The sequence below is a fragment of the Meles meles genome, chromosome 11 (assembly GCF_922984935.1).
Source record: "Meles meles chromosome 11, mMelMel3.1 paternal haplotype, whole genome shotgun sequence".
Lineage (NCBI taxonomy): Eukaryota > Metazoa > Chordata > Mammalia > Carnivora > Mustelidae > Meles > Meles meles.
Genome location: NC_060076.1, coordinates 80,242,882 through 80,684,155, shown reverse-complemented (window position 1 = coordinate 80,684,155; position 441,274 = coordinate 80,242,882). Strand labels below are relative to the sequence as shown.

Genomic DNA, 441,274 nt, shown 5'->3' with positions numbered 1-441,274 from the left:
AGAGTCCTGGGATCAAGTCCCGCATCGGGCTCTCTGCTTGGCAGGGAGCCTGCTTCCTCCTCTCTCTCTGCCTGCTTGTGATTTCTGTCTGTCAAATAAATAAAATCTTAAAAAAAAAGATTTATTTGAGAGAGAGAGAGACAAAGAGAGCAGGTGAGGGGGGAAAGAGAGAGAGTGTCTCAAGCAGACTCTGCACAGAGTGCAAAACTCCACAGAGCCCATTGCGGGGAATGAGCTCACGACCCTAAAATCGCAACCTGAGCCAAAACCAAGAGTTGCTCACCCAACCACCTGTGCCACCCTGGCGCCACTCATTTGTGTAGTTCTTACTTCATCTTCTTAGTAGGCATGTAGTGAAATATGATTAAAATTTTAAACTTATACATTAAAACAAATCCAAAACCAGAAAATAGTTGATTTCTTTTTTTTAAGATTTTATTTATAAGTAATCTCTACACTCAACGTGGGGCTCAAACTCACCGCCCAGAGATCAAGGGTCACGTGTTCTACCCCCTGGACCAGTGAAATGATTTGATTTCTAATCGACGGGAAGATCTGCAGACTGGAGACGTTACTATTCAAATTATGCTCAGCAGACCTAAAAAATTCAAAATCCCAGACCCCTCTGCAGATTTGTTGACTCACAATCTGTAGTTTAACAATACCCCAGGTGATTCATATGCACCTTAAATTTTAGGAAGTACGCGTTGGAGACACCGACTAGAGGACAAGCTTCTAGCATACTGGCCTTTCCAAATCAAAGAGCTATTTGTGGAGGATGCCCTTAGGACGTAATATCCATCTCCTCTTTTTCATGACCAACAGAACATTTTTTTACCTGGCTCAGAACTGCATTTTCTATCTCTCTTGAAGTTAGGAGTTGCCGTATGACACAGCTCTGGCCAAGGTGGGGTGGGCGGAGATTTCAGAAAAGGGCACGGGTTCACCCAGCACACATTTTGCCCTTTCGCTTTTCCTTCCCGATATGTGAACATGGAGGTGGTGGTGGAGATGCTGTTTGTGACAATGAGGCATCAAACCACATGCTGAGGGCGGCTGCCTGGAAAGAGCCCCCCGAGAGCTCTCTGAACTGCCTACCTCCACACCTCTTTGACGCAGGTCAAACCAAGCCTCTGGTTTAAATCGCGGTTTCATTAGGTTTCCTGTGATCTGTCAAACTCGCTCCCTGATACACACCATTCAAAGGACCTCATGACAGAGATTTGGGGGAACTGCTGGTATAGAGCCTTACATAGGGAGGGAGGCAGACGCTTTCTTGGTATTTTGTATCATTTAGGATTTTGCCCATTAAGAGAGAGTGAAATGTGAAATCTATTCCTTTCCCACTTAGGAAGGGGGATGGCTGGACCTCCTCCAGGGATTGTCATAAGGGAGAGAGATTCCTGCTGTAAGAGCATTTTCATTTAAATTCTCGAATCTGCAGAAGGCAGTAATGCACACATTATGCCTCATGCAAAGACTAGCTCCTATTAATGAAAAACGGGGAACAAAGACTCGCCCTATGTTGCAGATGTTTTTTTTCTTCTCACATGACAGCAATTCTAGTCTCCTTTGGTAGCTCGCTCTCTCTGTTAATTTCTTTACACTTCACCAACAAGTGGAAATGTGTGTATGCGCACATTAGGGCACATAGCTTTCTAAATTATTATGCATCTGGTTCTAAAAACAATTTGAGATACTTCTTATATCTCAGATTTTATCACATTCAAGACTTACCTTTGCACAGAAGAATTTTGGATCTCCAGTACTTGGCTTTCTCTCTGGGCATAATTTATTCTTGCTCCGATGTAATGAGTTCTCACTCATCTTTGAAACCCCCTGCTTACCCTATTATATATTGGTAAGTGCCTCATACTCAATAGAAGACATAAATATTTATTGAATAAATCTATCTGTTAAACTCCTATTAAGCACTCCTTTTACATACCGCAAGTGACCACAGGGGTTGGCAAACTTTTCTGGAAAGGGCCAAATAGTAATTACTCTGGGTGTTATGAGTGAAGAGGCAAAAATGGGTGTATTATGTGGACCCTTATATAACCATTAAAAATGTAACCGTTTAAAAAAATGTAGCAACTACCCTTACCTCACACCATATGCAAAAGTGAAGCCAAAATGAACCAAAGACTTAAATGTAAGAGCTAAAACCATAAAACTTTTAGAAGAAAACCTCGAAGTACCTCTTCATGGCCTTGGATTATGTGATGGCCTCTTATATGTAACACCAAAAGCAAGTGCAACAAAAGAAAAAATAAATGAATGGGGGGGGAAGGGAGAAAAGAAAAGGAAAAAAAAATAGACAAGTTAGATTTCACCAAACTGAAAACTTTAATGCATCAAAGGAAACTATTAAGAAAGTAAAATGGTGACCTACAGAATGGAAGAAAATATTTGCGCATCCTGTATCTGATAAGGGTTTAATAACTAGAATAAAGACCTCCTGCAAGTCAACAACAAAAAGAAATAATTCAAGTAGAATTTTGAAATGGTAAGGACTTGATTAAACTTTCTCTAAAGATACACACTTGGCCAATAAGTACGTGGAAAGATGCTCAACATCACTCGTGGTCAGGGAACTGCAAATTAAAACCGCCCTATCACTTCACATTTATGAAGAAGGTGTAATTAAAAAAAAAAAAAAAAAGGAAAATGGGTTTTGGTGAGGCTATGGAGAAAATAGAACCCTCGTGCATTGCTGGTGGGAACGTACAATGGTGCAACCGGCATGGAAGACAGGCTGCCAGTTCCTCCAAAAGTTAAACATAAAATTACCTTAAGACACAGCAGTTCCGGGGTGCCTGGGTGGTTCAGTGGGTTAAAGCCTCTGCCTTCGGCTCAGGTCATGATCTCAGGGGCCTGGGATCGAGCTCTGCATTGGGCTTTCTGCTCGGCGGGGAACCTGCTTCCTCCTCCTCCTCTCTCTCTGCCTACTTGTGATCTCTATCTGTCAAATAAATAAATAAAAAATCTTAAAAAAAAAAAAAAGACACAGCAGTTCCACCCCTGCAGCCCAGGAGGCATGACTGGCAGTGAGCATTGTTCAAAGTACTTGCAGTTTCAAATCTCCTTTTATTCTTACCGCACCTGAGGTTGGTGGCAGAGTGAGGACTGGAACCAGATCTCCTGCATCTCTCCTGGGCACCTTTTGGTCGTGGTGCCCAGCCTCATGGAGATGGCTGTTCCCTACAGCCCCAGGCTCTGCTGTAGGAACAAACATGTCAGCCCTTGGCCAAAGTCAAGGACATTCTCAATGCTGGAAGGAGTTTCTTCAGGATGCAGCCAAATGCTGAGGCCTGAATCCAGAGAAAATAAATGAACAAGGAAGGCTGTTATGCATTAATGTGATCAAACTGCATGATTTATTTGCTTAATGGTTGCAGCAAAAGAATGTGGCATTTAACCATTCCGTTCTTCTCAAATCTTGTGTCGATCCTTTTAAAATCAACCAGTGAGATAATGTAACAGAGAATCTTTTTGATTTCCATTTGTTGCAATTCATGTAAAATAAATTGGGGACAAGCCATGACACCAGTCACAAAAGACCACATACTGTATGATTCCATTTGTATGAAAGGCCCAGAATAGGAAAATCCAGAAAGACAAAGTAGCTTAGTACTTGCCAGGGACTGGAGAGAGGGAGAATGGGGAGTGAAAGCTAACAGGTACAGGTCTCTTTTGGAGATTATAAAATGTTCTAAAATGAGATTATGGTAATGATTGCACAACTATCTACTATCTGCAACTATCTACTATCTACTCTCTATTTAGTGGTAGTGATTGCACACTAAAACCCAGTGAATTGTGTATTTAAAACAATAGATTTTGTGCCTTGTAAATTATATCTCAGTAAAGCTGTTTTAAAAATCTCGTAAGTACCATTACTGTTCTGTCTCATAACTTCTGTACGGTTAATGGAAAACACAAATAACTTTTATTTCCTATCGACAATGTGTCAGTCACTGTGTTTTTTAATGATCTCAACAACTCTATTAGCTAAGCATTATTATTATCCTACAGTAGAGATAAAGAACCCAAGGCTTCAAGAAACAGTGTCTTGGGGCGCCTGGGTGACTCAGTCGGTTAAGCACCCAACTCTTGGTTTCAACTCAGGTCATGATCTCTGGGTCGTGAGATCGAGCCCCCCATTGGCCTCCACACTTGGGGTGGAGTCTGTTTGAGATTCTCACTTCCTCTGCCCTTCCCCACCCTGATCTCTCTCTCTCTCAAATAAATAAATCTTTTTAAAAAAGAGAGAGAGAGAGAGAGAGACGGTATCATTTGCTCAGTGTTGCCTAGCTACCTGGGAGGCTCCCCAGCTGGGAACCCAACCCATACTTAGGTGATTGCAAAGCTCTGGGCTTAAGGCTTTGGTTTACTCTTTGATTATGTGTTTTGTTGGTGGTGTTGTGGTACATAGGGTACAAATTGTCTACTGAAAACAGGCAGATGCTTCCTGATTTCTGAAATATCCTGCAACATATCCTGATGAAGTAGTTATCCACCCCGTCTCCTTTATCAAAGGCTCTGTTTGCAGTGGCTGGATCAGCTGGATCATTTCGTTAGAGACTAAGAGGGATGAAATGACCCAACCTTCCCTGCATCCACCAGTTTTTTTAAACAGTGAGTTCGGGTGTCAAGGGTTGTTACCAGAAAGCCCACCTGTGGCCTTGCGGGTCTGTCTGCGTGCAGCTCTGGGCACCCAGTTTGGATAACATCGTGTTCTCAAGGTCTTTTTGAGCCGAACACTTCTTCCAGCCTCTGTTTAGATTGAAAACCCGCAAGACCTTCCTGTATTTCTAAGATTGGCTGCTGTGGAAATCACCAGAGAGTTTCTCCTATGGTGTACATTTAAATGTACTCATTCTCTTTTTTCTCTCCACAAAATACAACTTGGATTTATAGAATGTAAGAGGTTCTACTTGGTGGAATGTAAAATCTGTCTTAAATCTCCCCATACTTGGCCAAGTGTGTTCTCTCTCTCTCTTTCCGCTTCAGCACATTTCCGATTGTACTTCAGAGATGGATTTCAGCTGGTCCTTTCCCCCTGTTTTATAGACTTGAGAATGGATATTTGGACTATATTTCTTTTTTTTTTTTAATTTTTAAAGGATTTTTTATTTATTTGACAAACAGAGATCACAAGTAGGCAGAGAGGCAGGCAGAGAGAATGGGGAAAGCAGGCTCGCTGCTGAGCAGAGAGCCCGATGCGGGGCTCGATCCCAGGCCCCTGAGATCATGACCTGAGCCGAAGGCAGAGACTTTAACCCACTGAGCCACCCAGGTGCCCCTGGACTATATTTCAAACCATTCTTCCTTGAACTTCAACCACCAAACACCGCTAAATGCACCGGAAACCCTACCTGTAATTCTTTGCCAGAGTTTAGAAATACCCCTTGACCCTTTCTAGCAGCAGCCATTCCACGCCCCCCGTCTTCAGATTTTTCAGACATTGAGAAGGTCCTTTCTTCCTGTGTATGCCTTGCATCTCTTTCACTGCCCCACTGAGGGCCAGTAATCCAGCTTGTCCTCTCACGGAGAGAGGGAGAAGCAGAGAGCAGGGGAACGGGGGGAAATGGCTTTGAACCCAGAAACTCAGGAGTTTGTTAAATTTTTAAAAAAATATTTATTTATTTAGTTATTTATTTGAGAGAGAGAGAGAGACCATGCACATGAGCAGGGGGAGGGGCAGAGGGAGAGAGAAAATCTACAGCAGACTCCCTGCCGAGCGTGGAGCCCTATGTGGGGTTCTATCTCAGGCCTCGGAGATCATGATCTGAGCAGAAATCAAGATTTGGAGTTACCCAGGCACCCCTCAGGAGCTTGGTTAAAAAAAGAAAGTTCAGGGGCGCCTGGGTGGCTCAGTGGGTTAAGCCGCTGCCTTCGGCTCAGGTCATGATCTCAGGGTCCTGGGATCGAGTCCCGCATCGGGCTCTCTGCTCAGCGGCGAGTCTGCTTCCCTCTCTCTCTCTGCCTGCCTCTCTGTCTACTTGTGATCTCTGTCTGTCAGATAAATAAATAAAATCTTTAAAAAAAAAAAAAAGAAAGAAAGTTCACCCTAATGAATGGGTCTCAACAAGAGACAGCTGGTGTCCACCAAGAGAGAAGCTTTTTTAGTTCTCTCTCTCTCTCTCTCTGTTTTATTTGAGAGAGAGAGAGCACAAAGAAAGAGGGACAGGGAGAAGCAGGCTCCCCCCTGAGCAGAGAGCCAGATGTGGGACTCGATCTCAGGCCCCTGGAATTACTACCTAAGTCCAAGGCAGATGCTTAACCAACTGAGCCACCCAGGTGCCCAAGGGAGAAGCTTTTTAAGTGGATGCCATCCAGTAGCTTCTGAATGAAGAATGCTCATTCCAGCACAAGCTGCTAAGCCATAGATGTGAGGGGCGGGGTGTGGTTGGGGGCTAAGACTGGTTTGATACATTTGTCACTGATGAGTAGGAGTGCCTCCCTCCACTATTGACAATCACCATCTATGATACCAAATGAATTTTCCAGCGAGACCATTCATGCTTCTATTTTTTTTTTTTAGTTCTTTTTTTTCCCTTTTTATTAATTTTTTCAGCGTAACAGTATTCATTCTTTTTGCACAACACCCAGTGCTCCATGCAAAACGTGCCCCCCATCACCCACCACCTGTTCCCCCAACCTCCCACCCCTGACCCTTCAAAACCCTCAGGTTGTTTTTCAGAGTCCATAGTCTCTTATGGTTCGCGTCCCCTCCCCAATGTCCATAGCCCGCTCCCCCTCTCCCAATCCCACCTCCCCCCAGCAACCCCCAGTTTGTTTTGTGAGATTAAGAGTCATTTATGGTTTGTCTCCCTCCCAATCCCATCTTGTTTCATTTATTCTTCTCCTATCCCCCTACCCCCCCATGTTGCTTCTCCATGTCCTCATATCAGGGAGATCATATGATAGTTGTCTTTCTCCGATTGACTTATTTCACTAAGCATGATACGCTCTAGTTCCATCCACGTCGTCGCAAATGGCAAGATTTCATTTCTTTTGATGGCTGCATAGTATTCCATTGTGTATATATACCACATCTTCTTGATCCATTCATCTGTTGATGGACATCTAGGTTCTTTCCATAGTCTGGCTATTGTAGACATTGCTGCTATAAACATTCGGGTACACGTGCCCCTTCGGATCACTATGTTTGTATCTTTAGGGTAAATACCCAGTAGTGCAATTGCTGGGTCATAGGGTAGTTCTATTTTCAACATTTTGAGGAACCTCCATGCTGTTTTCCAGAGTGGTTGCACCAGCTTGCATTCCCACCAACAGTGGAGGAGGGTTCCCCTTTCTCCACATCCTCGCCAGCATCTGTTGTTTCCTGACTTGTTAATTTTAGCCATTCTGACTGGTGTGAGGTGATATCTCATTGTGGTTTTGATTTGTATTTCCCTGATGCCGAGTGACGTGGAGCACTTTTTCATGTGTCTGTTGGCCATCTGGATGTCTTCTTTGCAGAAATGTCTGTTCATGTCCTCTGCCCATTTCTTGATTGGATTGTTTGTTCTTTGGGTGTTGAGTTTGCTAAGTTCCTTATAGATTTTGGATACTAGCCCTTTATCTGATATGTCGTTTGCAAATATCTTCTCCCATTCTGTCAGCTGTCTTTTGGTTTTGTTAACTGTTTCCTTTGCTGTGCAAAAGCTTTTGATCTTGATGAAATCCCAATAGTTCATTTTCGCCCTTGCTTCCCTTGCCTTTGCCGTTGTTCCTAGGAAGATGTTGCTGCGGCTGAGGTCGAAGAGGTTGCTGCCTGCGTTCTCCTCAAGGATTTTGATGGATTCCTTTCTCACATTGAGGTCCTTCATCCATTTGGAGTCTATTTTCATGTGTGGTGTAAGGAAGTGGTCCAATTTCATTTTTCTGCATGTGGCTGTCCAATTTTCCCAGCACCATTTATTGAAGAGGCTGTCTTTTTTCCATTGGACATTCTTTCCTGCTTTGTCGAAGATTAGTTGACCATAGAGTTGAGGGTCGATTTCTGGGCTCTCTATTCTGTTCCACTGGTCTATGTGTCTGTTTTTGTGCCAGTACCATGCTGTCTTGATGATGACAGCTTTGTAATAGAGCTTGAAGTCCGGAATTGTGATGCCACCAACTTTGGCTTTGTTCTTCAACATTCCTTTGGCTATTCGAGGTCTTTTCTGGTTCCATATAAATTTTAGGATTATTTGTTCCATTTCTTTGAAAAAAATGGATGGTATTTTGATAGGGATTGCATTAAATGTGTAGATTGCTTTAGGTAGCATAGACATTTTCACAATATTTATTCTTCCAATCCAGGAGCATGGAACATTTTTCCATTTTTTTGTGTCTTCCTCAATTTCTTTCATGAGTACTTTATAATTTTCTGTGTATAGATTCTTAGTCTCTTTGGTTAGGTTTATTCCTAGGTATCTTATAGTTTTGGGTACAATTGTGAATGGGATTGACTCCTTAATTTCTCTTTCTTCAGTCTTGTTGTTGGTGTACAGAAATGCAACTGATTTCTGTGCATTGATTTTATATCCTGACACTTTACTGAATTCCTGTACAAGTTCTAGCAGTTTTGGAGTGGAGTCTTTTGGGTTTTCCACATATAGTATCATATCATCTGCGAAGAGTGATAGTTTGACTTCTTCTTTACCAATTTGGATGCCTTTAATTTCTTTTTGTTGTCTGATTGCTGAGGCTAGGACTTCTAATACTATGTTGAATAGCAGTGGTGATAATGGACATCCCTGCCGTGTTCCTGACCTTAATGGAAAAGCTTTCAGTTTTTCTCCATTGAGAATGATATTTGCGGTGGGTTTTTCATAGATGGCTTTGATAATATTGAGGTATGTGCCCTCTATCCCTACACTTTGAAGAGGTTTGGTCAGGAAGGGATGCTGTACTTTGTCAAATGCTTTTTCAGCATCTATTGAGAGTATCATATGGTTCTTGTTCTTTCTTTTATTAATGTGTTCTATCACATTGATTGATTTGCGGATGTTGAACCAACCCTGCAGCCCTGGAATAAATCCCACTTGATCGTGGTGAATAATCCTTTTAATGTACTGTTGAATCCTATTGGCTAGTATTTTGGCGAGAATTTTTGCGTCTGTGTTCATCAAGGATATTGGTCTGTAGTTCTCTTTTTTGGTGGGATCCTTGTCTGGTTTTGGGATCAAGGTGATGCTGGCCTCATAGAATGAGTTTGGAAGTTTTCCTTCCATTTCTATTTTTTGGAACAGTTTCAGGAGAATAGGAATGAGTTCTTCTTTAAATGTTTGGTAGAATTCCCCTGGGAAGCCGTCTGGCCCTGGGCTTTTGTTTGTTTGGAGATTTTTGATGACTGTTTCAATCTCCTTACTGGTTATGGGCCTGTTCAGGTTTTCTATTTCTTCCTGGTTCAGTTGTGGTAGTTTATATGTCTCTAGGAATGCATCCATTTCTTCCAGATTGGCCAATTTGTTGGCGTAGAGTTGCTCATAGTATGTTCTTATAATTGTCTGTATTTCTTTGGTGTTAGTTGTGATCTCTCCTCTTTCATTCATGATTTTATTGATTTGGGTCCTTTCTCTTTTCTTTTTGATGAGTCTGGCCAGGGGTTTATCAATCCTATTGATTCTTTCAAAGAACCAGCTCCTAGTTTCATTGATTTTTTCTATTGTTTTTTTGGTTTCTATTTCATTGATTTCTGCTCTGATCTTTATGATTTCTCTTCTCCTGCTGGGTTTAGGGTTTCTTTCTTGTTCTTTCTCCAGCTCCTTTACGCGTAGGGTTAGGTTGTGTACTTGAGACCTTTCTTGTTTCTTGAGAAAGGCTTGTACCGCTATATATTTTCCTCTCAGGACTGCCTTTGCTGTGTCCCACAGATTTTGAACTGTTGTGTTTTCATTATCATTTGTTTCCATGAATTTTTTCAATTCTTCTTTAATTTCCTGGTTGACCCATTCATTCTTTAGAAGGATGCTGTTTAGTCTCCATGTATTTGGGTTCTTTCCAGCTTTCGTCTTGTGATTGAGTTCTAGCTTCAGAGCATTGTGGTCTGAAAATATGCAGGGAATAATCCTAATCTTTTGATACCAGTTGAGACCTGATTTGTGACCCAGGATGTGATCTATTCTGGAGAAGGTTCCATGTGCACTAGAGAAGAATGTGTATTCTGTTGCTTTGGGATGAAATGTTCTGAATAGATCTGTGATGTCCATCTGGTCCAGTGTGTCATTTAAGGCCTTTATTTCCTTGTTGATCTTTTGCTTGGATGATCTGTCCATTTCAGTGAGGGGAGTGTTAAAGTCCCCTACTATTATTGTATTATTATTGATGTGTTTCTTTGATTTTGTTATTAATTGGTTGATATAGTTGGCTGCTCCCACGTTAGGGGCATAGATATTTAAAATTGTTAGATCTTCTTGTTGGACAGACCCTTTGAGTAGGATATAGTGTCCTTCCTCATCTCTTATTATAGTCTTTGGCTTAAAATCTAATTGATCGGATATAAGGATTGCCACCCCAGCTTTCTTCTGATGCCCATTAGCATGGTAAATTGTTTTCATGCTTCTATTTGCTGTCCCTTATTCCCTTGCGTGTTTCCGTATGAGCATGACTTCTTAAAAACAGGGCAAGAGTGGGGTGCCTGGGTGGCTCAGCAGGTTAAGCCTCTGCCTTCACCTCAGGTCACGATCTCAGGGTCCTGGGATCAAGCCCCACCTGGGGCTCTCTGCTCAGCGGGGAGCCTGCTTCCTCCTCTCTCTCTGCCTGCTTCTCTGCCTACTTGTGATCTCTCTCTTAAAACACACACACACACACACACACACACACACACACACACACAAAACAGGGCGAGAGGTTTAACAGGCATCATGCTATTTAACCCTTGGGGTTACATTTTGCTGCCTTAAATGCAGGCTGTTTTTGATGTATATAAAGAGAAGAGCACAGACTCCTTTTTACTTCAGAGAGCGAAAGTCTTTTGCGAGCCAACAGTGGAGAGACTCTGAGAACGGAGTGTTTCAAACAGACTTCCCACACAGTTGCTATGCCATATATCTTCTCCTGGCACCGAGTAAACATTTTAAATTGCCGGTTATTCGCCGAGGTTGGCAAGAAATTCGAGCAGGAATATATTTAATATCCCTATAGAATTTTGGTGAAAGTGACTTTTGCTTCTCTGCTCTTCCTACAAAGCCAAGTAAAGTCGGTATTTTAATGTTATTTCCTTTCCTATCATAGAAACCAAAGTAATTGCCAAATGAAAGAGACCGGGGGAGAAACGTAGGAAAGCAATGGAATAGTACACAAAGAGGCAGAGAACTTTTATTTTAGAGATGAGGAAACAGAAGCCAAGAGGGGTAAAGTGACTTGACCAAGGTCACACAGATCAAGCCCGTGCATGGAGGGGGCATCAGAGTCACTGGACTGGGTAACTGATCACCGGATTCTCATACGGAGGTAACTTGTTCTCTCATGCCCTCTGAAGAAGAACGAGACTCAAACAAACAGATGCATGTGTCCGTGCAGGCCTCAGCTAATGAGGAGAGGAAGATGCATTAAATGCTCACAGGGAGAAGGGGAGAAGTGAGGAAGGAGGCCTGGCAGTCCCCCCAGAGTGGCGAGAAGGAATAGGGAGCAAGCCAGGTACACGGCAGCAAGGTCTCCTGGACCCCATACCCCATATCAGCCATCACTCAAAATATAGGATAAGAGAAAATGTCAAACAAAGAAGCCTTCATGTCAATGGCTTTCCACCTTGACTGCCCTTTAGAAAGACCCGGGCAGCTGTTCAAAACCGGAGACCCAGGCTGTACCCGAAACCAACTTAATGAATGTTTTCAAGGTGGTCCCAGTTACAGGCCAACTTGAGATCAGCTGCTCTAGAGAAATCTAGCTGAAGCCCTTTAAACAAATGACAGAACTCGCTGAGCCCCAAAGCCTTGAGGCGGACACCCTGCTTTGCTTTCTCAGGTTCCTCAGTGCTGCTGATAAAAACAACGTGTTATCCCCTTACACTGCTCTCGAGTCTAGAGATCTGTTGGGTGTGTGCTGAGTTTGAGTTACCCAAGTTTTGACTATCTTTATTTGAGTTCCAATTACCTCCTGCTATCTAAGAAATCACCTTAAATCAGCGTAATGGTTTAAAACAGCAATGCTTATTATTTCACAAAATTCTTTGGGGTTGGTAGGGTTCACTCGCACAATTCCATTCAGCCTGAGGACTGACTGGCCTGACAGACATAAGACAGATAGCCTCACGTCTACAGCTGGTGTTGGTTGGGGCACTTCGGCTCCTCATGTGGCTGTCCAGGTCAGCATTCTGAGAGAATGAAGGTGGAATGTCAAGGTCTCTTCAGGACAAGCCTTGGAAATCCCAGCACTTCACCTGAATTCTATTATTTTTTTTTAAGATTTTGTTTCTTTATTTTTTAAGTAAACTCAACACCCAACATAGGACTCGAACTCACAACCCCGAGATCAAGAGTTGCCTCCTCTGTGGACTAACCAGCCAGGCACCCCATTTCTCCTGCATCTCGTGGCAAGAGCAAGTATAGCGGCCGAGAGAATGTATCTCACAGACTGTTCCTGGGAGACACGAGACTCTTTCATCAACTTTGCCTCGAACATTCGCCAATGGCTTTGCCGGAACATCCTTAAACCCTTCTACCCAATCTTCTCTCCCCTTTCTTCTTCACTCAGGATCAGACTTGCCTCAAGGTCATTCTCTCCCTAAGAAGGTCAACTTTCTCTCCCTAATTTCTTTACCAAAGGGGCTTCGCTTCCCCTAATAAGGTCCTTGTGCATTACTTTTGCCATGTCTTCCTCTTCTCAGAGGACCTGGATTAACCCAGAAACTGCAATACCAACCCAGACTCAAGGGGAGGGGGGAATAGTCTCCACCCCTTGAGGACAGAAGCTGCAAAGTCACAGCTGAGGAAAGGAGTTGTCCCCACCATCCCTGAAGAACAATTTACCCTCATTTCCCCATGAGCACTGCCTGCTCCCTCTCTCTCTGCACAGGTGCTTGGGGAGGACTTGGTTTTGCTCCCAGCTCGGATGTGGCCACGTGGTACCAATGAGAGGATATTATTAGCAGGTGAGGCCTTTAGGAGGTAATTAGGTTCAGGTAAGTCACGAGGGTGGCGCCCCCAGCATAGGATTGGTGTCTTTATAAGGAAAGAAACTAGAGCTCCCTGCCCCCTCTCCCAGGGTAAAAACACTGAGGAGCTAGCTTTTACGGGACACCAGGCTGCAGCTCTACCGGCGCCTCGTCTTGGTCTTCCAAGCCTCCAGAACGGTGAGAAGTAAATTGTTGTTGTGTAAGCGGCCCCCTCCCCCGCGCTTTCTCTGGTCCATGGCTTTTTTGCTGTTTTGCCTGAGCTGCTGGAAACAGAAGGTAAAAATCTCTCTAAGTATTTGTATTTTGATTACATGTTGAGATACCTTGGATATATTGGTTTAGAAAAAAGTACAGTTATAAATTAACGTCAACCTATTTTAGTTTGCTTTGCTAACTAGAAACTACAAGGGTTCACAGTTGTGACCTGCTTGGTATTTCTACTGGAGAGCACAAAGTTTCTAAGATATTGAATCGCTATTTTTAAACAAAATATTTGTTTGGAAATCATTGTAGGTTCACGTGCAAGTGTAAGATTTAAAACAAGAGCTCTCTTGTACCCTTACTCAGTTTTCCCCAGTGATGACTTCTTATAAATTTGTAGTACAATATTATAAGCGGGATGTTGACAATGATATGGTGAAGACACAAAACATTCGCGTCACCAAGATCCCTTGTGTTGCTTTTCTGTAACTGTACCCACTGCCCTGCACCCGCCTCGCTTGATAATCCTTGGCAACCACAATACAGTTCACTTGTATAAATTAGTCATTTCGAGACCATTATATAAATAGATTTCTAGTGTATTATAACGTTTTGGGGTTGGCTTTTTTTCACTTAACGTAATTCCTCATGGTTCGTCCAAATTGTTGAGTGCATCAACAATTGTGTCCTTTTCATTGCTGAGTAGTTGTTGGGTGCCTGTCTCAGCCTGTCCACAGTGATGGTGTCCAATCGGCTAGAAACACCTGGCGGCACTCATGTGGGCCCTGGTGAGCTTCCACAGACGTTTCCATTTCCAAACCACCCTTAAGACTGGACAGACCTTCTGGTTGCTCTTATAACTGCAAGACCCCCTTTAGCAATAACCCTTAAGACACTTTGAAGAGAGAAAGAGTATGTTACTTACAAGCCCTGGCACAGGCAAGACCCACCAGGGTGGACACCTTGAAGCTGCTGGGAGAGGAAGTGTGCATGGACCTGGAGGTCTGCATTGATCGAGGTCCAGGGTAGGGACCTAGGGTTTCCCCAGTTCAGTCTTCATTGGTGAATGTAAAACATAAGAGTGCCAATTTGAAGCCTGCACAGAGAAAGATCAAGTCGACCAAGTGGTCCGTTTTGGAAATCAACCAAGATCTCAAAAACAAAGGAGCCTTGGGGTGCCTGGGTGGCTCAGTGGGTTAAAGCCTCTACCTTTGGCTCAGGTCACGATCCCGGGGTTCTGGGATCAAGCCCCGCATCGGGCTCTCTGCTTAGCAGGGAGCCTGCTTCCTCCTCTCTCTCTCTGCCTACCTCTCTGCCTACTTGTGATCTCTGTCTGTCAAATCAATAAATAAAATCTTTTAAAAAACAAACAAACAAACAAAAAAGACAAAGGAGCCTCCGTGGGGAAAGGTAGCCCGGTGTTTTTGAACTGGTTCAGCCACTGGCAGTATTTTGGTTCAAGATAGCAGGTCTTACAAAGGACGCCTCAACCAGGCACTTGGATTCCAAAACAAAAAGCCAACCGTCCGGGCTTGGACTACGATGGTATGCCATGGTATGGGTGCTGACCCACGGCATACCCATGGTGTTAGTTCTGACCATACCCATACCCATGGTGGTAGTTCTGACCGTTCATGAGAAAAGATATCTAGGTTGTTTCCAGTTTGGGGCTCTTCAAATAAAGCTGCTAGAAACATTCACGTCCTGGTATTTGTGTGAATCTAAGTTTTCACTTCTCGGGGCTAAATGCCCCGCAGTGCGATTTCTGGGTCGTTTGCTTGTGACACGTGAAGTTCCTTAGAAACTACCAAACTGTCTTCCACGGGGGCTGTACCATTTAACGTTTTCATCAACAATGTCAGGGGGATCCAGTTCCTCCGTATTTGCCCCAGCATCGTGTGTTATTACTGTGTTCTATTGTCGCCGTTCTGACAGGGGTCCAGTGACCTCTCCTCGTGGTTTTGCTTGGCATTTCCCTCACGGCTAATGATATTGAACACCTTTTCATGTGTTTATTTTCCACCTATCTTTTTGGTGAGCTATCTCTTCATGACTTTTACCTGTTTCTCTCATTAGATCGTTCGCTCTTTTAATTCTACCTATTCTAGATACCAGTGTTTAATTCTATCTGTTCTAGATACCAGTGTTTCATCAGGTATGTGATTTGCGAATAGTTTCTCTTGGTGTTTTCATCCTCAGAATAGGGTCTTTAAGAAAGCTAAAGTTTAGGGGCAACTGGGCGGCTCAGTTGTTAAGCGTCTGCCTTCGGCTCGGGTCATGATCTCAGGGTCCTGGGATCAAGCCCCACATCGGGCTGCCTGCTTGGTGGGAAGCCTGCTTCTCCCTCTCCCACTCCCCTGCTCGTGTCCTCTCTCACTGTGTCTCTCTCTGCTAAGTAAATATTTCTTTAAAAAGCCAAAGTTTAAAAATTTTTGACATTATTCAGTGTTTGGTTTTTGTTTGTTTGTTTTTTAGGGAAGTACAGTTGACACACAAGGTTGCCTTTTCCCAGGTGTACAATGTAGTGATTCTACAACTTTCTATGTTAGACTCACCACCTACCATGGGTCACCGTTCAACTGTATGACCATACCATTGACTGTGTTCCCAACACTGTACCTGTCCTCCCTGTGACTTACTCCATAACTGGAAACCTGTACCTCTCACTCGTCTTCAATTTTGCTCATCCCCACTCTGGCAATCATTAGTATATATGGGTTTGTTTTTGCTTTTGTTTGTTTGTTTTTAGATTCCACATGTAAGTGAAAGTCCATGGTACTTGGCATTCTCTGACTTACTTCACTTAGCATGACCTCTGGGTCCATCCACGTTACTGAAAATGGCAGGATCTCCTCCCTTCTTATGGCCGAAGTATATACCATAGTATATATACCACAGCTTTTTTATCCATTTGTTTATAGATGGACCCTTCATTAGCTGTTGTAAATAATGCTGCAATAAACATCGAGGTGAAGATACACTTTTGACTTAGTGTTTTTGGTTTGGAGAGGCAAATAACCAGTAGTGAAATTACTGGATAATACAGTATTTGTATTTTTTAAGATTTTTTGGAAATTCCATACTATTTTCCACAGTGGCTGCACCAATGTAGATTCCTCACCAACACTTATTTCTTACCTTTTGTATCCATTTTGAAAGGTATAAGTAAGGTGATATTGTTGTTTGATTTGCCTTTTTTTTTTTTTTTTTTTAGTGGTGTTGAGCACCTTTTCATGTATCTGCCGGCCCTCTGTATGTCTTCTTTGGAGAAATTTCTACTCAGGTCCTCTGCCCATTTTTAATTAGATTATCTGCTTTTTGTGCTTATATTACGGATATTAACCACTTATGGATATAATATTTATAAATATGTACACCTATTCAGTAGATTGCCTTTTCATTTTGTTGATGGTTTACTTTGCACAAGTGTAGTCCTAATACGTTATTTTGGTATAGTCCTAATCGGTTACTTTTGCTTTTGTTTCCCTTGCCAGAGGAGACCTATCTAGAAAATGTTGCCATGGTCAATGTCGAAGGAATTATTGCCTGTGTTTCTTTCTAGGCATTTTATGGCTTCAGGTCTCACATTTAGTTCTTGTTTCCCCGGAGTAAATGCCACCGGATCACGCTGCATGATCGTTTTTATGTATTACTGAATTCTGTGCTGTTTTATGTATTACTGAATTCTGTGCTGTTTTATGTATTACTGAATTCTGTGCTGTTTTATGTATTGCTGAATTGCGTTTTGTCAAGGAATTTTGCATCTGTATCCTTATGATTTAATGTTTGGGTTACCCCTCCTCAAAATCCTCTGTGGAAGCCCTAACCTCCATTGAGGTACTATTGGGAGATGGGACTTTGGGGGAGTAAGTAGAGTTCGACTAGGTCACGTGAGTGGGGATTTCCTGATGGCATTAGTGGCCTTAAAAGAAGGGGAGACCCCTTCTCTCTACTTTCGTCTCTTTTTCCACATGCACACACACAGAAAAAGCCATGTAAGGACGTAGCAAAAAAAAAAAGAAAAAAAAAAATCCTTATCTGCAAGCCAGGAAGAACGCGCTTTCACTAGACACCAAATTGGCTGACATTTTAATTTTGGACTTCTCAGTCTTCAGAACTATGAGAAATACATCTGTTGTTTAAACCACCCAGTCTATCGTATTTTGTTATGATGGCCTGATCAGGTTGAAACCTACATTCATGAGGGATTTGGTCTATAGTTTTCTATTTTGTGCTGTCTTTGATTTTAATCTTGAGGTAACATTCTTTCATCAAATGAACTGGGAAGTCTTCCTTCGTCTTCTGATTTCTTAAAGAGACTGTGTAGAATTGGGATAATTCTTTGGACATAAAAAATTGTCCAGTAAACACAACCTGTGCCTAGGAATTTCTTTTCAGGGTTCTTAAGATAAAATTTCAATTTCCTTAATAGTTAAAGAGCTATTAAAATTACCTATTTAATCTTCAGTGAGTTGTGGTAGTATGTGTTTTCTGAGAAAGTGATCCATTTGTCTAAAATGTCGATTTGATGTGCATAGCACTGTTAACAGTATTCCCTTAGTATATTTTGATATCGGTAAAGAGAGCCCTGCTTCCTTCCTGATCCTGGTAATCTGTATCTTCTCTCTTTTTTCTTTTTTGGTCTTGCAAGAAGCTTGTTGACGTTACTGCTGTTTTCAAAAAACACCAAAATATAGTTTGCTCAAAAAATTCAAAAAATAGTTTGTTTTATTGATTTTTTTTGTTTGTTTTATTTGATCTTTCAAAAAAATTATTTGTTTTCAAAAAAAACCAAAATCTTAGAATTCCACAATAAATTCAATTAATCATGTCCAAAAAAACCAAACCAAAATATAGGCATATATATATATATATTTTGTTGTTGTTCAAAAAGTTCAAACAATAGTTTGTTTTATTTTTTTTTCCTCCATTGGTTTTTTGGTTTGTTTCTAGTTTAATTTACTTCTGCTCTTATTTCCTTCCTTTCTGCTTCCTTTGTTTATTTTGACCCTTTTCCCCTTAGTTCTTGAGGTGAAGCTTAAATTAGTGACTTGGACCTTTCCTGTATACATTGTGTGTTAAGAATTTTGTTCTCTGAATCCAGTTTGATAGGTTACAGTTTCTTTTTCACTCGGTTTCATGTATTTTGAAATTTTGAGATTTTCTGTTTGACCTATGGGTCATTTAGAATGAAGCTGATTGATTTCCAAGTATGGGGTGAATTTTCTGTTTTCTTTCTGTTATTAATAGTTTAGTTTATGGTCAGAGAATGTGCTCTGTATGATTTCATTCTTTTAAATTTGTTCAGATTTATTTTTTGGCCCATGGTGTGTGTGTGTACACACACATATACGGGAAGCACACAAAAATGATGTATATTCTGGGGCTCTTGGGTGGAGTATTCAATCGATGGGAAGATACTATTGTTTGACGGTATTGACTTCTTCTATATTCTTGGTAGTCTTCTGCCTAGTTTTTCTTTTAATTATGAGAGAACTGTTGATGTCCCCAACTATAGCAGACTTGCCCTTTCTCCTCTCTCCAGTTTTTGCTTCACATATTTTGCAGCTCTGTTCCGTGCATGCGAATTGAGGACTGCTCTGTCTTCTTGGCAGATTGACCCTTCTATCATTCTGTGATGTCTTTGGTAATTCTCTAGCTTCGAAGTTTACTTTATCTCCTATTAGTATAGTTACTGCTTCCTTCCTGTGACTGAAGTCCTCATGATCTATCATTTTCCATCACTTGACTTTGAAGTTGTCTGTATGATGTTTCAAGTGAGTATCCAGCTGCGATGCCAGGAGGCCAGGTCCAAGGACCCAGAGGGGGTCCCGCAGCACCATCCAAGAGGGTCCGTGGCTGCGCATGGGATAGAAATCAAATGCAAACCAGCCGGGGGTGAAAGCAGAGCCTATTGATGGTCAAGGTGTGTAGTTTCAGACAGAATATCTGGGAGACTCAAAGGAAAGGAGAGAGTCTGTCTTTGCTCAGGGTCTAGAGTTTTTACTGAAGATTGTGGTTTTGTGTTGATGTCTTCTCAGGCATCCAGGAACCAGTTAGAACAAAGACATGGGCCTAGGTGTTATTCCTTAGAATCAAGGGGTCTTTTATCCAGATGTCTAGCTGGTCTGGAATATGCCCCAGATGGCTTCATCTGGTCATTCTTACCTAGTTCTTCCTTAGACATTATCTATTTGGAAGAAATCATCCACTCCTTGTCACTTACAAGAAAGACCTACACTGTTGGCATTCTGAGGCATGTGTAAAGTGGGGGTACAGTCCCAGCAAGAATAGAAGAAAGAAAAGGAGCAAAAAGTAGATATTTATAGGGTCCTTATAGTTTCCCTATCTTAACTGAGGCATGGTCTTAATCCATTCTGCTAACCTCTCTATTTTAATTGGTTTATTTAGACCACTTATATTTAAATGTAATTATTATGTTAGGGTATAAGTATGCCATCCTATATATTTTTTCTTTTATTTCTCTGGGGTTTTTTTCCTTTACATTTTTGTGGGTCACTGGAATATGTTTCAGAATTCCTCCATTTTGATCTGTCTGTAGTGGTTTTGGATGTATCCCTCTGAGCGGCTTTGTTAATGACTGGTCTAGGTGGTACATGATACATGTACATAATACTGTCAGGCTTCTCAGGCTTAAGATTCTCTCTCTCTCTCTCTGCCCCTGCTCCCCCCCAGTTCTGCTCTTTCTCTCTCTCAAAAAATAAATGTATAAATACATAACAAATTTCTAAAAAAAACACAACTTGAAGTGTAAAGGAAAAGCTATTGAGTTTATTCATACTTGTGACTACTATGTTCTTTCTTCCTGATGCTGCAAGTCTTCCTTTAAACTTTGTGTTTAACCTCCTTTGTGTTTAGAAAACTTCCTCTGTACGTTCTTTTTTTTTTAAAAAATACATTCTTTTAAGGATCTGCTCATGACAATTTTCTTAGTTTTCCTTCATGTGACAATTTCTTTCTTTGTTTCTTTTTTTTAAGTGGGCTCCACATTAGAGCCCAACACAGGGCTTCAACTCATGACCCTGTGATCCAAATCTGAGCTGAGATCCAGAGTCAGAACTTAACCAACTGAGCCACCTAGGCACCCCTCATGTGACAGTGTCTTGATTTCACCTTCATTTTTAAAGGATATTGTCACTGGATACAAGATTCTGAATTGGCATTTACTTCAACTTAAAAAATACTGTGTCAGTTATTTTTTGTCTCTATGGTTTCTGAAGAGAAATCTAGTGTCAGCTTAACTATTGATCTCCTATAGGTCAAGTGCTATTTTTCTTGGGTTGCTTTTGTGATTTTCTCTTTAGTTTTCAGAAGCTTAATTATGTGTCTTGGCTAGCATTTCCTTGGGTTTATCATAGTTGGGGTTTGCTGAACTCCTTGAATCTGTGCATTTGTTATGTATGCTGAGCTTTTTGAATCTGTAGGCTTCCAAATTGAGGAACTTACATTTTTAAAGATTTATTTATTTTAGAGAGAAGAGTGTGAGAACATGGCAGGGCGGGGCAGAGGCGGAGAGAGAGCTAGTCTCAAGCAGACTCTGGCTGAGCTCAGAGCCCGAGATCATGACCTGAACCAAAACCAAGAGTTGAATGCTAAACCGACTGAGCCACCCAGGTGCCAAATTGGGAAACTTCCAATCCGTAGTTCTTGGAGACTTTTTTAGTCCCACCCTCTTTTTTTTTTTAATCTCTCCTCTGGAATTTCAGTGACATGAATGTTAGATCTTTTGTTATATTCCCATAAATCCCTCAGGCTCTTTCCACCCCCCCCCCCCCCAGTTTACTTACTTTTTGTTACACAATTTTGTTATTGTCTATCCTTCAGTTGTTGGATTCCCCACCCACCCCCACTGTCCCCTTGATTTTGCTGTTGAGCTCATCCACTGAGTTTTTGTTTTTATTAACTAGTTTTTTTTTAAGCTTTTTATGGTAATCTCTACACCCAATGTAGAGTTTAAGCTCACAATGCTGAGATTGAGTCACATGCTTCTCCAACTAAGCCAACCATAAACTTCAAGATTTTTGAATCAATTTTAGTTTTTAGTTGTAAGTTTTTACTTCTTTATATTTTATATCTCTTTACCGTGGCTCTTTTTTTTTTTTTTTTTTTGAAACTTTATTCATCCTTTTCAAGTTTATAACGCTAATAAGAGCATTTCTCTTATGGCTGCTTTAACATTTTTGTCAGATAATTCTAATACTTTTTTCATCCTGATGTTGGTGTCTGTTGATGATCCTCTTTCATTCATTTGAATCTTAGTTAGCATGATGAGTGATTTTCACCCAAGACCTGGATGTTTTATATTACATTATGAAACTTAGGTTCAGCTGGAAGAGGTTTAAATAAGAGTCAGACACCACTCCCATATGGTGAGATGTAGATGGAAGTTCAGGTTCTCCACTAGTCCTACACTGACGCCAACGGATGGAGGGTCCTCCTCACTTTTGTGCAAAGATAGAAACTGTGGCTCCCCGTGTGGTTGTTACTGACACCTGGATGGTTGTAGCATCATTACTGCTGGGCAAAAATGAGAGTCCAAACTCTCCAGTATGCTTCTTCTGACACCACCTTAGCAGGGACAGGGAAGATCATTTTCCTAATGCTGAATGGAAGTGGAAGTCCAGGCCCTCCATGTGCTTTCCACTAGAGCCATTGGGGTTGGAGGGAGCTTATTATCAGCCAGTGGAGATGAGAGTCCTGCTGTCCTACTTAGGCTCTCTGATACCACCTTTACAGGGATGTTGGGGTGCCTCGTCACAGTTTCATGAGACTGGGAATCCAGATTCCTCACCTGACATTGGCTGGATCAGATGGGAGCAAGCCCACAGTTTGTGTGGGATGTTTGGTTGCAATAGAGCAGTGAGTGTCTGAAAGTTTTCTGTCTCATAGGCTGCCCCTTTGCTGGCTAGAAAGAGTAGACTGTTGGGGTGGAGTGTGCTGGGTTTTTTTCCCCCCTTTGGTCTGCACCTATTCGTGTTTCTGGGTTAACACTTTCTTCACCTCCAAATTTAGGATATATGAGGCAAAAAGAAAGCCAGGGAACTCACCATTGTGTCATTCTTCAAGTTCTGAAGTGTAGTCAACCTGCCTTTTCCCTCTCTACCTTTCAGGTTCTTCATTATTTTATAATGTAATGGTTTTTCAATTGAACTTGACAAGAAGAGTGCAAATGTTGATTCCACCTTTCCAAGAGCCAAACCTCAACAAAACTAATTTTGATCAAATTTCAAGTATGCGTTTAAAATTCTAGTTGGGTTTATTTGCTGATGACAGAAGTTTTGTCAATATATTCTTAACTTTTCTGTTATCATCAAACAATATCATGAAGGTCACTTAAGTTCTTTTTGAATACTCCTGATTCTTCTGATTATGGATTCCTTTGACCATGAGGTTGATTGGTTTTGCTCCAATATATCAATTATAATTGATATTCTAGAGCCCTTAAGCATAGTATAATCATAACAAAACCCTGTTCAGATTTTTATATATAAAGTCAAAGAGATTGAGAAGTCTGAGAATTCTTTAAAGAAAGCTTTATTTCTTTTGTGACCTCTTTTCTGGCTTCAGAGAGATCTTTCTCTTTCAAATTGAAGACTGCACTGAGTTTGCCAGAGATGTGACTTTTGCCTGTACATCGTGATGTGTGTTACAGGATTTGGACCAGCTTGGATGGTAGAGAAAAGTGATACATGCCCAAAGATCCCTGCCCAACACTCAAAAAAAGAGCCAAAAGGGTCTGTTTTGCTATGTGTGGACTGATGGTATCACAATACTCCCTAAAGTTCTCTAAATGCAGCAGAATTGATTATAAAAAGAAATTTTAACCACAGGTTCATTTAATCACCTTAAATTTTGCATTCACGGCAGAGAGGCTTATAACCTTGAAGATATAATCTGTGTGAAACAAATACGGGAAAGGATTTGTTTGGGACAGGAAACTTAAATCTTCATCCAGTTGCCAAATTCTCCATTAGTCTTTGTGCTCACAGCACTAAAAATCCTCTGGGCCATGGGGTCCTTTGTCCGTGGTGGCTGAATTCCATCAGAAAGAGAAGTTGGAAGGAAGAGTGGCCCTTTGCCATCATCATATATATTTCCATATTCCTGACTCCTCGTTTGTTCTAGTCTCCATATGCCCCCAGGATTATGCTCAGTTTGGGAAGTTGATATTTAAGTTGCATATGTTGAACACATGTTCAGTAAAAAATTTACAATAATAAAAGTCTGACTTCCTACTCAGTAGGAGGCTAACAGAAATATGAAGAAAGTTGGTTGATGAGGCTAAGATTTCTCAAAGAGCCAAATTGTCGGCTGTGTCAGCTGGGGGAATGGTCTAAGAATATTTTAATATTTTGTGTTCAAGATAACGAATTCCAATTCAAAACAGAATTGAAGCAATATGCCCAAGAGGGAAAGGTATTAATTGTTACTCACTTGAGTTTTATTTTTTAAAACTAATATGAGGAAAGAAGGAGTTGTAAGAGCAACTTAAGGGTTTAGCCAAGAGCAAGCCTCCATCACAGTGGGGCAGTGAGCCAGTAAGTCTGTGTGCACTTAGTCTGGTTGGTATTACATCATTTCTCAAATGCACTAATGCTTAAAGAATGTGCTTCACATAGTTTGCTTTCCATATCATTTCATTTTCTAAAAACCTGTCTCTTGGAGAGTCCGTGACTTCCAGCTTTTACTTTTAGAAAGTCTTGACCTGTTTACCAACCACAACTTCATCTGCAGAAAATTCAGGGTAAGGCACAATTCCTGCTCCCAAATGTCCTGACTGATAGTATGCCACATGTGACCTCAAGCACAGCAGTCCCTCTGGAGCCAGCCACCCCATTGCACACTCGTCTAGCCAGTCCAGGAGAAAGGAGGAGGATTCTCAGTACAGGGCTTGGAATGTATCACAAGGTCTTTTTTGCTTGTGAGCCTTTAGCTTGAAAAAACATCTGGCTGAAAAATATCAAGGTTAGGCAAGGTGAGCGAAGTGTGTGCTGATATCTCTGAACCTGGATGTTTTCTTAAACAGTCAAATCCTGGGACACCCTGGGTGGCTCAGTGGGTTAAGCCTCTGCTTTCCGCTCAGGTCATGATCCCAGGGTCCTGGGATTGAGCCCTGTGTCAGGCTCTCTACTCAGCAGAGAGCCTGTTACCCTCTCTCTCTCTGCCTGCCTCTCTGCCTACTTGTGATCTCTCTCTCAAATAAAAATTTTAAAAAATTAAAAAAAAAGTCAAATCCTGATTGACTCTCTTGCCACTGTAAACTCATCTAGAAGGCTCTAAGAGGTGCTTGCCATGTGCTACAACTTTCTGACCGATTGGTGCCATCTCTCTTCCGAGTGGTGTCTCACGAGTTATTTTGATCCTATAGCCAACAATGCTAATTGGGAAAAGGCATTTTGATCCTGTGTTAGTTTCCAGTTGGTGCTGTAACAAATTAGCACAAATTTAGTGGCTTTCAACTATGCAAAATTATTACCTTGTAATTCTGGAGACCAGAAGTCTGCCACATGTCCCACTGGGTTAAAACGTAAGTAGGGCTGCGTTCTTTTCTGGAGGTCGTAGGGCAAATGTGTGTTTTTGCCTTTTCTAGTTTCTAGAGTTAACTGTATTTTTTGGCTTGGGGTCCCTTCCCGCTTCCAAAGACTATAAGGATCAGTCAAGTTCTTCTTAAATCACTGCAACAACTGACTTTCTGTCTCCTACTTCCACTTTTAAGGATCCTTGTGAGAGAATTGGACTCACACAGATAATCCAGGAGAATCTCCCTATTTTAAGGTCATCTCATTAGCAACCTTAATTTTGCCTATAATCTTAATTCCTGTTGCACATTATATAACATAGTCATCAGTACTGGAGATAAGAATGTAGACCTCTTTGGGTAGCCATCTTGGCTCTTATAAAATGTCCCACAGACCCCCACTGCCTTTAGAGTTTCTTGTCCTCAAAATTTGAAGTCTTCAGTTGTGTTTCCATTTGTTGTCGTGGAGGCTCTAAGACCCCTTCTGAGGCACTCCTAGCAGTAGTGTGAGTTCCCAAAATATCCCTTTAACATCAGCAGGACCTTTTGTTTGACTTGCATTTTGGAAGGAATCTCTTCCAATACAATATACAGTTAGATCTGTGAGGCTTGACAAACTGGGCATAATGTATTGTACAGTTTCCTTTCCACCTCAGAAAGGAAGTTAGCACTGCTGAGAGAAGGGAATCAGAAAAGAGAAACTGAACATGTTTATGAAAGCCTCACGTTTATCTAAATGTGTACATTTATTTAGTCAACCAGCATTTTTTGAGTGCCTGCCATATGCCCAGATCTGTGCTCGATACTGGGAATGCACTGGTGAGCAAAAAAGGCCCAGTGTTAACATTCCTCGCAGTCTAGTGAGAGAGAAATATTAATCACACAGTCATGAAGCCAAATGTTAACCATTGCTATGATGAAGTATATGGCACTGAGAACCCATGAAACGCTACCCTGAGGATGGAAAATCTGAGATTTGAGTTCAAAGTGAGGAGTTACTTGTATCAGCAAATTAACTCTAAAGTAAGAGCTTCCTCAGGAGAAGGGTCTAGCATGTGCAAAAGTCCATAGCAGGAGAACATGGTAAGGATCAGGAATATAAAGAAGGTTGGTACAGCAAGAACACAGAGATACCAGATGAACTCGCTTCCACAGGAGTCTGGTCTTGCAGCCTATGTGAAGAGCTTTATTTTGAAGAAATCATCTACGAGTTTTAAGATGGGCTGGGGGTTGGGGAATGTTATGTGTGTATTGAAAATTCTCTGGTTGCTTTGAAGAAAAGAGATTTTAGAGGGCCACTGGATGGAGGTTAGGTCAACACAGACAAGTTAAGAGGTTATTGCCATAGTTCAGGTGATTAATCTTGGTATCTTGAACCAAAGTAATGGTGATAAATAGATGTGCCTTAAACATTGGGCAGGTAAAATCATGATGATACAGGTTGGATTAAATTTGGTTAATGTGGGAGAGGAATAAGGAATACCAGTCAGAAGAACAAGAGGAGATTTTGTATTTGTTGACTTGGAGCTGTCTTTGATCCACCAGTGTGTCATGCAGATAGTAATGAGAGTCTGGAGTCTGGAAAGAGACCTTAAATTTAGGAACTACTGGTACGTAGGTGGTCATTGAAATTTCTCTCCCAGAGAATTGAAAGAAGGGGTGCCCCCAGAGTTCTTCAACATTTGATGGTTTGGTGAACCTGAGAAGAGAACCAAAAGCTAAGGAAACAATAGAAGCAGAATTTTATAACAGAAGTGCTACAAGAATTTTTTTAAGAAGTGAAATGCAGGGGTGCCTGGGTGGCTCAGTGGGTTAAAGCTTCTGCCTCTGGCTCAGGTCATGATCCCAGGGTCCTGGGATCGAGCCCCGCATCAGGCTCTCTGCTCAGCGGGGAGCCTGATTCCTCCTCTCTCTCTGCCTGCCTCTCTGCCTACTTGTGATCTCTGTGTGTCAAATAAATAAATAAAATCTTAAACAAAAAGAAGTGAGATGCAGTCCTTGTTGTTGATACTTCTGAAATGTGAAATAAAGTCTGAAGAACGTGTTTTGGGAAATAATGATTATTGATGAGCTCAATGAGTGTTGTTGGAAAGCACTGATGGACTAGAGAAGCCACGCCAGAGGAGGATGAGGAGTGAGGACCAGCCTAGGAATAAAATAAAGGATATTAACAATTATCGAGTGATAGTTGTGAAAAGAAAAAGATAGGGTGGTGATTAGAAGAGAATGAGGGGTTAAATGTGAACTAGGTTAACTTGCTGATGGTGTCATGCAGCCTTCTATAGCCTTCACTTACTTTACTTCTTCTACCAGTTACTGAGAGAGGCTTTTTCAGCAAGAACACTTTTGTCTATTTTTTCAGTTCTGTCAGTTTCTACTTTGTGTATTTTGAAGCTCTGTTTTTAGGTACATATGTATTTAGGAGGATGTCTTCTGGATAAATGAACTTTGCCATTATAAAATGTTTTTCATATAAAAAGTTTTCAGGTTGACAGCAAAATTAAAAATATACAGACATTTCCTTATACCTCTTGTCCCCACATATGCACAGCCTTTCTATTTACCAACATCATCCACTAAAGGGGTATAGTTACTAAAATTGAGAAATCTGCATGAATACATTATTATTACTCAAAGTTGACAGCTCCCCTTAGGGTTCACTCTTGTTTTATATTCTGTGTGTTTTGATAAATGTATGATGATCCATATGTACCACTATAGTATCTATTGTACAGAATAGTCTCAATGCCCTAAAAATCCTCTGTGCCCTGCTTATTCATCTCTCCCTACTCTCTACCCCTGGTAATTACTGATCTTTTTCCTGTTCCTATAGTATTACCTTTGCCAGAATTATTTCAGTTGAAATCATACAGTATGTAGCCTTCTCAGATTGGCTGTTTTCACTTAGTAACATGAATATAAAATTACTCCATATTTTTGCATGACTTAGTCACTTCTTACAGTGCCCACTAATACTCCATTGGGTGGATATTCCACAGTTTATACATTCACTTACTGAAGGATATCCCGACTTTTTCCTGATTTTGGCTATTATGAAGAAGCTTCTATAAACATCTGTGTGCATGTTTTTGTGTGGACATAGGCTTTCAGTTCCTTTGGGTAAATCCCAAGGAGTATAGTTGTGGATCTTAAATAATAGTATGTTACATTTTGTAAGAAATTACCAAACCATCTCCCAAAGTGGCTATACCATTTTGCATTCCCACCAGCAATGACTAGCTGTTGCTGTTGCTGCATTTCTTTGTAAGAATTTGAAGTCCATGTTTTCGATTTTGGCCATCCAGACAGGTGTTGCCTGGCATCCTGTTTTTAATTCACATTTTCTTAATAACCTGTGATGTGGAGCATTTTTTCCTGTATTTATTTGCCATCTGTTTGTTTTCTTTAGCAAGGTGTTTGTTGACATCTTTGGCCCATTTTCTAACTGGGTTAGTTGTCTTACTGTTGAATTCAGACTTTTTAAAATTTATTTTAGATAACAGGTCTTTATTGGTTATGTCTTTTTGCAAATATTTCCTCCCAGCCTATGGCTACTCATTGTATTGGCAGTGTTTTGTTTGTTTGTTTTTCTCTTAAGTTCTTAAGTTGAATGAAGTTCAACTTTTCAATTATTTCTTTCATGGATCTTGCCTTTGGTGCTGTAACTAAAAAGCCCTCACCATAACCAAGATCATCTAGATTTTTTAAAAAAATGTTATTTTCAAGAAGCTTAATAGCTTCTCACTTTACATCTGGGTCTATGATCCATTTTAAGTTAATTTCTGGAAAGGGTATCAAGTCCGTATTTAGATTCAATTGTTTTGCCTATGGCTGTCTAGTTCTTCCAGCACAATTTGTTGAAATGACCATCTTTCTCCATTGTATTGCCTCTGCTCCTTTGTCAAAGATCTACTGGCTATATTTGTGTAGGTCTGTTTCTGGTCTCTGTATGCCATTCCATTGATCTTTTTGTCTATTGTTTCACCAAAACCACACTGTCTTGTAGCTTTTCAGTAGGTCTTGAAGTTAGGTAGGGTTGGACGTCCAACTTTGTTCTTTCCTTTCAATATTGTGTTGGCTCTTCTGGGTCTTTTGCCTCTCCACGTAAACTTCAGAATCCCTCTGTAGATAGCCACACAGTAACTTGCTGTGGTTTTAAGATTGCATTGAATCTATAGATCAAGTTGGGAAGAATTCACATGTTAACAAAATTGAGTATTCTATCCATGAAGGTGAAATATTTCTCTATTTAGCTCCTTAAAAAAATTCCTAATTCTCCCCTCCCATACCTTATATTGGTGCTGTCATTAATTTCACTTACACATAAGAATACATAAGCAAATATATACATACATACTTGAATTAGTTTTGCTATTTGAACTGTTACCTGTTAGGTCCATTAAAAATAACAAAACAAAAAAGATTTTACTTGACTTCATATTGTCCCCTCATGATTTTTCTCTATGTAGCTCTGAGTTTTTGAGATATGTAATTTTCTTCCTTTCTGAACTTTGTAAAAATCTCTTAAAGGTCATATCTACTGGCAACAAATTCCCCAAATGTTTATTTGTCTGAGAAAGTCTTTACTTTTCCTAGACTTTTAGAGGATAATTTCACAAGATACAGAATTCTACTTTGGTAATTTTTTCCCCTCTCAACACTTTAAATGTTTCATTGCATGCCCTCCTTGTTTGCATAGTTTCTGAAAATAAATTGGATGTAATTCTTTGCTTCTCTTTACGGTGTTTTTTCCCCTCTGTCTGCTTTCAAAAATTTTTTCATTATCTTTGATATTTTGCAATTTAAGTATATTGTGCTAGAGATAGTCTTTTGGGCATTGATCATGTTCTCCGAGTTTCTTGGATTGTGTTTTGATGGCTGACATTAGTTTGAAGAAGTTCATGGTCATTGTTTTGTTTAAACATTTCTTCTGTATTTGTATTCTTCTGATATTCCTATTATGTGTATGTTATACCATAGTTCTTCGATATTCTGTTAAATATTTTTCCCAGTATTTTTTCTCTTTGCTGTTTAGTTTTGGAAGTTTCTATTGAGGCATTATCAAAGTCAGCACTTCCTTCCTCCACTATGTCCATTCTACTAATCACAGGTATTTTTCATTTCTGTTACAGTATTTTTTTAATCTCCGCTTTTCTTGTTGGTTCTTACCTAGAATTTCCATCTCTTTGCTTGCATTGCCCATCTTGCATACTGTCTACTTACCCATAAATTCCCTTATCATGTTGATCATGGTTGATTTACATTTCCAGTCTGAAAATCACGATGTCCCTGCCATATACTAGTCTAGTTCTGGTGTTTGTTCTGTCTCTTCAAACTGTGTATGTCTTGTAATTTTTTGTTGAAAGCCAGATAGAATGTACTGACTGAAAGGAGTTCTGGTAAATAGGCCTTTAATAATGTGATGAGGGAGGGGACAAAATCTATAATCCTATGATTAGGACTTGGTCTTTTGGTGAGCTTCAGTCTTTGCCCCTCAACTGTGAACTTGACAAGGGATTTTCAGTTTTTTTCACTATCTTAGGTGGGACTGCAATTGGGTATTTCTTTTCCCCCAGGTCAGTTAGGCTCTCACAAACCCCCCATGGTATAGGTGCTAGTAAAAGAATTTCTCTTTAGGGCAAGCCTTAATAGAACAAAGTATTCCAGTTGCTTCTAATTCCTCTTCCTCTCCACTGCCTGAAGCCACAGGGATCTTTTCTGTAATCCTCTCGAATCTACAGAAATGACTAATTTCTGTGAGAATTTGGCAGAGCTCCAGTTAGTGCGGGGTCTCCCTCCCCAGAATTTTTAGCTCACAAATTTGTCCACATTGCACATCAAGTAATTCATTGATTACAGTTCAGGTTTTTCTATCTTGGTGCTGATTCCCATAGAGGCTACTGGTCACAGGTTTCTGTTCTAATAAGTTACGATTCTCTGCCACTCCAGTTTTAGGAATAACAATTTGCCCTGTGATCTCACTTCCCTGATGGATCTAAGATGAATTGGGATTTCAGTTTGTCCAGATTTTTACTTGTTTTTAGAATGGAGTGACAACTTCCTTACATATTGAACTAAAAACTAAAATTTCCTTTTCCTTGTACCATATACGTGTATTTAAATTTATAGTGTTTATTGTGAATGGCATGTGTTTAGTGTGGCATTTTTCATTCACCCTCATCATCTATCCCTTGGAGTATTACTCATTTATATTTAATGTAATTATTCACAGGGTTAGATTTAAATCTACCATCTTGATAGTTTTTAAATTAAAACTATCTTTATTACTTATCCCTCTTTTCTGCATTCCTTTGGATGAATAAAGTACTTTTATGATTTTTATTTAGTATTTTCTTGTAGCCTATTAATTATGCCTCTTTATTTTTTTGGTTGTTCTAGGGTCTACAACATCCATCTTAAACTTATCAAAGTCTACCTTCTTCTTTTTTTTGGGGGGGGGGATTTTTATTTATTTATTTGACAGACAGAGATCACAAGTAGGCAGAGAGGCAGGCAGAGAGAGGAAGAGGAGGAAGCAGGCTCCCTGCTGAGCAGAGAGCCCAATTCTGGCTCGATCCCAGGATCCTGAGATCATGACCTGAGCCAAAGACAGAGGCTTTAACCCACTGAGCCACCCAGGCGCCCCTAAAGTCTACCTTCTGATAATATAAACCACTTCACTTTTAAGAACCTTAAATATACTTCCATTTCTCTATCCTATCCTTTTGCCATTACTGTCCTACCTTTTAATTCTATATGTGTTATAAACTTCATAATGTATTATTTCTGCCTTCAACAGTTTATTATCTTTTAAAGAAACAAAAAAAAATCTTAGGTTTACATACATATTCACCACTCTGAGTTTTCTTCAGTCTGTGAGAGAGCAATCCGAGTGTTCATCTGGTAGATTGCTCTTGTCTGAAGAAATTGTGTTTATTTGTAGCACATTCTCTTGGCATTTTTTTCCTCCAAAAATGTATGTATCTTTAATTTTTGAAGGATTTATCCTTCTGCTAGATGTGGATATCTAGGCTGACTTCTTTTCCCCCTCAAGCCCTTTAAACACAGCATTCCATTGTCATAATAGTTTCAGATAAGATGTTCCTGTTAATTTTTATCTTGGTTCCTCTGGAGATACAGTGTGACTTATTTCTTTGGCTACTTTTAAGCTTTTCCCCTCTTGTTGGTTTCCAGTAACTTGATTATGATGGGACTTTATGTAGTTTTGTGTTTATCATTGTTAGGCTTTTTGAACTTTTAGATCTGTGGGTTTACAGTGTTCATAAAATCCCAAAGTGGTGGTTTTTTGTTTTGGGTGTTTGTTTTGTTGTGTTTATTTTTGTTTTTGTTTTTGTGTTGCTTTGCCACTACTTCTTATTTCTCTTTTCACACCTTCTCCTTTTCTCGGCAACCCCCTCTTCTGGGCATACACGTATATCAATTTATTTTAAATATCATCAGTGAATTTTTAATTTCAGGTGTTTTTGTCATAGTTTCATTTAATTCCTTTTCATGGCTTCATGTTTTCTTCATTGCTTCAGGTTTGTTTGTTTGTTTGTTTTTTAAAGATTTTATTTATTTATTTGACAGAGAGATCACAAGTAGATAGAGAGGCAGGCAGAGAGAGAGAGAGGGAAGCAGGCTCCCCGCTGAGCAGAGAGCCCGATGCGGGACTCGATCCCAGGACCCCGAGATCATGACCCGAGGCGAAGGCAGCGGCTTAACCCAATTGAGGTATAATTATACATGCAAAATTAAGTTTCAGGTATACAACATAATGATTCAATATTTGTATTATGAAATGATCACCACAAGTCTAGTTAACATCTATCAACATAAGTAACTACAGAATTTTTCCTCTTCTGATAACTTTTAAGAGCTGCTATTAGCAACTTTCAAATATGCAATATAGTCTTTTTTTTTTTTTTTTTCCCAGCACAGGCAGGCAGAGTGGCAGGCAGAGGCAGAGGGAGAAGCAGGCTCCCTGCCAAGCAAGGAGCCTGATGTGGGACTTGATCCCAGGACGCGATCATGACCTGAGCCGAAGGCAGATGCTTAACTGACTAAGCTACCCAGGTGTCCCAATATGCAATATTGTCTTATTAGCTATCACTGTCTTTATTAGCTACAGCTGTATGTTACATTCCTATGACTTTATAAGAGGAAATTTGTAACATTTGACTCCCTGAATCCCTATTGCCCACCCCAACCCCTACATTTAGCAATCACCAATCCATTTTCTTTTTTTTTTTTTAATATTTTATTTATTTGACAGAGAGAAATCACAACTAGGCAGAGAGGCAGGCAGAGAGAGAGGAGGAAGCAGGCTCCCTGCGGAGCAGAAAGCCAGATGCGGGGCTCGATCCCAGGACCCTGGGATCATGACCTGAGCCGGAGGCAGAGGCTTTAACCCACTGAGCCACTCAGGTGCCCCACCAATCCATTTTCTGAAGCTAGGAGTTGGTGGGGGCTTTTTGTTTGTTCGGTTTTTGGGTTTTTTTGTTTTTTTTGTTTTGTTTTTTTTTAAGATTTTTTTATTTGACAGAGAGCGCAAGTAGGCAGAGCGGCAGGGAGAGGGAGAAGCAGGCTTTCCCCTGAGCAGGACCCTGGGACATGGCGGAGGGGGTTTTCTTTTGGAGAGAGAGAGAGAGAGAGTGCACGCACACACACATGGTTCCTCCTTCTGTCTCTCTCTCTTCCCCCTTTCTTCCTCTCTCCCCCTTCCTCCTCCCCACCTTTTTTTTTTTTTCAATTCCACATAGAAATGAGATCATACAGTATTTCTCTGTCTGACTTATTTCACTTAGTATAAATGCCCTCAAGGTCTGTCCATGTTGTTGCAAAGGCAAGATGTTATTCTGTTTTTATAAGTGAGTAATAATCCAGTGTGTCGGGGCACCTGGGTGGCTCAGTTATTAACTGTCTGCCTTTGGCTCAGGTCATGATCCCAGGGTCCTGATACCGAGCCCCACATCGCACTGCCTGCTCGGCTGGAGGCCAGCTTCTCTCTCTCCCCCGACTTGTGTTCCCTCTCTGGCTTTCTCTCTTGCTGTCAAATGAATAAATAAAATCTTAACACAAAACTTACTTTTAAAAAATACAGTGTACATATGTGCAAATGTGTGTGTGTACCACAATTTCTTGATCCATTCATCAATGGATAGTCGAGGTTGTTTCCAAATCTTGGCTATTAAAAATAATGCTATGGTTATATATAGTATATATATATATATTTTTTACATTAGTATTTTCATTTTTTTCATATAAATACCCAGAAGTGGAACTGCTGAATCATATGGTAGTTTTACTTTAAACTTTTTGAGGAATGTCTCTACTGTTTTCCATTGTAGCTGTACCAATTCACATTCTCAGCAACTATGCACAAGGGTTATCTTCTCTCCACATCCTTGCCAATCCTTATAGTTTATTGTCTTTTTGATAATGGCCATTCTAACATGTATAAGGAGAAAATTCACTGTGGTCTTGATTTGTATTTCTCTGACAAATGACATTGACAATCTTTTTTTTGTGTACCTGTTGACCACCTATATGCCTTCTTTAGAAAAATGTCTATTTAGATCCTCTGTCCATTTTCTTTTTTAAGATTTATTTATTTTAGAAAGAGAGCATGAGTGGGATGGACATAAGGAGAGGGAGAGAGAATCTTTTTTCTTTTTTTTTTTTCCCATTTTATTTATTTTTTCAGCGTAACAGTATTCATTCTTTTTGCACAACACCCAGTGCTCCATGCAAAACGTGCCCTCCCCATTACCCACCACCTGTTCCCCCAACCTCCCACCCCTGACCCTTCAAAACCCTCAGGTTGCCCCAACCTCCCACCCCTGACCCTTCAAAACCCTCAGGTTGTTTTTCAGAGTCCATAGTCTCTTATGGTTCGCCTCCCCTCCCCAATGTCCATAGCCCGCTCCCCCTCTCCCAATCCCACCTCCCCCCAGCAACCCCCAGTCTGTTTTGTGAGATTAAGAGTCATTTATGGTTTGTCTCCCTCCCAATCCCATCTTGTTTCATTTATTCTTCTCCTATCCCCCTGCCCCCCCCCCCCATGTTGCTTGGGAGAGAGAATCTTAAGCAAACTCCATGCTGAACACATAGCCCAAGTCGGGACTCAACCTTACAACCCTGAGACCATGCCTGAACGAAACTAAGAATCAGTCGCCCAGGCGTCCCGATCCTCTGTCCATTTTTAAATCAAAATATTTTTCTGTTGAGTTGTGTGAATTCTTGACAGTAACACCTTATCAGACCCTCTTAGTAGACACTATCTTCCATTCAGTAGGTTGCCTTTTCATTTTGTTGAGTCCTTCACAGCTCAGACTTTTTTGTTGTTGTCCCACTTGTTTGTTTTTGCTTTTGTTGTCTTTGCTTTCAGTGTCAAATTAACGATTACTGAAACCAATGCTACCAAGCTGATAACCTTTTTTTCTTTCTAGGAGTCTTATAGTTTCACGTCTTCTTAATCCATTTTAGTTTCTATGTATGGTGTAAGATAGTGGTTCACTTTCATTTGTTTGCTTGTGGCTGTCTGGTTTTCCCAACACCATTTACCAAAGAAACTGTGCTTTCCTCATTGTATATCCTTGGCTCCTCTATTAATTAGTACACTATATATTCATCTCAGTTTGTTTCTGGGCTATTCTGTTCTGTTGACCTCTATATCTGTTTTTATGCCAATACCATAGAGTTTTGATTACTATAGCTTTGTAATATAGTTTGAAATCTGGGGCACCTGGGTGGCTCAGTTGGTTAAGCAACTGCCTTCGGCTCAGGTCATGATTCTGGAGTCCTGGGATCGAGTCCCACATCAGGCTCCCAGCTCCATGGGGAGTCTGCTTCTCCCTGTGACCTCCCCTCTCATGCTCTCTCACTCTCTCTCTCTCTCAAATAAATAAAATAAAAAATCTTTAAAAAAAAAAAAGGAAAGAAATCAGGGAGCATGGTACCTCCAACTGTATTCTTAAGCTTACACTTGCTATTCAGGGTCTTTTGTGGTTTCCTATAAATATTAGATTGTTAATCTTTTCTGTGAAAAAATGCCATTGGGATTTTGATAGGGATTGCATTGAATCTGTAGATTGCCCTGGGTAGTAAGAATATTTTAACAATATGAATACTTCCAGTTTATGATTTCAAAGTATCTTTATTTTTATTTTTGTTCTCAGTTCTTCTCATTAATAACTTAAAGTTGTTACTTCCTTGGTTAAATTTATTCCTGGGTTTGTTTTATTCACAAGTACATTCTTTTTGATGCCATTGTAAATGGGATTGTTTTCTTAATTTTTTGGACAGTTCATTATCAGTGTGTAGACATCCAACAAATTTCTACATATTTTTATATCCTGCAACTTCACTAAATTCATTTATTAGTTCTAATAGTTATAAGTGTATTTTTTATATATAATATCATATCATCAGCAAATAGAGTTTTACTTCCTTTCTGATTTGGATGCATTTTATTTCTTGGCTAACTCTGGCTCTGGCTAGGACTGGCTCTGGCTAGGACTTCTAATACCATGTTGAATACAAGTGGTGAGATGGGCATTCTTACCTTGTTTGTGGTCTCAAAGAAAAAGCTTTAAGCTTTTCACTGTTGAGTAAGATAGCTGTGGGCTTGTCTTATTTAATCTTTTATTATGTTACACTATTTCTTTCTATACACCCTTTTTGGAGGGTTTTTATCATAAATGGATGTTGAATATGGTCAAAAGCTGTTTCTGTATCTACTGAAGTGGTCATGTGATTTTAATTCATTTTCTTAGTTTGGTTTATCCCCTTTATTTGTAGATATTGAATGTTATACACCAACTTGGTCATGGTGTATGCCCCTTTAAGGTTTTGCTGAATTAAATTTGCTTATATTTTGGTGAAGATTTTAGCTCTTATGCTCATCAGAGATACTGTCCTGTAATTTTTTCTTCCTGCGGTGTCAGTGTTTGGCTTTGGTATCAGGGTAACGCTGACCAGGTAAAATGAGTTGGAAGCATTCCCTCCTCTTGTACTTTGGGGGAGAGTTTGAAAAGGATTGAGTTCTTTAAATGTTTGGTCAAACATACCAGTGAAGCTCTCTGGTCTTGGGCTTACGTTTATTTGAATCAGTAGTCAAAAACCTTCCATCTCCTTATCAGTAATCAGTATGTTCAGATTTTTTATTTCTTCATAGTTGAAAAAGAGAATGTTGCATGTCTCTAGGAATTGAGCCATTTCTCATGTCGTCCAGTTTGATGTAAATTTGTCATAGTAGTCTCCTATCGTCTTTTGTTTCTGGGCTATCGGGTGTAGTGTGCCTTCTTTTGCTTCTGATTTTTTGATTCTCTTCTTTATTATTTTTTTCATCAGTAAGCCTAGCTAAAGGGTTGCCAATTTTGTCTGTCTTTCAAAGAACCAGCTCTTGGTTTCATTGACCTTTTCTATTATTGTCATTTTATTCTTTTTTTTTCTTTCATTTATTTCTGCTCTGATCTTTGTTACTGTTCTGCTAACTTCGAGGTTTATCTGTTCCTTTTTTCTTGGCTTTCTTGAGGTGTAAAGTGAGGTTGTTTGAGATACCGTTATTTTTGGAGGTAGGTATTTTTTGCTATGAACTTCCTCTTAGAAATGTTTTGCAGCAACCCATAAGTTTTAGTATGTTGCATTTCTATTTTGATTTGTCCTGGGGTATTTTTAAAAATACTGGGTCACTAAAAGATGCTTGATATGGTTTTAGTATTCTTAATCTTAAGATCTGTTTTGTGGCCTAACATATGACCTAACCTGGTAAATTCTGTATTCACTTGAGAAAAAATGTGATTAAGTTTTTCTTTAAATCCTTGAGCATATAAATAATAGCTATGTAAAGTTCTTAGATGCTAATTCCATATCTATCACTTCTAAGTGTCTTTCCAGTGACTGATTTTCTTTTCCTTTCCCTTCTTGGTTCTGATTTTTTTTTTTCTTTCCTGGTTTCCTGCTTGTTTACCTGTACACACATTTTAAAAAAACATTTAACTTTTAAAGTAGGTTCCATGTCCACTGTGGGACTCAAACTCCCAACCCTGAGATCAAGAGTTGGGTGCTCTATTGACTGAGCCAGCCAGGCCCCCCACTGGTAAATTAATTTTTAATTGCATATTGGACATTATATATTTTGAGTGCTGGATTGATTGTATTTCTTTCAGGAGTGTTGGACTTCGCTCTAGCAGGCAGGTTATCTGAGGATCAACTTAACCCTTTCAAGGTTTATTTTTATTTTTATTTTTATTTTTTTGAAGTTTTTATTTTAATTCCAGGCAGTGATTGGTTTCAGGTGCACAGGTGGTGATTCAACAGTTCCGTGTATCACCCAGCGCTGACCGGATCCAGTACCCTCCTTTACCCCCATGACCTCTTCCACCCACCCCCCACCCACCTCTCCTCTGGTAACCATCAGTGTGTTTTTTTCTTCTCCCCCTCCTCCTCCTCCTTCCATTCAGTTAGCCACTGTAAAGGCTTATTTTAATATTTGCTCTGGTGGTTTTCAAGTGGCCCTTATTTTAGGCTTAACTTCTGTTTCTAAGACCTTCTGTTTCTAAGGTCTGTTGAGTGAGAATGCTCCTCTCGGGAGGGTTGGAGCTCCTGTATCTTCCCGCTCTTTGGAAACTCTGGGTATTGTTAAGCTTAAAGTTCTCGGTTCTTCTTTGTTTGGTATCCAGCACTTTCACTCTACACAGGCACGTTTTTGTACTGAGCAGCTGTCCCATGTTCCCAGGACCTTCATGCGTGTTTCTGGAGTTCTGTTGTTGGGCCACTCCCTTCACTCTGGTAATACGGATCACGAATTCCGGCTACCTCAGCCTTTCTGAACTTGAACCTTTGTGCTCTACTCACCGTTCCTTCACTATAGCTCATGAACGATTTCCAGGAGGGTCTCCTTTGTTTTCTTCCTGTCAGGGATCACGATTCTACACTGTCCGCTACTATCAGAAAACTTTACAGTTTTCCAGTTCCTTACACTGAGAAGGTAAATCTGGTCCCATTCACTCCATCATAGCCAGACTCACCTCTATTTTTCTGCTATATTTTCATCCTGGATAGGATTCTAGGTTGGTAGTTTTTTGTTTTTTTTTTTTTCCCCTAACATTTCAAAGATACCATTCCATGCCTTCTGCGTTTAATGGTTTCTATTGAAGACTCAGGTGTAAATTTGATGGATTTTTTTAAAGGTAATTGTTTTTATTTTTCCCATGAGCAGGTCTTACTGTCTTTCATTTCTGTCTTTTTTTTTTTTTTTTTTAGCATTTTACTATATGTCTACGCATATACTTCTTTTTGCTTATCTTTCTTGGTGATCATCAGACATCTTGAATTTATAGCTTGATGCATTATATCAGTTTGGATAAGTTCTCTACGTTTTGTCTTTAAAAATTGCTTCTTGACCATTCTCTCTCTGCTTCTATGGGAATGAATATATATATGTATATATAATATATATGTGTATATATATGTATATATAATATATATTTTTATTCTATACCTCTCTGAAATTTGCATGTTTCTTACCTTATCTTTTGTCCATTCTTTCTTTTCCTTTCCCCATTTTATCCTCATTATGTTCACATGATCCATTTTTACTTTCACTATTTTTCTTCTCAGCTATTGGTAATCTGCAAATAAATCACATCCTGGGCTCTTAATTTAGGTTTGTATATTTTTTTCTTGAGTGCTCATTAGTCCATTTCCATAGTCATCAAAGGTCTTCCAAAATTCACTATCTTTTTCTCTTACCTCATTTCAATGCACACTCATTTTGAAGCGAACTTCAGGGCTATACACTTCTGATCCATCCTTACTCTTTGGCTGTAGTTCTTTTTATTCCCATCCCAAGGTGAGGTGGTTTACCCAGACCACACTGCTTAGGAGTATGGTCTTCACACTAATACTTGTCTTTCTAAGTGTAAAAGGCTAACAAAAATGTCACGCTGCTTCTCAGCTTCTCCTCTTTCCTTTCTGGAACTGTTTTATTCTGCCAGAGGAAGAGTGGACCTAAACACTGGTCTCATTCTCCTGCGCTTTTGTCTTATTCTGAAACTTGGTCCAGTTATTATTCACTATCTTGTTAGTTTATCTCTGCATTTAGGAAACTGTTTTTAATATTTTTTTAAAGATTTTATTTATTTATTTGACAGAGATCACAAGTAGGCAGAGAGGCAGGCAGAGAGGCGGGGGAAGCAAGCTCCCTGCTGAGCAAGGAGCCCAATGTGGGGCTCGATCCCAGGACCCTGAGATCATGACCTGAGCCGAAGGCAGAGGCTTAACCCACTGAGCCACCCAGGTGCCCGTTTTTAATATTTAATCCAACTTTTCCATATGACCTTTTTGGGATAATTGGTCTGGATTATCTAGCCTGCTATAACAAGAAATTTATGGTGGAACTACTCTGCTCTGTTTGGTCCTTCTCTCCAGCTTCCTTTGGCTTCTGAGTGCTGCGTGGACAAGTCAGTTGGCTTCATGCATGCAATCAGTAAACATACTGGTTTGGGATAGCATAAGTGTGGAGTATTTGCAAATGTATTTAGTTCAGGGATATGAAATCTAAGCTAGATAAGGAGGAAAGTAAGGAGCATAGAAAGCTGGTGAACTGGGAGAAATAAGGTGAAGGAGAGTCTGAAGAAAATCTTTAGACTTCAGGAATAGAGGAGAAATCACTGAATGAAGTGTTAGGAAGGGAAGTTGCGCCCAGATCTTTGAGTTAGTGCTTTGGAGGGGGAGAAGTTAAAATGCAAAGAGTGATCACGGAAGTGGGTGCCTGGAGTGAAGTAGAGGATTGGATCACTGAAGATGAAGATGGGAAGATCCAAAGTCTAGGCTGCCAAATGGGTTTTCCATATAGCTCGCTGAAACCACCCAGGGTACTGTCAAGGAGGTTAATCGATGGTAGAAACCAGGAGAGAAGCGGGCATATTTGCTTTCCAGAGCATGGATCAGAGTTTAGTAAAGGCTTTATGAATTTCTTTATTCCCTTAAATGGTCTCACTCTACCATCTGATGTGGTTCACATTCCCCTGCTGAAAGACTTACGCATATTTAGTCCATGTTTTTAAAATTAATACGTACACTCATAGTGCAAGACCCTGAGTGTTTCAACTCCCATTTCTGATCTTCTCCTTAGTTGGCCTCTTTAGAGGGTTTGTCATAGGATACAGATCTGACCAATGCAGTGTGAGCAGAAATGTGTCATAGAGTAAGTGGAATAGTTCTTGCTTTCTTGACACAAGTACTCTTGCCTTCAGTCTTCCCTTGTGTGTAAGAGTGATGGTTGGAACTGCAACAGCCATCTTGTGACCATGAAGAAATGCCTTAAAACCTTAGAGAAATCAGCCGTTGCATAGTTAATTGATCATAAAGGAAGCAGTGCTTACTCCAGACTTCGTGATACATGAAGGGGGCTGGGGAGGTGTGGAAATCTGTGTAAGTCACTTTAGCAGACTACAGTCTCAAAAAAATCCTTAAAATACATAGTAAAGAGCAAAAGCAAACTCAAATATATGAGGTCATATGAATGAGTTGTTCTCTTCTGTTGGTCAAAATTGTGGCCCCAGTCCGCACCACACTGTTGAGCTCCCTGACTTCCCCCAAATCAAGCAAGAGTACAAACAGATTTCAGGTCAACAATGCCCAGAATTAAAACCATAGGAATTGATCACTTTCTCCTTAGTCTATCCCATGGATGGTAGCCTATGTTTGGAGGATTATGTGTAATAGAATCTATAGTGCTCACAATCGAATTTATCCCTAACTAGTATTTAACACCAGCAGATCACAAGTGCTTATTAGGGAAAAATCCCATTTGAAGTAAAAAATATAACTCTAAAGGGATGTCAAAAAGTGAACCAATGTTCCCATTCTTCAGTGATTCTGTGGGGATCCCCGGACCAGGCAATCCTGGAGGTTTTTGAGTTTATCTTGAAAAGGCTGATGTGTGATGATAAAATTGAAGAGTTAGAAGCTAGGGAAGGGGTCTCAAACTGCCATCTGAATAACTGAGATGGCGTGTTTTTAAAATGTATAAACAGTGAAGAAAAATGAGAGATTATACACATTTCTGTAGGCTACATGAAGTGTGACAAGTCAGTCTTGTTAGAGATTTTCCGGAATCAATCATATTTAGAACTGTTGGATTAGGCTTTTGGTGCCTAATTGCAAAAACACAATCTACTTCAACACTAAGTTTTTTCCTTCCGAGTTTGCTTAAATTTTAGCCCAAATTCCAGACATGTTGGCATATATTCTTATAGTAGATGTCTTTGAATATCTTTTTTTTCTTAAATGTTTTAAGCCATCACTGAATTTTGTTGTTGTTTATTTCTTTCTGGAAATACTTTATCACTCTTTATAGAATTATGGCCAGCAAAAGTGTTTAAATAAGATAGTTGGTCTTAAGAAATAATTTAGAATCCTCATCATGTCTTCTAAAAAGATAATAGCATTTGAGTGTGAACAGGGCTTTATTTAGCTATGGATCATCACAAAATATACAGGCATGTACCCCCTACTGAAAAACCGATTCCTCCACAAAGTAATAAGATAGCTAAATATAGTATGTACATCCCAACCTCTTAGAACAAATATTGAGGTATTATTACTAATGAAATTGTGGCCCAAGTTTTTGCATCTGCAGAGAGCCTCTCATTCTAAAGTCCTGTTTCATCATGATTTGAAATAGAGCTCTCTTAATTTTTTTCTAAGTATATACTTTGGCCAACTGTCAAATTAGAGACACTTAGTTTTTCAAAGAAGGAAGATACTCTTTCAGAACATGGCCTAGATAATGTTCCCTTACTTTCTGCTACTTTTCAATTAAATGTCACCATATGCACCAATTCTCTGATGGAATATTCTTTCCTCTCTGCCTGTGATTACGTCAGCACCATCCAGTGGGGCGGGAGGGGGCAGGGTGGGGAGCAGGACTGAAGTGCCTTTGTGTCTCTAAGGAGGCAGCCAACCTCACACATCTGGAATCAATTAGGGATGATGTGGGGAGCTTATCTTGGAGTCAGTGGCCGGAGCTGGGCAGGTGGAGGAAAGGAGTAGAGACATCCTCTAAACAGAATGAGGGTAAGATGGAAATGTCCGCATCACTTTTCTTCAATAATGGAAATGGATTATCTTTTGAAGATACTATAATGGTAGCTTCCAGTAATAGGTGGGATTTTTTTTCCATAACTATATTATTGCTAGATCTAGTCTCCCACTGTGGGGCCTGTGTAGCAACTTCAGTTCACACTGGAGTTCCAGGTGCTCATCTGGGACCTCGGTTGTCAGCTGCAGTTGTACTCAAGGCCAAGTACCGAAGGCCAAGTATCGAAGCCTTCGTTGTGATGGGTTTGGACAAGCCCCTGTGGCTGCTTCCCTGTATGTGAAGGTCATCCCTTGATGGTCTTAATGTCTTATCTGGGATTTCCCCCAAAGCAGACCATTGCAAAGGATTTTGGTAAAAGTTGTGTATGAGAAGACCCCAGAAAGCATCGTGAGAATTTGGAAGTAACCCCAGGGAAGGAGAACAGCCAGTAGAGGGTGTGTTAATGAGCAGGTTCTGTCGAGGAAGTGGGGCCTGCTGGGGCTGCTCTGGGAAAGTGTAGAATAAGCCTATAGTTCGCCCAGTGAGGGTTGCCAGCTGTAGTATGTGTCCACCAACCCTGTCCCTTGCTGCTTGAGCACCACTCCTGTAGCTTTGGCTTTTGGTTACTGGCTTATGGCCAGAGTAAACCTGGAAGGATGCAGGCAGCTCCTGACCTGAAAGAGAAGGATCTTCAGTTGCCCCCATGTGGAGCAGGGGACGTGGAAGTGTGGCCGCCCTTAGTCAGTGGGAGAACGTGACACGAAAGCGGTCCTCTGCCCCGTGGATCAGAGGCTGTGGTTCTGCACAGGTATGTGTGTGGCTCAGGCGTGGGGTCTGGGAAGTCATGATCCTTCATGGGAGGTGAGCAGTCTGCACAGAGAAGATTTAGCTCTAGAACAGAAATAGCAGTGATGGTGCGGCCAAATCGTGTGGTGCTGGCTTTTGTAACTTGGCTAAGACATCATCCAGCTTCCGTAACTTCATGGAAGCCCTTCCTTCCTGCTGCAGCTGAATAACCCATCCCCTTGTTGCTCAGACATGGAAGTACAAGCCGAGGTTCATCTGCCCTTTTAAAGAAATATTTATCATTGGTCATGAGGTGTGTTCTTGCTTGGATGGAGCAGAGCTCTTTTAAGATAACACCTGGAAAGATTGGCAAGAACAAATTTCTTACAGAAAATGTTAGCTGTGGATTTTATGGTCTTCTGTCTTGATCATGTCGAGGTGAAGAATGCTTTTCTGTGAGTTAAAGTGCTTCTCATAACCGAGTCGTGCATATGTATACAACTTCAAGGTCAAACCATGGTTAGTTTCTACGTGTGTATCCACATATGTTCAGAGATCAGTGTTCAAAAGATTGAGGATTAATCTGGGTCCCCAATGAACATGAACATTTGGACAAGCTTTTTTTTTCAGCATTGACTGAGCTGCTTGGAGATGCTGAGACATTTCTTCCATGCACACGTGCCCACACACTCATACTTACAAAGCGTTAGGTGAATCTGATGTCCAAATTCCTTTTGAGTTCAAAGTACTTGATATTTCTGGCTAAGATGCCATTTCTGAGGCCATCGTGAGCACAGAGCTCTTTGGTAATTATCTCCAGGTCACAAGGGGAGGGAACTCATACGCTGTGGGAGCAATAAGTCAGCTGGGTTTGTCCTGCCATTTTCCCAGGTTTACAGAGAGGCGTTGTCCAAAGGGGACTGAGGGTATGTGCAGGAACAGCTTGACAGAGACCATTGCTAGGACCTCTTCCCAACTAGATTCAGTGACCCCTCAAATCAGTAGCTTAAAATGGGACGTGGTGGGAATATTTATTGACACCATGGAAATGAGCACACATTACAGATCAGTACCACAATCCTGCCCCGCTTGTCCCCCACGTTAACCATGGACCCAGACCCTACTGGGGTTGGCCCTTGACTCTTCCACAGGCGGCAGCAGCAGGCCCTTTCTCTGAACACTGCTCTGATCCCAGGCATGTAATCACTGCTGCTCTAATCCTTGATGGAGGAGATCAAGGGGGCCCTAGCTCGTGCCATGACTGGACAGTGTATGGCAGGCAGTGTGGAGTTCCCAACTGGCATGGCATTCTAGGTGAGGCACACCCCAGAGCAGATGCAAACGTGGTCTTGTCAGCAATGAGAGCTTCTGGGCAGCTGGGCATACAGGGTAGAATTTCTACTTGCAGACTCGTACTGTTTGCCAAGTATCACCTGTCAGTATGTCTCGTACCAGCCCTCTTAGTTCCAAAGATACTCGAAATATCCACCATACCCATGTATTGGGTGAACTGCGGACCAGTGATAGTCCCAGGGGCCCTTACATAGTCCACCTGGATGGGACTGGCTCCCAGTCCGCTCAGCTGTAAAGCGACTCCCCAAACTGGGTTGTGGAAGGCCAGCACTGAGAGATTCCCGCCATCAGCTCTGTTACCCCTGGTTAAAAAGAGGTTACCCTCTTTTTTAAATATAATTTTTTATGTATTATTAGCCCCAGGTTTACACACTTCACAGCACTCACCATAGCACATCCCCACCCCAATGTCCATAACCCAATCACCCTCTCCCTCCTCCCCTCCCCCCAGTAACCCTCAGTTTGTTTTGTGAGATTAAGAGTCTCTTATAGTTTGTCTCCCTCCTGATCCCATCTTATTTCATTTTTTCCTTCCCTAACCCCCAGAGGGTAAGTTGCCTTATTTTACCCATCAACTTATGGGACAGGAAAATAGCATGGCCTCTGCCTTCTTGAAGAGAACAGGAAGAGAGAAAATCAACACAGGTCAGATTTCAAAGTCCTCACGGGTAAGAATTCAGAGAAAAGTCTGCAGAGCTCCCTGTGCTTCTTAGATTCTAAAGAGACCTGCATTTTATCACCAAGGCCTTGTCTTACAGGGACTTAGGGTGCGCCCTCAAAGTAGATGGGGTGAGTTCCTCATCCTAGCTGGATCCGTATTTTAATTAGCTATGGCAATGAAACAAAGGAATAACGGTAAGGCCTAGATAATTTAACAACCAGAAACCTACCCTTAACCACAGCCTTCCACTCTCCGACTGTGATCCCCATTTCAGTTAGGGCTTAAATATGGAGTAACTCATGAGCATGGTAAGAACTCAAGACTGGACAGCAAGAAAAGCAAGGCCCTAGCTAAGACCATCGGAAATTCTCTTGTTCCTCATCAGATGAACCTCTGTTCTGTAGCATTACTTCGCACCCCACCTTTCTGCAATAATTTAATTGGTTTCTCAAGGTGCAGCAGTCAGCCTCTCACAACCCACAAGTAAAATGGCAGCAGCAGTGGGGGTCGGGTGGGGGGATGGTAGAGGCGGGGAAGATGAGGAGAAAGACAGAAGTTTTTGGACCAAATGCTTTTATTGCTTCCAGAAGGTAGGACTGAAAACATCTGACTCATCAGGCTGGGTCTATGAGTCAAAGGGTCAAGTTAAAATACTTGGCTCAAATAAGGTACAGTGAGTTCATTTTTCCTGTGGGCTATGGGTCTTCAAGATGATGATGCAGATGGACACAGGTCCCAGAGGCACAGAGTGAAGGGCGCTGGGGACTCGCTGACACCCCATTTCCTCAGGGGGAAGGTTGTGGGAACTGATCCTTCCAGGTCTTGTACTAAATGACAGTCCCCCGTCACGCCAACCCTTAACAGGAAGGTCTAGAGAGGGGACACCATTTACTGGAAATGGTCCCTAAAGCATGTAAGAACAGGAAAGTCTTACCCAAAGGCTTTTAACTGACAATAACACTTGGTAAAGTATTTGGAAGGAACAGTATTTTGAAAAACACAAAAGTCCATAAGCAAAGGCCAGGCAGCTAGTTAGAAAGACGTGGTTAATAAGTAGCAGGAACAGATTTTGCTTTTGTTACGGTTCTTAAGTCCCTACCTAAAAGATTTTCTTAAGAGTTGATTTTCTAGAACAATTGGCCATCATCACCCTAACTTCATAACGCTGCTAGAGAGAGAAAAGCTAGTTTTTAGCTGATCTCAAAAGCTTTGGTGTTGGTTTCTAAAAGTCACAGCCCCAAAGGACATCTACAGCTCCTTTTCCCTGTGCAGAGAGACGGTTCACGATGGCTGCTGAAACAGGAAAAGTTCTGAGCCAAGCCCTTGCCTCTTTCAGCCAGTTAATCATTCCTTATTAGAAGATTGTCAGAGGTTAAAGAAAGGCAGCTCTCATTCTTTAGTGAGCAGCTATTAAAATTTGTATTTACAGTTGGCTAGATCACATTTAAAAAAATTGGAAAAAAATGCCATCAGTACAAATACCTCCACTGAAGACTAAAATCTGGTTATATACAGAAGGGCAAATTTTTTTTTTCATGTTTGCTTGGAGACTCCTAAACCTATCTACTTGGGCAATGCATGCAGTATAAAGTATTTTAGGAAAGAAAAAATTTACTCCGATAGTCCCTAGAATTAAAAAAAAAAAACATTCTAGAAGAGGCTGAGGCAACTTCAAGAAGCAAAACTCAAGAATGAAGAATACTGTAGTACAAAATTATGGCCAAAAATACTGTATTTTTAACCAGCAAGATCATTGGGGGCATTATTATACAACATTAGGTGTTTTTTGCAAAACTAGTTCCCATCCCCAAACAATAGACAATACATGCATTTGAATGACATTTTAAGAACAGTAAATATGATTCTTTTAAATACTGCAAGTTAAAAATGTTTTCTGACAAAACTCCCTAAATACATAGGTCTAGTAAGGGTTTCCAACATGATGACAGGTGAGGAATCCAGCAAGAAGTTGTATTTAGAGTTCTTTGAGGAAAAGAAATCTACCAAAAACATGTGTTTCGGTCCAAGTGACCTGAACGTTACACGGCAATTTGCCATCTTTCTTCCTAAACTTGAAAATATTCTAGAAAGAATATTTTCCTCCCTGTTTTTGTGTTTGTTTTTCCTATCTACCAAAGCGTATACGAAAGTTAACTGCTTTATCCAAGTAAGGTCCAATTTAGCCCAATAGATGTTTTCGTAACATGGAAAGGTCCTTTACTATTGGGTTGGAATCATATGGGGAAATGGAAGATACATGATCGATAGGGAGGTAAGAAGGAAATTAATATTTGAGCACCTACTATGTGCTAGGTGTATATGCATACTTTAAACAGATGATTCTAGAGGCAAGAGTATTACCGATGTGATGAGCACTGGGTGTTGCACGCAACTGATGAATTACTGAACACTACATCTGAAACTAACGATGTACTATATGTTGGCTAATTGAATTTAAATAATAAAAAGAGTATCCCATGAAATATTTGGGATGTATTTATATATTTAAAAAAAAAAGTCATTGGAAGTTGGGAAGACAGCAATGGATGGATAGCTACAAATGACAAGTTTAGACTCTGTACTAGGTGTCTACTAAACAGCAGGTGTCTGGCTCCAAAAATCTCCTAACTAATCATACACAGACAGCTAAGTCATTTCTTTTCCTAATTCGGTGGAACCAAAATGAAATGCCAAACACATCGTTACCAGGACAGACCTATTAACGCTACATATGCTGGAAATACGTGGAGATAGATAAACATACAATACTACAAGTCTTAATTTTTGTGTGTGTTTCTAACCAAAGAGAGATCTTTGGAAGAAAATAGTAATGTATACCAAGCACACCTTGTTTGTATCAACTGAGATGTTGTCAATTACCAATTAAGTGGTTTTACACCCTTATTTAATTTTAAGAAGAGCAGCAATATACATTACAATACTTGGGTACACTTTATTTTGATACGGGTTAACATTCTTCTATATTTCATTTCTTTTTTTTTTTTTTTTTAGAAACTGAAAACAAAGGGAAATTGAGGGTAATTTTGAAGGTTATTTCCAACCACTATCTGAGTCTTGCAGTATCTCATTATACAGCCCTTTCTTCCCATTATTATTATTATTTTTTGCAAATAAGTCATTTGACCCAAATCCAGCATAAATAGCTTTTACCAATGCCTAACTTAAGACAACTAAAATTTACAATCATGTGGCAGTATAAATTTTAAAATTACAGTTCATACACCTTGACAGTCAAGATAGTCTAAAGTACAAAAAGTAAATTGTCCTTTAGCTGAATTACCTTTTTTTTTTTTTTTAATAGTAGGTTTGCTAGTTAATCCACACACACACAAAAAATACAAGTTTCAGGTGTTCTTCGAATACCTTTTGTAGGTGTCATATGCTAGTAAACAACATATGCAGGTTCCTAAGATTTTTTTTTTCCCAGTCTATTCATGACATTCAACAGAGCTCTTTATATGAAAATGTCTTTAAAAACAAAACAAAACAAAAAAAAACTTCAAGGGAATTTATTGACTTTTGAATAGGTGTGTTATTTCCCTTTGTTTCAGATATGAGGCACAAACTTCTGAATTTAAGCTCTGTAAGGCATAGTACAAACCTCCAGTTTACAAGTGAGGAATTCTCTGTGGGTTTGGAACTGCCATGTCACGCGAAAGAGGGAAAATTATCTGTAAACTGGTACACTGCAATGTGTTGAATGAGTCATGAAATGGCTGCTTGCCTTGGTATACTGAAGAAAGGTTTTTGTGTTTGTGTTTTTCTTTTTGAATAAGACATGCCCAAGTCACCAAAAACTCGCCACGGGCCTCCATTACCTGGAGCATCAATGCGAGGAGTCCAGCGGCACACGCTTCTAACGCTTGCAATCACAATATAATAGAAAGCATGAGTAAACTTTGTTTTTATACAAAACTGAGAAGAATCCCTTCCCGCCCCTAGCCCCTTCAATAAAACCCCAAAGAAACAGAAAAGAAAATCCTTTAGCTTCGATTGACTAGTGTGGATACAATTGGGTTTCCATGCGTCACTGCAGCTAGGGTGATCAATTTCTTCCTTTCTCAACAGAAAGGGATCTTGTCATGCACCCTACAGCAAACAGTGAAGCCACAAACCTCAGTTCTGCAGAGCAATTCCATCCCAGTTTCATAAAGACAAATAGAACAATCTTTCCCTGTTTGCTCATCTTCTTCGAGCTTTGAGATCATGTTTAATCGACTACATCTACTATAGCTCTAGTAAATAGAATATCTTGATTCCCTAAAACTGTAACACTTAGGATCTTGTGATGAGGTTTTCTCTATACACACTGTAGGCCTTCAAATGTTATTGTTGACTTTTTTCTTTTCTTTTTTTGTTTTTTTTTCTTTTTTCGTTTTTTTCCCTTTTTTCTTTTTTTTTTCCTTTTCCTTTTTTTTCTTTTTTTTTTTTTTTTGTTTTTTTTTTTTTTTTTGTTTTTTTTTTTTTTTTTTTGCTGCACCAAATTTAAGATTGCCCTTTTGGGCAAGCAGTGGTCTCTAGCTGTTAAAACATTTCCTTAGTGGATCACAATAGCTTCTAAAACTGCCTTTCTAATAAAGGCCATCAGAGAGGTAATACTAAACTGTGCATTTGCCAAATAAGAATATGAATTGTATAAAAGCTCATATTCCAATCCTAGGTCAAATGGCAAAAGTTCTACAAAGTTGGTTTCCATGTTTGTATAAAAGCTCCGACTGATTTTATGTATTTTGCTATGAAATTACCTTTGGGTCTTACCAGTATACCTCTACTCAGGAATGTGCAAATGATTTTATACAGCACGATGCTAGTACCGCTCTGTATGATAGTAAGATTTTTTTTTTCTTTTCTAAATGGAAAAAAAAATATCCCTAGTCAGAAATAAACTGACAAATTTACATTCTCCTCTCTTAAAAAAGTAAATAAAATAACATTATTCAAAATGTGAATTAGCTATAAGACATACAATTACATAGATACATATCAATACAGCACATTCAATCTGCCAAAAAATTAATGATTACAAAGCCAGTATGGACGCTGCAATATCAGGAGATGTATGTACAATGATTAGAGCATTCAGAATTGCACTATACCTACAGGCAGTCTGGTTCTTCATTAAATTACAGGTGCTTTCTGAGCAGAGTGAAAAGGTAACCTGTGTTGTGTTGTTTGTGGCTGGGAAAGTAAAGAAGGAGAACGTTCTATCACGACTTAGGAACTCCTTGGACTCCTCTAATAAGCTATGCGTTTTCTCTCTTCCCTTTGTTGTCTCCCAAAGAGTGACTGATGGGGAAGTTTAGACTTGGGCCAAATAGTATGATACTTAAAGTAAGACCGGTGTCGTGGCCTACTTCCTACTCCCCAGCAGGTTTAAAACAATCTTGATTTATTTCCTTAAATCCTATTTCGACTCAAGCTCACCAATACATGTGCTGTGTTTTTTTTTCTTTGCATTTGTTGATAAATTGCATATAGAGAACTCCCAGCATCTCTCCTAGTAGGTTCAGTTACATAAATACATGTTCTATAGAACACTGACGAGCTACTCTTGAATCCACAAGTCTTCCTTAGGTTCAACTTAACCAGAGACCAGTTTAGAAAGATGCCAAAGGTGGCAAACCAGTAGGAAGTTAAGGTTTTGCAAATCAGAGGCATCAGAACACTCAACCAATGTTCTTGGCAGACCTACCTGACCTTAAAGAACATAAAGAGTAACACTGGCTTTAAGGGACGAGATAGCAGATTTCGTGTTCTATCACAAAGACACTGTTACATTGCCGATCTGGACACGCAACATGGAATGGACACTAAACAATGTGATCTCATGGCAAAGAAAAGAACGGACCATGCCAATCAAATTTACAGTTACCGATTGTTTCGGGGTTGTTCTCAGCCAGTTACTTTAGGACTCAGTCTTACTCTCGTCCATTTTAAGACACTGGCTTTTATCTTTTACATTTTCACCATTTTCTTTTTAGAAAAAGCCAGCTTTGGCAACACACACCCATAATAAATTCTGGCCCAAACACTAAGGGGGAAAAAAGGGAGGAAAAACCTGAACCAAGAGGGGGAGAAACCAAGAACAACCTAAGAAAAAGGTCCTGGGTAGCAGCCTTTGGGGTAATGTAGTGTCTGTTGGCATATACATATATATATATTTTTGGCATCTGCAATTTAAAGAGAGGGTTTAAAAAAAAGGGTGGGTGAAAGGACCATGGCACATGGCATTTAAAAAAACAAAAACTGTGTGTCTCTATTCTTGCCTTACGGACTTGTGCATCCCTCTCTCTGAGCGACCAAGCTATGGCTGAAGGTAGAAATCCAAAAGAAATGACACTTAACCGTAAGATGGGCATCCGTCCTCCTAGCCCAAAGTGAGGCAAGACAATATATTTATATAAAACAACTCTGTATGTGTACCCAGGGCCATACAGTGAAAACCACAGTATTAATATTTAGAATCCTTCAGCAAAACTACAAACATTGAAATTAAGCTCATGTCAATGGCTTAAATCAAATGATGCTGTCCTGACTGTATCATTTGGGAGAAAAACTTGACCAAGAATGGAACTAAGGTAAAGGCCATTGTAACCTGGGAAAAACCGGGGTCGGGGGGCAGCGGGTATGCGTGAGCAGAAGGGCAATCAGCTTTGTTTTGCTCAATAGAAAAGGAAAAAAGAAAAAAGAGAGAGAAAGAAACAACCCTTATCTGGGTGAGTGCATGACTGAGGATTGAAAATACATTGAGTCACAAGGTTTTGCCTTAAAAAAAAAAGAGAGGAAATGTGCTGGGACTGTACTTCAGCATCCTGTTTTTCCTCTGAATAGTTTAAATAAAATCATAATATTTACTACAAACTCTGTGGACACGTTCACACAGAGTCCGGGACGGCAATAAATTAGTATTATGCAAATTGTTTTCCACAGAAATACAGTCCCTCTTGTACAGCTTCAATAGCCCACCAGGGAAGGGAAGGGCGGTGTCGAGGAGGCACAATTAGACCAGGTTGTACTCCTTCAGGTTCAACTGGAGGATGGTGTCCTTGACGGCAGCAAAGACAAAGCGGATGTTCTCGGTGTCTGTGGCGCACGTGAAGTGGGAGTAGATAATTTTATCACTGTCTGGGTTCAGGTCCACGAACATCTTCAGGATGAATTCTCGAGCTGCCTGGGCATCTCTCTGGGGTCCTGTTGGCCAAGGGAGGAAAGGGAAGGTTCGTCAGCTGATGTGTTAGTGCCTTCGCTCAATAAGGGTTTACGGGGTCACTAAAGATGGTGTGGAGAGGACAGCTGCACGGCAGTGTGTCATATGGTTCCTCTCTGGCCCGTTCTCTGCCAGTCCCTCCGTCTAGCTTCTAGACGCCAGTGTTGCTGAGCACACCACACTGACGCAGTCTTCAATGTACTACGTGTGGTGATGAGAAAGACTGGTTTTAGATTTTCTTAGCTTTATTCAGGCTCTCTTCCAGGCCAAACACTGTCCTAGATGCCCTGAAATAGGACTGTGATCTATTGACCTACTGACTGTGATCTATTGAGGATACGTTAAAAACTTAGACTTAATTGCAAAATTATTAACTTACACCAGAATCACAGGCAGAAAAACTGGACCTCATCAAAACAAGAAAACTTCTGTGCATCAAAGTTGTGCATCGCTATCAAGACAGTGAAGAGACAACTTACAGAATGTGTAGAATACTGGCTAATCCCGTACCTCCTACGAGGGTAGTACTCAGAAACTAGAACTTCTCCAACTCAGCAACAGCAAGGGGCTCTGATTAAAAAATAGGCAAAGGGCTTGAAGACACATGTCTCCAAAGATCTACAATTGGCCCATAAGCACATCCAGAGAGGCTCAGCATCACGTGTCACTGGGAAATGCAAATCCAAACCACAATGAGATACCACTTCCAATCTACCAGAGGGGCTAACTCAGAAAAAGGTAGAAAATCAGTGTGGGCAAGGATGCAGAAAAATTGAAACCCTCATGCATTGTGGGTGGGAATGTACAGTGGTGCAGCCGCTGTGGAAAACAGGTGGATAGTTCCCCCAAAATCTCAATACAGTATTACCATACGACCCAGCCACTGTATTCCTAGGTATATATCCAAAGGAAGTGAAAGCAGGGACTCTAACAGTTACCTGGACAACGAGTTTCACTGCTGTAGTATTCACAACAGCTAACAAGGTGGAAACGACCCGAGGAACGGATAAACAAGAGGTTGGAGACACACAACAGAATAGTAGTGAGCCGCAGAAAAGTTGCCACAACATGCATGAACCTTGAAAACGTGATGCTAAGTAAAAGGAGCCAGACAAAAGAACAAATGTAGGACTGCACTGAGACGCGGCACCTAGGATAGGCCAATCAAAAGAGACAAACCACATTAGAGGTTACTGAGAGGTGGGGGCGGGGGAAATGAGGAGCTTTTGCTTAATGGTTAGAGAATTTGTTTGGGGAGATCAGAAGTCTCGGGAAGAGGGATGGTTGCATTAATGTCACTGAACTGCATGTTTTAAAAAACAGTTACAATGACAAACTTTGTTATGTATTTTACCATAATTTAAAATTTTACCAAAAGGCACTGAACTGTGTGCTTTAAATGGGTGAATTACATGGTTATGTGAGTCATAGGTCAGAGTTGTTTTAAAAACCTATTTAACAGATCCTGATGAATGTATTAATGTCATCCTGAAATTCATGTTAATTAGTAACATTGAAACACTGCCTCTATCAAGTAGTGAGCATCTGTGTTTTAGTCTTTGAGGCTCTATAGATGTTCACTGGCATTTTTTTCCATGACTTCTGTCCAAAGAAAGATGGCGGTCATGTTATATAACCTTCTCCCCCTCTACTTCCTTCTGTCTGACAAGACACTCTCAGGATCCACGGTTTCCATTTTTTTTCTATCAATATTCTTGTTATCTATTGTTCAGGATATTTGAACACTCAACTGAGGGCTTGACTATCACTTCTAACAAAAGGAATCATGATTTTTTGACAGCCAACTTGAAGACATCATGCCATCCTTACTGTAAGTTGGGGATTATCCCCATAAGCTTCTATCTAACTCTGCCAATAAGGAAGGAGGAAAGAGCCATAAAGACAGTTAACAAAGGTAATGTTTCAATTTTCGACTTCAGTGACCAGAATTGAAATCCTTGTTGACAATTAAGAAGGCAGCATCGTAATGAAAATACCATACAAATACCATGATAGTGTCTCATCTTTCTCGATGTGCTATTAATTCACTAATTTCACAGCAGTAATAATATTTAAAACCAGGACTAATAGGTTGCTGGGGTTGGAGCAGCTGCTTCTTTTCTTTTTTTTTTTTTTTTTTTTTTTTTAAGATTTTATTTGTCAGAGAGAGAGAGTACATACAAGCTGGCAGAGAGGCAGGCAGAGAGGAGGAAGCAGGCTCCCTGCTGCGCAAGGAGCCAGATGTGGGACTCGATCCCAGGACCCCAGGATCATGACCTGAGCCAAAGGCAGCGGCTTAACCCACTGAGCCACCCAGGCGTCCCAGCTTCTTATTTTCATAAAGGAACTCCATCTTCCTGGTTTGTGAACGAAGTGCCCTTTGATTTTAGTATTTACTCAGTTTGAGGGAAAAAGGGCTCTTTTTTTTTTTTTTTAAAGATTTTATTTATTTGAGAGAGAGACAGTGAGAGACAGCATGAAAGGGGAGAAAGTCAGAGGGAGAAGCAGACTCTCCAAGGAGCAGGGAGCCCGATGCGGGACTCGATCCCAGGACTCTGGGATCATGACCTGAGCTGAAGGCAGTCGCTTAACCAACTGAGCCACCCAGGCGCCCCGAAAGGGCTCTTTTTAAACCCTAAAGAATATCAGAGTTAGACCCAACCAAGTTCAGCGAAGAGCACTTGCAGTGTGTTCAGTTTTTAAGCATTTAAATTACATGATTTGAATAAACACAAACTACAAAGAAATCATTCTAGCCATCCTAGCAGGCACAGAATTCCGCAGCCTCTAGGAACAATTCTGCAATTCACGTCCATGTGGAAACGGTAATTTCTCTTCCTGAAGAGAAATACAGAAATGGCATTCATTATGATTAAGACCTTCTAAGTGCAGAAATGTGGAAGTGTGAAATTCATAATACTATAAACATGTTTGTTATAAAAACATCGCTGCAGAGTCGGCCTAGGATTTTTTTAGTTGTAGCTCATCTTACAAGGGCTTTGTATGAAATGACAGCTGTGTTTGCTTTGTGAATAAGTGTCTTTTTTTCTTTCTCCATGGTTATGTGCATGTTGGGGGAGATTAATAGTAAAAACCCCAAAACCCCCACATATGTTCAGTTTCAGACCTTTGCCGTGCACGCACATCTGGAGAAAGGAAAATGCTCACGGTGATGGGGAATCTGGGAAGTTTACCAGATGAAGGAGAGAAGGAAAGAGATTAGAAGGATGTGGCAAAAGGGAAAAAAACAAAAAACAAAAAACAAAAAAACCGCTAAACATCTATCACAGAGAATAAGTCTCGTGCTATAGAGAAGTCAAGCCCAGGGGTGGTGTGCTGTGGGTGCCATACTGAGTAGCTTGAGTCTCCGTGGCTTTGCTCTGTGGGGCAGGCAGTGCCATATTTAGCCCCTATTGTCTTGTATGCAAGCCCATTATGAAAACTTGCTGGTCTAGAGGGGGGGCCACAAACGGTGTGGGGCGTCATTTCCTATTTGTTGGTTCTCACGGGACTCTGAGATAAATGAACAGTCTAGAGGCGTAAGGCAAACGTGTGGTTACAGGTAAGCCAGATGTTTCATGCCCATCTTCTACAGGGCGATCTTGTGTTTAAAGACTGGCGCGTTGCTGTTGGAAACCAAGTTGGCCGCCCGCAAAGTTCCTTCTATAGTTTCCTCAAACAGTGAGGGACACAGTGTCTGGCATTGATAACTTAGCGGCAGACCAGTGGTCAATAAAAAAGCATAAAAATGAAAAGACTGTTTAGGCTAGGGAAGTAGTTGTTTTTGAAGGAAGAGCAAAGCACAAAGGAAAATGTCCTTGGATAGGGGGCGGGAGCACATCGCTAACAAACGATGGAGAGTACTGTTTCTTTTTTTTTTTTTTTTTTTTTTAAGATTTTATTTATTTATTTGACGGAGAGAGAGATCACAAGCAGGCAGAGAGAGAGGAGGAAGCAGGCTCCCCGTGGAGCAGAGAGCCTGATGCGGGGCTCGATCCCAGGACCCTGAGATCATGACCCGAGCCGAAGGCAGCGGCTTAATCCACTGAGCCACCCAGGCGCCCCGAGAGTACTGTTTCTAATACCCGATAGCATCCCCAAATGTTTCTATTTCCATCTAGCAACCTTTAGAACCTAGACATGTTTGAGAAGGGAAATTGAGTTCATGAAAGATGCAACCCTTCCCGTTCTGGGAGCCGGCATTATACCAGATGCATGTGGGATGAAAAGATGAGAAAAACTCCCTCCTTGAGGCGTTTGTATCTTCACAGCTATGACGCCGAACTGAATATTCGCTTCTTGAAGTAATCACCTTTCTGAGGGAGCTTTTAGAAGTACAGAAACCTCGAGCTGGTACACACTGCAGATCCTATGTGGACAATGTTGCATACGTACATCTTTAGAAGGGATACGTTGGGTTTGTGCTCTTCTCTGTGCCAGATCCCATGCTAGGGACTTCCATAGGATTCTACTCAATTCTTTTCTACTTAAGAAGAAACTGAAAAGTTGAATAGACTTGTCTAAGCCAACAATGCCCATAAGTGGCAGAGCTGGCACTTGGTGACATTCAAAGCTGTCCTCTTAACTACTGTTCATCTGCATCTGGGTTTGGCACACTTTGTAAAGGACCGGAGAGTTAGGTTGGTCCTGGGGCAACACGCGACACTGGAAGGCCCTAAACTCCCCTCCCCCAGGATACACCTGAGCCATACCTCCTGTTAGAGCAAATCCTCTTGAAGAACTGAGGGCTGACTGTACAGCTTCAGGCCAACAACACAGGGAGAGACCACATACAGAATGGCAAGAGAGAGGAAGACACGGGGATGAGGGGAACCCTACCCCTCATGCTACCAACTGTGGCAGAGAGGGACAGTACTGAGGGACTGTGAGCAGATTCGTCTGTCCCTGGGCACGGAAAAAATGCGGAGGGTTGCCAGGGCAACTAGAATGTAAGGGACCAGTCTTCAAACCTGCCAAAAGGCGGAGGAGGGAGCTGCTGGAACTCTCCCCTGGTCAGAGGGGCTGGTAGATGCTATAGTTGATGTACCCTTCCACCTTGATGGAAGTAGGTTGTGGGTGCCCTAGCTGGCCTGCTGCCTCAGGGAGCCCTGGGCCCCTAGCCCATATTACCTCCTCTGCCCTCCCACCAAGGTGGCCCCAGCACCATGCACACTGTGACCCCCAATCAATGCTCACTACAGCTTTAGCAATCCCACCAAGAGAACATGGGTGCAAAGCACACCAGAATGTTCCAGGCTCCTACCACGTTGGCTTTATAGCAGCCCTGCCAGGCCCCCCCCTGGGATGCCCTGAGATGTGTACCCCAACTCGGGCCCAGCTACCCTACATGGTGCCCCCTGTGTGGACTACCCTGGGACACCCTGGCTTGTACCCACTTGAACTTCAACTATCCTCCCAGAGCATCCTCTGAATAGAGAGCCCTGGGACCACCCCTTGTGGTTAGAGCCCTAGGACCCCTGGCTTGCATGTACTTCATCTTCAGTTGTTCTGCCTGGGATATGTTGGCTTGTGTCTCCTCCAGATTTAACTTCCTGCCAACACACCCTCAGCATGGAAAGCCCTGGGCTCCCCCCCTTGAACTCAATTCAGATCTCACGATTCTGCCAAGGTGCTACCTGTAGGAGCCCCAGGACTCAGGACTGCCCCAGTCCATGACCATTTCTGCTCCAGCCATCCCAGCAGGGCAACCCCAGCATGGAGCCCTCTGGGATTCCCCAGCCCATGCCAGCCACAGCTTTGGTCAAAGTGACCAGGCACACATGGTCTACACGGGGGACAACCATGCATGAGACTAGTCCATCAAGTTTAGGAGAAGGAGCCGTTCTGCCTACTTCATAGAAACAAATGCAGAAAGTCAAGCAAAATGAGCAGACAGAGGAATATGTTCCAAACAACAGAACAAGACAAACCTCAGAAGAAAACGAAAACAGATAAGTGATATGCCCGATAGAGTTTAATGGTCACGCAGATGCTCACTGGCTTGGAGAGAAGAGTGGAGGAATTCAGAACTTCAATAATGAGATAGAAAATGTATTTTTAAAAAGTCAGAATTGAAGAATACAATAACTGAAATGAAGAATACATTAGAGGGAATCAATAGTAAATATATGTATGCAGAAATGCAAAATAATGATAAGGAAGACGGGGTTGCTGGAAAGCACACAAGCTGAATGGTTAAGAAAAAATTTGTTTTTAAATGAGGATAAGTTAAAGGATCTCTTGGATAACCTCAAGCAAACATCTGCATTACAGGGCACCAGAAAGAGAACAGAAAGAGGCAGAAAACTTAGTCGAAGAAGTAACAGCTGAAAAGTTTCTCTATATAAGGAAAAAAACAGACGTTTAGGTGCAGAAAGCACAGACAGTCCTACTAAACTGGATGAGGCCCACAGACACAACAGGTAAAGAGAATTTTAAAAGCAGCAAGGGAGAAGCGAAAAATGATGTAAAAGGTAACCCCTTAAGTCTCTCTGCTGACTTCTCAGCGAAATACGGCAGGTCAGAAGAAAGGGGGATGCCAGCTCCACAGTGCTAAAAGGGAAAAAAAAAAAAAACAACCCTGCCATCAACAAGACTACTTGGTGAGGTTATCCTTCAGAATTGAAGGAGGGATACTGAGTTTCCCAGATAAAGGAATTCTTACAAGAAATGTTAGAGTGACTTCTTGAAGTGGAAAAGGCTAGAGTTGGAAGATAATTAGGAATAAAAAGATGTAAAATGGGATAACACATAATACATAAGTGGGAGTAAAAAAGTTCTTCTAGAACGTATTCAAACATCAACAACCGTCCGCTTGACAGACTGCTGTATACTCAGGATGTTATATACGAACATCATGGTAACTGCAAGCATAAAAACCTTTCATATGGATACACAAAAAAGAAGAAAGCCAAGCACAACATTACAGAAAGTCATGAATCACAGAGCAAAAGCAGAAGAAAGGAACAGAGAATGATGAAATTTAACAAAATGGGTGTAACTATGGAGCTGTCAACAATTATTTTAAATGCAGATGACCTAAATGATCCACCAAAAGACATAGGGAGGCAGAACAGATTAAAAAAACCAGGGCCCTCTAAATGCTGCCTACAAGAGACTCCCTTCAGACCTAAAGACACATGCACACTGCATGTGAAAGGACAGATAAAAATATCCCTTACAAATGAAAGTGAAAAAACGCTGGGCTACCAATACTTACATCGGACAAAATGACTTTAAAACAGACCGTAACAAGAGATGAGAGCATTACATAATGATGAAGGGGTTAATCCATCAAGAAGGTAAAACAACTGTAAATATTTATACCCAATACTGGAGCAGCTAAATACAGAAAGTAAATATTAATGATACAAGGAGAGAAACTGAGAGTAATACAATAATACTAAGGGACTTTGAAACCTACTTACATTAATCGATACATGATCCAGGCAGAAAATCAAGAAGGAAACCATGTTTTTGAATGATACCTTAGATCAGATGTATACAGAAATGTATGTATGTATAGATACATTCAGAAATTCTATCCAAAACATCAAAATACATGTTTTCAAATGCGCATGAGACATTCTCTAGGAGAGATCACAAAACAAGTTGCAATAAATTTAAGACCGGAATCATATCATGCATCTGACCATGATGATATAAAACTAGAGATCAGTAACAAGAAAAAAAAAATGGAAAAAAAAACATGTAGAGGCCAAACAACATGGTACTCAACAATCAATGGGTCAATAAAAAAATCCGAGAAGAAATGAAAAAATACATGAAGACAAATGAAAACACAAAGGGCCAGAATCTTTGATATGCAGCAGCAAAAGCGTTTCCCAGCAAAAGCAGGTAAATTAACAATGATACAGACCTACTGCAAGAACTGAAAATCTCAAACAATGTAACATTACAACTATGGGAACTAGAAAAAGAACAAAGCCCAAATTTAGTAGAAGGAAGGACATAATAAAGATCAGATCAGAAGTAAACAAAACAGACTAAAAAATAGAAAAGATTGGGGCGCCTGGGTGGCTCAGTGGATTAAGCCGCTGCCTTCGGCTCAGGTCATGATCTCAGGGTCCTGGGATCGAGCCCCGCATCAGGCTCTCTGCTCCGCAGGGACCCTGCTTCCTCCTCTCTCTCTCTCTGCCTGCCTCTCTGCCTACTTGTGATCTGTGTCAAATAAATAAAATCTTTAAAAAAAAAAAAAATAGAAAAGATCAATGAAACCAAGGGCAGGTTTTTTGAAAAGGTAAACAAAATTATAAACCTTTAGTCAAACTCCTCAAGAAAGAGAAGTAACAATCAACAATAGAAATACAAGGGATTGTAAGAGACTACTAAAAAAACATTATATGCTGACAAATTGGATAGCCTATAAGAAATGGATATATTTTCTAAAACTGAATCAGGAAGAAACAGAAAATCTGAACAGATCAATTACTAGTAACAGAATGGAATTGGTAATCAACTCCCAACAAACCAAAAGTCTAGTACCAAACGGCTACACAGGTGAATTCTACCAAACATTTAAAAAATATCTATTCCAAATTATCTGGATTAATCTATTATAAAAATAGAAGAGGGGCACCTGGGTGGCTCAGTTGGTTGGGTGATTGCCTTCAGCTCAGGTCATGATTCTGGAGTCCTGGGATCGAGTTCCACATCGGGCTCCCTGCTCAGTGGGGAGTCTGCTTCTCCCTCTGACCCTCTCCCCTCTCATGCTCTCTCTGTTACTCTCTCTCTCAAGTAAACAAATAAAATCTTTAAAAAAAAATAGGAGAAGGAAAGCTTACAATGCCAGCATTACCTTCCTACCCAAACCAAAGTCACTATAAAAAACCCCCTACAGGCCAACATCTCTGAACTTAGATGCAGAAATCAACAAAATTATTAGCAAATCACATTCAATAATACAGTATGAGGATCATTCACCATGGTCACATGAGATCCATTCAGATCCATAGGGGTTCAATATTCACAAATCAATGTGATACATCCCACTGATAAAATGAAAGATAAGAACCATATGACCATCTCAAAAGATGCAGCAAAACTATCTGACAAAATTCAACATCTGTTCACAATGAAAACCCTCAACAAAGTAGGCTTAGAGGGTATGTATCTCGACATAATAAAGGCCACACAGGAAAACCCCACAGCTAACCTCATACTCAATGGGATAAAACTCTTTCCCCAAGATCAGGATGTCCACTCTTACTACTTTTAGTCAATATATTACTGCAAGTGCAAGTAACCGCACTCAGACAAGAAAAGGGAATAAGAGACATGTCAATTAGTAAGGAAGAGGTTAAACTATTATTATTTGTCCAGTGCATTTCTTTTTTTTTAAAGATTTTATTTATTTGACAGAGACACAACGAGAGAGGAACAGAAGCAGAGGGAATGGGAGAGGGAGAAGCGGGCTTCCTGCTGAGCAGGGAGCCAGATCCGGGGCTCAATCCCCAGACCCTGGGATCACGACCTGAGCTGAAGGCAGATACTTAACGGCCAAGCCACCCAGGCGCCCCTGTCCAGTGCATTTCTTTCTTTCTTTCTTTTCAACCCACTGAGCCACCCAGGTGCCCTGTCCAGTGCATTTCTATACACAGAAAAACCCTACAGACTCCACCAAAACATTACTAGAAGTAATAAAGCTGCAGGATACAAGATGAGTACACACAAATTGGTTGCATTTTTTAAAAAAATTATTTATTTATTTGACAGAGAGAGAGGTCACAAGTAGGCAGAGAGGCAGGCAGAGAGAGAGGGGGAAGCAGGCTCCCCGCCTCGCAGAGAGCCCGATGTGGGGCTTGATCCCAGGACCCTGAGATCATGACCTGAGCCGAAGGCAGAGGCTTAAACCACTGAGCCACCCAGGTGCCCCTGGTTGCATTTCTATACAATAATAAAGAAGTAGTGGAATGAGAAATGAAGAAAACAATCCCATTGCAATTGCACCAAAAATAATAAAATACCTAGGAATACACTTAACGAAGAAGGTGAAAGATCTGTACTCTGACAACTACAAAACCCTGATGAGACAAACTGAAGATGACACAAATATTTTCCGTGCTCCTGGACTGGAAGGATCAGTCTCCTTAAAATGTCCATACTATCCAAAGCAATGGACAGATTCCATAAAATCCCTATCAAAGTGCCAAGAGCATATTTCACAGAGTACAACCAATCCTACAGTTTGTATGGAACCACGAAAGACCCCGAAGAGCCAAAAACAATCGTGAGAAAGAAGAACAAAGCCTCGGGTGGCACAATGCCAGATCTACAGCAAAACCGTATAATCACAACACTGAGGTACCAGTATAAAAACAGACACATAGATCAATGCAACAGGATTGAGAAATAAACTCACACTCACATGGTCCATTAATCTGTGACAAAGGAGGCAAGAATACACAATGGGGAGAAGACAGTCTCTTTGCAGCGCTGGGAAAACTGGACCGCTTTCTTGCACCATATGCAAAATAAACTCAAATACAAAAATAAACTCGGAGTGGATTAAAGACCTCAATTTGAGACCTGAAACCATAAAATCCTAGAAAAAAACAGAGTCAGTGATCTCTTTGCTACTGGCTTTACCAACATATTCCTAGCTATGTCCCCTGTGGCAATGGAAACCAAAGCAAAAATAACCCTATTAAAACTACAGTAACATAAAAAGCTTCTGCACAGTAAAGGAAACCTTCAGCAAAACAAACCTACCAATCACCATGTGTCCCCCATCATACTAAAATGTCATACCTCGGTCTAGTATAGCCTACAACTGCATGGGTTTGAGCCAAAAATCCTGAGAAATTAAGTGACTCGATAATGGTTCTATAGATGGAAAGTATCGAAACTGGGGTATGAACCTGCATAAAGTGATTTCAGAGCACGGGCTCTTGACACAAAACTGTTCTCTTTCCAGAGAGAGGCAAGAGCAGCCCGTGAACAAAATGGGACCTTAATGGCTGAAACACCGTTGTTCAAAGCTGTGGGACTGTTCCCTCCCATGATCCACTTATCTCCAAACATGTAGGTTGTTTTTTGTGTGTTTTTTTTGCCTTTGCTATCACTTTCAGCATTGTCAGGGGACTGAAACATTTGAGGTCCTCAAAGAGCGGGGCGAACAGTCATTTGTACTTCATCCATCACACAGGCAGGCTTTGCAGACAGCGGCAGCAACGACGGGCTGCACGGTGTCAGCTCTTGGACCGGCTGGGCAGCCAAACGTACCCCCAGCTACTGGGCTGGCTGAAGAGTGCCCACTTACCATCATACTCCGGGAAGTAGTCGACTAGGTGGGAATACATAATTTTCTCCTCTAGAAGATCTTTCTTGTTTAAGAATAGGATAACCGAGGAGTTCTGGAACCAGGGATAGGTGATAATTGTTCTAAAGAGTGCTTTGCTTTCCTCCATTCGGTTCTGGAAAAGAAGTCAGAAAAAAAAGGCATGAATTACATGATTACTCCATCCGTGTATTGTTTTGGAAGTGCAACCCATTTTTCGCAGGCATTCAAAATGTAGTTGTTTTTTATCAGGATTTGCTTGCAAAGGGTTCATGACACCCATCGGCTCTTTCATTAAGAAAGCTCTCAGACTGACACGGGTGACCAGCTCTTCCTCCGACAGACACACTCACCGCGAGATCATTCCCACCCGCAGGTCAAGAAAAGGCAGCAAATTTGGGGGAGTCCTCCTTTGCCCGGGGATACAAAAGCCTTGGTGCATGGGGACATTTCTTCCTGGCCACACGGATGATACTTTCCAGCCGCCTGATTTAGGGCTATGCATGATGACCAGGATTTCAGCAGCAAAAATGCCTGCCTGGGATTCAGTCCACTTCCACTGCTCCCAAGGGTGGTAGAAACCATAGCCTCCTACTCCCATGGCACCCAGCGCGATTCGGGCCCCGGGTCCAAATCCAGGCCCCACATCCCGTGGAACAACTTGTCTCTGGTTTATGGTCATTAGCTTAGCCAACCAGCTCATCTGATCCCATCCACCCCAGGACTGGGGCTGGGGATTCTGGAAGGAGAACCTTGATTTCATGCAGAATGTGGACAAGGACTCATACGGTTTTAGGACTTCTGGCAACGGTCTTGAAACAGAAAAAGATACTAGGTCCGGCTCACCTGCTTTTAACTACTTGGTCAAACTATGCCTGACCTTGGTTCTGCCTTTGGACTTTCAGCAATATCAGCCAATAAGAATCCTTTAGCTTTGACGCTAGTTTGAACTTTGTTTTTCTGTTTGTTATATAACATCCTTGCGATGGGGGATATATAGCTGAATACCTCCCCCCTCCCAAGCTTCCAAAAGGAGATGAATGAATAAATGATTTTCAGGGATGACCACAAAGACCAGGGATTGACGCTGTTAATGTTTTCTGCTCAGAGTTTGCCTTCCAGATGTAGAAGGATCCCGAAGCTTCATAGCACAGTATTACACAGGCCAAATTAACTCTCCTGCATAACCCTTTGACAGCAGTTCCAGGAAGTCTCCAGGAAACTCTGTTCACCAGGGAGAATTTTCTAGATCCGAAAGGTGTCTTGTTCTTTCCTTCTGTAAAGTGTGCCAATTCAAATCAGGTTGAAAAGACCCACTTGGCAAAAAGAGATTTTCCCAAGTTTTTTTTTTTTTTTTTTTTAAAGATTTTATTTATTTATTTGATAGAGAGAGATCACAAGGAGGCAGAGAGGCAGGCAGAGAGAGAGAGGGAAGCAGGCTCGCTGCTGAGCAGAGAGCCTGATGCGGGACTCGATCCCAGGACCCTGAGATTATGACCTGAGCCGAAGGCAGTGGCCTAACCCACTGCACCACCCAGGCGCCCTTCCCAAGTTTTATAAAGCAGGTGATCACCAGTCTCTTCAACCTTTAAACTTCCTGTCTATAACTGCTTGTTTAAATACTAAGCACAGTGGGAGTAAATCAGGGAAAGGTGACTTCATGGCTCAAGGGACAATGTTTATTTCACTGCATACATTTCTCTTTTGTATAAACGACACGCACAGCTTTTAAAAATATCTTGCTGTATGCCTTTTACTGGTTATCATCACCAGTGGCAAAATTTAACCCCCAGAAACAATATTCATTAAGAAATCATGTCTCGGAGTCTATGATTTTATAGGTTGGAAATTTCAGGACTGAAGAACAGCAAAGGCCCTAATAAGAACTAAAAGAACTTTAAAAGACTCTAAAGAAGGTTAAATTAAACAGTGACATCTTGGTGGGACAGTTAACTTTTTTTTTTTCCTTATGGCTAAAGAAATTCTAGAAAGGCAGACTGTGGTCTTCAAGGAAGACCTGTTTAGAAGGTGGATATAGACAGATGGGCATCAACCAGTGAGTTTCCATTAGAAACAGTTACTATAGGGGCGCCTGGGTGGCTCAGTGGGTTAAGCCTCTGCCTTCAGCTCGGGTCATGATCTCAGGGTCTCTGGGATCGAGCCCCGTATCGGGCTCTCTGCTTGGCAGGGAGCCTGCTTCCTCCCCTCTCTGGCTGCTGCTCTGCCTACTTGTAATCTCTCTCTCTCTCTCTCTCTCTCTCTCTCTATCTGTAAAAAAGAAAAAAAAAAATTAAAAAAAAAAAAAAAAAGAAACAGTTACTATAGTTAGCATTCTCCAGAAGGGATGTGACATGACCCCCAGGGACAGGGCTCTCTTTGGGCCTTTTCTGGGTGGAGTCCTTCAAAGGTAAGGGACTAGATGCTGACAGGAGACTGGAAAAGGGAGAGAGGTGCTGAGTTCACGGAAAAGGAGGTTCCCAAGGTCTAAGAGTTTCAAGACTGGACTGGATGGAACCCCCAAGCTCCAGGTGTAGTCTGCTGGGAGAGGACCTCATACCAGCCTGCAGGACGGTGGCCGGGAGAGTGGACTGAGCCCAGCACCATGTTCCAGGGATGACCTGCCCAGCCAGCTGTCCCTCTGTACCCAGTGTGGCTGCACTCAGGGCCACTCTGGAAGTAGGACCACTGACTGGACTGGTCCCACTGAAGCTTTGCCCATGCGTGCAGCTGGGGGCTGCTCTTTGCTATTGACCAGTGACCATAATGTGTGTGTGGACTGGGACTGAAGCTTCTGATTCAGGGACAAGCTAGAGAGCAGCCAAGTGGGCAGCTGACCAGCAGGATCTGTAGCACTGTCCCTTTGACTAGGTCTGCAAGCTCCAGCTGGGAACCCGGGAACCTGTGTTTTCACTCGGCCCTCTGGGACATTCTCATGCGGGTTCCGCTCTGTGAAGCACGAGGCTCCGGAAGGCCAACTCCAACTTGGTTATAACACCAACTGGGGGACCTTGTTAAGAGCTGGATTCGGATTCAGTGGGGGGCGGGGCCCAGGCTCTGCATTTCTAGCAAGTTCCCAGGTGGGGCAGCTGCTGCACAGGGCACACCGGGAGTCGGAAGGCGCGGAAAGCTTGCGGAGGCAGGACAAGGACAGACTCCATTTTTGCAAGAAGCAGTGCAGGTCCCCGGATGAAAGCCTAACCGTGCCTCCCTCTTTATTTTGCCCAATTAGGATCCTGACTTGGTGCTTTGAGTATTTACTCACAGTGAAGTCCTGATGGGCCATCCCCCCGTCCACCCCGTGCCGTGGGTGAATTTTATAAACCTGTATGCTACGCAAAGCCCCTGGACTCAATCCCAAATGAACGAATGAGGTTTTCATTTCACAAGGTGGCAGGGCATGTAGAGCCCGAGGCATAACCCACTTGGCTCAGGAAAACCGCAATCTGCAAGGGAACAAACAGTGTGTCCCGGGAGGCTGGGTGGCACTGCCAGGGCATGGGACGTCGCGGAGGAAAACGACACAGCGGGGCCAGGGACACGCAGAAGACTGATGAGAAGCAGTGAGGTTCTGTTCGTCTCTCACGATACACTTAAAGGCAGTCACGGGGATGGTGCTAATCACACCCACCTTCTACAGGGCTTTGAAGCAGCTGAGTTGAAAAGGAAACTGGTAACGGTTTCCCTCTCCCAGACACAGCTCCTCGTGAACGGAGAGGGCCCGGCCTCTGCCAAAGACCCGGTAAGACTTGACAAGTTGTCCCACCCCACCCCCAACACACACCCACACACCCACACACACACACACACACACACACACACCCACACCCCTCCCAAACTGCAAGCCGGTGTCTTTCCCAGTGAAAGGGGACCTGATAGAGGTGAACAGAGGAGGCAAAGACAGATGGAGTTGCCAGGTCCTGCCTGGTCTCCGCACCCCACAGGGATGGGAAGAGGACCAAAGAGGCTGCGAGGGACCACGGTGGTCAGTGGGTCTCCACGAGGTCGCCCTGCCCGAAGTAAATGTGGCCACAGAAAGGTCAGTCTTGCCCAGACCACACCTGATACAGACTGAATGTGTTTCTCCAAAATTTCATATGTTGAAATCCTACCCCTGATGTGATGGGTTTGGGAGGTGGGGCCTTTGGGGTTGATTAGGTCATGAGAATAGAACCCTCGAGAATGGGATTAGTGCCCTTAGAGAAGTGAAATCCTAACCCCAGTGTGATGATGTTAGGAGATGGAGCCCACAGGAGGTGATTAGGATCAGTGCCCCTATAAGATGCCTGAGAGCTCCTTCACCCACTCCTGCCATGTGAGGACACAGCGAGAAGCCAGTGCTCTATTATCCAGAAAGGAGGTCCTCACCAGGCATCGAAACTGCTCACACCTTAATCTTGGACTTCCCAGCCTCCAGAACTGTGAGAAACGTTTTGGGTTTATAAGCCATCCACCTGTGGTGTTTTGTTACAGGAACCCGAAAGGACTGTGACAATGCTATCAGGTAAGTTACTCCTCCCCAGGGCTGACACCGATCAGGGGGTAAAGCCCTAAATGGAAAAGCATCACTCCTCCCCGGGGCCCTGGGGGAAGGACCAGCTCCCTGCTCCCCACTCCATAATCACAGGCAGAACATGGTGACCATAGAGTGTCCTCCTCTGTTCAAACCACCAGTGAGGGGGTCTCACACACCTCACCTTCAAATATTTCATATGGGTTCTCAAGATCCCCCATCTCCGGCAAACACGGCTGTTCTGTGCAAACCCCCCCCCCTCCCCCCACAACCCCGGACCCATGACTCACATGGCCTCTGGGGAAAGGCCCTGAGCTCCTCATTCTGCCATTCACCACTCAGCACAGCCTGACCCCCACGTACGTCCTCAGCCTGAACTCCGACACAAATGTCCTCTTCTCCACAAAAACAGACTCTGTGTCTCTGTGTCACAGGCCCCTATCAACAGGACTTTCCTGAGAAATCCTTCCCTGGGCCTCACTTGGATTGGCCCCCGTCTGCCTCCTGCCCCTTCCCCCACCCCCGCCCCGCATACACTGACCTACTGTCCCTTGTCTGCCCATCATTCCTGGACACACACAGGGTTTTCTAGAAGCTGGGAGTGAAGGTTTGTTGGACAGTGTCCGGGAGGACGCGGACTAAGATGAGAGCCTTACCGTGAGTTTGTAACTCCACGTGTTGGCGGAAAGAATGGGAAACAGAAGAGGTTGGGGTCACATGAGAAGGAAAGGTGTGAAAGGGGAAGACTTAAAAACAAAGGTAGTTTTGACATGTCTCTCGATGAAGGAGAGATTGCAAGGAAGAAAATGAAAGGAAAGCCAAGGAGAATCTGAACCCACAACTGTGTAAGAGAGATTTGTGGGAATTCTGCAGAGAATAGTTCACGAGGGCTTCTGAGGGCTATAATTTGGGCATTAAGAAAATTCTCTGCATTGAGAATAGGAAGCATTTCCTCCTTGTTTGCATCTTAGGGTAGGGGCTGGAATGGCCCCAACATGCCAAGGTCTCCAAGCCTCCTCCATCACTCCCCTCACGTAAGCTGCCATGTCTGCACCCCTGCTTGTTTCCTGTGCTGGGAGGTAGTAAGCTCCCACAGGAAACCCCAACACACAGCTCACGTGCAGCTTAATGAGAGGCAACTCCTTGCCTAGAGCTAGGAGGCCACTGCTTTCCTTTCGGCTCTTGTGCAAACCTCCCTCCCATGGAGGAAGAGGCTGGAGCCCATGGACACAGCCCAAGAAACCAATGTATGCTGGCTGCCTTCAGGCTCTGTCCTGGCCCAGATCCCTGTAGGAAATACTCCCAGTGGGCCCAAAGGGACACTCTTCCATGTCTGTGGCCTTTGTGGCCCCGATGCCACAGAGAACTGACATTTGCTCAGAAGGCTATGGCCCCCTCCTTCCCTCCCACCGAGCTGGCATTTCCCTTTGGCAAAAGTTAGCATCAAACCAGAGACTGGAAAGTCCGTTTCTAGAACTTCTACAGCTCCTCACTATTTTGCCAGTACATCCATGCTCTTCTCACAAAACCCATTTTTCTTTCCCCCAAAATACAATTTAGACTAAGACCCTTAACTCTTCTTGTCCATGATACAAGCCTGCCTCTCCCTGTTGGCTATTTTCCCCTCTCACTAATGGGTTGATACACCACATTGATGCACATTCCCCGTGAGATTTAGAACGTGGCCTTTAAATGCAAAACTTTACACTGAAGACATAAACCCAGAGAAGAGTTCACTGAGCACTGATAGTCCTCTACTACCTGGATCCAGCTTTCCCCCCAGGACCTGTGTACCCCGGAGAAACTGGGGTGAAGCTTTCTAGGGCCCAGAGATGCCCTTAGGTATTGGGGATGCAGGCGAGCGGAGTGATCGCCAAAATACATTAGCGGACGCCAGAGAATGGCCAGGTGGCTAAGATTCTATGATCCCTGAGCCTTCTGCTGACAAGGCCAAAGCCATACACTCGACTGACATGAGTGAGGTACAGATACACAGAGCATAAACATGAGCGTGTCTGTGAAGTGACACGTAATGGTCGTGCTTTACGATATTTACGGTATTTTTGAACCCAGGTCTTCAGAGTTCCGGATTAAGACATCTGCTGGCCACACACCCACACTCCACCGCAATTTCAGGGAGCCCCTGGGGCTTCCATCTATTGGCTCATGATGGAGAATGTGCAGGCAAGGGACCCTACACTGGAGACGCTTTCATCGGTACCATTTCTCTTCTGCAACTGATCTGGAAAGGAGATAGATCATCACAATGTAGGATTTTATGCTTCAGGAATTCACACGACACTACATTTTCAATACCACTCTTCACTTTGAATAGCTCTGACCAGCTTCGTGAGCTTTTCTCCAATGTAACTCATTCAAGAGAACCTTATAAATCAACCTTATTCAGGGTCATTATTTTAAGCAAGCAAGCTAACTACTGGGTATTCACAAAGATAAAGATGTAGTGAAAAGAAGGGCCATCTGTACCCCAGTGTTCATAACAGCAACGTCCATAACAGCCAACCTGTGGAAAGAGCCAAGAGGCCCTTCAACAGAAAAATGGATACAGAAGATATGGTCCATATAGACAAGGGAATATTACGCCTCCATCAGAAAGGATGAATACCCAACTTTTGCGTCAACATGGATTGGGACTGCAGGGGATTATGCTGAGTGAGATAAGTCAAACAGAGACAGTCAATCATCATATGGTTTCACTTACTTGTGGAACATAAGGGATAACATGGAGGACATTAGGAGAAGGGGAGGAGAAGTGAGGGGGGGATGAACCATGAGAGACTGTGGACTCTGAGAAACAGAGGGTTTTAGAGGGGAGGGAGGTGGGGGGATTGGTGAGCCCAGTGATGGGTATTAAGGAGGGCACTGATTGCAAGGAGCACTGGGTGTTGTACATAAACAATGATTCTTAGAACACTGCATCAAACACTAATGATGTATAGTGACTAACATAACACAATAAAAAAAAATAAGCTAGTTTTAACGGAATGCCCCATGATAATGTAAAATTTGAATTAAAATGGTCATTTGTAGCTTATCAAACATTGAATCCTTTTTTAAAACCCTGAACATCTGTAAAAATTCACACCTTTAACAGGGAATTAGGAAACGTTCTCTTCGATATTTCACTGACATGTCAATGCAAAGACAGTAACGCCGAAGCCTTATGAAGAAACATTTGCAAGCTGGTCTTCTGCATATTTCTTTCCTCCCTCAATGGTTTAGGAAACAGCTTGGCGTGTTTGACTCTTTGTCCCTAGCAGGATCACACGGTTATCTATCTGATGTCAACGCTACGAGCGAATTCCAAACATGGTCTGTGCCAAGCTCCTGTGGTTGGTGGGTGGTGGGAGAGGGAAGGGCCAGCACTGTGGGCTGGGAACCTCAGCTTGAGAGATGGCTCTGCCTCAAATACTCCTATGACCTTGAGCAAGTGACTGGAATTCGGTTTCCTTACACCTCCCCAAAGTTTGGGAGGACAGAAAGAGACAATGCATGCAAAGTGTTTAGCTGTGTCCCCAGCACACGACAGCTTGTGATGACGGCCACTCTCCGAGATGGCAAGATGGCTGCAAAGGAACCTCTCGGGAAGGCAATTTGCTTACCTCAAATCCTTGGCCAAATTCTAAATCCAGTGGAATCTTTCTATTCCCAGGAACTGCACAAAGTTAATCTATCCATGCTTTCAAATCCAGATATATTTGATTTACAAGAAACCGGAAAATTATCCAGGTTTCCGCCAATTGCTCACTTACAGAAAGATTTCCTCCGTTTGTTCATTCGTCAAGGGGGAGTATCTTCAAAAGGCCTAAAAAATGTTCAATGCTCTCAACCCCAGAACAAACCAAGAAAACAGATACTTAAGGGGAGCAGCTGGAATGACAAATAATTAAACACAGCACCCTAGCCTTTCTACCTCTGCTATCCAAATCAGACGGTAGGAATAGAACTAATAAGGATACTACACACAGCTGGACAGACAGAACTTCCTCCTTCATTTTCGTAGTCTTTGCAAATCTTTGCAAGCAATTATTTGAGATTGATTTTGGCATACACTCCAGACCCGAAGACTGCTCCTGAAGGTTTTAATATTGTAATTTCTACCTACGAGTCAATGTATCGTGCTGTGCAGGATGTTTAGAGAAGCAAAGAAAGGGAACACATTTGCCTGTTACCTCCAGGTCTGAGGTTTCTAAGCAATGAGATGAGGTAAGAGACCAGGCCCTTGGGAAGTGAACTGATGCAAACCACAGTGGGTTGTAGGAGAAAAGTAGGGGGGAAGGGGGACAGAAAGAAAGCCTGGAGGGAGGTGGTCACATCCTCAGACTAGGCAAGAGAAAACCATGACAGATGTTTAACGCCTCTGATGTGGAAGCCCACGGTCCTAGAGACCTAGGGGAGATGGGACTATGTCCTTGAATGTTTTCTAGTGTTTTAGTTCCATCGAGTGATCAAGTAGCAGCCTCCTCGCAAACACTATTTTACAGCACACTAAGCTTTCTACTTACAGTTACCCTATGTTCCATTATCCTACTAATTTTATGCTACATGTCAGTGATCCAATGTCTATCCTTAACTTACACATATACATCCCTTCTCTTATACTACCCCTCACTTACTGAGCCAGGATTTCAATATTTAATGCCTTGAGCATTCACATCATTGACTTTTAAATTTGTTGACCTTCCTCCTATCTCTCCTGTACTCCATTCACACCCAGCAGCCGGGTCACCGTCTTGGGGCAGTTCCTCCACTGGCTCAGGAAAGATCACCACTTCCTTGCTTTGGACATGATGCCCTACGCCCAAAAGCAGCTGTCCTCCCACACCCCACCCATGCTTCTCAAAAATTGCTCCATTGTACCACAAACTTAACTCCCACATGCTGTCACTTTCATTGTGACTCCTCACCCTCCACTAAGTATCTAGGCACCAGATAATTTCCCTTAGCTGGTTCACTGGGCACTTCTTCCAGCCTAGCTCTCACGACCAGTAACTCCCATATTTCAAACTTGTTTAGGTTGACTATAGTTTGTTTTTACTGGAGCTAATTGGAGAAGACTTACACATTTTTGCATATTTAAGATACAGACCTACCTGCACCGTTTAGACAGAAGAATAACTTATTCAGCCTTCCAACCTGTCATTAACTCCTTGGGCTATGTCCCTATTCACATAACATATTTTAGCAACAAACAACTTGGGTGGCCAAGCATGGGGCCAGCCATCAAAAGCGTCAAGGAAACAACCAGACAGATCTACAGAACATGGCTGACTCTTGAGTGGCTGAGCACTAACTCTGGAACCCCAGTGGACCCATCAGCACGTGTCGAGAATTCAGAGGCACAACCAGGCTGAGTAAGCCTGTGTTCCCACTGCATCAAGGTCATAGCTTGTAGAAATGGCTCATCTACCAAGGTCTACTTGGTTATCTCTTTGCTAGATTCAGCCGGGACCAGATACAAATCAACTTAAAAGGGACAACAAAGAAGAAAACATGGATTATCTCCATAGACACTAGTGATTCTTTTCTTTGGGCATCAGGTGGGCATTTAATGTTGGCTCCAGGGCACAAGTTAAGGCTAAAAGACTCCATTTGTAACCCACCCGTGTGAATTGTGGAGAAGAGCAAACAGGAAATGGTGGTATGAGAATTCTGAATTATGCTGTGTGCAGACTTTTCCAAAGACCGAATACCAATTCCATGGTGCTCCACTCCCTAAAGACCTAAGTTTCTGAAATTCTGATCTCACCTGAATGTTAACAGCAGCAACATCTTTAGAGAGAAAATTTCTGTTGGCTTTCCCCAACACAATCCTTGTGTTCATTTTCTATACTTTTAAAAATTATTTAAAATAAAAAAAATTTTTAAAATAAAGCCTAGTGATTTTTTTTCCTTTATAAAATTAATACAGTCATGGTAGAAAATTAAAAAAACTAAGAGAGCAGGAAGAAGGAAAAAAAGTTCTCTGGGTGAATTGCCCACATAAAACTATTATTGGTTTTTTCCCCCAATTTTAGCTTTTCTTAGTCTTTGACCTATGTGGCTTTAGGGGTTATTTTGTATCGGCGTTGTCTAAGAGAACTTTCTGAGATAAAGGAAAGCCATTTTTGGACTGCCACGTCCACATCCAACTGAGAAGCCACCAGCACATTTGGCCACCAAGCACTTGAAGGGTGACTAATGCAACCGAGGAAATAACTTTGAAATTTTATTTAAACATTCATCCCATGGGACCTGTGGCTACCATATTAGTGCAGTTTGAAAGGACTGTGTTATTTTGCATATAAAATATATCCTATATTTTGTTTTCAACACTATATCTAAAGCACTTTTCTGTTTAATAATTCATAAATATTTGAATAACTTCATAGAGTTATAATGAACTTAAAATCCCTACTGTAAAATACTTTGCACTATTATAAATCATTATGATTTACCACTCTGTATATAGATTTGCATCATGAAGATTTTTTTTTTTAGAACTTTTAAAACATTATTACTATTTTTTAGAGAGAGAGAGAGAGAGAGCGTGCATGCACACAGGCTAGTGGGGGAAGGGCAGGGAGAGGGAGAGAGAGAATCTCAAGCAGGTCCACGCCCAGTGCAGAGCCCATCATAGGGCTTAATCTCATGACCCTGAGATCATGACCTGAGCTGAAATCAAGAGTCAGATGCTTAACCAACTGAGTCATCTAAGTGCCCCTCAAAACTTTCTTTATAACAGCTTACAAAGTACATGATACAATTTAAGGCTCCTGCTAACCGACTGTCAGACAGCTGGGTGAGAGAACTTAAGGCACCCCATATATATACTTGCTCATTTTACTGTTCCCTCGTAAGAAAAGAGTTCTAACCTTTCAAAATCTTTTTTGTATCAAATGACACATGGCATGAAAGGACAGATGAGGGGCTGGGTGGCTCAGTGGGTTAAGCCTCTGCCTTCAGCTCAGATCATGATCTCAGGGTCCTGGGATCGAGCCCCACATCGGGCTCTCTGCTCAGCGGGGAGCCTGCTTCCTCCTCTCTCTCTGCCTGCCTCTCTGCTTACTCGTGATCTCTCTCTGTCAAATAAATAAATCTTAAAAAAAAAGAAAGGACAGATGAGGTGACAGGACGAAAAATGATAGTTCGCTGTCCTGGTTTGAATTTCTTTGGTTATCCGTGAGCTGGAACACTTTCCAGTAGAATGTACTAACTGGTAGTATTTTCCCTTTTTGTGAATTGTCTGCTCATGCCTTTGCTAATGAAAACTGGACATGTTTGTTGCTCTTAATGTTTAGTTATGGGTTTGTATGAACTCTTGATATACTTTTGTAATTAACCATTTTAGTTTTTCTGAATTTTTGTCATTTTGAATGTTGAGTGTCTCAAAGAGGTATTCTGGAGCATGTTTGAAATCAGATTAAATAGCTCTGATATATTTTTTTTTAATTTTCTTTTTTTTATGGATTTTATTTATTTATTTGACAGAGAGAGATCACAAGTAGGCAGAGAGGCAGGCAGAGAGAGGAAGGGAAGCAGGCTCCCCGCTAAGCAGAGAGCCAGATGTGGGGCTTGATCCCAGGACCCTGAGATCATGACCTGAACTGAAGGCAGAGGCTTTAAGCCACTGACCACCCAGGCGCCCCAGGTCATTTTATATTTTTGAGCAGGAAAATGATTTGTTGTCTGATTACTAGTTTTTTTTTTTTTTGTCTGATTTTCAGGGATAATGTATCATGAAAGTTTTTCTGATATTTCTAACTTAAAAAAACAGTTTTACGTTGTCATAAATTCCCACTGGGGTCTCTTTTCTTTAAAGCCAACTCGGTTTTCTGTGCTAGCCAGCCTGGTGAACTTAAGCCCTGGCTCAACCCAGACTAGTATTTTGCCAACTGGACCAGAGCTATTGTCAAGAGCAAAGTGTGCCTGAATGTCAGCTTTTTTTCCCCCCCTGCTTGTCTGCTTTCTGATTCTGTGGTTGACTTGAGCAGTGACTTGACGAACTTGCTGGAGACCATGGATAAACAGAAATAGAGTTGGCTCTGGGGATGTTGTAGGGGTATGAGGGGTATGGGATTGGACAGGAAATAGGCTCAGATGATACAGCCAAGCTTGGAAATCCTGAAAGCCTGAAAAAGTCTAAGGAAGATCTGAAGCATTTAAACAAACCAGTTCCATCCAGATCAATGCACCAGACCGAATCTGGGCAAAATCCCTGGTGTTGTGTGAGTCAGGCCAGGAGAGTCCAAATCCAGGGAAAATGGGGATGACATAAATAATCGAAACCAATTTGTTTTCCTTTACAAAGTATTTTAAATACAAAGTATTTCCTTTAGTGCCTCAAAGTGGTTTTTAATCAAGGTGTTGGTCTGGCCCAGAAGCATGCGGTTGCCTCTGTTGGCAAATACAATAGGGTGACAATAGGGTGTGAGGGTAAGACTTCGGTTTGCTGTGTGTCCAGAGAGATTAGCTCAAAGGACTTGTATAGAGTGCATTTTTGGAGCCCTTTGCAATGGAGTACCACATGACCCGGTCTGTTTGTGATCATGTACATGCCAAAGTTTGTGTTCTACCCTTCTACCCTTCAGACTCTCCTTCTACCCTTCAGAGACTGCAGGTGTCTGGATAGAATTTCCAATGAGAAGGATCAGACAGTGGATAAAAATGGAGAATTCAGATAGGGAATCTGAGTAAGTAGGCACAGAAAGATAGCAGTGAGCAAATGAACGGGCCCAATGCCTACAAAATTAAGGAGAGAGGACGTGTGACCTGTTAGCATGGAAATTTTCCCAAAGGAATATACAAAATATTCTGAAAATAAGTCCCTTGTGAAAGGAGCTCCATGCATTATATTCCTAAGGTCATTTAACATTTTTTTTTAAAGATTTTATTTATTTATTTGACAGAGATCACATGCAGACAGAGGAGGAAGCTGGCTCCCTGCTGAACAGAGAGCCAGATGCGGGGCTCGATCCCAGGACCCTGAGATCATGACCCGAGCCAAAGGCAGAGGCTTCAACCCACTGAGCCACCCAGGCGCCCCAGGTCATTTTACATTTTTGAGCAGGAAAATGATTTGTTGTCTGATTATTGGTTTTTTTTTTTTTGTCTGATTTTCAGGGATAATGTATCATGAAAGTTTTCAGACTCTGTCAAGTATTTTTGGCTATAGGAGTAAAATTACATATTTTATATAAAATTTAATAATATTCATGATACAACTAACATTTGTTTAGTACAAATCTATGCCAGACACAGTCTTAAGCGCTTTAGAGTATAAAAGGGTTGGCAAGCTTTTCTGAAAGGGCTGGAGAGTCAGTATTTTAGGCCTTGTGGGCCACACAGTCTCAGATGTCATTGTTCGGTTCTGCCAACATAGCAGGAAAGCATTTATAGACAATACATACATGCAGGAGTGTGGCCGGGTGCCAACAAAACTTTGTTCTGGACACTGAAATGTGAATTCCGTAAAACTGTCATGTGCCCAGAAATATTATTCTTATCGTGATCTTTTTTTTCCAGCTCCTGAAAAATGTAAAAACCAATCTTTGTCTACAAGCTGTGCAGGAGAGATAGCGGGCTGGATCTGGCCTGTGGGCTGTTGCCTGCTGACCTTTGGGGTGGAGCAGCATTAAATTCTCACACCAGATCTGAGCTGGAGGGGTTGCCATGATTTCCTATTTCCTAGGTGAGAAGATGGATAAAAAGCTAACACACCTACTATGTTCTTAAATAACTATCAGAGCTACTTGATGTATTAACAACATTTCAATTTATGCACACACACACGAGCTGGCATGTATTTACTCACAGCTTATGTTCAGAGAATTGGTAATGGGTGATGGGAAACGCATATATGTGGGGAAAAAAGAAAAAATAAGGTTTCTCCCTGTGAATCTGTCACATCTTTGAGACTTAATTTTCCCAGCTCGTTTCCCTAATTCTTAAATATCGAGTTTCTAAATTTATTTTCTTTCTTTCTTTTTTTTTTTTTTTAAAGGAAAAAGCATTGCTTTCTTCCTTTCCATAGCACAGAGAAGGAAACATAAGGAAAAGAATCAAGGTCTTAATTCACTTGCTGAATTTTAGCGTGCAGGCTACTTCATTCTCAGTAGAGCTATTCACCCAGATGTTGCACACATGTAAAAATGCCTTTCCAGATGTGCAAATACCATACAGCTGGTATTGTAAACCAATAAAATTCTTGTGAAATAGCCCTCATTTGAAGATGAAGATCTATTTTTCATGGTACTTTAAAGGAGCTTAAAAAATAATTCTACAAACATTCTCAGTTAATAAGATGCTAATAATAACCTGTTTGTAGACTTCTCTGTTCTGGCTTTTATTCCTTATTTCTCCTGATGATCAATAAAGGACAGGGAGGACAGGAACAATGAACATGAAACACTCAAACCACTCAAACCACTGGGCTTTGGTTTCTGTATCTACTAAAAGGAATGATTATAAGATTTGGGGGTAAAAGTCTGTTGTTTGCATAATCTGCAGTCTGGAATGTTTAGTTGGTCCTTGGTCTCTTACCAGTGATTCTATTTACAGTACACCCTAGAACAAGGTCCTGGCACTTTTTATTTTATTATTTTTGTTTTATTTTATATTTTTTAAAGATTTTATTTATTTCTTTGAGAGAGAGAACATGAGAAGGGGGAGGATCAGAGGGAGAAGCAGACTCCCCACCGAGTAGGGATCCCGATGTGGGACCTGATCCCGGGACTCCAGGATCATGACCTGAGCCGAAGGCAGTTGCTTAACCAACTGAGCCACCCAGGCACCCTGTTCTGGCACTTTTTAAAAGTAATGTTTACTTCTGCTTAAAAAACCAGTATCCCCATCCTAAATGACTTACTGGTGGGCAGAAGATAGTCACCCTAATACAGGTGGGGTGACTCAAAAGATCCCTCCTTGGGAAATGATACAGTGTTCAATTATGTTTTGTATTAACAAGTTTGGAAAATAGTAGGCTTCCTCCACACCCCACTTTTAAAAATCCCAGCATTTTGTATAATGTACACATGCCAGTAATGGAGAAGGTGCATAGGGTTTTATAAAATTTACAAAGAGACTAAGTATCATCTTTTCAACAATAAAAAGCATCAACTACACCAGTGAAAACCTGCCTACTGACTCTAAAGTGTTCAGATGGAAAGCTTCAAGATTTTACTTCAAAGGAGAGTTTTCTTCTCTTTGCTCTTTATCTGATTAAAATTTGCTGAATGATTTGAAAACATTTTTAATGTTTTTATGAAATATTTGCGATGCGGCCTCAGTACTACATTAGGCAGGCAGACAAAAAAAAAAAAAAAAGGAAAGAAAGAAAGAAAAAGAAAATATTCATGTTCCACTATGTACAGAAAATCCCACTCTGGGTATCAGGAAGGAAGTAAAATAATTCTTCCAAAGCTAATGACCAACTGAGATCAGAGATATGTCCAACACAAACACCTGTAGATACAACCAAGTGAAACATTAAAATCCCACAAAACCAGGTTATTATATAGTGAAAGAAAGGAGGTGTCTGGGGTGCGAATAAGTCAGGTTTTATGAAGAAAGCAGAAACCTCTGACAGACCCGAGGAAAGAACTGAAAAGAGCAGCACATGAGCAAACACCTGTCATTCACGTGGGAAAATCCAGGCCTGTGGTCACAGACACACAATTGCTAGACTCTATCTCTGTGTTACCATGGAGACCCAGGCAGAGAGGCCGAAGGGTTGGCACACAGCCTTGCAAGCGAGCATCTGATTTCAAACCCTGGAGGTGAGGCAACTCTTCAGGTACCCAGACAATATAAACGTGTGAGGAAATTTATGAAATCCACGGGTACAAGTGTGCTGGAAACCGGGGAAGGGATTGGAACTGCTTTTCTTGTTGAAACGGACCAGCCAAGGGAAAAGGACACAGGTCTGGAAAGTGCCAGAGGCAGAGGGAGGCAAGAGTTCAACCATTAAGGAGGTACGCATGCCGCGATGGTGGAGGGTCGCTTTGGCGGACTGTCTTTTCTGGCTGCTTTGCAGCTGTCCATCCTTGTTAAATACTTAGTACCTTTGTCAGGTTTTGTAAGGTTATAAGCTGTAAGTTCTATTTGGCTCCTTATAAGGAGAGCGCCTGGAATTGGCCAATCCGTCCTCTTCACCACGCCCATTTGCATCCTGAACATTGAATATACAGTAAAGAACTGCTGCATCTCCTCGTCTAACTCTGAACGACCCCGGGGAAATTCAGAAACTGAGAGCAGAAGGAATTTCGGGTGACAAGGACCGGGTGCTCTTGATGACCGTGCTAACATTTAAAGATTTCCACTGACTGTAAAATGCAATTTCATAACAATTAGGATCAGAGTGCAAGGTGGAACTCACACATAGTCTAAATTACCCTAAGAAGTATCTTTCGAAGGTATCCACTGGTGGCCGCCATGTTGCCGCACTGGTGGCCGCCATGTTGCCGCACTGGTGGCCGCCATGTTGCCGCACTGTACGTCTGATTCAGACTGCTATTTCCCTTGTGGTAGGAAAGGTCATGGTTTCTTTGGGGAGCAACCGATGAAGTTGGTTTGGGCTTGTGTTCGCAGTAGGGGCCATGCTGAGCGAAGAGTTGGTATCACTAAACACCAGGCTCACATTCCACACCACACCACAACTAGGCGATGCATGCAGGAACTGACCAACCACAAGAACAATTGCATTTCTCTGTGCCGTCGCCGGGTAGGTAAAAGGTACCCCAGAGCCTTCTGCACAACTTATTTTCTCTTTCTCTTTCTCTTCTTCCTTTTCTCTTTTTTGGCTGGACATCTACAAGTACGTTTTTATGAATCCAGTTCTCATGTGACTCTACTGTGTAATCTGACAGCATCTATCTGTAAGGCGAAGCCGACCCTAAAAGATTTAGACAGTCCCAGAGATAGGATTTGGACCACTACATCCACTGCATTCTGAGGATGGTAAAAAGAGAGTTTCAAAATGCTCTGGGCTGCAAAAGAAGCTTTCTCATGATCGGAAGCTTTAAGGAGAGAAAATGGTAGCACCGAGCGGGTAACGGTGGAGAAAATCATAGAATCAAGGATAACGGGGTAATGCAAGGACTTGGAAGAATTACCATCATGTTCTACGCTTCGCAGGTGCTGCAAAATTGTTACATGCCTGACAGTAAAAACTGGAAAGGACTCAGAACTTCGGAAAAATACCAAGAGCAATGTGGCTTTGAGAGAGATTTTCGGAAACTTCCAGGAGAAGACGTCTTCACTTCATTCTGGTCCCTGAGACCCCGAAACAATGAAACCACAATAACAAAATCTAATGAAGAAACTGGGAAACAACTCCAACTGCGGATGTGGAAGCGAAGCTGCCAAATACGGGATCTGTGCCCCACCTCTGGAAGGATGCTGAGAGCATCTTTCAGTCAGGCTGCGATTGTGTGTGTGCAAATGTACGGTCCAGAGACATTCAAGTGATGACCTTTCACTCAGCACGTGGAAGACTGGAGGTGAGAACTGGCCCTTGGAGGGGGACAAGGGGAGCCTAGTGGAGGTCTCATTGCATACCTCATGGCTGTACATGGAAGCAGGAACAACGAGCAGAATAGCGGGTTACACCATCTTTATAACTCTCCAAAACCTGACTCCTAACCCAGAGAACAGCCCAGGCAGGAGGCAGAGAGTGGAAACTCTTTAGGGCCTCACTGCTATAAAATACCTAGGAACACTAAAACTTTGAAGAAAATTCCTGCATGAAGATACAGAGACCTAAGCAACAAATAAGAAGGGGTGGGGTGGAGAGAGAGAGAAAGAAAGAAAAGAAATCAGAGGAAAGAGATCAATGCAGAAATCTAAAAATACTTCAAAAAAAAAAATCCTCAGAAATACATTTGTGAAACAAAAACAGGATACTGACCTAAAAAAGGGAACATTTGGAGAATAAAAAGAGTTCTTAAGAGTTTGAAAAAAAAGGGGGGCGCCTGGGTGGCTCAGTGGGTTAAGCCGCTGCCTTCGGCTCAGGTCATGATCTCAGGGTCCTGGGATCGAGTCCCACATTGGGCTCTCTGCTCAGCAGGGAGCCTGCTTCCCTCTCTCTCTCTCTCTGCCTGCCTCTCTATCTACTTGTGATCTCTCTCTGTCAAATAAATAAATAAAATATTAAAAAAAAAAGAGTTTGAAAAAAAGGAAATTTATGAAAACCAAAAACCAAAGAAACAAAAAGATAGTTGGAAAGATAACTCTAGGAACTTTGTCAGGAAATAAAAAGAAATGGACAACTAGAGAAAAGTTCAGTAAAATGAAATCAGTCAAGGTCCTCCATTTCTCTTGCTAGAAAGAGATTACAGTAAGAGAAAATGAAGAGGAATTTTCAAATGAATAATAAATTAAAACTTGCTATAATTTAATCTTTAAATTAAGCAGCTCCAGAAAGGCAGGGGGAGGGATCTTCACTGAAACAGATCCTTCTTTAAATTTGAGAATATCTAGGATAAATAAAAGATTCTAAAACTTCCCATAGAAAAGAGGTCACAGGAGCTCCATATTTCTGAAAGGAAATATTGGCAGACAGTGGAATCATGTTTCTAGAATGATTGACATCTGAGAATTCTATACCCTGCCAAAATACCAGTCAACTTCGAGGACAGAATATGTACATTTTTAGACATGGATAGAATTTTAAAACTATCTCCCTTAGGCCCTTATTCAGAAAGCTGTGGGGGGTTATGCCCCAGTAAATTAAGGAAATAGGCCAAGAGAGAAGACAGGACTGGATCCAGAAATAGGAAATTCAACACAGAAAAGAAGTTAAATGAGTTCCTAGGGTGCCATGTGTGTAAGACGCAAAAGAATCAGCAGTGCTGTTTAGAAAAGGAAGACAAAGGAATTCTAGGAGGATGTCCTCAATTAAAAAAAGAAAGAAAAAAAGGAATTAATAGATTATCTGCTATAGTGACCATGTCTTGTAAGATTTCACAGCCTGTTGATGAGATGGAAGAAAAGAATCAGTTAGCGATACACATATACACACACCAAGAAAAGGGAAGAGAAAAGAAGGAAAAGAAAAAAGAAAAGAAGAGAAAGGAAAAGAAAACAAAAGAAAAATAAGGCAACTATGAACTCCAGGGGAAGAAAAGTTGACCAAAAAAACGACTGAAATCACAATTTACTACTTAGCTCATTGATGAACCACATTTATATTGTCCTATACTCTGAACACTGAATTATTAAAAAACTGTGACATAACCATGTTGAAAGGATGGGAGAAGAAATGGTTGGAAGTATTGAAAACATAATCTTTATTCGCCATAAAAGAAGAACAACACACCTGACCAATCAAGATAGAGGAGTATAAATGCAACATTTAGAGATACGAATAACAGAAAGCAAGAGGTAAGAGTTGAGGGTAGCATGTCTAGTAATAGGTCTGTGGTGAGGTGGCAGTTGAGAAAGTACTATTTAAAAAATTAAGGGTGCCTGCGTGGCTCAGTTGTTAAGTGTCTGCCTTTGGCTCAGGTCATGATCCTGGGGTTCTGGGATCGAGCCCCGCATCGGGTTCCCTGCTAAGCAGGGAGCCTGCTTCTCCCTCTTCCACTCCCCCTGCTTGTATTCCCTCCCTCGCTGTCTATCAAATAAATAAATAAAATCTTAAAAAAAAAATTATACAGTAGTCCCTCGCCCCATTTGGGGGGATAAGCTCCAAGACCCAGAGTAAATTCCTGAAACCGCGGATAGTACTGAACTGTACATATACTGTTTTTTCTATATATACATGTCTACAATAAAGTTTAATTTATAAATTAGGCACAGTAAGAGATTAACAGCAATAATTAATAATAAGGTAGAACAACTGTAACAATGTGCTACAGTAAGAGTTATGGGGCCTCTCTCAGAATATCTTACTGTACTGTACTCACTGTTCTTGTGAGGAAGGGAGATGATCACATGCCTGTGATGAGATGAAATGAATGACACTGTGACACAGTTTATGACTGACCTTCTGACCATATGTCAGAAGGAGGATTATCTGTTTCCAGACCACAGCTGATCGCGGGTAAATGAAACCATAGAAAGTGACATGACAGACGGGATAAGAGGGACCTGCTGTGAGTCTTTTCATTATTCGGCTTTTAGACCATTATTTGATTTAAAAAAATACAAATTACTTTTTAAACTTTATTTAAAAAAACTATACTGGTTTCATGTGCAAAAAATAAAGATCTGGGAAGAAACACAAAAAACTACTGGCAGTCGTCACCTAAATTTGGGGGATAGAGAAGGCAGAGTGAACACACGAAGGAACTTTGACTCTCTTCTGTAGCCTTCTATATATTTAGAATTTTTAATAATGAACATGTAGTATTACCTTGGTTATTAAAATGATAAAAATTGACTAATACATTTCAAGAACTTGACAAAACATTTACTTTATATTTAAAAAGTAATATAGGGGGTGTCTGGGTGGCTCAGTTGGTTAAGCATCTGCCTTTGGCTCAGGTCATGATCCCAGGGTCCTGGGATCGAGCCCCGCATCAGGCTCCCTGCTCAGCGGGGAGCTTGCTTCTCCATCTCCCTCTCCTATGTGTGTGTGCTCCCTCTCTCTCTCTCTCTCAAATAAATAAATCTTTTTTTAAAAAGTAACATAATAATCAAAAGACAAGACATCCAAGGGTAACACAAGTCCACTGCATGGTGCAGAGTTGATAAATGTCACAAAGAAAGTCAGAACCTTTTGACCTCCTTTGTTCTGTCAAGGAGAAGAACTTCCTATTGAAAAAAGCAAAGAGAAGATCACTAAGAAGTAAGACTGGTATGGAGATTATAAGAGTACCCTAATTGGTGCTCTGAGATCAAGTTTCCAGCTGGACATGACATGCTAAAGCAATAACAACCATCTCATTGTAAATACTACCCTTTTGGTGAACATTTATATAACTAGCCAGGCTGGCCGGGAATGGGTCCAAAGGCCTTGATTCAGACGGGGAGCAGGGATGGGACGGAATGGTACATGGAAGGAAGGCAGCTGCACAATGAATTTTCAGAAGACCTTCACAAAGGTCCAGGAACCCATCCATGCACAGTACCTCCCAGACAATGGCTGCTAAATAAGAAGGAATGAGAGACCAGCCTCCTTGAGGAATGGAGCTCTTGACTTCTACATGGGAACCTACTCACTGAGCATCTGGTCTGTGCACCTGGCCCCCGTGTTACCTCAATCCACTCACGCAGCCCTGGGAGATGACACATTCATTTTTCCCACGGTGCAGATGAAGAGATCGGAGGCTCCATTCTGAATTTCCCTGCCTACAAAGTCCCTGCTTCTTCTACTAAGCCATACTGGATGGTATCAACAAGACATGACTTTAAAAAATAAAAAAAAGTATCCTCATTCAAAGTGAGCAACACGTTTAGGATGTCCGTGAAGATTTCTCATGTTTTGGCCAAGCAAGACACTGTAGTACCGGGACGGGTGGCGAGGAGGGCTTAGTTCCCAGCCTCGTCCCAAGGCCACTTCTTGGGAAGTCCTTCCATCTCTCTAGGCTCCGGTTTCTTCCCCCAGAGGAAATGTGACATTTTAAGATGAAATAAAATTAGTGGAAGAAATATTAGTAGCATCGATATTTTTAGCTATTTTTTTAAAGGCTTATTTTGATAGTCACCTTTTCTTTTTCTTTTAAATCTACATTTCACTGCACTTCAAACAGCATCTTCTTTTAAAAACCTTGTCATTTCCATTGGGAGATGGAGAGGAGAAGGAAGTTGAGAGAAATTGGAAGGGGAGGCGAACCATAAGAGACTATGGACTCTGAAAAACAACCTGAGGGTTTTGAAGGGGCAGGGGTGGGAGGTTGGGGGAACAGGTGGTGGGTAATAGGGAGGGCACGTTTTGCATGGAGCACTGGGTGTTGTGCAAAAACAATGAATACTGTTACGCTGAAAAAATAAATAAATAAATAAACCAAACAAAAAACAAAACAAAACAAAAAAAACCTTGTCATTTCAAGGTGTGGAAAAGCTGAACCCCAGACAATGAAAATACAGTACACGACTGAGGCTCATTTAAAATACTCTGGAAAGATCCAAGGATTCGTTCCAGTTCTGGGAAAAGGAAGTAGATGTTCCTAAGCACTCACGCCTCCCGACACTCCTGATTAACTTTTAAGGACAAGCATAAAGCTCCGTGGAGTCTGAAGCCAGAAGCAGGCACTAGAGCAAACGTGCGGCATAAACTGCCTCCCCGCAAACAAGCGTGGTGAGGTTGACGGGAGCAGGCCGGTCTCAAACAACCGCCCAGCTCAGCAGTAAAATCCATGACGGTAGGCCTGGGGCAGCTTTGAAAGCACTGGGCAACAGGAAACGTTACTTACTGCTTCTTTGTTGAAATTCCCAACCCTCCCTCGTTCTAGAGATAAATGGCAACTGCTCTGGTCAGAAAGAATATGGAATCTATGGCACAGCACGCACGTGACAAATGTTTAGTAAGCTCCAAAGTAAATGTAATGACAAGTGTTTAAGGAGTGGGTTTCGGCTCACTGCGGGGGAGTCAAGTGCACCACGTGGCCCAAGTGCCACACCCTGGGTCAGTCCCAGCCTCCGTATCAGGACTGCTCCTGTTCCCACAGTCAGATTCCACCAGTTTCAAAAAGTTGAACCTGGGATAGAGTCATTCCTCAGGAAAGGCCAGGGGCAGGGTAAGAAGGAGATCTAAGAGGAGGGCATGTCTCCAGCATGGAGCCTGGCTTCTGACATCTCGAGGTTGGCCATCTCCAACATGCTAGCTTCTCCATTCTCTGCGTTCTCAGCCTCAGCATCTAGGAAGAACACGGGGCCTTCCCTTCCATTCTGTCCCCAGGCTCTCAACACTGTACGTGACCCTGACATTTTCTCAGTCTCCCTGGCCACCTGGGCTCCCTTCCTGCTTAGAGCCCTGTCAAGGTATCATGAGACTACTACCGGCCCCTCGTGGGGTAAGAGGCTGGACCCTGCAGAAGCCATGAGCTAATGCCAATGACACCTTCATAAAGTGAGGTCTTGGGCCTTCACCCTCAGGTACCCCTTCTTCCAACTCTCTTAAGCAAGTCACGGAGCATTTTCAAGGATAACAGGCTGAAAGCTTCACTATGCCAGCAGGCCCTTCTCATCACTCCTCTTTTCTTTGTCTATGAGTCTCTGGAATGTGTACATATGGGAAGAAGTTTCTGGTGAGAACAAAGGCAGTTTACAAATATTTATTTACATAAATCACATGCTATGCGTGGATCATTTTTCTCTAATCACTCATCCTGGTTCCTTCAGGCCAACAACTGTTCGTGTAATTCATTTATGGTGCACACAGCTGAAAGGAATAAATTGGCATTTCTCTGAAATAATGTTTTTCAAACTATTGATCACAACCCATGCAAAGCAATCCAGTAACCCACATCGCTGAAATTGAAGTTTCATGAAACAGCAACTTTCCTTATATTATGCAACGTACCCCATTCCACTCAACTGCCTATTTTCCCGAGGCTACTCTGGCCACTTAGAGTTTTAAAAAACACACTGAACAAGCCCCACTGGATTGATTTTATGACCCAGTAATAGGTCTTGGTGGATGTTCTGTATTTCTTCACTAATTTACACTGTCTTCTCCCCAACCATATTACAATCATGAATATTTTGCAAGATTGGGCTAAAATTCTCTGGAACCAAACAGATATACAGTTTTGAAATTCTGCAGAAGTCATGACTGGGAAAAGGGTATGTGATTAGCCACATCTACTGTATCTTCAAAAAAATGCTGTCTCCACTGAAAATCAGCTGAACGTGTATTTTCCTCCTATAAATGCCAAATTAATATTAAAGAAATCTCACAATTCCTTTCTACCAGTATGGAAAGATTCCTAATACATGGGCCAACAACTTCAACTATTCTGACCTTTGTATCTGGCATAGGGTTATCAAGAACACATGTTGGAGACGCTCAGTTTTTCCTAAATGCAAAATATGAAAAATGAGTAAGCGAGCAAACAAACTTGCCTCTTCCTACCTACCTAGTTATAATCCTAGTATAGTTTCCCTTAATTAGCAAATACAGATGGGGCCTTAAAAAGAATGTTTTGAGTGTAAGAAGGTTTTTGAGATAAGATAATCCCGTTAGTAATGATCAGGTTATTATTATCACGCAAGGAAGAAAAAAGAAAGTCTATGCATCAGGCAGGGTCATTTCCAAGATGGTGTACAGAGGCTGACCCCCAGCCCTCTATCCTCCAGCCAACTGGAGTGGCTCCCCCTTCCCTGAAGATGCCTGTATTTTTTTGGTTTACTGCTTTTTACTATTTCCACCATTCCCTGATTGGAATATCCTTAAACCTCATGCTCTTCTTTTGATAACTGGGCTATTTCAAGTCTCCATTTAAGAGCTGCCTCTTCCTTGAAGCCTCCCCAGTCATTTAGCTGAAAAAAAAAAAAAAAATCTCTGATATCACACATGGTTCACAATCATTTAGGACATGAACCCCCATTTGAGTTTACATTATATTCATGTACATGTTCTAGCAGCCCTGATAGGTGTGAGCTTCCTGGAGGGTCAAGGCTGTTTCTTACTTCTATCTCTAATCTCTCCCCAAACCCAAACGTCACCTTTTCATGGCAAGTGGTCAGGAAATACTTGTTGGGTGAGTGACTATTCTGAACAAGGATGAAGACGGGCATATATCTGAACCAGTGGGGGTAAGGCTACCCTAAAGTGATTTAAATACAGACCCACTCCTGAGAGGAGTAGATGGAGACCCAGTACTGCTTTGCCTTTCCAAGCTTCTCTCTTCTGATACATTTTTTCCTTTCCAAATCTTTCCCCCCTTCATAGTCTGAATGGTCTGTGACACGGGGAGTCACTGGAATCCCATTTAGCAACGACAGGGGATTAAGGGAGCTATCAGGCCTCTGTTTTCCACATCATTCCAGGCAAGGTGATCAGCCATCGCCTGGACTTGAAGACAGCACTTTAAGATAGTTGAGTGTCTTTCATAAAGACAGGGATAACTGTGGTTGGCCAGAAGTAGGGAGAATTTCGCAACGGGGGGAGTGGGTGGGAGTCGAGGGGTACGGGGAACAGGAACCTCACTCGAAACAATGCTGCCACCCTGTGGATACCAAGAGTCAGAATTTGTATCAGAGTCCATGGCACCCCCTTCTCCTTTGTAATAAACAAGGAAGACCTTTCACTTCCTGTAATTTCGATCTGATGGCTGTTGCCAGGACAACTAGGAAATGAGGCAAGGAACAGAGACACCTCCAAAAAGAGAGAGAGAGAGAGGAAAAAAAACCAGGTCACTGAAGTGAAGCTATTACATTAATTCTAACAGGAACTGGGGCTCTGCCAAGAGAAAGGCAAACAGGAATTTGAAGCCGGGTGCCACTGTCCTGAAACACGATGGTGCAGGTACGCCTGCCCAGGTCAGGCTGTGGGAGAGACTCATTTGTCAGAGCGTAAATGCTTCCCTTGGCCATGGATAACAGGACGCTTTCTCTAAGTCTTACCATGCACCCCGTGGGGAAGAAAACCTCATTTCCAAAAACCTGTAGTCACTTGGAAATGTGTCCCTTTGGCAAGTACTTCTGTTTGCAGCTGAACTGCCAACAGATAATAAAACAAAATAAACACGGCGTGAGCAAAATTGCAACTCTTGTACCTCAGCAAAAATGACAGAGCACTCAAAACTACTACAGAAACCTGAGAGAACTGAAGATGGAGAAAGCGTCCCAGTGGTTCATTTAGAACCTCGTCAGCAAGTGACTCCGGATGCTATCAAGGAGCGTCTCACCGGTGGCTTGCACCAGCCAGGTACAGTAGGTGCTCAATAAATGCTGGCTAAGTTGACAGCACTGCCAAGCTGCGAGAAGTTTCCATAGGACTGATGTGAAGAGTGCCTTACGCTCCCACTCAAGCAGTAGAGAATAAGCAGTGAGGCAACACGGCCTTCATCCAGACCCAATCTCCTGACGATGGCCGATCCAACCACAACCTGCAGAGATCGAAGAACTCGCTCCAAAACCCACAAGGCATTTCTGGTGACGCCAGGCGTACGCTCGAGTCTTCTCACCAAGCCTCTTTGTTTCCTTGCTCTGCTATCTGGAACCCTCTGCCTCTGCTGTTAAACCTTGTAACCCCGGAAGTACTTGTGCAAACCCGCTGGCTTTCTATAGGGGTTATTCTGCCTACAGATTTCTGTCTTACTTCCTACCAGGTGATTTTTAAATTGAGGGCAATTTCAAAATGAGCATTCGTAGAGATGGGAATTTCGTTCACTGAGGATTTGTTTTTCATGAACAGGTAGTAGAGAATTTTTTTCCCCCCAAAGATTATTTATTTATTTATTTAACAGAGGAGAGAGATCACAAGTAGGCAGAGAGACAGGTGGCAGGGGGGAAGCAGGCTCCCTGCTGAGCAGAGAGCCCAATGCAAGGCTCGATTCCAGGACCCTGAGATCATGACCTGAGCCAAAGGCAGCGGCTTAACCCACCGAGCCACCCAGGTGCCCTGGTAGTAGAGAATTTAAGTCCACTGGCGAAGTTACATTGCTCAGACATGTACGTGAGAGACAGTCTTCACTGTGATCGTTGGGAGGTGGCCCATGTTTTACTGACAGATGTATGTAAGCATGTCTATATCTCTGTCTAAAGGTAAATATGAGAAAGGTTTCAGGGTCAGAGGTGAAAGAGCTGAAGAAGGCACATCTTGCATTCACTCCTCCCAGAGTCTCACCTGTCCTCCTGGCTCTAAGATGAGAAGCGGTCCCTTTGTGAAAGTCACCCATGCTCATGTTGCCTACGGATGGCTCTGTGAGTATCACTGCTTACAGCAATGAGAAGGGCTATGATTAAAAGTCTGTCTTTAATTAGAAAGCAAATAAGCTTTCACAGATTAAAAGATGATGGCAATCAGATAGATTCTATTATAAAACCGTGTGGGAGGATTCTCAGGGATCTGGTGCTACGCTGGGCTTGGGTGCAGGGAGAGAAAGTCTGGTCTGAGAATTTACCAGGGCTCATGACGTACGTAAAACTACCTTTTCCCCTAGAGTGGTCTACAAATACCAATTTGGCGTGTATTTGATGACCTTATTTGTTATTCTTCAGCATACTCTTCCTAAGACTGCTATTGTATAATACAAATACTGGGAAAGGCAATGGGTTTTCTCCCTTGAAAAACCAATATATCTGAATTAATTAAAAAGCTCATGAGCCAGCGGGATATTTAACAATATTAAATTACTCTGTGTACTTACTGAATGCCCTTACTAAATTGTTGCTCAATTTCCTAATTTGAAACAGTAAAAGCCAAATCTCCCAGAACTCTCCGGTCATAATGGTATCCTTATCAAATCACTTTCCTTTCTTTGTGTGTAGGGACTGACCTCACAATGCCCAAGTCAAGGAAAACAATTTCTCTTGGAAGCAAAACCTCCGTCGTTTCCCCATAAGCCTCGAGGACTGGAGTCCTGGGAAGTAACGCTGGAGGAGGGGGGAGGCCAAAGGAAATTCTCAGAGAAACGGTCAGAAGCATTTGGTATCCCTGTGATCCAGCCTTGCAACGGATGGTGCCCCGGAGTCCCGCCGTGGGCAAACCCTATGTGTTATTAGGTGTCAGCCCAAGCAAGGCTTCCTCAGAACTGCATGCCTCCCAACCGGGGTAAAGCGCCTTTGGTCTCTGCTCCCCCAGCACGTCAACTTATGGCTATAGAAAAACTTTCTGCCTGTCTGCACTATTGACTGCCCGCTGACATCACTTCTCCTCCACTGGGATGGGGGCTTCTTAAGGGCCAGAGATAACATCTCAGAGACTAGAGCATCCTAAATATTTAGCACAGTTCCTGGAACACTCCGTAAATACCTCTTGGCAAAATAAATTGGCATTTTAATGTATTATCTCATTTAACATTCATAATAAGTTTCCAAATAGTCAATTTACTTTAATGATCCCAATATGGGGGGAGGGAAGCATTTACTGAGCTGCAGAATTCCCTTGTTCTGCCATAATATACTTCCAGCCCTGGATTTATTAAGAGGACCTTGATGGCAGATACAATATGGTCCCAAGTGATGGGCATCTTTCTCCTGGGTAAGAGATGCTTTTTGCTATACACATGTCCCACACAGAAGGTGGAGATCAACAGGACTCATTAACAGACCTGCCAGGTAAGCCAAAATCAGGAGACCTATGTCAAGGACATTTTACAACCTGGGTGGAAAAGAGGCAGTATGCTTGTAGATTTCTCAGAAGCCAAAACTGTGGGCAGTCAACTGACCAGGAGTCTAGCAGGGCCCCTTGTGGCCGCCGCAACCATTCACCATCCCAGTGGGTTTCTCCCTTTTTCCTATTACAGTGCAGCTGTAGCCAGAGAAATGACTTCCTGGCTAGACTCCATGGCCAAGCACATCTTGAAGTTGGATGTGACACTGTGGCTGAGTTCTTAGAAACCAACCACGAGGGAGAGAGGACGTGTGCCACTCTGGGGCGGGGCCTTCCAATAGCAGGTGAGGACCGCACCACGCCACCCTCCGCTTTCCGCTCGCTGACACCTGATGTGGCAATGACCCGGCGCAATGGCCCATGTGACAACTATGCCCTCGGGAAGGGTGGGATGGGGACCTGGAGGACCTGGGCTCCTGACGGGTCAAGAGGAGCAGCTCATCTCGGCGGCACTGGATTGCTTCCTTAAAAGGGGAGTGGAGGTCTCCATTCTCTAAACCACTCTCCTTGGGACTCTGTTGCAGCCGCTGAGCTAACCAACTCTCTACGGAGGAATGGGAATTCGGAGGAGGTAGATGGTGGCGGCCTCATTTTCCCTTCACATCTCCGAGCTTCAGCTTCCCTTATCTGTAAAACGAGCAGGGTCACTAAAATCCTTCCTGGCTCCGAGGTTCTGGGATTCATCGGGAGTCTCATTCCCCCGGGGCCCATCCCATCACACCCTGATAGAAGCACGCCCCCCCCTCAGGTTTGCTTTCACGGGGCCTTGTCGAAGGCTGCTCCCCAGCCTTCCTTCACCCCAATAACAGTTTGTTATCTCAACTTGGAGCTTGTGCCATTTACCGAGGATCAGAACCTTAATATTAAAGGATTGAGCTCATATTTGACAGCTCAGGTACCAACGACAGTTGATGACATTTTGGAAAGGTAAAGACTCTCCATGAAATCATGCCCGTGAAATGGAAACTTTGAGTTAAGCTCTGCTGGCATTAAAACATAAACATGCTGAAAATCTGTTGTAACTGTCTTCCAACAGACGGCAGTCTATTCCCCACAACCGCTACAAACAATGCCTCATTTATCTTTTTAAAACCATCCAAGGAACCATCCTCAAGGCCCTCTGACCATGTAGTAATGTCTCTCACTTCTGGCTACCTTAGTACTGACCCTTTACCAGGCCTGCAAATAATTATCAATTTTCTACCAGGTTAAAGATCTCTTTCCCATTTTCCCACAATTTCTCCCATATCCACTGGCATTTTTCTCTCCCTTTCTGCCTCCTCTCCAGCTCATAAATTCTTTCTATTAGAAAAAGAAAGTAGAGTAGAATGGCTTTCATATCTCTGTCTCCGAGAGCCCAGCATCTGCTCTAACGGCTCAGGTCCCCAATCTTCCCAGCAGAGAAATGGCTCACTATGCTATTTCCTCCCACTCCTACCAAGCTAAGGACCTATCACCACAAAGCTCTCACTAGGTCCTCAATACCAACTTGTATAAGGACCACACAAACCATAATTCAACTTCTGGCTTCTACTAGCTAATGATTCCATTAGCAACACAGATGTTCTCCAATTTCCCTAACCCCACAAGAACCGCCCACTGCCACAATCAATTGTTTTTGCCACTTCTACAGTCCAGCATCTGGCTCTGGGAACACTTGAAAACCCTTATTTAGTTTCTGCCAATCAACACTCAGCTTCCCAATATACACCTATCACACACACTTGAACGGCTCTGATGTTTTCTAAGCCTGCTAAATCCAACTCTGTCACTAAAACCTAAAAGCAAAATTCTAAAAGATGCAAATATTCATCACCCAACTATAGTATTTCTTGGTTCAATGCTGTCTAAAAATATTATATACATTTAAGCCAAGTCAGAGAAAAGTTTATCTGGAAAGCTTAAGGGAGTATTTCCCTCCAGCAGGTGGGAAGTGGAGGGGGGCATGGTTAAGTATTCATGTGCATTGCCACATAAGGACCTACCCTACATTTGCCTTCAGAATTTAATTTTTACCCATTTTAAAATACTTTTAAATTTTAAATTATTTTTAATTATTTTAAAATAATATTTTATATACATGTATATTTATATTATTTTTAAATTATTCTTTCCTCAAATGACCCTCATCTCTAATACAGCTTATATGTGTTCTTGATGTGGTTTTCCTTCAAGTTGACACAGGCATTAACATGTAGGGCTTCAAGCAATGATGAAATTAAAAGCCCTGAGCAACATTACAAACTCTTCAGAACACAATGTCAGGGAATACATTCAAGAAACCTTGAATAAGAAAGGTAGACTACATTCGGATGGCACGAACGACACATAACGGCATGTCTGTGTTTAAAGGGTTCCTAAATATCAAAGGGCTAATCCGTAAACTAAACTGCTAGTTGATGAAATGAAAATTACATATACGGGGTCAAAAAAATTTTAACATCAAAAATGCACAAAGAGAAACAGGAGGAGGTCCCTCCACCTGAGATCCAGGTGACTGCCCCATTTTCTCCTGGATCATTTCGGAAAAATGTTATGGACATACATATAATATGAATTTATGTATGACATTTAGGTAAATGGAAACAGACTTTATGCATTGTTGATGATTTCCCTTTTTTCTCTTAATATGCTTTTGAGACTATTTTATGTCAGCACATGTAAATCCAGCTTATATGTTCTTTTTTAAAGGGCTTGAATCATTTTCTGAATCATGCACTTAAGTTTTCGTACAGATATGCACGTAAACTGCTGAGGCAAAGGGCATGTGTATTTAAAATTTTGAACATAATCTAAATTGCTTTCAGAGGAGACTGATTGATGCATGATTAATTTAAAAAACAAATCATCTTGTTTGTAAAGCTAAAGACAGCCCATTAAAATAAACATACAGACAAAAATAAATGGACTCAACAGAGTGTCCTTAGGATATGAAATGATCCGGATATGTCCAAAACTTCTAAGACATATCTTCTTGGGAGAATTCCGTGGAATTCATAGAAATATGAAAATACGTATTTCAGATTTCGTAGAGCAATGCCAGCCATGTAAACTTGGCATCCGAAACAATCTCATGCAAATTTTATCAATATTGATCTGAACCTAATGCCATTATGTACAGAGCAAAAACTGTAATTTTCTAGCTCTCGAATATCTTCAAAAATTCTAGTGAGTCCTTATTTTTTGACTTTGCAATTCATCATCAGAAAATATCTGGATGTTGAATGAACATGACAAATCCAAAACTTTTTTTTTTTTAAAGATTTTATCCATTTGACAGAGAGAGATCACAAGTAGGCAGAGAGGCAGGCAGAGATAGAGGAGGAGGAAGCAGGCTCCCCGCCAAGCAGAGAGCCTGATGCGGGGCTCGATCCCAGGACCCTGAGATCATGACCTGAGCCGAAGGCAGAGGCTTTACCCACTGAGCCACCCAGGCGCCCCCCCCCCCTTTTTAAATGTTTCTGTTCAGTGCAATCCTAGCAAAAGTGAACTCTCTTCATTACGCACTTTTCAAAAAACGAAAATGGGATAGTCCCTAGCCAACTGATGAGATGGTATGCTCTTCTACTTGTACATCAAATATTTCAAAGCCTATGTCCAGTTCAGTGCCCCATGAACACTGGCGGGATGTGGCTACAGCCATTGCTCCCTCTCTTCCCAACTGTGAAGCAGGCCTGCAGACTCGTGCAGACGCTGGGCCAACTTCTGCTCCCGGCTTCAATCTATAACTCAGAAAGCCATGCCCTTAACCCCAAGATAACTTGTGAGAAGACCAGACAATGGCAGAGGTATCCTGTTAACACCTGGAACAGTAAAACCAAGGAAAAGGCTAATGATGGGGTACAGGAGCCGGTTAGAAAATTTTAAAAATGTATAACAAAGCTCAAGACTGCAACGCGTGTCTTGAATAAGGTAACTCATGAAAAGGGTGAAGGCTTTTTGCCTCCCTTGGCCTTCTAGAACTCTTGCACACTGTGATGATAATATTCTATGTGTAAAGCTGTTTAAAACTGTCTGCCCCACTCCCTGTTTTCTATGAGGCAATGATCCTGCCTTCTGTGATCTCATTAATTGATGTATTTTCCAGGAAGGTAATTCTGACTTTGGTGAGGGATTCTTGTAGGGTGACAGATCCCATGTGAAGACACCATTTATATTCATTATGAGGGTAAATAAAAACCGTTACTCTGAACATGACTGAGCGGTACAAACAGAATGTTCAAAATGTCCTGTCTGGTGGGATTATTCTGTAAACAGAGAGTGAAAAGCGAAGTATGTTGGTGATAGAGCAGCATGTTACTTAGGGAAGAGGCAGGTGAGAAACAGTGTGTGAAAATCTGTAAATGATTAGCAATCTTGAACATGGCAAGCTGCTCTGGGAGGCCCACATAAATGTTCCCCATCAAGGCTATTTTTTTTTTTAATATTTTTTTTAAAGATTTTTTGTTTACTTATTTGACAGAGAGAGATCACAAGTAGGCAGAGAGGCAGGCAGAGAGAGAGGGAAGCAGGCTCGCTGCCGAGCAGAGAGCCCGATGCGGGGCTCGATCCCAGGACCCTGAGATCATGACCTGAGCCGAAGGCAGTGGCTTTAACCACTGAGCCACCCAGGCGCCCCTCAAGGCTATTTTTGTACCCTCTGCAATACATTGCTATGAAATAGTCTTACTTCCTCAGTAGTTTCATTTAAATTGCGGGCTGATGTATTACTGGTAACGTCTAGAACCAACATTAGTCAAAGTGAAAGTTGCAGAAAGTTTAAATGCGGTTAGACAATTTCACCCAAAGCCGCAAGAAAAGGTAAATAGGAATTTCCTCAGTTGATGGTCAAAAAAGAAATAACAGAGCTAGGCTGTCAAACAAGAAGGTAAGTTTAATGAGCAAAGGGCGGAAGAAAAGGGAGAGAGAGGGGCAAACCAAGAAACAGAGTCTTAACTCTAGAGAACAAGCTGAAGGTTACCCCACGGGGGTGGGGGATGGGTTAAACAGGTGATGGGGATTAAGAAGGGCGCTTGTCCTGATGAGCACTGGGTGTTGGATGGAAGTGCTGAATCACTACATTGTACACCTGAAACTGATACTACACTGTATGTTAACTAACGGGAATTAAAAAAAAAAAAAAAAACAACTTAAAAAAAAGTAAGTTGAAGTTACAGAAATATCAGGCCTCCAGTCTGAGTTCCTGTCTCGGACTCGATTTTTTTTTTTTTTTGGATTTTTTGATATAACACAGAGTTTGAAATTCATCTGCATAGATTTAAAACCATCTCTTAATGCAACGGTAAGGGTACCAAGACTTGGATATTAAGTGGTTTCCCCAGGATTAATAGGTAAACTAGTGGAATTTTGTTTTCCTTATCTGTAGACCAAGCATCTTTCACAGAAGCAACACAGGACCCTGTTGGCATCTGTGGTTTCCTTTACTCCTGGAAGGAGCGCCACTAACCAGGGATTTGGCATACTGCAGGACACTCTGGAAGACTCCTGACCAGTCAGCAGGGGTGACATGGGGAATCGGCTGCAGCCCCAGATTGGGGGTTAAAGTCCTGCGGCCAAGCCCGGCTCCATCAGTAACCAGCAGGACCACCACGGGCACGTCATTTAAACTCACCCGATCCCTATTTTCTCATTTTACAGGGAGAAGATGGAAATAGATAAACTCTAACCTTCAGTGCTGGTATTTTACAAAGGTGATTAGTCCGTTCCAGGTCACATAAAGACCGTATTTTTGTGAAGCAACTCTTAGCCGGACACTTGGTAGATTCAGCTTTATTCTGCAGTTACAGCACCACCTAGTGGACATTTCCCTGCCATGACCAGGCGCGAGGAATCCAAATTCCAGTTCACACAAGCGTTAGAAAGAACTATTTATCTATTTAAAGGAACAGACAGACAGACGAACAACCAGATGACAGGAAGGACGTCTAAAGACCGCACTGCTCATTCTCTCCGACTTGAGGAAGGGTAAAAAATAACTATCATCGAAGAGGCTCTTTTCACTACTGAAGTGATTGAGTCCATTATTTGGTATGCTTGAAAAGTAAGGACTTCAAGCGATTGAGATCAATCACTCAAGGATTGGGAGAAAATGTTTGCAAATTATCTTACAAGGGTTTAATACCCAGACTATACAAATAGCTCAACAACAACAACAAACTTGATTCAAAGAGGGGCAAAGAAACTGAAAAGACCTTTCTCCATAGAAGATACATAAATGGCCAATAAGCACATGAAAACTAATTACCAGGGCAGTCAAAACCACAACGAGATATCACTTCATATCCATTAGGATGATTATTATAATATAAAACACACATGAAGAACCAGAAAATACTAAGTGTTGGGCAAGGATGCAGAGAAATTCAAACCCTTGTCTGCTGCTGAGGATGTAGAATGGTACAGCCACTATGAAAAACAGTAGGCAGTTCCTCCAAAAAATTAAAAATAGAATTAACCATATCATCCAGCTAGCCCACTTTGGGATGAAAGAAAGAATCAAAAGCAGGAACCCAAGAGAAGTGAAAGCAGGAATTTGAACTCTTATTTACATACCTATTTTCTTTCTTTCTTTCTTTTTTAAGATTTTATTTATTCGGGAGCATGTGCACATGAGCGTAAGCCAGGGTCGGGGGGCAGAGGAAGAAGCAGACTCCCCACTCAGCGGGGAGCCCAAAATGGGGCTTGATCCCGGGACCCTAAGATCATGACCTGAGCTGAAGGCAGCAGCTTAACCAACTGAGCCACCCAGATGCCCCACCATAGAGAGAAAGTAACTGTGGCACATGTTTCATGGATGAGCCCCGAAGGCACGTTAAGTACAAGAAGCCCATCATAAAAGGCCAAACACTGTATGATTCCACTCCTGTGAGGTACCTAGGAGGGTCAGGTTCATAGCGACAGAAAGTTGAATGGTGGCTGTCAGGAGCTGGGGGAAGGGCAGAGCGGGAATTACAGCTTAATGGGTTCAGAGTTTCAGTTTGCAAAGATGAAAAGAATTCTGCAGATGGACGGTGGTGATGGCTGTGTACCCACGTAGATGTTCTTTGCCCCACTCAATTGTGTGCTGAGAAACAGGAAGTTCCTTGTCTATTTCACTACAGTAAAAGACAAAACAAAACAAAACCCTAAAACAAAAAACTGGTCTCAGTGTGAAGTGAAGAACAAAGTCTCTTTGGGGGGAAGAAAAAAATCTTCATGTCCTTAGAACTTAAAAAAAAAAAAAAAAAAATTCTCCTTGGTTCTGATTTAGAGCTCGTACAAAATACATCAACTCCAACAACTCCACACTGGAAAGAGGGACTTGTTCTTGGTTAACGGTTGAAACGCTTTCCAAAGGAGTATGTGCACTTTCAAGAATCGAGGAGAGAGAAAATAAACACCGTCGTCTCTTGTGATTTTTGACTAATAAATAATGCAAACTGGACGAGACTTCTGGGTGTCTCTGATTTTGTTTTGAGCTTGATCCAGAAGGGAGAGGTGCTAAACTTGAAAATGTTCACTCCATTCCAGACTGGGCTCGGCGCCTGGGGGATCAGACGGCGGTGCTCAGATGCCTGGAGCGCCGGGCCTGCCGCTTTGCTCCACAGTCTGAGGCCCAAGAGCAGGCGTTGGCCAGTGACAGGGGAGCCGTCGTCGCGGGAGGGGACCGACACTCTGTAAAGAATGACCGGCTCTGAGCCGATGGCCTTTGCTCTTGTTTTCAACCATGTAGCTCTGTGGGGCTCCCCTGGGGGGCTACAAAAGGTCTGACTGCCCTGGGCAAAAAGAAATTAAGTTAATTTTAGGTTCTGTAAGCTCTTTCCGGTGACTTTCCCTTTGGAAATACATAGTGGGCAAAGGAAATTACCCTAATAGACAAGTGTCCAGGGAAGCCTCATGTATTGGCATCTTAACAGGGCTCGACACCAGACAAACAGATGATCCTCTACCTTCAGAATTCCCGACGGTCAATGAGTTGGCAAGGGCAAAAATGGAGGCTGGGGAAGGTAGGTAAGGTGGTCCTCTTCCTTGTGCGGGGCTGTCCTGGGCATTGCAGGATGTTCAGCAGTGCCCCAACCCCTCCCACTGGATGCCAGCAATACCCCTCCAATTGTGAGACCCCACCGTGGCTCCAAACATTGGTAAATGTTCCCTTGGGGGGAGGGGGAGGGACAAAAGCACCTCCCACCAGCTTTGTTGAGAACCACTTCTCTAAACATAACCATGTAGGTGGTCAGCTGCTCTGCCAATATGCATCACTAGCTATTCTTGCCAAGGAGCTTATAATCTCACTGAGGAATTCAGATCTACACTGAAACTATTAGCAAATGGTCCAAGCCAGGACAGAAGACCAAGAACTCGAAAGTGCAAACACTGACCGTAACTCTCATCAGATTTCCGTTAAGAAGCTTTCCAGTGCAATTTGAGAACATGGAAATATTAGTATCTAAAGAGAAGTCTCTCTTGCTTAAGATGACTGCTGGAAAGAGAAGGAACAGTAAGAGATCTCAAATCGGTATGTTTTCACAGGATTTCGTATGTGAAACTTTTGGCCTTCTTTCTCTCTCATCGGCCCATCCAGACATCGAATTAAGATTATTAAATCTTGAAGCCATGGTAGACCACCCCCCCCTTGCTCCTTCTGCAAAGAAACAAGCCCTAAAACATCTTCCAAATATAGGGAATTTATCGAGTTTTAGTATTTGGGGGTTATAGCTTTTATCCTCCGAACCCCAGGAAAAGAGCAAATTTCCAAATTGGAATTATTTTCAGAGATGATTAGGAATAATCATCACCATGATTGTAATACTCGCCTTCATAGCATTTTCTATGTGTCAGGGACTGTCCTAAATACTTTACATATGTGAAGTCCTGTTCTTATCCCTACCTCACAGCCAAACAGACTGAGGCCTTGAGACCGCTCACAGCCAGCCAGTGAGAAAGTAGTAAATCCGAGATCTCAATCCTCTTTTAAGTTCTAAGGTCTTTTTGCTGAAATTGCCAATGGAAACCCAAGTCTGAGTAACCTGGATATCCCAATCTCTTTAGCCTCAACTGTAAAGGCTACTGAGCCAAATGGTTTGTAGAGCTCCTTCCCATGCCTCACTCAGGAAGGATGGTCAATAAATATTTAGCCCTGGAAATTTCTGCCATGAGATATTCCCCTCCCTGTACGAGATGCCTCTTGGGTTCGGTTTCTCTGTGAGACGACAGACTGGTTGATGTTAATGGCCAAGTGCAAGAGCAGCACAAGTTTTTCCTTTGAGGCTTTCTTTTATCACAAGAAGTGTTTTTCTGAAGAAATCTCTCCGGACTTGTGGTCAAGAAATCCATTCTATAGGTTCTGATTTCACCTAGACCTACAGCTAAACCACTCGGGAGTCCAAACCCACCTGTGCACTCGGAAGCCTATGGGGACATCAGTTAAGTGGGCTCAGACTGGCTGCTGAAGAGGCCACAGGTCACTCCAAAGCCCTTGGCATGGGCATCAGAGAATTCCTCCCTCATCACATGGTGATGGTCTGCTAACGCTCTGAGTGGAGAGTCTGGTTCAGCAGCGAAATTCTGAGCAAACCCACTCTGAGGACAGCCAAGTGGAATGAGAGAGCGAACACAGAGAACCCCTGACCCTTGACTGTGACATGCTGGCCCTGGTAACACCAGGGCATGTGCTGCCCAGGAAGACAGAGAGTGAAATTCACCTCCGCTCCTTGAACCCCACTGGAGAAACACCCCGTATAAAACAGCGCAGTGACTGCTGCTCCGCACGAATCTGCTTAATGCCATAGGAAGGGGCACAGCGGCTGGAGAGAAGAAACAGGAAGGACAAACGTCCTTCAGCGTTCACACAGCTTTATATCCCAGGTGGGCAGACGGTTCGATCAGAATGCACAGGTTTCTTATCTCCTGAGACTGTGACACTCGTTCAAAAGAAGAATGGTAATAATTCCGACAAGAATTACCCTTCTTCCCGCAGTGTTATAGATAAAGAAATAAAATCTTCATGGGGACGGGGTACTTGGGTGATCAAAGAGCAAGAAGCATTACTTCTCCTCATGGTGCTGCGGACAGGTGAGCGGGACTGAATGAGGAGCAAAACGGCCCGCTGGAGAAATTTCAGGTCAGTTTTGGGAATTTAGCAGATGGCTCGGCATGCAAAGGATGCTGTGTTCAAGTGATATCCAGCATTCCCCAAGAGCAGGCTGACAATTTATCTTGACTTTTTCTAAAGGCACTCTGTGCATGAGAGCAGGAAGAGGAAGACATCTACTGATGAACACTCATTCATTGTCTGATAACGAACAGAATGATTTTCATCCACTTGCATGTTGGCTCCTTTGTGTGCCCTGGAGGACTTGTGGAAAGGCAGGTAAATACTTCAGTTCTCATCCCAAGACTTAAAAAAAACAAGATCTCAACTGAAACCAGAGACCAAGGCCCGCCAGACTTGAAAAAACAAAACAAAAAAAAAACGGAGCTTATTCTCAGTGTCAACAACAGGCCTTTGTCAAAAAAGGCCTCCTCCCACAGATGTTTTTTCATTACCATCTTTTCCCTAGGAAAGAGCTCGATTTCTGCGTGAGCGAGCCTCTGAAACCCCAGCCTGCGAATCATTTAGCCTGGATGGCTCAGACCACGCGGCAATGCAGCTTGAATGTCTTAGAAGCTCTTCCTCTGGGTTTGACAAGTCCCACAGCAAGACCTCTCTACTCAGGTGGGAGAGGACCTGAACACCATGGGGCCTCTGATGGTTTTAGCAGATCTGAATTAAGATGAAGCAAAACAAAAGATTATATATGTTTTGTATCTGTGCCAAAGGGACTCTGAGCGCTGGGCAATTTGCAAATGGAAGCAGAGAGCAACAATCAGAAAGATGAAACCGTTTTAAGATGTTTATTTTTCAGGGCATGAGAAATAAGACATATCCATAGTTTTTAATTAGCTGGGTAGCTTTGGGCAGAGGTTGGGGTGGAGGGGGGTGGGGGGGGGAGGTGAGGAGTGGGTCTAGCCATTAACTCCATTCAACGGACAACTCCCAAGATGAGACGGGAAGGACGTGCTGGCATGTGAACGCTGTGCGTTAGGAACTCAGTTGAATGAATACATAACCTAAGTGCAAGCTCTTTTAAATTCGACGCTGTCTCTTCCCTCTTAGTAAGCTGACAGCCTATTTAGGGGATGCGGGGGCAGTGAGGGGATGGGGAGAAATGGGGCATACATTAAACATAAGTCTGGGCTGCCACGGCTTCAATGATTAGTTTCTGACCGTCCTCACTGGGCATGTCAGCCTGGCGCTGTTGGGGAAGTGAGGCAGGAAATCAGCTGCTAATTACAGTATAGATTAACAAGCTGCAAATTAATCAGGAAGAGCACGTTCAGAGGCTTTTTTTTTTTTTTTTAAAGACAGTTAAGATGAAGAGGCATCGGGTGAGATGAAGTTTCACAAGGAACTTAAGATGTGAATTCCTCCTGTAGGTGTCACGTGTCCGGCAAGCACAAGGGAGATCTAAGAAGTCCACAGGTCTTTGGGCGCAGGCAAAAGGATTCTAACCACTGATCTCTCGGTTTAGTGGAAAGGACCGGCTACATAATTTGCAGGACCCCGTACAAAATGAAAACGCAAGGTCACGTTCAGAAATTAAGATGGAGACATCAGGGCATTAAGCCAAGCATGGGGCCCCATGTGATGGCACAGGGTTGCACACCTGTGCAGCTGACCCTGCTAATGAAAGAGACTTTGTATGTTAAACCATACAGACGGAATGGAATTTATGGCTGCAGCCATTTCTGATAACTACTTCTATCATAAACTGAGTCACAGAAGGAGGGAGGGAACTGCCCCTAGACTTCCAGACAAAACAAAAAAAACAAACAAAAAAACCCTCCAAAACAACTTTTAAAAACCCCAACCCTGATGACTGGGGGGTAAGAGGGTAACTATTTCCCGTCCCCAGCTGGTGCTATCCCATACTCCCTGTTCCTCTCAATGCCTAGGCTGGAACACAGAGTCAGAGCCCAGTACACATCAGTCTACCTTCCCACTGAGAGCAGTCATTTACCAGTGAAAGCACAATGCAGTGCAGACTGGGAGCCTTTGAAAATTGCAACGCACTTGAACAAATTCATTTTATGTTGTAGTTAGTCTAAACACACACACACAATGGAAACAAGAGTTTTATGAAACAAAAATTCTCCTATGATACCCTTTGATCTTTTCTATTCAATTTCATTTAAATCTATTTGAGGAGCGCCTGGGTGGCTCAGTGGGTTAAGGCTCTGCCTTCGGCTCAGGTCATGATCCCAGGGTCCTGGAATTGAGGCCCGCTTCAGGCTCCTTGCTCAGCAGGGAGCCTGCTCCCCGCCCCCCCCCCCCCCCCCGTCTCTAGCCTGCCTGTGATCTCTGTCTCTCTTTCAAATAAATAAATAAAATCTTTAATATATATATATATATTTTATTTAATTTTTTAAAGATGCTGCTCAGGACCCACCATATGGAATTCTCAACCCAATAATGGCTGTGATGTGTTGAAAACTGCAATCGGAAAATACTATCATAATGGCCACTGTTTTTCTCTGCCAGGTGTGTTCCCCTCCGTGCCCTCTAGTCTTCTGACAACAAAATCCGCCTCTGACCATGGGTCAACGTTAATTCACACCGAGACGGTCAGCACCCCACATCCCCCTCCCATGAAATTTTCAATTTTCTCATGAAGTGGGAGACTCTCTTTTTCTCTTGTGGTGCTGAGATGGGGAGATGTGATTTGGGGCTGTCTGACCAGAGGAAGAGATCCCCAGCCCCATCCCTGGTTCAAGGAGCCTCGAGGGCCTCTTCCTGGGTGCCTGAGCCCCTAAATGCTTGAGTTAGTCTGCAAGAATTTGTCTTTTTCAAGCACAAAGTCCTGACTACTGCGAACACTATGATAAATAAAACATGGAAGCAGAAACCAAACTTGTCATGAATAGCAGTAGCTGTATTTTAAAAGCCATATTGATTTCAGTTCCCTGTTTTGCATTTTAAAACCTTTTCCTCCTATTATTCTGAAAGGAATTTTCCCAAACAAAAGCTTCTTTGTTTTTTAGCATTTGCACAAATAACACTTTCCCCCCTATTTTTATCTTATTGAACAAATACTAGTTACGTCTATTTCTCTGGCTGTAAGGCATAAATGTCACATCAAAGAGTTCTCTCGAGGAAGACTGAATTAGCCACAGAGGACACTGTTTAGAAATGAAAGTTAGAACAGCGTTTCCTTCACCATTAAAATTGTTGATAATGTGAATGGTCACTTACACCATCTCCATGTGCCCCGTCCAGTAAGTTTAGATGGGACCTATTTTAATAACCCTCATGACACCTTGAGACAAATAATATCCTCACTGTGTACATCGGAAGGGAGGCAAGGCAGGGCAATGGTAACCTCTTCCAGATTATCCAGCCAGAAATGGGTGGAGCGGGATTCAAACCCGGGCAATCCCGCTCTTCGTTCTTCCCTACTGCCTTTCCAGGCACTGTCTCGAAGCTGTACATCACAGCTGTCCCTGTCCCCCTTTCAAAGAAATGTTCCCCCTTTAAAAGAAATCCCTGTTCTCTTATTCCTTTCCTAAAGTGGTGATTCCCATTACAGGAATTGATAACTTAAAAAAAAAAAAAATACAGCTTTCCTTCATTTCTTCATAGGCTCCTGTGTGAAAACATGCTGGAGATATCACTGTAGCAGATTCAACTGAGGCCACAGAAGGAACACAGAGACTGGCACTTATTTACGCCCTCGACTCTTACTCTAATCCCTCTGAAGACAATTTCATGTGATCCGGACCTCCTAGGAACTACTGAGCCTGGAGTTCCATCCCACGGGATGATTCTCTAGAGAGTAACATAGCCATCGACAATGATCTTAAGCTTTATAAAGTGCAGATTCGCCACAAAAAAGACAAAAAACTTTTTTCTTTTCCGGGGGTGGGGGGAGGGAGAATCAGGTGGTATTCAAGACCCCAGCTGTTTCAATCTGGCCCCCAAAGTGGTCCAGACTTCTCTGGCTTTGAGTTCACACCACTTATTTGACTGTGGCCAATGAAGAGCTTTCTATCCTCTGTGTTTGCTCCACCAAAGATGAACAAAAAAGTGTTGAGATAAATCCTGGCCTCGTAAAACTGTCTCCCTTATTTCAATGAACTCCTTAGTTTGTATTATTTCTAAAGGCTGTCTCAGTCTTCAAGATATTTTCGGCAAATTGACAGAAAATGGATGTTTTCTAATATAGTTAAGCTGCTTTGACTACTCATTGGTACCGATTTCCTTCCTCCCTTGTATCCCCATCTTAGCCTTCTGAAAGCAGTTAGAAAAAAAGAAAGCAGTCCAAGGTTTATTTTTACTTAACCAGATTTCAGTTGATAAACATTCTAAAAAAGATTTCTTAATTTGACTTTAAAAACATCTATCATTTCTGTAGTTCATACAGCATGTATGTTTATGAAAAACATTAGAAATGCAGATAAGACAAATGAAACATAAAAACAAAATGCCCTTAATCCAGCCGTTCGGAGATAATCCCTGCTAACGGTTGCATGTTAACTAACCTCCAGACGTTTCTGTATGTATCAGTAATAAATATCTGTTACATATCTTTAAAAATTAGACACAACCTGTCAATGGTATTTTGAAATCATTTCTTAACATCAATATACAAGGAGCCACTTTCTATATAATAATGATATAATATATGATCATTTTTAGTACCAAATGGCATTTGACTTTCTAGATATACAGGTTCCCCCGCTATCCAAAAGCTCACTTTATGCCACTTCGTTTTAATGGCAGACTACACCTATAACTGTTTTTGCTAATGGAAAGAAGTCCGAGAAGGATGTTTTGCCTTTATGAGACTGTAAATGCACCTCTGCTTTATGCCATTTTGGCTTCTGAAAAGTTGTAGGAAAGGGAAGGGTATTCTTTCAATGAATCGGGATGGTCTAGTGATGAATCTAAAATTGTGGCCCCTGAACCCAACCAATGGAAGCTTATTAGAGTCTCTGCCCTCATGCTCTTGGATCCCCAATTAGCCTTACACGATTTACTGGCCGAACCCGGGGCAGTATGGGCTACTGAAAATCCATCTTGTTGTTTCTACATTAATGCCTCTGGAGAGGCTCCAACAAGCCTCCTGGCTCCATAGTTCTAAGAACCCCACCGCTCAAACCATCAGGAACTCCATTAAGGGGTACCTGCCAAGTGTTACTTGGTTCTTGCCTTTCCTTGGGCCCTTAGTGGCCGTTTTTCTGCTGTTACTTTTTGGGTCTTGCCTGTTTGACTTACTTGTTGAATCTGTTTTTTTCTGCATTACAACAGCTCCGTTCCAAGTTGATGTTTGCACAGGGATTCAAACCCATACCGGTTGGGGAGCAGAGAGCGAGAGATTTCATTAACCTCCAATGATCGATAGGGTCTATGCCCCAAACAAGCAGAAAGCAGATACAGAAGATGAGCCCCAGCCTGCCATCCACGTTCCCCTTAAGAATAAGAAGGAAAAGGAGGGGCACCTGGGTGGCTCAGTGGGTTAAGCCTCTGCCTTCAGCTCAGGTCATGATCTCAGGGTCCTGGGATTGAGCACCACATCAGGCTCTCTGCTCAGCAGGAAGCCTGCTTCCACCTCTCTCTCTGCCTACTTGTGATCTGTCTGTCAAATAAATAAATAAAATCTTAAAAAAAAAAAAAGAATAAGAAGGATGAAAGGCGGTTGGGGGTCCACAGGAACAAACCCCAGACAAAAAAAAAATTGTGCATCCAGGGCACTGTCTGTTGGGGGCTATGGTTAAACTCCCTCTCTTGAGGAGCATAATCAAAATGCTGCTGGGATGTGGCCTCTACAAAAACTGGACTTAAAACGGAGAACTCCGGCTATGAAAAGCACCAATGAGCTGCCGGCGCTGCCTTCCAAGCAATCAGGACGAGGCCCCGCCCCAGTCGGGAGGAAACTTTCTGTCTATACTCAGGGCTAACCCCCTGTCCAGGGAGGCCAGCCTGACTTCACTGTGGTGCCGTGTCTCCCTTCAGCTCAAGTTACAGCCCCAACAGAGCCTTGCCTGTGCCTTTGCCTCTAGCTCTGGCCTCGCTTCTAGTGTTTCTGAGCCCAAGAATCCCACGCCAATGACTCCAGTGGTAGTTACATGGGAATGCTCTACTTCTGATCCTGGAGAAACCTGTACCCCGAGTGTTCTTTTTCTATCCAAGCTCCTACTATTGGATAGTTCAGTTGTTTTCAGTTATTCACAACCACACACAATGTTGTGATGGACCATTCTCTACATACCACTGGGACCCCTAACCAGTTAAGCAAGTAGCACAGATCCCCAGAAGCAGAACTGCTGGACCAGAGGGTACAGCCACCAGAAAGGATTTTTACGAAAAACATTCACTCTTGATAGGCAGAAGTCGACAGAAGGGTAAGAAAAAGAAAAGAAACCATGCTCCAACCAAACGCTGGCTACAAGAGACCCACTTTAGATTCAAAGGCAAAATGAACCGAATGTCCAAAGACAAAAAAAGGCACGTGCAAAAGTAACCAAAGGGAGGGCTGCAATGACTACATGGATATCAGACGAAATAAACCTTCTAACGGAAATTGTTACTAGACACAGAGAATGAAGATTCCATTCATCTTTAGGATGAAGAAGATTAAATCCGTCAAGAAAGGCTAACAGTTATAAACATATGCACTGACAACCAGAGGCCCCAAATACACAGAGCAAACCCCGTCAGAACTGAAGGGAGAAATAACCAATCGAACAGCTCAAGACGCTCCATAATGGATGAAGCAACCAGGCAGAACAGCAAGCAGAGAGATGTGCAAAACAGGGACGCCCAGGTGGCTCAGTCGGTTAAGTGTCTGCCTTTGGCTCAGTTCACGATCCCAGGGTCCTGGGATCAAGTCACGCATGGGGCTCCTTGCTTGGTGGGGAGCCTGCTTCTCCCTCTGCCCCTCCATTTGCTTGTATTCTTGCTCTCTGTCCCTGACAAATAAATAAATAAAATCTTAAAAAAAAAAAAAAAAGAGAAATATTTGAAAAACACTATAAGCCAACTAGACCTGACACCTACTAATAGACACTGACCCAAAAGTAGCAGAGCTCACATTCTTCTCAAGTGTTTAGATAACAATACTCCCCAAATTGATATATATTTTAAACATCATCCCTGTCAAATCCCAGATAGATTGTGTGTGTGTGTGTGTGTGTGTGTGTGTGTGTGTGTGTGTGGAGGGGGGAGTGTGCAAGAATAGATAGATAAATTTTAGAATAGATAAAATTTACATGGAAATAAATACAAGGGACCCGGAATAGCCAAAACCATCTTGAAAAGAACAAAGGGAAAGGACTCATACTTTCTTACTTCAAAACTCACTACAATCATCAAGACACAGTGATACTGGCTGAAAGACAGACATACACAGCAATGAAATAGAATCGAGAGTCTAGAAATAAATGCTTATGTTTATGGCCAACTGGTTTTTGAGGGTGCCAAGAAACTCAATGGAAAAGAAAGAATCTTTGAAGAAATGATGCGGGGCCAACTAACTTCCACATGCCAATAAATAAACAAAGTTGGGACTTTACCTTGTATTATATACAAAACTTAATTCAAAATAAGTCATAAACTAAAATCCAAGAGCCGAAAACCACAAAACTCGTAGAAGAAAACACAGGTGTAAATATTCATAGCCTTACATTAGGCACATTTCTTAGGCATGACACCTACAGCTTAAGCAACCAAAGAAAAAACAGATGACTTGGACTTACCAAAGTTAAAAACTTTTGTGTATTAAAAAAACACTTTTAAGACAGTGACAAGCCAATCCACACAATAGGAGAATATATATGGAAATCACATTCCTCATGAGTCTAGTATCGATTACATATGAAGAATTCTTGCAACTCAACAATAAAAAGAGAAATAAGTCCATTAACAATAACCTAGCGATTTTAATATGTATTTCTGAAAAGAGGATATACAAATGGCCAATAAAGCAAATGAAAACATTGTTAGTCAATTGAGAAATCAAAACCCCATTTTACAACCTTTAGGATGGCTAAAACAAAAAAGGTAGACAATAACAAATGTTGGTTAGGATATGGACAAAGTGGAACCCTAATATATTACTGGTAGGATTGTAAAATGGGGCAGTCACATTGAAAACGGTTCTACAGTTTCTCAAGATGTCATCGTCAAATTACCAAATGACTCAGAAGTTTTACTTCGAGGACAATCCAAAAGAAGGGAAAACATATGTCCATGGGAAAAAAAAACTGTCCGTGAATGTTCCCAGCAGTGTTATTTCTAATAGCCAAAAAAATCTGATTAACCCAAATGTCCATCAACTGATTAATGAATAAGTAAAATATGGTGTATCCATACAATGGAATATTATTTGGCAATAAAAAGGAAGTATTAAAACATGGTGCCACGTGGATGAACACAAAAGACCATATATTATATGGTTTCATTTATATGAATTGTCCAAAACAGGCAAATTCATAGAGATATAAAATAGATTAGTGTTTGCTGAAAGCCACGGTTGGGTGGCGGGTGGTGGTAGAAGGCCAGGAGAGTGACTGATAATGGGAACAGTGTTGAATTTGGGGTTTATAATAATAATGTCATCATATTAGAGAGTAGTGACTTCTTGTTTCCAGTCTGTCCTTCCGGGAGCTTGGAAGTCACCAGTGCATCCTAACAAGAAGTAAAATTGTGAACAAGATGAAAAATCTTCTTAAATCAGAAGTGAGGACATGGGCCATACTGTTATCCCACGAATTGGAGAGATAGACATGTGAATACAGAGAATCACAACTTACTGGCGCAGAAACCATGAGAAAAAAACTTCCACAGGGACCAGTGCGGGGGGAGGAAACCCTAAATTGTAACTGACAAATTGCCGGAGGGCCAGTCTGAGCACTAAAGACTCTGGGGGAACACAGTCATAAGGGGATGGAGAAGGAGCCATTATGAAATACACCAGAGCATTCTGTTCTTCCTAATAAGGGCTGGTCTCAAGGGAAATTATTTTACCAGAGTATAAACTATTGGGATCTTATCAGAGCCTAACTTCTGGCTGGGATAACTAAGAAAAAAAGACAGAACACTAATTATTAATATCAGAAACAAAAGAAGAGGTCACTACAGAGCTCATGGACATTAAAAGGATAAGAAAGGAATACTAGGGACAATTCTATACCCACAAATTTAATGACCTACATGAAATAGACCAATTCCTTGAAAGACAGAATCTGTCCAAACTCACAATTGGCTTTCATCTAGTAAAGAAACTGAATCAATAATTAACCATCTTCCAAATCAGAAAGCAGGCCCAGATGGGTTCACTAGTGAATTCTACCAAACATTTAAGGAAGAAATTACACCAATTATCTATAGTCTCTTCCAAATGACAGGTGCAGAGGGATACCTGCTAACTTATTCTGCGAGACAGCCTTGTCCTAACAGCAAAAGCAGACAAGGGGCACCTGGGTGGCTCAGAGGGTTAAGCCGCTGCCTTCGGCTCAGGTCATGATCTCAGGGTCCTGCGATCGAGTCCTGCATCTGGCTCTCTGCTCAGCGGGGGGGCCTGCTTCCCTCTCTCTCTCTGCCTGCCTCCCTGCCTACTTGTGATCTTTTTCTGTCAAGTAAATAAATAAAATCTTTAAAAAAAAAAAAAGCAGACAAAGCCATTACAAGAAAATAGGACTAGAGAATGAGAAGATAAGCTACAACTGGGAGAAACTACTTGCAAATGAAAGAACTGATAAAGGATTGTTATCCAAAATACCCAACTCTTAAAATTCAACAAGAAAACCAACTACCGGATTAAAAATGGACCAAATACCTGAACAGACCACTCACCAAAGAAGATATGCAAAATAACAAACATATGCAAAAATGTTCTAAGACATATGACATTACAGAAATGCCAATTAAACCAACAAAGAGATATCACTACACGTCTATCAGAACCACCAAACCCTAGAGCAGTGACCACGCCAAATGTGGGGCAGCATGGATTCGCACTCATTGCTGCTGGGAAGACAGCTGAACGGTGTCCTACAAAATAAAACATACTCTTAGACAATCCTGCAAACCTGGTTATGTACCCAAAGGAGATGAAAACTTTTGTCCACACAAAAACCTGCACATGGATGTTGTCAGCAGCTTTATTCAAAGTTGTCAAAACCTGGAAGCAGCGAAGCTGTCCTTCGGCAGGTGGAGAGAGGAACACACCGTGGTCCATCCCGACAACGAAATATTATTCATTACCAAAATGAAACAAACTACCAAGCTACAAAAAGCAAGATAAATCTAAGTGCATATCACGAAGTGAAGGAAGCCGAGGGAAAAGGCTACACACTGTAGGATTCCAACTCTATGACATTCTAGAAAAGGCAAAGCTCCGGAGACAGTAAAAAGATCAGTGATTGCCAGAGTGTGGGAGGGAGGGAGGGAGGAAGGAGGGACAAATAGGCAGAGAACAGAGGATTTCAGGGCAGTGAAACCATTCTGTCTACTAGAATGGTGAATACATGTTGTTACGTATTTGTCAAAATCTCTACAATGTACAACAATCCACAGAATGCGTGAACCCCAAAGGAAACCATGGACTTTGAGTGATCATCACATGTCCGTGTAGGGTACTCACTTACAACAAATGTATCAAGTGTAATGAACAAATGTAACAAGTCCCCAGTGGGGGAGGCTATGCCTGTATGGGGGAAGAGGACCTATGGGAAATCTTCCACTCAGTTTTGCTGTGAACCTGAAACTACTCTAGAAAATAAAGTATTTTGTATTAAAAAAAAAAACAAAAAAACCCAAAAACCCAAAAACCCAAACAATTAGATGGTGGTGGCATTTGTATATTCTATGAATATACTAAAATCCACTGAAGCATGTACTTCAAGAGGCCGAACTGCGTGGTAGAGAAGTTCTATCTCAATAAGCTGTTAATAAAAAACCCTCCATTTAATCTCTTCCACTCTCTCCACAGCTAGACCTTCTGTCACTCCAGACACGGCTCCCGAAATACTCCTGCGCTTCCAAGTTAGTAACAACCTGTTCGGCTTGCTTCCTGCGTGTATCGTCTGCCCTGTGTGGCCCTGGCTCTCTGCTGCTGCCACCGGCTGACTGCCTTCCTCCCGCTCCGTCCCCACCTCTTGTGAAAACACAGCCTCTTCTGTGACTCACCAGACCGAAAGGCAGGACACGGGCACTTCCGGTCTGGGTCTTGCATAACTGCTTTATTTCAGCAAAGAGCACTCGGACTTAAAAAAAAAACCAAAAAACAAAACCATCTTCTTGATGACAGAGAGAACAGTTCATCAGGAATCCATACAAATTGCAAACTTATTATGGACAGAATAATGAAATCTGCAAACACAAAAAATAGAAGTGTGGAATTAAAAAAGACAAGTTTACAACTCAAGTGGGAAGTTTAAAAATAACTAAGTCAGTGAGGGGGGGAAAACCCACACGCGGCTTTTCAGTTGGCTTTATTTTTTTTTCCCCCATAAAAGTCAGAGGACATTTTTTTCCTCTTTTTTTTCATTTCAGAGTTTCATTTCTGTATATTTTTATGAACCAAACAAGCTATAAAAATACTTTTATGACCAAATATTGGCAGGGTAAGTTGATATACAGTGTCTATAATTTTTATTTTACATATATTTTTATATTTATCTTATATTTATCTATACTATATTAAAACAAAAGTTTAATATATTTCCATTTTCTCCAGTGTTTCCAAAGTACATAAATGGGAAACTCCTACCCAAGTGATGGCTATGATCATGGAAAAATTATCTGCTAGTTGTTATTTATGTTTATAATGTTAAAATGATGGTGTTAATATTAGTATTTTATTTCTAAGTGTAATTAGAATTGACAATATAAAAAAGGTGAAATTACATAGGCAATATAATTCAAGATTCTTTAAGGAGGACACAAAAAGGATAGAGTTTAAAGGCTAATTAATTGGCCACATCAAAAGATATCATTTAAGGGGTACCTGGATGGTTTAGTCGGTTAACTGTCCAACTAATTCTTGGTTTGGGCACAGATCATGATCTCAGGGTAATGAGACTGAGCTGAGGGAAGGATTCTGTGCTCAACAGACAGTCTGCCTGAGATTCTCTCTCTCCCTCCTCCCCCCTGCTGGCATTCTCTCTTCTCTTCCTTTCTCTCCCTCTCTAAAATAAATAAAATCCTTTAAAAAAAAAAAAAAAAGATACCATTTGGGATGCCTGGATGGCTCAGTCATTAAGTGTCTGCCTTCAGCTCAGGCTGTGATCTCAGGGTCCTGGGATCGAGCCCCACATCTGGATCCTTGCTTGGCGGGAAGCCTGCTTCTCCCTCACCCACTCCCCCTGCTTCTGTTCCCTCTCTTGCTGTGTCTCTCTCTGTTAAATAAATAAAATCTTAAAAAAAAAATTTGAGGTGGTAAAAAAGCAAATCGTGGAGTGGCAGAAGTTATTTCCAATACAGATAACTTACAAAGGATTTGTATCAAGAATATATGAAGACCTCTAAATTAATGATATTTTTTAAATTTTTTTTTTTATTTCTTTGACAGAGAGAAATCACAACTAGGCAGAGAGAGAGGAGGAAGCAGGCTCCCTGCCAAGCAGAGAGCCCGATGCGGGGCTCGATCCCAGGACCCTGGGACCATGACCTGAGCTGAAGGCAGAGGCTTTAACCCACTGAGCCACCCAGGCGCCCCTAATGATATTTTTTAAAGCAGACCAACAGGGCGCGTGGGTAGCTCAGTGGGTTAAAGCCTCTGCCTTCGGCTCTGGTCATGGTCTCAGGGTCCTGGGATCGAGCCCCACATCCGGCTCTCTGCTCAGCGAGGAGCCTGCTTCCTCCTTTCTCTCTGCCTGCCTCTCTGCCTACTTGTGACCTCTGTCTGTCAAATAAATAAATGAAAAAATTAAGCAGACTAACAGAAAACTGATACTGGAATTAAATAAGCACTTCAAGAAGAGAATATCCAACGGTAAAGAAATATAAAGCATTCAATCTCATTGTAATCTGAAAAATGTAAATTCACACCAAAATGAGATGCCACCCAATGTAATGAGATGCCACCCAATATAATGACTGACACTTAAAGGTTGACCATATCTTTGTTGGTAAGAACCTGGACCAAGTAGAACACACATATACTGTGGGTGGAGGTGTAAACTCTTTCCAGAGTTCAAACTGGCAGCGTAGTGGGTTGAATGGTGACCCCCAAAAGGTCTGTCCACACCCTTTCATCCAGAACCTGTGAATTTGATCTTATGTGGAAAAAAAAATCTTTACAGACGTAATTAAGTTAAGGATCTTGAGATGAGATCATCCTGGAGTATTTGGGTGGGCCCAAAATCCAACAACTGTCCTCCTAAGAGAGCACAAGAGAAGACATGGACAGAGAGGAGAAGGCTAAGGGAAGACAGAGGAACACACCTGAGCTAGGTAGGCAACCATACGAAATGCCAACAGAAGCCGAAAAAGGAAGAGAAAGGGGAGATTCTCTTCCATAGCCTTCAGAAGGAGCACGGACCTGCTGATACCTTGATTTCAGATTTAGAGCCTCAGCCTTGGGCACTGTGAGAACAAATTTCTATTTTGTAACCCATCAAGCCTGTGATTTGTTACAGCAGCCCTAGAAAATGAACACGGGCAGGATCCACAACATACATTCACGGTGAATTATCAATTCTATTCCTATCGGACAGAACATCAGGTACATATAAGCCAAAAACTATGAAAAGGATATTCCTGGTGGCATTATTCACCACACTTGCAAAGAGAAAACTACTGAGATGTCCGTCAAAACTAGGATGGATACATTGTGGCATATTCATTTAATTGAATGATATAAAGTAATAAAAATGAAAAACTTTAGTGACATACAACATGAATTTATCTAACAAACACTATTTGAACACAAGCTGACACAAAAGACTGCATTTAATTTCATTTATATTTAGTTCAAAACAGGCAAAACTAATGCTGTTAGAAATCAAAGTAGTAGTTCCTGCTGGGGGAAGGGGGGGGTTGTGATTGGAAAGGGGCACAAGGGAGCTTCTGGGGTACAAATAATGTTTATCTCTCATGGTAGATGGTAATTACATGGATGTATTCACTCTGGGATAATTTCTCAAACTGAACACTTATCATTTATATGTTGCTCTATATATCCCTATGTCAATAAAATATTAAAAACAATAAAAATAACTCAGTAATTAATCAAATAGGTAAGAAATTAAGGAAGAATTTAGAAGATCTGAGTAACTCAATTCACTTTTGTTATAATACATATAATACAGGACCTTGTACCCAAAAATATGAAATCACAATTTCAAGCACCTGTGGAACAGTTATAAAAACTGACCACACACGATGACATAAGCAGTGTTTTAAATGACAAATGGTGAGCTATACCATGTCCTATTCATGGATGGTAAAATTCAATACCGCAAAGCTGAAAGACTTACCTCAAAGTTCTCTATGTATTTATTAAAATTCCAATCGTATTTGTTTTTTGGAATTTGATTAGATTAAATTAAAATTTACGAGAGAGAGAGAGTAAAGGACCAAGATTCGCTCAAAAAATTCTGAAGAACAACACAGGAAGATTTGATGATATCAAGATTATGACAAAACTAGTGACTTGATAACTATTATATTGGTAGAGGAGTAGTACACAGATCAACCAACTAGAAAACCCAGAGAAAGAACCACATATGTAGTAACACTTGACACATGTCACATGTATCATTAGTATCAAGGGAGGAGGACAAATAGCAGACATAATACAATAAAAAATACATGTGCAGGCGCCTGGGTGGCTCAGTGGGTTAAGCCGCTGCCTTTGGCTCAGGTCATGATCTCAGGGTCCTAGGATCGAGTCCCACATTGGGCTCTCTGCTCCGCAGGGAGCCTGCTTCCTCCTCTCTCTCTGCCTGCCTCTCTGCCTACTTGTGATCTCTCTCTGTCAAATAGATAAATAAAATCTTTAAAAAAATAAAAAATTAAAAAAAAAATACATGTGCTTAAGGGCGTCAGAGAGCTGAAAAGTAGGGAAGAAGTACCAGGGCAAGATCTGGAGAAGGAAAGGTCTAGAGAAGTGACCCCAGGATTTGGGGCCTCTTTTCCAGGGGTAGCTGCTGATTCTGGAGGAAGCAGCTGAGAGCCCGCGGGAGTGGGGCTCTAGTGAACTACCACCATTTTGCACCAGGAGTGAAGGTATGCCCAAAGAAACAGGTGCACGCAGGACCGGTAGCTCAGTCCGTGAGCAACCAGAAAAGCTAAAATGAAAAACAGTGGCAAATGACAGGAACTTTCAGACATAACTGGTGGGAATGTACACTGTAATGTTCAGTCTGGAAAGTACTTTTTGCCTTATCTACTAAAGTTGAAGATACGTATCCCCTATGGGCCTGAGATTCTACTCCTAGGTATATAACGGATAGAAACGTGTGCTTGTGTATACCAAGAGATATTTCTCTGAATATTCACAGAAACATTATTTGTCATAACCCCATACTGGAAACATATGAGAAGTCTATAAACAATAGAAGAGTGGTATTTTCATGCAACAGAATATTATACGGCAGTTAATGAATTATAAATGAATAAATTATATAAAATGTATAAACCTTACAAAACTACAATCTTGAGCAAAAGAAGCTAGACACAAAAGTTTATATACAAGTTCAAAACACGCCATCTGATTCCCTTTGTATAAAAGTTAAACATAAGTTAAAATATAACTATAGGGGGGCGTCTGGGTGGCTCAGTGGGTTATGCCACTGCCTTCGGCTCAGGTCATGATCTCGGGGTCCTGGGATCGAGTCTCACATCGGGCTCTCTGCTCAGCAGGGAGCCTGCTTCCCTCTCTCTCTCTCTCTCTGCCTGCCTCTCTATCTACTTGTGATCTCTCTCTGTCAAATAAATAAAATAAAAAATCTAAAAAAAAAAATATAACTATAGGGTTCAGGGATACATATTAAAGTATTAAAACTAAAGAGAACAGCAAAGAAGTAACACTCTTCAATAACAGCGGTACCTGCTGAGGGAGGGGCACCATGAGGGTTTCTGTGATCTTGGCACTGGTTCTTGACCAATGGTACTTGGTCACCACCTTGACCAGGGTGGACACGAGATGCCTTATGATAAATCAGTGTGCTATACATTTTGAATTTGTGTATTTTTCTTTATATGTATGTATATATATACATAATATATATATACATATATTATAAACACACACATACATATATTCCACAAGGAAAAGGTAAAAAAAAATACTCATCAGTAGAGATGGATGATGGATTTACTATCCAACAAATGGTACTGGGTCAGCTGAACAGATACATAGCAAGAAAATATGAAATCCTTACCCCCGTCATACTCAAAAATCAATTAAGGTGTATAGAAAAACTATGAAAGGGTGCCTTGGTGGCTCAATTGGTTAAACATCCATCCAACTCTTGATTTTTGGCTCAGGTCATGATCTCAGGGTTGTGAGATGGAGCCCCGCCTCTAGCTCACCACTGGGTACGGAGCCTGCTTGGGATTCTCTCTCTTCCCCTGAATCCCTTCACTCTCCTCCCCACCCCTCCCCCTGTTCTCTCCCTCTCTGAAAAAAAAGAAAAAAAAAATACCGGTAAAATACTTGTAACTTTAATAGAAAATAAGGGATATATCTTCATATTCCAGGGGACGAGAAAATGTTCCTGAAGAAAATACAATACAACCAATAAAGGAAACGAATGAACTGACTACATTAAGATTAAAGCTCTTCCATAAGCAACAAAGCAAAGAGAGAAGCCACGCGCTGGGTATAATGGGCAAATGGTATGTATGTGTATGTGCTAATTAAAAAAGGACACCACCACTGGGGGTTGGAGTGAGGGGAAGAACAGGCAAGGGTGGGAAAAGGTAACCCACACTGAAAACCATCTCTCTGGCGGAGAAGCGTGTGAAACACAGTACGGGACAGTCACACAATGGACTAGATGTCAGTCTAAATAAGTGAATTAAAGTCATGTGTACCAACGTTTAAAAAAAAAAAATCTCAACAACAATGCTGAGGGAAGGGAAAAAAAAACAATGAAAAATAAAATCTTCTAAATATAATTTACAATCATGGGTAACATTAAGCCTCCAATATTATATATTGTTTAATGACATATACCTACGGGGTATAGAAGTGAAAAAATACGCATGGTGCCAACTTGAAGCCAGTCACTTTTGGGGAGGGAGAGAAATGGATCCAAAGTTATGTAAGGTCTTTAACTGCATCTGTATCATTTTATTTCTGTGAAGATAAATATTTAAAGCAAGTAAGTTCTCTAGAATTTCATGCTCTCTTGTGTCACGGAAATAGTTTCTTTTTTTTTTTTTTCCTAAAGATTTTATTTATTTATTTGACAGAGAGAGATCACAAGTAGGCAGAGAGGCAGGCAGAGAGAGAGGAGGAAGCAGGCTCCCTGTGGAGCAGAGAGCCCGATGCGGGGCTCGATCCCAGGACCCTGAGATCATGACCTGAGCCGAAGGCAGCGGCTTAATCCACTGAGCCACCCAGGCGCCCCGCGGAAATAGTTTCTAAAAACAAAATCTACTTCCTTAGCTCTTCTCACTCTTTTTCTTACACGAAGCTGTGTTTAGACCCCTCGGTATTGGCTCATGATCAACGCTGATGCTATGGCACCAACTTACACTGAGAGGAGCTTAAGAGACAGCCCTATGAATTCTAGTATTTGGTTTCCTGGAGGGATATTATTGTGCATGGAGCTTCCTCCCACGACATCTCCTTGTGAAGGTGCAGGAGGAGCTCAGTACAAAGAGAAGCTAACTTGTTTTAAAGATAGATGAACCTTCTAATAGGCCATGATTACCTCCTTTTATTATTGCTAAGAGAAGCCTGACTACACTGGTGAACTACTGCTAGGACAGGTACCTGGTTCTGTCACTGGAATTTTAATTCTTAATCTTACCATCCAATCCCTACCGTCCTTTCATCCAGACTTTTCAGGTGATTTATTTTATCCAATCTTGTATGCATATTTGTAGACACATGTGTGCTAATATATAGCCACAAAGGGAAATTTTCATGAATTTTATTGTATAGAATTTACAACTTCTGGTCATCGAAAGACATGATTAATAATGGGCAAACTGCAAAGTAGATGTTTGCAGTGTATATGACGAAAAGCCCACATTCGAAGACTATAAGGAACTCATATAAATCAGTAAGAAAATGATAGATTATCCAAAAGAAAAATGGACAGAGATGGTAAGTGGCAGAACTAAAATTTATTTTTTTAAAAATTTTATTTATTTGAGAGAGAGAGAGAGAGCTCATAACTGAGGGTAGGGGCAAGGGAGAAGCAGACTCCTCACTGAGCACGGAGCCCAATGTGGGCTAATCCCAGGACACCTGGGTGGCTTGGTCCATTAAGTGTCCAACTCCTGATTTCAGCTCAGGTCATTATTTCAGGGTCAGGAGACTGAGCCCCATAGTGGGATTCTCCCTCCCGCTTCCTCTACCACTCTCCCCGTTCTCTCTTTCTTAAAAAAACAAAACAAAACAGGGGCGCCTGGGTGGCTCAGTGGGTTAAAGCCTCTGCCTTCAGCTCAGGACATGGTCCCAGGGTCCTGGGATCGAGCCCCGTATCGGGCTCTCTGCTCCGCGGGGAGCCTGCTTCCCCCTCTCTCTCTGCCTGCCTCTCTGCCTACTTGTGATTTCTCTCTGTCAAATAAATAAAATATTAAAACAAAACAAAACAAAACAAAACAAAAAAAGATTGTTACATAGATTATACCATATAGGTTTCCTGTAGGCTTTGGAGGATTTCTAATATGCAGGTACACGAGGAGTGTCCCTGTGTGCCCGCTGCCCCTCACCCTTGCCAGCACCGAGTGTAGGTCTTGGTTCTAACTCATAAATGGTAATCAGAAAACTTCTTCCTAGTTTCCTTCAAGCCATCGGAGCAGAGAGGAGGAAGAACATGATAATGAGGAAGCAGAAAGCCTAAAGGATGAAAGGGGAAGGGGCTTAAAAAGGGGTAGGTGGCTAAAAATGAACAAAGGAATGAGGAAATGGGGAAAAGAGTTAAAAATATATATATAAAAAAGTGGGACGTCTTTCAGGAAGATCCTTGGTAATCAGGCCATGAATCCAAGCCCAGCATGCCCAAGGCTGAGGAGCATGAGGAAGGTTCTGGTCTCATAATTTAAGATCAATACAGGACGTGAGGGCCAGTTCAACTGAGAGCGGATGTCATGAGCTCAGCTCTAGCTTTTAACTACTTCTAAGTCTCCTACAGATCTTCCCTCTGGGGCTGGAATTTTTTTCTCAATTTTTAGTCACTTCCTCACCAATGCTGAATTTTATATGAAGAAAATTCCCAAAACTCACTGGAAGTTTTTTAGAGCAGAACAAAGTACAGGTTTCACACTTTTTAAGGAAAATGTTCAGACTTTGGTTGTAGCCGAATAACTTCAAAATGGATTCATTCTTAAAACCCAGCAGAAGAGAAATATGTGAAGGAAATGCATATTTTAGACTATTTGTTTTAATACAGTTCAAAATCAAATGAGCAACACAGGAACTCTGAACCACCAGGAAAGGCTCTCTGGCTGGTCTACCGTCATCTGTGAGAATAATAAGGACTTAGAAGGAGGGCAGGGCATTTTAATTCCTTCTTGCCAGGGCAGGATTGTCATGTGACCTCCATGCTATTGGATGTGTTAATGGTTCCCTTTGTTTTTCCTCTGAATTTGTCTCTTACTTCTGAAAGACTCTGTGAAGGAGGGGAAACAAGCTGCTCTGAAAGGGCCTGGCTTCAGGCCCTGGGTGACCCTGCCCATGGGCCTTCATCTCTCCATTCTTCCACTTCACTGTTAGACGGTATTACCAACAAACCTGATCATCTCACCTCCCCGGCATGACAGCGGGCAAAATTCAGACGAGTGATGGTTTAAGATAAATTTGACCAGGCATAAAGTGCTGAGATATTACAAATGCCTATTCACTCCTTTGATTGATTGATTGATTTTTTAAATCAGCGGAGCCACTCCAAGAATCAGGATTCAAGAATACATGTTCATGGAAAGCCATGCTGGAGGAATGCTTGGGGTGTGGGAACCATCTTGATGTTTTATTAAAACTAAGCCATAATGGGTTTGTAACCATTTCTAAAGGATTAACTTAAGTTAGAAGTGCCCATTCAGAAAGGAAGTGGAGGAGAAAAGGCCTACCTAAGTCTGAGATTCTATAAAGAGCATAGTCTGTACGGCAGCCCCTGAGTCAAGGTCTGAGAAATTATTGTTGTATTAGTCCTCCGATATTCTTGTAACAGAAAATCAGAAAAATCAAGACTAAAAGACAGAGTGCGGAGAGAGGCTGATAAGCCTGAATCTGTTATGGGGCTGCCTCCCCTCCACCTGTGTTCCGGCTTTTAGAGGTGCCGAACAGTAACATAGGCACAGGTTAGAGGGGCACCGTGGGCTCCGGGCTAATGTATAACGTTATCACAGGGAAAATAACACAGCAAAGGGAATGCGCAAATTGACCCAGTTCGAAGATCCTGATCAAAGATCCTGATCAGTCTCACTCTATCTAATGATATATGTTCCTCTCTGGAGGAAAAAAAAAATTAAGAAATTCCTTCCCCAAACCCTAGAAAGGCTGAGAATCTAGAAAGACAAAAGCAGATCTACATAAAAACCTTGACGAGTAATACATAAAAGTTTTAGAGGTATGAAAAGCAAAAGCAATCATCCAAAGTCCTTCAGAGGGTTTTGCCTGGGGCCTGCATTTTCCAGAGTTCTCTGGGACAGGAAAGGCGGCCGTTGGCAGCCATGCCCAGGTGTTTTTCACAAGCATACACCATGGCAGGTACCACAAGTGATGACCATCAGATTCCAATACCAAGAACAAAAGGTTTCAAGAGTTTGTTTCAATTTTGTCTCACCCAAACCAGAAAATCTGGGGACGGTGGAATTCTCTTCAGTTCTGAATTTCCTTAATGTGTTAAGGAAATGGAGAGGCAATGGCATTTTCATCTATCAGTTCAAGTGAAAAAAAAAGAATGTGACTACAACCCAACATTAAAAAGTACTTTTGATGAAAAATGAAACAAGATGGGATTGGGATGGGAGGGAGACAAACCATAAGAGACTCTTAATCTCACAAAACAAACTGAGGGTTGCTGGGAGGAGAGGGGTAGGGAGAGGGTGGTTGGGCTATGGACACTGGGGAGAGTATGTGCTATGGTGAGTGCTGTGAAATGGGTAAGCCTGACGATTCATAGACGTGCACCCCTGGGGCGAATAATACATTATATGTTAATAAAAAAATACTTCTGACAGCGTTCCCTAATTACCAACAGTGATAGCTGTGGTCAACATGGGCGAAGTAATTAACGGGCAGCATTGGTCTTACTATGCTGAAGATCACCTACAATATTACCAAAAGTCTTGACTTAAGGTCTGAGAAAAGAGTACCACCAGACGACTTTTACCTCATAGAATTACAAGGGAGGCTTTGAAAATATTCACAAGGGACCTGGGAGTCCTAATGAAAAAGATAACAGATGATCTTAATTTGTGGCACAAATAACCACCAAAGAATCAATGAAACTGGCAAAATATTTTTAGATGCACATAATGCCTATATACTGAATGGCAAGTTACTGTGGAGACTTTAGTTATGACACCTGATCATCAAAACAATGTCATCTTAATCTTGTTAATATACAATACTTTTATACAAAAACCAGATATCCACGAGCAATGTTGGGTGAAAGGTGGGATACTGTGTGATGTCCAGGTAATTGAAGGACTGGGTTGATGTGGTAGAATTAGATGAAGGGCTACCCAGGGAACTCACTTCCTTTTCTGTTTTGTAAATTTTAAAGTAAATTAATGAGCACTGAATCACAATATATATGTCTTTATAGATATAATGTACTTGTTTTGTATAAAATGTGTATCAACACACACTTCTGTTTCTCCAGCTATAATGTAAACAGTGACATAAGAAATAAAACTATGTGTTCTTTTGAAAAATGTCTTACATTTTATTTTACTGGACAGCAAACTAAAGCAGAGAGATCATGACGTATCTAAGGCCTCCCTCTCCCCTGACTCTCTAACAAAAGGATCTATCTCTTAGGAGGTCCTTCTGGGCAAAGCTAATTTTAGGATTCATTTTTGAAATGAAACCTCTTCAGATACTCTGGTACCTAGCACATAGTAGAAAAGCCCTCAAAACATTCTGTATCTTGATTCAACTTCCGAAGATAGCAGAAACGTCTTATTCTGTTCCCCAGATACGCAAGATACTCAAAACACTACATTCAAGAATGACGAACAACAAATGAATATGGGTATAAAGACAGAAATGCATACAGACAGAGCATAGCTAAAATTCTGATGGTAACTGCTTAACTTAGATTTTGCTAACTGATTGCTACAGATTTTAGCTTGTAGGCAGGCAGTTTACATCATAACTATAGAGGGCAAATGGCTGATAAAACACTCTTATAAAGTTCTTTGATTCAAAAGCCCATATACTTGCACCCCTAGAAGGATTCTGACATGAATGAAGAGGTAACTTGCTTCTACGCAGGGTACCACTTCCCGGACTCTTTATCAACCCTGCATACAAAAGAAATTGCATATGTATTTTGATAGAGATATTAATACTTGCAGAAAAAAGAAAATATTTAAAAGGACCAGAAACCAGAATTCTTCTATATCAAAAAATGTATAGAATTTAAAGTACATTTGAATATGCCCAATTATATTTTGATGAGCTGTTGGAGATAGTTCATTTCCTTTTCTTGTTTTCTATCCCATTAAGACAGATATTTAATACATACTATTGGCATGTCTGTCTGCAATTTCTGCCTCTAACAGGTTATCAGGGATCTTTTCTATTCCTCCAACACACATGAGCTGAATTTCAGCTCAAAGCAAGTCTTCTACGCCCCTGTGTTACCATCCATAGTCAACTCTGATTCATCATCGAGACTCTACTGTCCTCAAAATCCGTATTTATACCTGCTAGGTTTTCAGGTAATGGGGAGAAGACGACAGTACTGAATCTGTTTCCCAGACAGGCCTATCAAGGATAATTTTTTCAATCACTCACTGTTCAGGAGAGACAAAATGATGCCAGAGCCTATGGGATTCTGTAAGAGCAGAACGGCCACGTCACCAAGACACTTCTTGGCTCCACAATGAACTGATCTAGAGCCCAGCTGCAAAGTCACTCACATTTGCCAAGAGAGGTTTTGAGTACTCTTTGGGGCCCACCCAACGCACAAACAATGATTTAAACAAAATGAAAACAAAACAAAACAGGCTGACTCACTCCAACACTCCCAGCTCCATCCTGTAGGAAGAGGGCTAGAAAATGACGTGAGGGTTAGCCTAGGGATTTCTGTGTTATTTTCATTTTCAGAGCGTCTCCACGGTGGTAAGAGTATCCAACAGGGTCTAATTAAACCTCAACACACAGACCTGCTCACACCGCTGACAAAGAGTTTACTGTTCTGATTATACCATGTGCTACCACAGGGTTATCTTTGCTACTGAAAAAAGTCCCCAACTCAGTAGTCGAAAAGCAATGGAATCAGTTTACCCCATGTTCCACACTCTACATCCTCTTATTTATTTGTGTCAGATATTGAAATGAGAATCTGTTGCCTGTCCAAAGAGCACTCACCTCATTGTCCGACTCCACGAGAACTTGGTCATATTCACTAAGCGCTACTAGAAACATGATAGAGGTGACATTTTCAAAGCAGTGTATCCATTTTCTTCTCTCTGACCTTTGGCCCCCTACATCGACCATTCTGCAAGGTTAACAATATTCATATTAATAGCATATAAAGAAAAAAGGATCAATATACACACAGCTTTACTTACACACTTAAGGAAAACATTCTCTAAAGAGAATGTCCATCCAAGTCAACTCAATTAATATTTCTGGTGAACATCTACTAACTTTCTGTTCCCTAACAATCTAAGTCAAGACATCCTGGGTAATTAGTAATTGTGGTTATAAGAATGTTATCTGATTAGTGAAAATGGTAACTTTGTAAAAAAAAAAAAAAATCCTGTGCCAGGTCAAGCAAAATGGTATTTTACTTCATTGTGCACAGAAAAATCAGAAACAAAATATGCTTTATTTGTGATAAGTTCTAATGGCAAGTACTAACGTCAGTTTCTTTTTCTGTAAAATGAGAATGAAGATCCTTGTATATTTCTCAAGGATGCCAGAAAGGACTGCAAACACATTTAAAAGATACACGATGCTACATATTTCAATATGGGTATGTGTGATGCTTCAACAAAATGCAAACAGAACTCCACTGATACGTTATCCATGGGGTACTCTGACTTGTTTTCTCCTTCCGATACTGGCAATAATTTGGGACAGGTCCAGTCACTGGACCCGGTATCATGGGGCAATTGGCCTCATGAAAATAAACTTTCTAACCTGCTAAGAAGCGAAGTGTGTGAAACATCAAGATGCTTCCAGAGGCCATCACTTGAACTCTTTCTAGGATTTGTTTTTAACATGTCAACGATGTGCTGACTTCCTGGTTAGGAACCAATGCTGACATCAATTAATGTGAGTGTCAACGTTGATATGAAAATATCAAGCCGCAGCTGGCACTGAAGCCAAGTTTCCTTAAAAGGTTCAATCCATATCTTGGCTAAAACGTGCACAGTGGTTGTAGGGCAAAATACTTTCAGAGAATGAAATTTTAGGTACAAAAGTCTGAGAGGAGGGCTCTCTGAGCATTTGCTGAAAACTGAAGTTATTCCTGGTCTTTCCTTGCCTTAAATGCAAACTAAGAAATCAAGGATCTTCTAGTGACTGCTTCTCAAAGTTCTCTAAGCACAGACTAAGGGGCAAAGCAATGGATTCAGGGAGACCTATGAACGATGGACATCTAAACTAGAACTCTTAAGTCTTCAGAAATATCAAATTCTAGCTCTTCCTTCATGCCAAGTAAAGAATTCATTACTTATTTATATGAAATCCTCATTCTATAAAATCCTGTCACCCTGAGCCCTATAAGATGCTTTCGATGATGGCAGGAAATTATTCTTCTGAGTCATTACTTTTACTGTAGTGGCAAAAAAGTGTCCTTTAAGCTAGTGAGCAAAATGTAGTAAAAACAAAATGTAAGAGTAACCTCGTTTCAGAATTCACTATTAATTGTAAAACAATAAAGTGATGAGAATCTCTATGAAATGCTCTATGTCTTCTGAAAATATTCTGCAGGACAGTTTTATAAGCGGTAGGAAATTTGGGTGTTCCAAATTGAAGATCTCCAAATGCTATGGACTCAAAGCTTATGTAATCCAGCATGCTGGAGCTACAAGGAACCTTGGTAATCATCTAATGCAACCATTTTAGAGATGGACAAAAAATGAGGTTCAGAAATATTTCTAAAATGCCACCTGCTTTCCAGATATATCCACTAGAGTGGCATACGGCAGCCATACCTGACTCCAGGGGTGGAGACTGATTAGAATAAATCCCACAGTGCTTGAGGGCCTGCTCATATGAACCACGTGGCAGTTACCCACTGGGAGTCACATGACTCCTATTTCCCATCCCTCTAGTGAACGTAATTGTCTTCAATGGGATAGGCTCCCCCAGAGAACTCAACTCTCTATGCTCAAAGACATATATTCACATGGCCTCACTTCTCAAAGCACAATGTGGTTTGTATTCTAGAAGTATAACTGAGTGTTTGTATAATAAGAGATTAAGTGAAAGCATATTGGTATTATTTATTTTTTCTCTTCTTAAAAAACATTAAAATACTTTTGAACAGCAGCAGAATTCTTCATTCTATTTTCCTATATAAATTTAGACTGGGCGCATCAATCCATTTTCAAAATTACCTATTTTGAAAAATTTTAAGCAAGTTATTTCAGGAATATAAAACATCCCATATCTTTCTTGCTACTGAAGAATTATGCATTAGTACCAGTAGACTCGAGGGCAACACCACGAAAGCTTTTGACAACATATATTTTCTGTTCTTAGTAGGGGCATAAGGTCATTCATATCTTAAGCAAATCTAAAGATATATCCATTGTCCTCACAATTAAAAAGTGACTCAAAGAACAGTCAGGACCAATTCTTAAAAAATAATAGTCAGGACAAAAGTTTAAGTGACTGATCTTGTTCAACTACCAGCAAATTTCAGATTTCACTGATTTCTTGGTGACTGAATTTGAAATGAGAAACCTGCCCATATATCTTCCCTCTGCTTCCTCTTTCTGGAACATATTACTTCATTTGCATATCTCCTGATAATAATTGGTCTGCAGATTGTTTTAAAGTCTACACATGATTTCAGTATTTGTAGAGTTCCCCAAATGTACTAGTCAGGGCACAGGAGCTGGGAGGTGGGTTTAAAGGACTCAGTTACTACCTGAAAATGACACTTTGTAAGTCAAAGGGGTATTCGATGATCCCTGTGGTGGGGACTCGAACTCTAAGCACATCTTGCTGCGTAGGCAGGTAGGCGGGGTCAGCAACGCGGTCCAAGTCATTAAGATAGCTGGAGGAGGGAAGACACAAGGAGAATGTTAGGACACCATCATGCCAAACCTGCCTCTGGACATGGAAGGGCAAAACTAAATCCTAAAAGAAAGGTGGAGAAGAGGAAGGGAAATATCAGAAAGGGATAGAGGAATCTGGAAAGTTGAGAGATAAAGTCAACTTTCCACTGGCCACAGCAAGGTAACCCATTTATGGATTACCTGGTTCACAGGCTTTCTCATTTCTTCTCTATCATTTGGAACCCATATCCAAAGTAGAGGGGGGAAGGAAAAGAAATAAAATGAGTCTTCTATTTTCTGCTTATTTAGCAGGTCTGGTGGGTAAAGCAGGAGTTCAAAGCAAACAGATTTTGAATTACTGACAGAACTTTTATTTATGTATTTGTATAAATAAACAGTTAACAGAGTGATACATAAGGTCAGAATCCTTTTTTTTTTTTTTTTTTTTTTTTTTTTTTTTTTTTTTTTGTCTTTTTACAGAATATCAGAGCGTTTTTCTCTGGAATGTATTTCCTTATTCCCCTAAGAGAGGTCAGCAGCATACCATGTCCTAAATTCTGTCCAAAGCTAAGTCATTTGTGATTAATGTGAAGCCACAATTTTTGAGGTTTCTGGTTACTGAGCTAACAATGTCTAAGGTCAGATATTCCCAGTGTTTAGAGTCACCACACCTACACTTCAAATTTATCTGCTTCTCTGATACTTCTCCATTCCTTTAAAAAAACAAACAATAAATCCTTTTCATTTTGAAATAATTTTTTACTTACAAGAAGTCACAAAATATTCCAGAGAATTCTCCTGTACCCTTCCCCCAGTCCACCCCCAATAATACCTTACATACATGATGTATTACCAAAACCAAGTATTGATCCAATACTACTGACTCAAATACAATCTATTTAGATTTCACTAGTTCTTATACACACACACACACATTTTTGGGGGGGTATATAGGTCTGTGAAATTTTATCCCATGTCGAGATTCATACAATACCCACCACAATCAGGATACAGAACTGTTCTGTCACCACGAAGAAAGTGTCCTGTGCATTGCCTCTCCTAAGCTTAACCCCTGGCAACCACATGTATGTTCTCCATCAGAGTAATTCTGTCATCTCAAAACCATTATATTCCATTTACTTTTCACTCTCTCAAATTGCAAACCAATATTTTGCAACTTTGAGAATGACCTGGTTTGACAGAATTAATGACAAACGGGTGAAAAGGACCGCTCTGCATGGCATCCTAATGATTCCAAAGGCTTGCTATGCTCCCTTTGGCCCTGGAGAGAATGCGGCCCAGGTATGGTTTCAAAGCATACAGCTACGAAGGGTATACACTAAGTAACGTATGCGTAAGACTTAAAGAAAAGGTGGCCCCATGAATAGGATCGGAGGGGATTAGAATCTCAACACCTTTATGCCCACAAAACAAGACAGTGAGTTCTGAGGTACATACAGGAAATGTCTAGTGTGGAGCGTGTTGCTAACTCAGCAAGAGTATAAATATTCAGTCAATGTGACCTACCTATGGGAAGGGTTTTTGTTTTGACCAGCATTATCTTTGCCTTAGAACCTGAAAGAGTGCCTGGAGGACAGTACTTAATGAATATTTGTTGGATGGGTAGATGGATTTCCTATGCTGGTATTTAGTCTTTGCATTATTTAAATACCATTGTTACCAGTGGCGTTTCCATATTACATATATTATTAAATTTGAAATTGGGTGTTGACAAGAAATATTGCATTAATTCTGTAAGATTCATAGATCATAAAATAGTAGAGCTAAGTGGTTTGAACAAAGACATAAAACTATTGCCTTTTTGGAGGTCTATCAAATTCTTTGAGACAAAAAAAGGATCACCTTGGAAATTCCTAATGCAAAGTAATGAATTAATTGGTATTCTCGTGGTCTTACCCCAAACACATCAATTATTCTCTAGCTGGCAATTAGCTCTCTACTGACTGATAGGAACCAGCCTGGTATCTTGAATTACTATAAAAATGGCTGGAGGATGAAGAGAGGGAGGCTGGGACAATACTGGTGTGAGAGGCAGGAAGAAAAATGGACTGGATCCAAAATTTTAGTCAATATCTTGGCATGGTCTTGGAGGTATCTGATGGGCTTAACAAGCCCTTGTTCTGGGAGCTGGTTTGTATTGTGTCTCATTCTACAGATAAACCAGCTCAACACAACATAAATACAAAATCAACTGGCAAGTCTGTAGCCATGGGGTTTTCTGATTTACCAATTCCCTGATTTGAAAAACTTGAAATGAATGTACATTTTGAAGCCCGCGAAACCACCATTTATTTACTCTATACAAAAATCAAGTCAGAGGAATGAAAGAACTTCTAGTTTCCATGGGCAAGCTGGCCCCCAAACACGCTGCCCAGTCAACCATGTCCACTCACATGCTCCAACTCATCCTGCACACAGGTGCTGTCATGTTCCTGCAGTAAAGAGAAATCATGGCTTTCTGGTACTCGAAGGTGAGCTCAACAGACTACTCCAAGCACGAATGTGTCTTTGCAGAGGAGAACTTAGAGAATCATCACAGGAAGTGGGAAATCACAACAGGGCCCATGACGGAACAAGAGAGAATCGGGGTGCTGTTTCTGTGACCAAAAGCACTTGGAAGGACTTACTGACTCCCCTAAAAATGTGACCTGTGTTGTCTCTCCATGACCCAAGTGCACTACTGCAATATCAGCTGAATATCCAGAGTGTTCAGACTTGCATACTTTTCCTTCTTCGCCTTTCCTTTACTCCTTTTCAACATCAGCACCATCCGCAAAGAGGAATGACAACCTCACAACAATGAACTCACTCGGAGCAGTGACATGCTACTTGCCATGCTCTGCTCTATCTGTTCACTGTACAAACTGTACAGCAAGGAAATGACTATCGAAGATGTTCCATGCATTTCTCCAGTTCTTGTTTGGCATTCTTTTTGCTTTGTCTCAGTGGGTGGTGGGGAGAGAAAGGCTCACTTTGATCTGGAGTATTAAAGTTGTATTAATCCAGCTCCCCGAAAGGAAAAAGCTAAAAGGAGCAGGACTGAGGTCCGCTAGTTATACCGCACGTCATCTAGAACCCAACCCAAGGCAAAGCCCAAACACCTCCAAAACAAGGCAAGAAGAACAAAACGAGAAAACACAACCAACCACCCAAAAGACATATAAGTGACTGTCTCCCAAAGGAAGGTCTGGGTGTCTCAGTAGCTGCACCAGGACTGGGTTGTGGATGATTTGTGGAGCCGATGAAATGTGGCTGCAATGGAGTCCTGCATTTTTTGCTCCAGGGAGCAGCCAGCGTGGAGAGCTCCTCCCCACCTAAGCCCCATCTATGTGGCCCCCTTGCTCTGGGCTCACCGCACCTTCTTCATTTGACACTGGCTTAGGGGAAACAGCCACACCTGTTCCTGTAGAAATGTGGCACAGAGCGGTAGGACCTGCACGTCCTCTCGTGTTGATTCTTGTCACATTCTAAGAAAAGGTAATAGAAGAGTCTCTGAATGGAACCGTGCTTCCCACTGAAGCATCTGATATTCTGAAGAGAAACTTGGATGGGCTATGGGGGGGGCTCACGGTGGATTATTCCATTCATTTAACCTTTTACAAAGAAACACCAAGGTCTGAACAAATTTATACTGCAGAGTAAATTCAGAGAGTTAATTATAGCTGTAATTTGTTTTGTAGGAATGATTCTGAGTGGCTGCTGAGGTCATTCTCAGGGTGTTGCTATGGTGACAGGCACAAGGTACATTTCCAAGGCGATGTATGTGTCACAAGCGGCCGGCAGTAGCTCTCTTCTGATGTCAGGGAGAGCAATCTCCCATGGTCTACATGGGACTTATTTAACTGTCTAGGAGACAAGGCATGTTTAAGAGTGTGCTAGAAAATGGGAGGTTTAGTTGATGAATCTGTACTCCAATCCACCCATGGGGACTGAATAACTTGCTGCTGCTTTGAGACATTTTGTAATTGATAACTTGGTAACTGATTAAAAAAAAAAAAACCCTCAGTATTTTCCCACATGTGTTTGCCCAGTCAGGACTCTCTCACACTTGGTGGAGTCAGGGACCGTGAGTACCTTTGTTCGTGTTTGGTCACGGACACTCAGCCGAGGGCCTAGAACACAGCAGGTGCTCAACACGTGACCCAAATTAAGATAATTTTGTAGAAAATGTGGTAGTGGTTATGACGGCAGGTTATAACTTCTAGAAGAAAATATAGGAGTAAGGGAGTTGTTAGCTACCTGCCTTTATGTAATTACCTCTCTGGGCTATTACTGGCCTGATTATGTAAGAACTAAATTCTGAATTTAAATGCTTCTGACGAATAGAGAGACAACACAGAGAGGAAAGGCATCTTTTAACTTCATTTAGCAGACATGCTTGCTGCTCTTCCTCAGGTCCTGGCCCCAGAATGAAATAATTTGTCTATCAGTTTCATGCTTGTCAATATCAAGCTTTCAGGCCGTGGAATTCCCTCTAGCCCTGGGCAAACGGAGGGAGTGGTACCTTACTGACAGGCAATTCTGACATGTTCTCTTTAATGGAAGAAACAGGTTTCTGATGGTTTTCAGTGAAAAGCAAGGCAATAGGAAAATCCATGTAGTAAGATTTCAATCATTGCCTTCCTATCACAAGAAAATTACAGGGTCATCTAGAACTCACGATACATTTTGACTACGACATTCTCATAGGTGTTAAGGCTATGGGCGAGATTCCTCATGATACAATCCCTGTCTGCAAAGGACTCTACCAACGTGTGGCAAATAAAGGGTTATATGAAAAGGAGCAATGGTAAAGTTCATTAGGGATAGAAAGAACATCTGTATATTTTGGACAGAGTCATTTTCTGGGAACTTGTTTGAAATGTCTCTAATCCTTGGTGATTATCCACAAAACATCCTTCTGTAGTATGAGTGATTTGATTAAGGAAATCGTGCTCATTAGTTTACAATTACACCTTGTACCTGCTAACTTCCTTATATATTTAACTTCAGGGTTGCCTCTGGCTATAGACAAAATAAGAAATTCAGAAATGGGATATAATTATTTTAAATGGTTAAAAATATATGAGAGAAGCTTAAATGTCACCAAAATAAAAACTCCAATCAAACGAATTATGTTATTTTCTCTCTTGAATATGCTTTTTAAAAAATCCAATTGAGGGCACCTGGGTGGCTTAGTTGGTTAAGCAACCAACTCTTGATTTCAGCTCAGGTCATGATCTCAGGGTGGTGAGATGGAGCCCAGTGTTGGGGTCAGAGCTCAGTGTGGAGGCTGCTTAGGACTTTTTCCTCCCCTTCGGCCTCTGCCCCTCCCCTTCCTGCCCCCCTCCCCCTTCCAAAAAATTCCAACTGCTCCTCTCTTTTGATAGTCGTTTGTCAGTAACAGTTTTAAATGCATCTTCCAATTTAATTTATGCTGCCGTCTGACATGTAACGAGAGCTTATTCTTGTTTGAAACATCTTTTTAAAATTAAAGAGAAGGGACGCCTGGGTGTCTCAGTTGGTTAAGCCTGCCAACTCTTGGTTTCTGCTCAGGTCATGATCTCAGAGTCCTGGGATCTAGTCACGTGTTGGCTCCCTGCTCAGATGGGAGTCTGCTTGTCTCCCTCTCCCTCTGCCTCTCCCCCTGCTCCCTCCCTCCCTCTCTCTCTCTCAAATCAATACATCTTTAAAAAATATTAAAGAGAAAAAAAATCCCACCACCTATGACTGGAAGGGTAACTGAAATCTACACCAAGAACAGCGCAGAAATTGGAAATACAGTGGGTTGTTTTTTTTTTCTTTTTTTTTTTTTTTGGATGAAAGAAACATGAATGAAATTCAGAGATGACTCAGCAGGTAAACTATATCACATTACAGCTGTGGTTAAAAAAAAAAAAGTTATAAGTTATAGGCATACAACCCTCAGCAATTACACCAAAAGGGGGAAAGTACCTGTGGGTGGTAAGTGAAAAAAGAAATCTCTGACATTTGGTATAAATCCAACCAAACAGAGTAAGAAAAAGGAATAGCGCCTTGGCGTAGTTAGCGGAGCTCGCTATGGGGCAGTGGTGCGGGTGCATGTGGCGCACTTCGACTCCTGCACAAGGGCCTCCTGTGGAGAAGCTGTACTTATGACAGATTTGCAGCCCAAGTCAGAGACTGAAATGAAGTTCTGGCACAGAAAATTCAGGGTAGAATTTCACATTTTTAATTATTGAAAAGAAGGTTAGAAAAACTAGGTCGGCTTCATTAAAAATCTTAAGGAGACCTCATTGTAAGAGGAACAGTCTTGGGGGAGATGAAAGCTAGATCACGCCGTGAGATCTTACTTGGCACGTGGAAGCTAAGGAGAAGCCAGAAACACACGGTTCCTGTACAGGAAACCCCGTGACCACAAGGATTCAAAGGCAAAAAGGAAAAGAAATTGTCAAAGTGGACCTTAAAAAAACAAAACAAAAAACACCAACCTCCACCTCCAAAAAACTGGAGGGAAGTACCCACTCTGTAAACCTGCCATTCTGAGGGGAGAGCCCTCCAAGTCCCTCCCTCCTTTGGCAGATCCTGTGGCTGAAAGGAGCCTGGTTGGTAATCTGGTTAGGCTGGTTAGCTGCGCCGGATTACTCAATACACAAACACTTCCATTCCCTGGAGAGCTCATGTTGTGGAGGGCCAACCTTGACTTTCCTCCTTCCTTTCTAACAAAACCATGATCAGAGCTCAAGAAAACACAGCATCTATTGCAGGGATTTGGGTCCTAAAACGTTATTTGTTTTCAATACAAAATTCCAGATTCAAAACAAAGATCACCCGGTGGCAGCAAGCAGGTGTCACTCTCACGGTTTGTGACAATGACTCATGGGAGACTATTCTGTGGGACAAAAGAGAAGTCTAAGGAATCCTGCATCAAAATGATCCTTTGCCAGAGAACTTAAACCAACCCAGAAAAGCAGATTTGTAAAAGTAAATTAAGTAGCTCATAAAAGGTCCTATCACTGCATTTGTTACAGATTTTCAGATTCTTAGGAATCTTGTATATGGATAGGTGATCTGAATGTTTCACATAAAGGGACTGCCAGTGTCAAATGGGGAACGGGCCAGGCAACGGTGTGTCTGCGAGACAGATGCGAGAGCCAGGGCCAGGCGTGGGTCCCAGAGACACTCTCAAGTCTGTTGCTTAAACAGATAAATTGACCTTATAATTAAAAACAAAAGCAAAACGAGACGAGAGAGAGACAGAGAGGAAGAGAGGAAGAAAAAGGAAGGAAGAGGCCTTTTTCAATTTGCTCATTTGGCTTTGCACTTTGCTAACTTACTTGTCTTTTATAGGATAACTTTCAAACCTGAGATTGATTTTGATGCAATTTTTACACTTCTCAAACATACCAAGAAACATCAGGAAACTGCTTCTTATCCCTGCCTGCCTGTCCTTAACACTGCCTGGCAGTGTTTAATTCAGTTAATTTACACAAATTTATTGCAAAGCTGTTATATGTGAAAGCTGATGCACTATGTGTGCTGGAGGGAGGGGGTTGGCACAGGGAGCTGGTACGAAATACTTAAAATATATATATTCTGTGCCTTGAGGGACATCAGGCTACCTGGGAAACAAAGATAGCACAGATGAATCAATTAAGAAATAATTAAGTGCAAAATTGTTAGCTGCTAACTATGAATGCAATAAGAAAAGAGAGATGATTATGAACTATAGTCACTAGAGAATAGTGTGGAGAATTGTGGGGGTGAGTTACGCCGTGCAGATGAAATGGGATTTGAACAGGTAGAAAGGGAGAGAGAAGATGGGGAGAAGTTAGGAAAGACACAGAATTTATTTACTTCCTCATTATTCACTCTTTCATTCAATTACATTCTCTAAAAGTCTACACTGAGAGCTAGGCACTTTGCAGACAACAGTCGGAACCATAAAATAAGGGAAAAAAGATGTGAGTCTTGTCCTCCAGGAGCTTGGACTCTGGCAGTGGAAATGAACATACTATAAATAACTATACTATAATGCAGACACGATGGAGGTCAGCAGAGAGGCTCCGGGGACTGGAGCCAAGCGTGAGCCGTGAGAAAGAAGGCTGCTGATTAAAGCAGGTGTCTCCATGTCATGTTCCCTTGACTTGAGTACTGGTTCCGTAGAATCAAAACTTTCATTCTGACAAGGATGATCGGGTCCGAGGAACTCCTCATGCTAAACTATGTGAACTCATTCCAGATCAAAATTCAGTTCATTACTTTATTTAAATCCAGATGCCATAGTGATAATGAAGAAACCCATCAGGGTCAGCCAGAGTCAAAAGACTGCCTGCAGGGAGTCAAAACAGAGGAACCCAAATGACCTGAAGGATTACATGTGGACAGCAAGGTTCCTGGGCTCACTTGTGACTGGAGGTAGGGTTGTCTTCCGGTCACGTGCACGTTCTCTTAGACCCCTTACAAAATCCTGTCAATCCTACTTGGTTCCGTTGGTGGTTCAACCCTATTACACTCTCCTTTACCAGCTGCATCACACACTACAACGAGGCAAAAGGCAAGACGTGTAAGACACGATCCTTGCTCTCAGAGCCAGATCAGCTCAACGAGTGCTTCTGGTCATCTATACCAGCTTTCATTGAGACATTGTTTGCGGGCACTTAGAGGCAGTGCCATGGAATATGAGATAGAGTTCTCTCGTGCTCGCTTCTATCAAGCTTTGTTGTGCAAAGCAATACTTAGGGAGTCCCACTGAAGGAATATAGGCCAATCATTCCCCGCATACTCTCAACTTCAGCTCTGGGTAACTCGGAGCCTTTGAACATTCAGTCTTCTTCTGTATGAGCGATTTGCCCTTTTTGGTGGTGGTGGTGGTGGTGGGAGGGAACAGACAGTAAATATTCTAGGCTTTGTGGGCCATTCAGTCTCTGTTGCAACTCTTCAACTCTACCATTGGGTGTAAAACCAGCCATAGACAATATGCAAACAAATGAGCAAGGCTGTATTCCAATAAAACTTTATTTATAAAAACAGGCAGCAGGCTGAATTTGGCCCGTGGGTTTGCCAATTCCTGTTCTGTAGTAACAGCAGCCCTGGTCTCAAGTGGGGACAATGCCATCCTGGGTAGACCCACCTAGAGAAGGCACAGATGCTCGGCCAAAACGTGAGCAGACAGCAAAGGGACAATGTGAAGCGTGTCACCCACAGCCACCAAGCCCTTCAGGTAGAGTGAATGAATGGAATGCCCTTTCCCTACTACATCTCATAATGAAGGTTAGAGTGTTAAAGCATATCTAAATCTTATCTTATTATCTTTAAAGCGTCAAGCTTTATTATATTAAATAATATTAATAAATAATTATAATTAATAAATAATATTAATATTATTATTTATTTATTATTCCGAAGAAGGAATAATAAAGGCTGGCATCCGAGAATCATCAGAGTTCACTGTGGAAGACAAATACGGGTTTTTTGTTTGTTTTGTTTGTTTTATTCTTGCAAAAGGTTATTAGGAGATACGGCTCATTAGATAACAAAACGGAACAAAAATAGAAGTAAATATGTCACTCAAGAGGAAAAAAATGACACCTATTGTCACTCCTTAAAAAAAACAAACACATTCAAGATCAATGCGGTCTTCTGAGCTGAAGATGGCATTTTTAGTCATTTACCCATGTAGAGAATAATGTCTTTGTTCATTTCATTTTCAGGTAAATTTCGGGGTGCCAGATTTTCATTGGACCGCATAGGATAATGGTTTCTCAGATAAGGACAGTCGACTGTACTAGAGGATTTCAGAATTTAAAAGAGAAATTAGAGATTATAGATTGCACACCAGAGTCTGATGCAAGTGAGATTTACTTAGTGAAAGGCCCAGAGGTGATGAGTGGTAGAGGGAATTCCATTAAAGCTTAGACCTTGAGTCAGTGTTCTCTTGACCAGACAATGGTCTTGTCTGCCTCCAAAAGTCTGCAGTAGGCTTTTGCTTCCTTTTTATCATCAGATAAAAAAGTCAGGATGGCTGTGAGAGTCAGAGGAAACACTAGACGTCCAATATTTGGCTCATCAAGTAGGGAACTTTTAGCAAGAAATCTCTTCAAGAAGAACTCAGCCCTAGATCAGGCACATAGGATAAATCTACCCCTGAAATTCCTTTTGCATTTCAAATTCAACAGTCAAATTCCTTGTGCATTTTTAAATTAAATTAAAAATTTAAGCATGAGGTTAAAAGTCAACTCCAATGGTGGCTTATGCCCCAAAGCCAACTTATATGTGTATTTTAGATTTATGGGATATGGAACATATGGAAATTTCAAGAAGGTGTCTGATCTGCTGAACTCCTTGGAGGGAATTTCAGGCAAGTGAGATTAGGGATTATTTGGTCTCTTAAGGTGAACACAGATAGAGCAGTCTTTGCCAAAAGCCTGCAGTGAGGACTTTTCTCACTATGTGCCAGTGTGATTGAGATTTGTGTTCTCTGGCTAATGTCAGGGAGCTTTCGGTACTGTAGGCAGTGAACTCATTTGACCTGATGTTTCAGTATATTAAAGCAGGTGGTGGACCCCAGAAAAAAAAAAAAAAGTAAACCTACAGCCATCTGTTTATTGTGTTCTTTATCTAAAGATATTCAGAGCCCTCAGGCTTTTTTTAATCAACAACAAAAAAATTAATAAAGGAATTTATAAAATTCTCCAGCATCTTAGCATGCTTTTTATTCTTTTAATAAATAATATTGGAAGACTATATCAAATTAAAGCCAATTGCAAACTTCTCCCAAACTGCTTCTGCATCGCCTGGACTTCTCCCATCTCCTTGCTTCTGTGCTGCCTGTCCTCTGAGCCATCTGATTGCTTATTATGATCAGTGAGTTGGCTAATCAAAGTAGAAAAAGGGAAGCTCAAATGATTTTGTTGTATCCTTCTTATTGGCTCCAGTTTGACTGCAGCAAAAAGTTAATGGATAGAGTATGGGGGAAAACGGATGAGATTATAGGCTAAAATAAAGAAATAATAATTCTGAATTATCTGTGATTTAGAACATCTTCCATGGTGTATGAATAACTTCCGTGCGGTTAAACAGGGCAAAGTTTCTGGATGTTAATCAAAACCCTGATAGGTTTGTTTTCCAATAATTCTTTTTTTTTTTTTTTAAAGATTTTACTTATTTATTTGACAGGTAGGGATCACAAGTAGGCAGAGAGGCAGGCAGAGAGAGAGAGGTTGAAGCAGGCTCCCTGCTGAGCAGAGAGTCCAATGCAGGGCTCGATCCCAGGACCCTGGAATCATGACCCGAGGTGAAGGCAGAGGCTTTAACACACTGAGCCGCCCAGGTGCCCCTGTTTGCCAATAATTCTATATAATTTTCCCTCTTGACCTTGTACATAGGGAGGTACCTATAGGCAACATTTATAAAGATTAATGAGTAATTTGCATCTTTCCTGGTAAGTGATTTACCTACTCACAGATATCTTTCTATTAGTCTATCATCTATTTATCTAACTACGGTCAATTTTCTACCTACCTATGTCTCACCCATCCATCCACCCTCTGTAAAGTATTTCACAGTGATTAAAAGCTTGGGCTCTAGAGACAGAAATCTGATTTCAACTCCTATTCCTATCACTTTCTAACTGTGTGACTTTAAACAAGTGACTCAACCTCTCTGAGAACTGGTTTCCTCTATTGTTGATGGGAATGATGGGAAATATCTACCACTTTAGGTCGCTTTGAGGATTAAATGAAATAATGCACATAGATGACTAAGTATAGAATCTAACATAAAGGAAGTGTTCAGCAAACAGGGGCTACAATGGTAACAGAACTTTCCAGAACCCAGACCTCCAAAAACAGCAGAAAAAAAAAAACAAAACCAAAAACAAACCTTGAATACTTTCAGCTCTGAAACTTCATAGTTCATCTAGAATGACACCTACATCAAGGTCACTGAAATCATGGAAAGTATCCATCTATTATTCAGGGAACAATCATTTGTGAAGGTCAAATGTGAGCAGTCCCTATCAGGTTTTGAGGGGAGAGACCCTTTAGCAGGGACTATCAGAGGCTTGCCCCCTGAATAGGGTCTTAAAGGATGAACAGGAGTTCAGCAGATAGAAAAGAAGAAGAGAGACATGCTTGGCCTTTGCCCTCAGCATCCCTGGCAAGTGGCCGGCACTGAGTCTCAGCATCAGCAGGGTCCTACAGAGAATAGCGACGGTGCTGCAAATTTGGAGCAGAAGTGCGTGACAGGCCCCACCTCTCACCCTGCTAATGATGACCAATGTCCATGTCCCCTGAATCCTAACTGAACGAATCACAAGTAGAGACAGCACTCAGAAAAGTCGGTCCTGAGTTCGGAAAGAGTTCTGTAAGGTGATGGCATAATATAAGAAATCAGTTCCAGGGTGCCTGGGTGGCTCAGTGGGTTAAGCCTCTGCCTTCAGCTCAGGTCATGATCTCAGGGTCCTGGGATCGAGTCCCACATCCGGCTCTCTGCTCAGCAGGGAGCCTGCTTCACTCTCTCTCTCTGTCTGCCTCTCTGCCTACTTGTGATCTCTCTTCCTCCCTCTGTCAACTAAATAAGTAAAATATTAAAAAAAAAAAAAAAGAAATCAGGTCCAGAGTATCAATGAAGTATTGTTGATTTTAATTATTCAGAGAGAACAACAAAGAAGACCTACCGGAAGTAGAGGAAGGAGCTAAAATGCTAAAGATACACCAGTGGGGCGCACGCAAAAAATCAGGAAAGAGGTAACAACTATCCTGACTACAGAGAAAAGAACGACTTGAGTCATGTGTATTTCATAGTTCCTCTTTGAAAATGAAGCCATTACAGGGACTCAGTGGTACTCAAGATGTGAGGCCCAGATCCTTCTCGGTGCTCTTCCTACAGTCCCCAGAGCGCCTGGCGGGGCGACACGAGAGAGAGAGAGAGAGAGAGAGAGAGAGAGAGAGAGAGATGGAATGCAGCAGCAGGTGGGTGAATCCAACATACCACAGGTCCAATCCTTGTGTTGGGAGGGTTTTCCTAACTAAGGAAAAGGAAAAGTGCCCTGACTAACTGGGGAAGACTAAGGGGTCTCTAATCCTCTGTGGGATTAAAGGCAGGCCAGCCGGGTGCTGGGCAGTGGTCTATAAAGAGAGCTAAAAACATCTTGGAAAGAGACCAGAAACACGAGGCCAGCTAACTCAGGTTCCTACATACAACTCCTTACATAACTGGTAGCAATATATTGGTTCTACTCCCCCCTTGAAGCAAACAGTCTTCTAGAGAAAATAAAGGGGGAGGGGAACCCCAAGCAAAAGACCAAACACCTCCCTACGTTCATGTGGCTAAAATGACCAAAGGTTCCTGCTCAGCCAAGATCAAAACATAGGACTTTCAGCAGAAAATTTATTAAAGGGTAATCAAATAGCACCAGCCGAGGGAAGAAACTTCTATTTCACCAAAGAATACCAATGTGGACCGACTGAGAAAAGTAGAAAAATCCCTCTTTTATAAACCCTAAGGGATTTATTAAATCACACAAGACATCAAATGGAAGTAAAACCATTAAGTAAGAGTTGATGGGGAGCCAGAGAATCACCCAGTGACAAGGTATCACCACACGGATGGCTTTTGGTGGCAGGAAGAAAAAAGTAGCTTTATCATGGAGGGCATCAGCGCCCTAATACCGTGGTGAGCCTTACTGTCACCAGCGATGAGCAAACAACATCACTTCGAGTGCATTCTCCTCACATTTAACTTGAATCTAATTTGAGTCTTTAAATGCAATTTCCAGCTTATAGTAAGTTCAGGAGACAAAGGAGCAAGTTAATTCACACTATATAAAGCCGCAATCAGGCTAATCTCTTCAAATGCAAACAGGACTCTCCCAATCACAAGAGCCCAAGGGACATAAAAACCAAACTATGTGCTGTCTTAAAACCAACCAACCCTAAAGGACATTTAGGAAGAATTTAGGAAGTATGACTATGAAACAGGTGTAATGAGAAAAAGGACCAATGATTAATTTGAGATATAATAGAGTATTATTTACTATGAGGGGAAACGTCCTTTTTTTTTTCCCCAAGAGATGGGTACTAAAATGTGGGCATCTAAGAATATGTAATAATTTTCTTTCTTGCTTCTGCACACAAATATGGTCAAAAAAAGAAGTAGGTACGTGTGCATACACATAGACCCACATATATATGTAGTTCAGAAAATCAACTTCTCCATATTCCCATCAGCGGAAAGTGAAACTGTTTAAAGAATAATCATTTGAAGGGATTGAGATGAGCCTGTCCCAGCTGCCCCCCACACCTCGGTCTGGCTCTAGCATCAGGGACGTACCCAACGGTATGGTTCTATGGCCGCCTATCCAACAGAATGCTAAGATGGCAGCTTTCCCGGAATCCCAATGCTAATGCAGGTCTGAACAAACGGTCTTGAAGAGCTCTTTCCCTAAAGCAGTAGACACTGCAAACATCCTATTCTTGTACTAACTCATGCGCACCACAAATCTCAACCAAGGACTGTCACCAGATATGGGAAGAGCCTTGTCTCAAGGACACAGGCACAGCAGCTCATACAGGTGTTGTTGGAATCTCTCCCAGGGTCCATCCCCAGAGCGGGAGGCAAAATCATTTCCTAAGGGGGAACCCTGACCCTGGTAAGAAGGTAATTATTAGACACTGGTGCTCTGAGGCCTCAAGACCTCTCTGTAGGTAGAAAAGTCACAGGTGAGAGGTAGAGACTAGAACAGCGAGGAAGGGGGAGAGACAGGATTAACCTCTTTCAGAGAGAGAGGTTAGATGGGATGAGAGCTTAGAGGATTTATTAGTTAGTATAACTTGATAATGGAGGATTTATTGCTTAGTAAGGTGCAGGAGAGGCATCCCCGGAGTACAGTGGGACATGCAGAGGAGGAAGAGGAGAACCGACGAGAAGGACAGATGAGGGTGGAGGGGGAAGCAAGCAGATAGGAGGAGACATACTGAGCAGGAACAGGGAACAAGAGATAAAACACAACAGCACCACCCGGAGATAGATGAAATGGGAAATGGCAAAGCAAACAGAAGGACAGAGGGGGCAGGAAGTAAGAGAAAGACAGCTGGTCAAAGGTTGAGGGGGCAGAATTTGGAAGAGACAAGAGCTGACTGCATCCCTCATGTGTGCACTCACAGAAACGCATACAGTAGGGGCTCCAGGGGGAGGGACGAGGCCCCAAGGCAGGCAGAGAGCAGAAGAGAAAGAATGGCAGAGCAGTGGCGTGGAGGTGTGGAGGAAGGAAAAGCAAAGTCGGGAATGAGGAAAGTGCACCTTCCACAGGCACACCAGGGGATTCGTACTAGTTAACATACGGCCGGCGATCCTGAGCCTTCTACTGCACATTCCAGAACTGTGGAATTGAAGTGTACCACAGGAGAACAAGAATGGTCTAGACCAGGCACCATTTCTGCAGCTGACCTGAATGATAACTTATCCTACACAAATGCCTAGAACGTGAGTAAGAACGTGACCCGTTATATCGAGAAAACAGAACTGAACAGCTCTTGGGTCTTCCAGGCACTCCGGGTGCGGCCAATCGGCCCAGGGGGCTCCTTATCTTCCCCACCGCTCTGCTCTCATCCAGTGGCTCATGCATCCTATGAACCGCCCTGAGGCTGCTGACGACTTTCCACCCATTCTTCTGTCCACCCAGAACCCACACAAGAGGCAAACGCTGGGTTAACGTGATTAATGTAGACAGAAACCTGGCTAAGTACTACAGAAAGTGCATTTTTTTCAGGCGCCTGATTATCTAGATTGCTGACTGCCCTGACTACATTAATTCAATGACTGCCAGAGCTTTGCTTTCTTTCTGTTAGGCGAGATTTAATCTAGAGAACTAACAAACCTCTCTAGGATGCAAATCTCTCCCAGGACCCACAATTTTGATTGACAGCTCACAGAATAATTTTGGAATGCATGCAAAATTAGGCTCACGCGATTTTCATGCAAAGGCAAACCTATCCATCAACATAATAGTGGCCCCCAGAAAGCAGTCAAGGTTCTGTGTCTGGAAACTGGAAACTGGGAAGTCTGACGTGTTAGAAGCCATAGTCAAGGGTATTTTTTTGTTTGGAGCTTTTAACATGTGTAGGTGCTTTCTAGCACATGACAAAAAGATCAGAAATTTGTATAAAAAATTATTATTCCAGGATTTCGATTCACAACGGAGTCTGTTTTTGAGAATTGCTGGTCTGCAGTTTGGTGGAAGAGATGAGCTGGTAAAAATCAGAGTCCTCGAGTCCTCAGTCTGTTTTTCAAACAGAGGACGGTAAAAGAAATACTCTCCCTGACTCATGATGCCAGTCCCTTAGAATATAATGTAAGTGTTTGAGGTTGGCACGAGTTTACACGCTAAACCTCATCCTAGCTGGAGCGGGAGGCCGATACTGCACGTGACACACAAGAATGCGGAAGCTGTCGGTGCAGAGCACACGGAGCTAGAGAAAGATCCATAGGGCCTCTCGGGTGAATACTCACTATTTGGTAGAGTCAGACAACTGATACTCTCGTCGTCGATCATAGCATTCCTGGATTCCAGGATCATTCCATAAACTCTTGATTGCATCTACGTACGGATTCTCAAAAGCAGACACCTTCTCCACGTCGACTTCTCGAACCAACTGTGCATGAGCCTGTTAAAAATAAAAACAGGAGTTTAATCTCTCTCCTTTCTGTCACTGAGAACTGCCTCTAGTTCATATACTGTACTGTGCACCACTGAGATCTTCCTTCATATGCTTTTTTCAGACTGGTTTATCGAAGTCTTGTTGCTGCTCCTGCTTTTTTTTTTCGCCCCCCTTAGAGAGAATCCAGTCTCAAATCTTTCCCTAGTAGAGTAAACCTTGAGGCTACTTGAAGTTGACTAGAGGAAGACAGGGAAGACAGCATTGGGCTCCCATCAGAACAGTGAGCATGTCATGTTACACATATGATCATTCCTGGTGATTATCAGAATCCTAAACCAATGTTATTAAAGAGAAAATGGACAGAAATAATTATTCCCTCTGTGTTTATAGTTTCTCATCATCAAATACATAATTTACCCAGCCCTTGAGTGTTTATGACTTAGCAGAGACTTAATCACACTCCTCAACTAATAGGGTTCAGTTTCTATCGTTCCTTTCCAAGATAGGATATAAAACCCCTAGAAGAACAATTAATATTAATGATGTGAAACACAGTAACCATTCCCCCCCTCCATTCCAATACACCCTTACTGCCTAAGTATTTATTTCATATCTGCCTTATTGACATTATCAGATTGAGAATTTTATTAAATTTTTTAATGAGGAAAAAGGACTTTGTTGTTTCCAGCATACAACATTCAGTAGGAAAGAGGTAAGGAGATTTAAAAAATTTTTTTCAGCAAGATTGATATCAAAATACTGTATGGTCAGCCCTGAAATTAACCAAATTATACCACTGCCTAAAATCCCAGTCAAAATAGGGTTCATGGAAGTAATAAATTACCTCCATAACTTACAATGACATATAGTACATTAACATAGTTACATAAAATATGTATGTGAATTATACCCACATGTAAATATGCAAATAAATATAACTACCTTGGAAATTGAAGGTAAGTAGCTGATAACATATTTATATACTCTTACTTGCAGAAATAAAAATTTTCAAACTAGGTTAGTGGATGGGCATCATGATCACATGATGACCTAATTATTCATTTCAAAGAGTTTTATGCAGATGGAATTTCAAGACATTTTTAAAATAAGTTTAATCTATGTTAGACCCTGTCTGCTTCCCAAACTTCACTTTTCTTCTCTTCCAAGTGGGAAGGGCCCCATATCATTAGACTAATCTTGACTTAAACAAGGTTTCTAGAAGCCCAACATGAGACTGAAGAAATCACCTTTCTTGTTAGTTCTGTTCTGACCTTGCACAATCTAGTAAGTGAGAAATTCTAGCTCTGCTCTGGACCCCAATCTTCGAAAAGGGATCCCTGTAGTTGCTTTCTGTACCTAATCACCATCCAGGCAAACTGGCTTGTTATCCCAGCAGCAAACTTGTCAGCCTGGAGTCCTCTTTCTGGGTCCCACTCCAGGTGGGCTTACCTTAGTCAAAGGTCCTGTCCAGCAGATATATGTCTCATACCTCTGCAGGTGTACCTAATGTCAAAGTTTCAAACCCCTGCCTTTCCGCCCCTCCTCACTGAAACTTCCAACTTAGTGTCCTGAGATAGGACAATGATCACATCCTTGGCATGATCCTAAATTAGAGTCCCTAGGGCTGTGTCTTCATTACAGGGTCCTCGAGAGGATTCTTGTGGTCTGGGGAAGCAGCTGGGTACAGGAGCAGGGGTCTACAAGTATGCCTTCCCACTGGATATACTCTAAAGACAAGGTTTCGAATCTGACTCTACTTCTGATAACCCCGGGTAAATTGCTTACTCTTTCCACATATTATTTCTGGTGGGGAACATACTGCCCCACCGGCCTCAGGCTGCTTTGTATTGTGTTACAATACAAAGTGTGGTCATTCTCGAAAGGTAGTGTTACACGGGAATTTGAGAGAAATGCACATCCTCTGATCCTCCAACCTGGAGCATCAGAAACTCTGGAAATAAGGCTCAGCAATCTGTTTCAAGATTCTGATGCGTGCAAAAGTCTGAGAACCAATGCAAACTACAAAGCACACAGGTGCTAGTTGTTCTGATCGTAATTAATTGCCTGGGAAAATTGTTATGGGAAGCTAAAGAGAAGAGGCTCAGAGAAGCAACAGCTACTCTAAAGCAGATGTCTTAAGAGATGGGAAGCTACGGAAATGACTAACATGGGCTGGATATAGGCAATAGGGAGTAATGGGGACTGCGGCATGTTATGAATACGTTCCCTAATTAAAGACCGCAGCTGCTGCATAGCTCCAATCAACTGCTGCCATTGGCAAGGTGGGCCCGTGTTGCCAGCTCTACCAATTTTTCAAGGAAGCCTAAATAAATAAATTAATTAAATAAAATAAAAATTCTAGGTTTTCCTGTGAATTAACCTTAATTTTAGATCTTGGCAACCCTATAAACGATAAAAGCTAGTTCAGGGGCCACTGATTTGCAACATGTTCTAAAAGATTCTTTTTTATTTGCTTCCCTGATAAACTTGACCAATAACACTGTCCCACACAAACTGGAAAACAGTAGCTGGCTATCGGTGAACACTGAGAAGGTGATTTTCAGTACTTTTCCACAAGAACACTTAGACAAATGATTATACGATCCATAGGAAGAAATGGTGGGAATCTCACTCTGAATAGTGGTAACACAGGTTAGTATAGGTACTATTTCTATAACACGTTTGATACTTACTACCCTGGGCCAGTCATAGCATTTGGAAGGAGTCCTCTTTCTGTGTCTAGAGAAACAGGCGTCTGCCAGAGAAAACAGCTTCAACATACCAGACACTTTTCACTATGATGATTAAATGTTTATTGGACCCGGATGAAATGCTAGGTAATACAGCAGTTAGAGAACTAGACAGCGTTCCTGCGGGGGGCTGGGTGGTGGGGACAGTTCATATGAATGGCAACCAAACAAAGCACAGGATTATGGGCTCCAGGAATAGGAACAAGACAGAATATTTGCATTTCCATCCTTAATTTCCATTGACTGTAAGGGCATTTTAATTGAGACAACACTGTCAACAGTGTATGGTTGTAACTTTCCACCAAGAGCCTGCTGCTGTAAAATGAGACTACTTCCAATTGCCAGAAAACTCCTGTAATTTCCTCTCCTGGTCTATCTCTGCTTGCTTTAACTTACAACTGGAATGCCTTCCCTCCTCCTTTCTGTACCTCCTTTAGCTTTTGCTCCAGAGCTATATTAGAGGCTACCTGCCACAGGAAGTTACTCCTGATTGTCTGCCCCTCCAAAAAACGAGTTATCTTTGCAGCCTTTGTACCATGGAACGTCTGTATTTTGCTTTATGTTAATAGTTACATCTTGACTTACTCCCCTTCTAGACTATACAGTGAGCAAAGGGCTGGAGGCTACAGACTCTAAGTTCGTTTGAGGGCCCATATAAGAAATACTTGCCTAATTTAATTGCACTTAAAAAGTACGCAAAAGCACAATGCCAAGTCCTACAAGTCAAAGTCAGTTTCTCAAGGAAATCTTCCACCCATTACTACTCCCGTATAACTACATAATCCTTAGCAGCACTTATCGGAGTAAATGGTGCACATCTATGTGTGTGATACCCGTTCGTGTCTTCCTCCACACTCACAGCAGAACGTCTAAGACAGGCTCAACGTGGCTCGGGACCTCGCAGCATGCCTGTCACTTGGGAGAGGCTCAACAAATATTTGTTGGATGCAGGATGCGAGGAAGGAAGAGTAGAAATTATTCTAACCTTGCAACCAGGACATCTAACTTCCAGTCCTGGCTTTACCCATGACACTAACTGGCCATGATCTTCACTTAGGGGACAGCACATTACTTTTTTAAAACTTCATTTTCCTTGTCCATAAGATGATGCAATTAGACCAAATCACTTAAGGACTTAGCTAGCCACGAGCAGGAGGATTGCAAACACAGAGGAAACGCATCTACAATGCAGAGAGCATCAGGGAGCGTGTCATACCATTTACTGAAACAAGAGCTCACTACTTCCAACCGGCGCCTGAGAAAACAGGCAGATAGAGTAAATCTGTACATGAGTAATGAATGCTACATGGGGAGTGAGCAAGCAGAATTCAGTACAAACAGAGAACAAACAGGGTGTCAGAGAGAAGGATTTAGCTGGCAGGTGGAGGTGAAGACCCAGGATGCTTCTAGGTGGGAAGGGTAGATGAACCAAGGCTTGGTGGACAAGATAAACATGGCACTTTCTGTTAACTGTGAAAAAACCAGTCTAGTGAGGAAGTTTCATGCTGACTCTTAATCCAAATTAACCTCCACAGGGAATGCGGCAGTGCTAGTCTCAGCTTCGAACCCTAACTCAGAAGGCAACCTCCGCCACCTTTGGAAGAAAATCGCTCTCAGAAAACACAGGTCACCGCTTGGGTTTCACCCGGGACAGAACTTGTAAGTCACTTCTCCTGCCTCTCGGGCTTCATTGTTTAATTCCATCCTTGCTGTTTTGGAAAATGACATCCAAATATAATCAACTGTAATTTGCATTTATATAAGAACGTTCTCTGAAGTTCCCTAAGTTATTTAAAAGTATGACAGCATTTTTACAAAATACACTTCGAATTTTAAAATTGCTTCTCCATTGGGGTTGCTGGGGGGAGGTGGGATTGGAAGATGGGGAGTGCTATCGTGAGTGCTGTGAAGTGTGTAAACCTGGCGATTCACAGACCTGTACCCCTGGGGATAAAAATACATTATATGTTTATTAAAAAAAAAAAATTTGGAAGGGGAGGCGAACCATAAGAGACTATGGACTCTGAAAAACAACCTGAGAGTTTTGAAGGGTCAGGGGTGGGAGGTTGGGGGAACAGGTGGTGGGTAATGGTGAGGGCACGTTTTGCATGGAGCACTGGGTGTTGTGCAAAAACAATGAATACTGTTACGCTGAAAAAATAAATAAAATGGAAAAAAAAATAAATAAAATTGCTTCTCCAAATGTCCCCAGTGAAAAGTAAATCCTCTCAATTTTTTTTGTAAAAAGTATTCGGTATGTGGAAAGAATATTTTGTTACATGTGAGAGTAGGAACTCTATTTGTTTTTTCCTTATTTGTCCAAATGTGCAGTGTAATTAATTGTGAAAATCACAAGAAATTATGCAAAATTACATAATTATTCATAAAAAAAGGCTAACTCTGATGAAAAGGAAAGAATTCATTTTTTTAAAGAGATTTTATTTATTTATCTGCCAGAGAGAGAGCAAGAGAGCACAAGCAGGGGGGAAGCAGAGGGAGAGGGCTTCCTGCTGAGTGAGGAGACCCAATTGGGGCTCGATTCCAGGACCCTGGGGTCATGACTTGAGCCAAAGGCCGACACTTAACTGACTGAGCTTCCTGGGTGCCCCAAGAATTCATTTCTGATAATACAAATAACAACTGCAGCTGACTGTTGGTTTTCTTTTGAACCCTGTACACAGAAAAGCAAAGTAGGTATGAGTTAGATAAACAGAATGTAAAGCACAATTCTATTTCATTTTAAGTTATAGTTGAATACACTGCATGGAATTACTTAATGATGAAAGCTCACTTTCAGAAATCTTAGCAAGCTGGAGCCAAGCCTTAGAGGAACACTGTGAAGACCAAGGAGCTACTCTTAGGCACTCTGGCAGAAGTCGAGGGAAAGACCGCACGGAAACCACAAGATGTGCCAATGTGGTAAAATGCCTTGTTTTCACGATCCGGTGGCCATAAAATTCAGGTAAATCTTGGACGTGTTGCTATTTCCATGGTCACTTCAGCAAAGGGGGAGGAATTGCATCCCCACCATGGTGGGTCTCACCCTGCCCACAAAAGGGCAAGCCTTCCAATGAGAAAAAAAAGAGGATCTTATAATCACTTTGGAAGGCTTTTTAAAAACTCATTAACAGCTTGGGGTGGCTTTCGGCTGGAATGTGACACCTAGTCCGGTTCCTACAGTCCCAAAGGAGAAAACCAAGCGGTGCCTTCCACATTTGTGGAAGCGTTCAGACACAAACATTCAGCAACTCGTTAGGGGCTGGCTGCTCTGCTGGCAAGGGTGCCCGACACACACAGAGGCCCTCTGACTTAGAGTCTAAACCACTGTGGAGTCTGTTTTAATTCCGAACCAAGGCTCACATCCTCTTATTCTTGTTTGTCCTTGGTGCTTTTTCCGTGTTCACATTTGACTCTTAAAAAACAGAACAGAACGAAAAAACAAAACAAACAAACCAAAAAAAACCACTGCAAACTCCTCAATAAATTGTGTGTTGGGGCGGCGGGGGGGAGGGGGATCCCATGCTTTTTGCTTTATTTTCTTCCGTTCTAAGGAAAGTACAGAGTAAAATAAGGGACTCTGGGATGGGATTTCTCTCTTGTAAACCACTTTCACACAGCAGGAAAAAAGGGGATTTTCTGGCAAGCTATTTAACATTTCTAAACCTCTAAGTCCCAATCTGTCAAATGAGGGTAGAAATAGCATTGACCTTAGGGGGATAAAGGACAGGAATGCACGGAAAACTCTTAAAGGCAGAGCCTAACGCCTAAAGCTACCAGTTACTGAAAAAGTGTAAGAAAAGATAAAACAGCACAGAAATCATAAACCACGGCGCACACACCAAGAGCTTCTGTGATGCTGGGCAAGTCACCCAAGCCTTAATTTGCTCACACGGGAAGTAACATTTCGCAGGTCACACTGAATGTTGGATCTCCTAGTCCTCAAACTGGCAAACACCCCTCGGCATACAATTTCCTACAGAAAACGTGGACGGGGACTATCATTTCCCAGACCGCTTCGCCTTCTCTGATTTCATCCCAACTTCAACAGCTGACCTTCATTAAGGTGCATTAGCCAGAGGGTGACAGTTGTTGTTGATACATCTTTTTATGACCGTTACTGCATCAATGACAGAGAGCAGCAATGTCACGCTGAGCTCCCGCTGGCTGGGTTCACGTGGCAAAGTGACTCAGTCCCACAGAAGAGCCTCTCCACGCTTAGGATTCAACGCATTGCTCAGCAAAATTACACATTACTACGTGACATAGGCTTCTGAAGTCCCTGACGAAGATTATAAAGCTTGTGTGTGGAATCTTCCAGAGCTAGGAATCTACAGGATCTCCTTTGCTAAAGTGCCCACTACATCCCTCTTCACCCGGGTTTGGAATGGGGACGACGGAAGCTTCACTGAGTACTCCAGAGAACCAGACGGGGAGGACGAAGGCCTGAACGATAGCTTGAGACCAAACCAGGCTTTGTTCCTGACTCTCACACACCACCCCAGTGTCTTCAGGCAGGTCACTCTAACTTCCTGAATCTGGGGACGCCTGAGTGGCTCAGTCGGTGAAGCCTCTGCCTGGCTCAGGTCATGATCCTGGGGCCTGGGATCGAACCCCGCATCCTGCTCCGCGGGGAACCTGCTTCTCCCTCTGCCTCTGCCCCTCCCCTGGCTTGTGCACACTCACTCAAATAAAGAAAATCTTCAACAAACAAACAAACAAACAAACAAACAAACAAACTTCCTGAAACTCAACGGCCTCATCTAGAAGATGGGGAAAAGAACTCACTGAAGGACTGGTGAAAAGAGGAAAATGCCTAAAACAAGCATTATAATCACGAGGAAATATTGTGGCCTCTCAAAATTACCATTAATGAATATTAATTATTTCAAAAAACATTTACCTGCCATGTGTCAGGCAATGCACTTGACACGGATAAAGCAGAAAATTTGTGTGAAATAAAAGACAAACCGTAAATGACTCTTAATCTCACAAAACAAACTGGGGGTTGCTGGGGGGAGGTGGGATTGGGAGAGGGGGAGCGGGCTATGGACATTGGGGAGGGGAGGCGAACCATAAGAGACTATGGACTCTGAAAAACAACCTGAGGGTTTTGAAGGGTCAGGGGTGGGAGGTTGGGGGAACAGGTGGTGGGTGATGGGGAGGGCACGTTTTGCATGGAGCACTGGGTGTTGTGCAAAAAGAATGAATACTGTTATGCTGAAAAAATTAATAAAATGGAAAAAAAAATGTTCTAATTCACGTATTACTCTGCTTTCATTAAGACTCTACAAATTGATTTATTATCCCATTATTAAACTTGTTCTTTTATCATTACATTTGTATTTTTAGTCTCCATTATGGTGTTCACCAACACAATCAAAGACTATAAGCCGTACCACCTTTTCCAAAACACAGCTGCTAGAAATCCTGTCCTCTCTCTGGTTTTGCTTCACTATCAGCGATACCTGCTTCTAAAATACAATGAATTTCTTCTTGGTGGAGGAAATCTCCTTCTTGTTGATTTTATTTTTTTTTAAGATTGTATTTATTTATTTGACACAGAGAGAGAGAGCACAAGCAGAGGAAGCAGTAGGCAGAGAGAGAAGCAGGCTTCCTGCTGAGCAGAGAACCTGATGTGGGACTTGAAGCCAGGACCCTGGGATCATGACCTGAGCCGAAGGTAGATGCTTAACCAACTGAGTCACTCAGGCGCCCCTTTAATTGTTTAAAATATTCTTTTTCTTGGGGTGACTGGATGGCATAGTCAGTTGCGCATCCAACTCTTGGTTTCGGCTCAGGTCATGATCTCAGGGCTGTGGGATTGAGCCTTGAGTCCCGCTCCACGCTCAGCGGGGAGTCTGCTTGAGATTCTCTCTCCCTCCCCCTCTGCCTCTCTCACTCATGCGCGTGCTCTCTCTCTCTCAAATCAATCAATCAATCTTAAAAAATATATATTATTTTTTTAAAGGACTCAGTATCTTTCTTGGCTCTATCACCAAAATCCCATGTAAATATTTTTGTGTTGTTTTCTGCTTATCATTGTCCTTTATCATGTCTTTCTGTCATGTCATGATCATCAGTATCAATGACGCTGTAGGTCAGATGCTTGAGGCAGCATGACGTAATATACATGAAGTAGCTCCAAAATGTACGTTGACTGATTAATTACATGGCTCCATTAAGAAGAATCTTGCTCTCAGCTCTGTAAAATCTTGGGATGCGATATAAAAATCATGCACAGCTGAAATGTCACAGTATGAATGTGTGTGCATATCCACACACACCTTATGAGTACCACAAAAAAAAAAAAAACACAAAAAACCAGCTTATTTCCCAAGACTTTATACAAAGTCACAGTGATAAAGAAGAAACTGGAAAGGGAGAGTCTTTTAAGGATATGCATATTTATCAAAATAATGAGGTATGCCTGTAAGGTTGCTTTCAAAGAATATTTAAGGAGCCTTAGTTACTCTAGATTTTAATGGCTGTTTATTTGAAAAATGGGTTCTACAATCAAAGTCACATTACTGCGGACAATGAGGGTTAAACCAAGTTAAACAGATATCTATACTACAGAACTCAGAAACTTTAATAAGGTAATGGTGCGGGCGCCTGGGTGGCTCAGTTGGTTAAGCATCTGCCTTCAGCTCAGGTCACCATCCCTGGGTCCTGGGATTCAGCCCCGCATCGGGCTCCTGCTCTCCCTCTCCAGCTCCACTGTGCTTGTATGCCCTCTCTTGCTCTCTCACTCAAATAAATAAATAAAATCTTAAAAAAAAAAATAAGGTAATGGTGCTCAGAATCCATGAGCACAGGCTAGGCTTGGAGATATTACTGTCCTTCCCAAACCTGCTTGACCGCAGTAGCTTCTTTCCCCTCAGGTCAGGTGATGGGACTGGTGCGCTCATGGATCACATTCTGCAAAACTGGGTAGACACTGAGGCTTGCACAAACAGACAGGGCTTGGTTTTATACAAGCCAAACAGCCACCGGACTGATTCTCCCCGATTCTGGAATAACAGGTAAATGCCTGCTTTAGAGATTCACATCCTCTTCATTTCTGAGATCACATTATGCCTGTGGCTCATTTCCTGACATTATGTCTCAGAAGAAACCTAATCATTTTAGCCCTCTGCAATGTCTGTGCTCCTACAATCTTATTAACCAGAGGACTATGCTGCTGCAGGGTTGGGACTTTGTTTTATCCAGGAGGAACAGATAAAGAAGATTCCCCTGCCGGGCTTGGTACTCTTGAACAAGGCTGAAAAAAAATTAAAAGAACAAGCTCTCTTAACGAAGCATTCCCAGATGCTCCTGGCAATTCCAGAATCCTGCCCTGGGGGGGTATAATCTTTCTGGGACATCCACTGTGAAACCTGCCCTCTGCACCTTCAGAATGTGTGCGCAGGAGAACTGAAAGGCTCACAGTCCCGGGATCTTGCAGACGGAAGAGATCCTTCTAGAACACTAGTTTCCATACCTTTAACTCAGCAAGAAACCGTTCCAGTAGTAAGAAGGTTAAAAGAAACTGCAGCAAGGCTGCCTGCTTGTTCAATGAAAGAAAGTAATGACACATTTAGAGCCTGAGTAGGAAGAAGGGAACGGAAATAAGAGAAGCCACATCTCATTAGGATTTGGGGGGGAAGGGCTTAATAGTAAGTTGTATAATTTGTCACTTTGAGTAAGAACCCAAATTTCAGGAAGATTATGGGTAAAAATCAACTGTAAAAAGCTACTTGGAGGGACACCTGGTTGGCTCAGTGGGCTAAAGCCTCTGCCAGGCTCTCCCAGGGTCCTGGGATCAAGTCCCGCATCCGGCTCTCTACTCAGCAGGGAGCCTGCTTCCACCTCCCTCTCTGCCTGCCTCTCTGCCTACTTGTGATCTCTGTCAAATAAATAAATAAAATCTTAAAAAAAAAAAAAAGCTACTTGGACAAGGGATGAGAAACTGGTAACCCTCTAGTGAGAATATGAGAGTTTATAGTCTACACGTGACACTTTGAATATGAAAACTGTTAATGTTAAATAGCTTTGAAATATTTATTTGTTGACCAACAAATCAGTTTTCTTATATTGGTATACTAAAATGTTTTCAAATATGAAACTCTTTCTAAAAAATAAAATCTTTATGTACCCACATAGATTAAAGTAAAAGAAAATGAGCAGAAGGATTTTTCTTGGTACATTCATGCATTTTAGTCATGTTCTTAGCCGTATCTGTTCTAACATCATGTCCCTGACATTTTTCAGAAGATTATATTTTTCAGTATGGATACATTATATAATAAACTATTTTATAAAACTGCCTGCAATACTTTCCAAAATTGCACTAGCTGTTTTAGGTTAATATATTTGAAATTGTTAACATATCCCAATTGGGTCCTTCTTTATAGACCTTGATTTTTTTTTTAGACCTTAATATTTTTAATTCAGAAATATTCTCCCTTTGGGGGGCCGAAATAGCTGGCATTCTCCTACATGGGAGGTACTCTTAATTCTATTTTTCAACTGAAAATAAGTAAATACTCAAGTTCAAATATTTCCACAGAACTCTCTTTTTGTATTAGTGTAGAATATTCCTCTACCACAAATACTTCAGGAGACAAAATTCATTATTGATAGATTATCACAGCTTGTTTTGGCACAAATATGACTTACTTGTATGTCATAACTAATTCCAAGCACATTCTCTCTATAGGTCTCTCAGTTTAATAAATGTTTTACTGTACTGTGCTCCATCAGAAACTATATTCATATTCTTATCACTAAATACTTTCACTCTAAACAATTTTTAAAGAAGCAAAAGTGTTTACCATAGTATTTCAAATAACAATAGATATTTCTCTTTATCAGAATGAACTTTCAAAAGTTCCACCTTGATTGCATGAATTAAAGGGGGGGATCAAACCATAATTGTTTGCAAAGATTTTCTTCTGCTAAGGGAGTTCACAGATTCATAGCTACTGCTTTTTTTTTGGTACATGCATAAGAAAACTTGGAATTAAAAAATGAGCTAAATTAACATGGATCACTTGATCTAAGTGAAAAGTCATGCTTCACAGAGTAATATAAAAATGCACTTTCTGCAGCTGCCCGTGCTAAAATGTTATTTTGGGTACAATATTCTGAAAATAACAGCTAATTTTGGAAGTAGACACTGATACTTCCTCAGCAGATCTGGGTCTTTTGAATTTCGTGTGGTTGCTGATGTCATTACGGTAAACATGATGGGTGCTAAATATTAAATGATTTTGTACAAGTTATACATTATTGTTAACTTCCTTGAGAATCAAAAATTCAACATTTAATTTTTTGTTAAACATATGCTTTCAGTTTTTGGTTTTTTTTTTAGATTTTATTTATTTGACAGAGAGAAATCACAAGAGAGGCAGGCAGAGAGAGAGGAAGGGAAGCAGGCTCTCCGCTGAGCAGAGAGCCCGAAGCGGGACTCGATCCCAGGATCCTGAGACCATGACCTGAGCCGAAGGCAGCAGCTTAACCCACTGAGCCACCCAGGCGCCCTCAGTTTTTTTTTTTAAAGCTTATTATGGCCAAAAAGATTTTTTGCAAAATAAAAGCATTCTCCAAACATTAAAACAAATAGTCAACAGATTGCCACCAAACAATAAATGACAAAACCATCGAAGCAAATGCTCCCAGACCACCACGGCAAGACAGCCTGACCTTGACTTTCCATATAGTTCAATTATATCTAACATAATTTCCCACTAACACTGCTCACTGAAGGTCTGGTATCTCAGTGGACCTCACAGCTTACAGACCAGCACGCAGCATAATTAGCCAGTAACAACCCACAGAGCAAACACACCACATCCTTCTCTAACACCCTACTGGCTGGAAAGAGTTGGCTATCCCGACTCACTCTTGCCCAAGCCTACACCATATTAGCACTGAGTGCCCACATGCTGCCTTTGAAAGGAGATGCAGTGACACTACATCTGGAAGGATTTGGGGAAAAGCTGGAACATCTTCCGGATTGCACCAAGTGTTGAAGTGAGAAGTCTGTTCAACTGCATGAACAGAATCTGGGAATACAAAGTGAAAACCCACCAAATCCATCCTGGTTTATTTTAATAAGAAGAATGCTTCCTTTTAAAAATGAGAAGATGGAACAAATACTAAACTGATGAGATACTGGGGCACCAGGTGCAACCTGCAAGCATCCCCAGCAAGCCGGGGCTTGGGATCAGCCTGCATATGGTGTAGATGCGGCCTGGGGGAACCAAGGAGACTAGCGGTAATAAATTGATGAAATGCAGACCTCCTTCTGGAGCACAGTTTTTTTTTAAAGGGGTCAACAGCTAAAATCAAGAGCCTTCCATGGAACAAAGAAGTACATTTCCTACCTCTCTTGAGACCCTGGAGGATATGGAACACTGAACCCATATTCCAAGAGGACAAGAGGCTACAGCCAGGCGGGCTACCATCTACCCCACACCATTGTCAATAAGAACAGGAGAGGACATAACTCTTTATGGAAGCAAAGAATATTTTATCTCCCATAATGCCGAAATTAATTCTGTTGTGACAGAATACCTGGGTGGCCCTGAAGTAATGTGACCTCACGCCCACCCCTCACCCCCTACAGGGCTCGTGTGATGCTCCTGCTGCATGTGGTGTTAAGAGGCTTCTGCACTCTGCATAAGAGGAAGCAAGAATTACACTGAATCCAACTCCTAGCAGGGGGCACTTACTCGGTTTCCTCACCACGATCTGTTAAAAATGTTGTGCACTGGGGCTCTTCCAATGTGTTTTCCCCTTAATGTATTCCCTAGAGCTGCAGAGATGCTGAACTTTGAATGCTCTGGTTGTGAGTTCCAGTCCACGCCGTTCGAATGGAGGGCACCAGGGCTTGCGTTAGGAACGGAATGGTACCACATGGTTTGGGTTTATTAGGGGCTGAAATGACTATTTCAACGTATCTCGCGCTGTGGCCAAGAGCCGGTGGCTTCGGAGGCAAACACTAAGTTTCTCCCATGCTCCCACTGACTTGCTTTAGGACCTCTCCAAGGCTCAATTTCCTTATCCCTAGAGTGGGGTTGTCATATAAGGTCATCACAACATTGTTATGAAGCTTAAATGTAATACTGTTCATAAAACAGCAGAGTAACATGCACACACTTCATTTGAACTTCAGGTCTGATCCAAGGGGAAGGATGATGGAATATCCTCACCTAGGTTTTTGTTTGTTTTTTTGTTTGTTTGTTTGTTTTTGTGTTTTTTTTTTTGTATGCAGTGAAACAAGTATTTTGGAGGTTTCAAATTTTGAGAATCTATTCCAAAAATTTCAAAATAACTTCTACAGTTCCTACCAACATGCTATATATGCCATTATCAGCTTTGTATCTTGTATCTTAAGGACATGCTGTTTTACACTCTTACTTAAATTATGGGTTATATACAATTAATTATAGTGACCACTGGGAATGAGTTACAATTGTTTTTCCAACTAAAGCATGTTGCCTCTAGTTAACATATTAGAAAAATGTCTTTATTCTCCAAAGGTAAAGCCCAAACTCATTATACTACATTCATCTCAAAGGGAGTTTTCAAAACATGCGAAGAGCACAACCTGACAAAAACCCCTTCTGATATACCCAAATAGATGTGCATGAAGATTTTACCAAATACAATATATCCAGATGCACTCTTCCCGTTAAATTCTGGTAAGTTTCCCATGAAAGGTTGGTGACGTAGCATGGGCCATGAAATAAAACCAAATCAAATCTATCTTAATATAACTCAAAAGGTCTTTGCAATTTGCATTGCTTTTTCAGGAAGATAAAAAATGCATATTGCTTCTTTTATGTGTTCTTAGCTATATATCTATTTTTGAAACGCTCTCATGTAATTTCTAAGTTTAGGGCCTACTTCCTCTTTACTGTGCCGTCTGGGCTACAGTCCGTCTCTGATAACATTTGGATCCTCACTCTGAGGAACCTTTATAGACTGACTCCCAGGAGGATAACCTTCCCCTAACCTCTTCTGTGCTTGTGAACAGTACAAAATGACCACTCTCTTCCCATCTAGAGCATCCACATAGATTTAAAATATTTAAAAATTCCCAGGACACCTGGGTGGCTTAGTTGGTTAAGCATCTGCCTTCAGCTCAGGTCATGATCCCAGGATCCTGGGATCAAGTCCCGCTTTGGGCTCCTTGCTCAGTGGGGAGCCTGCTTCTCCCTCTGCCTGCTGCTCCCCCTGCTTGTGCTCTCTTTTTCTCTCTGACAAATAAATAAGATCTTAAAATAAATATTTTCAAATTTCTTGACTTGGTGGTAGGAAAAAAGCAAGCTTTCTAGAGTTTCAGCCTCTTTGATTAAAACGATCTCTTGCTAGGCAAAGGAGGTAAGGGAAGAAATTCATTTCTTTTCGCCTAAGGCAGAACACTGTGGGGAGAGAAAACAAAAAGAAGAGGCAGTAGGAGCTGTTCGTGGAATAAGGTTAAAAACAGTGGTGCACCTACAGACACAAACTTTGAAATCATTTATCTGAGTTCGTGATCAGATTACTTTCTATTTTCCACTCATTAATATCAGATTTAAGAAGGATGGATTATAGAGAGATAAAAAAAAATTGGTAGGAAGGGGAAATCTTCAAGCAATATATTCAAAATTTCAAAGAGAAACAATCCAAGTGAAACAACATAGCACTGGAATCTGGGGTTTAGGAAGGAGCTCACAAGTCACCAGGAGAAGTTCTTAATTAATTACAAAGCTAACATACAGATCTGGTAAAGAAAGGATGTGTGGTGGGCCCTAGGTCTTCCAAGAATCCAATCCATCTTCTCATTTAAAACTTTCCTAATAATTACCTTCTCAGGACACTGAGGGACTTCCTGAGACATTCGGGGGACACTGAGCTGTATTACTTGCCGGACACTGCTTTTTCAATGTCTCACGTTTGTGCACCGAGAATTTCCAACAATGCTGTAAATGACCTGAGGGCAGGAACTGTCTACTCTTAACATTTTAGCATGATGCTAGGGTTACTTAATATGTATTTCTACAACTGAACTCAACTGCCTTCATTCTGATATATCTGTCTAGAAATAACATCTGATAAGACCGAGGGTAAGAAGAAATCATGACCAGTACTGGACACAGGAAGCAGTCCTGCCAATGTTGGGAGGTCTGGCTGGAGCTCTGGTAGTATCTTGGACTATTCTTTTAAGCTGTATAGGACTATTTTCTTAATCTTGACTTCTGTAGCTGAACTATTGGATGAGAGACTAATAAAGATGCCTTGCCCTTATGATTACACATTCAGACCAAATCTGGGCTGAAATTAAAATATTTGCCCAGTTGTATGGCCTGGGCACTGATCAAACAGAACAAAGCAGGGCTCATGTGTCACAACCACCTTTTAACTGATGGTGACAAAGGGGCCATAAATGTCCCCCCGGTAGGACCAGGGCTGCTGGGGTCACTCAAAGAACTTGGGGCAAGAGCTATAACATAATTGAAAAGATTTTACCACTGGTACAGTGTTAGCAAAGGGTAAGGTCTGAATACCAACTTGGCCTATAAGTAATATCTTTGAGTCATAAATATGTTAATTTTACTCAAAAGTTATTCTTATCTGATAGTGTAGGACTGCATACACAGCTGGCAGAAAAGAAAGAAAGAAATTTAAGAAAGGGAAAGGGGGGCACCTGGGCGGCTTAGTCATTAAGCATCTGCCTGGCTCATGTCATGATTCCAGGGTCCTGGGATCGAGCCCCACATCGGGCTTCCTGCTCGACAGGAAGTCTGCTTCCCTCTCTCCCTCTCCCCTTGCTTGTGTTCCCTGTCAATAAATAAATAAATCTTTAAAAAAAAAAAAAAAGAAAGAAAGAAAGGGAAAAGGAAAGGGAAAGAGAAGGGAAGGAAGAAAGAAAAAAAAAACCAGAAATTTCCACCAAAGCTATAATAAAATGTTTTTTTATTCCACTACTGATCATACTTCTAACTCAAAATTTTTGGGGGGAGTCATTCTTTTTTTTTCCCCCCTAAGGTTATATTTATTTGAGAAAGAGAGAGAGCTCGAGAGACTCCCAGAGGCAAAGGGAGAAGTGGGCTCCTGACTGAGCAAGGAGACCGATGTCGGGGGGGCTGGATCCCAGGACCCGGGGATCATGACCTGAGCCAAAGGCAGAGACACTCAATTGACTGAGCCGCCCAGGTGCCACTTCGGGAGTCATTCTATGTAAGTCCTGGCTTCTCCACAATAACTTCAGTTCATTTTGCAATGAAGAGCCCACATCATGCTATGTTCCCTGCTTTATTCAATAAATGAAGCATAAAGGCCAACAACAGACCAAACTACCGTCTTGGTTTTGCAGAGGAGGAGAGTGCTATTTTTTTGTTCACAGTGCGATTCCCTGTAACAGGCAATAGCAGTGACAATCCCACCTAGGAGCTTGAGGCCCTTCTGGACTCAGATGCGACTTGTGACATGCCACGTCCTGAAGAGCAGGACAGCAGGGAGAGCTGACATAATCCTCATGCTAAGTGTGAGTACTCAGCTGAACATCAGAATCACCTAGGGAACTTTAAAAAATGCTCAAGTCTACGTGCCACCCTTGGAGACTCTGACTTAATTGGCCTGGGAAGTGGCCAAGGTTTTTAAATCCGCCCCCCACACCCCCCACCAGTGGTCTAATATACAGCCCGAGTTGAGGAACACGGGTGGAAACCATGCTTTCCAGAGTAGGAGGCATATAACCATCCACAGGGGGCAGAAAGAAACTATCAAAACCTATGGGCTGCATCTTAAAACAAACAAACAAACAAGCTACTAAGTTTGACTGTATTTACTAGACGGAATCACGATGGCACGTGGACCTCTCAGAGGCCCCTGTGTGGTATCCAGGAGTCCTGCGGATCCCCTACCCCTCTGTTCACTCTCGGCGTGCTGCTATATATCTCCATTAATGTGTCTCTAGTTAGGTAATTTACAGATTCTATTATCTGAAAGATTAGAATCCTGACAACACTTCATAATGAGAAGGGGGATAATCAGGAAATATTTTGAGCCACCAGAGGCTTCCTAATTATGTGATGGCAAACTACTTAGAACACCGTCTAACTTAAGGATGAGCTGCACCTTTTTCTTGTACAAAACGACAAGTGTTCCACATACGCTGACCTTCCTTTTGTCAGGACAAGGGGCTGAAGGAGCAGCCTATTTGGCTGACACTTTTGTACAAATAAACATATTTAATCTGTCTCCTCAAGGCCAAAGAGCATTTTAACAGTGAATGAGAGTAAGTGCTAGGAAATGTGTGTTGTGCAAAGTGCATTTTGGAAAATGGGTATTTGGAAATGTTTTCAGTGTGATGGGATTCTGCTGTCAAAACCAATGTAAGGTGGGACACTAGAAAAAGACCATGTTATGTATACATTTTATAAAGCTGGGGAAAAGTATTTTGGAGAAAAGAGTTTCAATCACGTTTTTAAAGTCATTTGTTAAAAATGAATAATGTAACACAACAACTTTCCATTAATTTGAAAGAACAGCTGACTGATACCTATAAAGATGGGAATTTACTAGCAAAATTTCAATAAGAAATCTTTTCACAGGTGGTCAGTGGGACCGAAAATGAGCTATATGATTTAGAAGGCACAACCAATGATACAGTTCCATTTACAGCCACACAGCTTCTGTGGTATCTTTTTATTTATGAGACATTAAAATTAAGTCATGAATTAAGCCGAATTTAGAACCAGACTACCAAATCGCTGTCGCAGAATTAATCAAATTTTTAAAAAAATCATTAAATGTTTTATATCACTGAGGATTCAAAAGTTGTATCAAGCATGATGTCAATAAAAAACAAAATAATTTTTATCAATTGGGGCATGATCAAGAAAGTTTGGGCCATACTCTTGTTTGGTAAACGACCATTCAGTCAGTCATTCCAAAATCAGAGATGTGCAGTGTGGAGAGAAGCAGCTTGCACCGCCTGCCATAGACAATGGTTACCTTGGGTTGGTCATGTGCAAGAAGAAAGTGAAGGAAAAACTAGGAATTCTGTCTTGAGAGTGAGCTGTGAAGAAAATTCTGGAACTCTGCTAAGATTGGTTTGGAGATCAAACAGCCACGTATACATTTCACCAGTTCAATGAACCTAGGGAGCCTCATATTTTGATTGTCCCAGTGTCTTATACTATGGCTTTTTATGAGGATGCTTAAGAGATACTGTTAACAAAAACCAATCATTTCTTGGTTAAAAACAACTGTAACTTCTCAGTAATCTATCAGTAAGATCAACTTCCACTAATGCAACAAAAAAATCACCATTCTTCCAATTGATAGTATGTTCGGATACCAGATCTACAGTGGGCAGCCACTGGGAAGTGGAAAAATTATTAATTAGTAGCAGTGAATTATAAAAAGCCTCTGCTAAATATAGTGCACTGGGAAACTATGAGACAGTGTTCTGAAACCCAGAAGACACCCACTTTCAATGTGTTAGAATTGTCTGTTTCACATTCCATGTATTACTTGGTTAAGTTGCTAGAATCACCATCTTGACCCTAATATTATGGGGACTATAAAGATGCTCGTGTGATCTAAGGGAAACTTGTTATGTAGAAATCACTCTTACACGATCACAGAAACATTGTTTATGCTTTCGGGAAATCTTACCCTTAAAAAGCCAATCTTTAAGGAAACGGATTAGCTATTAGCAACAATTCTTCATGAACATTTCAATGTACTCATATACCCCCCCCCCCCCCCCCCGGCTTCCTTACAGTGTCAGGGTCTCATGTGACCTAAACTAGTTGTATGCAACTGCGGTCCCCAGCTCGCCTCTCAGAATGCATTAACCGGCAGAAGAGTCCTCCGCGGCTCAGGATCACGTGCTTCCCTTGCCTGAGGTGCCTCTGCTCTGGGTAACGGAGGATATAGCACATGTAGGTCAAAGACATCTTTTGCAGAAACTTAAACCCATCCCACACCCTAGGCAGCATTTAGAGCACTCCCCTCCCCACACACCCCTGCTTATTTTTTAGTATGGGACACAAAAATTTGAATTTTTAAAAAAGATGTATTTACTTACTTTTAGGGACAGAGAGCGCATGCGCGAGTAGGGGGGGGGCGGGACAAAGGGAGAAGACACCACAAGCAGACTCTGTGCTGGGCTCGGACCCCCAACGTGGGCATCGATTGATCGCAGGACCCGAGATCGTGATCTGAGCCAGAATCAAGAGCTGGTTGCTTAATCTGAGACACCCTGGCGCCCCACAAAAACTTGAACTTTAGAGGCACCTGGGTGGCTCAGTCGGTTAAGCGTCTGCCTCTGGCTCAGGTCGTGATCTCAGCATCCTGGGATGGAGCCCCACATCAGACTTTCTGCTCAGCTGGGAGTCTGCTTCTCCCTCTACCCCTCCCCCTGCTCCCTCAAATAAATAAATAAAATCTTGAAAAAAAAAAAAAAACCCTTGAACTTTAATAAGACAAAAATCTCATGCTTCTTAATGTTCTCCATGCAGTGCCCATTCCACACAACTGTCCTGCTCATTTTACTGAAAGTGTCTTTTGTTCCCTGCTTGCTAATTCAGGGTGCTGAGGAGCTGGAAAAGGAATTAAGTAAATCTAGGCTAGGGTTCACCTACCAAAACATCTTATTTTCCCTTAAATGCACATGTCCAAAAGCAAAGCCCTTGCACTCCAATTATTCAAAAGACTTATCTGGTTGAATGTTATGATACAGACTAGCTATGGAGCTCTGCAGAACTATGCACATTACCCTGGGTGCTGTGTGAGAGGTTGGGAAGAAGTGGATACAGTGCCCCTGTGAGAGGATTTGGCCCATGCTGCCTGGAGTCCAAGGACATGGTACCAACACGTGCTATCTGAGTAGGTGAGAAACCGCAGCATCCATAAAGTTAATGTGGAAATACATAATTAGAAAATCTCTGAACACATAATCCCGGTGTACCCAAGTCTAGGATAACAGGTATCACTTGTCCCTCTCCTTGTTAAGGTTAAAAGCATTCACACTGGGGCGCCTGGGTGGCTCAGGGGGTTAATTAAGCCTCTGCCTTCGGCTCAGGTCATGATCTCAGGGTCCTGGGATCGAGTCCCGCATCAGGATCCCTTCTCAGCAGGGAGCCTGCTTCCCCCCTCTCTCTCTCTGCCTGGCTCTCTGCCTACTTGTGATCTCTGTCTCTCTGTCAAATAAATAAACAAAATATTAAAATTTTAAAAAAAGCATTCACATTTCCCTACTTTCTCTACTATTCCTTCTCTGACATAGTCCCTCCCATCACGCACAAGTGTGAGGTGTGAAACAGTCTATTTAATATCTCATCGCCTACTTCGTGCACCGCACTGTGACAGGCACTCAGGAGGCACATAGAGGCTAATGTTAGAGAGACAATTATGAAGGCAAATAAGAAAAGGCAGGCACCTGGAGAGGAAGGGGGGCAAAGAAGGGTTCAATGAAAAGGGAGCTCCCAAATGTGCATGGCAGGAAAACATGCAGGGCTGGGCGGCATGTCCAACACAGAAGGACGCTGATGGAGCACAGTCATCTTGGACACTTGTCAGATTATTCAAGGCACAAGGCCCTAAGCCAACCGGGGCTACGGGAACTGATCCCCACCCCCAACGTGCTCCTGGCCAGGCACACAGTGTCCACGCTCAGGAAGGCATGGCTCGGACAGGGCAGGCCTGCAGGGAAGACACCAATTGTACCAGTCCATGATACTTCCCTTCTTTGCTTCTGAATAGCATTTACAGCCCAATGTAGCCACACATTTTAACAATTATATACTGTCTTGGGCAGTTGTTGCTTTATTTTATATTTTAAATATCATCTGCCTAGCTATAATTCCCCTGAGGGGTAGCCTGTGTCTCTCCCCTGGGTGGTTCAATTCCCTAAGGGGGCCCCCTTAGTCGGTTTGGAGTGTCTATGCTTCTGGTACCCATCTGAATCCGAGTATAAAGTAAATGACCAGTGGGCTGGTACCCAGCAACTTCAGGCTGACAATTCCCCAGGGTGTGTGGTACGAACTGCTCGTGGCCTTCTGGAGTTTTCTGGTTCATACCTTACTATGCGTGGCCACAAACAGACATGAAACCATTCCTGAAAAGATAAATGTATATACTGGGCTTCACGTTTAGTGTCTACTTCCTCAGATGCTCCTGCTGAAGAAAAACTGGACAGTGAGAAGTTTTCCTGATGTACCTATATGGTATATTCTATACAGTATAGAATTACATATCTTTGAGCAGACATCCACACTGGTTTTGGAGGGCAGGGAGGCACGAAACCCATGCCCTCTTTAGGCAGCGAGTTTGGTCAAATATGCACCCATTTTTAGTCCTGCATTCTATTACTAGGCAGGCAGTTTTCTCAACAAGGCAAACTGCAAACGTTTTCTGTAAATCCTACAGTTGCCGCTCTTTCTTTTGTAGAAAGAGGCTCTGTGCAAGGAGAGGCTGATCCAATAGTTAAAGTATGAAAGACTTGGCTGTTGTAGGAAAAATACTTTCTTCCAACATCGAGACAAAGACAGTTTCCAAAATTCCTAGAGTCTGATAAAATTAAAACCACATGGCAAGTGGTGTCGGGGTTTGTTTTTTTTCCCCTTAACATAGAAAGAAATATTTTAAAATATGTAATAATCTATTTAGAACTTTGGTAATGGTTATCAATGAATCATATCAGTTTTTTCTTTAAAAGATTTTATTTATTGATTTGACAGAGATCACAAGTAGGCAGAGAGGCAGGCAGAGAGAAAGGAGGAAGCAGGCTCCCTGCTGAGCAGAGAGCCTGATGGTGGGCACAATCCCAGGACCCTGGGATCATGACCTGAGTTGAAGGCAGAGGCTTGAACCCACTGAGCCACCCAGGCATCCCGAATCGTATCAGTTTTTGAAAGTGACTGTCAAAATTCTCACGGTGTTAAAACTGAAAATAAGTAATAATACTTGAATGAGGATGACCTAGGGTCACACCACAACCCTCCCTTTCTTGTACTGGTTCACTGCTGAACCAGTGAGACCAGTGTGAGGTCTTGTCTTGGGCTGTAAATGCATAGCAGGTGAGCTCTGATGGAGGGAGCTCAGGTCTATCGTTCCCCAGTTCTTCATCTTGGCTTCCCCGTAGTTTACCACCATTTCAGGACACACTGGCTATTGAGATATTATGACATAACTTATGAACTGTTAAATAAAAGTGGCATGTTGCTTTTCTATCCATTTGCTTATGGTTTGTGATTTTTCAGCACATACGATTTCATACCTTTAGGCCAACTACAATTAAGATTCCATAGCTGGGGTGATTTTTTTTTTAATTAAGAAAATTTAAAGAATTTTTTAAAAATTAGAACTGTTCTTCCAAGTACACTATGATTCTATCTACTTTTTTTTTTTTTCTCGAAACAGAACGTTGCGGAGACCTCTGTTATTAGCCCCATCTAATGCACCACATTCGGCAACTCTGGTTGATTTTAGAAAGAGTTGCAAACCTTACTCTGAGAATAAAGCCTGGTCCACATTTGTCAAAAATGTCCCGAGGCAACATGACTGCTGGCTTGAATGCATACAGGGCAAGGAGACAGCTCTGGGTCTTGAAAAAGTAGTGTCTTCTGAGATTTGGTACAGGAACAACTTTGGAATGGCCCAAAACCCATGCCCATCCTCCAATCTGCCTTTTTTTTTTTTTTTTTTTTTGGTAAATCCAGGAAGGGGATGGGAATAATGAAGATCTACTTTCAGGTCCTCAGACTGAGTTTTAAGAGAACAACACAGGCAATTTCTGTCACAGTACTGGTTACTGGAGTTTCCAACTTCTGAATGCTTAGAGAACACATTATTGGGTAATGCGATTCTTTTTGCCCTTGTGGAGTGAAGAGGAAACTCTACTGAAAACAAAAACAGACAACATATTTACACACTCGTTATTAAGTCTTCAGACTAGAAGCGGCTAGTGAGGAGATAAAAGTCTAATATTTTAAATCTAATGATTTTAAAATACTGGGATAGGAACAGAACTTTCACAGTGCCATTTTGAACTAAAGTAGAGGAAAATTTTTTATAGTATAGAATTACATAAAACCACAGAAAGGACGGGAAAATGGTCATTTCTGAGCACTTACTGTTGTGCTAGGCACGTAGAGTGTTAGACGGTTTATAATAAAGTACGCACTTGGTCATTACAACTGCAGAAGGTAAGTATTATTCTTAGCCGCATTTACTGGGGGCTGGAGGGGTGGGGACTGTCATTTAACTTGCCCAAAATCACTCAAGCTTGTAAGTGGCAGAGTCCAGATTCAACCTGGCAAGGGTCCAGAATGGCTGCATCACAACAATACACTACCAATGGAGACATGAGCCAAAGTTATGTCTAATAATTTAGATAAAGAAACTGCAGATAGTAATTCTAGGTTACTGGTATAGTGGGAATGTTTCCAAAAGTCAAAGCAAAGTAGGCTTCCTGAGAGGATGATTTTAAGGTATTAAGAAACAAAAGAAAGAAAGAAAGAAAAAAGCCACCCTGAGATATGAACATTCAGTATTGAAAATTCGTGGCCCCAATAACCAACCTAAGCTGGTACATTTGAGGAACTGTGATTGAAGACGAGGGATTAGATGGAATCCATCGGATGCACTAAGAATCAGACCTGGAAACCTTTCTTAATTTTCCCTTTAGTTACTCATTTCATGACTTGCATGATCGGAGGTTCCCTTGGTCTGTCAAAACTGTGAATCCCAAGAAAATCCAAGACCCTTTCAGGTGGGTCCATGACTACACTACTTTGTCAAATGCTTGAAATTAGGGGGGTAAGAAAGTGGCAGTCTTTTTTTCTTTTTTCTTTTTTTTTAAGATTTTATTTATTGAGAGAGAGAGAGAGAACAAGCAGGGGGAGCAGCAGAGGGACAGGGAGAAGCAGACTCTCCGCTGAGCAGGGAGCCAGACTCTGGGCTCAATCCCAGGACTCTGGGATCACGATCTGACCCTAAGGCAGACGTTGAACTGCCTGAGCCACCGAAGCGCCCCAGGGTTTCTTTTTTCTTAACAGTGAGTTTCTGTGTCTAAAAATGTGGATATGCTCAGGAAGATTCCTTAGGGCAGACACCACTGTTTAGGCAAGGTTGGTCTGTCTGAAACAATGTTTCATTTCTTTTTTTTAAATTGTACACCAAACTTATAGGCAGAAAATTCAAGCCAGGTTCAATGGGGGGAAAAATCGTTTTGTTCTCTTTTCCATAATAATTAGTAATGGCAGAAGGTCCTAGAGTGATGTCTCTCAAGTAAGGCCGGAACTCAACAGAGGTTCTCAACCTATAAGACAGCAAGGATGAGAGTACCCATCAAGCCATCTTGAAATACTAAAGACAAACTATAAGAGGTTTAAATTCAGTCAACTTGAGAAAAGAACTAGTGATAAGTCCTATATCTATTCAGCCTACAACTAAAATCACAAGTGGAATTTATGTTTATAGGACAGACTGTGGACAGTATTTACCTTAACAATGTAAAAATAATACTATAACATATCACATATTGAAAGGTAGGTGGAGGGGTAGGATATAAATGTGTTCTAATTTCCTAAAATCTTTGATGGCCATGAGCAAATAGATGAGGACTATATTAAACATACAGTTTTTAAAACTCAAATGAATTCAAAATTATGTTTTCTATAATCTTCTACTTTTTAACTGTATGAGGAGCCATTAGGAACTAATTTCTCTAGTGAAGAAATATGACCTGAAAATTGTTACTTCTTTTCAGTGTCTTCTTAAATTCTTTCTCCTAGTTCTTAAAGTAAAATTAAGTTAAATAGTTATATTTATAATATATTATTTATAATATTTATATATAAAGACATAGAAAGTTCATCAGTGTTTCTCTGTATCCAGTTGGAATGGTGTTCACCAGATGCTGACAACTGTTTCTCAGGGATGGGATACTGAATGACTTTGTGAAGTTGTTTCTTCATAATGACTGACTGAAAGGAAAAAAGGCAGTATTTCATTCTTTCAAAAAAATAAATAAAACTGATGTTCTACAAAAAGCATCAAAAGAGGGGCGCCTGGGTGGCTCAGTGGGTTAAAGCCTCTGCCTTTGGCTCAGGTCATGATCCCAGAGTCCTGGGATCGAGCCCCCCATCAGGCTCTCTGCTCAGCAGGGGGCCTGCCTCCCTCTCTCTCTCTCTCTCTGCCTGCGTCTCTGCCTACTTGTGATCTCTGTCAAATAAATAAATGAAGTCTTTAAAAAAAAAAAAAGCATCAAAATGATATCTAAATGTATTAATCAGCAGAAGAAGATGCCAGAAATATGTACTGGAATTAAAAGGGAGACTGGAAAATAGTAAAATAGCATTTTTATTTTAAAAATCTCTATGCACAAAATAAATCCCCAAAAGAAATAGAGCAAAATATTAAGGGTGATTATACCCAGGGAACAGTGGGTGACTTTAATTTTTAAATTGACGTTTAGCAGCATTTTCTGATTTGTCTACAAAGAACAGCACTGCTTAGGCAATTTAATATAAATAAATGTACACATTCAAAATAGAACCCTGACAATTTTTACTGGGGTACAGCTGAGATTTTTTAATGGAAATTCTGAAGAAAAGATGATTTCTGGACAGCATTTGTGACTCTAAGGAGAAAAAAATCCAACTGTGAAAGAATGCTTTAATTTCCCAGAGCTCTTGGTGGGCTGCGGGCTAAACTTCAATGGCACCCGCTTTGGGGTTCATACTGGCTGGGTCAGATACTGCTCTTTTCCTTCCCTTGTTTTTCTAGAACTTCCATTTCTGGTTCTCAGGCTCTTTCTCCATCCTCATTTCCCCAGGCCTCGTGCTGGACAGCACTATGTTATTAACAGGTGAATAATCAAAGTTCTCTCCAAACCTTGTTACCCCCAACTAGAAGTCAGACCTGATTCATCAAGACTGTATCAAAGGACCTTATCAAAGTCTTGATTTTTTACAGTAAGATGAGAAGAAGAGCATTCAAATATTGGCTGACTACAGACAATCCCTTCATCGGGGGTTAAAATAATTAACAGATTAATAGGATCATGTCTGAGGGGACTGAAATCTACCCTCTGTAAATCATTATACCCCTCAACTTTATCCATTAGGACCAGGAGTTACCAGGTATCTGAAGTCCTGACCAAGCGTACTGGAGAAAGAAGGGTGAAGAATCCGACAGTTCCAAATTATAGCCTTCACACTCAGGCAGGCCAAACTGCGCTCAGGACTTCTCATCTGATTTTATTTGAAATACAGGTTTCCCAGGGTGCCTGGGTGGTTCAGTCAGTTAAGGATCTGCCTTTGTTTGGCTCAGGTCATGATCTCAGGCTCCTGGGATGGAGCCCCATGTCGGGCTCTCTGCCCAGCGGGGGGCCTGCTACTCCCTCTCCCTTTGCCCCTGTCCCCTGCAGGTCGTGCTGCCTCTCTTTTTCTCCCTCTCCCTCTCTAGTAAATAAATAAAATCTTAAAAAAAAAAAACCAAAAACAACAAAAAACAAAACAAAACAAAAAAACCATAAATACAGGTTTCCCAGAAAAGGTCATCCCGAATTTTCCAGCATGTGCTGTCATATATTTGTTGAAATCATCCCAGGACCATCAGAGACAGCAGGGGACTCCCATGACACCTCGCTGGGAACATCACTTGTCCCACAGCCTCAGTGCGGCTCCCTGAACTGGAGAGATCCAGAAGGGCAGGGACGTACTGTTTGGATGGTGAGAGCGGCCTGTGCTTGACTTGGAAGAAACATCTGATGAAGATTCGGTGTGGCAAACTTTCCTACTCAAAAAACCACCTTACTTAGTGGGTTAAAAGCCCGAGTGTTATCCTCCCCTTTGTGATGAGGTGAGCGTGCCGACAAAGACACCAGAACTATGTATTTAATTAGAACATGAACCAAAAGATGCCTTCCCTGATACATTAGCATTCCTGTGCTCAGTTCATGATGACAGAGGGCTTTGTTTTTTCACACTGCTGAGATTTCTGAGAGGGCCAAGTTCAACTTTTGACCGTCTGTTTTATTTTCTTCACCGGCAACTGTAGAGTATAACCTTTCCAAATGACTCTGTGACTCATCTTTAATTCATTTTTCCTGTCTGGGAACCTGGAAGTTTTTCTCAGCAAATGCCCCAGAAGCACATGTTTCATTTTTTAAAGAAAATGTTACAGTTCTTCCTCTACTGCTTTGGATGCCTAGTACACTCAGTAAATAGCTGACTGAATAATGATTTTAAAAAGAGTACACAGTCTGCTGAATATAACAGAATCCATGTACGTCTAAACAGAGCATTTCCGTCCTCTTTTAAAAAGTGACTGGACCGGGGTGCCTGGGTGGCTCAGTGGGTTAAGTCTCTGCCTTCGGCTCAGGTCATGATCTCAGGGTCCTGGGATCGAGCCCCACATCAGGCTCTCTGCTCAGCAGGAAGCCTGCTTTCCTTCCTTTCCCTCTCTGCCTGCCTCTGCTCTGCGTACTTGTGATCTCTGCCTGTGAAATAAATAAAGTGTTAAAAAAAAAAAAAAGTGACTGGATTAGCATGTCAGGAGGTACCAGTTATCATCGGTTCTCATTCTTGGGTTGGGTGCTTGGTGCACGGGTGTGTGTTTTATCACGTTTTATAACGTATATGTTATGGAGTCTTATGTCTGAATTGAGTACTTTAAACACAACAACCCCAAAATGAAGGGGTGAATAATCAGCCTTCCATCATTAATGTCAGAGCCTAGGTCATGTCCATGGGCCAGTCTTGGTAGGGGGCGGGGTTGGTGAGAGAGAGATGCTTTGCTCAAGATCCTTGAGTCGGCAGTGGCAGATCTTGTATGTCTGAACCTAAGGTCACAACTCAGACTCTTTCCTTCCCTTCAGGGACAGCCCTGGAGAGAGAGGGGGGAGCTAGGTGGCAGGCAGAGAAAGCAGGTGGATATGGCTGCTTTTGAGCACTACCAAAGGAGTATCCTCTGTACTCTGGGGATCGTACATGGGCGGAAGGACTGTCACTCCGTCTGCAGTCAGCGCTGAGCCCCATCCCGTTGCTCCGGCACTCCCAGACATTATGCCTCATGCACTCATGTTTTTAAAAAACGCAGCCTTGCCTAAATGGGTCGAAGCGCGCACGCACACACACACACACACATAAAGAATTTTCAATATTTTCTGCCCCCATGGGAGTTTATGCTGACCCACAGAAGAAAAAAATCTTTATAAGCATAATACATATATTCGAGAACCTTTCTTAACTGCTTTGTGAGGGATTGGCATTAAAAATAGACATTGGAAGCATTTAAATAAAAAATCATCCAGCACCTCACACGGGAGTCAAATTTTGCATTGACATTTCCTGCAAGGGCAAATGGGAGGGAAAAAGCCCAAAGCTTTCAGCATATATTTAAAACAGCATGGCCACAGAGAAATGATTGGCAATGGAACAATCATCATTCTGCAATTTTTACATAATAAATTGGGCAAAATCACTGCAATTTGGTATAAATGTTCCTGTCAGGTATATCTCTTAGAGTCAGCATTACATTTTATTCTAATGTTCTTTTTCCCTCCTTGCCTCTGCCTTAGTTGCATTCTAGAATTTTTACTTAAAAGGAGTCTATGATAATCATTATATGTTGTTTGTTTTAGGTTTACCAAAGGCTGTACCCAATCATTAATAATTCATTAAACACATAAATAAGATGAGTAAGTAAAGCCAACCATATATAAATAATGCCAGCTTTTTAAAAGCTACAGTTGGACACTGAAAAAGTCCCCTGACACAAGACCTTCATTACAGGAGTGACTGACTAGGGCACTGCCCTTACAGGCTGATTTTATTTAAAAAAAAAAAAAAAAAAAAAAGAAGAAGAAGAAACTGAGTCAAGGAATTCTACTCTTATTTAAGGTTGGTTAGTGCCCACTATTGCCCCAAACCATGACTTCACAGTTACGTTATTCAGGAAGCTCTGCAAGATATATACAAAATCCTTAAAAATGAGAATAGCCCTTTTACTCATCATCAGGTGTGTAGCATAGAAATCATTTACTATTTGACCTGGGAGTTTTATCTTCAATAAATCAAACTCCACTAAGGGAACTTCTATCCACGAGAAATGATAATAAGCTGAACTCCTTGACTATCTTTCCACCCCCTCCCCCTGACAGATGTCACTGCAATTCAACAAGGAGCTCTACAACCCCAGCCCCTTCCTGGCTTCCCTCAGTTCAAACCTCAACTGTACTTAGGGAGGCATGGTAGTACCTTCTGCTAACCTTGAACTGGGGCAGGAGCTACAATTCAGACTCCAGTGCTCTAAACATGGCAAGCAAAGCTGGACTGAAACAGCAAATGACCTCCCTCTGTCTGGCCTGATCAATCCTGACATCAGAGTGTGAGCAGAAGGGCACAAACTCAACAAACAACATTCCTCGGCTCAGCAAATGGATCCGTTTTTCATCTAAACCAGTTTAGACATGCTATTGGGTGGAATGTAGGAAGACGTTCAATTAATATTTGGGGACAGAAAACAATCTTGTTTTGAGAAAAGAGATTTTTCTTAATGGTGACTTCTATTTGCTACGTTTGGGTGGTGTTTTGTTGAAGACTGCTTATAGAGAGAGTAAAGTTGAATGATCTACACAATCATGCTTGCAGCAGGCTTTCTCAGGCTGGGAATGCTGGCATACTGAGATATTTGCTGGGTTCTCCACATGCTGGTGACCCTGAGGCCTTGGGATTTTCTCAGTCTTGGCAGGACAGCCCCGATGCTGCCGAGGGGACCGCTAGGTGTATGGCCTAACCAAGCAGAGTTGGCCTTCATGCTCCTGGGATACTCTAACGAGTACATGCATGTTTTGCAAGGCTCCTACAGACATGTATACCCTCTGCCAGGCTCCTAGAAGTCTACAGGTATCTCAATGAAAAGATATCCACTATTAGAGGCACCACTGGCCCATGACACCAATAATAGCAATGCCAAAAGCATGAAAGAGAATACCAATTTCAGGTTCCTGGGACACTTTGTTCTCTAGCAGGCAATTGTGTACAACTGGCCTCCTTAAGCCTTCATCTGGCAGAACACAATGAAAAGCACCAGGGGCTTCACCTCTAAAACAATGACTCCAGGGAAGCGTGGGTAGCTCAGTCTGTTAAGTATCTGACTCTTGATTTTGACTCAGGTCATGATCTCAGGGTCCTGAGATCAAGTCCCCCATGTCGGGCTCCCCAGTAGGTTCTAGGCATGGAGCCTGCCGGCTTAAGATTCTCTCTCTCCCTCTTCCTAGCCTTGCTCGCATGAGTGCATGCTCTCTTGCTCTAAAATAAATAAACAAAACAAAAAAAATTAAACTAAATTAGTGACTCCACTCCTGGACAAGAGGATAAGACCAAGGCACACTGTAAGAGGTAATGAAGGGGTGCCTCTCATCTTCCTCCACCCGCCATGTGCTCATCCCCCATTAAGATAAAGTCCAGGCCAAGAAAAAAAAAAAAATCCATTCAACTGACTGAAGGGATAGTTATATTATTCTTTATCTTATTTTCCCGGGATATATGTGTTTTAACCAGAGACAAATACTTATTAGGAATTATACAAGCCATCAGAATCAATTCCAATGGGAAAATCTCAGGCTTCAGCTGCTGAAGTGTAGGGTGCATCCCTAATATTCTGAAAATCACAAAATGTAGGAAGACAGTAAAAACAGAAGGTAAGAGTTTGGATTTTCAATATACCACCTGCTTTCCAGGTGCCCGCAAGCAAGCCTTTTAATACCCCCGAATCTGCCTCTTTTTGATATACAGAATAAAATTAGAAATTTTTTTTAAAAACTCTTTGACCCACCTCATCATGAAACTACAGGGACTGAGATGCTATATAGCAGAGAGTTTCCAAACTGCGAAGTGTTACTCTAAATGCAATTGTTTTTTTAGCATTTCAAGACTGACTGGTTGGGAATCAGAAACTCAAAAATCTAAAGATTTTTAAATAATTCATTTTTGCACTGGTTCTGGGTTCTGCTTGTCGGAAAATCCAGAATGCATTTCCCTTTCCCCTAGTCATGTCTACCTCTTCTTACAAGAAGCCAGTGGCGCATGTCAGAAACAGTTGTGGAATCTAGGCTGAAGCCAGGCCTTCCTTTTTTAAACAACATTCTCTGGTGGTGAGCTTTTTCAGTGTATTATTTCATTATAAACTTGAGAAGGAATCATGGAAATTCCTTACAATCCATCTGGCCTCAAGAAGAGATGTAGGTCAAATTGGTAAATACACAGAAAACATCAGAAACCTACTGAGTTTCTTTGTGGACATTATTGTACAAAGTTGTTTCCTCTGAGCAGAGTTGTGTGTCCTCACATGAACCCCTCCTCCCCAAAGTCACTGAAGGAAAATAATTCCAAGATCACCGCATAATTACAGCTCGTGTCAGTCCTTCCCTCCAGCCCCTTTATAATCAGAAAGAGGATCTATTTGTCCAGAAACACTGAAGGAAGCAAATAAGCTTAACTGCTCACAGGTTTTAAGCAATCTGTAATGGATCAACAGTGAAAGATGTGAGAGGTCACCCTACTTGAAGAGTAGTCCCTTGGAGGGTCTGACACAGGGGGATCTGAGAGCGTAAGGGTCTAGAAGCTACTGTCAACAAGAAGATACCAAAGGAAAGTGACCCACCATCCACCGCAGTGGGAGCTCTGTTCCAGCAGATCAAAGAGAAATGCGGCTCAGTGGAACTGTGGACGGGCAGAGGCAAGAAAGGAAGCCCATACACAGGCTGAACACTGGGACGATGTATGTTATCTTTGGGGCAATGAGGCACACATCACATGTGCTCAGAGAGCAGGAATTCGCCACTGAAACACAGCTTGCGGGTATGCTGTCTGTCCACACTCCGTTGAGCTGCCTACCGTTACTAAAAACATAGTAGAGTACCTTCCAACATTAAAAATGGGAAAATGTCACAGAAAACTCCTAATTTCTGCCTTCTCTTGAAAAATCAGATGTGTGGCAAGTCAGGGCCTGCAACCCCACAAAGCAGGAGCTGCCTCAAGCGGGCGTGAACCCACCGCCTTCCGACTTGCCAGTGGACGTGGATGTGTGCTCGCCAGCTGCTGCCATCTTGTCACCGTCGCGCCCCCTCCCCTGCCCACGGGCTCCATCCACTTAATTCACCTGCCGAAGTGCAGGAATTGGAGTTGTTTTTGCCCATTTGGGGGAAAAAAGCTGGTTGAGAGAAAGTGGACTATGACAAAGCGGTAAAAAATGGAAGCAGGGTTCCTTATAGGTGTGCAATGGCTCCAAAGGGACTCTGGCGACCCTGGGCGGCCCTAAAAGAGCTCTTCCAAAGGATGAGGCCAGTCAGAGATGACGTCGTTAAAAGGGTAAATAAAGTCATCTAAGGTGCAGGGAGATGCTTGAACCATTTATCACCTCATTTTCTCCTTCAGGGGAGGAGAAATGCAGCAGAGTAAAGCACACGTCTCTTTTAACCTAAATACAAGGAAGAGGCTCTCGCCTTGGTGAATTCTCCCGTGGACAACAGGATCCTTAGAGCCTAATATAAATAACATTTTTATAATGCTTCACCGTGAGCAAAGCACTTTCACATACGTTTTCTTTCACGTGCTCCTCGACCACAATTTGGTGAGTAAGTCAGGGCAAAGAGTAGGAGCAGCGTATAGTACAGAGAAGACGGAGGCCCAGGAACTTGGCTGGGACGGGGATCTGGGCGCGGCTTCTCTTACCCGCAGCCAGGGCTCCGCCCCCCCTTGGCAAGGACCCGCCTCTGACTGCAAGGAACCCTGGACTACTTCAACCTGCCTGAACTGTGGTGGCTGAGACACCACCAAGGCTGCCTAGGGACTGAGGCGGTTTTTCCCTTACTAGGATAATCCTTCCCTGAGCAAATCCATGCCCTGAAACTCAGACTGCCAGGAGTCACCTCAGCCTGCAAGGCGGTGGGTCAGTCATGTCTAGAAACATCCCTTATTTGTTCACGAAAGTCCTGCAAATATTTTGGCAAATAAATTCAGAAAGCCGGAAACGCTAATTATCAGGCAGAGACAAACCCAGAGTAATAACATCAACAACAAAGTGCCTTTTCAACGCTGCTATTCAATGCGCCTTCCTGTTGCCAGTGCCACGAAAAACACGCAGGGAACAGCCTGGAGGAGATGGAAGAGGAAATGACTCCTTTAGAGACCACGTCCTGTGGGCAGACTGTGGCCCTACCATTTGCTACAGCAGATATCAGAAAGGAAGGGTGGGCAGTATAATTTTCAGCAAGGAAAAAAAATGTTTTAAAAAATGGAGTTCCTTAAGAACATTGTGAAGGTGGGGCCCTTACAAGTCTCTAGCGGACGAACTTTTTCGTTTACGGGTTGGGAATGAAGCGAGCGGGAGTTGGGGATTTGGGGCCGCTGGTTGCAAAGGTCTGGGACTAGCGGGTCCTTTGTGGAGGCGGACGCCCGTCTCAGTCCTCCGAGGACCGTTGTGCGTTGTGCACCTTGCGCAGAGGGGCACGCCGTGGGGTCGGCCTGGGGCCTGAGATCCCGCCGGCCTTGTGCTCACCCAGCTGCGCGCCTCGGTCAGCCAGGGGGAAGCGCCTTTCTGCAACTGGATGCCTGTTTGCCTTGGCGCCGAGGTGCTGCACGTGCCAGCAGGTGCCCTGAGCCCAGATAAAGGTCTGCCCAGGGCCGGGGCTGGCCCTCCTAACCCACGCCGTTTTACACAATATGACGTCCTGGATCAGAGCACCCGCCACGCAGGGCCGCACGCAAACTCCCTGTGGGCCTTACTGCTCCACTTTCTCCAGTGGGGGCCGTGAGGGGAGCCACATCTGCCTCTGTGTCCTCGGGCCGCTGTGAAGCCAGCCAGAATCTCTTCAGACCTGGTGCTTCAGCGTGTCCAGAAAGCCTGCCACCGAGCGTTCCTTCTGTGACCACAGTCTTCCTCTTCGTTCAGGTTCACAGTCAAGGAAGGAATCGATACTCTGAGGGCACCTAGGTGCTCAGGGAGAAAGGACCACAGGCCCGCTTTAGCAGGACAGCCTCCATTCCCCAAGCAGATCACACACTCCTGTGCGCCTCAGTCCCAACCCCCGGGGCACACCTTCGGGTCACTTCGCCGCAGCATTGTTGGGCAACTGTCTTGAGTGGACCCACTGCTGGTTTCTCTGAGGCAGCAAACCAAACCCCAGATAGGCTGCTGGGATACGGATTCCTGGCCAACCGCAGAAGAGCTGGCAGCTCGATACCTCTCCCAGAGTCAGCTGGGCCAGGGCAAGGCCAGGACGATCCGTCTCACGGCCCTTTGGAGTTGACAGTTAATTGGTGTGTGGGAACAAGTGGCAGCCTGTCCGGGGAGCAGAGCCTCTGCCCTCCTGAGGGCTTTGGTGCTGGCCCTTCGGCAGGGCCAGTGTCTGCATCAGGAGCTGCACCGGGAAGGCTTTTACCCCCTCTTCCCCTTAAGGCAGTGGAGAGGGGCACCGGGGCCAGAAGGCCTTGCAAAGACGTCTTTGTTGGGGAAGAAGAAAGAGGAAAGAATACTGGTAACATTAAAACATCCAACCCAGAACCAGAGAGGAATATCCAGCAGCGAAATGCAGTGATATGTTAGAGAACACGCCATTCTAGAGCTAATAAAGGGAAAAAAGGACAAATGTTTCATTGAGAAGTGCCTCAGAGCGTGGCATGAAGAAAAATGTGTGGTGACAGGAATCCGGTCCCATTGAGGAAAATTTGCGCTCAGTGACAACATCCTCAGCAGGCTTTATCAGGCACTCGTACCAAGCGCGTTGCTCAACATGCTGTGAATGAGAACGCATGAGTCACAGGGTAGCACCCCCTGACTCGAGCTGACAGCAAAGGACATCGCTTATTTAACTGCAGGAGAAGATGACTGATGACTCCCAAGGGCTTTCCAGAAAGGAACGTAATATCTCATGCAGGGATGGGTGAATTAAAACCTGACTCCCAAAACAAACATCCTGAAACTATTTAAAACAAAACAAAACAAAAAACAATCATTTAGAAATAACGGATCATTTTTTATGGAAGATTTTTACATGCTTCTTAGAATACCATGATTCCCAAGTTGCAGGCAAAACCTTGATACTGGGGTGGGAGTTCAATTAGCAGCCAGGGGGAGGCTAAAATAAACTTTAGTTTAACGGGGACCCCATGGCTTCCCTACCTGCCAGTTCTTTCTGTTTCCTCTCCCGGGCACACTGAATTACAATGGTCCTCCTCATTGGCTTTTCAACCCGCTCCCCCCGGCCCCTCCATTCCCACCCTCTTAGGATTTACCTCCACTGAGGCTGTGCTGGTCGAGCTATCGAATCCACTGGGCTCTTTTCAGGTCTTCTCGTGTTTTTTGTTTGTTTGTTTTTTTCCAGTATGTGCTCCTACTTACAACTCTTTCTGAAACTGTGTTCTTCTGTAGTTTTCTGATACTATTTTCTCCCTTTTTATAATGCCAGTAGCTCCTAACTGGCAGTGAAGCTTGTCACCTGAGTGAGGCCCAGGTCAGTACTTCCAAATGCCTACTGGACACTCTACCTGATGTCTGCAGGCACGTTCCATCCCAGAATATTCCGGACACACCCCTCATCTGCTTTCCCCAAACCCCAAAGGTGGTCTTCCTCTTGACTGTCTGTCTGAATTAATGGTGCCCCAGTTACCGAGTCACCTCAGCCAGAAACTGGACAACTCGACCCCTCCCTGCCTCCTGCATTCCCTACTTCTAATTAGTCACGAAGTATTACTCAGTCTACGCTTATCCATCTGTCCAAGTGTTTCCTTCCTCCCCAGTCTCCACTTCCACTGTCTTGGGTCCAGAGCTCATTCTCGGCTACTTGGACCATAGCAACAGCTTCTAAACCCATCTTCCTGTATTTAGGAAGCACTCTTCTGAATCTGTTTCCCCAAACTGCTATCACAACACAAACCCAGTCACTCTGCTCACCTGCTTAAAATCCCCAGTGGCCTCCCACTTTCTACAGGACAAAGGATTTACAATATGAACCCCATAGAACTTCCTGGTCTCTTCCCCTCCCACTCTGTGCCTTAATCTTGGCCAAGAGGGCCCGCCTTTGAGCTCCCCAAGACTGCACAGCCTAATACACCATGCTTTCTCTCCCTCTCTCCAGGTTCTCTCTGCCTTGTATGCCACTGGCCCATTCTTCAAAACTGTGACTTCTCCTTCACAATCCAACTCTAAGGCCTCCTTTACTCTGAGGACTTTTCTGACCCTCTTCCTGGCCATTTCTAAGCAGTGGGTCCTGCCTCTTTACCCTTGGATCAAATGTGCATCTCCATCCCCTTGTCTGTGGCACACAGGGTCTAGATGTGCCCCGGAAACAGAGATTACCACCTTTCCCTTCTGGACCTCCCCACTCGCCCCATCACTCCCAAGGAAAGTGCTTGGCATCTTGTAATGATCAATGAACGTTCACTAGAAAGAAACAGAAGATGTCACTTTTTCCCAGACCTTCACAGGTGTGTGTCACTTCACAGCCTTCCATTCCATGCAAACCAGTGTGGGGGGTGTTTGGGAATCACACGTACACATTTATTTCGCCCAACAAGGGCATTTCTAAGATGGGGAAAGGGGGAGCAAAGTTGTACAGCTTGCCTAAAATCTGAGAGGTAAAGGTTCAGAGACTCAGGTTTTCAGATATCAGACCTGTTTTTCCCTCAGTGATGAATAAAAAGTTTCTATAATAAAACCTCCCTCAAAACAGGATGCATATTGTGTAGGTCATGGCCCTTCCCCCCACCCATAATTATAATTGTTCAATGATAAGTCTTCTGATGTGCATCATTAATTGAGTACGCTGGGTCTTTCTGTAGGGGGAGCCAAGATCTGTGGTTCCCTAAGAAAGTGGACTGGACTTAGGTCATTCTTATCCTTACAGGGTCACTGTAAAAAACCCAAATTTGGTGGGACAGGTAGAGGACATCAAGTCAATTAATATCATTGTTCTGACTGTTCTGTTTTTGTTTTTGACCTCCAAGCGTTATGGACCTCCTGCTGTGGTAACTATGTTCCTGTGTGTTCTCTACTGTCAGTCACCAACTTGACAACCATGTTTACAGTCCCGGCCCACCCAGGAGGTCAGTAGAAATGCTAGTAGGAGCATCTCGAGGGAGCCTGCCCTGCCTACGTTAATCGTGGCCCTACTTCTGCTCGCTCTACTTACTCTCCACTCTGGGACTCTTCCACTCCACGCAATGCATGCCCCTCTAACTCCACTGGCTTCTCCCCTTCAACGTATTGTTTCAGGGGAAGGTTATTTTTTTTGGCTTCAGAGGCCTTCTTCTCTTTAGCTCTGGGTGAAAATCAGCAAAGATTCCTGTTCTTATCAACCGAGTGCTTAAGTAAACAGAGCAGGTGCCAGAGTCAATAGGATATGGAAAATGCGATTTTGCTGAAGATTACTTGTAATGGGGCCCCACTGCCGACCTAGAAGCAGGCGTTCATGCTGTGGAAGGAGAAAGGGCCAGAACTCTAACAAGGGGACGGGGCTGGTTTGCCTGCTCCACAGTGGTCAGGCACGGCCCATGTTTTTGTGTCACTGGACAGTGGCCTCCTCTCGTGGGAAGAATGCTCGTTTGTGTGTGTCTACCCTGTCCCGCCCTTCCAGCCACGGATCCCCAGGGTCCACTGTGCCCCCACACCACTGCGTCCATGGAAGGCAGGGCCTCCTGTTCCTGAACTAGGCTCGAGGCACAAGTGCTTTGGCAGAGAGGCCAGGAGAGGGGACGGAGAGCCCCGGCAGCTGTGGTTTGCCAATCCTCCTGCCCCTCGAGGCCCGGGAGCCCCACGCCCACTGAACGACACGCACTGCTCTGGGCCCTCACCCCGTCCACCACCCGCAGGAGTCCCATGATTGCTTCTTCTGGCCCTCGCTGCAATGTGAACCTATGCCCCCTTTCCGGGGGTGCATGTGTCCTCGCACGGGAGCTGTGAGAAGGCTCCTTGAGCTGGGCTCTTCCACTTTTCCTCTACTTTTTTTTAAAGGGAGAGAGAAATGGGCGGGAGGGGCTGAGGGAGAGAGAGAATCTTAAGCAGGCTCCATGCCCAGCACAGAGCCCAAGGCCAGGGCTCCATATCTTGACCCTGACATCATGACCTGAGCTGAAATCACGAGTCAGACGCTTCACCGCCTGAGCCTCCCCGGCGACCCACCCCTCCCGGTTCTTTGTCCTTCCAAACACCGCCCTGCGGCTCAGGCAGCTCAGTATCTGAGGAGGAGACCTCGGTTTCATGTTTTCAATCATATTCCTGGCCTTGTCTTGACGACTTATACCATCCCTAAGGCGGAAACACGGGGATTCAGACTCTCATTAGTACTTTGATGGCAAGGCAGAGGCCTTCTTCATTCTCCCAGTGGGAAAGTGACAGGAAAGGCTGAGCAGCTAATACTGTGGCCGTAAGGGCTGAGGCTCTGGAAACAGCGGCTTTTGGAGCCCCCCACCTTCCAGCAGGCACAGAGGTCAAACGACCTGCCAGCAGGCTGGATATTTTCCCGTTTCTCTTTCTCTAGACACTGATGAGGTTTTAATAAAGGAAAAGAGGGACGTGAAAGCGTGTGAGAATTGTTAACAATCAAACTATGCCGAAAGAAAGAAAACGTCTAGAAGAGTACAGTACATGTCGTTTTCCCACTTCGTGGCGTTTCCACCCAGAAAGAGAAAATTTGTCGGTAGCCGTGAGATCGCAGATGTGAGCTGGGGTTACACTTCTGTGTGGCTGTTGGAGCATATCTGAAACTTCGTAGCTCCTTCTCTGAAAATAAGGGCAGAGCAGTTCTCGCAAAGGGATGCTGTGAGTGTTACAGGAAATAATGGACATAAACGGTATGAACAGGGCCCAGCACAGGCAGATGGTTAACAAGGTTTGTTGTTGTGTTGTTTATAGCACTGGACGCACAGCAGATCCTGACTTTGGTAACTGTGCGCATGACATTTCATGTACAGAACCATTTGCCACGAGAGCTAGCCATGGAAACCAGTCTCTTGACCAAGAACCTGAGTCTTTCTGACAGTACAGACGGACCCCTAGAGCCACAGTAAGTCTAGGTTTTGCATGAAGCCCGAGGAAATCCTGGTCAAGTGGCCGTTTGAAAAACGGACCCATGACACGCACGACCATCAGTCACAGACACAGACATGCTGGGTATAATCCAGAGCAGCGCACGGCAGCCACTCCTGAGTGCCCTAGTATTCCATTAAATTTCAATTTAAGATCTTTGTGAAATTACGACCAAAAAACCAAAGGCACTCCTTCATTAGAAAAAAGCAATTACCTTATATCCACCCTGTCCCATTTCTAAGACTCCACTATTACATAAACCACCTTAATGAATTCTGGAGTGCCTCCAGGCAAGAGGACAGAGTTGCTAAAAATCTGTTGATAGGATAATGACAAGTCATTGCTATAGGAAAAAAAAAATGAGTTAGGGGTTCAAATGACTTCTGAACCTAAATTAGAAGAATCTCTTTCTGACTTTCATCCTGCAACCCAAATACAGGGTCACTATTTCATACGGGCCACACGTATCCCTTGCATCATGTATATATTTATTACTCTAAAATGGAGACCTGTAAGTACCCAGTATAGGGGATTATTGAGTTAGCATCTGGTATTCAGCTAGGTTTTTTAGTCCAGAGATTCATGTATTTAAAGGACTATTAGAGGGGCGCCTGGGTGGCTCAGTGGATTAAGCCGCTGCCTTCGGCTCAGGTCATGATCTCAGGGTCCTGGGATCGAGCCCCGCATCAGGCTCTCTGCTCCGCAGGGACCCTGCTTCCTCCTCTCTCTCTCTGCCTGCCTCTCTGCCTACTTGTGATCTCTCTGTGTCAAATAAATAAATAAAATCTTTAAAAAAAAAAGGACTATTAGAGAATATGCTTAAACAGCACTGTCTCTTGAGAAATAAGAATGGATCAACCTTGAAGTTAGACGCCATGCAAATGATGGCCCCCACTTACTGTAGGAATTACAAGTCTCATCAGCTTCAACGCTTGCTATGGAAACTGCCAGGAAACGTTCAAAAGAAACATAATCAGGGAGGCTTGGTCATTGGGCCAGACTGAACAGGCTGAGGTGTCAGTGATGTCCGTGATCGGGGAGTGATCTGTGTGATCACTGCTTCGGCTTTGCTTTGTTCACCCTTACTCTTTCCTCCTATGTGGACCCTGAAGCCAGAAAAAAATAAGCAAGAAGGAAAACATCTGATTTTTCTCTGCCCTGGATGGTCCGACTCATTCATGAACAAATGTCTGAATGCCTTTTAAGGAGATGAAGCCAAGGCAAGAACGCTTCCCCTCTATCTATACTAGACCGTAAAATCATACGATCTGAGTTCTTTTGGAGCAGTGTGCATAATCCAACCTGCAGGGACACATTTCTAGGCTGGCAGGTATGCAGGTCATGGATGGATCCTGCTTTTCTGTTAGGACCGTGTTAATTATAATAGGTAAGATTTGCTCACTTAGAAATTTAGTATTCTGTGTGGAACAGATAAGCTTAACAAAAATCTTCTTTATATGTATATTTTTAAAGCCCTATATTTTCAAAGAACGAATAACCAGCCTTTCTGGGAAATAGACACCTCGAAAATAGGAAACTAGAATGTTCGATAAAGCTCTGCAAACAGTTTACTGGTTACCATCTCTGGCCTAGAAATGACTTCAATGACGTAGTATGAAAGGACGATTGTACCCCTGTCCCAGCCCAAAAGAAATGACACAGACTTGTATCCCAAGAATAGTCAGATGGCATCTTAGTGAAGAAATTCATCTGAAAACGTAAATGGAAATACAGAAGGGAAATAAGAAGAGATATGAAAACTGATATAACGGGAGGGGGAGGAAATATTAAGCTTAAGAAAGCAAAAGTAATTATGGAAGGTACAAATAAAAGCATAGAGAACCTTGTTAAAGGCTAATGAACAGTTTTTTTGGTTAAAAAAAAACAAAACTCCCTTTCATAAAATATAAAAATCAATAAAACTGAACCAAAGCATCTGTAACCTTCTAGCTGAGATATAATAAGCTAACTTTTAAAGATTTTATTTATTGACAGACAAAGATCACAAGCACTCAGAGAGGTGCGGCGGGGGGGGGGTTGGGGTGGGAGGGGAAGCAGGCTCCCGCTGAGCAGAGAGCCCGATGCGAGGCTCGATCCCAGGACCCTGAAATCATGACCTGGGCCAAAGGCAGAGGCTTTAACCCACTGAGCCACCCAGGCGCCCCATAAGCTAACTTTTAAATTACAGCCAAAGGGTGACTTTCCAGGCTTATATTTTGACGATGCTGGTATACCCATAAAAGACTAGCTCATCATCTTACCTTTTGTGTCCCCTTTTTGGGTGAAATGGAGTCTATTTTGTATGCAAACATAGAATGTGTCTATCATTAGAATAAAAATCCCACAATTAAACATGCAGGGAAAAAATCTGATTACCCATAGCAAGAAAACAAATCCCATCCCTGGTAATGTTGATCTACTGAAACATTTAAGAGCAAAGATACTGAGATTTAATTTCCTAGGGAAAGTCAGTTCTACTACCTACTAATAAAAATGCAATAAAGTGAACTCTGAAGAGAAGTCTTCCATCATTTGCTATAAATGTCATGACTGGCTAAGACGGAAGAACTAAAAATAAGAAAAAAAATGTGAAGCAATCAGGAGCATCTATTGATATTTTATAATTTATTAAACACGCAAAAACATTTAATTCAGTTCTTATATTTAACACACGCTTTGGTCCGAATATGCATAAGTAAACCTTCTTGTCAAAGGAATGAGAAAAATAACACAAGCTATCACTAAATTCTGGCATAGGTCCTGGCTCATGAGTTTTGCTTACCAAATATTTGTTGAATGAATAAATAATCTAAATATGATTTGTATTTGCTTTGTATTTTGGCATGAGTTGTGCCAGCTTTTCAATGAAAGGCATTTCTGGGCCTACTCAAGTATTTTCATTCTTGGAGTGGTGTGGGCAGAAGCTGGGATTTACAAATGCAGTTTACCCTATAGCCGAACGTCCAGCGGTGGAGGAATGGAAGGGCTGTCTACATCCTTAGTTTTGTGACTTCGGGCTCAGCTTCTCTCTACCAACACTGACCAAGTGCTCTAGCCCAGAGGAGGGGAGATGAACATTTTATATGCAGATGACTGGCACACTGCATACAGAAAGAACTGGAGGATTTACAAACACATATATTTTCGTAGGAAGGAATGTGTTTGTGTGTGTGTATGTGTGTGCATAAACCACTACTAACAAATAATTAACCGGATTAGCACAATCTTTCAACAAACTGGAAACCAGGATTTCTTCTAGATTAAGTGAATACTATCAGTCTTCCATACACAAATAATTTACAGTTGGCGGCATGTGACATATAAGTGATTATTTTCTGACGGAGGACACCTTAACCCTAGACTGCAACTTCGATGATATCCTAAGATCAGAAATACAAATTAAACCCCTTCAACATGATTATGGCAGAGAAAGGAAAGGACAAAGAAAGACGATCAAAATTAAGATGACTATTGCACTACTGGGTATTTACCCTAAAGATACAAACGCAGTGATCCAAAGGGGCACGTGCACCCGAATGTTTATAGCAGCAATGTCCACAGTAGCCAAACTATGGAAAGAACCTAGATGTCCATCAACAGATGAATGGATAAAGAAGAGGTGGTATATATACACAATGGAATACTATGCAGCCATCAAAAGAAATGAAATCTTGCCATTTGCGACGACGCGGATGGAACTAGAGGGTATTATGCTTAGTGAAATAAGTCAATCGGAGAAAGACAACTATCATATGATCTCCTTGATATGAGGACATGGAGATGCAACATGGGGGGTTAGGGGGATAGAGAAGAATAAATGAAACAAGATGGGATCGGGAGGGTGACAAACAATAAGAGACTCTTAATCTCACAAAACAGACTGAGGGTTCCTGGGGGGAGGGGGAGGGAGAGGATGGTGGGGTTATGGACATTGGGGAGGGTATGTACTATGGTGAGTGCTGTGAAGTGTGTAAACCTGGCGATTCACAGACCTGTACCCCTGGGGCTAATAATACATTATATGTTTATAAAAAAGTTTTTAAAAATTATATAATAAAAAATAAAGTAAGGTGATTTTATTTTATTTTATTATTATTTTTTTTTTATTTGACAGACAGAGATCACAGGCAGGCAGAGAGGCAGCCAGAGAGAGAGGAAGGGAAGCAGGCTCCCTGCCGAGCAGAGAGCCCGACGCGGGGCTCGATCCCAGGACCCCAAGACCATGACCCGAGCTGAAGGCAGAGGCTTTAACCCACTGAGCCACCCAGGCGCCCCTAAAGTAATGTGATTTTAAAAAAAAAAAAAATTCAATGACTTCTTTGCATAAGCACTTTAAAATCATTTTTATGATATACACTCTGTACTTTCTAAATGGGTCCACTCAGCAGGCAATTAAAATTATTCCTGGAATAGTCAGACTATATAGCAATTAAACTTTTGTTATGTTTTCATTATTTTACCTTGAAAACCAATAACATGGAATAAACAAGGGATTTAAACAAGGCCTCTTAGGCAACAGCTCTTTGACGTATTTGTTTAGGTTAAAAGGTCATTTTGCGAAGAGGGTGGAAATAATCTGCCATCAAGAAGTGTCAGTACCGTCTTGGTGGTCCACACCTCTTCCAAGTTCCCTCAGACTTATGCCCTCCCCTCCACCACCAGGCGACACCGAGCGCCCGCCTTCTTGGTGATGTGATCGCCGCCACTTCCAAAACCACAGAAAAGCTGAGGCGTTGAGCAGGGCAGCTAGACAAGGCAGAAATATGGAAGTTCCGACTCTTCCAGGTTCAAGTGGGGTGGAAAACCCAAACATGGAATCGGCTGGGTTCTCTTCATCGCTGTGGGCGCTTTTCTTTACCAAAAATGGAATTCTCTGTTGTGAAATTCAATCACTTTCAATAGGCATCTAGAACTTGACCTGTATCTCTTAGCTTCATGAGATTAGTGGCATACAGTTCCCTGAAATAACCTTTTTTTTTTTTTTTTTCCACAATATCACACTGCCTATCTGGATCTTCGTTTAACCTGCGGGGATCCCGATGCTAGGTGGTACACACTGTGTTCCAATCCAAAGGGCTGGGAGTAAAGAAGCGAGGGAAGGGCCTGTCTAAATTCCTGTCCTGGACATTAGTAATGATAATGGTAATGATAAAAGGAAACACCTCTATGCCTTTTTTTAAAAGGTCATTTTATTTTCTGATGTTTAACTTAATGAAAAAAGATTTTATAGGTAAAGCATGTTGAAAAGGCAATAAAGCTTTCTTTTTTTTTTTTTGAATTTTGAATCTCGGTGACATGTTTCACATGGCATTAGACTTTTTTATTTCCTTACATACTCCCCCAAAGCTTTTTTAAACAGAGCTGTCAGCTCTGTTTGTTCCACTGTCTGATTTACAAAGAGCCCACGGATGAGAACAAGTACCAAGTCGGGAAAGTTGTTGCTGCATTTCCATGAAAATCCTACTTTTGAATGGCTGAGCAGGAATCTACCCTTCCTGCTCTCTGTTCACCCCGATTCTGGCAATAGGCACACGGGAGCAACTGAGATGTTGGGGGGAGGGACAGTTTTCAGCTCTGGTCCACTCACCGGGCTCAGCCCCTGGGCCCTCGGGTTGTGCGGGGTCTGTGTATCATTACTCCAGCACTGGGAATCTCCTTCCCATGTGACCTGGGAGGCCTTTGCCACACCATATGCAGCCTACCCCGCCTGAAGACCATTGCTCCAAGTCCGTAGGAATGGAGGGAGGAAAGAAGCAAGGCTGTCGCCTCAGCCAGGTGGAGTGACTGTTTCTGCCTTCTTTTCACCACCAAACCAAAGGCTGGTGTCCCTGCTTCTCATCATTCCCTACTCCCCCTCTCTCAGTCTCTTAGTGGGCAGGCAGCATGGCTCTCCGAGAGATCTCCACAGGCCTACCTGTGAGCTTGTCTCAGTCTCCACCCTCCTCTCTAGTATCTGACACCACTAGTCACCACTTCCTTTCCGGAACTTCTGGCTGGCTCTCTGCCAACCCCTCTAGGCATGCCTTCTCTCCCTGCGTGGCCTCCACTTTGGCTGACCCTGATGGATGATCATTCTCCCAGAACCCTATGTCCAGCCCAGTGTTGTTCTTCCCACCCATGACCATCTTGGCCAATTCTGAACTGAGCTATCATGTGAATGGAGGTTAAAGCAGGACTCTCACTTCCCCAGCCCATTCCCTCTGCCGAAGTCCGGAGCCAACCCTGTAACGGTGAGGGCTGGGAGGACCTCAAGTCCATTAACTTGGCTTCCCGATTTTCCTGTTTCTGATACTACCATCCCGTTTTTATGCTTGGGTACCCTCACAACACCAGCTATCAATCTCAGCTTCTTGGAACTGTTCCTCCTCCTTTCCCCTACACACCAAGCACAGGAGCAGAGCTCTGCCTGTTCCTTCCCAAACAGTTTGTGTGTGTGGACACCCCTGGCTTCACATCGCCTGGGTGAGTGCCCTCACCTGCTTAAATACCAACTCTTAGAAGACATTTTCTCCAATCCCCTCTTGAACACCAGGCCTGTCTACTCACCACGACTATTCTGTAACAGAACCGTGACATTTCACATATTCCTGATGCATAATAACACAACGAAATCGAGAAACTAGAGCTAATGAGGGTATAAACAATCCATTCAGGAGAGTTAAACTAATCACTTCCTTAATACGTGTTTGTTTTGCTCTCCCTACAGAAGGTAGATGTGAATTAACAATAAATTCAATAATTTCATTAAGTCAATCCCACAGTTTGATCCACTCATGTGCTTGGCTACGTTGTATATAATAAAAAGCAAATGAAGTTCACTAAGCCATTAGAATGCAACCTGAAAACATGATTTCAAAATCACCCCCACTGCTATCATTCAAAATCTTTGCTTTAAAGAAGCAAGGGTTGCCTTATAACCTCACCTCGAAGCCTTGGTGACCAGAAGTTCCACAGTTAGAACAACATTCGAAAAGTTCAAGAAAATTAACTCCATTCAGGATATTCATGTGTTTACAGATTTACTTTTCCAATGGAAGGCAAGGTTTTTAAATGATATTTTAAAGGCCCATCAGGCAGGCACCAGTCATACAGACACAATGAAGTATGAGGCCTTCTGGGTAGGACGAACAGTGACCACACAAACCTACCCAGCAGTTGTTCTGGGTCTTTAAAGAGTGAGGCTCTTGTGGGTCCTTGGCAAGCCACTAGTGAGCTAGCAAAATTATAACTTTTTATGCTGGATTTACTGAAGTATGGAGCAGTAGGAAAAAAAGAAAAAGAAAAAGAAAAAAATCCCTAATTCAATGCACAGACAGCTGTTAATTCATCCTCTCTATTAGGAGAGTTGGAAGAGGAATGATTCAGTTAAGTGTGGTTGCATGCAAAAAAATTCGGAAGAGGCTAACTTGCTATTCTTCCATAATTAACAGAAGCCATAACACATTCCTAGACTGAGGTTTCATATCCTGGCCGGCCAGGGGCAGAATCGGCATCTTCAGGAGCACAGACCACAGCCCCCCAGTGCCCGCAGGCCAGTTGTGGGAGGGTTAGTCCAGGCAAACGGGTGATTAGGGAGTGAAGGGAACTCGGCTGGTCTGGAGTTTCCAAGTGCTCTCTCAATCCCCTTGTTCTGACAGCCCATCTCTTTGGCTGGTTTCTCTGTCAGTGGATGAAGGAGGCAGCTCACGTAGGTTATCACCAATGTGGCCAATGACCTAGAGAAGCAGGTATTACTCTGCCCGATTTACATACAAGGAAACAAGTTTGGGAGAAGGCAAGTAATGTGGCCAACATCAGGGAGGTTGGTTCGACTCTAGAGACTACCTTGTCACTGCCAGTGGAGACACTATGCTGACTGTCCCCCAGGAGTACAGTCTGGTTGCTGCAGTGACTGCGGGATGCAACTGGCATCAAGTGGATGCCAGACCGGAACTGACTCGTGTTCTGTGACATGCTGGACAGTCCTCACCCCAGGAAGAACTGGTTTGCCCCACAGGCAACAGCGCCCCTTCAAGAACACCACACCATGGTGCTCCTGGAGTCTGAGGCCAAGAGTGTCGTCAACAGTATGAGGTGGCATGCAGGTGGCCGGAATCTTCCAGCAACACTGGTGCCTAAGTGAACGTACATGACTCTTTTCCTAATAAACACTATGTAGCCAACAAAAGGTGAACCCATTTAAAGACTTCACTAAAGGGGCGCCTGGGTGGCTCAGTGATTAAGCCACTGCCTTCAGCTCAGGTCATGATCTCAGGGTCCTGGGATCGAGCCCCGCATCGGGCTCTCTGCTCCGCAGGGAGCCTGCTTCCTCCTCCTCTCTCTCTCTCTGCCTGCCTCTCTGCCTACTTGTGATCTCTCTCTCTGTCAAATAAATAAATAAAATCTTTAAAAAAAAAAAGACTTCACTAAATACTTAAGGATAAGAGGGAAATAAACACTGGTTGAAATATGAAACTCAAACGTATAGCTTCTCCAATCCCAGTTTCTGGATTTGACGGGCTCCTCACTGGCACGACAGCTCAGAAACACCCAGGAAATCAGCGCTCAGGAAACTGTCGTTCCCGTGTGGGAAAGCTTCAGTGTGCCCCTCGTGGCCACTCCCTTGTCCCTTTTCCCCTGCTCTCTACACACATCACATCACAGCAACCACGTCCCTGTGCCCCCCTTTCAGCAGGTCCAGCCAAAGGGGGCTGGTGGGAGACATCCGCGTGAAGTTACCACAGGCGAGACGGACTCCAAACTGAAGTCCGTGGCTCTGCTGAAGGTAACAAACGTTATGACGTCTGCAGACGTCTGTGAGGCAGAAGAATGGCCCCCAAAGACAGCCACGTCCTATTCCCCAGACCCTGTGATTATGTCACCACATATGGCAAAAGGAAGGTTGACCATAAACGAGGGAGATTATCCTGGATTATGTGGGTGGGCCTACTGCAATTCCAAGTGTCCTGAAAAGTGGAAGAGGGAGACGGAGGAGGTGTCCCTGAGAAGGACCTAAGTCACTGCTGCTGCCTGTGAAGGTAGAGGAAGGGGCTATAAGCCAAGAAATGCTACAAGCCAAGAAATGCCAGGTGGCCTCCGGAAGCTGGAAAGGGCGAGAAAACAGATTCCCCCCAAAGCCTCCAGAAAGGAAAGAAGCCCTGTTGGCACATGAGACTGATCTGTCAGTCGGTGGGTTGATTTGGGCCCATCAGATGTATATCACACTTCTGACCTCCAGAAGTCTTACACTGATGTAAGCCAGTGGGTTCACGGTACGTCGTCAGAGCGGCAGTTGGAAACAAATGCGCTCTTTTCAGGTTCTGGTAACTCTGCATTCTTCTCGTGGGCACAGATCGCTGAACTTCCTCGGTGCCTCCTACCTATCCCTTTGTAGACAGCCTTGTCAGTCACACAACTCCCCCCATTTTGCCTGTGCCCTTCTTAGAACCCCAGAGTCATCTACCATGCCTTTTCTTCTGCTAAAAGAAAATGAATCCTTTTTCACTCATAGCTCCAAATGGGGCCACATTTACTGAAACCCGGAACTCGTCTACATCCGTCGATCATCTGTTCAGTTATTTCTTTTAACAAACAGCGCACTTCGCTATTCTCCATTTCTTTCTCTACCTCAAAGGCCACTAGGCCAACTAGCAAGTCAAGAGTCAGTCCAAACTGACACCTGGCACACCCTTTTTTAGAATATTATTTCAAGAAACTGCCTATAATTTATAATATTATAAGAATAATACAGTCCTTCTCCTGTTCTTACCTATGCAGCATTTTTTGTGAAGCTACTAAACTTTATACATAAGAAAGCTATTTGCTTCATATAATCTGTGGCCTTAAACTTCAGAAACTTTCCGGCCACATCAGATGTCAGCCTTGGTTAGAAAAGTGTTATTTCAGGGTAACCCAATTAGACACTGTAAATACTAAGCAGCTAAGTCCTTGGAGCTGTATGTGTAGAAGGCAGCATTGCCAACCATGTAGAACAGGGAAGATGGGAGGGTCAATGGGCAGGGGGAGAGGGTGCCATGGGAACAGAGCCCGACCACAAGGCACCCAGAGTTCTAAGCCTAGCTCTGCCAGTCACCGGCTCTGTGTCCTTTGGCAAGTCAACTTTTCCTCTGGACCTCAACTTTTTCCTATCCATAGTAAAGGAAACTAGATCACTTTTAATAACCCTCCAGCCCTCATGTTCTGTGGGTCTATAAAATACCGAGTTGGAAAGTGCTACAACATGCTAATCAAAAGTTAGGGAAGGATGGGCACCTGGGTGGCTCAGTGGGTTAAGCCTCAGCCTTCAGCTCAGGTCATGATCCCAGGGTCCTGGGATCAAGTCCCGCATCGGGTTCTCTGCTCAGCAGGGAGCCTGCCTCCCCCTCTCTCTCTGCCTACTTGTGATCTCATTCCCTGTCCAAAAAAACCCAAAAAGTTAGAGAAGGATAATTGTAACTAGCCTTGGCAATGGTCACTCATTAATTCTTTCAGTCAATAGTTACTGAAGACAACTCTGGGCCCGGTACTATTTTTGGTGCTGGGAATAAAATGACGATTAAGATACCTATCCTTTCCCTTGAAGGACTTAATTATTTTGAAGAGAAACAGATATTAAATTGTTAAAGCTGGTATATTAGAAGTTAACATGGGCTTCACTGGGGACAGAGACATGAGTGTTTGATTCTAATACTCCTGGAAAGAGAGGCAATAATCAGGCTTGATAAATTCTGCTTTACAATAATTATTTACCCATAGCCCATAAAACAAAGTAGGACAGTTGGTTAAAAACAAAAACAAAGGCAAATCATCACAGCCAAAATGATTAGGGGTGATATCCGTCTTTACTGATTTTCTGGCTAAGCAAATTATCAAATTATCAGCTGTATATATTAACTGCATCTATGGACAAAATAATCCAACCAGGAGTGCTTCTCCAGAAATTTCACACAGTAGCTTCTTGGTTGTGTACAGCAAAGGAGTTATAAATGGAATATAGGAATAAAAAGTGAGTGTTCTAAAATGTAAATTAAGCATCACTCTTTTAAGAATGAATTTAAGCTCAGAAATTAAAGGATACAAAATATAGTCAATATTTTGTCTATATTAAAAAAAAACTTTTAAAATAGAGGCATATAAGGTTGTCTTTTTTATTAAAAGATAGTGCTGGTCCAGAATTTATTATTTTTCTAAAGTAAATGAATATAGGATCTTTGACGAAATCTATTCCTGCTTTGCATCTCAAACTGAGAATTAAATGACTTCACATTAGATTTTAAAACAGGAATGTACCAGTTGGAAACGGAGCTCCTTTGGTAAGACAGAGTGTGCCCTGAACATCCTTTCTCTACCTCTCGGCTGCGTAGCCATCAACCTTTATCTTCATGTCCAGACCCCATTTCAAGGCCCACCCAGCCCCAAACCCACCTTTTCTGTGAAACCTTGTCTGAGCATCCCAGCTCCCCAGGACCCAGACACTCAGACAGCAGTGACTGTCTCTGCCACTCATGTGGGCCTCTCAATAAGTAAGGGCTTTTTGTGTTGCTGGTTAAGCTACTCATTTGTATTCCTTCAACGAAACTGAAAATTTCTGAGATGCCAACACGAGATTCCAAAATTCTTTGCATCATAAATAGTGTTGCCTTTTTCTAAACTACTTCCAATTTATGTTATTTTGCTCCTTGTAAACCATGTATAATCCTCCTTGAATCAAGGCCAAGTACAAATAAAGAAATAAAGAAACCCTGATAAGGACTGGGAATGTGAAACAGGGTCTTAAAACATTATTAGTTAAATGACTGAGTTAAAATGTTGCAATCAAATCATCATATATTATGATTATTCACTCATCTGAAACAAACCCCAAAGTGTGTGAGTGGAGAAAAGTCGAGCAGAAGAAGGGCATTGTTGGACTCAAACTCATGGTGCAAGTTCACTTCCAGGTGGCCCTCAGGAGGACAAAGGCAGTTTTCCTTTGTGAATGTGAGGAAAAGCTACAACACCTGGGTGTGGAAGCATCACATACAAGAGCATGCACGGAGGTCGTTAATCGTAATTCCAAACTGCAGTCTTCTTTATGAGTTGAAGTTGTATGCCTTTGAGAACTGGCTCATCCAGTCTGTATTATTCCTAAACATGGTCTTACGGGAGATAACCAGAGACAGATCTGAGAGAATATTCAGGAATAAATAAAGCCTTTCCAATGTTCTATCATCATTAAGCCCCCGTAGAAGGACTTAAGTAGGCGATGAACACAAATCACAAATTATCCATGGGAGCTGTAATTTAGTTTTGTGATGCCAATCTACGTAAAATCTTCCAGCCCTCAAGCACAAAATCAGTCCTCTCAGACCTGGATACCAGCAATTTTGCTTCAGGGTAGTCAACAGCCATACTCTGACACAGATGCAATACGGAGAAACATTAGTGTATCTTATTATATACCTCTGTCTTTGCAAATATATATCAGAGCATATACGAACCTATCATACCTATGTATATTACCTAATAATAAAAACAGTAGCAAATTATAGGACTAAACCAATTTAATCTCAGGACTGTTCTATGGTCACAGTTTTTTTTTTTTTAAGATTTTATTTATTTATTTGACAGAGATCACAAGTAGGGAGAGACGCAGGCAGAGAGAGAGAGAGGAGGAAGCAGGCTCCCTGCCAAGCAGAGAGCTCGATGCGGGGCTCGATCCCAGGACCCTGGGATCATGACCTGAGTGAAAGGCAGAGGCTTTAACCCACTGAGCCACCCAGGTGCCCCTATGGTTACAGTTTTCAAAGTAACTCCAAAATCCATCCAAAGCCAATGTTTCTAATGCTCATGGGTCACCTTTTTTTTCCATCTGCAATCATGTTTTTCAAACAAAAAAAATCAACCCTCATTGGAATAAATCAAGCTTAATGAATTACAAATCAGATTACTGATTTATAGCAGTTTGATCAAAAGATTTACTTTTAATAAGGAAACAGTTTCTTCTTACATGATGACATCTCCCCAAATCAGCTTTAAGAATACAGTTTAACTCTTGAGAAATATGAATGCTAAATCTCAGGAGACAAGCTGTATTTATTGACCTAGCCCATATATTTCACATTATAAAACAGTATTATTTCCAACTGTCTCCTACTGCCTGTCAGTATTTGACATAAAATTTTATTTCTAAATAAACTAATCATGGAAGCATTCATTCTATCATCATCCTGATAGAAAAAAACACAAAGAACTGACATTCGGGAGAGGAAATTCAGCTGTATAATTTGTAGGACAAGCCTGATTAAATGAAGTCAGAAAATTGTATTTTCTACTCTTCAATGTTAAGCCATTTTCTTTCACAGTGGAAAGAATGGGCCCCAACCCTAAGTGCTTCAGGGATAAACACTGGAGGACAAATGATAAAATTAACAGGTCACAGTTGCCTGTGTTTATCATAGCATTTCAGGGACATATAAAATATGTATAAAAGATGATCTGATATATAGGAGTATAATCATTTGGGTCAAGAAGGCTAAATAAGCATAATCAACTTATGGGGAATTTTGCATTATTCCCTCTTGGAATTCCAATTTAGTTACCTGAACTGTTAAACAACCATATTTCCTACATATGAATGTAGAGAATAGGATGGGAATTAAGGCTTACTAAATACTACTTTACGGACATTACTACCTTACTGAAAAATTCGTAACTTCTCCCAAATTCTTCTAGGATAAGATCCAAACTTCACTATGCAGATGATAAAATGCTCCTTACTTTGGCTGCTTCCTACCTATGTAATTTTATGAACCTCTACCCCTGCACAGGCCCAGCATTCACCCTCTCCTGAATGGATCTTACTTTCCCGTCTACGCTCAAACCCACTGCCCCCCTTCCTGGAATGCCCTCCCTACATCCCAACACTCATGGGCTGACCTGAAGTCACCCCCTTTGCCACCAGGGTCTTCTGACCACTCAAGCCACAGAAAACACTGAGAATATTTAGAATTTCTATTTAGATAGCCCAAAAAATGTATTTTAAATATTTCTATGTATGTAAAGATAGATCCTCTTGTGAGTAGAGCCCTGGTAGGAGAGACTTTGTCTCTGAGATCTCTGAATCACCCGAAGTCATAGCTAGAACAGGTTAACTGCTCCCCTTCAACACTTGGTTCTTTTCCATAACTTCTGAAGGTAACGTGCTGATATGACAGCTTCTAGGGGCAGGAAAAAAAATGATCTTCTGGGTCAAGAAGACTGTGAGAGCTTAATCAGCTAATGGAGCATTTTTGAACAGTATCCTTTGGGGATAGTTTAGTTATGTGATATTGGCAAACACATATGCTACATAAAAATGGGGTTAGAGGAAGCAATTTGAAATGTATGTGTAGAACATCGGAGAAAGTCTGATTCCTTCTTTAGGTGCTACATTTCTACCTACCAAAGGCATAGGCTTTACCCAGTCTTAGCATCTCAAGCTGCACACTTCAAATGGGCACATTTTATTGAATGTAAATTGTATCTCAAAGTCAAGTTTTAAGAGAATTTTTTTTAAAGCTTAGTTTTGACCCTCCCTACAACATTAGACTATAGGTTATATATGGTACCTAAGGAGCTAAAAAGTAGTAGTCTGATAATTCCGTTTTCTTTTCTCTTGTGATACCATTCTATTTTCTTAAGGCATGACCTGTGGGTTCCCCAGAAGAGGATGACAGCCCCTTACCCCGAACTAGACTCTTCCTAAATTGTAACCATGACTCGCTATTGGGATGATGCTTAGGAACCAGAGATGAGAACAGCCAGCCCAGTGGCCTGCTAGAACATGGGTTAAATGCAGAGATCAGGAAAGTTATTCTCAAAACAATGAGACTGGTTCAAATTTCTCCTTGCTTTCTTCATAAATAGGGCTTTTGGGGGTGGGGTGCACCTGGGTGGCTCAGTCGGTTAAGTGGACAACACTTGATTTTGGCTAAGTTTGTGATCTGTGATGAGATCGAGAGCCGGGTCGGGCTCCACACTGAACGTGGAGCCTGCTTGGGATTCTCTCTCTCCCTCTCCCTCTGCTCCGAACCCCATCTTACACTCTCACTCTCTCTAAAACGAACAAACAGATGAATGAATGCATAGGACTTTGGGGGTTTTCTCTGGTGGGGGTGGTATTCTTGGGGAGGGGAGGACTTGTCATGAAATGTGCTGCGTTATGCTGATCCCTTCTGTCTTCTTCAAAGGCAAGGTATGGGAATACTACTTCTTGGTGGCTTCCTCTCTCCGTTGCCTCACCTTGCTTTGCTCCCAGGTTTTGAGGCCATGATCAGTCCCCCAGATGGAGTGATAAAGACGTGTCAGTTGTCCAGAGTTTGTTACAGAAGTATCATTCGTTTCTGATCTAATAATAGAACTGCAGAGTTTTGCTATCTTTGTGGACGAATGTGAAACCTATGGTCCTTTAACATCAGAAACCAGAAGTTGTAAGAGAAAAAATACTCATACAGGACAATTTGAGATTTTGTGATTATTTGAACCAACAGTGAACTTCCCCACGGTGCATGTGTGTGTGTGTGTGTGTGTGTGTGTGTGTCTGTGTGTGAACACACAGGGGCATATGCAAGGGGCAAGACTGAAAGGGAGATCCCTATCCAAAAGTTTGGATAAAACACAGCTATGCCCTAAATTACTATCTCATGTAGGCCAAATTTAAAGTTTTTTTTATTCCAGGACTAATAAGAAATGGATTTTAGTAGCTCCTCCAAAGCAAATAATAGCATAGTATCCAAAATTTTCTGAAGGGCAAATTATTACTTATTTATCAAATTCTTGTAACTTCTGGCTGTATTATATCTCACTCAATATTTCTTGAGCATCCACTCAGCCCTCGCTAAGCAATCAGAAACTATATGAAATACAGTACAAATGTACTATGTTTTAGTTATAAAGTCTGCACTGATAGTAAAAATCACATGGTCAAAGCTACCTGTGCAAATTCCTAAAGTCACTGTCAAATTACCTTTAAGTTACTAGGGTTTGAGTTCTTAGAAGCTTTTAAAAGTCAAAAAATAATTTCATTTCTTTTCATTTATTTATTTATTTGACAGAGAGAGATCACAAGTAGGCAGAGAGGCAGGCAGAGAGAAGGGGGGAAGCAGGCTCCCTACTAAGCAGAGAGCCCAATGCGGGGCCTGATCCCAGGACCCTGAGATCATGACCTGAGCTGAAGGCAGATGCTTAACCTACTGAGCCACCCAGGTGCCCCTCTATTATCATTTCTGCTGTGGCTTTCTCTTCTGGAGCAAGAGCAGCGAAGGCTTGGGTTCAGAGGAGGCACCACGTCTAAGCTTGATCCCCTATATACTCAATGTGCGTGTGATACAATGTGCTCTTCCTTTTAAGAAACTGTTTCTGACTGCCGAAAACTCATACCACATACATATATTTCATATGAGCTACAGATTATAAAGCACATTTTAACATACTTTAGCAAATTAAGTTCTTGATCACAAAGTTGTATGACTGGCGTAGAAGAAATTATCCTTCATCTCACAGATGGGGACACTGAAGGCCAGAGAAAGGGATACCCAGTTCAAGGTCGCACACTTAAGTACTGTCTGAATTTCTGACTCCTGGTCCTATGCTTTCTGCGGTGCACCAGTCTCTGTATATGTGAAAGGGGTTTCTATGCGCATTGAAAACAACGCAATCCATGTAAAGGTCATGCACGCTGACAGCTCTCTTCCAGGGGTAAGGACTAATGAGAAAAGAAGAACAGAAAATCCAAGGTGGAATCTGGCAGAAGAAAGATCTGGCTTAGAGGAAAGTAAGAGGATAATTCCAGGTCATGAGAATGAACCCACAAAGGCATCAGAGGGAGGGAACAGTAAGCAAAATTGCTTTGTTGAAAGAAAGAACGTACTGGAAAGTGTGGTAGAATACGGTTTTGTATTCCTCCCTTGGGGTCGAATCCTGAGGATGTTACAACACTCAAACACCCAGCTCAGCTGAAGCTTAGCTGAAGAAGAGAAACAGAATTGCAGTAACAGGGGTTAGCAGATGTTTGCCGGCACAATGCAATGTCTGTATCCCTTTTCACACGCAAGGTACAACAGCTGATACCACTCATGCTTGGGTACAAAGAGGAAATGAGCCTTATTGTATTTCTTATCCTCTTCTGAGACTTGACTTTACCTCCAAGGGAAATAAATGCTTATGTACTCTCTGACAGGGCTGATGGCAGAGATGCCCGTTTATTTTATATGCATTTGCAGCGCTCTCAAGAATTGAAATGTTCCTCCCAAATGAAAGCGTATATAGGAACCAAATCACCAAGCGGCTCTTCTCTCGCTGCACATAATGCATTTAGGAGTTTCCTGGCAGGTGTTTTTGTGTCGGTGGCATTTCCTGAGACAGAAGAAGGAAGGGGTGAGAAGGGCCAGGAGGAGGGAGCTGGGGAAGATGAAATGATGTCTGGAGGGAGACAATGAAAGGCAGCTACACACACTGCTTCTGGGCCCAGGTGGTAAAGGGATGTGAGAGATGTCCAAAAAAGCAGCTGTGTGCCTAGGCGTGAAACAAATTAAGGACATAAAACATCTCTCGCGTTTGTGTTCAGATTTCATGACCATGGGTGGTTCTCACCAGTGTACGTACTGAAACCTTCCATCCTTCCTTTTTCTTTGGTACACAGAAAACAGCCAGGCTGCGAGAGGCACTCCACACAGTGTATTAGGCACAGACTTGCTCGGGCATGTCCATAAAGATTAAGTGAATCTGTCTTTACAGTCCCACTTCCCGTCTCTGGAACTTTCTACTGTATCCGGCCTAGGCATGAACTCAGAGCAGTGACCCTGCCTCCAAAGTATTCTACTCTCCATTCCATCTCCCTTCTATCACCAATCTCATCTTGATCTATTCCACCTTAACCCACTAGCATAGGGATTTGCAGATAAAACCAGATCCCAGGAACTTCAACGGAAACGAACTGGTCATTTCAAGGAGTCTGGAGAGAGCCTTGGGGGCAGAGGGTTTTCCCCAGACCCCTCCAAGCCCCTTGAACTTCGGGAACCACCGGTTCCACTTACACTCAGGGGTGGCTAAGAGAAGCAACCCATCTATAGTTTAAAGTTCAGTGTGATTTATCTGACCCACGAAGATTACTGAAAACCAAATTCTCTGGTTAGGCTTGAGTAAATAGCAAAGTGGAGAAAACGAGACAATTTCATCCTTGCTTCAGATAGCTAATGCCAGTCATACTCCCCAAACCTGAAAAAGGTCAGCTGGCTACCCGACATTCTAGAACTACTTCCATTTGTGTTAGAAATTAAATTCCTCTGCACAGTCAACATGAATGTCCTCAGTCAACAGGGCAAGGGGTTACATTAGCCCACAACTTGCTGTGAAAGTAAGTATAAATGCAAGCATAATGTAACTTTTTACCAGGCTCAGAAACAATCAGCTGTGCTAACTATCCCCAAAGAGGCAGGAGCCACCAGCCAGGCAGACAGGCTATTAGGCTGAGAGCCTGAGTATTCGCTGGGGCAGGTCCATCCATTCATCGGCTAATTACTTTATGGATATACTTCCCGCAAACATGATCTCCATGGAGCTCTCGGGGATGGGGAAATGCCTTGGAAATTGTCCACTTTCACAAATCAGAGCCAAGTTTAATGCCAATAAAGAGCCTCAGAAGATGAGCTCATAAACCAGTGACCCTTTTCCTGATAATTAGGAGGAGAATCACAGAAGCCACAATGCTGAAGGCATCACTTTACACTTCGATCATGCAGACAATGGGAACCTCTCACAGTGGGTGACAGAACACAAAGACCAGGCTAGATAGAGAGCCAAGCTCATGGGAGCCAAATAACATCAAATAAGAACCTCAACCCCCATCTACCCACCCACTGTCCACACCACAATCAGACCAACTCGCTTAACTCACCATTGCTATTGTTCCTGTGTATGTTGTGGGGGAGGGGTGCGGTGAAGAGGAGGAGGGGGTGGCTGAAAAAAGGGACAAGAGAGAAACCTACATATGGGGAGGTGGAAGATATGCAGCAGAGCTTCCCACAGCCCAGTCACCACATACCACCTGCACACTTTCCCACCATATCTGCCTCCCACCAGGATTATTATTCATTTATTTTTTAAAAGACACCTTATCCATGAAAAACAAATATCACATTCCAGATGTATTTTCTAATAAACATAGAGCAGAACTACTGACTTTCTTTCAATAGCCCCCCCCCCCCCCACCAAGTCCAAAGAAGATGGGCTCCAGGCCCCAGACAGTAGAGGCTCAGGGGGCAGAGTATGGTCCCCTCCCCAGGCGACACTGGGACAGGATCCAGAGCTCGTGTTCCTAAGGGCAGTCTCGTGAACGACCCGGTGCAGAAGCAGCTTTTCAGACAGGCTCAGGTGAACTTCCAAGCACCGACCACAGGACTGTCTGGGTGACCTGAGGCGAGTTACTTAATCACTGTGCTCTGGAGTGGCCACAAACCTCCTTTTCACAGTGGTTGTAGAGAGCAAATGAAATAACATGCCAGAGCACTTAGCTCTCCTGCTCAATAAAACATACCTTAGAGTTGTTGCCGCTGCTGTTTTGTTTTAACTCTAAAATGACGATAAGCAAACACAGTTCCTATTAAGGATTGCCTGAACCCCACTGTTTTCAGCTAATGATTATTAAGGGATTTGCTTACTAGGTGCCAGGCATTATGCTAAGCCCTGGACGTTAATTCTCATTTGATCCTTATCTCTTCCAAACCTTCCAATAACCCTATACTGTGAGTATTATTAGTATCCTTATGTTACAGAGGGAAAAAAGTGGGACTTGGCCCGGGTCATTCGGTAATCAATCAGTGAGCTGGCTTCCACTCCAGCGTCTGTGAAAGCATTAAAACTTGGAAGACATGAAGGAGTATGAGCTACCTATGAGGGCAGCACCCTCAACTTGACTTTCATGACCCCTCAACCACAAAAGTTGACCTGTAAAAGGCTAAACCTGAGGAAAAATCAATTCAAGTAGATTTTCCTATTGTATTATTAAATTAAATGTAATAAGTGCTTTCGACTAAATTCGTTTCCAAGATACTAGCCAAAAAACTCACACTTGGAGGCACTCGAGACTAGCCATTTGTTATAGCAACACTCCCACGAACGATGAGGAAGTCCTGAAAAAGGACAGACAGGTAGCTGCAGTGACCCCGAAACACTTTTCTCTCGAATACTTCTTCTAACTCTTGCCTTGCAGACCAGCTCTCTCCAAAGAATATTCTCTGGTAGCGATCTAAGTACTCTGTACTGTCACAGAATTGCTTTATATTCCCTATACCATTTCATAGAAGCTGCCATTATGAGGGTTATTAGTCTCACCATTCTTTCATGAAATCTGTTTTAGCACCATGAATACCAAGTATGACGATCTCAGTGACAGAGCTCCTGCAATGTCCGGTGTGATGGTGAGTGTTGCTTAAAAACCCACCAGTTCTTTTCAAGGGACACCTGAAATCTGGAGTTGAACAGCTATCTGACAGGTGAATACATTTTCAAGTATGGATTCTGTAGATTTGTTGGGACTGCCGTACTGTTTTTTAAATTATGGGACTCTGCCAAGTGGGGAAAAACACAGTGGATAAGACATGTCTGTTCTCCTCAAATGAGGCTTGTTTGAGGACAGGTATGATACAATAAAGTAGCCTGCCTTACTGAAACATTTTCACATAAAGCTTTCATGGTCCCATTTTGCACACTTATAAAGCAGATGGGAATAACACATTGTCCTTGGGAGATGAGGCGGGAGAAATGGGCTCAAACCACCCCCTTTAAACAACACAGCCCCTTCTGCAAGGAGCACTTCCCTTTGTCAGCGAAATTCTTATTTACTGCCCTGTAGTTCCTGTCCTATGACCTTCGGTAAATGAGCTCCGGTCACTCCGTCCCTGAATGCCTACCAGGGTTTCAGTCTGTTCTACTGAGGAAAGCTTAACTTTTGAACCCTCTCCCACGCACCAGTGCTTCCCCATTGGACCTGGACACCACACGTGTAATGGACATGATCCTTGCTGCCATGAGCCTGGGTGCTCCCTGAGCACATACACCGAGAAGGTCTCATTCTTCCCCTCACCTCAGCACCCAGCCTGTTTTTCGAACACGGTGCTGTGATTAAGGTGTATTTATTGAATGAATGACTGCTTTTGTTTCTTCTCTACCTGGTTTGCCAGTTCCCAGGTTCCCAGGAGTAGGATGTGGATAAAATTCTGACTCTCTGGTGGGAATTACGGAAAGCAGTGGAAGAATTATTATTACTTTTTTTTTTTTTTTTTAAGAAGCCTTTCCAAGTATTAAAAACCACAATTTGGAGCATCTGGGTGGCTCAGTTGGTTAAGTGTCTGATCTTGATCTCAGCTCAGGTCTTGATCTCTGCGTTGTGAGTTCAAGCCCAGCATGGGGTCTGTGCTGGGCGTGGTGCCTACTTAACAAAAAACAAAAAAAAACCCTACAGTTTACCTCACAATGTTTAAATTCTATCTAGAGAAAACTGGCAGGGTAATGGCAGAACCAGGAGGAGAAAGAGAGGATAGGAAAACTATAAGCTTTGAACTCAGAATAGGTGAGGTCTGGAGGCCACTTTTATGCCTCACAGGCCCTGTGGCTTGGGCACTGCAACCTTCATGGGCTGGGCTCTTGGACTCTCCAATGAGGATCTTAATGTCTTCCATGTATGATTTGAGGGGATGCGGTTTAAAAAGATTTATTTATTTTAGAGAGAGAATGTGTGTGTGATAGGGAAGAAGGGCAGAGGGAGAGAGAAAACCCCATGCAGACTCCCCGTTGAGCACAAAGCCCAACATGGGGCTGGATCCCAGGACCCCAAGATCATGATCTGAGCTAAAACCAAGAGTCAGGTGCTCACCTGATGGAGCCACCCAGGCATCCGGATTTGGGGGATTTAAATGCATGCCACACTTCCTGGGCTATAAAATGGACTAAGTATGTTGGCTTCCTTGCTTTTCCCAGGGCCACTTTTCAGCTTCTAATTATCTGATTTAGAGGAATTGTGATAATCAAGCTCCTGGGTTGGGGCAGGGGGGAATGTAAAAATTAAGATCTATGACACTGCTATAAAGCTAAACATTTGAGATGGAAATTTTAATGTTTATAAGAGATCGAGTAATCTTTTAATTTGAGATGAACAAAATGAGGAGTCTGAAAAGTAATCACAATTGAAGAGCATTTGAGAAATAAGGATAAGATCATAGATTCAAATGTAATTCTAAAATGCCTAGTTTTCCTTTTTTCTGTGGCAAATCATTTTTACCTTTATATTTATTTATATATTCATTTTTTTTTAAAGATTTTATTTATTTATTTGACAGACAGATCAGAAGTAGGCAGAGGCAGGCAGAGAGGGGAGGGTGAGAAGCAGGCTCTCCGCTGAGCAGAGAGCCCGATGTGGGACTCGATCCCAGGACCCTGGGATCATGACCTGAGCTGAAGGCAGTGGCTTAACCAACTGAGCCACCCAGGCACCCTATATATTCATTTTCTGAGAGAGAGGGTGAGAAAGCTGGGGGGGGGGGTGCCAGGACAGAGGGAGAGAGATAATTTTTTTTTTAAAGATTTTATTTATTTGACAGAGAGAGACAGTGAGAGAAGGAACACAAGCAGGGGGAGTGGGAGAGGAAGAAGCAGGCTTCCCACCGAGCAGGGAGCCCGATGTGGGGCTCCATCCCAGGACTCTGGGATCATGACCTGAGCTGAAGGCAGAGGCTTAACCGACTGAGACTGCCAGGAGCTCTGGGACAAAGAGAATCTTAAGCAGACTCCACACCCAGTGCAGAGCTCAACAGGGGGCTCAGTCTCAAAATCCTGAGATCATCACCCGAGCTGAAATCAAGAGTTGGATGCTAAACCGATTAAGCCAGCAGGTGCCCCTGTGGCAGGTCATTCTTATGCTGTTCTTACTGAGTGCTGGATTGTTCTTACTAGACATATGCCTCTGAGTAACACCTGCTCAGATGAAGGGAAGGGCAAATTCCAGCACTGATGATTATTTTCTTGACAACCACTCAGTATCTAATAGATATTTGTGGACAAGGCCTAAAATATTAAACTGACACATCCTGCCTTCATTGACTTAAAAAACAAAAAATGTATCTTGCAAAGTAGCCAGGAAGAGGCAGATCTGATAGTGAGATTTAACAGAAAGATTTAGGTTGTCTACAAACACATCAGACCAGAACTGAAAAATCTCATCTAACCAGTTCACTGAGGCTGCGCTCAAATTCTGCATTTCAGGTTGGCTAAATCCTGCTGGTCTTGAAAGATTACAGTTAGATGTACTCTCTCGGCCTCGTCCGGTTGTTGTGATAGGTGCACTGCATTTTCCTCCAAGGACAGCACACAGTTCTGTACCTTGTGCAGTGTCCAAGCACGCCCCTCGCACATTAATGAGCAGAAAATTGATTACCACCTCAAGGAAAGGTGAGAAGAAATTGCCTCATAATTGACGGTATTTAAAAATGTTTTTATCAGTCAGTCCCTCTAATGAACAAGGAAGCTTGGTGGAAGCACATTGGCCCAGGAAGAGCCCTCCCCCCACTATCTCCCTGCCTGCCCTGCCCACCGCCTGGTGGAGACTGAGCACAGGTCCCGGACCAGGCGGTGGCTAGCCCTCACTAGTTCGTACCAGCTTGTCCCCGAACTGAGAGCTGAGAAGGATGTCCTGGCTGATCCTTTAGTATCTGGGGATTTATACTAATTGTTACAGTTTCACCGAACTCCAAATGGAATTATTTATACTTTTTCTCACATAGTTTCGATTACCACTGAACCATATTTCCATATTAGAAAGTCTACTCCATTGATTTCATGGTATCCTAAATTCTACTTAGCTGACTATGAAAAAGAACTGGCATTCATCACGGAGAGTTTTTTGTTACTTCTGGAACCAATTCATTTTCCCTTAATTTTACCCCAACTGACCCAGGTATACATCCAATGTGTTTTGTACTTTTTGTTGCATGAAAAGTACATACTTCCCAGGGTCTGCCTCTGCACGACAGCCCAGCAGCCAAAGACAGTGCTCTAGAGGACCATGAATGAGGTAGGAATGGGGGGAGCTAACATCTTCTAGGGGGGGTGTGTGTGTGGGTATGCAACTGCTCTCTTCAATTCCTGGTACGTCCCTGCCAGGCCTGGGTCAGTGTGCTGGATCCCTCCCTCCCGCACATATCTTGGCCTGTCTATCAGCATGTCAGTGAGGTTAACATCTTCCTTTATTCGGCACCACATGTCCTACCCCATCTTACACCATTCTGTTCCCATAACTTCGGTCATCTTCTAACATACTAGGTAAACTACTGCATTATTTTCTTCCTCTGCCACACACACACCTACAGAGCTACATGCTACAATGTCAGCTGTGCAACGTGGGGGGAAGGGGTCCAACTGGCTTTCACTGAGGTATCCCAAGCACCCAGGACACCCAGGGCACGTGGGAGGGGCTTAAAAGCTCTTTGGTGAAAAATAGTGTCCCTTTGGCTGGTTTTTTCTTTGCCAGATGGTTGACCCTCCCATTCACAGCCTATTTTCTGCCCAATTACTGTCTTTCATCAAGTTTTTCCGGACATGAACCAAGGCTGTGCACAGGACCCAAACTCTGAGAATGGCTGCTGACTCAATCAGCTACCCCAAATTACTGTCAACAGTATTACGGACATACTGCCGTGTCTTTACACATAGTTCCGTGAAAATCAGACCCTGCTAAGACAGGAGTCGATCTGAGGTTGTTTTCCCTTTCCCAAAGTGCTACACAAAGTGGAAAAGTGATATACAAAATGGGAAAGGAGAAATCCTGTTTGAGATCTAGCCTTTCAGTGATCTAAACTGAACCCAGAATCTTAGAAAAATGAGCCATCCTGGAGAGCACTGTGGCAAAATTCTGACCGAGCAAATCAACACGGCCATGCATTCATCTAAAGGTTACAGTCAAGCAAGAGTAAAAAGTTTTCAGAAATTTCATCACAGCATTGCTTCTACCAGTGAACAACTAAACAACAGTCAAACGTCTGACAATCTGAGTGGATCACGCGGCCGTTTCTAGCTATGCAATGGGAAGCTGCACGACCACGAGCCCTGGGCCACAAAAGATGGTCAGATGACATGGAGAGGCATTCACAAGGAGGTTACTGGAAATGACGTACTGAGATCCAGCGCTTCAGAAGAGAAAGGAAGAGGAAAAGCATATGAAAGAAAGACGGGGATCTACTCCACGAGGATTCATGATAAGCACACTGGGAAGTGACACTTGATGGAAATGTTCCCTTTTTCTCACTTGTATTTTCCAACCATTTTTGTAATAAAGAAAAACCATTTTTAAAGTGCCCGTGTGCCGATGAGATGCGTAAGAACAGGATACTGATTCAGAGCGAAACTATGCATCTATCTTGCCGACATTCACTGGGCTGAGTCTCCTGTTCGGAGCGTACATGGGTGTCAGAGGCATGCTTCACGGGGTTCGCACCCTCCTGAGGAAAAAGCAAATTCTTCAATCCAAAGGCAAACATTTCAGTTCACAGCTTATTAACCCAAGAAACTATCTTATGAGAGAACAGAAGTGATTAGTAAAATCAATTAAGAGGTGCAGGTGACTAGGAAAACACAGCAGCTGGGACCAGAAGGGGACGTGGTTTTCTCATCTGAATTCCAGCCGTTTACAGAGACACAATTAACACCCCCACCGACCCAACTCCCAGTATAAAACAACTCAGTCTTTACTCTGTCTCCACAGCGAGCCTCCAGCCTCTGCCCGTGGCCGGGAGTGAAACCGAGCTACATGGGGGAGCCTCTGGACCATTCCAGCAGCATCTAAACAGCCAGGACACGTCAGTCTCGTTGCCTGGTTCACAGAGAAGCAGTGAGGAGTCCGGCAGGGAACTCTTCTGGTAGGCTGAGGAAAGCAGATCCTTGCCACAGAGAGAAAGAAGGTGCTGGATCTTTTCAGTGCTCGGGTTTTAAAGGGCTTGCTTCTGCCTAGCATCTCTGGATCACCCGGGAACCTGGGTATGAAGAGCCCTCAGTCTCCGAGGAAAATCCACGCCCTTCCACACTGTCATGCTCACACCTCTGTTTTCTCAGCTCACTCTAATCCCAAACTGTTCAAATTCCTGTTCCCTGACTACCCTCCACCAAAATAATTGCGAACGTTTCCCAAGTAGAAACTACCAGGTTTAACGTTGTCATGGGGCTCTCAAATTCTCCTCAGGACTCCGGCGTCTCAGGAAAATGGGTTTAGGTGAAGAAAACGGGGATGCCTTTGATCTACCAACACGCTCTCAGACAGACGTGGAGGAAGACTTCCCTGACAACAGATACACTCTCTGAATGGACGGCTGCTCTGGGTGAGCAGCGAGTTGTGCGGCACTGCTGACAGACAGAGAGCTCGAGAACGAGCTCCAGGTTACTAACACCTCTGTAGCTTCACAAACACTCTCCGGGTAGAATTGGGGGAGGAAAAAAATATATATTTATATATATATATGTATATGTGTGTGTATCCCCCTGTTAAGTTGTGTAGGTGATTCCTCTTAGCACTTGCTTCTGGCAAGTTCCTCCGTGGGTGGGAAGCCTTCTCCATCTGCCTGGAGAGTGCGCAGCCTCTCGTCAGCGTGCGGGCCATTTTGCTCAGTGTCTCCATTCTGCTGGATCTCAGAGGAAGAGTAACGGCAAGCGATCAGGAAACCAAAAGGGGCTTTTTGAAGTGGGGGGTCAGGCCCAGGGTGAAGGGGGATATAAAGCCGGATAGAAAACAATGGATGAAGCAAGCTCCAGTGAAAGTGAGACTCTCCGTCCACAATGCTGAACAAGAAGGTCGGAATCTCCATTCCGGCTGCAGACTAGAGCTGCGTGGAGCGCATGTGCTCAGCCCCATCCCACTGTCAAGCCCAGCTGAAGCCCCAGCTCCCATCTGCTCCCCATGTGGCCCATCTGAGCTCTTGGGAAAGCTGCACCTTGCCCGCTGAGGGCAAGCTGGCACGCCTAGTGGTCTCCAGCTCAGACGTCCATTTTTGTCAGCCCACCCTGAAGTGTGAACATCTCCTTTAACCAGCGAAGGGCCACTGGCCCCAGGGCACCACGAGTTAAGAAGCTTTTCAGAAATCAGCCATCCCTAGCAGGGGCCAGGGGCCAGGGTTCAGGGTGCAGATAGGGAAATTTTGAAGAGAAAGGGCTGTTCTCTTGAAACTTGGCACTCTGGTTTTGTTCTTGAATAAACAGAACAATGATGGCGAAGATGCTTCCAAAAGAAAGCCAGAAACATTCACGGTGGTGTAACAGCAACGACCATTTAGGCTCTGACCTCGGTTCTGCTTTCTTTAAGGGCAAAAGATCACACAGTTCATTTCTGTTTTCTAAGCTGTTCAGGGAGCAAAAATCCTGGCAGCTGCTTCCAGGGAGAAAGTTTTGTAAATGGGAGGAATTCAATAGACCCATCTGTCCAGTTTCTCACTCTTGAATCAGCCATGGGAAGGAAGTCCACGTTCATACAGCACTGAAGTGGACCTTGTCTTGGAGGACGGGCAGGTGTGTTAGGATCAGGGTGTTCGTTTACAACAATAAGACGCTGTGAGATCAACAGCAGAAGATAAAAGCAACATTTCCCAAAGCCCAACTTTGAAGATTTGGCCTTTTACCCATGCTCTCGTCATGGAGGTAACCACACTGCTGAGAGAAGGGAGCCCCCCCGCCTCATTCTCAAGTGTCGTGGCTCTGGACTCTGAGCCTACACTGGAATCACCTGATGGGCTCATTTAAATACAGATTCCTGGGCCCCAACCCCAATGTTCCTGAATCAGTCCCACCCAGGATGGGGCCTGAGAATTCGCATTTGTAACAAGTTCCCAAGTGATACTAATGCTGATGGTCCTCGGAAACCATAATTCCGGAGCCGCTAGTCTGGTGCAATTTTAAAAAAACAGTGGGCCCGGGGCACCTGGGTGGCTCATTCGGTTGAGCCTCCAGTTCTCGGTTTCAGCTCAGGTCATGAACTCAGGGTCGTGAGATTGGGCCCCACATCAGGCTTCACGCTGAGCGTGGAGCCTGCTTAAGTTTCTCTCTCTCTCTCTTCCTCTGTCCCTCAAGGGCTCGCTTGCTCACTCTCTCTAAATAAATAAATGAAAATAATTTTAAAACACTGGGTCCATTTAACTTACCCACATGCCATCAAAGCGGTCCTGGCAAAAAAATACACTCGAGCACCTGCTCCTTATTCTGTCCAGAGATGCATTTGGTCGCTGACTTCCCATACCCACCATTAGGTCAAGCTTCCTTATTGTCCATCACGGCCTTCCCACCTGCAAGCTCTGAGCCAGAAGCACACAGATGTTTTAGGGGCAGCTACAGCCCCAAATCACAAAAGCTGATGAGAGGAAAAGGTCTCTCCCACTCCTGGTCCTCTTTCCCCAACCAAATCTTCATAGCTAGCAACCGTCAGGGACACAGAGGAGTAAAAGCTTCATCACAGACAGATTTTGATTCTGATCCTTCCTTACCACTCCCCAGTGGCTGTTTCTTGGATAGGTGTATTACTCTGAGCTTCAATTTCTGTATCCATAACACAGAACTAATAACACTTACATCTCAGGACTCTGTGCGAAGTACCTAGTACTCATCTTGGCACACAGCAGGCCCACAATGACGATGGTGGCCACTGGACTTTTCCTTCTTGTGGAAGCATCAGGCATGGAGACAATCATGGACTGAAATGGAACTGACGCTCTAGTAACTCATTAGCCATCTGATTGTGGGAAAATCTAATTCTCAAGAGAGAAAGAATTTCTCAAAGCCTTATAAATGAAGAAAACAGTGGTACCTACCTGCTGGATTACTAAAGACATAAAAGACTACAGAGATTCCTGGCCCATAACAAGCTATCCAAAGTAGGGATTGTTACTGCTACAGTAAGAGAAGAGTTGGCATGGTTCTTAGAGATATCACAGTTCCACATCTTTATTTGGTAACTAAGAAAACTGGAACTCCGGGGAGTGGGACTGATGTGCCCAAGGTCTTGGCCTTTTCGAACCTTCCAGTGCTCACGCGCATGAGCACATGGACAGAAGTCCATTCTGCTCATTCTCAAGAAGTTCGCAAACTCCCGAAGGCAGGAATGTCAAACAAGCCAGGTAGAGGGCAAAAGAGAGACAAAGAGGAAAACAAAATCCCAAGAATAAACTGGAATTCCAAGGGAGCATTCCTGAAGAGTAAAGACTCAGTCTGTTTTAATAAACTATTTTCTTAGGGGGAAGGAAGAGAAAACAAACAAGCAAACAGCAACAGGGTCTTCCCCCCCCAACCACATCGCTTAACTTTCCGGAGGGTTAAACTGGGTTTTAGTAACTGAGTTTGAAAAGAGAGAAGAAAACACAAAAAGTGTAAATTAGATTTTTTAATTTTCCCAGGAGCTATGGTATTCTACATTCGCAACCAATACAAACTGTGCCTTGCCTTTATGATACTGAAAACACCAGTCCTCCGATGTAAGCTTACTCTCTCACTAGGGATAGAAGAGAAATACCTTGTTTTCAATCTCACTAAAATCATTCATGATTTCGGACAACTTCCATTCCCCTAAAATTAATCTTTTAAAATGAGAGTGAAAAGAGAACATTCAGGAAGAGGGAGAAAAGAAAAGAAGAGGATTGTAGTATTGTGATTTATAAATAAGAAATCACACGTGGCCCTCATATCCATTCTTGGCATAGGACTCCTAAAACTTTTGGAACTTCCTAAATGATAAGGACAGTAAAGGTGAAAAGGAGAGGCTTTCATTATTCATGACAAGCCCCCTCCAAGCACACCAGAGCTAATGTGAATGAGTGACTTTTGGAAAGGCCCCAGATAATCACAGGATGCGGGCTGGTTGCTAAGGAACCAACCATATGTTTAGAGGACTGGAACTTCCAGAGCCCCAACTTAATCAATCACCAATAGTTCTGTACTATAATCAATCATGCCTACATAATGAGAAGCCTCCATAAAAATCCCTAAAGTATGGGGTTTAAGAGCTTCCCGACCGGTGAGCACGGAGGAGCTAGGAGGGCGGCGTTCCTGGGCTGAGCACAGAAGCACCGTGTGCTTTTCCACAGCCCTGCCATACCCATCGCTTCTACCTGGCTTTCCCTGAGTTACAGCCCTTTAAAATGAACCAGTGATCTTGGAAGTAAACTCTTTTCTGCATTCCGTGAGTCACTCTAGCAAAACGTCAAATGAGAGGAGAGGCCTGTGAAAGCCTCTGGTTTACAGCCAGTGGGACAGAAGCCCACAAACTTGGATTTGTGACTGGCATCCGAAATGGGGGGTTGAGGGCCAGTCTTGTGGGACTGAACCCTTAAACTGTGTGGGCTGGACACTAACTACAGGTAGATGAGTGTCATAATTAAACTAGATTGTAGGACGTCCAGACGGTGTCACAGAATTGCTCGGTGGAGGGGAAACCCCTCCACCCCATGTTTGGTGGCCAGAAGCACTGAGCAGAATATAAAGAAGAGAAATAGGAGCTTTTCCTCTAAGGATGAAAAAAAAAAAGTGATATTATCTTGACAATATGTCTTTTGTTGAAACTAGATTCAAATTCAATAAACCTTGATATTAAAAGAACATAAAAATCTTCCCCTCAAGGTTTAAACTTTTAATATGATTTAGTGACCTACTAAAATGCTGTAATATACCATCCTCGGTACTTAAAAGGAAAGGCAATGCTATCTTTTCTTATTTGTAAAATTAAATAAATCTGGAGAAACCTGCCATAAAATATATTTACACAACTTAATTAAACTTTTTAGCAGTGACTACGTTCTTCAGGAAAAAAAAGAAGTACCTTAGCTGCTAATTTCTAATATTCCAACCATTTTTCTCAGAAAGTCAGAGCATTAGGAATTGCTACAATGCAGGAAAGAGCCCCAGAGACTCCTGGAATGAATTTTGAGATCTTTTTAGAAATGGATTCTGTTGGCTTAAAGCAGAGGGAGTTGGCGGGTTATACTGGGAAAGATTTGGGTGGGTGAGGCATTCCAGTTTTTATCCTGATATTAGGGTCTTTACAAGACAAATGAAAAGAGCAAAGGATGTAAAATAAACTTCGCTGAGACATGAATATTGTGTGAGGCTGTACAGTCTATCACAGTGAGGAAGGTGCTGTAGAGACCTACTTGCCAGTGAACCTGGGGTCTCCCTGCCCGTAGCCACGGATAAAGCTTAGCAAGGCAACTACTCCCACTGTCCAAAGAGAGAAGCAGCTGCAGAGAAAAGCTGAGTGGTGTCTCCAGCCTCAAACTTGCTTTGACTGATGACAGAAGAAATAAGTGAGTCCCCATTCCTGAGTACTAGCAGACACATGCCGTGTTCCTAAAAACCAAAGACACATTTCCTACATTCCCACAGAAAGATCTTAAAGCAAATTCGCTTAGTCTTTCAGTCTAAAATTTTAAACCAAAATGGATTTAATACTTTTTTTTTTTTTGCCTTTTTCAAAGAAAGTAAAGAAATAGTTTTTAGGACTTGACCACAGACTCATTACTAGGCTTGAAATACATCATCCGATTGTTTATTATTTGCTTGCTTCGCTCCCTAAACTTCTATCTCCTCGGAAGACGAGTTTTGCAACCCTATATGCAGTTTGGGGCTCATGCACACAGATAAGGAAGGCCAGCTACACTGGGGACACCTGCTGAGGTGCACTGCTAGTCTGTTCAAGCCATCACAGCTAGAGAGTCAGAGTATCTCTGAATATATATAATCCTCCCAGAGGATGTACAATTCTTGTATTCTTCTCAATATTATATATACTTTTTCTCAGTAATATATATAACATTAATATGATATACACGATACATGTTATATTAGCATATAACAGAGTTAACAATATATTACATTTAATCATATACAGTGGATCCTTAAATAACATGAAGGATGGGGCACTGGTACTCAGCACAGTAGAAAATCTACATATAATTTCTGACTCCCCAAAACTTAACTACCAATAGCCTACTGTTGATCAGGAGTCTTACTGATAATTAACAGTTGATTAAAACATATTTTGTATGTTGTATGTACTATCTACTATATTCACACAATAAAGTTAGCTAGAGAAAAGAAAATGGTGCTAAGAAAATCATCAGGAAGAGAAAACACATTTAGAGCACTGTGCCCTATTTATGGGAAAAACCTGCATGGAAGCGGATGGCTGTAATTCACACTCCTGCTGTTTAAGGGTTAACGGCACTCCAGATCGGAACTTCTCAAAGCGTCATCTGGGCCCCCCTGGGAATGGCTCTACCCTTGCAGAAGGTCAGGGGGACGTAACTCCATTCATGATAACGGTTGGGCTCGTTGTGCCCTTTCTGCTCCCACTCCCCCATGACTGTGCAGTGGAGGTTTTCAGAGGCTACAAGGGATATCTGGCGCCATCAGTCTGACAGCTGATGGAACATGAGCTTCTATATGCCTGTGTTCTGACAGTGGCTTAATCTTGGATTCTAGTAAGGTAAATATCCACGGACCTAGCCCATACAAACAAAAGCCACGCTACAGTCCACAATAATTTTTAAGAAAGTGAAGAGTCACTGAGACTAGTAAGTTTGAGAATATCCATTCTAGACAGCAAGCAATAATTCCTCCTGCTGAATACAGATTTCGAAATACTGATTCTTGGGTGACGTCTGCAACGCTTACCCTTCAAAATTAGTGTTCCCAGAGAAGAGATCTCATTAAGACCGGACAGCAATAATAGCTCAGCTCAACAACTGTGCTAGGAGCGGTGGGCAGAGGCAGGAAGGAGACACATGGTTAGCGCCAAGAGTGGAAACAGTTTAAATGTCTATTAAATGTCACCAGTCCCCTAATGCTTCAGTATAAGATGACTCTTTATCATTTAAACCTAAAAATGCTTCTTTGGGGTTATCTCGTGGTTGGGGTTCTGCCTGCCTTATTAAAAAGAGTTCCTCAATCTAAAAAAAAAAAAAAAACAAAACCAAAAACTGACATGGAGTCTGTTTATTCTGTGCATGGGACAGAAGAATGCCAGCTTTGGGGAAGAAGTCTTTGGCGTGGGTTTATGAGAAAGATGAGGAAAATAAGGATCCCTGCAAGTCAGAACAGCAAAGTGGGAGCCTCCAGGTTATTCGCTATTCGCCCAGCAAAGTCCCTAAAGAGTCTGACCCGTCTGAGCACTGAAGCCACCCGCTCCCTCTGAGAGAAGACCACAGAGAATGAAGAGTTGTTTTCAGCATCAAATTTGAAAACGCGAAAAACTTGCTATTCTACCCCGAAGCCTCAACCCCTCTTTGTCACTCTGCGTTCTTTTTGTTCAGAGTTTTCTTTTAAGTACCATCAACCCTTCAACCCTTCAACCAAATGCCTCAAAACAACTTCTGATTCCTTCCACTCTACTCGGTCAAAGTATACCGAAATGACACATTTCAAAATGTACTTAAACCTATCTAAGCTTGTATAAGGCCGTTTACTCATTTCTGATGTTTCTAGCATCTTGCCTTTGTCTGTAAAGATGGCATTCCACACATCTTCAGAATATTTTCAAAGATGGGCTATTATCCCATGCTTACTGACAGAATGTTGGCCCTTCCGTTCCCATGTCCCACCACAAGTTCATTTCTACTTTGTTGTCTACGCTAGACCCCTGACACTAGGCAGAAATGGTCCTTGCTTATTTTCTCTTCCCCTTATTATCAGAGTCTCTAACAAGTTCTGCTTGCGGCATTGAATCAGTTTGCTCTTCTTTGTCAAAATAAATCCACTTACTTCTCATCCAGTGCCTGCTATCTGTAGATCTACTCTTTTGTTATTTTTTTCCCAGAATCATCAGTTACCCATAGCCTACAAATTTTAATAAACTGCCATCTCATCCCATTTTGGAATTTTTGTCTTGCTCTTTACGATAACTTTCTATTTATGAGATAATGTTTCTGTCAAAGTCAATTTGTATTAATTTTACATGCAGAAATCATGTAAAACCAAATCACCCATACTGAACTAAAACAAGCAAGACTACAAATCAGTTGTTCCTTTTCTCTGCTCACTCACAGAACACCTAAAAAAAAAAAACGAATCCTCCTCCAGACAGACATTTGTTCATGTGTTTGACATGTTTCATACTTTACTCTTTAGTTTTTTGCTAAAATTTTTACCCAAAAGGTTTTTTTCTCTCCAACGTGTACAATACTGTCATGGAAAAAATGGATCTTACTCTGTTTTTTGCACATATCTTTGCACTGGTTATTTGGGTGGGTGGGCAGAACATCATTCTCCTGCTAGAGTCCCCCACAGTCCCCTGGCCAGACCCGTGGGAAACCTACGACTGACTGGGACAACTTCATACACTTGGCCAAGCCATCCGGCATTACCTATGCTGTGCCTCAGAAAGCTTTAGCACCAGTCATTTCCCAAAGCCTCTTATTACATCCTGAAAAGAGAGGGGGCAGAAAAGTACGTGAATTCGGAAAGTGTCATGAAACAGCACTGCACTAGAAATAAAAATTCTGACAATGACAAGAATGCATTGAGGAAAGGTTGATGTGGGAAGCAAAGGCAAAGGAAAAATTAAATTTCCTTACTACTTACAACCCATTGATAAGTCCTTGGAACAGGCAGAGTGACCTTCCTTTAGGGGCTCAGTGGCCTGGACGTTAATACTTTGCTAAGGGAAAAGGCGATCTTAGCTTAACATTATCCTGAATCCCCCTTACAGGATCCTGGAAGTCTTCTTTAACATATAAAAATTCCTCCAGAGACCTCCTTTATCTCTGTTGGCAATCGTCCCCCAGGCACATGACCCACCCACACACATCTGAAGGGTTTGATGACTGAGGTTTTATTAGACAGTAATAAATGGCCTTTTACTAACAACAGCTAGCCCGTCAGGGTCCTGCAAACCTTCCTTCCAAAGGACTTCATGCTTAGAGACTCAGGCTCTTCCTAACCCCCTCCCAACTTCAAAGTATATAATGGGTCACCAGTCACAACCGCAGTTTGGCTCCTTCTGCCCACAGGTCCTGTCCCCATGCTTTAATAAAACCACGTTTTAGCACCGAAAACATCTCAAGAATTCTTTCTTGACCACTGGCTCCGGACCCCAACATTGCCTACATCAAGGTGACCAGGAACCTTGCACTCCATTTTCAAAAGACCCAATATCTCTGTGCTTAGGCTCTTCTACCCAGAGGCGGAAGGGATGAGAATATCTCACTCAGCAGTCATGAGAAAAGAAGACAATGCTTTCATTTCCGTCATCTGTCTTCTTTACTTGTCCTTGTTTCAGATTCTCTTTCTAATGCATTAACATAATGTTCAAAGATAAATTGCATTTAAGTTAGCATTTCAGCAAAAACGAGCAGGTTTAATTCTCCTTATTTTGATTTTTTTTTTAAATGGTAACCACTTGTCATCTTTTCCTTAATCCTCATGCATATTCTTAACTAAGTTACTCTAATCTTGCCTAACCTCACTGGCTCAACCCATCACACATTTTCTCGCGCTCTCTCGCTCTCTCTCTCTCTCTCTCTCTCTCGCTGTCTTTCTCACTATCTTTTGTACCAGCAGTTCTTATCTTTTCTCTGAAAGTTTAAATAGATTCTGTATATTTTTGTTGGATTCCTTCCCTTGCCCAAAATAGGTTTTTGGTTTGGTTTGGTTTTAGGGGGGAGGAAAGCAAGTAGGAGATAGGGAAATGGTTATTTTACTTGATTTTATTTTTTTTTTAAGATTTTATTTATTTATCTGAGGGAGTGTGAGGGAGAGAGAGCACTAACAGGGGTAGTGGCAGGGAAGAGAGAAAAGCAGGCTCCCGCTGAGCAGAGAACCTGACATGGGGCTCGATCCCAGGACTCTGTGATCACGACCTGCGCTGAAGGTAGATCCTTAACTGACTGGGCCATACAGGCAGGCGCCCCGGAAATGGTTATTTTAACTTTAAATCTTAAAACTCGAGCACTGGACTCACCTGGCGGCCAGTACATTTTGGAGAAAAGCCGGGAGGAGCGTGTTCCCTAGCTCTGCGCGGCCCACCCCTGCTCTTTTTATGGGAATGGTGTCTGCAAGCCATCGTCCAGTCTCCAGACTCGGGGCCCTGCCTTGGCTGTTTCCATGAGGCCCACTCAACAGCCCCAAGAAAAGGGAAAGAGGGTCATTCTCCTTCCACTTGCCCTCTTGGATATGTGAGGACACAGCTCTGAAGAGGACAGCGTTTCTTACGACAGGGGCCTGCGCACCTGTGAGACGGCCCCACCGCGGTGCTCAGCTCTTCCAGCGTGGTCTGGTTAGCGCATGCACCAAATCCCCTTCCCTCTGGTTTGTGACTGGTTTCTCTCCCCCTCTTTGAGTGCATTCAGAATCCTTGTGGACAAACCCCTTTGATCTAGAGCTCTGAAGCCAGGTCGTCACCACAGGCATGAAAATAGATGAGAAATAAGCCTTTACTTACTAATTTCACCAAACTCTGCCTTTTCTCAGAAGCCAAGATTCTGTCCCCAAAAAGCTCTCCTCCCCTTTTGTTTGCTTTCTAATAGGTCTGGAAGCACTGAATTTGTAATTTCAAAACTTACTGGATTCTAGTTTCGTTTGTCCTTCTTTGGCATCTACAGAATCTTACTTCCAGCCGCGGGAATAGATGCCAAGTCTGCAGAGTCCTCTAAGACGTGCTGTCCCACTCGAGACCTCCATCCTCCCCCTCGTTTTCACAGCCAGGCCTCCCGGCCTCTGGGCAGTCCCCCACCCTCCTCTCTCTCCCCAGCCCCTCTGCAACCCTCTGCCCGGCACACACACCTTCTACTGCCCTGCCGGCCCTGTAAATACGGAATCTTCTCATACCCACTATAACTGATCATCAAGTACAAAAGGAACAGAAAGAAGTCTTCGATTCACAGGCGCAATGCTGGTTTCCATTACGTCCATGCTGGTTTCTTCTAGATCAATGCCCCTTTTCATGGCGAGCGTGCAGAGAGATACGATGTTTTATCTTTCAAGAGTGAATTTTGTAATCACAGCCCATTCAGTCATATGAAGTCTCCTGGCGTTGCAAAGAGTGCTTTTCAACAATAGTCACGAACAATGTTTTGTTAAAAACCAAAGCTCAAAACCATTACTGAATATCAACATGACCTGGGCTTTATTCTGTAGCATTAGTGGTGTGGAAATCAGACACATGTTAGCCATTCTTACTTGGATAATGCTTCATTTATGGGGCATGGATAAGAATCTCTAAGGGGATTACAAACACAGAATGATCCCTCTTATAAATAATAGTTATTTAGTTAATAATACAAATTTTGAAAAGAAGGAAAATCTCTTCTCATTTGTAAAGTTTTCCTGAACCTCCCAAATAGGAGAAAAATCATGGAGAGGTGGACAGGATGTCGACATATTGGATGTAGCTACAAGGGAATTCCCCTGGAATGCTCGTCTGACTGTTCCATCCAGTTCTTAGTCATCTGAGCGCGAACTGCCCATTTTAAGGATAACCTATGAGGCATGAAGTAAGATGTAAACGACGAGGTCACACAAGTACTTGAGAGTACAAAGTACCTGTCTGTTTGGTACCTTGAGAAGAAGTCAAGGCAATCAGGTCCTGGCATTTGAGCCATTAGATTTCATCGTCCTGGCCAGCGTGTGGCAGAGGTTAAGTGTGGTCTCCCTGTTCCCAGCCTGTCTGTCACCTTCTCCTGCCCCCTCTCCCCACGGTGCACCGTGCGAAACCACCATAACCTCTGACACGTCCATGAGTGAGGGCTTTGTGGCTCTCCTAACCTTCATCACGGCCCGGCTAAGCAGGTATCTTATTTTCCCATCTCAAAGTTGAGGACAGTGTGGCCCAGGGAAATTCTCTAACAGTAAGGAACAAAGCTAGCATTCCAACCCAGGCGTGTCCCATCTCTTCACTCTTGTTCTTTCCAGAATGCCACACCATTCATGCTGTTTCTCTCTATTAACTGTACCACACAGCTAAGGGTGTTACTAAATCCTTAAAATATCAACTACATTTTAAAGGTTTCATTGCAAAACAAACAGCAAAAAGCAGTATTGCTAGTAACACATTGGTTAAATGGAATTACCCGGAATGGATCCGCCTGTAACTTGTGATAAGATGAGGAGAATAAACAACAATTACTTTTTCCATTGATCATAAGCATGATTTTCCAGAAACGTTTATTTATATAATAAACTTAAGAAGAATGGGGAAGCTGGGTGGCTCAGGCAGTTTAAGTGTCTGACTCTTCATTTCGGCTCAGGTCATGATCTCCGGGTCATGAGTTGGATCCCTGTGTCAGGCTCTGTGCTCAGCATAGAGTCTGCTTGGGATTCTCTCTCCCTCTTCCTCTATCTCTCCATCACCGCCCCCCAAATCAGTCTTAAAAAAATGAAGAAGAATGTTAAACATGTTTATGACTACTTGCTCTGCGCAAGGCATTCTGGTCACTGCCTTCCATGTATTATTTAATTTAATTCAATTTAATCTTCACCCCATGCATTAGCTATTCATCACCATTATTCACCTTTAACAGAGGAGGAAACTGAAGCACAGGGAAGGTGGGCCCAAGACCACAGCTAGTAAGTGGCAGTGCTGGTTTGCACGTTTTGGTGACGGGGAATCCAACCAGTGGACCACCCTGCCAGGACCTGACTCAGGAAAGTGACTCTGGTTACGCGGACCACAGGAAGATGAGCTGAAAGGTGGAGACACCCCCGAGGAAGGGTGGGCTCGGAGTCCCAGGCCCTCGGAAGAGTGGGGACAAGCCAGCACAACCATCTGGCAGGAGCAGAGCTCTTGACACCCTCCCTTCCTCCTTATGAGAGACGGCAAGGACCAGAGAGGACTGGGCAAAGCATATATAGAAAATTCCTAGGTTAGACAATACCTGAGTTTGGGGAATTCTTTCCAGAATGGTAGGAGGTACGAGGAGAAGTGAAGCATGCTGAATAGAAACCTGTTCACAGCTTTACATACAAAAAAGTGGGTGGGGGGGGGGAAATGGGAGGAGTTATTATCATTTACCTAGTTAATCCATTATCCCTATTTTATCGTTCCAATTTTAGTATATGCGCTGCCAAAGCAAGCACCATTATTCTCATTTTAAAACACCAGAAATTACAACCAAAGAAGCTGATTTTGAACATTTGCAAGTTACTTAAAAAAAAAACCTCAGTAGCTATTTCCTTTAAAGAACTTAAGAGCTCAGTCAACTTAAAATAACCACTACAAAAAAATTTCAAACATACCTAAAAGTCCGGAAAACTGTAAGATGTATTCCTATAAACCCCTCAATGATCATCATGATTTTGCCATATGTTTTACTTATTCCAGCCTTTAACATTTTTCTGCTCAAGTATGGTCAGAGCAAGTCCCACTTGTCCTAAAGATGCCCTTTACCCTTATGAGCTTTATTTTTTTTTCTTTTAAGGATTTTATTTATTTATTTGTCAGAGAAAAGAGAGCGAGAGCGCACAAGCAGGCAGAGTGGCAGGCAGAGGCGGAAAGAGAAGCAGGCTCCCTGCCAAGCAAGGAGCCCGATGCACACGACTCAATCCCAGGACCCTAGGATCATGACCCGAGCCCAAGGAAGCAGCCTAACCGACTGAGCCACCCAGGCATCCTCCCTTATGAGCTTTAACATGCATCTCTAAAACACGGGCATTTTCGCATCAACGGTGTGTTACTAACAAGCCCGACAAAACTAAAAGTAATTTCTTGGTACCGTACCCAGTCCATATTGAGACATCACAGCTTATCCAAAACTTGTCTTTTTCTTTTTTTCACTTGTTTTGTTCAAAACAGGATCCAAACAATCAACACGCATTGCATTTCTTCTCTTTAGTTCCTTGCCATCTACATCAGCCCCTCGTCAACTTTTCCTTTTATTGTGCCATCAACTTAAGAAACTAGCTCAAGTAGAAGCATTTTTACTGCTTGCATGCCCCCAATTATTTGCTATCCACATCAGGCTGGACCTGATAGCTGCTAGCCTCAGCGTAGGTTTCTCAGTTCCTCCCTCTTCCATCCTCCAGAAGGAAAACAGCTACATATGACACATCATACAGGCAGCTGTGTTTTGTCTTCCAGAAGTTATCTACATTAGGAAGGACTAAACATGCCTGTTATCACAATGATACTTAATTACAATGGGAAGCACACTAACGTCCTACTTGAGAGACGGGTAGGAACCCAGCCAGCCCACCCCTTTGCACCATCACAAAGGAGGCACCAGCGCCCAACCTAGGTAATTCGCTCGAGCACAGAGCTGCCCATTGTTAATTACGGAGCTGGGGGAATGAGGAGGCCAACAGATGACTGAGATGCGGGGAAAAATCAGTTTGCTGCATCACAGAATGCGCTCCACTCATTCTCTTTGTCGGGGGTTTTTAATTATTTATGATGAAGCTCTGTTGCATGTTTTGTAATAATAATGAAGCCTTCGTAACGTGAAACCTCAGTGCAGCAGGGCATGGCTAGTAAATCTTTGCTGAAAGCTGGGGAAGGGAGCCAGGGCCTCTTACCAGCTTTTTGCAACTGGTTAATGACGGTTAGGTCTATAGACCAAAAGCAAGGGGGAAAAGTGGCCAACTCTGAATGGCACATACAATTTTGTCGGTAAAGTCACCAAGGGGAAAGCAACACCAGGGCTGGACCCTCCGCCTGCCTCGGCCGCAGCTCTTCCTGCCGGCGCTTGGCCTGCTCTTCAGCACTGGGCTCGTGCCAAAGGTTGATGAGCCCTGACTGCTGCCCAGAGCGAAGCTTCCTGTGGGTATGTCCCCTGGGAGTCTCATTAAGATCGCCTCCTTTTGACATTCCTGCTTTATGGTCTATGAACTGAAACATCCAAACTGGTGTGTGTGAAGGAAGTGAGGCCACTCGGATCCAGGCCGTGGATGTCACTGTCCCTGACTGCGGGGTCCACCAGAGGAGGCTGGAAGGTCCTGGGGCCTGCTCCCTCTGGTTCTCTAGCACCCCAGAGTTACTCACTCAAACCCATTATTTTATTTCAAAGATAACCAGGATTCCATGATAAATTAGTAGACAATTTAAAAGACTTTCTTTGGGGGAGGAAAAAAAAAGCAATCCAAGGGGCGCCTGGGTGGCTCAGTCCAACTCTTGGTTTTGGCTCAGGTCATGATCTCAGGGTTGTGGGATGGAGCCCCTAGTTGGGCTCTGCACTCAGTAGAGAGTCGCCAGGGATTCTCTCCCTCTCCCTCTGCTCCTCCCCCTGCTCTCTAATAAATAAATAAAATCTTAAAAGAAAAGAAAAAGCAATCCAAGACATGCTTCATTTGGAATAAAGCAAATGAATGGTAAGAAGGGACAAGAAAGTGGGATGGGAAAAAAGTATTTAAAATTATCAAGTACTCTAAATCTATGAGAAAGTGACATCTTTAGAAGGAATAAAATGCAGCCACCATGAATTACCTAGAGGCTAACTAATTCTATCACTGATAATCCAGGCCATTCTCCCTCTTTCTAACTGGAGGTTATTGTCTGGCACACTGGGCATTTTGTTTTGCAGTGTTGATAAAAGGCACCATATGTTACACCCTTGCTGTCACCCCCTCCAACAGCTTCCGGGCTCCTGGAGGGCAGGGAATGTGGGAGTATCAGCCCGCAGGCTTGCATATAGTAGGCCCTCAATAAATAACAGCTTCAGCAAACAAGTCTTAGGGAGCTTCTCTGTCCCCGTTCCTCATCCAGGCCATTGCCTATTCAAGGGTATAGTGTAGCTTCCCCCACCACAACACTCACGGCACTACGGAGGGACTTGGCCATGTACTTGCCTGTGTCCCCAGCGAGCAGTTCAGTCACTCTAAAGTTGCTTACTTGTTAGTTACATACAGATCTTCTCCACTGACAACAGGATTATGTCCTGACCGAGTGGCTGACTGGGATCTGCGGCCACTGGCCTGCTCAGAGCCACGAGAGAGGATCGTATCGCATACTGCTGGCCCAGGAAAAGATCAAAATTCAAAATCTGATTTTTATAGTTTCTACTGGATGCGTACTGCTTCCACACCATCACCAAGTTGAAAAATCGTAAGTCAAATCATCCTAAATTAGGGACTGTCTGTATATAATGCCTAGTATAGTGCCTGGCGAATTAATTACTTTGAATAAAGGAATAAATGAAGAAGACAATGAAATCTATAGCCCAAAGCTACATTTTTTTCAAATAAATTACATGCAAAAAAAAAAAACCTGTGTTGCTTTCATAGCTCAAAAATAAACCTATTGAGATTATGTATCCATCTAATATTTTTTTCTATTTACTTACAATATATACATTTTACGGGTTTTGGGTTTTTTTTAAATATTCTATCTATTTGACAGAGAGAAATCACAACTAGGCAGAGATGCAAGCAGAGAGAGAGGAGGAAGCAGGCTCCTCGCGGAGCAGAGAGTCCAATGCGGGGCTCGATCCCAGGACCCTGAGATCATGACCTGAGCCGAAGGCAGAGGCCTTAACCCACTGAGCCACCCAGGCGCCCCCATTTTGCGGATTTTATTTCTTTCTTTCATTGTTCTTAAAAAAAACAGGGTTACATTACACATAATAGTCTGCAAACTGCTTTTTTTTTTTTTTAAAGATTTTATTTATTTATTTGCCACAGAGAGAGCACACGTAGGTAGAGCAGCAGACAGAGGAAGAGGGAGAAGCACGCCCACACTGAGCAGGGAGCCCGATCTGGGGCTCGACTCCAGTACCCTGGGATCATGACCTGAGCTGAAGGCAGACGTCTATCCAACTGAGCCACCTAGGTGCCCCTGTAACCTGCCTTTTAAAAAACCTAATAATGAACGTATCTACCATACATGATTTGCCGGATTATACCGTTTTCCTTCACTGTTTCATTCCAGCCTCATAGAATTCCAAAGAGCATAGCTCTTTGTTAAAAGAAATTTAACAATTTCTTTATGGATAGATACTTGAGTCATTTCCAAGTTTTCACTACTATAAACAATGCTGTACAAACCTCATTCACTATGCGTGTGTGCATGTGCAGGCACGTGCTGAATTGTACTGATACTGCTAGCGAGGCCCCAGGGATACCCCAGTGAGCAGCTACCACCGTGCTCTCAGGAAGATCAGAGCTTGGTGAGAAAGGTGAGTATTATTTAAAAAAATCACACTAACAGAGATATAATCACCAAATGGGAACAATGCTCAGAAAGAGAGAAAACAGTCATAAGAAAGCATCTTGTAAGAGAACCCGGAAGAACGAGGAGGTGGGCAGCAGGAACTACGGCTCGGTACAGGACGGACCACGGCAGAAGTGAAAGAAGGTCCTGCTGGACCTCAGAGAACACCGGCGGGGAGCGGTGTGTTTGCACACTCTTAGGAGTGTGCACAGAGCACAGAGCACATCTGCACAGAGCACACGGCCCATGCACGGGACTCTGCCAGGAGCTACACACCCAACAGGAGCAAAACAGATACGGTCCCTGCGCTCACAGAGCTTTCATTCCAGCAAATACTTTGCAAAGAGAAACTGCTAGCCGAGTGAGAGTAGGTAGCTTAAGCTTTGTTACATGCTGCCGAACTGCCCACTTTGAGGTCTGGTCAGCCCTTCCAGAAGCCACTTGTGCAACGGACAAGCAGACTCCTCGGAGCTCCTTCTTGACCAAATCAGGTTCCTTGGCTCAACAACATTCTTTACTAAGTCAGTTACGGAAGCTGGGGTCGTGGGGCTGTCTCGGGCCAGAGGGATGCCACATTCTGACAGAACCCAAATACAAACACGACCGCTGCGGACACTCTGTCAGGGACATGAAGATATCTTACTGCAAAAGTGGCTGATGGTTAAATGAGATTTGGGCCCTCTCCGGAGACAGAAATTATTCATGTTATACTTATTCTCTTCTCATGGAAAACTGAGTGACGGCTGTGTGGAATCTTGCTACCCACTAGGGGCGCGCTGATAACATCCTCCCGTGGCTAGATATGGGGCACGCAGCCCTGCTTGGCAATCGGCAGCATCCATCTCGGGTTTGTTCATTCACTAATTCCCAGTTATCAGCACCCCAATTTCCCCCACAATCCTGACCCCCACTTCACTCCCTTGCCTCTCTCTCAGATGATCCTGCAGACCAGTTCTGATGATATTGATAAGCCTGTCTGGTAAAAGCCACCTTCTTCCCTGCCAGGAAACCTTGAACTTTGCTGATTTCTCTTTCCGTTTCCAACATTTCAAAGCGATGGGCAACCTGCTTCTCCAGAACTTTGTGTTACCTTATGTTGTCCATAGTGTCAACGATTTCTTGTCTTACCAGCAAATTTCCACTGACCTACACACACATTCAGATCTCTTCTTAAGTTAAGAAAACAAAACAAAACAAAACAAAAAAACGAGTAAAGATACTGGTTTGACTCCTGCTGCTGGCTCCCCTCAAGCTGCCTTTTCTCCCCACATCCATCCCCTCAGTCCTGGTTGTGCTGTTCACCACCTCCTTTCCAGGTGTCCCTCCTGCTTCCAGAGAGCACCACCTGTCGCACTCTGGCCTCCCCTGTTCTCTGAACACAGACTCCCATTGCCTTCTTCTCCCACCCCCAGCTCTGGGCCACTGGAATCCATCTTGCAAAAGCAGATTTTGAGGCAATTGACAATCTTTCCCCTGCACCTTTCTGCCTGACCTCCCCTCACAAAACCTGCTGCTCACCTTACTGTTTTAGTCTCTCACATGAGTCAACTTTCCCCCACAATGACCCAGTGCTTTCTTTTTTTTTTTTTTTTAATTTTATTTATTCATCTGAGAGAGAGAGAGAGAAAGAGAGAGCACAAGCAGGGGGAGAGGCAGAGGAAGGGGAAGAAGCAGACTCCCTGCTGAGCAAGGAGCTGTATTCAGGACTCAATCCCAGGATCCCAGGATCATGACCCAAGCCGAAGGCAGCCCCTTAACCATCTGAGCCACCCAGGCGCCCTGGCCTGGTACTTTCTGATGCTGCGTGTTGACCACCACATTCCCTGACTCCCACTCACCTGTCAGAACCCTCCCATCGCTCAGGACCCAGTGCAGACATCACCTGGCCAAGCCATTCTGCTCTCCGCCTCCCCGGGTAGAGCTACCCTTCCTCCTCACTCCCTCAGAATGTCTGTGTTCCTCCCTGAACGGTACCTGCTAGAGGCAGAAACGTATCCCTGACTCACCCCTGCATTCCTCACACAGCTGGCCTGGAAACCCTGGCTTGGAATACATTTTCCCTAAACTCTTGCATTTAAGCCTACTTACTTAGCTTTTCGGAACTCAGTTTCTTTATCAGTAAGTAGGGCAGGTAACACCACCTATAACTCATTGAGTAAAGCAAAATGAAACATTCTCTCAGAACCTTCTTATATGTAAAGCGGGCTGCAAATACAGAGAAAATATCTTTCAGGAGAGTTTGCTTTCTACTTGTCACTGCAGTTAATGCCCAAATGACGTACCTCGCCCCGATGAAAACTGCCTGTTTTTCATACCTGTGGACCATATCTAAGTTTCACCGAGCATGCCTTATAATCACATTACTTTGGCTATTGGCATTAGCATCCTCCTTAATTCAAATCTCTTCTTTGTTGCATTCTTTCCTGATAAAAACTCTTCCGTGCAAACAAAGTTGCAGGGAATGCCTTAACAGGTTATGGTATGAACAGAGGAGATAATTCCTCTGACGTGGCCGATCAGCTCAATGTTTACCTTTTTCTGTTGTTGCCCTTCAGTGTTTACTTTTAAGTGGCAAGAAAAAGGAAAGTGAGAATGTTAAAAAGAATAAAGGAGATCTAAATTGTTTTTTTTTTTTTAAAGCCCAGTAATCCACAAAATGTCATCAATGATGTATTCTATCTCAGACTGAAGAACAGAGGTTACAAACCCTGCACTAGAGGAGAAAGATGAATACCAGTTTGTGTCGGGATGAAACAGGACAGACTGGAAGGGAGACTAGACAATTTCACCCATGACTGCCCGGGGTGGCCCTCGATGGTGGTCAAAGGCTTCCCAATTCACCCGCCCTACTTCCTTGACCACGAGCCACAGTAACCAACATGAACTTAGTCAAACCTTCTTTGCTTTGCTGATCAGCTCAACACGCAATCGTCATTTTGCAATTTGGCCCAGACCTTAGTATCATGCATAGCTCAGAACCACAGGAGGAAGTAAAATTTGAGGCCCGTCACCAAATTCTGGGAAGCCTCACAGACTGGTAGGTGGAGACGTGAGCGAGGCCAGAAAGGAGTCACCTCTATCTCAGCGAGTCAGAGGAGGGCTGGCAGGGACTGTGAGCAACCGGTCCGAGGTCATCAGGACAGAGGTCAACTCAGGGTGGTAGATCAGCACGTATAGATGAGAGCCAGGCAGCCGGGGACTAAGATGCTACAGAACCACCTGGCAACCCTGAATTTTATCTCACCTCGCAAGCCTCAGCTTCCTTGTTTACAGAAGGAAAGGGACAGTCGCAGGGAGTGTGAGATACAAATGGGACATTTAGAAGAAATGCCTAGAACATCTGATACCTAGTGGGGACAAGCAGCTCAAGTAGGGGGAAGCTCTCATTAAGTGCTAATTCCTTTCCCTTTTCCCTGCTGCGGCGAAGGGTGACTCTCCCACTCCAGCTCTGTCTGGTTAACAGGTGGGCAGGTGCTCCATCCTGGGAGAAGATGGGAGTGAAGATGGTAGGAAGCAATGGAATTTTGGGCCCAAACATCTCATGAAAGCACAAGTGAATATAACTGATTTTTAAAGGAGAGAGAAAAAAAAATATCCCATGGTGAACCGTCATTTTTCTAAATGCAGCTCCACGTTGCTTGGCCATCTAGAAGGCACCTCCAGATCTGTGCCTCTGTTTCCTGACATCTGACAGCCGGGCAACGTGTGTGTGTGTGTGTGTGTGTGTGTGAAACACTAAAACAAAACAAAAAACTCTGTCAAACCATTTTCCAATCAAAGGAAAATGCTGTTATAAGGACAGTGATGGGAAGACACAGACTTTCCATATCCACTTGGATGGACAGTCTGGCAAGCCACTTGCTGAAGAGGCTCACAGAAGATGGACAGTGTATTTTGCTTCCACTGGGACGAAAAACCTAGTTTCTCGCATCACGTTTTGGCCCTTTCAGTTTAGTAATAGCTGACTGCAGAGACCATACATAATCCGTTTCCAGAATACGAAGGGACCCAGGTGATGAAGGTGATGAAAGTTTATACTCGCTTATGTTTTAAGAAACAAGGTTCACAAGATAATTAGTGTTTACGTCAAATAATGAGGATTTTGGAGTGACCCGAATTAAAGCTGATGGAGATGAACGTTGTTTTATGTTTGACCCCAGAATGTTGACTCCATCAGTGTGTTTGAAAACGATGCAAGAATGTTCTGCTTTCTATGTCCACAACAGCCAAAATGTGGAAAGAGCCAAGATGTCCTTCAACGGACAAATGGATAAGGAAGATGTGGTCCATATATACGATGGAATATTACGCCTCCATCAGAAAGGATGAATACACAACTTTTGTATCAACATGGATGGGACTGGAGGAGATTATGCTGAGTGAAATAAGTCAAGCAGAGAAAGTCAATTACCATATGGTTTCATTTACTTGTGAAGCATAAGGAGTAGCATGGAAGACATTAGGAGAAGGGAAAAATGAAGGGGGGATAAATCAGAGTGGGAGACGAACCATAAGAGACTATGGACTCTGGGAAACCAACAGAGGGTTTCAGAAGCGAGCAGGTGAGGGGACGGGTGAGTCCAGTGATGCGTATTAAGGAGGGCACGGATTGCATGCAGCACTGGGTGTTATACACAAACAATGAATCATGGGACACTACCTCAAAAACTAATGATGTACTGTATGGTGACTAACATAACACAATAAAAAAAAATAAAAGAATATTCTGCTTTCTTACATCAACAGTTCAGAATGATGTTTAAAATCGGATCTCTAGGGGCACCTGGGTGGCTCAGTGGGTTAAGCCTTTGCTTTCGGCTCAGGTCATGATCTCAGGGTCCTGGGATCAAGTCCCGCATAGGGCTCTTCGCTCAGCGGGAGCCTGCTTCCCCCCTCTCTCTCTGCCCGCCTCTCTGCCTACTTGTGATCTCTCTCTGTCAAATAAATAAATAAAATCAGATCTCTAAGGAAGCAGCTAGATTCTATAAGACTTATTTCAAAATAGACACACAAAGACAGACACACACAAACCGTAAGAAAATGGAATGCAAATTATAAGAAAACACAGAGGGGCGCCTGGGTGCTTCAGTTGGTTAAGCATCTGCCTTTGGCTCAGGTCATGATCCCAGAGTCCTGGGATGGAGCCCCACATGTGACTCCTTGCTCAGCGCAGAGCCTGCTTCTCCTTCTCCCTCTGCCTGCCACTCCCCCTGCTTGTTCTATTTCTCCCTCTCTGTCAAATAAAACAAGAAATATTTAATAATAACAAAACATAGGATAGTGAGATAGTGTCAGTAGGAAACTTTCTAGGCTGCCTGTAGTATTCCATTGCTTGACTGAAGAAAACTTATCTCCTTCCCAAAGTGATTTCGTTATCATAAAAAAATGCACATATTTGTCTTCATAATGTTCAAAAGTTATGAATGTCCCTTATTTCAAGTACTCATTCTCTATTACCAAGAAACAAAATTTGACCAGATGTTAGGGATGATGAATCCAAAAGTTCCTCTTTCATTTAATGGGAAACACTAATATTGAGTTATCTGATATCTTTAAAACATTCGTAACAGTACTGTTAGTAAGAATTTTATGATTATCTGTATTGCTGTTTTAATAACAGTACCTGCATTTACACATAAAAAAATCACTTTTATGATTTTTCTAATTGTATAATAATCTCATTAAATCACAGCTGGGCTACCTGTCTCCAGGCAGTCCAAAACCAGCTGGATGGGATTCTCTGGTGGCTACGCTCCGGTCTCTGCCTGGTAATTAAGCTCCCCAGGGTGATTCCAGATCTTACCGACATCTGAGAACCACTGCCTCAGGCTTAGGGGAAGGAGATCTTTTTAGACACTACAGAATGAAAGGATGAGACATCAAAATTCCCCTTTCAGAACAAGCAGTGTGGCCATATTATTTTACATTTGTCCTAAGACTCTATGGGATAACTGCACGGGATCACTGGGGACAGACTTGCTTATTCTCACCTGCAGCGTAATGACACAATTCTAGACATTTCCAACCAAACCCTTCAGATGAGAATGGTCTTCGGTACCCCTTTTGTACTCGGGAAATTTCTATCCAAACGATTCTTGCAGGAGTCCTCACTGTATGCATACCAGGTTCATCCATGCTACGGGAACCAAGGGGACACTATGATGAGCCATATCCAACAGGGAGCGCAAGACACTGGCCAGGGATTAAATACACATCTGGCCGAACGTCTGCAGCCACCTACAGAGGCATTTGTACTTCCTTGCAATTCACTTCTGAAACAAAATAACCAATGCCAGTGATGACACCTGACACAGATTACCATCTCCAAAAACACGGCAAGACAGAACCTCAATTTAATGATCTGAAAATCTTATAATCTCTGAAATGAATCTAGAAGTATGACACTTATAAAAAGAACTACATCATTAGCATTAAAAATGTAAACCACTATATCACTTTTTACCTATTAGATCCGAAAGACTTAAAACATTAATAAAGCTCAAGATTGGCAAGTACGTGGTAAAAACAGGCATTCTTGGACCCTACGATGAAATCTGGTGTGGTTTTTCAGGACAGCAATTTAGCAATCTTTATTGAAAAGCCCTAAAAGTATGCATATGTGTTGACCCAACAATTCCATTTCTAGCAATTTATCATTCAAAGATGTTCATCAGGGGAAAAAGTGAGAAAGCAAGTCAGGGAAAAAAGGGCTTGTGGTATGTACCCAATAAAAACAATCAGTATTTATATACAGGGCCACACTCCCTTATCTATAATCTGAAGTCTTAAAAGTTCCAACAACTGAAAAATGTTTTTGTAATTCACTGATGGGAAAACATGACCTGCTGGCAGGCTATGCACAGTCCTTATTTCACTAAATGCAAACAATGAATATGTTTTGCTGCTGAAATGATAATATCTATGATTGTAGGGAGCTATATACCACAATGGGGATTTTGTAAAAATCCATAGTATATCTCTTATATTATGTTTATAAAATCTAGAAAGAAAAAACGTTGGGATTGCAAAATAATCTGGCCTAGTGAGTTTTGGATACGGGATGGTGAACCTACATTTATTTATATGCACATGGTGAAATCACTGAATGTCTGCATGTCATCATGTTTGTAGTAGCTTTGTCACATGGTCAAATTACAAATGATTTTTTTACTTTCTCCCTTTGCTTTTATGTGTTCTGCATTTTCTTTTCATAATGGACGCATTTGTCTATTAATAAAAACCAATTTATTTCCAGTTAGGAAAAAGGAAATAAAAAAAAAGAATCTAGTCCATATGAAAACACGTAACCAGATTTCTTAATTTCATGTATAGCTCTATCCACATATTATAGCTATGTGTTTTATAATTCACAGTCCAGTATCCTTTTCTGGTGGATAAGCTTTCCAATCACTTTCTGATTTGTGGCTCAGTTTATCACGGAGCTGTACCATTAGGTAAGGTATGGAGATCCAGAGCAAGACCCACCAGCCGCCTAGGAGTACGGCAGCAGCCCAGACAACTTCCGGGCTCTCAGGCTCCCAGCAAAGTCCTCTTTATGGGCTGTGAGCAGAGCAGCCTTGCCTCAGGCCCTGGCTGGCGGGGTCCTAGAGAATGCCACCGGCTCTTTCTCAGAAGGAAATTCATTATGTGTCCTGGTACCAAACGTGTTTATTGTGTCAACTACATGGGTTGGCTTTTTGGAATCATTAAGCCCAACTCTGGTTTTAAAGTCTAGCCCCATAAACTTACAAAGTGCGTGATTTAGGGACGCTCATTATAAATATTTTTCACCTGTGTAATTAGACTACTACTATCCACATCTCACGCTTTTTATAACACCTGACACTGTCACACATAGAAGCACTTGGCAAGTTATTTCTCTTTTTCTTTCCTTTCCCTCTCCTTCCTTTTTCCTCATTGGACTGGCAGCCCTCTTACTTAAAACACCCTGGAGTCAAGATAGTAAGATACCTTGTCTTGCTCCTTGATCTCAGCAGTCACAACATCCGTAAACCCCTGCAGGGTCCCCCCATCCCTGTCATTTACATTCTAGACCAGCTATCTGAGGTCCTGTCACAGACCAGGCCACTGTTTCCTGTAAACCACTGATGCACTAGATCACGGGAACCTATGTCTCAGTCTTGGGCCATCTTCTTCCCTATCTTCAAACTATCAGCAATTTCCCTTCACACGTCCTGGGCTTTACCCAAAGGTTCCTACATGTCTCCTTCCCTGGGACATTCTGGGAAGAATTCAACAAAGGCCCTTCAGGGGATATGTACTGAACTGATGTTAACGTCTAAACATTTCACCTATATTCTCTCATTGGTGCCCACACTGATTATGCAAGATGGGTGCCATGATCAACCTCGCTCCTCAGATGAGGAAGGCACACCACAAGAAGTATAAGCAACTGCTGAATGTCCTCTCTCCAAAGGTTAGCCCGCTAGTGAGTTCATATTTTTTCTGGCGGTGGAGAGTCGGTTATTTCAAAGATGACTCTATCTCAGGCAACTTCAACATCACCTGGGAACTTGTTAGGAAAGCCAAGTCTCGGGTCTACCCAGGACCCACTGAGACACAATGTGCATCTTATAACAAGATCCCCATGTGATCTGTACATACATGACATGTTTGAGAAACACTGCTCTACAATGTAAAAATCACTCTTTTCAACCTCAGATTCAGTTAGATGACCCAAAGTAGACACTGGACTATCTGGCACCTTTTTATGCGAATTAGGAAAGGCATCCCATCCGAGTAGAGCATTTGGCAAAAAGATGGTGTCATTGTACAGAAAGAGGCAACTCTCCCTTGGGGCCACCATTCTACCCCATGGCCAGGCACAAACGCACACCATTATACAGACTATCCACAGAGTATATGGTACTGACCATTTTTATGCCATGAGCATATTCTCTGAAGTGGAAAAGTATCTTTGTATTGATATTGCACTTGGCCCCACTAGGGCCTAAATTCTTAAAACTTCTGACAACAATTGCTAACACTAAATTTTCTACTGCGATATGGAATGCAGGATCAAGGGCCACTGAAGAATAGTAGAATTCAGAAGCATTATAACATCCAATTTCCGTGAGAGTTTGGTTGCTGTGTCCTATAAAGGAACAGCTACAGAGACTCATCCCTTTGCCATGAACAAACTGCTTTGTCCTGCTTTGAACTGCTGTTCAAAGGCAGTAAAATGGCTACAAAAGGTCAGTAGAGTGAAAATGAGAACCCACTACCTTCGAGAATACAAAAAGGAAACAATTTCCCGCACAGCCGAACTCTCACCCTAGAATCACTGACTGTAAGGTCTGGTCACTCTCTCTCAGACATGTTAGTACCTACCACAATCAGTGCAGCTTTTTCAGCTTGAAACCATTGTTGTTGTTGTTGTTGTTGTTGTTTTTTTTAAACCACAGAGGATGATGCATGAACACGAAGGAAAGCAGACAGCCTGCCAACCAATCTAATTATTCTTGTGTATCTCAGCAGTGATACCAACTTGATATATTCCGGTAATGCCACTTCCCTATGTCATTTTTCATTTTGAACAAATAATACAAGATTGCAAGAGAACTGCATAATCATCTTACAAAAAGTGGGGGCAACAATGTAAAAGTATCTTCGTAGCAAATTCACTTTAAGAAACATAGACTCAGGAAAGTAAGTGTGTTCCAAATACAAGTTTACAATGTATCAAACTCAAATTAGTCATCACAGCTTTTAATGAAGGACTTTTTTTTAATCCCTTGGAAGGAAATATCATATAACATGACATGATCTTTTAAAGTACATTTCCTTATTTGGATACATGTGCATGTACTCATGAAAATCTTTTGTATATTAACAATATACTATTAATTGTGTAGCAAGTGTAAGTGATTTAGGGTAAAACAATATCGGAGAGAATGAGAGAATAGAGCTTCTTAAAAACAAGATTTTACCCTCTGATACACATGGCTTTGATAAGCAAAACCGTTGCTTTGTGAAATACTAAGCAGGCCCTACCCTAAATTTCTACAATACCAAAAAGTAAGCCCAGGACTGAAATTACTTCTTCAGTGAGGTGAAAATGTGAAAGAAAAGTGCTAGCATTTCTCATTCTCCCCCCACCCCCCAGATCCCTTCAGATTTCTTTAGGCATTCACTTTCCTTGGTTCCAAAAAATACATTCGGCCTCTCTAATTGAAAATAGATGCATTGTTTTAACATTAAAGGGGAAAATCACGCATTACTTGGTTTAAAAGAACAGGGAAAGTATTTATGTGATGCTTTGCCAGGAGTTAAGTAGGAACAGCCAAATGACCAGATTCACAACTTCCTACTAAAATGTGTTAAACTGTGCCACATGTATTTTATATGGTGGCTGTCAGTCCCTGGGCGTCCAAGGTCTGAGCAGATGAAAGGGGTTTTAGAGGAGGATTGCTCTTTCGGGTTTGGACGGATCAGATCTGTAATACACCTCCCAGCGCTCACTGTTTCCTTTTTCAAAAACAGCCAAAGTGGTTTCTGTTGATGAGCACATAGGAGGTACTTAGTAAGGATCTACCAAATGACCATCTCCATTTAACGATGGACAACTTTTCAACTTTTCATAGACCATTATCATTTAATCCTTGCAATACACTGTGAAGTAGGGATTATAATCACCGTAATTTTGCAAATAAGGAGACTGGAACTCAGAGAGATTAATTGGCTCAATGTCACACAGCAATTCTGTTCCAGAGCTGGATCTCAAGCCTTGTCATGTTGGACCCCAGCGATAGCACAGGATACCACCCTGCTCAGAAAAGCCCATCGTCACACAGCAAAAATTGTTCACTTGTTCATTCGTTCAACAGAACAGAACCGTAGGCCGAATACGTTTAAATAATTCAAGCCCTATCTCTGCTCTCCAGTGTGAATTTTCTTCCTTTCACCCAATTTTAAACAATGTGGATTAGATGAAGACAGACATGGGAGACGAGTTACTTCCAGATGAGATGGGCATTGGTAAGCTGAGGAAACATTATCTAAAGACAGTCATTAGGGGTGCCTGGGTGGGTTAGTGGGTTAAGCCTCTGCCTTTGGCTCAGGTCATGATCTCAGGGTCCTAGGCTCCAGCCCCGCATCAGGCTCTCTGCTCTACAGGGAGCCTGCTTCCCCCTCTCTCTCTGCCTGCCTCTCTGCCTACTTGTGATTTGTCAAACTAAATAAATAAAGTCTTAAAAAAAAAAATGAAGACAGTCATTATATAGGTACGATATGGAAAGGAAAGAGGTATTTTATCAGTGTTATCCCCACATATTTAAATATGTGGAAATTTCCAAAGGTAATTTCGGATGCCTAAGACATCAATTATCCATGAGTGTGCACATACATATGCGTGCGTGGATATGTGCCTACAGTTCTGACCACCCTTCAGTCTCTGCTTCACCAAAATCAGATGCCTCCCAGTATCTTCATTAAGGCATAAGTGAAAAAAAAATTATACATAATAGGATTAAAATACTATGGTTAACAAAGGGCTAAACCAGCTCGCATTACCTTCCTACCAAGCTACACCTCTTACACGGAGCCCCAAAAGAGAGTCAATTTCCACAACAGCTGGAGACCACACAACAACAAAAAAGAAAACCCAGGTAAGCCTATTCAGTCCTCCCAACCGGCTACGGATCGTGAAGACAGGAAATAAGAAGGGATTCTGGTGCCAAATGTACATGGTACAGAGCAGTGCTGCCTAAAAAGGGATTCATGGAAGGGAGCTTGGTCAAACCCCACTGCCTTCACAGTGTGGCACCGATCTGGTTAAAGGAAATGCTCCAGTGAGAAAGAACGTGACCCTGCTAAGTAACGCAAAACCACGTACAGCAGCTCGGCCACCCTTCGCAAGTGAGCTGCTTGATAATAAAAATGTCACATTATTAATCCAGGAAAAATAGATGTCCTTCTACTGAGCTATGCAGCCAATACACGTGAAATAAGAAAATGAGAGGTCTCAAGGAAGGGGAAGCCACGTATACTACAGAGAACAATCAAAACATTCAGATTCGGGGCGCCTGGGTGGCTCAGTGGGTTGGGCCACTGCCTTCGGCTCGGGTCGTGGTCTCGGGGTCCTGGGATCGAGTCCCGCGTCGGGCTCTCTGCTCGGCGGGGAGCCTGCTTCCCTTCCTCTCTCTCTGCCTGCCTCTCTTGTGATCTCTCTCTGTCAAATAAATAAATCTTTAAAAAAAAAAAAAATTCAGATTCATCCCAGGAAATCTACCACCAGTTAAGGAAATGTTCCTCCGAAAGGCACCTTTAATTACAAGCAAATACATCTAGCACCTGTACGATCTTGAGAATAAAACCAAAGCTGAATGACTCACACTCTCTGATGTTAAAGTCAATGCAGGGGAGCCCGGGTGGCTCAGCTGGTTAAGTGCCTGACTCTTGATTTCGGCTCAGGTCATGATCTTCGGGTTGTAAGACTGGGTGGTCTGTCAGGTTCACGTTCCATGTGGAGTCTAAGATTCTCTCTCTGCCCCTCCCCCTACCAGGGTGCTAGCTTGCTCTCTCTCTCAAAATGAATAAAATCTTTTTAAAAAATTTTATCAATGCAAAGGTTAGCCTTTAATACAGTACCAACATAAAGATACACAAAATAGACCAATGAGTCAGAAAAGACCATTCAGCCACAAACACGTAAAATTTGACCCCTTGCCTCACATCACACTTTACAATGCATCTGAATGGATTTTAGAGCTAAATGTAAAAAGCAAAAAAATCCAGCAATTTAGAAGACAAACCAGTATATTATCTACAAGACCTTAAAAAAGGCAAAAGTTACTTTAAAAGGATACAAAAGCACTAGTCAGAAGGGGGTAAATGATAAGAATGTCTTTCCACTGAAGGAACCAAGAAAATTTAAAGCAAGCCACAAAGTGGAGAACATATTTTCAATACATTTACTCAACAGAAATGTGTATCTTTAATATATAAAAGACCCCTACAAAACAATAAGAAATCAGACAACCAGCAGGAAAAAAGAGTAAAACGTGGTTTTCTTAAAGAACCAAAGCCAACGAACATATGAGAGTGCTCAATATCCCTAGTTGTCAAAGAAATGCAAATTAAAACAAAATGTGATACCACTATCCAGCTACTGGATTAGCGAAAATAAAAAGACTAATAATCCCAAGAGCTGGCAAGGATATGGAGCAACCAGAACTCTCATCAGTATCTGGGAGAAGTGTAAATTAGTACAGTCATTCTGGGAAATCTTTGGTAGTATCTACTGAAACTAAACAGACCCATCACTTCTGATTCAGCAATTCCAAATTCCAGGTACATAATCTGAAGAAATGCATGGTTATGTTCATCAAAAGACAGGTATGGGAATGTTTATAATGGCATTATTTGTAATAGCTAGAAACACCCAAACTTGTATTAACAATGGGATATACAATGTGTCATATTGATAAAACGGATTATACAACAGTGTTGTCCGATACAGAGCCACTAGTCACATGTAAGTTTTAATGTAAATTCATAAGATAAAATAAAAATAAAAATTCAGTTCCTCAGTCAGACTAGCCACACTTCACAGGCTCAATGGCCACATGTGGCTGGTGCCTACCAGACTGTACAGCACAGACATGAAGCATTCTGATAAAGTTCTACAGGGCATTGCTATTATACATACAGAAATGAGAAAAAGTGAATTACAATGACAAGTAATGGGTCACAGGGTGAATGCCACAAATGTAATGTTGAGCGGAATAACCCAGACAGAAAGGAGTATACACTATACGCTTCCATTCATACAAAGTTCACACACTAACACAAGTAATCATGGTATGAGAAGTCAGGAGGTGGTTGCCCTGTGGGAGCTGGGGGCATTGACTGGAAGGCAGCACGAGGAGGCTTCTGAGCTTTTGGTCACACTGATCCAGATCGGCAGATGTGGATCCAAGTGTGTTCACAATGGAAGAGCACATGTGACTTAATACTGATGCTGTGTACACTCTTCCATACGTAACCAAAAAATAAATCAACGGTCAGCCTCATTCTACTGCTGAAGTCCTTCTTTGCTTCAGAGCCCTCCTCTGATAAAAGTGAACTTGAAATGCTCACCCAGAGGGCACCTGGGTGGCTCAGCTGGTTAAGTGTCTGACTCCTGGTTTCCACTCAGGTGATCTCAGGGTTGTTGTGGGATCGAGCCTTGTGACATGCTTTGCCTCACTGTGGAGTCTGCTTGGGATTCTCTCCCTTTCCCTCTACCCTTCTCCCAACTCACAAACGAGTAGGCACTCACTCACTCTCCCAAATAAAATGAAATAAAATAAATCTTTTTTAAAAAAAAACAAAACACACACAAAAAGATGCCCACTCTGGATAAATGCTATGGCCTGCCTTAGGATTATTTTAGCCAAGAGAAAGGGATTTTTAACAAATCTTACATTCTTCTATTTTTACATGGCCATCAGGTTTTATAAAATGAATAAAGAACTGCAGGGAAACAAAGACAGAGTGAGGAGACAAAAATGTGGCTACAGTATTTGCCAGATACTAAAAGAGAAAAGAAAGCGTGTGAAGAAATTCTGAAAGCTGACAAAGCTACAGGAGAATCAGTGGTGATTCAACTCCTAACCAGAGCCCTAGAGATGGGGCGCCTGGGTGGCTCAGTGGGCTAAAGCCTCAGGTCATGATCCCAAGGTCCTGGGATCAAGCCCTGCGTCGGGCTCCCTGCACTTCCTCCTCTCTCTCTGCCTGTCTCTCAGCCTACTTGTGATCTCTGTCAAATAAATAAATAAAATCTTAAAAAAAAAAAAGTCCTAGAGAGAAGGGAGGAGGTTATAAACCAACCTCAGATCAACTTGGTCGGGAAAAGTCTCGAGATCCCCTTAGACTCTTTATTAAAAAGAAAACTCAGAGTCAGAGAAGCAGGAGTACCAAGTGTTCCTAGAAGGTGCAGACTACCTTCGGTGGCCAATAGTCAACAACCCAACTGACATGCTATCACTGACAACCTCCTCAAAACCTGCATCTGATGTTGACCTTTATTCTGTTTTGTCTTTCATTTTTTAAAATTTTGACCTTCGAACACCATTTAAAAGGGACATAAATATTATAATCACTCACGGGATTTAAATACAAAGAAAGGTCTCCATTGGGCTAGAGATCACTGTCACTTATAAGCTCTTGCTTTGGGACATCTGGGCAGCTCAGTCAGTTACCCGGTTACCCCTCTGCCTTTGGCTCAGGTCATGATCCCCGCCCCCTGGTTGGGGTCCCGGGGGAGGAGCCGAGTTGGGCTCCTTGCTCAGCAGGAAGTCTGTTTCTCCCTCTCCCTCTGCCTGCCACTCCCCCTGCTTGTGCTCACTCCCTCTCTGTGAAATAAATAAACAAAATATTTTTTTAAATAAACTATCAAAGAAAATCTCTTGTTTCTTGTATTTGGTTTTAATTTTCGTTAAGTGCTCTAGAACAAAGTTCCAGAAGGGAAGAGATTTAAATTATAACAAAGTGACAATAGCTTTCTTAGAGTTTTGGAACCACAGAATCAGCATGAGGGAAAACCGTGCTAGCGACGGTTTCAGAGGATGTCCAGTCCATCCCTTGTCTTATTTTAGCAAAACGCCTTCAAGAATTTCACGTGTTAAAAATACATTCTATTTTTGAACACATCCAGATAGGGAGATTTCTGTACCTCCCTTGGTGTCCCATTTCAATGACTGTCACTCGGAGGAAAGTTTCCTTCAGATACCTCCTATATCTGGTCGTGCTATTTAAATGACTTTCTGTTTGTCTTATTCTTAATAAATACAGAACATTAGCAGTGTTCAACACCTCCACAGTAACTCATCTTATAACAAGTGGCAACCTCTTATTTATTTATCATCTACAAGACATTTTCATACTTGAAATAACCCTATTATTATCTGTCCCATTTTACAGATGGGGACGCTCAGCCTTAGAGAGAAAGGAAATTGAGGCTTAGGGAAAAAATATGGCAATGCCAAGGTTACTCAGCTATCTGGGGCTTGGGCTCAAATTCAGCTACTTCCTTCATATGTAAGTGTTACTAAACCACTAACCCCTCAACCTCTCCACACCCCCATTCTGCAGAAGCCCAGAACAGGAAGCTGTACTTTCAGACAGGCTTAGCAAGTGTGGAACAAAACTGGACGGCCTTCCTCCATAAAGCATCCAGAGGTCGTTTTATTCTCTAAACTGACAGCATGATTAAGCAGTGAGTAGTTGTGATCCGTGGCAGCATCATTCCTGTCTTCTCGTCACTGCACCCTGATTTCCCTCAGGAACTGTCAATCCAATCGCCCAGCCTTGCCCGAAGAGCAAGCACAGAATCCAGGCTGGACTTCTCAGGCATGTTTCCCCAAGAATCTGAATTTTGAATGGAGTGACAGAAGAATGAAAATGGTCAGAGTTCAGCCACCTCACAGATGAGTTCGCCAGACCTGCTCTGGTTTCCAGGGACTCATCCTTCCGCTTCTCCAGACTTGCCCAGGTTCCCTCACATTCTCGTTAGGCCCTTGTTCTGCTAAGTTAGCCAGGGTTGGCTTCTGTTGCTTGCAAACACAGAACAGAGACTGATACAACTCTCAGGAGGAACAGATTAAAATACATTCTTATTAGTAAGTTCTACTTTTATTATGTCCTTATTCTGTAGGTGAGAAATATTAAAAGGAAATAAGTCTCTCAGCATTTTGTAAACTAAGAAAATTCCTTCATGTTGGAAAACGTAGTACAGCCATTTCTTGTGCAACTGATCAAAGGCAGGAAAAAACTGGCAAGTTCTCCAGAATCCTGGGTATGTTCTCTTCCAAAACACGGCTTCTGGGATCTTAGACTTCTCGGGAAGTACAGAAAATTCAGAAAGCTGTGAAAGTGTTTCAAGAGGTATTCTCCCGGTGCAAGCCCTTTCTCAGAGAACTCAGGGAGGACAGAGGTACCGCAGCAACGTGCTCTCAGCCACTTACCCACCAGGACAAAGGGTACAGGTGTCACCCCTGGAAACTCCTGGCTGGATAAAGGCAACTGCAGCCTTTGGTGCAAAGGGAGCCCCAGTCATCCAGACTTCCAAGTCTAAAAGCAGCAAGCAGAAGAAAAGGTAACATTGTCTATTCAATGTTAGCAAGTAGCTGAGTTCTACTCAGTAACCTTCCTGAGTTCACTGCATGAAGAAGCAGCTGGGACTTTTTCCTCTTTTCTCTTTTCTTTTCTCTTGCTGGGATTGGACAAAGCAGCAAAAACTTGTCAATACTTTGAAACTGCCCCAAGAATAGCCCGATTTCAGAGTTCACAGAAACTATAAGCCAACGGGAAAGGGATATGAGGATATGCTAATCTGGGGTAATCTCCAAAAAGCAGCAGCACGTGCGGCCTGTCGTGGGGACAATGAAATACAAAACAAGAAGCGCACTCACCAGAACGTACTGTGCCGTCTGAGAAAATAAGGCACCTGCCCAGGAATGATCAACAGGCGAGGCAGGAAGAAGGCCAACCGCCAGCCACAGCTAACAAGTACATGAAAATCAGGCATCAATGCCTCGTCGTCTGCTTCCTCCCCCCTCTGTAATCCAGGACAATTCTTAGCCATGTGGGCCCCGAAATTTTTTATCTCTTCCTTTTCATAAAGAGCTGATTTCAGCACCCAAACAACCAATAATCAGAAGAACAGGTCTGCGTAAGATGGGAGACCATAAAATAAGGGTGATGAAAATTCTCCCTTTTGGAGAGTAAAAAATGACAGAGGAATGTCACAGTCAAATGCCTTCTACCCAGTGGAGCATTAAATGTATCTTTTGATTTGACTAAGCGACAAACATTTCATCCCTTTTAACTTCAGCTATCAACAGTTGTGTTTAAGGAAATGGCGAAGTAATATTTAGGAGAAAACCAACCCTCGCTCACAGTATATTCAGAAGAAGTCTCCAGATATATTCTCTCACTTGGGCAGAGTCCAGGCAGCTCACCTATAAACATTACTAGCTTGCCAAAGAAAATTCAAGAACGCGATAGTGGATACTCACCCAGGGGAAATTTGATCTTTCTTTTGGTAAAAGTTTGGAATTTATCCCAAACTATTCCTGAGCTAGCCAATCCCTGGAACACTGAATAAAGTCTACAAAAAAGGCAGGGGATGCCACACCACCATCTAGGGTAGAGACAGAGGCCTGGACTCCCTCCTGACCACAACACCAGCCCCCCAGCTAACCAGTGGGACTCTCAATTCAATGCAGTAACACTAAGCAGGAGCCAAAAAATTCCAATATTCAGGTGTGGTATTCCCACTGCTAGAAAAAATTTCACCACAAACAAAACTGTGAACAATTTCCCAGTTAAGAACAGGCCATACCATTTTTAATCTACATTTTGCTCTGTAAAATACATGAACTCAGAAGCAAGTACAAAGTCAGGGGGAAAATATTAGAACGTGTTTGTTTTTATTTATGCTACTACCATATAGTATGACCAGTGTGGCTGTAGACGCAAAGAAGCTTTTATCAAAACTACATTTTTTACATCTTTAGTGTCACAGGGCACTGCTTTCAAGTAATTGCTAATAAAATGCACACCAAATTTCTTAAACTATTTATAGAGAGCATATTATAACCAAAAACTTTCATAGAAAATTCTAACTGAAACAAAAAATATTATTACTAAATGGGTCTCATAAAGACAAGAAAATAAAACTCAAACTTCTTAGCCTGGATTCAAAACCTTTCAGAAACAAATTCTAAACCATTTTTAAATTTTATTTTCTAGTTCTCCTCTATAAGAATTCTGCTCAAAGTAAGTTGGCCAACACAGTCACACCCCTTTTTCTTAACATCTACTCCTGCCATTCCTCCACCCCAAAGTGCCCCAACGTTACCAATGCCCTTGGCTTCTTCTGGATTGTCAATTTCTGCCCAGTCCTCATGAAACTTCTCTGCACCTCTGACACCACACTACACTGATTTCCTTACACACATAAAATCATTTCAACAGTGATCTGTTGATCTGAATAAACATTTCAACAACTTCGGGGCAGAAGAGGAGACTTCCAGTTGTCTACGGGGATGAATGACTTACCCGTTCATAAAACAGTATTTTTGGAGCCTCTACTATGTACAAGGTATGATGCTGGGAACCTGAAAAATGCTGACGAGCAAGTGACATCATCTATTTTCAAGAAGCTTTGAGTCTACCTGGGAAAACAAGACCAACTTCCACAAGTCATCATAACGAATGTAAGTTTGGCAATTATAAACACTCCACTATGGCTTCTGCTACAGGAGGGTGGGATTACTTAGTGCAATGGGGTGGGGGAGGGGGAGGAGTTGTGCAGAGAATTCTAGCAGGAAGTGGCAGTTCAATGGAAGAGAAAGAAGACATTATGTCCTTAATAAGGGTTAAGGAAAGCAAGGAGTGGGCAGAGCTTAGGAAGTTAATGGATGAAGCAAGGAGTGATGTTTCAGAATATGTGTATGTTAGAAAGAAAATGGAACAAACGGGAAAGTAATTTATATTATAAATTAAAGGGGATTAAACCTACTGAGAAACTCAGAGGTTAGCACACACTCGTGTCCCTATATTAGGCAGTGTATTAAGCAACCAAGAGATGTGGGAAGATTCCACAGGATAATTATGATATTGGAGAAAAATCACATTATTGTAACTTTTTATGATGCTGATTTTTAACTGAATGGTATTCATCACAGTAACATCTACTTAATTATAACTGATACAAAGAGCTCAAGTAACACATGTCGTTACATATTCTTCAGTGTGTTACATGAAGAAGGCGTAAGTTCCACTCCAGCTTCCACATCTGTGTAATGGTACAATCAATGGGCCTCATGTGAGAAGCTAATATCGAAGCAAGATCCTGAACTATTCTTCTGAACATCCCAGAAAGATTATTTCTGTGCATGATTAAGGGAGATTGCCCTGTATTATAAAGTGTTAACTGACAATATATGTCTTATAGGTACCTATAAAACATATTGCCAATTACACACACACACACACACACTCACACAGCTGACCCTTGAAAAACACAGGTTTGAACCCTGCAGGTGCACTGATACATGGGTTTTTTGGACAAATATAGCACGGTACTGTAAATGTATTTTCTCTTCCTTATGATTTCCTTAATAACATTTTCTTTTCTCTAGCTTGCTTTCTTTTAACAATATGTGTATAATACGTATAACACACAAAATACATGTTAATTGACTATTTATGTTATTGGTAAGGCTTCAGGTCAACAGTAGGCTATTAGCTAAGTCTTGGAGGAGTCAAAAGTTACCCGTAGATTTGTGCCTGCACAGGGGGTTGGCACCCCTAATCCCCACATTGTGCAAGGGTCAACTGTATATTGTACCACCCATGTGGTTAATTCAGCCAGAACCCATCAGATCATGATATTATCAAATAACTGTACACCAGCACAAGTTGCTGGCCTTAAAAAACAGTTCCCTCCACAGAATCTTCTCCCAACTGCAATGAAACAAGCGTGCCACTATTTCAGAAACTCATTACACTGAGATTTCTTGGAGGGGGTGGGGCAGGGGGTGGGAGACAACCCTGATCCTTCTAAATTTAGACTGTTCGCTCTCCAGGCAGCCTCAGCTGGTTCAGGCACCACATTCCCAGGCTCGTGAACCTGCCCAGATCATTCTCACTCTTGTGGATACAAACAGGAAAGCTTCTTTGTGGAGAGTCTCTCTGTTCTTGGTGGGAGACACTCTCCCATCACTATTGGAAAACTAATGCCAGCGTATCAGTTAGATAAGAAAGAGCCAGGCGATTTCAAGGAAACATCCAGGAAAAATAAATGCCTGACTTTAAGATGATCTGTACATTTAGAAGCTTCTAGATGGTACGAGAAGGGGAGATACACAGCATTGCTTTATTTTACCCATGATTCACTTTGAGTTAACTCTCAGATTATGAGTCACAGTGAGCATGCCAGCTTCTTGCTGTCACATACTGACCTGGTATATGGAAACATTTTTAAGAATAAATTATCAAGAGCACTGACTGGAAGACTTGAAGGGAGGCTCTCAAAGCAGTGTAGGTGCAAATGCAGTGTTCTGTCAACAAAAGGTGAGGTTTACCCGATTACTAGAAGGTCAACACCTACATGCCCTGAAAAGATTTCGATTTTTTTTTCTTCTCCTCACTTCTCCTTCCTTCTCAAGTGATTTTAGAAGTTTGCATGACTGTCACCCAACTACAGGGAAACATGTTTGAAAGGTTATTGGAAGTGACAGATGGACCTATTCTGAAATAAAATTAAGCCTGTGGTACTACTGACAGGAAGTCACGAAATCCAAAATTAAAACGGACAGAATGCTCTTAAGCTGTTTTTGTTCTTTTTTTTTTTTTTTTTTTCTTCAAGGAAGCACAAAGAATGGGAGGGAAACAAGGCCACTGCCTCTTCTTTGAATTCCCTAAACTCAGTCAATGTGTCCTGAACTTACAACCGGTCTTCTGAATGTAATGGGGCACCCCCCAGAATTCTAAACCTCCGTATATTTACTGTCAAACATCCAAGTATGCCTTCCACCGATATCACTACGAACACAACTCTAATTATACAGAGATGGCACTTTAAAGATTTAAGGGGAAAAAAACGATAAAGAACACACTGAACCATTAAATGTCCAACTTAGGATGAGACGAAAAATGTATGCTTCGAAAACCCACTGTCCCACCCAGCCGTGTGAAGACCGCATCCACACCAATGCATGGCTTTGCCCACGGTTCCCAGGAGGAGCCAGGCCTACCTTATTATGCTCGTACTTGTAAGGGATCTTGAGCGTGTCCATGGCTCTGATCATAGCCTGCATGGCCGTGAAGATGTTCTGATACACCAGCTTGGTGAAGCCCCTTTTGTCTTCATCAGAGTAGCCCGACCCGTGGATGATTCTCATCTGCTTGATAAACGTACTCTTGCCGCTCTCTCCCGTCCCTGCAAGATGGACCACAGCAAAAGAGGTCATCAGACCGTGACACCTTCTCACAGTCGCCCAGACAGCTAAGCTAGACACGGCGGCATGGACGTCGCACCCTCGCACGGATGGCTGGAGGAGCATCACAGGACGGCACCCTCCCTGGTGGGGGCAATGCCACCTGCAGAGAACACGCAGCCACACTGGAGGACGAGAATGCATTTGGGAGGCGAATGGAGCTTAAGCATGTGTACTGCGCGCGCGTACATACACACAGACACACAACCTGTCCCCTCTTTGGAAGCCACTCAGCACAGAATTTGGATAGTGATTTGTAACCACGTATCTTAGAAGAAACGATGCAATCCGCATCTTTTGAAGTGCACACACACTTGAGAAAGCTCTCCTCCCGGGAGAATATCTGAAAGCCTTCCAGGAGGCTGGGCTGGGAGGCAGGATTTGGATCTGGAAACGACAATGCACTCACACAAAGGCTGTGCAGAGCCGTAAGACAAAAACGCCCCGAAATTTCTCGACATTTTCTTTCACTTCAAAATGGTATGTAGACATGGAGAGCAGAGCACCCAGGTAAGAAGCAGGAGTTTGGGGGACAGCAGTATCCAATGTATGTGGCTGAGTTATTTCAAGGATCGCCTAATTCAGAGAAGTCATAGTGACGCTCCTTCCTTCTGCCCATTCTTGACCAATAGCATGATATACAATTTACTGTGACTGGATTTTTCTCTTCCACACTCTTATTTTTCCCCTTTCCAACACCCCTTTTTCTGTTACCCTAAGCCAGAGGTCAATCCCTAACAAAGCTACCAATGGCCATGGAGTAAGAAAAGACAAAGATGGGATCCTATCACTGAATGACAACCCATTTCTTCCACAACAGATCTAAAACTACTAATGTAAAAACTTGATTTTTCCAAATGGAGGTGGCTTCTTCTGTATGTCACTTCATTTCTGAACATTTTTTGCTCACTTTCAGGCTTCCTTGAGATTTCCAAAAACAATAACTATCTCTGTTATCAATAAACCTAACAGTGTAGAAAATGGTTATCCATAACCCTAACAGTGTAGAAAAACACTGACAGTACCTATTTGGATATTAAACAGGGAAGCATAAAAGACACAGGCGGCCAGCGTACCCTTACTGCCACTTCCAACCTACAAGGTGCTTAAGAAACAAAAGGAAGGGAAAACTGAAAGCTAGGAATACAGCATCTGTCCTAACTTCATTTTGTTTTTCTGGGGATTAGATTTCATTTTCATCTTTATAAACCATCGCGGAGGATTCAAATAAGTATTACGGTTTTCACAGAAGCAAGCTTAAATGACTACAGATGTCCGGGTAAACACAGAAGCCTTGCCCAGTGACAGAGGAAGAGGCTTCCTAGCTCCGCAGTCCTGGGTCAGCAGCTCCGTTATCATTTTCATATGACTTTTAATAAGTGATCTGGAGTCCTTGAACTATAAAGTTAACAGCGCCATGTGAATGCCATCAGCCCATTTTAACGAGCTGCATCCCAAGAGTTTAAAAAAAAACTATTTGATAATCCCAACCATGAATAAAGGAGGAAAAAAAAAGAAAAAACAACAAAACCCAAAGTATCTAAAAAGTAGCACCTCTGGTAGAAACACAGTTATGAAACTGATTCTCATTGCTGATCCAGAATTTATAGAAAACAACAGGTCTCTTTACTCTCCCAAGCATTTCAGAGTATGCAGGGGAAAAAGAAATCCAGATTGCTTCTTTATTATCCCTATCCCAGGGGCAATGGTCTGCTCGGAGGGTCCCACCATAGACACAATCATCAAATCAGAATCCCTGCTAGGTTTTTCCACAACAAAAACCAGAAGACATCTTCATATGTGAGGTTAATGGCACGAGAAGCAAAGGAAAGAGAAGCAGGCATTACAGCCTCTTCCTCGTGGCTGGCAGAGCAGCTTTTATGTCCTCATTTGGGTGAGTATAAAATCTAAAACATAAATATTATGTTTTTATGGCTTATGTATCACTGCAGTCCTGCCAGGCAACAGCAGTCAATGCTTGGTATCTCTTTGGATCTAGTCACCTGGGCATCACGCTAATGATGAACGAATGACTAGTGAATGAAGAGGAGCAAGGAAAGGGGAAAGAAAAACGAATCCAAACATCATCTCCAAAGTAAGATTTGTTCCTATTGCCCCAGACACACCAAGGGATCCTCCCTCTCCATTCTCTTGCCTTGCTCAGTGCCCCAGGAGGCTGGTCTCTAAGGTGTTGACATCGACAGCTCCCTTGTCCTCATCTTTGTCTTGGGTTTAGAGCATAGAAGACATGAGGAGGAGACCAGAGAGCAGGAAAATGAGGAAGAGTCATTCTCCACACGGCTCACTCCCTAGAGAGACACTGTATCCCCTTTAGAGGTCACAGCTCCCACTGGGTGCCCCCCGCCCCATACAGCTACCCTCCCTGGGTTCCTGTGACTGTTCTCTCCCCTTGCCAGGCTAGGGCCAGCAGCTAGTGACCTCGTCCCCTTCTAGAACTCCCCTCCGCCACCCAGCTGGAATGTGCCACAGGTTTCCCACTGGGACTCTGACTGGTACAAATGCCACAAGGGAAGCAGGGGAAGCTCAATAACATGACAGAAGCCCTTTCTGTATAAACCTTATTTATGAAGTGCTTGCTAGTCCCTTAAGAGCTTGCTGGTCACCAGCTCACTGTCCTGACACCCTCCCAGAGGCCAACTGAGATGAAGAAATGACAGAGCCTGATTCTCCCCCAAAGTCTGAGTAAATACAGTACTAGCCACCCATCCCCAGAATGTGCACACACACACACACACACACACACATACATACCCCAAGACCAGTCTCTAACACCAACAGGAGAAACTATGGTCTCCACCTCCTGAATGTCCTCTCTTATCAAGGAAATCAAAAGAAATCTGTGTGCAACCCTTTACGCTTTGCCAAGAAGTTAGAAACATATTGTCATTTCATCCTTTCAAAAACCTGTGAGATAGAGGTCTTAATCCTCATTTCACCTAGAGGAAAAGGCCTTGGAGGGGTGAGGCCTCAGGCAAAGATGCTACGGCCAGTAATGGGCAAGGCAAGGGTTCAGCCCAGCCCTCAGCTACCCAGTTTGGGCTTGTCACTATTTTCTTTGTCACGACTGCCCTAAATCCAGGGGAATTACCTTCTACTGCCCACTGGCTAAAAATATCTTATGATGGCTTTGACTTCACCCAACTTTTATCCATTTAATCTAATTCTGAGTTTCTGAATACTGCTTCGATTAGTGGGGACCCATTTTGAAACTCTGTGCCATCTTCCAATTGACTGGCCATCCCTCCCAGGTAAGTTTCACCCATGAACTTAATGTTCACCCTGTAATGTTACTATATAAATACAGCCAAGTCACAGCGAAGGCAGAGCTCCATATAAGAAAATGTCTGTGTCAGTCAAATACTGTACGTAGAAGATAAAAGTAGTCAACTGACTTGTGATTCTGTACTAACGATGGATTTAGCCCCCCAACAAGAAGTATATGGACTGAAAACCTCTACTGAGCAAAAAATTCAGCTTCTTTGTTCCACTCAAAAAGTTCTATCGTGGAGACAAATGAACCATTCTTAATAAATGTGCAAGCCAAATATCATGTTGTTCTCCTATTTTTATAGAGCTATACAACATTCTCAGGATTTGAAACGGACATTTTAACAATCTACTCACAATGAATATGAAAAAAAAATCTGGTACAAAGAAAAAAAAAAGCTGTTCTCGAATTCTGTAAAATGGTGGTTTCCTAAGGCCACAAGAAGAGTCTGAAAGACTTCACAATTCTATATATCTGAATGAGAGAAAGCCGACTTTTCTGCTAGTACATTCTCTGTAAACCCAGTTGGCTAACCTCTTTTCACAGCACAGGGCATAAATAACTCTTTTTAAAAATTACATCCATTTTATTTTTTTTTAATTAACATATAATGTACTATTTGCTTCAGGGGTACAGGTCTGTGCATCATCAGCCTTACGCAATTCCCAGCACTCACCATAGCCCATCCCCTCCCCAGCGTCCAACACCCAACCACCCCATTCCTCCCACACACACCCCACTCGAGCAACCCTCAGTTTGTTTCCTGAGATTAAGAGTCTCTTATGGTTTGTCTCCCTCTCTGGTTTTATCTTGTTTCATTTTTCCCTCCCTTCCTGACCTAGATCTAGCAGCGAGCCCTTCCAGGAAAGTGGGGGAGGTGCTCCTTTTTGCTAATTTGAACATATCTCCAGTCAAGTCACTTAACAACTTCAACAAGCATGTCTACACACACAAGGATATGCACCCCCACAACACTGTATTTTCTCTTTGAATGGTCTCTGTAAAAATGGGTAAAAATTTTCCCCAGAAGAGTTGGTTCTATCTTTCAGTAAGTATTCTGCCTTTTCTTGGCCTAGCTCATCAAAACGCCCAGAAATGAGACTCTGCAATAATCGTGCTATTAAAAGGGCACACATGGGGTGTCTGACTGGCCCAGTCGGTAGAGCGTGCAACTGCTGATCTTGGGTTGTGCGTTCAAGCCCCAAACTGGGTGTAGAGATTACTTAAAAATAAAATCTTTTTAAAAAGGGGGGGGGGCTATAACCCAGCATGCATATCTGGCTTTGAAGGATACTTGGGGTTTTTTTCTTCTCTACCCACCAGATCAGGATAAAGCAGAGAGAGCCATCCCTGCATCGCTTCACATGCCTTTCCATCAGAACAAAATCAAATATGAATTTCATATCCCATTGCGGAGGGCATCACTTCGTAAGTTAGGATAGAATGTGTGAGCCATATACACAGTCGCACACACGACCATCTGATGCTTCCATTTTAGGCTTTTACAAGATCTTTTCAACACAAGAGGATTTCCACACACGGCTTCTGCCACATCTACTCTCCCGTCCTACTCACCCAAAGCATCTACCGGACGACACTGATTATCCTCCCCGTTTGCACAATGGAAGCCAGAAACAGTTCTGTCCAATTCACCTCTAAAGGTAGGACAGTGCTTATCATCCCATATCCCCCACCCTCCTGAAACGGCAGAGTCTTAAATCCAGTAATTCATTCACTTCTTAATGGCAGTGGATTATGGATTCACTGGTGTCTTCCCTCACACTTAAGTTAGCTTCTTGGATTACACTTTTATCAACAGAGCTCCGGAGCGCAATCCACGTATATACAAGACTTGCTCAGTGCCCTCAACATGTCGGTGACTTGCTCAGTGCCCTCAAAGTGTCGGTGACTGCCGTCACTGCTCTGAAAGGCATGAGTGTCCCCGACTTCCACACACTAGCCCTGGAAAACAGTCAATGGACACTACACTATCGGTCACTTGAAGAATCCTCCTGCTTCATTTCCTTCACTGGAAAAAAAGGCAGAAAATATGCCTTCTCGGGGCCTCTTACAAGCTGAGGGAGACCCACAGCACTGCCACTTTTTTTTTTTTTTTTAGGCTCCCAGGAAAAAGAAGAAATGCCAAAACTGAGTTATAAAAACTGTGGTATTTAAAGTTATACAATGAATATATTCGTTTCGTCCTGCCAGTGCCTTTCATGACTGTATTTGGAGATATTGTCAAACCATCAGAAATCTACATCTGAAGCCTTTAATTAATGTGAAGGCTTGGGCCAAATGCCCCTGTCCTGCCCTCTTGATTGGCCAGCAACCAGAAAGAGAAAGGCTAAGAACAGACCCAAGCCTCATGGAGCTCAATTATAACTCAAGGAACTGTACTTAATAAGGCCTGCTGGTTTAGGCCAAGAGTCTAAGACATGGAATCTTAGCACCATCAAAGCTGAACTTGGACTACTTCCACCTAATCTTGGATAAAGCAGAACCAGAAATTTCAGGGAGGAATTTTCTACCCACAAGCACATCATCAAGCCACACCTGCAAAGAATTAATAGCACTGAGATTAAAGTGATTGAAAAACACTGAAACCAAACTCAATCCATGTGCTGTCCACATCTCGGGCTGTCTACTTTACGATACGTGCATTCTGCCTTCTGCATATTTTCCTCCCCTTAAATTGGGACCCTGCACTTGAAAGGACCATCTCTGACACAAGAGTCACCGTAACTTCCTCTCCTTAAAAGACTGTCCTTTGAGGCCAAGAGTGAATGACTTCACTCTTTATCCCCGACAGGGTCTGGCAGAAGGTACTACGACAGTTTAAAAAATGCAGCACAGAGGGGCGCCTGGGTGGCTCAGTGGGTTAAAACCTCTGCCTTCAGCTCAGGTCATGATCTCAGGGTCCTGGGATCAAGCCCAGTATTGGGCTCTCTGCTCAGCAGGGAGCCTGCTTCCCTTCCTCTCTCTCTGCCTGCCTCTCTGACTACCTGTAATCTCTGTCTGTCAAATAAATAAATAAAATCTTAAAAAAAAAAGCACAGAAATGAAATGAATTTAGTTATCATCACCCACTGTGAATGGAAACAGAAAAGATGGGTAAACTTGTGGTAACCAGGACTATTAATAATAACTCATCCAGGTAAGTTGGTTTTAAAGGAAAGATGGGCAAAATACACTGAAAATGCAATCTGTTAAAAATACCTAGAATTTCATCTAGTCCTGGGCTTCTCGATGTGGTAAAAACCTCCCAGGAAAGGGACCTGCCGTGCCGTCGAGGTCACTCAAAAGGTATAATTTCCTGGAGAGTCAATTTTACCACAGAGCATCCATGGTAAACATCCATGTACTAAAAGCTAGCATCCATTGATGGCACAAGCTTCTGAATGTAGTGAAAACCATTAGAATGTATACTTTTAAACGTTGGATATCATGGTATATAAATTATATCTCAATTTTTTTTAATTTCATAAACTAGTAACAGTATAGTTTGGAGGTGAAGGGGAAGTTTACATGAATTTTCACACTAAAATTTGTTCAGGAGGTTACCTTTTGCCTGTTTGCTTTTACTTTTCTTTTTTTTTTTTAAAGCAAACTCTGCACCCAACATGGGGCTTGAACTCGTGACCCCAAGTTCAAGAGTCACGTGCTCCACCAATTAAGCCAGCCAGGTGCCCCCAGGAGGTAACTTCGAGATTACCTCCCCCTTCTTTTCTCCTTCAGGAGTGCACTTTAGGAGAGCACGTTCACACTCTTCTGCCTCTGAGTGTGATCAGAGGAAAAGTCTGAGAAGCTCTGACCTCACTTGGTTTGCAAAGGAGGGGAAGGGACTCACTCAAGGATTCTGCTGGTTGACAACAAAATAGAAGGAAATGAACTAGAACCTACAGAGATCCCGTCTGTCCAGGGGCTCCCAACCTTACATCCTCATGAACTTTCCTTTCAGAAAACATTTTTTCCAAATTTATAAAACCTGTAAGTATTTGCTAAAGAAAATTCAGAAAACTGGAAGAGTTTTCAAAATTGTTGAAATTTTAACATTTTGGTATCTTTCTTTCCTGTCTCCTTTTCTAGGCAAACGAACTTTCTGTCCTTGTTCTAAAATAAACTTGGAATAATACTGTATTGTTGTTTTTCACATAAAATATTGTGGTAATCATTCCAAGATGCTAATTATGCTTCAGAAAGAGCGATTAATGACTGTCTGAAGGGCCATCATGAGGATGTGTGATAATTTAACAATTCCCTTGTCGTAACACATTTTGAGTATTTCCAATTTTTCACTTTTATAAATAATGTTGTGATAAATATCCCTGAAGAAAACCCTTCGCCTCAATCTTTACTTCCTTAGGAGAATATGATAGAAACACAGTTGGGGGGAAGGGCTGCCTCATAGTTATTTGGTCCCTCAACAGTTTTACCAGTTGGTATGCCCATCAGACCCTTCTCTACCCCACTTTTCATTAACCAACACCATGCTCCTTCAACAGTTACAATCTGAGAAACAAAATTAAATCTCTATCTTAATTTACATCTTTACTTATGAGAACTTATTTCATACTTTGTCATTTGTATCCCTTCTATGAACTTGCATTTTCTTTTGAGGACCTGTTACTGGGGGGAGGGGGTGGATTTCTTAGAACAATTAAGTTGTTTTTTTTTAAAAGGTTTTATTTATTTATTTGACAGACAGAGATCACAAGCAGGCTTGGGGGGGGGGAGCAGTGAGCCTCCAAGGCACCCCAGAACAATTTAGTTTTTAATAGAAAATTAAGGGGCGCCTGGGTGGTTCAGTCATTAAGCATCTGCCTTCAGCTCAGGTCATGATCCTGGGGTCCTGGGATGGAGCCCCACATCCAACTCCCTGCTCAGCAGGGAGCCTGCTTCTCCCTCTCCCTCTACCTGCTATTCTGCTGGCTTGTGCTATGTGTGTGTGTGTGTGTGTGTGTGTGTGTGTGTGTGTGTGTGAAATCTATCAGTCAGTCAATCTTTTTTAAAAAAAAGAAAAGAAAATTAAACTTTGGTTATAAATATTTCCTCAACCTGTCCTTTCCATTTGATGACAAAATCTGATATATCAACTTAAAATTCTGTACTTAATTAATTCATCTGATTTCCTCTGTGATTTAGGCTTATAAAACATAAGCCTAACATAATGGAGCTTAAGAGTTCCAAACATACACTTTATTTTGGCTTTCTTGGCTTTATGTTTTACACTTAACTAATCCATCTATACTTCATTCTGATATGCAGTAACTTTTTTTTCTTAAATAAATCAAAAACCCTTCCCTAAAATCATTCTAGGCTTTAAAAGTTACATTGTCATAGGAGTATTTCTCCATATAATCAAATATTTGATCCAAATAGGGGAGTTTTCTCATGTCTCCTCATGTACTCCCAATGACAATCAAGAAGACACACAGAGCCCAGCGACTCTCCTCAAGCATACGACACATTCTTTGAGTTCCCTCTTCTTCCCCTTCCCCACCCAAGTAGCCCATCCACCGTCCCTCCCTAAGCCTTAGATTCTTGTTCAGTGTATTCCTTTAAAGGCCTCTCAAGAACAGTGGAGTAACTGCCAGGATATTCAAGGTCTTACTCTTCTTCCACTTTATGAGTCTATTTCTACCCACATGGTACGTTCTGCACAGGCTGTCTATCCTGTGCCACCACCCCCGCCCCCCATGGCTCTGTGACCCAGGGAAGTCACCCGGCCTCTCCAACTTTTTCCTCATCTCAACACCACTACCTACTTCACAGCTCCACTGTGAATTTTCGGTGAGTTGATCTAACAGTGACTGGGACATCGGAGGTACTCAACAAATACTAGATTTAATTTAGAATGCAAAATCCAATGTGAAAATGAGAGAACAGTCTGATCCGGGGCTAGATGGGGAGAGGCAAAAACTGAGTAAATAAGAGAAAGAATATCTTGATGCAGTGTTTTTTCAAAATCAAGATGAATGCCAAAAGCCCATGATGGGCAATATAATCAAACAACAACAACAAATATATATATATATATATATATATATATATATATATATATATATATATATATTTTTTTTTTTTTTTTTTTTAAATAAAGACAGGATCAGTGACAGTGCTGTCCTGTGCCACACTGGCACCTGACATGCTTCCTTAAATTCTATAGCCAAAGTGACTACCTCACTCACCGTACCCTAGGCTCAGATGTGATTCTAATTTTCTATTCCTCAAAATAACTGAGATAATCATCCCCAATGTCTCAGTATTTGAAGCCATAGTGTAAGGGCACCCGGGTGGCTCAGTTGGTTAAGCGTCTGCCTTCAGCTCAGTTCATGATCCCGGGGTCCTGGGATCGAGCCCCGCATCAGGCTCCCTGGTCGCAAGAGAGCCTGCTTCTCCGTCTGCCTCTGCTCATGTGCTGTATCTCTCTTGCTCACTCTATCTCTCAAATAAATAAAATCTTTAAAAAAATAATATTGTATGCACGGATTGTTCGTAATTTTATTATGTGTATATTTCATGCCAGCTATTAGCCTAGTAATCGACGATACAGGACAGAGTCCCTTTTCTCACACAGGCACCATGCAAGTGTGAGTGGCAGATGACACACACAGGTGACATACAGAATGACCTAGCAGCTACTTTAATTTGGGAAAAGCCGAGAAAAGACTTTCTAAGAAGGTGCACTTAAGCTGATATCTGAATATCTAGGATCCATCCACAAGAAAATTAGGAAGAGAGAGCATTCCAAGCAGTGAACCAGCTGACACAGAGGTCAAGGTGGGAACAGGCTTGGCTGGCATGTTAGGGGGACGACCAGAGGGGGCAGTGCGGCCCAGGCATGGTGACTGGAGCGGTGAGGGAGAGGCAGGAGGTAACAGAGAAGCTAGCTCTGCTGGCTACAGAGGCAGAGGCTAATCACATGGGGGTACTGCGTTTCAGGAAACGTGTCTGGATTTTATTTTAGGCACACTGGACAGCTTTGAAGAATTTCAACTAGGGAAGTCATACGGTTTGATTACTCCTAAGTGAAGAGTGGACTGTAAGGGTAGGCCAGGAGGGTGTTTCAGTAATCCAAGCAGAAGATAATGGCCGGTGACGTGATGGAGAGAAGATGAGTGATTCTGGGTCTAGTCTGGGTGGAGATGGATGAGAAGTAGGTAGGAAGGGGAGGAGAGGAAGGAGAGATGACTCCTGGCATTGGGGCTTGGGTGACGTAGATGGACAGAAGTTCTAGATTCTCAGAGAGGCCTGAAGAGGAAAAGGTTTGAGTATAGAGAGGCACATTCAGTTTGAAGTGTTTATTTGTTCCAATGGAATCAGTCTGTGTGCACCTACGCCAAAAAAAAAAAAAAAAAAGAAAAGAAAAAGAAAAAGGTCCACTGAATTCATGTGGAGGATACCCACGGGAAAGATGCCATTTGTGTCCTACATCCTCTGGGCCTCCAGCAAAGGCAAGGACACAGCCATGACTGAGGTCCTCAGTCCTGAGGACTAATGAGGCTAATGGATGACTCAGAGCAGACTGCAAAACCAGGGTTATAATCTCATTTCCTATGAGACAAAGTTCCTCACGTAAAAAGAAAGGAAACTTTCAAGCCTCTAAGTTACACACACACACACACACACACACACACACACACACACACACACACAGATTCATAAGGTGGCAAACTGCTGTGTGGACACTTCTTTAGAGAAAACTGGGACTTCACTGTCACTATTTGGAATACATGAATATCATAAAAGTACCAAGTTGTAATAAAAATATCTGCAGAGGTAGGAACCCTTAGGATAAAGAGCCACCCACAGATTTTTAAAAGTTATTTCAGATAAGAACAAACGGGCAGGTAAGTGGTCCAGGTTTTTGGGCTCCACACATACTTTGAAATCGTGGTGGGTGGAAAATGACCAGGTACACCTGGGAATCTCTCTGAAGGCCTCAGGACAGGAAGGCTCACGTGGCCTCCGTCGGGGACAGCAATGAATTAAATCTGTTGTGGGGGAAAGGCCCAGGACAGATCTGAAGTGACATTTTCCACCTCACGTCATATCATGGGGAGACAATCCACAGCAGGTGGGGAGCCTGCAAAGAGCATCCGTGAGAGTCGGGGGCCCTCTGGATGGAGCCAGCTGCATCGAGCGACACTGGGACAGGGATCAATACACGGTCACTTGGCCCCTGAGAGCTGATGACAAGGGAACTGGCCTGGATGACCTCAAAGGTTCCCTCCAGCTTTCCGATTTTATGATTATTTTTCTTCTCTGTTGTACAGCATTAAAAATCATTCATTTGATTTCCCATGGGGCGGGGGGGGGGGGGAGAAACCTATTGACGATGTATTCCGATATTAATTCAAATGTAGTAGTCTTCTTTCAAGGTTAATATGTCAAGACTTTTTTTTTTCTTTTGCTCATGTGGCTCTCACTTAGAGCCTCTAAAAATAATTATCTTTTGAGGTAGGGGAATTAAGGTACGGGAGGGAGCGAGCAGTGCTCCAATTAAGGGCAGCAGTGGTCTGGCTGCCTCGTGGAACGCATGGCTGTTCAACAGAATGCAGAACGCCGCAAGCTTCTGGGTGAATATCACCCCAGCATTTCCAATAATGACACCAGGAATACTAAGAAGGACTGTCTGTTCCAAGTCTGCCTCGTAAGCACGAACGCATGAAAGGATCTTCGAGAGAGAACATTTTATGGACAGCAAGGGTTAGTGACTCTGCTCACATGGGCCTATTATCAGGCTGGTGGGGACTTGGAGGAGGCCGCCATTTGCGGTGGCATTTGAGATTTAATTACCACAAAAACTCAACGGAGAGAAATGTTTCCTTTTTTTTTTTAAAGGAAGAGAAAGAACACAGTTCAAACACACACAAGGAAGCCAAACCTAGGCATTGTTCACATTTTTAAAAAATTCTCTCCTTGGGTGAAATGTGGCTATGAATCGAAAACGATAGTACCCATTGGGGGTGTCATCATGAGCGTGAACACCACCCCACAAAGGCTCGTGAAAGCCATCATTTCCGAATGGCTACTACGGGAGGTCACCCCAACTATCCCATCGAGAGATGCATGAAGAAATCGCTTCAGTTCTCACTTCCCCTAGAAACACACATAAAAATAATTCTTAAGATTCAGCCTTTTTAAAAAAGTTGAAATATGAACCACTGGAGGGAGGAAGTGGCCCCTTTCTAGTCGACGCTCAGGGAACTCTGAAGATAGAGACACGACGTGCCCCTGCTCTTTTAGATCTGAACCAGGCCCAGGCATCCCAGCCACGCACCTTGGGCATTCAGGTGAGCTGTCCAAAGAGAGAGAGGTTTATCTTAGAGCCACACAGAGACGGCAAGACAATTTCCCCAGAAATCATCATTGAAGAGTCGCCCTGCGGTTTGTTTCATTAATTTAAATTGTGTCCCATAATTTATTTTGCCTAATGGCCATATGTTTCCCCCATGTTCAGGGCCAGGAATTATAACAGACATGGAAGAGAACAGTGATAGAGCAGGGCTCCCCTTTCCGCTTTTACGCCGGCTCATTTTTTTTCAGAAATAACACCGGTCGACTTCAGTTCAAATAAACAAGAAGTGCCTATTTCCTTATTCTCAAGTAAGTTGCACTTGGAAATATGCCTTCACCTGAAAAAGAGAATAGAGCAACTCCTTTCTCAGAAGGGTCGCACCTACAGACGTATAGGCACTGGGCAGGAAATGAGAAAGGACGGTCTTAAAACCGGATCTGCTTCTTGAGGAAGCAAAATTAGGGAAAAGCACATTGGTGCACTTTATTAATGTTTAGTAAGGCTTACACATATGATGACTTGCTGCCATTTGACTGTTTTTTTAAAAAAGGAAGGGAAACTAATTACCCTTTTATAATTTAAAATGAGCCTCTGCTCTTAGCTCACAATCCATGGAACTGTTCCAAAAAGCAGAAACCACAGTTAAAGAGGAAGAGACCCAGAATCCCAGATAATGCTCGGCTCTCAGAATGAGCCTCGGTTTTAGGCCACAGGACCCAACAAATGCTGCCCAGTTAAGTCAGTATACATTCAGATGTGATTTCTCACAAACTGACCTAATAATGCACTAATAATAACATTTGAGGCTAGGCAGTAACAGTAATTTGAGTAAAATCAAAACAACCAGAAACCAGCCCTCTCACATGCAACCTTTTCCCTGAAATACTTCATCACAAAAAAGGGAAAAAGGGTCACTAGTGCATTTAATGAAAACTTACATCACCTAGGCAGTGCTTGCTTACTTGAACTAATAAATAAGTTGGCAGAAACTAGATCAACTGAATGCAAAATAGTAAAACAAAAATTTTTTTTTTCTTTAGAAAGGAAATCTTGAATCAGTAGGTCCTGCTGAGCGGAATGGCATTTTCAGTTTGCAAACACTCTTTCCCTCCCCCCCCAACACACACACAGAGTTGGAGAGGGCTTTAAAAGCCAAATGCCTTCGCCTAATGGTGACGCTAGAGTAACGACTTGCTTATCGTGTTCTCTATGTATGGCTTTCCTAAGTACACTCATCAATGACTTGACCTTTTTAAAAAAAAAAAAAAAAAAAAAGACTGTTAACACTGTACATATTGAACAGAATGACTATTGCACAATGTTCTAGATATACCACACACACAGGTTTAGGAATATAAGTGAGCAAATGTCTCCTGATCATATAATTTTTTTTAATTTAATTTTTTTTCAGTGTTCCAAGATTCATTGTTTATGCACCACACCCAGTGCTCCATACAATATGTGCCCTCCTTAATACCCACCACCAGGCCCTCCCAATCCCCACCTCACTCCCCTGCAAAACCCTCAGTTTATCTCTCAGAGTCCACAGTCTCTCATGGCTCACCTCCCCCTCTGATTTCCCCCAACTCACTTCTCCTCTCCATCTCCCAATGTCCTCCATGTTATTCCTTATGTTCCACAAGTAAGCGAAACCATATGATAATTGACTCTCTCTGCTTGACTTATTTCACTCAGCATAATCTCTTCCAGTCCCGTCCATGTTGATACAAAAGTTGGGTATTCATCCTTTCTGATGGCTGAGTAATATCCCATTGTATATATGGTCCTTATCTTCTTTATCCATTCATCTGTTGAAGGGCATCTTGGTTCTTTCCACAGTTTCATCACTGTGGCCACTGTTTCTATGAACATTGGGGTACAGATGCCCCTTCTTTTCACTACATCTGTATCTTCGGAGTAAATACCCAGTAGTGCAATAGCAGGGTCATAGGGTAACGCTATTTTTTTAATTTCTTAAGGAATCTCCAAATTTTCCAAAGTGGCTGCACCAACTTGCATTTCCACCAACCATGTAAGAGGGTTCCCCTTTTCTCCACATCCTCTCCAACACACGTTGTTTCCTGTCTTGTTGATTGATCATGTAATCTTCTTAATAAATAGTATCCTTAAGGTCATTGGGTCATCCCTTATTGTTCGTACTGTACTGCAACAGGTGTCACAGGAATTGTACAAACTATGGGTAACGAACTTTTTAAATAACAGCTTTATTGGGACATAACTCCCATATCCCACAATTCATTCAACCAGAGTATACAATTCAGTGGTTTTTAGTATATTCGCAGACATGTCCAAGCATCACCACAATCAATCCTAGAACATTTTTATCTGAGGTAATGAAACTTTATTGAGTTACTAAGCATCTAACTAGCCAAAGTACCAGACCCCTGAGAAAAGCTTGCAGCTAAAAGCATTCCCTCACCTGCAAAGTATACATTTATATTTGGGCTTTGTTGTACTTGCTTTGTTCTTTTTTCCACTTAACACATGCTACAGAGTCTGGATTTGATTCAAAAGCTTAGGAGGAGCTGTTGAAAAATTCTGAGGAGGCATGAACTCCATCACTGGAAGCCGTTAAGAAGACAGAGGCATGGCACGCCTCAGAGTTCACAGATGAGAAGCTCGGCGGAGAAATGGGACCAAAGCAGATTACTACAGAAGTCCAGGCAGGAGGTACAGGCCTAAATTTGTGAGGTGAAAAGGAGCAAGAAGGAACGACTGGAACAATCCTGAGAAGCCAGCACCGGCAGCTGTGGCTCTGGTCCGCGGTAGGGTGAGAGGAGGAGGAGTCACAGAAGACACCCTGGGTCATACACGGAGCCTGGGGACATGCGGGTGCCGTCAGCACAAGGAGAATCCAGAAGGAAAAACAGACTTGAAGGTGAAGCTCACACGTAACTTAAATGTGTCACGTTGACAAATTCATGTCCAGGGCATGTAGAGGCCTGCCGGGCCGGAAAAGAAATGATGCCAGGTGTGCACAGCCGAATGTTCGAGACAGGGGACAAAAGCACTCGGGACAGTGGCTGACGCAAGAGGGCTTTGGATGCGGTGGAAAGAGCAGCAGGAACCAGGAAGACAAACTAAGATGGGCCACTGTCCCTCTGCAGGCAAATGTCTACATGAAGAAAGAAGGATAGCCTAGCGGAGGACCAAGGATGAGATCCGGTCCACGTGACTCTAGGAGAGACAGGAGCAAATGGAGCCCCTCATGTCCTGGGGGGTCTGGTCTCTCCTGCTGCTGCTCCAGTATGAGGCGTGCCCCTACGCCTTCTGAATATCGCAAGGTAAGAAAGGTTCTAGAAATGCTAAATACATACATTTAAGGCTGTTTATGATGATGACCATTGGAGGCCACCTCAGAAACCTCACTGGGCCAGAATTAAATTTCCAAATTCTATGAATGCATACAAAAGCTAAGTCTAAGCCACAGATCTTCAGTTTGCCCGGAAACTGAAAACTGAAAATCTTCAGTTTGCCCGGAAAACCATGTTTATGTTCATCATCATGAACATTAAGATCTGAACATGCTTCTTCAAGTCTCCCCAGGAACATTCCAGTCACCTTACTGAAAGTTCCTTTATTTTGAATCAAAGAGACTAAAAACTCTGAAAACTCTGAAAAGAAACCGATGTGCCAAACTACTGAGAAACCGCTCAGTGCAATGTCTTATAAATTTTACTTCTTTGGGGTGGTAGGAAATATAAGAAATTCCAAAATAGTACATCCCTCTTTTCTCTCACAACTCATCCCCAGAAACCAATAATCTAAACCACTGAGAGAAAGCAAAGAAGTAAAATTTTAAAATCCGAACTTCAAATGATTAGCCGTCGCACTCAAAGGGGAGGAACAGTGATTCAGGAACTTGACTTTCAACCTAATTTCAAAGTGAATAATTATTCTGTCCCACTAGAATTAGTAAGGTCTCAGAATCAAAAATATAATGACACAAAAAGAATATTTTATAACCATAATATCCTGGGCCTTTCGAAACATGGCTATTACCCTCTTTTTGCACATTAAAAACACAATGCCATGGGGCAAGGCTAATTACTTCCTTAAACCAAATCGGAAAAGTAATTGGTTGAATTACCTCAATTTTACGTACCAAATGATGTCCTGATATTTGAAGATACAGTGACCACATAATTTACCATCCTAAATGAGTAACTTTTGAGAATGAAGGGGGGGATGTTAAAAATTACATCAGGACAATATGTGTAAACCATGCCAGTCCTAGGTGAATGGAGACAGATGGCGGTCCCACTAACGGTACTCTGGATGGGCACGTGGCGGCACAGTTGGTTCAGAGGATTATAACACAGTATCAGAAAAACTCAAGAGGGACCCTGGGAGGCTCAGTCAGTTAAGCATCTGCCTTCGGCTTGCATCATGACCCCAGGGTCCTGGAATTGAGTCCTGTTTCAGGCTCCCTGCTCAGTGAAGAGCCTGTTTCTCCCTCTGCCTGCTACTCTCTTTGCTTGTGCATGCGCTCTCTCTCTCTCTCTCTCTCTGACAACGAAATAAATAAAAATCTTAAAAAAAAACAACAACTGAAGACTGAAAAAATCTAAAAACAAACAAACAAAAAACCAAAAACAAAACAAAACCCCAAAAACTATGAAGGGAAAGAATCCAGGACCTGGAATAAAAATGAGCATCGGAGCTTGCACACAAGTCCTACTATCACTCCGGGTGCGTATTACAGAGTCAAGAGTTAGAGACACGACACCCCTCACAGACTGGGACCTTCACTTTCTTACATTAGAGACAAGGTCAGGGTAGCCTGTGCCTGCAGAGAGAGAGAGAGAGAGAGAGAGAGAGAGAGAGAGAGAGAGAGTGTGTGTGTGTGTGTTGTTGTTGTTTTTGTTTTTGTTTTAAGTAATCTTATTAGGGGATCACAAAAGAAAATGAGAAGACTAACTCCAAGCTGAATGACAGATCAGGTCATTTTATAAATTAAATTGGCAAAGACTGTTTTTAAATGATCATATTCAGGACTCGGAAATCTAAGGGGGAACTGGCATTCCATACATCTACCGGGAAATAGAACAGCCACAGCTTTTCAGAGAAATTCTGCAGTAATGATCACATCCCTCAATGGCACATAGCCGCTTGAGCCAGTGACTCCATTATTAGGGACTTTTTCCCAGGGAAATAATTGTGAATTTTGTAAATATATATTCACTATAAGATATGTACCTTGTAATTGGTTAAAAACATCAAAAAACTAAAATTCAAACTTGCAGCAACAGGGGACAGGTAAAATAAATTAGGAGATCACTCAGCCTCGAAAAATATTTTGTTACATTATGTATAAAAACATTCATGATAAACAAACATGGAAAGGGGAAAAGCGATTACAAATCCATGTGTACATACCATGCGAGTTCTTTTAAATTTACTCACACAAAGACACACACACACACACATCTACATAGCAGAGAAAGGTAAGGTGGGAAGATTTACAATAAAGTGTTAAAAGTAATTAACTCTGTGTGCTGGGATGAAGAACTTTTTTCCTTCTTCTTGCTAATTTACATTTTCTTCATTGAACAAACTGAACAGGTATCGCTCTGTAAAAAGAAAATAGTCAAAAAGTGGAGGAAGTCTACTCTTCCACCTGCCAGAGGACCTTCCGTCACAGGTGGAGCTCAATTAGGGATAGAGCTGACGTAACACTGGTCTCTGAGTCAGAAGAAGGAGAAAATGGGATGGGGCTCTACCCTGGACTCCCCCTAAGAACCAGCCTTGTAAGGATAAAAATGAGATGAAATGCACAAGAACATCTTTTTTTTTTTTTAAGATTTTATTTATTTATTTGACAGAGATCACAAGCAGGCAGAGAGGCAGGCAGAAAGAGTGAGAGGGAAGCAGGCTCCCTGCGGAGCAGAGAGCCCAATGCGGGACTCGATCCCAGGACCCCGAGATCATGACCTGAGCCGAAGGCAGCGGCTTAAACCACTCAGCCACCCAGGCGCCCGCACAAGAACATCTTAAAGGGTGGTCAAGTGTTAGATACAAAAGTGATTCTATTTAGATGGCCTGCCATTACCAGAACACGTTACTTCGGGGTGGGTGGTTTTTCTTCCTTCTGCAGGAATTCATCACTCTGCTTTAGGCGTATCATGATGCATTCGCAAAATGGCTGGCTAGACCGAGCACAAAGCGAAGTGGCATGCTAGATGAAAACCATACCCCGCACCTCATTTCACCCTTTTCTAATCAAAGGAAAAGTAATAGGACATTTCCAATCAGGTTCCTGGGAAAGTCACCAAAAAATAAGAATTGAATCGATTTCTGCTAAATACATTACTAATAGTTCATGATCTCAGGACTTTGAACATATCATAGAGATTCAAAGGAAAAGGCTGATGCATAGTTATTTTGCCAAAAAAAGAATCCATGCATACAACATTTTCAAGAATAAACACTGAAATTTACCAAAATGTTAACAATAGCTGTGCTTAGTTTGTGAAAATATGTCATTTTCTATCTTGTAAAATTCTAATGAGTGATTATTAAATTAAATTTTAATCAGTCTTTGCAAATCCCAAGAATCTACTTCACTTGGACCCAATGACTAACCAACTGGTTATGTGACTGTGAGCAAGTCCATTTACCTATCTGGGCTTTAGACTCTTCAAGTTTATTAAGGTCAGGGGAGGAATACATGTGATTGCTGACTAAAGACACCAAAAGTGTCCAGCAGAATAGTTGAGAATTCTTTAAAAGTGATAACTTTTTAATGGGGAGGAACAATATCTACGAACAAAATATTATTTGTAACGTTCCATTCATTCCAATCAGCACATAAGGCTGATGACCTCAAACAGCAGATACTTGGCATTATACAATCCATTTCTGACTTCCTACTCTCAAGCCAACATAGATTTGAAGATTAATCTTATAAAACCAAAGAAAGGGCTCCCCTTAGGGGTTTTGGTTCATGGGCCAAATTTGAGCCTCAAAATCACTTTAAAGCCAACCTAGAAACCACAAAAGAAACCCAGAGATGTTAACTACAGTATACGCTGAAACACGTTCAATATGTCTCAAAAAAAGGAAAGTATATTTGTCAAGTGTGCTACGATAGAGCGGGCAAAGAACACTATTCAGAATGCTAATCCCTTTACCGTCATTAAAATATCTAACTCTGAGCAGTCACTATTAAATAACATGGGCCATAATTCCCATATATACTCAATAGGACAGGAGACTGGGTAAACTCAAAAGTGCCTCCTATCTCTACTATGGCATAAATTTCTAGTACCTACAGTCATACAGGGCTACCCTTAATTAAAACTCAGTTTTCCCCACAATGCAAATGAGGGGGGGGAATCAAGTACTTTTGTCATGAGAGTGACTAAGGTCTTATTTTAAGATCGTCCACATCACTTTAGGCAACTACTATCAAAGGAATGCTTTAGAAAAATGGCTAATAGCGACAGAACATGTTCATCATATATTAACCATGGGCAATATATACATGATACCTGTTTGGAATCTATCAATGCATTGAGAATAGACACATATTAACAACAAAGTATCAGTGTGGTGGTAGTGTTCATGATTTACCTTAAGTCTTTTCTCTATTTTTTTTTTAAGATTTTATTTATTTGACAGAGATCACAAGTAGGCAGAGAGGCAGGCAGGGAGAGAGAGAGAGGAGGAAGCTCCCTGCTAAGCAGAGAGCCCAATGTGGGGCTCAATCCCAGGACCCTGGGATCATGACCTGAGCCAAAGGCAGAGGCTTTAAAGCACTGAGCCACCCACACACCCCTGTATTTCTGAATTCAGTACACTTGAACATGTATTTTTTTTAAGATTTTTTTTTTTTTTTTTTAAATTTGAGAGAGTGAGAGAGAGCATGAGAGGGGAGAAGGTCAGAGGGAGAAGGAGACTCCCTGTGGAGCTGGGAGCCCGATGCGGGACTCAATCCTGGGACTTTGTGATCATGACCTGAGCTGAAGGCAGTGGCTTAACCAACTGAGCCACCCAGGCACCCGAACATGTAATATTTTTATAATCCAAAACAGGTAACAGCATTTTACAATGATTCTAATAGGGCTTACAAATTTTCAGTTGTTCAGGGTGTTCTGGGCTTCATTCCTCTTCTTTTCAAGCTCATTCAGAGGCTGAATAAACCACTGACAGAGGCTATTTTATAAAGCTTTGTATAAGATGCAGGTTGTCTCCCTTCTCCCACAGCCCCCAGTCATCTCTGTGCCATCGAGTTACCTCACCCCACCTACCCTCATGAGCTCAGACACCAAACCATTCCTCTTCCTTCCACCATTAAACTTAACCATATACGACCGCATTCTAAGGCCCCCTCTGCTCAAGACATTGGGAAAGATGTTTGGAGGCAAATGGCATTTCATGGGACCCTCATATTAACCCTTGTACACTGCTATCTCTTCTGTGGAGGTATTACCACGCTGACCTTTGCCACTCATTGTAATACCAGGACAGCCCTGGTCTGCCATCTTGACGCCGACTTAGCTTATCCAGAGCTGGAATAACTGTGTGAAGTGCAATCAAATAATCAAATGAGCATACTATGACCCAGTGCTTCTTCAGAACAGGTGTGATCCCAGAATCACCTGCCAGCATGGGAGTGCCAAGAACACCTGAATACTTCAACATCTAAATATTCCAGGATGCACCCGGTTTCTCGGAGGCCACACATAAAAAAGATGACATGGGAAAAGAGAGAGACCCTTGAAGCTTGGAAGGGGTGTTCCCTCCCAGAACACGAAGGGTCTTGGCCCACGACAGAGAGAATTAAGCAAAGCAGCTGAGGAAGGATAAAGGTCTGTCAGCTTTCCACTTCCTTCTGAGTCTGTCTCACAGTGGGACTTCCTTATTTGTTCGAAGTATTATAAATTCCCAGAATATCAGGCACACCCATACTCAAACGTTAAGTACAAAAACACACCACTGAAGCCAAATACAAATGGTTCCTGGGCTATTAATTGGAGGCCACACATCAGATAAGAGTGATTTTCTTTGACAGGTTTAACATGGCACCTTCACAAAAGAGATAAGGACACTAATGAAAATCTACTTGCCAGCTTTGGAAAGTTCGCCCTCAAAACAGATACCAAGTGACTGTAAAGCTGCTTTACACAAGCAGTAGGAAATCGGTAGTAAACAGAAAACAGATTTTCTGAAATTCCACTCGGCTTTGTTAACACTACACGAAATTTACTGCCTTAGGTCATGTTTGTCTGGGCTGTGATTACAGGCCAAACCGAGGCCAAAACTGCGCTCCATAGTTTACGCATGTGGCTTTTCAAGAAAGTATAAAATGATCTTTATGTTTACTCCGAAGACAAAAAGAGGTTTTTCCTGTTTTAGAAAAATGCTTAATTACCTAGGTTAGAGGTAAGGTGCATGCTCAGAAATGAAAAATACATCCACTTAGGGAGAAAAAAAAAGGGTTGTCCTAATTATACATGGATGATCTAATTAAACTGTCATTCACAATTCATTAAAGCTATTAATAAGTTGTAAATGGGGAAAAATGGGTATTATAGTTAAATTTATGGGAGTGTTAAAACCTATAAAGACAGCCAAGGACTGGTAGTGAAATTTCGTAAGAAGTACATGACCCGTGGACCTCCCTTAGGATCCTTGGCGACCTCTTCTACAGGCTCTCGACCCTCCTCGTTTATAAATGAGGAAACTGGGGTCGACTGAAGCTCAGCGAATTGCCCAAGTTACATCCTCTAACTCATTTTCCCACCACTTATAAGTTGCCACATTTCCTGAATTGCACGCGGAGCATGCTTCCAAACAGAAAATGCTAGTACGTCTCGCTGCAGTCCAGTGCAGAGGAGGGTTAGAAATCCTGGACCAGTTCACAGAACAAAATACCTCTGGTGGGCTCAGTCGGTGGAGATGCGACTCCTGCTCTTAAACGGTTGTGAGTCCAAGCCCCACGTCAGGTGTAGAGGTTAATTAAAAATAAAGTCTTAAAAACAACAACAACAATAATTAGATGGGAGGTTAACTGATGGCAGAGAAGGGAAAAACAGAGTAACAACCATGTAGCCACCTGGCAGTGCTCAAAGGGAGAAGCAGCAGAAACTCAAGGAAACAAAATCTGTATTAAAGAGCCTGATGGGTCCAAAACACCAGAGTTCTTAGAAATTTCAAGGTGAGTCAAATATCCCTTATTACTAATCTACCTACTGAGAGAAGACATTTTTAAATTAAGACAAAACAGTATCACACCCCCAACCGAAACAGTCATCGCTGAGAACCATCACTATGTTGGTGAAGGATGTAGGAGAAGCAGAACCAACTTCCTTCCCACCTCTAGGAATCATGCGTTTTCTTCTTCTGATGATTCCACATTTTAAGGAGGCCCCCAAATTACCTAGGCAGAGAAGCCCTCATCAAAGACAGGTCATGCTGCACTGTTGTTAAGAGCCTGAACCCCAAACCCTTGTATTCCGACCCTGGGCCTAGGAAGCCACGGGCTCCCCATCAAAGGGCGGCTGGAAAACCAGTCCCTTGAAATGACTCTGGGTCGAAGGAAAAATTAAAATGTGTTCTGCACTGGTGTTAACTGCATTCGTTTTACACATTAGCAACATATTTACGTTGGCTTTTAAAGTACTTGCTAGGGCGCCCGGGGGGCTCAGTCGTTAAGTGTCTGCCTTTGGCTCAGGTCATGATCCTAGGGTCCTGGGATCGAATCCTGAGTCAGGCTCCTTGCTTGGTGGGGAGCCAGCTTTGGCCTCTCCCTCTGCTGCTCTCCCGCTTGTGCTCTCTCGTTTTCTGTCAAATCAATAAAATCTTTTAAAAGATAAAATAAATTTAAAATAATAACAATAGAGTACTTGCTAAATAGACTGCTGGTCCCACACTGGGAAGCAGAATGAGTCAAAGCCGGGGTTCTCGGGACAGACCCATGCAGGCACCAGAACCACCGGTACGCCTCAGGGCAAGTTACCTTCAGCTGACACTTTCATCAGCTGCACAGTGAAGATGTGGTAACGATGACTGTCTCTAAGGGCATTTGTGCTGATGAAATGCCTGCAAAGCCCTGAACAGACTGGCTGCCTCACAGAAAAATTCCGTAACGGTAACTAAAGCCTTAAAGCCATTCACTCACTTTGCAGCCTCAGCTGCATCTTGGCCCACAGGCCAGCCAAGCTCCAGGCTCCCCCCACCTCCCCCCTCCCCAGGAACGAGCGATGTCCTTTTGGGTCTCCAGGTTTTTCACCTGCCTGTCCTTTCCTGCCCCCTTGCATGCCCTCCTGGCTGGACCCCAACATCAGCACCACTCCAGACCTTCCAGAACACTCCGGTTCTCTGCCTGGCAAAAATCTCCCTCATTCTTGTCCTTCAAGTTGGCCAACTCCCCTGAGGCCGGTTGGCTGCTTCTTCTGTATCTATTATGTGATTACATTTGGATTATAATTACTTATGTAACAAGGAAGAAATTTATTTACTGGAATTGGGGGGAAGGGAGAAGACCGGCCTGTGGGGACTTCTGTGCAGCAGGGGGCCCCGGGCAGGGAGCACAAGCTTTGGGGAGCATCTCGCCGTGAAAGAAGAAACAACGTGCAAAAAGCTGCAGGCCTGAGATGTGACGCTGTCCTCTGCCAGGGCTGTCCCTCTGTCTTCTCCAAAGTTACTAACCCTCACAAGAAGTCAAGGGTGAGTGGACGTGTGTGAGAGGAGAAGGAGAAAAAGACAAGAGACGCAAGTGTGTGAACATCGTGATTACCTGGCCGCAGAGTAATGGCTGTAAACCTGGAGTCTGGAAGTGAATGCCTTCCAGGGAAGGGAACAGGTCAGGATAGCTTCATCCAGGCTTGGGGGGCGAGGGGGGCTGAAGGGTGAGACAGAAACAAGAAAGAGAAAAGCAGCGTGAGGGGCTCAGAGCCTAGAGAGGAGTGTGGTGGGTGGTCATGGCAGTATCCCACAGTGGGAACCAGACTGAATTCAAATTCTGAAACTCTAGGCAAAGACACAGGCTTAGAGTCTCCTGGGCTGGGGATGAATAGGGGCTCCCAGCAGGGTACAAGAGCCCGATGTCAGGATGGACCACACCCCAGGTCAGCAGCAATGCGGGCCTCTCACTATCTGAGGAAAAGAGGGGATGACGGGAGCTGGGGCAGGGCCAGCACCAATCTCTTGGCCCAGGCCACAGCACTGGGGAAGCGGGTTTAGGAGACCAACTGGAGGGAAGGCTGCTGCTCCAACCATAGGGAACGCGTAGGGCTAAAACCACCAGGGCCCACGGAGCTGGAGCATCACTTTCTTTTTAAAGATAAACACTAAGAGAGTCACAGGCCAATTCTCCTGGTAGTCAGGAAACTTTTGCCGAGTTCCTCTATCTTTGTTCATATTCAAACCCAAAGAAAGTTCCGCCTTGGTTCAGAATCCTGTTTTCCAATTCCCTCTTAGATTCCCCACAATCTGGTTTTTGTCCTGGACTCTAGGAAGAAACTAGCCTCCAGCCTCCTGTGGGCACGTCTCACCCCATCTGGTGTAAAACCATCCTCTCCCCGTCACTTCTTCCTTATTTCTTACAGATGGGCCTTCCTCCTGACCCTGGCTCAACCTCATCGTATCTGGTGTAAACTACATAATGTAATCCTCTCACCAGGTTCCCATCCTGAAACAATGCTCCTCCGCAGACAAGAATAAACGATTCCATTAAGCTCATATCCATGTGTTGGTCAGCTCTCAACTCGTCACCAAATTCCCAGTTCCTTACAAGAGGAATTTCCCATTTCGGGGAACTACATCATTCCTTGTCTGCAGTAGGATAAGCTTGCTCACACTTTCTCTGTGCTGATGTGCTCCTGATTTGTGTCCATGCCTCCACACTTGATGGCTTTCCCAACACGATCCAGGAAAACATGACAACATATTTAAATTCCATCTTTCAAATCCACACCAGCAGCCACTGGCTCTGGCATGCATGCCCCATGAGGCACCCAGCTACACTCCCGGGCTACTTCTCCATCCTCCTGCCCATCCATTCCACATCTTGGGTTATTTCAATGTCTTCCTTCTCACGCAATAAAAACAAAAAACGTTTGTACAGATACATGAGAAAATGTTTAGAAGTGATTATCTCTAGGGAGGAGATGGGGAAAGGAAAGGCAGGCTTTTCCTCTCATTTTATGCATCGTACTATTTGAAATTTTCTACCATGTGCTTACCCTGCACTTATTTTTCACTAAATAAATATAATTTTTTTTTTAAATAAAAGAACCAGTTAACTAGTATCAAAAGATGTATGTACAGGGGCATCTGGGTGCCTCAGTTCGTTAAGCATCTGACTTCATTCAGCTCAGGTCATAATCTCAGGGAGTCTGCTTCGTCTTCTGCCCGGCTCCACCCCGGCTCAGGCCCTCTCTGTCTCTCAAACACACGAAATCTTTAAAAAAAATTTTTTTTTTTTTTTTAAGATGTATGTACAGGGATAGTCAATGCAATGTTCTTTCCCTGGCTGGGAAAAAAAGTAAAGTTAGAACATAACTGGTAGAAACTGGAAATACCTAAACCAATCAATATGGAGGGTCTCAGTGCAAAATATCAGATCTCATCCATAAAACAGAATAATGGGCAGCTACGAAAACTGCTCTGTTGTCGCTGGAAGCACCTGTAATATGTTAAAAGCAGGCTATAAAACAACTCTTTTCACTTGGGAAAAAAATCTGCATTCTTTGGATAAGATGAAAAGCACTGTTGAGGGCAAGATTCATATCCTCTGTCTTCACTGCAGTGTACTTTATTTAAGGAACATGTACAAAATATAAAAGCTGAATATAGTCAACCATGACTACAGTCAACTAGAATCATCTCCATTCGTTTATTTTCATCCATTGGCCATTGCTGACGACACGCTTACACTCATATTTCACAAATAACCTTCACAGTCATTTTACAACTTATACATGACAGAGTATCTCTTGCTATACAGTTTATTTATGTAAGATGTTCTCATGTAGATGGTCAATTTCTCTATGGAAAGCTCCGTCTATTCACAATCCCTCACCCAGACACCAGAGAAAGGGCTCCTTCAAGAGGGTGGGCTGTAAAGATGAGCTCCAAGAACCTTTCCACCGCCCGCCCTCGTGATTCCCCACATTCGATTCATGGCGAAGACTATGAAGGGGCTTGCCTCCACGAGTCACCAAATCCAAGAGTTCTGAGTGATCTCAAAGAAGTGGTCTTATAGCTTCCTAAATAAGCTCTTTGAGCATTCATTCTTCCCAAAGGATCAATTTGACACAAAGCAGGTCTGCTGGTCCAGGCTAAGCTGGAGGGCATTCATTGCAGGCTGATCTCTGGTCCTCACATTACAAAGAAGCTCTGCTCCTCACCCCTACTCCTTCTAGCTACCTGCCCAAAGGCCTTGGATGATCATGAGGTTAATCAGTGATCAGAGATAGTGAGCAATAAGACAAAACATAAATATGCCCAAAACCCTATTTGTTAAAAAGTCTCTTGGAGAGGCTGAAATTAGGTAGTATCCGGATTCTGCATTCCTCTACCCCACTTAATAAAGCAGAAATATATGCCTACAGGTGGGTTGCATCTAAGCAGGAAATAGACTCATCTTTATGTCTTTATGTCTTTAGAATTCTTAAGAAGAAGGTATTGCTGTTGTTGTTCTAAAAGTTACTCTGGGATAGAATGCGACCTAACATTTCTAGAAAACAGTGAAGAAAATGAAGAAACCTCGTAAGATGCATTTCAAAGAACTTTTCCTGCATGTCAGGTCCAAAATGAAAATAAAAACAGCACAGCAGAAGATATTTGTTTTCTAAAAGATTCTCTTCCCTTCTCCCAACTTTATATGACAGAGGCATATAAATAGTGAAACAGAAAACAGGTATATTAGCAATTTACAAATGTTGTACCTTTATTCCAAAGGGCTCTTAACATTTTCAAATGACTGACTTAAAACAGGGAATGAAAATTAAGATTACAGAAAAAAACTAAATTAATTTTTATCTTTTACACAGCTATTCTCGAAGTTATTTATCAAATTTCAATACAAAATACCCACTAATGACATATGTACTGCAATTACGTAATGTCTTCCAAAGTCAGTTTACCATGCTAAATCAGAAAGGTGTCCCTGGACTAGGATCAACTCGACATGTGTTTCACTCCAGGGATTATTGCTTAATAATTCACAGGTTAGTGTCTAAGAATTGTCTATCAATAAGTAATGGCCAAAAACAAAATATGAGATGTCACGCTAGTGACCCAAACCAAAAGACAAAATTGAGAACGGGAGATCATGAAAAACACTTCCAAGAGGGCGAGGAGAGAAATATTAAGTGCATTTTTAAGAGCCCTATCAAAGTGAGCAATTCCCTGTAATTCACTAGAGAGGGGTTTTAATAAACATGAGAAAAATATTGTTAACATCGGTTAGGGACAAAATCACATATGCCAACAACAGCTGCAAGATCATGGCCGCTCATCCTAGCAGCTGGACATCACTGCTAATGACATGGCAGGAGGTCGAGTGAGGGAGGGCAGGCATGGCAGGGCCCTCCCCCACTGCTGCTCAGGGATCTGCCCTCACCCCAGCCTGGGGAAGTGTGCGCACAGCCGGGCTCAGCCCTGGAGGGTGTGGGGCCAAGTGTATTTTGGCAAGTTCTTGAGATGCCTCTGATGTGTGTCCAAGTGCCAGAACCCCCAATTATTCCGTGCTGCCTCTCAACAAAATCACCTCTGGGTGTTTTTTGTTATTTCCATCTTTATGATATGAAAAAAAAAAAAAAAGAATCTGTATGCTTTGAAAATAGTTCATTGTTTTTACGGCAGGGTCCAGAAGTCAGTGTCAATGAGACTAAAAACCTGCACGGTGGAGAGGCCTGTCTCCCCTCTGCCCCTTCTCCCAGTGCGACCTAACGCAGGCGAGCCCTGCCTTTCCGATTCCGAACTGCTTCCCCGGCCAGCGGCCCCAGCCTCCCTACCCCTCCGTATACCCTCGCACACCTCCACCCAGCGGCAGGCCTTCTTTTCTTCTCTTAAAACAAAAACAAAACATGAGCAGAGAGTTCATGTGTGACTGCTTTGTTTAGGAAAGTAATCCTCTTACAGAACTTAATCTGCCTGTGTTTGCACAGACAATAAATGTTGCAGCTATCAACGAAGGAAGTCGATGGCTACAGCTGGCCGGCCGGGGACAGAAACAAGCAGACAACGGTCGTGACAATGGCAGCGGCGGGGCTTGGGACCCTCAGTGACACGGCCCCTTCCTCAAAACCCCGCTTGGCCCCTGCTGTCACTGCTCCCCCAGCTCGATGGCCCAGTCGACTGTCACTATCCCTCGGTGTCACAAACATTCAATTCTCCCTTCTCATCAAACTAAAAAATCTGGTCACAAGCTTTTGTGTCCTACTTAACTGAGTGGCACAAGACATTATGCTTTCCTCCAGGAGAAGGTTTAAGACGTCTTGGAAACAACATAATGAAAACGGTTCCATGTCCTCGTCACCTGGGCTGATCGTGCGATTTGGAAAGTCTGCTTTTATCCTTTGCTCGCCTTTGATACCAGCCAATGGTAACATCATGGAGACAGTTCTGCTGGCTTTTGTTGAAAGAGCCACTATAACTCCATTCCCATCCTCTTGAGAATTATTTTTTCCTAATTCATTCAGCTCAGCCACACGCCAGATGCTTTTAGAGAATTCTGGTTAACGGGAAGTCATGGTCCTCTCATTCGGGAAATGTCCAAGGAAAGGGAGGTGTTTCTAATGCACTGGCAACGTGGCCGCCATGCCGTCCCAGGAGCGTGTACGGAACAGAACTGAGGGCACGAGGATTTTCACACCGTGTTCCAGAAGCATCCCGATGCTTGGGACAACCGGAGAGTGATAGCAAGAGTCGGGTTCACTAATGCTGTTACCAGCTGTGTGACTTCCCCCAGGTCTCAGAATTTCCTGGACGCTAACATCAAATCCTAATGAACTCACACCAGCGCTCAGGAAAGCGAGTCATACTCCACAGAAATAACAGGAACAAAATTTTATACTCTGGAGCTCCAAAAGGCCTTCCGGACCCTCCACCTCAAATGCTTCATTTACTACAGATATAGAACCTGGAGCCCAGAGCTATCAAGAGACCAGCCTAAATCCAGAGCCCACTGATGGCAAAACCAGGCCGGGCAACAAGGCCTCGATTCTTGCCACAGTGGGATGAGGCTGACAAAATGCCCTTGGTCCTTCCCGGGCTAACCACCAACACAGTAACAAGGCCGTTCTAAGGGCAGTGTCCAGAGAAAACTGCCATTAGCACTCTGGGTTACCATGCTCGATTTCCGTGAAATTCGGTCCTGACCAAGGCACGATGTCTGCTCAACCATCAGGTCCCTCCTGCAGAACCACGGTGAGAGCCGGCAAGAGAGAAAGGCTGAAAGAGTTTAAGACACTGGCATGGCATACTTTCCACAAGCAACACTGAAAATGTTCAAAATCCACAGTCACTGCTCCAAGGTAAGCGCACCCAGGAGATACACGGAGATTTTCTGCAGTCTTTACTGCTCCCCCCCCTCCCCCCAGTGAGCAGAGAAAAACAGTTGTTGTGCTCCGTTTCTATTCAGATGCAAAGCAAATGAGAGTAACTGGAAATGGCAAATTCTATTAATGCAAAGTTTGGTAAACCATTTAAGAATTTTGCTAGATACTTCGGGAAAAGAAAAATTCTCAAAAAATCTCACCAGAAGTTTGATTAGAGAAAATATGAAACAATAAAAACAGGTATTTAATTTGCTTCCCTCAAATCACTTAGAAGAATTTTATGGATTAGGTTCCTTTTATGGGAATTATAAACCTTTAGATTTACAGGGTCATTAAATCTAATCCTTTAGAATTATAGGACATAAAGGAAGTACTGAGTAGTAGTAACTTTGCCTAAATTATTCAGTAGACTCTTTGGTTTGGATTTGCTGTTTGACAAACTGAGGGCAGCGATCAGTTTGTACTCCAAGCCAAGAAGTGAAGTTTCTCTTCTGATGATGATGATTCCTGAGCTACTACCGTCAGCGGGTCCACGAATAAGCCACATCCAGGATAAATAAAGTCCTTCATGTGAAATGTTTTTAATTCCCCCTTTTTTTTTAACCCAAGGTTACCATTTTTTCACTCTTACATACTAATAACAACAGGAGTCAGTACATTGTAATAACTTTGGTGACAGACGATAACGAGACTTACGGCGGCCATTATCTTGTAATGTATATAAACCTCAAATCACTACATTGTACACCTGAAACTATGACAATGCTGGATGTCAACTGCACTTCAATGAAAAATACAAATTAAAAAAGAACACACACGTAAGACAGTAACAAGAGTAATATGTGTATTGGCACAATGTTTCCCGGGCTTTGTTCTAAAGTGCTTTTCCTACGTTAACTCTTTCCACCCTCCCAACAATCTGATAAAAACTAGGTAATATTACTGTTTTAGACTGAAAGCCAGCGCCATTGCATCTAAAACCTATGAGACCCAAACCTGAAGGAGAAATATATAGTCCTCAAAGACAGGGAGTCTGAAGGTAACCACTAGAAAGAAGTTGTTGATTCTCTGTTGAAAGTCAGAGCCCCAGCATCCCGCTATGACCCTGTCGTGATCTGTTACAGATGACCAACACCCAGCTTCCTCTCTCACATCCTTGGAATGCAGGAAGAGCTGAGAAAATGGTTTCAAACTCCAGAAGATTAATGTTTTCCTTTTAGGATGAGGATTCCTTACTTTGAAAGCCTTCCTTCCTATGAGAAGATCAATTTCCAGAGCAGGCACTGTAACCCTCTCAGACCAGCGCCGCTCCAGTTGCGGAGGCTTTTCTCAGAATTTTAAGTTCTGGTTTTCAACCTCTCTCAACCCGCAATGAGAACAGACCCATGAAAGGTGCGAAAGGAAAACACACTGTCCCTCAGCTCCCAGCCAGGGAAAGAGAATGTGCGCGAACATCGGTGTATGGAGGCACAGGGGGCCGTCTCTCCCCAACACAAGATGCGCTCGAGTGTATTCAACATATCCCGAGAGTCCTTCCATGTGCACCGCTGGACACCAGGGACACAAGGACAAGGAGAGCAGGTGAGGCAGCTGTGAGACAACTGAATCACACCTCAAGAGCTGGAGGAAATGGGAGTGATACAGTCACACAGGGAGGGAACATGTATTCTGGCTTTTGACACAGGCACAGACATTTCTGGGGTGGCCTCGCTGGACAGGCCCAGGGAAGAGCATAGGTGTCACTCATACCCATGCACGAGAACGTTCAGACACAGGGCTGTGAATGAGGACGACGTGACAGTCCATATACTAACCGCATTTGAGAGTACAGCTATGGACAGGATGAAATAAATGCTGGTGGTGTGAAACTAATAATCACCATTCTATCCATGACGGATAAGGACCCTGTCCCTGTCCCTGGAAGCATGCATCATGTAGCCATTGCATTGCACACAGGAAGGGGCAGAGTCACTCTTGCATGGGAAGCAATTAACGAGAAGTGAACGCTCCGATGGCAGGGAGAGCATGGGGAATTTGCTTGTTCTTTTCCAACTAGGTCAGATTCACAGAAGCCACGGGATTTCATGAGTAAGTTGAATGAAAGAAAGGTCAGCTATCTGCAAGCTAAAGAGGTAAGGAAGGAGGAGGCTGCAGGCAGCAGGGACAGCAGCTTACTTCATAGAGTCAGGCCGCCCCGCCATCACAAGATAAAGGAGGCACCGTGCACATGAGCTCCTGCTGCAGGGAGCAAACTGCAGGAGCCCAGGGACAAAGTCCACGCAGAAGAGAGAGGGCAGAACCTGCTTAAAGTCGTTCCCGGTGCCCCGACGCATCTCTGCTGACTGCACTGCCTCGGTGACAGATCAGTCACACGGCATCTTACATGGGCAGTATCCTGTAGAAAAGCCGCATCTTCAATGGCAAGCGTGTTCTTACAAGATCGAACCCTGTATTATGAGGCTACGGTTAACTTCACAGAGGGGTCTCCCGAATGACCAATCTTGCCTTTATGAAGGCGACGTGGACAAATTACCTAATACTTCTGAGTATCCATTGCCTCATGTTTATAACGGGAACAGTAGTGCAGCTACCAACTGATAAGCTAATCAGGAGGTGAAAAGTGCCAACAACTGTATTAGCTCAGTATCCGGAGCATTGTAAATTTTCAGTAAATGCTGCTGCGACTTCTTCCTCACTGTTTCTCAAATTCCTCTGAGGGCCAAAATTTACAGCTCTTGTGTACTGATCTACCCTTCCCACAATCAGTTATGGGTTGTGTCTCCATCATACTGCCAATACAAAGAGAATAAAGTTTCGCATTAATCTTTAATAAGAATTAATTAATAATAGCTCACCAAGGAAAATGTAACGACAAAAGTGTAGCTATAGCTCCAAGGCGTAAAGTACACAGCTGAAACAATGAATGTGCAAAACTGTGGATGACTCTGGCCTGTTCACTAAGCTGGAAAAATTTAGAGCTTCCTCCAGAGGTTATGGAACTGACCCAATGTGAGAATGATTGATTATATGAAAGACTGATAAATATTTTTAAGGAACCAACTTGGGTTAAATTATTTGCTAGGGTTAGGGATTATTTTTTTTAATTGGGCCATTATTTCTTGGCTACGATGACTGCCACCCAAGTTCCCCTAGGGTCATTGGCAATCTAATACTATTAACAAATGGTTAGGTGAGGGACATACAGGAAGCCATGGGGGCAGGGAGGGACTGTGGGGGCAGTGGGGATTGTAGCCTAACAGATGGTTTAGCCTGTCTAAAGGCAAGCAATCAAATGCAAAAGAGGGTGGGAGAGGGTCGAGGAGAATGCCAAGTAAAATACACCTGCAGACTGATTTCAACCCACAAACTAGTGGTTCGCGACCCCTGATAAACTCCTCAGTTCCTTGATGATTTCCCTTTTTCCCAGCTCAAAAGTACTCCAAATACAGTCACTGAAAAGAAAAAAAAGAAAGAAACAAATGATAACTTCGTTATGCATGCAACAGAAGCCTGAGGGTCACTGGTTTTCAAAGGGGTGGGGTATAAATAGGGGCATCAGAATTATGCAGGAACAGGGTCCCAGGAAGTTCAGTATTTCCTAATCATCCCAAGTGATTCTTAACACATTAAAGAGAAGTCTCTTCTCTCTGTAATCATCAACTTACTTTGTAAAATGTTTCTGTCCTATTTACATCGTTAGCTGGGCTCTATCCTTCTGAAGTGTCTTGCCTAAGTTTTCTAATCTTCTACAATAAAATATTGTATGTTCCTCTGGGGTATTCTATTCAAAGAACCATCTATTTTATCTCACTTTCTATGGACAATTTTTATTCTTCATACTTTGAGAAAATGTGTCATTTTTCGGTCTTAAATGTGTGGTATTCAAAATCTCCATAAAATACAAATAAATCTGTGCCACAGAAACTGCCATCACAAGCCAGGATTTTATAGAAATAGTTCTGCAGGTCAATTTTTATAATGCCACTTGCAAATCGCAATCTGCCAGAAAGCGTGCCTTTGAGGAACTAGTGCGCGTCGGTTTTGAGTGTTTATCCAAACATTAGAGCGCGGCCGAGAACCAGCATCCAGTGAGCACCCTTCGCTGGCTGCGCTCTCCTCCACCTATTTAATTAACTAAGAACTGCTGACTTTTGCTTTCCCGCTACTCCCTACCATATCCAGTGTTTCACAATTATAAAAATGCAAGTATAAAGAACTCAGGGAAAGCTCTCCTTTCCAAACGACTGCCGACAGATCTAATGATACGCTAATCAATTTTTTTTACAACAAAATTCGTGGAAACTAAGGATGTCTAGATTCAGACCCAAACCAAAGGTGGCACCACAGTGCCAGGAGTCCAGTAAGTGCGGTGTGGGCCGGGGGCCCCAAGGGCTGTGGAACTCGCCGCGTGCGCGCTGCGTGCGATCGAGGGACGGGGTCCCCGGCAAGCGCAGGGGCAAAGGCAGACCAACGCGTTCCTCGCCTCTTCGAGTCGACTCCACCTACTTTCTGTTTTACTCCTGTAGAAATAACATGACTTAAATGTGATAATTATCTTTAGTCTTCTGGGTATTAGAGGAGAGAATGGGTGCGACCCTTGGTTTTGTTTATTACTGGGGATAAGGAAGCTTTAATTTTGCTTGAAATGCCCTAATCCAAATATCCTGCCCTTTCTTTGCAAATCTTCCTATTCCTTTATTTGCTCTGCCCCCTTCATCTCCTGTCACTAGTCGGTTAGGAAAGGCATCTTCCTTTCCCTACTTCAAGCCCTATACACTTTAGTACCTTTGGCTTGGTTATTCTAAAAAAAAAAAAAAAAAAAAAAAAGATGAATTTCAATACTTTCAAATGTCATTTTCAAATACGTTTAAAATATACCAGGGATTTTTTATCTACACAGGTATGGCGAGACCAAAAAAGTTCAGGAAAGCATTACCACTGAGAAGAGAGTTGGTCACTCCCAGTCGGAAAGGAGAGGGGCGTGCCCCACCCTGCAGGGCCACACAGGGAAGCGCCAGGTCAGTCAGGAGGCAGAAGGCATGAGGAGGAGCAGGGCACGGAGCCTTTATCATGATTTTCAAAGGAAGGAGAGGGCAACACAGGACACGCGGGTGGGATCTGTTAGTTGGAATGATCTCACGGCATGCTGGGGTGTAGAGACTATTCACCTGGTGCCTGGCTCCGGGGTGGTACTAGGGCAAGGAGAGAGCGCCCCGCCAGTGTTGGCCACAAAGCTGGCAGGCCACAGGTATGGGCTTTGGACTGGTTGGTTTGCATATGAAAAGCATGCTCTCAGGAGAGTCATTTTCTGTCTCTAGAAATGAGCCAGCGGTAGGAGGTGCCATCTCTCCAGGATCAGCAAGGTCTCAGGTGCCAGAACATCAAGAAAATACAGTTAACACAAAATACGATATATAAGAGATGGGATGACTGAACTAAAGTCAAGTCAATCCAAGCTGTTGTTTACATCAACTCTCCCTTCACTCTACTACTAGGACAAGTAGAAAAAGAAGAAACTTAAGAGCTCACTGTCTTTCCCTCATTTTTTCATGCCTCTTTCTTTAATGCAGTACTAATGAGTGTAGAAAGCCTGGAAATCATTTCGTACAAGCAACCATTTCATACAGAAGTATGAGATCATTCTTTGTATGAGGTATCTTTAACACATTTCATTATTTGAAACACATAGTTCAGGACCCAATGAATAAAACCGTTTAAAATACTCTTTCCCTTTCACATACACCTAACAATAACAACAACAAAAATACCATTTCCATTTAAAAGTGGCATCTGGTAATACTTTTATATATAAGATGAAAATAACAAAAGCAAATGCTTTCAGAACCTAATTGATTATAGCAAAGTCTGAATATATACTCACCACTAAAAACAAATAACAGGAAATAATTAGATGATCAAATAAAATATACACAAAAAAATTGTTTTAAGACCTAGAATAACAGGCGACACAGAAACACAAGATAAATCCTAAGACCGCCTCCAGATAACTGCCTGAAAGCAGCTTCTACACAACAACATGGAGGACAAAGATGGGCACTCAGGGAAGCTAAGAAGGTTAACATGTGCACGACCAAACCCTGGAGTGAGAGAGCTGCATGGACAGAAAAAGCTCAGGAGGTGTGAAGAGGGGCATCCCTGGAACCGTGACTCAGTAATGATGTATAAATGAGTAGGATGTCCCTCCAAGAGTCTTGGGAAAGAAACACTGGAAAGCAAAGTCCAAACAATTCCTGAGGTTCACACATGTTGATGTTCCCACCAGTAAGAAAGGATGGTATGTGGGTCACTGAGTCATCAGAAGTGAAGTTTAAGTAACCACAGAATAAAGGCTGCTCTAAACTTGCCCTAACAAAGCTTAAAAGTCTACAAGTTATCAAACTAATTCCAAGTGAATCAGCTGCATGATAGAACAAAAAACACCATGACAAAGGAATCCAAAAAATCCAGCGACCAATAATGTGAAGATTCACAACGTCTGGCATCTAACCCAAAACTACTAGGCAAATAAAGAAACAGAAAAACATGACCTAAGAACTAGGGAAAAACATTAAAATATGATCTAGGAAAGATAAGGTTTTTGGTATTAGCAGACAAGGCTATTCTTTTTTTAAAGATTTATTTATTTGAGGGAGAGAAAGAGGGAAAGAGTGTGCAAGTCAGGGTTAGGGAGGTAGGAGAAGGGGAGAGAAAGTCTTAAGCAGACTCCATGCTGAGCACAGAGTCAGACTGGGGGCCAGAACCCACGATGGCGAGATCACGACCTGCAGCAAAACTAAGAGTTGGACACCCAACTAACTGTGCCACCCAGGTACCCCAGGGGACAAGGTTATTTTTTAAAACCTGTATTATGTTTCAATATATTGTCCACTTAAGAATGTAGAAGAAAGGTGTGCCTGGGTGGCTCAGTGGGTTAAAGCCTCTGCCTTCAGCTCCCGTCATGATCCCAGGGTCCTGGGATCAAGCCCTGCATCCGGCTCTCTGCTCAGCAGGGAGCCTGCTTCCCCCCCCCCCCCCACCCTGCCTGCCTCTCTGCCTACTTGTGATCTCTGTCAAATAAATAAATAGAATCTTAAAAAAAAATGTAGAAGAAAATATAAACTTGATGAAGAGAGAAAGGAATATAGAAAAAAGATCCATATGGAACTTCTAGTGATTAAAACTACAATATCTAAAATGAAAAAATGCAACAGATTGAGAAAAAAACAGCAGATGAAAAACTGAAAAGAAAACAGAAGTAAATCTGAAGACACAGCAATAGAAATTATCAAAAACAAAGCACAGAGAGAGAAAAGACTGGAAAAAATGAACAGCCTCAGCAATGTGTGGGACAATATTAGTACCTAAGTAACTTAGAATATGAATCCTAGGAGAGGAAAAAGTGGAGACATAAAAAATATATACATTTTAAGGAACAAAAGGAGAAAGACAGATTTCATAAACACTTCAAATATAAAGATAAAAATGGTTTATAAGTAGAAGGATGAGAAAAGATACAATATGCTACCGCTAATGAAAAGAAAACTACAGTGGTATATTAATATAAGACACAACAGATTTTAAAGATTAGTTAATACTTAAATAATATTAAGAATAAAAAAGGTTGCATAACGATAAAAATGTTGGTTTATCAAAAGGACATAACAATCCCAAATGTTTATGTGCCTAATAACAGAGTTTCAAAATTTCAGAAGCAAGAAGAGAATTAATTGCAAGAGGACACCCGGATGGGTCAGTCGGTTAAGCATCCAACTCTTAATTTCAACTCAGGTCAGATCTCAGGGTGGTGAGATCAAGCCCCTTGTCGGGCTCCACGACGCACGTGGAACCTGCTTAAGATTCTCTCTCTCCTGCTGCCGCACCTACCCCCACTCTCTCCCTCTTTCCGTCAAGAAAGCAAGCAAGAAAGAAAACTACCAAGAGAAATAGACAAGCCCAAAATTATACTTAGATTTCAATACCCCTTTCTCAAAATGAATACAAGTAAACAGAAAGCACAAAAGATAAAGAACATCTGAACACGACTACCCAATTTACATTTACAGAACACTTCTCCCCAAAACAATGAAATAAACATTGTTTTCAAGTGCACACAAAACATTTATCAAGCTAGAACATATTCTAGGCTATAAAACCAGTCTCAATAAAGTTTAAAAGATTCATTCAAAATATGTTCTCTGACTAAAATGGAATTAAATATCAACATCAAAGGTAACTAGAAAAATCCCCCTCTATATTTGCAACTAAAAGTATACTTCTAAATAACATGTGAGAAAAATCAAAAGGGAAATTAGAAAGTATTAGGAATGGAATGATAATAAAAACACATCTTAAATGTGAAATGCCACTAAAGCAGTATTCAAGAGAAATTAAGAGCACCAAATACCTATTGGGCAGGGTGGTCTTAAATCAAATTTCTCAGATTCTACCTTTAAAAAATAAGGAGCAGGAGCACCTGGGTAGCTCAGCTAGTCAGGTACCTGCCTTTGGCTCAGGTCATGACCTCAGGGTCCTGGGATTGAGCCTCACATCAAACTTCTTGCTCAGCAGGTAGTCTCCTTCTCCCTCTCCCTCTGCCTGCTGTTCCCTCTGCTTGTGCTTGCTCTCTCCCTCTCTCTCTGTGTCAAATAAAATCTTAAAAATGAATAAATAAAGATAAATAAAAATAAGGAGCAAATTAAACCCAAATGCACAGAAGAAAGGAAATTTAAAGATCAGAGTAGATATCAGTAGTTTGCCACCTAACAAGGTAATAAAGATAAAAACAAAATCATTTCAATACACACAGAAGTATCTGAAAAAAATCCCACATCTATTCCTCTTAAAGTCTTAGCAAACTGGAAAAAGAAGGGAAATTCCTCCACGTGATAAACAATCTATAAGAAACCTACAGCTAACATCACATTTACTGGGAAAGACTGACCACATTCACCTCAAGATCAGCAGTAAGACAAGTGTCCTCTCTTACCACTTCTAATCACAATGTACTAGAAATTCTAGCCAATGCAATAAAGCAAGAAAAAGAAATAAAAGGTATCCAAACTGGAAAGGAAGAAAGCTTTGTTCACAGATAACATGGTCTAAGATCAATATTCAAAAGTCAATTCTATTTCTCTCCACTAGCAACAAACAAATGATTATTAAATTTGTAAAAATACCATTTACCATGGCATAAAACTATGAAATACTTAGGGATAAAATAACCTGTAATAAAGACCTGTATAGAACACATTGCTGAAGGAAACTTTCAAAACCTTCATAAGGGGCTCTTGGCTGGCTCAGTCAGTAGAGCGTGTGACTCTTGACCTCAATGTTGTGGGTTCGAGCCCCACACAAGGTGTAGAGATTACTTTAAAAACAAAAAATCTTCAAAAAAATAAAACTAAAAAATAAAACCTTCATAAGCAGAAAAAAATAATGTACTCATGAGCTGAAAGACAAAAAATTATTAAGATGTCAATTCTCCCTATATAGACCCAGTTAATTTAATCCTTACCAAAATCCCAGAGGGCTCTTTTATAGAAACTGACAAGCTGATATAAAATTCATACAAAAATACAAGGACGTGGGGCACCTCAGTGTCTCACTCCATCAATCTCAGGGTCACAGGATCAAGCCCCACATTGGGCTCTGTGCTCAGCAAAGAGTCGGCTTAAGATTCTCTCTCTTACTTCTACCTTCCCCCCAGCTCACATACTGTCTCTATCTCTCGCTCTAAAATAAATAAATAAATAAGAAAATACAAGGATGTGGAAAAGCCAAAAAGAGCTTTTAAAAAGGACAAAGTTGGAAAGTTAATATCTGATTTTAAGACGTCATTAAAAAATTATACTAATCCAGGCTATGGTATTGGTATCAAGATAAACAAATAGATGAAAAGGATAGAGAGCCAAAAACAGATACACACTCACACAACTGATTACTGATAATGGTGCAAAGGCAATTCAAAGGGGAAAAAATAAATTGCAACAAAGGGTGCTAGAATCACTGGACATCCATATGGGTAAATAATAAACCTTGACCTATACATCACACCATCTACAAAAAAATGAACTCAAAAGATTTTCTCCTATTTTTTAGAAATTTTATAGGTAACAAATTTTGCATTAGATCTAGAAGGAAGCATAAGAGAAAATTTGTGACCTTGGGTTAGGCAAAGATCTCTTACATATGACACCAACTGCAGAGTCTGTAAAAGAAAAACAAAATTGACAGAATGATTTCATCAAAATCAAAAACTTCAAAAGACACTGTTAGAAGAATAAAAATACAGTCCACAAAGAGAAAATATTTACAAAGCATATATCTTAATTTGTATCCAGAAAATATTAAAAATTCTCTAAACTCCATAAGAAAACAAGAAATCCAAGGGGAAATTTTAAAAATAAATAAATAAATAAACCAAAAAATAGGCAAAAGGCATGCATACTTTACTAAAGAAGCTATACAAATGGCAAATAAGCAAATAGAAAACTACATCAGTCATTAGGGAAATACAATGTAAAACCATGATGAGATAGTGCTTCACACCTACTGAAACTACAAGAATTAAAAGGACTGACCATAGCAAGTGCTGGCAGGGATATGGAGCAACAGGAACTCACACACTGCTGACTGGGTGTCAAATGTGACAACCACTCTGAAAACAGCTTGATGGTTTCTCAAAGTTAAACATACACTACCGTGTGTTCCAGACATTCTACCCTTAGGTATTTACTCAAGAGGAAAAAGAAAGCGTAAGTCTACACAAAGACCTACATGTGAATGTTCATACACACTTTATTTGTCATAGCCCCAAACTGGAAAGAATCCAAATATCCATCTATATAGCTGAATGGTGGTATATCCACCCAACAGAATATGCCTCAGGAAAAGAGGGGGCAAACTACTGATACATGCAACATGAATCCCCAACTAATTTTATTGAGTGGAAAAGAAAAAGACAGACAAAAGTGCACATACTGAATAATTCCATATCTGTAACACTCTAGTCTGTAGGGACACGAATCAGATCAGTTGTTGCTCCAGGGTAACAGGGGCTGAAAGAGTGGGAAACAGGCAATTTTTGGGTTTGATGAGGATATTCATTGCAGCAATGATGTAATATGTCAGAATTTATCAAATTTTCCATGTTAAATATATGCAGCTAAATGTATATCAATTATATCTCAAAAAACAAGTTATACAACATGGATGGAACTAAAGGGTATTATGCTGAGCCAAGTAAGTCAATCAGAGAAAGACAAGTATCATAGGATCTCCCTGATATGAGAAATGTGAAAGGCAGGGCAGGGGTCCTAGTGGGTAGGGAAGGAAAAAATGAAACAAGATGTTGTCAGGAGGGACACAAACCATAAGAGACTCTTAATCTCAGGAAACAAACTGAGGGTTGCTGGGGGGCAGAGGAGTAGGGAGGGGATGGTTGGGTTGCGGACATTGGGGAGGGTATGTGCTATGGTGAGTGCTGTGAAATGTGTAAGCGTGATGACTCACAGACCTGTACCTCTGGGGCAAATAATTCATTATAAGTTAATTTTTAAAAAGTTATAAATGTTATTATAACAAAGTAGAAGACCCTCACTAAATTACATTTTACTGGGATCTCATTACATGCAAGCAGAATATTTTGCTATATATATATTTTTTCTTCGTAATAGGATTTTGCTAAGTTGCAAAGCACAGTTTAGATTTTTTTTTAATGTAATTACAGTTCCCCAATGGAATAAAATTCACTCTTCTTAGGTTTGGTTTACTACGGCAATGCCTCACAACAGCAGAGACACTGAATCTTATTACTAGCCAAAACTTCACCCCAGGGAGAGTAAATCGGGCATTAATAAACATTAAAACAAAGTTTATTCATCATTAAGTCAGGAAATTCAAAGCTGAGATAACCATGAGGGGAAAGAGGCAATGAATTTGTGGAGAAGAATGATATTCAGTCTGTGGCTATAAAACTGCCTCTTGAAACGTGTGTGTTCCCTTCCTCACCCCTGGCACCAGCAATGACCTGCAGACCCCAGTGTCCTCCTGACCCCTGTGCTCTTCCTCAGTGTCCGCGGTCCTTCCTCAGCAGCCCAGGGCCTCGCCTGCTGCCCTGTTCCCTGCGTGGCCCCTGTCTCTGCCCCAGGGCTCACAGATCCCCGCCCCAGGTCCTTCTGCGGCCTGGCTCTGCTCAGTCCAACAGCGCCACATCCTCCCTCTAGCCGATCTCATTCTTTATCACTGTCCCTATGGGCTTTTCTTTCACCGGTGTAGGTTTGTGGGGTTTTGTTTTGTTTTGTTTTGCTTTTGTTTTCCATCTGCTCTTCAAAAATTTTACCTTCATGGGAAATCTGAAGTAAAGACAAGCAACCTTTTTTTTTTTTTTAATCTCTAAGAGCCTCCCGCAAAGAGGATACAACACGGGAGCTATGGGGCAGGAAGCGGCTGGGTTCCCAGGTATAGTGACACATGCGAACAGACTTTCTCTCTGAAGAAAGGCAGAAACAAAGACCCTGAGGATGTTGCTTGCTTGCTTAGGGCCGCCTCCAATAAAATCAAGTCCCTACGGGCTAAATAAACCACTGAATTCAAGAAGGTGAATTATTTTCCCTCTGTTCTCTGCAGAAGAATCAAAGAGTAAAAATTTCCTGTAAGCTCTTTCTAACTCTTCTACCAATGATCGTGAATGGATCGGAATGCCTAGTGTTCATGTACCATGTTTTGTCCGTCTTGACTCTGAAGTCTGTCTGGAGTGAACTAATGCAACAACAAAGGAAAAAGTCATTTAAAGGAGGCTATTAGACAAGGAGGCAGTGACATTCGATGCATTTGCCGTATTTCCCAGACACTATTTCAAATGCTTTCCATTCCCCAATCAACAACACTGCTCTGCTTTAATAGACCTTGCCATCAGATTGTAATTGGCCTTCAATTACAGTTCATTCCAAATTAATCTTCATAAGTGACCGGAACCAAAGGAAACACAATGCTGTTTGCCAGAGGAGAGACGCTACTATGCCGTCCCTCTTAAGGAGAACTCAGGGAGAAAACCAGAGGTGGAGTGGACCGAGTCATTCCTGAGTGCTGGGATCTTCTGGGCCGTCACCTCCTCCGGGCAAGTTCCTTCCATGCTCCCAGAGCCCGGGGGCAGTGATGCCACCAGCGAGTGCCTCTGCCAGAGTATGGCATTGCTCTCTCCAGCGATGCAGGATCTCAGGCTATAAGAGTCTGCGCCCAGTAAAAACATTTTGGACAGACCACAAGAGCACAGCACCTCTCCTTGAAGAAATTAAAGTATATTTACTTTGGGAAGCTCACCCTGGGGTGCATAGACTATACACTGCCCAGGCCTGGTTATTTCTAAGTGCTGGGACATACAGGAATGCCTTCCTAAGGCACTCAAGCAGCCAATCAGTTTTATTCAACCCCCCAAATGTTCCCTTTGGCCTTGCCACCTGCAGGTGGGAATACGCTGTGGCTCTCTTAATGATTTCACACTCCCGTGATTCCCTGTAATTTCTTAACACACCCGAATTACCATCCAGGGCCCTAAAGCAGCAATTTAAGAATTTCTGCTGGCCTGAGAGTTAATGCAACCATCAAAGTTTCCAATTTAAACTCAGGAATTAACTTGTTTACTGCCCAAGATCTTGCCTCCCTATACAATTAGTCTGATACACTGGTTTAACTCTGCCTGATACCGCAGAATAAAATTAAGGCCAACTTGTAAACAGAAAAGTCATAAAACATAAATGTCCACAGGAGGCAATAAATTACTGAGATGTCCAATACTCATTCCAGTGAAGGAGAAAAGATACACATGCACACACACACAATATATATGCCCTGAGTTTTACAACTACATTAAACATCACATGACAAAATGTTTTCCAATCGCTTCAACAGCGCTGGAAAACATCCCAGCTTCCTTTCTAGCCACATCCACAGTTCAATCCCACGCACTGTCCAGGAGCCCTGAGGCAGTTCTGTGTTTAAATACACGGTGGCATCACATTTACGTATTGAGCACCTGCTGAACGGCAGGCAAACGAAGTTGTGTTTTCTCCAGGAGGCTGCCAACCTGCCCCAAGTCTGCTCAGCACGGGCTTTCTTCCCCAGTTTTATTCACTGTGCTGCTACCAAGAGGCCCAGGTGCACAGACCCGTGAGAGAAGCACTGGTGGTTCCCCAGGACAGCACTTGCAGACCACAGTCAAAACCGAGGCTATGGGCATCTTCACCCATCCTACATACACTAGGGGAAAAAAACCACATGACCTTCACTTTTGTTCCTGGGAAAAGGAAAAAGAGGAGGTATGTACTTGTTCTGATACTCCCTCCTGAGATACATACAAATTGACAGTGAATCTATTTCTTAGAACATCTGTATCCCAATCCCAGCAGAGTTCATAACAGGTGATCAATACTTCATTTGTAAACTTTGGACCCACCAGGTTTGTCGCAGTTCTTTCCTTCTTTGAGAGAAAGTGGGGGGAGGGGCAGAAGGACGGGGGAGAGAACCTTCCAAGCAGAGTCCATGCTGAGTGTGGAACCCAACGTGGGGCTCGAGATCACATCCCTGAGATCATGACCTGAGCCGAAACCAAGAGTCAGGCACTCAACTGACTAAGCCACCCAGGCGCCCCGTCCCATTTCTTAACAAGCAGGTTTTCAGTGCTATCTTTCCAAAGCTAGAGCGTGAGAATCTATTAAATGTGGTAGAATTAAACTTAAAAAAAAAAAAAAAGTTGTTATCTACACATTTAATGCAATCCCTATCAAAATACCAGTGGTATTTCTCACAGAGCTGGAGAAAACAATCCTACAATTTGTATAGGACAACAAAAGACCCCAAATAGCCAAAACAACTTTGAAAAAGAAAAGCAAAGCTAGAGGCATCACAATCCCGGGCTTCAAGCTATCTTACAACACTGAAATCATCAAAACAGTATTGTACTGACACAAAAACAGACACACAGATCAATAGAACAGAATAGAAAATCCAGAAATAAACCCACAACTACATGGTCAATTAATCTTTAACAAACAATGAAAGAAAATACAATAGGAAAAAGAAAGTCTCTTCAACAAATGGTGTTGGGAAAACTGGACATCAACATGCAAAAGAATGAACCTGGACCACTTTCTTACACCACACAGAAAAATAAATTCAAAATGGATTAAAGACATAATGTGAGATCTGAAACAATAAAAATCCTAGAAAAGAGCCCAGGTAGTAATGTCTCTTTCACTGGCCTTGGCAACTGCTTTCCAGACATGTCTCCTAAGGCAAGGGCAACAAAAGCAAAAATAAACTATTGGGATTTCATCAAAAGATAAGCTTCTGTACAGTGAAGGAAACAATCAACAAAACTAAAAGGCAGCCTACAGAATGGGAAAAGATATTTGCAAATGACATATCCAATAAAGGGGTTAGTATCCAAAATATATAAAGAACTTCTAAAACTCAATAGCCAAAAAATGAATAATCTAGGCAAAAACGGGCAGAATACATGAAAAGATACTTTTCCAAAGAAGACATATAGATAGCCAATAGACACATGAAAATATGCTCAACATCACTTATTATCAGAGAAATACAAACCAAAACTACAATGAGACATCACCTCACACCTGTCAGAGTGGCTAAAATCAACAACACAAGAAACAACAGGTGTCGGTGAGGATGTGGAGAAAGGGGAACTCTTACACTGTCGGTGGGAATGCAAGCTGGTGCAGCCACTCTGGAAAACAGTATGGAGGTTCCTCAAAAAGTTAAAACCAGAACTACCATATGACCCAGCCACTTTACTACTAAGTATTTACCCAAAGAATACAAAAATAGTAATTCAAAGGATACATACACCCCATGTTTATAGCAGCATTATCTACAATAGCCTAATTATGAAGACAGCCCAAGCATCCCCTGGTTGATACTGAAAGGATAAAGACGATGTGGTATAGATACACAATGGAATATTACTCAGCCATAAAAACGAATGAAAACTTGCTATTTGAAGCAACGCGGATGGAGCTACAGAGTATTATGCTAAGGGAAATAAGTCAGAGAAAGACAACTATATGATTTCACTCATGGCTGGAATCCAAGAAACAAACAAAGGGAAAAAGAGAGAGAAAGAAGCAAACGAAGAAACAGACTCTTAACTCTAGAGAACAAACTGACAGTTACCAGAAGGGAGGTAGGTGGGAGGATGCTTGAAACCGGCAAGGGGGCTAAGGGGGCCACTTGCTGTGATGAGCAGAGTGTTGTACGGAAGTTTATACCGTACACCTAAAGCTAACACTACACTGCCAACTGTAACTTAACTACAATCCACTGTCAACTGGAATTTAAATAAAAACTTTTTAAAAAGCTCTCTATTCATGATTTCTCTGATTTCAGTGATTCCATGTTTGTCAAACAGAACTTTGTACAACGATGCAAATGTTCTCTCTCTAGTCTTTATCTATGTTCTTTAGCAGTGACTACTCACATGTGCCTACTGAGCATTTGAATTACAGTGAAGTCGAGGGACTGAATTTTAAATTTGTATCTAATTTTAATTAATTTAAATTTAAATAGTCACATGTGGCTAATGACAATCGTGTTTAGTTGGGGCTTAGACAGGGCCTCTGAAACAGGAATGAGCATCACAGAAACAGACTGGATTTGGTCCAAATCCAAGCTCTGCCACTTACTATCTAACAACCTTGAACAAGCTATTTAAACATATTTCCCCAGTGTAAAACAGCATATTGTTGGGAGAAATGTCATGAAATTAAATATGGCAAAGTAACCAAAACCCCATTTCAGGCCGCGTTAGCTTCCTTGTTGTCTATAGTCAGAAGATACTTGCCCTCCAATTTATACTCCAGAAAACCACCAAGCAACCAAAGCCTGGAATGGCAGATGCCCAATTGCAAATGGTGACTGTTTCTGGAAAGTGGGGTTGAAAATTTCCATTTGTGTTTTATATACTTTCATATTCCCTAAGTTTTTTTTTTCTTATATAACAAATTTTACTTTGATCAAAACAAAAACAAAAGTGCTATTCCGAAGTTCGGGGTTTTCTTCTGGTATTCCCAAGGCAGGGAGGGTGGCAAGGCGGACACAAGAAAAGTTGGTTCACAGCCCTTGAGCAGGTGAAAGGGACAGAAATTGGAACTGGCAGGGCTTCCATAAGTCTCAGAGGCCTGGCTTGCTACCAGTACCATGTGTACCCTGAATGCCCCAGGCTGCTAAGTACAATGCAATTAATTAGATTAGCCAGGTTACTATCAATGCCTGCCAGGATACAGGTTTTTCTCATCCATTCCAGGGAGATGGGCCCTCCTGTGGCCACAGGCTAAACGATCGTCGGGTAATTTTCTTTTATAAATTTATCTGTGATAGTTAAAGGTAAAGGACACCCTCACACACTATAAATTGAACATTTCTGGAAGGCAGTTGGATAAAATGTGTACTTAAAAATACTCACTACCTTTTGATCAGTAATTACATTTGTTGGACTTTGCCACGAGGAGAGGAAAAAAAAATAGATAATTAAGCAAAGATGTCCATACAGGAATGACTGCTCAACATTTCATGTAGTTGTTCATTAATAGAGAACTAGCTTAAATAAACTAAGACATATTTACATCAAGAAATACTATGCAACCCATGAAAATGATACTGATTAGTTCTGATGTAGAAAGACGTTCAAAATATTACAAAATAACATGCAGAATAACGTCTGTTAAAATAATCTATGTAATTTATGTATATTTGTGTGTGTTTACCCATAGGAAAAGGTTTAGAAGAAAATAAACCAAAAAGTTTTAAGTGCTTTACACTGGAGAGTAGCAATTCAAGTGACTGGTCTACTTACTGGCCATCTGTTATATTCTAATTTTTTTTTTAAGATTTTATTTATTTACTAGACAGAGATCACAAGTATGCAGAGAGGCAGGCAGAGAGAAAGAGGGGAAGCAGGCTCCCCACTGAGCAGAGAGCCCAACATGGGGCTTGATCCCAAGACCCTGGGATCATGACCCGAGCTGAAGGCAGAGGCTTTAACCCACTGAGCCACCCAGGCGCCCCATCTAATTTTTTTAATTATTTAATAGACACACTGTATTAAATAAGAAAGAAAGATGAAATAAAAGGCTGCCACTGATCTTAATTTTACAGATGAGTTCTGCCAAACCTTTAAGGATCAGGTAATTCCCACATGACTTCTATTTTATCACAGCACAGAAAAAAAAAAAAAAAGAAATTATTTTTAATCCTATCAAGTTAACACAATAAAAAACACAAAAGAAAAATCTAGTTTATGAATACAGGCATAAAATCATAAGAAAAAAATAGTAAATTAGATTTGGTAATATATTACTAGACTAACAGGGATTATTCTAATTATTCAAGAATACTGTACTATAGCATAATATAGAGAAATAAGTTATCACAGAAGTTAAAGTTGGACAATCAAATAATCATCTCAATATATATGTACTAACTCTATTCCTGATTTAGAACAAAGTATCTCTAGCAAACCAAGAATAAAGTAACTATAATAAAAAAAAAATCTTTCTCAAATTCTAATAGTAAAACACCTAAACATATTCCATGAAATTCAGGACCAAAATAAGGATGCCTACTATAGTGAGTATCACTGACCACCATACTGCAAGTTCTAGCCAAAATACAAGATGAGAATTAAAATGGAATTAAAGTCCTAGGTTCATCCTAGCTATGACCAGAAAGACAAGAAATAACAAGTGTTGGTGAGGATGTGGAGAAAAAGGAACCATCAGGTGCTGGTGGTAAGAATGCAAATTAGTGCAGTCATTCTGGAAAACAGTGTGGAGGCTGCTTAAAAACTAAAAATGGAACTACCCTGTGATCCAGTACTCACACTATGGGGTATTTATCCAAAGAAAACAAAAATGCTAATTCACAAAAACATATGCACCCCACGTCCACTGCAGCACTACGATAGCCAAGATATGGAAACATCCCAAGTGTCCATCGATGGATGAACGGAAAAAGACAGTATGAGAAACATATACACACAGTGGAATATTATTCATCCATTAAAAAAAGGAAGAAGAAGAAATGAAATCCTGCCATTTGCAACAACGGGGATGGATCTGAAGTCAGCCAGCCAGAGAAAGACCCCACGTATGGAATTTAAACAACCACAACGACAAACCCAAGCTCACAGACACAGAGAACGGCTTGGTGGCTGCTGGAGGCTGGGAGCCAAAGGGGGGCAGTTGGGGAAACTGGGTGAAAGGAGCCAAAAGGTTTAAAAAAAAAAAAAAGAATTAAAATGAAAGAACGAAAAAAATTCTAGAAACAAGACAAAAATTGTTATGATTCTGATACGATATAATTGCCATTCTCAAAAAAGACAAGACAGGGGCACCTGGGTGGCTCTGCTCAGCAGGGAGCCTGCTTCTCTTCCTCTCTCCCTGCCTGCCTCTCTGCCTACTTTTGATCTCTGTCTATCAAATAAATAAATAAAATCTTCTTAAAAAAACAAACAAGACAAACTACTGAAAAATTATTACTGAATTGAGAAAATGAAATATTCCACACATGTCCACCAAGTGCGTACTGTGGTAAATCCTGAAGTAGGTGCCAGGGATGCCACAGCAAACGAACAGAGAGACCCAGGCTGACAGAGTATAAAACAAAAATCTATGTGCCTCAGACTTTTTTGTCCTGTGCTCGTGAACAGAACAAATGCAGGCGACATCAGTTCCCATTTTTCGGCAATTCAGTAAACGAGCTTTTAAGCTCACTTATAAATGTACAAAAATTAACAGTTCTTCTATAATCAGCAAACACCAGTTACAGGATATAATTTAAGAACAGTCTGTTCATTATTGCAATCAGAAACAAAATATCAAATATCTAGAAATAAACACAGGAAAAGTGTAGGACCTATATAAATAAATGTACAAAATTTCACTACTGAGGTAAGAAAGAGGAGGGAGGAAGGAAGGAAAGGTGTTTAAGAAAGCAGAGGAGGGAAAGCCTACCGTGTTCCCAGACTGTGACAGTGTACATTTCTCCCAAATTACTCTATATATTTAGTGCAATCACATTCAAAACACCAACGAGCTGTTTTTTTAATAAGTTGACAAAATAATTATAAATTTCATTTGAAGAGTAATTGTGTGAGAATGGCCAAGAATTTTCCTTTAAGGAAAATGAAAACGAACCGCTCCAAGAGAGAAGTCATGATATCATGCACGCATTTTGAGACTCAAGTGGGCTGAGAGCCTGGCCCCGCGCCAAGATCGCCTGCCCTGTCCTGTATGTGCCGCACCAGGGGCCGGCGTGGATTCCTATCTGTGGCCAGTGTACGTGTCTGTCTCTCTACAGCCCCTTGTGACTGAGCAAGCCCCCAGGAAGGAGGCCTCAGAAGCCAGATGTGTACGGCAGCTGCACGGATGGGCGTGAGAGCTGGCTCCCGGCAGGAAGAACGGGACTTCGTCAGGAAGGGGTCAAGAGCACACACCCTGAGACTCAAGTCACTTCTCTGATGGGAAAGAGGGGAACCTGGAGAAACACAGAAGCTGAGCAATCAATGAAAGTGTTTACTGGCTACTGTAGGGTGATACAGTAAAATTTAACGATGTCAAAAGATGAATTCTATGTAAATTCCTATGAAAGCCTGAAATCAAACCGATCATATTTAGTAGTGACATTTACAATCCCTTTCCTTTTTCATATCGCTCTAAGACTCTAACCCACTGCCCGCCCTATTTCTCAACCATTACCTGCTCCCAGTGCATTGTGAGCGGATGAAAATTCAACCCAGGAAGGAGAGAAAAGTTAAGCATCTTTTACAGACATAGATGAGGGGCTTCAGGGGCCTGATGAACTTGCCACGTGTCACAGAGCGAGTGGCCCGCGGCTGAGGTGGGAGCCTCGCTTCCAACTTCTGGGTCTGAAACAGGAGCCCCCCACCCCTGTAAACCCTCCCCCACCCCACCCTGTGTTTCCATAGTCATGGAGCTAATGAGGTCCAGAGTGCCAGAGAGCTGTGAGCTTCCATCCCCTCACGCACAGTCAGCTGTGTTCCCTTCGGAAACTACAGGCCGCACGCCCGAGCCTGACCAGACAGCAGTCTTGAAAAATTAAATATTGATTGTTCCAAGAGGGAAGGATGATAATAACTAACACATGCCGTGCTTGCTCTTTGCCAGACACTGTTCTAAGGACTTCAAAGATACTGAGTCCTGTCATCTTTACAGCACGCCTCATGCAGCAGACACGAGTACAATCATACCCCCATTCACCGATGATAAAACAGAGACACAGCAAGGCCACCTAACTTCCCCGGGGCCACGGGGCCACTAAGGGTAGAGTAGGGGTCCTAAGTTCTGGCACCAGGCTTGCATTTCCCGTCGGGGGTGCCTAGCCGGGCCTGTCACACAGATCTCCATCTCCCTGTGGACCTCAAGACCAGCAGCTAAGAGTGCTCCCTGTAACCTAAAGTATGCATATGACGGCCCAGCCTAAATTACCCATGATAACGTTTAATTAATACAAATTGCCAAGCATGGCTAATTGCTGCCGGTGTGCTCTCTCCCGTAATGATTCATATAAAAATATGGAGGTAAATCCCCACTGTACTTTGTTACGTGACTGGAAATATTCTTGTTCGGTGTTTGGAATGATTCAAACTACAGAAATCTAACCTGAAAATACTAAAGTTGACCATCAGTCTGTGAAAGCTTATTCTGGTAAGGCTGGCACAGATCACTGTGCCAAGCTGTCTCCGAATGGCCACAGCCATGCTGGGATGACCCCTTGGTCCATCCTGACTTGAACCCTTCCTGCATATTTATCTTGTTAACCAAAATACAAGTCCCTTGAGACCAGGGGCCATCCCCCTGAACCCTGCAAAAAACACTCTGTACATAGGTACTCGACATATTTCTCGTGACCAGGAATTAAGTGGAATAAAATATTTTATTATCGGAAACAAAAACATTTTAAGTCCTGTAAATAAATCCCAGACAGGCACACCGAATCATTTTGACAATTAAGTCCCGCTGCTAATTCATCAAATCTAGGAATGCTGATTCGATACCAGGAACTGCAATGAGAGCTTCCTTTGAACTAAATCAGTTAAGCCACACGGTGCCTTAGGAAAATGATCCTATCACATAATCATGCCCATTTCATAGATGGGAAAATTGAGGTTTAAGAAAATAAAGAAACTTAACCCAGGTTCTACCACTAGTAAGGGATGGGACTAGGATTTAAGCCCAGCCCTTTGCTTCCAGAGATGAACTCTTACCTCCTTATCTCCCAAACTATCCCATCTTCTCTGGCCACCCCACTCCCCACCCACTGCACGTAGACCACCAGGAGACTTCTACCTGCAGCTCAGCCATCCTCATTCTCTCACTTCCCAAACTACACATTAGGGTACATGGTATCAGCCTTTTAATACAGGACAATAGAAAAAGAACAAGTCCTATAAAACCCACGCTGCCATGAGGGCCTTGCCTCTTATGATTCACTGTGTTCCTTTGAAGACCGTTTAGGAAGTAGCCTCTGATCTTGGCATCAACCTCTGTTACATAGTTTGTTTAAAGGACATCACCAACTGTCCAGGTGATAAGGCTTCTGGCTTCCGTGTTGAGCAAGCTGCTAGGAAGTTCCAGGCCCCACATGAGATCCCCTGACGCGCTCAGAGACGCATACAAACAATTTCATTCTGGTTCCACTTTTCATCCTATGATGGTTTTGACATGTTCACCTACTTCTAATGTACATTATCGTATATAAACAAGAGCATCTTTAAAATGCTGTGGGGACAAGACGGACTATAAATGAAGTGCCCAGTAGCCGTTCAGCTCATTTTCAACACTCAAGGCAGAAAGAACATTCGAGAGGCAAGGGTTAGAGTCCTAACCAGAGGAGAGAACTGGCAGTTCTCAGACTTTACCCACCCAATAAAAATTGTTTTCAAAGTCTAGGCAATAGTCTTAAAAATTTTTAATTATTTGGCAACATTTAAAATACAAGAGATTTCACTCATAAACCCAGACTCCTTGTTTTTCTTGAAAAATGGGAAGCTCTGTCAACCCCTACGCCTGCTCTCCATACATGGCAACATTCAAAGCTGAACAACAACTTCAATGAGCCATGAGATTTTAGTTTGCCAAAGTCCCCACCCAGACGGTGCCACTCATTTAAAACCACCACTTCAATCTTGGTGGCGGCAGGCGTACCAGCCCCAGCCTAAATCAATAGCAGCTCAACTCCCGAAAGGGAAATGTGCAGGTGCGATTAGTAGACAAGGTTTTCCAGCTACTGGAGGAACCTCAGAACAGACCCCTTGGAGGTCCTGTTTCTCAAAAGATGGGATTACTTAGAAACTTGGCTGGAGAAAGGCAAAGAGGGACACACTGGATAGAGGCATCTATTTAAACAAAGTCCTAAGCCCGGGTGCATCCTTGAGCTACTGGCAGGACCTCCCAAGAAAGTTCCTTCCCCAGTCTCACCCTGGAGTCCCCACGCAAAAGCTGGTACTGAACGGCTGTCCCGGGCCCACACAGCCCAGGGCTAAAAGGGAAAATGGCAGAAGCAAGTAAGTCATCATCATGGTTCTCCAGGAGCTCCTACCCCCAAACCCAACAATGCCCTTCCTTGACTGCCCACCTGGAGGCGCCATGAACACAACAAACCACACTTCTCAAGGTCAAAACAAAACCAAGTCCCTTGGAAAACAACTGCTCTCTCTGGCCATTGTTTGGCCCACAGGCGCTCGGAGTGTTCAAGCAGAAAAGCCGAAATTTCCCCTCGCAGGAAGTTCCTGGAAGGAAGTCGGTGCCCTGACGCTCAGCCACTCCTCAGACCGGAGAAAACAAAGGCAGTGCAGACCTCTCTGCTGCAGAGGGCCACAGCATCCCACCCGAGGAAGCAGGGTGTTCATGGGGAGGGCTGCTAAGCTTTCCCGGGAGGGAGGGTCTGCAGAGCTGCAGGAGCCTTTTCCTTTGCACGTTTGGGGAAAGGTGGTCGTTTTCTGCCACATATTGATCAGGATCCAAACATGAAACCAGCCGAAGACTTAAGTGAGACGGTGGGTGTACGCTGTTTGCCACCCACCCCAACCTACCACCATCCAGATTCCTGGGGAACTTGAGGCCTCTGCCGCTAGCAACAGCAGTCCCTGGTGGCTTGGCAACAGCAGCGACAGATGAGTCTCTGTGGAAAGGTATTCTTGGGACTGGGCATCCACAACTGTCATATTCTTTTTTTTTTTTTTTCCTCAAATTACCTTAAAAGTGATGCATATGCAATTAATTTTTTCCAAACAGAACCAGGTGATAATAAGTGGTAAGGAAGCGTCCCTGAGTCCATAGTCCCCATTCCCACTCCTTCCCATTATTACTGTTTTTACAATCCTGGTGGTTATCAGCCGAACCAAGTAATAGGCTTGTATCACTTCTTGATTTGTCAACCTTAGACAGAATCTATTGACTGGCCGCCTGCCTCCCTCATATCTAACCCATTCACACTTCCTTCACCTCTAATTCTTCCCTAGTTTTCTTGATTATGCTATTTTTAGCTCTTCAATTGGTTAGCTCTGTTTCTTGTTTCAACAGCCTTACACAGTGTATCTTGACATCCCACCCTGTAGGAGAAGGAAATCGGAGTCCCGACGTGTCCCTCTCTGGCCTCTCATTCCCTCCTGCTGCCTAGCCGTGGACTTCTGTCCACTCTTTCCCTCTTCCCAGATTGGGGAGGTTTCTAAGCCTTGGTCAGTTTTTTGGTTTTTTTTTTTTTTCTTTCCTGTAGTTATGTCTTGTCTTGGGTGGAGATTAACCAATAAACTATGTAGCTACATTTACAACATTCTGACTACGCAAACATTACTTCCTGCAGGACCAACAGCACGTCTCAGTTCCTGGAGAAGTAAATACAATCCTATGTCAGTGAACCTAGCTACACCTCAAGGTCAAATGGTTCTCTTTTCTTACACTGCACTAAACACTCAAAATTATATGATACCGCATCTTAGATGGCTTTTATTTTTACATTTAAAAAAAAAAAGGAAATGATTCTTTGATTATCCACCTGTCCTGGTTGATATCTGAGCCCATGTGGTGTTTGTTTTTTTTTTTTTAATCAAAACTACATTCGTACAGCCTCAATACAATCTGATATTCACCCCTTTCTAATAAAGAAGTGTACAACTGCAAAAGCCCAGGGAGCAGTTACTGAGCTAAACAATTAAGCCGAGAACAAGCACCCCTGAGGCCCAAATGCTCCAAGGCAATTGCCCGAGGGAGGGGCTGGCTCCCGGTGGAAGAGATGACTCCCTAGACCCGGCTACTCTTTCTTTTTTTTTTTTTTCCTGTGTGTAGGCTGGCTAAGTGACTTAGCTTCTTAACTACCTGATTTTTGAGCAAATAAACAGTAATAACAAACAAAAGAGCGACATGTTGACAATTAAAAACGTACACAGTGTATGGGCGCCTGGGTGGCCCAGTCCGTTAAGTGTCTGGCTTTGGCTCAGGCCCTGATCCCATGATTATTAGGGTTAGAGCTGAAGTTAGGGTTTGGTGGCCTCCCTGCTCAGCAGGGAGTTTGCTTCTCCCCCTCCCTCTGCCGCTTCCCCCACTCCTGCTCTCCTTTTCTCTCTCCAACAGATAAATAAAATCTTTTAAATAAATAAATAAAATAAAAACATACACAGTCTTAAATTATGTCCTTGGCAATGTTATGAAACAGAAAATAGGTCATAACACCTAGCAGAGAGAAAATTGCTATTTCCGGGAGATAAATTAATTTCTGAAACAGGCGAAGTTACAGGAAAAGCGATGTAGCACAGTCAAAAGAGCCCCGGTCTGGGGATAAAACGAAGCTGAGTTTAAATCCCGGGTAAGGGTAAGCTCCTTTCCTTGCAGTCTGACTGTGTGCCTTGGAAGACACACCAAGGCTCTGCGAACCTGTTTCCCAATCTGCAAGCAGGCAAAATACCAGCTCTTTCACACAGCGGTACCGTGAGGACAAAATAAGACAGTCACCATAACACAGTCCTGGTGCTTATAAATCAGTGCTGGTAACACAAGATCCTACACGTCCAGGGTCAAGCTCCTCTCTGATGAGCTACAGTAAGTGAAGACCACGTGTCACGCTGTATTTCTCTAGGTCCTAGAATAGCAGAGGGGAATGGCGGGAAAGGATTATTAAGGATCTTGGGGCTCCTGGGTGGCTCAGTTGGTTAAGCCGCAGCCTTTGGCTCCAGTCATGATCCCAAGGTTCCTGGGATTGAGCCCCACATCGGGCTCCCTCTCAGCAAGAAGCCTGCTTCTCCTTCTCCCTCTGCTGTTCCCCCTGCTTCTGCTCTCTCAGTCAAATAAATAAAATGCTTTAAAAAAAAAAAAAAAAAGAGGGGCGCCTGGGTGGCTCAGTGGGTTAAGGCCTCTGCCTTCAGCTCAGGTCATGGTCCCAGGGTCCTGGGATCGAGCCCCGCATCGGGCTCTCTGCTTGGCGGGGAGCCTGCTTCCTCCTCTCTCTCTGCCTGCCTCTCTGCCTAGTTGTGATTTCTCTCTGTCAAAGAAATAAAAAATTAAAAAAAAAAAAAAAAGAATCTAATCATAAAACTAATTAGACTCACTGGAAAAAAAATTATAAGTCCCTTCTTTAATTGTAGTTCTGAACTTTACCTTATATTAAGATAGAGTAAGATTTTTTTTTTAGAGAGACTTTATGTATTTGAGAGAGAAAGAGAGAACACAAGGGGGGGAGGGGCAAAGGGAGAGGGAAAGCAGACTCCCCACTGAGCAGCGAGCCCCTGGGATCATGACCTGAGCTGAAAGCAGCAGCTTAACTCACAGAGACACCAAGACACCCCAGGATATAATAAGATATTTTGACCAGGAAGATATACCTTACCATGGGCAATTAAGAAGTCATTCCAAAAGATACCACTTTACTAGTTAAAAGAAAAAAAAAAAAAAATCCTTAATTCACAATTTACTCAAATGTATGGTTTAAAAAAAAAAAAAAGAAAAAGATGTTGTATGAATCACTCTATAAGCTGGTTACAAAATTGTGAATTCTAGAATTCTGGACAATGACTACTCCCACATGTGTTGTGTGTGTGTGTGTGTGTACATATATATGTATACATATGTGTGTGTGTGTGTAAGAATCATGGACAGAAAACATGGTGTCACTAAAACATCTTCCCCCAAACCACGGCAATATTCCAAGCACCACCTCTTATGATACAAAGAATTCACTCTCTGGAATCTAAACATTCTCTTCTTTAATTTCCTTGCATCTGCTTAATCCATCCGCATCAATGATGTAAACTTAAAATGATTTCTAGCCAAAATGATATTACTGGACTCCTACATGCTTACAAAAATAGCTTCTCTTTGAAAGTGAGTGGTGAAGTGTTAGGATCTAGACCACCATCTAAATGCATGAAAATTTTCCATATTTATTTAATTACACCAGTATGCAACATTATTAGTAAGCCTTTTCTCGCATCATTTTAGTGGTCTTCCACTGTTCCTCCATAAGGTTCATGTTAAACCTGCTTTGCATTTCTTCTCACTGCCAATACTGTGCCATCTAACAGTATTTCTTTAATTTGGTCAAGACAGGGAAAACAATGGGGAGTGCTTTAAATGTTCTTACTTTTAACCATCAAAAGAAGGGAAGGGAGAAAGAAAATGAAATCAGTCCTTTTGTTTATGAAGGTGATATTTTCAATTACTTTGGAAATTCACTGCAACATACACACCTTCTGAGCATTTCCTTTGCAGGAGGCAATTGACAAAATCCTGTCTTGCAAAAAGGCACAGCCAGGGAGCCTTGATGGCAGGAGGGAAGGACAGCTACAGCCCCCCAGAGCAGACTGAAGCAGGTGTAAATGCAGAGGCACAAAAATCACATTCACCATGAATCAGGTAAATTCATGGCGGGTCATCCACTCCCAGCTGTATGTTCTGTTGTACAGCCCAAGTGAAAGTCCAGGGGGCTGTAATGGTTTTAAAATACTCATCCTTTTTGCCAATCTCATCTTAAATCTCATTTCTCTCATATTTCCTGGTTATTTCTTGCATCCCCAGTCTTAAGGAGAAGCCATTAGGCCCTTCTCAAGAACAAATTAGCCAAGTATTCATCCCCGGTCCAGGTCCCTTTTTCCCATAGCACAGAAGCCAAAAACGCTGCTGAGTTTCTACTCTGCTGTTCAATTCTACCTTGATTATAACTCTACATCACTTCCATATGGCTAGTTAGCTGCCTAACCACCCATAAGAGCGAGTATCAATTATGGAATTATAAATCTAACAATTAACTGACTCGATGGGTCTGAGGAGAGTGCTGGCTTCTGTGTTTAGCCTCCTGAGGTAGAGAAGTCTCTCAGTATTTGATTCGGGTTCCTTCCCTGAGGCTGAGTCACATCCAAACCACCCCAGGCCGACACCTCACAAACCTGATATTCACTCCTGGCACTGAAAGGTCACATGACCTCTGCCAAGTGTGGCTTCCACGACTGGTTCTGTCTCATACACACTCATCATGTCTGCATGCTTCTGGAAAGTCTCTGCTCCAGAACATTTTTAGCAAAGCATTATCACTATTCTCAGAAAGAGTTTTATGACAAGGAAATGATTCTGGTCTTCATAAGGAGGCCTGGGTTTAAATTCTACTTCTGAAACACATTATTTTTAAAAAAGGGGGGGGCATTTAACTGCTGATGTTGTCAAAATGAAAAAAAAAAAAAAGTGAAACTTATTTAAGAAGTGAGCAGGTTAAAGACCGATCAGTTAGGGTAACGGCATCATGAGCTATTGAAACCTCACAGGAATTTTTCATACGAAAACTTTACACCTTTCTGTTGGGTTGGCTGAATGTAAGAGACCAACACATCCAATTCAGGGGAAGGGAGACTAGAGCCATGCCTTTTCACTGATGTTAGACAAACATTAGCCTTTTCTGACAAATGTGATGTGAACTTACTGAAAAGCTTTTTCAGAGGTATTTACAGCACCTTAGTGTTTCAAGGCCGAAAAAAAAATGCCATTAAATATTCATTGCACAGCAGTGAAAAATGCATTTTCATTCAAGAATCCTTCCCCGGGATTAAGTGTTTGATTCTGCGTCTGAAAAACTAAAAGCCAAGGGACACTGGCTCAGGTCATGATCTCAGAGTCCAGGGACAGAGCCCCACATCCAGGATCCACACTCAGCGGGGGAGTCTGCTTGTCCCTCTCCCCTCCCCCAACACTGGTGTTCTCCTCTCATAAATAAAATCTTTTAAAAAAAATAAATAAAGATAAGAAGTGAAAAACCAAAAGCCAAAACCAATAAAAAATGTTAACAAGATAAATGTCTTTAGAAGCATCATCAAGGAAATGGGTAGTAGCTGGGTCTTTAATTAGTACCCGATGCCTGAATTCTTCAAATACTTGAACTACCCTGCCCTCTGCCATCCTGTGGGATGAAACACCCAAGAAACCGTGCCAGCACTTCCTTCAGAGGGACAGGCATTTTGTTTTTACCTCAGCAGCCAATTCTATGTAATGGCACGAACTCGCATATGGTAGTAACACTTAGTATATATTTATAGAGAGCCGAACATCAGCGTCATACTTCCACAGAAAGCAACGGCATTGTTTTGGTTTTTTTTTTTTAAGGATTTTCTATAAAGGGGCCTACTTACGAGTAGCCAGTTCGAGGAGCTGCGAGAAATCTAAGGAAATGGGCAGGTGCGGCTCTGCTTGCTCACATCCAGGTTCCTCTGTCAGGGGAGCCTCAGGGCATCTCCATGGCCTTTCTAGAAGTTCTCAGCCTGCCTGGGGACTCCTCCTCACACCCTCCACGCCCTCCTCTCCCTTCTCCTGTGGCCCCTGGGACACTAGTGCGGCCTTCGGCCTCTTCAAAGAGCTGTTTGCCTCCCTCCTCACAGCTGGTCGCTATGCCCTTAGCTTCTCTCAAGGCTCTCCTGCCTGTGGCTCAGGGTTTGGCCGATTTAGGAACGGTTAGTCCAAGATCATTTTCTCACACTTCATGGAAACCCAGCAGATATACTAGTGACCTAGACATGTAAAATCAGCATCCAACCAACATGTCTGGTCCTGGCTTTGGTATCCTCGGTAGAAGGCTTTGGTGACTCAAATGACCATTCGCTCTGTCCCACTCTCTTAAGGAGATTGTTCCCTGGGAACTAACAGCCTGAACCTAACGTAATGAACAGCAGGCTTGACCGGGACCTGCTGCGCGTTGCTCACTGTGCACAGCATCGGGGGATACAGAAAACAAAGACTGAACTTCTATCCCTTCATCCCTCAAAAGTCATCCTAGATCACTGTCTGTTATGCAGAGAAACAACAGCTGGACCAAGCGGTCAGGCAGCCAAGGAGGCACCGACAGGAAGTTGCTGAATCGCAGGTGGACTTCCGGGATGACTGTGATTACCGTGAGGTGCCTTACAGACCTCGTGACATCCTCAGCCCCGTCCTGGAGAAACAGACGATTCCTGAAAGGATAACTTCATTTTATTTTTATTTTTTATTTTCTTTAGAACTCGTTCACAAATTAATACGCCCTGTCCTAAAATATCTTTTTCTAATCATCCTGAAAAAAAAAATCCCCGCCATGTAACATCACATCCCTATGAGCTGGCCCATGGAGAACAGATAGGTAAATTGCCAGTCTATTCTGAAAGTAAATTGGGCAAAGCTGGGGGGAAAAAAAGAAAAAGGCAGCTATGAGTAACCTTTCAGGTAAGTATAGGCTAGAGCCCTGAGAGAGAGAGCCCTGCTCTCTGCCATCACAGAATTATCACAATAACATGTCAACGCGTGGGGTGAAGTCATGATACTTAGGTCGTCCCAAGGACCCGCAGGCACGGAGCCGCCATGCTCATTCCCATCTGGATCCTTGAGTTTTCCAGGCAGGGGCCCTCCCAGGAACCTGCAGGTTTAGCAGAAGCCTTGCAGCAGATTCTGGTACAGGTGCTCTGATGCAGGGTTCCTTCTGTATTTTGAGCAGAGCCGGGGAGGAAAAAACTCCCTGAGGGACTACTGAAGTCAGCAAAGGGAACAAGTTTCCAAGGCCGCCGTGGCACAATCCTCAGGCATGTACGCAGGCACGGAGGAGCTGAGGGGAGATGACGGAGACTTCCAAAACTGAGTGGGCTACCATGTGCGGCTCCCAACACACCACGGCAGAGAAATGGCAATTCTATGGCACGGGCAGACACCGCTTGCTCCAAAATGGTTTTCAAAAGAATTCATGGAGGTTTGGTTTGGTTTGGCTCTTCCTCCTATGGAAACCCATAGCACTTTATTCTTCTTTGGAAGAAGCCGAAGGAATTACTTGCGAGCAGTCATTTTTGCCGAAACCCATCCTCTGCACAGTAAAGAACGGCTGTCTGCCACTTTGAATCCGACACACTGCTCACAGGTACAGGGGGATTAACCTTGACAGCCCTGGAAGCAACTGGGCGTGGCCGGAGGAGAGCAAGCAGAGTCTTTAAAAACCAGCATCTTTCAATCCAAGCTTAAACCAACTTTTTTTTTTAAGATTTTATTTATTTATTTGACAGAGAGAGATCACAAGTAGACAGAGAGGCAGGCAGAGAGAGAGAGAGAGAGAGAGAGAGAAGCAGGCTCTCTGCTTAGCCGAGAGCCCGATGCGGGACTCGATCCCAGGACCCTGAGATCATGACCCGAGCCTAAGGCAGCGCCTTAACCCACTGAGCCACCCAGGTGCCCTTAAACCAACTTTGATCTTCTCGATTCAGCATGAAGTCTCTTCTCCTATTTTTGTTTTTTTCACCCGGAACGGTCTGACTTTATACAGCCTCACCGTTGGAAACCCCAAGACACCCTAACCCAAACAGCAGAATCCAGCCCTACTGCTGCGGCTCCCTCCCAGATTCCCGTACCGCAGCTGCCAGTCCCGTTAGGGTTGGCTTCCTCTTCCGCGGTGCATTGCACCGCCGCCACCCCTCCCCCGCACAGAGCTGCGGCCCAGGTATGCTGGCCACACGTGCTGTTTGCACACTTACACACTCCACGCAACAGAACCCTGTCACTCTGAGCAACCCAGTCAGCCTGTTATCAACTGCCACTAGAACCTCTGAATCTTAAGTAAGTTCCCAATATTGTGTTCCCTGTGACAGAGATCTGGACGTGACCTTTGAGGCTCACTGTGGCTATTGCTAGGAATGCTACAAAAACCGGCTCCGAAGCAGGACTCTCACACCTACTCAAAGGTTAAGTTTGAGTTTCTAGAAGACACCCGCCCTGGCCCCTCCCACCGCTGACTGCCTCTCAACACTGCCTATTTTTTTTTTCTTTTTTATCCCCTGCCAGAGTTTTGATCACGGGTTTCTATTTATTTATGTGGGTCCTGGTTAAATGTCTGCCTTCCGTACTCACTTGGAAGCTCCATGAGGGTAGGGATCTTACTCTGTTATTTATCACTGTATCCCTACCTCTTAACACAGTAGCTGGCATATGGTCAAAGAAATGTTTTTTTTTTTTAAAAATTTTTCTTAAAGACTTTATTTATTTGTCTGACAGAGATCACAAGGAGGCAGAGAGGCAGGCAGAGAGAGAAGGAAGCAGGCTCCCTGCTGAGCAGAGAGCCCGATGTGGGGCTTGATCCCAGGACCCTGGGATCATGACCTGAGCTGAAGGCAGAGGCTTTAACCCACTGAGTCACCCAGGCCCCCTAAAGATCTAATTTTTAAATTAAATTTTAAATTTAGGGGCTCCTGGGTGGCTCAGTCATTAAGCGTCTGCCTTGGGCTGAGGTCGTGATTCTAGGGTCCTGGGATGGAACCCCACATCAGGCTCCGTGCTCAGCAAGAACGCTGCTTCTCCCTCCCCCTCTGCCCCTGCTTGTGTTCCCTCTCTCACGTCTCTCTCTGTCAAATAAACAAAGAAGAATCTTTAAAAATTTTTTTTTAATTTAAAAGATTTTAATTTTTTTAAGTAAACCCAAGGTGGGGCTCAAACTTACAACCCCAAGATCAAGAGTTGCATGCTCTACTGTCTGAGCCAGCCAGGTGCCCCAGAAATATTTATTAAATGATGGAAACTCCTCAAGATCCCAAAGGTGCAAAGGTCTAATCCCTCGAAGCTGGTTACCACCACTGCGATATGCATCTTCTGTCTGGTCTGGAATGGAAGATCACCTGTTCTCCTTCCCTGCTGGATGTACACACGGGGTAGTCTGACCTAGTTTTCTTTCTTCACCAGCCATCATGCTGTTGGGATAGCAAAACAAATACTAATTCTATATGAAGCTCTGCCTTCATTTGGCTTATCCTCGACAAGCAGCACCATGCAAACTACATAAGGGTCAATATTATCTTGAGTGTTTCTTTGGGTCTGCAGAGTCACTGGCACATGGAAGCTTCTGGGTGACTACCTTTAAGACTTCTGAAATGCTTAAAGTCAACTAGGCTGCAAAATTTCTCTTGCAGTTGAGAAGTCTATCCAGGTTCCATGTTTTAAGGAATGCCGGAGTAAAATATGCAGAACAAAACCAGACACTCTAATTCACTCTTGCTGAGGGAGGAGGGCAGGACACCCGTCACCTGACAGAAGTGTGGAAAGAAGGTCTGCCAATGACGTAATGCCACGCTCCTGTGAATCTCTCTCGGGGGTCCACAGCCACGGCTGTCATCTCACTCACCTGGCCAACAGTACTTACTAATAAGCCTCTCTTGTGTCGAGTACCATTCTTGGCACATGGGTCTAGCAAAACACCAAAAAGACTAAACCTCTCGTAGAGCTTCTAGTAGGGGGGAGACAGACATCAGGCCCATCAATATACAGGATGTAAAATAGCAAAAACTTGTATCAACAGGTTAGAGTTGCCATGGGGAGTGGCTGGGGGCAGGGGGGGTAGTCCTCAGTGTAACGACTCAAGTCGAGACTTGCAACAGAGGAGGGAACACGCCAGACTGCTTTGAGAGGGGGAGCGGTCCAGGATGGACATACCTCAAAGGCAAAGTCCTAAAAAACAGAAAGGAAGTTGATGTGTTCCAGAAAACTATGGTGGATGGAAGAAAGAGCAGAGTTAAGGAAGAGAAGAGTAGAAGGAGACCATGTCAGGGTGCCGAGGGAGGCAGGGACAGAGAAGGCAGAGGACCAGGAGGTCCTCGGCAATTCTAGCTTCTACTCCAAGAGGAACCCCCTGGATGGCTCTCAGCAGAGGATTCATCAAGCTGCCTTTTGCTTGCATAGCATAACTGGCTGCTTTGGGAAGAATTAACTGGGAGGGAGACAGGGAAGAGAACTTCCTTTAATACCTGCGACACCAGAAATACTATAGCTTGTGTTTAGCGCAACGACGGAAAGGCATGCTGGCACGCACCGAGCCAGCCCAAGGACTGGATCCAGCACCTTTCCATCAACAGGGGCCAGAATCACCACTTAACTCGTGTTTCTTCTTTTGAAGAGCAATGATATATTGCAAAAATGGGTATCAGGATGGGACGGACCTGGTTTCCATGCCCATCTGCTCCACCTGGAGGATGGGAGCATGGGCCAAGCATGTCTGCGCCTTAAAAAAAAAAAAAGGTGAATTTACTACTTCCTGGGCATGGGGCCTGGCTGAACAGGCAGGGACTGAATAGAAGAGCTGGTACCATTATCATTTTAGTGACAAGGATCAGAGACTCCCAAGGCTTTGTCAAAAACCCAAAAGCTGCTCGATGAAGACATATAGTATCTTTCTCACTAATCTCATGGCCAAACCCTCCTTCGAGTACAATATTAGGGGCTTTTTCCAAAGCTGGTCCAGTCTAAATACTCATATTTCGTCAGGACTTTACTTCATGAGAATCAAGCATGCCAGTCGCTGTCCCAAACTGATCGAAGATGTGTATCAGCTACAGACTTCCAACTCCTTCACTCTTGGTGACAAAGATAAAATGTTGTTCAACCTTAGCCCTGTGCCAGAGGCTGTAATTGCTCTATTCAGGAAATTTTTAAAAATAAATTCTTATTTTTTAGCAGAATGTCCCTTTTCTTTATAAAAATAGAGTTATTCACAAAATAATAATTTTAACCCACAAAACCAAAGGTTTCATTTGATAGACATGTTTTATAGTGTTTTTTTTAAAATCAATTCTTTCCCATCATTTTCTGTTTCCATCATTTTCCATCATTTGCCAGACACCTCTGGTTGCCAACCTACCATCCATTTCCATTTCCCCCTTAACCCTTGTTAGCAAAGCCCCGAAGCTATCGTGGCACCCATCCCTCTGTCACACGCTTCAAGGAATGGCGGGCGACCCAGCCCTCAGTTCACATGTGAATCCTGAAAGGGACCATCATCACTGCATCCAAGGTCTGGTTCCCCTTCCTGTGGGCTGACCCTTTAGGCAGGTCTGACTCTCAGACTCAAAAAAACGACTGGATACTGCCGCCGGTGGTGGCCTCATGGTGGAGAGACCTCAGGAAAGTCTGCCTTGCTCCCAAAAAGGAAATGCCAAGGAGAAAAAGACCTTTCTGTCTCTGGTTTTGCCGCATTTGAATAAGGATGCTGGAAGCCCTCACCAGAGCTGCTATGAGCCTAAAGCAGAGGAATCTCACAGAAGCCAAAGCCCCAGCCAGAGGCCCGGGCCCGCAACATCTGGAGGCTTCCCTAACTCTGCACTGCTTGTTACATGAAAGAATTTCCTCCCTGCTGAAGCCAATTAGAATTGGGTGTTTTGCTACCAACAGCCTGGTCAAACATTGTTTTAATACATTATTACTTTTGATCCAGTATTATTGCTGAAAGTTTATTTTGAGAAATGACATCACATTTGTACAAAAATGAAGAGATGCATTTTCCCCTCTTATTCCTGTTTATCATAAGGGTAATGTACATTTCCCTTCCAAAAATCATTTCTAATTCTCATAAATGACTTGAAATAAAGTTTCAGTTTCTCCTACAATGTGTCTTTATTTTTAGGAAACTTCCACGTATCCTTATTTATGAAAGCTAATGGAAACTCTGTGCCCACATATGTTCACAGTATTTTGATAACTAGAAGGTTGGAAAGATTTCCGACAACCTCTGAGTTGGGCTTTCATTCTGTAGGTATCCAGTGCCTCGGGGGCTTACAGGATTTCCGTGGAAAATCAGTTTCTTTTGAGCTTTTTCCTGAGTCCTCCCCAAAGGCTTCAGGCTTTTCATACTTTGCCCTGAGTGTCTGAAGAATGTTGTGGAGCGTATGCGTGAGTGCACACACGCCAGCATAAATGTGTGTAAATGTAACGTTACCCGAAGTTCTGTCCTTGGAGATAGCAACTGAAGTATACCCGACGACAGCCTTCCTGCAAAATGGATTCACAAAAGTTGAGTGTAGTTATGGTATGCCAATAAACAGCGCTCCCTCCCTTTCAGCACACAAAGAGAAGATGTTTATTTGCTTGCTTTCTTAGACACACATGACCTAAGAATGCATTCCTCGCATACCTCCATGTTGACCTTTTTTATATGGACAAAAGTGAATTGCTACTGGAGTCAGTTATCTCAATGCCAAATGAACTTCCTTCAAAACGCATTTAACAGAGAGTACTATTAACTTCAGATTTCAAGGCGACTTAGATACCCAAACTACAGAAACAATTTCAGGTTCTCCACAGTAGAAGCTGCACAAAGTGAAATGGAAAATTTTGGCAACAGCGCTGCTTCTCCACTAGTTTGAGAATATTTGCCATTTATAGTTGACATACGACTGTTCACCACCTACAGCTGAACAGCCCTGGCTCAGTCAGGGAATCTTTCACAGAAAAGCGGGTGCTTGTAGGTGGCACTGGGACACTCTGGTGACCTACAGGACTAACCAGACTACATCAATCACTTCAAGAAATATACACCAAAAGTTTATCTGTTTCCATGTTTCTATCAGTGATATTTCTCACCGTAGCAGAAAGAACTTATTAAAGGTTAGAAACCACTGTGGAATGGAAATGATATTCCTCGAATATCAGAAAAGGCCTAAAGCTAGACATATTCAACTTCCAATAAATATGACAGTTCTTGATGAGGACCAGCACAGCAACCCACAGCAGGAGATAAGATCACCGTAAGAATCAACTCTTCAGTTTTCTGTCTTCACTGACCTACCTGTTAACTTCTTTGCTCCTTTCTGAATTCCCTTCCCTCCTGGTCTACTTTTTTCCTATCACTTTTTTCCTCCTCACTTTTTTCCTACCACTGTCCTCTGTAAAGTTGAACCATGCAAGAAACCCTTAAAACTGACAAGTCAATTAATTTTTATAAGCACACGAATGTTTTCTATGGGCCTTCTGGCATTTATGTCTTTTACAAATTAGTCCATGATTGGAAAGACTCAGGTCACCAAATACTATACTGCCTTATAGGCCTGAGTTCTATTCTGAAAATGACAAATTAGAAACACTGAAATACGTTACTTATTTTTCTTAAGCCTCTCAGACTTTTGAGTGACAGAGAACAGTGGTCTGGCCAAAGGCCCAGAAGTGGAAGAACAATAAATAACAAATAAAGATGAAAAATTCTTGACCCATGTAATCTCTATAAAAGGTATGGAAATAATTTATTTTGTTTCTGTAACTTTTCAAAAGCCAGGAGATTTAAAACAAAATAAAGAAGGTGTAGATTTAGTAATAGATTTACTGTAATAGTAAAACATCCCTTACCTTCTATAAAGCACATTCTAATACTGTTAATTTAAAAAAATATCTGGCTACCTTAATGGCAACCTCACATATAAAACATGGCGCCTTCATTTGGATTAGAAGCTCATTACAGTCAATGCAAGTCAACTTAACTTAGCTCTACATATGCTCTAAAAGTCAAAACCACAAAATTTATGGTTTGCCTTCTAATGGAGAAATATGCTTCGCTACCCAATTTTTTAAAGTAAGATGTCAGAAAATCTATCTAACAGTTGATATATAAGTAGACTATATCAGATATTTCAGATTTGTCTTTAGTATAAGCACAGCTAAGCAAATAACAAAGGAATATAAACATACATGATTTATGTACCTATTGATCTAATAGGGAAAAAACGTATATAAAAGTGCAGTTAAATTTAAAATTTATTATGAAGTATTCACATTTATAATATCGCTTGAAATCCTCTTTCAATGGAAAAAATATTTGAAGATTAGTTTAGCTATAAGTCATCATTTTGAAATGATTTATCTAGAATTAAGTTCATAAATTCATACTCAGAAGCTAATAAAGTATGGGGAAAAAAAACTACAGTAAAATCCCTATGAAGTGAGGAAATACTTCTAATTTTCCCTAGTGAAGCTGCTCTGTAAACTCAAATATGCTGAGTTTGTTTTAGACAACGTATATCTATAGTTATTTCTAGACACCAGGAACACATTAATACTCTTTAATGACTTAATTAGCCTTATTATTCCACTTGCTTTCTCTTTATGATGAAAAGCCTATGAACCCGTTACTGTCCCTTCAGGACTACGTGAGACATTTCATCCATCTTCCCTAATGGGCTGCGATCACCTCAGATTCATCTATTTGGTGATGGGCTACTGGTTTCCAGCACCCGTCTTAATTTCACTGTTACCAGATCCTGCTTCTACAGCCACTTACAACATATGTCAATCACTAACGACGCTCCAAACTCAAAAGGGCCCTTTCTCCCTGCACTCAGCATGGACCACAGTTTTCTACTCTCATCTAGACTGAACTATTTCTTTGTTTTCCTGCATCCAAGCTTACTTTTACTTTCTTCCCCCATTCCAAATCATTAACTTCTCTCCTATAAGGACTTTTATACAACTCTTAGGCATTCCCTTATTATATGTATAACTTTATTAGCAGCTTCTTGGTGCTAGGCCTAAATATGGACCATATATGATTAACCCTAGGATTAGCTGAAATGTCTCCTCTTTCAAGGTAGATACTCTAGCATTTGAATATTTTTACTAATAGCAAGTGCCACCTGGCTTGATAGGTCCCCACCAGTCAAGAAAACCCATTTTAGACTTCAAAGAAGTGAGGAAATCTTCTACTAAATCAAGCCACTGATCTATGCAGTATGTCTGTTACAGCAGCTCATAGTGCCCTATTATGATGCTCTAAAGAAAAGTTAATGGTTACATAGCGCTTACTATGTGTCAAATGTAAGTACTCTCTACACTTCTGAACTCATGATAGATGAGAAAATACTATTAATACCCCCATTTTCAGCTGAAATACACCGAGGACAGAGTGAAACCTTCTAGCCTGTCCAAGCTGATTCGGCTTTTAAGTAAGTGGCAGATCCTGATGCAAACTCCGGTGCTGGGGCTCCGCAGGCCACGCTCTTAACACCATGCAGTGGTGCTTCTCCAAGCTTTTATCAGTCAAAGGAATATAAATATAACCAGTGCGGGTCCCACTGTGATGGAAAATGAAGGTGGGGAAAGTTCGGGGTCTCAAGGTGGGAAGGCAGAAGCGTAAGGATGATCGCTGACACAATACTTAAACTTGTCATGCCATAAAGACTCCTCATTTCCAGATTCCATTAGAGACTTGGGTTCCATAAAATGACAAGAATTTGTTTTCATTTGAAAAATACATGGTTTAATACATTTAACTCCTTAGAAGTAAAAAACTAAGACTCTAAGGCATCTACGGGACTAGTCTTTGCCACACTTCGGATCTGCAGACAGAAAGTGGACTAAAGTTCTATTCATATCTATAACTATTCCACTAAAGTTCTATTCCTATCTATAACTATTCAACTAAAGTTCTATTCATAAGGGAAGGACCACCTTCCCTATAGATTTCCCTGTCCGCCTGCACGCAGGACTCTACATAAAACGGCACCCTTTGGAGGAGTGAAGTCCAGCATGGGGCCCGGCAGGCTTGAAGTGGTCAGGACACAAGAGCCCTTACACATGCATCATAAAGACTTTACTGTCCCCAGGCCCAATTCCTACCAGCTTCTCTTGGTGGCAGAGGGCTTGATTTTACTTTTTGATAATGGAAAATGCACCGATTTTCAATGCAAACATGACAACAGCCACAAACACCATCACTGAAATCATTTGTATCCGGCTACTGGACATAAACAATAGTCCCCCCGCCCCAAATCAGTATTTTAAGGGGTGTCTGGCTGGCTCAGTGGATGCAGAGTGTGACCTGATCTCAGGGTTGTGAGTTCGAGTCCCATGTTGGGTGTAGAGATTACTTTAAAAATAAAACAAAATAATAAAAGGTTTTAAGATGCCTTTTCTTTGCTTACACACGTAAAACTTAATTTTGTAACCCTCGTATGTCACAAAAAGCATCCAGACTCAAGGATATGCTTTTTTCCGATCTCAATAACTAAGAAATAGCTGTGTTTTTGTTTTTGTTTTACAATTGTTAATTGTTCCTTCCTTCCACCTATGTAAGTCAGACAACAGCTGTGTAGGGATAACAACAGCTAACTTTTATTGAGTATTTACTACTTCTGGGCCTTATACAAAATATTTAACACATATTCTCTTACTGATTCTTTACAACAATTGCTGTGATTTACCCCCTATTTTATAGATGAGGCTCATGAGACCTGGAAAGATAGTGGCCTTCATCTTTTACCACCCAGACAGTGTGGGAGTCAGGATTCGAATCCTGGCCAGGTGATGCTGGAGCCCAGACCCACAGCCACCACGCTTCCCTCAACCTCAAACATGGCTTGTGAGTTGCCTCAGAAAAACAGGTAACAGTTATATTAAGGGAACCTGTTTGGGTGCCCCACGCAACCATGGCCCCAGATTAGTTATTCTTCCTCCATAAAATGTCATCTGAAAGGGCTGAAGCTCCCCTCCCTCGGGCATGCCCATCTCAGCCTCTCTCATCTCCAGAGAGATTCCTGAGGGCTCGTTGCTCTGAGACCTCCAGCTCCAATTTCCCGCCGCCCCTGGTTTCTTGGTTTCTGGGCTGCCTCTTGCCCTCAGCCTATGCTCTATCCCCACCAGGACCCGGTGGGCTCAGCTCCCCTGAGCCCCGAGAGCTCAGCACAAGAGCCCCGCCAGCCTGACTCCCTGAGTGAAGGCCTCCAGCAAGAGGGTGTGGGACCCAATCAATAAAGGCCTGACCTGACTGAGACAGTGGGAGGCTGCGGCTGGCCTACATCCTCACTCGAGACCCAGATTCCCACTGTAATCGTGCCAAGCTATTAGTCACGGGCTCCCTGTGGGCAGGGGCGGTCCCCAGGCACCACTGCATCCCATCCCAAAGGGCATCTCAGAAGGGGAGTTTGAAAGGGTTCAGGTAAATGATCACGATACTACAAATAAATATGGCGGGTGACTTCTTAGGATGCCCATTAGGTGACTTACATCAAGGAACTCGCTGAAAGGAAGAACTGTGGCATTTCCCCAACTGAAGGCGTTCACGGGCTTGCAGAATCAAAGAATCAGTCTCTGTCTGTCTGTCCTGTCTCTCTCTTTCATACACAAACACACACACAGAACCAGAACACCAAGCCCTCCCTCCAGGGCCTGTGTAAGAACTAGTGGCCATTTACTAAGCAGGAAGGGCAGGGTCAAGCCACTTGGCTTCCTGCTGAAGGCTGCCCCAGGCGTTCCCACTAACTGATAATGAGAACACACTCGCTGCTCACTCCTCGTGGCGGCTGCCCAAGGAAGAAAAAGGGCTCTGGCAGGGTTCGAGTGGCCTTATTTTTAAATAAGTTTTACACAGCACCTTCTTTCAAAAAAGTCCCCAACCATGAACTGCATAAACCATTGCCTTATGCTGAATGTCACTTTACAATTCTTAGTAAGTCTATGCTCTAGTTGACATCCCAGAGAAAAGGGACAACAAGATCCCTGTTCTCCTCATTCCCTTCACTTCCCACGTCTGGACTGTCACTGTAACCAATTCCCTGTGGCAGGCACCCAGAGCACTGGGCCTGAACCTGTTTAGCTAACACACACATGCCACTACCTCTACGGAAATGTCTTCAAATTCTCTGATTATGTAGTTACTTCCAAATTACATTCCGCTACCTCAACGTAAACAAACAGAAAGAATACACCACATAAAATAAATCAAAACGTTAATGGTTTGATAAATAAAATTATCTATATTATTTTGTACTGTATGAAATCAAAAACAAAAGTGCCCACTAACTGTATTTAAGAACCACTGCAATAAGGCTTGAGAACAGTGTCTCTATAACAGAGAACCATGGATCTGGCTTGCGTGTAGACGACCTGTAGAAGTCTAGAATTACCCCCTCCTAAAATGCAAACAGAACCAGCAAGTGAGTAATTATGGCTTAGAGATTCAATTCCAATTATTTAGCAAAAGAACTTACTCCATCCGGGAAGTGATGGCCAGTACAGAGAGCTTAAAGGATCTCAAATAGAAAGCAAATTTTTCTGATTTAAATACTCCTTTTCTCTTCCGCTAAACAATCTCTTTAGGCTTGAAAGACAAATGTTTCTGCGTTTTTCTAAACCCAAACTCAGTGCTTCAACAGCTGATAGAGAAATTCATTCACCCAGAAGAGTCTGCTATCACAGAAAATGTTCTCCAATAGTAGAAAAATTACATAATGCCAATCTGCACAAGAACGAAGGAATTAGGCCTCGGAAGATAAAATCGGTGTAAAGACCTCATTTTCTTGCCAGGTGACTGAACAAAAGAAAGACTTGAGCAAGCCTTTGGGGAGTTATTTATTTCAACAAATATTTATTGTCTATTCTGGGCCTAGTGTTGTGCTAACAGCTGAGAATACACAGATGAAAAGGAATAACAAAGAAATGATTTATTCTGATTGAAGCTCTAAGCCAACTCTAAAATCAAATTTCATACACTACCCTACCAAAAATCACCAAATATGGAAAATGTGAAGTCAATACGAATAATGAAAGAACAGTCTCCCATAAGTGGGTTAGTTCCCTAGTTGGAAAACAAAATAATGTTATTAAAGCTCTAATATAAGGTAACACTTAATAAATGAGTATCTAGGCTTCCTCGAGTTAAAACAGATTAATCCCTCATCAGTTTTAGATTATAACTTAAGAAAAGTTAATATGGTTAGGAAGTACTAAAAGCACATGTTAACGAATAAATTTGCTTGTAGAACAAGACATTTTTGTTTTAGAAAACCACCTAACAAAGGTTCAAATATTAGAAAACATCAACTATTCGTAGCCAAAATCTAGGATATCACCTTAAGTTGCAACTGAGAGCAGTAAAAAGGGAGTAACATCAAAGATTCATTTGTTTTCCTGGACTGAAAACTATGGGATCATTTATAGGGAAAATCTAATGTAGATCAACGAAAAACAGGCCCACATATCTATGCCAGTGGAATCAGAGAAACACATCAGTCCACTGGTAAATCTAATGATCCAACACTTCAGACAGAGAAACCAAAGGAGCTTTGAAGGTGTCTACAAACACATCATTAGAAAAGATTATGTAGCCGATGCCATGTCACATTTCAACCTCAGGAAAGACCATGTGGCCCAGAGATAAGGGAAGGTTTTTGTGTCAATTCAAGTGAAAGTGGTTGCCACTAAAATAACCATAACTGCAATAAAGAAAGCTTGTTTGATGATACATGTAAAAGACAAAGAGTAAGCGAAAATGAATACATAATTACAGTGTGTCACCTCACTGACACGGAGTACACCAACAAGCATAATAATTTGCTGAGATTACAGATGGATAATTAGCCTTCCAGTGTGGGACTGATAATACACAGTTCCATTAGCATTCACTTAAGGTTATTTTAGAAAATAATTATGAATGCTTGCTCAGAAAGAGTCATAAACAGGAAACCAGCAGATTCTTAACTATTCATCTTTTAATTTGGTAGAATTTACTAAAATAACCTTCTCTTAAAAGACATATCCTAAAGCTCTACAAAGAAAAAAAATGTGTAAGAGCATTTAATCCCCAGGGAGATTCAACATACTTAATGACCAAACAGTATACACCTACCAATCAGAACTGACACACTGTCAGAACAGATACACCTACCAATCAAAACAGGCACACCTTCCAATCGGTACGCAGACGCCAACCAATCAGAATAGGCACGCCAACCAATAAGAATAAACACAGGGCTAAAAACAAAAACAAAAAACAAATAATGCCGCAGTAATGTTGGGACTAGATGAGTTTCAGATAACCATGTAATTCTGTCAGAGTACCGTAAAGAAATAAAGAAACAAAGGCATTTATGTGTTCACAATTATTTCTGTAAAATAAGGGACTAAGACTTCTGAGTTAGGGCAAGAACAGAAATATCCCCAAACAGTGGATTCCTAGAATGCACTCAGCAGAAGTGCTATCAATAGTCATGAGCTAGCATCAGTCGGTTAAATTATAAAAAGAAATATTATTTTGAATTGTCATACCACTTTACACTTTTTTTTTCCCCCCAAGAAGCCATGAATTGAATTGAAAGGCCTAAGTTTTCCTCCAGCCCCGGCTTCTATGAACTGGAAAGTGAGAGGAGAGGTGAAAGAAACACTGACTGAGAGGCGCTCCCGTGTTTGATTTCACCGTCTTCTCACCTTGCCACGACAACCCATAGAAGATATTATTATCCTTAGCTTAAAGACAAAGAAGCTGTGGCTGTGAGGCCTTAAGAACTTCACCAATGCTGTAAGACTAGTAAGTAGTGGGACTAATTTTCAGGACTCTGCTCCACAAGGTCATGTAACTACTCCACGCCATTCACAGTGGGGACCATGTATGTTTATTCCATCATAATTTTCTATGTTTCCAATGAAATCACGCAAGTGGAAGGGCCTCACAAAGTAGAATGGTTGTATATGTATTCAGAAGACAAGGATTTGTCAACATGGAAAAACTTCGTATCATTTTTCTGTGATTTTCTTTTTTTCTTTGTATTCTTTTTACTTTACCAGTCAACTATTCCATTCAATATTATTCAACAAGTGATGAGAATGAATCAAAGGAAAACATGTTTCCTCCCCAAATGACTATCTAACTGAGAAACAAGTTTATCACTCACTGCTTGCTCTAAATCACCCCACAGAAAGGATCTATGGAAAGAAATTATACCAGCTTTGAAAGGCCAGAAAGGATCAAAGTGGTCAGGATTATGAAATGAATATTTAAAATATTTATGGACTTCAAGAGAGGAACTAAAAAGAAAAACACAAGAAAGACATGCCAAAAAGAATCAAGAATCCTGATTCAGTTGCTGGTTTTACTGGAAGACAGAGGCGTCTTCCCCCACGTTAGGACCCAACTGAACACCAAACCAGACCTTGGGTACTGGAGCACACAATGGCTGTGATGTCCCTGATCTCCTTGCAGTCTTTTCAACACTGACCTACTTCTCCAGGATAAGCTTGAATACCACACATTTTCTGTGATATTCCCTAATCATGCCACCACACAATCCTGCCTTTAGGTAAATTCCTGTATCTACAGGATCATATATTTTCCAGTGGGAATTTGAACTCCCAATTTATAAAACCTGACAAGAGGAAATATATGAAATCGGGACTGAATGGGGGGGAAAATCAGATATCCAGTTGTCACTGGATAGCCTTAAACACTTAAAAATGGTTTTCCATCATTTCCATATTATCTCACATCCCCACCTAAATAACTGAGGGCCAAGAGAAAGTCTCATATTTCTTTTCAATCAACCAGAATGCTAGATACATAGGAGCTCATCAATAAATACTTAGTGGTTATTTCATATAACACATCAGAAAAGTTGTGTATCGTAGAGAGTTTTTTAAATGCTAGAGTTTAGGAGTTAAAGGAAAAATGAAATTTAGGGAAAGATACTCAAATGAAAAAAGGTTTTAACAATTTAGAGGAAATTTAGCAACCAGGTTCAATGATTCATTTTAACCTTTATGATTAGAAAACCAAATTTTTGTTCTTCATAAAGGAAAATCGATCAAACATGAAAAAATATGTAAAACAAAGAACAGAAATCCCTGAAGGAATGAATAGAAAAGTGCCTTCAGCCAGCACCTGGCAGGCTCAGTCGATAGAGCATGTGACTCTTGATTATCAGGGTCATGAGCTCAAGCCTCACATTGGGCACAGAGATTACTTAATTAAAAAGAAAAAAATTTTAAGTGCCTTCAAGAGGGAAAATTAGATGAGGTAGCAATAGCTACTCCAAAACTTTCTCAACAGAATTCTTCTTCTGAGCCGTTTTCCAGTTTTCCCCTTAAAATAGTGTTACAAATCCTTGAAGGAGTGGTTTCTGCTTCCTTCCAGAGCACTCTCCTCTCTCGTACCTGTGAACTCCAGCCCCCAAGGACCAGGCCACAGTTCCCTTCAGAGATGCAGACCTAGAAAGAAGGCTCTTTCCAGCGGACCTGCATCTTAGACCTTGAGACTGGGGATAACCAAATGGAGTCCGTCAGTGATCTTTATCATAAACCTCACGTGCAGTATTTTCCCGAAGTGGAGAGCAGCCGCAATCCACTCCTTGCGCATATACAAAAGCATGTGCTGGATGCTGCTTGGGAAGGTTTATCACAGATCCTCCCTTCAGGGATCTGGTAGTCTGGCACAGAGGAAGAGAAGTGTATTGATGGCCATAATTACAAGATCCAGCCCACTATGTCTGAAGCCCCCAAAGCGGACTTCCAAACTGCAGGTATCCGCACCTCTCTGCCTGAGCGCTGCGCCACTGGACAGGCCAACGGTGGCAAGACAGCCCCCACCTAATAAGCCCCCCAAGTGGGTATGTGAATGCCCCAGCCTCCTCACCCTTCAGGAGGGACAACTTTATAGCTTTAGCGTTCTCCAAAATGTGGTCTGCAAACCACACGCCAGCAGAGTCACCGGCACCCAGGAGCTTGGGACAAAGGCACACGCCCAGGCCTCCGCATTTTAACAAAGTCCCCAGGTGAGTCTCATGCATGTGAATGTTTGGGAAGCCCTGCCGGACACCACCAACCACAGCCTCCCCCGCAAGCTTGAGGCTCCCGCTGCCCACCGCCGGGGCTGCCTTCCCTGAACTATCTCCTGCCTCCGCTCTCCCATCGATGCTTCCCGCACGTACCCAGTAAACACAGACACACGACGGAGATAAGACGTCCTGGGCACTGAAGGAGACTCCAACCAATACACAGATCAGAGCTGCTCAGAACAGGTAGCTCTGCACAGACAGCGATGGTGGGAGGAAAAGGCAGCTGACGGGTGGATGGGGGCGGGCGACGGGGGGAGGAAGGACAGCAGTGAAGATGTGAAGGCAGGAGAGGGAAGGAAAGGTATCTGGCCTTTATTTTGCAACTCATGGGAGGAAATTCATGGTTTGAACAGAAGAGAATCATAATCAATCTAGTTTATGAGAAGTCACGTGAGAGCACTGTGAACCGTGTAGGGAGCGTGGGGAGTGCGTGTCCCCACTGTGCCCCATCGTCTGTCCCGCCCGTAGGCGCAGCACACTGGAGCAGTGGGGGTTTGCCATCCAGTTTGGAGGAATAAGCTAAGACCTCCTGAAGGGTAAATAACTGAGTGTTCTATGCATAAATGATCATGTCCCACTCACGGCAGTCACCAAAACATATTATGGAATAAGAAAAGTAATCATACTACCACTGTGCCTTCATTTCGTTTGAGTTGGTGCTTTCAAGGAAGTTACAGGAACATCATCATCCCAAGCTCCACCCACACCCCCGCGCAGCCTCTGGTGACAGGCCCAGAGCACTACACGTGACCACGTTCGAGACCTTCAGAAGTTGATGATGATGGGGTCTGCCCCAGGGGTCCCCAAGACCACTTACTCCCAGGCCCAATGGTTCACCTGGGAGACTCCCGGGACTCAGCTCACAGTTGCACTCAGGCTCAGATTTATTACAGCAAAGCAGAATCAGCAATGGGAAAAGCCTCAGGGGGTGAGTCTGGAAGAAACCAGGCACAGGCTTCCAAGGGCCCTTTCCCAGGGGGCTCCCAACAGATCCACTTAATTCCACCGGCAACAAGCTGTGGCGATGCACGTGAAATGCTGTCTTCCAGGGAAGCTCACCTGAGTCTAGGAGTGCAGGGTTTCTAAGCCCCGGGCGGGGGGGGGGGGGTGTCAGTCAAGTAGGCACCGTCTGCCTAGCACCTGCCAAACTTCCAGACTCCCAAAAGGAAAGCAGGTGCTCAACATAAACCACGTTGTTTGTATAGTTTAGGCCACCGTGAGCCACTCTAATCAGTCCTGAGAGTGGTGGGAACTCTCTAGAAATCCAACTTCCCAGACACCAACCAAGGGTCCATCCTGCAAGCAAGGCCTTCCCAAGGAGAGCAGTCAGACCTGCTGTGTTAACTCTTTCCTGCACAGGGTCACAACATACTCTTGGAGCTTGAGTTCTAATCACATTATTGGTTAAAGTTCTGCCTACTTAACCAGAGGCAAACTGCCATAAATGGGTATTCTAGGGAGGTGGGGTACGTTACAGACAAGGATGTAGGTACATACGCCAGTTCTACTTGGAAAAATTTGTTCTAACCTGTCGGCTAATTTCAGGAAGTAGTAAGATATAAAACAAATCCATTATGTATGTATAATAAGAAATGTAATTACACATTTCCATCTGGCTGCAATTATGTCAATAAAAAAAGAAATATGCAGCTCCTGTCCCACAAGATCCCAATTCATTAGGGCTGTCTCCTTACACTGAGATATGGAACCAACCAAAAAAAAAAAAAGTTGCCTTTTTCCCCCCACCTCCCCTCCCCCCTCCCCCTCCCCAAGAAAGAGTTGGCTGCTTTTTTTTTTCAGATATTGTTTATTTTATTTGAGAGAGAGCATGTGCACACAAACAGGGGGAGGGGCAGAAGGAGAGGGAGAGAGAGAACCTCAAGCAGACTCTGCACGAAGCGTGGAGCCCCAAGCAGGGACCGATCTCACCACCCTGAGATTGGGACCTGAGCCAAAATCAAGAGTCGGATCTGGGTAACCCAGGCACCCCAAAAAAGTTAGCTTTTAAACACAAAAAATCAGCAGGAAAAAAACCCATGACCCAATAAGGAATAAACCTACTATTGCTTTTCCCCCTGTTCTCAGCATGTATCTAATTAGTACTACCAAAAAAATAAATCACCTAAAACCCCGAGACTAAAACATTTCTAAAGCATCTTTCAAACAGAGACAGTGCTTCTCCCCTTTCATTTTATCATGCTTTCAGAAACAACACTTATCTGAAGGTCTCCTGAACCTGCCTTTTGTAAACTTACCGCAAACTTATGAAGGAAGTTGAGATGTCTACCTGTTTGTGGGAACTTAAAACTACCTACAGCAAAGAAGTCAGGTTTCAGACTTCCCTTCTAAGTCAGGAGAAGATTTTGCAACGTAATGCACAATTTTCTTAATCTCAGAGAGAGCGCCTGGGCTGCACCGCGAAAAGATCACATGAGGTGATCCTGTGCATTTCTTGGCCAGCCAGGAAGAAATTTCAGTTCTTTGCTACTGAGGTTCAACCCTGTGTGTGCTGTTACTCCTCACGAAAGTGAGAGAGGAGCCCAGCACTCTTTGCAGCCTCGACCGGTGGGCTTTGCACAAGTCCTAAGCCAGTGCAGATTTCCCCTGCTGTGCAGTAGGGGATCTTACTTACTGGGGCTGCCCAGACGGCATTCTGGCCTACAAAGCACTGGTACAATCACTAAGTCTTTCTGGTTTCGAGATAAGTGAAGTTTGCCTCTAACTTATTCATCTCCCAGGGAGTATGAGGAAAGGAACAATCACAAGGGAAAACACTTGCCAATGAAAGAATAAGTACTAATATTTGTCCCTTATCTTCCATTTTCAGCTGGAAAAGAACACTTGAAAGCACAGCAAAGAGCAATCTAAAAGATGATTTTTCTTCTGCAAACAAAGGACACTTAAGAAAATGAAAGCCTTCAGACCAAAATACTTAATTTTTAATAAAAGAAATAAACTTGTACAAATACAGATTCTGATGTTGATACATTTTTTCACTGCATTCCCTTGCTCAAGCCAGCCACCCACTGGAAAACAGAGAAGACGGGGGGCGGGGGGGGGGGGTGTGGATCAAACAGCCTCTGCACCATCTGATTTACCATGAGTTCTAAAAATTTATATGCAAGAACACACAAAGAGGGTCGGGAAAAGCACTCATGTATTATTAACATCAGTTTCAACAGACATGAACTATGCTTCATTTGTTCAAAGCAAATGTCAGCACAAACACATTTTTTTCTTAAAAGGAATATTGACCACTGAGATGACACAAAACACACACTTACAATGAAGGCGGCTCTTAAAACAGCACTGTGGTAAATCGGGGATACTCTCGTCACCTTGCGAGATTCCAACATCTCGGAACATGGCCATAATTTATCCCTACGCAGTCAGCACATTTTTTTAAAACTCAGTTTGGCTTCCAAGGCTGAAATTTCCAGAAAGGCATATAATATCTTGTTCGCCATAACTGGATTTAGGACAGTGTGCCACGTTCCAAATCCAGGTAGAGAACCATTTTAAAACATTCGTGTAAAGGCCAAAAATTGTTTTAGAATAATTCTCATGGGTAAGAGAGGAGGAAACAAAAATGCCCTCAGGCATTTCGACAAGGTATAATAATTGGGGCTGGAATAGAAGTCATTCTAGTACATTACCAAATTAATGAGGAAACAAACTTACTCCTGACAATACCGCTTACAAGCAATGTGCTCGTCTTTCCAACAAGGTGAGGCTCAAAACAATGACATTAAGATGTGTTTGAGCAGCCTGAAGGGTCACCACACATATCCAAGGACAGGGAGAATGACCTCCCCTCTAAAGGGGACATGCTTCGCAAAATCACCTTTTTGGCGAAAAGTTCTAGAAAAAAGGCAACATCCTGGGCTGACCACTGTCCTGAAATCAGCATCCTCCCACTGTGACACAGAGCCTTTTACCCATGGTGACACCCACACGGGCACAAGCCAAGAAGCTGGGGCAATGGAGAGCAAGAACCCATGTCAATTCTTTGTCCAAGAAACAGAATTATTTGCTACCAACTCCCATCCCATCATGACCACCACCATCCAGCTGGGAGAACTGAGCTTATCTCATACAAAATAATCAGATAGATAGATAGATTTTAAAAAAACAAAAAACCTCCGTTCCACTATTCAAGTTCCTAAATGAAAAAAATTAATATGATTGCTAAAAATGTGAGCATCATGCCCAACTCTGTAAAATAAAGTATATAGAATTGTAAGTTGGCTTTCTCACTTTAAGAACCATTCACCTTATGAAAATAAAAAGAGAGATTAAACCAGTTTGGCTAAAAAACAAAGAGGTACCAAATGCCATTTGCTTCTCCAAAAATAGTCCCTTAGTTCTACATGGAAATTTGAACTCACAGAGGACAAGGAACGAAAAAATGTTCCCTCCTTCCTTAGTGATCATGGTTGCAACCCAAACTTCAGGATGTGTAACAAGGAGTGATTAAAACGGACCATCCACAATGTGCAACGCCTGGAGTGCAACCACCCACACCTCCCCTTTTCCCAAAATGCGGTGATGAGTGAGAGCCCCACGCAGGCAGGCCAACCTGATGCCCTTCTGTGACGGGAGACCAGGCCACAGCTGAGGAAGGAAGAATAGATGTACCTTCTCTTGATTTCTGTATTCTCTTTTACTCCAACACAAATTAAAAATGAAGTCAAATTCAAGAAGTGTATTTTTGGCTTTACTATATCTTTTAGAAAGGTAAACAACAAAGTTATAGACTTGGAATCAACCGGATGGTCATACTGAATGACAGACTGTTGCGATCTGTCCTGAAATCTAATACCTCCCACATCTCTACTGACAGTATTAATAAAAAATACTTCTTCCTGATGCAATTCTTTTTTTTTTTAATTTTAATTTTTTTTTAATTTGAGAGAGAGAATTAGACAGAGAGAGCACAAGAAGGGGGGAGGGTCAGAGGGAGAAGTAGACTCCCTGCCGAGCAGGGAGCCCCATGCGGGACTCGATCCCAGGACTCCAGGATCATGACCTGAGCCGAAGGCAGATGCTTAACCAACTGAACCACCCAGGTGCCCAACCAACTGAACCACCCAGATGCCCCCTGATGCAATTCTTTATGAATCATATTGTAATAGGTTTATCTACTTTCCTCTGAGAATTAACTGGGTAGGATTACAAGTGCTAGAAGTTGGGAGGGGGAGAGTTAAATGATCTTGACCGTGGAAGGATGTTCTCACAGAATAAAGATGAAATTCAATAGGAATATGTACTCCCAGCACTTGCGGGGCGGGGCGGGGGAGGAATCCATGCAAAAACATGATAGAGGGAAATGCAAAAACGCAGGAGACTGTATGCAGATCAAAGACAACCATATGTTAAAACAGGGCTAGCCATGTCATATTAACATATTGGGGAAAAAAAGAACAAACACGGCGCTGGTAGAAAAACAGTTACAGAAGCCCTCTGCACTCAAAATTGCTCTATTTCTTGGAATGATCTATTTAGACAAAAGACAAAGATATTTGGACTCACATCTCAGTTCGAGAGAAGGTGCCCAAATACCATCTACTTTGACTTCATAACCACACCGCAAGCGCTGGGCTCCATTACTGGTATTTGTTGTTTACAGAAGAAAACAACTAGGATGATACAGGACAAGGTTTCATTCCTGCCTTTTGAGAAATGATGGAAAGAACCCATCACGTTTCACAAAAAGAAGAAAGCAAGGCCTAAGAGCATCATGAGGCCAACCTCAATCAGTTGGAAAAGTAGATTATATTCCACTGGGTTCCAGAGTCCCAGTGTCCCCAAAGGATGGAACCTGAAATGAGTTTCAGGACAGATTATAGCCCAATATCTGAAAAGTTCCTAACAAAGAGAGATGACCAAAGAATTAATTCCTCTCAAGGGATGATGTTCCCACCACTCAGTACAGAGGGCAATCAGCGAACGATAAATCGCGGGACGTTAGGGAGATGACTCGAGTGTGGGGTGCAAGCTTGGACCTTAAAGCCCATTCTTAATGGGATTCTACAATTAAAACTCTCCTTGAAAAACTTCACATGTGTTAATTATAGTCAGCAGACTTCCTGGAAAGAAAGCGAAGGGCTCTAAAAAAACAACAACAATAACTTCCTGTCCACCCCTCACAATGTACAAAAAAAAAGAAGAAGAGCAGAGAGAAAAACCTCATCCATGTGAATAACAGCAAAACACTTATCGATCAGAAGCAGTAGAGAGGGAGCAAGCAGAGCGCGCTCTCCAGGGACACGCACGGCGCTCCTGGCTCGTCCAGCAGTCCAGGGCGGAGGGCTGCTTGGACAGGGAAGGTCCGGACAGGGAAGGGGAAGGAAGGGTGAGGAACGCCTGGCTGAAACTCGCCTTGCGACCCACGCCAGCTGTGGAGGAGTGCAAGATGAAGCCGCGGCAAAGCTTGCAGACCGAACCTGTGGCTGTCATAGAGCCTTCTGGCCCCCCGTCCTCTGGCAAGCGGGGGGCTGAACACACAACATTGACCGGCATCTTTCAGTCCTGCAGCTCAAGTGCTATGGGAAGGACATCGACAGACCCAAGACAAATAGGGAAGGAAGTCAATGAGATTCCACCCACACCATTTTTGGACAAAGAGTAGGGCCAGGCAAAACTGGGAAAACTCCAAAGAGAAACTGAAGACAACGCACGCACAGAACATGCAACAAGGAAAATGAAGACCACACTCTGGAAGATTCACTCTAGGAAACAAGAAGAAGAAGAAGAAGAAGAAGAAGAAGAAGACAAAGAAGAAGAAGAAGAAGAAGAAGACGACGACGAAGAAGACGAAGAAGACGAAGAAGAAGAAGACGAAGACGAAGAAGACGAAGAAGAAGACGACGAAGAAGAAGACGAAGAAGACGACGACGACGAAGAAGAAGAAGAAGAAAGAAGAAGAAGAAACAACAAAACAACATATAACCATTCTGTACTATTAAGAAATGTTGGGGCACCTGGGTGGCTCAGTGGGTTGAGCTTCTGCCTTCGGCTCAGGTCATGGTCTCAGGGTCCTGGGATCGAGTCCCGCATCAGGCTCTCTGCTCAGCGGGGAGCCTGCTTCCCCCTCTCTCTCTGCCTGCCTCTCTGCCTACTTGTGATCTCTCTCTCTGTTAAATAAATAAAATATTAATAAAAAAAAGAAAATGTGAACTGTTTTGAAATAGGATATTAAAAAATGGAATAAGATAGAATGTGTCAGAGCTAGGAAATGACATAAGGAGGGGGAAAATGATACTGCAGAACTTAAAAATGAAGTTGGAGAATGAGAACTGTACAGTAAAACATTCCGTGATTCCAAACCTACTTCCTAGCGCGTGCCAGTTAGATGCCAACGACGGTCCCATCGGTGTTGCAGGGAAGCAATGTGAGCAAATCCCACAAGGAAAAGAATGGAGAAAGGAAGCAGTCAGAGGTAAGTTGACAGCTTTGGTAGAGAAAACAACAGAAGTCCAATATATGAAGCACTGGCATGCCGAAAGCAGCAAAACGTTCCTGTGGAGAGAGAAGATAGTCAGGGATCCGCTGGGAAAACCCCCGAAATGAAAGGACAAAGATATAGATGGAAAGGGGTCAGAGTGCTTCAGCATAAATAATGAAGGTCATCAAACACTGAAGCAAAGCCTGGTGAAGTTAACTAAACTTCTGTGTTAGGGAAAAAAGGGGCATCCAGTGAGAAAAGCAAAGCACAAAGGAAAAACCATCCAGCTGCTGCAGCCTTCTCCTCAAATGTAGATGTCAGGAAACAACGGAGCAGTAGTGACCCAATGGCAAGCGATGTGGGTGGAAAAGATGCGTCCTCCGAGAACACCAGCCCCGTGCCTGCCGCCATTAGCACATGAACTCCATGGAGACGCATTCTCAAATACACAAGAACACCAATAAATATATTCTCCATGGACCCTTGATGGAAAGTCTATCTGAAAGTGTAATCCAGCCAACTCAGAAGTAAATGAAAATAAATAAAAGCATACAATTAAAGAAAATGAGAGAAGAAATATCTGGTAATGAGCATTTATTTCAATAATGCAAACAAGTAATTTTTAATTACAGACACGAATATATATAAAGACTAAAATCTACGCATGAAAACTGAATAATAAGCAATACATAGCAAAATACTTCGATGGGTTTCTTTAGGCTTAACTAGAAATGATTCCCTTGATCATCCCAGGTACTAGATATGAAATAAAAAATGCAGAGTTTTAGAAAGTGTGAAAATAAAGAGTATGAACTTTTCAAAAACTACAGAATCATTTGGGAAATGTTAATGTTCACAAAGACCTGCAAGGTCAAACGTCAACTTTATTTCAGGGGAGATGAAGAAGGAAGGTAAGAAGGAAGAGGACAAGCAGAAGGTACACAAACCATTTCAGGATAACAGAGCAGACAGACTGAATCTGAAGAGTCAGAAAGTTGTAATCTGGGGAAGAGCAGAATACAGAGAATGTGGATTACAAATTACAAAAGGAGTGTGGGGGGCAAGTGGGGGAGGGGGTGCCCCGGGGTGGCTCAATGAGTTGGGTGGCTTGCCTTCAGCTCAGGTCATGATCCCAGGGTCCTGGGATCAAGCCCTGGGTTGGGCTCCCTGTGGGGAGTCTGTTTCTGCCTCTGTGCCCCCCCAACTCATTCTCTCTCTCTCTCAAATAAAGCTTTAAAAAAAAAAAAAAAAAAAAAAGAGCGGGGCGCCTGCTGGCTTAATGGGCTGAGCAGCTGACCCCTGATTTCAGCTCAGCTTATGATGATCTCAGGATCCTGATACTGAACCCCACACTGGGCTCCTATCGAAGAGTCTGCTTGTCCCTCTCTCTCTCCCCCTTTGCCCTTCCGTGGATGCCCTTTCACTCTCTCTCTCAAATAAACAAACGAATAACAACTTAAAAAAAAAAGAAAAAGAGCATGGACACTATCTTGAATACCATACCCTCTCATGCCAACTGACACAAATATCCTTTTTACATTCAAACTAAGAAAACTTCCATTTTCTGTACGTTTAGCCCTTCACTGACCATCAATAAAATTACAGGGACAGACCTGAATTTTCAGAAAAATGTCCTTAGCCACTAGACAAGTTTATGTTGTTCTTATAAGAGTTTTATCATTTCATACATTCAGTGTTGTCTCTGGGAAGACAGAAAAAATAAAATACATATATACAACAAAATGTGTTAATTATATTAGTAACCATTAAGATTTAGAGAACCATTATAATCCTGATAGCACTAACTTGTCTATCAGAGGAATAAGAAAAATTCAGAAAATGCAAATTAGGTACCAGGGAAGCAAAGAATGGAAGTAATATAGATCAGAGGTTAGTAAATTAAATCTACAGTGTCAAATCTGGCTTGCTGCTTATTTTTGTAAATAAAGTTTTACTGGAACATAGCCATACCCATTCACTAATAAAGTCTGTGGCATAGCTGAATAGTTGGAACAGAGATCATATGGCCCACACAGCCAAAAATATTTACTGTCTCACACTTTGTATTAATAAAGTTTCCCAACCCCAGGTTGCCTGGGTGGTTCAGTTGGTTAAGTGTCTGGTTCTTGATCTCAACTCAGGTCTTGAACTCAGGGTCATGAGTTCAAGCCCTATGTTGGGCTTCACACTGGGCCTGAAGACTATATTTTAAAAAAAAGTTTCTCAACGCCTGGTAATAGGTGAACAAATTTCTCCATTACATGGGCAGGTGGGGTCCAGGAAGTGGAGGTGTGGATTGGGGGAACGATAAATACTATTCCATCTCTGAAGCTGATAAATTGAGAAACATAACCTGAAGAATACCATTAGGAGCTACAGAGACTACCAACAGTAAAACTAAAAGCAGACTGGACGTTTCAAATTATTAGAGGTGGAAAACACAAAAAGAGACCTAATATAAACCAAACGGCAAAGGAAGGAGAGAGGGAAGGAGGAAGAAATGGAAAGAGGAAGAGAACTACCAGACATCAATGAAAGGATCAGAAGACAGAAATCAGCAAAAAAACTCAATCACATCTATGCTATCAACATATTTAAGTAGAATGAACTCACCTATTTAAGGAAAGATACTCTAAACTGAGGGTAAACAAAAACAAAACAAAACCTCTGCGAGGAGCAATAAGATATTAAGAATAGTTGAAAACAGATGGAGAAATAGGCCAAGCAAATGAAAATAATGGAAGTAAAAGATCCATATTAACATCCAACAAAGTTGAATTCCAGATAAAACAGAACTGACTTATGTAAAAAGGCAATGTTATAAGATAAAAGTTTAATTCTTATGGACATTTTTAAGGTACATGAAAACAGAATACTTTTATATAGAGAAGAAAAATCTTTGGAGATAGAAATTGCCATAAACACCAGAGTTTTAGAAGGCTTCAGCTCAATCCTCAGGACTTGGCAGACTCACAATATAAATAAGGAGATTCAACAAAAATATAAGCAATAAAATTAAATAACACTCATAAATTTCTATTTTATTACATATATATACTTTATGTATTCATAGAACAAAAATTGACTACATACTAGGCTACAATACACTCCAAAAAGTAAAAACAGTACAGACCACATTCTCCTTTCAAATTGACGTTAAGAGTAGGAATAAACAACAAAAATCACGCTTTGAAAATTTTAAGTTATCCTAAACAACCCTGGTTCAAAGATAAAAACTGAAACCATAATTTTAGAATATCTGTAGAGGAATGATATAAACACTACATAGAAGTAGGAAATTTCAAAGCTTTAAACACTTCTAACTCGAATTCAGAATATGCTAAAATAAACAACCAATTTTAATTCAAGAAAATAGGAAAAGGACAACCAAATAAACCTACAGAAATTGCAAGAAAGAATAAAAGCAAGAATAAATAACACCGGTCCCAAGACCATACAATGAGGAAAGAATTTATCTTTTCAGGATGCCTGGGTGGCTCAGTCAGTTGAGCATCTGCCTTCAGCTCAGGTCATGATCCCAGGGTCCTGCTCGGCGGGGAGCCTGCTTCTCCCTCTGCCTACCTGTCCCCCGCTTGCGATCATCCTCTCTCAGACAAATAAATAAAATAAATAAGTAATAAAATATATAAATAATTAAATAAATAAATAAAAATAAAATCTTTTAAAAAAAGAATTTATCTTTTCAATAAATGGTACTTAGAACAACTAGATTATCACTTGTTAAAAAAAAAAAAGAAGAAAGTCAGAACCCTACCTCACATCATATACAAAAATCGTCTTGAAGACCTACATCTAAGACCTAAATCTATAAACTTCTTAGAAGAAAATGTGAAGGTAAATATGACACCAAAATTATAAGAAACAGCAGAAAAAATAAATTGGACTTTGTCGTAATTAAAAACTTCGTGTTTCAGTATAATTTTGTACATGGCCAAACCTGTCATATAACGTTTTCAGTTCTGTTTTCTTTTTCCCCTGGAGACATTCATCCTAGAGCACTCCATCCTTCTGCAGATAAATACTCAATTTCCTAGAAACAGCTAAGACAATAAAGCTGAAGTTAAAAGTGTTTAAACAAAAAAAAGTACAGAAAAGAAAATAAAGACTGTATAATAGAAATTAATCCAATAAAATGCAAATGATTTTTTTAACCCATCAAGTGACAGTCACTAATGTAAACTAGAGGTGGCAAAGTAAACTAATACAACCTTTCTGAAAGATAAGGTGGTGACGTGTTTCAAAATTTAAGCCTGTGACTTGGCTGATGACCTAACCCCAAGGGACTTACCTACTGAAGGGATCAACTGTACAGGTATACATAATGGATCCCCTACAATATTCACTGTAGCATTAATTATAACATTTTATAATGGAATAAAACTATCCATCAATAAGGGTCAGGTATAGACAATAGTGTGTTGGTGAACATTTTAACAGTAACCTCCCAGTGGAGGAGTAAGCCCTGATTTGCAGCATTTGCCAATTTCCATGGTGTAAATACTCCCCATGATGGCTGAGTTCAAGCTGTCAAAGTGAAGTCACCCAACAGAGAATTTAGAAGAAATGTGTACAACTAGCTTTCATGTGTAGACACGAGCTAAAAACAGCACACCACTGTATGAATAAAAATACACTGCAACTACAAAATCTGCAACTCTACAATTGCACTCTACATTGCAACTCTAACAACCCATATATATGAGGCTAAAGATTTATATTAACATAGCAAGATATCCATTACGTATTATTGGATGAGAAAAGCCAATTACATACAGAACAACTTTTGTTGCATAATTTGTAACAGTATGAACTTATGTGTATTTCGTTGTCATTTTAGAAGAAAAAGAATCATACAACAGTGATTCATAAACACTATGTTCGAACTACTTTTGCCTATAGCAACAGAAGTATATCTAACTTTCATGTAGTCCCTAAACCAAATTAAGACCTTCATTTTAAAACAGAATAGTAGAAGATCAACAGAGTTGGCCTCGAAATAATTAAAAGCTTCTGTATTAAAGAGTACAAAACAAAGAGAAAAACAAAAGACTGGGTCTAAGTTATTTACAATAAATATGAAAAAGGCTAATTTCATATGTATGTTCAGAACTCATAAATAGACAAAGGAAATAAAGAGACAACTTACAAAATAGGAGGTCCAACTAGAAACAAACACATGGGCTAATGATCATTCTCACTAGTGATCAAATAAATGCAAATTCGCAAATTACATATGATTTCTTTGCTTGGTAACTTATTGATACCCTCATAATATTGTTCCTGATGTTGCAAATCGCGTACAATCACTTTAAGACATGTTTTAGGTGTGTGCAATCAAATCATAGAATTTTTCATATCCTCAGACCTACAATTAACATTTTTATTAATCTATTCTAATAAAGCGTGTGTGTTTAAAAAATACTAACTCCAGGGGCACCTGGGTGGCTCAGTCAGATAAGCATCTGCGTCCAACTTGGGTCATGATCCCAGGATCCTGAGATCAGGCTCCCAGCTGATCAGGAGTCTGCTCCCCCTGCTTATGATCTCTCTCTCTCTCCTTCTCTGTCAAATAAATAAATAAAACCTTAAAAAAATAAAATAAATAAAAATTAAAAATGCTAACTCCACCAAGAATTTCATCACAGCATAATTTTTAAAATGGTTACATTGGGGAGGCACCTGGATGGCTTAGTCAGTTAAGCACCGTATGATTATACCTTTGCAAGAAACAAAAAAATAAAATAGACAACAAAGGATCACACACAAAAAATGATGTTTCTTAGGTTAGTACACTTTGGATAAATTTATGAATAAATTTTAAGTTTTTCAAACTTGCTGTAAAAAACGGTTTCCATTATTTTATAATATTTCAAAAATCAATGAAAAATCACACATAAAAAACATTATTGTACACCTGACACTATTGTAACATTTTGTGTCAACATGATACTTCAAAAAAAGTTAATATCCTTTAAAAACAGTTATTAACATAGAACAGATTGTCATTCTTTTGAAGGCCAACATCAAAACAATATAATGTATTTCTTAGGAATGTAAGAAAATTCTTAAGTGGAAGAAAATAAACACATCTTGATTCAAACTCTATTAAACACAATGGTTTTTTCTCATCATTAAACTTTACTATTTTAGGAAACAATCGTACCACCAAAGGATAGCTATCTGAAGTGCTCTTATTTCGTTCCCAAAAGAGAATAAAATACAATATAAATTCAGTTGGTAGCATACAGTTTGAAGATACATTATATAAAGGATGAATATATTTAATAGAAAAAATAAATCATTGTGTGATTCTATGATTCAATACACTGGGATGCACAATGCATTAATTAATTCTGGGAAGGACAGATCATAATTTGAGTAGCAATTCACAGACTCTAGGGATTTAGAAAAACCCTAGACAAGATTCTCTGTTCCCATAATAAGCATGGCCTGGAGTGGAAAGCCCTACAGCAAATGTGTTTCTCAAAGGACACAGCTGGGGATTTTGATGAAAATATATTTGGAGTCAAGATTTCCTAAGAAATACTATTAATGAAGTCCTCCTATGATTTCCTCCATTAAAATGCAACCTTTTGCCAAGATTTGTATGGATAGGAAAATACAAATTACTAGAAACTAATCAAGCAAGATATAGGTATCTTCTCTCAGGGAACATGGGAAACTTTGGGAACTCATCATTACAAAAGATGCGTATGTGCCCAACATTTTTTAGTTATTTCTAATGTGCTCTGTGTAACATCTCAGATGGTGACCCAATGCATCACGGGAGAAACTAGCATATTCATACCATTTCTTAGTCCTTGAACACATCATGGCCCTTCCATCTCTAGACTCTGTGTCCCCACTAAGCTTGGCTCCAAGAGGATCCAGTATTATGCCAATTTATTCGTTCTTGACCCATCAGGAATTGGTTGGTAATAAAAATAGAGGTTAATTTCAAGTATCCTTTGTTTCAGCACTCCCTTGCTCTGCTTTCAAATTATTCAAAATTATTCAAATTATTCAAAATATATTTGCCTACATTTCCAGTCAAGAAATCCTCATAAGTCGATTTCTATCTTGGACAAAAGCAGCCCATTCTGAATGTTGGTCATAAATGGAAATAGGCTTGAGGGCCCATTGGATAACATGCCCCCTGGGCTTGGATGTGACAGCCCAGACGGTGAACAGCTCCAAAGAGAATGCGAACAGCACCCACTGATAGGTGCCTTTCTCAGCTAAAACTGCAAGGTGACTTCTACATTCTGGGCCTCCACCTGAGTGTGAATCCACTTGGCAAGCACAGCTCAGGCTACTACTTCTCTATTTACTGCCTTGGGCAGCTGGCAGGTGCTCTATTGTAGGAGAAGGAAGCCAGGTGAAGCAGATTTCCTGGACAACCATCTCTCCAGAGACATTCTAATAACCCATCGCCAGATTAGCAGAGTTCTCAATACGCTAAGAGATGCATTTCCATCACCTTCAACAGCTGCCAGATACGAAGAAAGAGAGCAAGAGAGAGAAAGGAGCCACATTGTCAGTTTCCTTTATAATGTGTGCACGGTTTTTCTCGGGACACTGTTTGACACAGGAGTTCTGGGCTCCATCTACATAACTCCCTGGGGGACCGAAAGCTCAGGAGAGAACGCACACAACCCGAACTCCTTCCAAACAACCCAGACTGCTTCACTTGCTCATCTCGCACCCGGGATCTGGGAGAGGAGGACACAAGGGGAGTGCCCATGAGGAGGAAAGGCGGCAGGGCAGCGGGGCAGGCAAGAGAAGCTGCGGTGGCCCAGCTCTTTCTGAGCAAAGACACCAGGCCGCAGAGCAGCGCACTGCTTTGCTCTCCAGGCTCTGGCAGCCCCACCACAGACAACTGCCCAGCCAAGCCCCGCTAGACCCCCATTACTCTCCTTCACCTGTGACTGTTCCCCTTTCCCCCTGCACCAGTCCAGCTTCAAATCTGCGATCCAGCGGAAAAGATCGTGAGGAAAGCCGGCGTCAGTAGGAAAGCAGGGGTGGGTAAAAGCCCAACACCCACCTGGCACGCCCAACACCCACCAGGAACGCCCAAGGGAATCGGGTGCTTCTGAAGACCCAGGCCAAGAATCTAGCTGTTCCTTCATGGAGCCCTTTCTCCAGAATGCAGACAGGAGACACAGGAAGCCGCCTTCTTGAAGGTTCTCTGACAGGGCCATGACAATTGAGGGCAGCTCAGAAAAACAGCCCACTACCTGTTTTTCTGGTTTCAGTGAAAGCCCCTTGGTGGGGGCGGGGAAAATGGGCACAGTCGAGGAAGAAGAAATGGACAGAAACGGCCCGTTCCTGGGTTCATTCGAAATCTTTCCTGGAAGGCCCTAGAAAAGGGACCCACCGGCTCCCAGTACAAAGCGATCCCCTAAGCGTGCTCCACCGAGTGTGCAAGGGCTCCGGGGTCCCAGGCTCAAAGCGCCAACCTGCGCTCACTGAAAACTGCACAAATGGACTCGGCAGCAGAGATTCTGTGCAAGCACGGGAAAAAGCATCGCTAAAAAGCCAATGATGGGGAAAAAATCGTAGCAGTAAGTCGAAGGTAGTGGCCTGAGGGTCCCTAAGAAAGCACGGAGGCCTGAACCGGACAGCGCGGGGTCACTGCGCCTGCCCCTCCGGCTCCACCCCCGCGCCTGCCAGGCTATCGCCCTTCCTGCAGGAAGCAAGAGACCCATGCTGATATGACAGGGGGCTTCTGATACCATTCCCTGTGAAGGCGACGAAACTATCAGCAGCAGGCCAGGCAGCAGGAGGGGCAGCTCCCGACAGCCTCGCTCACGCCTCCTCACTCCTCCCTGGAGCTGCGGGAGCCGCCGGCAGGGCGCTGAGTCTCTTCGGAGGGGAAGCTAGGGCAGTGAGGGCAGCCAGGAGTCCAGCGGACCTGCCAACGCCTCCTGGAGAGCCTGTGGCTGCTGGAGGGCTGGGGCTCCGGCTGCCCTCCTCCAGGGAGGCAGCTGGGCGGAAAGCGGCCGAGATGCCAGGGCTGCAGAGAAAGTTGGGAAGCAGCCCTCAGATCTGGTCCCAGCTCTTCACTCCACAGGTTTCTACTGAAACAGTAAAGGACCAAACCAAAGAAACACCTTCAGGTTAGTTCAAGGAGATAGGTTGGAAGTCCCTGACTTCCCTTCCGTTACACCAAATAACTCCACCAAGATGCAGGGCCACGGGGTAGGTATGTAGCCGAAGTCTCACGAGGCCAGTAAGCCACAGTAAGCCACCGCTTTTGCGTGATGTACCCATTTTCAAAACTCTATCACGAGTCTTCCTTAGAAAGACAAGAGTTAAACACTTAACAAGTACCCTGGCATTCTTTTAAGGGCAAACTAGGAACGAGAATTAAAGTCATCCTGTATTATTAGAACAAGTCACAGGAAATGGGTCAGCTCTTTAGGACAGAAGGAAAACTGCATGTGCCATCTGCAGAAAGAGCATATAGTATAACAGAACAGCTCTGAAAAGCCTAGGTCCTAAAATATCAACTCACGTGACCAGACAGTAGCACTGCATCTTTGCCTTAAAAAACATAAAATAAAAACAGAAAACAAACAAAAAATAACAACAACAACAAAAACACCAAAACCTACTCAAGCTGCCTGGGTGTAACAAAAGCAAAGGCCTAGGCTAATGCTATCCCCTATCTATCTGTACAGAAATACAAGTAGAAAGAGAGATTTGAAGGCTCTCCAGCGATTGAGATGAGAATGTTCAAGTCATGAGAAAGATTCGCGATTACTCAACGCAAGCCTACAGCACCTTCCTCCTTTCTAGCAAATGCATTGCATCCTATTTTGAAACCTAGTGGAGCATGAGAGCTAGCCCAGCACCAGCTCACTCACTCCCTGCTGGTAATCATGAACCAATCTCAAGTCCCTGCCCTCTGGAAAAGGAAGGAGAATGGTGCATTTTGTTCAATTAACAACATATTCTGTTTCGCCAGACTAAACGGTTGCTAAAGAAAGTTAATCATCTCCTAAAACCACACTCACAAGTGTCCTTTTAATGTATTAAAGCACCCAACTTCCCCTCACCAGCTCACAGCCACGTTTGAAAGAAGCACCAACTTGGAAGTTCCTGAAATCAGAAGGAAATGCGCATGTCAGGGAGTCGAAGGCACCCCTCCTTGCGAGGAAAGCCCTGTCATGAAACAGCGAATGGGTGGGTGGTATCTGCACGGAAGGGCTATTTGGGGGGCCTCTGCCCAACAGCTGGAATGGGGGGAGGGAGACACTGAAGCACTTGTCTTTAGAAGCAACTTGTCAGTTGCAGCCACCAGGAAATATATGGAGGGTGCTACCCATCACCCTTCTTGCTCCCACAGCAAAAGGAAAAGCAGGAAAGAAACAGGAAAAATGAAGAACTTTATTTTTTAAGTTTTGAAAATAGAAAAAAGCAGCAGAAGAAAAACTCTTCCGATTTTTTTCACAAGGGATGGTGAACAAAGAACAGCGACAACAACAACAAAGTCAGATTCTGGGAAGAGGCAATAAATTCATCACTTCAGTTCTCTAAAGGGAAAAAAAAAATTCAAGGCTATCTCTTAGAAATATGCAGGAACAGGTTTCTGAACATCACTCTTCAGTTCCTCCAAGACAGCCAAAGAGTCTCACTCTAGCTCTTTTTAATTTGTGGATCAATTATTGTTCCCTCTGTGAGGTTCCAGAATATAATGGCATTAATAACACTCGTGTTCCCAACTGCCCCACAATCCATTACACACTTCCTCGAAACAACTACTTTGTTTCCAAAGCAGTCAAACCGATCACTGTCCAAAATGAATCCTGTAATAAAGGTGTATGGAATTCTTAAATTTCAAAGGACCTGTGTGTGTAACAGTTTTCCATTCAAACTGCTACAAAAACTGCCATTGGCTTTTCAACCCTGAAACAATATAAGAATGCTCAACTGAATCATTCTCGCTAGACAATGAATGAGAAGCAGGCAAGGAGACAAAGACTATTCCAGTCCTCAAACAGAATTCCTTTTACGGTGCTCCGGGTGGCCCCCAAAACAGCAAAGAGCTGTGGCAAATGGAGAACATATGGATGGTACCCTCAGACGAAAGCAAAAAGCTTGACCTTCACATCCTCCAACTGCTCTTTCTTGGGGGGAAATCCAGCTGCCCACCCTGCCCAAATCCTCCTCTGTCCACGAGCCCCCGGGGTTCCTGACAAAAACAGAACCAGGGTAAATTGAGCAAGGATTTGTGTTACATCGAGACACAAACCCACAGGAGCCTCTATCTTTGCCTTCATGGAGCTTCCAATCCAGCTGGAGCTCAGGGCAAGTGGTCAGTAATCATTTCTTACAGTTAAAGGCAAAAAAAAAACGATACACTCCAAGGAAATAATTCTCAAGATCATCTGCTTTCTCCAGTTGTGTAATCCCCAGAAAGCTTCTACAATGGCCTTCAGATTATTTTTTTTTTCTTTGTATTAAGAGCCAATAAAAAAAAAGCCAACGCCAGGAAGGATAAAACTTAGAAGGACAAGTCTGTCCGAGGGCATCAACTGGGAAACAATAAAACTGTGAAAAAGTGCTACAACTGTGTTTCCCGCTGACAAATAAGAAATGAGGAGTGTCTTGTCCAGCACATTCTTCTACATATATTAGATCTTTACTGTCAGTTCATTTGACCAGCATTCTGTACGCAACTGTTCTTTCATAAGATATGTCTGTTTAAATCAATAAATTGGAGGAAAAGTTTATTTTCCAGTAACTGGCAAGTATTTGCAGAATAAATGAATTTGAAATATGTTCATAACTTCATTTTTAAATACCACTCATTTTGTTCTTAAAAATTCAACCATGAAGGTTTTTAACAAAATATCCTGCACTGATCTCAGAAATGATGGCTAGGTATAAAGGTCAACCGCAGAGCTATAAGGTGAATGCAAATTCTGGTGCTCAGCATCAAAATACAGGTATTTATTTTTGCGTATATAAAGTCCAGATCCATGACAACCTAGGATTTATGAACTCATCTCCGATAGTATGGTTAGGTCCTTTTCTTCCTTTTACTGCCTGTTAGATGAGAAATCAGACAGATTTTTACATATCAGTAACATAACAAATCAAAGGTGATTGTCGAACAACTTCCTATAATTTTATTAGTAACAGCTGTTCACACAAAATCGTGTTTGGGTCTGAGAATAGCTCTGTCTTTAATGTTACTCCATTCGGCAGAACAAGAGAAAACATTCACTGTTTACTGTAGTCAGTTACTGCCACAGCTTTAATTACCAACAATCACACATTTTACCTTCTATTGCTACTTCACACTTGCCGAGGATTAATTCTGCAAAAATCTTAACATTGCTGAAAAGCCCATTATAAAAGTTTCCTTTTCAAAAATGTCATTGCCCTCCCTGTTTCAACCAAGAAACTAGACTTTAAATTTGTTGCTACAAATACTTGTATTTCCCTCAACCCAAAACAGAGAGTCTGGAGGAAAGAGACTCTCTTCCTCCACCTTCTTAAGAAGAAAGCAATCCTAACCTTCTTAAAATGGCTTCTCTTTCCCAAGATGTACCATTTGAGCTCCCTATTCTTCTTCTACAACACCCAATCAACATTTCCATTAATATCAACAGAACTAATGACCTCCTGCTAAAGAAAAATTAATAGAATGCTGGAATCAAAATCATCCTTGGAAAATCTAGTTCATTTCTTCTCAAGTGTAAGTTTGCCTGGATCATGAAGAAAAATCTGTTCCTTTTTTCTGCTAAGTTTAGCATAGCACGCAGCCTCACAACTGTGAAAGCTGTTTCAGGTCCTTAAAAATTCATCTGTAATAAAAATCATAACTATATTGAATAGGAACCTCTGAAAACTGAATATACACCATCTCTTATTAAGGGGAACTGGGTTGTGGTTTTGCTGTTGTTTTTAATGAAAAGAAGGCTATCAAATTTACTTGTAATAAACAAAATGACCACTAAATTACTCTTTTGGTCCTCCTTCCTACATTTACGTAAAAATATATGTATTGATATACAGGGGATAACTTCACGGCATTTAGTATGATTTTATTGTGTGCCGAAGTTCGCATAGGAAGAAATAACATGTAAACAGAGCCACGAGTTACATGGCAGATCCAGACAATAAATCTACACGGCTTGACGCAAAAATCTTACTCTGAAAGCTTTGCTATAGAGTCAGAGCTACAATTCTGATTTTCATGAGGGATGCCCCCATTTCACCCTCCAGATATAAACTGTAAGTACTTTGTTTTAAAGAAACAAACAGAAAAAAGCAGAAAGAAAAAGACGAGATGCATCTAAATAAATCCTGACATTTAGAAACATATTTGACACTTGGAAGCTGAAAGAATAGCAAAAATAAAACTCGCTGGTTTTAAAGCAGCCGCATCGACACTGTATTTTGGCATTTCCAGGGAGATGCTGTTATTGGGGCTGTTTATAGGGATCCCTGCCTTCTGCTGTTCTGAGTGGCCATCCTAGAAGGTCACTAACTTCTGGGTTGATTCAGACCATCAACCCCCATCCCTCTCCAGTGAACTCTACTGCGGGGTGGTGGGCCAGGCGCTTTCATCCAGACCCACGTGAATGAACCCTCCCTCCTGTCTGAATCCGCCAGAGCACTCCCAGCCGGCCAAGTGCTCTCCTGCTCTACAACTGTCCAGTTTTCAGGACAACTGTATACCTCGCAACTCAAAAGAGTCCATGTGCAACTCTTAAACCTCTATTTAATCACTGTGCTTCTCATCTGACCGTACAGATGAATCACAAAAACCCCTGCAGTTGCCACCTATGCTCTGGAGAAACCTGGAACTCACTCCCTCCAGCACGGCGTGGAGAAAGTGTATGGCCCAAAGATGACAGGGTTAAACCAGCTTCTACGCAATAAGTAGCCAAGATAGGTAATGGTTTATCTTTTTTTTTCTTTTCAACTCTCATACTTTAAGCATCGCTGTCACCATTCCCAAACACATGCAGCACAGAACGTAACACACAGGCACAGTACGCGAGGTCACATATCACGTTAACACTTCTGATTCTGGAACGCGCATATATGCAATTGCCTCAAAGAGTTAGTTTTTTAAAGATCGTGATTTTTATCTGCCACAGATTAAAAAACGTTATGTATCCCTGTGTCTCCACAATTTATTCATTATTTCATGGTCCCAATTTCTATCAGGAGGGTCAGAAATAAAGGTACTCACTCATTCAAGAAGTACTTAAGGGAGGGCATGCTATGAGTTAGGGATCTACTGAGCTGGAAGTTGGGGTTTAATAGTGAGCACTACAGACACACTCCCTACTTTCCTAAGCTGCTGGTCTAGAATAGGACAAAAATCCACAATCACGCATGTAATTCAGTTAGAAGGCCAAGAACATATATTCTTCCAGCTAAGACCGGCCTAAACAGCCTGTTTTCAATAGGTGGAACCCAGTCCATTACAAAGGCTTGCTAATCTTCCTGTTTGATGATTAAGATATAAAGAGTTGAGATTTTAAAAACATGTAAAATAAGAACAGGTTAACAGGAAATATATAAATATATATCTTCAAGGAACTGATAAAAATTTCAGCACGAATATCTGTGACTAAAAGCAGGAATTCAAAGCTACTTTTTGTATACAGCCTTAACGACACATTAATATTAAATACTGTGACCTATGTACTACAAATACAAACATTTAGTTAATATTCATAAATGTTAATCAGTTAAAGTAAATGTAATGTACTATATACACACAAAGCGTTGAAAACTTAAAACCAAGTTAAAGTAAATTATTCGCTCACATATAGATGCAGGATACAAAGTTTTCTTTGAGGTGTCAAGGAAAAACACATATGTAAGTAAATTCAGAGAACAAATATGGTAAAGAAAACAAGAATTCATTATTAAATATGGTTATTTTACAGTGGTAAGTTTCTGGGTTCATTTAAAAAAAAGAATAAAAATCAAAACATATTAGTACTATATTATTTGGAATACACCAGCATAATTGCTGTATGTGTATCAAAACAGCCCACATTTCACTGCTATACTTTCATCTAGGCAGGTACTATTTTCTCTCTCTTGTTTCTTCATATTAGTAATATATAAAATAAACGGTGAACATATGCAAAGGTCCCCCACCAAGTAAATCCATTTCCACTAACATGACGTCACTCCTTGAACTAAAATTCAGTTTGAAAATAATTTCATACTGAATGTCATTTAAATATAAAAGTGACCCCTCCATTTAAATAAGGTAGTTAAAAATATTGATAAATCTTGACACTGTGAAAGGATAAATCCTAGAACCTCCTTTGGACAGGTGGGAACAGGAAGATGCAGTGAACTCATCCAAGCAGCTGGTGGGAGAGCAGTTCTTCAAAGAGAAGTCCTCCCCAACACCTTTCCTGGTTCAAATCAACCATCATTTTTCTCCTGGATTCAAAACACTGTGAAATCCCATGCGCACACACACACCTGTACCCATCTACATTTAGTAGAGAACATTGACTGTAGAGGTAGTATAGGTATCAAACTCATTATGCTACAAAAGCAACATCTCTAGGAAAGGAAACTGTAACAAATCTTACCTGATGCCTAGGGGTAGTGTTTCTAACAAAGAGCTGTTCACATTTTTAAAATGTTACTAATGAAGGTAGGTGCTAAATTAATGCCATATTTTCCCACCACTCCTAATGGGCTTTATTTGGGGACTGGGGTGAGGCTTATTAAACCCCACTCAAATATCTAATAAGAGAAAAAGTTCTGTGTTACTACCACTTCAGCAGGAAAACTGTTTCACTTTTTTGCTCATAAAATCATCTCCCCGAGTGCATTTTTAAAGCACTGTATGTTACTGAAATATACAGTATGTAATTAAACGTTCATTTATGTGTATTTGCCTAAAAATGTTCCACCTAGATAGACATTCAGACTGAGGTCTTCAAACAGACAAACCCCCGGGGTTCTAACTCCTAGCTCCTGGGAACCTCGAGCTGTCACATTTCAGACAACAGGGATGGCTTGAGATCTCAAACGCTGTATTCACAGCTAACCATAAACAAAGACTGTAAACAGGGCAGAAGAGAACCTATTCTTAAGTCTCTCTAAAACACATCCTTTTCCTTTATCTGTACTTAGACACTGTATGCCTATTTCTCTTCCCCTCTATTTTTTTCTCAATCTTGAGAATTCACAACATATTCAATTACACATGATTCAGCCGTTAGAAGTAGTCCAAAATGAGAATAAAAACATTTTTTTAAAAATATTCGTTTTCCAATGGCAGTTTTCCCCTCCCCTGGCTTCATTCCCTAAAGCCCACCTCTTTCATCCAGAGCTTTGCCTTCTGTTCCTCATAAGCATGTGCACATTTATCTAAGCTGGTTTCAAGATGAAGACATAAAGCATGGCATGCGAGTTAACCATTTGTAACTATTTGTGATCATTATATTTTGTTCCCTCTTGTAAATGATCCGGTAGATAAGCAGTTCAGTCCCAAAGGCCACTGGTTCCTTAAACCAGGAGATGAAATGCTCAAGAAAGAAACTGCATGCTTCTTAAATCTGAATTGACAATACAGTATTTCTTTCTTTCAGACATGTCTGTGAAACATATTTATTATACACACAAATATCTTGAACACAAGTGCAGACATTTTTCAGGCCTGTTACTGCAAAGCTGTTTGCTCTCCCTACCACCATAGCTCAGAGTTATGTCACGCTGGCTCCTATGTGCACCCTGATCCTTGATTCTGAACATTCTCTCAAAGATAATTATCGATAGAATTCCTATTTGAGAAATGGCATTTTCTTGATAACTTAGTATGAAGGCAGAATGTTGGGTTGTTTTTTTTAAGAGATTAAAGGAAAATTTTTGCTATACACTTCCCGTTTTCCTTCCAGTCCAGATCCCAAAGATACTAAAATGCTGTCCGTTTTAAACAAAAGGTTTCTATTTGTTGCCGTGAGAGTAATTGAGAGGCTGCACTGGTTTTCAGTAGTAACTATTGTGAATTCAGGCCTACATCTGGGTTGCCTCATTAAACAAAAGAAACCGGTCCCTGTCAACAACCACACAGCACAACCCTCCCGTATCCCTCCTATCTGGAAGGAATGGTGCAGACGAGAAACAAGCCTGCCACCATCCACTGGTAAAGAAACTCTTCTGGGTCCCTCCTTTCAGTGGTCTGGTGGCTAGAGAAAGCACTTATGTGACACATTTGAGCTTGCCTGCCTGCCACCTGAATACATAACCCCCCTTTCTTTGGAGGGCCAAACACTCGACTCCCTCATCATCACTCCTTGGAGAATCCAGTCGCGAGTCTGCCCACCCCACCACCATTCCCTCCTGACCCCAGAAAGAACTGACAGTGGATTCACACGGGCCACCCCACCGCACGCCGTCCCCCAACGTGCCCCGGCACGGCTCGTCACCCTCGGACCACAGACACAGACACACACACACAGCTCCCCTCTCCAACACGGGGCGCCATGGCCAAGACACTGGAAGTTCAACACCGCTGCCCACCTTCCCACCCCCGCGCCTCTCCCTCGAAGTGATTTGCCATTTAGCAGATGCACAGCACAGAAACGCACTCCCCGAAGGCACAGCCCTCGGGGATACCAAAAGGCACTAGCCGAGGCCCGGGGCAAGGCAGCCGCGACCCCTCTGCGCGTGTATGTGTGCGCGCGTATATGCGCGCACGCGCCTGTGTGTGTTACGCGCCCGCGCACCCGCGCGGGTGCAGGTAGTGACCGGGGGCGCGCCCGCCGAGGGTCGGGGCGAGCCGCGGGCGCCCGGGGGCGGGGGCCGCGGAGGGCCCGCGGCCCCGGGGTCCCGGGGGCGACGGGCGGGGGCCGCAAGGGCCCGGCGGGAGGGCCCACGGCGGCCGGCCCCGGGCTGTACTCACCAAGCAGCAGCAGCTTGAGCTCCCGGCGGGCGTCCCGCTTGTCCCTGCGGAGCTGCCGCTCGATCTCGTCGTTGATCCGCCGAGCTTCCTTGGCCTCCTCGCTCAGGCAGCACGCCATGATGGACTCCAGAGTCATTCTTCCAAAGTGCCTCCGCTGCAGCCCCGCCGGCACCCCCTGCTCACACGCGCGCACACACACCCTCCCGCCCTCGCTCCCCCGAGGCAGCGGTGGCCGCCGAGCCCCCGCCGCCCGGGCGCGCGTCCGGGACGAGCTCGGGGAACGGCCGCGGGGGCCGCGGCCAGGGCCGGGGCCACCAGGTGGGCCGGGGGTGCGGCGGGAGCGGGAGGCTCGGGCCGCCGGGAGGAGCGAGGCGGGCGCGGGAGGCGGCCGCGGGCGCTGGCTCGGGGGGCGCGCGAGGGAAGGCCGCCGCGCCCGGCCTCGCTCAGACGCCCGCGCCTCCTTCCCTGGGAACGGGCGGCCCGCCTCGCCCCCCGCGCCGCCGCCGCCGCCGCCGCCGCCGAGGTTCCCCTAAGCCCTGCGCCCGGCGGCGAGAGCACATCCACCGGGGCGTCCCCTCAGCGAGCGGCCGCCGACGGTTCCCCGCGCCCGGCGCGCCCGCTCCTCGCCGCCGCCTGACACGGCTCCTGGGCGCCCTGGGCCCTGCCCGCGCCCACCGCCCGGCTCGCGCGCAAACCCCGCTCGCCGGCCCGCCCGCCGCGCGCTCCGCCGCCTCCGCCTCCGCTCCGCCTCCGCCAGACGCCCACCCCCGGCCCCGATTGCCAGGCGCGGAGCCGCTGCTCAGTGCGCGCCCTCCCCCTCGCCACACACACACATTTTCTTCTTTCCCTGAACTGGAGCACAGATCCGGGAGGGAGGCGGCGGCGGCGGCGGCGGCGGGAGGAGGGGGGAGGCGGAGGGAGGGAGGGAGGGGAGCGGGAGGCGGTACCGCCCGGCCCCTCCTGGAAGGCTTTCCTGGGCTCGCAGCCGCCGCGGCGCGCCTCCCTGTGCGGCTCTCGCCTCGCCCGCCGCTCCCTGGCTGGGCCGGCCCCTCGGGCTCTGCGGGCGCCTCCCGCTCCCGCGCCCTGGCGGGGGCCCCCGGGCGCAGCGGGCGCAGCGGTCACAGCCGCCCCCGGCGAGGGGTTGGCCCGGGGCCGCCGCCAACCTGCCGCTGCCCGCCGGCCGCCCGGGCGTGGTGGAGCAGGAATATGGCGGCCTCGGCGGAGTCGCGGGATGCGGCCCGACCGGCCCCCAGCCCCGGCCGGTTCCGCGAACCCTCGGGGCGCCTGGCGGCCGGCGGCCACCGCGCTCGCGCCCCTCGCTCCCGGGCCGCGCAGGTTGGCGCCCTGGGACCGCCTCTCGGCCACTTCGGTGTTCCCGTCCCTGTTTCTAAAACGCCATTCGGTTAGAAAAGTTATCTCGCGTCACCCCTGACCCCAGTTCGGTTTTGGAACACAGGATAGACTCAGTCGTGCAGTGAGACTGAGGAAGAGGAGGATCTGTCACCGGTTCCCAGAGGGACGGGAGGGTGGGGGGTGTTAATAGGCGAAACTGTCCACAAAGTTACGGGAGATAGAAATCTAAATCCTGAGCTGCAAAATGAAGCTGTCCAAGTTTCCAGGAGCCTCCTGATGGCTTCCAGTTTTTCATGCCATTTTCATGCCACCTCTGTTTTGTTACAAGCTCCTCTCTGGTCTTTGAAAAGGCACACGATGTTTAACAGCCAAGTAATCAAATTTACCCTTCTGGCCCGAAATTGAATTATGGTCGACTTACGGGAAAATGCAAAATAATGTGGAAGAAGGAAAGTATAAAATAGGGGGAATTGGGGAAAAAAAGATTGCCCCGGCAAAATCCCCTTCTAGAGTCCACTTTCAATTGAGGCACTTTAGTTTAAAATGTGTGCTTATTTTGTTGTCCTACTCGACTGATAAATGGCCACAAAAATCTCCTTGCACAATCAGGTTTTAGTCGGTCTCATAACTGCAAGAGGTGAAACTCAGATTGCCTCCTGCTTTAATGAAAACTGCGACCTTGAGAGTAAACTGTATTTGTGAAAGGAATCCCTTTTCCACATTTTCTGCTTTCTGAGGTGTTTCTGGAGCAACCTGGTCACCCGAGTGTAAAGTAAGGTCATGACTACTGTGGCTACAGGTCAAGAATGTACGTGGGCTCCTTGGATGACAGGTGTGTGACTGCCTTCTTTCATGACACACACACACACACACACACACACACACACACACACACCAGGACTTAGATCACACAAGTCTTGGAGATGTTAGATCTATACTTTAGGCTCCCTTTTTAAAAGAATATCTGGCCTTAAAAAATGATTACGTTTCGGGGCACCTGGGTGGCTCAGTGGGTTAAGCCTCTGCCTTCGGCTCAGGTCTTGATCTCAGGGTCCTGGGATTGAGTCCCACATCCGGCTCTCTGCTCAGTGGGGAGCCTGCTTCATCCTCTCTCTGCCTGCCTCTCTGCCTAGTTGTGATCTCTCTCTGTCAAATAAATAAAATCTTAAAAAAAAAAAATGATTACGTTTCACATAGGCCAGGAAAGCAGAGAAAACAAATCTCACCACCTTTCTATGAACCCCTACATAAAGCCACTAGACTTTCTGTGACATTAAAATTTAAAGTTAAGTGACTAATGAAATTAAAGATGGAAATTCAATATGCAGAAATTTTGATGGCTTCAGGGGAAACATTTAATCATAAGTATATATATGTGTGTGTGTGTGCGCACATGTATATATCAGAGAGATATTAAACACTAAAAAAATCAAATGACAGAAAGCTTCAAGTGTCTGGTTCCCTAGCCAAGGACTCTGGGATTTTTGAAAATGCCTCTCAAACTGTGCTATCAAGCTATCGGGTAATCCATTTTGACTGAATTGACATAACTTTTGATGAAAGGAATTACACTGTTTGAACACTTTGTAGGTACAATCAAAATCTGTTTTGTTACCCCTGAATCCCCGGAATCAGAGATACACCTTGGCACTTAGTAGATATTTGAATGGCTAAAACAAATCAATAGGAGGATATTTCTTCAAATATTGGAAAGAAATCCAGAAGTAAGGCAAGACTCGACAGTGACGAAGCCATATATAGATGACAAGAAGGAAACAGGAAAAGAAAATTCAAAGTCGGAGCCCAGATCTATCCAGAAACCTTTGCATATTTATCTGGAAAGCATTTGCCAAGCAAATATTCATACAACCTAAGTCAAGCAAACAAAATCCATGTAGAAACTCCTGAAGTTATTGCCATATATTGGAAGTAAATACTCTAAAATATGTAACTAAACTTGGATCATATTACAAAGTCCCAGCTCATTAAATTATCATGTATTCACTGCCTACTATGTGTAAATAAGGAGAAAGTGCAGGAAGTAAGAGATCCGAAGGTGAACTCAATATGGTCCTTGCCTTCCACAGGCTTACAGTTTTAAGGCATGAGGCTTTGAGCAGCCATAATAAAAGACAAAATGAAACCAATTTGTATTAAAATTGGGACAGACATAACAGTAACAAAAGTATAAAAAGGCAGGAATAATTCATTCTGTTAGAACTGGAGGACATTCACACGAAAGGGATGTATCTTACAGAATGAACAGGTTTTCAGTTAATACGTACCTACATCACTTAAAGTAAATCAGCATTTCCAAATCACTCCCAGACAGTGAGAAGATAAACCATTTGGAGAATTCAAGGGCAGTTACTAGATGGCTGGGGGAATAAATAATAATAAAAAATAAAAATAAAAACAAAACACAACCCTAGGGGCATGGAATGTCAGAGGAAGATGTGACAACTGTCACCTTTTTCATGGTATCCTGACATGGATACCTGCCCCATGTTCCGGCCCCCCTCTTCTGTGGGGACTGGAAAAGAAAAGCAGTCGAAGGCATAGTTCCGTCTCCAGGAGTGATCCTAGAAGAACAGAGTGAAAGGCTGAGCTCTTGTAAAGGGAGCTCATGGGGAGGGAAAAGCCTGCACTGCTCCTGTTCCCAGAGTCACTTAGTGTCCCTAGTAATGGTCTCGTTCTCTCTTGCGCATGTGCATGCACACTCTTTCTCTCCCCACGTTAGAGCTACTTGAGAGCAGGGATCTTGTCTTTCATAACTGTTTTCAGGGCACCCAAAAGAGCCCAGCCTGGGGTGCTGGGTGGCTCAGTTGCTTAAGCAACTGCCTTCGGCTCAGGTCATGATCCTAGAGCCCCAGAATAGAGTCCCTCATCAAGCTCCCAGCTCCACCTTCTCTCCTCTCATGCTCTCTCTCACTGTCTCCTTCTCAAATAAATAAATTAAAAAAAATAAATAATCTTTGGGGGAGGGAAAAAAAGAGTGCCCAGTCTGGAACAGATACCCAGATACCCAGTAAGTGATGAATAAACAAAAGAAAACCAGCACCTACCTCAACAACAAACACACTAGAGGACTACTTGTCCCAGGCAGTGCGTTATGCCAGATGCCCCAGGCATACAAAGCTTTTCAAGGCTTAATAATCTGTTTGGGCAGACAGTCCACATGCACAAAAGAATAAATAAGAGTGCAATATGAGAAGCACTCATTGCTAACCTACAGCATAGAGAATGGACTGCTACAGGAGTTCAGAAGGAGCATGGGTAGGCACATGACGGTCACCTGGAAGACCCATTAGAAGTCAGCGTGAAGCGCTGCAGATCATATAAGAGCTGGGAAAGAGCTGTTCCGTGCAGAGTTTGCTGGCACCGCAGTCTAGCCAAGGAATAAAGTAGCCTTGCTAGTTAGTGGGAAGGCTGGCAAGCGGGCCCAGGGAAACTCAGAGAGCTGCAAATGGCGCCACCTAGGGGAAAGTTCTCATAACGGCAGAAAGATTAGGATTCTTTGTTGCCAGAAAGATGGTTTCAGGGCCAACATGCTGAAGATGGAAAACCAGACATGAAACAGAATATCTTCTCCTGAAAGAAAAAATACCCAAACTTCAGAGCCACCAAACAGACACTCTAGATGAAGCCGACTACCTCGGAGATATCTTGCCGTCACCACGCTTTCTGATGCACCCAAGTGATCCTCCTACTATTCAAATGTTACCGATTTTGTGCTTTCCCACAGTTAGCATTATCAGGGGAAACACTGTACCTTGCAGTATAAAGGCCACCGAGTCCCACGAGACTGGAAGGTCCTAAAAGGCTGACCAGATGGGAGCTGTGTTTAAGCTGAGCACGCCAGAGGAGCCGTTTACAAATGTTTGATGACTGAGTGAATGAGACCAAGTAGTGAGACCTTAAATCACAATCCCAGTATTTCTGGCACCCAAACGGTCAAGGATGACTTCGCTAGTATAGGTGTTTCCCTCCTGCTTTGGAGTTACTACAAGTTGGAGCCACCTGTCTCCCAAGGGCCTCTGCTTTTGCGAACCCCCCACCTAAGACCAACAGTGCAAACTGGTGGTCTTTGGCCTGAAGAAGTGTTGTTTTTGACATAACGCAGCTATTGAAAAATTTAAATTAGCTTCCAGAACTTAAACGTCAAGAGATTCACACAGATACCTGGATTTCAGTTCCTGGTCAAGATCAGACAATCCCAGGCCTCTATTCCTAGAGGACGACCATTCCCATCAGTTGATTTACTCTCCATTTCTGTATAACCTGGACCTGTTTCTACTCCCTGTTTAGTAGCACGCTGTACCCATGGGCATGCCAGGTGGGTTCTCTGAGGCAATTAGCAGGAGGATATTGGATTTTGAACCAAATTAGAAAGTTGATCTAGGCAACTGGTTTCTTTCCCACTCTTTGTTTCTGTGTTTCTAAATCAAATAATCATGTATTCTATTACATTTATCTCCTTCGACTATTTCTCATGTAAAGTTCCAAAAGGGAAGGGATTTCGTGTGTCTTGTTTATTCCAGATCCAGCACTCAGCATAGTGCCGAGGATATACTAAATGCTCAATAAATGTTCATTCCGTGAATGAAAAAGAAATCCTCCAATCAAAGAGGCCACAGATTGCCCACATGGCAGCCTGCCTCTTTTCTTGTCTTTATGTTTTTCTTAGCCAGATGGTACCCACCAAAGCTTGGCTCCCTCTGTAAAACATTCCTTGGCCCCGTGCATCAAAATCTTGCCTCAAGTGAGTTCACCAAGAAAAATTAGCCATCACAAGGATTTCAAGAAAACTGGAGAGGCAACATTTTTGTTCAAAAACCAGATGGAAATATGTATTAATCCCCCCAGTCAACCTTGTAGGAAAGTTGATATTCCTGGCACAAAATCATTTCAAGTACTGTGCGTGTTATATACTGAAGACCGTGACACAATATACAGAGTTGTTAATTGCTCAATGTGTGATAAATTAATGAAATACAGCACATGCTGATGAAAAATACATAAGTAATTAAAGTGTCTGTTGTGCTGATTTCTCAATGGCTCAAATGGACTTAATATTAATTACTATTATTATTTAATATTTGTTACTATCCTTATCAATTTTTAGATACCATTATGAATTTTATCAAGGTATAAGAAGGCTAACAGTTTTTCAATCTTGAGTAGGAACATAAAATATTTCTTCCTAACCACAAAATTAGAAATAACCACAAAATTAGAATTAGAAATATCACTCTCATTTTAATTTTTTCTTTCCTTTCCTAACTCTTAAACCTATCAAGATCTATTTGAGCCACAAAAATTTCCAAAGGCCCCTTCCAAATTTGTCAATGTACATCCATCAAATTCTTAAGCCCCAGATTTGGGGTGGTAACTCATGGGGTTTTTGGTTTTGTTTGCTTTTGTTTTTTTGTTTTTTTGGAGATTGCATTTATTTATTTGAGAGAGAGTAAGTGAGAGAGAGAGAGCACAAGCTGGGGCAGGTGGGGGGAAGCTGGGGGAGAAGCAGACTCCCCACTAAGCAGGCTGACTCCAGGACCCTGGGATTATGACCTGAGCCAAAGGCAGATGCTTAATGGACTGAGCTACCTAGGCGGGCCTGCGATGAGCACTTCGGACAATATGGAAAGAGGTCTGGAATAGGGTAAGATGAGTTAGCACTATTTTTTTTTTTTTTTTGCCTTAGGCTTTAATATGGCTCAGCACAGACTTGTTAACAATCCTCCCTTTATATAAAATTCTGATAATTTGTTCATCATGGATTTTTGCATTAATTTTTTAAAATACTGTCTTAAAATATCATCTATCTTGATTACTGAGATTTTTGCTGCTCTCTTAAATTTTGCACCCAAAGCAAATGCGGCACTTTTTTCACCCCTTCCTGGCCCTGATGTGGAGGTTGTACCAACATTGGCAAACACATGGAGAAAAACTGAGCTGCAGAGGATTATCTATTCCTTTTTTTTTTTTTTTTAAAGATTTACTTATTTGTTTGAGAGAGAGAACTGGGGGACAGACAGAGGGAGAGAAAATCTCCAAGCAGACTCTCTGCTGAGTGCGGAACCCAACATGCAGCTCCTTCCCAGGACCCTGAGATCATGACTGGAGCCAAATTCAAGAGTTGGCCACTTAACCAACTGAGCCATCCAGGCACCCCGGATTATCCATTCTTTACATCTTAAAAATACTCATGACTTCTGCTTATGGAACTGGAACCAAAGACCTGGGTTGAAAGCCACTGACTGTCCAGATGAAAGCAGTAGAAACGTCCATAACCTCTTCAAATACAACATGTATCAGGATAGTGAAGCTTCCAAAAATGATAAGAAAAATGAAGAAAATATGACATATTTTAGGTTTGCTCTCTGGCTCACATTAAGTAGCAAAGACCACAGAATAAAGACATCTAACAGGTCATGTGATCCAGGGAATTTCTTTTAAGTGCAGCAATCATTCCTTAAAACTAAAGCGTCGGAGTAAAGTAATCTACAAAAGGGCAAAGGTGCAGGTGTCGTCGTGTCCCCGGAGAAGGGGTGACACTGAATGCCGACACTTCCGCTTTCCTCTTCCCTCAGACTATTTTCACAGCCTCTGAGCTAACCCAGTTGCCTCCTTTTACAGCAGGGTCATACCTATTGGGTCTACGCATTGACCCAGGTTCTGCATGTAGGAGGAGACGAAAGCAGAACTCGAATCTGGGATTTCGCACTCTCTTTTCCCTAGACCCTTCCCCTTACACTGAATATAACATCCTGGGGGATGTTATATTTGGGGTCCAGCTTTCCTGGTCTCAGAATTGGTCCTCAATGTTTTATGAAAGATCAGTGGTTCATTTTATTTGGTTTTTTGTTTTTTAAGATTTTATTTAATTGGTGCCGGGGTGGCTCAGTTGTTAAGCGTCTGCCTTCAGCTCAGGTCATGATCCCAGGGTCCTGGGACTGAGCCCCACACTGGGCTCCCTGCTCAGCAGGAAGCCTGCTTCTCCCTCTCACACTCCCCTGCTCATGTTCTCTCTCTTGCTGTCTCTGTCAAATACATAAATAAATCTTGCAAAACATTTTTTAATTTATGTATTTGACAGAGAGCGAGAGAAAGAAAGAGAGCACAAGCAGGGGGAGTGGCTAGAAGAAGGAGAAGCAGACTCCCCACTGAGCAGGGCACTGAGGCGGGACTTAATCCAAAGACCCTGAGCCCAAGGCAGACACTGAACCGACTGAGCCACCCAGGCGTCCCCAGTGGTTCATTTTATATTTTACCTATTCTCAGGAAGCCCCATAACGTACTGGTAATAAATCACAGCACCCTTGTAGGAGTCTGTATTTACAACCAGACCAGAGCTCCAGGTTAAAGCACGGTTCCTGCCTTGGGCTGCACATTAGAATCATCTGGGGAGACTTTGAATCCTAGATGCCAGATTCTCACCCCAGATATTTGGATTTGATTGGTTTGGGGTGGGGCTTGATATATTTTTAGCACCTTTTAATCTCCCCCCCGCCCAGGTATTCCAATATGCAGGCAAGATTGTGAACAACTGAGTTATAGCAATAAAACTAATTACCTATGTGCAGGCCTCAGCCAACAGGTGGATAATGCAGCCGTAATTACCTACTCTAGCTGGGAAGGCCAGTGCCTCCCCACACAGGGCCGGCAGCTACAGACCAGGCTCAGTGCTCAAGGGAGCCAAGCTGGCCCCTTCCCTCCCACCTCACTATCCCATTAGATCTGTAGACACTTTTCCTTGCCTTTTCCCCATCACTATTTTTTTAAATTTATATCAATGTCAGTTGTCCTGGGGGTGGTGAGAAGCTCAGAAAATACAGGCTAACACAAGAAGAAAATGAACATGATCATAATCCTACCACCCAACGATTACTCTTGTTTACATTTTTTTTTGTTTGTTTGGATTTGAGTCTTTTCTATTCAAGTGGATAGACATGAAATTACTCACAAATTAAAATTGCAATTTGTGGGGCACCTGGGTGGCTCAGTGGGTTAAGCCGCTGCCTTTGGCTCAGGTCATGATCCCAGGATCCTGGGATCGAGTCCCGCATGGCCTCCTTGCTCGGCAGGGAGCCTGCTTCTCTCTCCACCTCTGCCTGCCTCTCTGCCTGCCTGTGTGCTCTCTCTCTCTCTCTCCTTCTCTCTGACAAATAAATAAATAAAAATATTTTTAAAATGCAATTTATGTACTGGTATTTCTTTAGTTTTTCAGGCATACAAGTATAGGGGAAAATGCTCAAATAGAAGAAAATTTCACACCGGTCAGTCTCCCTCCCACTCTCACTCCACCTCTCACCTCCCTAGAGGCAATCAGTGTTACTAACTTTTGGGCAGACTTCCAGAAATATCTATGTGTGTACACAGAGATAGATATACATCTTTTAGTTACAAAACCAGTTGCCTACTGTTTAACCTGTGACTTGCTTTTCCTACTCATAATGTATCTCAGAGATGGGTCCATATCACCACTTTTTTTCTTTAACATTACAGTTTTCTATTGCAGATTCCCCACAATTTCTTACCCTGTCCATTATTGGTGGGTATTTGCTTTCAGTGTTGTGCTACTTTTATAATCCATATTTATGTATTTAGTTCTTTGCTCTTCCCATGATCTTGTTTTTCCTTTAGTAAACATGCTTCAAAATTATGTGGGTAGCATCTTGGTGCTCCATGGTATGAATTTATAATAATCTCTTCAAATAATACTGAATTGTTAGGCATTTACGTTTTTCCCAATTCTTTATCATTTATGAATAAAGCTACAGTAAACAATCCTTATATATAAATCTGTGTGTATCTTGGCTTCCCAGGAATACATTCCACAGAATAGAATTATTGGTCCAAAGGGCACACACTTATATAGATACTGCTAAACTGTTCTCCAAAAAGTTAGTAGCAATTTATACTCCTACCAGCAATCATGAAAAGTCTCACTCCTCGATCTTTGAAAACCACAAATACTGATTTAAAAATTAAGGATTGGTTTGGGGTCAAATACTTGGGAGATTTTTTCAAACTGTGATCTTTCTTCATCATTATGAACTACTGAGGTTTTAATTACTTCAGACATTTTTATAAACCTAAGCATCTATCTCCAAATCATCATGAACACTCTTTGTACTGAATAATAAGCCATATAGTTACAGCTAAGTTTTTAAATTTCAAATTCATTTTACTTTAGGAAGTTCTAGTAACAGCCATTATTCGGTGGAACAGTCTACTCAGTAGTACATCCAAGAGATTCGGGGCTTGCTTTGATCACAAATCCACAGATCTGGATTTGGGATACATCTTGAGTTTGCTCTATATATATTTCTAGAACCTCATACCGAGGAAGTCAAACACCCTTTTAACTCTTTGCATCTAGGGGTAGAGCTTGCTCTAAGCAAATGAGAATTCTACTGGCTCTGGCTTCCTTTCGTTCACAGGGAATCTAAGGGAAGAATCCAGCTTCATGAGGACTAGGCTCCCATCAGCGACATTTTGCAGGATCAGGGAAAGGATGTTACTAGTTATTACTCAGGGGGAAAAAATTGTTCCCCAGTTAGATAGAAAGTAGTATTTACTATCTACCTCATCAAGCCATAGGCTACACGCCTCTCTTTTGCTACAGTATTTATAGGGAAAACCTCCAAATACAGTACATTTCAACTGATTTTAAAAAACCAAGAGCCAGATTAAGTAAGGGTAAAGCAATTTCACAGGAACGCTTTCAGACCATTCATGCTTAAATCTTTTTAAGGTCATCACACACCACGTCTCTTGGACTCTGTGTCCTGCCACGTGATCAATATCTGAAGGTCTGGAATCTCTCAAATGCACCTAACTTACAGTGACGATTTACCTAAAGCACACGCCTTGCCAGACTTTTTTCGCTGGACCTGCCTGGAGAGCTTTGAAACAGGTGGTGGAATGTCAATGAGACGGCGGATTGCTCCAATGCCTGTCGTTGGCTCTGAAATGTCACCTGAGCCTTGTCATTGTGCCACAGGTATTTATTTTGGTGTGCGTCTTTCCGTGGGGACGGATGCCAGGCTGCCAGTTTCACTAACAACCATTCTGGGATTACACATTCTAAACTTCTTCAAGGCAGGAATAGAAAAAGAAAGGTTATCTGAGGATTCCAGAACCATTCTCTTCTTTTCTCCGTGGGGAATAACACATCGATGCCAGGTTGGTCCATGGGGGATTGGTGCCCTGACTTATACGGAAGGTGGAACGCTGGTAAAACGGCAGGAAAATAATCTGCATCTCCTTGGTGCATCACATCCAAATTAATTATTTAATTTAATAAAATTAAGATGCTTTTAATTTTATGTGGGCTCAGGCCACATGTGTCAACTAACAAAGCGGACATGCCCTACGAAGGCTGCAGTTATGTCAGTAAATGATTTTGCCCAAACTCTTTGACCTGACTATGGGGACGATGCCTGGCACGTGTGAGGGGTGGATTGGCAGGCACAGTATTAGGGTCATAGGACGAGGGTTGCGGGAAGAGGGGAGGGTCACGCTAGTTCGCCGCCTCGGGCCTGACAAGATGGACTCTGCTGTAAGCTCTGTCCCAGGCAGTTCAGTATTACGCAGCGTTCAAGGATTACGGTCACATAAGCTCACAGTTCAAATAATGCCATCCACACATCTTGTCATAGTCATCCGCCTTCCAGTGTGCAGCAAGGCAGGGCACAGGACGAGGTGTGATGGGAAGAACTGGAGTCACCATGACGAAAGCTGGCCGCAAGGCCAGAAGATGGGGACCTGGCCCTAATTCCTGGGATGGGCCAAGTGCCCTGGGGAATTGGGTTCAAGGGAGGTTAGCAGAGCAGAACTCAGGGTCAGGGACCAAATCGGCCTCCAATCAGCACACAGCTTCAAAGGGAAATTTGTCACAGAGTGACCTGATGCTGGGCTCCAAAAAGTCAGGCTTGACAGCAAGTCCTGGATTAGTCCTAAGACCTGGAAATGGGCTGTTCTGAGCTGGACACTGAATGGTCCCAAGTGCTGTTGGGAGGAAGTGGGCAAAAGCATCCGTACTTGACAAGTTCTTTTCTTTTCCTTCTGAGCAGGCTCTGCCTAATGATTTCCAGTTCTGGATTTAGTCAAAACCAGTTTCCAACAACTTCAGATTTCTGCAAAGTTAATAATTCATCATTTTTCTTGTCTATTCCTCAAATAAAGGCTTTTCTGGGCTTAAAAAAATAATAATCCAAATGGATGTATTATTCCAAAGCTTTATTTGTTGGCAAGTTGTTGTGGAAAATAACCATGAAATTTCAAAATTATTCATATTTCTCCCAGGGGTATATAATACACATTCCCAGATAAGCACTTCTGAAACCCTCCATATTGTGTTCTGTATGGTAATGGTTAGTACTTGGAAATTTTGTTAAATCTTTTTGTGACAAACCGAGCAAGACCAAAGCAAGAACGGAACCCATTATGACATCTGAGGGAACTCGACTCAACAAAAGGACAAGGAATAAATAGTCATCTTGGGCTGTCAGTGGGACGGTGTAGACCATGTCCCAAGCAGAAGCCATGCTTTTATCATGTTTTGTAACATTATTTTTTATTAGGAAAGAGCTCATGCTTATTATTGAAATTTGGGAAATATAGAAAGTATAAAGGAGGAAAGCAAAATCAGTCTGCAGCCCAAAATGGCAAATATTTTGCTATATCATTTGTATATTTTCTATACAAACATAAATATGAATTTCTGAATATAGTTAGAATTAGGTAGCCCATCCCATTTTGAATTACTGCTCTTTTTACTTAGTGATCTGTTACTTTTTTTCCTCATCCTAACATATTTTATGTGTTATTTCATCATATGAGCATTTAATAATTTATATTCACCTTTCTCCTACTGATACTCCTAATACTCAAGTATTGATGTTTTCTCTCCACTATTTTAAACAGCACTCTCACAAACATCCTTGCCTTAAATCTTTACAAGAATCCCCGTGTCGCCACCCCATTCAGAAATTTAATGTCTGGGATAGAGGATTCAAGTTCTTTATAGATGATTTTTATGGTTATTTCAAAACTAGAGTACTATCAAAACATAGGGAAGAAAGAATCCTATTTCTTCATCTTAAACACACTCCCTAATTCTTACCACCTGCCAGCCCCTGCTCTGTTAGTTTTCGTGGCTCATTCCTCCCATCTGGCCACTACTGGTCCCACAGTGTTTATTCTGGAAGGAAGGGTACCTGAGAGCACAGGGCAAACAGAGCACAGGGTGCCGAGACCCAGGTCTGGAGCCACTGGAGGGCCTTTAGTATGCACTACAGAAGCTGCTCCAGCTTAGGATTGACAGAAAAGGCCCAGTTGTAGACCATACAGAGCATCCAGGGAACCCAGCAGGATCTGGCCGTTCTGGGCTATGAAAGAATGTCCTAGCAAAGGGAAGGGTCCAGCAGTGTGGATCTAGACTAAGGGCTCCCAAGGGATGAGGCAGGAAAGGGTTATGCAAAATATCTGTCCATAGGTTAGCGGGCACTCTAGTTCAGAAGCAAGGATCTGGTCTGCGAGATCAGGAAGCAGGAGGAGTTAGACAAGGAAGCAGGTAAACAAAGCGCAGCCCAGAGGAAGCAGGTCCAGGGTCGGGACCACACTTGCAGAGCGAGAAAATGTTCCAACTTGGGGTCAGATAAATGAACAAATAATCTGGAGCACAAATTCCATTTAGGGGAAAGTGTGTCTGTTAAATTGGGCTATGATATGCTGCAGTAACAAACATGCCCTAAACCTAAAGGATTTAAAACTCATATTGCGGGGGCGCCTGGGTGGCTCAGTGGATTAAGCCGCTGCCTTCGGCTCCGGTCATGATCTCAGGGTCCTGGGATCGAGCCCCACATCGGGCTCTCTGCTCCGCAGGGAGCCTGCTTCCTCCTCTCTCTCTGCCTGCCTCTCTGCCTACTTGTGATCTCTCTCTCTGTCAAATAAATAAATAAAATCTTTAAAAAAAAAAAAAAAACCTCATATTGCGTCCTTATGCTATATGTCCACTGCCCGCAGTGGGAGGGCTCCAATCTACCTCTTCCTCACTCCGGAAGCCCAGGTTAGTGATCAGCATCACCCATAGCTGTGGCAGGGGGGAAAGAGGACGGATAGTCCAGCGCCTGTCGTTAAAGGCTTCCACCCCCATTTCCTTGGCCAGAGCAGGTCTCATGGGTTCGTGCCTGGAAACAGGGGTGCACTGGGAATCTTGCTGAGCACTGACAGTGTCTGTCAGACAAAACCACAGATAAGTGCTAAAGAGGAGACCCTACAAAGGGAGGGAAAAAATGCAAGATATTTAACCACCGCCTACCTGAAATCCTAACTTCTCCTTTATCTGGAACCTGCGGTGGGACGTAGGTTTCAGCCACCCAGGAGTCCTAGTCCATCTGACCTTGAGAAGGAGGAGCAGATACTTAGTCAGCACAGACTCTAGGAGATGGTGGTTAAGGGAAACCCCACAACAGCTTCACCTTGAGCTCATTGAAGAGGACAGATCCCAGGATGTCCAGGTGACCAGCATTACCACCCCTCCTATCCATCAGATTTGTACTCTTAGAGAGTCTGCAGCAAACGGATACCTTCCCTCCCAGCAGGATTGTATGATTTGGCCTCTCCTGGGGGGAAAACAAAAGCATCTGTGCTCAATTGGATAGGTCGCAGTAAATGCCAAACAGCTGAATGACATTGTGAGCCAGGTTGATCTCAGACATATCTGAGACACTGATTTAAGGCAAGTGAAACTTCAGCCCAGCATGTCATTCTGCTGAAGATGACAACATGATGGAGGAGCTTCCTAGACTCTTTCCAAACCTTCAGTCGTTCGAGAACCCTGCTGCGCTGTTGGAGTAGTTCAGGGTGCAGCTCCTGACCTTCAGCAATTACACCAGCCAGACAAACAGGAGAAAGCTGGTGCTCGCTCGCTATTCATTTCAAGCACAGTTCAAGTGTTGGAGGAGCTTATGAAAAATGCTAATTTCACATTCAAGTTAACGAGAAAGAAGCTTGTGGGTTTTTTTCTTCATAATAAGCTTTTCAAAAGGAAGCGATTTCTAACTTAGATGTAGTTCACCCAATCTAAAGTAGGGGGGAGAGGAATAATCAAGTACATTCTGTAGAAATCATTTCTTTATAAATGCATCGCACCATGCAAATTTCATGTCAATGAAAACAGAAAGTGTGAGATATAAACATTCTCCAGCATGGGATGTATTTTTGCTAGTTAACGGTACACAGCCTTCAAGTGACACTTCCTAATTGATTTGCAAAAGGTCAAGTTTCTCAAAACTGGCTTCATAGTCAATACCACGCTTAATTCTTGTATGTATTCTGGTGAAGCGCGTGACCCAAATAAGCATGTGGTTCAATTTCTGTCTGCAAGAGACCATTTACATAGCTGTGTGCCAAGTAATAATGCTTGCACATTTTCACAGTGTGTGACAATATAGATCTGTAGAACATCACCTAGATGGCTTGCAAGGTTTCATTCCCTTTGCAAAAATTAAAAGTTCAGCTATAACTACATCATAAATTATTGCCTCTTTAAAAAGTACATCTATGATAGTTTGACATTTATAGAAAATTTAAAACATTAAAGAAAAATTTTCTTCCCAGGAAAACTTTTGTGATTGATTTCTTGCAAATCTTTGGAAGTCTCTGAAATAGAAGAGAAAAAAAGACCTCAGAGGCAGTGTTCTATTGTTGGTGGTCAATTCAATTAATTTCAATAAACGTAGGAAGTCTTGTAACTTATAACTGACTTCAGTGATTTATCCAAACTTCATGTAATAAATAACATTCATACTAGAAAAAATAACCCCGCTTGTCATTTAAGAAGGCTCATGCAGGCACTGAAAATGATGATGCAGCCATCTCATAATGACTATTGCAAAACAGAAGACCGTAAAGTCCTGTCCTATGTATGAACATGCCCTTATGCTCGAATCATTGAGAATGTGATTGTGGCAGAATTGACATGTCACATGCCTTGGTACTTAAATGGTTTTGGAAGAAAAAAATACAATTTAAAACAATGAAAATTTGAAATACAGTTTTTCTAGACATGAAATTCACATTTGTGCACTTTTTTAAAAGACTAATGCAATAAGGCTTTCCTTTAAAATATGTTATCATTTAATGGAGATGGTCCTTGTTTCTCAAATTTGAGCTTAGCTCTTAAATTTCTTCCAGTTTTGGTGTTTTAGAAGGTGACTATTTTAATTTTGATTTTCAAGTTGCTGAATATGGCCCCTCCTTCTATTTTCTCATCTTGCAAACTGCATTGATACATTTTCTTTGGTGGAGATTTCTTTTTCTTTCTTAAATAATTGTCAAGCATTGGTGACAGTGTGACAAAATGGGCATGCTCTTATCTTATAAATTGTCTTCACTTTTCTGGAGAGCAATTTGGTGCCAGTAAATACTTATGTACATCTGTACATACACGAAAATTATGTACATCTTTTTAACTTCGTAATGACATTTCTAGAAATCAACGTATGAGTCAAATTTTAGGGAACTGGCTAAACACATTACATTATATCCATATGATAGAATGTGAAGTAATAATGAATAATCATGCTATATAAAATATACCTAATAATAGTAGAAAACGAAATGTTAAATAAAATACATTGTTAAATTTTAAAAAGCAAGTTATCAAACAATGTGAACAGAATGATCCTAATTGCATTTTTCAGCATGTTCTACATACAGCATGGGAATTGTGTATGTGCATGTGTGTGTCTGGAAGGCTGTGTACCGAAACATCAACAGCTGTATCTCCAGGAAGGGGAATTGTGGGTGATTTTTACTTTATGCTTTCTGTTCCTCTGTATTTTTAAAGTTTCAAAGTAAACCTGTTTCACTTTTGAAATGTAAAATATGTATTTAAAAATACATTTAGGGGGACCTGGGTGGCACAGTTGGTTGAGGGACTGACTTGATTTCTGCTCAGGCAGGTCATGAGATTGAGCCCCACCTAAAGCTCCGCCCTCAGCGGGGAGTCTGCTTGGGATTCTCTCCCTCTCCCTCTCTCCCTCCTGCTCACTTGGGAGCAGGCACTTTCTCTCTCAAGCTAAAAAAATATATATGTTTATTAGATGCACAACAACGTGAATGGACTTTACGCTTACAAATGGTTAAAATGGCAACTTCTATGTTAAGGACATATACCACAATAAAAGGATACATTTATTAGAAAATCAACGTATGTCTTAGCATTTAGTGATGACTTTTTATTTCTTTATTTTTAAAGATTTCATTTATTTATTTATTTGACAGACAGAGATCACAAGTAGGCAGAGAGGCAGGCAGAGAGAGAGAGAGGAGGAAGCAGGCTCCCCGATGAGCAGAGAGCCCGATGCGGGGCTCGATCCCAGGACCCTGAGATCATGACCTGAGCCGAAGGCAGAGGCTTTAACCCACTGAGCCAGCCAGGCGCCCCAGTGATGACTTTTTAGATACAGCACCAAAAAGTATGATCCATGGAAGAAAAAGTTGGACTTAAAAACTTCTTTGCGAAAACCTCTGTTAAAAGAATGAAAAGACAAGAGACATATGGGGAGAAAATATTTACAAAATGCATAGCTGATGAAAGCTGGTATCAAAAATACAGAAAGAACTCCTAAAATTTAACAAAAGAAATCAGCACAACTTACAAACGGGCAAGAGATCTGAACAGACACCTCCTAAAGAAGATAGATAGATGGCGAGTATGCATATAAAAAGATGCTCAACATCATATGTCATTAGAGAATTACAGATTTGAGACAGCAATGAGATACAGCCACCTGTCTATTGGAATGGCTAAAATCCAAACCACTGACAGTGTCAAATTCTAGCAAAGACGTGGAACAACAGAAATTCTCATGCATTTGCTGGTGGGGGTACAAAATGGCAGAGTCACTTTGGAAGACAGTTTGGCAGTTTCTTATAAAACTAAACATAATCTTAACATACGATCCAACAATTGCATTTCCTTGGTATTTGCCCAAAGGAGTTGAAAACTTATACATTCAAAAACCTGCACCCAGATGTTTATAGCAGCCTTCCTCAAAATTGCCAAAACTTGGAAGCAACCAAGAAGTCTTTTAGTGGGTGAATGGGTGCATAAACTGTTACATCCAGACAATGGAAAGAAATGAGCCATCAAATCACAAAAAGACATGAGGGAAATTGAAATGCATATTGTTAAGTGAAAGAAGCCAATCTGAAAAGGCTACATACTTTCTGATTCCAACTCTGCGACATTCTGGAAAGACAAAACTCTGGAGACAGTAAAAAGATCGGTGGTTGCCAGGTTTTCAGGAGAGGGAGAGAGGGATGAATACTGGAGCACAGGGGATTTTTAAGGCAGTGAAATGATCCTGTGTTATACTGTAATGGTGGGAAAACATCACCATGCATTTGTCAAAAGTCAAAGAATATATAACACAAAGAATGAATCCTTATGAAAACTATGGACTTCGGTTAATAATAATGTACCAATATAGTCTCATAAAAACAAACAAAAACATTACATAAAATATTATTTATCTTTAAAAAATACACTTATTTACCAAAGTAAAGGCCACTGTTTCCAGTCACAATTCTGCTTTTAAAATATTCATTTCCATAACTACCCCTGGTTATTTAATGTTGTATGGTATAATTTATGGTTTCTGACAGTGACCTCTAGAAATTTTCAAGCAGATAATTTTCATATTATGTAACAGTGATTTGATCACTGATTCGGTAAGAGTCCCAAGCCTCCTTGTTTTTACATTTTGATTAAATAATCTCACTATCTTGCATAAATAATCCATGGGCAGTTTGGCAATCTAATTTCTCAAGATTCCAATAAATGTTGCAATTGAAGCTAGGGGCAAAACTCTCACATGCATAAACCTTAAGAGTTCTGTCATTTCTGATGATAATACAGCATTAGAAAGAATAAATACCAATAGTATTCATTTAACATAAATACATTTATTCTTCTCTGTGAAGACACACAAAGAAGTAATTTTTACAACATGGATGGGTCAGCTTGGAACCATATCGGGTCTTCAGTGCTGGGACTGGGATTGAGAAAGACTTCGACCCAATTAGAGAGACAAATAGTATGAATGAGAGTGTGGCTAATTCAGTCCTGACTCAGATTTGCTTATGCCAAGGGGTCTTCTCAAGTGGGTAGAAGACAACCAAAGGGGCCTCATGGCACCACCATTATTCAAAGATAGATGGGCTTGTGAGGCTTCTGAGCTTTAATAGAACACTATCCATCGGGTAGAAATATGAGCTTTGTAGCTAGCTACCTTTTGAGATGAGTAAGCTGGACAGATCTGGGCACTGTGGGTCCAACCCAGCCACATGGTGTGGAACACAGCCTAGATCTGAGCCTCTCTGAAAACCTGCAATGGACTCAGGTAACCAAAATAGAAAGTCAGCTCTTTCCTTTTTTTTTTTTTTTTTAAAGATTTATTTATTTGAGAGAGAGAGAGAGCGTGCACAGGGGGAGAGGCAGAAGTAGAGAAGCTCAAGTAGAGCCCCATGCAGAGCTCGATCCCACGACCTTGAGATCATGACCTGAGCTGAAATCAAGAGTCAGACGCTTAACCAAAGGAGTCACCCAGGAACCCCAGAAAGCCAATTCTTTCTGTAGAGCAAGCCCAGTAGCTCAGGATCCTGCTACTGATATGAATGGGATTGTAGTGAGTGCAGGGCTATGGCCCATAATGACTTAGAAATTGCCCGGGGCTTGGCTGTCTGAGCCTTGACAACTCTACGGAGCCAGGGAGTAACACTACTGTTAACTATATTTTCATGCATCTCTCTTTGTCATTAAAATACCAATCTAGTCCATAGAGTAAAACATAGTAGACAGGCTTGCACACTGTCATGAGAACAATGACTCCCATTAGACCTCAGGATTCAGCCTTGCCCAGAGCTATGCATTTTGAAATGTCAGGTACTTTCTCATATAAGTTGGCAAGTCATCTAGCTTGCTGTTTGATGTTGCAATTGGGTAACTGATGCTATAGATCAGTAGATACTCAAATCTATACCTTCGGGTTGTGCTGACATTGGCATGAAACAGCTTGCATAGTGCACATTTGGCTTGCTGAACAAGTACTAGGCACGGGGAAGATGCGTCACGTCTTCAAATTATAGAAGAGTTGAGCCAAAAGACATGCAAAACATCTAAGCTTGCACCCTCGTTTCACATGTATTCCCCTAAGCACCGTAAAATCCTAGAAAGGAGAGACAATGTCTTATTTATTCCCACTTAATCAACAGGACCTGCTGCTTTATACTTGGCATGCTAAATAATTTAGATTATTTATATGAGAACCTCTCCAAGAAGGTTCATTCTTCCTGTTCATTGCAAGCATGTACTCCCTGAGTTCCTCATGCTAAGGCCAAGGCCCCCAGGGGTGTGATGCTTACTATGTCTAAGGGGTCAATCTTGCTTACGATTGCCCTGAAAAGTAGAGAGGGAAAAGTAGCCATTTCCCTGATGGGTTCTTCATTGCCCCATACAGTCAATATGGAGCTGGAGGTGGAGTGGGTTTAGTGCAAGGTTGTGTTTATCAGACTGGCCTTCACTGGCCCTCCACAGAGGCTGGGATTCAGGGGACAGCTGGAGCTCCTAATGTTAATGCCCCTTTAGGGACACTTTTTACACACTGAAAGATTCCTCTCCACTCCCCGCCTCAAGATGTTTCCAAAGTGTTCTAGTAGTAGCTCAATGTGTGCCTGAAAACAGCTTCGACCAATTCCCTCTATTTCTAGCCTTATGATGATTTTTTATTTTTTTTAAAGATTTTATTTATTTATCTTTTGACAGAGATCGAAAGTAGGCAGAGAGGCAGGCAGAGAGAGAGGGAAGCAGGTTCCCTGCTGAGCAGAGAGCCTGATGTGGGGCTCGATCCCAGGACCTTGGGATCATGACTCGAGGCGAAAGCAGAGGCTTTAACCCACTGAGCCACCCAGCGCCTCAATTTTTTATTTTTATTTATTTTTTTCTTTTTTATTATTTTTATCAACATATAATGTATTATTTGCCCCAGGGGTGCGGGTCTGTGAATCATCAGGCTTACCCATTTCACAGCACTCACCATATCACATACCCTCCCCAATGTCCATAACCCAATTTTACTTATTTACTTATTTTATATCAGGGGGCGTTTTTGTCTCTCCATGCACCTTGCCTTGGTTAGGACCATTCTAGTTCGTCCAACAATGCTTTAGTAATTCCAAACTTCCAAGAGAATAAGTCTGTCTCCCATTCCCCCTTTCCCTGGAGGAGTCTTGGTTTTAAGAAAATCTGCCCACCAGGGCGCATGGGTGGAACAGTTGGTAGGCATCCAACTCTTGGGTTTCGGATTAGGTCTGATCTTGAGGTGGTAAGATCAAGCCCCGGGTCAGGCTGTGTACTCAGCATGGAGTCTGCTTGAGTTTCTCTCTCCCTCTCTCTCTGCCCCTGCCTCAAATAAATAAATGTTTTTTTAAAAAATTTAAATTCAGTTAATTAGCACATAGTATATTATTTGTTTCAGAAGTAGAGTTCAGTGATTCATCGGTCTTATGTAACACCCAGTGCTCATTACATCCTGTGCCCTCTTTAATGTCCAGCACCCAGTTACCCCATCCCCTCACCCCTTTTCCAGCAACCCTCAGATTGTTTCCTGTGATTAAGAGTCTCTTATGCTTTGTCTCCCTCTCTGATTTTGTCTTGTTCAATAAATAAATCTTGAAAAGAAAATCTGCCTACCTCTTAGGCTATTTGTTGTAGAAGCATTATTTGCACATAGTCCTCTGTTCCTTCCTTTGCTATGCGTGGTGTGGAGTATCATCCCTTCCCCAGGGATGTAGAATTTGGCCATGTGACTTGTTTTGGCCCGTGGAACAGAAGTAACAGCAATAGTTTCAGCTCTGAGCTGTGGTCTCACAGTTCACACCAGCCCTGTTGTACCTCTGCCGTCCCCCTGAAGAAAGAGCGTGTCCTATCTAGCTGTTGCTTTTACCTGGCTTTTAAGCTAGGTTCTAGAATAAAAGGCCAGTGGAATGGACCTAAAATAGAGCTGTGGCCTGGAGCCAAGCCCCACTGAACCCAGTTAGAGTCAACAGCTCCAGCAGATGCTAACCAACCTACAGAAAGTTGGGCAAGAAATAAATGTTTGCTGTTACATGTCACAGAGATTTGGGGGGGGGGGGTTGTTTGTCATTCAGCATCAATGCAGGGAGAGCTGACTAACACACTTCATATACCAGTGAGTGTGGGAGAAAGGAAACAAGGTATCTGATGGAGCTCAGTGTGCAGAAGGCTTACTAGAGTCTCCTAAGGAGCAAGACTTGCTTGGGAGGAAAGGAGGCGGGACCGGGCACAGGAAAAGTTGAGCTGAAACGCCAGCCTGACCACAGCCTCGGCTGCCGCTGTGGGAGATCTGGTGGTAAAATGGACCATAAGTGATGTTCTGCCTTGGGCCAAATGATCAGGCCTTTCCCCATGTGAGTTTTGGTTTTGAGGGGACTGACAGAACGCCATCTGACAGGGTGCTCTCAGCAGCAGGGCGGGTCTGTCCTTGAAAGCGTCCTCATGACCTCTGCCACAGGTCCCTCTACCTCCCGAGTTTCACCTGGGGGCCCTTGCTGTGGCAGAACATTTCTGGATTATTCCTTCCTTCAGGGGAGTGAATGGGCACCTCCATCTACATAAGCTCATTCCGGTGACTTTCCCTGTACAAATCCAAAGCTGGTGAAATTTGTCTCACCTTACAACTTGGACTGAATTCCTCTTAGAGAGAAGACAGCCTTGGAGACAGTCCTATAACAATGTGGTTGGGGTGAATGATGAGATTCTGGAGGGGTGGGGGGCGAGGCACAGAGCGGGTGGCAAAACTGCAGAGTGGGAAGAAAGGAGAGAAATTTGCTTTTCCTCCTGAGGTAGAGAGAGAAGACAGGGGAGCTCAAAGAGTGGAGGCAACCAGGTGGCAGAAAGTGGGCATTTCTGGAGACAAAGGGATAATGAGACGGCCTGCTCCCTGACTCTGTTGTTCACAAAATCACCTCCATGGTGACTTGAGGTTCCCATTGCACGAAGCATAGATTTGAAAAATCTATGTCAACGTACCCAAAGCAAACAAGTATAAGGAATCATTTTAAATATTGTGTCTGATCACAATCCAGAATTAACAGCTCTCAGTTTCTAGCCAGATTTGCTTCTGATCTTTTCACTTTCTGGTAAATATATTTGTACAGAGGGAGTGGAAGCTTAAAACTACTCTTTCCTTAGCCCATTTCTCCCCCTCATCCATGGGAACCACTAAGCCAAACTTAGTGTCTCCTCTCCCTGTCCATATCTGTCTACTTTTACTACAAATGCAGGATTTCAGTTCTGTGTTTTGACACTGATACAGTATTACACTGTAGGTGTTATTCCGAAATTGTTTTTTTCTTTCAACTTTATATTTTCAAGATACAGTCATGGTCATATTTTTACCACCTGTATGATATTCCGCTTCCTGATTAAACCTGTTGGTCCTGTCCTAGAATGGTAAGTAATGAGACTGTTTTAACATTTTTCCTTCACAACTAATTCTGCGGGGAACATCCTGGGAGAGTTTTCCTTGGGCAGACAACTTGACGTGAAATTGCTGGGTTCGTGGGACATTACTTCTTCAGTTTTTTAATCTACGAGATTAAAATGGCAGCTTCCTAGCTTAAACCGTTTGAGCACCACCTCCCTGGACCCTCCAGTGGATTTCTCTGCCGAGCTTCTCCCATGGAGGCTGACAGAGAGTAGCGACATAATAAATGTCTATTGAGCGCATTGGTTACAGAGGAAGAAATGGGGCCCAGGGAGAAAAGGTGGCCATCATAGTCCTATGTCTAGTAACAAGGCCATCTCTAGAACCCACACTGTCTGGGCTCTGGGATGCCCCTGGAAGGCCCAATTAGAAGTAAGGATGATGTTCAAGTTCAACTCCAATCCCAACTGAAAACTGCAAGAGTATCATTAGAAGACCGGTTGTCCCTCTTTTAAGTATTTGCATTTGCTCCCACAAAATGTTTTGAGAGGTTACAAGTTATGGACATTTCTGGTTAAGTAATAAGAATGAGAATGAATAGGGGTGCCTGACTGCCTCAGGCAGGGGAGCGCACGACTCTTGATCTCAGGGTTGTGAGTTCGAGCGCCATGCTGGGTGTAGAGATTACTAAAAAAGAAAAAATAAACTTTTAAAAAAAGGATGAGAATGAATAAATTTTCTTCTCCAGGACAGACTTTCATGAGGTCCTTTTAGGCCAATAGCTATCATCTCCATGTGAGCTTGTGGTGTATTTAATTCTCCTCTATTTTATTTTATTTTATTATTTACTTATTTGACAGAGAGAGACACAGTGAGAGAGGAACAGAAGCAGGGGGAGTGGGAGAGGGAGAAGCAGGCTTGCCGCTTGCTGCGGCGCTTCTCCCAGGACCATGGGATCATGACCTGAGACTAAGGCAGATGCTTAATGACTGAGCCACCCCGGCGCCCCTATTTATCCTTTATTTTAGAATGCAATCCTGGAATTAAGAAATAAGTACACGGTAATGGAGGATGCAACAATTTGAGCTACAAAATAAGAAACACTGTATTCCTGAGTCTACGCTTATATAAATGATGTTAGAATAAATAAATAGGGGATAACCAAATTTGTGCAGGAGAATTCTAAGTGACTTATGTAGATGCTAATCCTACTCCTTTAGTGTAGGCTGTGCATCGTGATTTCCTCCAAAAAGTACAATAAGGAAGGAGGAAAAAGAGTAATGTTACAGTTGGAAAACCTAACCACACCAGCCATATAAGTAAGTTTTATGTCATCAGTGATAAGTCATGTTAATAGTGTATAACCTTGATGTGACATAACAAGGATGGTACATTACCTCTATGGTCTCCCGCCCCCAAAACCCTAACCTTCTTCTAACCACGAGAAAAACATCGCATAAACCAAATACGGGGGGTGCCTGGGTGGCTCAGTGGGTTGAGCCGCTGCCTTAGGCTCAGGTCATGATCTCAGGGTCCTGGGATCGAGCCCCGAATTGGGCTCTCTGCTCAGTGGGAAGCCTGCTCCCCTCACCCCACCTTGCCTGACTCTCTGCCTACTTGTGATCTCTATTTGTCAAATAAATAAATAAAATCTTAAAAAGAAAAAAAGTAGAGGGACATTCTACATAACACTTGACCACTACTCCTTTAGATTGTCAAGGTCATCAAAAACATGGAAAGTCTGTAGAACTGTCTTGAGGACTCCAAGGAAGTGTGACAACTAAATGTAATGTATCTTTGGTGGGATCCTGGGATAGACAAGGAACATAGGAATTCTTTTTCACACAGTAAGCTATTTTAAGAACAAACAAAGGCTACGGAAGTCTGAATAAAATATATATGGACTTTAGTAAATACTTATAGTGTATTAATACTGCTTCACTAGTTGTGATGAACTTGTCATCCTAACATAAGATGTTAAGAAGGGAAACTGAGGGCAGAGGACATGGGAAGTTTCTACTGTTTTGCCACCTTTTTTATAAATCTGAAACCATTCTAAAACCAAAAGTTTATTTAAAAAGAACTAGGACTTAGAAAATTAGTGATCAGCTTTTTAAAAAATATTATTTATATTTTCTATTAGGTTAAAAAAAAAGTAACTTGTCATGCACTCCTGATTTATAAGATTGGTCTCCCCAGTAAAAGGGTACCTGTATACAGCCAGATGGAGGATTTGTAAGTTCCCTAGGTATAAAGTTACTGATTTTCTCTACCAGCGCTGCCTTCTCTGGTTCTTTAGCATTGAGCTGCCTTTGGCCAGTGACTTGGCTGCCTTCCTGAGTATGACAGATTGCTACCTCTCCCAGGCCAATTCACAGCCTAAAGATCTTAGCTAAATGGAGGAAAAATGTTGATGGTATTCTTGCCAGTCACTGTTTCATGTCCCATTGGTGCTTCTGAAAAATTAAAGGGGCAGGACCTAGTTGTAGGAGTCTTTCATTCACATTTTTGAGCACGTCCCCCTTCACAGTGATTTCTACTTCTCTGAGTAGATCTTCTCTTTCCCATTCATTCTCTTTGTCATTTTCAGAGTAGGTGGCCTTGTGTCCCTGGCCACTGCTGATTTGATGGATCACTCCTAGACACAGTGGACCGATCAGGATTCCTTCCTGAGGATTTAGAATTAGGGCTAAGATTTCTATCTTAGCATTGAACTAGCCTCTTGAGTTGGGGCCTTCATCACAACTTAGATACATCTTTCAGACATAAATAGCATGGCCATCAAATATATTGGAAGCATGTGAGTTTTACCTTTCTCATTCTAAACCATTTCTGGAATATTTATTGTTATGGGCATGTTGGCTCCCCAGAATCCATTCATCAATCTTTTGGTACCCAAATCCCTGCTTTGCTTTGAGGGAAAACAATTTAATCACGCTTAACCATGATCTACCCCCAGAGTTTTCAGTTGTATGAATGAACCAATGAAAATTCCTTTTACTGAAGCCAGCCAGAGCTGGATTCTTGCCACCTGCAATAGAAAGAATCCTGTTTAGAGTGTACTTACTAAAAACACATGTCCCTGTTATCAATGGGCTCACTTACTTCTTCCATGAACTCTTTGGATCTGCTCTAAGGCTTCCTGTTACCCCACTCTCAACTCCCCCATTTGAAACTAGCCCCCCACCTCTGTGTGGGTGTGTGCATGTATGTGCATGTCCATCATCAGCAGGGTCTTGATTTAAAAGCACACTTAATCAGGGCACCTAGGTGGCTCAGTCAGTGATCTCGGCTCAAGGTCATGATCTCAGGGTCCTGGGATCGAGGCCCACATCAGGGTCCCTATTGAGCGGGGACTCTGCTTCTCCCTCTGCCCTTCTATTCCCCTCCCCACCCCCGCTCTCTGTTCTCTCTCATGCTCTCTCCAAAAAATAAATAAATAAATAAGTAAATAAAATCTTTTAAAAATAAAGAAAAATAGATAAAAACACACATAATCTGGGGTGCCTGTGTGGCACAGTAGGTTGAGTGTCTAACTCTTGGTTTCAGCTTGGGTCATGATCTCAAGGTTTTGGGATCCAACCCCATTTGGGGCTCTGCACTCAGCGCAGAGTCTGCTTGAGATCCTCTCCCCCTCTCCCTCCTGCTTCTCTTTCTCTCTCTCTCTCAAATAAATAAATAAATGTTTAAAAAATACACACACAGGATCTAGTAGATACTGTGACTGATCAGTTTTCAGGCTTGGTTAACAAAAGATGTTTTGGGTACTTATTTGAAAAGCCTTCATTTCAATTGCTAAATCTCACTCTCCTTGGAGTAGAAAGTACTGTCAAAGATGGGTCAGGGCATGAATCTTGGCATGCAATCAAAATGATAACCTAATTGTCTTTCTCTAATTGACTTATTTCGCATAGCATAATATCCTCTAGTTACATCCATGTCACTGCAAATGGCGAGATTTTAATTTTTTGGATGGCTACGTAATATTTCATTGTATAAATATACCACATCTTTCTTTATTCATCTGTCAATGAACATCTGGGCTCTTTTCATAGTTGGGCTATCGTGGACATTGCTGCTATAAACACTGGGGTGCAGGTGCCACTTCTGATCACTACATTTGTATCTTTGGGGTAAATACCCAATAGTGCAATTGCTGGGTTGTAGGGTAGCTCTATTTTCAACTTTTTTTTTTTTTTAAGATTTTATTTATTTGACAGAGAGAGATCACAAGTAGAGAGGCAGGCAGAGAGAGAGAGAGGGAAGCAGGCCCCTGCTGAGCAGAGAGCCCGATGCGGGACTCGATCCCAGGACCCCGAGATCATGACCTGAGCCGAAGGCAGTGGCTTAACCCACTGAGCCACCCAGGCGCCCCCTATTTTCAACTTTTTGAGGAACCTCCATACTGTTTTCCAGAGTGGTTGCACCAGCTTGCATTCCCACCGACAGTGTAGGAGATTATCATATGATCTCACTGATACGTGGAATTTAAGAAACAAGGCAGAGGATCATAGGGGAAGAGAGGGAAAAAATGAAACAAGATAAAACCAGAGAGGAAGATGAATCAAAGAAGACTCTTAATTTCAGGAAACAAACTGAGGGTTGTTGGAGGGGCGGGGGGGCGGGGGCGGGGGGATGGGTGACTGGGTTTGGACATTGGGGAGGGTATGTGTTGTGGTGAGAGCTGTGTATTGTGTAAGACTGATGAATCAAAGACCTGTACCCTGAAACAAATAATACATTATATATTAATAATAATAAAAAATTAGACATTCGACATAACAGTGCAAAACTCATAGGAAAAGAAAAATGGAAAAACGTGGAATTAAGAAACAGTATATAAGAGAAGTAAGAAAAACAATCTGGAAAAATACAGAATGAAAATAGTATTGAATGGGGCTTAATAACAGACTTATTTTTTTTTAAAGATTTTATTTATTCATTTGACAGAGCTCACAAGTAGGCAGAGAGGCAGGCAGAGAGAGAGGAGGAAGCAGGCTCCCGGCTGAGGAGAGAGCCCGGTGCGGGGCTCGATCCCAGGACCCTGAGATCATGACCTCTGCCTCTGCCTTTAACCCACTGAGCCACCCAAGCACCCCAATAACAGACTTTTTAAAAGCACCAGGCACAAACTGTATGGTTCATTTATAAGGAAAGTCACTTCTGAATTTAGTTTGGCTCTGTAATTGAAACTGATAGCCAAGAGATTTGAGCTTCATTTTGTTCTGTTTTTCTCTATGCAAAATAACAGTTAATTTTGAGTGGAGGAGTTTAATATAATTTTTTAAAAATGTTTAACTGTTAAAGTATTAATTAAAACAATTTGTCTTTAAATTCTAACTTGAAGTTTTAAGCTACTGCTTTAAATTGTAGATTTCTAAAAGGTCAGGTGTCCATGTTATCCAAATTGTTAGTGTGGGACTGTATCCATGCAAAGAGTAGTCATATACTACTAATAAAAAACATCTCTCTCATGCTTTTTAAATAATTTTAAAAAACCCAAAATGATAACCTAAATCGTCAGCAAAAATATAAGTTATGGTGCACATTCACCTGTATATTATTTCATGTAACCCTAACATGTTAAGGAGGTGTTGCCTTGGGGTGCCTGGTGGCTCAGTTGGTTAAGCAACTGCCTTCGGCTCAGGTCATGATCCTGGAGTCTTGGGACTGAGTGCCTTGTCAGGCTCCCTGCTCAGTGGGGAACCTGCTTCTCCCTCTGACCCTCCCCCATCTCATGGTCTTTCTCTCTCAAATAAATAAGTAAAATCTTTAAAAAGAAAAAAAAAAAAGGAAGTGTTACCTTCATCACTCTGATGAGAAAACAGACTCAAAGAAGTTTGGGGGCTCACCTGTGGGTCTATAACAATAATGGCTAAGAGTTACATAGGAGAGTACTTTCAACACATCAAACAACTTTTGTGTTTTACCCCACTGTTGGAGGGATTACATTACATTTGCATTTTATAAATATAGAAAGAGACAAAAATGTCAGAGAACACGCCCCAGGTCATATCACAGGCATATGCTATCCCATATCTGCTTGTCAGCAAAACCAGGGTTTGAATTCTTCTGATCAGGTCAAATGACTTTTGTACAGTATCACTAAATATAGCAAAGTGGCTATATTTATATATATATATCAAATATATATATATATCAAATATATATATATATATCAAATATATATATATATCAAAACCATTCATGAAAACAAGAATGAAGTTGACCACATGGAGAGATGATCAAACGAGAATCTGAAAACATTATTTTTTTCTTAGCACTTTAATAATGCTTCCTAAGGACTTATGTATTTTGCATTAGAAGTGTACTGTTTTAACTAACTGAAAGTAAAATAATTCACAGAATGGCACATAGTATTGAAGTGTTTTGGAATTTTCAGATGTAGTATCCCACTCTATTCCCCAGTTCTTAAAAAGCAATAAATATAGTGTATCACCCAGTTCTGCCCTCTGTAAACTGAACTTTAAATCATTTTGCATTTTAAATTTTTATTGAGCTTACCTTTGGAGGAATAATAATCATGAATGACACATGACATATGTAGAGATAATAAAAAATACAGTAGTATATTTCAAAGATATAAAACATATTCTTGAAAAGGTTAACTGGACCACAGATGTGTGTTTGCGTATATGTATATGCAACTGGTCAGCTTTAAATTTTACTGATCAGCGATGGCTCTTAAGATGGGGATCAGAGTTTTTAGTGATTTTTGGTACGAATATAAATGATAACCACCAATTAGAGCAATTTGACTTATAGAATCAACAACTCCAAAGAATTATTTGTTGTCTTCAATGAAGTTTTTTACTTTTTGTGACATATCTCCATTTTCCTATTTATGAAATGAAGATATACTGATTATACTGATTTTTACACATTTACATAAGAAAGTGAATTTGTGGGGTGCCTGGGTGGCTCAGTGGGTTAAAGCCTTTGCCTTCTGCTCAGGTACTCAGGTCATGAACTCAGGGTCCTGGGATTGAGCCCCACATCGGGCTCTCTGCTCAGCAGAGAACCTGCTTCCTCTTCTCTCTCTGCCTACTTGCAATCTCTGTCTGTCAAATAAATAAACAAAATATTTTTTAAAAATTAATTAATTTTTTAAAAAGTGAATTTGTCATAAAAATCTCTGTAGTAGGGGCATGTGGGTGGCTCAGTTGGTTAAGCATCTGTCTTTGATTCAGGTCATAATCCCGGGGTCCTGGGATGGAGCTCCAAACTGGGATCCCTGTTCAGCGGGGAGTCTGCTTCTCCCTCTCCCTCTGCCTCTCCCCCACCTTTGCTTTCCCTCTTGTGTTCTCACTCTCAAATAAATAAAATAATTTTTAAAATATATAAGATACATTAAATTTTAAATATTAAAATATATTAAATTTTAAATATTAAAATTTATTAAACTTAAATTTAAAATATAAAAATACATTAAATTTAAAAATTTAAAATATAAGTTTAATATATAAAAATATTTTATATTTTAAAAGCATAAAATTAAAACATTTTTAAATCTCTGTGGTAGTCTTTTTTTTTTTTTAAGAGAGGAGGGAGGGGCAAAAGGAGGGAGAGAATCTCAAGCAGGCTACACATACCTAGTACAGAGCCAGACCTGGGACTCAGTCTGACAACCCCGAAATCATGACCTGAGCTGAAATCAAGAGTGGGGTGCTTAACCGACTGAGCCACCTAGGAGCCACTCTGTGGTAGTCTTAACGTGGGAGGGAATTCCATCATCCCAGAAAGGAAAGACTGATGTACTGTGTCAGGTTGGACTTGGTGCTTTCCAACTCTTCGTAGAGGCCAGGGTGCAGGGAGATCCAATGCCCAAGGCTAAGCCTTAAATCAGGACAGATGGAGAGAAAGGTGAATCCAATAAACTGAGCGAAGAAATACAAGCAAGTAGGAGACAAAATTGGAGGAGCGAGGACACCAGAACTGAATGAACATATTTCAGATGGCTGCCGCAAGGCTCAACTGTCAGGAAGGAAGAGGCTTCCCGGGGGGGCAGAGTCCTTCGGGGCTTTTCTTAGGAAAAGGAGAAGTTAGTACAGAATGTGGGTTGTGGCATTGTTCTACAGTGGAATTCTGCTTGCGTACAGACAAGGATTCTTTGTTTCTCATTAACTGAAAGCATTTTAGTTTGGCAAATTTTAGACACAACGACAATAGAGAGAGGAGAATGATAAATCCCTGTGTACCATCACTCCACTTCGACAACCGCCACAATTTTGCCCGTCTTCTCTCACTTCTCCCTCCCCACGCTTATTCATTTATTATTCTTGCCCGCACATTTTATAGCACATCCCAGACACGAGGCCTTTCATACTCTTCATTATGCATCTCAAACTGGTACTTCATGAAGAAGTAGATTGAAAAAGTATACGGAAAAATTAACGCGTCTTCAAAGTTATTTATACCAAGTTTATATTAAAATTCCTCGATTGTCTCGAAGGTAATTGATTTGGATCAGGATCCAAACAAGATTCCCACATTGCTTTCGATTGTTTTGTCCTGAGTTTCTTTTAATTCTATTCCTTGCCAGCTGCCCCTTTCCTATGTCTTTGATTTATTGGAAACTGGGGCATTTGCCCTGGAAGAGTAATGTCCCATATTTTGGATCATGTCCCTTAATTGGTCCCTCCATCTCTCTTATTTCTCTGGAACTGTAATATGGGTAGAGATAGCTGATTGAATTTAGATTAATTTTTGAGGCAAGACTATATCATGGGAGATGCTACAAAAAATTATTTACAACCCATGGACTACATCTGATCTATAGACACGGTTTTATCTGGTCCATACAGTTTTTTATGCTTTACTTGGCCCATATAATGACAAAAGAAAAAGTTGCATCTGTTTCTGAATCAATCTGGCTTTGGCTGGGAAACAGATGGGACCCACACACAAACTCCTCCTAAGGGGATGGACAGAGTTCGGGAAATAACAAAGAATGGCAAGCCATTCTGGGGTTTGTAACTAAGGGAACTGTCACATCCCCTACCTGGAAGGGCTTCTGGACAGGGGCCTTTGATAGAGGCTAATAGCCATGGACAGCCCGACCCCACCTAACCCGATATCATGTAGATAGGGAGATGGAGAAGGAACACACTTACCTCGGTGATCACTGGCTGGTGACCCCCACTGGCTGAGCAGGACAGGAAGCCAGAGAGCAAAGAAGTCCACTGATACTGTCCCTACAGGCCAGCCTCCCCATGGAGTCACGAAGGGTAGGAGTGAATTCAGATGGGAAACACTTGCCAATATTGACAAATTAGAAGACTGTTATAGAAGATTCTGGATTTTCAGCCTCTGTTGTCATACGAGATGTTCCGGCAGCCCTGAGTTGTGCCCCTGACTGTGGCTAGAACTGAGCAGTGGTTGCCTAGGGCAGGACCTAGGGGTGGTGATGTGGATCTCAGATCATCGCCAGGAAGGAAAGGAGGCCCGAGAGCAGGGAAGCCTGAAAAGGGACTGATTACTCACCTAGAAGAAATTGAGGTCTTAATCCAGATGGTGCTGAGTTTACTTTGAATTAGCTAGATTACGTTTCTTTGCTATGAGAAGTAATGGAGGTTCGTACGAATTCAGCTCTGTTTAATTAGAGAAAAGCCAAGAAACATTTTTGCCAACTTGAGTACTGCAATAATATGAAATACTATTATCGTCCTAGTAACAGGAAAAAGAATACAGAAAAGAGAATCCTCATGTAGTTACAGGTGTGCCGAAATATACATTTTGGCTGACTACCAAGTGTTAAGAAGAATATTCTGCTGAAAACAACGATCATGTTTCAGGATGAACTTCTAGCCTACAAGAATCAATCTGAAAATATTTACTTAAAAGTAATTATTATGAAAATGTTATTTTAAAAAATCTTAGTAAACAAACTAAAACTTTTGATGTTACAGCAGGGGAATGATCATTCCTCCACACGGCCAGCTCCCACACGGTTACCAGGACCGCTGTTCGGTACACTCCTGACACTGACTGTACAGGCCCGCCATGCACAGCACTTCAGGACACACACTGCACAATATGAGGTAATGCCATTCACTATGTGGGTCTGTAAATAGGAATTTTCTATTATGTTCTCCTCTTCTTTATATTATTTATTATTTCTACATCAAATTGATCAAATTAATCAAATTGATTAATCATGCATGTCATTATAGGTCACTTAACATTATTCTTTTTGTGTGAAGTATTGAAATGTAAAGTCAGTGTTCTGCTTTCCTATATTATGAGAAGAACTCATAAATGAGAATTTTCCTTTATATACTCACAGCCCTTGGGGCTCCTGGGAGGCTCAGTCTGTTAAGCGTCTGACTCTTGATTCTGGCTCAGGTCATGATCTCAGGACAGACTCTGCACTCAGCCCAAGTCGGCTTGGGATTCTTTTTCTCCCTCTCCCTCTGCCCCTCCCTGAGCTCTCCCTCTCTCTGTCTCCCTCTGTCAAAATAAAATAAATGCATAAAATCTTACATACTCATAGCCCAGATGGAAATAGGTAAGATTCAATACAATTCGTAATATTTAAGAATGTAGTCAATGTTATTTTATGTAAACTTACAAATAAAGGTTTATTAATATTATAGATGTTAAAATTATGGTATTATCTAATTTTGAATATTCTGCCTTATATTATTTAAAATTTTATAGGACTTGTTGACTTAAAAATGATACAATAACTTCCTAAATGTTTCCAGCTAGTACACTCTCCTAATATTCTAATTAAGTATCAATCTATTTTCCTACTCATCTAATTATTTTAAAATTCCCATGTGCTGGGCGCCTGGGTGGCTCAGTCAGTTAAAGGTCTGACTTCATCTCAGGTCATGATCCCAGGGTCCTGGGACCGAGCGCCATATGGGGCTCCCTCCTCAGCAGGGAGTCTGCCTCTCCCTCTCCCTCTGCCCCTCCCTCCACTTGTGCATGCTAGTGCTCTCTCTCTCAAATAAATAAATAAATTCCTTAATAAATAAATAAAATGAATTCTTATGTGCTCCTGTAAATACTTGGAGTAACTTTAAAAGTCACCATTTATAGGGGCGCCCGGGTGGCTCAGTCGTTAAGTGCTGGCCTTCAGCTCAGGTCATGATCCCAGGGTCCTGGGATCGAGCCCCGCATCGGGCTCCCTGCTCGGCAAGAAGCCTGCTTCTCCCTCTCCCACTCCCCCTGCTCAGCACCTCTCTCTTGCTGTGTCTCTCTCTGTCAAATGAATAAATAAAATCTTTAAAAAAATAATAAAAATAAAAGTCACCATTTATTATCATTACATGTCAGGGCGCCTGGCTGGCTGGCTCAGTCCGAGAAGTATGAGACTCCTGATCTCGGGGTTATGAGGCCAACCACCATGTTGGGCATAGAGATTACCTAAAAAAAAAAAAAAGAAAAAAAAAGAAAAGAAAAAAATTAATTACCATTACATGTCAGCTTATGGCAATAAATATGCATGTATGTCAACTGACTACTAGAATTTCAATATACAAAGCACAAATACGGCTGTGTTTCACTTTAAATTACTGGTAGAACGAAAGCAAATATTTAGCTAGTCACGGAGAATTTGAGTGACGGGTCTTACTGGCATAGCTAAATTGTTATGCTGATTATGTGGGATGGTAACCTACCTGAACACACAGTCATTGGTCATGGTCACGTTTAGGAATATGAGAAATGAGAGTAAGAAGAGCAATCAGATCTTCAGCCTTGCAATAGCAAAGACTGGAACCAGATGAGCCAAAGAGTAGATTTTGGCAGAATATCAAGGCAAAAGGCAACATAGATGTAGCTCTAGCAGTTATCTGAAAATATTCTTCGGCATACACTAAACAATAAATGGATCACTCTGTAAAAAATCCTAGACATCAGGACAGAAGGAGCACCTAACACGCATTGAGAACTTACTATCTGGTTGGTCATTCTACCAAAAACTTTACCTCCATCACACAGTTTAATCTCCTGATGACCAGGAGGTCAATATCATTATTATACCCCCAGCTCATCGATGGGGAACTGAGAAAGAACTTTATGAAAATTACTTTCATTGTGGGAGATTCACACAGAATCCAGTTTAGTTTAACATCTGTGAAGGTCAGGTCAAGAACTTACCATGCTGGCTTCTGTGAACTTGCTTGCATAGAGAAGAAGGGAGAGAAAGGAGAATGTGTGTGTATCCAGACATCAGAGTATCCCAGGGACTCCTTGCTGACCCGCAGTTCCCAAATGATGGGCAGCTTGAAGGCCTGGAGAATGTGGGTCAAAAGCACAGAGTCAGAATAATAAGACTAGAGAGCAGGAGACATTGCTCCTGCCCTGGGTCCTGTTCTCCTCATCTCTCTCCCTCTCTCTCTTCAGGACAATTGTAGCAGACTGGAGATGAGAATCAAACTGGTGCTAAAGGACAGAGACAGTGCATAAAGCCAAGGTCTCATACAGTCACAATGACTCAAACATTTTCCACAAAGCACAGCGTATATGGTTTTGCGTATACAGCCTAACTCAATTCATGCACATCAAAGTTTGAGAACCAGTGTGCTAATGCAAAAAAGGGAAGGAAAAGAAGTTCAATTTTCTGGGCAGTCAAACCAGGCTTTTTTAGGATGACTATCAATTCCCTTGTGTTGATGGTACATGGGTGGGGAATGACAAAAGTGTTTACTAGATTTTGTCAATATTCAGCTTCTGTAACTTTAACTTTGACTTTAATGTGTGCTAACAGACTTTCCTTGCCAGTTGTTGTAAGAATTTAAGGAGTCACATTCCACAACGGGATTCAGTTTCAAAGTCTGAGTGTAAATCAAGCTAAAGTTATAGTATCTCAACTACCCTACATTTTCTTTCCAGAATGCAAATCTGATCCTGCCATATTCTCATAAAATCCTTCCGTAGACTGAGTTGCTGCTCTTTGATTTCATTCCCAGTGATTACAGGGAAAATAGGTATACTGAGAAGCAACACTTATCCCCAGTGGAAAGACCTTCTAGGGGCCATCTCCCCCCCCCCCCCCCACAAGCATGTGACCCATGGGGACACATACAGGTCAGAGTGTGAGGTTTCTTGCTAAACGTTGGTTCACCATTTTTTAAAAGATTTTTATTTATTTATTTGACAGACAGATATCACAAATAGGCAGAGAGGCAGGCAGAGGGAGAGGGGGAAGCAGGCTCCCTGCTGAGCAGAGAGCCCCATGCGGAGCTCGATCCCAGCACCCTGAGATCATGACCTGAGCCAAGGGCAGAGGCTTAACCCACTAAGCCACCCAGGAGCTCCTGGTTCACCATTTAATTGGTCTGGTTAAGCCACATGGGCAGAGTCACTGAATGGCTGAAACCTCAGTCACCGTAGATGGCAAGATCCAAAGCCACTCAGACATCAGAAGCAGCATATGGATTTCCACCAGTCTGAAACAAGGGTGTGCTATTCAAGTCTTTGTACCCTTAGGAGGGAAGTGAGAGGTGTTCACATTCAGGACCTGCTCAGGTGTCAGGCACAAGACTTTTGAAAATGCAGCCCCTGTCAGTGTTCCAGCCACGTCCTCTGCCACTACCACTGGGAACTCCTTCTTCTCACTCTGACTGACCTGTGCCCTATATAATACCTCGTTCTTCTGTACACTCAGACTTCCTGTCTGCAGTTCTCTTCCTCAGTCCTGCTTTCTAGAGCTTCTCTGCAAATTGTTCTTTCCTGATGTATTATCCCTCCCTGAAGTACGGTTCATCTTCTTGGGACACCTCACTTAAGTCAACTGTCGCTTTTCTTAACTGTAATGTAATTAATGATTGACAGAAAGAAAGGAAAAAGAGGGAAGGAGGGAGGGAGGGAGGGGGAGATAGTTTAGGATGGAGGGTAAAAACGATTTTAAATGTACTATGTGAGAGAGGTTTCTCTCAAATGAGTAGGGTCAGAATGTCAAAAATATTATTTCCCCACACAGACTTCCAGTTATGGAATAAATTAGCCACAGGGATGAAAGGCACAGGACAAGGATTACAGTCAGTGGTACTGCGACGAGCTGTACGGCGAGAGACGGTAACTCACTTGCGTGAACACAGGATAACATACAGATGTGTTGAATCACTACGTTGCACACCTGCAACTAACGTCAACGTGTGTGTCCACTACACTTCCACTAATAAATAGAGATATTCTGGGGCAACTGAAGAAAGTTGAATATGGATTTTGTATTATTTAATCTGTACGATTCGGAGTGTGAGCCACTGACCAGCAGCGGCAGCAGCCCTCTGGGGCTTGTTAAAACGCAGTTCCAGGCCCCACCCTGGGTGGTTGGTGTGCTCACTAACATACAAAGAGAAGCGCTGTGTTAGACAAAAAAAAAAAAAAAAAAAAAATTGTTACTATTTAAGACCCCACAAATCTCTTCTAGAACGTCTAAAATCACATACACCTCCCTTCTCAGTTTACTTCCAACTTGTTCCCACGCCCATTCAGGTTCACCTGACAAATTCATCTTTCCCTTATAATCGCCACTCTTCTGTGAATTCCTCCTCTGGCCTTACCATGGTGAGAGATTTCAACTCCATCCTGCACTGAGTTAATGCATAAAGCATCCTATGTTCATTTGATTATGAAGGTCACCATGCTCTTTCCTCTTCATCTTCACAAGTGGGCAACGAGAGGGTTTCTTTGGCAGAGCAAATGAATATTTGCTTATTTATTATTACACTTACCACTCCCCCACGTCCACCCCTCATCCACTCACTCACTCAGCAAACATTTGCTGAGCGGTGTTAACGCAAGGTGCTTGCCAGGGGCTACATAATCTACTTAGACGAGAGATACGAATCATTCTTTGAATCTTCCTTTTCAAGACTTGTCTTCTGTACTCTTCCTCTCGAAAACCCACAGCACTGTTCTTATCTTATTTCCTGTGCAGGTCTCTAATTCTTTTGCAAAAAATTTTTATTAAAAAAAAAAAAGCAATAATCCTACAGCAACTGTCAAGCAATAGGCAGTCATGGCAGTTCTAGAAGCATCTACGTGGTGCTGAATTTACTTCTCAACCAAAAATTTTGCTAAGAAGCCCTTCTCTCTCTCTCTTAAGATTTTTTGTTTATTTGTGTGTGTGTGTGTGAGAGAGATAGACAGCACAAGCAGGAGGAGGGCAAAGGGAGAAGCAGAATCCCCGCTGAGCAGGGAGCCCGGTTCTAGGACTTGATCCCAGGACCCTGAGTCATGACCTGAGCTGAAGGCAGACACTTAACCAACTAGCCACCTAGGTGCCCAAGAAGCCCTTCGCTTGTCCAGTTTCCTTAGGAACACTTTGCCTCACCCATCTGGCTGGGGTGCTTTAGTCTCAGGTTTCTGTGTCAGGTTTTGTCCCCCAGAGAAAGCCTTGACATGAGTGTGAGCTCACAGAGTCTGTCTGAGGTGGCTTCCACGAAGTAGCCAGGAGTGTGGACCCTGAGAGGAGGCTGGGCTTTACTGTAAGCTGGTTTGGGAGCAGAGGGGAAACCATCACCTCATCCTGATACACACCACGGGAGGGAAGGAAGTTTACTCCTGATATCCACCTGCGGTAAACTTATATTACCTTCTTCGACTTTCAGTTATTTTTTAAATGAACGCAATTCAAAAATTTAAATATTAGCCAGAAGTGGTTCAAGAAGTAGTTCTTTCAGTGGCAGTCTTTCGGATTTCTACTTCTTAAATCAGAAAAATGGAAAGGCATCATTGTGTTCCTTTTACACTTACAAGCTCTTGCTTGCATAAGACAGTGATCTAGGCTGTGCTTTGAAGCATGCCAGGCTCCTTCTAGGGGCCCTGGGGTTTCTGAAAGGGTGGGGATGCCTGGTTCCAAATCAAGCTCTACTTTCCCAATTTCATGTTATTCCCATTCTGTCCATGTGCTGCTGAAATCCGTACACTATTATTTTTCAAGTGGAAATATATGGGTTCTTTTCAATTTTTATAGCTTTTCTAGGTCTATAAAAGAATATTGACTATAGAAAACCCAAAAAGGCCAAAGAGAATAAAATAAAAATATTCTATCACTTAGAGATAATCGCTTTGAACATTTTGGTGTCTATCTTACCTATTTATATGTGAAAATTATGTGCATTGTTTTTACAAAGTTAACACCACGTTATACATTTAATGTGTAACTTTGTTTAAATGCCTATTAGGTGTAAAACGTTTCACTTAGGCACGGATTTTTAAAGATTTCAGTTTATACACTGTAAAAGGTTTTATTTTTTATTTATTTTTTATTTTTTTAATTTTTTATTTTTTCCATTTTATTTATTTTTTCAGCGTAACAGTATTCATTCTTTTTGCACAACACCCAGTGCTCCATGCAAAACATGCCCTCCCCATTACCCACCACCTGTTCCCCCAACCTCCCACCCCTGACCCTTCAAAACCCTCAGGTTGCCCCAACCTCCCACCCCTGACCCTAAGAGACTATGGACTCTGTAAAAGGTTTTAAATGCTGTTTGATATCTACAAATAAAACTTTCATAAAACAAACAAAAAAACTTTCATAAAACAGTGAAACATTCACTTGCCTTTCTTAAATGGGTATACTCACAGGTAAACCCACCGGTTGGTATTTTCTGGTCATTAAAAATGCTCTCTAGCTTAAGAACTAGAAAGTAGTATTTTCCAAAAAACAAGAATTTCTCAGTAGTTTTGTCTGAAGATTGGCCTTTATAGGATATGGACATTTTAGGATTTGATTCATAAGAACATTTACATTGACCTTTTGCTCAGTTTGCTTTGAGAAAGTACAAGATGTGGTGGATTTTAAGCGTTAGTAAATGCTTTTAATAAAAAACAAATTCCATTTACCCTGGGAACAAGAGGTCATATTCTTTATTTGAACAATGTTAGGTAGCTATAAGTGAAAAGAAAATCACAGAGAAATTACTGATTGAAAAGAACTTAAATTCTCTTCCCCTTAGAAAATTACCAGTTTACATTCAGAGACCTCTCCTTCTCCAAGGGAAGGCCCGTCCTGAGTCACAATGCATTCTCCGTTGAAAATTACTCGCTTTGTGCAGTGATATGCATCTTGAAACACACTGCCAAAGATAGCAACATCCTGAATTCTCTCTCTTTTTTAAGATTTAATTTTTAAGTAATCTCTACACCCAGTGTGGGGCTTAAACTCAAAGCCCCAAGACCAAGAGTTGCCTGCTCTACCGACTGAGCCAGCCAGGCACCCTAACAACTTCTCAACTTCTCATCAAAAGCCTGTGAGTTGGGCAGTCCAGAGTGACTATTCCATTCCATAGAGGAGTTTTGGTACACCAGCTGCTGTGGTGGCCCTCAAGGACCCTACCCGGTACTCATACCCTTATATCACACTTACCCCTTGAGTGTGGGCTGGACCTGGTGACTTGCTCTTATATCAACAGAATCCAGCAAAGGTGAGGGGATGCCCCTCTGTGCCCAGGTTAGAAAAACCTGTAATTTCTGTCTTATGAGCAGATTCTTTATTGTTTCTCAGCTTGCTTACTTGGATGAAGCAAGCTGTCAGACTGGAGAGGCTTACACGACTAGGAACTGTACCCGCCAATAATCACGTGAGCTTGAAAATGGATCCTTCCCCAGGTAAGCCTTGAGATGATGAGAGTCCAGACAATTCCCTGATTGCAGCTTAGAGGAAACTCTGAAGTACAGAAGCCAGCTCAGCCACGCCTTGATGCCTAACCCACAGGAACCATGGACTAATATATGCACATTGCTTTAAGCTGCTTTGCAGCAATTTGTTACCCAGCAACAGTCAACTAATACCAGGGGTAAACTGAGACTGAATGCAACCTGTCTATGGAAATAGTAAAATATGGCCCCCAGTTGTTGCACACTCCTGCCATCCAGAGGGAAGTTCTGTGGCCCCTCTACTTGCATCTGGGCAGGCTTGTGATTTCTTCCAACCGCAGAGCACGCTGAAAGTGGCACGATGGGACTTCTCAGGCTGAGCTGGAAAAGGCCATGCAGCTTCTGATCTGATGAATGAAATCCTGGGCTGCTGTGGAAGAAGCCCCACTAGCCCGAGGCCGCCACCTTATGAGGAAGCCCAAGCCACATGGGGAGGCCTCACTTGGGCACTCCAGACCACAATCACTGCTGGCCCTGCTCATCCCAGCCCAGACGCCAGACAGGTAAGATGCTTCCAGATGCTTTCTGCCCCAGCCACTCAAGTCTTCCCACCATGGTCCCCAAATGCCGCGAAGCAAAAACAAGTCCTTCCAGCAATGCACTTTTGGATTTCCTGACCCTGGAGTTTCTGAGAATAAGGAAATGATCAGGAATGTGGCTTCACGCTCCTGATTTGTGGGGTCGTTTGTTACTCTGCGCTAGGCAGCTGGAACACTGCCGGATGTCACACAGCTTCTAAGCAGTAGAGTTAAAACTTAGATCCTACTTTTCCAGTTCCGACTTCGGCATTCTTTCCACTACTCCAGATGTTGCCTTTTTATCTAGGTCTGTCTTTGGGTTTCTTTTTCACTTGTGGTGAAAAAATCTATACTGCAGCGCTGTCAATGTGGGTTGCCCATTGGAATCACGAGGGAAGCATTTAAAATACTGTTATCTGGGTCTTGTTCCCAAAAATGCTGACTATTTGGTCTGGGGTGCAGCCTAAGCAGCAGGAGCTTTACAAAACTTCCCAGGTGGTTCTCATATGCAGCCACACTGGAAACCCACTACTGCATACCACATGCTGATGAATGCAAAAAAAAAAAAAAAAAAAAAAAAATCACACCTGGTAACGATCAAATCAATTCTCAATGATCCATCCTGATGGCATGAAGCAGAGGCACAGAGAATCCAAAAGAGCAGATGATTTTAAAAATCGTAATTCCGTTATAGAAAGATGATGCCGGAGTCTGTGTATGTGTGTGAATGTGTATGTGAGGACCACTGTGTGTGTGTATTTAAGGGACCAGCATTTTGCTTCCCAACAGTATATGCAGATAGTGTGCTAAGCATCAGAACTTAACAATAATATGGGGCGCCTGGGTGGCTCAGTTGGTTGAGCATCTGACTTTGGATTTCTGCTCAGGTCATGATCTCAGGGTCCTGGTGTTGAGCCCCACGTTGGGCTCCCTGCTCAGCAGGGAGTTGGCTTGTCCCCCTCTCCCTCTGCCCCTCCCCATGCTCCCTCTCTCTCTTTTAAATAAATAAAGAACTTAAAATTATTCTAAAACCTGATATGTCTTCACTAAAGGAACCTACCCTCCAGTAACAAAAGAAAGGAGAGAAGAGCCTTGCAATCTCAGATGCCCTAGGTTTTGGAAGTATTAATACCTCAGGACTCACCACACGGGGCAATCTTTGTAGCTGAAGAACCATGGTCATGGTGAAACCTAAGAGCGGAGCACAGGCCAATCTCACTTACTAGCAAAATGACTGGATCTTGGATGCCAGCTTCACAGCTCTCAAAAATCAAAACTGGGTGTGTGTCCGATAAAAATGACAAATATTTACAGGTCACAGGCCTTCAGGGTTATTTGCAAATCTTTAGAGACATTAAAGTTAAAATTAAAAGGATTAACTGAATCCTTTAAACTATAGTTCAACAAGGACAGAAACAGTGTATAGAAGCCTAGAAGAGATCATTGCTTTTTTGAGATTTTTTTTTAAACAAGGTTTAAGAAACTTGATTTGAAGGAGGGATTATGTAGGATGTGTGTTTTAGAGTACTTGCACGTATACAGAATTACTCTACATACAAGCTACATCATAAAGACCTATAAAGTTATAGACAAAAATATTGTATCCTAATCATCAGATTTGCTACCAGTCTAGATCTTAATTATTCCCCACACACAAAAAAAGAAACCATGATGATGCGTCGTGACAGCGGTGCTATTACTACAGTGACGATCATGTTACAATATATAAATGTACCAGCATATTGTCCCCCTTAAATCTATACAATGTTTCATGCGTCAAAGATATTTTAACTAAAAATTGCAATTAAAAAATTTTCAAGCTGTAAAATTGTTTTTTGCCATGATGAAAGAAAAACATTAAAATTATATACCCAAATAAGGTAAGTTGTCAAACAATGGAAGAAAATTACTTACAAAAATATGAAACTAATAGTTGAATAAACACGTTTTAAGGAGTGAAAGGTGTTAATATCATGGCAACACCATCTCGATTTGATTAAATCACACAAGGGGTATGTGAGTGCTTGTGTATGTGTACGAGCATGCACGTATTTCTAAGATTTTATATATTATGTACCAGAAAGAAATATGAAGAGGGATCAAAACTGGAGAAAGTAATACTGCATTAGCTGAGACATGTCTGAATCAAATAATGGTTCTAGTTGTAAGCGTATGCTGTTCACGGAAACATGCCCTGAGATAAACAGCAGGTTCTCCTTTTAGTGGACACCCCCTGTGTGTGTGTGCCAGCAGAATACCTTAATTCTATCTTCATCCTCCAGTTGTAACTCTGCCTGTCTGTGTGTTACTTCCGCTGGTGATCCATTAAATCAGAATTTGTCATTTGCAACATGCTTTTGCTAGGTGTTAGCCTTCAGTTGTGTCCAAGAATCGTCCTACTTGGTCGAGCTTGAACTTGCGTTTCTTCTTTACTCATATAAGGAAAACACTATGCTTCTTCTCATTTCCCACTTCAGAGGGACTCTCCAAGTTCACACTGGAGAAATAACACCATAAGTTTCACTGTATTTCTTGGGCAAATCTTCATAGAAAAGGTCCTTTTTTGAGCTGGTCCTGAGAGAAGTCTGTTTGAAACTGTCAGACGTTTCTAAAACACACACATTACAAAGCCTTGAGAATGTTTATGTCATAGTTAGGGAGTTAAAAAATGTAAAAGTAAAAATTGGGGAAAATTAAATTGCATTACAAGACAACAAGATATATCCAAGACATGCCTAAATAGTTGGCAAGTGCTTGGTATGGGTAACTCAGGCTACGAGATTAGAAAAGGAGGATGCCTCCATGAGATGGGGTAGGCTTCAGCAGAATGTTGAATTCTGAGGACATTACAGCAGTAGAAGTAAAGAAGAAACAACATGGAAGAGGGCAATGATCGGGGCTCTCTTGCAGAGTGAGAGGAATCATTCAAAAAATGTGTTGATCAAAAAAAAAAATGTGTTGATCACTTGGTATCATCACCTTGGAGGAGAGGTGCTTAATTTAGTAATTTGTAAATTGGTGTTCCATAAACAACTACTCCAATGTTGACTGTAATCTTCTCTTTTCAGTGGCTGCTGCTCTCATTTCTATTCATCAGTTCCTCTTCTGTGGGCTTGCTGTCTATTTGGAGTTCTGCAAGACAGGGGGGGCTCTTAGGGTCTTGGGGTGCTGCCTGGGTGGCTCAGTCGGGCAAGCGTCGGACTCTTGGTTTCAGCTCAAGTCATGATCTCGGGTTGTGAGATCAAGCCCTACATCGGGCTCCTCATTCAGCAGGAGTCTATTTGAGATTCTCTCTTCCCCTTTCCCTTTGCCCCTCCCCCTGCTTGCTCTCTCTCTCAAATAAATAAATAGAATTTTAAAAACAAAATCAAATAAAGACAGGTGGACTCTTTGGCTAGCGGGCAGGTAGAGCAAAGACGAAGGGAATTGGTTGGATTTTCCCACAAAGGAGTCATTATCTTGCTGTTAAGCAGAGAAATGTTAGGATCTGTTGATGGCTTTCAGCTTTCTATCCATGCTAAGTTCTTTTTCTGTTTTCTAGGTAGTTTCTCTGACAGCTCTACAGCAATCAAATTAAGGGAGACATCACTGTGATAATCAAAAGCTTTTTGGCTCTTACTGCTTGGTACCGCAGCTATACCATGGCAACTTACCATGCAGAAGGTGGGGTGCTCTGGAATCTGGAATTATCCTGCTCTCAGTGATAGACAAGAACAAGCTGCATATTTGTATACATCAAAAATCGCTTGTGAATAAGCAAAGCCTAGATACACATAAACCACAGAGAATTAAAGACATGGGAAATCTGGAAAAGGTGTTGGGGAACAGGATAAAGCAACTATCTGATTTTCTTTTAAGTTTACGGGAACCTTAATTTCAAAGAATTTTTTTCTCCCTTGCAGGTCCTGCTGACATGTTCTCAGAGTTTGAAAAAGAAATGCATACGTGGGTAGAGTCCACAGGCATTTGGTAAGGGCTGTTTCGGATAACCTGCTCTGTGCCCTCCCAAGATCCTTCGGTGATCATACATCACCTTGATGTGTTGTTGATGAATAAAAGAAAGAAGTAGAAGAATTAGTATATAAGAACATAAAAAATAAAGATGAGAAAGAAAGCTGTGGGTATGAATGGATGGATCTGTCTATCCCTCTTTCTTTCTTTCTTTATTTAAAGATTTTATTTATTTGAGAGAGAAAGAACACAAGTAGGAGGAGGGGCAGAAGGACAAGAAGACTCCCTGCTGAGCAGGCAGCCCAGTGCTGGGCTTCAGGCAGGGCTGGATCCCAGGACTCTGAGATCATGACCTGAGCTGAAGTCAGGCGCTTTACTGACTGAGCCACCCAGGCGTCCCTATCTATCCACCTTTCTGTCATTTATCTACCTACCCATGCATAGAACAAATCTGGAAGAATATGCACCTAATTGTAAATAGTGGTTAATTCAGGAGAGAGAACTTGCTAGGGATGGAGCAGGGGTGACAAAGAAAGATGACACATATTACATATCTTTGTGCTTCTGAATTGCCTGCAATTAATTACTTCTGAATTTTAAATATGCCACACAAAGAAAGGAGAGTAAGTAAATAAATCACCAGCTGGGATCTAAAATACAAAAGCAAGTTGCTTAAAATGATAGCATAATGATTTTTTTTGCAACGATAAATTAACTGCTTTGATCTCACCATGATGTGTTTATAAAAGCTTACGAGAAAAAATAACAAATGTGCTCAGTTGTAACAATGCCTTCAATGGCAAATATCTTGTTGCCTGGAAATAACTTGGAAAGAAAAGAAGATAAACTACCAAGATGGCGCTGCAGAATAGAAAGACCTGGGATCAAGCTGTAACATCATTGTAAACATGCATCCGGGGGGGGACAGAAACCAAACAGAACAAGAGAAAAAAAAGACCCCTACATGTTTGAGAGGATACTGATTATGTAATTCTTTTTTTTTTGATTACGTAATTCTTAAATGTCAATTTAGACTAGTAGACGTTTGTGATGATTATCCAGTGTTATGGACTGAATTGGGGCCCCTCTAAATCCCCGTGTTGAAGCCCTAACGTCCAGCGTGCCTGCATTTGGAGATGGGCGTTTGATGAGGAAATTAAGGTTCAATGAGGTCATAAGGCCAGGGTGGTAATCCAATAGGACTGAGGTCCTTCTAAGAAAAGAAAGAGACACCAGGAGGCTACGTGCTCAGAAGGAAAGCCATCTGCAAGCCAGGAGGAAAGGTCTCAGAAGCCAACCCTGCTGGCAACTCCATCGGGGATGTCCAGCCTCCAGAACTGCGAGAAAACACACTTCAGCTGTTGAAGCCACTAGTCTGTAATACTCTGTGAGGTAGCCAGAGCCAACTAATACATCCACCACGTCGCTTTCCGATGGGGGGAGGGGTTACAGACAGGAACAAGGCAAGGACTCTGCCTTCTAGAAGTGAAGCACAGTAGTGCGTGATTAAGAACACGACTCGGGAGCTACATTGTACTGTGTGACCTTGAGCAAGTTACTGAACCTCTCTGAGGGACAGTATCAGTATGCAGGGATGTTATAAGGCTCATAAGGATTGATTATAAAGAAACTAGAACACATATCTGGCACACAATAAACAGAATTTAAGTAACAAATAGATGAGAATGTTGTCCACTGGAAAAGAGAATACGATGAATAAGTGGAGTCTGGGCGGCTCAGTCAGTTCAGCATCTGACTCTTGGTTTCGGCTCAGGTCACGATCTCGAGGTCCTGGGATCAAGCTCCGTGTGGGGCTCTGTGCTCAGCATGGAGTCTGCTTGTCCCTCTCTTTCTGCTCCTCCCACTCCTCTCTTTCTCTCTCTCTTGAATGAATAAAATCTTTAAAAAATATGAATAACTTTAAACAATAATGATTTGCTTATAATTTTCATTTAACACTCCAGAGAAATGTATGTATTCCCTAAAATTATTATGGGAGTACCTCTCATAATGTAAATCCAAACCATAATGCTAAAGAGAAAATTAATAATGTTTAAGTATTTGTTTATTAATTGTGACAAATATATCATACTCCTGTACGATATTACTAATAAGAGAAATTTGGCATGGGGTATATGCGAACTCTCTGTGCTATTGTTGCAATAATTCTGTAAATCTAAAACTATTCTAAAATAAAAATTTGTTTTTAAAAAGGAAGATAAATCAAGGGATAATTATTTGCTGAAATATGGACCATTAAATGATAAAATCTAGGAGCTAAGTTATAGTAACCTTTGACTTACTCCGTCTACTTTACAGAGGAGAGTTGATTTAAATCAACCTTTACACATACCTGATTTTCAAGGTCCAATTCATATAGGAAGCAAAAGGGGGCAGAAAAAGAAGAGCATTAATCTAGTCGATAGGAGGCACCACATTGAATTCTAGTTCTGCCCGCAACTGGAGTGTGACCTTGACATGTCAGTGACAGTTCTGCGCCTTCCATTCTCCATTGGTCACTCTGGGCTCTAACATTCTGGACTGCCAACTTCACGTGCATCTATTTCACAAAGCGAGGCAGCCCCAGGGAGCAGACTCTAACCTGATACTCTCTCCAAGACTTTAGAAAAAGAATGGTGTGCAGTTTATGTCCTGATTTTTGAGTGTGTGTGAGTGGATTGTGAATCAACTAGACAAATACATTTTTTTAAAAGACTCAACATTCTGGGCTAGGTTTTCAGAGTATACACCATCCAACTAATCATTCAGATTTGGGCAGGAGTAACTGTGGACCAACTGTGACACTGAAATACTGACAGAAAGCTTGCAAGGGAAAGATGACATGCTAAGTAAGTACATGCTCTGACATGTTTTTAACAGATAAAATCTGATGCAGAGGAAGAGGGGCCTGGAATGTTTCTACAATGGTAACTGAACAAACAAGATTAGGAGCTAAGGCAAAATGTTTTCAAGCCAAAAAGAAGAATGCTTTTAAAGATTTACAAGTAGCGGAGCCGGAAGCCAACTAATGTTGCTGAAATGCAGTCACCGGTAATACATGGACTGGTTCTGAGAGCCACATGTTGAGGACGCTGAAGAACAATGATGGCTATTCAGTCAACAAATTCAGGAAGAAATTCATTTGCCCCAAAGCCCTTTTCAACTCCACCACTAGCTGTCATGAACAAACTGCCGTTCATATTGTAATGTCTACTATAAAAGTCATAAGATTTTCCTTTTGTGAGATACTATCAAAACACGTATTCAGTAGTAACATATATATGAAAAGTCAATGATTCATGGGCTATGATTTCTTTTCCACATAAGTAAGTCATATTCTCATGTTAGCAAACTATCATTATTTTTATTTATTTATTTATTTATTTTAAGAGAGCAAGCGAGCGAGAGAGAGTGCAAGCAGGGTGGTGGGCGGGGAGAGGCAGAGGGAGAGAGAGACTCTTAAGCTGGCTCCACCCCAGCAAGATCTTAGGATACTGAGATCATGACCTCAGCCAAAATCAAGTCCAAAGCTTAACCGACTGAACCACCCAGGCGCCCCTCTTAGCAAGTTATTAAATGCATAAAAGTCCCATATCCTTCATGCCCTACATATTGTCATTTGATTTAATGTGATTGCATATTGATATGCAATGAAGTTTATTTTATTTTTCTTTTAACCATTTTTAACATCATTGATTGAGACAAAAGTTCAAGGAAATGAGCAGCCCCTGCATTGGTTCTGAGCTCGATATTATTTACAAGATCTGTTCTGGAAATACCAAAACCTAAGGGCAGCCCTAATTGGTTTCTTAATACCATCAAATAGCCATTTCAGGAGTCAATCCCTTGGAGCACATAGTTGTGGGCATAGTATTTATATTCTGAAAGACAATGATGCATTCTAGGTAAAGGAAAGGGGATTCTCTTCTGCTTACTTTCTACCTAGAAATATATTTCATCAAGCAGAAGAAGGCTGGATGTTGTTAGTTTTTTTCATTTTTTGTTTTTTTAAGTCAGAAGAAAACTACTGATATGAGGACTGAAGCATGACAACAACTTATGTGAGAATCCTTCCTTCTAGAGCTCTCATGAGGTAAGACACTGCTGTCAACAACCAATAACATGCCTGAAGCTGCAAATACTTAGCATGTTTGACCAATATCTATAAGCAATTAGCTAAATAACATTTATTTATTTACTTATTGTTATTATCTCTTCAATTGGACCAATTTCTAATGACTTTATTCTAGTTCAGGACTGCTGAACTACACTGCACAACTTCAGGGGCACTATTCACATTTCATTCAATTTTAACTCATGGTAGGTAACGGGCGTGATGCCCTCTGAATTGTACAGCATTTTGTCCCTAGTACAATTCACAAAAACACACAATGGAAAATGTATATCAATAAATCGAAGTTATTGACATTTTTTGCTTTTGGTAAAATCAGATTCTAAAAGGCCATGGCATTTTGGAAAGAGACATCCTGCCTTGGATGTTCTCCTTCAGTTTGGTTCCTTTTCCTTCCCAGCATTCCTTTCTCTGAGGCAAAGGCTCTTCCCCTACTCTGAACTATATGAGTGATGCTGTCAATCACCAGCCATTACAGCAGCGGGCCTGGGAGTCAGGCCTAACCAGTCATGACCCCGCATTACCCAGATGATAGCGACTGGTCCAGGGGTAAGCACGTGACACTAGCAGGGCCAATCAGAGTTCTTCCATAAGATTTGGTATGTGAGGATGTAGAGCTGTGAAAATGTAATCGGGGGCCACGCTATTTGCCCACGGGAGGGAAATTCCAAAATGTAAAATCTGAAAGATTAAAGCTCTGGAGAGAAAGAAGAGTGTTCAGTAGAGAAAAAGTTTTCCCATAACATCTACTTGAGTCTCTTGATTTACCTCTGATCTCCCAGTTATGTGTGCAAATAACAACCATTTATTCCTCAGTATACTATGAACTGAGCTTGTCCCTCACATTCAAAGGAGCCTGTTTACCAGAACCACAACTGCAAGTTTTTTATTCCTCTCAGGACACTTCTCCAATTGAGTCAATTTAGAGCCATATAGTTCTACATCCTCTCTCAGAAACAGAAAAAGAAAAGTTTTAAACACCAGATCTCTTGGGTGCTAGTAACTCACTTGACCCATGATATTCAGGCAATGTTTCCAGGTCACACTCCGGATAAGTAAAAACATATAGCAAATAAATAAGCAGAATTTTAAAAATATCTTCACTAGGAAGATATTTCATAATGTGCTTTCAGAGCACAGTTACTGAGGATGTCATGAGCGACCCTGGTTTCGCTACCACCGAGCGTTACCGAATCTTCCCACCTGGCCCCATGAAGCAAGTGGAATTCATCACACCTTTTACCGGGGTATAAATTCTTTCTCACATCAAGTGCATGGCTAGAGAAAAAGTTAAGATGTGAACCTTAGTTCTAATACTAGTTCAGTCAATAACTTATTGGGTGAACATGGACAAACTGTGAAACATCTCCAAGCTTCAGTTTCCTAATTGTCAAAATGGAGACATTAAAAAAAATCTGCCTGTTTAGATTTGCTATTTCTTGCATTTGACTGTTTTCTCATCCATCATGTATTCTGATGCCTCACACAACACCTGGCACAGAATAGATATTTAATAAATAATTGTTAGGAGACCCAGATGAACTAATGAACACATGTTCACCACATGGGTTGTCATAAAGAATATATAAGATAACCCAAAAGTCAACATTTCTTTTTTTTTTTTAAAGATTTTATTTATTTGTTTGAGAGAGAAACAGTGAGAGAGAGCATGAGAGGCAAGAAGGTCAGGGGAAGAAGCAGACTCCCCATGGAGCTGGGAGCCCGATGCGGGACTTGATCCTGAGACTCCGAGACCATGACCTGAGCCGAAGGCAGTTGCTTAACCAACTGAGCCACCCAGGTGCTCCAAAAGTCAACATTTCATACCTAGCAAATCATAGTTGCTCAAAAACACTAATTCTCTTCTTCCCTTCCTTCATCATCCTGGTGTTGAGACACAAACCATTTCGTGTGTCTGATGCTTTGCTCACCATCTTTCACACTAAACCCTCTTTATTCAAAACCTTCTGGAATTCACCATAAGACATCATTAATGATAAATCCACAAGCTTGAAATCAGCTTCACTGTGTGTGCCAGGCTCCAGAGAACCTTGCTCTACTGGGCATGTCCCTATGTGTTTCTTCATATTTGCTTGTCCTCTCTCTTGGTAAGTCCCATTTCCTACAGTGTCTAATACAGTATGTGTACAAAATGGGATAATAGAGATTTTCTGTCTTCAACAAAATTGATTAGTTTGGAGCTAATTGGAGTCCTTCCTTCCTTATGTTACTTTACCTAAACTAACTTAAAATATAGGCCCCCTTTTTTTGGATTGGCTTTCTTTAGCCCATGGAGAGCTAATTCTGAACTCCCTGTTTCACTTGGAGATAAACCACTTTTTTTTTTTAAGATTTTATTTATTTATTTGACAGACAGAGATCACAAGCAGGCAGAGAGGCAGGCAGAGAGAGAGAGAGAGAGGAGAATTCAGGCTCCCTGCCGAGCAGAGAGCCTGATGCAGGACTCGATCCTAGGACCCTGAGATCATGACCTGAGCCCAAGGCAGAGGCTTAACCTACTGAGCCACACAGGCGCCCTGGGATAAACCACTTCTTAAACAAGAATAATAATTGCTTAGAATACCATCCAAATTTACAGCTTGGAATGGCCTTTCACACAGATTATTTCACTTGGCCTTCACAACATATTTGTTTAGCATGGCTTTTGGAGTTCAACTGACTTAGTTTGGAATCTTGACTGTCAATAGCTTGTGATTTAGTTTACTTACTCTCTGACCCTCAGTTTCTTCGAAGAAAACAAAATTATGTTTCTTAGAATGATTGTGGGAGTCTAATGATGTATATAGATCATGTACCATGGTCAAAATTTAGTCAATGGGATAGAAGCTGTCTAGTAAATGGTAGTTAGGATTATTATCTTATAAACAAGAAAACCAAGGCAACAGAGTGCAAAGGAAGCAGTCAGAGGCTCTGTGTAAAGAGGAATTTTGATACTAAATGCCATGTTCCAATCTATTTCTCTCCCCTTCCTGCAAAGCAGCCTGCAAAAAGCCTTCTTCACACTTTCCTTAATTTGATTGTTGTAACAACCCTAAGAGGTTTATGCAGAAAATTACCCTTTAGCTCTCTGGGGAAGAGAATTTTAATGGACGAGATTTAATAGCTGTTCAAGCTAAATTGGAAAGGGTGGCTACCATCATAACCCCAACAAAGAGAGAAGTGGAGTAGAAATGCAAAAGAACAATGCCTACGTGAACCAAGATGATTTGGTCTAGAGAAGATGAGGCTAATGGCCCTGACTCAGGACAGGAGCGTCTAACAGTGACTCACAGAAACTGAAATCGAAACTCACCCTCACCTGATACTCAAAAGCAGTTTCTTTACTTTTTAATTTTAGTTAATTGTCCGAAAGTAGGGGGGGGGGCTAGAAAGAAGCAAAGAAAAATTTTTTCTTACTCCCTCGATCTTCTTTGTCCTCAGGAGGTCAAGTCGCTATTATGATTTTAGAAATGATAATATTTAATACAATAGTAGGATTCTCTGTGTGCCTAATTTGTGCTAAACACTGTGGAAGGTATTTTAGCTCTACTTCTTTCAACCATCTTACAGTGTATTTACGAGTGGGTAGAAAAGACTCTCTGGCTCACCCAGTTGGAATCCTTGCCTTCTCTCCCCTCTTCTCTTCTCAGCCAGAGGCATTCATTCATTCGTTTGTTGGTTTGTTTGTTTATTTATTTAGCACTGCTCTGGAACGAGACAGGTACAGAATGACCAAGAGTTGTGCCTCGAAGTGTGATCATCATCTGAACTGATGTGTGTGTTCTTATCCAAACAGAATGGCCTCCGTTTCTCCAAGCATCCCAGGCAACTCTTGGTTACACCCAAAGCCTTCCCCTGACTAATGGCCGTATCTCCTCCCTTCTCTGATTCGGGGGAGTGCTTCCCAGGGCCACGTGGTCCCATTTCCCTCTGAACTGCTGCTCTGGCCTCCCCTCCATGGCCCCCGCTGACTTCTGAGCAGCTCTTAGTTTCCCATGACTTTCACTCACTCTCCTTCATGCCCTGAGGCACCCTTATCATAATGCTCTCGTGTGCTTCAAATTTTACTAAGGTTAGGGATAAAGGAGGTGACTTATACCTCAGAAAAAGAAACAAAAATTGAGAGCAGATATCACTTGTCTTAAAATATTTTCCCTTCTCTGCTCTACAGAAGCTATTTCAGGCAGATACTCTTCACAGTCCTGTCAACCACTGTGCTGGTATGTGGTAGAACCTGTCATTCCTATGTAGACCTTTGCCCCAATTATTTCTCTCAAAGCACCAGAGAAGCCAGCCCCCCAAAAATCACTATTACCTTATCATGCAGAGGAACTGGGCCCCCATTTTACTCAGTATCTTCCATCCCTGCCAGCCTGGTCCCTCTCTTCCATCACCAGGAGACACATTGAGGTATCTTCCTAAAGGAAAGACAAAATCTTCTCTGAGGTGGTTTCTGTTTTGAGCACCAGAGAGTATAAGCTGCTATCAATTTTCCTCTTTTCTTAATTGCATCTTGTTGTTCCTGCTATAGTTACATGATCTCTTAAACATAAAGACCAGAAGTCTCATTCCATCATAAAAACTCACACTGAAATGACTGAACAGGAAGAAAATATCACAGAGTATGTTCCCTGAAGGTAGGGACTATGACGGTCCTGACCTATCTTCATGAGTTGTCATTAATATTCAGGCAGCTGGGGGCCCCTGGATGGCTCAGGGTGTTAAAAAGCTGACTCTTGATTTTGGTTCAGATCATGATCTTAGGGTTGTGAGACTGAGTCCCTGTCAGGCTCTGCACTGGGTGTGGAGTTGACTTGAGATTTTCTGTCTTTCCCTCTCCCTCCACCTTCTCTCTCTCTCCTCCCCCTCAAATAAATAAATAAATAAAATCTTAAAAAAAAAGATTCTCTTTTTCCTTCTCCCTATGCCCTTCTCAGCTCCCTCTAGAAATACACATTTAGGCAGTTTCAAGGCACTCATGTTGGTTAGCTGTGAAGGAAAAGACAAAACTGGGAAATTGAGGTGAGTTTATCTTCCAACCTGAAATCTCTATCAATTTATAATCTCCATCATCATCCCTGAGTAGGCACACATCATTTATTTAACAAATATTTACTGAACAGATATGAAAATGTCACAGGCACCATTAAGTATCATTAACCTAATGGTCAACAAAGGATTAAAAGCCTTTGTAATGGCTGAAATTACACAGTTCTATCCTCAGGGGGCTACGGGAAGATGAAAGAGAGAAGCTCCCAGCTCTGGCCCAAGAGTTCAATGAAACGTTCAATGTCACATCATCAAATTGCTTCCTTTTATTTATCCCATTGTTTTGCCCCAGATGATTAAACTATACTACAGTCTGAGAGATACATCAACTAGACTTGCAATTCACATGCATTCGTGCTCTGGGCCATATAGTTTTTGGGGAGAGGAGAAGGAAAGGTGCTCTCAAGAGCTGGGTAGCATGGTGGCTCCAGGATTCTGCCCCAGGGGCATTACTTACATCCTCTATTTTCTATAGAAAGTTGGAGTCAATGACCAAATGCTGTGGAAGAGACTATGTTCGCATAGTGGAAAGATTCCAATATTAACCCTCCAGAGAGCTGGATTTCATAATTCCCAACTCATTCACCAACTGGATAACAACAGTGAATTTTTCAAAAGTTTTATTATCAGTGAAGTAAGAGATAAAGTGATTAGATGATGCTGAAGCTCTATTTCAGATAGAAATATTACATTTAACTACTTGTGATGTCTACATAAAGAATGAGCCAGTTTCAATTATCTGATGATTCATTCATTTAATTATTCATTTATCCCTCAAATAGTATAGTTAAGATCATGAATTTTTTGGTCAGTTTTTTGTCGTTTCATGGTCAAGCAGACTTTGATTCAAGACTTGGTGTTCTCTACTTACTAGATAAATAACCTTGGACAGTTAACTGATTGACTTCTTTGTGGTTCCATTTCCTCATTTCTAAATGAAAATACTACCTTCATCATAAGGCTATTGGAAAGTATATTAGTGTTCTCCAGAGAAACAGGACCAGAGGACCAGTAGGACAAGCACATGTGCACACGCATGCACCTGTGTGTGTGTGTGTGTGTGTGTGTGTGTGTGTAGAGAGGCGTGGGGGAGAGATTTTATTGAATGGACTTACATGATTATAGAATAGAGGTTGGTGAGTCCAAAGTCTGCCAGGGAGGCCAGCTGGCAAAACCTAGGGGAAAGTTGATGCTGCAGTTTGAGTCCAACAGCAGTCTGCTGACAGAATGCTGTCTTTCTGAGGAATGTGTCAAGTCTTTTTTCTTAATGTCTTCAACTGATCGGATGAGGCCCACCAACACTATAGAGGGTAATCTGCTTAACTTGAAGTCTAATGATTTAAGTGTTAATCTTATCTAAAAAATATTTTCACAGGAACATCCAGACATGTTTAACCAAATATCTGGATGCTCTGGCCTAGTCAAAATGACATACAAAATTAACCATCACAGAAGAAATACTGATCATGCAAGGAACAAATTTAGTGCAATGTCTAACACACAAAAAAACAATAACAATAAAACAAAGCTATTATTATTACTGCTGTTGTTATTATTCTTTATTGAACACCTACTTTTTTTTTCTTAGCTGGGTACTAGGTTAGGTTCTGGAGATGTAACAACTCACAACATCCTAATCTTCGTCCTCAAGGAATTTACAGTCTATACACGGATCCTAATAAACTACCTGACAATTAGAATACAGTGTTCTGAATACCAGAAGAGCAAAAGACTATGTTGAGAAATACGGGTATGGTAAGAATACACAAAAGGGCCTTGACTCGAAATGGGCTGAGGGGCAGGGATAATGTAGCAAAGATCTAATGGATGAATACTCCCTAGTCAGGTAAATGGACATGAGTAGGGGGGAAGATAGGCAAAGGCACGTGAAGGAAATAAGTGCAAGGAACTAGAAAGGAGAAAAAATACAGTCTATTCATAGAACTGCAAGTAGTTTATCATTTGTTGCATCAGAGGATGAAAGAAGGCAATGAAGACAAAAAGGCAAAAAGATAAATAAATAAATAAATTCTTTTTAAAAGGGTGGGCGGGGGGGGGCGCCCAGGTGGCTCAGTGGGTTAAAGCCTCTGCCTTTGGCTCAGGTCATGATCCCAGGGTCCTGGAATCAAGCCCTGCAGGGGAGCCTGCTTCCCCCTCTCTCTCTGCCTGCCTCTCTGCCTACTTGTGATCTCTCTCTCTGTCAAATAAATAAATAAAATATTCAAAAAGGCAAAAAGATCACAAGGTTAAGCCTGCAAAAGGGCTCTTAACCAAGCTAAACAGTTTGGACTGTATCCTCAAAGCAATGAAGACCTAAAATATGGTAGTACTGTTAGAAATGGAGAGAAGAGACAAATTTGGGAGGTCCCAATAGGTAAAATGGATAAAGCCCCTTGATGGATTAAATGTTTGATGCAGGGGAGAAGGGACAGAAAGCTGAGATTCAGGAATGAGCTAGGTCATGTTTAGACAATGCTAATAACTCTCATAATTCCACTAAAGGGTATTTTGAAGAACGCTGAAGTCATCTGCATTCTCTGTTCTTCATTTTCCACAGTTGTGAAATGAAGATACTGGACTCAATGCTCTTTGAAAGCTGTTGTCTTACTCTAAAATTCTACCATCCTGTGACTACTTTGTATACAAATGCATTTGCCAGAGAGGGCAGGGGAATGCTTTTTGTACTACTAAGTCAATAAACTGAAAAGCAATCAATAGTATCACCAGACTGGTATTTAACTATGATTTTGCAATTATTACAGGATGTTAGGACGAGAAAGATCAGGAAATTAGATAACGCATGCTAGTATCTTTTATGTTCTGTTTGAGTTGTCAGAAAAATAAGGGCGGTTGACACTACAGATCTACAAAGATTAGACGGATTGTTCTAACTAGAATCAAAGTTGATAAGCAAATTTCTATGAATAGTGAAACAGACCAAAAAGCTGATTGGTAGGGAAAAAAAAAATGCATGGGAGAGAGAAACAAGCACACTCTTTTCCCCCCTATTGTGTGTTTGCAAAAAAAAAAAAAAAAATTATTGATTGCTCTGGTTTCAAGCACTTGATTTATTTTTTATGACACTGAAACCCAGTGTTTGCTCTACAGCTTAAAGTTTATTTGGTGAGCTAACAAAGGCCCTGCAGAATTCTAAAGGAGAGGATGAAATCAAATGGGGATTTGAACTGAAAACCAGTCCAGATGGTCATTGTGTCCCTCCTCAAGTCGAACTTGAACCATTATTTAGAAGTCTTTTTGAGCAAGAACTGAATGGGGAGAAGATTTTCAGACATAATCTGGTATGAGCCATTCGGAACCTCATGGACGAGTTAGTGGAGTTCTTCTGACCTGAAAAACAAGGAGGTGAACATGAAGCTATGATTCGACTCTCCAATTTTCTGGTAGAGCCTTGGGAGCTAATATCTTGTATCACAAATATCGTATTTGGAGTTAGTTATCATTGTCTGGCTGGATCCCCACACAAAAACATTAGAAGACATTTTATCAAAAATTCAGAATATACATTAACTTAGTTAACTCAAGGGGCATGTGGGGATGGTGCACCTATAACTTGGTAGGTGGCATCTTAAAAATAATGGGCAAATTTAGTTTTTTCTCACTTTATTGCACCTCAGTAATCATTACAGACCATATCACTAGCTCCCATGTTCTTGGGAGAAGGAGGAGAATCTATTCTCAAGCCTCACTTTGACAAACTCTGTCATGTAATATTACTGAGTTCCATTCTAAGGGCTGTGGGATTTATCTAAGGGCTAGATGCCGATAAATTTCCTGTTCCCACAATACTAATCATAAATGATATTATCTCAATCTCTTCACTGAATTAGTAATTGAAAGCTGACTCACATTCTTCCTGATTTAAATCCAAACCTGAAAATTATCTCTTCCTGAAATATATTCTCAAATAATCCTTTCTGTTATACACCTAACCTTTTTAAATGTGTTTGAATTACAGACCAATTTTCCTAACAAATGCTACCACGATGCAAATTTACTTAAATATGTAAGTAATTTTAGATATTTTATTCCAAGGCAATAAATAAATTTAGATAACCCTAGCATTCGTGAACCAAATTAGACTTAACATGAATAATAATGCTTTACATAATTTTGTTAACATCATACTCAGTGTATCTTGTCTCTGTGTTATTATAATCCTCTAAGGACAAGAACAGTGCTTGTTTTTCAAAATGTACTTCAAATTGTCACGGGAATTTTCAGTCTCTTGATGTTGGGACCCACATCAAGAAAAGTCAGTCGGCGAAGGGAGGCATCCATCCAGGTTCGTTCATGCCAGCATTTGGGGTCTGGGATAGGGGAACAAACTAGAATTAAAGAAGCTTCCTGAATTTACAAGAAAGGGTTGAACAAGAAGTATGAGTCCAAACTCAGGTCATTCAAGGACATAGAGGGGCAAGTCAGGGAAACTGAGGCAAGTGAGCAAGTGCCAAGGGTGAGAACAAGAAAGAAGAGAAAGAAGAGAGGCAGCTCACGGGTCAGAAGCTGTGTTGAACTGGAACCAAGTGGGAGCAGAGGCAGGATCTGGAACATCTGTGGTTGTTGTGACCACAGCTCCCTATGCAAGGTGTCTCTGTCCTTACAGACTCTTAAGCTAGGATGGACTACGCATGAGCCACAGGACTTGTTCCTCCCTGCAAGTCCTCAGCTGCTTGTAGGCCCAGCTCTGATGCTTGTGTTGCCTTCAAAGATGGGGACACCTCCTTTTAAGCAGAAGAAGGAGGTAAGGAGGAGGAGGTAAGGGGCCAGTTCATGAGAAAAAAAGAACACGAAACACTCCCAAAGAGGCCCAAGCAGGCTTCTGTCTCACTTCTATTTTATTTATAGCTCCTCTCCTCCTCGCATCAGAACTCTGCTCCTTAGTACGGTAGCTTGAATTTATACTTGGTGTCCATTTTGTTGGCATCCTATACCTGACATCTCCCCTTCACGGGGGGGAAGTGGTAAGGGAAGACACAGAGGTTTGAGTGTTCCCCAGGGGTTTGCACATGAGGTCACTATTCCCCTCCATGTCCAGCTTTCCTGGATTAACCCAGCTGCACGATAGACAACCAGAGCTGACATGATTGCTACCTCTCCACCCCCCAAAGGAATACCAGCAAAACTGGAGAGGAGAACAGCTTTCTAATCCATATATGATCAGTCATCTTATTGGGACCAATGACATGGATAGCTGAGACCGCCTGTCCATATGTGAATGATGCTTTCATGGAGCTGCAGAATTATCTAAAATGAGACACAACCTCCCTTTAAATCACATTATGCACTATACAAAGGAAGTTCCCCTAATCTCTTCCTAATCTACTGCTACCAAAAAAAAAAAAAAGCAAAAAAATACCACCTTGTATGATTAGATTTTACAGCAACATTTAGATAATAACATATTATATTTTTAAAATTTGACATTACAGTATTAGGTAGCTCAGTCTCTGTCTCCGTCTCTCTCTCTCTCTCTCAGACACACACACATGCCTCATTATCAATTCAATCCCTTTATATCACTAAAAAATCCAGAGGGATCCCATGAAGTTGCCCAATTCTCTTCTTTAAACAGCTATAGTGAAGTATTCTTTCATTAGAATCAAGCAGATTTTCAGAATCTCCTAAGTTAGAGAATTCTAATTTAAAGTCTCCCAGGTTAAAAAAAAAAAAATGAAGATTGAAGTTTCTCAGGTGTATCATGAACTTATTAACTGAACATATAAAATGTCACAGCCATGGGGTGCCTGGGTGGCTCATTCGGTTAAAGTATCTGACTCTTGATTTCAGCTCAGATCATGATCTCAGGGTCGTGAGATCAAGCCCCACATTGGGCTCCGAGTTCAGCGGGGAGTCTGCTTGAGATTCTTTCCCTCTACCCCTCCCCCAACTCACATATACACACACTCTATCTCTAAAATAAATTAAAAAACAAACAAATTAATTAATTAATTAATCTTTTTTTTTTTAAGTCACAGCCACAGACCAACACCCATATCTATACAATTTAAACAAGACAATAAGATTGACCACTGAGAACAAATTTTTTCCAAAAATGCTACAGAAATTAAGAAGTTGCTTAGTTAGCAAGGATGGGGACAACGGGCACTAAACTAAAACTAAAACTAAAGCAGCTTCATTTTTAAAAAGTATTTTTGGGGCACTTGGGTAGCTCAGGTCATGATCTCAGGGTCCTGCGGTCTAGTCCTGCATCAGGCTCCCTGCTCAGTGAGGAGTCTACTTCTCCATCTCCCTCTGTGATTTCTCTCATTCTTTCTCTCTCTCAAATAAATAAATAAAATCTTTTTTTTAAAGTAATTTTTTTATATACTGGGGCTTCTCAGAATATTTCATTTGAAAAATAGGTTCTGCTCTCTCTGCAAAATTTTAAGAACTGTTGCCCTGATAAAATAGTGTTTTCCAAGCTGAAGTAGTGTTCTCAGACTCCAATAAATGTCTCATAACCTAGAATCACATTGCTTTTAAAACTGCTGACCTTGATGAGATTGAAGGGGAGTGAGACTGATGAGGAACAGGCAGAGAACACCAAAGAAGAAGAGAAAGAAAAGCTTCGTGGTTTCTATTCACCAAGGGCAATCAGTCCCTCTATGCTAGCTGCCCAGTGACCTTCACCTGTCAACTTGAAACTCAAGTGGCTATCTAGCAGGGTCACTCCTACATACCTGAGGGAAGAGAAAAACTGAGTCCGCGGAAAGCCTTGTACGGGAATGTTCACATCAAATTCATTTATCATGTCCCCAACATGGAATCAGCGCAAATGTCCACCCGCAGGACAAAGGGTGGTATGTCCATGCGATGCAAATACCCAGCGGTAACAGTGGAGGGACTCCTGAAACGTGCAGCATGAATAAATCTCACGATGATCGTGCTGAATGAAAGAAGTTAGGCCAGACACAGAAGAGTCTATATTGGATGAGTTCATTCATATGAACGTCTAAAATAGGCAAATCTAATCCATGGTGGAAAAAAAAAACCAATCAGAAGAGTGGTGGTGTCAGGGAAGGGATGTGAGGTGACTGGGAGGAGATACAAGGGAAGTTTATAGTCATGAACATGACTACATTTTGATTGAGGTATGGATCACATGAGTGTATTTGTCAAAACCAATCAAACCATATGCTTATGAGTTGTGTGCTTCGTTATATGAAAGTTTTATCAACTTAATGTGTGCGGAAAATATTCAACTAAAGAACTAGATATGTCCAACATTGAGAAAGTCTAGAAAAGTATTTTTATGAGCCGAGAGTAGAAAATAATTTCTTAAACAAGATACACAACACTCTACATAGAAAATACTGATACATATCTTTTTTTAAAATATTTTATTTATTTATTTGACAGACAGATCACAAGTAGGCAGAGAGGCAGGCAGAGAGAGAGGGAGGAGGAAGCAGGCTCCCTGCTGAGCAGAGAGCCCAATGCGGGACTCGATCCCAGGACCCTGGGATCATGACCTGAGCCGAAGGCAGAGGCTTTAGCCCACTCAGCCACCCAGGCGCCCACTGATACATACCTTTATCAAAACTTAAAATTCATGTCAAGAGGAGACATAGAGAAAAGGCCAGTTCAGAAATGATTGATAAACGTTGTAAGGGAAGCTGACAGATAGTAGCTATGCTGTGCTCACCATACCTTTAAGGTTCTTGACTTACTATGTTATACAACTAAAACTCGTGTGTCATTCATGTTTCAATTAAAAAAAAAACACCATAAAAATAAATGAAAGGATTCCTGACTTCACAAGTAATCAGGTTAATGCAAATTTTTTTAAAGGGGTTTGGGGAGCACACAATTTGTTTTTAAAGATTTTATTTATTTATTTGACTGAGAAAAAGACAGCGAGAGAGGAAACACAAGCGGTGGGGTGGGGGTGGGGTGTGGAAGAGGGAGAGGCAGGCTTCCCACCAAGCAGGAAGCCCCATGCAGGGCTGGATCCCAGGACCCTGAGATCATGACCTGAGTCAAAGGCAGACCTATAACGACTGAGCCACCCAGGTGCCCCTGACTGCAAATTTTTTTAAAGAAACCATTTCGTATCTGCCAGATTGTCAACAGTTTCAGAGACCTGTGACTTGGTGAAGCTGTGAAATTTTAAATCATACCGTGCTGTGATCGGTGCAGTGAATTCAGCCATTTTAGTAACAAAGCATACATTCTAACACCTAAAAATTGAATTTCTTTTATATACCCTAGAGAAACTCTTACATGGACACAAAGGATGTAAGCAAGGATGGTTACTGTAGCAGTGTTCATACTAGTGAAAAGCTGGATTCCATTGCAATGTCTATTAATATAGAGATGGATACTTAAACTTTAAAAAACTAACTCTATTGGATAACATTTTCATACAATAAAATGCACTTATTTAAAATGTACAATTGGATGAGTTTTAACAAATGTATAGTCCCATGTATAAGCATCACTGTGTTTGAGATGTAGAGCATTTCCATCATCCAAAACATGCCCTTTGCAGCCAATCTCCACCCCAGGAAACCACTGTTCTCCTTTTTACTACAGATTAGTCTTGCCTTTTCTAGAATTTCATGTAAGTGGAAATACACATTATTACACTTTTGTGTCTGACTTTCTTGCTCAGTCAATTTTTTTAAAGATTTATTTATTTATTTGAGAAAGAGAGAGAATGAGAGAGTGCAGGAGGAGGGGCAGAGGGAGAGAGAAACCCCAAGCTGACTCCGCACTGAGCACAGAGCCTGATGTGGGACTCAATCTCATGACCCAGAGATCACGACCTGAGCTAAAACCAAGAGTCAGATGCTTAACTGACTGCACCATGCAGGCAATCCCCAAATTTTTGAAATTCATCCATTTTATTGCACATGTTAGCAGTTCACTCCTTTTTATCGCTGAATAGTATTCCAGACTATTTTTTAATGTAAGGACAGCTTTCCCACCTCTGGATAGAGCTAGGCCAGAGATAACAAGTTTAAGTGCCTAGAGAAGCCACCCAAATAACATGAGAAAAAGGGGCTAGTATAAGAAAATTTATTTTTGGGGCACCTGGGTGGCTCATCGTTGAGCAGCTGCCTTGGGCTCAAGTCACGATCCCAGGGTCCTGGGATGGAGTCCCACATCAGGCTCCTTGCTCAGTGGGATCAAGCCCCACATCAGGCTCCTTGCTCAGGAAGCCTGCTTCTCCCTCTCCCACTCCCCCTGCTTCTGTTCCCTCTCTTGCTATGTTTCTCTCTGTCAAATAAATAAAATCTAAAAAGAAAATTTATTTTCAGAACACCAAAACCCCTCTTGTTATATCTTTATTTTCCAAAAAATAGTTCATTGAGGAAAAGATAAGTGTAATTATGATGATAAATTTCAATGGACCCTTGGCTTCGATTTTTCGGGGGTAAAGAAGGAAGGAGACGTGGCAATTTACAGAGCCCAAGCCTACCTGAGGGAAAGCACCTTGGCTATGTGGGAATGCAGGATCAGGTTTCAAATCTTCTTACTATCCTAGAGAAGCAGGAAGCCTGAGTTGTAAACATTGGACATAAATTTAAATGTTATCAAAACAACAACAATAATAAGACCTGAGGGCCAGATGAGGACTGGGAGGCCCCATGCTGTGTCCTTTGAGGGGGACAGAATAAAAGCTGATCCAAGCACTCACCCCAGGGCTGCATTCTGTAGAACCGCCCTGGTCCTGTTAGGACCGTGCCATCTACAAGGAGTCCCAGGGTTGGCTCACTTCATTGGCTGCATGGGAGAAAAGAGCCAAAAGAGAGGCAAAAATTATTCTAAGGTTCTAAAAAGAACAGACGAAATATTTGCTACAGGCCAGCTGACTTTCTTTTTCTCCCATTCTGCAGCAGACTAGATACACTGGAATCACCTGGAGTGGGAAAATGCAGATTCTCAGGCCCCTCTCAGTGTACTTAATCAGAATCTCCGGTGGCTGGGCCTGCTGTAGATTTCCGTCTTAACAAGCCCCTTGGGCAATTCTTATCCTCACTGAAGTCTGACATCCACTACAGTCACTGCATTTTCCCACCTTTCCATAGAGGACTCGGTTGCCATTGGGTCTATTTTGTCCTGCATCTAAATTTGAGGTCTCCTGTGGGAAGAGCAGGAGCGGGAAAGAAGGGAAGGCTTTGAGCGCCCCCTAGGGGTTAACTTGTACAGTGACCAGCTTTATAAGTGATTTTTTGGAGGCGTTAGGAATAGAAACAATAGGTAGTATTTTTGAGCCCTTATTGGCGTTGAGCATTGTGATTGGTCATTCACATAAATTATCTGATTTAAGCCAATGAGGCAGGCATTGGCAAGGCAATGAGGACGGAAATTCCCCAGTAAATTCAGCGGCATGGTTGATGCTTCCCTCTTCCTCGATATATTTTCTTTGCTTGGCATCCAGAACACCATACTCTCTTTCATTTGCCTCCTGGCTCACTGGTTATTCCTTCTCAGTCTTCGTGTTAGTTTCTCCTCTTCTCTTACTAGTTTTGGAGTACCCCAGGATTGGTCCTTGGTTTTTGTTTTTCTTTTTCTTTTTTTCTTTCCCTGCACCAACTTTTTTCAAAATTGAAGTATAATTAACATACAGTGTTACATTAATTTCAGGTATACAATGATTCCACAATTCTATACATTGCCCAGTGCTCATCACATGATGAGTGCCCTCGTAATCCCTTCTATCTCTTTCGCCCCTCCCCTTACTCACCTGCCCTCTGGCAACCACCAGTTTGTTCCCTGTTATTTGAGAGTCTGGGTTTTGTCTGTCTCTTTTTTTCTTTGTTCATTTGTTTTTTACATTCTACATACAAGTGAGATCATATGGTATTTATCTTTCTATGACTTATTTCACTTAGCATTATTCTCTCTAGGTCCAACCATGTTATTGCACATGGCAAGATTTTATTCTTTTTTATGGCTGAGTAATATTCCAGTGTATATGTATTAACCACATTTCTCTATCCATTCATCTTTCAATGGATAGATGATAGACTTAGGTTGCTTCCGTATCTTGGCTATTGTAAATAATGCTGCAATAAACATTGAGGTGCATATATCATTTCAAATTAGTATTTTTGTTTTCTTTGGGTAAATGCCCAGTAGTGGAATTATTGGATTATATGGTAAGTTTATTTTTAATTTTTTGAGGAACCTCCATACTGTTTTCCACATTGGCTGCACGAGTTTGCATTCCCACTGGCAGTGCACGAGAGTTCCTTTTTCTCCACATCCTTGCCAACACTTGTTATTCCCTGTGTTTTTTATTTTAGTCATTCTGACAGGTGTGAAGTAATATCTCATTGTGGTTTTGATTTGTATCTCCCTGATGATTAGTCATGCCCAGCATCTTTTCAGGTGTCTATTGGCCATCTATATGTTTTCTTTGGAAAAAAGTTTATTCAGGTCCTCTGTCAATTTCTTAAACAGATTAATGTGGATTTTGGTGTTGAGCTGTAAAAGCATCAACTTTCTTTTTTTTTTTTTTTTTAAAGATTTTATTTATTTATTTGACGGAGAGAGAGATCACAAGCAGGCAGAGAGAGAGGAGGAAGCAGGCTCCCTGTGGAGCAGAGAGCCCGATGCGGGGCTCGATCCCAGGACCCTGAGATCATGACCCGAGCCGAAGGCAGCGGCTTAATCCACTGAGCCATCCAGGCGCCCCAAAAGCATCAACTTTCTTAATGAACTCCTTTATTGATATGACAATGACTCCCACAGTTCTATCTTGTGACTATTCTTTTCAACTTAGACTCATACATGTGGTTGCCAACTTGACATCTCCACTTGGATGCCTCACAGACATCTCAAATTTAACATGTCTGAAAATGAAGTTCTTGGCTTCTACCACAAACCTCTTCTGTGAGAGGCTTTTCCCATTTCAGTTGATGACAACTCCATCCTTTCAGTTATTCATACAAAACCTGGGGATCACTGTTGACCACATCCCTCCATCCCTAAGTCAAGACTCCAGTTTCAGTCATCAGCTCTCACTTGGATTATTGCTACAGCCTCCTCTTTGGTCTTCTTGTTCCCAACTTGCCTTTTTTTTTTTTTTAAGATTTTATTTATTTGTCTCAGAGAGAGAGAAAGAGAGAGAGAGAGCGCGCGCACAAGTAGGCAGAGAGGCAGGCAGACGAGAGGGAGAAGCAGGCTCTCCGCTGAGCAGGGAGCCTGATGTGGGGCTCGATCCCAGGACCCTGAGATTGACCTGAGCTGAAGGCAGCCACTTAACCAACAGAGCCACCCAGGCGCCCCTCCAACTTGCCTTTTAAGAGACTTTCCAACAAAGAAATCAGAATGATCTTCCTAATATGTAATTCAGATCATACAATTCTTCTGCCTAAAATCCTCCTGGGGCTTCCCATTTCACTCAAAATGCCAAAGTCCTTAGAATGGCCAACAGGGCCCTTTACAAGTGGGCCCTTTACAAGTCTCCTCTCTGTCCTCATCTCCTGTTACTGCTCCAGACACACTGGTCTCCATGCTATTCCTTACCTAGCATTCCTGGCTTTTTAAGATTTTATTTTATTTATTTATTTGACACAGAGAGATCACCAGTAGGCAGAGAGATAGGCAGAGAAAGAGGCAGAAGCATCCTGCTGAGCAGAGAGCCCGATGCAGGGCTCGATCCCAGGACCCCGAGACCATGAGCCAAGTCAAAGGCAGAGGTTTAACCCACTGAATCATCCAGGTGCCCCCACTTTCCTGGTTTGACTCTGCTCTGGCTCTTTAAACTGCCTGAAGCATACTTCCCTCAGAAATCCAACTGGCTAACTACTTTACCTTCTCCAAATCTTCCCTCAACTGTCACCTTCTCCATGAGACCTACCCTGACTCCTCCACTGAAAACTGCAACCTGTGTTCCTCCCTGCATGCCCAAACCTCTTATCATGTTCTGCTTTTTCCCACAGCATTATGGCTTTGCAACATATTCTATAACTTAGCTATTTAATATGCTTTTAGTTATTTATTCCCTCCCCCCACCAGAATGTGAGCTCCAAGAAAGCAGGGATTTTTGGTCCGTTTTGTTTACATATGTATCTCAGACACAGAGGTCAGTGCCTGAAATTTAATAGAAATATCTGTTGAATGAACAAGACAAGAAAAGGTTACATACCTAGTCCTAAGTATTTCAGTATCCCATTTGGTCAGTCAACCTGAATAATAAACAATTGTTTTCTCCTTACAGAGAAGCAGACGCTAGCTCCATGCATCTTCTATGGGGAGGAGTGCTAAGTGCCAGCACCCATAGTTCCCCTTTAAGAGACAACATGCAGCAATGGGCTGTGGGTATCATTCACCCCTTCACCACTCATGACACCCACATGCTGGGCATTGTCTTCTTTACCCAATTTATCTGGGGAATATAATGCTGAGTAACAGGTAGTATTTTTTCTTACAATGAGAAGCAATACATAGTCTGTGGGGTACATTTTTTTTTTTTTACACTCTACAGGTTTAAAGTTGAGTTGCAACTTACAAAAAGAAGCAATGTAAAAAGGCTGCGAAATTAATTTTTGTTAGCTCGGTTACCGAGTAAGGCTGGCTTGCCGCCAGTTGTATCTTTTTTTTTTTTTTAAAGATTTTATTTATTTATTTGACAGACAAAGATCACAAGTAGGCAGAGAGGCAGGCAGAGAGAGAGGAGGAAGCAGGCTCCCCACGGAGCAGAGAGCCCGATGCAGGGCTCGATCTCAGGACCCTGAGATCATGACCTGAGCCGAAGGCAGCGGCTTAATCCACTGAGCCACCCAGGCGCCCCACGCCAGTTGTATCTTGATAAGGGATACAACCAATGGCTCTGCTCAGTGCATCCAGAATTCTCTGTAATTCTCACAAGAGAAGCAGTTGACAGCTTCCTGTAGTAAGTACTTCAGGGAGCTGGGGTACCTGAGGTTGTGTTGAAAAACTAGAGGTTTCCAAGGCTCAATATCAGAAAATAAAGGGGGGATGCCAAGAACACATATTCCCAGCAGTCTGACCACACATATAACTCCAACCCTCAAAATTAGACAATTTGCTTCAAAGATAAAAGTCAGCTAGACAGAATGCTCAAAGATGAAAGAAAAGATTCTAGTCTATGTCAATGATTAAATTGTGTCAGTGGTATGGTTTTTTGGTTGCAACAGTAAAATCAGCTCAAAAGTGTGTGTGTGTGTGTGTGTGTGTGTGTGTGTGTCTGTGTGTCTGTGTGAAATTTCAGTCAAGGTAACTGTCTTTTCCTGTGGGGATAATTTACCCATAAGGAACCACTTCACGATTGGGCATTTTCCATGGTAGGCAGTATCTCCTCCTTCACAGAGGATGCCTGGTGGTAACTATTATGACAAGGTGGCTTCCTAGCAAGTGCATCAGAATGCATTAAAATACTTGCTTCCCTTGACGTCCAGGCCCCCACACTCTCTAGGTTTTCCTTTCACCTCCCTGATCACTTCCCAGTCTCTTGTCTGGTCCCTCTCCCACCCTGACTTCTAACCCCCCACTGACTGCCACAGCATCAGGCACTGAACTTCTTCTCTACTTCATTCTCTCCAGTGATGATCTTGGCCAGGCTTTGCGAAGCCATCTACATGTTGTTAACTCCTGCCTTTCTACCTCCAGCCCAGAATTCTCTGCTGCATTCTAGACTCCTCTAAAAGAAAGGCTTGACTGACATCTCTATTTGGATCCCTAACAGGCATATCAAGTCCAACACTCCCCCAAACAGCCTATATCCTACCTAAGTTTTTGCCATCTCAGTAAATGGTAATTCCATTCAACTAAAACCTGGACTCTTTTCTTTCTTTCCTAATGCTCCAGATTCATTGCTTCAACAAATCCCATTGATCTATATCCAAATTCTACCCAGAATCTAATCTCTTCGCACCACTCTTTCGCTACCACCTAGATGAACTGAAGCCATCATCATCCTTTTTTTTCTGGGTTACTGCAAATAGGCCCCTTGCTGGCTCTCCTGCCTCAACTATTCTGTCCCCTACAAACTATTTTGTTCACCAGTAGTCCTCAGAGTATGCTCCTAGACCAACAGCATTGGCATCACCGAAGAACTTGCTAGAAATGCAAATTCTCCTGCATCACACCAGACCTACTCAGTCAGAAACTCTGGGGATGGACGTGGCAACTGTGTTGTAACAAGCCCTTGGGGGTGACTGACGCATATTCAGGTTTGAGAACCACGGCTCTACTGAAGTGGTTAGCCAGAACGATCCTTAAAAATGTAAATCAGGGGCGCCTGGGTGGCTCAGTGGGTTAAGCCGCTGCCTTCGGCTCAGGTCATGATCTCAGGGTCCTGGGATCGAGTCCTGCATCGGGCTCTCTGCTCAGCAGCGAGCCTGCTTCCCTCTCTCTCTCTCTGCCTGCCTCTCTGTCTACTTGTGATCTCTCTCTGTCAAATAAATAAATAAAATCTTAAAAAAAATGTAAATCAGATCACGGTCACCTCTCCCCTCACAGTCCTCCAGTGGCTTTCCAGCTCATTTGAGTAGGAACCCAAGTCCTCATGAAGGCCTGCAGTGATCATTGCGATCCCTTTCCCATTCCCACCATGTGTGTAACCACCTCTCGATTCTCCTCTTCGCTGTGCCAAGCCAGTCTGGCCTCTTTGCTTTGCCTTTGTGCCTGCTATTTCCTCTGCCCGAAACACTGTCTCTACTCCCTTCTCTCCATTATCCCCTCCATAATCATGTGAGCCTCTCCCACCTCTCCTTCCAGACTCTCCTCACATGTCAGCTCATCAGAAGGACTTTTTCCAGCCACCATATTTAAACTTTAAAAACCTTTCCACTCCCACTTCTGTGCTCCTTTTCCCTCCCTTGTTCTACACTACTTTTCTCCATAGTGCCCATCACTTTCTGGGTATTTAGGGTATTTTGTACTTGCTTATTTGTTAAATAGTCATTGCACCCAATAAATATATGCTCCGTGAGGCAGGAATCTGTGTATGTTCTGTTCATTGCTGTATCATCAGAGCCGGTAAAAATGCTGGCATATGGTCGGAGCTCTGTAAGTATTTGTTAACTGAGTGAATATCTAAGTGATGGCCAAAACATCCTCTAAAGAGATGATACATTTATTCCAAGGATACTGTCAGTGTTCAAAATATTTTTAGGGAAAATAGGACATAGGGAAACCATTTAGGAGGACACTACCTGCAACAATCCTGGAGAAAGACGACAATGGCTTCGATTTGAACAGACAGTCACATAGGAAGTGGTCGGAAGTGACTGGCTTCTGGATATAATTTGGATATGGAGTTGATGGGTTGAGGTCAATTTACAGGTCACATATGGAAACCGATCTCAATATTTAAGAGAGATCCCTCCTTTAAAAAAAGTAAAAAAATACAGTTGCTCAACTTAATTACACACATTATTTACTAGTCCCAGAATCATACGACATTTGGCTTTATTGCAGAAATCAGATTTTCCCTTGAACAGTGAAACACAGAACCACTGAAAACAATCACCAACTGTGAATGCAGTTTCCTACATGATGAAAGAATACTTTGGGTTTTCACTGGGCATAATTTTACATATGTGTGCTTTAATCACCACAGCAATCCTTTGAGATCCTTGTTATTTTTCAGGTGAGGGAAATAAGGCTCAGGGCAGAGGATTTCCATCCAGGCCGGGTCATACATTTTCGTGATAAGGAAGGGTAATGCGTTGGGAACAAATGTGCACGGTATCTAGAAGAGAACATTTCAGTATGCCTGATTTGCCTTTCTTGACTTCAGACTCACATCTCATAAGGACAACTTCTCCAAAGGCTCAGAGCCCTATAGCAAATAAAGGCATAGCCAGGACATAGGGGCCAGTTCTGTTTTTAAACCTACTGTTTAGGATGGGAATGAGTTTCCTTTCAACGGCCAGAGCCCTGGGTCAGGTGCTCTGGTTCCTCCAGACACTGTTTCCAGTATCCCTAGGAGAAACTGTTGCCATCACCATGGGGATTTGATGCTTTCCAGGGCTATGTAGACAGCATTGTCTTGGGACAAGGAAGTATTGTTTGGGTAGAAATAGAGGGTGTTTCTCACTGGGGATTTGGACTTGAATACGGATCCACATTTCAATAATGCCTCCTTTTGTAAAAATGGTGGGTTGTTTTTTTTTTAGGTTTATGTGATTTTTTTCAGACTCAGATCACAGTATCTAATGACTGTTTCTCCTACAACGTTTCTTAAGAATGTTAGGTATGTGTTCCTGCATGTTATGGACTCCGGGAGTAAAAATCACTTTGCATATTAACTTGAAGGCTCCTTACTATCTTGAGCAGACTCTGGGATTCCCTGTCATGGCAGAAAGGCAGAGGGCAGGACGGAATGGGCTCATGGTGGGAACTGGCACTCACCGAGAGCAGCATCTAATGAGTAGAGACTTCAGATCTATGATTCCAGTTAATCCTCACAATCACGGAGCAGATATTATTCAAATTTTCCAAATGAGAAATGTAATTAGGTAACTGGAGCAAAATCACACAGCTGGTGAGATTAGAATCTGGGAGCAGTTCCCAGATCTCACTCCCAAACTGTTCCCTTTCCATTTCCTGTTCCAGGCTTCTTTGCTGACCTTTTTAAGCTTCAGTTTTCTCAGATGAGACACCTGGCGGGAAGAGTATGTGAGATGGTGCTCACAAACGCCTCCCTCATAGGGCACGTCACATGAGAGGTACTCATAAAAACCCCACCAAATTTCTCCTCTCTGTCTTCCTTGTTCATCATCTTACCTTCCCTTCCGAATATTTCTTTTTCTTCCTTCTCCTGTTCTTTCACCGCCTGCTTTCTTTTCATTCTCATACTCTTTTTTCTGCAGAAACCCAAAATCTAAAAAGCCCATTCCCAGTGGCAACATAAGCTTTAAAAACAATCTTCTAGGAATAAACCAAAAGAACAATGCAAGATGCACGTGAAGAAAACTATAAAATTTTATGGAAGATAAAATTGATGGATGGAAAGCTATACATGTTTCTGAATGAAAGAGTTGATATTATAAAGATGTCACCTTTCCAAATTAATCCATAAATTCAATGAAATCCTAATAAAAATCCCAACAGGAGATTTACTGAACTTGATAAGCTGATTTTAGAGTTCATGTGGAAGAAAAAATGCACAAGAACAAGCAATAAAATTTGGGGGAAAAAAAAAAGAACAAGAAGGAAGGACCTGACTTTTCAGTTATCACAATATACTAGGCTCACGTTAAATAATGTTGTACTGGTTCAGAATAAAGACATGAACAAATTGAACTGAAAAAGGAAATTCAAAAACAAAGGAACATGCATTTCAAATCAGAACAAAAAGGACAGACTATTCAAAAATTATATTGAGAGGGTTGGAAAACCGGAAAAAGATTTAATTTGGATTCCAGTATCACATCATACACACAAAATCCAAATGGATTAAATTCTAAATACCAATTAAAAAAAAACAAATCAGGAAGGAACTACAGTAAATTTTAGTACATCAGCTTTTATAATGTTAGGGGAGATGGTAACAAAGGCTTCTTAAGAAAGACATAAATTACAGGAGCCATTAATAAAAACGTCTTACTTTGAACAAACTGAGAGGTCTGTATGACAAAAGATCCCAAAATTAAAAGTCCCACTGAAAGTTTTTGCAAAATATATAAAATATAAGATGCAAAATCTATTAAAATCTCCTAAAATTATTGAAAAGGATAAAATGTAAAACTGGTTAAAAGAAATAAAGAGACAGTTCACACACAAAAAAAGAATGAGAAAATTTAAAAAGTTGCTTAGTGTCAAAACTAATAAAGGAAATGCAAGATAAGCAATGAGGTACACTTTATAACCAATCAGGTTGTGAAGAACAGATTGACACCAGTATTTTCAGGTGAAAATGGGTGATTTCCATACAGTTTGTAATAGGATACATTAATACAAACTTTTGTGATGGCAACTTAGAAATAGCTATTAAAATTTAAAATAAGCATATCCTTGGAATTCTGAATTCCATTTCTAAGAATCTATTCTTTTGAAACATTCATTCATGTTCAAAAATAAACAGTCACTGCAGCTTTATTTATAATAAAGAACAATTGGAAAAGGGCAGAAATTTGCTTCAATTAGGAAATGGTTAAATGAATTTTGTGCATTTGTATTTTAGAATACTGTATGATGATTGAAAAAAAATGAGGTAGATTTATATTTACTACGTGAGAGTTCCAAGACATATGGTCAAGTGAGAAAAGCAAGATACCAAGTGCTGTGGGCGAAGAGGACTTGTTTTTTTTCACTCTAACATTTCATATTACTTGTATTATCTGTAGTTACTAGCACAGTTTGCTTATATAAATATGAACAAAAGGAATCTTACTTAATATGATCCAAGGAACCACAGCAGTACTATTACTACTGTCGCATTTCCAGTAATTCAGTGGGGCCCACATACTGCAAGAAGTCTTGGGCTATGCCCTCCCAGGTCAGGAGTTGATTGGTTGATAAAGGGCAAGAGGCTGGGGGTCCAAGAGAACAAGGCTGAAATAATGTTGAACTAGCACAAGAGGGGAAGGCACCTTCTCGATTCCCAGCTTACTGTTCTAGCTACCAGAAGACTGACTTACTCACCTCCCTCTTCAGCTTTAGACTTCAGCGGAACTCCTTTTGGCAGTGGGAACAAGGTGGCATCCATCTGCCATTACTTGGTAAAATCTCTCCTGTCACAGGAGGAAAAAAACAGCACTAGGTCTCTCTCCTCTTTCCCATTTACAAACCCTTCTTGTTTAGCTGAAACATTTAGGGGGAAAAAAACTTCTTAAAAATATTTTTGGTAATATAAACATACATGCATATACAAAGACCATATATTAGACTTTGCATCAAGAATCATTTTTTCCTGGAAAAATTCCTTTAGCATATTAAAAAGAAATGTATCATCATTCAAAACAAAGCCATTATTATACAGGTTTGTGCACATGTATTTCTTCTAACTATTTTGTATCATATTCTCAGAATATTTCTTTTTCAATTGGGTTTTTCACCTTCTAAATATTTTGCACTGTTTTCATATTCTTTCAGATGAGTATATTGGTTAACTTAAGGCTCACATTATAGCAAGCTAGAATCAAAACTACAAGTGATCAGAAAAATAAAGCAGAAGGAACAATTCAGCACTTATCACTTGAAAACCAAACAACGTACTTGAGTATTTAGAGAAGAATGAACTCTGGTGTGAAAATCAAGAGCCTTCAACTCTATGGCTCTGCACCAGTCATTCCATGACACGCTGGACAAGTGCATAGCCTCTTAGATATGTCACAGATAGATGAGTTTCCTTCTCTGTAAGTTGATAAGTTTCATGAGCTCTTTTTTTTTTTTTTAAGATTTCATTTATTCATTTGACAGAGAAAGACACAGCAAGAGAGGGAACACAAGCAGGGGGAGTAGGAGAGGAGAAGCAGGCTCCCCACTGAGCAGGGAGCTGGATGTGGGGCTGGATCCCAGGACCCTGGGACCCCGGGACCCCAGGATCACGACCTGAGCTGAAGGCAGATGCTTAACGACTGAGCCACCCGGTGCCCCAGTTTCATGAGCTCCTATTGTGTGCCGAGAACTAGGCTCTACACTTTATGTATATTATTTTGTTTGATTCTTATAACAGCCATTTGAAATAGAGATTATTCCCTCTAATCTTTAGATGAAGAATCCAAGTCTCAGAGAGAGTAAATAACTTACCCGAGGACTTACAACTAAAAGCGGGGAGTCTGGATTTGAATCCAGGTCTAATTCTGAAGTTTGTAATTTTAAGCTAAGAGCTAACCATAACCTTTGGTATATGTTATTTTAAGGCTACCTTTGTATTATACCATTGCTTCTGCTGGGTTGGGGGAGAAGGAGGAGAAGCAGTTTGCAATAAGAGGACTTTAAGACTCTCTTGCTGTTTCAGACAGTGAATATAACAAAGCTTCTTCCATATCTAGCATGTTCAGATGGGGACGGGGCAAAGAATTTCCATACCAGGCTGGAAATTTATAGCCACAAGGGCATCCTGAAAATTTCCACTAAGACGACAAATGATTTAAGCGGCTGAAGACAGACAAATCTCCCAGCTGAACCTTAGAAAAGACACTTCCAGGTCAGATTTGCTGGCTAGCCTGGATGCCTATGATTTACTTATTGTGTGATGAAGTGGCAGGCTTATGTTTCCAGCATTAATGATTCAAAAGCTTTCTGTGGTATTAAACTGAGACACATAAAGAAACAAAAGGCAATTAGAAGCAATCAAAGCATTCAGAAACTAAGATTCAATTCTGCATTTGCTAAACTCCTCATCAAGGAAATCAGTAAATTCTTTTTAAAACCATCAATACGATACACAGAGAATTAGAAAGGCAATCAGTTTTAAAATGTACATGTGCTTCCTAGAATGCTGAGGGTATGGAGGACTGAGCCATTTTTTCACTTGTCTTACCCGCATTTATTTAGACATGTGTCCATGAACACTTTCTTGAGTAATATTTCTATGTCGGTTGACAAATGAATGGGTATGTAACTCTTTGAGTGCCAGAAAAATCCTTATGACCACCAAAGAATAAAAACCACACTGAACTATTTATATAAGTGCTTCCAGCACAATGCAGTGGGCAGGATTCTCTTATCTGGGTTTTGGTATACAAGATGTCTGAGAATCTCTGAAGTCACATTTAACCAGTGGATCTTAAGGCTTGTGAGGGCACTATCATACTCAGTCTCTAGGAACCTTCTAAGTGACAAGAAGACAGGATTAGAAATTATTTTCTTTCATTCAAGCAACTCTTTGGCTTGAGTAATACTTGCATTTTTCTCAGGGCCACATTCAGTACTTCTAGAAGAAGAAGTAAAACATTTTACCTTTCAAGTTTCCCCCCTTCCTTTAGTTATTCATGTATTTTGCTTTTCTTCATATGGCTCAGTTTCTCTATTTCATCAAAGTTTTTCCTGCCTGTCTGAAATACCCCCATGTCTCCTTTCCCTTTTCCAGCCGGCCCATGTTTAAAGTTTTAGCTTAAATATCAGAAGGGAGAGTTCCTTCTTACTAACCAATAAAGCATGTCCCTCTATCGATGCAGGGGTAGCTCAGTATTCACAAATCAATCAATGTGATACATCACATCAATAAGAGAAAGGATAAAAACCAAAAGATCATTCCAATACATGCAGAATAAGCACTTTACAAAGTACAACCTCTACTCATGATAAAAGCCCTCAACAAAATAGGTCTGGAGGAGTCATACCTCAACATAATCAAGGCCATTTATGAAAAACCCATACCTAACATACTCAAAACTAAGAGTTTTCCCCCTAAGGATTAGGGACACAACAGGGATGTGTATTCTCACCACATATATTCAACATAGTACTGGAAGTCCTAGCCACAGCAATCAAAAGACAGAAAGAAATAGAAGGCACCCAAATTGGAAAAAAAGAAGCAGAACTTTCACTATTTGAAGATGACATGATTCGTATATAGAATACCTGAAAACTCCACCAAAAAACTGCTAGACTGGATAAATGAATTCAGTAAGGTTGCAAGATAAAAAAAAATCAATATACAGAAATACATTGCATTTTACACACAAATAATTAAGTAACAGAAAGAGAAACTAAGAAAATAATCTCATTGACAATTGCACCAAAACAATAAAACACCTAGGAATAAATTTAACCAAAGGGGTGAAAGATCTATGTTCTGCAAATTACAAAATACTGATGAAAGAATTTGAGAATGACATAAACAGATGAAAAGATATTCCCTGCTCATGGATTAGAAGAAGAAATATTGTTAAAATATCCACACTACCCAAAGCAATCTACAGATTTAATGTAATCCCTGTCAAAACACCAACAGCATTCTTCACAGAACTAGAACAAACAATCCTAAAATTTGCATGGAACCACAAAAGACCCCCAATAGCCAAAGCAATCTTGAAAAAGAAAATCAAAACTAGAGGTATCACAATTCCAGACTTCAAGTTATATTACAAAGCTATAGTAATTAAAACAGTATGGTACTGGCATAAAAATTGACACATAGATCAATGGAACAGAACAGAAACCCCTGAAATAAACCCACAATTATATAGTCAATTAATCTTCAACAAAAGAAACAAGAATATGCAATGGGAAGAAATCTCTTCAACAAATGGTGTTGGGAAAACTGGACAGCTACATGCAAAAGAATGAAATTGGACTGCTTCCTTACACCATAGACAAAAATAAACTCAAAATGGAGTAAGGACCTAAATGTGAGAACTGAAACTATAAAAATCCTAGAAGAGAACATAGGCAGCAATTTCTCTGCATCAGCCATAGCAAAATCTTTCTAGAAATAACTCCTAAGGCAAGGATAACAAAAGTAAAAACAAACTGTTGGGACCATATCAAAATAAAAAGCTTCTGCACAGCAAAGGAAAGAGTCAACAAAGCTAAAAGACAATCGACTGGATGGCAGAAGATATCTGCAAATGACATATCCAATAAGGAGTTAGTATTCAAAATATATAAAGAAGTTATACAACTCAACACCAAGAAAACAAATAATCCAATCAAAAAATGGTCAGAAAAAGACAAAATACCATATAATCTCAGTCATGTGTGGAATTTAAGAAACAAAAATAAAGTATAAAACAAAACAAACAGAAAAACCAGACTCTTTTAACTACAGAAAACAAACCGGTGGTTACCAGAAGGGAGGAGGTGGGGGGATGGATGAACTAGGTGAAGGGGATTAAAAGTACACTTACCATGATGAGCACTGAGTAATGCATAAAATTGCTGAATCAATATACTGTACACCTGAAACAAATATAACACTCTGTTAATTATACTGGAATTAATTTTTTTTAAATGTTCACCTACCACCCTCCATTTGGTTCCATAACTTTAAACAATCACATAACATCATCTCTTTATTTATTTATTTTAAAGCAACCACAATTATAATAGTATATCTAAAATAACATTTATTTTCGTTTAGTATTTCTGACTTTTCCAACAGGACAGGACTGTAAACTCCATGAGAGTAGAGAATGTAGTGAACGTTCTTCACTGTTGTATTTGTGATCTTAAGGCACACACATACAGTATTGTTTCCAAGTCAAAAAGTGATACACATATAAAGACAGTATAAGAAAACTATAGACCAATGTCCCTCATGAACATAGAAGGAAAATCCTTAACAAAATATCAAACGGGTCTTAGCAGCATATAAAAGCTGGGTGGCTCAGTGGGTTAAAGCCTCTGCCTTTTGCTCAGGTCATGATCCCAGGGTCCTGGGATCGAGCCCCGCATCGGGTTCTCTGCTTGGCAGGGAGCCTGCTTCCTCCTCTCTCTCTCTCTGCCTGCCTCTCTCCCTACTTGTGATCTCTATCTGTCAAATAAATAAATAACATCTTTAAAAAAAAAAAAGCAATTATACACCATGACGGAGTGGAATTTAATTCAGAAATATAAGGTTAGTTCAACACCTGAAAATCAGTTAATATAATGCACTACATTAATATAGTGATGGAAAAAAAGAAACAGGTTACCATCTCAACAGATGCAGAAAAAACACTTGGCCAAATTCAATAGCTATTTATGGTTTAAAAAAAATACTGTCAACAAACTTTCCCCAACTTGGTAAATGACATCTCTGAAAACCTACAATTAATATCACCCATAGAAGTGAAAGACTGTATTCTGTCCTCAACCCTCAATCAGGAGTAAGACAAGGATGTCCATTCTCATCACTTCTATCCAAGATTATAGTGGAGATTCTGCCCAGTACAACAAAAAAATAAAGATATCAGAGGCACATAGATTGGAAAGGAAAAAGTAAAACTGTCTTTGTTTGTGATGACGGAGTCATGTATGTAAAAGGAATATTTTTTTAAAAACCCAAATAACTAGAACTAACAATCTAGGTTAACAAGATCAGAGTATACAAGATCAGAGTACACAAAATCAATACAGAAAAGCCCATTTTATTTCTGAAAGCTAACAATGAACAACCCAGAAATGAAATTAAGGCAATAATTTCATTCACAATATCAAAAGATCAAAATACTTAGGAACATATTTAACAAAATAAATGCAAGTAATTAAAAATAGAGCTACCCTATGACCCTGTAATTGTACTACTGGGTATTTATCCCAAAGATACAGATGTAGTGAAAAGAAGGGCCATCTGTACCCCAATGTTCATAGCAGCAATGGCCACAACAGCTGAACTGTGGAAAGAGCCAAGATGCCCTTCAACAGACAAATGGATAAAGAAGATATGGCCCATATATACAATTGAATATTACGCCTCCATCAGAAAGGATGAATACCCAACTTTTGCATCAACATGGATGGGACTGGAGATTATGCTGAGTGAAATAAGTCAAGCAGAGAGAGTCAATTATCATTTGGTTTCAATTACTTGTGGAGCATAAGGAATAACATGGAGGACATTAGGAGAAGGAAAGGAAAAGTGAGTAGGGGGAAATCAGAGGGGGAGATGAAGCATGATATTTTTGGTATAGTCTCCAGGGTAATCCAAAAAGAGAAGAATAATCTTTTAAACAAATGAAATGGTGCTGGAAAAGCTGCAGATCTACATGCAAAAAAATAAACCTAGCCTTCTTCCTTATACCATGTATGAAAACTTACTCGGGACAGATTGTAGACCTAAATATAAGAACTAAAACCACAAAGATGAAAGTCTTTGCATTCTTGGGCTGAGCCAAAATGTCTTAGATATGCCACCAAAAGGATACTCCAAAAAAGAAAATGGCAAATTGGAGTCATCAAAACTGAAAACATTTGCTCTTCAAAAGGCAACTTTAAGAAAATGAACTGACAAGCCATAAACTGGGAGAAAACATTTGCAAAACATAAACCTGATAAAGGGTTTGTACCCAAGATACATATTAGAAAAAACTTTTAGGGGCGCCTGGGTGGCTCAGTACGTTAAGCATCCAACCCTTGATTTTTGGCTCAGATCTTGATCTCAGGCACATGAGTTTAAGCCCTGCACTGGGCTCCATGCTGGGTGTGGAGCCTACTTAAAAAAGAAATAAAAGATAGGAAAAAGAAAAAAACTTATAATTCAATACTAAAACCAAGAGCCCAATAAAAAATGGCCAAAATATTTTAATAGACACCTCACCAAAGAAAATAAATGACTTGAAAATAAGCACATGAAGAGACGTTCAATATTAGTAATCACTACAGAAATACAAATTAAAACCCTAATAAGACACCACTGCACACCCACTGGAAAGGCTAAAATCAAAAGGCTGATGATACCAAGCATTGGCAAAGCTGTAGAAAGGATGTTGTTTTTGAGGGTATTCATGTGAGAGGAAGATAAATGAGAGCTATGGGAACAATCAAACCTCGTGGAGGTTATGTGTCTTATCCTTTTTTGATTGGGCAAATCTCAAATGGTTCTGCTAGGCTACAGGTTCTCAATTCAAAGATGAGAGAACTATATTACAGGGGCCATACAACTCCTCCCTCTAAAATGGGAATGGGTAAGGGGCACCTGGGTGGTTCAGTTGGTTAAGCCAAAATCTTGATTTCAGCTTAGGTCTTGATCTCAGGGCCGTCAGTTCAAGCCCTGTACCAGGCTCCACACCTAGTGTGGAGCCTCCTGAAAACAAACAAACAAAAAACCCCAAAAAGCACACAAGACAGCTAAGTTAGTCAGCTTTGGGGGCACCTGGGTGGCTCAGTCAGTTAAGTCTGACTCTTGATTTCGGCTCAGGTCATGATTTCTGGGTCACGAGATCAAGCCCCAAGTTGAGCTCTGTGTTCTGCATGGAGTCTGCTTGAGATTCTCTCTCTCCCTCTCCTTCTGTGCCCCTCCTGTTCATGCTAAATAAATAAATAAATATATAAAATCCTTAAAAAATAAAATAGGAATAGGTGGAAGGGAAAGGAAATGTTACAGCAGGCTAGGCAAATACATACATGAAGCTCTAAGTGGTTATGCTAAGCGTGTGTGTGACAAGGAGTCCCCAGTGTGACCAGGGATAGGCTGCAGGGAGATGAGCTTTGAGAAGCAAATCTAGAGAGAGTAACATCAGACTCTGGTTGTCCTTGAAACCTTGGCTCTGGAAAACTGGTTTGAAAAGAATATGGGAGCAATATAAAATATAGAAAAAAAAAGTATTTTTTTATTCTTACAGTAAACTGCTTTCTTCCCTCTGTTTGAGTGAAAATTTCCTAGTGATTTAATTCTCTAGTCAACCTCACTGCACATCTTTAATACAAATTATGAAAGCAATTATCAAAGAGGAAGTCTTTACGTCCAGCCTCCTTCCAGTGTCTTGGTTTTTCTCTGAACTTCTCATACTGTGTTTAAAATGAAAATAAGATTTTATATAACTATAAGTAAAAAAATGAGTCATTAATACACATCAAAGTTTGAATTTGACATGCCTGAGTATGTTTATCATACTTCATGAATTATTTGGAGTGTTCTTTGTACTTAGAAAATGTTACTTACCCAGCCATGGTGCACATTCTTATGAGGCATGGCTAGCTTTAAGGTACAGGAAAGATTCAGAGGAAATCTGTGTAAGAAATACATTCCCCCAGAAAAGTATGTTAATAATTTGTTTTTTCCTAATACAACCTGGTAACAATTCAGAATATCAATCATCTGATTCAAATTTTGGCAGAACTATCATCTTCCTTTTTTCCTCTGACTGGGCTGTCTGACACAGGAAAGCACACGTTATCATTTAAATTGTCCCTTTATGCCACAGAAACTTTATATAATATTGAATTCATGAGGCAGTAATGGTTACACCATCCCACTTCACAAATGTAACTCTAACATGTGATCATCTAGTCACCATCTGTAAGGATCCTGTAAGAGGAAAAGTACTGCTTCCCAAGGCAATAATTTTCATTGTTAGATAATACTTTCATTTTCAGGTGTACAAATGCCCAATACACAATTTTTAAATTAAGAAAATTGGGTATTAACACTATTTTTCTACTTATGAGCATTGTGGTTTCCAAAAATGCATAGATATGTTAGATTTTGATGCTCAAGGGAAATTAATAGTCAATCACCCCTATTATTTGAATGATCAATCGGGGCAGCAGGCGAAGAATGGGGTGGGCATTTGTTTGTACAGGGTAGAGCATTTGATTCTACTGTGGTCAAGAGTACTGTATGCTCAAGCAGGATGGTTCAGTGGTTTACTTAGGCTTGTTTTGATTCCCATTGGTACTATAATTTATAATACTACGTGGTCTTTAACCTCTCGGAGAAAAAGGAGGAAAACACAGTACATCAAGTTATTAACACTACAAGGAAAGAAAGCTCCTGCCTACAGTATAAAATGAAATATGATAGTACAAATTGAAGAAGGCCAAAGAGAGTAAGGTGTCCTTTTGGCTTCCATAGGTTTCAACAGGGCAAATAATGTTCAATGCTAAAGAAAAGATTGCAAGGACTCCTGAATCTGATGTAGGTGCTACCATATTATGTCTCTCAACCATCTCTTGAGGCTTGGAAATACTGCATGGAAAGACACAAAGAAATTTCTGAGCCATCTCTTTTCTTAGAGTATTTGTTAAGTCTTCAGAGACTTGAAAGTCATCAAAGAGAAAGCAAATGAAGGGCTGGTAACCAGCATGCAAAGAACTGTGATTCAGGAGAAGTTGCAGAAAATTCAAGGCAGTGAAGATAGACCATGAAGACAGACTAGTTTTGTAGCTTTATTCCACATGAAGAGATGGCATCTGTCCACATCCACCCTGGAGAACTTCAGAGTCTCATCGTCAAAGGAGGCAGCTCTCCTTAGAGATGAGTCTTGTTTGCAAGTGAATGGTCTCTAGCAGTTCAGTTACACAGGAGAGAAAAAGAATCTCTTCCAGAGCAAATACCTAAATATCCCCTGCACAGTTTGTGTCATATCGGTATACCCCTTTGTATAATTTTTATTTATTTATTTGTTTAAGATTTTATTTATTTATTTGAAAGAAAGAGAGAGAGAGCACAAGCTGGGGGAGGGTCAGAGGAGGAAGGAGAAGCAGACTTCTTGCTGAGTAGGAAGCTCAACATGGGGCTTGATCCCAGGGCCCCGGGATCATGACCTAATAAACTGAAGGCAGATGCTTAACTGACTGAGCCACCCAGGTATAATTTGTTCATTGATTAATTTTTTTCAGATTATAATCTATTTTTTCAGACTATATTTACTTAAAGTGGAAAAAACATACGACTATATCACAAATGAAAATCCAGGATTTAAAAAGAAGGCAACAATTAAAATAAATATAAATTCATTTTTTTTTCAGTCCTTAGTTAAGTATTGTACCTTGCTGAAAGTTCTGGCAAGGTGTCAGAGATGTAAAACCACAAGACTAAGCCTTTCATCTTGACTACTGAGAAGAGTTAAAAGAAAAGTAAAAGGGGCAAAATCCATATATCAGAGGGAACCATCTCTCACACCATCGTTTGTATGATCTGGTAGGTATATAGGTCAGATAGGTTGTTTTCAATGTTCTGAACAAGCTGTAGTCAATAATTTAAAAAATCTTTACTGTTTTCTTAACTTTCATTCTATGTGGGTATTCCCTTTCTCTTAGACTAAAATTCAAGCAGCTCCCTTGATTTTGCTGGTCACTCTGATAGTAAAAATCCAAAGACCATATTCAGTGACAAACACATGATCACTTTTAAAATTGTCTTCTCTCTGCTACTGAAGCTGGCTATAGCCAAGGCATGAGAGTCTTACTGCAAGGTTTTCTTTACGTTAAGCCAAAATCTAGTTTCTGGTCTCCCCATGCCTAGATCCTACCTTTGCTCTTCAGGGACATTCTGAATAAGCTCCACCCTTTTCCTCTGAGATAGTTGAGGAAACACATATAATTGAACACAGTCATTTGGGCTTTTCTTTCATTCTTCATTTAAGCCCCAGTTACTCTCCTCTCAGTGGTTTCTCAAGATAAAATTTCCTTTTTAAAATTTTCCAACCTAGGCACCTGGGTGGCTCAGTGGGTTAAAGCCTCTGCCTTTGGCTCAGGTCATGATCTCAGGGTCCTGGGATCGAGTCCTGCATCGGGCTCTCTGCTCAGCAAGGAGCCTGCTTCCTCCTCTCACTCTTTCTGCCTGCCTTTCTGCCTATTTGTGATCTCTGTCAAATAAATAAATAAATTCTTTAAAATTTTCCAACCTATAGAAAAGTTGAAAGACGAATATAACAGGTATACCTATATATCCTTTACCTAGATTTTACTTATGCAAAATTCTTATTTTCTGAGTTTTTTGAAAGAAAATTGGAAATATGCTATTTCACACTAAACTATTTTAGCATGACAATGTGTATCTCCTAAGAACAAGGGCATTGTCTTCAAAACCACATCATCATTATCTCACTTTAGAAAATTATCGGCGAGGGGCGCCTGGCTGGCTCAGTCAGTGGAATGTGCGATTCTTGATCTGGGGGGTTGTAGGTTCGAGTCCCAAGTTGACTGTAGAGATTGCTTAAAAATAAAATCTTTTTTTAGAAAAGAAAATGAATAGTAATTTAATACATTTAATAATGTTATACACAGACCATAAAACTTCCCTATGATAAAAATAATGCCCTTTGGGGGTACCTGGGTGACTCAGTGGGTTAAGCCTCTGCCTTCAGCTCAGGTCATGATCTCAGGGTCCTGGGATCGAACCCCACATCGGGCTCTCTGCTCAGTAGGGAGCCTGCTTCCCTCTCTCTCTCTCTGCCTGCCTCTCTACCTACTTGTGATCTCTGTCTGTCAAATAAATAAAATCTTTAAAAAATATATAATGCTTTTTAGCAGTTTTCCAATCTAGGATCATATAAAGGAGCTCACATTGCATTTGGTTTTCATGATACTTCAGTTTTGTTTTGTTTTGTTTTGTTTTTAACATAGAATAGTCCCTCTCACTTTGTGTGAATTTCATGACATTGCTGAAGTTAAAATTTTAATCCAGCCATCCTGACTGACCTCAATCTGACAAGTCGTGGCCCAAAACCCTCTCCAGATGTAGTTAGGCAAAAATAATTTAGAGGAAGATTAATATCTCCTTTCCTTTGATAACTTTTTTAGTAGTGCAATAGACAGTTGGTTCCCATGGTCAAATAGACCATACCCTAGGCCCAATTTTTTTTTTTTTTTTTTTTTAATGAACACAGTCATCCTGGATCTGCCCCATCTTGGGTTCTTGTGATTCCATTTTCGACCTTGCTGCTAAAACCTTCCCGGTGGATTCTTCCCTCTTGGTTTGGATCACTCATGAAAAATAGTTGAGATTGATGTAGGAAACAAAGACAGAAGAAAAACTGTTAAATTTCCTTACTACCTACAACTCATTGACAAGTCCTTGAAACAGGCAGAGTGGTGTTCTTTTAGGGACACAACTGCTTTGATGTTAATACTTTGCTAAGGCCAACAGGTAATCTTAGCCCAACCCCCAGGATCTGGAAAGCCTACTTTAACATATAAAAATTCCTTCAGAAACTTCCTTTTTCTCTAACTCCCAAAATACATGTTGGCAATCAGCCCCCAAGCATATGGCCCACGATATACATCTAAAGAGTCTCATGACTTGGGTTTTATTAGATGGTAATAAGTGATCTTTTCCCAACAATAGCTAGCCCCCTCAAGGTCCTGGAAACCTTGCTTCCAAAATGGCTTAGAAGCTTACGCTATCCCTAACCCCCTCCCAACTTGAAAATATATGATGGGCCACTCCTCGTGACCCCAGTACAGCTCTTTCTGCCCATGGGTCCTGTCCCTGTGATTTAATAAAATCACCTTTTTGCACCAACGATGTCTCGAGAAATCTTTCTTGGTCCCCAGCTTCAAAACCTAATGTCTTTTCCTACATTGGATCATTTTTTTAAAAAGATTTTATTTATTTATTTGATAGAGTGAGATCACAAGTAGGCACAGAGGCAGGCAGAGAGAGAGAGAGAGGAGGAAGCGGGCTCCCTGCCAAGCAGAGAGCCCGATGTGGGACTCGATCCCAGGACCCTGGGATCATGACCTGAGCCAAAGGCAGAGGCTTAACCCACTGAGCCACCCAGGTGCCCCATTGGATCATTTTAAAAGTTGAATCTCCCCTTCTTTCAAAGAGTCACCCTGATTTGTGACATGCCCACACATGATGAGCACAGCTTTGCAGCAGGAGAGAAGAGCTGAGCGCAAGAGTCAGTCACTCAGGGAGGACCAGAGGAGGCAGACTGAAGGAGCTTGATACAAATGAAGGGCCTCAGGTTGGCAAACAAAGAAAGATGACCCAGGATCCCAAGAATCCCTGTTTTATTCCAGGCAAAGGGCCAGCAAGGATGGAAAGGTGATGATTCCAAGATGGTACTGATGTCTTCCTAAGTGAGCAATGAACCTAGAATGGAGTCTGATGTGCAACACTCTGAACCCAGTAGATGGGCAGATAGCGGGAAGGAAATCTGGTGCCTGGGCCAAGAGGGTCCT

General features: G+C 42.2%; 1 protein-coding gene across 1 annotated transcript; it reads right to left on the bottom strand.

The window, feature by feature from the left end:
* Positions 1–47,459: 47,459 nt before the first annotated feature.
* LOC123952976 (guanine nucleotide-binding protein G(q) subunit alpha) lies at positions 47,460–353,798 on the bottom strand. Its single transcript, XM_046022777.1, has 7 exons — positions 353,658–353,798; positions 250,994–251,178; positions 146,110–146,264; positions 129,489–129,617; positions 126,752–126,881; positions 64,255–64,408; positions 47,460–52,957 (listed from the first exon to the last, which is right to left on the bottom strand). Exons 1-7 carry the CDS (start codon positions 353,791–353,793, stop codon positions 52,767–52,769), a joined length of 1,080 nt encoding a protein of 359 aa, XP_045878733.1. The 5' UTR covers positions 353,794–353,798; the 3' UTR covers positions 47,460–52,766.
* Between the last annotated feature and the right edge of the window lie 87,476 nt (positions 353,799–441,274).

Excerpts from the sequence above, each read along its gene's own strand:
- LOC123952976 (XM_046022777.1), bottom strand. The coding sequence starts at position 353,793 with ATGACTCTGGAGTCCATCATGGCGTGCTGCCTGAGCGAGGAGGCCAAG. Across the intron at positions 129,618-146,109 it reads TTGTCTGACTCTACCAAATA|CTATCTTAATGACTTGGACC; the intron begins GTGAGTATTCAC and ends TCCCTCCTCCAG. Across the intron at positions 64,409-126,751 it reads TCGTGGAGTCGGACAATGAG|AACCGAATGGAGGAAAGCAA; the intron begins GTGAGTGCTCTT and ends CTTCTTTTCCAG.